At 57.1% G+C, this 461,581-nt stretch overlaps 21 protein-coding genes across 48 annotated transcripts; 13 read left to right on the plus strand and 8 right to left on the minus strand.

Annotated features, from left to right (window-relative positions):
• Window positions 1–21,697: 21,697 nt before the first annotated feature.
• Window positions 21,698–32,375, minus strand: KIF3C (kinesin family member 3C). Its single transcript, XM_035568352.1, has 8 exons — window positions 30,960–32,375; window positions 26,737–26,838; window positions 26,479–26,601; window positions 26,164–26,282; window positions 23,966–24,082; window positions 23,621–23,729; window positions 22,689–22,864; window positions 21,698–21,805 (listed from the first exon to the last, which is right to left on the minus strand). Exons 1-8 carry the CDS (start codon window positions 32,373–32,375, stop codon window positions 21,712–21,714), a joined length of 2,256 nt encoding a protein of 751 aa, XP_035424245.1. The 3' UTR covers window positions 21,698–21,711.
• A 9,874-nt stretch (window positions 32,376–42,249) lies between these two features.
• RAB10 (RAB10, member RAS oncogene family) lies at window positions 42,250–85,760 on the plus strand. Its single transcript, XM_035568303.2, has 6 exons — window positions 42,250–42,758; window positions 66,584–66,644; window positions 76,317–76,455; window positions 79,730–79,819; window positions 80,330–80,431; window positions 82,826–85,760. Exons 1-6 carry the CDS (start codon window positions 42,632–42,634, stop codon window positions 82,907–82,909), a joined length of 603 nt encoding a protein of 200 aa, XP_035424196.1. The 5' UTR covers window positions 42,250–42,631; the 3' UTR covers window positions 82,910–85,760.
• A 1,926-nt stretch (window positions 85,761–87,686) lies between these two features.
• GAREM2 (GRB2 associated regulator of MAPK1 subtype 2) lies at window positions 87,687–95,784 on the plus strand. Its single transcript, XM_050709416.1, has 6 exons — window positions 87,687–87,798; window positions 91,041–91,202; window positions 92,819–92,949; window positions 93,355–94,482; window positions 94,642–94,805; window positions 94,920–95,784. Exons 1-6 carry the CDS (start codon window positions 87,687–87,689, stop codon window positions 95,782–95,784), a joined length of 2,562 nt encoding a protein of 853 aa, XP_050565373.1.
• A 1,064-nt stretch (window positions 95,785–96,848) lies between these two features.
• On the minus strand, window positions 96,849–124,247 carry HADHA (hydroxyacyl-CoA dehydrogenase trifunctional multienzyme complex subunit alpha). The gene is made up of 20 exons (XM_035568219.2): window positions 124,120–124,247; window positions 119,737–119,778; window positions 119,578–119,648; window positions 118,657–118,790; window positions 117,311–117,449; window positions 116,155–116,274; window positions 115,968–116,070; window positions 113,318–113,440; window positions 112,512–112,630; window positions 111,608–111,664; window positions 107,761–107,870; window positions 107,336–107,470; window positions 106,585–106,756; window positions 105,804–105,890; window positions 103,091–103,231; window positions 101,793–101,861; window positions 100,352–100,547; window positions 99,395–99,509; window positions 98,685–98,830; window positions 96,849–97,381 (listed from the first exon to the last, which is right to left on the minus strand). Exons 1-20 carry the CDS (start codon window positions 124,205–124,207, stop codon window positions 97,236–97,238), a joined length of 2,313 nt encoding a protein of 770 aa, XP_035424112.1. The 5' UTR covers window positions 124,208–124,247; the 3' UTR covers window positions 96,849–97,235.
• A 237-nt stretch (window positions 124,248–124,484) lies between these two features.
• On the plus strand, window positions 124,485–139,273 carry HADHB (hydroxyacyl-CoA dehydrogenase trifunctional multienzyme complex subunit beta). Of its 4 annotated transcripts, none has more exons than XM_035568291.2 (16): window positions 124,485–124,531; window positions 125,739–125,813; window positions 126,195–126,236; window positions 127,739–127,838; window positions 128,051–128,095; window positions 129,323–129,422; window positions 130,656–130,743; window positions 131,310–131,497; window positions 132,863–133,043; window positions 134,018–134,139; window positions 135,712–135,791; window positions 135,881–135,928; window positions 136,319–136,406; window positions 137,659–137,733; window positions 138,192–138,356; window positions 139,013–139,273. In XM_035568291.2, the coding sequence occupies exons 2-16, from the start codon at window positions 125,747–125,749 to the stop codon at window positions 139,046–139,048; spliced, it is 1,425 nt and encodes a 474-aa protein (XP_035424184.1). In that variant the 5' UTR covers window positions 124,485–124,531; window positions 125,739–125,746; the 3' UTR covers window positions 139,049–139,273. The 4 variants fall into 4 exon arrangements, with proteins under 4 accessions (XP_035424184.1, XP_050566100.1, XP_035424186.1 ...); XM_050710143.1 differs by having other exon boundaries at window positions 124,504–124,531; window positions 125,669–125,813; XM_035568293.2 differs by having other exon boundaries at window positions 124,520–124,545.
• Window positions 139,274–147,495: 8,222 nt separating this feature from the next.
• On the plus strand, window positions 147,496–152,598 carry LOC118259073 (interferon-induced very large GTPase 1-like). The gene is given in 1 exon segment (XM_035568334.1): window positions 147,496–152,598. A coding segment is annotated over 1 exon segment (5,103 nt).
• A 7,439-nt stretch (window positions 152,599–160,037) lies between these two features.
• LOC118259064 (interferon-induced very large GTPase 1-like) lies at window positions 160,038–167,363 on the minus strand. Its single transcript, XM_035568323.1, is given in 4 exon segments — window positions 160,038–162,074; window positions 162,076–162,519; window positions 162,521–164,221; window positions 164,223–167,363. Coding segments are annotated over 4 exon segments (7,323 nt in total).
• Window positions 167,364–189,647: 22,284 nt separating this feature from the next.
• LOC118259063 (interferon-induced very large GTPase 1-like) lies at window positions 189,648–196,970 on the minus strand. The gene has a single exon (XM_035568322.1). The coding sequence runs from the start codon at window positions 196,968–196,970 to the stop codon at window positions 189,648–189,650; it is 7,323 nt and encodes a 2,440-aa protein (XP_035424215.1).
• Window positions 196,971–205,896: 8,926 nt separating this feature from the next.
• Window positions 205,897–230,881, plus strand: SELENOI (selenoprotein I). Of its 2 annotated transcripts, none has more exons than XM_035568282.2 (10): window positions 205,897–206,020; window positions 216,399–216,467; window positions 216,808–216,916; window positions 218,717–218,791; window positions 219,296–219,558; window positions 220,923–221,031; window positions 222,620–222,668; window positions 223,110–223,290; window positions 224,074–224,256; window positions 226,321–226,386. In XM_035568282.2, the coding sequence occupies exons 1-10, from the start codon at window positions 205,973–205,975 to the stop codon at window positions 226,384–226,386; spliced, it is 1,152 nt and encodes a 383-aa protein (XP_035424175.1). In that variant the 5' UTR covers window positions 205,897–205,972. The 2 variants fall into 2 exon arrangements, with proteins under 2 accessions (XP_035424175.1, XP_050566101.1); XM_050710144.1 differs by having other exon boundaries at window positions 205,917–206,009; window positions 226,321–230,881.
• A 29,782-nt stretch (window positions 230,882–260,663) lies between these two features.
• PTK2B (protein tyrosine kinase 2 beta) lies at window positions 260,664–289,744 on the plus strand. 10 transcript variants are annotated; one of them, XM_050710132.1, is made up of 31 exons: window positions 261,326–261,446; window positions 273,938–274,185; window positions 275,753–275,931; window positions 276,037–276,124; window positions 276,445–276,524; window positions 276,768–276,830; window positions 277,137–277,191; window positions 277,916–278,056; window positions 278,555–278,629; window positions 278,746–278,847; window positions 279,741–279,858; window positions 280,037–280,076; window positions 280,163–280,209; window positions 280,468–280,521; window positions 280,729–280,826; window positions 280,917–281,001; window positions 281,483–281,583; window positions 281,679–281,794; window positions 281,967–282,067; window positions 282,149–282,238; window positions 282,732–282,936; window positions 283,120–283,228; window positions 283,363–283,428; window positions 284,053–284,178; window positions 284,933–285,079; window positions 286,685–286,720; window positions 287,086–287,113; window positions 287,466–287,512; window positions 287,730–287,873; window positions 288,438–288,518; window positions 288,598–289,742. In XM_050710132.1, the coding sequence occupies exons 2-31, from the start codon at window positions 273,979–273,981 to the stop codon at window positions 288,811–288,813; spliced, it is 3,045 nt and encodes a 1,014-aa protein (XP_050566089.1). In that variant the 5' UTR covers window positions 261,326–261,446; window positions 273,938–273,978; the 3' UTR covers window positions 288,814–289,742. The 10 variants fall into 10 exon arrangements, with proteins under 10 accessions (XP_050566090.1, XP_050566088.1, XP_050566089.1 ...); XM_035568301.2 differs by lacking the exon at window positions 261,326–261,446 and adding an exon at window positions 269,596–269,706; XM_050710133.1 differs by lacking the exons at window positions 261,326–261,446; window positions 284,053–284,178 and adding an exon at window positions 260,664–261,084 and having other exon boundaries at window positions 288,598–289,744.
• Window positions 289,745–291,252: 1,508 nt separating this feature from the next.
• CHRNA2 (cholinergic receptor nicotinic alpha 2 subunit) lies at window positions 291,253–295,091 on the minus strand. 2 transcript variants are annotated; one of them, XM_035568297.1, is made up of 6 exons: window positions 294,987–295,091; window positions 293,915–294,066; window positions 293,193–293,237; window positions 292,894–293,003; window positions 291,695–292,781; window positions 291,253–291,378 (listed from the first exon to the last, which is right to left on the minus strand). In XM_035568297.1, the coding sequence occupies exons 1-6, from the start codon at window positions 295,048–295,050 to the stop codon at window positions 291,253–291,255; spliced, it is 1,584 nt and encodes a 527-aa protein (XP_035424190.1). In that variant the 5' UTR covers window positions 295,051–295,091. The 2 variants fall into 2 exon arrangements, with proteins under 2 accessions (XP_035424190.1, XP_035424191.1); XM_035568298.1 differs by having other exon boundaries at window positions 293,915–294,069; window positions 294,987–295,050.
• Window positions 295,092–300,576: 5,485 nt separating this feature from the next.
• Window positions 300,577–304,139, minus strand: LOC118259061 (uncharacterized). Its single transcript, XM_035568320.1, has 3 exons — window positions 304,014–304,139; window positions 302,154–302,578; window positions 300,577–301,741 (listed from the first exon to the last, which is right to left on the minus strand). The coding sequence occupies exons 1-3, from the start codon at window positions 304,098–304,100 to the stop codon at window positions 301,588–301,590; spliced, it is 666 nt and encodes a 221-aa protein (XP_035424213.1). The 5' UTR covers window positions 304,101–304,139; the 3' UTR covers window positions 300,577–301,587.
• Window positions 302,990–314,644, plus strand: EPHX2 (epoxide hydrolase 2). 8 transcript variants are annotated; one of them, XM_050710142.1, is made up of 19 exons: window positions 302,990–303,066; window positions 307,579–307,663; window positions 307,771–307,930; window positions 308,542–308,732; window positions 308,947–309,069; window positions 309,793–309,867; window positions 310,042–310,137; window positions 310,248–310,326; window positions 310,646–310,680; window positions 310,826–310,852; window positions 311,907–311,992; window positions 312,168–312,279; window positions 312,557–312,631; window positions 313,237–313,282; window positions 313,376–313,478; window positions 313,662–313,731; window positions 313,845–313,925; window positions 314,167–314,225; window positions 314,305–314,644. In XM_050710142.1, exons 2-19 carry the CDS (start codon window positions 307,637–307,639, stop codon window positions 314,411–314,413), a joined length of 1,554 nt encoding a protein of 517 aa, XP_050566099.1. In that variant the 5' UTR covers window positions 302,990–303,066; window positions 307,579–307,636; the 3' UTR covers window positions 314,414–314,644. The 8 variants fall into 8 exon arrangements, with proteins under 8 accessions (XP_050566099.1, XP_035424209.1, XP_035424210.1 ...); XM_035568316.2 differs by lacking the exon at window positions 302,990–303,066 and adding an exon at window positions 303,109–303,528 and having other exon boundaries at window positions 314,329–314,644; XM_035568317.2 differs by lacking the exon at window positions 302,990–303,066 and adding an exon at window positions 303,313–303,571 and having other exon boundaries at window positions 314,329–314,644.
• Window positions 314,645–320,982: 6,338 nt separating this feature from the next.
• On the plus strand, window positions 320,983–332,283 carry LOC118259062 (L-gulonolactone oxidase-like). The gene is made up of 12 exons (XM_035568321.1): window positions 320,983–321,018; window positions 321,341–321,442; window positions 321,671–321,796; window positions 323,027–323,121; window positions 323,936–324,026; window positions 324,702–324,887; window positions 329,818–329,925; window positions 330,203–330,279; window positions 330,787–330,936; window positions 331,265–331,429; window positions 331,854–331,944; window positions 332,155–332,283. Exons 1-12 carry the CDS (start codon window positions 320,983–320,985, stop codon window positions 332,281–332,283), a joined length of 1,356 nt encoding a protein of 451 aa, XP_035424214.1.
• Window positions 332,284–333,321: 1,038 nt separating this feature from the next.
• On the plus strand, window positions 333,322–348,189 carry LOC118259071 (nuclear GTPase SLIP-GC-like). Of its 3 annotated transcripts, XM_035568331.1 has the most exons (21): window positions 333,324–333,393; window positions 333,623–333,754; window positions 333,951–334,018; window positions 334,340–334,484; window positions 335,340–335,420; window positions 336,026–336,140; window positions 336,822–337,044; window positions 337,378–337,584; window positions 337,902–338,120; window positions 338,684–338,859; window positions 339,035–339,053; window positions 339,304–339,384; window positions 339,727–339,832; window positions 340,742–340,875; window positions 341,345–341,509; window positions 342,393–342,550; window positions 344,320–344,452; window positions 344,866–344,974; window positions 346,034–346,170; window positions 347,051–347,141; window positions 347,620–348,189. In XM_035568331.1, exons 4-21 carry the CDS (start codon window positions 334,457–334,459, stop codon window positions 347,685–347,687), a joined length of 2,250 nt encoding a protein of 749 aa, XP_035424224.1. In that variant the 5' UTR covers window positions 333,324–333,393; window positions 333,623–333,754; window positions 333,951–334,018; window positions 334,340–334,456; the 3' UTR covers window positions 347,688–348,189. The 3 variants fall into 3 exon arrangements, with proteins under 3 accessions (XP_035424226.1, XP_035424224.1, XP_035424225.1); XM_035568333.2 differs by lacking the exon at window positions 333,623–333,754 and having other exon boundaries at window positions 333,322–333,393; XM_035568332.2 differs by having other exon boundaries at window positions 333,354–333,754.
• Window positions 348,190–350,910: 2,721 nt separating this feature from the next.
• On the plus strand, window positions 350,911–364,168 carry LOC118259079 (nuclear GTPase SLIP-GC-like). The gene is made up of 18 exons (XM_035568344.2): window positions 350,911–351,215; window positions 352,451–352,543; window positions 352,999–353,104; window positions 353,567–353,789; window positions 354,295–354,504; window positions 355,107–355,328; window positions 355,669–355,844; window positions 356,550–356,568; window positions 356,760–356,846; window positions 358,545–358,650; window positions 358,753–358,886; window positions 359,432–359,596; window positions 360,420–360,577; window positions 361,297–361,429; window positions 361,884–361,992; window positions 362,472–362,608; window positions 363,570–363,660; window positions 363,899–364,168. The coding sequence occupies exons 1-18, from the start codon at window positions 351,200–351,202 to the stop codon at window positions 363,946–363,948; spliced, it is 2,235 nt and encodes a 744-aa protein (XP_035424237.1). The 5' UTR covers window positions 350,911–351,199; the 3' UTR covers window positions 363,949–364,168.
• Window positions 364,169–366,711: 2,543 nt separating this feature from the next.
• SCARA5 (scavenger receptor class A member 5) lies at window positions 366,712–394,532 on the plus strand. 2 transcript variants are annotated; one of them, XM_035568342.1, is made up of 9 exons: window positions 366,712–366,800; window positions 367,734–367,856; window positions 371,146–371,274; window positions 377,647–378,321; window positions 382,527–382,607; window positions 383,773–383,871; window positions 389,144–389,191; window positions 393,030–393,221; window positions 394,134–394,532. In XM_035568342.1, exons 2-9 carry the CDS (start codon window positions 367,745–367,747, stop codon window positions 394,268–394,270), a joined length of 1,473 nt encoding a protein of 490 aa, XP_035424235.1. In that variant the 5' UTR covers window positions 366,712–366,800; window positions 367,734–367,744; the 3' UTR covers window positions 394,271–394,532. The 2 variants fall into 2 exon arrangements, with proteins under 2 accessions (XP_035424235.1, XP_035424236.1); XM_035568343.1 differs by having other exon boundaries at window positions 393,033–393,221.
• Window positions 394,533–395,920: 1,388 nt separating this feature from the next.
• On the plus strand, window positions 395,921–403,714 carry PBK (PDZ binding kinase). Of its 2 annotated transcripts, none has more exons than XM_035568340.2 (8): window positions 395,921–395,977; window positions 397,153–397,217; window positions 397,651–397,741; window positions 397,984–398,126; window positions 398,918–399,087; window positions 399,986–400,115; window positions 401,642–401,818; window positions 403,110–403,714. In XM_035568340.2, exons 2-8 carry the CDS (start codon window positions 397,169–397,171, stop codon window positions 403,313–403,315), a joined length of 966 nt encoding a protein of 321 aa, XP_035424233.1. In that variant the 5' UTR covers window positions 395,921–395,977; window positions 397,153–397,168; the 3' UTR covers window positions 403,316–403,714. The 2 variants fall into 2 exon arrangements, with proteins under 2 accessions (XP_035424233.1, XP_035424234.1); XM_035568341.2 differs by having other exon boundaries at window positions 398,047–398,126.
• A 317-nt stretch (window positions 403,715–404,031) lies between these two features.
• On the minus strand, window positions 404,032–422,510 carry ESCO2 (establishment of sister chromatid cohesion N-acetyltransferase 2). 3 transcript variants are annotated; one of them, XM_035568339.2, is made up of 11 exons: window positions 422,102–422,510; window positions 420,061–420,123; window positions 416,690–417,707; window positions 414,131–414,218; window positions 411,466–411,526; window positions 409,185–409,308; window positions 407,367–407,498; window positions 406,998–407,087; window positions 406,211–406,354; window positions 405,761–405,942; window positions 404,032–404,841 (listed from the first exon to the last, which is right to left on the minus strand). In XM_035568339.2, the coding sequence occupies exons 2-11, from the start codon at window positions 420,105–420,107 to the stop codon at window positions 404,703–404,705; spliced, it is 2,025 nt and encodes a 674-aa protein (XP_035424232.1). In that variant the 5' UTR covers window positions 420,108–420,123; window positions 422,102–422,510; the 3' UTR covers window positions 404,032–404,702. The 3 variants fall into 3 exon arrangements, with proteins under 3 accessions (XP_035424232.1, XP_035424229.1, XP_035424231.1); XM_035568336.2 differs by having other exon boundaries at window positions 407,190–407,498; window positions 422,102–422,490; XM_035568338.2 differs by lacking the exon at window positions 422,102–422,510 and adding an exon at window positions 422,023–422,078.
• A 124-nt stretch (window positions 422,511–422,634) lies between these two features.
• On the plus strand, window positions 422,635–442,986 carry CCDC25 (coiled-coil domain containing 25). Its single transcript, XM_050710145.1, has 9 exons — window positions 422,635–422,752; window positions 435,841–435,888; window positions 436,630–436,669; window positions 438,359–438,410; window positions 438,748–438,823; window positions 439,396–439,499; window positions 440,546–440,748; window positions 441,831–441,876; window positions 442,934–442,986. Exons 1-9 carry the CDS (start codon window positions 422,728–422,730, stop codon window positions 442,961–442,963), a joined length of 624 nt encoding a protein of 207 aa, XP_050566102.1. The 5' UTR covers window positions 422,635–422,727; the 3' UTR covers window positions 442,964–442,986.
• Window positions 442,987–448,741: 5,755 nt separating this feature from the next.
• On the minus strand, window positions 448,742–454,005 carry SCARA3 (scavenger receptor class A member 3). The gene is made up of 6 exons (XM_035572504.2): window positions 453,909–454,005; window positions 452,525–452,578; window positions 452,324–452,443; window positions 451,826–451,924; window positions 449,975–451,018; window positions 448,742–449,206 (listed from the first exon to the last, which is right to left on the minus strand). The coding sequence occupies exons 1-6, from the start codon at window positions 453,913–453,915 to the stop codon at window positions 448,767–448,769; spliced, it is 1,764 nt and encodes a 587-aa protein (XP_035428397.1). The 5' UTR covers window positions 453,916–454,005; the 3' UTR covers window positions 448,742–448,766.
• Between the last annotated feature and the right edge of the window lie 7,576 nt (window positions 454,006–461,581).

Genomic DNA, 461,581 nt, shown 5'->3' on the forward strand with positions numbered 1-461,581 from the left:
CACCAACTGTCATCAGCTCCCCTCCCCCACCGCCGCCATTGACCCCCCCAGCTCCCCTCCCCCACTGCCACCAAGTGCCACCAACCCCCCTCCCCCACCACCATTAACCCCCCAGCTCCCCTCCCCCACCACCACCATCAGCCCACCCCCCCCTTTGGCCACCAGGTCCCCACTCCCGGTAGCCACCACCGTGTCCCCACTGCCATCACTGCCACCATGTCCCCACAGCCACCACCATGTCCCCACAGTCACCACCACCACCACCACGTCCCCACCACCACAACCACCACCATGTCCCCACCACCACCACCGTGTCCCCACAGCCACCACCACTCACGTCCCCTCGCCATGCCAACTGCCCCATGCAGCCCCCACCGCCCCCCAACCCCACCGAGCGCCAACCTTCCCCATTCCCAGCCTCCAGCGGCCACCACAGCCCTGTGTCCCCATGGCCAAGGCCCGCAGCATGAGGAGTCACAGCTGTCCTCAGAGCTGCCCCCGTGTCTGCAGCCCACCTCCCTCCCCCCGCGGTGGCCGCCATCATCCCAGGCTCCCCGGACCTCTGCTGGTGCCTCCCGGCCACCCTGCCCTCACCGCCGCCATCACCCGTGCCCTTCTGCAGGCTCTCAAGGCCCTTGCCCGTTCCCTTCTTGCTCCATGTGCTTGTAGTGCCCCCATCCCATCCCTTCCTCCAGCGCAGCAACCCGCCACCATCTTCTCTCAACCAACACGAAGCGTTTTTGCCCTTGGAAGCCCCATGTGGCATTTCCAACACACGCAGTCTTCCACATTTATTTCCACCTTAATGGCGACTGGATAGAAAATCTTTATATAAATCTTTATATAATTATATAATCACGCTGTTTGAAAGCCAGCCCTTGTCACATACCTGCCAAGGACATGCGTCTGCGCAGCATCTCAAAATGGCTGCCCTGTCAGCCCCGTGGTTTCACAGGGAAACGAGCGGCTTCGCTCAGCGTGCAGCATCGTGTGTCCCTGTCTCTGTGGGAAGGGAAGGTGGGAAGCTGCGGTGTGTGTCTGTGTGGGAAAGACACTGCTGAGGAACACTGTGCCAGAGACAAAAGTCAAGGCCCGCGTCCCCGACGGTGCCTGCACACCTTCACGCTTAGTGAGCCACAGGCTTGTATGCAGCAGTTGTATAACGAAGCCAAAACACAGCAGTGAGCACAAATGTGAAGGCACAAGTGGTCCTACAAGGAGCACTGAGTGAAATGAGCGAGTTTACATTTTGAACTCCTTGAAGAAAATCGCTTACAGAGGCTGTGAGAGGGCCAAGCCAAACCAGACCTTTCCACCTCTTAAGCGAATCTAAAACTGACTGCAAGAATTACAGCTCGCTTATTTTTCTGAATTGCAATATGGTTTATGTGCCAACGTGGGATGATATAGCGGCCCTCAGGATTTATGTAGTGAGCTACAAATTCCCAGCTCAGCTGCACTTTCTGGAAGAGGTTTTCCTGATGTCCATCCTGAACCTCCAAACTGCAGTCCAGCCACTGCCCCGGTTCCACACCTCCCAAGACCACAAACAGTTTCGCCCCATCCCTTTACACCCCCTCAGGAAGCGTTTGGACAACGCTCTCAGACACATGGTCTGATTTTTGGGTGGTCCTCTGGGGACCCAGGGCTTGGACTTGATGATCCTTGTGGGTCCCTTCCAACTCGGGATATTCTATAAATATGTGAATTTTCAGGCTGCTGCCACATGCCCCCTTTCCCTGGCCAAACCAGCCCTGCTGCCACAGCCTCTCCTCGTGGGCCATCTGCCCCAGGGCCTGCAACATCTCTGTAGCTCTGTGATGGCTCTCTCCAGTTTCTCCACAGTCCTCTTTAATTGGGGGGACACCAAATTAAAACTTTATTCCCCATGATGGCCCAACAGTGCCACACATAGGGAGATCAGTCGTTTCTCTCTCTGCTGATGCTCCTCCTCCTACCATGGGCAGCATGCCACTTGTCTGATCTGTGACGAGATCGCACTGTCGGCTCATACCCAACCGTCTGTCCTTTTTATCTGGGCTCCTCATGTCCCCATGAACCGGGTGAGCTGCCTTTGTCATCTCTAGTGGCTCAGTGTTATCTGTAACTGTGCAATGGCCCGGAGGTGGTTAGGAGGTGGACCATGTTAATGCAGCACCTTTCTGCATGCTGCTGTCTGTTCTTCACTCTCACTTATCTAATAATAGCTTCCAGGGTCTTAAAGAAGGAAAAGCTTACATTTTGGGTAAAATAAAAATAGGTCGTTCATCCAGTGAGCTAAGGACATATATATTTGTGCAGTAATGTAACCATCCATCAATTGTTTCAGTTTAGGATGTGATCCATCATGTTATTTCGCTCAGTGTTTATATAAAGCCTGGAGTTCTGAATCTTAACTTACCAGATGAAGGACTTTTCATTTCCAAACTGGACGCCAGACAACCTGGAAGTTATTAATCACTGTCTTTTTGATTGACAAATGACAGCAGTGGCAGCAAGCAACCCTAACAGCACCTGAGTGCAGGAAAGGACAGAGCAGGAGCAAAAATATTTTCTGCAAAAATTTACACAAAGCCTGGAGTTTTTAAGAGGACAGTTGAGCACTTACCCCCAGATATGTAAATTGAATTTAAAAATCTTTATCTAAGAGATTTTACCTTATGACCATTACACTCTTTCCACAGTTCAGTAGCTGGGAGCTGCCAGCAAGAAGCAGAGGTTACCCTTGTCAGTGCACACAGCAGCTGCAAAGCATCCGGCAATTGAAGATACAAGCAAGGTTCAGGTACCAAATGTCTCTCAGAAACTGAGAGCTAAATCACAATCCCATTTAGGGCTTTCTCTGCCCTGACAAAGAGGTCAGATTCAATGAACAGATTAATGAACAAGTTAACTCCAGTCTCACTGCCACATTGCCTCATCTTTGACAACATCTTTAAGTGTAGGGCAGTCTGGTCCAATGTCCGCTACAAGTCAGCCTGCTGTCATAAAGATCTTCCAGCCCTGAGGAGAAGGGCCTGGGGGTGCTGGTTGGCGAGAAGTCTAGCAACAATTTGTCCTTTGCAACTTACTGTGTCACTGAATTCCCTATTTCCTGGAGCTGACTCCCCCACGCTATCGAATTGTTCACATATAGTGCATCAGCCAGTACAGCCAGCCTCTGCGCGGGATGAATCTATATGCACACCGGAGCATGGAGCCTCGGCCTGAGTTCTCTCCTCATTTGAACTTCCTCAGGGAAAAGAAAATAAAGGTGACCACGCAGAAGGTCAAAAATGGCTTCTGCTTGGGCAGCGCAGAGTTTAATTTGTGCCTTTGGTGTAAGGACCCACTGATGCAGAGACCTTACATCAGCAGATTTCAGGCACAGCAGAATTACACCGCAGAACTTACCACCTTCCTCGGGAAGGCTGGTGGTGTGTGCGGGTGTGCTGCCTGCAGGCGTGGCAGTGGCAGTTTGTTCTCCACGGCTAGATTTCTGTGCTGACCGCCTTTTGCTGAATCCAGCTCCTTAGGCATCACAGACATGCAGACTGTGCCATAAATCTGATAACTCGGGCCTTGGTCCAGGTCATGCATCTCCTCATGGGTAAGAAGTCAACAACCAGGCCCAATGCAGCTAAAACACACCCTCAGGCTCTCCGCCCTGCCATCTGTTTTGATCACCGTGGATATCACCAGTGTCTTGACCATAAATTCAGGAAAGCCTTCAATCTGGCTATTTACTTGGGCCTGCACAGCCAGGCGACATCTAAAGCCTGTAGATTTTGATTGTGTGAAATATCCAGTGTAGCAGCTTTCCTCTCAGTCGAACATAAATCTCTCCCAGGCTGTCACATACCCAACCTCAGGTACTGCAAAATCTCTCTCTGAAGCCGCGAACAATGCAGTCATGCCCTGATTATATCCATCCGTACTATTTCCATCACTTTCTAATCCAAAATTGCTCTTCCCCATGTAGCTCCTCATAGACACTTATCATGTTAAAAAGGAGATCTTCATTTTCAGCAGCTTTCACATCCTATCACACTTATCATCTGAGATGAAAATATATTCCCAAATCCACTCAACCAGTAACATCAGCCTCCACTGTCCATTTGACTGATTTGTCACATGAACTTATTTCTATGCCTTAAAAATCTTAACTTTCTCTCCTATAATTATCTGTTGTCTCTTCTTTTGTGCTTAGATAATCTTTGCTTCCCAAACGTGTGCTGCAGCTCCGAGGTCACAGGACAGTTTTGCTCTTTGACTAAGAGGTCTGAATTCTGCCATGCAAGTAGCAAGTTCTTGGTATTTGAGACTGGCTGTTAGGAAGGCAGCCCTTAGTTCATGTTTCTCAGTGGCCATATCCAGGGCATTCATCTCCCCGCGGTCAGCCAGCTGCACTCCCAGCTCCAGCCCAGGTCCGTGCCGTTCTCATGACCTTCCTTCGTCCCAGCCAGTTCCTGTGATGGAACAAATCTACATTTTTCAAACACCAGGACTGATGGGAGTAGGCATCAAAATTCCTTTCAGAAGACTCTTTCTGCTCGTGTCACCAAAGCACGATTCCTACAGCTGTTGTCTACCACATTCCCTATTCTAAGTCTGAAATCAAAAATAAGTTTTTGTATTGCTCTCCATACCATCCCCCCTGCACTGGCACCCAGTGGTGCATGTGAAATGAAGCAAAGCCAGGCTGGGATGTGTTTCTTCAGCCTGCATCTGGCTTGCTTTTAGCAAACTCAGTTTTGGCACCTCCAGGAAGAGAAGCCCCTGTACAAGTCAGTGGCCACTGTCTGGTTTGCACTCTGGAGCCTGAAAGCTCATCTTCCAGAGGAAAAACAAACATAAACAGGCATGAGTCACCACGGCATGTATTTTGTTCTTATTATTACTGCTACATGTACCGTAGCATGGTTTCCTCGTCCGGATGACCATGGAAAGCACACAAAGCCAAGGCGCATAAAGCTAATTTTAGAACTGCAGCCAGTAGATAAACAAATAAAAATAAAAATAAAAATAAATAAAAAATAAAAATAAAAATAAAAATAATAAAAATAAAAATAAAAATAAAAATAAAAATAAAAAAATAAAAATAAAAATAAAATTAAAAATAAAAATAAAAATAAAAATATCCTGGTCATCAGCAGCCACAGTGGGAGCGGCGGTGCCACCATCGCAGCAGAGCCACTGCTCCTTGTGCCGCACACAGGACCTCGTGCACCCCTGCCTCGTGGCTGGCACCAAGCCCTGACAGCAGCAAAACTCATCTCCGCCCTCTGCAAATGTTTCCACTGTGGGGTAAAGGAAACTACCTGAGCCTTGCCTGTGAAACCTGGGGAAAACCTTGTCCGAGTGATAGGACCAGGAGTAATGGCTTTAAACTAAAAGGGTGTAGATTTAATTTAGATAGAAGGAAGAAATTCTTTACTCAGAGGGTGGTGAGGCACTGCAACATGTTGCCCAGAGAAGCTGTGGATGCCCCATCCCTGGAAATGTGCAAGGTCAGGCTGGATGGGGCTTTGGGCAACCTGATCTAGTGGGAGGTGTCCCTGCCTATGGTGGGGGGTTGGAATTAGATGATCTTTGAGGTCCTTTCCAACCCAAACCATTCCAGAATTCTATGATTCTACGAAAATCATGTACTCCATGGGCTTTGTTAACAGGCAAGACTTCCCTCTCACTTTCCACACAGGAGAAATTAAGATGAGGATTTATAGAAAAAAAAAAAAAAAAAAACCTAGCCAGAAGAAATGATGCATTGATCCAGCTTGGGACCTATTAGAGAAATTCTGTCCCCCCGAGGTATCTTGGATGGGGCTCAGTCTTTGCCATCTTCTTACAGCTGGAGTAGCCGACAGAACACCACAGGCCAGCATTCGCCATTCCTTGCCTCGTTTGTACCCCAGTGCGTGTAAGTATGCGGTGAAGCCCACCACTTTTATCCCTTGCCAGAAAACCCTCTCTGCCTCCCACAGCTGTGTCTGGAGCAACAGCATCAGCTCAGCCAGCTGAACGCTGCCTGTGCTTTGTGCTGACCCAAAACATGCTCAGACACCCCAGATCTGCCAGTCTGACAAATTATATTCCAAATAACGCTCTTTCTCTTTGTTTTTACCCAAAGATCAGAATCGCATTTCCCTGACAGCTCATTATGGCATTAGGCACGCATATAGCTTGGCAGGAGGCCTCACCTGATACTGCATTTCAGAGAACCAGTATAAGTTATTCTGTCTTTTTTACCTTGAATATCTGCATCCTACAAGTTTGCAGGTATGACTTGTGCTGTACACACAGACTTTTCCAGGAACAGCCACACCATGCACGCAATTCACACTTGCTTTCCCTCTCAGTCTCCCTTGGCCTCCCCCTGCCTTTAATGACCAGTTCTACCTGCTGCAAAAGCCCTCTCTGACAGCGTTCATCAGTAACTTTGCGCACGATGCTCTCAGCTGAAAGCTTGACTTGTCCTGCCAAGCTAAGTGCAAAATGCTGCCAGCACAGGGGTTTGCCTATTTAGAGATAAACGTTTTACCAGCAGGATTATTTGCAAAAACCAACAAACAAAACTACAGAAAAAGAACCAACCAAATAATCAGCAAAAATGAAACAAGGCTAGTTTATTCTTTGTGAAGTTTTAGGACATGCTTTGGGCATTTTTCAACCTTGATTTCAGGGGTTATTTTATATGGAACTTATTTACATATACAAAATTAAAATATTGAAGCTCAATTTCTAATCCAATCATATTCTTCATCATCATGGGCCTTAAAGGTACATCTGAATGTCGTAAGACTTAAAATCAAGTTGTGAGATTAGCAAGTTAACATTAATTTTCTAAAGTCTCTTCTTCTCAGCTGTTAACGAAACTGGACAGTAGAAATAAAGAATCTTTTTTTTTTTTTTAATCCATTTTTCCTTGCTTCAGCCTGCTTAGCAGAGAGAGCCTACAGAGACCCCAATTGGCACATACACTGCCCTGCTCTCCCTGCCATGATTATGCCTGCTGAAGCAATAACAAGGTGGTGATCTCAAAGTTCAGAAGACATTATGTTCTTGAAGATATTTGCTTATTTTCCTCTGCAGCAAAAAAAAAAAAAAATCAGTTTGGCAATAAAGATGCCCTGCGAAGGACAGCCCCATTCTGCATTTCCCAAACGGGCCCTGCGACCAGCAGGAGTTGGACCCAAGCGCAAGGCAGCCTCATGGGCAGTGTCGGGAGCTCGGGGCAGCGCTTTGTCAGCACGGCTGTCCTGTTCCAAACCGGGCACAGTAACTGAGCGCAGGGAACGCCGCACCACGTCTCTGCACATGGCAGGAACAGCTGAGAGCCTCTGGGAGACCCGCCGAGATCCTTACCAGGGACAAGCAGGTTTCTTTGTGCTGTTCCCAATGTTACTGCCTGTATTTTCCTTCCCGCACAGGCAGAGCCCTACAGCGAGAAGTCCCTGCATGGCAGAATGCCGAATCCCCCACCCAAGAAGCTTGTCTGACAATGCAAGGACTCTTCTGTAGTCCTGGTGTGTCAGGAAAAGCAGCAAAGCCCTGGAAGCCAAGCGGGAGCTGCACTCAACTAATGCTCTTTCTGGAGAGGACACACTGCTGGCGCCTTCAAGGACCCGTGCTCTCAACACGTCTGTCTTTTAAAAGCAGCTGCACAAGCCACAGAACTGAGCTGTTGGTATTTTATTTTTTTTTTTAATATTCCTCTGTCTTCTTTTAATTGATTATTTATCTCCGTGTGGCAGAAAGTATCACAGCTGAAGTGCAAATTACAGCTTATCAGAGATGTTTCCGAGCAAGTAGCTTGGTTGGCCAGCTGCTCTCAGAGGTCATTCTCCTCGGATCTAATTTTATCTCTTGAAGCTGTACATGAGGAAGTGAGGCACAGTTCATTTTAAGTCCATGGGTTCATCGACGATGGTGACAGGAAAGACTGGCCTGGCCTTACCATAGATGAACCCAGCACTATCCCACTTTGTAAAAATCAGGAACGAGGTTATTATGATCATTTAGCTTTAAGCTTAAATAATTTGTATGTATTAAACAGGAATTAATATTAAAGTGGAATTGATAAAACTGTTTAAATACTATTTCTAAACTCGGATTCAAAGCAGGCAGTGAGCTGATTTCAGGTAGATACTTCCAGCCAGGAAAAAGAACATGCAAATGTCAGGCTGCTCAGTGAAAACACCGAGCAGATGGCTTTTTGTCGTGGGGGATGGTTATGTGGCTATGGCTTTGCAATAGTTATTTTAAGTTCTGAAAGTGATACAAAAACCAGGAACCCAAATCTTTGTGCAAAACAGTGACTGCAACCTTGAATGAACATGAGAAATATGAGGTGGACACTTCACAGGAGTGGTGTTTTGTCTTCTTGACTCTTGTTATCCATTGGCAGGATGTCTGTGTTGCCAGGAATGCAAATGCCTGATACAGAACCAGCTCAGGTCCAGTAGGACTTCCCTGGTTAGGCAAAGCATTACCCAGGGGAATCCAGGCAGGCTTTTTGCAGAATCAGCTCAAAAATCTCCACACGCTCCTCAACAGTTTTCAGCAAAGCTTATTAAACCTGATGTGGTGTTAGGTGGACCACATTGCTTCAAACCATGTACTGCTTCTGGACTTGGGTTGACACTTGGTATGTGATTTGGATTTTCTGGAAAACAAAACAGTGGGGAATGTGGTACAGTGACAATCAAGCTCAGTACTTTTGAGCCAGTTCAGCTGCAGGAGCAGCAATAGCTGCACTAGTTCGATTCATTCACAGTTCATGCCCTTACCTCCCAGCACTCCTGACAGTGGAGAACTGATTGCCCATCTCAGGCCCAAACAAAGATTCCTGGCAGCCTTCCCCTGGTCAGCGATGAGACCAGGGGTGACTCCTCACTGGTGTAAGGGATGCCTGCAGAGCTCCCAGCACAGACACAACCATATCAGCCAAACTCTGCTTCTTGCTTGAGCAGGATGGAGTCTTGAACCACCAAGAACCACAGTCTGAAGGTGGTGGGGAGGCAAAGTCCTTGGGTCCTTCCAGTGGCCCTGGCCCCAGGCATGTCCACAAGCCCCTTCAAGAGAGGCTCCTCAGAGCTCTGAGATATGCTTTGGGTATATTACAGCCCGTATGCCACCTGCACAAGGGTAGAGCAAAAGACGAGCTCCTGAAGCCTGGACCTTCACCCCACATTTGCTTTGCTCAGCGAATCCCAGCCTGTTGTCTTGGCATCTATGGCCAGCTCTCCTGCTGTCTTCAGAGCACCCCTGTGAGCACCCACACTCAGTCCTGTAAGACTTTTGTGGGTCACCTGTATCCCTTAAGGCTCCTTTGCCATTTTTTTCCTAGTAGATACCCCTCCTTATCTGTGGGGCGAGACACTGGGGAAGCTCCGGTGTCCTCGGTGCATGATGCACTCCTGAAGCTTGCTCTACTGCAGAGTATTCAGGACAAAGACACACAAAACCAGCAATGGTTTTCCACCAGTTCTTCTGCCTCAGCAGCTGCTCAGCCAGCTACTTTCTGTCTCCCCTGAGCAGTGCCTACAGAGGTAACTTAGCACCATACGTTGCCTCATGAGGCTGTCAGTGGCTTTTTTTTGCTTCAGTCCTCGTGTTTTCCTGGAGATAGGTACAGAGAAAAGGAGAACATTCCCTTTGAAGGAAGGACTTAATGTGTAGTACTGACAAGGGAGAGTTTGTTAACTCAGCTTTGAACTCTCCAGCTGTCTTATGATCCCTTGGGATCCTCCTTTACCTTGAAGATATCTTACCATATCTTGATTGTTCACACACCTCCATATAACTTCCCCTGACTGCCTCTCAGCACGAACCAGAAGCTCCTAAGGACCTCTGCCAGTGATTGTTTCCACAACACCTATTTCAGGCAAAAGTCATTTTATCCCAAGAAGTTGTAAAGTGGTATCTCTGTTTCAGAGCGTGGCCTTTGCTTTAGATCAGCTGGCGCTATCAGCTGAGTGGATCAGCTGGTTGCCTAAATTTTTGCCACCGAGTTAATCAAAAGAGTTTGAATGTCTTCCCGAGCTAGCCAGGCCAGCAAGGGAAAAGTGTGTGCATGGCTCAGCCCAACAGAGAGCATAAAAACTGGACAACAAACAGCAAGAGCTGTGAAGAGAGCAGTGGGCCTGAGCTGGTTTCAACCTATGTGTTCCTCTGCGAGAATGAGGGATGCTTGGTGCCGTGATGGTGGGCACATTGTTGGGGCTGGTAATGGGAATCCCGCCTGTGTTGTCCGTCAGTGGCATGTTGCCATTGCTGTATGTAGTCTCCCATCACGTGTACTATGATTTTGGTTCATTGCTGTGTCACTCTGCTCAATCAAAATCCCATGCAATATCGATTATCTTCAAATAAGTAAATTTGGCATTAAACATTGAAGTCCCCAGGTGTGGAATATCTGTGAGACCTTGTTCAGAGAGTGCTGGTCTCTGACAGGCTCTAAGTGACAAAGGCTGCTTAGAAGTCCAGAGTCATTGAACTGGCCGTAACCGTATGATTCCTCATGAGAGGTTTTACCTGAAATCTCCGCTTTGCTCTCTGTTTAGTGTAATAATCTAAATGTCATTTGGTAACCACATGTTCCTCTCAACAATCACAGCGGTCTTTGCTGAGCACAAGTCCAGAGCAAGATAAGCATTGAAACAATTTTCAGTGTACTTCTGCTATCCAAAACGACAGAGAAGTAAGCCTTGGGTGTGAGTTCATTTCCAACGTAAAGCTCAGAGCGGTGATCCCACCTGTAATACAAGTTGCATCAGCAGCCTAGAAATCAAGGAGTGATGAGAGCAGGTCTGGCTTTTCACTCATGCATACAAGATCGCCGTGCACGATAACAACGAACAATAAGACCGCTTTGTTCTATTTCCATAAAGAGGATGCAAACTCCATTTCCCTTTCCTTGGGAAGTGATGCACGAAGCACCAGGTGTGAGTTTCTGCAGCCGACCAGTCCGGATCCTGGACCACGTTAGCGACGGGCCATTCTGTGCAGCTGCACTATGGGACCGCTCCTCGGCAGCTGGAGTTCTCCTCCCGCGCCTTCGCCGTGCACGGAAAGAGGAAGGGCAGCCCCCAGAGCCAGGTCCAGGCCTCCCAGGTATTGTTTCTCCCTTTGTAGGGGAAGTCGCTGTACTGCTTTTCTCTTCTGTCCCGAACTTAGCTGAAGGATAAGGCCGTGAGCAACGTGAGTAATCCCTTTGGTCTCTGTTGGTCTGAAACCCTCACTGAACCCGACACGCCGCTGACTTTTGTGCAAAGCTCTAGTCCTGTGCCCAGCTCAGCTCATCACGCCGCGTTCAGCAATGTCTTCTGACAGCTCGCAGCGGGGGACCACGTGCTCTTCTGAGCAGAAAACATTCCGGTGGACATGCAACCAAGGGGGCTGGATTTATTTGCCAATGAACAGCCACCCCAGCGGCCTCCATTCAATGTATTTCACATAACGTTTTATATTACTGCTGGGGCTGCGGCACTCTGAGAACTTCACTAGCCTCTTGCAGTACTTCTGGTGGTTGTAGCTGCCTCCACCCCCAGGAGGAACGCATAGCTCTTTCTTCCGTGCCTACAACTTCGGCGTGCCTTCCAAGGTTTCCCCTCTGCAGACATAAAATTCCTTGGTGGTGGCTGAGTCCAGCCTCACCTCAGTGGAGCTGTCACACAAACCTTCAGCTATCCGCCCACTGTCTTCATCTTCCAGTAAGGACAGACCGTTTGGTGGCTCTTGCCACTGACAAGTTGAAGGGGGCGATCCAAAGCTATTTGTCTGTCACTACCCTTTATTACTAATGAAATTCAGCCTACGTTTTAAACCAAGGTTTTGTCTCAATATCACCTTGTCAGAATACTGACTGTGCTTTTTCTTCCCCAAACTGAGTACACCTAGGTCTGGCGTTTTCCCGATAAGCCTTGCAGGTGTTGTCACTGTTCTGTAGCACGGCCACCCCAAACTCCATCCACATGCTAACCGAACCTAATGCCGTTCAGGAGGTCTCCAGGAATATTGCTGCTGCTGGCAGAAAGCTCTTTTGCCACTGAAACCTCCAGTGCTCTCACCGAGCTGGTTGGTGGTTTTGGGGTGGCTTTGCTTGCATTCACAGTGTGAATTCAAATGGAGAAAAGCACGCAGAGCACTCAGAGGAAAAAGAATGTTTTTTTCCTACTTCCTTCCTGCTCCTAACACTTCTTTGGAGACTGCTACGAGGGGAAGCACGTCCCAGCTCCAGATGAGTGTGGAATGGCGTAGGAAGCCAGTGGCTGGGGCTGGCCCCCGCCTACGCCGCTCTGCAAGAATCGGCGCTTGGTTGCGGATATACCCACAAAGCAAATGAGCAAACAGGCAACGTATTTAGAGGCAGAACAGTCATAAATAATTTATATATCCTTCTGCTGGCATAGAAGTTGGGACTGAAGGGATGAAGGAGAAGCATATTCTGCCAGGCGGAGCGTAGATTTGGGGAAATGTCATTGTGGAGGAGGTCACAAAGCACCACGGTCCTTGTGGCCAGCTCACGTGGGACATCTGAAGCCCACAGCTCCGTGTCAGGATGTGCATGCTCACTCACAGAGAGGTCCAAGTCACTGCTCCATCTACTTCCAAACCAACAAATACCAGCAAGACAGCGATGCATAAAACAGTACGTGCCAAATAATACTAGTGACGTGGCTTCCTTGCTAAAAGCTGTTAACGAGTGATTTAACAGCCTGAAGAAAAAGTGGTCACTAGAGAAAGGTGTAGGGAAAGATGAGAAATGCCATCGGGGAGAAAAAGGAAGTTTTGGGGTCTTTGCACAGCTACCGTAGTGCAGGGAACAGTCCACAGGGTGTCATCAGAGCATCAAGGAACGGGAAAGAAGAAACAAAACGAAACCCTCCCAAACCTCTCTGATAGCAAGGTTTTGTGCACAGCTTTTGTCCTGGGAAGGCCACGCACCATCGTCACAGCGGCTGCAGCCACCTTTGTGCTGAAATGCTTTAACGTCCACTAAGCAGTAAAAACCTTCTAGCTCTTGCAATCCCTTATAAAAAGCAGATCTCGAGGTACTTTACACTGATGATAATAAGCCTCAGTGCTATTTTAGCGGCAGGCAAACTGGGACAGAGTAGCTTGCTCATCGTGACTCAGGACACAAAGCAGCCAGCTCATGGTGACTCAGGGACGGCACCAGGGGAGCGCTGTCCTGGGAGCCCAGGGGAGCTCTGTGCCCTCTGTGCCCTCTCAGTGCTCCTGGAGCCCCCAAGAGAGCAGCAGCAGCTCCACCACCTCCAGGGAGGGCTGCAAGAGAAGCAGGGCTCTGGGGCAGCAAAGGTTACTGGTTTTCTTCAATGAGGCTGCAATAGGAAACATTTGGTAAGGCTCGCTTTGAGCTGCCCTTGAGTGTCTTTGCCACAGCTCCAAAGGTTTGGGGCCCAGAGACCAGTCCCTGTCTGTGCATCTGGGCTCTTTTCTTTACACATGTGGGAGAGCAAGCAGCTGAGGAACCAGCGGCTGTAGGGGCTTCCCCAGCACGCTTCAGCCCCCTCCTTGGGGACACCGAAGGGTTGTCCACGTCACAGAATCACACAGAATCACAGCACTGTAGGGGTTGGAAGGGACCCCGAGAGACCATCGGGTCCAACCCCCCTGCCGAAGCAGTTCCCTGGAGCAGGCTGCCCAGGCGGGCGTCCAGACGGGCCCTGAATATCTGCAGAGAAGGAGACCCCACAGCCTCCCTGGGCAGCCTGTCCCAGTGCTCCGTCACCCTCACCGGGAAGAAGTTCTTTCGTATGTTGGTGCGGAACTGCCTGGGCTCCATTTTGTGGCCATTGCCCCTTGTCCTGTCCCCACAGACCACTGACAAGAGGTCAGCCAAATCCCTTTGTCTCCCACACTTAAGATATTTGTAAACATTGATAAGATCCCCTCTCAGTCTTCTCTTCTCAAGGCTGAAATCCCCCCTGTCACTGTCAGTGCCCTGTCTGTCACAGCACAGAGGTCACACCAGTGACCATGGTTCTCACACCCAGTCCTACCCCACACGCAGTGGTCTCACTTCCCACCACTGGCCACATGAATGTTGCTCCTCCAAGAGTGGCTCTGGTCCGGGGACCAGCACTGCTGGAACTGCTCTGCAGCTGGCCGCCAGCCGTGGGGTGACCCCGTGTATTTCTTACAGTGCCACCCCCAGACATCTCACCGCATCCTACACCGCAGGCATTAGCTACGGCTCTGTGAGCAATTATCCCTGCCTGGGGGGCTGATGCTCTTGTGCCTGGTCAAGGGTCTGGGCCCAGGACACTAAAACCAGCTTGTAGCAGCCTGAAAGTAGCGCCAGAGGCTCCCCAGGGAGAGGCGGTTGTTGCAGCGGCTGCAGGACGCAGGCCCGGCCTTCGCAGCCATCTGCCCTCAGCGCGTCGCGCTCGCCCCCTGCTCTGTGCTGGAGGCACTCACGCTTCCTGCTGGCTCTCCTGCAGCTGCTTCAGCCTGTGCCTTTGGAGGGGTTTCCATCCGTGAGAGAATCTGAACGCTACGCCAGGATTTAATGAGAGCTGACTGAGCAGAGGCACACACATGGCAGACACTTGGGTGGCCGCTTGTTGTGGTGAAGGTCAGGGACCCACAGCAGCGCAGAATTACCTCTAACATCAGGAAATCCCAGCCCCCCCGGCTGGCTGGGGGCACCCCAGGGTGCCCCTGTACCCCCCTGCCTCAGCCCCACGTCCCTGGGCTCGGGGAGCTCTCCAAGGAGGAGACTCTGCCCAGAGAGGTGCTGGTGGGGCTGCACCGGGTGGCCCCCCAGAGGCCCCAGCCAACCTCCACCATTCTGGGGTTCTGGGGTTTATTTTGAGTTACACGTACCCACTGCACGTCTGTGGTACTTGAACTTCTCTGCAGTGTATGGCCACAACAGTCACAGAGACCTGCGGGCGTTTGTCTTCACAGGTGGGCTGCAGATGTTTGGCCCCTTTGCAAAATTTTCATTTATAGGAAATTATACTTGTCATTGGAAATGTAAATGCCTGCGTATAGAGCCCTGCAAACCTTAGGAATAAATTTTAGATTTATGACAGGAAAAGGCCTACAAAATGTAATAAGAAAGAAACCAAAATTGTTATATGGAATTTACCCTAAACTGTATAGACTTCAGTGAAAAAATAAATTTTCTTTTGACCTGTCAGTAGAAGGGATCTAGCTCTTTAAAACGATGTCTCTATAACCCGGTCAATATTCGTGTAAATGCTGCATGGGTCTGTGTGATCCTATAGGGCTATAAAGGATGGTTCCAGGGAAGTGAATCAGACCTTGAATCAGAGAGAAGATTTTCTTTGCTGCTAAATCCACTACATGTTGTTGTTCAATAAATCGCAGTAGTCATTTGTAAAAAAACAAAACAACCCAAAACAACCAGCAAACAAATCACCAAACAGAATCGAGCTAAGCCAGAGAACGAGGACACTCCTGGGTGTTTTCTGCATTGCAAATGGTGCGGACTCGAAGCATCAATATTCATGAAGCGCAGTAGCTGAGGGCATCCCAGTGCTGCACAAAACCTTGCGGGGCTCTCTGGGCGCTCGAGTCCCGCTGCCATCGCGTGTGTGTGGAAGGGGTGGGACAGGGAAGGGAAACAAAGGCTGAGGAAACGTTCATCTTTGTTAAGCCAAACCAGCAGCTGCTCCTCTGGCCTGGGCTCTGCTGTAGGGAAAATCAAACTTCCCTGGGACTTTGTTTTAACCAGGCAATGGGGAATTTGCAAGGGAAGAATACTCTCGGTGACTGGAGCACTTTTTTCCTGCCTCAAGTCACATTTGTTTTTTTTTGCCCCGTGGGATACATCATGTGCATTGCCAAACCTGACATTTCAGGATATTTTTGGCAGTTATGCTTGGTATGGAAAACTCCTTTGACCTTCTCTGCACCTTTCACACATGATTTCCAAAACCGTTTGGAGTAAATGAAGCATGGCAATGCTTACAGTTGATCATTTTCCCCTTGTATTTTCTCCAGGCACTCTGCCCTCCTGGTCTGCTCACGGGCAGCACTGCAGAGAGAAACGGAGCACGGTGAGCCTGGACCTTGCCTCTTCCTCATCTCGGCCCTTCTGCAGCTCCTCCAGTGCTGCCCGGGGCTCGGCTGCCCTCCCAGGGCTCAGGCTGCAGCTCTGCAGGAATTTCAGACCACGGGATCATAGCAAACAGCTCGGGAAAAGGTGGTCAGGGGCTACCCAGGCATCCTCGGTGCGGCGGCGTGATTAACCGCTCGTAAACTGCTCTGGGCAGATGTTGCTCTCATCTGTTCTCAGAAATCTCCAGCGGAAGCAATTCTGTATCATACACACATAAATCATTTTAGTGCTTTATTGTCCTTGAGGTCTTACAATGGCTTTCCTAAGTTCTAATCTAAATCTTTATGGTTTAGCGTTTTAGGACCAGAAATTCTTGTCCTGCCTCCTTTTGCTGTATAAAATAGGCCAGTCCCCTCCTTTCGCAGCAGTCCTTTTCAGTATCTGAAGATCACTACTACCTCTCCCCACAGCCTGCTAGCCCTGGATGGAACCCACACTTTTTCTTTCAACCTTTTTTGTTTCCACATCATCCCCATTGATTTTCTGCAAAATCTTTCCAAGGAGTCCTGTTCTGGGTTGGAAAGCGATGCCCAGCATCGCCCACGCAGGAAGCAAAGGCTCTGCGAGTGCTGGGAGGGATGGCTGCAGATCGCGTTTCTGTCTCTGCGTCCCGGTGATGGAAAAACCTTTTCTTTTGGAAAAACCTGCCCCTGCTCCCCCTGAACGGGGGCTCAGACGTGCTCACCTCCCGACAGCGTGGTGCTTCGTGCCACCCGGGGCTGGTGCTCTGGGACCACTGGAGCTCACCCACAAGTTCCTTACCTTGCTGCAACCTTTCTGAACCTTATTTTGATCTTTTCATGGGGTGTTTTCTGCAAATGTAGTACGCAGATTTTCTGCTCTCACACTCAAATTGCCAGTGAAAACACGGAGCTGTACCAAATCTGCAGAAAATGCAATCGTCTGACAACTGCTGGCAGAGGACGTGCTTCTCTTCTCCCTTTTCAACATGCCACACTGGCCAGTCTCGGAAGTTTTACTGAAGTCTCATTAGAAGAAAACTAGAATAAAACTAAGCTGGTTTGGCGTGGTTTGCACCAAACCATGTTGGCTGTTGCTTTTCACCTTGTGGATGCCTCCAAGTGGATTTTGTTCACCCGTTCAGTATCTTTTCAGGAGTTGAAGTTGGTTGGGAATGTAACTCCCCGAGTCCTCCCATCCCCTATTTAAAAGATGTTCTTGATGTTTGTCCTGCCCCTGGTTGGACACCTTGCCTGGTCTTTATGAGGTCTCTAAAGTCCTCACTGGCAGCTCACAGGTTGCTTTACCAGCTCCCCCCCCCATACCTCAGCCTGAGTTTAACCAGACCCAGCTGATTTGGAAGCACCCAGCCTCAGTCTCTAACCCACCGTTTCCTTGGTTTAACCTGAGTCCTCAGCCCTTCTTCACTGACATTTATTTTGAGCCATCTGATCGCAGCTGACCTTTTAAAGAACAGCGAAGCAATAAATAAATAAATAAATAAAAATCATCACATGCTTTTTTTTTCTCTGATGTTATAATTTGTTCCCTGGTGTACAGTGAGCCATCTTTCTCTTACTGCTCATGCACCGACGGACTGCCTCCTTGCTCCCCTTTCTTTCTTTCCCACCTCAGTGTGTGTCTCGTCCCTGATTTTGCCCCGTCCCTGCCCTGGACAGCCCTGGGAACAGCTCCCAGCAGCAGCGTGTAAGGAAGGGCCATGTCTCAGACCTGCACAAGTTCCCGTTCCCGATGTCATCATCACAGCGCTGGAAGGAACTGGGCATGTAAAACAAAATCCCTCAAAATCAAGGTTCTGACTTACATGCGCCTCTCTGTACTCTTAGAGCTTGTGCTTAGCCTTTTATAGAGTGCTCGTAGGTAGCAAAACCCTAGCTTTGCTGCTTAGGTCATAGAATAACTCCCCTTGGAAGGGACCCACAAAGCTCACCGAGGCCAGCTCCTAGCTCTTGTCCTGGTGAGGCTTCCTGCAGATGACAGCTGTTTTGGTGCAAATGCTGTCTTAAATGAAACAGGAAAAAATATGCGGAGAAATGAAGGCCAGCAAGTGACCTTGCCCCGGCTCGTGCAGCAGCAGCCGCCCTCATCCCAAACCCTCTGCGGGGAGCCCCGGCACCGCGAGGAAGGAGACGACGGACGCTCTGCGCGATGATGCTCATTCCTTTATTGGTGTCATTGCCAGTTTTTGAGGAGTGCCGACGCCTTCTGAGCACGTCCAGCACTGAGTCAAAGCTACATTACAGAATATTGAAGAGGTGTCCATCCAAAGCCAGAGGGGGTGTGAGATTCGTGACCTCTCTCCATACAGTATGTATAATATATATATATTTATAATATGTCCTGTATATTCATTATGTATAGAGTGACAAGGATGGGCCACCGTACAGTAAACTTTTGATTTCTAAATAGATCACCATAGCAACAGGCACAAAAATTTGGTCCTAATCAAGGCCCTCACCTTGTCAATCAATCTGAAACAGACCCCAGCCCACCCCTTGCAAAAATAAAATAAAATAAAATCCGAACCTGAAACCAAAAATAACTAAATAACCAATTAAAATTAAAAAAGGGCCCCACCACAGCCCACTGACCCCCTCTGGAACTTGCCCCTGTACAGTCACTCACATCGAAGGTAAAGAGATCCCTTGGCTACACACGCGCGCGCGCACCCACACACGCCTACACACATTCCTATGTAAATACACACGCACCAACATACGAAGAACAAAGAACATTACAAATATACATCCGAGGTTGTTGCAGCAATGCAGGGAGGCTGCGAGCGGCCCAGCCCGGCGTTGCAAGGCAGGGGCAGCAGCGTCCCCGGCCCACGGCCTGGCGGCGTTTCGGCTAGCAGGCCGCGGGGCCGGCAGCCCTGGATGGGGACACAGGGACGGTGGCTTTGTCACGCGGGGGGGACACCTCGCTGCGGGGCCGTCCCACGACAGACGCGCTCCAAAAGCCAAGCCAGGAGCAGGGCGGGTGATGGAGCCCGTGGGTGGCGGCACGTTGCTGGCCCCTGCCACCGGCTCGCTGTGGTGTCCGCTGGGGTGCTGGGGGTCTCCTGGCAGAGCCCACGGTGAGCCCCGTCCCGACGGACCTGTCCGCTGCCGTGGCACAGCAGAGGCCCCCTGGAGGCCCAGCAGGTGCTGTGGGAGGCCCTGGGGTGCAGGGTGAGCCCACAGATCAGCCTCCCCCCGGGAAGACGCTCCTCAGGCTTCCCACCAGCCTCACGGTGTGCCATGGTTGGGGTCAGCAACGAGAGCTGCCAGCCCCCAGCCTCGCCTCCTGTGCCCTGGTTCCCCACCTGGGGCCTCAACGAGCTGCTGACATGGCTGAAAATGAACTTGGGGCAACTGGAAGGCAAGGAAGAAGGGAAGAGAAAATACTCCCGCAGGATGCCGTGCAGACAGCTTCTTCCTTTCCTAGGTCTCTGCTTTCTGACCTTTACTCCCCGAGGCCACCCTGGAAATGGAGGATGGAGCTGGGTCCCCCACCCACTGGTTCCACAGTTCCACTTTGCTCCAGGTGAGGCCCGGGGACGCCACCCTGCCACGGTGCTAGCAGCAGGCTGAAGAACTCGCCACCAGCCATGGGAGACCCAGAGACCCATCTTCCACCACCAAAGATCCTTCCTTGCACGCCCTGCTCCCGAGGGCAGGAGGCCGGGCACGGGGGCAGCCCTGTCCTGCGCTCAGCAGCTCCGCGCACTCGCTCCCCTCCCTGGGATTTTTTTCCCTACCCAACCGTGCAGCCTTCGCTGTTCAATTCCCATCCACACGCAGGACTTCAAGGCAAGTTTGTATTCAAACTGAAAGAAGGCATTTCACCATCCTGCCCCAAGCAGCATCGTGTGGTTCTTCTAAATACCGTGGGCGTCTGCAGGAGCCAGGACTCGCCAGCCCTCTCGGCTTCCCCAAAGAGCACGGTGACTGCCCTGCGGGCTGGCAGAGAGGGGCCAAGACTCCCGAGGGGCGTCATGGGACACAGGCAGAGAAGGGATGACGGCAGCAGAAGCACGGATCAGTTAACACAAAGCAGGACAGTGCCATGGGGCAACGGGAGAAGGCCCCGCAGCAGAGCAGAGGACGGGTCGGGGGAAGAGCACGAAGGTTCGCGCACCCCAGCCTGGCCGCGCGGCTGCGGGGCCTCTCCCGAGGGGTGGCACTTGGTCCCAAGCAGCTGCAGCTGAGGTTTCCCCTCCATGCCAGTGCCCCATCCCTTCTGGCTTCAGGACTGGCTTCAGCCAACCCACATCCTCCTGGTGCGCCAGGGGGTCGCTGCCCCGTCCATCGGGACCCTGTAACTCAGCTCCACCTCCCCCACCTCTGCACATCTGAAAGCCGTCCCGGATAAACCACGGTTTTCTGTGCCCAAGCTGCTGCCCTGGCACAGAAATGGTCCCGGACCCGTCTCCAATCCTACTGCCCAAAGCTGAACCATTCAGGGACACCGAATGACGTCCTGGCAACTCCGTGCTGCTGCCTGGGATGGGTTTCAGATTGCTGTGCCGGGCGGAGGAGCCCTGCTGCTCGCTGCTCACTTACCCATCCATTACCCGTCTCACATCCATTAGCTCTCCCTCCACCACCCACAGAACGACCAGAAGCGTTCCCCAGGCCCCCATGCAGCATTTCCAGCCCAGAGGAGAGCTGTGCTGAAGTCACTCCTGCAGGCATCACCATTTTGGGCTGCGTCGCCTTTAGTTGCCAGGACAGTGGGCACCGTCGCGTGGGTTTCACTCAGGCAATACCGCTCCTCAGACTACGTGGCTCCTGGGGAGAGCTGGGTGGAAGGGGACGGAGCTTCCCACCTCCTGTCCTTGCTCTGAGGAGTTACTCACGCACAGGGTCAGGGACTGGAGCAAGCCGGGTGTCAGACAACCACGCAGGACCGGGCCAGCCAGCTCCGGAGGGTGGCACAGGCGGACAAAGCCGGGACTGACTTGCTTTGGTCAGCTCGTAGGCCTTCGTGGTGGATGGAGCTGGCATCGTGGAGGGACAGCCACGTGCAGAAGTCAGCGAGACATTGCCGCTGCCACCGGTGTCGATGCAGCCTGGAGAGTCCCCCGTGGTCTCCGGAAAGCCCAGCGTAAGGGTCTGCCACCGGGAAGTCTCCGAAACCTTGCAGACGTTGCCACGACCCGCAGCACAGACCGTAGGGCAAGCTCCGTGGGATCCAGCGAGCGCAGCGGGGAGGGTCCGGAGCTGCCTCGCCCCGTGCCAAAGCCGTGGGGGCCGCGGGGCGGGGGGCTCGGGGGGCTCGGGGCCCCGCGTCCCAGCGAAGGGACCCGCACGGTGCCAGCCTCAGGCGTCCCGCAGCGCCAACGCGCCTCCTGACTCTGCTCACCAACCACTCCATAAATAAATACGTTAAATAAATAAAGTGACAGATCCAGACTGGGGGGGCGGGGGGTGGGGGGGAGGAAGGAAAGGGGCAGCTCCCATCGCCCCGGGGTGGGAGGGGGCTGCTCACGAGCGTCTCACACAAACACAGGCGCACACCAAAGTAGCTGAAGACAAAGACGAACTGGGAGCGGTGGAGGTGCTGCCGGCGGGGCCGTTCCTGGGCCCCGGCGCTGGAGGCAGCCGCCGACGGGCACAGTCCTCGCGGGGGGTGGGCGGTCGGGGCGGTCACTCCTGCGCCGGCGTCGTGGAGGCGCGCGGGGAACCGGCGGCGAGGGCGACGTGCGTGGTGGAGGACGGCAGCGACCGCGGCGTCTGGCACCTGGAGGGGGTGGCACGAGCAGAAAACTGTCTCCCTTCTGCTTCCTCTTCCCCCGTCTCCTCCCCCAGATCCTGCTGTTTTCTCTGTGGTTTCCTATGCAGGCAGCGCCCAAGGACACCCAGCGCTGGACAGCGCTGCGCCTTGTGCATGGTCATCCTGGGTGTGTGTATACGATGATGTATTGCTGTCATCATCCCTATTTTTCACAGATTCACAGAATCCTGGAAAGGTTCGGGCTGGCAGAGCCCTCAGAGCCCCCCCGGTGCCACCCCTGCCACGGGCACGACCCCTGCCCCCAGCCCAGGCTGCCCCCAGCCCCATCCAGCCTGGCCTTGGGCACTGCCAGGGACGGGGCACCCACAGCTCCTCGGGGCAGCCTGCACCAGGGCCTTGCCGCCCCCGTATTGAACAATTTCTCCCTAACGTCTGATCTAAACCTCCCCTTTCTGAGTTTAAAGCCCTTACCCCTTGTCCTATCCCTACACCCCCTGACAGAGTCCCTCCCCATCTCTCCTGCAGCCCCCTTCAGGCACGGGCAGGCTGCTGTGAGGTCTCCCAGAGCCTTCTCATTTCACAATTCAACACTCATTTAACAGCCATTACAAAAGCAACGTTATCCACGCTTTTAAATATTATTGCACGCTAGCAATTCACAGCTAGATTTAAACCCCAAAGCAACGGGGGGCATAGGAGGCCCTGCGGGGCAGCAGCTCAGCGGGGTGAAGGTGAATTGGGTGTTGGGCTCCCCTTGGACCCCAAAGCTGCCTCCAACTAGAGGCAGGAAACATTTCCAGGCTGCTCCATGCCCTCGGCTTTGCAGCTCCCCCTTGGGCCCTGTGCAGCCCCACACAGCACATCCCAGCCACGGTGCCCGTGCACTCACCAGGAGCGGGACTTCCTCACCCGGGAGGCCGCCGGCCGCTCCAGGAGGCTGTCGAGGTGCATCAGCCTCTCCAGGTGCAGAGCCCGCGGGTCCTGCTCGGCCGGGTCCCTGCTCCGCTCAAACTCAAACACGGCCGGAGGGGAGAGGTCCAGCTCCAAGAACATGATGTTCTCAGCCTGCAGCAGGACAGGGAGAAGGGAAAGACAACGCAGGGAGTCACCGCACGGCAAAGCAGCGAGGCACCACCTCGGGCAGGTCCGCATCGCCGAGAGAGGCTGAACCCTCGCAGGGAACAGGGACCCTCTTCTGGCTGCTGCTGCGCCTTGCTCTGCTCAGGCTCTTTCTGCTCTTTCATGGCACCAGCAGACAAGGCTGAATGTCCTTGTCCCCTGAGACAAGCAGCAGGAGCCGGCAGAGGCAGTGAGCCAGCAGCTCAAGGACTGGCTGATGGGCACAGCCACTGACCCGAAAAATGGGGCCAAGGCTCTCAAAGCTGGGAGCTTTATCTCACGTATCTCAAGTCATCAAGTCTTATTTACTCCATCCTCTCTCCAGCTATCTGGAGCTGTCATCCATCCATCCACCTATCCATCCATCCACCCATCCATCCATCCATCCATCCATCCATCCCTTCATCCACCCATCCATCCATCCATCCATCCATCCCTCCACCCGTCCATCCACCCATCCACCCATCCATCCATCCACCCCACCCATCCATCCATCCACCCATCCATCCATCCCTTCATCCACCCATCCATCCATCCATCCATCCATCCCTCCACCCGTCCATCCACCCATCCATCCCTCCACCCCACCCATCCACCCATCCACCCATCCATCCCTCCACCCCACCCATCCACCCATCCACCCACCCCCCACCCACCCAAGGATGCCCTGTCCCCTCTGCGCCCCCCACTTCCCCCCCTTACCCGGTACCGCGGATGAGAGCCCATGGCCATGGCCACGCGGGCGTACTGGCTGATGGGTCTCTTGTACCCCACGGCAGAGGTGGGCCTCTTCTTCATCTGGCTGCTGCTTCTGAAAAGGAAGCGAGGCGAGGAAGGTCCCTCAGGGAGCACCAACGCTGCCAGCCCAAAGGGTGCAGAACTGCGCTGGGCACAGCCCCGAGCGCAGGACGGACCCCAGCAGGCGGAGGGGAGGCTTCCGCCCGCGACACCTCCGTCGCGTCCCCAGGTCCCCATCCCACAGCGGTGGCACCGCCGGGCCCAGCTCACCCCCGCTCCTCGCCCCAGCTGGCGGGGAGCCGCACGCACCCGCCGGCCGGCACCAGCGGCTGGAACTTCCACTGGTCCTCCTCGCAGTCGAAGTACAGGCGGTTCACGATCTTGTTCTTCTCCTCCGGCGGGATGAAGTTCTCGATGATCAGGTACCTGCGCGAGGCACAGGCCAGGAGAGCGGGGAGAGACGGGGGGGGAAGGAGCAGGAGAGGAAGGGGTTAAGGGGACAGGAGGGAGAGCGGAGGTGGGGGGCAGGGAGGGGGGAGCAGGGCAGGGGAGGACATGGGGGGCACAGGGGGGCAGAGAGGGTCCGCAGGGTGGGATCCGGCAGGGGTGGGCGAGGCAGGAGAGAAAGGGCAGAGGAAGACTGTCATTCAGAGAGGAGCGAAGAAACATCGTCAGCTCCGCGCGCTGCCTCCGGGCCGTAACCCCACCGCCCGCTCCCCTGCGGGTCCCCAGGCACGGTCTGCAACGCACGGTCTGCAACGTGCAGATGTGCAGTTTGCAACGTGCAGTTTGCAACGCACTTTGCAATGCAGCCTGCGATGTGCCGTTTACAACGTGCAGTTTGCAATGCACCATTTGCAATGCAGCCTGCGATGTGCAGTTTGCAATGCACGGTTTGTAACATGCAGTTTGCAATGCAGCCTGTGATTTGCAGTTTGCAAGGTGCAATTTGCAACGCACCATTTGCAATGCAGCCTGTGATGTGCAGTTTGGAGCGCCCAATTTGCAAGGCAGTCTGCAACGTGCAGATTGCAATGCAGTGTGCGATGCGCAGTTTGCAAGGCAGTCTGCAACATGCAGTTTGCAATGTGCAGCCTGCAACGCACAATTTGCAATGCACATGCTGAATGCAGTCTGCAACGTTCAACTTGCAACACACAGTTTGCAACGTGCAGTTCGCAACGCGCAATTTGCAAAGCAGTCTGCATCGTGCATTCTGCGCCGTGCAGTTTGCATTGTGCGGGTTGCACCGTGCAGCTTGCAGTGCACGATTTGCAATGCAGCCTGCACCGTGCAGTTTGCAACGCACAGTCTGCAGCGCAGCCCCCGCTGCCGAGCCCTCGCAGCACCCTGCGGCCCACCGAAGGACCAGGAACCCCCTGGGGACACCCCAAACCCAGCCAGGAGCCAGCTGCTCCCCCCACCCCGACCCCTCTGCCCCCCCTTGGGCCCTTGCACAGCACTCGCTGCCCCCCGTGGCCCCCCGGCCGTGGGCAGGCCGGGATTACAGCCCCCTGCCGGTGTCCCGCCAGCCCCGTCGGCCTCGCTAAGAGCATTTCCTCTCAGCCCCGGATTATTCTTGTCGCTTTTTTTTTTTTTGCCTTTTTTTTTTTGTTGTTAAAGCCTTAATTCATTTTGAAAATCCCTTCGGAGGATGGAAATCCAAAGCCACGCTGTCGCAGCAGCGCAGCTTCCCCACGCGAAATGCAGACGGGATGTCCGCTCCCTGCTCCAGCCCGCCGCGCAGCCGCCAGACCGGAAAGTAAGGGAGAACTCAATCAAATTGACCCCTGAGGGACTTTTTGTTTTCCCACGTTGTTTTTTGGGTAAATTGGGAAGCTGCAGAAGGCCGTTCTGAGTGGATGAATTGCTTACTTGAGTTTGCCGGCTCTTAAAACGTTTTAATCGTGTTCAAAAGGCCGGGTAGTAAAACTGAAATGAAATTCTGCTCGGAGTAAAATTCTGAATATTTTATCACGAAAATGCTAAAATATTTATACGTGTCTGGGTTGTTATTTTAAGATATTGGATAAAATAATTGCTTGCAGTGAAAACAGACCCATTGGGGGTGGTGGGGCTGAACCTGCGTTTCCGGGGTGCTCTGGAGGGAACCGGGGGCCCCCGCGCCTCGCTGCGCCCACCCGGGGGCACGAACGGGGCTTGGGGGGAGCGGCGATTTCCAGCTCGGTGTCCTGGTGCCCTCTGTGCCCGTGGCCTCTGACACCTCCATGCCCACAGCCTCCGGGCAGTGCCCATGGGGTCGCTGCTCTGCACCCACCCCGGCGCTGCCGTTTGGGGTCAGAAGCCCCCAAAGGGGCCGGGGGCTCCTCCTTGGAGAGCTCCCCGAGCTGCTGACGTGGGGCTGAGCTCCCCGCGTGGGGGGCTGATGGGGCAGGGGGGGACACCCCGTGACACCCAGCCCCATCACCGTGCCCACACCCGAACGGCTGCCACTGCTGGGGGGGGGTCCGCGCTCCGTCCCCCCCCGTGGGCTCGGGGACACCTACTTGAGCTTCAGCTCCCGCGTCTGCTCGTTCTGCGCCTCCTCCAGGTCCTGCCGCACGCGGATGTACTCGTCGTGCTGGTCCTGGATCTCCGCCTTCACCGCCTGCAGCTTGGCGTACAGCTGGGCCGGGGGGGGCGCCGTCAGCCCCCAGCCCCCGGCACGGTGCCCCCCCCCAGGGCCGTGCTCGGAGCCTCCTCCGGGCCAGCAGGTCCCGGGGGGGCCGCAGACAAGGCAGGGTGGATGTACCCCCCTTGAGACAAGGACCGGGGGCACGTCCGTGTGTGTCCCCCCCCCCCCGTCCCCCCAGCTCTCTCACCTTCTTCAGCTTCTTGGTTTTGATCTCCACCTCCTGCTGCAGCGACGTGTACGTCTCCCGCAGCTCCATGGTCTCCTCGTCCCGCAGCAGCATCTCCTGCTGCATCTCCCTCTCGCGGCGTTTCTGCGGCCGGGGGGAAGAGGCTGAGGGCCGGCTCGGGCACCGGCCCCCCCCCCCCCCCCTCCCCAGGCACGCTGCCCCCCCCCCCCCCCCAGCCCCAGGGACGGTCTCCGTGTGGAGGGCAGGGCCCCGCGGTACCTGCTCGGCTATCTCCTGCCGCTTCAGCTCCAGCATCTTCTGCTGCTCGTTGGTGTGGTCCATGATGGTCCTGCCGCCGATCAGCAGCTTGCTCTCCATGGCCTGGGGGGGGGGGGCAGAGAGGGGCTGGGGGGCAGCGCATCTCCGGGAGGGGCAGGCGCTGAGCTCTGCTCTCTGGGGACAGGACCCGAGGGGACGGCACGGGGCCGGGACAGGGGAGGGGCAGGGTGGTGTTAGGGGCAGGTTCTGCACCCAGAGGTGGTCGGGCGCCGGGACGGGGCCCCCAGGGACGTGGGCACAGCACCGAGCTGCCGGGGCTCGAGCAGCGCTGGGACGACGCTCTCAGACATAGGGTGGTCTGCTTTTGGGGTGGTGCTGTGCGGAGCCGGGAGCTGGACTCGACGGCCCCCCCAGCCCGGGCCGTTCCGTGGCTCCACGAGCCACGCGCTGCTCGTTGGGCCGACCCTCGTTAAACAAAGCTGGGGCTGCGGGACCTGGTCCACCTGCGGCCCGAGCGCCCGGGGAAGGAGCTCAGCACCCCCAGCACCCCTCCCCAGGGGCACAGGGGAGCTCAGCACCCCCGGCACCCAGCTCGGCGCCGCAGCGGTGCCCGTCCGCGGGACGCAGGGGACGCAGGGACGGGGCCGGGCACGGGGCCGGGGCTGCTTCAGTCCCGCTTCCTCCCGCCCAGCTGCGAGCCCCGGGGCGCCGCGGGCGTGCGGCAGCTGCCGGCAGCGGGGTCCGGCCGAGCCAAGCCGAGCGCCACGAGCACGGTTTGGGCCCTGCGGCGCTCGGAGCAGCCGGTAACCCGGGGCTGCAGCGGGTCCCGGGGCAGGACCCGAGCTCCCCGCTCCAGCCCCGCCAGGCACAGAGCTGGGCACCCAGCTCTGCCACCGTTTCCCCTGGGATGGTCCCATCCTGACCCCCACAGCCCATCCACCCCTCCCACCACGTCCCATCTTGTCCCTCCCATCCTATCCTACCCCACCCCACGCACCCCATCCCATCCATCCCACCACACCCCAGCCCTCCAAACCCACCCAACCCATCCCATCCTGTTCTGTCCATCCCATCCCATCCCACCCCTCCAGCCCCACCCCATCCATCCCATCCTACTCCATCCTATCCCACCCCATTTCATCCACCCTATCCCTTCAACCTCACCCCATCCCACCCCATCCTATTCCATCCCACCCACCCCATCCCATCCTATCCCTCCAAACCGATCCCACCCCACCCCACCCCACCCCTCCCAGCTGTGCTTCCCGACACCCCCCCAGGGCGAGGGGCTCCCCGTCACACGGCTGTGCACACCCACGCACACACCGGTGAGCACACGCACACCCTGCGTGCACACGCACACCCCTACACACGCCCGTGTACACACGCATGCACACAGCTCTGCACGCCCACGTGTGCAGGCCTTCGTGCACGCGTGCCCTCCCGTTTACCCCCTGCACACCAACGTTTGCACACTCGTGTGAGCGCCCCGAGGGCGGGCCGTGACAAAGGCTGCGCCCCCCCGGCCCCCCCGGGACCCCCCTCGCCGCCGTCTCCAAGCAACTGCGAGGCACGAGGGCGGTGACGCCACGCGAAGGGGACCGGCATTTCCCCGGGCACGCAGGTTTCTGGGGCAGGACCGCTCGTTCCCCATTTTTTCCCTGTGTTTTTTTTTTTTTTTTCCCCTTCCCAGCCGTTGCACGGGCTCGTGGGGCACCCGAGGCCGCGGCACGGGGACGCCGGGGAGCTGCCCCCGGGGTGGAGAGGCCGGGACCCACGCGATGCAGCGCGGGCCCTCGCTGCCAGGGGTGCTGCTGCACGGGAGGGTATTTCAGTCCCGGTGCTGTCTCCCCGCAGCAGCGTTTATTTACCGCAGCGGAGACGGCTCTCACTCTGCCTTAATGCGGCTGAACTCCAAGCCTCTCGCTGCAGCCCGCTTCCTGCCCCCCCAGATAACTCCTCCGGCGCCCGCCCGTGCCCCGATGCGCCCCGGCCCTGAGCAGGGAGCGGGATCGCAGCGCCGACCCCGCAGCGCCCACTGCCCCGCGGCTGCAGGATGCACGTGGCAGATGCCGGGCGCCCCGCTCTACGCGCGCAGATTTGCATTTTATTGCTCAGATCTGCAGCACCTGAGCCCAGCACCGCTCTGTGGCCCAGGACCCCGCCTCAGCCGTGCTGGCAACCGGTGCCCCGACCCCGCAACCCGGGGAGGGAAGAGGCCGCCTGCTGCGCGTCTGTCCGAGCGGGACACCGCGGCTGTCCCCGTGCCGCGGTGCACACCTCTCTGCGTGGGACGGCGCACACCTGCCTGGGGCACGTCTGTCTGGGGGGAGCAGTGCCCGTCTGTCTGCTGCACATGTATGTAAGCAGGATGGCGCGCGGGGCCCCGTGCCCGTACAGACGTGCGTGGGTCCAGCGCACGTCGCCCACGCGTGGGCAGGGCGCCCTGCGTGCCCCGTGCTCGCTCCCACGCGTGCCGGTGTCGTCCCCCCCCCCAGCACAGGGGCTGCCTTTGTGCCAGCCCCGTTGCGGCCGCGGGGACGAAGCGCCCGCGAGGGTCCGTGCCGTGCCGTCCAACGTGTCTTTTCACACCGCTGCGGGGCCAGGCTGCCCGGGGGCACCAAGAAACCCCCCTGCGCCCATCGGGGAGGGCACCGCAGGAGGCTCAGCCCCTCCGCTGCCGGCCGGTTTGCTGAACCGGGCCCCCACGGCTGGAGGCTGCGGAGGCCACCGAAGGGGCTGCAGCATCATCCTGGCCTCCGGCCCTGCCTCGTTACTCAGCAATTACAGGGCACGCCGTGGCCCCGAGCCAGACCCGCTGCGCCGCGCCGGACCAGGAGACGCGGCGGGACGGCTGCCAGCCAGAACCTGCGGCACGGCACCGCTGCGGGAGGCGGCCCCCGCGCCCGGCATCCCGGCCCCGCGAGCCGCCTGGCACCGAGCCCCCGGCCCCGAGCGGGCCACGGCCAGCGCCGCGCTGGCCCCACGCAGCTCTGCCCCGGTGGCACGGCCCCGTGCGAGCCCGCGGGTCCCCGTGCCATGCAGGTGACCGGGCAGGGCCACGCATCCCTGGCCGTGTCACGCAGCCGGGCACAAGGCCGCGTGCCCCTGGTGACACCGGGCTGGCCGGTCCCTGCCTCGGGGCGCTGCTGTGACCGTCCCTGCATGGCGGGGACCCCTCCGGCACCGGGGCGTACCGGGGAGCCCAGCACCTGCCCAGAGCCCTGCCCCAGCAGGGACCAAGGGAAGGGGCTCCCCCCGCCCCCGTGAGCCCCCCAGGCACACCCGTGTCCCACACGTCCCGGAGGAGCAGACATCACGGCCACCCCGGGAGCCTGCTGCAAGCAGCCCTGGGGGCTCGGCACCGCGCGCTGGGGCTGCAGCAGGCGCCGCGCTGGCCACGGGGGTGGCACGGGGGCATCCCCTCCCCAAATCCCCCAAACTCCCAGCCAGGCGCGATGCTGTTGACAGAGGGGCGGTGGTGCTGTGGCTCAGCACCCGGGCTCCTTCCCCACCTCAGCACCCGCATCCAGGGGCCGCCTTCATCCCATCCCTGCGCCCAGGCGGGGCCCGCAGCAGCCCCAAGCGGCTGAGACAGGGCCGGTGCTGCCGGCACCGCCACGGCAGGGCCAGGAGCTGGAGAGGGGCACGGCCCCGGGGCTGGGCTGGGGCTGCTGCCGCCCCTCTCCCGCTCGGCCCCAAATCCCCGAGCATCCCTGAGCCGGCAGAGCCCCGGCCCCAGCCCTGGGCATGTTCCTGAGGCCACCTCGGGGCAGCGGGTACGGATCCGCAGCATCTCCCCCGCCCCGCCGCGAGCTGCTTTGTTGTGCCGAGGGTCGGCGCGGAGCACGGCGCGCTCGTGCCACCAGCGGGCCCGGACGAGTGGCCCCGCGCCCCCAGCAGCACCGTGGGGGTCCGTGCCTGAGGGCAACCCCGGCCCACCACTGCCCAGCGGCATCGGGGTCCCCTTGGGCACCTCGCTGGGGCACCTCGCTGGGGCACCCAGTTTGGGCACCTTGCTTGGGAACCCAACTTGGGACACCAAGCACGGACACCCAGCATGGACACCCAACTTGGGCACCCAGAATGGACACCCAACTTGGGACACTCAACGTGGACACCCAACTTGGGACACCCAGCATGGACACCCCAAAAGTGCCCACAAGCAAAGCAGGCTGCACCCCAGCATTGCTCAGACGTGCCCCCCACGTGGCGACACGTACCTTGTACTTGGTGGCCAGCAGCTCCGTGGCCTCCTGCTCCTTCCGCAGGTCCTCTATCATCTTCTCCTTCTCCTCCAGCACCTTCTGCTTCTCCTCGCTCACCAGGCTGTGGTCGTCCTGGATAGCGGCCTTCTCCTCTTCCAGCCTCTCCTTCTGCTCCTTCAGGTAGTTCTCCATGTTCTTCTCCAGGCCGTCCTCGTTGTCGTCCTCCCCTTCGTTCTCCGTGGCGCTTTCTCCGTCCACCGCCTTCTTCCTCCGACTGCTCCTTCTCCGCTTCTTGCCAAGCATGCCGCGTTTCTCCAGCTGGGCCTTCAGCCGGACGATCTCCTCCTGAAACTCCCGCAGCAACGTGTCCTTGGGGTCCTCGTTCACCCGGGGCTTGTTCTTGATGTTCTTGGCCCTGTTGGCGAACCTGAGGGTGGAGAGGCTCTCGTCGTAGCTGTGGGAGGCCGGGCCCAGGGTGGCCACCATGATGGTCTTGGCGTTGCCCCCCAGGGAGTCCTGCAGCAGGCGGGTGAGCTTGGAGTCCCTGTAGGGGATGTGCGTGCTCCGGCCGTCCACGAGGGCGGAGATGACGTTGCCCAGGGCGGAGAGGGAGAGGTTGATCTTGGACGCCTCCTTGGGGCGCTCGCCGTGGGCGCCCATTTTGCCCTGGCGCTCGCTGCCGGCCAGGTCCACCAGGTTGAGCTTGCCCACGCGGATGTGCTCCTCGCCGTCGGGCCCCGTCTCGCTGCACTCGACGGTGATGAGGAAGATGGCGTGGGAGCGCGAGCTGTACTCGTTCATGTTGGTGCTGCCCACGGCGCGCGCCTGGCTGCCCAGGTTCATCACGTGCTCGATCTCCTTGACGTTCTTGGTGACGAAGGAGGAGAGGTCCTTGATGTACACCCCCGTCTCGGGGCTCTCCTTCAGCTCCAGCTTCTTGCCGGGGTCCTTGGCCAGCAGGTCGCGGATCTCCTCCTGGTAGATCTCCAGGTAGGAGGCGCGCACCAGGTACTGCTGGTTCTGCGAGCGCGAGATGTGCGTGAAGATGTGCTCGAAGGCGCTGGGGATGACGCCGCGCTTCTCCGGCTCGGCCCACGAGCCCTGCATGGTGTAGGTCTTGCCGGTGCCCGTCTGCCCGTAGGCCAGCACGGTGCCGTTGAAGCCCCGCAGCACCGCGTCCACCAGCGGCCGCACGCTCTCGTCGTACAGCTCGGCCTGCCGCGACCCGGCGTCGTAGACGGCGTCGAACGTGAAGGTCTTGGGCGGCTCGCCGGGCGCCGCGCGGGGGTTGCGGATGCTCACGCGGCCCAGCCCGGCCTCCAGCTCCACGATGCGCTCGCAGCCCGCCGCCTCCTCCCGCCGGCTCAGCGGCCGGCACCGCGCCACCACCCGCAGCGCCTCGCCGCCGCCACCGCGGGCCCTGCCGGCCATGGCGCCCCGTTCGGCCCCGTTCGGCCCCGTTCGGCCCCGCTCAACCCCGTCCGGCCCCGTCCGGCCCCGTCCGGCCCCGTTCGGACCCGTTCGGACCCGTTCGGACCCGTCCGGCCCCGCCCGGCGCTGCCGCTGCCCTGCCGCTGCCAGCCGCGGCCCCGGGCCGGGGGCGGGCGAGGGGCGGCGGCGGCGGCGGCGCGGGGCCGGGCGGGGCCGGGCTATGGGGGGGGGGGGGGGGAGGGGGGCGGGCGCGCGGCTCATTGGCTGCGCGGGCGCGGGGGCGCGCACACGCGCGGGCACGCAGGTGCGGGGGCGCGCGGGGAGGGTGCCGGGCATGGGGATGGGGATGGGGATGGGGGGGCGGGGAAGGGGTGGGGGCGGGGGGGGGGGGAGGAATTGGGGTGCGGGGTTGGGGTGCGGGGTGGGATTCGGGAGTGGGGGGCGGGGGCGGGACGGGGGACGGGATTTGGGGTCGGGATGCGGGGCGTGACTCAGGATTCCGATGCAGGAGTGGGACGCAGGGCAGGATTCGGGGTTGGGATGCAGGACTGGGATGCGGGATGGGATTCGGGATTGGGATGTGGGACGTGACTCAGGATTGGGATGCGGGATTGGGATGCAGGACATGACTCGGGGTTGGGATGTGGGATGTGATGCAGGATCCGGATGCAGGAGTGGGATGTGGGATGGGGTTTGGGATTGGGATGCAGGACTGGGATGTGGGATGGGATTCGGGATTGGGATGTGGGGCATGACTCAGGATTGGGATGCGGGATTGGGATGCAGGACTGGATTCGGGACTGGGATGCAGGATTGGGATACAGGATTGGGATGTGGGATTGGGATGTGGAATGGGATTTGGGACTGGGATGTGGGGCATGACTCAGGATTGGGATGTGGGATGTAGATGCAGGATTGGGATGCAGGATTGGGATGCAGGACGGGATTCAGGATTGGGATGTGGGACATGACTCAGGATTGGGATGCGGGATTGGGATGTGGGATAGGATTCGGGATTGGGATGCAAGAGTGGGAACAGGATTTGGGATTGGGATGTGGAATGGGATTCGGGATTGGGATGTGGGACATGACTCAGGACTGGGATGCAGGATTGGGATGCAGGACAATTCAGGATTGGGATGCAGGATGAGATTCAGAAATGGGATGTGTGACATGACTCAGGATTGAGATGCAGGACAGGATTCGGGATTGGGATGCGGGATTGGGATGTGGGACATGATGCAGGATTGGGATGCAGGATTGGGATGTGGGATGTGATTCAGGACTGGGATGTGGGGCATGACTCAGGATTGGGATGCAGGAGTGGGATGCAGGATGGGATTTGGGATTGGGATGCAGGGCTCAGTGTGCCTGATGTGGGGTGCAGGATGTGGGATTCAGGGTATGAGGTGCAGGGTGTGGTGTTAGATTGGGATGCAGGGTGCTGGGAATGTGATGTGGGGTGCACAGTATGGGATGTGGGTTGAGGGGTGCAGGGCATGATGCAGGAGTGGGATGTGGGTTGCAGGGTACCTGGTGTGGGGTGTGGGGTGAGGGGTGCAGGATGCAAGGTGTAGGAGGCAGGGTGTGGGATGCAGGACACGATGTAGGACTGGGATGCAGGATTTGGGATAGGGGATGCAGGATTGGGATGTGATGTGGGGTGCAGGCTTCCTGGTGCGAGATGCAAGATTCAGGACTGGGATGCAAGACGCGGGATTCGGGATGTGGGATGCAGGATGCAGGGTGCCTGATGTGGGATGCAGAATGTAGGACTGGGACGCAGGATGCCAGGTGCAGGATTTGGGTTATGGGATGCAGGTCGTGGGATGCAGGACTGGGATACATGATGTGGGGGGGGTGGTACATGATTCAGGATATGGGATGCAGGTTGTGGGATGCAGGATGCAGGACACGACGCAGGATTGGAATGTGGGGTGCAGGGTGCAAGAAGAAGTAGATGGGGTGCAGGATGCAGGGCACATCGTGTAGGACACAGACACAGGACGGGGGTGTGGGATGCAGGACGTAGGGTATGGGACTTGGGACATGGGATGCAGGGTGCAGGACGTGATGCAGGATTGGGATGGAGGTGCTGGATATGGGGTGCAGGGTGCGGGACTGGGATGTGGGATGCAGGGTACCGGGTGTGGGACACAAGGAGCGGGGTGGGGGACGGGAGATGCAGGACGGGGCTGTGGGAGGTGCTGGCCTCGGCCCCCCAGCCTGTGCAGGGACCGGGTCCCGCTCCCCTCACCCTCTGCCTGGGGTCGCTGCGCTCCCCCCACACCCCACAGTGACCCCCCCTTTGGTCCCGGTCCCCCAGGGTCAGGAACCATCAGGAACCATCCCCGGCAGCCGGCGACTGGGTGGGGGCTGAACCGTCCTGGTGGTTAATGGAGCCCGGCAGCCGGAAGCAGAGATTATCCCGTAATTAACTAACGAGGGCATTTGCTACCATGCAGGACTGCCCGGTGCCATCCCAGTCCCTGGGGAGGGGGACGGTCCCCGGGGGCACAGCCCCGGTGGGGGGCTTCGAGGTGGGGGAGAGGGGAAGGATCAGGGATGGGGGGAGATTGAAGGGGCTGGGGGGGCACGGCAGGGAGTGATGGGGGGGCTGGGGGGCAGTGGGGGGGGTGGAGGAAGGGATGGGGGTGGGGAGATGTTTTTGGGGGGTGCAGGGGGTGGTTGAGGGAGGATGGAGGGGATGGAGGAGATGATGGGGAGATGGAGGGGGTGGTGGCTGGGGCCCGGGGTGCCCCCTGGGTGCCCCCCCCAGACTGCAAAGCAGGGCTGGGCAGCTCCGTACCCCACACGTGGGCCCGGGGGGGTCCCCATGGGCTGCGATGCCACTTCTCCCCGTGGGCATTCGGGGCCCCTATGCACCGGGGCAGCAAGCTGGGGGGGGGCAGGTGGGGATGGAGATGGGGACGAGTCCCCCCCCCGCTGCCCACCAGCTCCAGCCCCCTCGTCTCAACCCCCAGCAGCTCCTGGCGTCGCTCAGTGGCACCGCCATGGGCTCTGGGGACAGTACTGGGGACACGGATGGGAACACGGATGGGGACACCGCTGGGATGTCACCGTTCTGCACCAGGCCCAGGGCAGGGGTCCACCCCTTGGGGCACAGCAGCCAGGTGGGGTCAGCCCCCCCCATGGGGTGGCACAGGCTGCGTGTCCCATCCCCGTGTCACCCCCAAGGTCCCAGCCCCTGTGCCATGGGGCAGGGAGCCTGGTCCCTGGTGTCCCCAAGGTGTCCCCAAGGCAAATAGTGCAAGGGGGCTGTGGTGACATGTGGGAGGGCGACACACGGGAGGGAGTGATATTTCGGGAGGGCAGGACATGAGGACAAAGTGACACAGAGGGACAGGGTGACGTGGCAGGAGGGGTGACACGCAGGGAGAAGGTGATGGCAGGGGCAGTGCGACACAGTGGGTTGGGGCCATCTGTTGGGACAAGGTGACACGCAGGGGCAGGGTGACATTAAGGGACAGGGTGACATGCAGGGGCAGGGTGGCACACAGCGACAGGGTGACATGCAGGGACACTCGCTCGCCTGCAGGTGTCAGCAGGGGGCCGGCTGGTGGCCGAGCTCAGGGCTGCCCCCAGCGTGGTGGGGACAGGGCCTGTGGGCTGGTTTTATGCTGCTGGGCAGCTGAGCTCCACCACAGCCGCTCTCACTCCCCCTCCTCAAACTAAAAAGGGGGCGAAATTCCATGGAAAGGGCTCAAGGGTTGAGATGAGGACAGGGAGATCACTCCACAATTATTGTCACGGGCAAAACGCTCCCAGCTCCGGCCCGGGGCCTGCTCCTGCGGGGGCTCTCCATGGGCCACAGCCTCCTCCAGGCCACATCCACCTGCTCCACCCGGGGCTCCTCCACGGGCTGCAGCGTGGAGATCTGCTCCATGTGGGACCCATGGGTGCAGGGGGACAGCCTGCTCCACCAGGGGCCTCTCCACAGGCCCCAGGGGAACTGCTGCTGTGTGCCTGGAGCACCTCCTGCCCTCCTGCTGCACTCACCAGTCCCAAAATGCTGCATGGGCTTCCCGCGGCCTCGGGCACTGCTCGGCGTTGCCTCTTCTCCCCACCACAGTCAAGGAGTCACCTCGGTTGGAAAGGGCCTTCAGGGCCACCACGTCCAACCATCAGCCTGACCTACCAAGTCCCACCACTGAGCCATGTCCCTTAGTGCCACGTCCTCGCGTCTTTTAAAAGCCTCCAGGGATGGGGACTCCCCTGCTGCCCTGGGTCCCGCCACCCTCTCTCCATGAAGAAAATCTGCTGATGTCCCATCCACACCTCTCCTAGTGCAACTGGAGACCATTTCCTCGTATCATAAAAGTGTCCCCATAGAAGTGTCCCTGTGTGTCACAGCCACCCTGGGACATCGCAGCCATCCCCAGGGCATCTGCTAATGGGACAGCCCCAAGAAATCTGGCTGGCTTTGGGTACTGTGGACACCTCTGCCATCCCTAGGACACCACGGTCACATCATGGTCACCCCAGGGACATCAGTCACCTCTGGGATGCTGTGGCTATCCCTGGGACACCAAGGCTGATCCTAGGATCCTAGGACACCACAGCCACCTCTGGCACACCTCAGCACCCCTGGGACGCTGTGGGCACCCCCGGGACACCGTGCCCACTCCTGCTCTGCCCTGTCCTGACAGCAGCCAGTTCCCCAGCCCCTGGGTGTTTGGCAGTGGGGCTCCGGGGACGGTTTCCCTTTGGTTTCCTCCCACCCTGGTGCTTTTATGGCCCCTGAGGCCTCCCAGTGCCCTGGAGAGACCCATCAGGGACATGGCAGGAAAATAATCTGGAGAAATAAGTGGGAAAATAAGCTGGAGAAAGCCCTGGAACAACCACTGCCCCGGCAGCACTCCTAGGCTGCTGGAACCTGTGCCGAGCTCAGGAGAAGCACCAGGAGCACCCTCTGCAGCCAGCGTGGTCCCTGGGGTGGCCTCAGCCCTCTGCCATGGTAGCTGTGGGGGACACGGGGAGCAGCCCCCAGGGGCCTCTGATCCTAAATCCCAGGTGGGCAGCACCCCAGCACCGCCTGCTGTCCTTGTCCAGCAGCAACACAGAGGACAGGGGGCATCTCCCATCTCGGTGTCAGACGCTTTCTGTTCCCTATGAACTTGAGAGACTGTGTCCTGACATGCTGTTTCTGCAAAAGATACCTGGGGAATTAGTCTCCAGTTACTGCCAAGTCCTTCTGACTGTGCTATAAACGCCTCCCAAACGCCCCTCGTCCAGCAGGCAAGGTGCAGAAGCTGCTGAAAGAGCAACCCCAGGGGACCTCCCCGCTCCTGGCAGCCGAGCCCGCAGCCCGAGGGCATCCCATCTCGCTCCCAGGCGCTCGCAGCTCCTCCCTGCTGAGCTCCGGTGGATTTCTGCCCATGGATCTCCTCCACCAGCCTCTGGGGCCGTGGTTTGGGCTCTTGGTGCTCAAGCCCACCCCGTCAGGCTGAGATTACTTCTTTGGGTGAATTTTCCCACTGCAGCCTGGGCATTTGCAGGGCACCCAACAGGCAGCGAGGCTGGGCTCAGGCTGGGCAGTGAAAGCAGGGCTCCCGCAGCCCACCCCGGGGGCAACAAGGGAATTGTTCGGGTAGATTTACCCCATATCCCAAGGGGGGGCAGTCGGAGGGGCAAGTGCAGCTTAACGGAAGCCTGGATTTAGGACGGATCAGTTTGCTGGCAGCTGACTCTTCTATAATTAGACGGCGGCTTCGGTAAGGGAGCCAAGTTGGAGCGCCGAGCTCCAGCCCCTTCCAGTCCGCAGGCGTGTAATTAAAGGAAACCGCCCGTTTCCAGCATGACCCCAGATGCTCACGGCAGCGGGACGAACGATGAGCTGCATCTCCTGAGGAAGGGGAGACGAGCAGCAAAGACCCTGCAAAGCGTGGCTTCTTGGCCTTGGGTGTGCTCAGAGAAGGCCCTCTGAGGTGGCCCCAGGGCTCCACCAGGACCCCCCGGCTGGAGAACCACCGGGACATGGGATAAAGAGGGTCCCAGCTCTGCCCCGATTCGCACCCAGACCACGCTCAGTGGCCTTGCCCTGGTGGGATTTGTGCAGGAAAAGCAAGCAAGCGTCCCGGGCTGTGTCCCACGTCCCTCTTCCCATCTCTGCTGTCACCCAGGGGGAGCGGAGAGAGGGGAAGAGGGAGTGCTGGCAGCCAGGTGGGAGGTGCTGGGCGTTTATCTCGGAATGGAGTTTCAACAGATGTGGTGTGAGCAATATCTGTAAGGCAACTAGATCAACATCGATGCCCAGAGATTAAAGGATTTAATAATCTGCTGGCAAGATGTAATTTAAAGACGCAGAGCTCTGGTTTTACTGCGCTAAATCTGCAGCGAGGAGTTCCCACCCTTCCCCAAATCCACCCAAACCTTCCTTCAAACAGAAAAAACCTCTGGTGCAGGGGTGGGGTGCTTCTCTACACTGTCCCGGGGGCTAACATTTTATCTTCCTTTTTGGGTGACCGATGACTAATTGTTATTGTGCTCCTGCAGAGCCTTTTGCTCATGAGCTGCCCCTCATGGCACCGACCCCACCGCCACGCAGCCCCTTGTTCTCGTTGCTGCTTCCCTCCCTGGTGAAAACCCCAGAAAACAAGGCGGTGACTGGCTCTGCAAAGCACTAGTGACAACAATGCCGGGCTTTCTCCTCCGCTCGCGGGCAGCGCGGGATCGTGACCCAGCATTACCACAGGCGAGCGGTGCTGCGAGGAGAGGGCAGGAGCTTTGTCAGCAGATGGACTCTCACGGGGGAGAATGTCTGGAACAGGTTGGGGTGCTGAGAAACAAGACCCCGAAGCCTTAAATTTGGGGAAGGGCTCCTCATACGTGTGCCCCATACGTGTGCAGACAAGAGGGCAGAAAGCTCCTCGCTGCCTGCCATGGGGCTGAGCCTGGCCGAGCCGCCCGCACTGGGCACCAGCGGCCGAGCTGGGAGCACGCGGGGCTAAATACGTCCCTGGCACACCGAGCCCCTCTGCTGAAGGCTGACCGGGCTCTGCGTGACCTTCCTGCCGCCTTCAAGTGCTGATGAAGTACTTCTGTACTTCTGCTCTCGATGCCAGGGTGGCTGCAAGGACAGAATCTGGGAAGAGACGGTCCCTGCTTCAGAGGCGTGGGGCTGGCTTTCTTGTTCCTCTTATTCTCTGGCTTTCCGCTGCAGCTGGGCTGGGGGACAGATGTAGGAAGAGGCAGGGAAGCACAAACCAAGCTGGAGAACCCCCGGCCCTGCCAGCAGCCGTGGTAGGAGCCTCTCCAGACGCTGACCCATCCTCCAGACACGGCAGGTTGCACTTTTAGGAGGCTTGCTTGTATCTTGCTGCACAGATCCCCTGAAGGCTGAAGGGTGGCTGGAAAGGCCAGTGAAACCTAATGCAACGCCTGCAAGTACTTGCAAAAGAAAAGCAGTGCGGGGACCCTCCTGGATTTGTATCACTTTTACTTTCCCTTCTCAGGAATTCATCGTTCTGATGAAGCTCACTTCTTACATTTCTTACATTTTGAGACACAAGAGTGTCTCAAAAAATTCGACCAGCTCCTAGGTATAGTTCAATATAGATTTATTTTGAGACCCTTGCCTCCACAACAACACCAAATTCAAGAGGGCAGCTGAACGCTGCATTTGTCTGCCACCAGAAGGGTTCCTGGCACCCGCAGGCCAGATTTCGGTGCTCAGGGACCGGGGTGCTCGGCAGCATGGCCATGCTCTGAGAAGAGCACAGCGCTGCGTGGCAGCACGCACAGTCCTTTCAGCTCCTTTTCCATTCCTCCTCAGACAACGTGCTGAGCATCTGGGGCTGTACTGCCAGCCCCACGAGGGACCCTGTCCTTGCCGAGGTTTCGGGTTCCAGCAGTTCCCGAAATGGTGGGAGCTGCAGGCGACTGTGGGGCCGTGGAGCCTGTCCCAGAGGGCTCCCAGAGCTCATCCCTCGAGGCAAGGAGTGGGGCCAGGAGCCAGACCCCCGCCTGCCAGCCCAGCCCGTGCCTGGGGCAGAGCAGCGCAGGTCACGTCCCTGCCCTGCCTGCCGACAACAAAGCTGTTTGCTGAGGCCGTGGGGCTGGTGATGCCTCGCGGATGACAAAGACCTTTCCCAGCCCTGCGTACACCCAGGGCTGGGCCCTGCTTTGTGAGAGGATTTGACTAACCAGCAAACCCAGCGTGTTGCAGCTCTCCTCAAGCAAACCTCCCCAAACTCAAATACTGTTGCACAACTGGCGTGTGATTCACTTTTTCCCTCCCCGCTGCAAGATCTGAAGGGCATGCATCTTCAGCCTGGTGTTGCAACCTCAGCTGTTGAGCCGAGGAGAGGCCCGCGGGTCCTCGCTGGCTCTGTTCCTCCTAATTCAGTAATTAGCCCTCGTCACATGGGATCGGTGCCCTCCTGACGTCAGGAAGGAAGATCCTTGGGAAGACGTGGTGGGGAGAGCTGTGAGAACTGTTCTGCCCCTCTCCGGACACCCCAAATGTGCCAGCCTTGTGGTGATGGTCTCTGGAGCAGGACCGCAGGGCACGGCTGTCCTTGTCCTTGGCAGGGCGTCTTCTGCGGCACTCGGGGGCTACACCCAAGCAGAAAATACTCCTTGTTTGCAGTGCAATATGCAAGATGTTCTGTTACTTCCTATCCAGAAGCCTAAAAGATAAGCTTCTTTGGACTCCATTGCAAACAAAGCTCTCTAGGGCCAACGTTTATTATAAAAATCTGTGAAAACCTCTAGCGATGTGCTTGTGCTGATGAACCTTTGGGGACCAGCTGCCTGTGGACCCCGTTTGTACCTGTGGCGGTCTCTTCACGGTGGAGCTCTCCGTTGGCACTGTCATTTTCCCCTCCAACCATTTCAGCTGTACACAAGTATTTCACAGAGGGTGAGACAGTCACATTTATTGCATGACCTAAATATTTACATGCCGAGGTTTAAATACTCATTTATGTGCATACTAAGAAAATATTTTCATTCATACCTAGGAGACATTTTCAATAAAGACCTGCAAGGTGCACTTGTACGTAGGGGAGAGGTAAAAATGTTTTGTAATTGCCCCAGTTTGCCTCTCTGTCAGTGAAGTGAGGCTACTTTTGAGGCACAATTCTATTTTTTTTCTAGTAGATCTTTGGAATTAGGTGAATTACGTGGTGACTGGTGGTAGGAGACGAGGGAAGGGCTTAAAGCTGAGTCAGGGGAAGCTCGGGCTGGGCGTTAGGCAGGGGTTTGTCACTGGAAGGAGGGTTGTGGAGCGCCGGGATGAGCTCCTTGGGGAGGTGGACACGGCCCGGAACCTGTTGGGGTTCAAGAAATGTCCGGATAATGCTTTTAGGTACATGGTTTGGTGCTTGGGGATGCACGAGCTGTTGGACACATGGTTTAACTCCTGTGTGTGGGCAGGAGTTGGGCTCAACGACGGCCCCTTCCACGGCAGGACATCCTGTGGGGCGTCCAGCAAGGCACCGAAAATAAACCTTTATTTATTAATATTTATTAAAAGTGGCACAAACTCCTCAAAGCTCAGGGCTCCCGGAAACGGCTCGGAGGGAGCCGCGCCCCACGATCACCTCACGGGGGCAGCCCCTCCCCTCCCCAGGGGCTCCCCGCGCGACGTCACCCCCCGGGAGAGACAGGCAGCGCCCGCGCCCAATCGGCGCCGCGGGGAGGGGCGGGACTTCCGCCTGGGGCGGGCGGCGAAGGGGAGGCAGCGCCGCGCCCTTACCCCCCCCCCGCGCTGCGCTCCCCCCCTCCCTCCGCGTGACGTCACCGCGGTGCAGCCTGCAGCCTGCTGCCCGGCAGGGGCGGGCGTGCGCGATGACGTCACGGCGTGCGCGCCTCCGCCTCCCTCAGTGCCGCCCCCCCCCCGCCGCCCCCCCCCGCTCCTGGCGGCCTGCGCCGTTACCGAGCCGGGAGCTCCGGGCAGGGCCGGGCCGGGCCGAACCGAACCGAACCGAACCGAACCGAACCGGGCCGGGCAGGGCCGAGCGGGGCCGGGGTTATGAGGCCGGGCTCCGCCGCTGCCTCCCGGTGAGGAGCAGCGAAGGCCCGCGGCGGCGCGGGGAGCGCGGCAGGAAGCCATTTTGTGGGCCCCCTCCTCGTCGGCTCCTTCCTCCGCCGTTCCTCCTCCTTCCTCCTCCTTCCTCCTCCTCCTCCTCCTCGTCGCCGGTGCTGCCGGCAGGGGCGGGCCCGGTGGTGAGGGCGGCGGGGGGCCTGCAGCGGGCCGGAGCGGGCGGCGGCGGCCGCCGCGCCTCCTCCCCATGGCGAAGAAAACGTACGACCTGCTCTTCAAGCTGCTGCTCATCGGCGACTCGGGCGTCGGCAAGACCTGCGTGCTCTTCCGCTTCTCCGACGATGCCTTCAACACCACCTTCATCTCCACCATCGGTCAGTGCCCGCCGACACCCCCGCCCCCCCCCCCCCCCCGTCCCCAAAATGTCCCCATGTCCCCCTGTCCTCCTGCCTCCATATCCCCGTATCCCCCTGCCCCCATATCCCCCTGTCACCCCCCTGCCCCCTTCCATCCCCAGCCGTGTCCCCAGTGTCTCACGCCAGGGGCCGGATCCCCGCCCCATGTCCCCTCCCCAGCCCCCGGTCCCAGCTCCCTCACCGTGGGCGAGGGCCGTGCCTTCGCCCCGCTTTCCCCTCGCCTGCCCGACGCCCTCCCTCCGTGGCCCCGCGAGGGGTTTTGCTTTCCCTCTCCTCGCCGCCGCCTTGTTTTTGCAGATCGAGCGTTGAGGTCGGCGGCTTCAAACCTTCTGGCCTCGGCGGCGATTTAAGGGAATTAATGCTTCCACCGCACCTTGTGGTGTAATGTGTGCGGGCACCGGCCGCACGTCGGGGAAAAAAATGAGTTGGATCCGGCTTTTTGTGGCCGATGGAAGTCCCTTAAACCATTGGCAATGCAGCTGTTGACCAAGGGTAGGAGAACACGGTGCCAGCGTGAACCTCAGCGCTAGGTGCGAGCACACGCCTGCGTGCTTCCTCCTCAGTGCCCCAACTTTACCCTGAAAATCATAGCTCAGAATTTGAGACGTAAAGCAGACGCTCGCAAGCAAGGCCTTGGTAATCTGAAGCGAAAGGAAGGATGTCTGGGCTTGGAGGGCAGCGAAGCGCCAGGGAGCAGTCGTCTGGAAGCTGTTGGGGCTTCAGCTCGCGGTTTTGCTGAGGAGTTCTTGGTCGGTGGGGGTGGGGGCGGTGAAGGTTGCTTAATGTCAACTTTTACCATCCCATGCCTTGGCTACTGGAGGCTGTGTTTATTTTGCTGCTGGGGCCGCGGCGTGGTTCTGTGCTGCTTGGCAAGTTGTGCCGTGGATCACATGGCTCCGGCGCTGTCGGAGGGTGCTGGGAAGGCTCCTTGCCATTGGCAAAGTTAGAAGCAGCCAACGTCTTGGTTAAGAAGGCAGCAGGTATTTATATATATATATATAAATATATATATATATATGGTGGCTCTTGCTCCAGAGGGCTTGTGTTTTAGTGACCAGTGATTTTAATAATGAGTTCTCGGGCTTCATCGTTCGGCAGGTTTTGAGGTTTCTGGTAGAGTATCACCAGGTTTAGCAGCAAACGCGCACGAGCGGAGGCTGAGGGTGTTCCTGAGCGGTCGGACCGAGCTAGACCAGCGGGTATCTCTGGAGTAGGTAAAGTGTAGCGCGTATACACTACAAGACAAGTTTCATTTCCTAAATTTTGAGCTGAATGTCTAGGTATGGCAGCAGCAGGCACCACTCGAGGTGGGTTGCTGGGTCAGAGGGTGTCAGGCTTTCGTCTTCGCAGGGGAATTTGACAGATTTGGGGTTTTCCGTGTGGTGCTGAATTTCAGGCGCTTAACTGCATGAAGGTGGCTTCAGTGCGTTGTTTCCTGAGTTCTTCTGTCTGCAATTGCTTAATGAGGAAACCTGGTGGGGAGGTGTGCGTCTGTGCAAGCAATGCCAAGTGAAATGGGGACTGTTCGCAAACGCCTTTAAGCGCAGCCCAGCCACGAGGGAAAAATCCTCAGCTTTTGCAGCGGGCTCAGACACCTGCCCAGTTGTTGTCGGCATCGTTACAACAAAGCAATCCAGCAATCTGCCTCAAAGTGAGCTTTCTCAAACGCTCTCAGGTTTTCCTGGTGCAGCAGCGGCAGGAATACGGGCGATCCAGGAGGGGCACGTGGCCCGTGGAGGTGACTGCTGCGATAGCCTGACCCCTGCTGCGGCAGCTGCCCGGGCCGGGCGGGTTTCGCAGCCGAACAGGAGACGTTCAGGAAAGAGCTCAGACGAGTCTTTGACCTGTAGCAACAAGGAAATGCCGTTTCCAAATCGCTTGTGTACGCAGCAGGTGACATTGAAGGCGACTGGCTTATTGGCTGAATCTCTCCTTCTATTAAAGAAAAAAAAAAGAGAGAGAGAGAGGGAAGCCACCTTAGGAGCTTGTTAGCTCTGATTCATGCCTCTGTGTTTACCCGGAGCTCCACCAAGAACCTGAGATAGCGAAGCACGTAAGGTGTGCTGCTGCACGGGTGGCTGGGGGCAGGGACGGGGCCGGCCCGCGTAGGAGATGGGTCTCGGAGACTGCCGGAACTTGTCCGTGTGCGTGAAGGGTGTGTGTGTGTGTGTGGGGGGGGGGTCAGCTCTGTCAAAGCAAAGGCTCCTCTGCGTATGTAAATGCAGACGCAGGAATGTGCGTTCCTACTTCACGTTAGCAACTTGCATGCCCTGACTTTCGCCCTCGCGCGTTTCAGGAATGGGGTAGGCACGATGCACGGCGGCAGCTCGGGTGTTTGCTGCCCGTGTGGTCGGGGAGGCTCTCTTGGACTTTGCATCGCTTCAATCTAATATTTCCTGCTAAGACAGCAGTTAGGCTGCTGATGTGACGAGGTGCGCGTGTGAGTGATTTCATTACCCCGTCTGGAGGCGCTATAAATAATCCCCGTGGCCCTTCTGCAAGAATCCCTAAGTCATCGCAACCTCCCCGCGGAGAGCAGGGCCCTTCTCCTCCGGCGCTGCTGCTCGCAGGTGGAGAGCGACCGAACGAGAGAGGGCTCGGCCTGTCGCGAGCCGTTTCTGGGTCTGGCAAAACAGCAATTCCGGGCTGCGAAAATGGCTTTGATGTTTCTTTGTAAGAAGCGGCGGTGACTGGGCAGTTCCGCTTCAGGGGCGCTCCGCCGCCGGGTCGGGTCTGTCGGTGGAAGCTGCTCCTGCGGCCGCCCGCGAGCGCGGTGTGGGGGGGGCCCCCGCCGCCTGCCCCTGTCCCCAGCCACCTCCTGAGGTCCTTTGCTCTAGGACCGGCAGCGTAAGTAGCTTCCAGTCGATACGTGCTTAATTTCTCGCAGTCGATTTTTCTTGGCACCCAGCGCGTCAGGCTGGTGACGGCTGGAAGTGAACCGTTGGAAAGGGTCCGGCAGCTCCGCAGGCGCGCGGCGAAGCCGTGCGGGGGGGGTCAGCAGGTAAAGCGCCAGCCTGGGCTGCCGGCGCTGTGAGCGGGTGGGGAGGGCTGGCTGCCTGAAGAGTTCAATGTCAGAATGAGCTCAAGCACGTAATTGCTATTGTTTGACTTGTTTGACGAAGTAAAATGCAAATTAAGGTGAGTCACAAGAAATGTTTTCCCATGAAACCTGAATGCTTCTAGTGATGTACTCCGGGGGACAAAGAGCGTGTAGTCCTTGTGAGAGCCCCTCTGGAAACCAGTGGTTTTGGTAAAACTTTGGTGGGTCGTAGCCCACGCTGGAGATCCGGGTGTTCTCCCTGTCTGTTCTTTACTTGCGAGGGCTGCAAGTCAGCGTTTGAGCGATTCTACAGATACAAAGAGATGGAGAAAAAGCAGCAAGATTTTGAGGTTTGATCGCTGCGTGTTTTATTCTGAATACGGGGAGGTCTTGGTGCTGGAGCTGTGCTAGGAGCGTGCAACACCGCGTTCTTTTAAGGGCAAAGGTATATGAAAACTGCTTGCTGATGAAATTGGTTTTTCTCTCAGCTTGTTTTCATTTTGTAATTTCTTTGGCCTTTATTAGAAGTGATTTTGAGCGCTTGCTTTGGAATCGTTGTATAATGGTATGTTTAGATAGTCAAATTTAAAGAAGTCCTCAGATATCAAAAATATAACTAACGAGTTTCTGCTTATATCTTGTGAGGTTTGTCTGCCTGTTACTGTAATATATTAATATTAGGAAGGAAGGAGACCCAGACAGCAAACGGAGGGAAAAACTTGGTAGGCCGTAGGGAAACAAATCAGTCAGAAATTGTTTTGGATTGCCAAAGCGCTCTTAGCTCCGTGGCGGTTGTAATGAACCGACCTGGATTCCCAACTTCTAGGGTCCAAAAAAAAAAAAAAATCGCAGTATTTCTGCAGCAGTAGGAAGCGCTGGCTGGCTTCTGCCCCGCGTTCCTTTTCTGTTTTCTGTACTTGTGGCAGCAACCAGCCTCGGGTTCTGTTCATGTCGCGCCGAGGCTGTGCTCAGTCCGTACCCGACTCCTCGCATGCAGCGGGCGAGGTAAGAAAAAAGCCCCCAGAGCGAAGAGCAGCCCCCAAAGCGAGCAGCCCCCAAAGCAAGCACCCCCACGCCCCGAACTCCTCTCCAGTCACTTCCGTGGCCTGGGGCGCAGAAGTCACCAGACGGGCAGAGGTGCAAAGGCAATTCCTGCACGTGTAACCGAACGGTGAATAACCGAACGGCAAAGCTTGCTGCCGCAGCAGCCCTTGGAGGGCAGGACGTGGATGGGTTCAGCGTGGAAGCAGAAAGTGGCAGTGGGCGCGTCGGGGCTGCCGCGCACCTACCGTAGGGGTGCTCCTCCTGGGTGCCCCCTGGGAGGGCTGCCGAGCTGGGGGGGCTCCGGGCGGGATGCGGGGCAGCTCCTGGGGCCACGGATAACAAACAGCAGCTTTGGTGGCGTGTGCCTGGCGCCGCCGGTCGGGGACACGAGGACGGCTGTGTGGGGAAGAGCCGAGGGACGGAGCTGCCTGAAGCTTTCCGCCATCGCCGTTTTTCAGCTGGGCTGCGGCCGTTCCCCGATCTGGCTGCTTAACGTCACCACGTAGAGGTGTGCTGGGGGTGTGGGGACACCCGGGGGGGTAGAAGTCACGCCGAGAGGTTACTCGGGCAAACTGATTTTATGGCGGCTGTCGCGTGATTGACGGCCTTTGGTGGCCGTGCCAGCGTGTTCCCCGCGCCCTTCCCCTCCCGGCCCCTGCTACGAAGCAGGACGGAGCCCTCGGCTGCGCCCGCTGCTTTCCTGCGCTGCTGCTGTCCCTGCCCCGGGGCGGAAACCCTGGGCGAAGGGTGAGAGTGCTGCTCAGCTCCTCAGTGACGTGCACGCGGCCCGGCTGCTCCTCCGTCCGTCTGTCCTTGCGCTGACGGCTGGTTGTGCTTGCCCGCAGGCAACAGGCAGCTGGTTCCTGGGCGTGCTGAGTGCCGGGAGATGGGGGGGATTGGGAAGGGGTGCGGGTGGCGGCGGCTGCAGGTAGGGCAGCACCGCGTCCAGGCTGAAGGGTCGCATCAGCGCTAAGAGGCGCAGCTGAAGAGCGAACGGAGTCAGTAATGTTTCCTAGGGTAAAAGCAGGTTTCGGGTTCAGAGGGCAGGCTGAATTTGGCAGGCTGTCTTCGTAGTCCGTAGTCCGTTCTTGGGTTGTACAAGACCGAGTGAAATGCCTGGTGAGGTTGGAAGGAAACTCGCTCGGGAGCAGGTAGGCGGGGGTGTAGGTGCCGGTCACTTGGGCTAGATGATCTCCGGCGTCCCCTCCAACCTCGGCCCCTCCGTGATTCACAAACCAAGGGCTGTTCTGTAGCGCCTTGCTTGGCGCTGGGCACGGCCGGGGGGGCAGGGGAGTGCTTTCCCCTCGACTTCCCGATCTACCTCTTCCCAAAAGAAAGCGTTTCTCCTGTCTTTAAACCGCAGATGAGAAAACGCCTCATCTCTTCCTGTCCTTGAAGTTAGCATTGGTAATTAATTAGAGAACCGACTGAGAGTCCGTCGATAAACACTTAACTGGGGGACAGGGAAAAAGAAATCCTGACTCGGAGGGTCTCTGCCTTAGCCCCTGCTGCCCCGAGTGCCGAGGCGGCAGCAACACAGGGCTTTGCCCTGGCGGCAGCTCGCCCTCGGCCTCCATCCCGGAGCCGGGGAAGGGCAGCGACTTCTGCGCGTTGGCCGCGTAGCGGAGGAAGAGCCGGGGGTCCCGGGGAAGGACGGCGGCTGGGGGAGCCTCGTCCTGCCTGGGGCTGAGCCCTGCCCGGCAGGGAGATGGGCCGGGAGCCGCTCGCACGCGCTCCCCCCGCGGCAGTGCCCTGCGGCCCTTCGGCTGAGGGACCCGATGAGACGTGGAAGCGTCGGGTCTGCGTAACGCGGGGTGCCTCAAACGCCGCCCTGCGCCAGGGGCCCGTCAGAGCCCGGCGCCGTGGGAGTTCCCTGTGCGGTGGCGCGGGGGCTGCAGAGCGAGCGGGGCCGCTGCACGTCGCCTCCAGCGCTCCAGGACCGCGTAGCCGTGTGGGGCTTTCTGCGCCGCGTGGGCGTGACTAGAAGCCTTGCGTGGGTCGAAGTTGAAGGCTCTGCGTGGTTTTGCTCCTTTCTGTAGCTGAAACAGCTCGAGGCTTTTTCCCGCTGGGATTGTGACTGCTCCGTGCTGTGTTGTGTGGAGAGACGCCCGTTCGTGTCTTGCGCTTCCTCAGTGTGGCTTGGCGCTCCCCGAGAGAGGCCTGCTAGCGTGGCCGCTGCTACGTGCCGAATGTCTACGCCAACATCTCTGCTTGTACAACCCCTTCCTCGAGGATGCTGTCCTGACTGGCACCTTGTGCGTCCAGACTGCCGGCTAGCTCTCCAGGTCCCAGATACGCCGAAGCATTCGTTGGAAGAGGGGTGTGCCGGAAACATCTCTTCCAGGTGACGTGAGTCGGGTGGCGTGCTGCGCTGTGGTGGGAGTTCTGCAGCGCAGAAGTCTGACGGGGCTGCGATCGGCACCTCCCCGAGTGGGCCTTGGCCCCGGAGCTGAGCTTCAGAGCCCTCAGAAGGTCTGAGCGCCCGGGTGGGCGGCACCGTTCCTCTGCTTGAGGTCAGGGCGAGGTCCTTGCCCATCCTTGGCTTCACGAGGGTCTCAGGAGGTTCGCTGGAGCTGGTTTGTCGAGCCTTCGTCTCCTCTGTGGCTGATGAGATCGGACTGGTTTCTGTTCCGTTGCGGCAGCGTGCCCTCGGCAGCACGCGCCTGGTCCTGACCAGAGGCTGTCCCTGCTTCTGAGGTGGGTTTGGCTTCCCCTGGTCCCACCAGCACGCCTGTCTTCTGACGATGAATCGTCTGTACTCGAGATGGTCGGTTATTGACTTGAGGCGTCTGGACACGCGAGTTACCGTGCCGAGCTCGGACAGTGCCTCGTGTCCTCTCCCCTGCCTCCTGCCCTCCTGATGTCGCCACGCTCCGGGTCCTTCCTCCCCACCGAACCCCGTGGCAGCTGACTTCCCTGTGGCTAACCGACTTGGCTGCACTTCTAGAAGCATTGCGGATCTATAGTAAATGTCTGAACTCTATAGTAAATGTCTGAACTTCCGCGAGTAAGAAGAAAGCTGAACGTGCTGGCAGCAGTACTGAGGCGCTACCAGCTCCTCAGGTAGCGGTCTTAGTTTTCTGTGCTCCCAAACCTGCTGCAGCCTGCGTCTTACCCTCTCGCTCCTGTTTCTGAAGGGGGTTTCTTGCAGCGTGACTGGCTCGTTAGAGGCTGAGCTGTCCGCACGGGCTGGCTGTCGGGGCTCCTGCGACTGGGGCGAGGCGAAATCAGAAATGGCATCCACCCGAACGTGGCAGCACGTACGCCTCTCCCTCACTTCAGGGGAAGCTCAGAAGCGCGGTGTCAGTATAGCTGTCTAATTGTTGGTTCGGGGGATCCCACCACCACGTCTGTTTCGGGAGGCGTGCTGTGCTTTCATCTCAGCCCAGCTTTTTGATCTTGCCAATAAACGACAGAACACTTTTTTTTTTTTAAACTGCCGGAGTTTCTGGCAAAAACAGAGGTAGCGCTGCTAGCTCCGCGGCTCTGTGCTTACTGCTGGCGCGCGGCACAGCACGGCCCAGGTGTGAGTTCTCCGGAACATCTGCGCTTCTCGTTCCTGGTTTGGTGACCAGGGCTGGTGGCTTGCACAGAGGCGTCTCAGGAACTCCCCCTGTGACAGCGCGAGGCTGCTGGTGGCTGCTGGTGGTGGCCGTGTGGCACAGGACGTGTGTCCCAGTGCGGGCTGCGTTGCCTGCACTGGCGAGCTGCTTGCCTTGATCCAGCCAGGAGGATGCGGCCCCCAGTTCGGGCACGGGGGCAAGGAGCAGCGGACACGGGAGCGCTGTTGTGCGGCTGGACGAGAAGGGCAGAGCCGAGGGGACTGCTGCCCTCGGGGTAAGGAAGATCTCTCCGGAAGGGACGCTGAGCATCCCGAGTTAACGTGTCCCTGCCCGAGGTGCTGTGTCAGAAGCACTCGCTCCCTGCTCCACGCCTGTGGCCGTCGGTCCTGGCTGCCAGGACGGGGCCTGGGGGGGGGCTGAACTTGCCGTGTTTGAGCCGCTGCTGGCTGCGATCAGGAGCGCTGCGGTCTGGAGAGATTCCCCTTGGAGGTCTGAAGAGCTCCCTTTGGTCTTTGGGCGTTAGGAAATGGCCCCAGCTTTGTGAAGAGCTCCTGACAAAGTTTAAGAGGTGGAAGAGCCGACGGATGAAGAAGGCAGTGACGTCTTGCTCAGAGCCGCTTCCAGTGCTCCTCACCTAGCTTTTGGGGGACCTTCAGCGTTCCCGCTGTGGCCAGCGCTGTTGTCACCCTCGGTTTCAGCCCCTGAGACTTGTGGTGCTGCTGGTCCGGCTGTCGCTAAAATTCTCCTTTAACCTGAACTCTTTGTGTATGTCCTGACGTTGTTTTCCAACGCAGCCCCATTCGGTGTTGCAGCGGGATGCTGAGCCGCAGGATAGGTGCCGTCGGGAGCTGCAGCAGCCCCGTGCTGGGACAGGACAGCTGACGGTGCGACCTCCGCTGGCTCCCTGCAGGGCAAGGGGAAAGGGATTTACTCCGTGGGAGTGGAAAGCGGGGATCTCTGGAGCTGTCTTGTGAGCGCACGTCTTCTCTCGTCGGTTGGCACACGGCGCCCCTCCGCTGGGGCTGAGGGTTTGCGCGGTGCCAGCCTGGGGCTTTTTTCCTCCTGCAGACGAGGTGTAACCGGCCTTGTTGCAGCGTGCAGCAAACTGGAAGCATCCGAGCGAGTCTCGTGGCCTCCGGTGCTGCCTTGGGAGAGAGGCCACGGTGTTGGGTAGCAGGAACTTGTGATTCTAGGCAGTGCTGATGGCGTTCTCCCAGTTCTTTCCACCCTCCTCAAAGGTACGCGATCCCTGTTTCTCGGGCTCTTTCCACGAGTTCAATTGGAGTGTAGCAGGATCAGTAATAATTACCGAAGGCGATAAAAACTTCCTGACAAATGCGATGCTTCTGGGCAGTATTGCAGCAGTGGGCGGTTTTTTTTCCTCCTTTGCTTCAGGTTTCCTGCTAAATAGCCTGGGAACGTTGCTGCTCATCTTTGTGCTCACTGGAGAACTTCAGGAGGCTGGGTGGAAACGTCTGCAGGCGTAGAACTTGGTCTCCATGGGGTGAGCGAGGTGGCGTCACCAGCTGCTCGCAGCGTGGAAATGGTCTTGGAGTCCTGGGAATTGGTTTAAACCAGAGATGAAAACCTGCACTGCTTCGCCTCTGTGAAGGCTTCTGATTCTTGATGCTGAAGCGTTCCTAAAGTAAAGCTTTTTCTGAAACCTGGGTGTTGGAGTGAACGTACGTGCTGATGCTCGGTAACGGAGAGCACCCTAAATCACACGGCGGCTGCTTCAGGCACGTGCAGACCGACCTGCGCCCGTGTCGTGCAAGCCACGAAGCTCCGGTTTGCGCACGCTATCTTTAACACCGCACACAATGCCGTTCTTCGGCGTCCCTGTAGGAAATCGTAGGCGCGGCCTTACCCAGCAGCTCTGCATTGAAAGCCTCTGGCAGAAGGGCCTGGGTCACAGCCCCTCGCCAGCCCTGGGGGACGGGGCTGCTGCTCCTGGCGGCGGTGCCTCCGGCTGCCAGCAGTGAAAGCCCCGTGCCGGCCGCCGTGGTGTGCTCCAGGTAGCTGGAGTCAGCGGGGTAAGTTCATGAATGGTGGCAGCATTCACTGCTTTTAGGGAAAGAAACCCGTGTTTCCAGCAATAAGTCACAAGTACGTGCGTTCCTTCTCGTGGGCTGGAAAAGGCAGCTTCCCGGACTGTTTCACCAGAGAAAATAGATAAAAGTTCAAACGCAGTAACTGCCTGGCCCTCAGAAAAATGCGCTTCTGAAAACTTCACCCATCCTGGGAAGCACGTGAAGCATCGCAGACTCAGGTCTCAGGTAGCGGTGATGACTGTGGCATGCAGACAGACTCCCGAACCTGTCTGGAAATGACGGAGGAGTTCCTGACCCTCCAGTTCTGCTGCTGGAAGCTGGAGGCGGTCGCGCAGTCCCGTGCTTTGCTTCGGTGCTCGGTGCCTTCAGCTGTCGGCACGGCTGAGGGACTGCAAGCGCGCGTCCCAGCACCGTGCCTGGGCTGCAAGCGGCAGCGGTGGCCTCTCCTCCGTGAGGTTAGCAGTACGGAGCTTTAATTCCCCAAACAAAAGGTAACCGGCCTTAGCTTGGGCGTGGCAGTGAGGCGTAGCTGCAGAGAGCTTGGAGGTATTTGTCTCTCATCCAGGGGCTGAATCTTCTGCTGACCTCCAAGACCCGTAGGTGCTGCTCTGGCGGAGCTAGTGCTGCTGCTCAAGCAGACAGAATGGATCCGCTCGCCTTCTTTCTGTGCTAGCCTTCTCCTCAAGCTGGTGAGTAGAAAGTAGCCAGGGTAGGTGTTGACTTGAGTTTTATGTTTATGTAGTTGAGGACAGAATTACTGTTACAGCAAGGAGTGACAAATTTTCTGCTTCACAAATAGCAGCAGCGTGCACGAAAGCAGATTCGTGTGCCGTGTTTATTTTCGAGCTGACGAATATAGCGTGAGTAGGCTAAGGCGCCCATGAAAAGTGATCTAATCAGATGCAATCGAACCTGAACATCCCTAGCGCATGTGCCTGGTGGTTTAGGACCCGTGGTTGCTACGTCCTGTGGGGGCAATCAGCCTGCAAACGTGGAATTAAGTGACACTCAGCAGAGGTTACTGCTGCACGGAACAGCTCTGGAGTAGTGGTTCTTGCTAGAGCTTTGCCTTTTTTTCCTTACTACCTTGCGAATAAAAACCTTATTGTCTCTCTTGTCTCTTGGTATGCATAAAAGATCACTAAAATAGCTCCTTTGTTCATTTTCTTTTGTTTTGGTTGTGGGAGCCTTGTGTAAGGTTTAGCCTCTGGAATAACAAAATGAGAAAGTTTCTTTCTTCTGGAAGAAGTAACGGCTTGTGCCGAAACTGAAACTGTTGGGGGTTTCACAGACATAAGCGGCAGTGTAGGTGGTGTCAACAGGAAGCTTCAGTTTTCTTTCTGAGCAGAGATTTTCTTTCCATGGGCATTGGAACTGTACTTCCACGTGACTTCTTGGAACTCCGTCCCCAGGAGGAAAATGCTGAAGTGAATGCTGGCCTGTGGGACCCTGGCGGGCTGAGCTGCCTGCTTTCTGTGCCCCCCTCCCCTCCTTCTGCACCGTGTGCCCCGCCAAGGACCATCACCGAGCGTTAGAGGCTGCGTACACTTGGACTCCGTTAGACAAAAATCGAATTAATGCTTATTAATGAGTGAGGGAGGAGAGGCTGAGAAGGCTTCATAACCGGTCCTGCCTTGAAAATGGCTTCTGTCCCCATCTTCTGTGGCAGGTTACTGGCACCAAGGTGAGACCGAACCGTTTTCTGGGATCTCAACCTCAGTGTGCTGGGTGTGAGCATAAGGGAGACTTGCTGCACCCGAAATTCATGGCTGTCGTGCTGACACGTTATAAACCGGAGTGGTGCCGACACGTTATAAACCGGAGTGGTGCCGACACGTTATAAACCGGAGTGGTGCCGACACGTTATAAGCCGGAGTGGTGCCGACACGTTATAAGCCGGAGTGGTGCCGACACGTTATAAACCGGAGTGGTGCCGACACGTTATAAACCGGAGTGGTGCCGACACGTTATAAACCGGAGTGGTGCTTACAAGTTAAATGGGCCAGATTTCAAGTGCTGGCAGCAGCTGCCGCTTAGTGACATGGTTGAGGGGAGGACTTGGTTCACCACCCCTGGAGGTCTTTAAAAGATGGTTAGGTGTAGAGCTCAGTGATACGGTGTAGAGGAGGACTTGTTAGCGTTAGGTCAGAGGTTGGACTGGGTGATCCTGGAGGTCTCTTCCAACCTAGATGATTCTGGGATTGAGGCCCGGGGCCTGCATCCATTTCGGGAAACGCTCCTTGCCCCGGTTACCTCCTTCTCTCCTGAACCTTGCCCGGGCTCTCAGATGAGAACCAAGAGATCAGAACTGTGCCACCAACACTCAGCTGGTTGCAGTTGTGGCCCCGTGAACTTCGCTTGCCGTCCCCCGGCTGGCTGTTAGACGTGGCCGTGCCGTGCTGCTCGGCGCTTCGTGCTCCGGAGGCGCTGCGGGGCCGGTGCTGGTGGGTACGGCTGCAGCAGCCGAGCGCTCCCCCCAGGTTGCTTTGCCGGGGATGGAAAGGCAGGTGCTGCTTCCATACCTCCTCAGCTGTCTCTGTCACCTTAAACCACCGGTGGTGCGTTTGTTAATCGCCCAAATTGTGGCTTGAAGTGCTGAGGCATGAATGCACGTGCTGCTTCCCCCACCCTTTGGACGTGGGGGCCATCACACCTCTCAGCGCCGGGAACGGGCTTGTTTGGAGCTCCTGTAGATGCAGCCTTGCTTCGTTAAGTACCTCTCCCTACAGACCTGCAGCGAGGCACCTCTGATTGGTGTTTTTAGGCTCATGTGTCTTAGTTCCTCCCTTGGAGATGTCGTTATCCTAATTTTACAGGAATGGTGTATTGTGTAGTGATCTTTGCAAGTAAACCTCGTTATTAGCTTTTGGTTTGCGGGTCAGTATTTAGGTGTACGCAGCGGATAAATACAGTAAGGGAGCCGAGATGTGCGCGGTTCCTAGAAGTCACTGTCCCTTTCGCTGTTGAGCGTGGCAGTGATGTTTTAGAACATCTCCCAAGCGGATGCACGGGGTGGGACCTCAGCTACAGCTGTGAGCCGAACGGTGACGCTGCCTGCCTGACCCGCTGCTTGCTTGGGTTGGCTGCTTTAATGCCAGGTACGGGGGTGAACAGCACCTCTCGTTGTAACCGATCCGTTAAACATCTGAACAGTGCCACTTCAGGAGAAGCAGCCTCGTGGAATCCCAGATTTCTTAACGCCGTTTGCTTCCTTAGAGCCTTCTGAGCCCTAAACGTGTGGACAATTGCCAATTTTTTGAATACAATCTGTATTTTAAAAAAAAAAGACTGGTATATGGAATAAACAATTCACAGCACCTCTGCCTCTGTCCTTGACGACTTGATGTTTCTCACTTGAATGTTGCCCTCAAGTGCTCGTAAAGAGTTTCTGGTAGCGATACTGACTTTGGTGGTGGTTTACTCCAGAGTTAAGATGTAGATGTTAACCCGTGGTTTTCGTACAAATCTCTGATCTTTGAGGAGGTTTCAAGTGAGGCTAGGAGGGAAGAGAGTTTCTGGCGCGCTGCGCTGGAAGGCTGTCGTCTTGACCTAGATTTAATATTCAGCCTTGAACTGACTGATGCACGAAGGAAGCTTGCATGCTTACAGCTTGTCTGCCGCTTTGAAGGGAAGTGGGAGCACTTCAAAAAGAATTTCAGGTTAGGAAAATGTCATTCCGGATCTTGTAAACCTGAACTTTGCTGCTTCTCTCTGGGCTGTGGCCGTACCGTGGGGCAGCCAGCTTGGAAAGCTCTGGTGAAGCCGCAGCAGAGCGAAGATCCCCTCCTCCTGAAAACTACGAAGACGTGAATGAATTCAAAGAATGCGGCCTTTCTCAGATAAGAGGTCAGGCTGGATAACAATGGCCTTCTGTGGTTTTGGGGGGATGATAAAAAGCCATTTGGGCGGATCTGTCACCCAAATGAATATTCGGCTGGGTCCCCCTTATCGGTAGGTCAAGATGATTTGCATAAATCCAGCATCCCTGCAACGCCGGTCTCATTTCAGTTGCTTGTTTGTAATGTGAGGCAGCATCTGGAAGCACAACGAACGCAGGCATCTGGGCTGGAAGAATGTAGGTCACACTAGAGTTGCTGCCTCACAGGATTGTCATCTGCTTCGTGAAGAATTAATAATTGGGAGGGGATGATCTGGCAGCAGTACTACTGCTGCTGGCCTGCAGTCTCCCTTACGGATACATTCCGGGGTTGGTAATGTATTGATGCAGTAATAGTGAAAATGAGGCTGTAGAGAGTTTTATAAAGATAGTACAAAATCGTCCTGAAAAAATGAGGGTTCAGGAAAGAGCTGTGGGAATGATTTGGAGGGACTGAAAATCTGCTTCAAGGGAGACTTACGGAAACCTCCCGTTCAGCTCAACTCCTGCCTGAGTTTCAGGTCCTGTTGGACTTCATCAGTCCGCTGAGAAAGGAAGCAAGCTCTTATGTTTTGGGCTTTTTTTTTAGGATCTCTAGTTCAGCAGATCTGGTTCTAAACATTAAAGGTAGGTTGATTCTTTGGATTTTGAGAATCTACTGCGTTCCTCGAAGGAGAAGCTATAAGTGAGCGAGCGGTTTAAGATGCACAGCGAGCAAGATGTCTGGTCGTAACGACTTCTCTTGATAGCTGCTCTGCAGCAATAGCAGTTTTGGGGGTCCTTCATGTACGGAGACAAACCCGAGATTCTCCCGTGGGTCCTTAGCAGTTGGAGGTACAGCTGGTCTCCTCCATAGCTCGTGCTTAGTTCAAACATCACTGAGACAAACTTGCTCCGTATAATTTGCTGTCGAGGTGGTGTGGATTGAGGCTGGTCTCTCCATGACAAAGGAGTGAGCGCTCCCTGAAAGGAGGGAACCAAGGCAAGGCATTTGTTGGTTACGCAAATAGCGCCTTGCTTGATGAATGGGCGGCTCACGGAGCACGAGGGAAGGTCCTTCCTGAAAGGAGAAGCCTCCGAGTTCCAGATCCGAGGACGGGAAGACTGACAGCAGTGACTGGATGCATGGGGAAAGAGGAGCAAAGAAGTCTAAACCTAATCTCATCGTTTGTGGCTGGTGGAATTATACTGATTGAATCGTGGTTTAAACCATTAAGATGGTTTCTCGTTACCGTTCTCACGTGTCCAGCTTGATGAGAACTCAGCTCTCAAACAGAGCGCTGCCGCCGTGGCTGTCTTCCTGTGCCCAGTCGGCGTGGAGCTTTCTAAGACTCCTGGAATTAACCAAGGGTACGTTTCCGGAGATTTCATACGAGATGGGTATTTCTTTGTTCAGATGTGACTAAGTGAGTGCTAAGTTGTCATGACTTGAAACCTCGCAGAGCAGGACGAGTGAGTCCTTGCTGCTCTTCTAGTTTGCACACTCTGCGCTGCAAAGCCTTGGTGCGGGGCAGATGAAACCGATGAATTCACTGCTTTGGTGCTGCTGCCACAGAAACCGCCCCGAGGAGCTGGGGGTGCCCCAAGGCCAGGCTGGATGGGGCTGGGGGCAGGGGGTTGGCATTAGCTGGGTTGGAAGTGACCCTGAAGCCCAAACCTTTCCAGGATTCTGTGATTCTGTGAAATAGTCTGGTTATATCTTTAGTCCTGTGTCACGCTCCTGGTCACTGAATGTCAAAAATCTTGGAAACAAAGATTTAGGAAAGGACGGCAAAGACAGCCGAGAGGTACAAGGAGTCTTCCTGAACAACAGGAGGTGGGTCCTCATGGAAGCCATTTCCGAGCTTGTGAAGGCCCAGGTGATTGGGAGTCGTAGCGTGGATTTACCAGGGCAATCGTGCTTCACCATCCGAATTGTCATCTCTGCTGAAACAGCTAGATCCCTGGGTGAGCGGACAGCAACGGGCATTGACCTTACCGAGGCTTTTGGCGTGGGCAGGAAGAGCATCCGTGTAACCCAGCTGGGACGTTGCAGTCCCATGCTACAGGCATGGGAAAGCGGCTGGGTCCCGGCTCAGAGCGGTGTCGCAGCTCTGGGCGCTGCCTGCGGGGTGGTCCCGAGGGGGCGGCGGATTCCCAGGGGGCACCTGGGGTGGGGAGAGCCCAGGCCGGGGCCCCCAGGGTGCTGCCGGGCCCGGAGCCCCCGTGCTGTGAGGAGAGGCTGCGAGAGCTGGGGCTGCTGGGCCCGGAGCAGAGGCGGCTGCAGCGTGAGCTCGGTCCCCTGGGCCCTGCGAGCCCTGCTGACCGCTCCCGAGGGTTAGCTCGGGACGGGCACTCGTGGTGCTGGCACACGGTGCGGGGCTGGCACTGGTGAAAGTTCAGTTATCGAGTGCTTCTGTCCTAACAGCGTGTGTGCAGTGGGTACGCCGAGTTATTTATAGCTTAGTTTGATTTGCAGCAGGTCGTTTGGAGTTATCGTAGGCTAACAGCAGAAATCAGGCTGCTGGACCCCAGGTATTTGGCTGGTAAGAGATCTGTGTTGGCCTGCCCTGGTCTCCATCCACCTCTGGCTGTGTTGCTCTGATTGCACAGTAAGCTGCGTGCTGTGTTAAGGCTTAAAATTCTGTTTTTTTTCAGAGAAACTAAAATTATCTTGTGAGCAGGACAAGAGCGCAGCGTTGTGGTTTAACCCGGCGGGCAGCTCAGCACCACCCAGCCCCTCGCTCCCCCCTGAGGTGGGCTGGGGGACAGAACGGGGAAGGTAAAAGGGCAGGAACTCGTGGGCTGAGGTGAGGACAGCTCACCAGGCCAACAACAGCCGCACGTGCGAGAAGAGCAAACCAAGGAGCTCGTTCCCTGCTCCCCGTCGGCAGGCAGGAGTGAAGGCAGGGCTCGGCACGCGTAGCGGCTGCTTGGGAAAACGCCGTCATCCCTACATCCCGTCCTTCCTCCTCCTTTCCTCCCGCTTCTATTGCTGAGCAGGACGCCCTCTGGGATGGGACATCCCTTTGGTCCCTGGGGGTCAGCTGTCCTGGTTCTGTCCCCTCCCGGCTCCTTGTGCACCCCGGGCTCCTCGCTTGGCTCCCCGCAAGCTGCAGCAACCAATCCATCCGTGCGTTATCGCCACTATTTGCATCAAAAACCCAAAGCACAGCTTCGTATGAGCCCCTGCAAAGAAAATTAACTTTATCCCAGGCAAACCCGTGACACACAGCCACTGACTGGTGGCTGCTACCTGGTGTGGTTTCCTTCTCCTTTTCCCTGTTTTCCTCCCAACCTGCTCCATCCCCTAACCAGAGCAGGCAAGTTCAGAAGCACCTCGTTAGCTTTTGAAAAAGGTTCTGAACGGTGCCATGAAATCCCTATCAATTACTAAATGTATTACTACCTTTCTTTTATACAGGTGCCTCATTTTTGCTTTGTCTTTTCGGAGGTGCCCGCAGCGCTTGGTGCGCTTGCAGGTTTTAGTGGGAGGTCAAGAGAAACTTTGCCGGAGAGCGTGGCTTCCTCCGTGCGTTAGTCTGCAGGTGGTGTAGCTGTTTTTATTGAAATGGAGATGTGAAAGTTGATTTGAGATGAAGCTTGCACCAGTCTTTTCAAGGGGAGGAACTGGGATCGTGCTTGTGACTGTACTAACCACAACTTTTGCCTGCGTGGAGCTTTTCTTCTGCCGTGCAGCTCCTTCCTTTGATCCTTCCCCGGCTCCGCCATCTGCGGGCAGGGAGCACAGCCTGGGCCAGCACCACAGTGAGGCCAGAGGTGCCTCGTTCCTCTTTCTCCTTCTGAAACGAGCTGCATCACGTCCTGTCCCGAGGCCTCCAGCCCACGAGGGCTGCCTGACCCGTTTGTGTCCTGCGGCAGGTGATCCATGAGGACCTGCAGCGCTCCTCGAGAGTGACAGCGGAGCTCGGTGGGGCCGTGACACTAAGGGCTCTCTGCGGATTGTGATTTTTGCAACCTGTGCCTTCAGCGATCTTAGTTTTCGCCGTTCCAAAACAAGGTGGGAGCTGTTCGTGTTGCTGGTGGGTTTGTGTTAAACAGTGCTAGGGTTTCTGCTGCTTCAAAGAATTCATTGCCATGTGTGAGTGTGGAAGAGATGCGGCCTCCCGTGTATGCGTGCGTACCTGGGAGCTGCCTGTGCTGTCTGTAGGTACGCACGTGCACAACAGAAAACCAGCAAGTGTGTCTTTGAAGTGAGCTTCCCCTTGGAAGAGGCAGCGAGCCTCACGCGCTTGGCTCCTGAGGTTAGATCCCTTTGAAAGCTGGGCAGGAGGGCAGCTGCAGCACCGTAAGACCAAGAGGACAGCTCTTTGTACGCCTTCCTACAAAGCTACGAGCAGAATCGGTGTTGCTGCTTGGTCTGGACTCAGCACCGTGCGTGTGCAGGTTGTCGGGCTCGGAGGTGCCGATTCCCTCCCCATGGCTTTGGCTCGGCCACTGGTTTTCTGTTGTGGCCGCGCTGCCCCTTCCCCACGTAGCCGAACGTGTTCGGTGTGATCGGGGCAAAGAGAAGCAGCTCAGATGCAAGAGATCTCGATTCCTGCGGAATAAATGTCTCGCTAGACAAACTCGATGTGACCTGAAGTACAAGCTCTTTACGTGGACCTGCAGTTTCTCAATATCGCCCAAAAGAAACCAAGTCATGCTGAAAGTCATCCTGACGTTCAGGTTTCTGCATTGTCTCCGGTGATCTCATTCGGACTTGGAGTGAGCAGGAGCTCGAGACTTTGTCTAGCGAATCCTTTTATTGCTCCATTACAATTATCTCCTGGGAAAGAAAACTTCACGAAGAATTAAGAGCTGAAGAGATTGACCTGGTAGATAGGGAAGTCCACGCAAGCTGTGAGCAGCTGGGGAGGAGGACGTGGGTTCCAGCTCTGCTTAGAGACTGGTTACGAGAGCTTTCTCTCCTCCGTAGCTGAAAGCCGTGCTTTCTGCCAGAGGTGGCAGATCTCTGCTCCAGGAGGAGTTGCCGTGAGGCTGTGAGGCTTGTCCCAGCTGGCCTAGAGCTGCCTGTTGCTTACCTCATCAGCTGAATTTTGCTCTCGATGATAAAACTTTGCTTTCGCTCGAGCTTTTGCCAAGGGATGAGACTGTGAACACCTTGAGTTTCTCTTCCAGAACAGTCTGAGTCACGATCAGCGTGCAGACCTGCTGAGGATTCCTCGTACTTGGTTAAGAAGATGCAGATCTTACCAGGGGCACTGCATGGTGGGTGCTTGTTTTTTTGCTTTGCACTGCAGTATCAAAGCAGAGTTCAGCTGAAGTTTTACTAAGAAGCATATAAAAAACATTATTTTGAAATAAGTCTTTGGATATAAGGTTCTTCGCGAGAGATTGGTGCGTGCGCTTCCACGGGTCTCTGCCGGGCTGGAGTCGGGTGGTGCGTGTGTACCTGGGCACACAGCGATCCTTGGCGTGGCGCGTGCTGTTGTTCTCTGAACTAGTCTTTTTATCTGGATCTTGCGCCCAGAACACCTGTTTTAGCACCAAATGCGAAGGATTGTTGCAGCACAGTCCCAGGTCCCGGTGTCGGGGCACTGACGCTGTTCTGTGGCAAAGCTGTGAAGGAGGGGTGGGGATTTTAGTCGCTAAACTCATACAGGCAAGGCCTCTGAGAAATAGTGCTGGTACTGGCGCTGTCGCGTGTGGTTGGGGAGGTTGTGTTCATCCTGTGTGGGTAGAGTACTCTGCCTTGTAGGGTGAATCTTTTCAAAGACCTAAGCAGCTACCGAGATCCCCAAGAGTTCAGTTAAAACCAGAACTCCCGCGTCTCGTCCGATGTGCCTGTGTTGGGCTTTCTTTGGAAGGAGAAGGTGTATCTGCATCTGAAGCTTTCTTACGAGATATTCGATCTGAAGTATGATAACAAACTGCTAACAAACGCCAATGTCTGCGTATTCCTAATAAAGTAGCATTCTGAAGTATTAAGGCTCGTACGCAAGGCTTAGATTGATCTCAGAGTTTATAATTCTCAGCTGTACTTGGGAGGCTACTCGCTGGGATGTTGGAGGACCCACTTTTTATTTGTGTTGCGCTGTAGAGGTTAATAAACTCAATAAAGCAGCGTCTGGCTTTGGAGTTCGTTCCAGAAGTCATCTTCTGCTTAAGACCATCTTGTATCAAGTCTGCCTTGAGAATCCTGGGGTCTCATAATCAAAAACTTCTGCGCGAAGGAGCCAGGCCAAGCTCAGCAAAGGTCTCTGCCCCAGAGCTAACTTTGTAATTTTAAAAACTTGCAGGCTTCGTCGCTGCTGTATTTTCCTGCTTGAGCTGTCTTTTACTGCTTTTTTTCGCTATTTAAATACGAACATCTGAGGGCTGCAGGGCCGCGCTTCCTCCTTCCTTCACGCATTCAAAAGCGTTTCAAGGAGGCGTAGCAGGTAGCTGCCTTTCTGCATGGTCACCCCGGCTTTGCTTATGCTGGGATGTCCGAAACATTGGCAGTGAAGGTAAGGTTTATGTCCTCCTGCAGCTGTTAAGGCGCTTGGCGGAGCTCTCCTCGCTCTGGTTGTCTGAGGTGGGTTTTGGTGCACCCCTGAGCCTCCGGGGAAGGTGCTGGGGCTCGGGCTGGGGGCTGCAGTGTTGCTGCCGGCTGGAAAAGGATGCAAGCAGAAGAGGCCATCCGGTCTTTATCGGAAAATGTGACTGTGGCTGGAGTTCAAGTAAGAAAAACGCTTGGTGCCAGAGCCTGCGAGCACAAAGGTGGGTGGTTTGAACACACTGGGGCACGAAGTGGTACACGCTTGCTTTTCTTTTTCCAGTTGCAATTACACGATGCTGTTACAGTGTAGCTGCGAGTCAAATACTGAAATGAAATACAGAATAGCACATAACTAAGGGTGCTTACGATGGGAAGTCGATGGCGCTTGCCCTGCAGGTTCGCCGTCAGCATCCCGGTGCCGCAGCATCCCCGCGCTGCGCTTCCTGCTGCCCGGCCTCCCCGGCTCAATGGTGGCTTTGTTCGCAGAGAATGCCCGCAGAGCCCCCGCTGGCTGCAGAGGGCCAGCTCGTCGTCTGCCGCTCTGGACTGCAAAATAACTTTCCCCTTCCCTCTCGCGCTGATGGCATTCTGCCTTTCCCTTTTCAAGAATAATTGGAGTGTGATTTAGCGAGAGGAGAGGGTTCTCTGCAGAACCTTGGCAGGGGCCTGGGGAGGTGTAAAGCGATACATAGCTGGGTGCGGTGATTGTGAATTTAACGTCCTCTGTTCTGCTGTCGCAAGTCCTGGGTCTTCGTTAACGTCTTTCATCGGAAGCAACGGAAGCTCAGAAGGGAGGAGGAAATAGCTCTGCGTTCACCGGACCTTGGGTGGGTGCCCTTACCCAAATGAAGCAGGCGAGCCTTCTCGAGAGCGGCAGCGATAACCGCTGCTGGTACAGAGACTTAGGAGCTGGATTGCAGTGGCCTGGTGCACAGGGCTGGTGCTGCAGCTTCCAGATCTCCTCCTGGCCTCTGTGCTGCTCCTCGTCCCCTAAGGCAGGCGCGTGGCGGTGGCCGGCAGCGTTTGTGGGACGGCAGAGGCTGTGCACGTCCTGCGAGGTCTGCTGGCGGTGGTGCTCAGGCCTTGGTACCGCAGGGCCAGGAACCAGAAGAATCCAGATATAGCTTCTGTCTTCTTAAACCCGTCAGCTCTTGGCCAGCCCTGGGCCCGTGTAGGTGTCGCTGTACGCGGCCGGTGCTTGCAGTTCCCAGGAGCGAGCCAGAGAGCCACGAGGAGGCTCCCTTACTGAACCCCGTGAGCTGTACCGGAACACAGCAAATTCCAGGTTTTTGTTTGGAAAGGCGGCGGCGTCTTGAAGGCGCAGTGGGCTGGCTGTGTACGTCCAGGTTTTTCTGTGGATTCCGGCTTCCCCTGTTGAATTTGGTGAATACCTTACCAACAGTTGATGAGGAACTCATTTCGTGCTCATCTTTAATTCAGTAGGTCTGTCATTACCCTCCTGTGATAGTAATATGCCATTCAATTTTTATGCCTGTTACCATCTTAAACTCCTTCCTGAACTTGAGTGTTCCTGGAAGCTCCGTGCCTGTAAGGAGCTTTCTCCGAAGCCTCTGTTCCTGCAGCACCAGGGAGCCGAGCGCTTCGCTGGGGAGGCCTGGGGCGAGCATCGCGGCCACGCCGACGGCCAGTTCTTCCAGTCTGCCAAAGCCACCAGGCAGGCAGTTGGAGGCGGGCAGTCCTCTCTGTTGATAGCATCTCTTCTGCTTTGAAGGCTGAGCCGGTATTACCTTGTAATTGCAGTGGGAGCTGAGCATAACGTGGAATCGGAGGTTTGTTTTATCCCCAGGTGTTAGAGCTAGCTAAATCCCTCTCGGTGCGGAGGAGAATTGACTTGTTTGGGTAGGTCAGCCGCTCGCTTTATCTTAACGCACGCCCCAAGTGGCTGTCAAACATCCTGCTTTATCTGGGCAGGACCTGAGAGCAGGTGTCGCTGCCTAGAATACCTTTATTTAAGATCTTTTGGCAAATGCCCTGGGCGTTGGTTTGGTACTGCCGATAGCGTTGCTGTGGAGCGCCACATCGCAGCAAAGCAGCTTGGCTGCGCGTGGCACCGCGTGGGGATGGTAAAACTCGGGCTAAAGGGTGCTTCTGGTCGTTCGGCGGGCTTGTTTCCCAAGCCAGGTACGTAAGATGGCAGCTGTACTGCTTCGCAGTTGTAACTTAGTGTGAGTAACGCTGTGCTGCCCGGCTAACGGGGAAGAAAATGGCACACGTACCCGAAAGTGATGCGTGCGGGCTCCAGGCTGACGTCCTAGGGCTGGTGAACAGCCCCTGCCTTGCGTACAGCTCCTGCCGTGAGTCGCTGCGCAGCCTTGCATCCCTGAAACGGGGAGCTGTGCCCTTCTGCTGCGCAGGAGCTGCCGGGCTCCCGGGCCCAGCCTGCCTGGTGCTGCGTCGCTCTGGGGGAGCCATCGGTTCGCACGCGTTGCAAGCGTGCAGAAAGTACAGGAGGGTACAAAAGGGAGCTTTCACCAGCGTCTTACCCAGCAACGTGCGTGTTTCCCGGTCCCGGACGGAGATTTCACAGAAGGTGCACACAAGACTGTATTTGCTTGTCCTAGCACATATTGCAGGTTGGTTCTTGGTTCTTGGCAATATTCTCAAATATTGCATGGGTTCCTGGTTACTCTGTGAAAGTAAAATGCTCGCCCGTTGGCCGTCTGTCTGTCCTCTCTTTGTTGCGCAGAAACAGCCCCGCTCACGGAAGAAATAATCAGCTACCAGGAAATAATCAGCTACCATTACATCAGCTGTAATGCTGCATGTTGCAGTGCTGACAGCCGCCCCGTGTTTTTATTCTGTCCTCAGGATCGTTGATTTCTTATTTGGATCGTCCTCTGCCCGGTGCCTCTCGCTCTGGTAGACAGTTCATGACACCAGAATTAGTAATGAAAATCCCAAATGCTGGCTTCAGGACTGATCGTGGCTAGCGGCCCCTAGTCAGTGTGATGGGTTCTCCTCTCCCGAGTCTTCTCAGGACAGCGGTCCTTTGTCCCCTCCTCAGCCAGCCCCCCAAACCTGCTGCCGTGCGGGGCCCTGCCACGTGCTGACCGCTCCGAGCTGTGCTGAGCGGGTCGCGAGCACTGGGATCTGTGGCTGGCGTTGCTCTTACAGGTAGGTTGCTCGACCGAGATTAATAGAAAGGAGAGAGAACCTCAGGAAAAAGCCAGGCTTTCTGGAGGAGTTTGTTGAAATGGCGGTAGCACGAGAGTTAGACGTGAAAGTGTAAAAAGGAAAAAAAAAAAATCTCCACAACATTTCGTGTCATTTTTCAGCATACACAAAATATTGCGGCTTAGTTGTTTGGGGGAAGACGCTTTTTAAAAAGCAAGAAGCAAGCTGGCTGTTTTGGTTAGCATTTTAAAACCTAGACTCCCAAATTTTCTTCTTTAGGAGGTTCTCAAAAAACTTGCAAAAAAATGACGTTTTTCTTAGAAACAAGCAAGAAATGTAAAAGGTTTTGCAAACCAGATTGCCTTAGGAGCGTTACCTGGCGGTGTCCCGTGGCCACTTGGGGCCACCCTTGGGGCCTGGGGGCGTTGGAGGGCGCCTGCCTGCGTCCAGCCTCGCGGGCACCCCGCCTTCACCAGGAGGGCCAGCAGGAGGAAAAGCTCTTCTTGTGTCTGGAGCCGTTCTGAGCTGATGTGCAATTGCTTTGTTTTGTAATTAAATACCAATTTTTTTATTTGTTTGTTTGTTTTAGGGATAGACTTCAAGATTAAAACTGTTGAATTACAAGGAAAGAAGATCAAGCTGCAGATCTGGTGAGTAACAGGCCCACGAAGCTGCGCGGTGGCATCCTGCTGGGCGGCCTCCTTCAGCAGGTTTTTGGGAGAAGGGTTTGCTTTTTTGGGGGTTACATGCAGGAATGTAACGGTGCTGGTGTTGAGTATTTTTGGAAGCAGTAAAGCTCTCCTAACCTCTGTTCAAGAAATGGGGAAGAGATCTGAGTGTTGCACTTAGAGGCACTGCAGCGGGGCTGCTCTGTTGGGCAGGCTGTTGGCAAGTCAGGATCCTCGTAGTGTGTGATTTAGTGGGAGGTGTTTAAAACTGGAAGCCTTAAATTAGGAGTCGCCTCAAATCTTGGACTTTAAATTGACTAGTAGCCTTCCTCTGCATCAGCAAGAAAGTGCAGTCACTCAGCACTTACTTTATAGTTTTCCGTAGTAAACCAGAGAGTTTCTCAGCTGGCTGAAAATGTGACTGCTGTCCTGTTGGAAAGTCTGACACGAAGCAAAACTTGCACTGCTTTCCTTTAGCTTGTTGTGCCTGTCCAACTAGTGATTTTCTTTATTCCCATTTTAATAGCCCCGTGACAAGTCAGGTCAGGAAGCTAATGGCTTCTCCTAGCCTGCGTTTTAATTAAAACTCCCTCTTCAGCCGAGTATGTGTATTGCTGATGTGTTCTCCAGCTGCACTGAGAGTCCAGAACTCGCTCCTTTTGTCCCCCACTAATAAAAAATCTTGTCCTGCCTGATGGTGGGGTGTCTGTAGGTGCAGAGCTCTCGGCGCTCTGGCCGTGTTCTTCCTCTGCCTGAGCAGTCGCTGCAGTGCCCGAGGACTGTTCATCGGGAAGGATGATCGTTCAGGGATCTGTCTTCCTGCACCTTCTCTGAGCTGTTTCTCATATCCCAGTCCTGCAAGAAATCAGACAACTTGGTTATTTTGCTTTGTATCCCGCAAGGGAGCGAGTTCCCCAAGTTGATTTTGCTGTAGGAACTGCGCAGCGGGTCGATAAAGAAGCACGTGGATGGTGAAGCAGCTCTGCGCTGGAACGCTCCATCAGGGAGCCACAAAGGGTAACCAGCTCCACAAGGGCAGCGTTTGAGATGGAGATGTCTGCAGGAAGATGGGTATAGATCAACTGGGAACTGAAAGCAGAGCAGCGAAAAGGAAGGGACTGAGAGCATTAGCTAAAGAGGCATTCAGGTGTAATAGAGCTTCATCGATCGACTTGCCGGGCATCTCTCGCTCTGATAGCAGCTCATTAGACTGCATTCAGATTTTCAACCCAGATCAAAGCACAGCTTCTAACAATTACCGCGCCTTACTTGTTCCCACAACAGCCTAGGTGCTGCGAGTTACGCGGCTTTGCTGTGGGTAGAGCCAAACATTGGAGTGACTTAAAAAGAAGCCTTAAACTCAGCGTTGGATGGGGTTGTTATGAAATGGAAAAACAGAAAATAGGGAATACTGGGGGTGTGGGACGTGTGTACAGAGAGAGAAGCAAACTGTAATGAAGCTGTGAGCACTGTGGGTTTTAGTGGCTTAGAGAAAGGAAAAGAGGGCTTTGGTTGAGCCAAGTTCTATGAAATTGCACCCTTTCAATGTTGCAAAGATGGGAGGGTGCTGTCTGCACCTACAGAGGCATGCTTCTTGTTCCTGCTAGTTTGAAATTTCACATTTGAAATGAGACTTGGAAAGCGGAAAATAAAGCTCCCGTAGCATGCACTTATGATTCCAAAACGACGTCAACCAAAGCCAGCAGGGCATCTAGGCTCTGCCCGAGCCACCGCAGCCCAGCCTTGCCTTTACGAGGAGCTTTGCCCAATGCTAATTTGGCGAGAACAGCCGCGTGTTTTGGCGAGGAGGCTTTGTGCAGCGCATCTATATTTAACCACCGCTTCCTGTCCTTAAACTCGCCCCGCACTTGTAGGGGTTGTGTAACGTTTGCAGAATTACACCTCGCTCCCGCTACCGTAGCTTGCAAGGGATGCAAACGTTTCCCACGTGAACTTGAGGCTGTACCCAGAGCTTTTCTTGCGCCCAGAGCACGGTCGTGCTTTTGTACCTGAAGTAAGGGCACAGGAGCTAACGTAGCTGAATCAAAACAAAACTCGTCTTTGAGCCATAGGTGGAACTTCCGCTGGGACACAGCTCCGTGCTTGAATAAGCTCATCAGAAGATAAGGAACTGACCACGAAAAGAAAGCGGTCGGTTTCAGTTAAGGGCAGGAGAAGAGATGCTCAGCACCTGGAGGTTTTCAGTTTGTGTTATGTTGCAGACGCGCTTCTGCGTCAGGCACGCTTCATGCAGCGTGTCCATCCTCAGAACTTAGAGGGGGAACAACCACTGCTTCATTTGTGACTTTTCCCCCTCCCTGAAAACTGCCGTCCCGTTGTGTGGTTGCCCTGTTTCCCTTTGCCCTGTTTCTCTCTGCGTGGCTGCAGCTGCTGGGTTTGGTGCCGTCGGCCCAGCCAGCTGTAAGCCCAGCCGTGGCTCTCCAAGGCGCCACCAGCTCTGATTCCAGCCTTTCATGATGCTGTTCTCTTGCTTGCTGACCGCCCGTTTTATTCTTAAACGTCTCGGGTAGCAAAGGCAGGTTTGGCCTCTCTTTATCTTGTTACTCCTATTTTCATCATCATTATTACTAATGGTGCTTATCCAGACTGGTACCTAATGTGAGTTTTGTCTCGGAACGGTGATATTGAGCTGTTTGCAGAATGACAATAGTGACAGCATTTTGTACCTTAGAGGGCTTAGGATATGTTAGCTGCTTCCCAAATTCAAAGGACTTCCTTACATAAAGTTGCTCGATGTTTACGAGGGCGCTGTGTTTAATGAGCCATCGCTGGCGAGAGCGAACAGAACAAGGATCCTGCATCAGCGGGAGTGATCGAGTACTTGATGGTAGCATTTGTTATGTACGTAGGTGAGAAGTGGGGTTCTTTTCCCATGCAGAAAACAATAGAAATAAGCTGTTCCTCAGTTCAAAATTACTGTATCAACCTGTCTCTCACTGATGCATGTAATCCTTCATCACCCGTGTATTAAATCTTTCTTGTGCTGTTCTCTGCCTGCCTGCAAAGCTGGGCCATTGTGTTTTACTGCCCTGCAATGTCTTCAAAATCCTTGACACTGGAGTACAAGTGACTAATACTGGCTTTTGCACTCCTTGCGGTAGAGGTGCAGTCTCAATGGGCAATTAGTTTTACAGCGCACAGATAAAAATGGCATTTTCTAATACAACTCTGTTCCTTTTTGTACGAGGCAGGCTAGCTGCCTTCCTCATCTCGGGTATGGAAAATGAGCAGACATGACAGTGTCTCAGTCATGCCTTGACCTCTAAAATACATATATAGGAGTAAAGCAGGAATAGCAAGGTCAAGCTGAGCTAAACCTTGCCAGAGGTGATAAGTAACGTGATAGCTCACTGCTATTAAAAGGGAGGTTGCTGTTCAGTAAGGATCGAGCTAGGATTAAAGCGTATTCACATTGCTCCAAAGGAAAATGTCTTTGTTGCAAAACAGCGTTGAAATGGGGAGGCTGGGACAAGGGGAGGCAGGAAACGGTGGGCCCGGGGAGCACGTGGGGATACGTCTGTGTGCTGGGAGCCTCTGGGTAGCCTTGGTTCGGCTGGGCAAGCCTGGAGGAGAGCTTGGGCTGCGAGCAAGGAGGATGGGGCAGGGCTCTCGGGACTGGGACGGGAGGGGACAGGGCTCTCGGGACTGGCCTTCCAAAGGAATGAGCTGCTGCAGTGCAGGTGCAACAGGAGGAGCTGAGGTACGGCAAATTCTGCGTGCTGGCATGTGATGGAGGAATCCAGGATCGTCTTGGTTAGGCTATTGTTTAGAAATACTGCTCTCTTGGTCTGTGATACAGTGCCATGTGGAAAGGCACCGGCAGTGGGCCTAAGGCAGGATGGGAGTAGAGCGGTGCTGGGTGGGGCCTGGAAGGAGTGACGCTGGTAAGTGTCTTGAAAAATGTTAATTTTCTCAGTAATTATCAAAGTACAGAGAAGGGAGGGAAAACAGAGGTGCCAAAATAAGAGGGAGCGCTGCTCTAGGAAAAGCTGGTGTTACTGTTGCAGAAGAGAGAAAAACGCTTTTGAGGAACAGAGTAGCAGAGCTAAAAATTCAGCTTTTAAAAATGCAATATCACGTTCTCCAGGCCTCAGGTAGAATTGCTTTGAAATGGAAAGTGGAAGGCTGAGGTGTGCCGTAATTCACTAAACTTATTAGCAGGACGTAGCAATTGAAAAATTAAATGTGGTTTTCCTGATCCCATGGGTGAGGTAGTTTCCAGTGGGCAGGGAAGGAAGCGTCACAGCCGAACGTAAGGTACGCTTTTGATCAGCATGCCTTAGAAAGAGGCAAGTGGGATGACAGAGGGGTGTTACAGCTGTTCTAAGAACTGGGAAAAATTAGGATTCTTTGGGCTGTGAGAGGAGTGACCAAAGCACAATTATAAAATTGTAGGTATGCTGGAAAAGGTAGGCTGAGACCGCTCTAACTTAGTGCCTTTCCCAATACAGAAGCGTTAGCTCTAGCGTAAGGCTGGACGGAGGCACGTGCAAAACGTCAGAAGTGAAGGTAAGCTCATCACAAGGTGTCGTGGTAGCTGCAGGTGTGCACGTGTTCACAAGGGAATTCACGAAGGAGCAGCTTGTTTTCAACTGTTACGTGCACAAATGTGATCTCTGGCTCCAGAATTCCTTGATCTACAGAGGACTGGGTGCTGTCAGACCTCTGGCTTGGCCAGGCGTGGCACCTCTGTGCCTGTAAGAACACACACAGGCCGGATCTGCGCCTTTCATCCTGGTGAAATGAAGGAAGTGAAGGCTGAAAGGAAATACTGTTGTCATCCAAAAATACAAAGTGGTAGCAGACGCTGAAGAGAAGGAAGGACTCTGTAAGGTCAAGGACGGTGGAAATCAAAGTTGCTGGAAATTCACCAGCAGGAGCAAGAGACTTGGAGAAGATCCTGTTCAGCATAACAGGGAGGAGGTGGAGAAAGGAGAACGTGGAGGGAAAAAAACAAACCCAGACCCACCAGGTATTTCTGAACAGAAGTTGATAAATAAGCGGATCATGATGTACCCTGTTTTGCTGTGGCAGAAGAATTTTGCCCAGGAGCCCTCTTTCCAGTTATTCAAGAATACTCTGAGAAAATTGCTTGCAGAAAATACAACCGCTTTCTGGTCTCTCTCTTCAGACTCCAGAGCCTGGGAAAACAGCTGTGCGTTGTAAGAGCTGATCCTAAGGGTGGATTTACAAGATGGTGATATTGGGAGAGTGAATGCAAAAAGCAGCAGACCGAACACCCTGATGCTGACGGCATGGAGTGCTGGAGGGATAGGGTTCAAAACATAACACAGTATTTAGGTAGAGGCTCCTCTGATCCCTCCAGTCTTGACCTAAAACTTGTCTATCAGTGGGCTTTCCTACAGTATTTTGTCTGATTCCCAATTTTAGAAGTAGCTATATTTTCTTAATGTGAAGTTCTAAATTGTTTAGAGCATAAAATATTTTTTCCATCCCTGCATCTTCGCTGGGAACACATTTATGGCGGGGGAAGTTTCTGCAGAATTTTGTTTTGTTCAGGAACGAGCTTGTTGCAAAAATAACCGTCCAGCTTGGAACACCTCTCTTAAGTGAAGGAAATGTGCACCAGCAGAGCTAACCGAAACAGTTAGATGTGGAAATTCCCTATTAAACACAGGAATTTGCATATAACGAGGACGGTGGTGGCCAGCCAGAGCTGCAGACAGCTCCGCTAGCTAGTGCATGATCAGTCTCCTTAATTCTTGCAATTACCCTAGGAACATCGAAAGGTTAACTCCTGCTGCTGACAGCTTTTGAGGCCATTCACCATGTGCGTAGCTCAAGGTGGAAGAGCGTATTTTGGCATTTGTCTGACTCCCTATAAAACAACCAGATACTTCATTAATTACAAATCTGTATTTTTTTTCTGGCTGAATATTACTTGAGAAAACCCAAAATTTCCAGTAACGAGGTGTCTTACAGATGTTCCTTTGCGAAGGAAAGCCTTTGACCCAGTTGCTGAGGCTTTCAGTGTGTGCCTGATACCAGCGGTACAGTTTGTTCAATGCAATATTCTGCTGCGTAGTTTACAAAATACTGCAAGAAGAGACAGTGGGACAGTAATAAAATTCTTAGGATTATCCTGCGGGAAATTGCTTGGCTTGGTACGTTGAAGACCATGATTTCAAGCTGTGCCGATGAGAGGGATCTTCACAGATCATCAGATCCAATCTCTCATTGTTGCATCCACGTAAACCTTCGGTAAACAAATCATAGTACATTTTAAGGTTCCCTTAGTCTCTGCTAGGTCAGCTGGAAAGCTGTCCCAGAAATTCCTTTCTCTGTTGGTTAGACTTCTAATACGATACAGTTTACGCATACTTCAGTGTTGGCATGAGACTAATTTAAATGGATTTTTCCCTTTCCTTGTGCTTCTTCTTTCCCAGATCCCCCAGGACAGCCTTCTTTGTCTTCCTTTTGCAGCTAAACAAACCCAGTTCTCTGTTCCCTCTTGCGCAGTAGGGCCTCATTTTCTTTGGCTGTCTCCATAATCCTCGTCTGCATTTATTTTAGCTCGGAGAGCTAGCTGGCTTCCACAAATATTTTACCTCCACCGAGGATTTAATACACGCCCATCGTTTCAGAGCATGCGCTTACATCCTAGAGGTATGAGCAACAGAATGGAAACGCAGGGCAGTGAGCAAGGCGCGCGGTCTCCGATTGCGTCGTGCCATTTACTCAGGGTGGATTCATCAGTCCTAGGCGGTTTGAAAACCATAACTCACTTCCTCTGTTTGCCTCAGTCAGGTCTCTAATCTCACAGCCATTAAGAGTTATCTTTGAATAATGAATGGAGAGATCCATTAAGGAGGGGAAAGGGCAAAGATAGTACTTAAATATAATAATAATAATAAAAAAATCCCAGGCTCTTTGCGTTTTCCCTCCCAGCTTGCTTTTCACCCATTAGCTTAGCTTCAATTGCCAGAAAAAATCCTGTAGGAGGTAGCTAAGCGAGTTAGTTGTAGGTGGGTAGGACTTGACAGGCAATGAGTAACAGCTGAGCGCTGCCAAAGCCAAACTGTGTAAAAATCAATCTGCGTTCTTCGTGGGGTGCTTACTGGCCTTGTCAGTCGGGGAGAAACTGCAGGTGCCATAAATCCTGGTGGTTTTGGTAAGGCTCTTCTGAGACGTCCCTGCCCGATAAAAGCAAGCTACGGAGAACTGGATTGGGCGAAGGCGCTATCAAGTGAATGCAAGGCACCCGAGGAGAGAAAATAAACTGTGTGTATGTAAGAAGTCTCGTGAGATGCTTTGCAGGAGTCTGTCCCGAGTTTCGTGCTAGGCGATGTTTTCTTTAGTGGGTTCGATGAAGGGAGAGGGAGCGTGGTTATTGTATTAAGGCTAAGCAGGACAAGATGAAGTTGCCAAGTGCGAATAGTAGAGAGGGCTGGCTTATCATTCGTCTTGCTTCTGACCGATTGGAGAAATGTCACTGGAAAAAGCCCCGTGAAGTTCAGGAGAGACAAAAGCAAAGTTCTGAAGTTCAGTGTGTGTGACCAATTACCCAGATGTCAGGAAAACCTGCTTAATGACGAGGGAATGCAGTGGGATGCAGGAACAGGCACGCTGAAGTCTTCTAGAGACTTCTCCTGTGTGGCGCTGGATTACTGGCCTGGCTTCTGCACCCCGGTTACACGCGGGTAAATCAGGGGTAGTCCAGAGCGATAGGTGAGGCTGTGTTTTAGACCTTTGGCCAGCAAATAAAGTCTAAAGAACTTGGAGTGGCTTGAGGCGGTCCGGGGAAGGTGCAGGAGCTGTGTTTGCGTGTGTAACTGGGGGAAGAAGGGAAATGCACATTGCAGAGGTAACCAGAGTGGGTCGAGGATTGACAGCCCTAAGCTGTGCTAAGGGAAACCTCGGGATGCCATCAGGAGGAACTTCCAGATGGCACAGAAAGGAACTGAGAGGGATTCAGCACCGTCCAAGCCAGCCGTGAAACACCAGGCGTCTTCACGGGGCGCCGCGGGACCCCCGAGGTTCTGCAGCACCGGGGCTCCTGCAGGGCAGCCGGAGCTCTGCGTGGGGCTGCGAAACGCTCCTGAGCAGAGCTGCTCGGCACAGGGCCTGCCCCTCGGCCTTCTGCTCTGCTCTTTGCCCTCTTCCCGCTGTTTTCACCTGCGAGGAGGAGACACGAGATCAGAGCAGCCGGCCTCAGGGAGTGCTGGACCAGAGGCCGGGGCTCCGAGCCCAACGGAGCTGATGAGACTCGAGAGGAAACTTGGCAAGCCCTGCATCTCAGGAGCTTTTCTTCACTGGTTTTGTGGGACGTGGGGGCTTTTGGCTGACTCCCTGTCCGTCAGCTGACCCGTGGCCAGAAATCTGACGTGTCCTTAAACAAACAAACTGAGGGCAGCTACAGCCAGCGCCTGGTGACAGGGCCGTGGGCGAGCGGGGTCTTCACCAGGCTTGGGGCCGGCGGTGCCTGCCTTCCACCCAGGCGTTCGCTGCAGCCTCAGAAACAGCTGAAAGGGAAGTGAGCTGAACTGGTGTAACTGGGGGATCTGCTCCGAGGTCACTGGTTTCTGAGCAAGGAAACGCGGGTCAACTGGGGGCCGTCGGCTGAAGGCAGCTGGGCAGCATCAGCTTAGGTCAGTTTGGATTCACAGACACCTTTGGCTGCAGCTGGTGCAAAAAGCGTCACTGAAAATGTCTGTAAACATGTACTCTGCTAGGTCTGTGTCCTCTGAAAGACACTTCCAGAATGTGCAGTTACATCCTAATTCTCACTTCAATGGTGTGCAAGTTTGGTTAGCCAAATCTCGTGCATCCCGTCAAAGATCTCAGAATTGGATGGGAAAGTAGATGTCTTCAGTGATCTTTCATGGTCCATTTTCGGCATCTTTCTCACAGAAATAGACAACTTAATGTTGCACTTACAGTACATCTCCTAGATTTATTTCTTGTACACTTTGATGTAACGTTGCAGGAAACATTACATCTGGTCAGTAAAAGGAGAGCGTGTTGTTCAGGCACTGATGCTGTTGCTCACAGTCCCGCCGAAGTGCTGTGAGAGCATTTCTTGTTCCCCGTTGCTGCGCTCCACTGGGGCTCAGAAGTCTTTGGGACGCTGCCCTGAGATGAGACTTGGAAATAAAAGCTTCTTCTTTTGGACAAAAGTTTGGAGTTGTCAATAAAAATGCAAAGTTTAAAATTAACAAATTCCTACCGTGGCTTGATATCGGGTTTATTTGCTGGGGTAAGATACCAGGCCCGCTGTGACTTACTGCTTTGCTGTTCAACAGATAACTAAGAAGGCAGAAAACGAAGCTATGTGAGCCCCATTAAGCAGTCCAATGTCTTTCGTCTGTCCTGTTTTTTTCTGAAAAGTGTTCTTTAAAAAAAAAATCTCGTATAAAGTAAAATCCAGAAGAGAAGCTTCAAGCCCTGAGTTTCTGTGGCTTACCGAAGCTTGCCTTTTTTGTTCTCTGAATGTTCAGCTGCATCTGGGAGGGAAAGGGCCTTCCTGCTGCTGCCTCTCCTGCCACTCGTTGGAAAGTGCACGTCCATCAGTAGCGCTGTAATACAGGGCGGGTTGGGCCACGCACACCTGTCTAATAGATAAACCCCGTTGGTTCCTTTCGAGCTTGCCTCTGATACGCGCTCTCTTTGCAGGGACACAGCAGGGCAGGAACGATTTCACACCATCACCACCTCCTACTACAGAGGTGCCATGGGAATCATGCTGGTGTATGACATCACCAACGCCAAGAGCTTTGAAAACATCAGCAAGTGGCTCAGAAACATAGATGAGGTGAGTAAAGGCCGTACGATCCCAGCCCCGAGCTGTTTGTGGTGACCTGCAGAGCATCTGATGAGTCCCACCGAGTGCACCTTATGCTTCTGTACTGGCACAAGGTGTGGTGCGCGACTTAATGTGGGGTTTGGGTGCTGTCCTGAACCTGGCCCATCAATGGAATAACACTTCAGGCTGTTCTGAACCTGGCCCACCTCCTGCCTTCCCCCCCTCAGCTCTCCCCGCAGCAGCAGGGAGGGTTGCACCACTACACGGAGGCTGGCGGTGTCCAGATGTGTTAAATCCGTGCACGAACAAACTTTGTGCTGGAGGATACCTGGAGGTAAGGAACACATCTGTTGGTAACTGGGCAGTGCTGTTTCCAGGAGGAGCAGCCACGACAAGGTGGTGTGCAAAGGAACTGCGCTAAGCCATAAGCTGTAGAGCAGCTGTGGAATGATGTATCACCCGTGTTACTAACCCGTTTTATTAGGATGGCTGTGTAGTCCTCAAAGATGATTAAATATGATCACCTCCACTCTGTTGTCTCCGCCAAAACTGTTGTACGGATGCATTTGCAGGTTTGTCATTGCTGTTACAGGTAGCATTGCGAACTGCTCTTGTTGGATGCCAGCAAATTACTGAAACCTGCGTAGCCAGTTGTTGGTTTTGTTAGGGGAGTACCGAACAAGGCAAAATGGTTTTACCTCATTTTACCACACAAAGTTGGTAAAATTTCAAGCAAGGTCAAGTGAAGCAGAAGAAACTGATGCGGAAGCGTTCAGTGCCTGGACCCCTAAGAGGTTGTTCTCAGGGAATTCCCAATTGTTAGAGAGCAGCACGACTGTTAGTTTCAACTTGTGTTATGGTGTCCTCTAACGGAATAAACGTTTGGGCTTCCAGCTTTGTTATTTTTTTGAAAGCACGAAGATGGCCCCGTACAACTGAGTGTCAGCAGGTGGGTGCTGCCAGGCCCTGCTGCTTGAAGCACTGAGGCTGGTGAAAGGCTCTTACAGAGCAAAAATGTTACTTCGGGATTGTAATTTTCCTAGCAGAGAAGTGGGAAATTACACTGTTTATGAAAAGGCATGGATTGAGGTGGGTGTGGAAGTAAGAAGAGGGAAAAGAGTGGGGTAGGACAGGAAGGGACTCAGCAGCAAGCCAAATGTAAGCTTGAAGCCAAGGCCTTTAGATTTGTTGCTTTGTTTAAAAAAAGTCACAGTGTCCAGGATGTTGAGTAAGGATGTCATTCGTGCCATTGTGTGTGAGGTGGCGCGTATTTTTGCTCGCCTCACGTTTTCAGACCCGTGTAGCACAAGCCCTGCGGCTCAGCTCAGGTGCGCCTGAACTCCGAGGTTCAGCCCCAGCACTCAGGCTGCTCGCTGAAACGCCTGACGGGTGCTGTCCCCTCGTGTGCAGGATTACTGCAGGTGACAGCAGCAAATGAAGCAGCTAAGTGCTTCTGTTTTACGAGGACCTAATATTGTCAAAGATACTCTCTCAATAACCAGAACTTTCAGTCAGAAGGCTGGTGTTCTGAGCTGCAGTTCAGCGCAAAGAGGCGCTTCTTCAGGATACGTAAGCCCTGATTCTGAAATAACTGGGAAAACTAGAGACGTGTAACGATGTCACACCTTCATCCTTGCGAAATATTAAGTATTTAAAGGCGGCCAGTTCTGCAGAGGTGCACCACGCCACGCACTTCTGCTTCAGGCCAGCAGGAGTCCATTGAGGTGTTCCGAGTGCTCAGTTTCATGCACGGGGCTGGCTGTATTTGAGAGGTCTGCCGCTGGGTAAGCAGTTCTGTGGGCACGAAAAATCAACGTTTTTGGTGTCTTAATCTACACGGTGTCTTTGCCATCTGGTTGTTGTTACTCCTTATGACCTGAAGGGAAAAAACTGGGGGCGATTCTCCTGAGGAATGTGAGATGGGTTATTACTATAAGCAGGAGTGCTGGATGCATGAAGCTCTTCCCTCTGTAGTTGTGTTAGTAACTCTGCTGTAAAATAGCATTAAGACTGTTGGAATGAAAGTAAATTCAGATTAGACTTTCCAAGCAGCTTCTCGTGTCAGGCTGCAAAGTACCTCAGTTATCCACTTAAGTGACGCTTCGTGCTGTGGCTGCTGGAGCTTCTCCGCTAGTCTGATGGGTATCCCTGGCGTGTTCTTGCCTTGTTGTGGTGGATATTGGCAGTATTTCAGTGACTGGACAGCTGAAGTATTTTTGTTCATACAGCATTCCTGGAGAAACCCGTTGGTAGTCTGTTTTGCCTTATGAGGCTGATTCCCTGTGTATGGGGTCCTGCTTCTCGTCAGGTCTTGAGCATTAGCCTGGTGCTCACTTCAGTTTTCCCTTTGTGACGTACTGTTGTATGTGCACTTGGTAGAGAGTCAGTGCCGTTTCACTGCATGAGTTTGCCAACTTCCGCATGAAACACTTAGCAGATAGAGCTAAAGCACAAAGCTGACATGCAGTCGTGCTCCCATGATAGCGTGATGCTGGAGAGCTTAAATTGGCCTTTGTTATTTAACCCAGGAACTCCTCAAAAAAACAAACAACAAAAAAAAGTATTTGTTCGTAACTTATAAACACCTTTTCTGTTGTTTAGCTTTGTAGTGGTTGAAAGCGCTGTTGTGGTTGTTAGGGAGACTTACTTGTCTACAGCAAAACTATCCAGACAACCCCTTAAATCCCCAAAAAGCAATAGTGTCAGCTGGAGCCATTGCAGTGCGTGGAGCTTGATTGTTGGCAGCTGTAGTTTTGGAATTCATTTTGTCCTCCGGTGTTTTGGCCTTTGTAGCATTGTTTCTGTGTGTGTGTGTGTGTCTAGCACACGCAAAACCTAAGGCTTCTAAGTGCCAGGCAGGAAGCTGCTGCTTTTCTCATGTCACTGAATGCAACCCAACCAGGGTTTGCTAGGTGAATGCTGGTAGCTGGAAGAATCCGTGTTGCAAAACAGCACTTAATCCTTTTCAGAAAGGAAGACTTCACACTTAGACTACACAAATAAAAAGGAAGGGGAAGAATAACTGACGTTGGGATGGTGGCAGTCCTGTCTCAGTGCTGTTGTCGTTGTCTAATTCCACTTCCTGGATACATGAGCTCTTTAGTTTAAGGGTAGGGTCTGAAGAATGATTTCTGACAGTCTTTGTTAGGACTCAGGAAAGAGTTGGTCAGCTAGACGTGTAAGCGTTAGCCTGGACTTCAAACAGTGTGGAAATCCAAAAGTACAGTAGCTGTTTGCTGCTTGCTGGGGGAGATGTGTAAACCTGTCTGTTATCTCATTTTAGCATGCCAATGAAGATGTGGAGAGGATGCTGTTAGGAAACAAGTGTGACATGGAAGATAAAAGAGTTGTTCCTAAAGCAAAAGGTGAACAGGTAGGTGTGGACAAAAACTTGCTTATCCGAGTAAGCAAATCAGTGCCAAGACTTCCTGCCATTGTCGGGTGGTTTAAATGCCACGGCGGGGCATGCCAGGGAACAAACAAGATAGCTGGATTTGCTGCCTTGTAAGCCTAAGAAAAGTTTTCCTGGAAGTTTAATTGTGAACGACTGCCGTGAATGGAGTGAGTTCAGCTGCAGTTCCTTCTTTTTTGGATAGCAAAAATTCTGCAAGCAACCTTTGTTAAGTTACTTGTTGTGTGACTGATTTGTGTGGTATCTGTCCTCATGTTCAGGCATCAGCTTGTAATTAATACACTTTAACTGCTGTTTCTGATTTAAATTCTGAATCTTCTTTTGTGACATTTTGCTTAGCTAGTTCTTCTGATGCCTGCCACACTGAAAGAATATTACGTGCTCATAAATGTTACTAATCCCAAAGTTACAGCAGCATCAACTGCATAACACTACAATAACTCTAACCTTCTTTTCTCTTTTTTGGTTTAGATTGCTAGGGAGCATGGTATTAGGTTTTTCGAAACTAGTGCAAAAGCAAATATAAACATTGAGAAGGCATTCCTCACATTAGCAGAAGACATTCTTCGAAAGGTAGGTGATTACAGGATTTGTTTGGGAAAAAAATCCTAAAATGTCAGCGTCTGTTTCTTTTGATGTTCACCTGAATTGTTGTGGCTTTTTACTTTGGTATGCTAAGACAAACAAGTCCCTGAAGGAAGACTTGTACATCTAAAGCTTCTAAAGCTTGTTTGATGTTTCATTATGGTACTGGTACTATCTAGAGGGAGTAGCATACATCAAAGCACCAAGGAACTCCTAGTAGTTTGGTCCTTAAACTCACTTGTATCACACGCGTGCTTGCAGTAAAACGTTTGAATTAATTTGGAAGAGAATTGTCCTTTCCCTGCCACCTTCGTTCTTTCCTGCTTTGTGGAGAGGGAACGTGAATGTTTATCACTTCCTGTCTCAGATGCCTGAAGTTATTTTAATCCTGAGGAGACCGAAGTCACTGGAATTCAGGGATGAGCCCTGGTGTTGCTTTTCTGTTTTGACTGTCTCTCCAGTCTCTGTGTGAGGTGGGCCACAGGGTGTCCTCAGATTTCTCTTTTAAGCAGACTGTGTCCCTGTGTAAAACTACAGCCAAAGGATTTGACAACTTGCAGCAACAGAGAATCCATCGGAACTCTTCTGGTGGCTGTACTTCCAAACTTACTGTTTTAAAACGTGGACTTTATTTCTGGTGTGCCAGAATGTAGCTCACTGTATAGTTGTTGAATCCTGTGAGGACCTTTTTCCTCAAATAAAGGAATTCTGTCTTTTCCCCTCTTCTGCCCTGCCACGTTAGCATTTGCCTGTATTTTTCAGCTATGCCTTTAGCCATTTCTATCAGTACCCAGTATTGTGTAAAACGTCTTAAGTTTCTGCCGGGATTCTGAATGCCTAGACCTGTCACTTCTACCTTGTTTCAGTGATTGCCCCTCCAAGCCTCCGCGTTTCATTGGAAGCCTTGACTGGCAGGTTAAATTGCAGCTGAGAGAAGAACATGGATCACCAGGGCTTCCTGGTGGCTGGTTCTCTCTCCTGAAATGTACCATGAAGAGGGCTGTCTTTGCTGAGTCATGTACCCAAAGCTTTGTATGCCCAGAGCTACGAGATACCGCTGTACTTGTATCCCTGGTGTCTGTCATAAGTTGGAAATGCATCGGCTTCCAATAGCTGCCACTGTTTTGTTGCTGGATTGAGCTGAGCAGACATTCAGGAGGCTCCAGGGCTGATTTTCAGTTAGTTTGTGTTCTCCTGTACCAAGGACTTGATTAAACCCTGTGCTGGCATGTCCCTGCGTGCGATCAGGTCACGTCTCCAGCACTGAAACTGAGAGCTCGAGAGGCATGGGTTGGCCAACTCCAGCACGTGTGCTTTGTTCCTAAATGTTTACATATTTTTTCTGTGCTCCAGGTTAGCAGTAGGGACGGGATTATCTTCCCCCACATGAATGCTATCACTAACGTCGTCCGGGTTAATTGGTTGGAAATCTACTGCAAGGTCACTGCTGAGTCTTTCCTCAGCCCTTTTGAATACGCCTCTGCTCAACGTGCCTTGGTCGCAGCCCTAGTTTGGAGTTGTTTCTTAATCGGTTTTTGACAAGCTTTATGTGAGGAAGCGACTGAAAATCGTTGGCCTTTGGTGAACAGGAGGGTTCCTAGCCTAAAGAGCCCTGCTGCGCCTCCTGACCTTTACATTTTTACCTCGGGCCTCAGTGCATTTGTCTGCAGAAGGGGGCAGGGTGGGCGATGGCTTGCTGTTGCAAGGCTGTGGAGTAGAGAATAAGAAAAGGAATGCAGGGGCTAAAGTGCTGTATTCTCACGAATGTTTAGATTAGTTTCTAAACAGCTGAAAATAGATGTGAGCATCTGATCAAAACCACTGGACTTCAAGTTTTGTTTTGGTCAGACCAAGCTTACATCCCGTGGTGCAGATGAGATGTTTTGTGCGCTGCCTCGGAATCTGGTGTCCTGATTAACTGGAAGGCAGATGCTTTTTGCTTTGCCTTTTTTTTTCTTTATCCATAAATAAAATTACTCTGTCATTTTTAAGGTCATTAGTTCACATAATTTAACTTCAGCTTGTGTAAGTTGCACACTGTGATTTACTCCACCAAAGTCCGAGTGTCAGTTCTAAAAGCGGGATCTGGAAATAATTCATGTTTACTTTGGAGCGTGCCTGGTTTGAAAGCTTTTCCCAGATTTCTAATCGCTGTTGATTTAAAACAACAGCCACAAAAAAATCCTAAGACTGGTTTTGCACGCTTTTGCTGGCGAGGAAAGGAGGATTCCCTACATTTCTGTAGAGCTCTTTGTCCGTAGTTTATTTGGGATGTTATTTGGTGGTGTCAGTCCTTCTGTAAGCCTCTACCTCTTCAGCTCTGAATGCTCTTTTTCCGAAAGTCTCGGGAGTTATCTAACCTTCTTGCTTGTTTCGTTGCAGACCCCTGTAAAAGAGCCCAACAGTGAAAATGTAGATATCAGCAGTGGAGGTGGGGTGACAGGCTGGAAGAGCAAGTGTTGCTGAACGTTCTCCTATATCACCAATCGCCATCCACCGCTCCTTTTTTCTCGCTGCAAAACAAACCACTCTGCCCGTTTTTAACCTTAAACCGATGTTTTGTTCCTCATCTTAACAAGCTCCTGTCTCCCTTTGTTTTTCTGTTTAGGACAGCTTGCGTACTATAATTTCCTCAACATGTATAGGAAAATCATCTCCGCGACTTCATTTTTTAATGTACCTGCTCAACTTACCACTACGTTTTGGTTGTATTATAGTCCCGTTCCTCCTGACATTAAAACATATAGCAATCATATTCAACTCTACTCTGCAAATTGTATAAGAATAAAAGTTAGAATTAACAATTTATTTTGTACAACAGTGGAATTTTCTGTCATGGATAATGTGCTTGAGTCACCATATTCTCTAGAAGCATCAGCAAAAGAGCCAGGAAAACACTCATTTTCGCCTTGAGTATGTGAATGGGGTTTATTTTGTCCTGTGCCTTATGTGGAAAGGAACTTTTATTTTCACTTTTGTTTCTCTTCTGGTGGAAGCATGTGCAGGAGACATACCATCCATACCTGATCGTTTTAAAATACTGAACTCTTTTGTGATTGCTTTCTGTAATTGTTGGTGTAATGCATCGAGGACAAAGGGTGGTGCAAAAAATACTGCATTTAATCTGCTCTGTCTCCTTTTTGGTGATCTACCCATTCGGAACTGTTCCTGCTGCCATTTTTTTTCTCACTCGCAGCTCTTTCCTTTTGCCTGCATGCTGCTTTTATTTGCTTTCCTTCATGGTGTGATGTGTTAATTAAAAGGATGGCAACGTGGTATGTTTGCCAAAAATTTAATACAAAGCACTGATTTAGCTTTCAAGGTAAAATGTTGACGATACCTACTAATTTCCCTCTAGCCAATGTCAGTTCACTAGTATATCTTCTCTCCTCCTGCATAGCCATTGGGTTTTATGATATGGAAGAGTTATTTGCATGCACTAGTTTTCTATGGAGGGTGATGTGGTTGTCTACTTTATGTGTATGAATATAACATGCGATTCCCAAACTGACAGCAGTTAACATGAACTTTTAAGTTCTGTCTCTCACTGTTAGCCGCTCCAACAAGATGCTCGGTAGCCTAGCAAGAGGCTGAGTAAAACTAGATTAAAAAAGAAAAAAGAAAAAAAAAAGGAAGAAAAAAAGTCGGCAGTTTAATTTATTACCTCCCTGAAAACTTTCCACTTTCCAGTGTTACAGGCTCTGAGTCATTCGTGCTGCGGTCAGTCTTGGCTCGCTCCCGGGGCACGGGCTCGCGGGCTGTGCCGCCGCGTCCCCGCCAGGCACCCGCGCTCGCGCACTGCAGTGGCTTCGGGTTTGAAAGGAAGGGGGTTAACGACTGCCAGCCTGACTTTGTAGGCTGCTCCCGCTGAACTGGGCGTTCGGGCTGCAGGAGCAGTCGTGCGTTCACTTGCCTTGCATTTAAAACACGGCGCAGGAGAGCTGCTCCAGCCAAGGACAAAAAGATGTTCCAAACAGCCGCTTCCCCCGAGCCTCGCGTTCTTTGAAGCTGGACAAGCTCGCGCCTCACTCTTGTCCGCTTGGGTTTTGGACTTTCTCCAGTAAATAAAGTAGTAACTAACGCTGATTTAATTTTAATGAAATGACAGTGTTTTAACATTGAAATTCTAGTTTTGAACCGCTTCCCGTGTAGTAACTCGGCCGGCGTGTCTCCCTTTTCCCCGTGGTTTGGCATTTTGTCTCTGTGTTCGCCCTTCCCAGCCGTGTGGCTGTTGGCCAGGCGGGCCCGGGACCCCCGTGGGCAGACGGGCACAGGTCGGTCCCCCCACGCTGTGCCTGGTGGCCAGCACTGTAAGTAGCGTCCGGCCACCTTCTGGTTAAACCTGCACTTTTCAACATTATCAAAAAGGGAAAACGGAGAAATAGACATCTTTTTTTTTCTGTATGATCTTTGTTTTAAAACGTGAGCTTTTTATTTGCTGCAGGGGGCTTGGCACCTTCTGTGCAAATCTGTCGGGGTCGTCTGTAGGCGCTGCGCTCGTAGTGCCCAGCCAGGGGAGCGCAGCCCCCTCCCTACCCAGTCAGCACGCGTAAACAGGTCTAGGTGGTCCTCTTCTGTTCGTATAAAAACATGACTTTTAACCATGTGGCTTTGTTTTGTTTTGGGAGTGCAAGGCCCAGCTGAGGAGGAGTGAGCACCAAGAGTCAATTCTGATGCTAAAAAAGTAATAATAATCGTGTTGGAGGAATCTGCAGTAACTTTATTTCTGCTGGTATCTAAATTTACCGCTCGCTAGCCAACTAACTGCTTGTGGCACCTGCGTGTGGAAGCCCCCCCGGGTGGGGATTGAAGCCGAATCCTGCCCGGACCCCCCCGGAGCCCCTCGAGCCGCCCGGGCGCTGTCGCGCTGGATCCGGCTGTGCCAGCAGCCGCGGGCTCTCGCGTCCCCGGCCGGCAGCGGAACCCCCAGTGCTACCTTTTGTCATGGCAAAATGTAACTTAATTAAATTGGTAATGATGAACTAAACCCCGAGGTTGGATCTATTGTATAAGCGTGTTACCTGCTTTGTACTTGGCACGTCGGTGTGGCCGGGGCGGGGCGGCGCGGGGCGAGGTGAAAGCCGCGCTTCGTACGATCGGACTTGGATGGTGGAAAAAAACAGCATCGACTTCAGGTCTAGGATTAATTCCCATGCCTACAATTTTTTACTTAATCTTTTAATATTTTTGCTACTCCACTCTGGCTTTTTATTTAAAACACATTCTTTTGTACCACTTACTGTATCAAATTGTATAAAAGATCACTGTCCCATTCTTGGTCATACCAAGAGCAAATAAAAGCTTTTATAAACTTGCACTGGTTACTTCCTGGGCCCCTTACCGGCGCCTTCCCCCTGTCCCCGTGGGGCTCTGGGTGCGCAGAGCTTCGCAACCCGTGCTGGCTGCGGCCACTCGGCTGCGTTAACGAACAGATCAGAGCTGGTCCCTGCTGCAAGGAACCGAGTTTTGACACAGCCATTACTTGGTTTTTCACGTAGAAAGCGTCAGCTGCTTCTCAAGGCTGGGGGCGGGCTGGTGGGGCTGTCCTGGGGGCAAGCCTGCGGCCCCCAACTCCTCAGCGAGGTGGCGGGGAGCTTTTGGAAACCCGTGGAACGGGGGCAGCCTCCCTGCCTGCCCCTGTGGCTGCGGCCGTGCGGGTGGGTTTCCACCTTGCGGGAGCTGCACATGCCTCCCAGGAGCTGCTTGCTGCAGCTTCTCCGTGCTCCGTGTCGCCACTAACCCACATCCCCTGTCCTGGTGGAGGCACCTGGCCATGCTCATCGTCTAAAATTTTGGGTAGACCTACGTGGTGCCAGGAGCTGGACTCGATGATCCTTGTGGGTCCCTTCCAACTCGGGATATTCTGTGATTCTATGATTCTTTGTGTTCGCCAGCCCCATCTCTGCCAGCAGATACCAGCTCTGTGTCCCCAGAGCTGCGGGGAGCAGGTTCCCCAAGCCCCCTGCAGGCTTAGGGCTGTGCCCAGGTTGGGGACACTGCCTGTCCCCGTCCCCATCCCCCTGGCGCAGCGGGGCCGCACTTGGCCTTGTTGCTTCCCGCTGCCGTGGTGTCGGTAACCGGAGGGGGTTTTGTGCTGCTGCCGAGGCCGTCACAGCCAGGGCCGCAGCCTCGGGTGCCCGTCGGTGCCACCACCACCGTGCCACCCACAGGGAGGTGGCAGCTCCCAGCCCAGCCCCTCGTGTCCCAGTGGGGCCAGATGTGATGAGTGGGGACATGTGGTGGCAGAGCCCAGCGCGCGGTGGCGTGGCCGCAGCACCGGGCACCGACCCGTCCGTGCTCGCTGCTCCCTCTGCTCCTCCGGGCTCCCCGTCCCAAATCCCCAAGGGTAAGGGCTGGGGGAGCGGCGCCTTGAGCCACGAGGTGCTGTAGGAGCCCCCCCTGCCCCACGTTGGCCATGAGCACGTCGCCAGCGCCCGGGGACCTTCCCCTGGTGTCCCCAGCTGGGGTGGCCACGAGCCACCACTTGGTGTCGGTGCCGTCCACACGTGTCCCGGGGGAGAGGGGCCCGGGGGGGGGGGGACAGGACCGGGGGGTGCTCCTGTGGCTTTTGGGGTCCTCTGGGACATCCCCAGCCGGACTCAGGAGGATGCAGCACCCCCAGGCACCCCAAAACTGCCCTGTGGGTGCCCAAGGCCAGGCTGGATGGGGCTGGGGGCAGCCTGGGCTGGGGGCAGGGGTCGTGCCCGTGGCAGGGGTGGCACCGGGGGGGCTCTGAGGACCCCGCCCGCCCAAACCCCTCTGTGAGCCCCCCCTGCAGCTGCATCCCACGGCTGCGGGGGCACCGGGGGGGTGCTGACCTGACCCCCCCCCCCCCCGGCCCGGACCCTGCATGCACCTCCCCCCCCCAGTAAATAAAATAAATATCCGAACCTCATTCCTCCCACACCTTCTCACCCAGCTCGGGGGGGGGGGGGGGGGGGGGGGGCTTCACCCCACATCCCCCCCCCCCCACCACCCTCAAATCCGGGGGGGAACCGGGCCGGGGGGGGGGGGGATCCGCAGCCCCCCGGGAGCCCTCAGGGGCCGGGCAAAGGCTGAGCCCCGCCGCGGGGGCGGCTCCCGGCTGCCCCCCCCCCCACCCCTCCACCCCTTTCTTCCCCCCCTTTTCCCCTGCCCCCTGCCCCGGCTCCGGTGCCGGTGGCGGCGGCGATGGAGCCCGGCGCTGCCGCCGCCCCCCCCCCGCGGCCCGGGGCCGGCCTGAGGCGGCGGCGATGCGGCGGCGATGGAGAAGCTGGCGGCGGGGCTGGCCCGGCTCCGCTGGAGCCCCGCGGCGCTGCCCCTGGACGCGATCGTCAGCAAGTGCCGGCTGCCCACGTTGGTCTGCCTGGGGCAGGGTGAGCGCGGGGGGCGCGGGGGGGCAGGGGTGGGGATGGGGGCAGAGGGGCAGGGACCGAGGGGTGGGGGCAGAGGGGTGGGGGCAGAGGGACGGGGGCAGAGGGATGGGGGCAGAGGGACGGGGAGGGGGACAGGGACAGGGGCCGGGGGGGGGCAGGGGATGGGGACAGGGATGGGGACAGAGGGACAGAAGGACAGGGACAGGGGCCGGGGGGGGCAGGGGATGGGGACAGGGACGGGGACAGAGGGACGGGGACAGAGGGATGGGGGCAGAGGGATGGGGACAGAGGGACAGAAGGACAGGGACAGGGGCCGGGGGGGGCAGGGGATGGGGACAGGGACGGGGACAGAGGGACAGGGACAGAGGGATGGGGATGGGGACAGGGGATGGGGACAGGGACAGAGGGATGGGGACAGAGGGACATGGACAGGGAGAGGGGCTGGGGGGGCAAGGGATGGAGGCAGAGGGATGGGGACAGAGGGATGGGGATGGAGACAGGGACAGGGACAGAGGGACAGGGACAGAGGGACAGGGACAGGGATCAGGAAAGGGATGGGAAGAGTGGGGGGGGGGTGCAGGGGACAGGGATGGGGACAGAGGGACAGGGACAGAGGGAAGGGACTGGGATGGGAAGCATGGGGGGATGAAGAGGGCAGGGACACAGAAAGAGGGACAGGGACAGAGGGATGGGGACAGGGATGGGAAGCATGAGGGGTGCAGGGGACAGGGACAGAGGGATGGGGACAGGGACAGAGGGACAGGAACAGGGGTGGGAGTGAGGCAGGGCTGGAGGGGCTGGGGATGGACGGGGGGACAGGGACAGAGGGAGGAGGGACGGAGCGGTGGAAGGAGGTGAGGCAGGGATGGAGGGGACGGGGAGCAGGGGAGGGCTGGGAGAGGGGGGTCGGGGGTGGGCGACAGAGGGGGCAGGGAGAGCGGGATGGGGAGCTGGGGGGGCTGGGGGGGGCTGGAGAAAGAGGGGCTGGGAGGGAGGAAGGGCTGCAGCGGATGGGGACGGACAGAGGGACTGGGACAGACAGGGACAGGGATGGAGCAGACCGGGCGATGGAGGGGCTGAGGAGGAGGGGAGGGCAGGGGGCTGGGGGGGGCTGGGGGGGGGGGAAGGCTGGGAGGGGTGGGACAGGGACGGGGCCGAAGGGCACGAGGGGAGATGAAGGCCGGAGGCTTGAGGAGGAGGAGGGCGGCTGGAGGCCGGGTGGCCTGGGGGGCTGTGAGGGTCCCCTGCTGGGGGGGGGGGGGGTGCCAGGTGTCACCCCTGTCCCCTGCAGGACACGGGGGTGTGTGTGTGTGTGTGTGTCCGTCCTTCTGTCCACCCGTCCGTCTGTCCGTCCACGCTGGGCTGCCACCAACCGCCCCCTCCCCATCAGTGGCAGTGGGGATCCCGCGCTGCACCCCCCAAATTCCCTCCTCCCCTGCAGCCCCATGGTTTGGGGGGCTCCCACCTTTTGGGGTGCCCGGGGGGGGGGGGGGGGGCGGTCCCAGCAGTGCCTCCCCCCTCCCCAGGCACAGGCGGGGGGGGGGGGGGGGGCACAAAGGGGCCGCCTGTGCGGGGCTGCCGGGCCAGCGCCGGCCTTTGCCCATTTCCCTGGCAACTGTTGCTGAGATTTCGGGATGGAGGCGCCCGGCACGGCCGCAGACTGCGCCCCCCCCCCCCCCCCCCCCCCCCCGCCTGCACCCCCCTGCTTGGGGATGGAGGCACAGAGCCCCTCAGCACACCCCCCACCCCCCCCACCCCCCGCCCCAGCCCATCCCTGGTGGTCCCCAGACACGGAACAGGCTCAGACCCGGACCCCCCCCCGCCCCCCCCACCTTGCCCTGGGGTGCTGGCGATGGCCCCAGCTCGGGCTTGCGTTTTCAGACGCTTTCCTCGCCCCTCGCTCTGGCCCTGCTGGCCTGCGAGTTGGGGAGGGGGCTCTAAGGGGTGAAGGTGGCCGGGGGGGTCTCCGGGGCGGGGGGGGTCTCTGGGGGGTGCCCAGGGGTTGACGCAGCGGGGCTGGGGCTCAGGAGGGCAGCTTCTGCCGGCCCGATGCTCGGGTCAGCGCCTCGGGATGTGCGGGTGCGAGGTGCTGAAAGTGAGCTGGGGGGGGGGGGGGGGGGGGGGGCAGGCCTGGCTGTGCTGACCCCAACCAGGGACAGGGACGGGGACACCTGGGTGTGAGCGCGGCGGTGCAGGGCTGTGCACAGCTGCGGGTGTGCGCAGGGGAGCCACGTTGGGCATGCAGCCGGTGGGGGGGGGGGGGGGCACAGCCAGGAGCACCCTGCCCTGTTGCACGGTGTAGGGGCAGAGCAGGGTGTCAGGGGGACAGGCTGAGCCCCCCCCCCCCCCCCCCCCCGGAGCAGGACGCGTCCCCCCCAGGATTCGCTGCACCCCTCCGGAGCCGGCTGCAGCCTGGGGGGTGCCGGGCCCCCCCCCCCCCCCCCCCCCCGAGCCGCCTCGCCCCGGCCTGCAGCCCGGACCCCGTGTCAATAAACTTGTTGTTCGGCCGCTGCTGCAGCCTTTCAGGAGGGACAAAGAAATTGTTCCCAGGGCAACCGGCGGCTCTTGGCAGCGGGCACCTGCTCGCCCATCGCCCATCGCCCGGGGCTCCCCCCCCCCGCACCCCCTCGGGGCTCCCCCCGCGGCCGTCCCCAAGCCCGGGGCTCGCCGTCCCCGTGGCCGTGCTGTCCCCCGGCCCCACGGCCCCCGAAGGGGAGCTGAGCAAAATGGGGGGGGGGGGGGGGGGGCGAGCGTGTTTTAGCCCTTGGCATTGCCGCTCTCTCTTTTGGGGGGGCCCTGTTGCGTGCCTAGGGAAAGGGGGAGGGGGGGGGGGCGGATTTGAGAGCAGCCCGCGGGGGCCGGGGGCTCGGCCCCCAGCTTTGGGACAGGCGCTCCCCACCCAGGCCCTGGCAGGGAGGGAGGTGGTGGCTGGCGGGGGGCGGGGGGGGGGGCACACAGGGGCTGGGGGCTGGAAAGGGCCCTGGGGAGCCTGGGGGAGGCCGGAGGCAAAGGGGAGAGCTGGGTCCTGGCAGCCTGGCCCCCCCCCCCCCCCCCGGGGCTGGTGGCACATGGGGTGTGGGGGACACCAGCAGGACCTGGCTGGGGACCGGTGCTGGGTGCTGCAAAGCAAGGGGGGGGGAGGGAGGTGCATCTGTCCTGGGGGGGGGCTGGCACCCACGGGTGGGCTCCCCAGAGCTGTGTCCCCCACCGGCCCCCCCCCCCCCCCCTTCCCCGGGGCTCAGCCCGTCCCCGTCCCCCCGCAGGGGAGTCGGTGGAGGGGGTGAGCGCCCAGGACGTGCTCCTGATCCACTCCTGCCGCCAGTGGACGACGGTGACGGCCCACAGCCTGGAGGAAGGGCACTACGTCGTCGGCCCCAAAATCGACATCCCCCTGCAGTACCCAGGTGGGGACAGGGGCCGCGAGGCAGGGGGCTGGGTGGGCTGAGCCCCCGCCGGGAGGAACTGGGGCTGGGGGGGGGGGGGCTCCAGTTGGGGTCCCCACGACATGGGGGTGACGTGAACCAGTTGGGGCGAGGAGCTGCTCTGCTGGGGCTGCCGACGGTGCGGGGGGCACCCAGCCCGGCACGGGGGGGAGGAGGGATGGGGGGAGGGACTGGAGGGGGGGGGGGGGATGGAGACAGGGACGTGGATGGGGATGGGAAGGGGGATGGGACACAGAAGGGAATGGAGACAGGGATGGGATGAGTTGAGATTGGAGACAGGGATGGGATGGGATGGGATGGAATAGGGACGGGGATGGAGACAGGGATGGGATGGAGACAGGGATGGGATGGGGACAGGGATGGGATGGGGACAGGGGTGGGATGGGGACAGGGATGGGGACAGAGGGACAGAAGGACAGGGACAGGGGCCGGGGGGGGGCAGGGGATGGGGACAGGGATGGGGACAGAGGGACAGAAGGACAGGGACAGGGGCCGGGGGGGCAGGGGATGGGGACAGGGATGGGGACAGAGGGATGGGGAGCAGGGGCTGGGGACAGAGGGACAGGGACAGAGGGATGGGGATGGGGACAGGGGATGGAGACAGGGATGGGATGGGGACAGGGATGGGATGGGATGGGATGGGATGGGGACAGGGATGGGATGGGGACAGGGATGCAGATGACGATGAGGATGGGGATGGAGACAGGGACGGGTTGGGGTGGGGACAGGGACGGGGATAGGATGGGGACTGGTGAGGATCGGGGACGGGACGGGGATGGGGACAGGCCGGGGCTGCTGTAGCAGATGAAGGTGCTGAGCTCACCGCGGCCGCCGTAGCGAGGGCCTTAATGACCACTCTTAAGTGCTCGCCATGGCGGCAACGAGTCCTGCTAATAAATAAATAATGGGAAGTGGAGCGGGGGAGGGGCAGATCGCCCATCCCAAGGGGGGTCAGGGTGGGGGGGGCACGCAGCATGTTAACCGGCTCGGTGGGGCACAGGGCAGCTCCTGCCACGGTCCCTGTCCCTCTGCTCGGGCGCCACGTCCCCGTCCTCCCCCAGCTTTTTGTGTCCCCTCCGTGCTGGCCCGGAGCAGAGCAGCCCCGCGCCGCGGCGCCGAGTTAATATTCCCATCAGGTCCCGTCCCCGCCACGCTCGTGCTAATGAAGGCAGAGTTTTGCTCCTGAATGCAGCCCTGCGGCTCCCTGGCTGCGCCTGGCCCCCCGCACACCGCTGGCTGTGGGGCTGGGGGAAGCTGAGGTGGGGGGGGGGGGGCCGGGAAGCCTCCGGGAGCCGCTCCCTCCATCCTTGGGGCATTTTTGTGGTCGCTTTGGGGGGGGTGTTCTCTGCCCCTATGGGGGTGCTGCAGGGGCACCGCTGGGGAACTTGGTGCCCCCGGAGGTTTGCTTTGGGAGGAGGGAGCTCGGGATGGGCCCCAAATGGGATGGGGACTCCAGGCTGGGCTCATCAGCAGCTGCCCCGATGAACCGTGCCAGGGTGGCTGCGGCTCAGCAGGGCTGGGGGGGGGGGGGCCCTGTGGGCATCTCTGACTGCTCTGGGGCTGGGTGTCCCCTGCAGGGAAGTTCAAGCTGCTGGACCAGGACCGGGACATCCGCGAGCCCGTGCAATATTTCAACAGCGTAGAGGAGGTGGCCAGCATCTTCCCCGACCGCGTCTTCGTCATGGAGGCCATCACCTTCAGCGTGAAGGTTGGCGTGGTCACTGCGGGGTGGGGTGGGGTGGGGTGGGGGGACAGCAGGGAATGGTAGGGGGACGTCGGGGGCATTGGGGGACTGTGGTGGGGCAGCAGGGAATGGTAGGGGGACGTCGGGGGCATCAGGAGACCGTGGTGGGGCAGCAGCCGAACATCAGAGCGTGGTGGTGAGGCAGCAGGGGTGGTGGTGGGACAGGAGGTGGCGGTGGGACACCAGGAGGTGGCGGTGGGACACCAGGAGGTGATGGTGGAACACTACAGGATGGTGGTGGGACCTCAGGGTTGGCGGCGGGAGGTAACGGGAAGGCAGCGGGACACCAGGGGGTGGCTGGTGGTGGGACACCAGGGGACGGTGACGGGGCACTGGGCGCCTGCTCAGCCACCGTCCGTCCCTGTGCAGGTGGTGTCGGGGGAGTTCAGCGAGGACAGCGAGGTGTACAACTTCACGCTGCACGCCGGGGACGAGCTGACGCTGATGGGCCAGGCGGAGATCCTCTGCGCCAAGACGGTGAAGGAGAAGTCGCGCTTCAACACCCTCCTGCGGAAGCTGGGCAAGGCGGCGCCGGCGGCGGGGGCCAAGCAGGTGAAGGGCAAGATGCCCTGCCTGATCTGCATGAACCACCGCACCAACGAGAGCCTCAGCCTGCCCTTCCAGTGCAAGGGCCGCTTCAGCACCCGCAGCCCCCTCGAGCTGCGGCTCCAGGAGGGCGAGCACACCATCCGCAGCATCATCGAGAAGGTGCGGCTGCCCGTCAACGTGGCCGTGCCCAGCCGCCCGGCGCGCAACCCCTACGACCTGCACGCCATCCGCGAGGGGCACTGCTACAAGCTGGTCAGCATCATCTCCAAGACGGTGGTGCTGTGCTGCATCCTCCGCCGGGACCAGCTGGTCCCCTTCCACTTCCTCCTGCTGGCCGACATGCCGCGCTTCCAGCTGCCCGAGGGGCTGCTCGGGGGGGACCCCCAGCTGGAGAAGCTGCTGCGGGACAGCGCCGCGTACTGCCACGAGCGCTTCAACCCCGACGAGTACTCGCGGGCGGTGCGGGAGGCCAAGCCCGACTTTTCGGAGGAGTGCGCCAGCCCCCGGCGCTTGAGGCTCTGCCTGCCGGGGTGCGCCCGCGAGGAGCTCAGCCAGCCCCTGCAGCGCCTCTCGCTCTGCTTCTATGGCGGGGGCCTGCCCCGCGCCCCCCAGGACGCGGCCGCCCGCTGCCAGGACCCGCCGGGTGCCGGTACGGGGACACCGCGCCAGCAGCCGCCGCTGCCCGACTTCGCCGACCCCGAGAGGGAATACATGACGCCCGACTGGGCCGAGCCCGAGTTCAGGACTCAGGAGCCGCTGGAGATCCCCTACGAGGAGCTCTGGAGCAACCAGGGCCTGGAGAGCTTCTCCTCGCCCGGCGGCACGGGGCGGCCGGACCTCGTCGCCTTCGGGGCCGCGTCCCCGCTGGGCTCCCCGCGCCGCCCCGGCGTGCCCAGGGACGAGCCCCTGGGGGACGCGCCACCCCCGGTGCCACCCAAATCGGAGGCGGTAAGAGCTGTGGGATGCCCCCGTTGCTGGGGGGACCCAGCGGTGTCCCCACGCTGGGGGCACGGGTGCACCCACCGCGACCTGCTGTTGGGTTGGGGGGTCCCGGGGCAGTGTCGGCCCCGCCACGACGGGGCCCTGACGGTGCTCGCCCCGTTGCAGGTGAAGGAGGAGTGCCGGCTGCTGAACGCGCCCCCCGTGCCGCCCCGGGGCGGCCGCCCCCCAGCACCCCGCAGCCCCCCAGCCCCCCTGCGCTTCCCGAAGCTGGCTCCGGCTCCCTCGCCCAGCCCCAGCCTCTCCTACTACTCCTCGGGGCTCCACGACGGGTGAGTGGCTCGGGGATGTGGGGTGGCCCCCCCGGGGCGGGATGTCCCCCGCACCGCGAGGTTTGGGGGGGGACACGGCGTGGCCCTGGGGTGACGCTCGCCTTCCTCCATCAGGTCGGTCCCGCGGAGCGGCAGCGGCTCGCCCTCGCCCGATGCCTACTCCCTGTACTGCTACCCCTGCGCCTGGGGCGACTGCAAAGCTGGGGACCCCCCCGGGCGCCCGCTGCCCCCCGCCGCCCAGCCCGGCCCCACCGCCTGGTCGGACCCCTGGGCCTACGCCGAGGCAGGGGCCGGGGGGGGCAGCGGCCGCTCCACCCCGCTGCCGGCGGCCGAGCCCCCCCTGAAACCTTTCCGCAGCTGCCCACGCCTCAAGCCCCCGCACCCCCAAAAACGCTTCGCACCCTTCGGGGCGCTCAATCCCTTCGCCGGCCCGGCTGAGTGGCCAGAGAGCCCGGAGTGGCCCAAACCGCCTTCGGCCCCGGCTGCTCCCTCTTCCTCTTCCTCACCCGAACCCTTCGCCCCCTTCGAGGGGCCGGATCCGACGGCCCCCCCCCGCCCCCCCAAGGGTTTTGAGGGGGACAGCATCGTCATCCGCGGGGCGGCCCCGCTCTCGCCCGCCGTCCTGCGCGGGGCCGAAGGCGGCATCGCCCGCCTCTACCTGGCGCAGGGCGTCATCGAGGTGCCGCCGGCGGCGCGGGGCGAGGGGGGGGCCCCGCCGGCTGCCCCCCGGCCCAGCGGGGACGGCTCGCCCTGGCTGCCCCCCTCCGACCTCTCGGCCCTCTCGGTGGAGGAGGTCTCCAAGTGCCTGCGCTTCATCGGCCTCTCCGAGGACGTCGTCAGCTTCTTCGCGCGGGAACGCATCGACGGCAGCATCTTTGTGCAGCTCAGCGAGGAGATCCTGGCCGACGACTTCCGCCTCACCAAGCTCCAGGTGAAGAAAATCATGCAGTTCATCAAGGGCTGGCGCCCCAAGATCTAGCCAGGTGATGGGGTACCCCCAGCCCCAGCCGCGCAGTGCCTCTCCCCGCTTTGGCTGCGGGGTTTCCTCCTCCCCGGGAGCTCAGCCCCACTGCCTGGGGCTCCCCCCTTTCTGTTTTAACACTGGACAGTAATTTTGGCCTCAAGAGGCTGGAAAATATCGGAGTTTGCATTGACTGCTTTAACTTAATCCTTGTGGATTAGTGTAATAAACATACGGGAGAGAACAAGCTGCCGGAGAAGCCCCTTGCTCGGGGAGGAGGGGGACAGGGGCTTGGTGTGGGGACCAGAGGGGTGGCACAGGGAAAGCAGAGCCGCTCCGGGCAAGGCTCAGAGCCCACGCACACAGCTCCTGTGCAGCCCCCAGAGCAGGGCACAGGTCCTGGGGGCCGCTGCCTCCCCCCCAGGGAGGGCTGAAGGCTGCTCACCAGCCCTGCAAGCAGGCAGCTGCCTCCCCCAGGACAGCAGAGGCAGGCTGAGAGGATGTCTCGGCCAAGTTTTGCACTGCTGGCTTTGAGAAACGAGCACAAACGCAACGTGGAAAGAGCAGCATCGCCGCGCGAGCACCCTGCTGGTGCTGGGGGACAGGCAGGGCACCGCAGCGAGGCAGGGAGGTGGAGGCCAGGCTGGCTCTGAAATTAGCGACAGGTGCGCGGAGATTTAAAGCCTTTTAGTTTAAATTGAGCTCTCCCCACGGGGGGACCCTTCTGGCCTTTGGCTGCTTGATTTGCAATTACAGGCGGGTCCATCTGCCAGGATAACCCCGGCGGCGGCGCTCAGGGCCAGACAAAAGAGCCGGAGGCTCCTCGCAGGCACTGATTGATGGCGGAGGTGACAGAGCAGGGCTTTGTTCTGCACTGCCGCCCTCCCCTGCCTCTCCCCACCAGTGCCCCCCCCCACTTTGTCAGTCTCGCAGCTCAGCAGGCTGCCAGCAAGCGTGGGCGGCCCCCCGACACACCGAGAGGACCCTGGAGGATTGCCTGAACGCTTTATTTCCACCCCGAGCGGTTCCGTTCCTCGGTGCCAAGCGGCTGCGCCCCAGCGAGACAGGATGAGAAGCAGGCATGGAGTCCGAACCCGGGAGACGGGGATTTATTGGTGCTTTATGGAAAGGCAAGGCCGCAGGGCCAGCCGCGTGGATGCTGCTGCCTGCCAGGCCCCAGGAGCACTGGTGGTTGCGATACGAAAGCCGATACAGAAGAAATGCTCTCTGTCAGCAAGGAGCCACCAGGCCCACGCTGGCCCAGGACGGATGTGCCCGACACACGGTAGCTGATAAGGCACTTGAAATGACTGCAAGCCACAAGGCAATCTGCTGTCACCCTCCTTCCTCTCCCTGCCTCTCCCCCGGGTGCTTTGCAGATTAACTTATAGAGAATTGGGTGTTGCTGGAGCGCCGGTGCCCCCGGCTCAGGCTGTTGGTGCGTCTCGGGCAGGCGTCACGGGCCCCGCTCACTGGTGGAACTTCTTGCCCGGGCTGTTGGCGTAGTCCAGCAGCAGCTGGCAGGGCGTGAACTGGCTGCCGTAGACGGCCTCGTACTTCCGCAGCTTGTCCACCAGCTGCTTGGCTCCGTAGGAGTCTGCGTACCTGAAGGGACCTGCGGGGCACAGGGGGAAAGCGGGACAGGTGCTAAAGAAGGGAAAAACACCACACCGAGGCTCCCGGAAGGGTGACAGCACTGGGTATGGCAGACCTGTCCTTCTCCAGAAGAGAGCCCTGGCTGCTGCCATGTGGAGCCAGCACCCGACCTTCCCCTGTGCGAGCCCAGCTCAGAGGGGAGCAGGAAGGTGCTGCCGGCTTTGTGCCTTGTGTCAGCCCTCGCTGGTGCTTTTGCTTGGTCTGAAATACCCATCCTAAAACTGGCAGCGAAGCTGTGAGGGTCCCTGCATGCCACAGAATATGCTGGGGGTAATGCAGGCTGGGACAAGCCGAGCACAAGCTGGGACAAATTATTTTCATTCCTCTCCTAGTCTGAGCTTGCTGCAAGGAGGGAATTACCAGGGACCCTGCAGAAGCACTACCACGTGGCTTAGAGCCCTCCCTGTCTTTCAGTTGTGACCCAAGCCTCAGCTCATGCCTTGCCCAGTGCCCTGGCCGTGGCCACGACCACCCAGCCAGGCTGCGGATGGGTCCAAGAGGACTTTGCCCACACTCTTGGCTAGGACCAGGCCAATGTACTCGCTGGAAACCTCAGCCATGGTGCACAGCACTCATCAGCTCATCTTTATCTGCGAGGTGGGTCCTTGGACACCGTTTCCCAGTCCCGCATGCAGCGGGAAACCATTTCCAGCAACGCTGCAAGAAGCCTGCCTGCCTGCCCAGGCCAGTCACGGTGGCAAGAGAGGAGATACGTGGTTGGACCAGATGATCCTGAAGGTCTTTTCCAACCTTAATGATTCTCTGATTCTATATCAGAGCCTCATTTTTCACTGAAGGCCATACAGCTGCACAAAAGCCAGGGACTTAAAAATGTAGGACCTTTGCAAAGCTCCCAGTCCACCTGCCCCCATGACTATCAGGCAGAAAAGCTCTTTTGAGTGATGGGAAGTGCTGATGAGGCTGGAGCCAGCAAGGCTCTGCCTTCTTGCTCAAACCTGAAGACAGCAAGTGGCCTGGTTCCTGTCCCCTGATCCTCCCCACCTCTGTGAAACAGCTGTACCAGCAAAGGAACTCCCCAGGGCCACGGCAGAAATGCCCCACACTGCTTTAAGCAGCTCTCAGGCCCGCTGCCAGCTCTCAGGTGGGAACGCTGAAGCAACGTCCCTGGCTCAGGCTTCACATGGGAGAGCAACACTCATGCCGCAGCTGAGACCTGGCCTCAGAGCCCACCAGAAATGCCCCCTACGAAGCTCTCGAGCCAAGCCAAGCAGGCCTCACCACTCCGCAGCTCCCACGCTCACCTCCCAGGCATGGCGGGAAGCCCAGGCCAAACACAGCACCAATGTCTCCCTCCACGGGGTTGCTGAGGATCCCTTCCTGCAGGCACATGGCCGCCTCGTTCACAAACCTCGTCACCAGGCGCATCTGGATGTCCTCCTCGGTGCAGCTACCAGGAGAGAAGAGTCTGTAAGGGCTGTGCGGCTTACACAGCAGCTGGACGGAGGAGTACGTGAGACCAGCAGAGGTGGGGGGCAGGGACAGGCCTTGAGGGGGGTGAGGAACTCATTGGAAAGGTCCCCAGCCTTGTGAGGCTAAGAGCTGCCAAGTTCTGCGTTGTGACTCCAGGCAGGCATGTGAGGATGGCAAGGAGTCCATCTGGCCAGATGGGAACTGCTCCAGGAGACATTTCAGCGTCAGGCTCTGCAACAGGTCTGCCCCGTGAAGGTCGGGGCGGGCAGCTGCTCAAACCAACCCTCCCGCTGGGTCAAACCCCACCTTGGGAAAGCTTCCTGCAGGAGGTGCTAAAGCAAGGTGCTAAATCCACAGGTGTTCCACTCCTGCTAGCACGGGCTCTCCAGAGCCAACAGCCTGCCCCCTGCACGCTGGCTGGGAACCCAAATGCCACCTAGAGTGACTCCACGTTCAACGGTGTCTTCCTGGGCTCCTGGAGCTGGGAGCCAGGAGGAGCTGGGCAGGGGCTGAGCCAGCCCACGCCACCACAGGTACTTACACTTCAGGTTTGGCTGGCACCTTGAACCGTGCCAAGATCTCATCCATGCCAGAATTCACACTCCTGTTCTTCACCCCCTCCTGGTAAACGTAAAAGCCCTTCCCCGCCTTGCGGCCTGCCGGGGGAAAAAAAAAAAGCAGAGTCAGATCCTGCCACGCGTCTCCTATGTTGGTGACACCTTTGCCTCTGATCTCGTGACTGCCCCTTCTGTTAGCGTGAGCAATCCCCCCAGCACAGGCAGCTTCCCTGCACTTCAGATCGAGCCCATTTCCTGCCTCATGAAGCAGGGAGGCAAGGGGCCCACATCCAGCTGGCTCCTTGGCAAAATGCTGCCGCCCGTGCCAGGCCCCAGTGCCTTCGCTAGGTCCAGAGGACAGTCAATGTCACAATCCACGGCTACAGCAGCAAAAAGACACAGCCTTTGGCCATGGGAGCAAGGGAGAGAGACGACAACAGCTAAGTAACCCTCGCTGCCAGCTTCTGGTCACAGCAAGTGGTGTTTGGAGGGTGAACTGACCAAGCACAGGGCCCCCTGGGGCACACTGCTCCGTCCTGGCATGCTCGGCGGCAACAGCACCTCTTGTACTCAGTGCCACCAGTGAGCAGCTTCTGCCACACGGACAGAGCCATCATCCTCCCTCGCGTGGAGCTTCTAAACCTCAGTTCGGGCCTTGCTTCACTTCAGCACATTCATTTCCAGCCTCTTGCTCCCTACCTCCCAGAGTGCACGTGCAGGTTTAATGGAGGGGCTAGAGAGAACTTTGTGATCCCCTGCCTGCTGCCTTTGCTCTGCACAGCACCCCTGCCTGCTGCAGCCGTTTCTGCAGAGGAAGGTCCAGCTGCATCCGAGGGTTTATCTTCTGACTGCTCTCACCTGAGGCAGAAGGGGCTGATGGCTGCTATTACTTGCCCTCGAACAAAGGGGAAACATTGGATTAGAACAGCCCGGTGTCTCACCTAAGAAGCCTTTTTCCACCATGAGTTTGAACAACTCGATGCTGCCGCCTCCAAAGCGCTCGCCAAAGGCCTTGCCGAGGTCCTCGGCCACGTGCGTGGCCACATCCACACCCACCTCGTCGATCAGCGTGGCAGCACCCACCGGAAAGCCGAAGGCTGTAGAGATGGCATCTATTTTCTTTGGGTCAACGCCCTCCTGCAGGAACAGAAGGGGGAAGCAGGGAGATCTCTGGGCGAGGGCCCTGGGAACCCAGCACGGGGGCAGAAAGGCTCATCGGGGGCCGCAGGCTGCGACCAGCCCCACTGGCTGCTTGAGAACAGGCAGGAGCAGCGTAATTGTGCTTGTACCACTCCTCACTCTCCCCTGCCACTATGCAAAGAGGGCAAACCCTCAGCACTGCCTGCACCAGGTCTCATCAGACCACAGCGCAGCCAAGAACAGGCTGTAGGTAACCACAGGCACCGGGGCTGGGGCCTCGCTTCCACTCACTGACACAGTGCGATGCAAATTCCTTACGACTGACACCAAGTCCCGTGCAGGACAGGGCTTTCTTCTGCGAGGTGCCTTCAGCAGGGCAAAAACCTGCACACCTCAAAGACTGAGCAGGGCAGGGGTTCCTGCCCTTGGCGGCAGATTTGCTCACGGTCCACCTGCCACCGTGTGCTGTGTCAAACCCCGATGAGGACGGCCTGACTCCTAGCCCAGAAAGGCTCTCTCAAGCCTGCTCTGCTCAGCCGCAGATCCAAGAGAAACCTGCCTGTGCACCCCTGCCTCGCTCCCAGCCTCTGTTTTGAATGCAGCACGGGCTACACTGCCCTCTGCTCTGCAGCCCTGGGTGGCTGATCCAGGGGGAGCAGGTCGCCGCTTTGGGAGAGCTGCCTTGCAGGCGATGCAGGAATCTCCATCTTGCTTGTCACAGCACCGAGCAGAGCACAGCGCAGATAAAAGGGCATCTGCGATGCACACCCTGCCTCACGTGTACCTTACATGCTTTGAAATCTAGGTCCAGTACCACAACAGCTGTCCAAATGAGCTTCCCAACAGCTCTGGGTGAGAGGACACACACCCAGTCATAGCCTGAGTGCAGGGGCTAGGCCAAGGGTTTGGAACTTGGGGCAGCTAGTCACCAGGCTTCAGTGGGCTTTTACACTTGGCGAGCATCTTCAAGCCAGGATCTAGGGAGAAACCTGTCCTAGCAGACACCGGGAAAGATCTGGCCTCATGCAGTGTAACGTGCAGCTCCCCAGCTTCAGCTGCACATGGGGATGCAGTGGGAAGGCGGCCACTCTGCAGGTGTAACTTACACCAGCATTTCCACGAGCTGCACCCTCAGGCTGCTTCCTTACCCGCTTCCCTCCTTGGCCAGGGCCAGGGCCAGCCTGGTTCGGGGCAAGGAAGCAGCAGAGCTGGGGGACACCCTGTAGCCGACGGGATACACACCTGGAGAACTCGGACCACTTCTGCCAGCATCGGCCCCAGGCACCTGGTGGTGTAGAAACCAGGTCCATCCTAGGGGAGAAGAGTGCGACAGGAGGCCGGTGAGAACAAACTGCAGGAACACGGCCCCTGTCAGCAGCACAAGAACCGAGTCTCACAGCCCAGCCCGCAGTTCAGACACACGCAACTCCATTTTTAATGGTATGCAGTCAACTCCTAGAACAGCTTTTACCTGTAGGGCTCAGCAGAGTTTGAAGACTTAAGAATTTACTGCCTGGAAATCCCCGCGAGAGTGTTTTTATTTAAAATAGTGCCTGAAGGTCCCAAGCAGGCTGCAGAAGACCCCTGGCTTCACCAAGCCCGACAGGCTGACAGGGTGAAAGGGTGCAAAGCACAAGTGAAACAGGCATTAAGCTGTTGTTTCACCTCTGATAGTGCTCGGAACATCAGGAAGCAGCAGACTGGCTACAAACTGCCATCTGATGTGGCGGTGAGGGTTACAGAAGCAGCACTGTCTCCCCCTGGCCTGCAGAGATGCCTAGAGCACCTTTAGACCGTCCAGTTTTCCCAGCACCACCTGAGACCAGCTGTGCAGTGCTGGCAGCCTCACACATCAGTGAAAAGTCCGGCCCAAAGTGACACTTATTAACACTTACTGACACTTATCAAACTGCCCCGAGCCTACAGGGTGAACCCCCCACGCAGCAACACAGCATCACCGACACTTTCTGCTTCACGAGCACGAGACCTGTTCTGAGGGCTGTGCACGCAGCAGCTATCAGCCTAATGAGCAACTGAAACCCCGCAGCGTTTTGAGGCTCTCCTCCTAGAGATCACGGCTGTCTGTCCTCGGCCCCTGCCTCTCTTCTCCCTCTGCTTTGCACAACTCTTCCCCTACATTTGCACACGTATTTGTACCCTCCCTCTCGCACAAGATTTAAATCCAGAAAGGGGGCAGTTACAGCTCACAGGCCCCGCTGTCCTTGCATTTCCCCAGGGAGAAGAGGCTGTGGGAGTCCCGCCAAGACTGTTCCATCTTGGATGCCACTACAGACTGCAGCCTCCTGAAAGCTGCTTAGAGCAGGGACGCCAGCACCTGGGCCTTTTGACCCTTTGTGGCTGCTCCAAGGGACACCTGAAGCATCACCTGGGCACCTGCCCTTTTCTAATCTCCACTTCTACTCCTCAGCATGAGTAGCTAATTCCATCTCATCCACAGCCAAGTTCCAGCCTCCTCTCAGCGCACAAGCCCACCCTTTCCTTTATTATCCCAGCTTGTATTTTGTGCAGTGTTCCCTCACCTTTACCACGATGACGACCTTGCCCTGTTTGAGGCCAACAGCAACAGCAGAGGCGGCCGTGTCCTGGGATGTTTTGTCTGTGGTGATGATTTCCAGCAGCTGCATTTTGTCAACGGGGGAGAAGTAGTGCATCCCGATCACCTAGGCAGAAGAAGAGCTCAGGGTTAAGACAAATTCTGGCTCCCATGGTAAACTACTGGGAAAATCAAGTCCCAGCTGCAGAAGGAAGCAGGCCAGCCCAGGCTGCAAGACCCACCACCATACGGCATTGTCATCCAGCCATGTACTCCACGGCATCCCTCTCCAAGTTCTCCTCTCTCCCCTTGGCTTTCCCCAGGAAGCAGCCCCTGTCCCACAGCTCTTGCCTCAGTGCGCATGTAACTACGCTTGCAGGACCAAGAGCGCTGCTCAGCTCTCTGTACTTGTTAATGATATGGCGGCAAAACTTGTCTGGGAATCTTAGCTGGGGTCAGTCCCCAGGTGGATGACGTGCACGGTGTGATGTGCAGGTGCTAGCTGAGCAGGGGGAGCAACCGCCTGCCTGGGTGGTGCTTCTTCTGGACGCTCAAAGTGGAGCAGCAAAGAGACAGATGTTGAGCAGAATCCCTGTGCTCTGCTTGTATTTTTTTTTTTGGGGGGGGGGTGATGAAGTGAATCTAAGGACAAGAAGGCATGTTTCCAGAACCTAATTACAGAGGTAAGCACAGCCTTCCTCTGGGAGCAACACTGAAGCGGAGATTATTCGTCTGTGTGCCTCATCCTGCTAACACGGCCATGTAATCAGGATGTCACCTTCATGCCTCCTGGAAGCTACACTTGGCACTAAGCTCTGCCTAAGTTAGAGGCACCTTGAAGGGCATCTACAGTCTGCAAAACTAATTAAAGAAAATACATTAATTAGTTAACTGATTTCCTATTAGTTTCCCCATAAAGAGTCATTACACAGGCAATTTATTCAGCAAGAGGATGTTATTTGCAAGCATGTACAAGTAAGACACAATTTGCATTTCTGATGCAACTGAGGCCTGAACAGCAAAGCAGGAAGAGGCTCTCCAGGGTCACAGGAACCTCCAGCAGCAGGGAGGCACAGCAGTACACGACTTGTGCTGTAAGACAAGCAGCAGGGGCAAGGCACTGCCCTGGGCAGATCTGAGAAACTTGTAGGAGTTAAGGAAACCAGCCATGGGCACTTCTGCCTTTGCATTTGTGTAACAATTCCCAGATGAGCTCTAGAGCTTCCGTTTCCTTGGGGGCTACTGCCTCCACACTCCACCTATCTCAGAGAACCTGGCTCTTGCCACGGTGTTGTTACCCTGCAGGGGAACTGCTTGCTCCACCCTGTGTTTTCTGCAGCCCCACGCAGGCAGAGCAAACGCCTCAAGTAAGGGGAAAACACTTCTCCCTTCTCCTATCAACGCCGCCCTAGACTGAGGCTTAGCCCACAGGAGGTGACTCCACCTGGTTACAGATTCCTCACGCTACTTCAGATGCTGCCGTGTCATTGTCATGTCTGCTCTCCTGCTGCTGCTCCTCCCTGAAGGGTGCAGGTCTCCTGCAGGGCCGCTGTCAGATCTGCCAGTCTCGTGCTAACAGAATCACAGGTACCCTTGGAAATCAAGAGGGCACTGAAAAAAGCGCATAGCGGACTCCTTCCAGAGCAGTGCATTCACACACCTCAGAGGGTCGCTCCATCAAACAAGGCGCTCAGGGCAGGCTGCTCCATGGGAACTGGTGTTCGTAGAATGGTTTGGGTTGGAAGGGACCTTGAAGATCATCCAGTTCCACCCCCCTGCCATGGGCAGGGACACCTCCCACTAGACCGGGTGGCTCAAAGCCCCATCCAGCCTGGCCTTCCAGAGATGGGGCATCCACAGTTTCTATGGGCAGCCTGTTCAGTGCCTCACCACTCTCACAGTAAACAATTTCCTCCTTACATCTAATCTAAATCTCCCCTCCTTTAGTTTAAAGCCATTCCCCCTTGTCCCATCCCTACACTCCCTGATAAAGAGCCGCTCCCCAGCTCCTACCTGGCTGCACTTGCCTGGGCTAAGGGATGAGGATGCAGCTATTATACAGATACAGCTGTTTAGACTTCAAGCAAACAGATGGAGTCCTCTGTTCCAAACGCTCTGCTACAAGCTGTATCGCTGCACTCAGTGCTCTGTTCACATGGACAACTTGGAGCCAGGCAGAAAACCCACCACGCCCTTCGGGAGTTTGATTCTACGGCTGACTGTGGCTTCAGTTTCAGCGCTTCTGAGTTCAGCTTCCAGCCACCAACTTTTCCTCCCTTTTTGCTGCTAGACTAGTGCCTTCTCCCTGAGAAGGCAAGTTCCCATCGTGGTAAGTCACTCCTATGTCTAACCATCTTATCAAAATGAACGAAATCTCCCTGGCTGGAATTTTCTTAGCTTGAGTCCTTCCATAGCTTCCCTGCCCCCCTGTATGCATCGGTGTTTCCTGAAGCACGCTGACCTCCCTAACGCACACTGCCTTGCCAATATCACACTTGATGGGAATCCACCTTCATCCCCTTCCTACCTGCCCAAAGATCACAAGCTCTTTGTTCAAAGCTGGCTCTGGGGGCAGAGGCTGAGCTGTTTCATGATCTGAGGAAGAAGCAGAAGATCCCAACGCTCACCTACAGCAAAGTCATTTTGCCACTAACAGGCAGCTCAGCACACTCACAAGCTCTTTGGCACTGGGTACTCACCTTCTCTGGCCTCTTGCTAACAGCAGCAATTTGGTTGATCGGGAGGGCAGACGTGTTACTGGCGAAGATACAGTGAGGAGGGATCACCTGTGGCAGGGGGTGGAAGAGGCAGTTTAAATGCACAGGCTCCAAAGTCAGACGTGATGTACAGGACCTGAGAGCAGTGCTAGCACAGAGCATTCCCAGCACCTACTTGAGAACGAGGCAAACCTGATCTTCTCCGTTAGAGCAGTGTTAGAAATTTATCCTAAAGCAGCAGCGCAAGTCAGCCAGGCACAACTTCTACTGATCCCCCCTCTAGGTCCGCAGTATCAGACAGTCTCAGAGCCCTGATTCTGCCAGTCCACTGCAACCACATTAGATACTGCAGCAAGGGACATCAGAAAGAAGCACAGGCCAGCTGCTTTACCAGTTACTTCCTCACGTGTTCTCTTGAACAGAAAAGAGCAGAGGCAGCAAGCCAGGGATGGCAAGTACAGGGTATGTTGTGGAGATACATTACTGTCGTAGCAATGTGCTCAGAAAAATGGAAATTTTCCTGTGTGGCTCCCAGGAGTCAGGGAGTGTTGAAAGTGCCCCTGTTCAGCTAAGAACTAGCGACTCCTTAATCGCGGAACAGGCAGGCTGCCCTGGACGCTCACACATGTACGGAAATGAATGATTTGCACCAAGCATCAAACTACTGCATAAGCAAACGTGAGAAACCCAGCGGGGCAGGACACCCCGAGTCTCCACCGTACAGCGATCTTGTCTAGCATAGCTGACCAGAACTGATACTCACGGCCTCCACTTCCTTCAGCACTTTGTGCTTGATGTTAATGTCCTCGAACACAGCCTCGATCACCATGTCTGCTTTATCAAAGCCCTTGTAGTCCAGCTGGCTCGTCATGTTGCTGAGAATAGAGTCCCTCTCAAACGATGTCAGACTCTTCTTCTTCACCTTGCCATTCAGCCTAGGGAAGAAATCTCTGTCAGAGCGCCTGCACAGGCCAGCCCAGACTGCTGGAGGAGCACCACGACACCAGGGATATCCCCCCCCTCCTGGAACAGGGACCCAAAACACCATCTGTGATTCAGCAGGACTATCACTGGCCCATCCTGCCATCTGGAAAAACGAGAGCCCTGTTCACACAACTCGGTGCATCAGTCTGAAGGTCCATCATAGACACGAGCACTGTTACTGCTGAGCTAAGGAGGAAGAGGACAGAAATCCAACTTTTCAGAAGTCTGACCCAATGCTTCCCCTGACATGGGCCTCTAGGCAGCCAAGATTACTCCCTCCCCTTAGCTCTATAAGCTACTGCTAAATCTAAAGATGAAGCAATCATCTGTGATGCTCTACCCACCTAAGGAGCTAAGGCTGAATACACTGCGCCTATTTCATAGCAATAGCCTGGCACACTGCACAGGGCAACCTCAAAGAATACTCCAGAGAAACTACGGTGTCACGAGTTCCTGACTGCCTGCAAGCAAAAGATTATTTTGATGGAAGCTCCATCCCATCCCAAGTGAATTCCTGTAAACTCACGTACCCCTTGAAGACCTGCTGCTGTCCTCTGTCCAAGCCTTGCTGCGTCGTGTCCTTCAGAATGGTCTTCAGCCCCTTATCCACGGAAACCTGTGCAATCCCAGCTCCCATGAGCCCTGCTCCCAGCACTGCCAGGGTCCTGCACAGAAAGTGGTGAGGGGGGAAGACAATCAGAGCTCGAAATAGCTGAATTGCCATTGTTGTTGTCAGACTCGCACAGATCCTGTCCATCCAGGCACTATTTTTAGTGAGGTCATGCAAAAAGATTTCATTTGTGGGTGGGACCTCCAAGCTGCAGAGGATTAGCATTCCCAAGGCAGGAAATCTCTCTGCTCTGCCACACTGCAGGACTCTAGGCCACAAAGTTCCAAGAATCTGTCAGCAGAGGTCCTCCAACTGCTCCTTCAGACATCTCACACTCGTACTTACTTGACCTCTCGCTGAGGTGTTCCAAACTTGTTCTTCTTGCAGCGCACCTGCCCGTGGTAAAGTCCTATCAGTGCCTTGGATTCCTTAGTCATTGCGAGGTGGCCGAAGCTCTGCAAAAAGGGAAGAGGGAGGGAGACAGTTTGGCCTTTAACAGCTGTCACAGTTCCAGCATGCACAGATCAAAGATGTGGCACAGGGACAGCAGAGCCACCCGTGCAGCTACACAGACTAGGCATCCGGGAAGAAGTGGAAGAAAAGACGGGGGGACATGTGTGTCCTCTTTGCACAAGGGGCACCCTCTGTGCTAGGCACAGCCTACTTTGCACTATTACCTCCCGTATGGGCAGCCAGAAGCAGTAAAGAATTGCTTGTTCGACATCCTTTTCCATAAAAAAACATAATTTAAAGCATCTGAAAGAGTATATACCTCTAACACACTACAGTGTCTGCAGGGATAGAGGTCTACCAGGGAACAAGAGAAGCCACCATATTTGTGTGTCCATCTCTTTCCTTCCCACTACCACACCCTTTGCTCATTTCCACTCATCCTGGGACCCTCCCAGCTCAGCCCTGGGGAGAAGCACTCACTGGCAGCTCCCTGGTGTGCTGGTCACCCAGAGGTGACCCTGCTGCCTCAGTCAACCAGCAGCTGTGGGGTCCTACAGACCAAAGCAGGAGCCGCTTCTGCTTCCCCAGTGACAGGACCGCAGCTCACCGACACTGGACTTGAGCGAGGAGTGACCCTTCTCTCCCGCGAGCGTCCTGCTCCAGCCACGGCCATCGCCCCACCTGCTTCCAAGTGAAAGAGCCCTGCACCCAACTTTGTGAAAATCTTTAAACAGGCCAATTCTCACTGCCAGCAGTGCTCTGATGCTATTTTCAGAGGATCACGGAGAGGCCACAAAATTAAAGGCCTGTCAAACCCCTCAGCATTTGGCATGAAATGGGAAAGCAGACAGGATGATAAAAGACAGCATAGGGCGATAGCAAACTATTGATGTTGTCTGAGCCAAATCAGCTAGGAAAAGCCACTAATATAATGTAGTGTAGAGCAGGCGGTATCTTCCTTCACCGCTGTCCTGTGAGTTAGAGGCTTGTTAAAATATCAGAAACACGAAGACTGGAAGAGAATCTGCAAGTCTCCTATTCTAGGGGAAGAAATGAGGCATTAGAAAAGGCATGACACAGGCACTTATTCTTTAGGGGGTCCTGGTAAGATCTCCATTACACTGCTATTCTCAGGAAACGAAAATAATTATTTTCTGCAAGGAACAGAGCATCCTGAGTCTTTCATTTGACATCAGATCAAATGGGGGTGGAATGAATAACTAGAACAGGCAGGGTGTATCCAGGTCGCTGTTAAGGTTAGGGGCAGACAGCTCTATCTCAGACCAGGACCTCATCACTGGATGAGAACAAAATGATCTACAAGACATGGCAAGAGAAACTGCTGGACGTGACAGACAGTGCGAGAAGGTGGTGAAGGCTGCAGACAGTGCTATGAGAGATGGCTGGATTTCACCGGTGGCTAAGGGGCAGTGACGGGACAGACGTCCCAAACAGACGAACAGATGGGAGTGTTGTGGATAATATGGGGATTCGGGTCATGCAAAGCCAGCAGTGCTCAGGTAACCACATACTTCCTCTTTATCAGAAATACCAAGACTGAGGACAGATACAGCAAAATTGAGATCAAGAGGAAAAACTAATTAAGGACAAGTTGTTTAGTACAGAGGAGACAAGGGTAGAGAACAGGAGGGATCAAGATGCCTGGGGGAAGAACAAGCACTGGAAAATGAAGTGGAATAAAAGGGTCACACATAAACAAGCCACTGGCCAGTATGCTCGTCTGCTCGAGCTCTGCACCTACCCAGTATGTCCTACCTCCATATAAAACTCAATTCCTATTTTTCTGCATGTCTCTCTAGTAACCTGAAAACTTCAAATAAGACTGGACAATGTTTAGGACATGAGGTCTAGGTGCCAGCAACTGGAGACAGTGGGCCTGAGGGGCCAGCTACTTGGTAGAACAAACACCTACGGGCCAGCTACTGAAGCTGTGTGTGTGAGCACGCACGTACGACCACAAGTGAACCTCAGTTTGGACCAGCCAAACAGGAGCAACAACCCTGACTGTCCCAGCTGGTCACGTCAGTGTGAACGGTTTGTGTTTACGTGGGTGTCACCAGTAAAGGCACTGCGCTGTCCATGCAGCAGCCGTGTGCATACTACGTGTTTGTGAACGTGTGTGCACATCATCGACATCTTTGCAACATCTGCTCAGCCTCCCACAAGCTAGACCTATGAACGGAAAAAAGCAGCAGCATACCAAGAAGCGAAACCTCCCAGGCCTCAAACAGCTAAAGATTTAACTTCCCTTAACAGTCCTTATTGGCCTTAAACTCAACCTATGTACCAGGGAACTAAAGAACCAAAGGCAAAGGAAGAACTATATAGAGGCTTATGTCACGGAATCAAAGGAAGACAGAACGGCTGAGGTCAGAAGAGACCTGAGGAGATTGTCTTGTCCAACCCCACTGCTCAAAGCAGGGTTACCTGGAGCAGGCTGCTGTGTCCAGCTGGGTTCTGAATATCGCCATGGAGGGAGACTCCACAGCCTCTCTTGCCAACTTGTGCCAGTGTTCAGTCACTTTTACGAGTAACAAAGTTTTTTTTTCCATGTTTAAGTTTAATGTCTCAGGTTTCAGTTTGTGCCCTTCACCTCCTATCCTGCCACTGGATACCACCAAGCGGAATGTAGCTATGCCTTCCTTACTGCTTCCCTTCGGGTATTTATATACACCGATAAGATCCCCCTCAGTCTTCTCTTCTCCAGGCTGAAGAGTTCCAGCTCGCCCAGCCTCTCCTCAGGTGTCAGATGCTCTAGGCCTTCACTCATTTTTGTAGGCCTGTGCTGGACTCAGTCCAGGCAGCTGCCCCTCTGCCTGTTCTAGTGCCTGGAGTTGTTCCTCCCATGGGGCAGGACTCGGCATTTCCCTGGCGTTTCCCTTCATGAGGTTCCTGCCTGCCCCGTTCTCCAGCCTGTTGGGGGGTCCCGTCTGAATGGCCAGCACTAGCAAGTACTCTGACTGCAGTGGTTACCAAATAGGTCACTTTCACTGAGGGATAAGGAGAGAGAAGTCCTGTTCTGGGTAAGAAACCACTGCTGAAAACAAACAACCAAAAAACAAACCCCAAACCATCACCACAAAACAAACATCACAACAAAAACATCTAATTTTCATGAGTACTGAAAGTTACCTATCAGCAAAAAAGGACCTGCACTACCTGCACTAGAAAACTGGACAAATGGCAAAATGAGTAATGGGCAATCAATACCCTCGACAAAAATGATGGTGAAAAGAGGTGCCAGAGTAAACCGAAATGGAAGTTTGTTCATGGAAGAAATTACTTGTTTGCACCAAACCACCTGGAGACACCCACGAGACCGACAGCACTATACCTACACCTCCAGGTTACCTGTCCCATGGGACAATCAGAAAAAACAAACGGGGCTCAGACACAGAGAAATCAAATACAAAGTCCTGTTATGTGAAACCCAGATCAGTGAACCCGGTCTGGTCATTCTCAACTCAAAAAGCCTAAATAGACAGGAATGAGAAAAGGCACAAACTGTTTTCACAGATGAAGAACCTTGAAAAAAAACACAACAGTTCTGTTGCTCAAGATAGGCCTTTTCTACAGCCCCACTCCCAGAAGAGCAGGCAAGGATCCAGGCACTGTTCAGAGCAGCCCGTGAAGAATATTATCCATTATGCATGGTTAAACTCATTTAGCACACAACTATACAGCTTATTTATTGCTACCAGGGATCTAATCTGCTTACCTGGGATTCGGTGAGGTATCCAGTATCACGTCCCTGATCAAGACCAGCCTTTACAACCTAGTCAAAGAACAGCAATAAAGATAGCCCACTGTTAAAGGCATGTCCGTCAACAGCTGTGCTTTAAAGAGACTGCTTGTTTAGCTGCACCTCCTGTTTCCACCAGTGACCCCTCCCCAATATTCAAGGGAGACTTCAGACTCGCTGGGTCCTGTCCATGCTGCTCAAAGCAGAGCTATGAATCGCCTTGTCCTTCTAACACAGAGCAGCGACCATGACAGCGAGTTTTCTGTCAGGTTAATTTTCACACATACCTTGTGGTTTCAGGAATTGTTTCAGTAGGACTGTGCTCCTGTAATGTCATTGCTCTCACAGTCAGAGGGGGGCATTCACAGGTTTTAGGGAAGTCTTGACAACAACTTAAATAGTGAAAAATCATTTGAAAAAATCCAACCATGGACAACGTCTGAAAGTAATACAATGCCTGAGCTACTTACAGAACTAAGTTTTAAAGTTTTGTGGGGTTAGTGCTATGAACACAGCAATTGATATTTTCCTGGCTTCAAACAGGTTAACCTATCTCATTAAAAACCGTACAGGGAACTGAAGACTGAAAATTTTAAGACAAACTATTTCAGCTAAACCTTCCCTCAGTTGGGATTCTTGATCTCCCCCTCACTGGTGCCAGTACAACATAAACTGGTGACCAAGCTCTGGGAAGCTATTCTGCATTTTAACACGCTTCCTTGACAGACCACGTGGCTAGCCTTCATCAAGACCGATCTTCTGTAAAGATCATTACGCGTGGCTCGACTCAGAGGAAGGAAACAGCATCCCCCGTCTGTCGCCCTGTTATCCCACATATCCTCCTTCTCTGCCGTTTCTGATGCCTCACAGCAGGCATTACCTCAATGATTTTCAGTGGAGCAGGGTACAGTCCTTTGGTTTGCTTCTGAACTTTGCTCTCCACTGTCTTGTAGACTTGCTGCCTCACAAATGGAAGAGCCATAGCATAGTCTGTTATCTCTGTAAGACGTGACAAAACATGTCTCAGTGCAGTGCTATATGCACAACCAGCCTTTAAATAACTAAGCCGACAGGTGAAGAGTATAGCTGTGAACGTTACATATTTGCAATGGAAACAAGCACCTGAAGTTCAGCTAGCCACAGGTAGCACGGTCTGGTCAGGAGAATATCGATGGCTTGTTCCATGAACAAGCCCCTTTTGGGCTAAGGTGTCCTCCTAATACAATTGGTATCAGACCAGCTCTGCAGTGCAGAACTCAGAGAGAGATATCATAATTCCTGGGCTCTGTTAACTGCAGAAGGTCACTGCTAAAGAGGATTAGTGCAGAGCAGACCCATGTGCCTCTCCCTGCTTGATTACACAAGCTTTGTACAGAGCTTGCTGCTAGAACTTTGAGGCTGGACAGTCCTCTGGAGGTAGCTGCTCCTGTCTTCCCACGGGTCTGAATCCCTTCTACTACACTTCAGAAGCCTCCACGTAGAGCTCTGGCCATGCCTCTTGAAGATCAGATCTGCAGAGCAACGTTTGAACTACCAGCTCACCCAGCTCAAGAGACAACTGCACCATCGTATAACTTTGTTTTGAAGATGGAGTTAAGTAGGAGCATGCCCATACCCCTGAGAAGCACAGCTGGATTATACCCACTACAGTCCCTTGGGATTTGGCTGTGGTGCCCACAGACTTACTCTGTACTAGCCCTTTTGATCTTTTGGCAGACACAGTCCTGTTGGCTAGTCCTCTGGCAAAGCCAATTGCTACCTCCTCCAAGTACTCAATTGTTCGTGCTTCTGGGGTCTTCACACCTGGCCCTGTGAACAGAAGAAAAGTCTTGAGGAAACGCAGCAGAAATTATCGCTGGTGGATATAGCTCACGTGGAGAAGCAAGGGTGAGTCAGCAACAGGGCACTCCTTTGAACTGCCCCCCCCCCCCCCCCCCTTGACTTTTCTTGATGCTGGTGAACAAGACATTTAATATCCATGGTGTTATACAGAAATACCAAGATGCCAAATGCGTAACTGACAGTGCCACCTCTAACTAAAGTGCTCTGCCACCCCTCCCTCTTGTTGCACCTCTATGTCCCTGCATAGTATAAAAAGCCTGCACAACTGAGATGTGACAACACCGTTGCTATTAAACATACAGACACAGTTACCCAACACCATGTCCTTGAAAATTACCTGTAGTGTAGATAATGGTCAATAAAACCTCAACCTATGACCTCAAGTACAAGAAATCTCTCACTTGCTTTACCTAGTAACACCTAGCCAGACTCAGCATCGTAACTGCTGAAGTAACCTAACCAGGGGAGCTTCCAGCTGTCTACTAATATCTGGCATAAAATAAAGCAGAATCAGATCTGGGCACACCATTAAATGAAACGAGAATGTTGTGGATACCCTTACTGAAAGAAAACCGCTTGCACCTCATGAAACTGCCTCCTGATTAATGCTGTCTCTTTCCTTCAAAGCTTTCCATAATGAGCTAAATTACCACCTCAATTAAAGCTGCTTTCACCCAGACATTGAGAACGAACGTGAGAATATGGAGCAGAAATCCTTCTGGCACTGGGTTCTGTCTGAATGAACAAGAGATGCCTCTAATGCTTGCATATCATTTGTTTTTTGAGTTTCTTCCATGTCCTCATCTGGTTTGAGTCAGGATTTGTAACATATCGACCACATCAGGTTTCCTTTAGGCAAGCCAAAGCAATCATTGATATAAAAAGTCAAATTTGCTGGCTCTTAAAAGGCAATTCAGGCCCTGGTGAGGGATCTGGACAGGTTGGGCTGATGGGCAGAGGCCAATGGGATGAGATTCAACATGGCTCAGTGCTGGGTCCTGCACTTTGGCCACAACAACCCCATGCAGTGCTACAGGCTTGGGGCAGAGTGGCTGGAAGCTATGCAGAGGAAAAGGATCTGCAGGTGCTGACTGATGCTCGCCTGAACATGAGCCAGCAGTGTGCCCAGGTGGCCAAGAAGGCCAACGGCATCCTGGCCTGTATCAGGAACAGTGCAGCCAGCAGGACCAGGGAGGTGATCGTCCCCCTGTGCTCTGCTCTGCTGAGGCCGCACCTCGAGTGCTGGGTTCAGCTTTGGGCCCCTCACTACAAGAAGGACATCGAGGCCCTGGAGCGTGTCCAGAGAAGGGCTACGGAGCTGGTGAAGGGCCTGGGACACAAGTCCTGTGAGGAGCGGCTGAGGAAGCTGGGGTTGTTTAGTCTGGAGAAGAGGAGGCTCGGGGAGACCTTATCGCTCTCTGCAACTCCCTGAAAGGAAGGTGTGGGGAGCTGGGGGTCGGCCTCTTCTCACAGGTAACCAGTGATAGGACTAGAGGGAATGGCCTCAAGTTGTGCCAGGGGAGGTTCAGGTTGGAAATGAGGAGACATTTCTGCTCAGAAAGAGCAGTCAGGCATTGGGACGGGTTGCCCAGGGAGGTGGTGGCGTCACTGTCCCTGGGGGCGATCAAGGAGAGGTTGGACGTGGTGCTTGGGGACACAGTGCAATGGGTGACACTGGTGGTAGGGGGGTGGTTGGACCAGGTGACCCTGGAGGGCTTTTCCAACCTTCATGATTCCATGAACTCACAATTAAGCAAGTATACAGCAGTAAAGTTTACTCAGCAGATTTTAACTCAAGCCTGGGTACCACGGATCCATTTTATAAGCAAGAATAGAGCTAAGAATACATCCTACTCTAAAAACATCTTGCCCAACTGAACACTGGCCTGTGAGACAACACACACAGGAGCTTGCCTTGCATTTCTCAGCACAGACAGCAGCACTTTTTTAAAAAATAATTTTCTTCAAATTCATGTGCACTTGCAAGGGCAATTTGGTTTGCAGTCTGCAAGGAATTTCTCCATCCAACTGAAAGTCAGTTACAGCTATTCAGAGAGCCTAAAGCCGTGGGGGTTGGCTTCTTTTCAAGATCTTGTCACTGAGATTAACATCTGCAGGCTGCGTAATTGTAGGCATTGGTCATCTATTCTTTCATTATGGGTCGCAATCTGTCCCTCTGACATGATAAATGAGGAATGCAGGTTCTGATCTGTATAATTAGCTTATGCAAGAGAGCCAACAGGCCCGCCGCCTCTGCGCTAACCTTTCCCTGTTCGCCTAGCTTCAGCCTGACATTTCAAGGTCCCTGCGCACATGCTTCTGAGGTGGGAACGGAGGTTACCCTGCAGAGCACGGCAAGGACTTCACAGCCCATATGCTCAGCCCTGCCTAGACTGCGGGTGGCATCAATGGCTTCTCCACCCATCAAGGTGGAGAGGTTAACCAACAGGCAGTAGATCGGCTTCCTAAGCAACGGAGGGGCATCATGTCTGACCTAGCGGGTCCACCAGCTGGTCAACCAGACCCATCTTCTTTGCTCTGTCAGCGCGGATGTTCCTCCCAGTCAGCATCATATCAAAGGCAGCAGGAAGTCCTACCTGGAAGGGCAGAAAGGGGATTTTAAACAAACGAGTATGCCATGAGCGCAAGGGACTACTGAGTAAGTTTTTTCTCCTACTTACCATCTTTGGCAGCCGCTGAGTACCCCCTGCTCCCGGCAGGAGTCCCAGTAAGACTTCAGGTGTTCCCAAGATTGTTTTCTTGTCCTTTATTGCTATTCTGTAGTGGCAGGCAATGGCAACCTTAAAAAAGGGAGGGAAAACTAAAGGTTTCCCTGTGAAAGACCACAGAAGAATAGGGCTTCCATTACAAAAGTCTCTTGTACGCACTGCTTCAGCTTTCCTCCTAATCCTACCCCAAGTCTCCAATTCAGCTGCCCAAATTCCCTCTGTGCTCGTTCAAAGCTTCTTCTAGCAAGAGGCACGCATGCAGGGCCGATGGCAACAAGCAGCTACTGATGTGAATGTGAAACCAGCAATCTGAACCAAGCTATTTTCAAACCTTATCTAGTCCATTAATTTAAATCTCATCTAGACTAAGGGCTAAAGTCATTCGCTGCATGGATAGCACGGTCCCATTTACAACTGTGACACTGTTTTATCCCTGGATCACCAAGTCCAGATCAATCACCACTGTGATTTTAAAAGGCTGTGACTGATTGAGAAATAAGTATGCAACTGGAGAGACTATTCCCATAAAGTTATTCTATTTTAACAACAACTTTGCTCCAGGAATTACCACAGAGCCTTTCAGTTTACAAAACACTGAGTGGAGATTACGAAGCAGACGCTGCACTCAGCTGAAGGGGCAAGTGATGGAGCAGGGTACGCAGGCCAGGGTGGAGCCTGGCCAGGTTCCCCACACTCATCCCTCTCCCAAGAGCCTTTAAAAGAACAGAAACCACTGGGATGTGAGACTCATTTCACTTGAAAAGAAATAGTTTCCAGCATGTACTCTGCCAGCAGCACCTATGCAGATTCAACACCTGCTGGAAACAGCCTGTCTCTCCCTGGGATGCTCTCACCTAAGCATTAGCCTGGCCCACACGGATTCATACGTGACTAGCTCTTTCAACAGAAGCAGAAAAATCAGCATTGCAGAGCTCCGAAGCACAACCAAACCATTAACTTGCCACAAACTCATTTGAATGGATGTAATGAATCCACGTCAGGTCTCAAATCCCTCTCACAGTACTCCTCTGGGCATCACGTGGATAGTTCAGAGAACCAGCGCTACCAACTCTCCCTGCTGCTTGGCAGACCCAGAATTGCTCAATACCTCCAGTCCGCCTCCCAGGCAGGAGCCACTGATGGCAGCAACTACGGGCTTTGGAGACTGCTCAATTTTTTCTAGCATCTTCTGTCCATCCTGAGAGAGCTGAGTCACTTCCTGAGAAGTCTTGCAGGCTTCAATCATGCTGCAGTGAGGCAGAAAGGCTGATCAGAACTGGAAAAGCACTGAGAAAACAGCAGTAAAACGGAGAGTGCTTTAAGGAGTTTGCTCCCCTTTTCCCACAAAGCTCCAGCGACTGACAGACAGGCGAGAGCTATTTAGTCCCACAGCCTGACACTAACGAACGACACAGGAAGACTACTAAATTCAGTGGGTTAAGTCACTGCACGCCGACACTGGTCTGTGCCTGCAGGCAGTGAATGAGCTTCCTTGTGTCCGAGCTCTGAAAGCCTTTGGGGGAGAGGAGGAAGGGTCATAGGAAGCCTCAAAGCATTTGCCAGGAAGGGTGGAGGGGGAACCCAGGATCACTTTGTAGAGAAGCAGATGGCCGAGGCTCTGATGCTGCACTCTGCCAATTAGATACTCCCTCCGCCAGTTATTCCCATGGAAGCTGACAGTGTTTGCCAGGCAGGCACAATTCAGCAGGCTTGCAGCACTGCAAACGCAGCCTGTCCTTTTGCTCTGCTATTGCTACCACCTCCTTCCCGCCTGCATCAAGTGTCTGGCCTTTTTTGGGGCAGAGGAAGAGGTAGTAAGTTTTTGAAAAGTCGATTTGTAATTTGCCTTGCTGAAAGCTTAGAGCTTTCTGGCTTTTTGTGTCTTTAAACTACTTTTCTGCCCTGCCCGAGGTCAGGACTAGCAGCCAGTGGCACTCCAGGTCCCAGGGAGAGCACCCACACGGGTCCCCAACGCCCTGCGTGAGTTACCCACGCTGAATGGCCCCGGAGGCCGCTCAGATACTCGGCGTGGCAGAAAGCCAAATCCTGCCTAATCAAGGGGCCGTGCCGGCAGGCTGCCAGGCACTCAAACCCGGCTTAAATGAAGTTCTGCATGTAAATTATCTGCTCTTGTTGTGCCCCAGACCGAAGCACAATGCTAACCCTGGAGCCAGGAAGGGAACTTTCCTTGGCTGCACCCCAGCACGCAGGAAGGAGCGACCCAGTGCTACGACCAAATCGAGTTTTTGACCAGCCATGCTCCGCTTTGTCAAGGCCCTGACCTCATCTGAGCAAGCTGCACATCCCGTGCGCAGGGATTTCATGCTCAGCCTCACCCCGGGGAGATGGCCGTGACAAGCTGCTCGGTGTGCACAGCTCGCCAGGCCACTGCCCCCAGGTTTCGGGCTTCAGAGGGAGCTCCATCGGCATAACCTGTAACGCCCGCCAACTTACTCGATATCTGCTCCAGCAATGAAAGAGCCTGGCTTTGAAGAGATGAGGACAGCACTTTTGACAGCTTCATTGGCCCAGATCTCATTCATTACTTCAGTAAACTCCGCGCTCAGCTGTTTGGACAGAGTGTTCACCTGAAGGTAGCAAACACACGCTGTAAATAGGGAGCCCGTGGTGGAGTTTAATCTCTGATTAAGCACTGGAATCAAGCAACCCATCATCAGAAAACTCGCACGGAAGACAGACCGACAACAAAAAGCCAAAGCCAACGGCAAGTCTGAATGCACATTCCAATGTGTCTGAAGCTAGGAGGAACAGCAGCTCCACAGCCTTTTTTTCCTTTTTGCCTTCTGCAGAAGGAAGGAACAGCCCACCCAGGAGTTCCCCCAACAGCCAGACCATTGCTTGGCACAGTTACAACGCTGCCGGGGCACTCGCACTGAGCCCAGATTTGACAGAAAAGTTGGTTCATCCCGTGTCAAAATAAGGGCAGGAAAAACCTCCGAGATGAAACCCTGAAGCAGGTCCTCAAGTAACCTCACTTTCCTCCTTAACCTCACCAGCAGTGGGTTTGCGTCCTCAAACACAGGTCCTATAAGCTTCTGGTCTTTTATTTTCTTCTGTATAACAGACACTCTCCTTAACCACCTCGAGTCCAAGAACTTAATTACATTCAGGGCTACCTTTTGCTGCTAAGACAATTCATCTCGGTACGTGCAACATCTTTCCATCAGGTATTTTCAGGTACCTCTTTAAACACCCAAACGCTCATGCTCCAATTTCTTTGTTCACAACTTTTGACGGCTGCAGGTTAGGAACGTCCTTAATCCGAAACTGGCGTTTTCAGGGCCTCCTCCGCACTACCACTACTCCTGCCACTTCTGCTGATCACCAATTAACCACAGCCAATTCAAACAGTACCTTGGAATTCGGCGTGTTGAAGCGTACAACAGCGACATCTCCTTTGATATCGTAGTTAACGTGGGTTCTAGCTGGAAACAAATGGGAACGTGTTATCAGCTGGCGGCCAGCTGCCTTTAGGGAAGGGGATGGACTCGCACAGAAGAGCTTCGTGCTTACCCTGAAGGGCGGTGGAGGTGGAAATGTTGCGGCAAGCATAACCTGAAGAAAAGACGTTGCAGATGTTAAAGGAATTCTCAGCGATATCAGCGTACGTGGCCTTTGTTAACGTCCCCTCCGGCCTCCCCTCGTCCGCCAAGGAACGTGCTACAGAAAATCCTGACCGGCAGCCAGCTCCCTCTGAAGGCTCGACCCGTGCCACCACCAGAGTTCAGCAGACTCCACGCTGTTGAAGTGACCTTCAGAGCACAGCCTCCACGCTGCAGTTTCCAATACCAGGAATGCCAAACTGAGGCCAAAAGTCAAAGCTTTCTCCCCGAAGAGCCGACAAGAGATGAAGCGGGCGGCACACGGGGGTGTTCTGCCACCAGTACCCGCAGTTCGGCACAACGAAGTAACGACCCTGCTGCACTTGGGGGAGTTTCAAGTCTACAAGTTCAGTTCACCGCAAACCAAACGTAATTGCTGTACAATCCCTCTGCAAACACACGCTCCTGTGGCAGCGAACGGTGCCACCCCAGGCACTGACACCCCAGATGGCAGGGAGCAGGTGGTAAGGAACAAAGACGGAGCACACAAAATATTTATTCTCTCCTCTGCTGCCTATCAGCTGGATGCTAAATCCACCTCCACTAATCACAGGACGGAAGCATCCGGACAAACTCGTCCTGTTTCAGAGCACTCAGGGATCTCAGACCACAGGACGAGCAAGTCCTGTCCGCAAGTGAAACCCGAACTCACAAATCCCAAACCTCCTCGTTCTGCTGAGTTCTGTTTCGCCCGGTGACCTCTCACTACACAAACGGATCACGAGCGTCAGCTCTGTTCAAGTGACCTTGGTCCTGCCCGAGAGGACCCTCTAACACCGACCTAGGCTGAAGCACCGCCAGGGCCGCATGAAACATGAAATGGAGCAGGAGCGCTGCTCCTCCACCAGCGTACGGCTCCTCTGCCAACTGGAACCCAGCTGTTAGCTGGCGGAGGCTCGCTGCTCGGCGCTGATAACACTCAGGAATAAACCCACCCTGTCCCAGCAAGGCAGAAAGTCCAGCAGAGGGGAAAAAAAAGCCTGCAACGTCTCACCAGCAGGCACCTTCCCTCCCCGCGGCCCCGGGGCCAGCTCCTCTGCACTTCGACCCTCCTTCCACTCGTCTCCAGCGCTGGCAGCGGGGACCGACCTTTGCGCTCCATTCCCCCAGCCCGGCAGACGCGGCGCCACGCCTCGGGGACTGGAAACTGCGCGTCGGTCGGTCCCAGCAGGTGGGCTGGGGTGGCATGTGCCCAAATACCGCCGTACAAACGAAGAGCGAGCTGGGCTCCGCTCCGAAGCTGCTCTCAAGCAGTCGCAGGCTGCAGCCAGGCCCGGGCTGCAGCCCCCGTGCTCAGCACTCACCTCCCTGAGCTTCGCGTGCGCCCAAGCCACGCGCTTCTGAACCCAGGCGCTCCTTTTCCCCAGAGCTGAGGGTGGTCTGACAACAGTTCCTCTGCTGAGAGATGCTCCCCAGCAGAATTCGATGCACCTTTAACTCAACGGCAGCGTTTTAACCCAATAAAAGCCACACGGCTCCACCGCTTCGAGGAGAACACGAGCACGTGACTTCTTACCGAGCTCACTCGCTTTAATCCTGCGTTGCTGCACGCTGCAGCGGAAGGAGAAGGAGATCAGCCAAAGCTCAGTTGCAAAGAGGTGACCACGTTCTCCTTCCACACGCAGGATCCGGCAAAGCTGGGACGAGGAAGGGAGGCAGCGACAGCTTTCCCCAACGCCCACCGAGAGCAGGGTGCTTCCTGCGTCCAGAATGACGTCGTGTACAAAGTGATCCCAGCTCAAAACAAAAAAGGTGAACAGATGAATTAAACTCCTCCTTCTGTGCTCTAACACGCCCTCCTCTTCCAAGTCACTTCTGAACAGACTGCTCCCACGAAGGCCTTAAACCTTGAATTCCCCTCTGCTTTCAGGTTTAGCAAAACGGAAGGTATAAGGCAGGAAAAAAGAAAATAAGGGTGAGACTGAGACAAATCTCACTACATTTTAGATACAAGCTCTTCTGGGAACAGCAGTGGCAGCAGGGCAACAGCAGCTCACTATTCGAGTGACAATGTTTTATTTTCGGTCCCAGAACACCTGGGGAAAGCATCTTCCAAATCCCGAACTAACACCTTCCCCATCCCAAACTAAAAGCACGTTTACTTGGTACGGTCACAGCCCATCCAGCAGCACTGCTAACCTGCCAGGACCAGAAACCCTCCCTGGTAATCGTGAGGCGAACGGCACAGCAGCGGGCCAGACGCACGCTTCTGCCCTTTCACTGACGTTTACTCTAGGACTAAAACCCATGAATAAAGGTCTGATTTTTGCTACTTCATTCACTCCACCTGAAAGGCTGTCTAGAGAAAGGGACACGCAACGCTCCAGAAAATCCCTCGTGGCATCAGCAGAGACCTTCAGACGCAGCACAGAGCGAAAACCAGCCCCTTCCCGGCGGCTAAGAGCCGGGGCCTCTTTCTTCCCACCTCCTCTCCTCCTCGCCCAGCTCTCCCCCCTGCGCCCCTGCGCTCACCGGGAGGCGTTGGGAACGGCGTCCATGGGCGGTGGGGAGGAAACGCCCCGTGCAGCCGGGGCCACGCCGAGCCCTGCAGAGCCGCCGAGATGGGGCCCGGGATGACGACTGCCCGCACCGAGCGCCCAGCCGGGAGCCGTGGATGGGAACCTCCCGACACGCTGAGCTTCTTTCCCCCCCGGGAAGCTGCCAGCACGCGGCCCGGCAGGTACGGCTGGCTCCTGAGCCTCACCTGCCTCCTGCCCACCCACTGCCGTTCGCATGTTTTCAGCCTGCCCTGGCCAGGTCTGCATCCAGCCTCCTTGCTTTGTTAGGGCAGAACAAGGCGCAAGAAAAACACCGTTAATTACGGTGAGCGACGTTAATTACAGGGGGCCTCGCGGTAGCCCCAGGACTGTTTGTAAGGAAGCGCTTTGCAGACACGACCAGGCTGCTGGGGGCAGCCCCCGGAGCTCCACGGCCCTGCTCATTAGCAGCAGGGGCACTCTGCTCCTGCAGCACCCGGGGCACGCACACGTCTCCAGGACAAGCTTTAGGCTCCCCGCACCACTGCTGGATTTCAGCTCCACGCCCATACAAGGCCCCCGAGGCCTTCGGGGCACAGAAATAAATCGGCTGTTTGCAACCAGGCCGAGCCCTCCCCGGCAGGAATCACGTCCCAGCTCCCAGAGTGAACGCAGGGCAGCATCGGTCACTGGCGGAGACGCCCGTACACCAACATGAAGGCAGCTCGCGGGGCCCCGGGACCTGTCCCCAGCCACGCGGGGCCCCCTTGCCCTCAGGTGCAGAGAAAGGGGCCCCGAGGATGAAGATCTCCCCCAGGGGTGGAGAAACCCAAGGCGGGGGCAGGCGCACGGCCCCCTCCCACGGCCACGCCTGGAGAGCAGCACCAGGAGCCAGATGCCCAAGGACACGGGGACACCCCCATGGGGACACCCCCACGCACACCGGGAAGGACACGGGGACAGCCTCCCCCTGTGGATCAGCTCAGGGGCTGGGGACAATCCCACCCGCAGCCCCCCCCCCCCCCCCCCACTGGGGTCGGATCTGGATGATCCCGGAGGTCCCTTCCAACCACAGCTCTGTGGTTCTGTGGCTGCTCCCAAGTACAGGGCCTCCCCCCCCACAACCACGCAGGGATCCCCAAAACACGCGGGGCAGCAGCCCCTGCCCCGCGGGGACACCACAGCCCCCCAGGAGAAACTGAGGGTGGGTGGGGACATGCGAAAGACCCTCCCTGGGGGGAACCCGGAGCCCACACCCTCGTGCGGGACACAACCACGAGTGGGGCCACGGCCGCGGGAGGGGGGACACACAACCATGGGGGGGGGGCCACACACAACCATGGGGTCCCCGCCAGCTCCCCAGGCAAACCCTGCTCCACCTTTCTCAGACCCCTGTGCCTTGCAGCCCCCCGCCCCCCCGGGCGACACATCCACGCGCGGACAGCCCCCCCACGTCCCCTCGTGCCCCTCCCCCGCGTGGGCACCCCCCCCATCCGCAACCCCCCCCATGGGGGCACATCCCCGCGTCTCTCCTGCGTCCCCTTCCCCCATGGGGACACAGCTCCCCTCATATCACCCCCCTGTGTGCATACACCGCCCCCCGTGCCCCCCCCCCCGGCTCTCCCGGGACCCCCCTACGCGTGCCTCACCCCCCCACGCGCCCCTCACAGCCCCCCACCCCCTCACAACCCCCCCCAGCCCCCCACAACCCCCCCCCACGCCCCTCGCAGCCCCCCCCCCACGCCCGTCACGTCTCCCCCCAGACCCTCACGGCCCCCCCCACGCTCCCCCCATCCCCCCGCGGGTCCCCCCCTGACCGTCGGGGGGCGGTCTCCGGGCCGGGCAGTGCTTGGCGGCGGCCGCGAAACGCCCGAGGCTGCCGATGGCCCGCACCGCCGCCGCCATCTTCCTGCGCGCGAGGTCGAATGAGGGAGAGGCCGCGCGGGGGCCTCGCGTCCGGCGCCCCGCCCCGACCCTCCCCTGAGGCTGCCCCGCGCTGCTGCCCGTCCCCGGGCTTGCAGAACCGCCGCCTCCCGCCGCTCCCGCTCCGCCCCCGCGCCCCGCCGCGCCTCGATCGTCGTCGGAGCTACCGAGAAGGGCGGCGAGAGCGGAGCGGGGGCGGCGGGAGAGGGGCGGGGTGGGGCGCGTTGATCAGGCGGGCGGCGGGGCAGCCCCGGGGGCGGGGCGGGAGCGGGGGCCTGCGTGAGGGGAGGTGGTGGCGGCGCTGGGGTGAGTGGGCTCAGGTGGGGGCGGTGGGGCCGGGACGGGGGAGGGCTGCGGGGTTGCTGAGGGGAGGGGGCGGCCCCGTGAGGGGTTTTCGGGTACGTGAGGGGGCTCTGGGATCTCTGAGGGGGTACGCGAGGGGGTACCGGGGGGTTTGGTGGCGGGTAGGGCCGGGCCAGACCGTGGGGGGGTTCCTTAGGGGGCGCCCTGGGGGTTGTGGGGAGCTGGGGGGGGAAATGGGGGGTCTGTGAGGGGTCTGAGAGAGGCCTCTGGGGCAGGGGTGTTATGGGGAGGGAGCGGTGCTGCCCTGCTGAGAGCGTGAGGGAATGGGGCAGCAGGGGCAGGGAGCTGGGGGTCGGCCTCTTCTCACAGATAAATAGGGATAGGACCAGAGGGAATGGCCTCGAGTTGTGCCAGGGGAGGTTCAGGTTGGAAATGAGGAGACATTTCTGCTCAGAAAGAGCAGTCAGGCGTTGGGACGGGTTGCCCAGGGAGGTGGTGGCGTCACCGTCCCTGGGGGTGTTGAAGGAGAGGCTGGATGTGGTGCTTGGGGACACAGTGCAGTGGGTGACGCTGGTGGTAGGGGGGTGGTTGGACCAGGTGATCTTGGAGGTCTCTTCCAGCCTGAATGATTCTGGGATTCACGCTGGGGAGGAAAAGCTGCAGACGAGGCTTTGTCAGTGGGGAAGGCTGGGGATCCCGTTTCGGGATGGGCTGCAGGTGAAGCCTGGGGTGCTGGATCCCAGCTCGTTCTGCTCCCCAGGGAGAACACCGCAGGAGTTACTGGGTTAGCACCAGCAGTTAAAATTAGGGGCAGTGGCGTGAAATGGTGCCAAGGAGAGGGCGTCTGGCGAGTCACGCAGACAGTGATACTGGCTGGGCGCTGGGACAATTTTCCAGGGGGAAGCGGTGGAACAGTTATTGAGGGGGGAGCCTGAAGCTGCCCTGGCTGCTGGTAGTACCAGGCTGGGTCATCGGAGAGAGCGATGTTTATTTGCAGTGTTATAGCAGGCCACAGTTACAACCCAGTCTCCTTGTCTGTTAGATGCTGCTTGAAAAGTAACAGCAAGTAGTTCTCTGTGCTGCTCTCAGCTGCCCTTGGATCACCTTCCCTTTCTTGGCTTTTTTGGCTGCGTGAAACAGGCAGATTGCTTCTTCTGAAGTTGTTCTGAAGAGGTCAGATTGGACTAATAGCGGTCTTTGCCTCCTCTAGATATCAAAATGACTTCCATGCTGACCCATACCATCCGAAACCTCCCTGCTTCTTCAGCATGGGCTGCCAGGGTCTGTAAGTATCTTTGCATTTATTAAAAGCTTGAACTGGGAGGTCACAAAGTTCCGTTTTCTGTGTTAGGGTTGGAGTAGATGCTTGTAGCTGAATCTTTGTTCCGTTGTCATCTGTTTTTTAAACAACTGATTCCATTGCTGACATGTTTGTCCTTCCCACGTCTTCTAGTGTGGGAGGAATCTTGTGTTACCCTGGCAGTATGAACTACGCCACTTTTTTGAACAGAGTGAAATAAAAAATATCTCACAGATGTGTAGGTGCATGCAGTTGTCTTACCGTGATGTTATCTTTTTTTTAACTTTTTATATTTCTTACAGAAGCTGGAAATGTTTTTAACACTTAAGTTTTGACAGATCCTCTTTTCCTTTCCTTGTTTTTCAGTCGCTCGGTCACTCAGCTGCTCTCCACAGTTGCAGGCTGCAGGTAAGGTGATGGCACCAGGCATCGCAGTGGGTCTGTGCTAACAGGCAGGTCATGAAGCTGCCTCCCTGTTCCAGACGTGTCTCATCCTGCACAGATATCAGAAGCACAGTGCAGTCAGCAGTAGATCAAGAGTGCCCCCCGGAAGGTGCCAACAAGTAAAACTACAGGCAGAGCACTGCAGTGGAGTCCCCCCAAACACGTGAATGCCCCTCGCCCCCAGCAGCTGTGCCCATTGCAGAGCTCACAGTGTCCTCACCTGATGGATTATGCTTTCTGGTGTCTAAACCGAAAAGCTAAGCCAGGACGTTACAGGCTGTCGAGGGGTAACCACATCTCTTGCCCAGGATGGGACGGGGTTGTCCCTGACTAGGGGAAGCTTGTGAGATTAGCTCTGATGTCCAGTGAGACCAGTAAGAGGCTCGGGTCTTAGTGGATCCGCTGACTGCGCCGTTACACGGGCTATTAGCTCTGTCTTTCTCTGGGCAGTTGGGGTGATCTGGGGCTCTAGGAGTCACCATGGGCTGGCTCAGGTGGCTGTAATGCTTTGAGCTGCCTGGATTTTGGAAAGGAACCTGAACAGTAGCTCCCCATACCTCCTTGGCTTTGTACAGAGAGCCTTGTAAAACCCATGAACAGTGCCGGAGCTTCATACTTGTGCCTTTGCTTGCTTGAGCACGGTGTTTAGCTGGATTTAATCCACTTTTTTTAAAAAGTATCTTTGTGCTTTAATGGACTGTAAATGGAGCTGCCCCATGTTGTAAATGCTTGCTAAGATTTGCAGGCCTGATTGTGTTAGGAAATTGTCATTGAACTCTTAATCGTCGCTTCGGAAGAGCTCTGGCAGTGGCCTGTTGAATGGTACTGCATCGGGACACTGCTTTTATCTTGACCCTGGAATCACGGGAGGCCTTAGAGAAAAGTAGCAAGTTACCTGCAGTAACTGTACGCGCTCTTTGCCACTGCTTTCCGAGGGAAGTGCAAGTTGGTTAGTTCCTGAGCTGTGCTGACTGACCATGAAGTATCTCCCCGTCACCGTGCAGTAAGAGCACATCTGCAAGCAGTTGTGGATCGTTGTTTGTGCTCCTTGCTGCACTGCAGTGAGAGCCTGCGTGAGGCCTTATTCTGGCTGCAGGGCTTTGAGTGTGGTCTGCCTCACTCATTTCAGAAGCCGTGCAGCGTTTTTAGAGGTGTCTATTCTTGCACTGCTCTTGCCGATGGTAACGGAGACTACGAGTTTGTGCCGTGATTCTCTGCTGTGCTGTTGCCTCGGTGTAGCTGTAGATGAGTCTCTCGACGGATGAGGGAAATACTGAGTTGTTAAAGCACTTTCACAGATCATATAATTAACCAGACAGAGACAAGATCTCACAGCCCAGGGGTCCTACCTACAGCGCTTTTGACTTATGCACTAAAAGACAACATTTTCCATACTTTTCTATTAATTTTAACAGCTTTAAGCTTGATCGTGTTCTCGTTAACAGTTAGGTATGCCTCTCTTTTAGCTGTCCAGCCTAAGAGTAAGAAGACCTTAGCCAAAAGTGGTGTGAAGAACATTGTTGTGGTGGAGGGCGTCCGTATTCCATTTTTGCAGTCTGGCACCTCGTAAGTACAAAATAAGAAAACGCCCGCTCACTTGGTTAACAGTAGAGTCATTTTTTGAAAAAAGTTGCCTTACTTGTCATCTTAATGTAATTATTTTTTATGCCTGCAGGCCCAGAAATGACAGATTGCTGACGGTTATCCCGTCTTTATGGAAAAAGTACGGTTTGAAGAAGATTGCCCTTAATTTTCTGCTTTTCTTCTTTATCTTCCAGATACGCGGATCTTATGCCCCATGACTTAGCCAGAGCAGCACTGCAGTAAGTACGCGGAATGCTAAAAGAGCCCAGAAAACTCTCGTAGAACTGCTGGGGTCCTGGTGTTGGCTCAGTGGCACGCGCAGAGCTGACTGGTCTTGTCTCTGAGCAGTACTTCATTTTTCTTGGTCAGCTGCTGCCGTAGTAGGTGGCTGGAGCAGCAGGATTTGCAATGGGCAGGAGTAAAAGTGTGGTGACAGGGAGTTTCATTGTTGTCTCACTTGAACAACTAGTTAATTTGAATTCTGACTGCGTAGTTTTCTAAATACAGAGGCTACTCTTGAGGTGTGCTTAAAATTCAAGGGAAAAACCATCTGCAATTGAGAGAAAACTGGCAATGAGAGCAGCCAGCTAATTCCGCCACCTTCCTGTCCCTTTCATTCTGTAGCGATTTGACAAGAGCTGCGTGTCCTTAGCAGTGGGATTTTTGTTGTTCAGGCGCAGGGCAAAGTGCTGTTGAGAAGAAAGAAGGCATTACCACGGAGGAAAGGAGATTTCAAAGCCCGAGGAAGGGTTGGGAGGCTGGGTGCAGTCATGTCAAATCTGAGTGCTGCGTTTGGCCAGGGCAGGCTGCTGTGGTTGGCAGGCAGGGTGCTAATGCTGCCTGGGGGCTGTGTCCTGGGCGTTGGGGTGGGGGGAGGCTAGAGTGCTGCTGGAGAGAAATTCTTGATGGAAGTGCCTCTATTTTCATCTTTATTTGATGGTTTGCAGTGTGTGAAGCTGTCTGAATCCCACTGTCCTTAATCACTACAACGGAATTTCCTGTGTTGCCGTATTTGCCAGGATGTTGTAGCAAATAATGCAATATATTTCCTAGTGAGCTGGGAAAATGCACTGCTCGTTTTCTGCATCTCTATGGAAGCTTTACATGTGCCTACACCAATGTAATGGGCTTTGGTTTCTCTGGGGCCTTCTTCCTACAATTTGGATGTCACAATTCTCCAAACTGGGGAGGATACTGACAGCCACTTCTGGAGGGAGATAGTGACTGGTTTCATGAAATTAGGTAATAAAGCGGCGTGATACCGCTACGATTATTTGCAGTCTGTGGTCAGTTGCACTTGTCCTTAAGTACCCCCACACACAAGATTTCCTTTGGACCTCTGGCAGCTACAGCCCCGTCGTTGCTGTGTTCTCCAGCCAAGCTAGTGGCAGATAGATGTTTGAGGGCTTGTGGCAACGCCGTTGCTTGCACGGTACAAATTCTCCTTGTTTCTGTCTTCTCCCTAGGGGCTTGCTGAACCGGACCAGTGTCCCAAAGGATGTTGTTGATTACATTGTTTACGGCACGGTGATCCAGGAAGTGAAAACGAGCAACGTTGCCAGAGAGGTGGGTTACGTGCACTGTTTCTTCTGTTTCTTCATTCTTCTAGAATGAAGATAGCAAGCCCTCGCGAAAAAAGTCCAGTGTAACTTGGCTTTAGGAATATAAGCCAGTTGGGCCAGTATTGGCAGACAAGTAACTGTATGGGGCTCTGCCCCTTGTTGAAATCTGCCCAATATCAAGCACGTTTTAATGCTCTGAAGCCTCTGCTTGATTCTTGCCTGAAAGGGAAGCTTTTGTTGATGACTGCTGATCACTCAGCTCTAATTACCGATCGGGCTCAAAGGCTGGTATGTCCAAAGTAGTTGGGAGGACCAGAGCATGCTGTGATGGATTGCTTTGTATCTATTTACTTCAGTTGCCTGGTCAGATGCAGAGTTTGAACGATTTGAAATGCAGTAGCTTAGTTGCCCTTTCTTCTGGCAGGCAGAACACCCAATTCGCGCGTTATACACGCAAAGAGGTTGGTCTGCTACAGGAATGTGATGCGGGTGGCATGTGATTTTCTGTTATTCTCTGCAACCCGGCAAAATGATTACGTAACGTGCTGGAAAGGCTTAGGAGATTATGAGGCTCTCCAGTTCCATCGGCAGCTTTAGCCTTGTGTATGCAAATACTTGCTTTGGTCACCTGCCAGTCAGATGAGGCTGCGGTTTAATTTTAACTTGGGAACAAGTGGTGAACTTTAAACCAGTTGGCCACGTCTCAACTAGGGAAGGTCTTGTTGCGAGCAGTTTTCCTGTGCTGGGTCAAACGAGACTGCTTGCTGAACTGCAGATGTTTTCTGTTCTGGTTGAAGCAACTCACAGCGCCTTGTCCTAAGGGCTCTGAATAACTCTTTTCACGTGCCACCTTTGCAAATAATGTGAAGCAAAGACAACGTCAGGTGCTTGAAAGCTCTCTCGAAGTGATGAGGCGTGCAATTAGTTCGTACCTGGTGATTGCACAGCCTGACTGAGAGCCCTGAGAGGGGGGCAGCTGCCTTCTCCAGTTCCCAGAGTCCAGGGAGGGGAATCGCTGCTGCAGTAGTTGGCTGAGTGGGAACTCAGAATCACAGAATCATCTAGGTTGGTAGAGACCTCCAAGATCACCTAGTCCAACCTCTGACCTAACACTAACAAGTCCTCTAGGTGCTTGTTTTCAACTTAGTCTGCAAAGGCGTGTTGCTGGGCAGGAGGCAGGTCTGGCCCCGTGGAGCAACAGGTGCAGGTTTTAACAGTCCTTCTTTGTCGCTCGTAGGCTGCCTTGGGAGCTGGCTTCTCTGACAAAACTCCAGCCCATACAGTCACCATGGCTTGCATTTCTTCAAACCAGGCTATGACCACAGGTACGTTGGCTGCAAGAACAAGCTGTGGTTTGAAACCGAGCTTGGCAATTCCTCTCCGTCCCTCAGCTAGCTCATGCTGCTTAGTGAACATAACTAAGCAGGCGAAGAAATTCTGGAACAGAAGAAAGACTGTGAACTAACAAAATACACTGCAAATTGAGCACCTGCGATAGGCCTGCCAGCAGCTTGGCTCTGTTTGCATTCAGCCACAGCCTCTGCTCAGTATCCGTGTTAGCTTGGGAGGTAAAGACTAAATCTTGATAAGGAAGTCGCTGCCTTTCAGGCTACTGTCATCTTTGGTTAAGCCTGGGCAGAGAAAAAAATTGGTATCCTGCATCACTGGGAATGCTCTTCTCCCACACTGTGTGTGACAAAGGAAGCAAAATTACAAAACTAGTGTGCTTCATAAAATGTCTTTGTCCTGCTCTGTCTCAGTTAAACACGTGCTGTGTCACTTGGCCAAAGCCGGAGGCTGGAGAAGGACATAAAATATAGTGTTCTAGGCACTAATGAGGTAAGCGTTGCTTCTCCCTGCAGCCCTCATGGCAAACTGTCTCTTTCTGCAGGCGTGGGCTTGATTGCAGCTGGACAGTGCGATGTCGTCGTAGCAGGGGGTGTGGAGTTAATGTCGGATGTTCCCATTCGTCACAGCAGGAAGATGAGGAAGACTATGCTCACTCTAAACCGAGCCAAGACCTTGGGCCAAAAGCTCGCTCTGATTTCCAAAATTCGCCCTGACTACTTTGCTCCTGAGGTATTTTTTTCTTGCAGGCATTTAGACGCTATTAAAAACTATTAAAACTTACTAATCTAAAAACTAAACGGTTTTATAAGGAGGTGTGAAACAAGTTGGCTCAGGTTATTTTTTAGCTTCACTGGAGAGCATACATGGATTTAAAAAGGGCTAAGGTAGCTTCCCATGGCTCTCCTTTATTGGATCTCTGTGATTTACGTTAAAGCTACAGTTGTCTGATGCAGCTTGTAGCATTTGTGACTCTCTGCTGTGTTTTGACTTTGTCTTCTTACATGTTGGTCTTCAGGAAACCTAATGTACTTCAACATTTCAAACCTCCTCCCTCTTCCTGCGGCTCCTGGCCAAACTGTGTGCTGGAGACTAAAAAATGGAAGCTTTTTCCCATCAATTCATAGCTTGTGCCATTGTCATAAAGCATCAGAGGAATTCTTGTTTCCTAAATAATGAAGTGACATGCTCAGGAAAGGCACATCCTTAGTATAATAATGTAGTTACTGTTTGATTAATGCCTCTTCAATATTGCCTTATGATTGCTGTTCCCAGCCACGTCATGCCAGGTGCCGAATGTGTTCAGTTCCCGTGTTTGGGCCCCGATGAGAACGGGTAGCCTGCTGGTTAATGTCAGGAGCCTGCTGTAGAGGGGGCCACTCTTGCCTCTCTCTGAGGTCATGAGGGAGGTGAACTACGGCATGATGGAGGTTGGAAGGAAGAGCACTTCTCTCCAACGCCACCAAACTCTTCACAAGAAAACTGCGTGTCTCTCCTGCTGGTCACCTTTAGCTGGAGCGCAGGGAAGCTCAGTGTACATGTAGCAGAGATGAGATCCAAAGTCTAAATAATATATTAAAATTGCAGACTTAAATGCATGCAGGGATTTCCTGGGTGCTGCTGTAAGAATAAAAGCTAAGCTGAACTCACCTGCTGTCTCTGGCTTTGCTTGTGGAGGTGTTTAGCAGAAGCTTTTAAGGTCCCAGGATAGGTTGTTTAATCTTGGCCCAAAAAGTCCAGTCACCCCTCCTGGGGAGCCCTTGTTACATTCACAGAGCACCGTGTGCATATCCAGCGTGGTTCTCGAACTCCTGGATTTAGCAGCAGCCTGGATCTCACTTTATCCATTTTTTCTGAAATCATACGCTTTGAAAGTGACGATTCTTCTCATACCAGAACTGACTCAGTCAAACATACGGTACCGCCTGTTATTTGCATAGCTCTAATATTGACAGCTCAGCTGAAGGAGTGGAAGGGTCTCGTTCACTGAGTGCGGGGCTTAACCAGCGTCTGAACTTAGTGGTGTTTCGTAAACCACCTGTAACTGCTACAGGGAGAGGCATTTCTGTGTGCTGACTTTATTTTATTTTTTTGTAGCTCCCAGCTGTGGCCGAGTTCTCCACCAGCGAGACCATGGGGCACTCTGCTGATCGCTTGGCTGCTGCCTTTGCAGTTTCCCGTGTGGAGCAAGATGAGTATGCCCTCCGCTCTCACACGCTAGCCAAGAAAGCCCAGGACGGAGGCTTGCTTCTCGATGTGGTACCCTTCAAAGTGCCAGGTAAAAGTGCACGTATTTCACTGCTAGCACACACCAGTTAAATAAGGAAGTGCTTTATTAAGAAGAGGAGAGGAAGCACTGGGGACCAATTCATAACATTCCGTGTATGTTACAGGTTTTAACTCTTTGGTACGCCCTCTCTGGCTCCCTGGAAGACTACTAAAAGAGCTTGTTTCTAAATACGCATATCTGAATATATAAACATATCCTTGCATATCTGAATTTTGTAGTATCCATCTTGTATCCTTGCTAATGTGACGATAGAACAAGGAAAATCAGGACTGATTTTTATACCCCAAGCTATCAACAACAAATAGAAATAAGCAACAAATTCATGCTGGTCTGATGAATCAGGTGCTGGGTAGGAACACCGAAAATATGATCCACTTGGTAGATCCCAGTTCACCAGGCCTCACAGTCATTGCTCGGATGTGAAACGGCCTGGGCGCTTTAATTTGGGGCACTTTTACTCTGTACTTAGTTTCCTAATGAGACCTTGGTTTTACAGTTCTGCAGTTTCATGCTGTCTTTATACTAGAATTGGTGCTTTTTGTTAGCTGGTGTGTTTAAGCAGTCAGTATAGCTGAAGATGCATGTATTTGGTTCTTGCCAGCACTCTCACTTCCTCAAAACTTGGCACATAAGCATATACTGATTTAGATTCAGCTCTCCAATTTAGGCTTTATAATCTCTATTTAAAGTCTTTTTATCAACTGGGCTTTCTGTGTGGTATTTTTTCCTTATTGTAAATAGACTGTAGCACTTCATTTTTTTTTGGTCTTTAAAGAGAAAGTAAAGCTGCTTCAGTTTTTAAGTGATATTTTTGGTCATGTTAATTAGCTTGATACTGCAAATGGATGTTCCCTTTTTCTTCCTCCAATCTGTCATAAAAAGCATAATTTTCTGATTTTTTTTTTCTGAAGTCCTGGTGTACAAATTCATGTTTGCTGAACTTTATTTTTAATCATCAACAGGCAGAGATACGGTTACCAAAGATAATGGGATCCGCCCTTCCTCAATGGAGCAGATGGGCAAGCTGAAGCCAGCTTTTGTCAAACCGTATGGAACTGTCACAGCTGCCAACTCATCCTTCCTGGTAAGGTGTTCGTGAGCCAGCTGGGGAAACTGTCTGGTTCGCCCTCAGCCTCCACAGGCATGTAGACTCAGCTGGTGTAATCTGTGGGAATGAGTTGTCTCCTTTGTGGTATCACCTGCTATAAGATTTTTTTTTTGTAGTGAACTTGGGGACTGGATTGTTTTGTTTTCAAGTCAAGAATTAAGCCCCTGAAATTGTTTCTTTTTACGTGTTTGCCTTTCCATAGCTGTCTCTCTTGAAAAAGCAACCTGGGGTTGATTTGTAGAAATTCTGTTCCAGGATGAGATCAATCACATTGTAAGTCTAGAAGTTGGTAGGTTTGGACTAAGCTCGTCACGTTAAGGCTTACCCTGTAACGCACAGAGTGGAAGAGGAGATTTCTCTAGCACATCTGTGATGGAGCCCTCTTCCACGTATGCTCCTTGTCTTCTCTCTAAGGCTTTTAAGCTAAGCTCTTTTCATAGAATCATTTAGGTTGGAAAAGACCTTCAAGATGACATCAAGTCCAACCATCAACCATGCTGAAATCTAAAGTAGTTTTTTTGTGAATTAGGTGAGGTGTGTCTGGGTCCCAGTTCCTGAGACTCGACATAAGGTGATTGCCACTGGCAGTCTCCCACAAAGAGCTTGAAGGCACAGTCTTGTTTCTGCGTGCAGCCCTGACAGTTTCTCGTGTGTTTAAAAGGCTGTCCCACAGGTTGCGATGAGCACAACTGCTGCTGGGGCTCCTAAAGCAGCAGTGATACCAACTCCTTAAGGTTCATGGGGACTTGCAGAGGCCTGATAATGCCATAGCCTTGGTATTAGGAACACTTGAAACGCTGCTGGTGTGCTGCACGCAGCAGAGCTGTAGGCCAGGCTGGACTATTATCCCAGAAAGGAGTGATCATGTTGCCAAGGCCATGATGTTCCTTTTTGCAGTGTGTTGAGCCTGTGGCTTTTGGCATCCCAGAATTATACCCCAGTTTTGGGATGGGGCTGAATGAACAGGTGTGTTTGGTCCTAAGGACCGATAGTGCAGCTGGGCACCTCTGTCCTGCTTGAAACCAGAGGGAGTCGTGGACTGTAAGGAGGTGCTCCAGCAGGGTGTGCTTGCATCATTCGGAGGTTGTCTGTCCATCCGCTCAGTCAGGCAGACTTGTCCTGTATCACAGGGCTCCTGCACACGCTGGAAGATAAATAATTCCTCATAAAATCCTCGTCCTGCGTGAGGCCTGTGGGTGTAGCTCGGGCAAACAGGAGTGCAACCTGGGGATTCAGTTCGGCAAGGCAAGCAATGGGGACGCAGTGGCCTGGACGTTTTCCTGCTCAACCTGCTGTTGGGAACCCGCTGTTAGCAGGGGGGTTGGACTCGATGATCTCCGGAGGTCCCTTCCAACCCCTACAACTCTGCGATTCTGTAACAGCAAGCCAGCTTTGCAAATCTTGGAGCGCTGTGGCAGAGCCTGGCGGCCCTGGCTATGTTTGGGTCTCTCTTAGGGGCTGCTCCGTGGGGTTGTCAGGCTCCTTTTGTGCCCGGTGTGCGCCCGCTCGTCGGGCAGCGACCTCACTGGGTTCTTCTGCCTGTTGCAGACAGACGGCGCCTCGGCAATGCTGATCATGTCTGAAGAGAAGGCTCTGGCGATGGGGTACAAGCCGAAGGCCTACCTAAGGTAACAGAGGGGCTGCTGTATGTGGGGTCTGAAGCCCGCTCTCGTTTCCTTCTCCTCCTTCCGTTACTAACAGCATTTCTCCTCTGCAGGGACTTTGTGTATGTGTCCCAGGACCCAAAGGACCAGCTGCTGCTGGGGTAGGTGGCGACGACGAATAGCCTCCCCTAGCAGCCCGAACTTGTACAACGGCCTTGACTTGCCGTTGCATGTTTGGTTCTGTTTTTTCTCTTCGTGCCTTCTCACGGAGGTGTGAGAGCTGGTGTGGTAGGTGTGACTTGGCAGGGCGGGTGGCTAACGTGGGAGAGCAGCAGTGGCAGAAATATCCACCCTGGTTTGCTGGGGGGCGTCACAGCACGTTGGTGCTGGTGGTAGTTCCTGGGGCTGTTTCAGCCAGAGTGGGAAAGGCAGAGAGCCGTACCGTGCATCCTAGGGAGACGGAATGTAATGTGGCTTCCTGCGGAAAAATGGGAATGATAATGGGAGGAAATGTATTCACGTGCGACTCCTGGTTCTTAACTCTTCTTCAGTCCAACATATGCAACGCCCAAAGTGCTGGAGAAGGCTGGTCTAACCATGGCTGATATCGATGTGTTTGAATTCCATGAAGCCTTTGCTGTAAGTATCTCTGAACACCAAGGCTCCCTCTAGCTGTAAAATGCTGTTCTGTAGACAGACTTTTGTTTTTGCACTTCTGTGTTGGTGAAAGCACTTGTTAAGGTCTTCCCTGAATGTAGATATGTAAGTGGAGTATATATATAGTTAATAACCAACATTTTATGCGCTGACACAATCCATTGGAAGGATGGCTTATGTTGCTTGAGGTCACCAAGGGAGTACAGGTTCTTCAAGAAACCGTGTAAAAAAAAAAAAAAAAAAAATCTTAAGTCACCAAGATCCTTGTATGAAGGAAACCACTTCTGCAGGTCATCTACTAACAGGTTAGGATGTGTTAATTTGGTGACATGGCTTGTTAATTGGACAGTGTCTTTTTCTAGCTAAATGACACCAAGTTTTTTGGTGCAGTCCACATGCTGGAGGGAAGTGATGCCATCCAGAGGGACCTGGACAGGCTGAGAGGTGGGCCTGAGTGAACCTCATGAGGGTCAACAAGGCCAAGTGCAAGGTCCTGCACCTGGGCCGGGGCAATCCCAAGCACAAATCCAGGCTGGGTGACGAACGGATTGAGAGTAGCCCTGAGGAGAAGGACCTGGAGATGTCGGTTGACAAGAAGCTCAATGTGAGCTGGCATGTGCGCTTGCAGCCCAGAAAGCCATCCGTACCCTGGGCTGCACCAAAAGCAGCGTGGCCAGCAGGACGAGGGAGGGGATTGTCCCCCTCTGCTCTGCTCTCGTGAGACCCCACCTGGAGCCCTGCGCTCAGCTCTGGGGCCCCCAGCACCAGAAGGACACAGAAGAATTAGAACGAGTCCAGAGGAGGGCACGGAGGCGATCAAGGGGCTGTAGCACCTCTCCTACAGACAGGCTGAGACAAGGGGGGGGGGCGACTTTAAGCTAAAAGAGGGCAGGTTTAGGTCAGACATGAGGAGGGAATCCCTCCCTGTTGCAGGCTGCCCTGAGGAGCTGGGGGTGCCCCATCCCTGGCAGTGCCCAAGGCCAGGCTGGATGGGGCTGGGGGCAGCCTGGGCTGGGGGCAGGGGTCGTGCCCATGGCAGGGGGCTGGAACTGGGTGATCTTTAAGGTCTGTGATTCTAAGGTTGAGTTAATGTTGGCTAACAGAGTTGCTCCTGTAAAATGCTTTTTTCAGTTGGCTGTATTAGTTTTGTGGCTGGAGCTGATCTTGGGGTATCTCCTGTTTGCTAGCACTGTCTGTAGGCTTTCCTTAAAGTCTGCCCTCCCTTCCCTTTCAGGGGCAGATACTGGCTAACTTGAAAGCTATGGATTCAGACTGGTTTGCACAAAACTACATGGGCAGGAAGTCAAAGGTAAGCACACAGCCAGGATGTCTCTGTATTTCGTTTATACTCAGCATTGTTGGATTCCACGTCGTGGCTAGAGCTGCTGTAATGTTCTGTGAGGGGCAGTAACGTTTCTTGAGCTCTGGGCCAGTGAATCCCCAGCGTGAGAAGTTTCTGTGGGAGTGGAGGCGTTCCCATTGCCAGCAGGTGGAGACCTAGAGCCGCAGCAGCGATTGCTGGCGAGGCAGGAATTAAAGCAGTGGCTGGGGCTCAGAGCTCCTGTATTCCTTCTGACAGCACAGACTGTACCTGCCTGACTGGGGGTGAAGCAGTAAAGCTTTTGGTGTAGTTTTGTGCCACCATCAGGCACTTGCGCATGCTAAGGAACGCTTCCCAGCAGTCAAGGCTGGCTGTGGGGGTTTGGTATTGTCGCAGTCTCCTTCCAGACAGGCGATTATTACTTGTGTCCCTCCGTGTTCCTGCAGGTTGGAGCCCCTCCTCTGGAGAAGTTCAACACCTGGGGCGGCTCCCTCTCGCTGGGACATCCTTTCGGTGCCACTGGCTGCCGCCTTGCAATTACTGCTGCCCACAGGTTGAAGAAGGAGGGAGGGCAGTATGGCCTGATTGCTGCCTGTGCTGCAGGAGGGCAGGTAATGATGCCGTGGGGTCTGTCACTGTTCCCTTGGAAGCTTCCTCTGCCCTGACCACCTACGAGCCCCTCTGGCCCAGCAGGAGAATCATCCGGGGATGCAGCGTGTTGCTGCCTGTGAGATACACAGGGGAAGGAGAGGTTTCTGCCATGTTCTCAGGGGTTTGTGTGCTGGCTCTCAAAAACTTCCCAAATTTTGGCTTGCGAGGGTCATCCTTTCAAATCTTGGGAAGAAAGATCTTTACAAGAAAAATGGGTGGGAGATGGGCTGTGCCTGGTTGCCGTCAGCAGTCGAGGCTGTGGATGGGAGCCCTGGTTCAGCATTGTGCTGACGGGAGGTAGTTCTGTAGGAACCCAGCCCGGGTGGGTAACCCAAGGGCCTGCCCCTGGCTCTCTCCTCACTGAGTGCTTTACGAGCTGCCTTGGGAGCAGCGTGGTGCGCTGATCAGCCGGGCTGCTGCCTCGGCACTTGGAGCAGCCCTGTGCTGTCACGGAGCTGCCAGAGCAAATCCTGGTGGTGAATCGGCTCTGGGCTCTTACCTCACCTTTATTTTAATAAGGGCGGGAGATGGGCATCTCCTGTTGACTCCTGCCCGTAATACCCAGTCCTTTCTGTGACTGTTCTCTCTCTCTCTCTCTCTCTCTCTCCATTTCTAGGGGCATGCAATGCTAGTGGAACTCTACCCTCAGTAATGGGACAAGGGACTGCTGAACGAGTATTCATGTGTCCTGTGCCTGGCAATGCCATTTCAATGCACTAATAAAAACATACAAACAATCCTTCTTGGAAAGGATTTTTGGTGGCCTTTGTAAATACCTTATAGCTACACTGCTGGTAATTTTCAGCTAATAAACGCACTCTAAGATGTATTCCAGGTCGAGGAAAATAAAAGTTAATGTGGCTCTTAGTGTCTCCAAGGTCCTTGTAACCAGTCTGATTTCTACTGTAATTCTTTGGTAAGCAAGATTTATTTTTTTTTTCCCTGGAAAAAAAAATGATTTCCAAGTGATGTACAAAGAATGAAGCTCAGAGATGGAGATCCATAAAGTGCTGAGTGTCGGCAGGCTGAGATGTGAGGTAACGTGCCGTTGTCGGGAGTAACAACTTCTTCAGAAGCAGGTTTAAACTCAAGTGGCTGACCTGGTTCAAAGGGGGAGGTTTGCTGCACGATGTCTGAACAGCATGGAGTTAGCAAATTGCCTCTGAGAATTGAGTGTCACTGATGTTTGCCACAATAAACCAGGAAAAAAAGTTTGGCTTGTGTTTTTTTTTCCTCTCTCCCTTCTCCTTGCCTGAAAGGTGTGGGCTTTGGGTTCCAAGGTTGAACCAGGTATTTGCTTTCTGAAACGGGAGACAGCTTCCACAATCCACCTCGAGTTCCTGTGCCCAAATGAGTCACCAAAGTAACATGTGCTTTTTCAGACATAACTCATGCTTCTCTGTGGCACCCTAATTACACATTTTTGGTGTCTGGTGTTTTTAAAATTGAGAAATAGGGACAGGATAACACTTGGGCAGAAGCAAGCTGGTGACAAACATCAGTTCTGCAGACTCATCTTTCTCCCAGAATTTTGGGAACATGAGATGGCTCTTGCCCCTTCGGTTAATGTTCTGAGTTATTTTCCTCCCTCATCTTTTCATGTTTTTGTTGTGATGAGGGTGGCTTGGGTCATGCCAGGCAATACAGAATCTTCCTCTAAAAATCTTTGGCTCCCTTGTATGGAAGGAACCGCCTCAGCAAGTCACCTGCTGCTGAGCAGCGCTGCAATTGTGGAGGCAAAGCTGAGATAAGAGCTGGGTGGGACGGCGGGCGGTGCCTGCGTGGTGGTGGCTGGAAATCTTGTGCAACGTTGCTGCTCCGCGCTGACGGGAGCGCTGCCCAGCGAGGTGGCTGCGGGTGGGAGAGAACCTGAGGAGAAGGGGCAGCACTTTGGTTTTCTGTAAGCACCTCGTGTGCTTTGGAGTCAAGCACCGGTAGCAGTGGACTTGGTGTCCCAGCAGAGGGAAGCTCTGCAGAGCTGAGCTGGAGGTGGCTCGCAAGGGCTCTGCGCAGCGGCCCCCCGGGAGGTGCGTGCAGGCACCGAGCTGCGGTCGGACCGTGCTGGGCAGCCGGAGTGGCTGAAAATCAATTCCTCTGCCCACGTTTGGGTAGCTGGGTGCGTCCACATCACGAAGAGCTTCACGGGGCAGAGGTCCCTTTGGGGTCTGGGGGGGGGCGCGATGGCTGGAGAACAGGGGCTGATCCACACCGGCCTTCCCATGCTTCCGAGCTGATTGGGGTAGGACGGTGTAAAGTAGCACCACTGCAATCCCTGACGTTCCCACACACGTAGGAGCATATTCCCAGGGCTCTGTCAGCAAGGAAGTCCTGGGAGCTCTGCGTGTACCTGGCTGCACAAGACCTTTTTTTCCCCCCACCCCCCCCCACAGCTGGAAGTTGCTTAATAACTCGGTGCACTCCTACTTCGCGGAATGTGTTGAGTTAAACAGTCTGTAAAGATACGTATCGCCACGCAACAGAAGTGTGTGGGTGCTTGCTTTGTTACCGAGGCTGGCCCTGCCTGCGTGGGCACTGACCTGTCCCCAGGAACCCGCCGGGGCTGCATGGAAAGGGGGCACAAGCGCCGGGGGCTGTTGCAGGTACGGGCAGGGCTGCAGCCCTTCGGGATGTGACTCATCCTCGGGGCTCGCCCTGTTCTGGAGCTCACGCTGGAGGTGAGGCTGCTCCGGTGCGTCCCACGTTGATCTGTACGGGTACACGAGGGCTTTTACCCCGTGGGACGGGCTGCGATGGGCCCATTCTGCACCTGACGGGGACGGGAGAGGGGGGAGCCTTTGCAGAGCTCCTTCGCCTGGTCGCGGTAAGGCCGCTGCCCTGCTCTGCGCTCCTCTGACCCCCGGGAAATGTCGTGTCTGGCTCTGGCCGGGGTCTCACCGGCCCCTGGCGCTGCATGGGGAGGGTGCGGCCAGGGCTGGGGTAGCCAAGAGGAAGGGGGGGGCACGATTCGAGCTTGCAGAGCAGCCGCGCCCCTGGCAGCCTTGCGGTGCTGTTGGGGTGCCCGCGTGCGGCTGTGCCTGCAGAGGGAGGGCCCGGGCAAAGGTTTCTTTTGCTCTCCTGCTTTTCCGTGCGGTGGGTTCCTGCTCGACCCAGGGCAGAGGTGTGTGGTAGAGGGTGGTGGGGAGGGGGACGTTGGGCTGGGGAAGGGGTCCCGGCTGGGTTGGGGGTGCCAGGGCACGCCGGAGCCCCCCCGGGCTTGCAGAGGTGGTGGGGAGCTAGGGCTGGTCTCACTTCCCGGGTGTGCCCGGCTCTGCGCGCCCACACGGCGGGACAGGCGCTGGGGCCTTGTCCCAGCGCCAGCCCAGGGGGGCATGAATTGGGTGGGCAGGAGGGGTCTGCACCGGGGGAGGGAGGGAGGGCAGCCACCACACCCCAGGGACGGTGTGGAATAGGGGTGCAGGGGGCTGTGCTCACCCCAGCTTTTGCAGCCCCCTTTGCAGGGAGCCCCAGCTGCCCCCACGCCCTGCCGAACCCCTACATGGACGCCGAGGTGCAGGATGGTGCTGAGGCACTGTCGGAGGGATGTTCGCTGGCCGAGGTGAGCGAGGGCAGGGGCTGGGGGCTGGAGCCTCCGTGGGGGAGAGCGGGAGACCCCACGGGGATGTGAGCGCCGGCACCAGCATTGGCACAGGGATGGCAGAAGGGTCGCATTTCGGGGAGGGGTGGAATTTGGGCATGGAGCAGCCAGCCTGACCCCATATCTCCCACGGGGCTGGAGGGACAGGCTGGGGGGGGGGGGGGCGAGGGGACACCCCAGCTCACCCTTCTCTTCCCGGTGCAGGTATCGGAGGGGCCCCCGGCACAGTGGACGGTGCCAGAGGTGTGCGCCTGGCTGGGTGTGCGGCACAGGGACGGGGACCTGGCGCAGCTGGCGGCCGAGCACGCGGTCACCGGCCGGGCCCTGCTGCGACTGACCGAGGGGACCCTGCGGCGCATGGGGGTCGCCCCCCGCAGCCGGCGCCGGGAGCTGCTGCGGGAGCTGCTGGGGCTGCGGCTGCAGCAGGAGCTGGAGGAGCTGCTGAGCATCGCCGGGGGTGAGCATCCCCCGTAGCGCATCCACGGGGGGCACCGGCTGTGACGACGCCGGGGGGGTCCCCCCAGATGGACTGTGGTCACCTCTGTCCCCAGAGTGACGTGGATGAGAGCTTGTGGGCAGGGAGGAGATGCCATGGGATGACAAAGCGGCGGCTGGAATTAATTAAGAACGCAACATGGCAACGGTGCTGGAAGGAGTCCCGAGGCCACCGTGTCCCCCAGAAAAGCCCAAACCTGGCTGGCAGGGCAGGGCTGCATGAGGAGAAGGTGTCTGCCCTCGCCCCTCGCCTCGTGAGCCACCTGCTGCTGGGTGACACCGGCTCCCACAAGGTGCCACTGCGCCCTGCGGGGTGTGGCAATAACGCAGCAGGGACCGTCCCCAGCCACCGCATCCTGCTGCAACCCCAGGGTGTCAGGGATACAGAGAGGGGACACGGAGGTGTCACACCTTCCTTGGCTGTGCGTGGGAGCAGCGCATTGATGGGGGACCCCCACGAAGGAGGTGCCAGGGCACCCTCTGCCTCCGACCCCGGGGCTGGCGGGATGCACAGAGCAACGGGGCAGGGCTGAGGGCCTCAATAAACGTGTCTGGAGCCGTGAAACCACCAGAGTGGCTGTGCTTGAGGGACCTGCCACCTCCCAGATGGCGAGGAGAGGCAGCCTGGGCTGTGGGCACGAGGAAGAAGGGTCCCCACTCCTGAACTGCCCTCCTTGCTGGGAGCCCATCGCACCCGTGCATGGCTCATGCACCCCTCGTGTGCCCGGCTCCCCTGGTGGTCCGGGGCACAGCCAGGGCAGCCTGAGGGTGCCAGCGTGGTGGGTGACAGGGGAGTCACCGGTTGATGGGGGCTTACTCCCAATTTGCCCATTCCGTTCTGCGAGGAGCAAGGGGCTGGGGTTTGCAGGGGGCTGGGGCTTGCAGAGGGCCAGGGGACCCCGAGCTCACAGGGCAGTGGAGCACTGGCCGGGGCCAGGTCCTGCTGCTCCCCTGCACGGACCACAGCTTGTTTCACGCCGTGCCATCTGGTTTTGCACCCGTTTGTACTTTTACTCCTGTAGTCCTTGCTGGCAAGGCTCCCCAGATCCCAAATCTCACATCCCCAAATCTCACCTCTCCTAATCCCAAATCCCACCTCCTAGAATCCCCACAGGGACTCTGCTCAGCCCCGGCAGCACCAGGCCCCTTTGGGGCTGTTTCCCCACAGGAGAAGCCCCAAGCTCAGTGGTTGCTGTTTCGGGGCTCTGGCAGCTCCTTTTCACAGTGATGGGAGTGACCGGGGCAGTGCTGCAGGGGTGGTGTGGCTGCAGGGTGGCTGCATGTCCCCGAGGGTCTGCCTGGCCTGGGGACTGCCCTGCTCCCCTGCAAAGTGGATTTGGTCACCGTGGGAGGGTGGAGAATGCAGAAACTGCTGGAGAGCACAGCCTGGGAGGACGTGCTGACCCCTCTCACACCCAGCCTCTCCCAGTGTGCAGCTGGGGCTGTGCCAAGCTATGGTAGAGGTGCTGAGGAAACGCCAGCTGTGCTCTCTGCATGCACGGTACCACAGCAGGGCGCTCCCCTCGTGCCTGTGCCCTCTTCTCTCCCTCTGCCCAAACACTCAGAGCTGCTGAGCATCCCCGGGGCTGCCTGAGCATCGCTGGATTTGCGTGAGCATCACCAAGCAGCCTGTGTCCAAGCATCGTCTGGGGGCTGCTGGGGCATTCTGGAGCATCCCTACGACTGCCTGAGCTTCACCAGGACTGCCCACACAACCCTGGGGCTGCCCGAGCACCCCTGGATTTTCCATCTGTGGGGCTGCCTGAGCCCTGGGAGCTCCAGGAGCTTCAGGGCACTGGGGAGCTGGGGGCTTTCGGTGCGAGTTTCTTGTTGGGAGCAACTTTGATGTATTTGCACAACTCTGAGCATTTACTGGGTTTATTTATAAGACTGATATTTTTCTCTTCTGCTCCAGAAATAGTATTGGGGAAAAGATTCACCTGCTTGCCACTTTGACCTGTGAGCAGCAGCCTGGCACCGGTAACGGAGGCTGTGCTGGAGCGCGGGTGCCCGAGGGCGTCCCAATGCCCGTCCCCACTTGCTGCCACCCTACCGTGTCCCTGCTGGTTTGCAGCACCCTGCCAGAAGGCTGCTTGAAACATCCCTGTGGCCACAGCAGCTGGTTGCTTATTTAACGACTAATGGCTCTGCCAACTCTAAGGCTAACACTGGTTTCAGGAAGGCAAAAATTAGAGCAGGGGGATTTGCTTATAGGTTTTACTTCGTGGATTAAAAGCCCCAATTTCAATTTGAGCCAGCTGAGCTGCAGCTTGTAGTGGCTTTTCTTTCCCTCCCCTTCTGTTCATCTCTTTCTTTTTTCTATTCCTGTTTTCCTTGGGAGCTGGAATGATGATGGCTTTTTAAGACAAAACTCACGGAGATGTGTGCATGTTTGTTTTCTGCAGTGCTAGGTGACCTCTGCAGCACCAGGGCCAAATTTTGGGTATGGGGCTGCAGAGCCACAGGAGAGAGCTGGGGGAGCATCAAGGCCAAACCCTGCCCGCTGGCATATTCTGCAGTTTTGTCATCTAATTGAGGCTCTTTTAATACACTTAAATTAATTTTCATTAGGGAAAAAAAAAAAAAAACAACACACAAGACAGGTGAAATTGTGGCTTTTAAAAGCAGCTGGGTGCCTTCAGCAATGGAGCAAAGTGCGGTGTGCGTTTTATTGCTCGCTGTTCTGAAGGAGCCGTGGGCGTCGCTAGCGCAGGCTGGCGTTTCGCTGCAGTCCGGATGAAACCCACGTGTTTGATCTCAAGGAGTAAGCAGCGGCACTGGGGCCCAGCAGGTTTTTGCATAGAAATGTTACGTAAATGAAGTCTCCAGTCCGAGGGCAGCAGACCCCAGCAGAAGACACTGCCAATATAGTGGCACATGTTAAAGATAATGATGTGAATGCACAGAGTGGGAATCAGTGCTCCTGCTGGCGGTGGGGGTGCTGCTGGGGCAGGAGCTCCTTGTGCTGGTGGCTCCTTTCTGCTCCCACCCTCAGGTGGGAGAAAGCTCCGTCTGCTCCAGGCTTTACGAAGCGCGATGCTTCCAGTGAGCGTGCTCCTGGCCCAGCAAACCCTCGCCATGTGCACATTTTCCCCTGCCCTGCAGACGTTTCTTCCCAGCTCCCTGGCTTGAACATCTTTGCCATCGTGGACCTGCTTGTTACAACCCCAAGGTCTTGCCTGGGGAGCAGTAGCTGGCATAATATCCATCCCTGGAGGCATGACGTTGAGCCTGCTTTTTGGGTGTGCGTCGCTTTGCAGTGCAGTCTGCCCTTTCAGCAGCTGGTCTCCTGCCATCCTGCGACAGCCGTGCTTGGTGTTTGCAGCCCCTTACTACCGGTCAGTGCCACCACTACAGCTCCCATCTTCTCTTGAGCAGTCAGGGGGTGTTCCCCGGAGACTTCCCTCCACGGTGACAATTCACCATTTGTTCTTTCTCCCTTTTCGGTAACTGATTTTCCATGTTAGGACCCTCCCTCTTATCCCAGCCTTATCTTTCTAAGCCATTGTGGTGAGGGACCCTGTCGGGGCTGTTCTGGGCATCCAGGCAGATGACACCCTCTGTGTGTCCCCTGTCCTGTTGCCCCTGCTCCTTTAGAATCTGGATTTCTCATACTTCAGCACATCTCCTGGTGTGCCCCAGCTGCTGCCCATCCCTGCCTTTGCCTCTCCTGCCTTCATGCTGGTAACCTCCTGCAGCACCACAGGCTCCAGAGGGATGCACAAGAGGATGCTCGCTGGAGGCTTCCTCTTCTCGGCTGCTGTATGACCTCCTTTAGAAAGTCCCTCCATGTGTCACTCATGGTCTGGTTGCTTCCCTTTCCACACTTGAATGGAACACAGTTATTTTTCATGGTGGTCTCCTTTTCCTCAGCCCCCATCAAGCGCCATGGGGTGATTTCCTAGTTATGGGATCAGAGCCTGGGGCTGTTGATTCGGGATGTCCTAGGCATCGTGGAAGTCTATCCGTCTGTTCCTGTCCTGGGAGCCTGGGACATCAGCACTGAGCTGAGCTGCTGTCCTGCTCCTGCCCCTTGGAGCTGCTCAGTCCTGCATCCTCCAAAGGGCAAACAGGTCCAAACTGGGGCTGAGTGGCACCAAACTCGAGAAATGCACCCTGGTAGAGGTGGTAAAACAAACACTGGAAAACGTCTCGAGGGACATCTGTGCCAAGGGATGTCCCCTACCACCCTGCAGGCACTGCCACCCAACGCCTTTCCTGTGTCACCAGGCCCGTGGGTGTATGGAAATTGCAGCTGGGTGTTCACAGCAGTCCATGATACACAAGGACACCCTAGGCTAATGAGCACAATGGGTACGTTGGTCTAGGTCCCACATGAAGCACTAGTGTGCTCACCACCCAGAAAATGCCCCGGTGAGTCTTTGCTGTCTGAACAGTCGTCACTGGTGAAGATGGGTTGGCCTCCGCTGCTGCCTGGAACGAATTGCATTGATGATTCATTTACGTTAGATATTAGGAAGAAATTCTTCACAGGGTGGTGAGGCACTGGCACAGGTTGCCCAGAGAAGCTGTGGATGCCCCATCCCTGGAGGTGTTCAAGGCCAGGCTGGATGGGGCTTCGGGCAGCCTGGTCTGGGGGGAAGTGTCTCTGCCCATAGCAGAGGATGGATTTAGATGATCTTTAAGGTCCCTTCCTGTGGTGGTTTTACCTTGCTAGGCAGCTGAACACCTCTCCCAGGCAATCCCTTTCTCTACCTTGTCTGGGTGAGCGCTCTAAGGACGAGGAGCCAGTGATGGGTGAGACCAGTCCTGGTAGGTTATACATGGGTGCTGTTGAAGGCTGTGCCTTGTCCATGGCTATTTGTGTAGCCATGTCAGTGGTTGTGTGTGTCTGTCTGTGTCTGTCTTTCTCAGGAGCGCCCGAAGCTGGGTTCCAGCAGCAGGGCAGAAGAAATCTGTGGACCAGAAACTCTGGAGAGGCCTCTTCTAAGGGGTGGTGGCCTCCTCTAACCTGATGTAACAAAAGTCTGTTTTCCCCTTCCACAGCCATGGGGTCACAGGAGGAGAGAGCAGATGCTGGAGAAAAGGCACATCTTGCTAAGAAATTGCTGGCAGAAGCATTTGAGAAGGAAGGACTTGATGAAGAATACTGGCTCCCCAAACTGTCGGAGATATTGGGTGTTAAGTCAAGAGATGCTTTGAAACATCTGCAATATGAAGACTACCTTAAACTGGAGTGCAAAGTACAGTACCCCTGGGAGACCAAGGCACTCCGAAAGCTCCTGGGAATCACAGACAACAAAACAGCTGTTGATGAGCTGCAGAAGCAGCGCTTGGAGATGATGAAGCAGAGACAAGAAGCAGCCAAGTCAATCCTACAGGAGCTGGAAGAAATGCAGAAGAGCCGCAGCCACAGCAAGGAAATGATAAGACAGAAAGAGGAGGCACTATGGCAAGCCATGGACATTCCCAAGGAATACTGGACACCACCAGAGAAGACATTGGTGAATGAGCTGGCGAGCATCCAGAAGCAACTGGAGCAGCAGGAGAAGTCCATGGGGAAGAGAGAGAATGTCTCCGATGAGGAGGTCCTGAGGCGGGCATCGGGAGGCCTGGCTCTGCAGGGTATTTACCAAACCAACAGCCTGGAGGATGTGCTGGCAAAGCGAGAGCAACTCATCAGGGTCCCCGATGGCTTCATGCTCACTGGTCCAGAGCAAGGGTCACTGCTTGAGAGGAAGGAGTTCTCCTCCTCTGCAGCAGAAGCCACTTTCACCAAGTCCACGGAGCAGCTGGGGTTCAGCATCAGCGCTTCAGCCAAAGCCGGGTTCTGGGGGTTCAGTCTTGAAACAGGTGTAGATTACAGCACGTCCTCACAGTCAGAGGACTGCCATCGGTCACGCTCGGAGCAGACATACATTTGCACCGCCAAGTACCAGTACATCCCTCTGGCCTCCTACTACTTCCAAAAGGACCAGCTTCGCCTCTCAGACGCGGCCCTGCGAGAGCTGCAAGACATTGAACAGCTTCTGAGCATCACCCAGGAGGCAGAGAGGTTCCACCTACTGAAGAGCAGGTGTGCCAGCTTCTTCAGCAGGTTTGGGTCCCACGTGAACCAGGGACCCCTCCACTTTGGGGGTATATTCTGGTGGAAAGCATCTGCCGAAGGTTTCAGGGCAGAGCAATGGGAAGAGATGAAGCAACAAACATCTGAAGCACTGAACGGCTACATCGGGGCTACCTTCAGTGGCTTTGGTAGAAATGCAGGATTGAAGGTGGATGCTTCAAACTCCAGCTCACAGGCATCATTTCAGGGAAGAGATAGAAGCAGCGCCCACACAGCAGTTCAGCTCTATGTGACCAAAACAGGGGGCCCATCAGAGACGGATTCCCCTCCCGAGTGGAAATGCGGGCTTGTGGCCAATAACGAACCTTGGTGTGTGATTGACTGGGGCTTTTAGCTGATCCCAGCATGGGACATAATCCTGTCCAACCACCGCCTCGGACTGGAAAGGTACTATCCAAGAAAAATGGGCACAGAAGATTTCCACATAATATACCAGACATCTGTACACAACAGCCAGCCCAGCAAGGACAGCGAGCTACCATTTTACTTCCTGCAAAGGCTACTGACCGTGGATTATCGGGTGAGGTACCTGACTTGCAAGGAGGCGAGTAAGCCGGGAGTCGTGCCCACACCAAACACCTCGGTGGCGGACCACGAGCCCTCTGATTCCTTTGATGACTTTTTCAGTGACTTAGACGAAGGAGCCCCTGAATGTGCAAGCAGGGAGAGTCATGTGCACCCCATGGACCTCCAGATGGCAATTTTTCATTGTGCTGATGATTTCATGAGACAGTACCTTTCATCAAAGCTTGCTTTCTGCCAGTTTGCACTACCCCTCCTGGTACCAAACCCGTGCACTTCACAGATAGAGTTCCCTCTCTGGTCCCTCAGCCAAATCAAGAAGAGCTGGAAAGGGACGGTGGGATCGGGAGAGCAGACGAGGATTAGCAGTCACAACAACAAACTCATTTGTCAGGCAGAGACACCCATCGTGTCCTTCCTACGCATCGGCAGCTCTCCTTCCTCTTCCAAGTCTCAGCTCCTGAATGCCCTGCTGAGCAAGCAAAAACATGACACTTTTTTCCACCGACATTGCAAAGGCAGCACCAAAGACTGCTTCCTGATGAAAGGTGTTGTGGAGATCTCCTGGTACATTCCCCGTGGTAGCGACGACGACAGCTTTAACGGCCCTGTTGCTTTCTGTAACCTGCACGGAGATGCGAGGGATCACGAACTCCAGCTGCAGTTCTTACAGGAGGTCTCTGACGTGAACGTGGTTCTTGTTTCTGAGTCTGATCAGAGCAACAAGAAAGGCAGGAAAATTTTACATGATCTGTGGCAGTCTCAGAAGCCTTTGGTTTGTCTTTTCACTGAGAAAGAGAGCATTGCAGCTGGCCCATCTAGCCAAAACATAAGAATAGGGATCAAGAACAGAAATGAAGCAGAATTAATGGGTGAGCTGACAAAGACCATCCGAGACCTAGTGGAAGGGTTGAGCACACTTGTTAGCCTCAATGCATGTCTGAGCACAGCTCGCCAGCATGGCTTCTTAGTCGATGAAGATGCAGAAGCGTGCGTGACAGCCAAAGAAAAGGCAATCACGCTGGTGAACCTGTTGAAGAAAGAGAAGTTGTCTGAGATCAAATCACAGCTACTGCCTCTTCAGGGAAAACTGTGGTACATGTGGTGTAAAAAGGACAAAGAACTCACTCGCTTGCAGGAAAAGAGGAACAAGAGCATAGAGCATCATCGGAGCCAAATTGAATTGGAGAAGTCTGCAATAAGAAAAAAGCAACTAGACAAAGCGTTCCCCCTCAATCAGCTGATGAAATCAGTCCTTGGCTTTCTCCAGTCACAGCCAGACAATATCAAGAAATTCTTTCTGCAGTGGATGAAGGTCTTCATGGACGACCTGTCCTCTGATCGCCTTGATGAGCTGAAGAGAGAGTATCATCAGTTATGGTCTCAAATCTTGGCATTAAAGAAAAGCAATGAAAAAAGCGACCTGAAAAGAATATTGATGAATAAGTTAGACGCCCTTTCCGATGAAATCAATGATTCGTCCATTGGCCTTGAGCATATTTTGAGAGAGGTAGGGCAGATTTATGAGGCGCTGGAATCAACAAACTCCAAAGAAAAATGCTTTATCACACTACCTGAAATTGCCGCCGATCTGATGGTTTCAGGGTATCCCGTTGAGCTGATGGATGGTGACGCTTCTTACATACCACTGCAATGGATTGGAGCAATCTTTGACAGGTTAATTGAGAAGCTAGGGGACAAGCGAGTATTCGTGCTTTCTGTGCTTGGCATCCAGAGTACAGGGAAGTCAACCCTGCTGAATGCCATGTTTGGTCTCCAGTTTAATGTCAGTGCAGGGAGGTGCACCCGGGGAGCGTTTATGCAGCTCGTTAAAGTGGACGAGAAGCTCCAACAGGATTTGAACTTTGATTACATGCTCGTTGTTGACACAGAAGGACTTCGTGCCGTAGAGATGGCCAATAAGCAGTCACTTAACCATGACAATGAGCTGGCCACCTTTGTCATTGGCATGGGCAACATGACTCTGATCAACATCTTTGGAGAAAATCCTTCGGAAATGCAAGACGTCCTTCAGATTGCTGTGCAGGCTTTCCTGAGGATGAGGCAAGTAAATCTTTCCCCAAGCTGCCTGTTTGTGCACCAAAACGTGGGCGAAATAACCGCAAAGGAACAGAACATGGAAGGACAAAGACGCCTGCAGGAGAAGCTGGATGAAATGACCGTGACAGCGGCCCAGCAGGAATTCTGTGACGTCACCTGCTTCAGCGACGTCATCCGCTTTGACGTGAACACCCACATTCATTACTTTGCTCACCTGTGGGAAGGAAACCCACCGATGGCACCGCCCAACCCCACCTACTCCCAGAACGTCCAGGAATTAAAGAGCAGAATTCTCCAAGCTGCCAAGAAGGAATCGCAGAGCAGCATTTTGAGGCTCTCCAGCTTGAAAGTTCGTATTAGTGACCTGTGGAATGCCTTGCTGAACGAAAACTTCGTTTTCAGCTTCAAGAATTCAGTGGAGATTGCCGCATACAAGAAACTGGAAACCGCATTTAGTCAGTGGACCTGGCAGCTGAGAAGTCACATCTTAGACTTGCAAATGAAACTGGAAAATAAGGTTCGGAATGGGGAGTTGAGGAAGGTCACCATGGAACACCTTGAAAAACTGGTGCAAGAGACAAATGATGCCATCACCAAGAACATGGAAATGTTCTTCGGTGAAGACAGAGACCGTGAAATACTGATCCAGTGGAAAAGCAGCACGGAACTGAAGCTGAAAGAACTGAGAGAGTCCCTTCTTGTTGAAACAAGAAGGAAGTGTGAGAAACTTATAGAACTAAAGAAGAGCCGCAGTAAACTGGATCAGAGGAAGTCCAAATATGAAAAGGAGCTCCTGAAAAAGAGCAGACAGTTGGCCCTGTCTCTAAAAGGCCAGGAATTAAGCAAAAGTGAACTGAGAAAACACTTCAATTCCCTCTGGATGTACTGGGTTACTGAAGTCTCCTCTGCTGCTCCCCCTCTTGAACAGGTGGACATTGATGTGGACATAGAAGATGTCCTTCTAGATCACTTTAGGGAGCCTAATGTAGATAAACGAATCAGGAAGTTATACCAAAAGACTGTCTTTTCTCTTGACATAGAGAAACATGTGTCTAAGAAAAAACGGTTCGGCATCATTCCTAAGAGTTTTGACAATGCCGATGTGAGCAACATGCACCACATTACAGATAGCATCAAAACACATGTGAAGGCAAACATTGAGAAGAAGGAAAAGGACAAAATGGATTACAGTCGAACTTTTATTCATGAAATACTAAATGAAGTGGGGGAAGGTATGAACTCTGTCCTTAACACTGCAAAATATAGTTTTAATAAAGATTACAGAATAGATTTATCACTGTACCTGTGCAGAATGGCAGCAGAAAGGTTTAAAGACATGCATGCAGCATTCAGGAAAGCAAACGATCCAGTCGTCTACCTGAAGAGCAAGAGAGAAGACTTCTTTAAAAGTTTCCAGATTTCCTGCCAAGGATCCTCTTGAATCACAGTGTTTTCAGTGAGATGTCAGGGCGTGTGGAAGGAGAGTGTCTGCTGTTTTCATGGGATCTGGTCAAAGGAGCCACGTAGAAGAATGTACAGAGACAGTACTGGACATGTGGTAAGGGAGGTCATGCTAAGAAAAATACTGCTCTGTGGCAGTAATTGGTAAAGATATGTGGAGTGTGAGAAGTATTCTTTTCCTCTATTGGGAATTTAAGGATACAGCAGGAGACAAGCACAGTATTAAATCCTGACCAATTTAAGAAATATATATATATGTACAGAATCTGTCATAAATACAATATTGATAAATATATCCTATCATAAGCACAGTCTTCCTAAGTATAACCTACCATAACTATATTTGCTGTTATATTATAGCTAAATTTGTAATCCGTAAGTATTTTCACTGTCATAGTATTATTGATAAGTTAGTTGATCCTATAATGCTGGTATATATTTGCTGCTATATTAATGATTTTTACTACATCTAATGACCTTCCTTCTGCTTCTAATTGCTGTAGCTATTAATTAGTGCCATTGCCTCAATATTTATTACATAGATTTTTGCTTCCTGGTAATATCTGTAATAGCTTATTTTATATGCATATATTAGCTTTGTTGATTATAATATAATTGCTAGGGGTGATTTGTGGTAATCTATAATAAACACTTCATTTTTTTTAGAAAACAGAGCCTTTGTGTTGTTCTGTGTGATGGAATCCCATGAACTCACAGCCGTGATCTCCATGCACCCACAGGTTGGGCAGGATGCACACCCTTTAGATTGTGACACCTGGTCAAAACCAGCACAGTCCCCAAAAACAGCTGCTGGGGGAGCAGTGTGTGTGGAGCGAGTGCAGGGCTTAGCACCAGCATCTGGGTGGGGAGGCCACGTTCACAGCTTCAGTGCTTGGTGCTGAGTCGTGGGCTCCAGCAGCTGGGCAGGAGGATCCTGGGCTGGAATATGTGTATGTGCCCACAGCATCCCTGAACAGTCTGGACAACACATAAACTGCTGCGAGGTGGACAGCAGTTTTTTTGCTGAAGAGTTTCCACAACACCAAGGGGAACTGGGCACCATTCTAGGGGAGCTAGACCCTGCTGTGGGTGAGTTGAGGGAGCTGGACCCCCTTTTGGGGGAGAAGAGGGGTCTTGGCCTGGCTTTGGGAAGCTGCAGAGAACTGGGCTCCATTTTGAGGCGCTGGGGGAGTTGGGCTCCAGTCTGGGGGAGCTGAGGGAGCTGGGCCACATCAGAAAGGCTAAAGCTCAGTATGAGCTCAATCTGGCACCTGTGGTGGAAGACAACAAAAAATGTTTTTACAACTATATTAACAGTAAGAGCAGGACCAAGGAGAATCTCCATCTTTTACTGGAACATGACTACCGAGGATAAGGAAAAGGCTGAGATTCTCAATGCCTTCTTTACATCTGTCTTCAACAGTCAGACCAGTTATCCTCAGGATCTCAGCCTCCTGACCTGGAAGTCTGGGATGGGGAGCAGAATAACCCCCCCCACAGTTCAGGTGGAAACAGTTACAGATTTGCTGCTCCACCTGGACTGTCACAAATTCATGGGTCCAGATGGGATCCACCCGAGGATACTGAGGAAGGTGGCAGATGAGATTGCTGAGCCACTTTCCATCATCTACCAGCGGTCCTGGTCAACTGGAGAGGTCGCAGATGACTGGAGACTTGCAAATGTGACACCCATCGATAAGAAGGGAATGGGCTCAAGTTGTGCCAGGGGAGGTTCAGGTTGGAAATGAGGAGACATTTCTGCTCAGAAAGAGCAGTCAGGCATTGGAACGGGTTGCCCAGGGAAGTGGTGGCGTCACCGTCCCTGGGGGTGTTCAAGGAGAAGTTGGATGTGGTGCTTAGGGACATGGTTTAGTGGGTGACATTGGTGGTAGGGTGATGGTTGGACCAGACTGAAGGGATGCACGACACGGACTCCTGATGGCTCTTGAACAGGAGACCTTTATTGTCCTTTTTCACGACTACATATACTTTCCCTGTAGCCCCACGCACCCGAATCTGTCATACAATAGCTTAGAGACCCTCAGACATGCGCCTCGAGCCAGCAATTGGCCACTGCCCAAAGCTCCTCTTTAACACTGTAGCCAATTTACTTTATCTCGACCTTGCTCAAGTTTTGTTTCTACTGCTTGGTTCCTCATTATCTCTAATTCAGGGACATGTGAAACAGCGCAAAGCCACCTGCGAATTCCTTTCCCACAATTCCCCTTTTTTTATTTTCAACCAACCAAACGCTTTCTATAGATTTTTCTATCAATCACCGCAGACATTGCAATAAGCAAGGTACAATAAGCAACAGGGTGAAAGTCATATGCAGAATTATGATTGTAAAGTAGCGTGCCTACTAGAATCTACATCGGTCAAGCCACTAAGCACTAGGGATGTTGCTTCGCAGCGATGCTGCGTCTCACTCGCACAGCACAATCACACAATCACGCAAAGAGGCCTCTTGCACTTCTCATTCATACCACAAGAAAATATCACTTAAAATAATTTGTCCGCAGCTTCAGAAGGTCCTTGTCTACTCCCATGGTGAGCAGCTGAGAGTGGAGACCCCTCCGAGGAAAAATGCTCGGGGTGCACCTAGGGGCGTCCATTCCACAGTCGATCCCACAGCCGAGCAGAGCGGCTCCTGGTGCAAGGAATGATGCTATTATAGTTTTGTATAATTACACCAAGAGAGGCATAGCAACAAGGAGCAAGTGTGGTGTTGACCATTTGTTTCATGATTTGTTTTTTTGCCCAAGCAATTAAACCTTACACATGCTGTTGCTGTTACACATCCCAGGATATCTAATTCCTGTGGCTCTAGGGGTGCTTGTGGCAAGTAGACAGTCCAGTCTTTGTTATCTGCCGGGTTCCCCACCAGACATGTCGTAAATGGGTCGTTAGCACTAGCCAGGGACAGGCACATCGCTTCTTGTCCTGTCATATTGGCGAGGGTGACCCAGATGTTGCGGCGTGGTGGGATGGAGACCCAGGGCTGGCAATAACCGATGACAGCGGCAATTGTGAGGAGGAGGCCAACCGTGGCCTTACCCCCCTTGCTGGTACCCATCTTGGTCCGTGACCTGTGGAGACACAAGCATACCCTCGACCCCAAGTTATTAGAGGCTGGGGTCCCTCCCAAAGACCTGTATTTAAATTTTTTACCATTACTAAGGCCTGCTCTGATTGTGGCACCTGTGACAGCGCGGAATTCATATTTTTGTAATGTTTTATTATGGGCAGTACCTCTTTTGAGGAAAGGGTAATGATAGGTGATTCATTACGTAAAGTGCCTTTCCCAACCTGTTCTGTGGTGTTTCCTTGGTGTCTCCCCCTTTTTGTTTGTTTAGCAGTGTTTTCAAGGTGTGATGTGTGCGCTCAACAATGGCTTGACCCATGGGGGAATGAGGAATGCCTGTGATGTGTTGGATACCCCAAGTTTGGAAAAAGGTTTGAAGGGAGTGACTACCATAGGTGGGGCCACTGTCGGGTTTTATTTCTTTCAGGGTGCCTAGCGCCATGAAAGCAACATGGAAGTGAGCCTGGACATGACGACTTGTTTCACCCACCGCAACTGTTGCCGAAATAGCATGAGAGAAAGTATCTACCAGATACACGAACATTTTTCAAGCAACCAAATTCTGGAATATGCGTTACGTCGGTCTGCCATAACTGTAAGGACCATAGACCTCTATGGTTTACCCTTAAAGATGGGGTCGAAACATGTTGTTGACAGTCAGGACATGTTTGGACAATCAATTTGGCATCAGCGATCGATATAGTGAATTGTTTCGCCAAGACTTTGGCAGATTGATGGAAAAAGGCATGAGATAACCGTGCTTGCTCCAGCACATTAGGCACCAGGGCAGTCAGGGTCATATTAGTTTGCTGGTCAGCACATGCATTACCCTCTGCAAAAATACCAGGTAACACGGTGTGGCTCTGCATGTGAATAATACAATATGGGTGCACTCGCTGCTCTACCAAAAATAACAGCTCTTTAAATTTTAGAAACAAGTTTTCCTTTGGGATATGTCTCAAATGTGCCCTCTCAATGCACTGAGCAACACTTACAGAATATTGCGAGTCCGATACAATATTCAAAGGTACTAGGTTTTTCTTTTTTTTCCGCTTTTTTCTTTTTTTTGTCTTTTTTTCTTTTTTCTTTTTTTTCCTTTTTCTTTTTTCTTTTTTTTCTCCTTTTATTCTTTTTTTGTCTTTTTTCTTTTTTTATTCTTCTCTCTTTTTTTCCTTTTTTTTCTTTTTTTTTCCTTTTTTCTTTTTTTTTCTCCTTTTATTCTTTTTTTTATCTTTTTTCTTTTTTTATTCTTCTCTTTTTTTCCTTTTTTTCTTTTTTTTTTCCTTTTTTCTTTTTTCTTTTTTTAACACATTTTCGTTGAGAGTGCAGCACAGATACTTTCCCTGAAACAATTACTTCAAAACATTTATGAACATAAATTGTCAAAAATATGGTAACAAATTTACTTAAGCACATACATTTAAAAAAAATCTGAAAAACAAATATTTAACAGCCTAAGATGCATTCACAACGTAATTTCTCCATCATTTATAGTTTTATCTCTAACACAAGAGGACACAAGTCTGAAAATCTGCATATATTAAGGTATCACAGAGCATAGAAAATATACAAAAATATCTACTAGCATTTGGCACAATGCAAATATTCTACCCCAAGAGAGAGAAACAGTGTAATCTTTTGAGCTACACAGATTGTTATTCATGCAAATTGTGATGTTACAACAGCATCTCCTGCTTTAGTTGGAAAAACCCAAAGGTGGTGAGCAGGGGACACGGTGGTTTGTGAGAAAGCATGTTTAGGTACTTAGCCGTCTAATTTAGCTGGATAAGGAACAATGGAATGTTTTGCTGTTGTTAAACATTGCCATCCATATCGCTGGCACACAAATTACTCGTACTGGAGCAAACAATTTGTGAATAGCATATGCCAACAGAAATGTGCCTGTACCAGCAGCCCTTTAGATTGCAGCGATGATTCACTGAAACCAAGTTTGAAGAGAACTGCAGTCATATCCACACCACTTGACACAGCCAGGTAGAAGATTCCTAGAGATACTAATGAAATTCCGACATGGAATGAAACCCCTGCAGCACCACATTCTTTGAAAACTTTTTTCAGCTGCTGGGATGTATTGAGCTTGTGTTCACTGCTGAGATCTGTGGCTGCCTTTTCAGGGGATCCACCCACATCCTTGGCTGAGCTCCCAGCGGCGGCCCGCAGCGCCAGCAGAGGGGCCGGCGGGCTGAAGGCGGGGGGGGCCGACCCGGGGCGGGCAGCAGCGGCGGCGGTCGGCGGCGAGCGGGGGGGCGGCGGCGGCGCTTGCGACAATGTCAATAATAGCTTTATCTTAAACGGATCAGATTTTACTCCCCTGTCTATTAGGAGCTGGGTTAGTACCTTTCACTGTAGGCCTCTTCCTCTGCCCAAAGGCTAGCTGCCATGATCAATGCCCAGCCGCTCACCTGTCCTTCAGGTGATGCCCCGGGGTTGAAGCTGCAGTCCAGCTGCGAGCTTGACTCGTTCGGCTGGGTTCCCTTTGGACGCTCGTGCAGCGCTGCTCCTCCCCTATCACGTCGGGGTCACTGTTTGAAGGGATGCACGATACGGACTCCTGATGGCTCTTGAACAGGAGACCTTTATTGCCCTTTTTCACGACTACATATACTTTCCCTGTAGCCCCACGCACTGTCCACGCGCCCGAATCTGTCATACAATTGCTTAGAGACCCTCAGACATGTGCCTCGAGCCAGCCAGCAATTGGCCACTGCCCAAAGCTCCTCTTTAACACTGTAGCCAATTTACTTTATCTTGACCCTGCTCAAGTTTTGTTTCTACTGCTTGGTTCCTCATTATCTCTAATTCAGGGACATGTGAAACAGCGCAAAGCCACCTGCGAATTCCTTTCCCACACCAAATGATCCTGGAGGGCTTTTCCAACCTTAATGATTCTAGGATTCTACAGGAAAGCTGGGGAGGGACTTTTTATCAGGGAGTGTAGTGATAGGACAAGCAGTAATGGCCTTAAACTAGAAGAGGGGAGATTTAGATTAGAAATGAGGAGGAAAATCTTTACTATGAGGGCAGTGAGGCACTGGAACAGGTTTCCTAGAGATGCTGTGGATGCCCATCCCTGGAGTAGTTCAAGGCCAGGTTGGATGGGGCTTTGAGCAACCTGATCTAGTGGGAGGTGGCCCTGCCCGTAGCAGGGGGGTTGGAACGAGATGACCTTCAAAGTCCTTTCCAACCCAAACCATTCTGATTTTATGATTCTATGATAATTGTGGCTCACCTGGAAATAAAGCATGCAGAGACCAGTCCAGTCCAACTCAAACAGTTTATTAGCAAAGACTACAAAGAATTATAATGAATCACCGCTTTTGCCAGCTCTCCAGGAGACTCTGGTCATTGGGTTTCCAGCAGGATTGCAGAACTGCACAGTAAAAACCTCCTCCCACTGCACTGGTGCAGGCAGAGCCACTTACATGTTCTCCAGACCATTTTTGTTCAGTTGCCACCTGCCTGTCTTGACAGCACAAACACTAAGATCACGCACTGCTGACAGTTGCTGAGGAAGCTGCAAAGCTGTCTAATTCTCTACATTGGTTATAAAAGGCTTTTACCCAACACAGACGTGCTTGGCAAAAGCAGTTGGGTTGGCTAGGAGCTGGAGGGAAGTTTGCCAGGCCCAGCCCATGAGTAAGAATGGCTCATGGAAGTGTGGGCACATCTTAACCTAGGACATATACCTAATAACCACGGAGTTAAAATTGCTGTCTAAATCCACACAGGCTGCTGCGTTAACTGCTTTAACAGCATCAGAAAGAGAACAGCACCTGAGTACTGAGTTTATGAATGTGTCAAACAATCCCTGCCCCCCCAAAAAAAACAAAATAGCAGAGTTTCCCACAAATGTTCACCTGCTTGCAGACCCCACTGTCCTTTCTGTAAGTGTGACGAGTATTTGCTGCAGGGAAACTGCTCTTTTGCCAGTGTCATTTCTTTTCTCATAGCAGCTGGTAAAATTGGTACTTTCTAATACTGCCTTTGCTCTTCATCTGGCACTTGGTCTTAATCTTGGCGGCATGACTGCTTGCTGCAGGAATATTTTTCTAGTTTGCTTTAAGACCAAGCTGATGTAAATATTTATGGCAAGAAAGGAAGAGGACTTTGACTCTTATCACAAAGCAAGGGAATCGCTGAGCAGTGGCATGAGAAGCACTCCTTATTTCATCCAACTTTGCAAGCAATTACATTTTGTTTTCTTGACATGGTTTAAGGTCATAATCATTACAACAGTATCTTGTAGTTATCCTCGTGTTATGTTCTTCCTAAAATGCAAAGCACTTGCAGCTTTTCCTTCATGCCAACTTAGCCTAATATTTCTCCAGTTCATCAAGTGCATTCTGCTTTGTAACTGTCTCCCATGAAGCAGGGATTTCTCCTTTGCCGTGAAATTTCCCATTGTAGTATTGCTCTAGCTGTGTCCTGAAATAAGACACAAACCATTTCCAGTATGCTTGCATGGATGGATCAGGAGAAATGTTCCAAGTGGAATAGGGATGTCCTGCATCCCGGTATTTCTTGTAGGGGATCCATGTGTCTTTACCAATCCTGAATAAGCAGTCACTTGAAACACTGCTAGAACAAATATCAAGGACTAGGTTGTCTGTATAATACCATCTGTATCCTGTCAAAACTTGTGGACGATGGAAGACAACCTGGTGGTCTCCATCATGGTTTGGCATAGTGTTAGTGCAAAGAGCCCCACAAAATGGACACTCCTCCTGGCACCCTGCAAACTGCTCAGCCAGTATTGTGTGAGGCTGCCTTTCAAATGAGCTCATACGAGCATTAGCAAACTCTTTCCTGAGATCATCAATCAGGGGAGACAGTGCTTCTGTCATGGCGTTATTCAGGAACTCTATGTCTGTTATCTCCTGGTGTTCAATATCCTTCAGGTCACTTCTGGGCAAGCTTAGCACGTCTCCAAGTGCTCTGCAGAATTCATCCAGCCAAAGAGAGATTTTATCGTTTCTGTCTTTTCTGTCTTTGACAACTGTGGTGGATGCAAAAACAGCTGACTGAATGTTTTCATAGTAATGAGTGAGGGAGTCTCTTAAAAACATCTCCAGCCTTCTGTTCTTATCTAAACAGTATGTCTCAACTTTTGTCTTGATGTAATTATTTAAAAAGTCTCCTGGGGAATTAAGGTAATGCTTGAAATTTTCAAAATTTTCTTCTTCTGCTAGGTATTTCAGTATGCAAGTTTCCAGAGTGGATCTATTGCCACTGAAATCTGGTATTTTATCCTTCATGTCTCGAGCTATGCCAAGAGCTGTCTTCTCATAGATGGCATGTCGAAGAGCTGGGGCAATCTTGCTGCACAGGAAATCGGCAAATGTTGTGATACAAGAGGCTCCTTGGCAGGAAATCTGGAAACTTTTAAAGAAGTCTTCTCTCTTGCTCTCCAGGTAGACGACTGGATCGTTTGCTTTCCTGAATGCTGCATGCATGTCTTTAAACCTTTCTGCTGCCATTCTGCACAGGTACAGTGATAAATCTATTCTGTAATCTTTATTAAAACTGTAATTTGCAGTGTTAGGAACAGAGTTCATACCTTTCTCCACTTCATTTAGTATTTCATGGATAAAAGTTCGACTGTAATCCATTTTGTCCTTTTCCTTCTTCTCAATGTTTGCCTTCACATGTGTTTTGATGCTATCTGTAATGTGGTGCATGTTGCTCACATCGGCATTGTCAAAACTCTTAGGAATGATGCCGAACCGTTTTTTCTTAGACACATGTTTCTCTATGTCAAGAGAAAAGACAGTCTTTTGGTATAACTTCCTGATTCGTTTATCTACATTAGGCTCCCTAAAGTGATCTAGAAGGACATCTTCTATGTCCACATCGATGTCCACCTGTTCAAGAGCGGGAGCAGCAGAGACTTCAACAGAGACTTCAGCAATCCACCGCGTCCAGAGAGAAATGAATTGTTTTCTCAGTTCACTTTTGCTTAATTCCTGGCCTTTTAGAGACAGGGCCAACTGTCTGCTCTTTTTCAGGAGCTCCTTTTCATATTTGGACTTCCTCTCATCCAGTTTACTGCGGCTCTTCTTTAGTTCTATAAGTTTCTCACACTTCCTTCTTGTTTCAACAAGAAGGGACTCTCTCAGTTCTTTCAGCTTCAGTTCCGTGCTGCTTTTCCACTGGATCAGTATTTCACGGTCTCTGTCTTCACCGAAGAACATTTCCATGTTCTTGGTGATGGCATCATTTGTCTCATGCACCAGTTTTTCAAGGTGTTCCATGGTGACCTTCCTCAACTCCCCATTCCGAACCTTATTTTCCAGTTTCATTTGCAAGTCTAAGATGTGACTTCTCAGCTGCCAGGTCCACTGACTAAATGCAGGTTTCCAGTTTCTTGTATGCGGCAATCTCCACTGAATTCTTGAAGCTGAAAACGAAGTTTTCGTTCAGCAAGGCATTCCACAGGTCACTAATACGAACTTTCAAGCTGGAGAGCCTCAAAATGCTGCTCTGCGATTCCTTCTTGGCAGCTTGGAGAATTCTGCTCTTTAATTCCTGGACGTTCTGGGAGTAGGTGGGGTTGGGCGGTGCCATCGGTGGGTTTCCTTCCCACAGGTGAGCAAAGTAATGAATGTGGGTGTTCACGTCAAAGCGGATGACGTCGCTGAAGCAGGTGACGTCACAGAATTCCTGCTGGGCCGCTGTCACGGTCATTTCATCCAGCTTCTCCTGCAGGCGTCTTTGTCCTTCCATGTTCTGTTCCTTTGCGGTTATTTCGCCCACGTTTTGGTGCACAAACAGGCAGCTTGGGGAAAGATTTACTTGCCTTCATCCTCAGGAAAGCCTGCACAGCAATCTGAAGGACGTCTTGCATTTCCGAAGGATTTTCTCCAAAGATGTTGATCAGAGTCATGTTGCCCACGCCAATGACAAAGGTGGCCAGCTCATTGTCATGGTTAAGTGACTGCTTATTGGCCATCTCTACGGCACGAAGTCCTTCTGTGTCAACAACGAGCATGTAATCAAAGTTCAAATCCTGTTGGAGCTTCTCGTCCACTTTAACGAGCTGCATAAACGCTCCCCGGGTGCACCTCCCTGCACTGACATTAAACTGGAGACCAAACATGGCATTCAGCAGGGTTGACTTCCCTGTACTCTGGATGCCAAGCACAGAAAGCACGAATACTCGCTTGTCCCCTAGCTTCTCAATTAACCTGTCAAAGATTGCTCCAATCCATTGCAGTGGTATGTAAGAAGCGTCACCATCCATCAGCTCAACGGGATACCCTGAAACCATCAGATCGGCGGCAATTTCAGGTAGTGTGATAAAGCATTTTTCTTTGGAGTTTGTTGATTCCAGCGCCTCATAAATCTGCCCTACCTCTCTCAAAATATGCTCAAGGCCAATGGACGAATCATTGATTTCATCGGAAAGGGCGTCTAACTTATTCATCAATATTCTTTTCAGGTCGCTTTTTTCATTGCTTTTCTTTAATGCCAAGATTTGAGACCATAACTGATGATACTCTCTCTTCAGCTCATCAAGGCGATCAGAGGACAGGTCGTCCATGAAGACCTTCATCCACTGCAGAAAGAATTTCTTGATATTGTCTGGCTGTGACTGGAGAAAGCCAAGGACTGATTTCATCAGCTGATTGAGGGGGAACGCTTTGTCTAGTTGCTTTTTTCTTATTGCAGACTTCTCCAATTCAATTTGGCTCCGATGATGCTCTATGCTCTTGTTCCTCTTTTCCTGCAAGCGAGTGAGTTCTTTGTCCTTTTTACACCACATGTACCACAGTTTTCCCTGAAGAGGCAGTAGCTGTGATTTGATCTCAGACAACTTCTCTTTCTTCAACAGGTTCACCAGCGTGATTGCCTTTTCTTTGGCTGTCACGCACGCTTCTGCATCTTCATCGACTAAGAAGCCATGCTGGCGAGCTGTGCTCAGACATGCATTGAGGCTAACAAGTGTGCTCAACCCTTCCACTAGGTCTCGGATGGTCTTTGTCAGCTCACCCGTTAATTCTGCTTCATTTCTGTTCTTGATCCCTATTCTTATGTTTTGGCTAGATGGGCCAGCTGCAATGCTCTCTTTCTCAGTGAAAAGACAAACCAAAGGCTTCTGAGACTGCCACAGATCATGTAAAATTTTCCTGCCTTTCTTGTTGCTCTGATCAGACTCAGAAACAAGAACCACGTTCACGTCAGAGATCTCCTGTAAGAATTGCAGCTGGAGTTCGTGATCCCTCGCATCTCCGTGCAGGTTACAGAAAGCAACAGGGCCGTTAAAGCTGTCGTCGTCGCTACCACGGGGAACGTACCAGGAGATCTCCACAACACCTTTCATCAGGAAGCAGTCTTTGGTGCTGCCTTTGCAATGTCGGTGGAAAAAAGTGTCATGTTTTTGCTTGCTCAGCAGGGCATTCAGGAGCTGAGACTTGGAAGAGGAAGGAGAGCTGCCGATGCGTAGGAAGGACACGATGGGTGTCTCTGCCTGACAAATGAGTTTGTTGTTGTGACTGCTAATCCTTCGTCTGCTCTCCCGATCTCACCGTCCCTTTCCAGCTCTTCTTGATTTGGCTGAGGGACCAGAGAGGGAACTCTATCTGTGAAGTGCACGGGTTTGGTACCAGGAGGGGTAGTGCAAACTGGCAGAAAGCAAGCTTTGATGAAAGGTACTGTCTCATGAAATCATCAGCACAATGAAAAATTGCCATCTGGAGGTCCATGGGGTGCACATGACTCTCCCTGCTTGCACATTCAGGGGCTCCTTCGTCTAAGTCACTGAAAAAGTCATCAAAGGAATCAGAGGGCTCGTGGTCCGCCACCGAGGTGTTTGGTGTGGGCACGACTCCCGGCTTACTCGCCTCCTTGCAAGTCAGGTACCTCACCCGATAATCCACGGTCAGTAGCCTTTGCAGGAAGTAAAATGGTAGCTCGCTGTCCTTGCTGGGCTGGCTGTTGTGTACAGATGTCTGGTATATTATGTGGAAATCTTCCGTGCCCATTTTTCTTGGATAGTACCTTTCCAGCCCGAGGCGCTTAAGTAAGTTGAGGAACTCTGGGTTTGCAGTGGCTTGATTTGCTTTGGATGTGCTGCTGTCTGATTTGGGTTTGCATTGACTGGGAGGCTGCATGCCTTGAAAAGCATCTTCCATGTCTTTGATTATACTGTCTTTCTTCAGGTTGTCAGATGTGTCTTCCAGTTGCCCAGCAATGAAGGATTGCAAATCTCTTTCCAGCATCTCCCAGTCTTTGAATGCATTGTGCTTTTCAAGGAGAGTTTTCATCTCTGTAGACCATGCATTTTTCATCTTTTCTTTCATGAAAACTAAGCGGTCATTCTTCTGCTCAGGGGTCACCTTCTTATGTTCGGATGTTATGGTGAGGCCCGTCAACAGCAGGAAAGCCTGAGCTCTGTAAACATCCTGTTCCTTCAGGCTCTGATATTCGTTATGTGCCTTTTGCATTTCCTTTATCATGAAATTAATTTCTGGACACCCAAGGAGGTACTGAAAAGTGCTGCTTTCTACTTGGTATCCCGTGCTGGTTGTAACTAAGAGCACTAAGAGTTCTATGTCTTCCTGTGCGCTTTGCTGCAGAAACTGGAGCAAAGAGTAAACAGCCAGGCTTACAGTGAAGGTGACTTTAATCTTTGCTTCATGAATGGTGGATGCAGAAGTTGCCGGTGCGTAGGTGACTTCCTGGATGTACTCCTTCATTTGCAGCAATGTCTTAGTAAGATCTTCAAGATTGCAAATACTGGGAGTTTCGGGAAGCATGTGCTCCGTGTGGAAGACCCATTGCATAATGAAGGAAGCCCCAGGGAAGTCCTTGACAGAATAGATGTGAGGATCCAGCAGGCACCGCAGCAGAGATTTGATATAGGTGGTGTTTTCTGGAGAAGATTTCTGGCAAAAAGAAACGGTATTCACCAGGAACTCCTGCAACGCTTTGTCTGACAGACATATGTTGATCCAGACACTGTGATTTCTTGTTCTGTTATTCAGACCCTGTTTAAAATCTATCAACTTGAGCAGTTTCTTTTCATCCACCGTCACCTCCCAGGTCTTCACGAGCTGCAGGAAAGCTCTGGCCTCTTCTACAGCACTGGCCAGTTCCTCTCCAAAGATCACGCTGACGCTGTGATTCGTTAGCGCTTCATACACAGCCCTGAGGTTGCTGCTCATTTGATAGGAGGATTTAAAATCGCTGCTGTGGTTGGACAGGATTATGTCCCACACTGGGATCAGCTGAAAGCCCCGGTCGATCACACACCAGGTTGTGTTATTGGCCACAAGCCCGCATTTCCACTCGGGAGGGGAATCCGTCTCTGATGGGCCCCCTGTTTTGGTCACATAGAGCTGAACTGCTGTGTGGGCGCTGCTTCTATCTCTTCCCTGAAATGATGCCTGTGAGCTGGAGTTTGAAGCATCCACCTTCAATCCTGCATTTCTACCAAAGCCGCTGAAGGTAGCCCCGATGTAGCCGTTCAGTGCTTCAGATGTTTGTTGCTTCATCTCTTCCCATTGCTCTGCCCTGAAACCTTCGGCAGATGCTTTCCACCAGAATATACCCCCAAAGTGGAGGGGTCCCTGGTTCACGTGGGACCCAAACCTGCTGAAGAAGCTGGCACACCTGCTCTTCAGTAGGTGGAACCTCTCTGCCTCCTGGGTGATGCTCAGAAGCTGTTCAATGTCTTGCAGCTCTCGCAGGGCCGCGTCTGAGAGGCGAAGCTGGTCCTTTTGGAAGTAGTAGGAGGCCAGAGGGTTGTACTGGTACTTGGCGGTGCAAATGTATGTCTGCTCCGAGCGTGACCGATGGCAGTCCTCTGACTGTGAGGACGTGCTGTAATCTACACCTGTTTCAAGACTGAACCGCCAGAACCCGGCTTTGGCTGAAGCGCTGATGCTGAACCCCAGCTGCTCCATGGACTTGGTGAAAGTGGCTTCTGCTGCAGAGGAGGAGAACTCCTTCCTCTCAAGCAGTGACCCTTGCTCTGGACCAGTGAGCATGAAGCCATCGGGGACCCTGATGAGTTGCTCTCGCTTTGCCAGCACATCCTCCAGGCTGTTGGTTCGGTAAATACCCTGCAGAGCCAGGCCTCCCGATGCCCGCCTCAGGACCTCCTCATCGGAGACATTCTCTCTCTTCCCCATGGACTTCTCCTGCTGCTCCAGTTGCTTCTGGATGCTCGCCAGCTCATTCACCAATGTCTTCTCTGGTGGTGTCCAGTACTCCTTGGGAATGTCCATGGCTTGCCATAGTGCCTCCTCTTTCTGTCTTATCATTTCCTTGCTGTGGCTGCGGCTCTTCTGCATTTCTTCCAGCTCCTGTAGGATTGACTTGGCTGCTTCTTGTCTCTGCTTCATCATCTCCAAGCGCTGCTTCTGCAGCTCATCAACAGCTGTTTTGTTGTCTGTGATTCCCAGGAGCTTTCGGAGTGCCTTGGTCTCCCAGGGGTACTGTACTTTGCACTCCAGTTTAAGGTAGTCTTCATATTGCAGATGTTTCAAAGCATCTCTTGACTTAACACCCAATATCTCCGACAGTTTGGGGAGCCAGTATTCTTCATCAAGTCCTTCCTTCTCAAATGCTTCTGCCAGCAATTTCTTAGCAAGATGTGCCTTTTCCCCAGCATCTGCTCTCTCCTCCTGTGACCCCATGGCTGTGGAAGGGGAAAACAGACTTTTGTTACATCAGGTTAGAGGAGGCCACCACCCCTTAGAAGAGGCCTCTCCAGAGTTCCCAGCCCACAGATTTCTTCTGCCCTGCCACTGGAACCCAGCTTCGGGCACTCCTGAGAAAGACAGACACAGACAGACACACACACAACCACTGACGTGGCTACACAAATAGCCATGGACAAGGCACAGCCTTCAACAGCACCCATGTATAACCTACCAGGACTGGTCTCACCTGTCAGTAGTCTCCTCGTCATGAGAGCGCTCACCCACGCGAGGTAGAGAAAGGGATTGCCTGGGAGAGGCAATCTCTGGCCCACCAAGTAGCCACCAGAGACCGGATAACCTTAATGAAGCCAACACTCTCTCCGTCCACATACCCTTACAGTTTTTCATGCAAAACTACTAACTAAGTGATCAAAGATGGTATATTTTCTAGAGTGGAAGACATATGAGGAGTGGCTGAAGTCACTTGGATTATTCAGCCTGGAGAAGAGGACACTGAGAGGAGACCTCATGGTGGCCTCCAACTTCCTCACAAGGGGAGCAGAAGGGCAGGCGCTGCTCTCTTCTCTCTGGTGACCAGTGATAGGACCCAAGGGAATGGCTTGAAGCTGTGCCAGGGGAGGTTCAGGCTGGATCTCAGGAAAAGGTTCTTCACCAAGAGGGTGGTCGGGCACCGGAGGCCAAGGGGGCCAAGAGGGCTCCCCGTGTGGCCCCTGCCCTGCCCAGTGCAAGTCAGTGGGGACCTACCTGCCCTCCCTGGTGCTCTGCAGCTTCTACACTGCCTCAGCCCAGATTCAGCAGCTTCTCAGCCCAGCTCCTGCACCGCCTCAGCCCAGCTCCTACACAGCCTAAGCCCAGCTCTGACCCCACTTTTATAGAGCCCCGAGCCTCTGCACTGGCTGAAGTTTCCTGTTTACACAGCAGGGAGAGGCTTTCTTCTTTCTTGGAAGTCAGGCAATTATATGATACAGCACTTGAAAGTGAAATTTGGCAGCTGCTGGCTGTGCTGGGGCTGCGCCAGGCTGCTGGGGCAGCTGCATCCCAAGGCACACCCTGAGCCCCAGCCATGTGATTATGGTGGTTTTACTTTGCTGGGCAGCTGAACTCCACCACGACTGTGCTCTCACTCCCCCTCCTTTGAAGAAGATGGGGAGGAGAAAGTATGCTGAAAAAAAAAAACAAAAAAAAACACCTCATGGACTGAGATAAGGATAATTTAATTAATGGGAAAAGGAAGAGGAAAAAGAAAAGAAGAAAAAAACAGACAAGTGAAGGCCGCACGGAAGCACAGTGAGAGAGAAAAGAAATTCCTGTCTACTTCCCATCAACGAATGATGTTCAGCTATATCCCAGGATGCAGGGCCTTAATATGCATAGCAGTTATTTGGGAGGACAGAAGTGTTCAGAATTCAGAAGTGTTCCCCTCTTCTCCCTTTTATTACTCTGTGTTACATCATATGGCATGGAACATAAGGAACATGGATGTGGTAACTGACATGCCAAGGGGAATAGGGCCACGTTGGCAAAAGGAGAGGAACGGTATTGTGTGAAGGTACGTTTTGCTCATTATAATGTCATTATAATGCTAAAAACTACACCCACGGTTTGGGATGACCCCAGCCCAGGTGAAGACCCTTCACTTGAGCATGCCTAGATTTTCTAGACAAGATTGTGCAACTGTATGCAAATCACTAACCAGTTAGGCTTTAGTGGGATGTATTAATATGATAATGACTATGTAGAATTTTATAAAAATCAACAGGGAAATTCCAGAGTTGGGCCAGCTTTGCAGAAAAACCTCCTGGCACTCAGATTTGTATAACACTGTAAAAACCAATATCTCAGCCTAGTGTGTGTATCTGGAGTATTGCACACTGGGTAAGAAATGGGAACGCTTTATCAGACAGCACTTTGACCCTGCCTCACCTAAGATCCTCATACACAAGCAGACGGCATATGGGCTAGATGTGCAGCATGAGGTGGATCAAAAACTGGCTGAAAGGCCATGGCCTGGTTTAGCTGGAGGCCAGTAAACAGCAGAGTACTCTGGGGTCAGTAGTGGGTCTGGTTCAGTTTGACTTTAATCCTCATTGATGATGTGGATAACGGGGCAAAGGGAGCCCTCACCAGGTCTGCAGATAGCAAAAAGCCAAGAGGAGTGGGGGATACACCAGAGGGTGCTGCATCCGACCCAAGGGACCCGGCCATCCTGGAGAAATGGGTCAGTAAGAGCCTCCTGCAGTTCCACAATGCCTCCTGCAGTAGTTTGGCCAGAATACGGGTCTTACAAAGACTTAAATTTATATGTTAATAACAAATCTCCACTTTTGGAAGAAGAATCAAGAAGAAAAAGGAAACAGGAATGGAAAATCAAAGTGGCTACCTCCTCCACAGCCACAGCAGGAACAGGTACAGAGAAGATGTTTTAAATGCGGGCAGATAGGTCATTTTAAAGGAGAATGACCTGAAATGAAAAGGGAAGAGAGAGATTGTTCACTATCATAATCTCTGAATAGGGCAGTCAGAGGTTCTCTGAAGAGTGGTCCCACCAAGTCCCCTTGATAAATTTGGAGGTGGGGCCTAATAAAGAAGAGTCTGTCTTCTTAGTAGATAGAGGGGCAGCCAGATCATCCATAGCTTATAAGATACCAGGACTTAATTTGACTAGTAATACTTTAAGAGTAACAGGGGTAGACAGATCTGGAATGTTGGTGTCACTTTTTGAGACTACTGAATTAAACTGGGAGACTAATAGAGTCACGTGGCAATTGTTATATGCATCTGAAGCAGGAACCAATTTATTAGGGGGAGATGGAACAGTCAAATTAGGATTGCAGTTGAAGACCTGTGAAAAAGGAATAACAGTCTCAATGAATTTATTTACAGAGAAGGACGAAAAAGAAATAAATCCCAATGTATGGGTATGCGTTAGGACTAAGAACAGTTAGGTTGGTCCAACGTGAAACAGGAATTGTTGTGAAAGTAGCAAGGCAGAACTCTAACCGTGTGATAGTACATATTGTTTGTCATAAGTGAGACCACGCAATTTTCTGGTCTATCAAAAATATTTTATTAATTAAGTAAGCAGGCACAAGCAAAACAGCGCTGGGCGGCCAGGGAGTCTCCGCTCCGCCACGGCACGCAACTTTCCTTTTTTCACATCGCTGTTTTATAGCATCCAAGTTCCTGTTGAATCTCTTGAGGCTGCGCAGTCCGTTGTTGGGGGGGGTCATCGCTCCTCTCTCAGTGTTCATGCGTTATGCTCGTGCTCAGGAAAGGGGGTAGTGAAGCGATGCCTTGCGATCACAGAGTCTTTATTTCATCAAGGATGTTTGCCCAGCACCCCCTTCCCCACTATCTACTTTCTTAATCCTCCCCCTTAACAAGGCCATAAATTGTGAAACCTTATCTTCTCAGTATATTCTCTGCATTCCTTTTAGAGACAATGAACAAACACCCGCTAATTTATCACATTGTTTGTTCAGCAATATGGCACCAGGCTGCAAGTCATCCGGATTGAAAAAATATTGCCATCAGCACAGCACGCGCTGGGCATGCGGCTGCACATTATCGCAGTAGCCTGTCAAGATTTGCCAAGTGCTCTCTGAGGCTGGGGCCACCAATTGTGCGCTGCCCTGGGCTCGAGAGTATGCAGGAGCACAACCTATAAACAGAGCAAGTTGCTCTGCATCGGGGGGGGAGGGGGGGTGGGGGCAGGAACATCAACCGAGGTCAACGTTGCCTCCACAGGGACACCTGCAAGACGCTGATACCTACTGCACTGACGGGATGCCGACCATGACCTGGCTAAGTATCTATGCCATCAATGACTGGGAAAAGCATTGTGCATGTCAGTACCCTTGTCATCACCCTGGGGTCGGTATGTTAACAAGCTAACTCATAAATAAATTCTTTGTGTTCCCCTGACCGACCTCCACTGGGACCCTAATCACCCTGGAACTTATGGACAGTTATGTGACTGGACAGCACCCACAGCCGTTTATCCTTTGTACTACATGGTGGACCCAAACAAACAAGCAACTGATTAGTGCATTAGTGGATGCTGGGGCGGAGGTCAGTATTATACGTGGCAACCCAGGAAAACATAAAGGAACTTCAACCCCAGTGCGGAGTTTAGAGGAGCAACCAGTCATGGGGAAACTCGTAAAACTCCAGTTGCAAATAGGCGATTGGCTACCTCGTGACTATCAGGTCATGATTGCTGAAGTTGAAGAGTATATAATTGACATGGATATACTCCAAGGAGGTACACTAGAAATAGGAGGCACCCTAGGGGCATTCGGCACCACACGGTGGCTACATATGCAAGCAGTCCGGGTAGGGAAAATAACGGAGGAGGCTCACATTCCAGTTGCTACTGAGGTAGTTATGTGTGGTGGTTTTACTTGGGTGGGCAGCCGAGCTCCGCCTCAGCCACTTTCTCACTCCTCCTCTTCGAAGGGAAAGGGGGAGAAAATACAATGCAAAGGGCTCAAGGACTGAGATAAGGACAGGGAGATTGCTCAACAGTTATTGTGATGGGCAAAATAGATTCAGATAGGGAGATAATAATATTTGTTGCCTATTACTAAGAGGCTAGAGAAGTGAGAAACAAAGGAAAGAAATCAAAAATGCCTTCCCCCCCTCCGCTTTCCTCCACCTCCTCCCACCAAGCAGCACAGGGGAACGGAGGAATGGGAGTTGTGGTCAGTCTATAGCACTTCGTCTCTGCCGCTCCTTCTCAGTCACTCTCTGTCCCTGCTCCACGTGGGGTCCCTCCCACGGGAGGCCATCCTTCCCGAACTGAGCCTGCGGGGGCTGCCCACAGGCAGCAGCTCTTCAAGAACTGCTCCAGATATGGGTCCGTACTATGGGGTCCATCCCTCAGGAGCACACTGCTCCAACCTGGGTCCCCCACAGGCAGCAGCTCCTGCCAGGTCACCTGCTCCTGCATAGGCTTCTCTCCATGGGCTGTAGCTCTGGCCTGGAATCTGCTCCAGCAGGGGTCCTCCACAGGCTGCAGCCTCGTTCTGTGCAGGTCCACCTGCTCCACCGTGGTCTCCTCCATGGCCTGCAGCGTGGAACCCTGCTCCACTGTGGTACTCCATGGGCTGTAGGGGGACAGCCTGCCTCACCATGGTCCTTACCACAGGCCACAGGGGAACTCCAGCTCCGGCACCTGGAGCAGCTCCTCCCCCTCCTCCTTCACTGACCTTGGTGTCTTTAAGGCTGTTTCTCACTTCTCTCTCTCTCCCAGCTGCTGTTCCCCACGAGGCTTTATTTATTCCACTCCCCCCACACACCCTCCCTTTCTTAAATATGCTCTCACAGAGGCACAAACAACATGGCTTATTGGCTTATCTCTGGTCAGCAGTGGGGCCCTTATCTAACATGGGGCAGCTTCTGGATTCTTCTCACAGAAGCCTCCCCAAGGCTCCCTGCTACCAAAACCTTGCCACATAAACCCACTACATTATGTAGTATGACAGTATAAAAACAGTATAAAACTCCCGGGAGGAGATGTGGTTATACAGACTGAAACACGGTTGGTTACAGAAGGAGACAATGGCAGTAGTCAGTTGGCAGAGTTGATCGCGGCCTGGCAGGCAATTGACGCTACCCCAACCAATACAGATTCATGGGCGGTGGCACAAAGCTTAGTGAACTGGATAGGTAAGTGGCAGACGGATGGCTGGATGTTTCAGTGTGTAGATGAGAATAGCATGGGAGAGGGATGTATGTTGTTTCCCCCTCCCCCCCCCGCCCCGTCTTCCCCCCTGGTTGTTTTTCATGTCAGCCTGAAATATATAAGAATATATGGGTAACCTGGGCTAATGCCACAGGCCAGGATACTATGTGCCTGTCTTGCTACACCTCAGAACCTTTTTCCACCTGTCTGGTCAGAGCGCTGTTAGGATGGGAATGACTAGCCACTTATGCGACAAATACGTGTCCTGAGCGTCAATCTGTGAGACCTGGAGTGACTCCTGGAATGGTTGGTTATCCAGAACTGGGGAGACACCAAACCTCCCGTCCCAAAGACTGAGCTTCCTGGGCTCATTGTCAGTGACCTATTGCTCACTTTTCACGGATACACGGAAAATCATTTAGTTTCATGGTGGGTGAATAGTATGAAACCTGGCGTGGCTAATGCTCGAGCGTTAACCACCCTGAATCACCTAAGGTGCTGGCTAAGTGCCCTGCTCAGTGCCCTGAGCTGGCGGAAGGGGATGGGGAGCAGGATGTGGCCTTCGCTATTCATGAGGAAATGGTTGGCGACCTGCTAAGGAGCTTGGATGTGCACAAGTCGATGGGGCCGGATGGGATGCACCCGAGGGTACTGAAAGAACTGGCGGAGGAGCTGGCCGAGCCGCTTTCCATCATTTATCGGCAGTCCTGGCTATCGGGGGAGGTCCCAGTTGACTGGCGGCTAGCCAATGTGACACCCATCTATAAGAAGGGCCGGAGGGCAGACCCGGGTAACTATAGGCCTGTCAGTTTGACCTCAGTGCCAGGAAAGCTCATGGAGCAGATTATCTTGAGGGTCATCACGCGGCACTTGCAGGGCGAGCAGGCGATCAGGCCCAGTCAGCATGGGTTTATGAAAGGCAGGTCCTGCTTGACGAACCTGATCTCCTTCTATGACAAAGTGACGCGCTTGGTGGATGAGGGAAGGGCTGTGGATGTGGTTTACCTTGACCTCAGTAAGGCTTTTGACACCGTTCCCCACAACATTCTCCTCAAGAAACTGGCTGCTCGGGGCTTGGACTGGCGTACGCTTCGCTGGGTTAGAAACTGGCTGGATAGCCGGGCCCAGAGAGTTGTGGTGAATGGAGTCAAATCTGGTTGGAGGCTGGTCACAAGTGGTGTCCCCCAGGGCTCGGTACTGGGGCCGGTCCTCTTTAATATCTTTATCGATGATCTGGATGAGGGCGTCCAGTGCACCCTCAGTAAGTTTGCAGATGACACCAAGCTAAGTGCGTGTGTCGATCTGCTCGAGGGCAGGAAGGCTCTGCAGGAGGATCTGGATAGGCTGGAGCGATGGGCTGAGGTCAACTGTATGAAGTTCAACAAGGCCAAGTGCCGGGTCCTGCACCTGGGGCGCAACAACCCCAAGCAGAGCTACAGGCTGGGAGATGAGTGGCTGGAAAGCTGCCTGGCCGAGAAGGACCTGGGAGTATTGGTTGATAGTCGGCTGAATATGAGCCAGCAGTGTGCTCAGGTGGCCAAGAAGGCCAACAGCATCCTGGCCTGTATAAGAAGCAGTGTGGCCAGCAGGTCTAGGGAGGTGATTGTCCCCCTGTACTCGGCTCTGGTGAGGCCGCACCTTGAGTACTGTGTTCAGTTTTGGGCCCCTCGCTACAGGAAGGACATGGAGGTGCTCGAGCGAGTCCAGAGAAGGGCGACCAAGCTGGTGAGGGGTCTGGAGAACAAGTCTTACGAGGAGCGGCTGAGGGAGCTGGGCTTGTTCAGCCTGGAGAAGAGGAGGCTCAGGGGCGACCTTATCGCTCTCTACAGTTACCTTAAAGGAAGCTGTAGTGAGGTGGGGGTTGGTCTGTTCTCCCACGTGCCTGGTGACAGGACGAGGGGGAATGGGCGAAAGTTGCGACAGGGGAGTTTTAGGTTGGATGTTAGGAAGTACTTCTTTACCGAAAGGGTTATTAAGCATTGGAACGGGCTGCCCAGGGAGGTGGTGGAGTCGCCATCCCTGGAGGTCTTTAAAAGACGTTTAGATGTAGAGCTTAGCGATATGGTTTAGTGGAGTACTTAGTGTTAGGTCGGAGGTTGGACTCGATGATCTTGAGGTCTCTTCCAACCTAGAAATCTGTGTCTGTGTCTGTGTCTAAGTAAATTTAGCAATGCCACTAGGGCTGCGCTATCTGGCTTGCTGCTTTGTGGGAGTGTGGCCATGGGGGTTGACAAGCCCCATGGTTGGTGATAACATCGGACTCTTAACGATGAGGCCATCAGGAATGTAAAGAGTTTAGAGGGAACAAAGAAGGGTGATTCAGGAGATGCCTTGCCATCTCGGGTTGCTTCTTCTCCAGCCATTAAGGCATGGAAGTTGCTGGGTGTTTGCTGTTGCCTGGCAAAGTTGTGGACCAATGAATAGTTAGTGGAAAAGTACTGCTGTGGGGCAATAGTATAAGGGAGCCTGTCCTCAATACGGGGATGCGACATGGAGAATGAAGTTATGTCATCAATAAGGTAGCAGCAGTTACTGATCCTAAAAGAATCCTGGTGTCCGTGTGGTAATTACGCCACACTGCTTGACGTAAATATAATAAGGCATGGTATGCTACAAAATAGAACTGCAATTGATTTTTTTTACTTGTCCATGCTCACAGTTGCGAGGACTTTGAGGGTATGTGTTGTACGAACCTGAGTGATCATACCCAATTGGTACAAGTGAAGGAATGACAAAAATTAAGCAAACAACTGTAGATATATGATAGCAGAAACCCATTCACAGACTGGACACGGGGGGGGCCATGGCTACAAAACTAGTGTTATTGTGTAATTCTCCTATGCATTGCATTCTGTGTTCCACTTCTATTGCCCCAGCTGATATCAGTAATAGATTCTCTGTTTCAACAGCGTGTAGTACGGATTGTGGAATATCGATCTCTTCCAACGGTGGACCACGCGGTGGCATGTGTAAGTTGTTTGGTCTGTTGTGGAACAGCTTGTCCTGGCATTGGAGGTGGCCTTGGTTACAACAAAAATTGTTACTCTACACTTTGTTAGTTCTCACTATATCTGCCTGTACTGCATGTTGTAGCCCATGCTTGCTATCCTTTTTACGCAGTTTCATGGCATCATTATTTTGATACCATGCTGTATTGAAACCATGTACCATGTGTAGCTGAGTACCAGCCTGTTCCACTCTCAGACCACGCGGTGGCATGTGTTAGGACTAAAAACCGTTAGGTTGGTCCGATGTGAAACAGGCATTGTTGGTATGTTAACAAGCTAACTCATTAATAAATTCTTTGCCTTTCTATCGCTACTCAAGTGTGTGTGTGAGTGTATTTGACATCCTCGAATAGCTTGCTTGCTTTATGTACATATGTATATATAGCTGTTGTCTGATCCTTGCTGGGATGAAGCAATCTGCTTCAGCCCCTGGAATCTAACTAGAAGAGGGTAAGGGAAGAAAATTGTGGGGCACTTAATATAACTCCTTTAAAACAACTGTTCAAGAAGGGAGTGGAAAAGTGAAACAACGGCAGTATCCTATGCCTTTTGAAGGAAAAATGGGCCTGAATCTTGTATTGCAAATTTTAATTAGGGATAGTCTTTTGGAGCCTTGTATGTCAACTTATAACGCTCCAGTTTTACCAGTATGAAAGCCAGACGATTTGTACTGGTTGGTGCAAGACCTGAGAAAGGTTAATGAGATAGTGTGAAAAAGCCGCCCTGTGGTTCCTAACCCTTATACCCTGATGAGTAAAATTCCTTATGAGCACGAATGGTTCACTGTTAAATATTTCAAGGATGCCTTTTGGGCTTGCCCATTGGATCCTGAAAGTCAGGATATTTTTGCATTTGAAAGGGAAGACCCAGAAACAGGCCATAAACAGCAATATAGATGGACTGTTTTGCCTCAAGGATTCACTGAATCCCCAATTTGTTCGGCCAAGTATTGGAAAAGATTTTAGAGACATTTCAGATCCCAGAAGGGGTGACATTGTTACAATATGTAGATGTTTTGTTGATATCTAGGGGTAGAAAAATCAAAGGTAAAAGAAGCCACAAAAGAACTCCTGAGTTTTTTAAGAGAACATGGGCTAAAAGTATCTAAGGTCAAATTACAGAATGTAGAAAAAGAGGTCAGAGATTTGGAACAGTTAGTCTCTGAGGGCAGACGGAGAATAAACCCTGAAAGGATTCAGGGAATTGTGCAACTTCCTCTATCTAGAACAAAGAAAGAATTAAGAAAATTTTTAGGTTTAAATGGATATAGCAGATTTTGGATAGAGGCATATGCGCAGAAAACAAAGAAGTTATATTTCAACTTATTGGAGGAAAACCTCAATGTATTGAATAGGGCAGAAGAAGAAAAAGAAATAGAGGAAAAATTAAAACAAGATCTGATTACAGCACCAGTCTTAGCTCTTCCTGCCCTAAATAAATCATTTCATCTTTTCATAACTGCAAGTGAGGGTGCTGTTTTGGGGTTCTTAACCCAAGGATGGGAAGAGAAAAGAAAACCTGTAGCATATCTGTCTAAATTATTAGATCCTGTATCCCGGGAATGGCGAGTGTATTCAGGCAGTGGCAACAACTGCCTTACTGGTGGAAGAGAGCAGGAAATTGACCTTTGGAGGGCAACTGATTGTTGTTACCCCTCACCAAGTGAAGACCATCCATAGTCAGAAAGCAGGAAGGTGGCTGATAGACTCTAAAATACTGAAATATGAAGCTATACTGACTGAAAAGGATGATTTAACTATAACTCCTGAATCTATTTTGAATCCTGCCTCCTTCTTGTCAAAGGGAATTGAAGATCCAATTGGTGTGGACTAACTACTAACTAACTACTTAGATCTAAGAAATGAGCAAACAAAGATAAGATTAGATTTACAAGATGTACCCTTGGATGAAGGGGAAATATTGTTTATAGACGGATCTTCTACGATGATGCAAGGAAGGCAATGTAATGGTTATGCCATTGTCAAAGGGACAGATGGGAAAATTGAGGAAATGGGAAGACTGCCGAGTAATTGGTCAGCTCAAACTTGTGAATTATATGCATTAAATCAAGCATTTAAGTTGTTACAAGGGAAACAGGGAACTATATATACAGATTCGTGATATACATATGGGGTGGTAAATACATTTGGAAAAATTTGGGAAGAAAGGGGTTTAGTAAACAGTAACGGAAAAGAATTGGTCCATGAAGAATTAATTAGACAGATTTTGGAAAACCTATTATTACCTGAAGAGATTGCTGTGGTGCATGTGAGAGGACTTCAAAAGGAAACTCCCTAGTCAAATGGGGAAACAGAATTGCAGATGAAAAGCCTGAAGAATCGTCCTTGCCATTAGGAGTAGAAATGAAGCTATTTCTTGTACCTGAAATAAAGCCTTCACCTGAAAAGCAAATATTCAATGAAAAAGAGATAGAAACCTTCAAGGAGTTAGGAGCAAAGAAGTCAGGAGGACAGTGGACTCTCCCTGATGGTAGAGAAATGGTAAATAAACAAATAATGAGGGAAATTTTATCTATTCTACATCAAGGAGGCCACTGGGGAGTCCAGACAATGTGTGACGCTGTACTGAGAAAATATGTATGTGTAGGAATGTATACCATAGCTAAGCAGGTGTGTAAAAGTTGCATAATGTGCCAGTGGGTGAATAAGAAGGCTCTGCGGAAACAGCCTCTGGGTGGATGGGAGCCAGGACTTTGACCTTTTCAGAGCATCCAGGTAGATTTTACTGAATAACGTAAAGTTGGCAGATTTAAGTACTTGCTAGCTTAATTGACCATTTGTCGGGATGGGTAGAAGCTTTTCCTTCAGTATCAGTGACAGCTAGTGTGGCGATAAAGGTAATTCCAGAACAAATAATCCCTACATATGGGATTGTTGAAAATATAGACTCGGATCAAGGAAGTAACTTTCCTTCATATATTTTACACGGATTAATGAGACCTTTGGGGATAAAATGGTAGTTTCATGCCCCATGGCATCCTTCCTCCTCTGGGAAAGTGGAACAAATGAATCGGACATTAAAGAAACACCTGTCAAAACTGGTTTTAGAGACTAAACTTGTATAATTGTAAACCAACTTTTTATTTTCAAAGGTAGCTAATGAATGTGACTTGTGACTGGGAGAAAGGACTGGCTTATACAGGATTGGAGTGCCCGCAAGGGGTTTTTATTCTTGTAGCAGCATGCATCTTATTCTTCATATTCATAATTATTTGGAAACCTAAGATTTACAAATAATGACAGGCAGAGGTCAACTATTAGTTTTGATCCTGGTGACTGTATGCCTCAGAGAAGACCTTGGTCAAGTGGCAGCTTGGAAAAAGGATGAGCAGAGAAGGGGAGCGACAGGACACCCTGTCAAGATATAGGTGAATATGCTTGCACCTCGGGATGACCGATTGCCCAGATAGTGTCCTTTCCATTGGGATGGACCAAGGATTCCCAGGGGATGCAATGTATGATTGCACTGTACCAAAAAAAGGACTTCCTGGGGAAATGAGACCTGTAAGTGTCTCTCTCTGCTATTCCATTCCTTGCATGGCAGGGACATCAGGGTTCCCCCTGTATTCTCTACAGCTGTAGGTAACCATACACAGCTTGCCTCTCACAGCAAGGTGTGAATACTGCCGCACATCTAGGAGAATATGCCTTGTGCACTGGGACCCAAAATGTTACCGTGGATTTGATGGGAAATTACTCAAGATTTGAGATCGCCAGGGCAGATCTCTGATGGTACTGTGGAGGAAAGGTCTTATGGTCCACCCTACCATCTAACTGGGGAGGCACCTGCACACTTGTTCAATTAGCTATACCCTTCACTCTGGCACTTGAAAGGGAAATGTCACATGTATCCGGAAGAAGCAGAAGAAGCTTAGGAGTATCGTTTGATGATAGAGTGTACCTAGATTCTACTGGGGTGCCTAGAGGAGTTTCTGATGAACATAAAGCCAGAAATCAAACTGCTAAATCAGTCATCACTGTTCTGCTGGGTACCAATCAGTAAGAATGGGGATAGGATTTATTACATTTATTATAATCAGCAGAGATTCATAAATTATACAAGGGATGAAATAAGAGGAATCGCTAAACAACTAGATGCCACCAGCAGAATGGCTTGGGAAAAGAGAATAGCATTAAATATGATGCTTGCAGAGAAGGGAGGTGTGTGCATGATGCTGGACAACTGTTGTTGCACTTTTATCCCCAACAATACTGCCCCAGATGGCACAGTAACTAGAGCATTGCCAGGGCTTACCGCCCTTGCTGGTGAATTCGCAGAAAACTCAGGAGTAGACACTGTCATCACAGGATGGTTGGAATCTTGGTTTGGTAAATGGAAAGGGATGGTGATGTCCATATTTACATCCTTTATGGTAGTAGCAGGAGTTTTGACAGTCATCGGCTGTTGCTTTATCCCCCGTGTGAGAGGACTGGTCCAGCAGTTAGTTGAAACTGCACTATTGAAACAAATGTCCATGGAGCCACCACCCTACTCAGATAAGATGATGATATTAAAGGAGAAGGAAAGAGAAGAAAGTGAAGAAGAGGAAGATTTCTACAAAATTACACCTTAGAGAGAGTTCACCAAATTCAACAACTTATAAAGAAGAAAAGGGGGGAATTGGTGGAAAAAAAAGTTGATTGTTTTCATTGGAATTAGTTAACGTAAGCACAGGAAATCAAGGCATGTTGCTTTCTGGGAATGCACAATGTATGGGGGGGAAACGAGTACTAGATTGATATTCAATGAAAAAGCACTGACTGGGTGTACGAGACCAAAAGGCTAAAAAGCCATTGAAAACAGTAAGAAGGTTGCAAAAGATAAGAAAAGCAAAGGGAGGAATTAAAGGTTGATAACATTTGCATGAAACTAGTAACAAGCGTCGGATAGGTTGTGAACCTGTAGTACTCAACCAATGAGGAACCAGTGGAGAGAGTAAGTGTTGGGAAATGGCATAAAAGATGTGAAAATTGCTTCTGCAAACGCTCTCCTGCTTGCAAGATGCCCACCATGGCAATCACAAATAAAATGCTACTTCAGTGAGATCCTTGCCTGAGCCTGCATAGTTGGCTAATGAGTGTTTCTCATGCACAAGCAGAAGCGCAGGGTCCTGCCCCTGGGGAGGAACAAGCCCAGCACCAACACGTGCTGGGGGCAGCCAGCTGGGAAGCAGCCTGGCAGAGAAGGGCCTGGGGTCCTGGTGGGCACCGAGCTGAACAGGAGCCAGCAGAGGGCCCTCGCCACAAAGAGGGCTGCTGCTCTGTTGGGCTGCACTGGGCAAAGTGTTGCCAGCAGGTCAAGGGAGGGGATCCTTCCCCAGCACCCGTGAGGCCACATCTGCAGTACTGGGACCAGGTCTGGACTCCCCAGGGCAAGAGAGACCTGGACATACTGGAAAGAGTCCAATGTATGGCCAAGAAGATGCTTCAGGGCCTGCAGCACCTCTGCTCTGAGGACAGGCAGAGGGAACTGGGACTCCTCAGAGTGGAGTAGAGGAGTCTCAGGAGGATCTCATCAATGTCTATAAATTCCCAAAGGAAAGGTGTTGTTGTTTTGGCTGGGATGTGTTCTGGATTTGTGATGCAATTAGTTCTAACATCAGTTGTAACGCACAGCTGGTTTGGTTGCTGCAGAGCGGTGCTTGAACTGAGCCAAGCAAGGAGACCGGGGTGCACAAGGAGCCGGGAGGGGACAGAACCAGGACAGCTGACCCCCAGGGACCAAAGGGATGTCCCATCCCAGAGGGTGTCCTGCTCAGTAATAAAATCTGGAAAGGAGGAGAAAGGATGGGATGTAGGGATGACAGCGTTTTCCCAAGCAGCCGCTACGTGTGCCGAGCCCTGCCTTCTCGGCACTGGCTGCACTCCTGCCTGCTGATGGGAAGCAGGGAACAAACTCCTTGGTTTGCTCTTCTTGCACGTGTGGCTGTTGTTGGGCTGATGACGTGTCCTTATCTCAGCCCCTGAGTTCTTGCCCTTTTACCTTTCCCATTCTGTCCCCCAGCCCACCTCAGGGTCTCCAGTACCTGAGGGAATCAGCTGTGCTCAAGATGGTTTATAGTGATCTGGACGATAACCAGGCACCCAAAGATCCAGATGAAATCCGTTCCATGTGGTGGAAGTTTATACAGAGTGCCACAGTTGTATGCCAGCATGCTGGCAGTGCTGAACTGGAGTGATGGGATGGGAACAACAGTGGATTTGGTGTCCAGCTAACTCCAGCATTCTGAAGAAAATCTCTTTCCCCCTATGGGCCTGCATCTTGGCTGTGGAGAAACTGCCCTAACAGGTCCAGCACGGTGAAGAACATATATCTTCCTGCTCATCCATATGGACCGGTATTTCAGCTATTGAGTCAACATTTTTCTCTGCAAGGGAGAGAGTACCATGGATACACAGCATATAGCAACCTGTGGTTTCATCTGTGTGACCATTGGTAGGACATGTGGAAGTGGGGTGGTGAACCTACCTCGACCCTAGAAGCTCAAGAATGTGAACTGCAAGGAAACACAGCAGCCAAAAGGGGTTCTCCTAGGAAAATTATTGCTCCAGTTTCTGTTGGGTAGTCCCCCAGAGGAAGTAGAAGGGCTGATCTTACTTCCGATCTTAACAAAGGGACTTCTGATTTGTTTTTACAAGACTTAAGGGGTGGATACTCTGATCAGGGTTAGAGAGGCTCTGCCTGTGGCCATGCAGAGGAAAGGGACAACCTGATTTACTGACTGTGGCTCCAATGGCCTGGCACATCAGACTTGCAAGAGCACAAGGCTCTAGTGGACACTGGCGCACAGTGTATGTACCCTAATGCCATCATGCTGCCAAGGGTGGGACCCCTCCCACAGTTGGAGTGCTGCAATAGATGGCTACAAGCTCTTCAGAAGGTACAGGCAACAAAGAAGGGGTGGTGGAGGGGCTCTCTATATTAGAGAGTGTTTTGATGTTGTTGAGCTCAGGGTTGGGAATGATAAGATAGAGTCCCTATGGATAAGGATCAGGGGCATGGCCAACAAGGCAGGCATCCTGGTGGGTGTCTGTTAAAGACTGCCAAACCAGGATGAAGAGACAGATGAGAGACCAGGAATGCTGACACCAGATGGGGCACACCTGACCAAGTGGGACAGTAGTGTCCTGGGCAGCAAGCTGGCTGGACTCATTAGTAGGGCTTTAAACTAGACTCAGTGGGGGAAGGGGATATACCTGTAAGAGATGCAAAAGAGCCAGTGGATGCCAATACTCTAGAAAACAACGGGGAGAGACCTGTGAATCGTCCCATATGAATTGGGAATGACTCCTCTAAAAAGGTAATGCGGCCCATAGCCCGTAGCCCATAGCCCAGCTGAAGTGCCTCTACACCAATGCACACAGCATGGGGAATAAGCAGGAGGAGTTGGAAGCCATGGTGCAATTAGAAAACTATGATCTAATTGCTATCAAGGAGTCGTGGTGGGACGAATCACACAACTGCCACACTGGAATGGAGGGCTACAAGATTTACAGGAGAGATAGGCAGGGAAGGAAGGGTAGGGGTGTTGCCCTCTATGTTAGGAAGCAAATACATTGTGAAGAGTTGCTGCTGAGAAACAGCCACAAGCAGGTTGAGAGCCTGTGGGTAAAAATTAAGCAATTTTAATAAAGGCCTTAATAAAGGGCACCTTGTGGTTGGGGTCTACTACAGGCCACCCGAACAAGGGAAGCCTTTTGATGAAGCCTTCTTGCTCCAACTACAAAAAGCATCGTGCTCAGGGGCTCTCATCCTGCTGGGGGATTTCAACCATTTGGATGTCTGCTGGGAAAGCTACACGGCAGGCAGTAAGCAATCCAGGAGACTCCTGGAGTGCATTGAGTGCACTGAGGACCACTTCCTCGTCCAGATACCAGACAAGCCAACGAGAGGAGAAGCATTTCTGGACCTGGTCCTCACCAATGTGGATGACCTCGTTAAAGAGGTTAAGATTGGAGGCAGTCTGGGTTACAGTGACCATGCCCTGGTTGAGTTTGTGATCTCGAGGGATGTGGGCCTGGCAAAGAGCAAAGCCAGGACCCTCAACTTTACAAGAGCAAACTTCCAGTTGTTCAAAGAATTAGTGGATGAGATCCCATGGGACACTGTCCTTACGGACAGAGGATCTGATCAGAGCTGGCAACTCTTTAAGGATATTTTTCGTAGAGCGCAAGAGCTCTCCATCCCCATGTGCAATAAATCAAGCAGGGAAGGCAGGAAACTGGTATGGCTAAGCAATGACCTCCTGGTAAAAGTTAGGCAAAAGAAGGAACTGCACAGGCAATGGAAACAGGGCTGTGTGCCCTGGGAAGAGTACAGAAACGCTGTCTAGATGTGCAGGGACGGGATCAGGAAAGCCAAGGCACTGACAGAGCTAAACGTGGCAAGGGACGCAAAAAATAACAAGAAGAGGTTCTACAGGTATATTGGCCAGCAAAGAAAGACTAAGGAGAGTATACCACCTCTGAAAAATGTAGATGGAAGACTGGTAACAACAGACATGGAGAAGGCTGAGGAACTTAACAACTGCTTTGCCTCAGTCTTCACTGGTAGTCAGGCTTCCCACATCTCTCGAGTCCCCGAATCTCTAGGCAGGGGCTGGGGGAGCAGAGTCCCTCCCACTGTAAGCGAAGAGCAGGATTGGGACCTCCTGATGCAGCTGAACAGCTACAAGCCTATGGGGCCTGATGACATCCATCCTAGGGTCCTGAGGGAACTGGCTGATGTAGCTGCCAAGCCACTCTCCATCATATTTGGAAAGTCCTGGCAGTCAGGTGAAGTCCCTGGTGACTGGAAGAAGGGAAAGATCACTCCCATTTTTAAAAAGGGTAGAAAGGAAGTCCTGGAGAACTACAGACCCTTGAGCCTCACCTCTGTGCCTGGCAACATCATGGAACAGATCCTCCTGGAAGCAATGTTAATGCACATGCAAGACAAGGAGGTGATCCGAGGCAGCCAGCATGACTTCACCAAGGGCAAATCATGCCTGACCAATCTGGTGGCCTTCTATGATGGAGTGACTGCATCAGTTGGCAAGGGAAGACCAACCAATGTCATCTGCCTGGACTTCTGTAAGGCTTTTGACACGGTCCCACATTAAAATTTGCTCCCTTCCAACCCCTACAATTCTGTGTGACATCCTGATTTCTAAATTAGAGAGAGATGGATTTGAAAGGTGGACCGTTTGTTGGATAAGGAATTGGTTTGATGGATGCACCCAGAGTAGCGGTCAATGGTTCTATGTCCAGGTGGAGGCCAGTGACGAGCGGTGTCCCTCAGGGGTCTGTCTTGGGACCGGTGCTTTTCAATATCTTCATCAATGACATAGATGATGGGATTGAGTGCATCCTCAGCAAGTTTGCAGATGACACCAAGCTGAGTGGTGCAGTTGATACAACAGAAGGAAGGGATGCTATCCAAAGATACCTGGATAAATTTGAGAAGAGGGCCCATGTGAACCGAATGAGGTTCAACAAGTCCAAGTGCAGGGTGCTGAACCTGAGACGGGGCAATCCCAGGCATGAGTACAGCCTGAGAGAAGAACTCATTGAGAGCAGCCCTGCGCAGAAGGATTTGGGGGTTTCGGTGGATGAGAAGCTCGACATGAGCTGGCAGTGTGCACTTGCAGCCCAGAAGGCCAACTGCATCCTGAGCTGCATCAACAGAGGCGTGGCCAGCAGGTGGAGGGAGGTGATTGTCTCCCTCTATTCTGCCCTTGTGAGGCCCCACTTGGAGTGCTGCGTCCAGGTCCTGGGCCCCCAACACAAGAAAGATGTGGGGCTATTAGAGGGAGTTCAGAGGAGGGCCACAAAGATGATCAGAGAGCTGGAGCACCTCTCCTAGGAAGAAAGGCTGAGAGAGCTGGGGATGTTCAGCCTGGAGAAGTGAAGGCTCCGTGGGGACCTCATCGCGGCCTTTCAATACTTAAAGAGTTCTTATAAAAAGGGTGGAGAGGGACTCTTTACTTGGGTAGATAATGATAGGACAAGGGGGAATGGTTTTAAACTGAAAGAGGGGAGATTTAGATTGGATGCTAGGAAGAAATTCTTCACGCAGAGGGTGGTGAAGTACTGGCACAGGTTGCCCAGAGAGGCTGTGGATGCCCCATCCCTGGAGGTGTTTAAGGCCAGTCTGGATGAGGCCCCAGCAAACCTGATCTAGTGGGTGGCATCCCTGCCTATGGCGGGGGGGGGGTTGCAACTAGATGGTCTTTAAGCTCCTTTCCAACCCAAGCCATTCTATGATTCTATGGTTCTAAGAGGCATTCTACAAGCAGCTGGCAGAAGTCATGCAATCGTCAGTGCTTGCTCTCATAGGGGACTTCAACTTGCAGGAGCAGGCTGTCTCCGTGGGCCATAAGAATAGCCGCTGGGGAGGAAGACTGACATGGCTGAACAGGGAACTTTTGCTGAGTCTTTGGGAGAAAAAGAGTTTGCCTCCCATGGAAGAAGGGACAGGCAACTCAGGGAGAGTACAAGGAGTTTGCTAGCATATGCAGAGAGAAAATGTGAAAGGCTAAAGCCCAGCATGATAAGGATAAGGAAATGGCTGAGATTCTCAATGCCTTCTTTACATGTCTTCAACAGTCAGACCAGTTATCCTCAGGGACTCAGCCTCCTGACCTGGAAGTCTGGGATGGGGAGCAGAATAACCCCCCACAGTTCAGGTGGAAACAGTAAGTGACTTGCTGCTCCACCTGGACTGTCACAAGTCCATGGGGCCAGATGGGATCCACCTGAGGGTACTGAGGGAGCTGGTGGATGTGATTGCTGAAACACTTTCTATCATCTATCAGCAGTCCTGGTCAACTGGAGAGGTCGCAGATGACTGGAGACTTGCAAATGTGATGCCTATCTATAAGAAGGATCGTAAGGAGGACATGGGGAACTACAGGCCTGCCAGCATGACCTCAGTGCCACCAAGCTCATCCCTATGACCAGGTGACCCACCTGCAAGATGAGGGAAATGCTGGTGACGTAGTCTGCCTAGACTTCAACAAGGTCTTTGACACGATCTCCCCTAGCGTTCTCCTGGGGAAGCTGGCAGCCCATGGCTTGGACAGGTACACTCTTTGCTGGGTTAAAAACTGGCTGGACAGCCAGGCCCAGAGAGTGGTGGTGAATGGGGTGAAATCCAGCTGGCGACCAGTCACCAGTGGTGTTCCCTGGGGGTCGATGTTGGGGCCCATCCTCTTTTATATCTTTATTGATGACTTGGATGAGGGAATTGAGAGCACCCTCAGTAAGTTTGCGGATGACACCAAGTTGGGGGGAAGTGTGGATCTGCTGGAGGGTTGGAAGGCCCTGCAGAGGGACCTGGACAGGATGGGTCAATGGACAGAGGCCAGTGGGATGAGATTCAGCATGGCTAAGTGCCGGGTCCTGCACTTTGGCCACAACAACCCCATGCAGTGCTACAGGCTTGGGGAGAGTGGCTGGAAAGCTGTGCAGAGGAAAAGGATCTGGGGGTGCAGATTGATGCTCGCCTGAACATGAGCCAGCAGTGTGCCCACGTGGCCAAGAAGGCCAATGGCATCCTGGCTTATGTCAGGAATAGTGCAGCCAGCAGGACCAGGGAGGTGATCGTCCCCCTGTACTCTGCTCTGGTAAGGCTGCACCTCGAGTACGGTGTCCAGCTTTGAGTCCCTCACTACAAGAAGGACATCGAGGCCCTGGAGCGTGTCCAGAGAAGGGCTACGAAGCTGATGAAGGGCCTGGAACACAAGTCCTATGGGGAGCAGCTGAGGGAGCTGGGATTGTTTAGTCTGGAGCAGCGGAGGCTCAGGGGAGACCTTATCGCTCTCTGAAACTACATGAAAGGAAGTTGTGGAGGGCTGGGTGTCGGCCTCTTCTCGCAGGTAACCAGTGATAGGACTAGAGGGAATGGCCTCGAGTTGTGCCAGAGGAGGTTCAGGTTGGAAATGAGGAGACATTTCTTCTCAGAAAGAGCAGTCAGGTGTTTGGACGGGTTGCCCAGGGAGGTGGTGGCATCACCGTCCCTGGGGGTGTTTAAGGAGAGGTTGGACGTGGTGGTTAGGGACATGGCTCAGTGGGTGACATTGGTGGTAGGGGGATGGTTGGACCAGATGATCTTGGAGGTCTTTTCCAACCTTACTGATTCTAGGATTCTACAGGAAAGCTGGGGAGGGACTTTTTATAAGGAAGTGTAGGGATAGGAAAAAGGGGTAATGGCTTTAAACTAAAAGAGGGGAGATTTAGATTAGAAATGAGGAGAAAATCTTTACTATGAGGGCAGTGAGGCACTGGAACAGGTTTCCTAGAGATGCTGTGGATGCCCATCCCTGGAGTAGTTCAAGGCCAGGTTGGATGGGGCTTTGAGCAACCTGATCTAGTGGGAGGTGGCCCTGCCCGTAGCAGGGGGGTTGGAACGAGATGACCTTCAAAGTCCTTTCCAACCCAAACCATTCTGATTTTATGATTCTATGATAATTGTGGCTCACCTGGAAATAAAGCATGCAGAGACCAGTCCAGTCCAACTCAAACAGTTCATTAGCAAAGACTACAAAGAATTATAATGAATCACCGCTTTTGCCAGCTCTCCAGGAGACTCTGGTCATTGGGTTTCCAGCAGGATTGCAGAACTGCACAGTAAAAACCTTCTCCCACTGCACTGGTGCAGGCAGAGCCACTTACATGTTCTCCAGACCATTTTTGTTCAGTTGCCACCTGCCTGTCTTGACAGCACAAACACTAAGATCACGCACTGCTGACAGTTGCTGAGGAAGCTGCAAAGCTGTCTAATTCTCTACATTGGTTATAAAAGGCTTTTACCCAACACAGACGTGCTTGGCAAAAGCAGTTGGGTTGGCTAGGAGCTGGAGGGAAGTTTGCCAGGCCCAGCCCATGAGTAAGAATGGCTCATGGAAGTGTGGGCACATCTTAACCTAGGACATATACCTAATAACCACGGAGTTAAAATTGCTGTCTAAATCCACACAGGCTGCTGCGTTAACTGCTTTAACAGCATCAGAAAGAGAACAGCACCTGAGTACTGAGTTTATGAATGTGTCAAACAATCCCTGCCCCCCCCAAAAAAACAAAATAGCAGAGTTTCCCACAAATGTTCACCTGCTTGCAGACCCCACTGTCCTTTCTGTAAGTGTGACGAGTATTTGCTGCAGGGAAACTGCTCTTTTGCCAGTGTCATTTCTTTTCTCATAGCAGCTGGTAAAATTGGTACTTTCTAATACTGCCTTTGCTCTTCATCTGGCACTTGGTCTTAATCTTGGCGGCATGACTGCTTGCTGCAGGAATATTTTTCTAGTTTGCTTTAAGACCAAGCTGATGTAAATATTTATGGCAAGAAAGGAAGAGGACTTTGACTTTATCACAAAGCAAGGGAATCGCTGAGCAGTGGCATGAGAAGCACTCCTTATTTCATCCAACTTTGCAAGCAATTACATTTTGTTTTCTTGACATGGTTTAAGGTCATAATCATTACAACAGTATCTTGTAGTTATCCTCGTGTTATGTTCTCCTAAAATGCAAAGCACTTGCAGCTTTTCCTTCATGCCAACTTAGCCTAATATTTCTCCAGTTCATCAAGTGCATTCTGCTTTGTAACTGTCTCCCATGAAGCAGGGATTTCTCCTTTGCCGTGAAATTTCCCATTGTAGTATTGCTCTAGCTGTGTCCTGAAATAAGACACAAACCATTTCCAGTATGCTTGCATGGATGGATCAGGAGAAATGTTCCAAGTGGAATAGGGATGTCCTGCATCCCGGTATTTCTTGTAGGGGATCCATGTGTCTTTACCAATCCTGAATAAGCAGTCACTTGAAACACTGCTAGAACAAATATCAAGGACTAGGTTGTCTGTATAATACCATCTGTATCCTGTCAAAACTTGTGGACGATGGAAGACAACCTGGTGGTCTCCATCATGGTTTGGCATAGTGTTAGTGCAAAGAGCCCCACAAAATGGACACTCCTCCTGGCACCCTGCAAACTGCTCAGCCAGTATTGTGTGAGGCTGCCTTTCAAATGAGCTCATACGAGCATTAGCAAACTCTTTCCTGAGATCATCAATCAGGGGAGACAGTGCTTCTGTCATGGCGTTATTCAGGAACTCTATGTCTGTTATCTCCTGGTGTTCAATATCCTTCAGGTCACTTCTGGGCAAGCTTAGCACGTCTCCAAGTGCTCTGCAGAATTCATCCAGCCAAAGAGAGATTTTATCGTTTCTGTCTTTTCTGTCTTTGACAACTGTGGTGGATGCAAAAACAGCTGACTGAATGTTTTCATAGTAATGAGTGAGGGAGTCTCTTAAAAACATCTCCAGCCTTCTGTTCTTATCTAAACAGTATGTCTCAACTTTTGTCTTGATGTAATTATTTAAAAAGTCTCCTGGGGAATTAAGGTAATGCTTGAAATTTTCAAAATTTTCTTCTTCTGCTAGGTATTTCAGTATGCAAGTTTCCAGAGTGGATCTATTGCCACTGAAATCTGGTATTTTATCCTTCATGTCTCGAGCTATGCCAAGAGCTGTCTTCTCATAGATGGCATGTCGAAGAGCTGGGGCAATCTTGCTGCACAGGAAATCGGCAAATGTTGTGATACAAGAGGCTCCTTGGCAGGAAATCTGGAAACTTTTAAAGAAGTCTTCTCTCTTGCTCTCCAGGTAGACGACTGGATCGTTTGCTTTCCTGAATGCTGCATGCATGTCTTTAAACCTTTCTGCTGCCATTCTGCACAGGTACAGTGATAAATCTATTCTGTAATCTTTATTAAAACTGTAATTTGCAGTGTTAGGAACAGAGTTCATACCTTTCTCCACTTCATTTAGTATTTCATGGATAAAAGTTCGACTGTAATCCATTTTGTCCTTTTCCTTCTTCTCAATGTTTGCCTTCACATGTGTTTTGATGCTATCTGTAATGTGGTGCATGTTGCTCACATCGGCATTGTCAAAACTCTTAGGAATGATGCCGAACCGTTTTTTCTTAGACACATGTTTCTCTATGTCAAGAGAAAAGACAGTCTTTTGGTATAACTTCCTGATTCGTTTATCTACATTAGGCTCCCTAAAGTGATCTAGAAGGACATCTTCTATGTCCACATCGATGTCCACCTGTTCAAGAGCGGGAGCAGCAGAGACTTCAACAGAGACTTCAGCAATCCACCGCGTCCAGAGAGAAATGAATTGTTTTCTCAGTTCACTTTTGCTTAATTCCTGGCCTTTTAGAGACAGGGCCAACTGTCTGCTCTTTTTCAGGAGCTCCTTTTCATATTTGGACTTCCTCTCATCCAGTTTACTGCGGCTCTTCTTTAGTTCTATAAGTTTCTCACACTTCCTTCTTGTTTCAACAAGAAGGGACTCTCTCAGTTCTTTCAGCTTCAGTTCCGTGCTGCTTTTCCACTGGATCAGTATTTCACGGTCTCTGTCTTCACCGAAGAACATTTCCATGTTCTTGGTGATGGCATCATTTGTCTCATGCACCAGTTTTTCAAGGTGTTCCATGGTGACCTTCCTCAACTCCCCATTCCGAACCTTATTTTCCAGTTTCATTTGCAAGTCTAAGATGTGACTTCTCAGCTGCCAGGTCCACTGACTAAATGCGGTTTCCAGTTTCTTGTATGCGGCAATCTCCACTGAATTCTTGAAGCTGAAAACGAAGTTTTCGTTCAGCAAGGCATTCCACAGGTCACTAATACGAACTTTCAAGCTGGAGAGCCTCAAAATGCTGCTCTGCGATTCCTTCTTGGCAGCTTGGAGAATTCTGCTCTTTAATTCCTGGACGTTCTGGGAGTAGGTGGGGTTGGGCGGTGCCATCGGTGGGTTTCCTTCCCACAGGTGAGCAAAGTAATGAATGTGGGTGTTCACGTCAAAGCGGATGACGTCGCTGAAGCAGGTGACGTCACAGAATTCCTGCTGGGCCGCTGTCACGGTCATTTCATCCAGCTTCTCCTGCAGGCGTCTTTGTCCTTCCATGTTCTGTTCCTTTGCGGTTATTTCGCCCACGTTTTGGTGCACAAACAGGCAGCTTGGGGAAAGATTTACTTGCTTCATCCTCAGGAAAGCCTGCACAGCAATCTGAAGGACGTCTTGCATTTCCGAAGGATTTTCTCCAAAGATGTTGATCAGAGTCATGTTGCCCATGCCAATGACAAAGGTGGCCAGCTCATTGTCATGGTTAAGTGACTGCTTATTGGCCATCTCTACGGCACGAAGTCCTTCTGTGTCAACAACGAGCATGTAATCAAAGTTCAAATCCTGTTGGAGCTTCTCGTCCACTTTAACGAGCTGCATAAACGCTCCCCAGGTGCACCTCCCTGCACTGACATTAAACTGGAGACCAAACATGGCATTCAGCAGGGTTGACTTCCCTGTACTCTGGATGCCAAGCACAGAAAGCACGAATACTCGCTTGTCCCCTAGCTTCTCAATTAACCTGTCAAAGATTGCTCCAATCCATTGCAGTGGTATGTAAGAAGCGTCACCATCCATCAGCTCAACGGGATACCCTGAAACCATCAGATCGGCGGCAATTTCAGGTAGTGTGATAACGCATTTTTCTTTGGAGTTTGTTGATTCCAGCGCCTCATAAATCTGCCCTACCTCTCTCAAAATATGCTCAAGGCCAATGGACGAATCATTGATTTCATCGGAAAGGGCGTCTAACTTATTCATCAATATTCTTTTCAGGTCGCTTTTTTCATTGCTTTTCTTTAATGCCAAGATTTGAGACCATAACTGATGATACTCTCTCTTCAGCTCATCAAGGCGATCAGAGGACAGGTCGTCCATGAAGACCTTCATCCACTGCAGAAAGAATTTCTTGATATTGTCTGGCTGTGACTGGAGAAAGCCAAGGACTGATTTCATCAGCTGATTGAGGGGGAACGCTTTGTCTAGTTGCTTTTTTCTTATTGCAGACTTCTCCAATTCAATTTGGCTCCGATGATGCTCTATGCTCTTGTTCCTCTTTTCCTGCAAGCGAGTGAGTTCTTTGTCCTTTTTACACCACATGTACCACAGTTTTCCCTGAAGAGGCAGTAGCTGTGATTTGATCTCAGACAACTTCTCTTTCTTCAACAGGTTCACCAGCGTGATTGCCTTTTCTTTGGCTGTCACGCACGCTTCTGCATCTTCATCGACTAAGAAGCCATGCTGGCGAGCTGTGCTCAGACATGCATTGAGGCTAACAAGTGTGCTCAACCCTTCCACTAGGTCTCGGATGGTCTTTGTCAGCTCACCCGTTAATTCTGCTTCATTTCTGTTCTTGATCCCTATTCTTATGTTTTGGCTAGATGGGCCAGCTGCAATGCTCTCTTTCTCAGTGAAAAGACAAACCAAAGGCTTCTGAGACTGCCACAGATCATGTAAAATTTTCCTGCCTTTCTTGTTGCTCTGATCAGACTCAGAAACAAGAACCACGTTCACGTCAGAGATCTCCTGTAAGAATTGCAGCTGGAGTTCGTGATCCCTCGCATCTCCGTGCAGGTTACAGAAAGCAACAGGGCCGTTAAAGCTGTCGTCGTCGCTACCACAGGGAACGTACCAGGAGATCTCCACAACACCTTTCATCAGGAAGCAGTCTTTGGTGCTGCCTTTGCAATGTCGGTGGAAAAAAGTGTCATGTTTTTGCTTGCTCAGCAGGGCATTCAGGAGCTGAGACTTGGAAGAGGAAGGAGAGCTGCCGATGCGTAGGAAGGACACGATGGGTGTCTCTGCCTGACAAATGAGTTTGTTGTTGTGACTGCTAATCCTTGTCTGCTCTCCCGATCTCACCGTCCCTTTCCAGCTCTTCTTGATTTGGCTGAGGGACCAGAGAGGGAACTCTATCTGTGAAGTGCACGGGTTTGGTACCAGGAGGGGTAGTGCAAACTGGCAGAAAGCAAGCTTTGATGAAAGGTACTGTCTCATGAAATCATCAGCACAATGAAAAATTGCCATCTGGAGGTCCATGGGGTGCACATGACTCTCCCTGCTTGCACATTCAGGGGCTCCTTCGTCTAAGTCACTGAAAAAGTCATCAAAGGAATCAGAGGGCTCGTGGTCCGCCACCGAGGTGTTTGGTGTGGGCACGACTCCCGGCTTACTCGCCTCCTTGCAAGTCAGGTACCTCACCCGATAATCCACGGTCAGTAGCCTTTGCAGGAAGTAAAATGGTAGCTCGCTGTCCTTGCTGGGCTGGCTGTTGTGTACAGATGTCTGGTATATTATGTGGAAATCTTCCGTGCCCATTTTTCTTGGATAGTACCTTTCCAGCCCGAGGCGCTTAAGTAAGTTGAGGAACTCTGGGTTTGCAGTGGCTTGATTTGCTTTGGATGTGCTGCTGTCTGATTTGGGTTTGCATTGACTGGGAGGCTGCATGCCTTGAAAAGCATCTTCCATGTCTTTGATTATACTGTCTTTCTTCAGGTTGTCAGATGTGTCTTCCAGTTGCCCAGCAATGAAGGATTGCAAATCTCTTTCCAGCATCTCCCAGTCTTTGAATGCATTGTGCTTTTCAAGGAGAGTTTTCATCTCTGTAGACCATGCATTTTTCATCTTTTCTTTCATGAAAACTAAGCGGTCATTCTTCTGCTCAGGGGTCACCTTCTTATGTTCGGATGTTATGGTGAGGCCCGTCAACAGCAGGAAAGCCTGAGCTCTGTAAACATCCTGTTCCTTCAGGCTCTGATATTCGTTATGTGCCTTTTGCATTTCCTTTATCATGAAATTAATTTCTGGACACCCAAGGAGGTACTGAAAAGTGCTGCTTTCTACTTGGTATCCCGTGCTGGTTGTAACTAAGAGCACTAAGAGTTCTATGTCTTCCTGTGCGCTTTGCTGCAGAAACTGGAGCAAAGAGTAAACAGCCAGGCTTACAGTGAAGGTGACTTTAATCTTTGCTTCATGAATGGTGGATGCAGAAGTTGCCGGTGCGTAGGTGACTTCCTGGATGTACTCCTTCATTTGCAGCAATGTCTTAGTAAGATCTTCAAGATTGCAAATACTGGGAGTTTCGGGAAGCATGTGCTCCGTGTGGAAGACCCATTGCATAATGAAGGAAGCCCCAGGGAAGTCCTTGACAGAATAGATGTGAGGATCCAGCAGGCACCGCAGCAGAGATTTGATATAGGTGGTGTTTTCTGGAGAAGATTTCTGGCAAAAAGAAACGGTATTCACCAGGAACTCCTGCAACGCTTTGTCTGACAGACATATGTTGATCCAGACACTGTGATTTCTTGTTCTGTTATTCAGACCCTGTTTAAAATCTATCAACTTGAGCAGTTTCTTTTCATCCACCGTCACCTCCCAGGTCTTCACGAGCTGCAGGAAAGCTCTGGCCTCTTCTACAGCACTGGCCAGTTCCTCTCCAAAGATCACGCTGACGCTGTGATTCGTTAGCGCTTCATACACAGCCCTGAGGTTGCTGCTCATTTGATAGGAGGATTTAAAATCGCTGCTGTGGTTGGACAGGATTATGTCCCACACTGGGATCAGCTGAAAGCCCCGGTCGATCACACACCAGGTTGTGTTATTGGCCACAAGCCCGCATTTCCACTCGGGAGGGGAATCCGTCTCTGATGGGCCCCCTGTTTTGGTCACATAGAGCTGAACTGCTGTGTGGGCGCTGCTTCTATCTCTTCCCTGAAATGATGCCTGTGAGCTGGAGTTTGAAGCATCCACCTTCAATCCTGCATTTCTACCAAAGCCGCTGAAGGTAGCCCCGATGTAGCCGTTCAGTGCTTCAGATGTTTGTTGCTTCATCTCTTCCCATTGCTCTGCCCTGAAACCTTCGGCAGATGCTTTCCACCAGAATATACCCCCAAAGTGGAGGGGTCCCTGGTTCACGTGGGACCCAAACCTGCTGAAGAAGCTGGCACACCTGCTCTTCAGTAGGTGGAACCTCTCTGCCTCCTGGGTGATGCTCAGAAGCTGTTCAATGTCTTGCAGCTCTCGCAGGGCCGCGTCTGAGAGGCGAAGCTGGTCCTTTTGGAAGTAGTAGGAGGCCAGAGGGTTGTACTGGTACTTGGCGGTGCAAATGTATGTCTGCTCCGAGCGTGACCGATGGCAGTCCTCTGACTGTGAGGACGTGCTGTAATCTACACCTGTTTCAAGACTGAACCGCCAGAACCCGGCTTTGGCTGAAGCGCTGATGCTGAACCCCAGCTGCTCCATGGACTTGGTGAAAGTGGCTTCTGCTGCAGAGGAGGAGAACTCCTTCCTCTCAAGCAGTGACCCTTGCTCTGGACCAGTGAGCGTGAAGCCATCGGGGACCCTGATGAGTTGCTCTCGCTTTGCCAGCACATCCTCCAGGCTGTTGGTTCGGTAAATACCCTGCAGAGCCAGGCCTCCCGATGCCCGCCTCAGGACCTCCTCATCGGAGACATTCTCTCTCTTCCCCATGGACTTCTCCTGCTGCTCCAGTTGCTTCTGGATGCTCGCCAGCTCATTCACCAATGTCTTCTCTGGTGGTGTCCAGTACTCCTTGGGAATGTCCATGGCTTGCCATAGTGCCTCCTCTTTCTGTCTTATCATTTCCTTGCTGTGGCTGCGGCTCTTCTGCATTTCTTCCAGCTCCTGTAGGATTGACTTGGCTGCTTCTTGTCTCTGCTTCATCATCTCCAAGCGCTGCTTCTGCAGCTCATCAACAGCTGTTTTGTTGTCTGTGATTCCCAGGAGCTTTCGGAGTGCCTTGGTCTCCCAGGGGTACTGTACTTTGCACTCCAGTTTAAGGTAGTCTTCATATTGCAGATGTTTCAAAGCATCTCTTGACTTAACACCCAATATCTCCGACAGTTTGGGGAGCCAGTATTCTTCATCAAGTCCTTCCTTCTCAAATGCTTCTGCCAGCAATTTCTTAGCAAGATGTGCCTTTTCCCCAGCATCTGCTCTCTCCTCCTGTGACCCCATGGCTGTGGAAGGGGAAAACAGACTTTTGTTACATCAGGTTAGAGGAGGCCACCACCCCTTAGAAGAGGCCTCTCCAGAGTTTCTGGTCCACAGATTTCTTCTGCCCTGCTGCTGGAACCCAGCTTCGGGCACTCCTGAGAAAGACAGACACAGACAGACACACACACAACCACTGACGTGGCTACACAAATAGCCATGGACAAGGCACAGCCTTCAACAGCACCCATGTATAACCTACCAGGACTGGTCTCACCTGTCAGTAGCTCCTCGTCATGAGAGCGCTCACCCACGCGAGGTAGAGAAAGGGATTGCCTGGAGAGAGGCAATCTCTGGCCCACCAAGTAGCCACCGGAGACCGGATAACCTTAATGAAGCCAATGCTCTCACCATCCACATACCCTTACACTTTTGTCATGCAAAACTACTAACTAAGTGATCAAAGATGGTAAATCGTCTAAAGGGGAAGACATATGAGGAGTGGCTGAAGTCACTTGGATTGTTCAGCCTGGAGAAGAGGACACTGAGGGGAGACCTCATGGTGGCCTCCAACTTCCTCACGAGGGGAGCAGAAGGGCAGGCGCTGCTCTCTTCTCTCTGGTGACCAGTGATAGGACCCGAGGGAATGGCTTGAAGCTGTGCCAGGGGAAGTTCAGGCTGGATCTCAGGAAAAGGTTCTTCCCCAAGGGGGTGGTCAGGCGCTGGAACAGGCTCCCCAGGGAAGTGGTCACGTCACCGAGCCTGCCAGAGTTCAAGAAGCGTTTGGACAATGCTCTCAGATGCACGGTCTGATTTTTATTTATTTTTGGGTGTTTCTCTGGGGACCCAGGATAAACCATTGGATGCGATGGACCCATTGGATTCGATGATCCTTGTGGGTTCCCTCTAACTTGCATACTTTATGATTTTATGTATCTAGTGGGAGGTGTCCCTGCCCAGGGCAGCTGGTTGGAATTGGATGATCTATAATACTCTTCCATCCCAAACCATTCTAGGATTCTTTAGGATTTTGGGCCTTGGTTTTTCATGGTCAGGCAGATGACCTGGGAATGCACAGACTCTATGTCTTGGGGGCTGTTTTCAGAGCATGATGCAGGGAGCAGCCGATGCCTGCCCAGGGCTGTGGTGGAAGGGCCCTGGGGGAGCTGCCAGAGGAGCATGAAGCCCACTTGGGGTGGTGTTGGAGGATGGTGTGGTTTAACCCAGCAGGCAGCCAAGCACCACACAATCTTTCGCTGGCTCCCCCCACCCCCACAGCAGGATGGGGGAGAGAACTGAAGAAAAAAAATGTTAAAAGGAAAAAAAAATCCAGATCCTCTTAGAAGCTCATCTAAGGCACATGGGAAATTGGAAGGTGGTTGGTGACAGCCAACATGGCTTCACTAAGGGCAGATCGTGGCTGACAAATTTGGTGGCCCTCAACAACAGGGTTACAGCATTGGTGGATAGGGGAAGAGCAACTGACATCACCTACCTGGACTTGTGCAAAACATTTGTCGTGGTTCCCTGTAAGAAACTAAGTTGCATTTTTGCAGTAGAGAACTAATTTACTGTATTCCAAGGTAGTTGTGTAGTCATAATAAGGAGAAATGCTAAGTAGATAAGTGGACAGTAGAAGGCCTCACTGTTCCAAAGTAAGGTGGAAGCTTGAGAAAAACAGGATGAGCAGTGTGGGAACAGTAAAACAAAGATCACAAGTTCTCAAAACATAAGAAAGGGGAAAAAAAAGGGAAAAAGGAGAAATTAAAGGGTTGAAAAGAAAAAAGAAAAATTGTGCATATATGGTATAGAGGAACGTCGAGTAGCTTGTGAACCTGTAGTACTCAGCCAATGAGGAAACAGGGGAGGTGACCAAGTGTCGGGTAATAGGGAATAAAAGGTTATAATTTGTTTACTAAAAAGCACTCCTGATTGATAGGACGCCTGCCATTGCAATCACGAATAAAATAGCTTCACAGAAGATCCTGTCTGAAGAAAATTATTTGAGATTTTTCTCACATTCCCCATGATAGCCTTGTCTGTACATTGCAGAGAAATAGACTTGACGGAGGGACCACTTAGTGGGTAAGGAACTGGCTGGATGGTCACACTGAAAGAGTTGTGGTCAAAGCATTAATGTCCAGGTGGAGACCAGCAATGAGTGGTGTTCCTCAGGGGTCAGTATTGGGACCACAGCTGTTTAACATCTTTGTCAGTGACATGGACACTGGGATTGAGCACACCTTCAGCAAGTTTGCTGATGACAATCTGTGAGGTGCACTCTACATGCTGGAGGCAAGGCCTGGGCAGAGAACGGATTGAGAGTAGCCCTGAGGAGAAGGACCTGGAGATGCTGGTTGACAAGAAGCTCAGTGTGAGCTGGCATGTGCGCTTGCAGCCCAGAAAGCCATCCGTACCCTGGGCTGCACCAAAAGCAGCGTGGCCAGCAGGACGAGGGAGGGGATTGTCCCCTTCTGCTCTGCTCTTCTGAGACCCCACCTGGAGTCTTGCGCTCAGCTCTGGGGCCCCCAGCACCAGAAGGACATGGAAGTATTAGAACAAGTCCAGAGGAGGCCAGGGAGATGATCCAGGGGCTGGAGCACCTCTCCTGAGGGAGACCAGGGCTCCAACTGAGGGAGCTGGGGTTGTTCAGCCTGGAGAAGAGAAGGCTCTGGGGAGATCTTACAGCGGCCTGCCAGTACCTAAAGGGGGTTGCAGGAAAGCTGGGGAGGGACTCTGTCAGGGAGTGGGGTGATGGAACAAGGGGTAATGAGTTTAAACTACTTAGGGTAGGTTTAGATTATGTATAAGGAGGAAATCTTTCCCTCCAAGGGCAGCGAGGCCTTGGCGCAGGCTGCCCCGAGAAGCTGTGGACACCCCATCCCTGGTGGTGTTCAAGGCCAGGCTGGATGGGGCTTTGGGCAACCTGGTCTAGTGGGAGGTGTCCCTGCCCATGGCAGGAGGGTTGGAACTGGATGAGCTTTAAGGTCCCCATATTGGGTTTATGTGGCAAGATTTTGTTAGCAGGGGTCTGCAGGGGTGGCCTCTGTGAGAAGAATCCAGAAGCTCCCCCATGTTAGATAAGGGAGGGCCATGCAGCTTCCATAGGCCAGTGCAGCAGGAGGGCAGGAGGTGCTCCAGGCACACAGCAGCAGTACCCCTGGGACCTGTGGAGAGGCCCCTGGTGGAGCAGGCTGTCCCCCTGCAGCCCATGGGTCCCACATGGAGCAGATCTCCATGCTGCAGCCCGTGGAAGAGCCCCCGGTGGAGCAGGTGGATGTAGCCTGGAGGAGGCTGTGGCCCATGGAGAGCCCCCGCAGGAGCAGGCCCCGGGCCGGAGCTGCAGCCCATGGAGAGGAGCCCACGCAAGAGCAGGGGTCTGGGGGGAGCTGCTGCCCGTGGGGGACCCGTGCTGGAGCAGTTTGCTCCTGGAGGATGGACCTGTGGTACGGAGCTGTGTGGGAGCAGTTCTTGAAGAGCTGCTGCCTGTGGGCAGCCCCCGCCGGCTCAGTTCGGGAAGGACGGCATCCCGTGGGAGGGACCCCACGTGGAGCAGGGACAGAGAGGGACCGAGAAGGAACGGCAGAGACAATGTGTCAGGGACTGACCGCAGCCCCCATTCCTGGTTCCTCTGTGCTGCTCGGGGGGAGGAAGTTGTCTTTTTTGTTTGTTTGTTTTGTTTTTATTTGTTTCTCAGTGCTTTAGCTTGTTAGTTATAGGTAATAAATTTCTCTAATCACCCTATGCTGAGTCTGTTTTCCCGTTACAATAATTGTTGAGTGATCTCCCTGTCCTTATCTCAATCCATGAGCCCTTTTCATTACATTTTCTCCCACTTTTCCTATGAGGATGGGGAGCGGGAGAGCAGTTGTGGTGGAGCTCAGCTGCCCAGCAGAATAATACCACCGCAGTCCCTTCCAATCCAAACCATTCTAGGATACTATGAAGTGCTAAAAACTTGTGGGTTGAAAAGAAGACAGTTTAATAGGACAGAAAAGGAAGGGATAATGATGATGATGGTAATAATAATAATGAACCAATGAATATCCAAAGCAAGTGATACACAGTGCAATTGGTCACCAACCACTGACTGAAGCCTAAGCCTTGCTTTAGCAGCGGCCACCCCTCAGCCCAGCCAACTCCCCTAGATATAATTGCTGAGCAGGATGCCCTCTGGGATGGGACATCCCTTTGATTCCTTGGGGTCAGCTGTCCTGGTTCTGTCCCCTGCTGGCACCTTGTGCACCCTGGGCTCCTCGCTGCCAGGGCAGCGTGAGGAGCGGGAAAGTCCTTGGCTCTGTGCAAGCACTGCTCCACAACAACTAACACATTGGTGCTGTCAGCATCATTCTCATCCTAAATCAAAACCACAGCCCATACCAGCTACAAGGAAAAAAATTACTCCATCCCAACCGTGCCTCTGCCTGCTGTGGGTGATGCTGCAGCCCCCAAGGCAGGGAGAGGACCCCTGTGCTGGGTTGGCCCCGGCCAACAAGGAGCACCCAGCAGCTGCTCACCCGCTCCCCACCAACAGGACGGGGAGAGAAGTGGAGACACAAAAGCAAGACAAGCTCATGGGTCGAGGTAAAGAGAGTTTAGGAAGGAACGGAAAGCTGCACATAGGAAAGCAATGTAAGGAGTTTGTTTGCTGCTCCCCAGAGCCCAGCAGCTGCCCCATGTGAGAGAAAAACCAGCTCCAGCCCAGCTGGGCTTGTGGCTGCACTGGCTCTGCAGGGCTGGCTCCTGCAGCAGCAGCAATCACCGCCCCATCCAGCCCCACCACCAGGCTTCGCACCTCTGCAGGGCATTGGGCTGTCCCAGGGGGCCTCCTGCTTCCCTGCCTGCTGCTACCCCAGCCCCCAGATCCTCCCTGCCCTCCAGGGCAGCCCTTGCAGCACGGTCCCCCACCTCCTGCAGCAGCCTGACCAGAGCGAGCTGCTCCTCCATCCTGTGCCCCCGAGCAGAGCCCATTTCCCCTGTGTGAAAAGCCCTGCTGCCCTCCTGGCATCTCGCAGCCCAGCAGGGGATGGGTGAAACAGCAAGCAGGAGGCCAAGGGGGCTCCGCGTGTGGCCCCTGCCCTGCCCAGCGCTTGTCAGCAGGGACCCACCTGACCTCCCTGGTGCTCTGCAGCGCCTGCACAGCCTTAGCCCAGCTCCGGCAGCATCTCAGCCCAGCTCCTGCACAGCCGCAGCCCAGCTCTGACCCCACTCTTTGTAGGGCCCCGAGCCTCTGCACTGGTTGCAGCTTCCTGTTTGCATGGCGGGGAGATAATTTCTGCTTTCCTGGAAGTCAGGCTATTACCTGATGCAGTGCCTGAAAGTGAAACTTGGCAGCTGCTGGCTGTGCTGGGGCTGAGCCAGGCTGCTGGGTCAGCTGCACCCCAAGGCACCCCTTCACGGAAGGGAGGAGGCAGGCAGCTCTAAAGCAGAGCCATCACAAAAATGGGAGGGAGAAAAGACAGAAATCACAGAAGAGTCTGAAACCACCCGAACCCTATCCCTGAGTGAGCTGTGAGATAGCAAAAGGATTTCAGCTGTCACCCAGGTGAGCACATTCTCACCTGGCTACTCTGATGCCGAGGTACTGGGGCTGGTAGCTAGGAATCAGAAGGCAAGGAAGCCAAGCAGCTGGAATCCTTCTCTAGGAAAAGGGTCCTTGCAAAGTGATTGGGAAAGGGCACAAGTCCTCAGCATCTGGAGATGTCCCATGTCGGGCGTGAAGGAAAGGTATCCATCCCTTCAAGGAAGGTACTGTACATCAGCCAGGCAAGTCAACCACCGTGGAGAAAGGTCTCCAGTACCTGAGGGAATCAGCTGTGCTCAAGATGCTTTATAGTGATCTGGACGATGACCAGGCACCCAAAGATCCAGATGAAATCTGTTCCACGTGGTGGAAGTTTATACAGAGCGCCACAGTTGTATGCCAGCATGCTGGCAGTGGTGAACTGGAGTGATGGGATGGGACCAACAGTGGATTTGGTATCTGGCTAACTCCAGAATTATGAAGACAGTGGACTATTGGCATGCAGGCCCCAGTTTACTTTCCCTTGCAGGGGCATCCAGTCCACCTGGAATCGACTGCCCCAGGGGTGGAAAGGCAGCCCTACTGCTTGCCGTGGACTCATCCAGGCTGCACTGGAATAGGGGGAAGCTCCTGGATACCTGCAATACCTTAATGCCATCACTGTGTGGGGTAACACAGCAGAGGAATTGTTTGAGAAAGGGAAGAAAATAATCCAAATTCTTCTGAAAGCTGGTTCTGCTGTAAAGCAAAGCAAGGCCAAAGGACTCACACAAGAGATCCAGTTCTTGTGAGTAAAATGGCAGGATGGATGTGATCAATTAGATAACAGCTATGTCCCCACCAACTAACAAGAGAGAAACACAAACTTTCCTAGATCTTGTGGGATTCTGGAGAATGCATGTTCCAGGCTACAGTCAGTTTGTGACTCTGTATTAAGTGACTCGCAAGAGGGACTATGCTGAGTGCAGCCCTGAGCATCAACAAGCCTTTGAACAGACAAAAGAGGAAACAGCTCGTGCAACAGCTCTTGGGGCTGTCTGTACAGGGCCAGCTATGCAAAACACGCTTTACACTGCACCTAGCGAGCACGGTGTGGTGGTTCTACCCTGCAAGGCTGCTCAGCTCCACCACAGCCGCTCTCTCACTCCCTCTCTTCAAAGGAAAAAGGGGCAAAAATATGATGGAAAGGACTCAAGGGTTGAGATAAGGACAGGGAGATCACTCAATAATTATTGTCACGGGCAAAACAATCTCAGCACAGGGAGATAAATATAATTTATTGCCCTAGCAGACTGGAGCACTGAGAAACTAAAACCAAACTACGGACACCTTCCTCCCACCCACCCTCTTCTATCTTCTCCCCCACAAGCAGCGAAGCGAAACAGGGAATGGGGGCTGCGGTCAGTCCCTGACACATTGTCTCTGCCGCTCCTTCTCGGTCCCTCTCTGTCCCTGCTCCACGTGGGGTCCCTCCCACGGGATGCCGTCCTTCCCGAACTGAGCCGGCGGGGGCTGCCCACAGGCAGCAGCTCTTCAAGAACTGCTCCCACACGGCTCCGTACTACGGGGTCCATCCTCCAGGAGCAAACTGCTCCAGCATGGGTCCCCCACGGGTGGGTGGCAGCTCCCCCCAGACCCCTGCTCCTGCGTGGGCTCCTCTCCATGGGCTGCAGCTCCGGCCCGGGGCCTGCTCCTGCGGGGGCTCTCCATGGGCCGCTGAAAAAAAGTGCGGAAAGAGACAAGTGACCAGTATTCTGTCTTTATACTGACTCATGGATGGTGGCAAATGGCCTAGGGGGTGAGGGTGGGGTGGTCACAGCAATAGAAGCAGAGCAACTGGCACTGCAGAGGTAAACCCACCTGGGCTTCTGCACTGTGGCAAGACATTGCTACCCGAGTGGAAAACATCAGTGTAAAAGTACAGCATGTAGAGGCTCACATGCCCAAGTGTTGCGCCACCAAAGAACATCAGAATAATGAAGAGGTGGACCAAGCTTCAAAAATTAGAGCAGCTCAGGTGGATCTGGACTGGGGATGTAAGGGTGAGCTGTTTGTAGTTCGATGGGCCCATGAAACATCAGGACATCTAGGGAGAGATGCCACATACATATGGGCTCGTGTTTGAGGGGTGGACCTGACCATTTAGACCATCACGCAGGTCACCCAAGAGCGTGAAACCCGTGCTGCAATCAAGCGAGCCATGGTACACTAGGGAGAATAGAGTCAAACAATGGGAGTCAGTTCCAAAATAACCTTGTAACCTCCTGGGCCAAGAGGCATGACGCTGAATGGGTGTATCACATCCCCTATCACCTACAAGCCTCTGGAGAGGCTGAGAGATATAATGGACTGTTAAGGACTTTGCTGCAGGCACTGGGCATGGAAACACTGGGATGCAAATATAGCAGAAGCCACTTGGCTAGTTAATACCAAAGGAGCTGACAACCATCCTGGCCCTGCTGAAACAAAGCCCCTACACACTGTGGGAAGAGATAAAGTCCCTGCAGTGCATGTAGGGAAGTGGCTGAGGAAGGCAACGTGGGTTGCTTCTACCTTGGGAAAAGGCGAACCCGTTTGTAGCATTGTCTTCACTCAAGGACCTGGGTGCATTTGGTGGGTGTTGTGACCAGATGGGGTTATTGGGTGTGTGTCTTAAGGAGATTTAGGCTTGGGAGAAACTAATCTGTAATCTGAATTATGTGTTGTAGGAATACACTGCAGAACCATCTTCCTCTTCAAGGAACCTGGCAAGATTTTTTTGCAAAAATCAACAATTTATAAAGAAGAAAGGGGGGGAATTGTGGGAATAAAAATGTTGTTTTTGCACAGAGTTACGTTGTTTAGAGGCAAGAATTGAGCTATGCTTGCAGTGATAAGAAAGCTTAACAGACAACCTTGTAAAATGCAGACAACCAGACTCCTTAGCGCAATTAGGTGAAAATCACGGTGTCAAGTCAAGTCAGATAAGTGAAGAAACATTACCACTTCAAACAGTAAAAAAGTCGAAAGAAATTTGAAATTTAACAGGCCGGCAACTGAAGGCCATGCGTTGTCTGTGACGCGTCGGGTGGGTTGTGAGCCTGGATTACCCACTCGGTGGGGAAACAGGGGAGGGTCCCGGTCCTCGAGAAAGAGAGAATATAAACCGTGTTATGGAACCAGTAGGCGCGCTCCTGCTTGTGGGACGCCCGCCATTGCAATGGCGAATCAACTCCTACTCCACTGAGGTCCTCGCCCGAGCCTAAGTTAATGGCGACGGAGTGCTTCTCACACCAGCCCTGCCAGTGCCCAAGGTTGGGCTGGATGGGGCTGGGGGCAGCCTGGGCTGGCAGGGGGGGGGGGAAGCCATATTCGTGTCTCCCCTCACCGGGGTCCTCCCGCCCGGCAGGGGGCGCTGTGGGGTGGGGGTGGGAGGGGGGGCGGTGACGCCACGGGCACGCCCGGTGGGCCGAGGCGGCGGCTCCTTACGGCGGGCGCGGCGTGGGGGGGCGGCGGGGGCGCCATGGGGTACGTGACGGGCGAGCAGCTGGCCGGCTTCGGCAAGTACAAGGTGCGGGGGGGGGGGGGGGGGTCGTGGTGCTGTGAGGTGGGGGGTGTCTTGGTGCTTTGTGGGGGGACGGGGGGGTGCTGGTCCTTGGGGGGGGGGGGGGGGTTGGGGTAAGGTCCTGGTGCCGGGAGGGGGTCCTGGTGCAGTGGGGGGGGTTGGGGGGAGGGGGTCTTGGTGCTTTGTGGGGGGGGTCAGGTCCTGGTGCCATAGGTCCTGGTGCCGGGGGGGTGGGGTCTTGGTGCTTGGGGGGGTGGGGGTCCTGGTGCCAGGGGTCCTGGTGCAGTGGGGGGGGGGGGGGCTGGTGCCATGGGTTGTGGTGCCGGGGGGGGGGTCTTGGTGCAGTGGGGGGAGTCTTGGTCTTTGGTGGGGGGGGGGTCAGGTCTTGGTGCCAGGGGTCCTGGTGCGGGGGGGGGGGGGGGCTCCTGGTGCAGTGGGGGGGTTGGGGGGGTCTTGGTGCTTTGTGGGGGGGTCAGGTCCTGGTGCCAGGGGTCCTGGTGCGGTGGGGAGGAGTCTTGGTGCAGTGGGGGAGGTCTTGGTCTTTGGGGGGGGGTCAGGTCTTGGTGCCAGGGGTCCTGGTGCTTGAGGGGGCCAGGTCCTAGTGCTGTGGTTCCTGGTGCGGGGGGGGGGGTCAGGTCCTGGTGGCATGGATCCTGGTGCTTTGGGGGGGGTCCTGGTGCTTGGGGGGGGGGTCCTGGTGTTTAGGGGAAGTCAGGCCCTGGTGCTGTGGGATCTGGTGCTGAAGGGGGCCTCGTGGTGTGTGTGTGGGGGGGTCAGGTCCTAGTGCTTGGGGGGGGAGGTCGTGGTTCCCTGTGGGGGAGGTCCTGGTGCAGTGGCGGGTGAGGGGGGGGAGTCCTGGTGCCTGGGGGGTGTTCAGGTCCTGGTGCCATGGGTCGTGGTGCTGTGGAGGGCTCCTGGTGCTGTGAGGGGGGGGTCCTGGTCCTGGTGCAGTATGGGGGGGTTCCTGGTGCTTCGTGGGGGGGGGGGGGGTCAGCTCCTGATGCCATGAGGCACGGTGCCCTGGTGTTGCCGGGGGCCCGGTGCTGCCGTGGGGGAGCGCAGTGACTGTGTGGCCCCCCCCCCCCCCCCCCCATACTGCTGTGGGGGGGGATGCGTGTTGGGCAGCGCCTTTCCCCTCCCCACTGCCCCCCCCCCCCACCCCCAGCAGCTCCAGGCGGGGAGGGGGCTGCCCGCCTGCCGGCTGCCCATCCCCAGGCTGCTTCCCCCCGGGGACAAGGCTGCCACCGGCACCGCCGGGGGGTCCGGGGGGTGCCCGTGGGCGGTTGGCCCCCGTCGTCCGGGGTCCCCCCCCCCCCCCCCCCGCAGCACAGGACCACGCTGCTCCCGTCCTGCTCCGGGCGCCGTCAGACCCACGGAGAGGAGCCGCGGCTCGTGGGGTGTCACGTAAGCGTTGCAGGAGCGTTAGGGCGACGGTGACGTGTTCGGGGAGCGAAGCCGGCGGCGTGCTTGCTTGTGTGGCCGGGCAGCGCTGTCCGCGCTTTGCTGGGGGGTGGGGGGGGTGGGAGGGGGGGGGGTCTGAGCAATGTGGCAGCTTGCATCGGATGGGGGCGCGTGGGTAGATTTGTAAGTGTGGTTAGAAAGGCGGGGCTCCCAGGTCGTGGTCTTCCTGCAGGTGCCTGATGCAAACCCCGTTGGAGCTGAGTCCGTGAACGCGCGGACCAGGGTGAGGAGAAAGGTCCTGCCCGGTTCTTACAGCGCTGGCCACGTACTGGCACCGGTTGCACACCGGCGCTGTGCTTACCGGCCTTGCTGGGAGGCAGCAAAGGGCCGAGGCGCGAGCGCATCTCGCGGAGACGCCGGCCGCGCGTGCCCCCGGGGCAGGACTGCGGTCGCGCTGGCAGAAGTCGCTTTGCTCGGGAGGCTGTGGTTTCCCTGAGTCAGTAGGGACTGTGATAGGGGCGGGCGGGCTCGGAGCACGTTTCTGGTGCGTGCCGATGCTGAGGCATCGCAGTTCGGTCGGCCGGGCCGTTCCTTGCCTGGCTGGCCCTGGGTCCGTCACTGCTCCGCTGATGCAGAGCCCGGCCCTTGGTTCGAGGAGCTGCTGGGGCCCAGGAAACTCCAGCAGGGCACTCCCTGGTCCTGACAGAGGGAGGGAGGAGGGCGCAGCTCGGGGTGTCGTGGGTGGCGGTGCGAAATAGCAGACCAGCAACTCAGCTCCCGCCGTGCCGCTTCCTCTGCCTCCTCCCCGCAGCAGCCTGCGTTCAGCCTCGGCGGAGGTGGTTCGTGCCCGGGGACCGGAGCACGTCCCCAAAGCCGTCGCAGCTCGGGACAGGTGACCGGTCTGAGGTGGGGCCAGCCAAAAAGGCGACGCGCGGCCAGAAGCAGACGCTGCGCAGCAGGAGTCCGTCCGTTCCTTTTGTTCCCGGCTGGGGGAGGAGAGCCATCCCCGGCTCCCCAGGGAGATGCCCTGCGTGGGGGTCGGGGAGCCGGGCAGCTCCTGCGTCTGTCTGCCCCGGCGTCTCCTCCTGCTCGGCAGCTCAGCGCCCGCCATCGATGCTTCTGGCGGGGCGGAGGCCTTGGTAGCAAAAATAAAGCTCTCGCTTCCAGGCTGGGGAGCAGGGTGCGAGCGTCGGCCTTGCGGACACCGGGCTGCCGCGGAGTATTGAGTGTCTTCGGCCAAACCCAGGCGCTCTGTTGCTGTTCAGCGTGGAGCACCCCGCGCCCAGAGGGATGCAGCCAGGCTCTGCTGTTCAGGAGCGCGGACCTTGCAGCCGGGTGCCAGAAGTCGTGAGCTGCTTCTTAAAAGCCCGTCTGCAAATGGCTTTCTGGCAGGCTTCTGGGCAACCTTCTCCTAGAAAACTGTGGTCAGGGGAGAAAACGGGTGCGGGACGCTGACGGAGGTGTCTGCTCTTCCTTTTGCTTTCTCTTTTCTTGCCCTCGTGCGAGTTCTCCGCCTCTGCTGCGCGCGGTGCCCAGGGTCACGGTGTGGCTCTCATCCAGCTGGTACAGGAGGAGCAGGGGAAGCTCTCGAGCGGTAAGAGCTGTGCACGGGGCTCTTGCCACGGGTGTAACCGGCGTTGCCCTCACCTTGTGAGCCGCAGCTGGCTGCTGGACCTGACCTTGGCTCCCCGCGCAGGGAGGCAATGGTCTGGGGGAAGCGCCAGCGGAGCAGGGCGCTGGCACCGCGCCTTCCGCGTGGCACGGGAGGGACCGAGCTGCGGCGCCGCCACGTGTCCCGCTCGGGTCCAAAGGTGGGGCGGGACGCTGTCTCACCTCACGAGCTCAGCGAGGGGAGCGGGAATTGGGGTTTGGGAAGGGCCTTTCGGAGCAAAACTGCCGCACCCTCAAATCCTGTGGCCGGGTCCTCGCTTCCGCGCGGGAGGCGGCGAAGGCAGCCCCCGGGCAGCGGTGCGGGGTTGGCGGGCAGCTGCCTGCTCACGGACGGCTCTCGTGAGAGGCTCTTTGTCTCGTTACCTGCGTGGGCGCTGAAACAAAGCCCTCGTGGTTCTCCTCTCACGTGTCTGCAGGGCTGAGGCCGGGGAGCAGCCAGAAGGAGCCCCCAGGCTGCTCTCTACGGCCGTCCACGCGGAGATGTGCGTGTGCGGAGCAGCGCGCCCTGCAGCCCCGTACGGGTTGGCGCCTGGCGGGTGCTTTGTGCCAGGAGGTGCCGGGTGGTTGTCCCGGTGAGAAGGGAGCTCTGTAGGGCATCAAGAACGATGGCCCTACGGGGTCGGGTGAGATCTTTGCCTGGGACTCCTGGCACGCTGGGTGCAGCAGGCGCCGCGGATCCCATGTCCTGTGCGCATCCCGCGCTCCGGCTGTCGGTCGAACGGCGTCCGTAGGTCTCTTAAGCAGTTGGTGTGAAGTGGGACTGCCGGTCCCACACGGTTGCCCTCTCCCCCCCCACCCCCCCAGGAAATCCTTTTCCCTGCAGACTCCAGGCGCCGCGGAGAGCAGGGCCGCAGATGTCGCGCTGCGGGAAGCAGGTGGCTGGAGGCTGTCCTGGCGGCCTCGCAGAGGCTTCTCTGGAAATGCGAGCCCTAAAGAGATCTCCGCGGGGCTTGCTCTGGCGAGCAGACACACCGGTGTGTGCCAGGGGCTCTTCAGACCAGGGGAGCAACAACGCAGCTGGCGGGGGAGCTTTTTGATGTTAGCGACCTGGATGGGAGGCTTGAGGCTACGAAAAGGCCGGTCCTCGCCGCCCCCGGGCAAATCGCTCGTCTTCTCCTGCAGGGCCCTTACTGGAAGGGTGCGGAGGAGGAGAAGCCTTTGAGCCCTGATCTTGAATCACTTAACTCCTTCCCCAAGGGCTCCCTAATTGCTCTGAGGCTCGCTGTGTGTCTGCCTTTAAACATCTGCTTCCCAAGGCGCCGCTTGCACGGGGAGCCGCAAGCTCAGCGTCCTCCCGGCCTTCACGCCTTCCAGGTGAGCAGCTGTAAGGCGGAGCTGCTTCCTTCTTTCTTCTCCTGCTCTGCAGTTAAACTCAGGGGTTCGATCCTCTGCCCGGCTCAGAGCATCCCTTGCGTCTCTGGAAGCCCCCTCTTTGGTCAAAAACCGCCCGGCTGCTGTGGCTGCAGGAGGCATCTCCGTTCCCGGCCACCCACGAAGCCCTTCGTGGTCGGGGATCTGCTGCTGCTCCAGCGCACGGTGGCTCCCGCAGGGTTCCCTGGGGGAACCCGAAACCCTCCGAGGGCTCCCGTACGAGCAGAAGACTCGCCCGGGGGCGAGCTGTGCGGCCGCGTTCGCTGCCAAGGAGCAGACGCGTCGGCGCAGCCGGCGGGCCAAGGCTGTTCCTCTGCCCGCTGGTGTGGGTAAAGCTCCCGGGCGATGGTTGTGCTGCTGCAAGCGCCCCCCTGCCCCTGCCGTCTGGGGAGCGGAGCTTCGAGGGCTTGCCGGCGGTGGTTGTGTGGTTTCGTGTTGTTTTTTTTCCACTGCAGTCCTTCCGTTAAAGGTGTGAACTGGGTGCGAGGGGTGCCGGTAGCCTCATCCTGCAGCAGGGGCCCTCCCAGCTTTGCTCAGCCGCCTGCCACCCACATCTCTCTGCGCCTTTTGTCCCAACAGAGAGGGGCGGGACGGCTGCAGCCCCCAGGCAGGGCTTGGGGACGGCTGCTAGAGCCGGGCGCCTTCCTCCTGGGTGCGTGCAACGGAGGGGTGGGAAAGCAGAGCCGCTTCTTGGCGGCGTTTTGCTCTTCAGGTTCCCTTTAAAGCAAACAGAACCAAACCCCCCTGGCTTTCACTTTGCGTTTTTGCCGCAAAAATCTGAGATATTCGCGTGCGCCTTCCTCCGGAGCCTGCTGGGATGGCCGGGTGCATCTCGTCCCGAATCGCGGCTGCGGGGACGCAGAGGGAAGCGATGGCAGGGCAGAGGGGTGCTGCTGTGTGCCCCAGCCTTGGGCTGTCGGAGAGGCAGAGGGCTTGTCGCTTCCCGGGGAGGCCCGAACTCTGCCGTGAGCGGCTTTCCCTTCTGCTGTGGGGTAGGAGAAACCGAAGGGACGATCGGCCCATCTCGGCTCTTTTAATAGCGGCACTGAAAGCCTGCCGCTTTGTTCGTTGCTGCGGGTTGGATCTTGGCCGCGAGGAGCTCCATCCAAAAAGTCACTGCCTGCTGATTAACAGCCGGTGCTTGGCTGCTGGGGCTGCCTGGGGGAGGACCTGGGCACCGCGTGGAAATGGGAGCGTCGCTTCCCGTGGCTGGCTGCGTTGTTTGGGCTCGTGTGATTGACCTGACTCGCTCTGCTCCGCGCCCTGCGCGAAGCAGCTGTCAGGGCTTGGGAAGTAACGCGCCTTTTGCTGTATTCTCTTAGCTGTGAACCTCCTCCAGCCCTCGTTCCTCCTCTCTGCAAACAGAGCCAGAGGGTTATGTGGGTTTTTTGGGGGGGGGGGGGGGGGGAAGTTTTCTCTTTCAGATCGCCTCTTGAAACTTGGCAGTAGTCCCCCCCTCCCCGGGGGTGCCTTGCTTCTTCTTCGGCAGTCGTCTCCTGATATGCGTGGCTTTGCCTTCCCCTGATAGGTGTGCTTGAAAGCTTGGCTGACCTCCTCTTGGGGGGGACTGCGATGAATTCTCCTTTCACACCGACTCGCCTGCTCCCCTGCTTCTCCCTCGGCACCAGCAGAGCTGCCTGCTCGGGGCCGATCCCCCTTTGGGCACTGCAGCCCTCCTCCAGAGCCCTGGCGGGCTGTAGACAAGCGTAAAAGGTTTGTTTGGCTGTCACAAGGCTGTTCTATCAGGTTCCTGTTTGTGCGCTTCTGTTTCTGCTTTTTCTCCCTCCCCTCTCCCTGCTCCGACCCCGCGATTCCCGCTCCAGAGGCTCGTCGCTGGCTCCGAGCACCTTTCCTGCCCCCGGGGAGGGAGGAGCCTCGGCTTTGCTGCGGGAGCAGTCCCACGTCTGCAGGAAGGCAGGGATAATTTCCCAGCTGGTACCCACGGGAGCTGAAGGTTTGGATGTGAGGGCGTTGGCAAGGCACAAATCCTGCTTTCCCAAACAGTTCCCGCGCCCCGTGGGGTTTGGGGAGCGGAACGAGGCTTCTGCTCGCCGTGGCAGCTCCTCTCGCAGCAGGGGGGCTTCGGCTCTGCTTGTGGATGTCTGCGACGTGTGCAGCAGGGACTGAAAAACGGGGGAGAGGAGGGAAACGGGGCAGGCGCCGAGGCTGGCGGTGCTGGGCAGGGCTGGGGGACGCCTCGGGCACCTCTCTCCTCCCCGCGGCGTCCCGCTGCCCCGTGCGTCCTCCCTGCCGCCGGCCGTCCCTCGCGCCCTTCCCTGCACGTTGCCCGCGTGCTCCCTCCTCGTGCCAGCTGGGAAGTGACCTTAGAGAAGACAAACAGGTTCACGTCGATAAACGCCCTTAGAGCGCGGCGCCGCTCCTGACGCGTCGGCAGAGCGCGGGCATAGTGCAAGGGGGACTTGTTTGCCCTGGCGCGGCTCTGCTCGGCTACGGGCCCTGGGGGCTGCCGGGCTCGCTGCCTCGCCTCAGCCCCCGTGGGACAAGGCGCTCAGCCTCGTGTCACCCTCGTACCTAAGGAGGTTTGTGGGAAACGGCCTCCTGGACGTGCTGGGGCCGCTCTGCCGAGGCGCACGCTGCCTTGCTCCTGCCTCGGGGCTCCCCCAGCCCCCTCTGGGTGTTTGACACCGGGGCGCCTGCCCGGCAGAGTGCTGTCTGCTGCTGGCTCCCGGTAATGGGATTACTTAAAAGCGGCGTTGTTTTTTTGGGCAGGAAAGCTATTAGTAGAATCTGGGCTATAAATCTGTGTTTTCTTCCTTGCGCACATAATTGGATCTTCCAGAAATGTCCTGGTTGCGTGATTAACGTTGGTTTTAAGCTCTACGAGCCGCTCGTGTCTCTAAATCCCGTAACGACGGCAGGCAGCTCAACACCACGACGGCACCGTGGCAGCTGGTCCACAGGACACCCCGATGGTGCCCTCGCTGGGGTGCTGCCGTGCAGGAGACGGCGTGGCCCTTGCAAGTTGTCCCTTGCAGGCTGTGCTGGCACTGAGTGCTTCTCAGAAACCTCCATCTGGCTTCTTGGCGCGAGGAGGAGGGCTGAAGGCTTCCTTGGGTGCCTTTGGTGCACGCGATGTGACCGAACTGATGGGCTCCGGCTTAGCGCCGGGCTCCCTGCTGCGTTTATCGGTGCCGTGTTAGGTGCTCGTGCTGCCCCTTCCCCAGAACCGCAGCCATCCTCGGGACCGTGCTCATCAGCTGTGCCAAGAGCCTGCGATGAGCTGGCGCGTCTCAGCGAGCTCACGCGTCCAGGTAAAGAGTTTCCGAGTGTAAATTATGCTGAGATTCGTCAAATTGCCTCTTTACGGCTTTTTTTTTTTTGTGTGTGCGTGCGTAGGAGCAGCTGCTTTTGGAAACGTTACCCAGCAGGGGCTGGAGATGGGGGGCGGCGGAGCTGGATGGAGGGCCCCTCGTCCTGGTAGGGGTTTTTTAAGCAGATGGTGGTGCTCCGCTTGAACAAAGCCTCCCTGGGGGCGAATCTTTGGGCTGATGGGATGTATCCCGTCCGCGTGGCCTGGGGGACATGCAGGTTAGCCGGAGGGACGTGGCTGGGAGCCGCAGGGTGGCTCCGCGGGAGGGACGGGGCGCAGGGAGGCTGCCGCTGCACGATGCTGGCCACGGGATCGTTGCTCCAAAGTTGGCTGGGCTCTGTTCTCAAAAAGTTTAAAACCAAATCCCTGGGGGCTGGCTGGGCCGGGCCGGGCCGGCTCCTTCCTGTTGTCATGAGGAGAAGCCGAGTCTCTGCGCGGTGCTGTTTCAGAGCAGGGCCCGTTACACGTCTCTGTCTGCTTTGAGAAGGAGCCTCTGGAGCCTACGAGATTCCTTCCGTCCCTCCCTGAAATCGAGGGAGAAATCAGAGCTCTGGCTGGTGGCCGTCATTGGCTGCGATAGAGAAACGCCTTGGAGAAGGGCGCGTCGAGCGCGTTAGTCACCAGACAGACGTAGGGAACGGAAAAAGTGATGCTGACGTTCAGGGAGGATGAGCTGGCTGAAGGACGGCGCTGGAGCCGTGCGCGGGGAGCTGAAGCACCGCTGCGCCTGGAGCCTGGGGCTCTTGCGGGCTCTCGGGCCCCTTCTTGGTTTTCCTTCGAGGATGAAAACTTCCAGGAAGGAAACCAGAGCCTGCAAGGCTGAAAACCCCCCTAAAAATGAGCTTTGCCCACGCTGCCCGTCCCTGCCCTCTGTCACTCGCTCTCCGTGTCCCCAGCAGCACCGCCGGCACCCTGTGCGGGTGGGGAGCGCCGGCTGCAGAACTGCTCGCTGCCTCTCCGTGCGACCCGGCGGGGAGAGGGGAAAGGGGAAAGCGTCCTGGGAACTTCCCCAGGGCACAGCCCTGACAAACGCGGGCGGACAAACTCCAGGGCGCTTCCCCTGCCTCGCTCCTGGTGTGGCGTTTGCTTTCTTGTTCGAGGCTGTGACGGGGATAATGAGATTTAATCGGCCTCCAGCTCTCCTCCTCCCCTATCTGGTGGTGAGTCCAAATCCTATTATCTCGTAAGGCGTTCGGAATTCTGTCCTCCGCCGCTGAATTAAGCTGGGATGGAAATTCCTCGTGGCTTAGACCTCGTCTCGCGCAGCCTGGAGCTCAGGGGTTCGGTGCTGCGCCGCAGCTCCCGCGGGGTTACTGGTGCTGGGAGATCGGGGTGGGCACATCAGCGGTGTTCGGCCAAGCCCCGGCGAGACGGAGTGAGCCGTCACGGGGAGGGCAGGGAGGAGCTGATGGGAGCAGAAATGCCTGCTGAGGAAGGGATCGGCCCCGCTAGGAACGTGGGAATAAAATGGTCAGCCCAGTTCCCCTTATCTCCGGCTGGGTCTGGCTGGGCAGGCGGGGTGGAGGCTTGGGTCGGGGGAGGAGGACTGCAGACAACGTGATCTCTGCTAGGACATGGCTGTGAGCTACACAGCAGGTAACCTGGGGCGCTCTTGGGAGCCAAATGATGTCAAATTTTAACTTTCTGGCTGGAAACTGTCCCGTGGTTGTCTGGGTTTGTATTTCTCCCCCACCACGTGCACAACCCAGCCACCTCCGAGGATCACAAAGCTTTGGGGTGAGGGGTAAGACCTCCTGCTCCCCTCTTCCCTCTGCAGAAATCTCGGCTCCGTGGTGGAGAGGAGCCTTCTGCCGGGAGCCCCATGTCTCCATCCAGCCCGAGTCACCTGCGTTGCTGCTCTGGGAGCCGGGGTCTGCGCCCCTCTGCTCCTTGCTGCCAAATAAATCGCCCTCTGCCGCTTGAACTGCAGCAGGGCGTGCAGGATTCGGAGATGTTTATGGATGTGGGGCGGTGTCTGCGGCGTTTTGGGGTATCTGCAGAGTCCTGCAGGCCGAGGGAGGGGGCCGAAGGTCTTGCTCAGAAACAACTTCCGTCTTTCTGGAAGGGGAAGGTCTCTTCCAAATGACTGGAGACAGCGAGAGCTGCCGTCCCGATGGGTTATTCCGCACCGAACCACACCAGCTCCCTGTCCATCGGCGAACTGTCTCCTGTTTTAGGGCCGAGGAGGTCCCTGGTCCTGGACTCGGCAGGGTTCAGACAGGCAGAGCGGGGTGCATCAAGCTCTCCTCCGCGTGCCGTACCGCGGGGCGGCTGCAATTCCTCTGGCTTGCCGAGAGCGCTCCCCGCAGTGCCTGCGGAGGTCTCCTCTACCTGTCCCGTGAAGGGAGCCGTCCAAAAACCTCCGTGGTGAGCCCGGGAGCTGTTTGTGGGCCGGTGGCTGGTGTTGCCGGAGCTGGCGGGCGCTTTTGGGGTTGCTCAGCACCGTCCCCGGTATGAGTCCGTTCCTGGCTCGAGTGTTCGTGCGATGCAAAGACTTGGGTAGCGGGTGCCCTCAGGGAAAGCTTGATGTTCAGGATCTCTGGCTTCCTGCGAGAGGTGCTGGAGCCCTGACTGTTGTGTTTTGACTTTTATTTCCCCTCTCGTTCACAGTACAGCGCGGTGGACAGCAACCCCCTGTCTCTGTACGTCATGCATCCCTTCTGGAACGCGATAGTGAAGGTGAGACCTCGTCCTGCCCTGAGCAGGACAGCGAAACGCCGGTCACCGCCACGTCTTCTGCGCAAAAGTGTCAGCTGCAGGGCCCTGCTTGGCTGAACAGACCTGCTTCGTTTGCGGTGTGACTAATTGCAAAGGGCACGGCCTTCCAGCTGGCAGCTGCCCCGAGCTCACTGCATCGCAGCCCAAAGCTTCGCGCTGTCCCGTGGTGGTGGGTGCGCCCGGGCAGTGCTGTCCAGCGCCCAGACGACTGTAACCAGGCCTCTGCTGTGGCTGGGAGCAGCGCGTGGTCCTTGTTACATATTTTAATGAGTTCATGTGTTCTTTTGCTGCTTTCCCATAGATCTTCCCTACCTGGCTGGCCCCAAATCTGATAACGTTTTCTGGCTTCCTGCTGCTTGTCTTCAACTTCTTCCTCATGGCATACTTCGACCCTGACTTTTATGCTTCTGGTAAGGCTGCCTTTTTCTGTTTGGATGTGTCACCTCCTCTCCTGTGCCGTCTGGTGCTCGGTGGTGAGCCCGTCCAGTCGGGAGGGATGGAGTTGAGGGCCTGAAGTCACCGGGCTTCTCGATGAGGCCTTGTCCAGGTGACACCTTCTGTCCGGCCGCTGGGTGCGTTTGCTCCTGGCTGGCTGCGTGCAGGCGAAGGAGGACGAAACAGCCAAAGTCGAGTAGGGTTCAGCTCTGCCTTGGCAGTGGACAAGAGCGAGTGCCCTCCTTTTGAAACAGAAAGTGTGGGAAAAGGGTAATGTGGGAAACTCTGCTTTCTGAAGTCAGCACGCAGAGCCTTTTTATTTGCATCCCAGCTAATTGCCCTCTTGCAGAAACATGCTGGCACCGCATTCAGACTAACAAAAGCAAAGTCCTCTTCCTCCATTTCACCATTTTGCATAATGCGAGGATGTGCACAGCTTTACACTTTTTAAACAGTACCCGTGTTCGTCTGTTACTGAATCAGTTCAGTTGTCTCCTTGCTTGTGGGAGTGTCCTAGGGAAAATATTAATGTGGCATGGTAACTCTCAGTCACTTATTGATAGCTTCCTTTCAGTATTTTTCCCTCCCTTTCCCCCTGCCAGGTTTGGTTTAGGCTGCTCAGAACAGTTCATCTCGTTCTTCTAAAACCGGGCCAATCATCAAAGTACAGTTAAGTGGAAAGTACAGTTAAGTGAGAAAAATAATTCTTTTTTTTGGTATAGCCGTCATTGACAGATAGGTAAGCACTGTTATCAATACGCAAGGCTTTCAAAAGCTTGGGTGACGTGAGTGGTTGTTGGCTAAGATTTGGACTGTGTTTTGGTCCGTGAGCCCTAGGAAGAAAAGCTGACATAGCTCACGGGAGCCCAAGAATCCCCAGGACAGGACATCAGATGTTCAAAAAGTTGTGCTCTGCCAAAGGGGTGGCAAAGTTTATGCTGTGGGACCCTTTTACGTTCATGTTACGGGTCTTCTGCTTGGAAGGAGAAGGTTTCATTTTGCTGGTGAGGCCTCCAGAAGCTTGTGCCTTCCTTCGTGGCTGGCTGGTTTGGTGACTTGATGCTCTCCATCTGCTGCTGGAAGGCACCATCCTGCTGCTCAAAGGAAACAAGAAGGTGACGTTTTGGGGCATTGTTGCTCCCCATGGGAGACCTCTGTGCATCCTCATGCGAGGCTGCCACCATGAAGCAGCTCCCTGCTTTTTTGAAATGCAGCTTTGGGCTCCCCGAGTTGCAGGCAGCTAAGCTGGCTGTCTGCCGAGACAGCGCTGGCGGAGGTGGAGAGGTTATTAAGGAGGAACTCGGTTTCAATTGGCAGGGACGAGGTCTGGAGACTGGGAGGGAATTCTCCACGTGCCTGCAGAGGCAGGGTGCAGCCACTTCGCCAAGAGGCTCTGGTGATGCTCTGAGCAGTGCAGGAGGAGTGCCCGATCTGCACACACTTCCATGCCATGCATTTGGGCTGCAGTTGCTAGCTGCCACCACCAGCTCTTGGATCCTGTGACTCTGGGGAGCTGGGGACAGAGGACAAGTATGTGTCCTGGTTTGCAAAATCCTAGGATTCCCATCTCCGTGACCCGCTTCCACGGGGAGCTGTGGAGCAAACAGCTCTGCCATCTCTCCCTGGAGAGCTAACATCTGTTTCACTGTGTGAGTTGTGGGGGTGCTTTGTCTCGGTGAGCTGCCGGTCCCCGTTGCTGTGCCTCTTGTGCCAAAATAAACCCCCTGAGTGTACATACTGAGCTGTCCTCTCCTGGGTCTTTCTGATCTCTGCAGCTCCTGACCACCAGCATGTTCCGAACGGAGTGTGGGTCATTGTGGGTCTCCTCAACTTCATTGCCTATACGTTAGGTAAGAGTTTATCTGCCTTGCGGGGGGGTTGTCTCGGTCATCTGTTCATGCTGCAGCTGCGTGTCATCTTATCTCTGAGCCTGCTGAAAAATCTTTGATTCTGGGCTTCAGCCATGCCCTGCTCTGATTGCCGCTCGTACTGCTAGAGCAGTTCCAGGAACCGCTTGGCAAAGAGCATGGAAGGAAGGTGGCCCGGAGCGGCTGACGTGGGAGGAGGATGCTGGACCTGGCTTTGAGGTGCTCTGTGAAATTCTGTCCCTGGTCTGCTTCAAATAAAGTCTTGCCACGTTTTTCCTCTGTTGCATTTTTCGGTCTCAGGTGGAGCTGGGGAGTGGGACGTGCTCACCGTTGGAGGATGAGGGCAGTGGGAGCTGCCACTCGCTGGCTGCGCACGCCTTGTCAGCTGCAAGCTGGCCCATTGCTCTGCGTAGGGATGCCCAGCAGAGCTTCCCATTTTGGGGGATGTCTGTCAAAACTCCCTGTTTCTCCCCGCTCTCTTCCCAGACGGCGTTGACGGGAAGCAGGCTCGCCGAACCAACTCCAGCACGCCCCTGGGAGAGCTCTTTGATCACGGCCTGGACAGCTGGGCGTGCGTGTACTTCGTCGTGACGGTTTACTCCACCTTTGGACGGGGCTCCACGGGTGTCAGTGTCTTCGTTCTCTACCTCCTCTTATGGGTGGTCTTGTTTTCATTCATCCTCTCCCACTGGGAGAAGTACAACACGGGGATTCTCTTCCTGCCCTGGGGATATGACATCAGCCAGGTGGTAAGTACGTGCCGCCGTGGTTTCAGCAGGAGCTCGGCAAAGTGCTGGCGTGCCTGGGGTGCAGTGCTGCCTGCTGAGCTGCGTGCAGCTCTGGTGCCTGTCCAGCCCCCTGTAAATCAGGCCCTGAGGTGCTCTCCAGGGTGGCTGTCCCCAGCCTGCCCCGGCAGCGTGGAGCAGGGCAGGGCTCGGAGCCGCGTGCCCGTGGTGCTGAGCCACAGCGCGCTGGGAGCCCTCGCAGTGCACGCTCCACGCTCTGAGACCTGGCGGTAGGGTTCAGCTTTGCACAAATCTTAAATCCAGGGAAGTTTACGTGGGTTTTTCTGTTGATAGTAGCTTTTGCAGATGGACTTCCTACGAGAAACAAGGCTTGAGGAACGGATATCGCCTTGTTTCCTCTGCGTGGGCTCTGTGTGTCCTGGGTACCTCCCGGGTACCTAAATTCTTGCTCTAATTAGTTTCCTGCATTACACCCCACGGGTGCATTCAAGCCTAGAAGTTCGGGGTGCCTTTTGGCACTAGCAGGATGCGTGCCAAAGTGCAGCTGCGTATCTAGTTTGCATATTAATCGCTGTGCCTGGAGCAAAGGTTCCTAGGGAGGTGCCCCCCTGTGGCTGGGGAATGAGGCAGTTGATGTTGAGGTTAACAGTGATGGAGCGGTTGGGATGTTGGCACTTCCTTCTCTCGTTAAGGACTTCACTGCAGGAAGCACTTTCTGAAGGGCCTGTCAGTACTGAGAGCAAGCTCTGGATGAGTAAAATTCAGCTTTAGTGCTCGCAGCTGCCCGTCCTGGTCAGGGTGCAGTCTCGCAGCACCGAGCAGAGCACCGTACTTGTGTCTTCTGGCTTGTCAGATCCTGGGTGGGAAAAGCAACAAGCTGGAAGGAGAGTGACTAATTGCAATAATCGTCTTTCCTGGTAAAATAAGACTGTAGCTGGTTCCATCTGACTATACTCTGACCTCCTCCCCCAGAAGCGTTGCTTGACCTGGGTGCTTTCAGACCTTTGCCTAGCACAGAAATCACAGAATCGTAGAATATCCTGAGTTGGAGGGGACCCATAAGGGTCATCGAGTCCAACTCCTGGCACCACACAGGTCTACCCAAAAATTCAGACCATGGATAAAGAAAGCCGGGCTGGAGGGCTGAGCTATCCTGCAGTGTGCTCCCTGCACCTTCAGGGCTTCCATCGCAATTCATGTGTTCCCTGTTAGCTTTTTCCCTGTAATAACTTCAGCAGATGGATAATAGGAGACCCTGGACAAACCTCCAGAGCCCAGCTGCCGTTCCCTGAAGCTCCCTGGCATGTGTTGTGCTGCCGGACTGCGGCCAGGCTGCTGACACCCGCTTCTCTTCTGCTTTCTTTCAGACCATTTCCATCGTCTACATAGTGACGGCCATTGTGGGAGTTGAGGCCTGGTATGCACCTTTCCTGTTTAATTTCTTATATAGAGACCTATTCACTACAATGATTATTGGTAAGAAACTCCATGTTGAAGCCTGTCTTTTAAACGCAACCTCTTTCCCAACACCCAATGTCTTAATTATTTCATGCCGCTGTTGTGTTTGCTGTAATGAAGGCTCTCGTAGGCCGTCACCCAGGTGACTAACGCAGGGTGTTTGTGCAGCCTGCCCCTTGCCAGGTCTCCTGGGGCAGTTAATTCGGAGAAGCTGACTTGCTGCAGCAAGTGACCAAAAGGATGAGGAAGCGGCGCGCTGTGCTCATGCCTTCAGGCATATTCAGGCTGATCCCAAGGGGCTGGTGCAGTGCTGCGCTGGGGCCAGCCCTGGTGGGGGGGTTGTGTCGGTCATCTGCGGGTTTAAAGGTGACGAAGCACAGCCCAGGGGGTGTGTGGGTTCGGGGAGCCCCTTGGTTTGGGGAGCTTTTGTACTGGTTGCGGAGCAGCTTGGTTCCCTGCCTGAGGCTCCGGCCACGCAGCGCTCGGGGAGCAGGAGCTGTTGCCTGAATGCTGCGCCAGCAGCCTTGGGTTGCTTCAGGGAGTGATGTCAGGCCTGTGGAGGTGGGGAAAGCACCTTTGTGGGTCCTGCCCTCCGTGCACCCGTCCAAAAGTTAAATAAAAGGGTGTGTAGCCTTCCTCCAGAAAAGCTGGCTGTTCTCTCCAGCGGTCAGACAGAATGAGTCCCTGCAAAGGGGAGAGTAATGCAGGTGGAGCTGCGTGGCTTGATGTGATTTGGTTTATTCAGAACTTCTTCCTCGATTGTATTTTCTTAACTTATGCCCTTTTCTTTAGGGATTAATTATAGCTGCTTGATTTCAAGTCAATGTGTCTTGAATTGTTACATTAAGAGAAGTGCAAGCATCAGATTTACCCAGGTGGATATTTTGAGCTTTCTTTTGGCAGCCACAGAATTTAAGATATGAATAATAAATGTACTTTTCCTTCGTGGAAAGTAGAGCATGATGCGTACACTCAGTGTATTTGTGCATTTGAATAGGAGTTAGGTTATTAAAAACAGGAATATTTACAGGTCTGTTAAAATACCTACTGCTATATAGACATGGAAGGAGTTGTGATGGACTTGCATGGATTTGGGTGTAGCAAGTGATGCTTACCATTTAGGTTTTCAGTTATTTAGAGTTTTTGTACCATTTGTCAAGCTAAATCACAAGAGTTTTTTTGCACAATGGGAACTGGAAATGCTTGCACGTGGTGGGAGAAACAGCAGATTGGCTTTATTATAAAGACTGAAACCTCTGCTGCGCGCAACCATGTCGTTTGTGGGGTTTGAACTCACCTTGGGTCCCATTAAAAACAGTATTGTAATTAAATTTAGTAACTGTTTAAAGCATAATATTGGGCTCGTGAATGCAACTTTTTAAAATTGAAATGTCCTTAATGAATAGCAGACCTTAACTTGTAATTACAGCTCTTGAACCAGAATCTTGAGCACCTCCTTTTAAACTTGCTGAGCTGTTCTTGGTGCACCTCTGGGCTATTTTAGTTGCAAGCAGCTTAAACTGGAGCCCAACCATCTGCCCCTCCGTGGGGTGGACGCGATGGCCTTCTTCTACTTGGTGCAGTAACGTAGCTCTTTCTCTTCCAGCTTGTGCGCTCACCGTGACGCTGCCGATGAGCCTGTACAACTTCTACAAGTAAGTTTTATCATTTTTAACTCTCCCTACCTGCACTAGCACCTTTGCAAGAACCCCCAGAGCCTCATACAACCTGGTTTCCCTAGTAGTTTTCAGATGGGTGTTTTCAGGGTGACAAAGCAGCTTCTGAGTATCCGAAGGTCCCAGTTGTGGGGTGCAGCCTGCTCAGCAGGGGCTCGCTGAAGGGCGCCCAGCTTATGCAGGCTTGTCCAGTTGTTCACAACCCAGGAGTGCAGGTGCCTTTGTAATTCAGGGCTTTCTTGGGTTTTAGGTTAACAATGAAGGTGTGCATCATCCTTGTTTGACTGTGGTTATGACTGGTGTTGGCAGTTTTGGGAGGCAGAATGTCCAGTGAGATTTTACAGGGCATTTCTGGAGGCGGGGACCAGGTGTTTCTCAGCTGTGGTTCCAGGAGTTTTCATTTCTCTGTTTGCCTTTCAGGGCCTATAAAAATAACACCTTGAAGCACCACTCTCTGTACGAAATCATGCTGCCACTGGTGTCCCCAGTGTTGCTCTTTGTGCTTTGCACCACGTGGATCTTCGTGTCACCCATGGACATCCTGGAGGTCCATCCCAGGCTCTTCTATTTCATGGTTGGAACAGCCTTTGCGAACATTTCCGTGAGTGGCTTTTGTTTTATGCTTCCGTGTAGCCCCTGGGAAGTGCGCAGCCTCCCAGGATGAAGAAAAATGCCAGTTCAAATGGGAGGAAGGAAGGGAGGTGGGAAGGTTTAACTTAAGACAGCTCTGCTATTTTGCTGTGACTGAAAGAACGAGCAGGAAAGCAGACAGGGTTTGGGGTCTGCAAATGTCACAGGCATCTGTGCTGCAGCTCTCAACTCCTGAGAAACTAGAGACATAGTTAGCTTGAGTGTTTACACACCCATGCATCCTCTGTGGTGTCAGTAGCAAACTGTTAATATCAAGGAAGTTCTTCCTTCTTTTGGGGGAATAAACTTAAAATTGGAGGGCCAGAAGCTGTTGTCCAAACCTGATTTAGCTGCATGTTGCGTCTGTGCCTGCTTGAGACCTTAACAAAGGTACCTGTGCTCGTTCTATCAGATCTGTGTCCGTGCAGCTCTGTGTCTGCGCTCTGCCAGCAGCCCATGCTGCTGATCATGCAGAATGCTGCTGGTAAGGCTCGGTCAGCTCAGGGGAACTCCTTTTTCCTTTGAACATGCCCTTGCTGGCTGCTTCCCTATTACCTGCGCCACGGGGCTCTGCTCTGTGTCTCACAGGAATTGTAATGCAAAGGCAGATCCCAAGCGAGAAGCTGACTGATGGTAGTTGTAAGCGCAGGTAACCGGTACATGTACGTGTGTGACCGTGCTCTATGCTGCGAACAGCTCTGGGCTTGCAGAGCCCGTGCAGGATGCAAGCTCTGACAGCTTTCTCTCCCTGCAGTGCCAGCTGATCGTTTGTCAGATGAGCAGCACACGCTGCCAGCCTCTGAACTGGATGCTGCTCCCCATAGCGCTGGTGCTCTTCGTGGTGGTGTCCGGCTTTGCACCCAACAGTGAAACTCTTCTCCTCTACTTGTTAACCACTTTCCTCACCCTGGCGCACATCCACTACGGTGTGGTCGTGGTAGGTGAACCGGGCACGTGGGCAGCGGGCTCGGCTGCAGGCTCTGCTGGGGAGCTGCTGCTTAAAAACGGGAATGTCAGTGAAACAGCTTGGGGCTGCGAGCTCTGTCGGGCTGTCCGTGACCATGGGAAACGTGGGCTGCCTTCCAGGTGAGAGGCTCTGGAAGGCTGATAGGATTTGAAACGAGCCTCGCACGATGTTCTCAGGGGCTCTTGTGCCAGAGATGGGTTTGAAACAAGTGCTCGTGTGTCCCTGCTGCTGTGTTTAACTGGCTGTGGCTGCAGCTTAGAGACCAGCTCGTAGGTCAGCCAGTCTGGGCGACTCGCACCCCTGGGCAGCAGGAGGCACTCCTGGAGATACTCACAGCAGTGGCTGTGGTGTCTGCACATTGGGAAGGAGTGCCTGGTTTGGGAGTCTCAGTGTAACACGTTAATCTGCTGTCAGTGGTTAATCTGCGACCCTGCTGACGTGCCCTGCGCTGGGGACATGTCCCTTGCACTGCAGCTGCCTGCCTCCTGCCTGCTGCAGGGGCTGTGCAGAGGTCCCGGGGCTGGTTTTCTCCCCTCGCTCTCTGCAAACTCTGCCTGAATTTTGATTGAGAGAGAAAACAAACTCAGAGGAGACCAAGTCCTGTTAGAAATGCCCTGGGAAGCTGCTGAGGAAGTGGGGCAAGGACCCAGATGTTCCCTGCAGAGCTGGCTGCTACCACATGTGTAAACCCTCCTTGGGAAGCCCTGTGCCCCAGGAGACCCAGCGCTAATGTGGAGCCTCCAGAGTCAAGTTTGAGCTGTAATTACAGCGAGGAAGTAATACCCAGGTTGTCTTGTCTTTCCAATTAGCGTAATGAGGCTTCTATGCGAGAAGGATTTGAATAGCTAAGAAGCTTAAATAAATTTGGTCTTGGAGTCATAGCTGGAGATGGGAGACTGAGAGGATGGGGTAATCCTCTCTGCCCAGGCCTGCCCATCAGTCAGGGAGGTTTCCAGTGCCCTGCTCCCCTGAGTTCGTGTTGCCCCCTTCTAGCTTTCCAGGGGCCCATCTGCAGTCTCCTCTCCCAGGACAGAAGCGCCTTTACTGATACTGAGGTGCAGAGCTTTTTAGGGCAGTGACTGGGACGTAATCGCCAACTATTCAGAACTTGGGAACGCCAGTGTGGACTAGATGCTCTGCCGTGACTTGCTGCCCGGCTCAGCACCTGGTGCTGCTCAGCACCGCTCGCTGTTGGATCTGCAGTGACTGCTACCTATGGTCAGCACCGCCAGTGCCCCACCATCTGTTTTATCCTCCATGGTTCTGCTCCTCTGCTGGCTGTCAGGCATGCAGGAGTAAGCAGCGCTTCCAGGCTAGCAGGACTCTGTGAGCACCTGAAAGAGCCTTTCCTGGTGCAGCTCTCAGTCCTGCTCTCAGTCCTTCCTGGTTTTCTCATTGCTTCACAAGAGGTGGTGAAAGCTTGCTTCCTTATTCTGGTGTAAAAGGGACCCAATTACCCAAACCTGGCATTGGGCACGCTCCTCTCTGCAGCCTTCCTGCACCAGTGCAAAGTACTCGACCCCCAGTTTTAATTGGAAATGGACTCAGGGAGCAACTTTTCCTGTGGTTATCTGAGATTATCAAATTAATTGAAGGAAAATATTAAAAATATTGCTGTGAAGAGCCAAGAAGTACTGCAGAGTAAAAGTATGAGTGCCTGTGCTCGGGGCAGGGTGTTTCTGACTCCCACGCCTGAGGAGGGTAGGATGGAGGCAAGCCTGCTCCTGGGCAGGCTGAGCTGTTGCTTCTGCTCTAATTCAGCTGCTGTAAAGCCTTGCTGCATAAAACCATCCAGGGAGGGGGAAGGAGAAATCTGCCCTCCTCAATGCAGTGGGGCAGTGCTGGGCAGATGCTGCAGTCCAGCCCTGCTACGCCAGGGGGGGCATGTGGCTGGGACAGTGATGGGGAAAGTGGGTGCAAGGAGGTGGCAGGGCTTTGTCAGCCGTGCAGGGAACAGGTTGGGCGCTCTGCCCGCTTTTTTCCTCGTCCCCCTGAGCCTTGCTAACCCTGTCCTGTTGCCTGCCTTGTCCCCAGGTGAGCCAGCTGAGCAGGCACTTCAATATACGACCCTTCTCACTAAAGAAGCCCACGCCGGATTGACTAGGAGTGGAGGAAGAGAAAATCAGCTTGCAGTCTGCAGAAGTACTGTAAATAACTGCTGCAACTACCTGTAAATACTTCAACCATCACCACAGATCTAAACCTATCCTCTGGACAGACATCAGGGCAAAGTATGCGCGATATCTGGTGCAGCCAGGTTGGGACTGGTACGGGACAGCCTCTGCTGCTGTTCAACGAACACAAGCCTACAGTTTTGGGTGAAACTGGACGAGGAGGGTAGCCTTTCAGGTCACTATTACTGTATTTTAGACCAGCTGAATGTTCCCGGTAAAACCTCAAACCCCAGCAGTTGCTCAGATAAAGCTGGTTGGGGATGCAGATGGCTTTACCTGAGCAAAGCACCTTGACCCATCACCAGAACCAACGTAGCAGCTGATTTCTGTGAGGTCAAGGGAACATCCTGGTGGTCAAGCGTTCCTGTCTGTCCCTAATCCTGTTAGCCCTTCTCCCGGGCTGGTACTTAAGGAGCAAATGGTGACAGTTCTCCCACATTCTGTCCTGCCTTCCTGCACTCATTCATTTGGGCAAATACTTGCACCTTTTTTTAAAGCAGAAGTAAACACACAAAACTTGCAGTAATATTCTACTTGCGGGGGGGCTTAGGAATCAGGGCTCAATTTCTTGTAGAAGTGGGAAGGCAGCTTCCCCGGCCCCTGCCCGAGCGGTGAGCACCTGGGACCACATCTCGACGTTCCCTGCCTGCGGGCTGGCGCGTGGGCCCTGACCGGTGGTGAAACACGGCTCACACCAGCCTCTGTAACACGGAGCCAAACTCCCCCCTTCCTGCTGGTATGAACTTGCTGTTCCAGGTCGGCTCTGCTGGGTCGCTGCGTGCTGCCCGAGCCTCGTCTTCTGCAGCGGTGCAGCCAGGCTCAGCCTGCGCATCGCCCTTCCCACCAGACCACCGACAGCAGCAAATCCACAGCTTGGAGAAGCACCTTAATAATGTTGTGTTGGTTGCGTGTGCACTTTCAGAAAGCTCACAGGCGTGTGTGTGGTGGGGTCCTTCCCAAATCCCACTTTGTTTTCAAAACCGCTGTCCCCGGCGGCTGCGTGTCTCATCCAGGGATACATTTGTTTACTGTCCATTTGTAAAAGATGTTTGCATTGATTTTCTTTTTTAAACATTTCTGTAATTGAGTTAGTTGAGAGTGGGGTGGTGAAGACTGAATGCTGATTTTCTTTTCTGTTCACTTTTATTTAATGAAGACCTGTGCTTGAATGAAGAGTGTAGCTTAAACCCAGGTTCTGGAAAGGCTGCATCCGGAAGTGGACAAGCACAGCAGATTGTGCATATGTAATTACCATGGGAACAAAGTCTCTTACACACTGATCATTGCGGGTCATGGAAGCTTGGTCACGGCATTTTCCTTCCGCAGGTGAAGACTCCTCCTCCTGCTTTAGGAAACCTTCAAGCTGTAACTACTATTTAATGATTTGGGATTTTTTTGTTTGCTTTTTTTTTTTGTAAATTTGAATCATTGTCATGCAGACTGAGACTTGAAATCCTAAGGCAGCTCGCAGTGTTCGCTGCTCTGTGCGGTGCCGTGGGTGGAATCGGGGTTGCTCGGTCACGGTACGTCCTGCGTGGGGTCGGCTGGGGCAGTTGTCTGGGCTGGCGCCACCGGAGGGCTCGGCTGCTCGTCTGTCTGTTCGTGTGTCTGTACAGCCACGTGTCTGCAAACGGTGTCTTGTCTGGGAGAGGGGGCAAATGGTCTTCAGAATTTATTTAATAAAGTAGCTTACTCTATATATTTTACTGACGTTGTACAGAAAAAAATGAAGTGTGCAAAGGAATTGGGTTGTGCTTGAATCTTTGACTCTGGCTGTTTAATGAAATGCAGTTGTGAAGGGAGGTAAATGTAAGTCACGCTCGCACAGGAATTACAGGGAATCTCTGAAAGAGAACACAACGCTTACCTGTGGGGCCTGTTCAGGTAGCAAAACTGCGCTAGCAGCACTGGCAAAAGCGGCAGTTAGATGACTTATTTTCTAGTTAGACGTCTACAGGACTAGGGAACAACTGAGCTGTTCCCTCAGCCTTTCAGCTGAGCTCTGGGGTCCCGAGCCTGGAGCTTGTGTTGTCCTGGCTCTTCCCATAGCACTGCTGGGCCTGAGGACTGGGCTCACCAGTGCTGCGAGAGGATGTCTGATCTTAAACCTTGGGATGTCCCTTTGTCTCCTTAGTACACAGTTTCTTGTCTTGCTTGGCTGTGAGCTGGTGGATTTTTGCAGCCCGTAAGAGTATACCTGAAAAAAAAATCCTTTGTAAAGCTACAAACATGTGGAAGCAGGACTTCCTCTCTAAAATCCTGCAAATACTTGTGCTGTAGGAAAAAGCTGTCTCTTAAAAACTGGAACCACTTCCTATCTGCACAGGCTTTATCTTTGAAGAGTCCTGGATTTTTGGTGCCTTAATTTATCGCACCTTGAAGCTAGAAAAATACCTGCTTAAATCTTAAATCAGTGCTGGAAAGCAGGCTCGCTCCTCTCTAGTGCTGCCAGGCTCGTGGCAAAGCGAGGTGAGAGCAGATCTGGTCTCGGTGGGCATCCAGCTCCGTTTCTGACTCATGCTGCTGTGAAGCTGGGTGGGTTTCTGTCTGGGCTGTTGTAACTTGGGTGATTTCTGATCCCAACTTCTGGGGGAACGGAAACACTTGAGCAGAAAGACCAAACCGTCTCGCCATGGTGGGGTAGGGCATGCTGAGAAACAAATTATTTATTAATAATAATGGTTTTAAGTCTTAAAAATAAATTTATTCCTTGCTAACTGCATGTGAGGGTAAGTGTGTTACATGCTGGTTGCTCCCCTTGCTGGCCGGGCTGTGTCCTCAGGCCTGCCCGGGGCCAGTCCTTGCAGTTTGTGCTGTCGCTTCTTCCAGGGATAGAGTTGATCATAGTTTCTTAATTACTGGTGGACCTGCTGAGTTGATGATAGGACTGGTATGTGCTTCCCTAAATCTATTTTGCACAGTTTATCTCAATCCAGAGTATTACTGGGGAAAAAGCCTGTTCAGGGAGGGTGCAGTCCTTCAGGACCCACAGGACCGCCAGGCTCCTGGCCTCGGGCTCCAGGCGGGTCCCGGTGCTGCTGCTCCTGCTCCTTCCTGCAGTTGGTCACCCTTCGTGGTGAAGTGGGGAGCTGGGACACGTTAGTGGGCTGGTGCTGGGCTCGCCTGGCTGGGGCAGCCTCGCAGGCTGGGTTAACGCAGCCTTTTTATCTCAATTGTGTGGCTTCGTGTCCGAGCTCCTGCCTCTGCACCCACACAGGGACCTAGCGCAGGAATTCCCCAGCTGAGGCTGGCGTGCAGGTTTTGTGGTCTCATGGAGTTTACATTAAAGCAGTGTTCACACTAAGAAATGTTTTATAGGCGCAATCACTGCCTGAAAATCATGGACGTGAGCACTGTGGTTTTTAGCTCATTCCTTCCCCGCAGCGTCTGTGCCGCAGTTGGCTCCGGCTGTCCCGCAGTGCTCGCATGGCTCAGCAGCAGCCTCTCCTCTCGCAAACATCAGTCACCTGATGCAGCCAGGGCCAGGAGAGCAAGATGCTGTAAGTGTGAGCTTCTAATGCACTGAAAACACATACTCTTAGAGCTGGCCTGGTGTTACTCTGGGTGCAGGGAGTACCTGCAGTTTGTAATCTGAGAGCAGCTTTGATCTGTGCCCCTGAAGAGCCAGTCAGTTCTAGCAAGACCCCTAAAATCTTCTCTGGGAGCATCTGTGCCTGCTTGGGATAGATCTGAGAAGCCTCTGGGAAAGAGGTAGAGATTTGTGTGTATACACGCAGATCCAAGAGTGCAGCTGCTTTGTGCCCACGTGGGAGCTGTAGCTGAAGCTCTAGTCACCTTAGTTTATGGCACAACTGTGCACGGGGCTTTTGTATCCTTCTGAAACCTATAGGAAATTCCCTGAAGCTCTCTTGTTTCCAGTTGTCCCTTTTTGCTTAGCGTGCATCACTTGCTTGAGATGCAGGAGGAGTTCCTCCAGCACACCCCAAACCCCTACACACCCCAGCCCAAAATCTTCCAGTGCGATGTGTCGGTCCCGCTCCGGTGCTGTGGGCTCGCAGCAGTGCTGGGCCAGCTGAAGGCTCGTTTGCTTTTTGCTGTTCTAACGCAGATCTGCAGCACCAGCGTGGCATTGCAGCCTTGTCTGAGACCCCACGGATCAAAATTTTCCTCTACCCCTCATGCAGGGAGCCTGGCCTGCTTCTGTCCCTCGAGCTTTTAGTTAAGTGGATGCTGGTTTTGGTGGGGGTCCCTCAGCCCAGCCTGCCTGGCCATGAGCAGCCCTGGCATGGCTGTGGGCCCCAGGACTCCAATTCCTTCCCTGGAGCCGTCCTCGGGCTGGGAGTTTAGGTACTGAAGTGAGTTTGAATTCGTCTCTTAAATGCTATTACTGAAGTATTTATTGTGTTTAAAATGAACGAAAGCTATTAAAGTTCAATAAAGAATAAAATTTTCCAAGCTTTTTATGGGTGTTTGTTTGTTTTTTTTTTCCCCCTTTTTTTTTCTTCTCCCTTCTACATCTATTTGCTCTTGTGTGCGTATCCCTACAGCAATAATTTTCATTCCCCCTCTGTCAAAGGCTGGGGCGAAGGGACTGAGCTGGCCTGGCTCCTGCACGGGGTAGGACTCGGCAAGCAGAAGGCAGCGCTGCCCTGGGTTGGCTGGTGACCAGCTGAAACCCTGCCATCCCCAAAAGCTCTGCCCTCACCTCCAGGCTTCTCCCTTTGGCTTGAGTCTGCAGCCAGCGCTAGGGGTCATCGTGTGCCCTGTTGGCAGGGCTGGGCCACACGTGGCGACGCAGGTGGTGCGAAGCGGTGGGGGCTCACAGGGAGCTGCTGTTCTTGCCTTCTGGTCCTGTGCAGCGCTGGGGGGCCGGGGAGGCCATGGATAATGGGAGCAGGGTGGAGATCGCTGTTGAACCTGGACCTGGCCTTGCTCCAAGCTGCCTGCCCTGCTGTGCTCTGCTCTGCAACATGTGCCGGGGTCAGCACTAAGCCCCGCGCAAGTGATTAAATCTCTAATGAGCCCTTAACAGTTGATGCTGCGTTTCCAGGGATGGGTTGGGCAAAGCTGGGGCTGCATGGGGACGTGGCTACGGGGCTGCTGCTGCTCCCGAGGATGCTCTGAGGTGCAGGGAGCAGACAGGCGCCGTTTCACTGGGCAGCCCTTCCCTCCATGGATCACGGCTTGCTTTGACCACTGCTCATCCCATGTGGTGCTCACCCTGACGCTGCTCACAAAAGTGCCCTGGGAGAAGGAGGAGGCTGGGTGCTGTTGGAAAGGGTGTTTTCCAAGTGCCACCTGGGCAGCCCAGATCCTCTTAGTAAAGCAGACAAGTCAGAACGCAGCCCTGCCCTGACAAAGCTGCTTGAGCTCGCAGCGAGCTCTTAGCCGCTGGCTGCAGCACTAGTCGGGGCGATCCCCACCTTATCCCTGCACCAGCGCGACTGGAGCCACGCACTGTGGCAGAGGAGGGGAAGGGGGACATCTTTCCCCCTTCCAAACCCATTCTTTTGTGTGGGGGAGTGTCTGACGCTTACTGGTTTTAGTGGAATAGCAGCAATTTGTTACAGTAAGTAGATCGATATCATTAATCCATCACGATGACAAGAGTCACACTGATTAGTCTACTGCAAAGCCAAGTTGCTAAATCTTGACATAAATATGGTGCCTTTGGGGGTTAAAGGTTCACGCACCAACAAGTGTACAAGTGTGTAAGGATCTCAGACTTGAGGAATAACCTTGAGAGGTGTCCCAACCCAGGTGGGGATCACATCCGCTGCTTGCACAAGGAGAGCTCGTTACGCCTTCTCTGACTGCTGTGTTTATGAGATAAAGCGATTGGCTCATAGTCAGACTTTTACCACATTGGTATTGGTCTCTCCATGTAAATTGCTGTTTCTCCATGAGTAATTTCCATGGATCACCTGTTCTAGGGCTGTACCCCCTGTTTTGTGGTCATGGCCGTGAGTAACCGCCCAGTGCTGTTATTACTGAGCTGCCCAGTTCAGGGAACGCTCACATCAAGGTTTCCTGTGGTTCGTAACCTGAGCAAGACATGTTGAGTACAGGAGCTGGGTGTATCCGTCACAGGAGGGCATCTTGTTTTGTGGCCACCAACTCGCACCAAAGATGAGCTGGACGTTGAGGTCTGAATCACTGCTCTGCGATTCCCACAGCACGCCCACTTAGGCTAAACAGAGAGGAATGGGCTGGTGGCAGCTTTGGCTGGGGCCGAGGGGTCCCCGGGTAAATGTCACAGGGCAGAAAGCAGCCCTTCTCCTCCAGAAGCTCCTAGAGGACACAGCAGATGGGCTGAGAGGTGCAGGGTGGGACATCACAGCCGGCACGGGCTCTGCCCCACCGCAGAGCTCCCAGAGCTGCTGAAACCCTCAGGGCACGGCACCGACCCAGGCTGCCGAGCACAGTGAGGGAGCTCAGCTTTGGCCAGGCTGTCAGTGCTCGACCCCTGTGCTTCCCACTGTGTCTGTCACTCACCTGAACCATGCATGCAGCCGGTGTGATCCCCCCGAGGGAAATCCGGGGGTTTGCAGGAGCCCTGGGACCAGGCTTTGTGCCGCAGGCAGAGCCAGAGCAGCAGGTGGGACACGGGGTGCTGGCAGAGCCCAGGGCTCAGGGGCTGGAGCCCTCCTGGGTGCAGGCTGGGGACAAAGCCTTGAGCAGAGCCCAGGAGCCCTGCGGCCTCTTCCCGCACCCTGGGCCGTGCTCTTTCCATCCGGGCTAAAGCCTAGGTGTACATAAGTGACACCTTGTTCTTTATCATCTGTCTTGACGGCTTCCTCTAAGAGGATTGTTGCGGTAGGTGTAATATACTTAAGGGATTGTTAATAACAATAGCATTTTGCAGGGCTCTGTGTGCTGGTGGTGCAGACTGCGAGCTGCGGGAAGTCTGGTTTGGCCATGCATGGCACAGGAGCTGGCCATCTGGCATGTCCACCCACCTTTGGACTCACAGGGGTGGGTCCAGGCCAGCGGGGCCAAGTGCTTGTATGCCTGGGGGTCATTTATCATCTCCAGGAACACAGCGGGCAGCGCTGAGAGGAGAAAGAGGGCTGAAGTACGGAGAGTTTAATTTGGATACAAGGGAAAAGAGAAAAGAAACAAAACAAAACAAGGACGTGATGCAAAAAGCAATCCTCACCGCTAGCTGACTGTATAAAGCCTGTACAATCTCCATCCCTTATTCCATACCCTCAGCATCAGGCTCAGGTCCCACACTATCCAACGCATCCTCATTAGCCAGCGACACCCTTCTCGTTCTTCGATTTATCAAGCCTGCCAGGTATCATTCCTTCAGTCTTCGGGCCACTCCACAAAACGAAGTAGAAGTCATGTCCAAAGTGTAGCTCCCTCAGCATGACATCTGCCACAGGAGAAATCAGCTGGCCATGAAGGAAGAACTTTTGGGGCCACAAGCTCAGAATTCAACAGGATCCAGCCCTCTGTCCCGAACATGCCAGAGATCTCTAGATCCCTGATGGAGTCCCTGGACACGATAGAATGCTGCCTGGACCTGCTGGGCAAAATGAACAAAACTACTGAGACTGATGCTAAAGACTTGCACAGAGCATTGCAGAAGGTACACCCCGTCTGCCTGAAGTGCCGTCGGTGCCTCACTAGCAGCTGTCCTCACCACAGCAAGACTGCAGCAACCCATGCCGTGTCCAAGAGCTCCCCCTCAGCTGGTTGAGCCCACAAGGAAAAGGATGGTGCAGAAGCAACATCCAAAGGGCAGCTGCCTCAGCAGGAACACTTGCCCCAGGAGAAGTCAGCTGGCCATCAAGGAAGAACTTCCGGGGCCACCAACTCAGAATTCAGCAGGATCTGGCCCTCCATCCCTAACGTGCAAGAGATCTTCAGATCCCTGATGGAGTCCCTGGATACCCCAAAAATCTGCCTGGACCTGCTGGGCAAAATGAACAAAACTACTACTGAGACTGGTGCTTAAAACTTGCGCAGGGCACTGAATAAGGTATCCCCTGTCTGCTAGTGAGAAGTGCTGTGAGGAATGCCGTGAGCCTCTGCTTGGGGACACACAAGAGGGATCGATCCTGCTCGAGGGCAGGAAGGCTCTGCAGGAGGATCTGGATAGGCTGGAGCGATGGGCTGAGGTCAACTGTATGAAGTTCAACAAGGCCAAGTGCCGGGTCCTGCACCTGGGGCGCAACAACCCCAAGCAGAGCTACAGGCTGGGAGATGAGTGGTTGGAAAGCTGCCTGGCCGAGAAGGGCCTGGGAGTATTGGTTGATAGTCAGCTGAATATGAGCCAGCAGTGTGCTCAGGTGGCCAAGAAGGCCAACAGCATCCTGGCCTGTATAAGAAGCAGCGTGGCCAGCAGGTCTAGGGAAGTGATTGTGCCCCTGTACTCGGCTCTGGTGAGGCCGCACCTTGAGTACTGTGTTCAGTTTTGGGCCCCTCGCTACAGGAAGGACATGGAGGTGCTCGAGCGAGTCCAGAGAAGGGCGACCAAGCTGGTGAGGGGTCTGGAGAACAAGTCTTACGAGGAGCGGCTGAGGGAGCTGGGCTTGTTCAGCCTGGAGAAGAGGAGGCTCAGGGGCGGCCTTATCGCTCTCTACAGTTACCTTAAAGGAGGCTGTAGCGAGGTGGGGGTTGGTCTGTTCTCCCACGTGCCTGGTGACAGGATGAGGGGGAATGGGCGAAAGTTGCGACAGGGGAGTTTTAGGCTGGATGTTAGGAAGTACTTCTTTACCGAAAGGGTTATTAAGCATTGGAACGGGCTGCCCAGGGAGGTGGTGGAGTCACCATCCCTGGAGGTCTTTAAAAGACGTTTAGATGTAGAGCTTAGCGATATGGTTTAGTGGAGTACTTAGTGTTAGGTCGGAGGTTGGACTCGATGATCTTGAGGTCTCTTCCAACCTAGAAATCTGTGTCTGTGTCTGTGTCTGAGCCTGCAGAAGGGACATCTGAAGAGACCAAGCAGGAAGGAGCAGCGTGGGACACGCTCCACCGTCACTAGCTCTGTGGCTGTACATGGAGCAGGACAGGGGAACTCTCTCCACACCCCAGTCCCCATGTGGCCTCTGCCCCCATGGGCACAGCCACCCTCCCCAAATGCCCTTGATCGGCTGCAGAGAGCTGAGATGGAGCCACTGCTGCAGGTGGCATACAGGGGACTAGGTCAGGGTGGCTTGGTGCAGTGTGTTCTCTAGAAAAATCCTCTAGCATTTAACAGTTTTCCAAAGTGTTTTTTTTTTACCTTGGTTAGGGGTGAGTGAATTAGAAAAAGCTATTTTAAGTATCTCATCTATAATTGAAGAACTAGAAAGTAACACTCTGGATGCAAGAAAAAGGAGATAAGTTTGCAAAAAATAATATTCCAGAACTGAATGGTATTGCTTGTATTACTAACCTCACAAGTGTGGGAAACTAAGTTGTGTTTTTGCAGTAGAGAACTAATTTTCTGTATTCCGAGGTAGTTGTGTAGTCATGATAAGGAGAAATGCTAAGTAGATAAGTGGACAGTAGAAGGCCTTACTGTTTCCAAATAAGGTGGAAGCTTGAGAAAAACAGGATGAGCAGTGTGGGAACAGTAAAACGAAGATCACAGGTTCTCAAAACATAAGAAAGGTGAAGAAAAGGGAGAAATTAAAGGGTTGAAAAAAAGAAAAATTGTACATATATGGCATAGAGGAGCGTCAAGTAGCTTGTGAACCTGTAGTACTCAGCCAATGAGGAAACAGGGGAGGTGATCAGGCGTCGGGGAATAGGGAATAAAAGGTTATGATTTGTTTACTATATTGTGCTCCTAATTGGCAGGACGCCCACCACTGCAATCGCGAATAAAATAGCTTCACAGAAGATCCTGTCTGAAGAAAATTATTTGAGATTTTTCTCACACAAGGAGGAGCCTGCACTGTAATTAATGCTAGTTGCTGTGTGTGTGTAGATCAAATGGGACGAATTTGACTGATCTCAAAAATATTTGGGAAAAAAAACCAAACTAGATCCTACATAGAGTGGCTCAAGATGACACTTCCTGGGGATTTAGAAACATTTGGGAGAAACTAACATCGTGGTTACCTGAATGGAATTGGCTCAAATAACTATTTGTTGGTATTATAATACTAATGGCATTGTATATATGTCATCCCCCATGACATCTTGCGCCTTAATGTTGGAAAAACTCGAGAGTGGGATATGTGAAGAGGAGCAAAAACAACAGGCATAAGAAAAGAAGAGGGGGGAATTGTGAGGGACAAAGTTGTGTTTTTGCAATAGAAGGTGTTTTTGCAGTGGAAAATTCCACTAACCTTGCATATTCAAAAGGGATTGTGCAGCATAGTAGTGGGGAGTATGTTAAGCAGACAAAAGGAAGATCCCCCGTCCCAAAATAAGGAGGATAGCTAAGAAAAACAGGATGAGCAGTACGAAATCAAGAAAAACAAAAATCACGGGCCCTCTATTCACGAAAGAAGAAGGAAAAAAAAAAAGGAAAAGGAGAAATTAACAGTTGGTCAAATAAAATTGTACATGTATGGTATAGAAGTGTGTTGAGTAAGTTGTGAACCTGTAGTACTCAGCCAATGAGTAAATCAGGGCTCCAGGTGGGGTCTCACGAGAGCAGAGCAGAGGGGGACAATCCCCTCCCTCGCCCTGCTGGCTACACTGCTTTTGGTGCATCCTGAAAGAGTTGCCAGCTCTGTTCAGCTCCTTTGTCCCTAAGGATAGTGCTCCAGGATCTTGATCACTAAGTCTTTAAATAGCTGGAATTTTATTCTTCGGAAGCTCAGGGCCCTGACTTTGCTCCTCACCAGGTCCATATTCCTCAAGATCACCAATTCAACCAGGGCGTGGTCACTGCAGCCCAGACACCCTCCAATCTTAGCCTCCTTAATGAGTTCATCTGCGTTGGTGAACATCAGGTCCAGTAACACTTCTCCTCTGGTTGGTTTGTCTAGTACCTGGACCGGGAAGTTATCCTCGACGCACTCCAGGAATCTCCCGGATTGCTTACAGCCCGCTGTGTAGTTTTCCCAGCAGACATCCGGGTGGTTGAAGTCCCCCATCAGGATGAGAGCGTGTGAGCGTGACACCTCTTGTAGTTCAAGCAAGAAGGCCTCATCAGCAGGCTCCCCTTGATCAAACGGCCTGGAGTAGACCCTGACCACAAGGTGTCCTTTATTGGTCTGGTCCTTATCTTTTAGCTGCAAGCTCTCAACCTGTCCGTGGCTGTTTCTCAGGGGCATCTCTTCGCAATCAATCCTTTCCCTAACAAAGAGGGCAACACCTCCGCCCACTCTTCCCTGCTTACCTCTTCTGAAAGGCTTGTAGCCCTCTATTCCAGTGTTCCCGTTACGTGTTTTGCCAGGATCTGAAGTGAGACGGAAAGGCCTTTAATTGTCAGGGTCTTCTTTCTGTCTTTTCTTGAAAGCTGGGACAACAATTTGCCAGATTCCACTTGACATAGACCCTTCCAGATTGGAGATGGGAGTGTGGGCTGCTGCCAGAGACACCAACATGTCCCCCAGGGCCCAAGCATCTGCCTCGATGGCCTTCGGGGGGAGGTTGGTGGCAGAGCAGCTCCAGTGCCACAAGCACAGTGGCTGCCATGGTGGGCCCTAGGGACCCTCCCACAGACTCTGGGCTGTGTCCTGGGGTGTGCTGCCCCACAAACCCTCAGTGGGGGTCTTGGGGCAGCTTCCTCAAGGGCTTCGTAGCCTCCTGCACCACCCTAGGTGTATATGTCCAGGTTTTAGTTTCAGCGAGGCTTGGGCTTGTCCTTGCTGCCCTGACAAATGTCCCTGCTTGGACAGCTCAGCCCAGGGGTACCATGGCAACCCCTTTGTGTCAAAGCTACGTCACTATTGCATCATAATCGTGGCCCTATGTATGTGGGGTTTGGGTGGCTTGGCTGTCACTTTGCCTGCGCAGCAGCGAGGAGTAAGCTGAACGAGCAGCTGAGGAAGGCAAAGTGTGTTGAGCTGGCCACACTCAGCGTCAGCTGAGTGCGGTAGTGGAGCTGTGCAGAGGAGCACGGAGGTGGGTAGGAGTGGGGTGCTCACTGGGTTTGTCAGGTGCCTAAAGCCCAGACTCCAGGCATCCTTTTGGCTGGGAGGGTTGGGGCTGCTCTCACAGGGCCACTGCTAAGAGCTGCATGCTGTGTTTTAGGTTACGCCTGTGAGCAAGGATTCGGAGTGAGAGCAGTGTGTGGGCTTCAGGCTCAGGATGAAAACCGTGTTCAAGATGAAGATATGGAGGCTGGAGGCCCTGCTGGCCTTTTGGGGCCTGAGCATTTGGGGCCTCTATCTCCTTGGGGTGCCATGCACCCCTTACTTTCTGGTCCTACCTGTTCTGACCAGCCTTATAGCCAGGATACACAACACCAAGGCCACGGTAGGAGCCAGGTTTGGTATCGCCCCGAACTCTCCTCGGGCACAGCAGGGATGAGCCCAGGGCTGGGCCCATCCTTGGGGTGCTCTGCAGAGGGTCTATTTAGGAGGCAGCAGTGAAGAGAGGCCATTGCTCAGGCAGCAAGGGCCCTTCTCCACAGCCTCAAAGTCACCTCCACCCAGCACTGGGCTGGGCCCTGTCGCTGTGACCCCATTACTCTTCCTAGGTCCTTGCTTCCTGAGCAGGGACCATCCTGACCAAGAGGGGACACTCCCCACTGAGCCAGGCTTGCTTTCTGGTGTAGGACACCTCTGGGAAGAAGATGAGCTTGAAAGGCAGGAGGAAGGAGCGGAGAGGTGAGCAGCCCCATCCCAGAGCTGCGCCAGGCTCTGCAACAGCTTCTGGCCATGAGTTGCCACTGCCGCCTGGGTCCCCACAGTGGCAGCCCTGGCTCATTCTCAGTCGTATTTCTACCCCAACAGTTTCTTCACGATCCTGGCATGATGTGGAGGTGTCTGCAAACAATCTGCTAGCAGGGTAAGCAGAGCCCTCTCCTGCGGGGAGCATCCCCCTCTGGGAGCTCCTGGTTGGGGAGCCCCACACCTATGTCCCCCTGCCCGAGCAGATGCCCCTTAGCAGCAGAGCAGGCGCTCTCTGCTGACATCCACAGAATCTATCACAGAAAATCTTGAGTTGGAAGGGACCCACAAGTATTATCAAGTCCAACACTTGGCTCCACACAGCCCCCCGCCCCCAATCAAACCGTATTTCTGCAAGCGTTGTGTAAACGCTTCTTGAACTCTGGCAGGGTTTGGCCCATGGCCACTTTCCTGGGGAGCCTGTTTCGATGCCCAACCACCCTGGTGGTGAAGAACCTTTTCGTAATAGGCAACCTGAATCTCCCCTGATGCAGCTTCATGCTTTTCGCATGGGGCCTATCACTGCTCACCAGACAGAAAAGATCAGTGCCTGTCCCTCTGCTGCCTGTCATGAGGAAGCAGTAGGCCGCAACGAGATCTCCCCTCAGTCCTCTGAGTACCACTGTAGCCCTTCCCACGAGATCTCCCCTCAGTACTCTGAGTACCACTGTAGCCCTTCCCACGAGATCTCCCCTCTGTCCTCTGAGTACCACTGTAGCCCTTCCCACACAGTGCACCGGCTGCCCCCATTCCTAGCACCCCTCTCTGCCCTCAGCCCCGGGACCAGGCTGGCCCTTTCCTCCTAGGGCAGGAAGAGGCCCAGCCCCACACTGTGCACGGAGCTTGCCCCATGTCCCCAACAGTTTACGTCTCCCAGACCATCCCAGAGCTGGCAGGGCTGGCTGCAGGGTGCTGGGAGATCACCCGGCTGTTCTGTAAGGAGAAGCCTAAGGGATGGCCCTGGGTCTTTCCTGTCCAACAGCTCCCCCCCCAACCTGTTGAGAACACAAGGGAAAGGACAGAGTAGAAGCAACATCCAAAGTGTAGCTGCCTCTGCAACGCATTTGCCATGGGAGACATCAGCTGGCCATGAAGGAAGAACTTTTGGGGCCACAAGCTCAGAATTCAACAGGATCCGGCCCTCTGTCATGAACATGCAAGAGATCTCCAGATCCCTGATGGAGTCCCTGGACACCAGAGAAATCTGCCAGGACCTGCTGGGCAAAATGAACAAAATTAAAGAGACTGACGCCCAAGACTTGCGCAGAGCACTGAATAAGGTATTCCCCGTCTGCCTGAAGTGCCGTCGGTGTCTCACTAGCAGCTGTCCGCACCACAGCAAGACTGCAGCAACCCATGCCGTGCCCATGCTGACCATCTTCATCCACTCCCTGGACATCCTGGTGTATGAGGAGGAGATGAAGCTGAAGGTGGGGCTAGGCTTTGAACTGGCTGTCTTTGGGAAGGTGGTACACGAATGGAAGAAAATCATGGAGCTACCCAAAACTACTGGTAACGAAGAATGCTGTGAGGAATGCTGTGAGGAATGCGGTGAGCCTCTGCCTAGGGACACACAAGAGGGATCGAGCCTGCAGAAGAGACCAAGCAGGAAGGAGGGAAGGGAGCCTAAAGCAAATCAGCGTGGGACACACTGCACAGTCGCTAGATCTGTGGCTCTGCACGGAGCAGGACGGGGGAACTTTCTCCACACCCCAGATCCCATGTGGTCTCGGCCCCCATGGGCACAGCCACCTTCCCCAGATGCGCTTGACCGGCTGCAGAGAGCTGGGATGGAGCCACTGCCACAGGTGATATACATGGGCCTAGGTCGATGTGGCTTGGTGCAGTGTCTCCGGCGCTCCTGGGGACGGATTAAGAACAGAGTGTGTAGAAACACTCGAAGAATGACCATCTGGCTTCAGAAAAGAAAGAATTTGGGATGTGCTGGCCCCATGGCAAGGGACCAGCTGACGTCACTCGAGATGATTGCGCTCTCCAACACCATGTCGATCATGGTGTAGGGAGAGGCAGCAATAAAAGATACGAGAACGCGTTGGTGTGGCCGGGAGTTTTATTTGAGAACCCCTTTTATTGCTGGTGCTCCCTGCACCATAGTTGTGGTGTGGAAGAGCTCATTGATCTCAAACGGCAGATATACATAATGCACACCAGGTAAACATGAGAATCCTGTAACCGAATGGCCTGTCCCAAATGGCAAGTGGTGGTACTGGCTACGTGGCCATAAAGCCAGGAAGGCGTTGCCCCTAGGATAGAAGGGAGCTTGCACCCTGGGGGCAATAATTCCAAATGTAACTATTGTTGAAGACCCACACGCAGAATTGAAAAGCCAAAGCCCCTTGAGACCACACGCAGAATTAAGAGGACTCCAGATAATCCTCTAGTAAAAAGAAACAGGGCATTTCACAGTTTTGCAAGGTGGTTTTTACCTTGGTTAGGGGTGAATGAATTGGAAAAAGGTATTGTAAATATCTCAGCTATAATTGAAGAACTGGAAAATAACACTCTGGATGCAGTCCAGGCACTACAAAAGGAGGTAACAAGTTTGCAAAAATAGTACTCCAGAATCGAATGATATTAGATTTATTACTAACCTCACAAGGAGGAGCGTGCACTGTAATTAATGCTAGTTGCTGTATGTATGTAGATCAAATGGGACGAAATTGACTGGTCTCAAAAATATTTGGGAAAAAAAAAAACCAAGATCCTACATAGAGTGGCTCAAGATGACACTTCCTGGGGATTTAGAAACATTTGGGAGAAACTAACATCGTGGTTACCTGAATGGAATTGGCTCAAATAACTATTTGTTGGTATTATAATACTAATGGCATTGTATATCTGTCATCCCCCGTGACATCCGAAGAAGAATATTGTGCCTTAATGTTGGAAAAACTCAAGAGTGGGGTATGTGAAGAGGAGCAAAAACAACAATAGGAGTAAGAAAAGAAGAGGGGGGAATTGTGAGGAACAAAGTTGTGTTTTTGCAATAGAAGGTGTTTTTGCAGTGGAAAATTCCACTAACCTTGCATATTCAAAAGGGATTGTGCAGCATAGCAGTGGGGAGAATGTTAAGCAGACAAAAGGAAGATCCCCCTGTCCCAAAATAAGGAGGATAGCTAAGAAAAACAGGATGAGCAGTACAAAATCAGGAAAAACAAAAATCACGGGCCCTCTACTCACGAAAGAAGAAGGAAAAAAAAAGGAAAAGGAGAAATTAACAGTTGGTCAAATAAAATTGTACATGTATGATATAGAAGTGTGTTGAGTAAGTTGTGAACCTGTAGTACTCAGCCAATGAGGAAATGGGAGAATCAGGGCTCCAGGTGGGGTCTCACGAGAGCAGAGCAGAGGGGGACAATCCCCTCCCTCGCCCTGCTGGCTACACTGCTTTTGGTGCATCCTGAAAGAGTTGCCAGCTCTGTTCAGCTCCTTTGTCCCTAAGGACAGTGCTCCAGGATCTTGATCACTAAGTCTTTAAATAACTGGAATTTTGTTCTTCGGAAGCTCAGGGCCCTGACTTTGCTCTTCACCAGGTCCATATTCCTCAAGATCACCAATTCAACCAGGGCGTGGTCACTGCAGCCCAGACACCCTCCAATCTTAGCCTTCTTAATGAGTTCATCTGCGTTGGTGAACATCAGGTCCAGTAACACTTCTCCTCTGGTTGGTTTGTCTAGTACCTGGACCGGGAAGTTATCCTCGACGCACTCCAGGAATCTCCCGGATTGCTTACAGCCTGCTGTGTAGTTTTCCCAGCAGACATCCGGGTGGTTGAAGTCCCCCATCAGGATGAGAGCGTGTGAGCGTGACACCTCTTGTAGTTCAAGCAAGAAGGCCTCATCAGCAGGCTCCCCTTGATCAAACGGCCTGGAGTAGACCCTGACCACAAGGTGTCCTTTATTGGTCTGGTCCTTATCTTTTAGCTGCAAGCTCTCAACCTGTCCGTGGCTGTTTCTCAGGGGCATCTCTTCGCAATCAATCCTTTCCCTAACAAAGAGGGCAACACCTCCGCCCACTCTTCCCTGCTTACCTCTTCTGAAAGGCTTGTAGCCCTCTATTCCAGTGTTCCCGTTACGTGTTTTGCCAGGATCTGAAGTGAGACGGAAAGGCCTTTAATTGTCAGGGTCTTCTTTCTGTCTTTTCTTGAAAGCTGGGACAACAATTTGCCAGATTCCACTTGACATAGACCCTTCCAGATTGGAGATGGGAGTGTGGGCTGCTGCCAGAGACACCAACATGTCCCCCAGGGCCCAAGCATCTGCCTCGATGGCCTTCGGGGGGAGGTTGGTGGCAGAGCAGCTCCAGTGCCACAAGCACAGTGGCTGCCATGGTGGGCCCTAGGGACCCTCCCACAGACTCTGGGCTGTGTCCTGGGGTGTGCTGCCCCACAAACCCTCAGTGGGGGTCTTGGGGCAGCTTCCTCAAGGGCTTCGTAGCCTCCTGCACCACCCTAGGTGTATATGTCCAGGTTTTAGTTTCAGCGAGGCTTGGGCTTGTCCTTGCTGCCCTGACAAATGTCCCTGCTTGGACAGCTCAGCCCAGGGGTACCATGGCAACCCCTTTGTGTCAAAGCTACGTCACTATTGCATCATAATCGTGGCCCTATGTATGTGGGGTTTGGGTGGCTTGGCTGTCACTTTGCCTGCGCAGCAGCGAGGAGTAAGCTGAACGAGCAGCTGAGGAAGGCAAAGTGTGTTGAGCTGGCCACACTCAGCGTCAGCTGAGTGCGGTAGTGGAGCTGTGCAGAGGAGCACGGAGGTGGGTAGGAGTGGGGTGCTCACTGGGTTTGTCAGGTGCCTAAAGCCCAGACTCCAGGCATCCTTTTGGCTGGGAGGGTTGGGGCTGCTCTCACAGGGCCACTGCTAAGAGCTGCATGCTGTGTTTTAGGTTACGCCTGTGAGCAAGGATTCGGAGTGAGAGCAGTGTGTGGGCTTCAGGCTCAGGATGAAAACCGTGTTCAAGATGAAGATATGGAGGCTGGAGGCCCTGCTGGCCTTTTGGGGCCTGAGCATTTGGGGCCTCTATCTCCTTGGGGTGCCATGCACCCCTTACTTTCTGGTCCTACCTGTTCTGACCAGCCTTATAGCCAGGATACACAACACCAAGGCCACGGTAGGAGCCAGGTTTGGTATCGCCCCGAACTCTCCTCGGGCACAGCAGGGATGAGCCCAGGGCTGGGCCCATCCTTGGGGTGCTCTGCAGAGGGTCTATTTAGGAGGCAGCAGTGAAGAGAGGCCATTGCTCAGGCAGCAAGGGCCCTTCTCCACAGCCTCAAAGTCACCTCCACCCAGCACTGGGCTGGGCCCTGTCGCTGTGACCCCATTACTCTTCCTAGGTCCTTGCTTCCTGAGCAGGGACCATCCTGACCAAGAGGGGACACTCCCCACTGAGCCAGGCTTGCTTTCTGGTGTAGGACACCTCTGGGAAGAAGATGAGCTTGAAAGGCAGGAGGAAGGAGCGGAGAGGTGAGCAGCCCCATCCCAGAGCTGCGCCAGGCTCTGCAACAGCTTCTGGCCATGAGTTGCCACTGCCGCCTGGGTCCCCACAGTGGCAGCCCTGGCTCATTCTCAGTCGTATTTCTACCCCAACAGTTTCTTCACGATCCTGGCATGATGTGGAGGTGTCTGCAAACAATCTGCTAGCAGGGTAAGCAGAGCCCTCTCCTGCGGGGAGCATCCCCCTCTGGGAGCTCCTGGTTGGGGAGCCCCACACCTATGTCCCCCTGCCCGAGCAGATGCCCCTTAGCAGCAGAGCAGGCGCTCTCTGCTGACATCCACAGAATCTATCACAGAAAATCTTGAGTTGGAAGGGACCCACAAGTATTATCAAGTCCAACACTTGGCTCCACACAGCCCCCCGCCCCCAATCAAACCGTATTTCTGCAAGCGTTGTGTAAACGCTTCTTGAACTCTGGCAGGGTTTGGCCCATGGCCACTTTCCTGGGGAGCCTGTTTCGATGCCCAACCACCCTGGTGGTGAAGAACCTTTTCGTAATAGGCAACCTGAATCTCCCCTGATGCAGCTTCATGCTTTTCGCATGGGGCCTATCACTGCTCACCAGACAGAAAAGATCAGTGCCTGTCCCTCTGCTGCCTGTCATGAGGAAGCAGTAGGCCGCAACGAGATCTCCCCTCAGTCCTCTGAGTACCACTGTAGCCCTTCCCACGAGATCTCCCCTCAGTACTCTGAGTACCACTGTAGCCCTTCCCACGAGATCTCCCCTCTGTCCTCTGAGTACCACTGTAGCCCTTCCCACACAGTGCACCGGCTGCCCCCATTCCTAGCACCCCTCTCTGCCCTCAGCCCCGGGACCAGGCTGGCCCTTTCCTCCTAGGGCAGGAAGAGGCCCAGCCCCACACTGTGCACGGAGCTTGCCCCATGTCCCCAACAGTTTACGTCTCCCAGACCATCCCAGAGCTGGCAGGGCTGGCTGCAGGGTGCTGGGAGATCACCCGGCTGTTCTGTAAGGAGAAGCCTAAGGGATGGCCCTGGGTCTTTCCTGTCCAACAGCTCCCCCCCCAACCTGTTGAGAACACAAGGGAAAGGACAGAGTAGAAGCAACATCCAAAGTGTAGCTGCCTCTGCAACGCATTTGCCATGGGAGACATCAGCTGGCCATGAAGGAAGAACTTTTGGGGCCACAAGCTCAGAATTCAACAGGATCCGGCCCTCTGTCATGAACATGCAAGAGATCTCCAGATCCCTGATGGAGTCCCTGGACACCAGAGAAATCTGCCAGGACCTGCTGGGCAAAATGAACAAAATTAAAGAGACTGACGCCCAAGACTTGCGCAGAGCACTGAATAAGGTATTCCCCGTCTGCCTGAAGTGCCGTCGGTGTCTCACTAGCAGCTGTCCGCACCACAGCAAGACTGCAGCAACCCATGCCGTGCCCATGCTGACCATCTTCATCCACTCCCTGGACATCCTGGTGTATGAGGAGGAGATGAAGCTGAAGGTGGGGCTAGGCTTTGAACTGGCTGTCTTTGGGAAGGTGGTACACGAATGGAAGAAAATCATGGAGCTACCCAAAACTACTGGTAACGAAGAATGCTGTGAGGAATGCTGTGAGGAATGCGGTGAGCCTCTGCCTAGGGACACACAAGAGGGATCGAGCCTGCAGAAGAGACCAAGCAGGAAGGAGGGAAGGGAGCCTAAAGCAAATCAGCGTGGGACACACTGCACAGTCGCTAGATCTGTGGCTCTGCACGGAGCAGGACGGGGGAACTTTCTCCACACCCCAGATCCCATGTGGTCTCGGCCCCCATGGGCACAGCCACCTTCCCCAGATGCGCTTGACCGGCTGCAGAGAGCTGGGATGGAGCCACTGCCACAGGTGATATACATGGGCCTAGGTCGATGTGGCTTGGTGCAGTGTCTCCGGCGCTCCTGGGGACGGATTAAGAACAGAGTGTGTAGAAACACTCGAAGAATGACCATCTGGCTTCAGAAAAGAAAGAATTTGGGATGTGCTGGCCCCATGGCAAGGGACCAGCTGACGTCACTCGAGATGATTGCGCTCTCCAACACCATGTCGATCATGGTGTAGGGAGAGGCAGCAATAAAAGATACGAGAACGCGTTGGTGTGGCCGGGAGTTTTATTTGAGAACCCCTTTTATTGCTGGTGCTCCCTGCACCATAGTTGTGGTGTGGAAGAGCTCATTGATCTCAAACGGCAGATATACATAATGCACACCAGGTAAACATGAGAATCCTGTAACCGAATGGCCTGTCCCAAATGGCAAGTGGTGGTACTGGCTACGTGGCCATAAAGCCAGGAAGGCGTTGCCCCTAGGATAGAAGGGAGCTTGCACCCTGGGGGCAATAATTCCAAATGTAACTATTGTTGAAGACCCACACGCAGAATTGAAAAGCCAAAGCCCCTTGAGACCACACGCAGAATTAAGAGGACTCCAGATAATCCTCTAGTAAAAAGAAACAGGGCATTTCACAGTTTTGCAAGGTGGTTTTTACCTTGGTTAGGGGTGAATGAATTGGAAAAAGGTATTGTAAATATCTCAGCTATAATTGAAGAACTGGAAAATAACACTCTGGATGCAGTCCAGGCACTACAAAAGGAGGTAACAAGTTTGCAAAAATAGTACTCCAGAATCGAATGATATTAGATTTATTACTAACCTCACAAGGAGGAGCGTGCACTGTAATTAATGCTAGTTGCTGTATGTATGTAGATCAAATGGGACGAAATTGACTGGTCTCAAAAATATTTGGGAAAAAAAAAAACCAAGATCCTACATAGAGTGGCTCAAGATGACACTTCCTGGGGATTTAGAAACATTTGGGAGAAACTAACATCGTGGTTACCTGAATGGAATTGGCTCAAATAACTATTTGTTGGTATTATAATACTAATGGCATTGTATATCTGTCATCCCCCGTGACATCCGAAGAAGAATATTGTGCCTTAATGTTGGAAAAACTCAAGAGTGGGGTATGTGAAGAGGAGCAAAAACAACAATAGGAGTAAGAAAAGAAGAGGGGGGAATTGTGAGGAACAAAGTTGTGTTTTTGCAATAGAAGGTGTTTTTGCAGTGGAAAATTCCACTAACCTTGCATATTCGAAAGGGATTGTGCAGCATAGCAGTGGGGAGAATGTTAAGCAGACAAAAGGAAGATCCCCCTGTCCCAAAATAAGGAGGATAGCTAAGAAAAACAGGATGAGCAGTACAAAATCAGGAAAAACAAAAATCACGGGCCCTCTACTCACGAAAGAAGAAGGAAAAAAAAGGAAAAGGAGAAATTAACAGTTGGTCAAATAAAATTGTACATGTATGATATAGAAGTGTGTTGAGTAAGTTGTGAACCTGTAGTACTCAGCCAATGAGGAAATGGGAGAATCAGGGCTCCAGGTGGGGTCTCACGAGAGCAGAGCAGAGGGGGACAATCCCCTCCCTCGCCCTGCTGGCTACACTGCTTTTGGTGCATCCTGAAAGAGTTGCCAGCTCTGTTCAGCTCCTTTGTCCCTAAGGACAGTGCTCCAGGATCTTGATCACTAAGTCTTTAAATAACTGGAATTTTATTCTTCGGAAGCTCAGGGCCCTGACTTTGCTCTTCACCAGGTCCATATTCCTCAAGATCACCAATTCAACCAGGGCGTGGTCACTGCAGCCCAGACACCCTCCAATCTTAGCCTTCTTAATGAGTTCATCTGCGTTGGTGAACATCAGGTCCAGTAACACTTCTCCTCTGGTTGGTTTGTCTAGTACCTGGACCGGGAAGTTATCCTCGACGCACTCCAGGAATCTCCCGGATTGCTTACAGCCTGCTGTGTAGTTTTCCCAGCAGACATCCGGGTGGTTGAAGTCCCCCATCAGGATGAGAGCGTGTGAGCGTGACACCTCTTGTAGTTCAAGCAAGAAGGCCTCATCAGCAGGCTCCCCTTGATCAAACGGCCTGGAGTAGACCCTGACCACAAGGTGTCCTTTATTGGTCTGGTCCTTATCTTTTAGCTGCAAGCTCTCAACCTGTCCGTGGCTGTTTCTCAGGGGCATCTCTTCGCAATCAATCCTTTCCCTAACAAAGAGGGCAACACCTCCGCCCACTCTTCCCTGCTTACCTCTTCTGAAAGGCTTGTAGCCCTCTATTCCAGTGTTCCCGTTACGTGTTTTGCCAGGATCTGAAGTGGGACGGAAAGGCCTTTAATTGTCAGGGTCTTCTTTCTGTCTTTTCTTGAAAGCTGGGACAACAATTTGCCAGATTCCACTTGACATAGACCCTTCCAGATTGGAGATGGGAGTGTGGGCTGCTGCCAGAGACACCAACATGTCCCCCAGGGCCCAAGCATCTGCCTCGATGGCCTTCGGGGGGAGGTTGGTGGCAGAGCAGCTCCAGTGCCACAAGCACACTGGCTGCCATGGTGGGCCCTAGGGACCCTCCCACAGACTCTGGGCTGTGTCCTGGGGTGTGCTGCCCCACAAACCCTCAGTGGGGGTCTTGGGGCAGCTTCCTCAAGGGCTTCGTAGCCTCCTGCACCACCCTAGGTGTATATGTCCAGGTTTTAGTTTCAGCGAGGCTTGGGCTTGTCCTTGCTGCCCTGACAAATGTCCCTGCTTGGACAGCTCAGCCCAGGGGTACCATGGCAACCCCTTTGTGTCAAAGCTACGTCACTATTGCATCATAATCGTGGCCCTATGTATGTGGGGTTTGGGTGGCTTGGCTGTCACTTTGCCTGCGCAGCAGCGAGGAGTAAGCTGAACGAGCAGCTGAGGAAGGCAAAGTGTGTTGAGCTGGCCACACTCAGCGTCAGCTGAGTGCGGTAGTGGAGCTGTGCAGAGGAGCACGGAGGTGGGTAGGAGCGGGGTGCTCACTGGGTTTGTCAGGTGCCTAAAGCCCAGACTCCAGGCATCCTTTTGGCTGGGAGGGTTGGGGCTGCTCTCACAGGGCCACTGCTAAGAGCTGCATGCTGTGTTTTAGGTTACGCCTGTGAGCAAGGATTCGGAGTGAGAGCAGTGTGTGCGCTTCAGGCTCAGGATGAAAACCGTGTTCAAGATGAAGATATGGAGGCTGGAGGCCCTGCTGGCCTTTTGGGGCCTGAGCATTTGGGGCCTCTATCTCCTTGGGGTGCCATGCACCCCTTACTTTCTGGTCCTACCTGTTCTGACCAGCCTTATAGCCAGGATACACAACACCAAGGCCACGGTAGGAGCCAGGTTTGGTATCGCCCCGAACTCTCCTCGGGCACAGCAGGGATGAGCCCAGGGCTGGGCCCATCCTTGGGGTGCTCTGCAGAGGGTCTATTTAGGAGGCAGCAGTGAAGAGAGGCCATTGCTCAGGCAGCAAGGGCCCTTCTCCACAGCCTCAAAGTCACCTCCACCCAGCACTGGGCTGGGCCCTGTCGCTGTGACCCCATTACTCTTCCTAGGTCCTTGCTTCCTGAGCAGGGACCATCCTGACCAAGAGGGGACACTCCCCACTGAGCCAGGCTTGCTTTCTGGTGTAGGACACCTCTGGGAAGAAGATGAGCTTGAAAGGCAGGAGGAAGGAGCGGAGAGGTGAGCAGCCCCATCCCAGAGCTGCGCCAGGCTCTGCAACAGCTTCTGGCCATGAGTTGCCACTGCCGCCTGGGTCCCCACAGTGGCAGCCCTGGCTCATTCTCAGTCGTATTTCTACCCCAACAGTTTCTTCACGATCCTGGCATGATGTGGAGGTGTCTGCAAACAATCTGCTAGCAGGGTAAGCAGAGCCCTCTCCTGCGGGGAGCATCCCCCTCTGGGAGCTCCTGGTTGGGGAGCCCCACACCTATGTCCCCCTGCCCGAGCAGATGCCCCTTAGCAGCAGAGCAGGCGCTCTCTGCTGACATCCACAGAATCTATCACAGAAAATCTTGAGTTGGAAGGGACCCACAAGTATTATCAAGTCCAACACTTGGCTCCACACAGCCCCCCGCCCCCAATCAAACCGTATTTCTGCAAGCGTTGTGTAAACGCTTCTTGAACTCTGGCAGGGTTTGGCCCATGGCCACTTTCCTGGGGAGCCTGTTTCGATGCCCAACCACCCTGGTGGTGAAGAACCTTTTCGTAATAGGCAACCTGAATCTCCCCTGATGCAGCTTCATGCTTTTCGCATGGGGCCTATCACTGCTCACCAGACAGAAAAGATCAGTGCCTGTCCCTCTGCTGCCTGTCATGAGGAAGCAGTAGGCCGCAACGAGATCTCCCCTCAGTCCTCTGAGTACCACTGTAGCCCTTCCCACGAGATCTCCCCTCAGTACTCTGAGTACCACTGTAGCCCTTCCCACGAGATCTCCCCTCTGTCCTCTGAGTACCACTGTAGCCCTTCCCACACAGTGCACCGGCTGCCCCCATTCCTAGCACCCCTCTCTGCCCTCAGCCCCGGGACCAGGCTGGCCCTTTCCTCCTAGGGCAGGAAGAGGCCCAGCCCCACACTGTGCACGGAGCTTGCCCCATGTCCCCAACAGTTTACGTCTCCCAGACCATCCCAGAGCTGGCAGGGCTGGCTGCAGGGTGCTGGGAGATCACCCGGCTGTTCTGTAAGGAGAAGCCTAAGGGATGGCCCTGGGTCTTTCCTGTCCAACAGCTCCCCCCCCAACCTGTTGAGAACACAAGGGAAAGGACAGAGTAGAAGCAACATCCAAAGTGTAGCTGCCTCTGCAACGCATTTGCCATGGGAGACATCAGCTGGCCATGAAGGAAGAACTTTTGGGGCCACAAGCTCAGAATTCAACAGGATCCGGCCCTCTGTCATGAACATGCAAGAGATCTCCAGATCCCTGATGGAGTCCCTGGACACCAGAGAAATCTGCCAGGACCTGCTGGGCAAAATGAACAAAATTAAAGAGACTGACGCCCAAGACTTGCGCAGAGCACTGAATAAGGTATTCCCCGTCTGCCTGAAGTGCCGTCGGTGTCTCACTAGCAGCTGTCCGCACCACAGCAAGACTGCAGCAACCCATGCCGTGCCCATGCTGACCATCTTCATCCACTCCCTGGACATCCTGGTGTATGAGGAGGAGATGAAGCTGAAGGTGGGGCTAGGCTTTGAACTGGCTGTCTTTGGGAAGGTGGTACACGAATGGAAGAAAATCATGGAGCTACCCAAAACTACTGGTAACGAAGAATGCTGTGAGGAATGCTGTGAGGAATGCGGTGAGCCTCTGCCTAGGGACACACAAGAGGGATCGAGCCTGCAGAAGAGACCAAGCAGGAAGGAGGGAAGGGAGCCTAAAGCAAATCAGCGTGGGACACACTGCACAGTCGCTAGATCTGTGGCTCTGCACGGAGCAGGACGGGGGAACTTTCTCCACACCCCAGATCCCATGTGGTCTCGGCCCCCATGGGCACAGCCACCTTCCCCAGATGCGCTTGACCGGCTGCAGAGAGCTGGGATGGAGCCACTGCCACAGGTGATATACATGGGCCTAGGTCGATGTGGCTTGGTGCAGTGTCTCCGGCGCTCCTGGGGACGGATTAAGAACAGAGTGTGTAGAAACACTCGAAGAATGACCATCTGGCTTCAGAAAAGAAAGAATTTGGGATGTGCTGGCCCCATGGCAAGGGACCAGCTGACGTCACTCGAGATGATTGCGCTCTCCAACACCATGTCGATCATGGTGTAGGGAGAGGCAGCAATAAAAGATACGAGAACGCGTTGGTGTGGCCGGGAGTTTTATTTGAGAACCCCTTTTATTGCTGGTGCTCCCTGCACCATAGTTGTGGTGTGGAAGAGCTCATTGATCTCAAACGGCAGATATACATAATGCACACCAGGTAAACATGAGAATCCTGTAACCGAATGGCCTGTCCCAAATGGCAAGTGGTGGTACTGGCTACGTGGCCATAAAGCCAGGAAGGCGTTGCCCCTAGGATAGAAGGGAGCTTGCACCCTGGGGGCAATAATTCCAAATGTAACTATTGTTGAAGACCCACACGCAGAATTGAAAAGCCAAAGCCCCTTGAGACCACACGCAGAATTAAGAGGACTCCAGATAATCCTCTAGTAAAAAGAAACAGGGCATTTCACAGTTTTGCAAGGTGGTTTTTACCTTGGTTAGGGGTGAATGAATTGGAAAAAGGTATTGTAAATATCTCAGCTATAATTGAAGAACTGGAAAATAACACTCTGGATGCAGTCCAGGCACTACAAAAGGAGGTAACAAGTTTGCAAAAATAGTACTCCAGAATCGAATGATATTAGATTTATTACTAACCTCACAAGGAGGAGCGTGCACTGTAATTAATGCTAGTTGCTGTATGTATGTAGATCAAATGGGACGAAATTGACTGGTCTCAAAAATATTTGGGAAAAAAAAAAACCAAGATCCTACATAGAGTGGCTCAAGATGACACTTCCTGGGGATTTAGAAACATTTGGGAGAAACTAACATCGTGGTTACCTGAATGGAATTGGCTCAAATAACTATTTGTTGGTATTATAATACTAATGGCATTGTATATCTGTCATCCCCCGTGACATCCGAAGAAGAATATTGTGCCTTAATGTTGGAAAAACTCAAGAGTGGGGTATGTGAAGAGGAGCAAAAACAACAATAGGAGTAAGAAAAGAAGAGGGGGGAATTGTGAGGAACAAAGTTGTGTTTTTGCAATAGAAGGTGTATTTCCATATTCAAAAGGGATTGTGCGGCATAGCAGTGGGGAGTATGTGAAGCAGGTAAGGGGAAAGTCCCCCTGTCCCAAAATAAGGAGGATAGCTAAGAAAAACAGGATGAGCAGTACGAAATCAGGAAAAACAAAAATCACGAGCCCTCTAGTCGCAGGAGAAGAAGGAAAAAAGAGGAAAAGGAGAAATTAACAGTTGGTCAAATAAAATTGTACACATATGGTATAGAAGGGTATTGAGTAGGTTGTGAACCTGTAGTACTCAGCCAGTGAGGAAATGGGAGAAATCAGGTGTCGGGTAATAGGGAATATAAGGTTAGGATAAACGTTTACTGTGCGCTCCTGCTTGCAGGACGCCCGCCATTGCACTTGTGAATAAGATAGCTTCACAGAAGATCTTCTCTGGGAAAATTATTGAGATTTTTCTTACAGGACCCTTTTGCCCACTGAGGCAGTGACCGGCACCCTTGGGGGAGCTCAGCACCCTGCTGCAGCGGGAAGGGGAGCAAGAGCTGGGGCTGCATTGCTGGAGCCGTGGGAGCGCTCGCCAAATGCTCCTTGAAGGGACATTGAGAAACAGAGCCCTGGGGCTGTGCAAGGGGCTAGCCCTGCCCTGCTCTGCCCTCCCTGGGGCACTGGCAGAGGCAGGGAAGCATCCAGCAGCACAAGCGTCTTCCCAGGGCCACCAACCCAGCACGGGTGCTGGCTGGCCACCCCTGGGGCTCACAGCCAGGTCAGACAGACAGGCCGGAGAAAAGGGCTGATAGGAGCCTCATAAAGTTCAATAAGAAGTGCAGGGTCCTGCCCGTGGGGAGGAACAAGCCCAGCACCAACACCTGCTGGGGGCAGCCGGCTGGGAAGCAGCCTGGCAGAGAAGGGCCTGGGGTCCTGGTGGGCACCGAGCTGAACAGGAGCCAGCAGAGGGCCCTCGCCACAAAGAGGGCCGCTGCTCTGTTGGGCTGCACTGGGCAAAGTGTTGCCAGCAGGTCAAGGGAGGACAGGTACTGAGGAGCGAGGGAAAAAGTGGGGAATGGCGAAGGCTGGGGGCAGGGGAGGAAGTGGGTTAGGAGTGTGGGGGGGGACGCTGGCCAGGGTGACACCCCCAGAATCCCGTCTGCGCTCTGGGCACTGCCCAGTGCCGAGGGAAAGCCCCGGGCCAGGCAGAAGAGAGCTCAGCCCCAGAGGAGGAGCAGCCACGGCAGCACCCACAGCAGAGCCCCCTTCCAGCTCCAGCCATGCTGCATGTTCCCCCTCAGTCAGGACAAGGTGGCCACCAAGGCACCCCATAAAGCGCCCGCCAGGGTGGCTCCTCTACCCCACAAAAAGGCAACCCGTTGGTGTGGCCAGGAGTTTTAACTGAGAAACCCTTGACACAAGTTGTCCTGACTTGCTTCCTCTCCTTTCCGAGCGGGTGCCGAGCTCTCTGGTGTCTCCTGCTGGCCCTGCTTGCTCCCAGTGCTCCTCCGCACTCTGTCCTCCATCCTGCCCCAGGACTGCTGGAGGCAGTGCACCGTGCTGCCCTTCCTCAGGCCCTTGTCCTCATGGTGGCCCTCTTCCTCTACAGCATGCTGGGCTACATGGTCACGAAGTTCCTGTGGACACGAAGCATGGGGGCAGCCAGCCCCCAGCCCAGCACCACCACCTGCCCCAGCCCCGTGCCCTTCTCCTGCCCAAGGCCTCACAGCAACCTGGGGGGACATCTCATTGCTGCTGGTCCTCCTCTGCTGCATTTGTCTGTGGATGCCATTCTTGGCTCCACTCAGATAAATGAGTGCGGAGGAAGGCTGGGCATCTTTCCCCTGGGCTAGTAGCAGTGACCAGCTGGCTGCTGCGGGGCACTCAGGCTGGGGGTGTTGGACTCTTTTGCCCACTAAGGCAGGAACTGGCACCCTTGGGGGAGCTCAGCACCCTGCTACGGCAGGAAGGGGAGCAAGAGCTGGGGCTGCATTGCTGGAGCTATGGGAGTGCTCCCCAAATGCTCCTTGAAGGGACACTGAGAAACGGAGCCCTGGGGAGCAGCCTGGAAGCAGCCTGGCAGAGAAGGGCCTGGGGTCCTGGTGGGCACCGGGCTGAACAGGAGCCAGCAGAGGGCCCTCGCCACAAAGAGGGCCGCTGCTCTGTTGGACTGTACTGGGCAAAGTGCAGGTCAAGGGAGGGGATCCTTCCTCAGCACCGGTGAGGCCACGTCTGCAGTACTGGGACCAGGTCTGGACTCCCCAGGTAGATATCTGCTAATACAGAGACAGAAGAAAATGCCTTCCAGCCTGGGAACTGCCCACCTGAAAACCCGGTCTGGGAACCAGAAACAGCCTTGGAAAGGCACAGCGTGCACCCAGGAACTTTGAGCAGCCTGAGATACTGAAAAGAAGGGCAGCAACAAGGAACTGAAACAGCAGTGCTTCGTCTGGAAAAGAGAAAAACATCCAAGAAAGCAGGAATTGGTGACTGCTGTTGGCTGTTTCAGCTGGAAGAACCGGAGAGCGATGTGGGGAAAGCAGAAGCTGCCGGAGCGGGCAGGACGCAGCCCCACCGCCCGGCCGTGCGGGCAGAGCACCCAACAGAGCAGCGCCCGCCGGTGCTTGGGTGCAGGGAGCCGCGCCCTCTCGTGTCTTTGTGGCACAGAGGACTCGTTTTCCGCCCCAAAAAGCCTCTCCCCGAGCCCTTCCCGTGCTGCACAAACTTTGCCTTTTCCTGCAGGGTTCCCGACAGAAACCCGGCCTGGCTGGGGAAGCCCGGATGACTCCGAGCCCCGGGAAGCCGACCGATATCGGCACGGGGCTTTGTCTTTGTCGTGCTGGGCCCTGCTGGGTCTGAACTGGCCCATTGCTGAGGTCGGCTTGATCGCGCTCTGTACCGGTGACATTTTGAACGTATGTGCACACGTGTACAGATAAGTAAGCTATCGTCAGTATATTTGCTACTATACTAGTGGTAAGTTCCTGTAATGTTATATGTTATATTATAAAATATATTATAAATAACACTTACAATACATTGTGTATTGTATATCATATATTGTATATTTTATATTGTATACTGTATACTATATATCATATATATGATATATATATCACATTCACATACCACACATCATATAACATACATAATATTTATTATATATTATATATTATATATGTTATATATCATATGTTATATATCATATATATCATATATTAAAAGTGGTACGTTCCTGTATATTAATATATATATACTTTACATATATATACACACTTGCTACTATACTGTTGATTGCTGCTACTATTGACAATATAGATCTATCTATATATAATTGCTTTCTTGGCAATAATTCATAATGGCTCAATACACATTTGCTTTATTAATTATACGTACACTTGCTAGTGGTGGTTGGCAGTAATCTGTAATCAGATAGGGAAATTTAGGGAATAAAGCCTCGGTGTCTGTGTATCACGGACCCCTGTGAATCCGCAGCCGTGATCTCCATGCACCTGCAGGCCAGAAGGAGAGGGAGCAGGTCAGGACAGCTCGCATCAAGGTTTCTCACATAAAACTCCCATCATGAGCTCATTTCTCAAATAAAACCACGCTCATGAGCTGCCATGGCGATTTTTATGGCCAGCTCAGAGCCCAGCCCCACTGGGACCTGAGTGCCCTCCTGAACCTCGCTGTGCACAGGCGTTGCCCCACATGTGTCCCCAGATGTGGGACAACCACACAGCAGAAATACATCCTCTGTCAGGGAGTGCAGCACCCACCGGACCACCTCAGTCCCAAACCAGGACCTCAGCTGACGTGTGACCCCACTCAGCCCGTGCCTACAGAGCCTGTCCTCCCGTGCCCAGCCCAGCCCTCCTGCCTTGGGACCACCGTGATGGGCTCACCCAGCCCCGCAGAGCTGAGATCCTGCAGGGGCTTGGAGCAACCCCAGAGCCCTTCCCTGACACCCCCTTTTCTCCTGGCTCCTATCCCACCCAGCCCCTCGGCAAGGGAGAGGACCCGCAGCCGGGAGAGCTGCCTGTAGCCGACTCCGGCAGGAGCTTCGATTCCCTGGGAAGGCAGCGCCACTCCCGCCTTCAAGAAGGGCAAGAAATGGAATCAGAGCCCTGTCAGGCCCCCAGCTCCTCAGTGCGGGGTCTGGGGGACGTCCTGGTGGTCCTGGCAGCAGCCCCCCCACTCCCGGCCTCCTCCTTTCTCCATGGTAACAGCAGACTCAAAATCCATGGCAACCCCATGGCAACAGCACGGGGATGCCACCGGTTCCGCAGCTAAAGGCGAGCGGATGCCCGGGCCACCACGGAGCTCCGTTCCTCCAGGTTTCATGGCCACCACCCTCCCACCCCTGCTGTCGTGAGCACCGGTGGCTCCGGGTGGAGAAGCGGTTGTCCTGCAGTCACGAGGTGGCCGGACGCAGTCACCTCGGCCTCCTCCATCGCTGGGCTGGGGGGGCAAGGCCCCCCTCCCGGCACTGCTCTGCCTCCCCAGGGCTGCATCGGCTGCAGGTGGGGCGTCGTGTCCTACCTGGCCGCCAGGGACCCCCTTTCTGAGGGCGGTTATTTTCCCTGGGGTGGGAGCCAGGAGTAACCAAAAGGCATCCCCCAAAGTGGGTTGGGGGCTGCTCCGAGGCCCGGCAGGATCTCAGCTCTGCAGGGCTGGCTGGACCCAATGCCACATCCCGAAGCACCAGCAGTGAGAGCTGGGCTGGGCTGGGCTGGGGAGGAGACCCGGGGTCTGTAGGCACAGGCTGAGTGGGGTCGATGAGCAGGAATATGTCAGCAGATAAATTGTGGAGGACCCTGCTGGCTTTGGGGACAGCCCAGCCCTCCCTCCCCGCTGCCTGCCTGGCCCCTTTGTGGGCGTAGTGGGGGAAAAATGCTGGTCAGAGCTCTGGAAGAAGAGCAGATCTAGCCCCATTTGGTGCCTTTCCCTGCTAATTCCTTCATCCTTTTCTAAGTTTGAGGGCCTGACACTGTTGCTGCCAAGGGCTGAGGAGAGATGGGGTGCTGGTGGGGGGCACCTGCACTGGGGGAAATGGGGCCCCCACGCTGCTGACTCGAGCAGCTGTGCTCCTATTGGGGTGCATCGCTTAGCAGCAGAACATTTATCCCAGCTCACAGTGACACCCCCTCCAGAAACACCCCGGTGTCACCAGTCTTGTGGCCCTGTTGTCACCCTGTGCCAGCCCTGCTGGGGTGTCCCTGTCACCGAGCGCTGCCAAGGAGCCAGCTTTCGGGGGCGATGCGGGGGTGTCAGCGCTGGGCCCGCCCCGCAGCAGCCTCCCGCCCTTGCTCCTGCTGCTCCCAGAGCACCGAGGACTGGGATTTTTCATCCCCGAAAAGCAAAAGCGAGGCCGGGTTTCAAAGTCAGTAATGCAGATAGCTGCTTTCCTGGGACTCGCTTCAGGTGGCGGCCTGGGGAAGCCCGGAGGGTATTTCTCCGGCTCAGGTTGGCCGTCCTGAAGATGGCAGCAATAACATGCAGCAGCCGTGCAGCGGCTCCGAGCGAGTGGGGACCGCTGCATCCCACCCTCCTGCTCGAAGGACACCCCCAGCCGCCTCTCCTGGCAGCATCTCCCCACTTCTGCCTGGCTCCGGCGCGACGCAACTTCTTCTGCTCCTCTCCGGTGTCCCCAGCACGGCAAACATCTGCTGGAGGCCTCGGAGCCACCGCCGGCGTCCTCCTCCGGCACCCAGACCCTCCGGCACCGTCCCTGCTCCCTGGCAAAAGTAAGTCGGTGCCTTTTGGCCTCGAGCAGCCCCGTGCTGGGATGCTCGAAGCCGTGCCGATGCACCGCTCCCTAGTGATAGGAGAGGTGCTATTAATAAATCCTGTCAGATTTTATCGCTTCCCTCTGTGCCAATGAAGAGGGTGGTTTGGGGAAGGGGGGGAGGCGGGGGGAAACCTGTTTCTCTCAAGCATTTCTTAGCTACGAGCTCGCCCTCGGTGCAGGAGCATGGGATGGCTCAGCAGGCTGTTAAACCAGCTCTCCTGTAAGTCTCGGGGCTGAAGCCGGTGTCGGAGGCGCGGGGGGTGGGTAGTGGTGTTCATTTTTGGCAGGGATCAGCGGGACAAAAGCGTGGCCCTGCTCCTTGGGGGCCGTGCTGCCCGGGGCACGGCAGCAGTGTCACTGTGTCCCTCCCAAACTTGCGAGGAGCCCAGGCACCTCCTCGGGAGGGCATGGGGAGGGAAAGGTGTGCGGGGGGCTGCTGCACCTCTCCACGGAGCCATGGCAGCGAGCAGAGGGGATCCTGGAGCCGGTGGTCTCTGCTTCCCCCCCCCCCCCCCCAAGCTGCCCCCCCAGCAGGGGGCACCTATTGCCCACCGCACTCCCCCCTGCCCTTTGCCGGAGATGCTGGCCCGCATGGGGCGTGCGGAGGTAGCTGCAGGGCTTTGATGGCATTTAGGCATTGAAATAGCTCGGCTGGCAAGTGGAGAGTGGGCGCAGGCTGTCAGCGCTGCTCCGCGTGCGTGGGAGAGCCGCCGCGGGAGCTCTGGGCACCGCCGGGGGCTGGGCTGGGCTGGGCAGAGGGTGACGGTGGCCGCCCCGTGCTCATCCCCACTGCTCCTGTCCCCCGAGGTGCCCAGAAGCCGTCTGGTCCCTGTGCCTCCTTCCCCCATCCCTCGGGGTGCGAGGAGGTCCTGCTGCCCTCTGCGCCGGGCTGCGGCGATGCTCCGGCTGTGTTCGGCGCATGCAGCGGGGGGACTGTGCTCAGGTTGTGCCCTGTACCGCAGGCATCGCGCCTCGGGGGTGAGCTTGGGGCAGCAGGGGAGGAGTGAGCCGAGCCGAGGAGGAAGGGATTGGAAAGAGATGGTGGGGAGAGAGCTGTCACTGAACGCCTCTTCCCGAGGCAGGGGACGCCCACGCAGGAAGGGACCCCCCCCGGACCCCACCGTGCCCGGCCATGGGGCTGCGTGATGGGGTGCAGCCGCTGATGTGCAGCTCAGCAGGGACCTGCTGAGGTCAGGGGATCTCCGGGATGGGCAGAGGACCCCCGGGAGGCCACGGCTCCCCCGGACCCTGCTGGCAGTGGGGCTGGGTGGCCTCAGCAGCCATGGGGAGCAGGGGCTGCGCCACCCCGACGCAGCCCTCCTCCCCACGGCACGAACCAGCCGCAGAGCTAGATAACCCACGGGGAAGAGGAATCCCAAGGGGAAACTGCCGTGGGGCAGGATGCTGGCCAGGGGGGGCCTTCCCAGGAAGAGTCCGTTAGCCCACGAAGCCTGCGGGGCTGCAGCAGATGCAGCTTGTGGCTCTGCCGTGCCCGCAGCCTGCAGCGCTGGCGGCAGAAGGGAAGACGCCTGCCCGGGCTTAGGGGAAGTGCCCTGCTGCGGCTTCGCCCCGCCGCTTCCCCCATCCTGCTCCGCTTCACGGCTGTGCCCCCACGGCACCCCACCACCACGACCATGGCAGTCCCATAGCTGCTTGGTGGGGGGCTCGGGGTGACCCCTCCTCCTCCTCCAGCTCTTCCTCGGCTCCTCGATGTCCAAACCCGGCCGAGGTTAATTTTCGGCGTTGCTCCGGGGCTGGGGGCACTTCTGCAGGCGGCAGGCCCCGCTGTCCGCCCGTGGAGGGGGTCCTCGGCGAGCGAATGTTCAGGGGGGCCTGGTGCACTCCCCAAGCGGGGAGGTGCCTTGGGGCGGTGGCGGTGCCAGACCCTACCCCGCACCCCCGGACGTTGGCACAGCGGCTCTTGCACCATCCTCCTTCCTGCCTCGGCCCTTGCGCAGCGCCGGGGCGTCCCGCCGGGGCTCCATGGGGGCAGCCTGCCAGCTCTTCCCAGGTACGAGCGGGGAGCGGGACCAGCCCCAAACACCGGCCTTCCGGGCTCCGTGCCCAAATTCCCGGATGGGACCTGCCCCGACCCGCTCCGCGGGGCCTGGAAGGGTGGCTGGGTGGGCAGGTGAGGGATCCCGGGGCCTTCCTCGCCTGCTGCCTCCTCTTCCTCCCCGGCGGCGTCGCCGCGGCTCCCGCCAGCCCCGGCGAGCCCTATCCGGAAGCGGGCGGCGGGGAGGAGTGGTTTCAGCACCGGTACCAGCCCGCGGGACACGCACCCGCCCGGGCAGCCCTCCTGCCGGCGAGGCTGCCGAGCTGCCCGCGGGGCCGGCCCGGGCGAAGGCGTCCCCCACGCGCCCTTCCGCCAAGGTGAGCGCCGCCGCCCGCTTTCGGGGCGCAGGGCGAAGAAGGGGGGGGAACGCGGGGAGCCGAGGGAAGGAAGCGGGAGCGGGGCCGTTGCTCATCCGTGCCGGGGTGCCGGGGAAAAGCTGGGCCGTGGCATGTGACGGGCGGCGGGGCGGGAGGTGCCGCTCTGCTGTCTGCTGCCAGCTCACTGTTTGCCCAAGGGCAGGGCGGCTTCCCCCGGCGAGCCTCGAGAGGAGCAAGGGGGGAAGCCCGGGGACGGGAGCGCTGCGGTGCGAGGGGCTGATGCAACACCCCCGTGCTCGCAAGGTGCCGGCGGGCCCGAGCCCCGCTCTGCTTTGGGTGCCTCTCGTTGCAGTTTCTTTTTCCCCGGTGGGCCGGGGACGTGTCATCCAAGCAGGACACGCTGCTCCTCCGAAGCCGGCCCCGTCCGGGTGATGCAGCGAGTGAATCTGCCCACGTCCCCTGGGTGGGAAGGGTGTCCCCAGGGCCAGGCGCCCTGCGACTGGGGTGGGGAAGGGCACAGCAGGCTCGGGGTTGGGTTGGGACTGCCCGGAGGAGGTGGCAGAGCGGCGGTGAAATGGAGCAGCCGGGGAAGGCCGGGCACTTCAGCCACTTGGACAAGGCTCTGGTGTTACGGCGGGGAGGCGGGGACGGCTCAGCACTGGTCATATAGCCACTGTGAGGGTCCTCCTGCCCCTGTCTTGGCCCCAGACCGCCCAGTGCAGTGGCATTTCTAGGGCAAAATGGCCACAGGGCCCTGCAATCTGCTGGGGGGGCAGCCAGCTGCAGTGCCTCTCCGCATCCTTTACGTGTCCCTCCTCACCCTCCTGCTGCTGGAGGAGAGCCCTGGGGAAGGGAGGCGTGGGGGCTTGGAGAGGAGCAGGGACAGCCCAGGACTGGCCCCGTTCTCACCCATTGCTCCTGCAGCCCATCTGCATGGCATGGCAGTGCACCTCCTGGCACAGCATCCAGCCCGGGCGCCTGCCTGCTGCTGCTCCTCTGTGCCATAGGTGCACAGGACGAGCTGCAGGGGTCAGGTTTTTGGAGGACCACGAGTGCCGGGACAGGAGAGGAGGGCGCACAGAGCTGGGGATGTCCCGCGGGGGACGCATGGGGCAGCGGTGCCGTGCGGGAGCACCCACGCAGGCTTCACGGCACGGCTCTGAAGGCCAGGCAGGGATGCACGCACAGCCCGTGGTGTTGGTGTGTGTGCGTGGCGGATGCAGGCTCAGCCTCGCTGGCGGTGTCTCGCACACGCTGGTGTGAAACCCAAGAAGACACACACGTAGTGCGAGGGCGCGTGCGGGTCCGGCGTGCGGGGGCACAAGTGCCGCTGTCCCCAGGCTCTGCGTTTCCATGCCTTCGTGCTCAGCTGCTGTTAATATTCAGCGTTTAGGCTCTTTCAGGCGGTGGGGGCTGGGGAGGCAACATCTGAATCATTTTGCTTTTTCCCTGGCACAGTTATTACTCACGAGGAGTAGATGGAGACGTGAACCTTTCCTGCGAAGCCTTCTTGCATTCCTGAATGCAAGCGTGCATACGCAGGTCTCCTCCTCCGCTGAGGCAGCCTGGGGAGCAGGAAGGCTAAAACCTAGGATGCTTGGCACAAAAATCACAGGGAGACATTTCCCTGGGGAAATTTTGGGGCAAAATTTGTTTATTTTCCATAGGAAAAATCTTTCCCAGGGGTGACTACCTCTCTGGCTTGGCCACCTCTCTGCAGCCCCATGGGGTGGGGGCGTCACGGCAAGGCCTCCGAGCTCTGTTTGGGGAAGCAGCTTCAAAGGGGAACAGGAACGCGACGTGTTCGAAACGCAGCTCCTGTGAGCCGGGGAAACCCCACAGCATTCAGCCATGTTTTTCACTTTGGGGCAGCGCAAATGCTTCGTGTTATAGAACAGTCCCAAAGTGCTTCCAGCACAACTCTGCTTCCCACAGGGAAAACCCTGCGGCCTCATCCAGAGGGAGACTTCTCGTGGGCTCCCCGTGCAGCCACTGGAAAAACACAGCCGCTGGCTGGGCATGATTCATGTCATCCCGGGACGCGAGCTGTGGCCTAGAAGTGTCCGCTTCCCCCGGGTGAAAAAGTTGCTGGGCGATGCTGTGCCCCGTGGAGGTGGCTTCCAGGGTGGTTATCAGCATCGTGTGCCCCGTTAGGAGATGCAGGAGAGCTCTGCTTCCTCCCTGCCCTCATCCCTCCCCGCAGGGCTTCCCAGCGCTCGTCCTGCCTCGCTCCCCGTGCATCCCACGCAGCACCAGCCCGACGCCTTGCTCGCGCAGCTTCAATCAACTCCCGTTTCAGCACGAGAGCTGCCACGGCCAGGAGCTTCCAGGGCGAGCTGGCCCCCGCCTCGCTTCCTGGGCCGCTCTGCCTCCGAGCCAGGGCACGCTGCTGCTCACCTGCCGCACCGCACATCCGGCACGCTGCACACCCACCACAATGCACACCCACCACAATGCACAGCCACAACGCACCCCCAGCCTGCTGCGCGCCCTGCCACGTTGCACCCCCACCCTGCTGCACCCCCACCCTGCTGCACCCCCACCCTGCTGCACGCCCGCCACGCTGCGCAACCGCGCCATTGCACCCCTAGCACGCCCACCACCTTGCACCCCTTGCACCCTGCACCCCTCTCCACGCTGCACCCTCCTCTCTCCCTGCTCAGCACCTCCCCATCCAGCAGACGTCCGTTCCCTACGTGCAGGGGCCTGTTCCTTTTTTCGGGGCACGCAAGCAGGCTGTGACTGTCCCTGAGGCTTTCCCTGCCCCGGCTGAAGCCGGGCTGCTGCTGTTGGTGCTGCTGAGTTACAGCTGCCAAGGGCTGGGAGCTGGATGAGGGGCTGGGGGGGCAGGCCGGGGCTCCCCCCGCTGTGACCCCCAGCACCCAGAGCCGAGGCAGCAGCAGGGCCCTAGCAGAGGAGGAGGAGGAGGAGGAAGAGGAGGATGGGGTGGGGATTTCCTGCAGCTCCCTCTGCCACTACAGCCAGAGGCGAAATACCTGTGCCTGTCCCCACGGCTGGTTCCAGCCACAGGAGAGCGGCTGCGAGGGGAATTTCCACCTGGCAGGAGCTGGGGCCTTCTGCTGCCTGTTGTTATCTCCAGAGGCTGAAGCACCGAGGGATTTCAGACGGGAAATCCCCCCCCCCCTTCCCAGGCCCTTCCCCTTGCAGAGATAGCAAAGGGTGTGCAGCCACAGGAATGCAGCGCCGCTGCCCGCGGGCGACGTGGGAGCATCGCTGCCCCCCGTTTGGCAAAGTGAGAGCACTTCTGCCCCCCGTTTTACAAAGTGAGAGCATTGGTCCCTCCGTTTTACAAAGAGAGCATCGCTGCCCCAGCCGTGGTGCTCGGAGACAGGGGGGCAGAAAGAAGCTGCCCCCATCCCGCAGGAGCCGTGCCGCTGGGCATGGGGGGCATTCGGGGCGCAGGAGGCCGGGTGCTCGCGGTGCCTCCCGGAGCACTGCCAGGGTGACATTTAATTGAGGGCGGACGAGGAAAACCTTGAGTTTAAAACCTGGGGGCCGTGCACTGCAGGTGTGCTGGAAGAGTTTAAAAATCTCCCGGTTTGGGGGAGTTAAAGATGAATAAACGTCGCGTTGTCCCTGCGCTGGTGTCCACAGAGCGATGGGGGGCAAACAGTGGGAGGCACCTCTGGGGGTCGTTCAGCTTGTTTCACTTTTAAAATGGCCTTTAAACTTTTATTTGTTTATTTAATATTTTTATTTATTTATTGGAAACTTTGTAAAGGGTAAAATCTTTGAGCTTTGTGGAGATCTTGTCCTGCATAGGCCTCTGCAGCGGCGTGCCAGCGCACACTGAAATGACTGATGACAGTAAAATGAAATGCTTAATTAAATTACAGAAATTAATTTCCCCCAATCTCAGCTGAATTCCCCCGAGAAACGCAAACTTCCCCACGTTTTGCAGACCCAAGCCCTGCTGAAAAGCCTGCTGGGCCGGCACGGCACCGCCATGGGGCCGTTTGGTGCCGAGCCGCGCTGCGGCCGCCTGGGATGGCGCAGATAAAGCGAGGGGCACGGCGGGACCTGCTCGTGGGCGCTGCCCAAACGTTCAGAGCACCCCGTGCCGGGGCCTGGCAGTTGGGAAAGGGAAATGACTTTGGGAGGGGGCTCGGTGGTGGCTTCCGGGCTGGCGCTAGGTGCACGTTGCCCCGGGGAAGCCGCTGCGGGGCTGACTGAGGCCGAGGCTGCTCCAGGCTGCGGAGCCGCAGCTCGGGCATGAGCACGGGGGACGGGATCGGATGCGCTGGGGGACCTGCAGCTTGGCACCCTCCGGCGTGATTTCTGCCCCTGACACAGCCTGCCCAGGGGGTTCTGGAGGAGCTGAGTTTCCCAAATAAAGCCGAGGTGGATCCAAGGGGGTTAATTAGTGTGGGCACCCACAGCTCCAGCAGAGACGGGTGCTGAGCGCTTCTGGTACCGGTGGGAGAGGAAGGACGAGCGCCGCTCCTGTCCATGGACCCTGCAGGTGTCACGGCGCAGCGGTGCCAGCCGCATCCCACAGATGATGCCCCACACCAGCCCTGAGTGTAGGGTGGGCTCCTGCCCCAGACCCTCTCCCCTCCCCAAAAAAAAGGAGGCAGGAGCAGCATCGCGTGGTACCCGCGGGTTGCCTGGCGACTGGGATGCCTAGCGACCGGCACCCGCCTGCCAAAACCGATGCTGCGAGCCCTCGGCTTCCTTCTCGCGCAGAAAGGTTACCGGGAAATACGCCCACCCTGTTCCCGGGAAGCTGTTCCCCTCCCCGAGGGGAGGCTTTGTGTGCTGCTCGGGGTTATTTTTAGCCTGGCGGCGCTGCGCCAGCTTCGGTGGATCGGTTCGGTCGGGAGGGTTGAGGCTGAGCCCTGCTGCTGCCATGGTCCTGGTCTCAGCCCCGTGATCCTGCATCGCCCCGAGGGGGGAGCACCTCAAGCACCCCCCTGCTGCTGCCCTCGGGGGCTTGCAGACCCCCCCAGCCTGACTTCGGGAGCTCCGCCAGGCCATCCGCATGCCTCTCCCTCGTACCACAGCCACACCGATGTTCTTTGCTGGAGCTCCGTTGGGCTTGGGTTTGGTTGTGGAAATCCAAGAAAAAACCAACAGACCAGGTGACAGTTGCATTATTAATTGTAAGAACGAGGGGGAGCCCCAGGGCGACCCCCATGATCCAATGCAGGGTTAGGGCACATCCGCAGGGCCCTGGGAGCCTGGCCCTGCAGTAGGACGGGCTGGAAGCCAGGCCTCCCAGCCTGGAAACTCTGGGGAGGGAAACATCCTGCTATTGCTCCTGATCACCTGAGCTTTTGATGGAAAATTGCCGTTTCCAAGCAGTCTGCTGTTGGAGGCTTTCAGGGGCAGCACACCTGGGTGCCTCTGTGTGGCACGGCCGCGGAGCTGGCTTTGAGGACGGACCCTGCTGCCCACAAAGCCTGGGGATGCTCGGGGGGGCGCCTCTTGCCCTGAAGCCCCAGGGGGCTTGCTGCTGGCTGGAGGAGCGCGGAAAAGCTGACGGCTTTGGCATGGCGAAGGGACCATGCTTTGGCATTTCTGGCCTGGAAGCCGTCCATCAGTGTGGAGGCCAGCAGGGACTGTTGTAACAAACCTTGCGGCTGAACTCTGGATAGAAACCGCCCCGAGGAGGAGGCTGGGGCCACCCTGAAGCACTCGGGGGGGCTGTGAGGCTGCTCTGCCCGGGTGGAGGGAGTGGGAGCAGCCGGCAGGAGCTTGGCAGGGACGTTTTGCCTCCAGGACCCCGTCCCTGCTGTGCACCCCGTTGCCCGAGCACTCGGGGGGAGCTGCGCTCGCAGGGAGCCTGGTGGCGAGCTGTTCCTGCGCAGATGGCCCCGCCGCGTCCCCTCGCCAGCTCCATGCCGGGAACACGCAGATCTTTCCCCGTGCCTGAGTCACCCCCTCGGGGAGCTGCCGGCCGTGGGCGTCACGGCAGCTCGCCGCGTGTTATTCCTGATTCCCGGGAGCGTGCTGCCCCTACCGCCGTGCCCAGCTGCCTGGGTGCAGCCGGCAGCCACAGCAGCGGGCTGGGAGGTGGGGGCGCGTGTCCCGGCACAGCCCTGCGCCCAGAAACACCCGCACCGATGTTTTCCCCCTCTGAAAATGGGGGTGTGTTGGGGTGGTGGTGGGGGGATAATGCCCCTGCAGCACGAGAGGTGTCAGGTGGAAAAGTGCTGGGACCCATCCTCGATGAGGTCTGGGGGGTGCTTTTTGACCGCTGGCGGCGTTTTCGGTTGTCGTGGGGAGCTGGGGGGGGCGTCATCAGGGGTTGGTTTGGTTTGGGGTCTGCAAGCAGAGAGGGCAGCACCCGCTTTACCTGCTCCAACCCCCCACCCCCCCCACCCCCCGGGGGCAGCCTGTCCCCACAGCTGGAGCTTGTGTCATTTCCTCTGCTTTGCGAAATGGGCTTCCTCCGGGTCATCACGTGGCGGCCCCGCTCCCCGCAGTGCCCAAAGGGGCTGAGCGGGGCCGGCTGGGGCAGCAGCACCATCCTGCACACCCCAACCCCGCTGCAACGGGACGCTCGTCCCCGTGCCCCCGTCATCCCCTGGCCCTGGTGTCTTTGTCTTGCCTTCCCTGCCCGGAGAGGCAGCAGTCCCCAAGGCAGGGCACGGTGCCGGATGGGCTGCGCTCCCGTGGGGTTCCCCGAGCTGCACTGGGTCCAGCTGGTGCAAAACCAGCCTGGGACAAATCCCCTGTGGGTGGGAGAAGGGGATGGGGACCGGGGGGGGGGGGGGGGGGATGTGCAAGGGGCTGAGGGTGGCGCACAAGTCCTTCGCTGGAGGTCTCAGCAGCACCCCGAGGCCACACAGGGTGGTTTTGTGTTCCCGACCCTGCGTCTGCAGCGGGGAGGTGAAATCCTGCTCGCCGTGCCCGCGGGGGACGGGGCTGGCGTGATGGATGGGAGCGGGGCAGGGCGGGTTTGGGGCAGGTATGGGGAGCAGACGCCTGAGATAAGGCAGGGACCCGCAGGGAGGTGGGCTGCAGGGCGCCCGGCCCCACTCCCTGCTGCCGGCTCTGTCTGTACGGGGGCGAGGCTGGGGTCCTTGGGGTGTCCAGGGTCCCTCACCCTTTGCCCCGGGGCTGGCGGAAGGAAGGGGAAACTGAGGCAAACGGGCTTGGTGCAGGGCTCTGCTGGGGACTTTTGGCAAGCCGCCTGGGTGCCCCAAAAGCCCCCTTTATAAGATGTGGCCCCGAGGTGTGGGCGCTGTGCTGCGCTGCTCCAGATGTCACCGCCACGAGAGCCCTGGGCTCCCGGCACCGTAAGGCTCCTGCCGTGAGTCATTAAATACCTGCACGGATGGGGCAGGGCCGGGGTGGGGCGGGCAGCGCTGCGGGGGCCCCCGCTTGTCCCTGGCCTTTGGGATCTTGTCCCTGGCCATTGGGATCGCCACTCCCCGGGGTGCTCCGGGGGCACCTGGGCACGGAGCGCAGCGCTGCAGCCCCCGGGGGGGGCAAGGGGCTGGGGGCTGCAATTTTGTTTTTTTTTGGGGGTCCTGGAGCGGAGCAGGGAGCAGGCAGCATGGCTTGGGGCAGGATGCACTGGATGCTGGTGTGAGGAACGGAGCCCCCGGGTTTGGGACCCTCATGGGGGGGCCGGGGTAAGTGGTGGGTCCCTGCTGCCCCTGCCCTTTGGGAGGAGGGGGCTTGCAGCCCCTAAGCTGGGGGTGGGGGGTTGGAAATGCAGCGGGTTTGGGGCGCTTTGAAGGAACTCTGGGGATGTGGGGTGCTGGGGGGGGGGGGCGTCTCCGCCAGGTGATGGCCATAGGAGGGGGCTGCGTGGAGTGGGGGCAAGGGGGCTCTGCAGGGGGACACGGGGCAGGACGGGGAGCATGGGGCCGGAGCCGACTGACCCAGGGTGAATTAGGGGGGCACAGCGGGGGGGGTCCTTGCTGCGGGGTCCCGCGGGTGGGCGGGGAAGAGGAGTCCCCCCAGCACAGCGCTACAGGGCTGGGCGCTGCTGCCTGCCTCTGCTGCACACCCAAACCTCCATCCCGTGCTGTGTGGGGTGGTTGGGGGGGGTGTCGGCGGGGGGGGGGGTGGGTGAGCCGTGCCTCAGTTTCCCCACCGGTACCATGGGCTGGAGCAGCCGTGCACGGCACGTGTGCGAGCGTGCCCGCGCGTGGGCTGCGTGCCGGGCACTATGCAAATGCCTCCGCACAGCCTCGCCAGCCGCAGCAGGAAGAGGCAGCGCCGTCAGCACGGGCTCGGGGTGGGGACGCGGGGGACGGCCCCCCCCCCCCCCCCCCCACTTTCTGTAAGTGCCCCTCGCCTCCTGCTCCCCACCCCCACCCCCCCGGCTTCCCTGGGGGCAGCGTTGGGGCGCAGACCCTCACCCCTTGTGCTTGACCAGGGGGTGGGCGGCGGGCTGAGCACGGGCAAACTCGTCACACCGAACTGGGGAACGGGGGGGGGGGGGGTGGGGGGGTGGGGGGTGGGCTCAGCCCGTCCCTGGTGCACGGGGATGTGTGGTCGGCCCCAGGGTGGCTGGGGTTTGGGTAGGGCTGGGGGAAGCGGTGCCCGGGCAGGAAATTTTTCTGCGTCCCCGGAGCGAGTGGCAGCGACACGAGAAACTTCCTGGTGCGCCCCGCGCCAGGGCCCGGGTGGCTGGGTGCAGCGGGGGCGTTTTGGGGTGCCCCAGCAGAGCCCCGAGGAGACGGGGAGGGTCTGTAGGGGGGCCACACGGGCTGCAGCGGGGGTCTGGTGGCATTGCTGGGGGTGGCAAGGACTTGGTTTCGATTCGGGGTGGCTTCTGTCCCTGCACTGGGCTGGGCTGTGTCCCCGCTGTCCTCACATGCCACCGCTGCGCCAGGGGCAGAGCCAGGCTCCCTTGGGCCCTGTCCCTGGGCCAGAGGGGAGGTGAGCGGGCAGGGGTGGAAATATGGGGTGCTGCCCCTTCTGCACCCTGAAAATGAGGGGCTGTGTGTGGCCAGGTCTATGTGGGGCATGGCCGCTCCGGAGAAGGGGTCCCAGGGGTGCCCAGCCAGCAGGGATGTGCCCTGGGGTGCTGTGCGTGCTTCTCGGCTCTCTTTTTTCGGCTGGGCATCTCGTGCAGGGATGTGTGTGGGGGTGTGATGAGCGTGGGGTGCTCTGTGGGGTGCTCCCCACGTCACCCACCAGGGTAGGGACACGCAGGGGACACCCAGCCCCGGTCCTGTCCCGCGGGCTCAGCCCTGCTGAAAGTGCAAGGGGACGTGTCGTGGGAACGGGGCTGGGGAAAGAAAACCGAAAATGATGAGAAAGTGGGGAGAAAGAAGAACCGAGCAAAGCATTTCTGGTGCATGCACCCTGAGAAACGCCAGCGCACGTCCTAAAGCTCTTCCCACCCGAGAGCTGAGCTCTCCGGCCCTGTCCCCACCCCGACACCCCCAGGAGGGTGCCCCTGACACCCAGGGGACACGGGGCTCAGCCGTAGATGTCCGGTGCTCGCAGGAGAAGCTGTTGTGCAGTTCGGTGAGGAGTTTGTGAATTTGGGGAGGGGGGGACGCAGAGGGGCAGCGAGGGGCTGGCCGGCCCTCCTGGGTGGGAGGAGAGGTGTCGCCAGGGGGGGGGACCCAGCCTCTGCTGGGAGCTGAGGGGGCAGCAGCAAAACCCCAAGCGAACATTTCTGCCCCAGGGGCCGGGCCAGGCCGGGGGCTTGCTAATTCTGCTCGGCCCTATCGCTATTTTGATCTCGGTGAGCAGGAAGCAGGGGGCCAGCGCAGCGAGGCCGGGCGGCCGCAGCACGGATGCTCTGCCCCAGTGCTGGTCAGGCACACCGCGGCCACTGCGGGGGGGGGACACTGGCTGTCCCCGCTTCCCCCAGTCCTCCTGGGGAGCAGGGGACCACAAGGTGCATCGCTGCAGGGACAGGGGCTGTAGGAGGGCTCTGTAAAGGATGTGGGTTGCTGCGAGATCCTCCCCGCCTTGCTGTGAAGCGGAGAGAAAAAAAAAAAAAAGAAAAAGGGTGTGAAATGTGTGAGCGCACACGCACAAACCCGTGCCCTTGGGCACGCAGCCCGTGGTGGAGCTGAGGGTGCCCAGCTCAGCACCGCTGCCCTTCTCGTGCCCGGGGGTTGCTGCCCCAGTGTCCCACCAGCATCTCGGCGATGCTCCAGCGCAGCCGCGGCGATGCGGAGCCTCCTCCTTCCCCCCTTCCCTGGGAGGAACCCGGGCTGGCCGTGCTGCTGCAGGGCACCTCGCACCGCTGCCAGCCAAGCCCTTCGTGCAGCTCCGAGAGCACCGGGCGTGTTTTTTAGGCCGGTGACTCTGTGGGGCTGCTTTAAAAAAGCCGAAGCTGCAGGAGCCAGCGCGCGGCGTGCCGGCGGCACACAGTCCTGCGCGGGGCTGCAGCGGGAGCAGGGACTTGGGCTGTCAGCACGCCCTGGCACCGCTCGCGTCGGGGCCGCCTCTGAGCTCCCTGCAAATTACAGCACAAATCGCAGAAACGAAAGGGGAGGGGAAAAAAAAAATGGGGAGGAAGAAAAGCCACCGGCCAGCCTCGAAAATGCTTCCTGCAAGCAGCGCCTTGCTGTGCGCTTTCCTTGCCTTCCCCTGCTTGCCTCTCCTCAGCCGGCGCAAGGTGCACGTTGGGGTTGCTCCTGCCCCGTCCCCAGCGGTCCCAGAGGGTGTCACATCCCCCTGGGCACTTTGGGGTTGTCCCCGCACTGTCCCCAGCTGTACAACCCCACAAGCACGCTGCGGAGAGCGGAGACCCCTCGGGTGCCACCCACCCTGTCCCCTGGCACCTTTCAGGTCCCCGTGCCACCTGCCTGGATCCGCAGGGCAGACCCCCCCCCCCGGGTGTCCCAACATCTTTCCCAGCCCCCCTGTGCCTCCAGCCCTGCCTCGCCCCCTGCCCAGGGCAGGGACCCCCGAGCCGGGGCCGTTCCCCCATGGCAGCCCCGGGGGTGACGCAGGCGGGTTCGACCCGCGAGCAGCCGGGCTCCTGTTTGCAAACAGCCTCCTGCCTGTTAATGAGTAACTCGAGGGCTGAGCTCAGCGAGGGCTTGGACCCGGAAGGGGCCTGACGGGTGAATTTCCACATTTATTGTTGCACACCCAAAGATCAGCGTGGGGCAGCTGCTCGCAGCCCGCATTGGCCCCACGCACGGAGCGAGCGGCCCCAGGGCACGCAGGACAGGGCTTTCCCCGTCCCTCCTGCCAGCCCTGCCCAGCTCACAGCCCAAACACCCCACAAAAAAAAAACAAGATTTGGGATCTGCTTGGGATCATCCAAGATCCCATGCCCTGTTAGATCGACGCAGGCTGAATATTATTTTTTTTTTTCCCAGTTTTTCTCGGTAAAACGAAAACTCAAACCACTTCCCCTCCAGCCTGAAGGACGTTTTCGAGCAGGCTACCAGTTTTGATGACCTCTAAAAATAAAAGAGCGAATCAATATAAATAAGTATTGCCCTTCCGCGTAGCGACGGGCCCGGGGTTGCTCTCTCCCCGTTCTGCTCTGGTCTCTGCGCGAAGCCCTCTGCTAAATTCGGCTCCGCTAGGAAGTCGCGCTGCGGGGCCCTGCGCTGCGCAGACTTCCGTGGCCGACGGACAGAGGCACGGGGCGAAGCCTTCGCCCGCTTTTCTGGGGCCGTGGACGGAGGGAGGCAGGGGTGAGCGTGGGACTGGGCGTGTGGGATGGAGGGCGAGGGGCGGTCACTGCGCTGGGCGAGGGGAGGCTGCGCTGGGCGAGCTGGAGCTAGAGCTGATTGACGGAGCCCAAACCCCGTGTGCGCGGCGGTGTCCGCGTGGGTGAGGGACAGCAGCGACCTGCTGGGGACACAAGTGTTGCTCCAAAGGTGCTGGGGATGCAGGGGTGTTGCTTTGGAGGTGAAAGGACACAGGGGTTTTGTTCCAGGGGTGCTGGGGACACAGTGGGGGTGCTGCTCCGGAGGTGCCGGGGACCCAGGGGTGTTGCTCTGCAGGCGACAGGGACACGGGGACATTGCTCTGGAGGTGCTGAGGGCGCAGGGACACTGTTCTGGAGGTGCCGGGATCACTGGGGTGTTGCTCTGGAGGCTCTGGGGACACAAAAGAGGTGCTGGGGACACAAGGACACTGTTCCGGAGGTGCTGGGGACATGGGGGCATTGCTCTGGAGGTGCTGGGGACACAGGGACACACAGTTCCAGAGGTGCTGGGGGCACGGGGGTGTTGCTCTGGAGGTGCTGGGGGCACAGAGGAGATGCTGAGGACACACGGGTCCTGCCTGGAGGTGCTGGGTCAGGGCGCGGCTGGTGCTCAGTGGCCGTGTGTGGCCGGGGAGGGGGGGGCACATGGGGAGGGAGAGCACCCTCGCTCGCACTCCTTCCTCTTTCTCTTTCCATCTCTCCATCGCTCTCCGTCCCTTTATCCCTTCCCTCCCTCCCCTCCTACCCATACGGGTGTCCCTGCCCCGTCCCCATCCCCTCCAACTCCCTGGGGTGCCCCCCCCCCCCCCCTTCCCTCTCCCGCCGCCCCCAGACCCCCACCCCCCCACCCCCCCAGCAGCGTGTCTCTCCGCAGGGAAGGGATGCTCAGCTCCTAGCGCCCCGGGCGTGCTGAGGATGTCGGCCGTCCCCGAGCCCCTGGGCCGCCCGCGGAGCAGCTCCTTCCGCAGCCTGGGCGGGACGCTGGAGGCCACGCTGGGCATGGGGCCGCTGGAGGCGGACCGGGAGGAGATGCGCATCCTCAAGGTGTGCTTCTACAGCAACAGCTTCAACATGGGCAAGAACTTCAAGCTGGTCAAGTGCCCGGTGACGACGGAGATACGGGTACGTGGGCGGGGGGGGGGCACGCGGGGCCGGGGAGGGCATTGGGAGGGGTGGGGGGGGGGGGTGTGCACCTTGTCCGTCTGGCATCAGGGCGAGCTCCCGGCAGGAGCCTTTCCCACAGCTTGGTAGCCCCCAGAGCCCCTTGGCTCCAAACCCTGGGGGGCAGAGAGAGGATCTGGGCATCCCCAGCAGCCCACCTTGGAGAGGGCGAGGGCTCCTCAGCCCCGCTGTCAGTTCCTGCAACAGGGCTCAGCCCCACCGAGTCGCCCTGGCCCCTTGGTGGACAGCAAAGAGGAGTTTGGCCGTGGCTCATCCTGCCATGGAGAGGGCGCTGCGTTTGGGTGCTGTGGGGATGGTTTCCAGCCTCCCAGGGGGGATGTGGGTGCAGGGGGTGATGCTGCTCCTTCTCGGGGGGCAGCACACTGCGGGAAGCCCAGGTAGAGGGGACCAGAGCGCAACTGAGCCGGGGGTCGCTTCTGGGACATCCCCTCCTCCTGTCCCTGGGGGAAGCTCGTGGCATGGCAGAAGAGCTTGGAGACGAGCACAGGAGTGGTTGGAGAAGGCGAGGACTCATCAGGAGATGCCTCTGGGGAATGCAAGGAAGGACAATGAAATGGAGATGGTCTGGCTGTCCCCTGTGCCACGCACAAGGGTCGGGATGCGGGTCGCTCCTCCCCAGGGCGAGCTGGGCCATCACCGAGGCCAGAAATTGCTGTGGCTTCTGGCAGGACAAGTTTCGGGGACAGATCTTCCCTGAGGGCTCCTGATGGCTTGAACACCATGTCTGGATTTGGAGGTCTTGAAGCTACAAGTAACTGGAGACTGGGAGATTTTATTTCAGAAGGTCTTGGCCTGACCCGTGGACCTAAACGCAACCGCCAGCATTTCACACAGCAAGGCATAGCTTGGGCTGTGCCATCAGCCATCAGCTTGCGCTTGCTTTTTGGCCTCCAGCCGGAGAGCAGAGGCCAGGCAGGAGCTGCAGGGCCGTGCGTGCCGCCCCGCTGTCCCCACACCCGTGGGCACGGTGCCCGCGATGTCGGCCGCGGCGAGGACAGGGCAAGGAAATGCCCACCCCGACGGCTTCTCCACAGCACGTCGGGGCAGCTCTGCTCAGGTGCCAGGCTGGAAATGACCCGCTCAGGCTTTTGTCCTCCAGCAGCACCCAAAAAAATTGGGCATGTTTAGGCTGTGTCGCTGCAGAGCAGGATGCGCGCTTCTCCGGAGCTTGAGCGGCGGCTGCGGGGGCTGAGCACGGGGCTGTGCTTGCAGCCGTGCTGGGTTTCCTCCTCGTGGCTGAGCTGGCTGAAGCTCATCTGCAGACCTTGGCGGCCTGGTGTCAAGTCCGTGGGGCAGGTGGCGATAGCAGTTTGGGCTCGCAGTGCCTGCGTGCGAGGACGCGCTGCGCTGCGAGGGTGCCCACGCTGAAACCGCGGCAGCTCTGAGCCGGAGCTGGCTGCAGAAGGCACCGCGGCGGAGGGGACACGAAGGGGGACGGGGCTGGGGAGGGTCCTGGGGGCCTGCAGGGGGCTGAGCCCCACTCCTCCCTGCCCCATCCCGTCCCCAGGAGGTGATCAAGTCCATCCTGGTGAGCGGCCGCATCGGGCCCGACATCAAGCTGGCCGAGTGCTACGGGCTGCGCCTCAAGCACGTCAAGTCGGACGAGATCCACTGGCTGCACCCCGAGCTGACGGTGGGCGAGGTGCAGGAGAAGTACGAGTGCCTGCACCTGGAGGCTGAGTGGAGGTAAGGGACGGAGCCCTTGGCTTGGGGGGGGGGGGGGGGGGGGTCCCTCTCCGTGCCCCCAGCCCGCCCATGGGGACCTCACCGGGGGCTGTCCCGTGTCTCCAGGTACGACCTGCAGATCCGCTACCTGCCCGAGGACTACATGGAGCGCTTCACAGAGGACAGGACCACGCTGCTCTACTTCTACCAGCAGGTCCGAGGCGGCCCTGGGGGTCCCCCAGCACCGGGGGCATCGCCTCTTGGGGAGCCCAGCACACGTGGGTCCCCAAACCCGGGACCTTGCAGCCCTCTACCTTCACCCTGCCTCACCCTGGGCTGCGGACCCCCCCCCCCCCAGCCTGCAGCCTGCAGGACCCCCCCATGGTCCCGTCCTGTTGTGCCCCCAACCATGGCAATAAACACCCCCCCCCCCCGCCCTCGTCCCGGGTCGGGATGCCAGAGCATGTGGACCCTTGTGGGTGTACGTGGCATCCCCTCCACCCCCTGACCTCCATTTCTCCCCCCCACCCCCAGCTCCGAAGCGAGTACATGCAGAACTACGCCAGCAAGGTGAGCGAGGGCATGGCCCTGCAGCTGGGCTGCCTCGAGCTCAGGTACGTGCCCCTGGGGTTTTGGGAGCGCAGCGGGGGGCTGGCAGGAGGGGTGCCGCAGCGGTGGCAGCGGGGCCGCGGAGCAGCCGGGAGGGTTTTGGGGTGGCAGCAGCGGGAAGGGGCTTCCAGAGCCCTGCACGGGGGGGCTGTGCACTAGGGGGAAGGATGTGGAGGGGGGATGTGGGGTGGGGGGGGGGACATGTGGCGATGCATGGGTGGCCGTCTGATGTCACTTTGTTCTCGCAGGAGGTTTTACAAGGACATGCCCCAAAACGCGCTGGACAAGAAGTCCAACTTCGAGTTCCTGGAGTGAGTAGGCACAGCCTGCCCCGCGGCCCCGGGGTCTCCCAGAGAGACCCCCGCAGCCCCCTGCCCCTCATCCACCCCCTTCCAGCCTGCACTAGGGCTCCCCAGGTGGGCCTTCAGCCCCGAGCCTCCTCATCCTCCCACAGCCATCACCTTGCTGGTGTGGGGTGGGAGGGGGAAGCTCCCCAAGGAGCACCCCACCACCCCATGCACCCCCTGCTCCCTGCTTTGCTGGTGTCCCCCTCCCATGTGTTACGGGTCCGCAGCCCCCGCGGGGCCGTTAATGCACACGGGGTCTCTGCTCCCCAGGAAGGAGGTGGGCCTGGACCTCTTCTTCCCCAGCCAGATGCAGGAGAACCTGAAGGTGAGGGGCATGCACCTGGGGGGGGTGGGGGGGGGCTGAATGTCTGCACGCAGGGCTGGGCGCACGGTGTGGGTGCACACGTGGGTGCCTGGGGGTGTCCGTGTGTGTGCATCAAGGCGTGTGTGGGGATGTGCATGTATGTGTGTGCATTTGCACGCGGGTATGTGGCTTTGCACATGCTTGTGAGGGTTTTTTGGTGTAGACACGTGTATGTGTGCACACGTGAGTGGCCGTGTGTGTATGGGTGTGCAGCTGTGCACCTGCAGGTGCGTGCACAGCATGTCTGCTGACAATGTGAGGGTGTGTCTGCATGCACATGTGGGTGTACGTGGGTGTATCGTGCACACACGTGCACGCGTGCATTTCTGCCCACGTGGTGTACCTGCAGGAACACACGTGTCCATAAGTATGCGCACACAAGCATGGCCACGTGTGCAAGGGTTGGCCTGCACACACACGCATGCACATCTGCCCACACTCACGTGCATGTCAGGCTGCACACACATGGAGGTGCGCTGGCATGCACACGTATGGATGCACGTGCCTGTGCACACAGCCTCCTGCTCGTACCTGCAGGTGAGCACGTGGGTGCCCATGTGCCCTGGTGTGTCTGTGTGTGTATGCATGTGTCCGTGCACGCAGCCCAGCACCCCGTGGCACCGGTCAGGTCCCCGCTGCGTGCCAGGCGCCCTCCCGCCGTGGCTAGCAGCCGCTCTGCCCGCAGCCCAAGCAGTTCCGCAAGATGATCCAGCAGACCTTCCAGCAGTACGCGCTGCTGCGCGAGGAGGAGTGCATCCTCAAGTTCCTGCACACCCTCGCCACCTTCGCCAACATCGACCAGGAGAGCTACCGCTGCGAGCTCATCGTGAGTCCATGGGAGGGGACGGGGACCCCGGTGCCAGGGTGGCACTGCAGGACGGGGACACCGCAGCCTCCATCACAGGCTGGCAGCTGGGGCTGCAGGCACCGTGCCCTTAAACGCAGCCAGGTCTGGGTGAAAATGCCCCCCGTGCACAGCGGGGTTGTGAGCGCCCACCCAGAGCATCCCCAGCAGGGTTTGGGGCTGCTCAGAGGTGACAGTGTGGCCAAAGCCACCCGGCTGGGGGGACACGTGTGGGCTGACGGGGGTGCAAGCCCAGCGGGTGCAAGCCGGTGCCTGAAGGTTGCTGAAGGTGGAGAAGTGCCCACGCCGGGCTCCTTGCCTTGCACCATCTTCCTCTCACCTTGGAGCTCGCCCCTCTCCAAGCCCCTCCTGGAGGTGGTCTCTCTGGGGTGTCACAGAAAATGAGGGGGGGGGGGGGAGCTGGCTTTGGGGGAGAACCCCACAAAATTCACATCCTCCGTCTGCTCCCCATCCCTGCAGCAAGGGTGGAACATCACGGTGGACCTGGTCATTGGGCCCAAGGGCATCCGGCAGATGACGAGCAAGGAAGCCAAGGTAGGGGCACGCACTGGGGGGGTCCCTGAGAAAAGGGGGCGTCTGGGGAGGGTGTGAGGACCCCCCAATGGTGAGCACAGGGCTCTGACAGCGCGGGGCCGTGCCTCTGTCCGCAGCCCACCTGCCTGGCCGAGTTCAAGCACATCAAGTCCATCAGGTGCTCCAGCGTGGAGGAGGGCAGGGCTGTGCTGCAGCTGGGGCTCAGTGGCACCCCCCAGGTGAGGGGGCCCAGGATTGGGGCTTGGGGGGGGGACACACTTGCGGGGCTTTATGGGTGGGATGGGGGTGCCCGTGGGATGGCAGCTCTTCCCTGCAGGACCTGGCAGACAGCCGTGTTCCTGCCTGGAGCTGCAGCTGGGGGGGCTCTGCCCCCAACCAGAGCCCACCCAAAGTGCCCGGGGTGCCCTTGTCTGGGGGGTTTTGGGGCTGGGGTGCTTGCAGTGATGGTGCTGGGGAGCTTGGGGTCTGCTGCAGTGTGGGGAGATGGTTTCCAAGCCATCCCAAGGGGGAGAGGAGGGTGACCCATCCCCATCCCATCCCCATCCCCATCCCCATCCCATCCCCATCCCCATCCCCATCCCCATCCCATCCCCATCCCATCCCCATCCCCATCCCCATCCCATCCCATCCCATCCCATCCCCATTCCCATCCCCATCCCATCCCCATCCCCATCCCCATCCCATCCCCATCCCATCCCCATCCCATCCCATCCCATCCCATCCCATCCCATCCCATCCCATCCCCATCCCCATCCCCATCCCCATCCCCATCCCATCCCCATCCCATCCCATCCCATCCCATCCCCATCCCCATCCCCATCCCCATCCCATCCCATCCACATCCCATCCCATCCCCATCCCCATCCCCATCCCCATCCCCATCCCCATCCCATCCCATCCCATCCCATCCCATCCCCATCCCCATCCCCATCCCCATCCCATCCCCATCCCATCCCCATCCCCATCCCCATCCCCATCCCCATCCCCATCCCATCCCATCCCCATCCCATCCCATCCCCATCCCCATCCCCATCCCATCCCCATCCCCACATCCCCCCACCCCTCAGCTCAGGGGGGGTAGCCCCTTACCCATCCCTGCATCCTCCCCCAGTCCCTGTCCATCAAGACATCGTCGCTGGCCGAGGCGGAGAACATGGCTGACCTCATCGACGGCTACTGCCGGCTGCAGGGGGGCCTGGAGACCTCCCTCATCGTCTTCCCCAGGAGAGGTGGGTGCCCTGCATTCCCAGGTGGCCGGACACTTCCCCAGAACCATCCCAAAATATCACGGGGAGCTGGGGGGTGCCTGCCCTTCTCGTCCTGGAGGGGTGAGGGGAAGGTGTGGGGGGGTCCCACCACCAGCCAGGGTGACATGGCCAGGAGGTAACCGCTGCTGTTCTCCTGCAGAAAAGGAGAAGAGGAGCAGCCTGCCGCGGATCCCCAGCCCGTGAGTAGTGCATGGCCCCGCGGGGGGGTCGGGACCACTGCCCTTACCCCAGCCCCGCTGGCTGACCCCAACCTCCCACCCCGCAGGCACCTGGAGGAGCGGCACTCGGTGCTGGCCGACAGCGTGAGCGTGGGTGAGTCTGGGGGCTCTCCTGCCTCCCCCCCAGCCTGGGGGTACCCAGTAGGTGTTGGAAGGGGGGGGGGGGTTGTGATTTGGTGCAGCGGTGCTTGGCCGGTGAGCAGGGATGCAGCCGAGCATCCCGGGCGGAGGGTGCGCTGGCATCCTGCCGTGCCCCCAGGGCAGCTCCAGGCCGGGTGGCTCGGGCACCGAGGGCCAGATCCTGCCTGGGGCGCTGCCTGCACCACTGCCCCTACCCTCCTTCTTGCCCTAGACTCCGATATTTACGCTGAAATCCCCGACGAGTCCTCAAGACCGAGGTCTGGAGGTGGGTGTCACCCCCGGGTGCCTTCCCACCCATCACCCCCGTCTCCCACCCCGTCCCCACCACCCCAAAACCAGGAGCGAAGTTTTGCCCTCGCTGCCCACCTCGCCTCCCGGGGGGGGGGCTGCGCTGTGGGGCAGGACCCCTGGGCCTCAGCGTGGGGCCGTGCCCGGGGAGGTGGCACCCACCGGTGCGCCCTTGTCCCTTCAGTGCAGCACTACGGGATCTGCCGGGAGGACGTCACGCTGGGCAGGATCCTGGGGGAGGGCTTCTTCGGAGAGGTGTACGAGGGCACCTACACCAACCCGGTGGGTGTGCTGTGGTCCCCCCCTACCCGCTCACCTCCTCTGTACCCCCCGGGAGGAGCCGGGTCGAGCTGCCCCTGCCTCTCCTTGCAGAAGGGGGAGCGGGTCAACGTGGCCGTGAAGACCTGCAAGAAGGACTGCAGCCCCGAGAACAGGGACAAGTTCCTGAGCGAGGCGGGTACGCCGAGGGGGGCCGCTGATCTTCGGGGCTCCTCTGCAGCAGCCTGTGCCCCGTGGGGCATGGGGGGCAGCCCGTGGGGTGGCTGCAGTGCTGGGGTGCGAGACAGGGCACGGTCTGTTCCCCCCCTGCCTGGGGACACATTGTCACTTAAATGTGGAGCAGAGCAGCTGGAGGAGGGGGTCCTGTGCGCTCCCCCCATGACGTGGCTGTTGCCCCAAATACCCGTCTTATGAGAGAGGGGAGGAAAAGCTGCTCAAAGCTTGCTGAGAGCGGGTGGGCACCATCTGTGCGTAAACCCGCGGGAGCCCCAGCCCTGGTGCAGGCATTGGGGTCTCCCTGGCAATTCCTCTGCTGCTCCATCTCTGGCTTCACAGCACAGAGTTGCCCCTGCACCCTTGGGTGGGGTTTGGGCTCCCGGAGGCTCCTCCCCCCCCCCCCCCCCACCTTTGCAGGGTGGCTGAAGAGGTCTCCCCCCCAGTGCTGATGAAGAAGCTGGACCACCCGCACATCGTGAAGCTGATCGGCATCGCGGAGGAGGAGCCCACCTGGATCATCATGGAGCTCTACCCCTACGGGGAGGTGCGGGGGCTGACGCTGCGGGGACCCCCACCCGCCTCGGTGCCACCCTTTCAGCCCCTGACCCCCCCCACCCCCCTGTCCCCGTCCCCCTGCAGCTGGGGCAGTACCTGGAGCAGAACAAGCACTGCCTCGCCGTGCCCACGCTCATCCTCTACGCGCTGCAGATCAGCAAGGCCCTGGCCTACCTGGAGGCCATCAACTGCGTGCACAGGTAGGGTGGGAAGCAGCGGAGCGGGGGGAGGCAGATGGGGGGAGTGGGACCATGCAAAGGCAGAGGCTGGGGAGTGCTTTGCAGACCCATTTTTTTTTGGAGCTGGAGGAGCGGGTTGCTGCGGGTTGGGGGGGTCCAGCCCTTCTCCACAACCGAGGGTCTCTCCTCGCAGGGACATCGCCGTGAGGAACATCCTGGTGGCCTCCCCGGAGTGCGTGAAGCTGGGCGACTTCGGGCTCTCCAGGTACATCGAGGACGAGGAGTACTATAAAGGTAAGGGGAGCGCGGGGGCCCGGGGCTCGCTCCAGCCCCTCTGCAGCCACGAGCACGGCCTCTGACTGCCTCCCCCCGCAGCGTCCGTCACCCGTCTCCCCATCAAGTGGATGTCCCCCGAGTCCATCAACTTCCGACGCTTCACGACGGCCAGCGACGTCTGGATGTTCGGTGCGTGGTGGGACGGGGACGGAGCGGGTCCTGGGCACATCGCGGGGCACCGTCCTGCTGCAGGGGGACAAATTCTGCCCTGGCACGGGGGTGTTACTCAGCCTCAGGCAAAGGCACCCTAGGAAAGGGCTCCTGGGGCAGAGCTCCCTGCAGTCCAACCATCACCGGGGGCCTCCTGAATTCAGGATGCTCATGGGGCTGGGTTAAACTCAGCAAGCATCCATCTCCCCGCCTTTACGCCCATCCCCATGGCCTCTGGCACTTGTCTGTCTGTCTGTCCATCCATCCCCAGTAGCAATAAGCAGGAGCTCGGCTCCTTGCAGCCCCCCGGCAGAGCTGGAAGCCCTGTGCCAGGGGACGAGAAGGCCAAGTACCCCGCGACCTTCCACAAAGCCTGGCACTGCCACCGGGTCCCCAAGACCCCAGGGAGAGGGGCTGGTCCCCAGGGCGCTCGCTCCAGCATCAGCCGTGGGTGTTCCCCTGTGCCCCGCAGCCGTGTGCATGTGGGAGATCCTCAGCTACGGCCGGCAGCCCTTCTTCTGGCTGGAGAACAAGGACGTGATCGGAGTGCTGGAGAGGGGCGACCGCTTGCCCAAGCCCGACCTCTGCCCGCCCGTCCTCTACACCCTCATGACGCGCTGCTGGGACTACGACCCCAGCGAGAGGCCCAAGTTCAAGGACTTGGTCTGCAGCTTGAGGTGAGCAGGGAGGCGGTGGGGGAGGTTTCGGGTCCTGTGCCTGCACCATGGTACTTTCCCGGTCCTTTCCCTTGGCTCTCCCCATCCCTCCTTGCTCCCTCCTGTTTTCCACCCCCATCCCGCCCGTGCGTCCCCGTGTCCCTGCCGCAGGGGGCTGTGACAACCTTTCCCTCTCCCCTGCAGTGACATTTACCTGATGGAGAAGGAGCTGGCCAAGGAGCAGGAGCGGAACAACCGCCACCGGCCTCCCAAAATCTTGGAGCCGCCGTCCTTCCAGGAGCCGCCCCCCAAGGTGCGGAGAGGGCAGAGCCCAGCGCGGGCAGGATGCTGCAGGGCTCTCACCTGCCCCGTGCCCTGACCCAAGGATGCACTGCCAAAACGGGGCGTCCCCAGGCTTGCAGCCAGCCTGCTTTTCTCCCCCTGCAGCCCAGCAGACCCAGGTACAAACCTCCGCCCCAGAACAACCTCCTGGCTCCCAAGCTGCAGTTCCAGGTAAGGCTGCGCGGCCACAGCAGCCCGTGGGGGCCCGACAAGGGCTTGATGCCAGGAAGCCGTGCCCGGAGCTCCAGCCCTTGGTAGCTGGAGGCTTTCAGGACCCAGAGTGCCAGCAGGACAGCTCAACGCTTCGGGCTCAGCCCTGCCCGTGTCTTGTCCCTGCCTCGGGGCTCGGAGAGCGGCTTTCTCCCCAGGGCAGGGCGGTTTGCATGCTCCCAGCAGCCAGTTTGCATGCACGGCTCGGAGGAGAGGAGGCTGGCTGCACCCGTGTCACCTGCAGCTCGGTCTGGCTGCCTTGTGGGAGCACAGATCACCGCCTCCACCGTTTGCTCTGCTCCTTGGAGCACCCCCTTCAAGAGCAGCCTCTACTTTGGGTGCTTTTATGGGGGCCAGGCAGGGGTTTGGGCAGGAGCACGGGAGATCTCCAGCCCGTGCTCTGGACACTGGAGCAAACCTCCTGGTGAGGAGGGTCCTGTTAGGGCCGTCGCTGCTCCTCTGTGAGGTGTGAAAGCCGCTTTCCCGTGCTCTCTGTCTGTCTGTCCATCCGTCCGTCCGTCCGTCCGCGCTAACCTCCCGTGGCTTTGTTCCGTGCTGTGCCGCCCCGCGCCCGCCCCGCCGCAGGTGCCCGAGGGTCTGTGTGCCAGCTCGCCCACGCTCACCAGCCCCATCGAGTACCAGTCTCCGGCCAGCTCCCTGCACACCCCGCCGCTCAACCGCCACAACGTCTTCAAGCGCCACAGCATGAGGGTAAGAGAGGGTCCCCCTGCACCGAGGACGCCCTGGGGACCCCGCCGGAGCGAGAGGAGGGGGCGATGCTCCGCGCCGTGCCTCGCTTTGTGCTGCTGCTTGCGCCGCTTCCAGCTCGTGCTGTGGGCCTGATCCTGTCTCTGTGCTGCTTGAGGCTGGAGGCATCGTGCCCGTGAAGGGCTCCGGGTGCTCGCAGCCCCCTGCCATGCATGTTGTGCAAGCACCCAGGCGGAGGCACGTCGGTGGAGGAGCAGTGGGCACGGCGTCTCCAGAAACGGGCAGGGGTGTGCTGGGGACGGGTGGGACCTCGGGGCTCTGGGTCGGCTCATCGTCACCTGGAGTGCCGGTGGTGTTTGGCAGCTTGGGTGCTCTTCCCTGGTTCCTCAGCACTGCTGCACAGCCCCGAAATCAGAGGCAGGCATTGTCCATCACGCCAGGATGGCCCCGGTGCTGTCAGCACCTGCACTGTGGGCACGATGCGCTGCACCGGGGCATCCTGTGCGTGCTGCCCAGGGCTCGCACGTGGGGCTGGGAGTGCCAGGACGTGGTGCACGAGGTGTGGGGCCTGCCAGTGGGTTCCTCTCGCTGCTGGAAGCCCAGGGGCTCCCCGGGGTCAGTCTGGAGCAGCCCCAGGCTCACAGCCGCTGGGGTCCGGTGCATGGCTTTGCATGCGCAGAGCGGGCTCCGGCTCCCGTGCTGAGACCGGGGGGCTCTGGCTGCTGAGCCCTCCGTCACCGCTGGCTCCGTGCACCAGGAGGAAGATTTCCTCCGTCCCAGCAGCAGGGAGGAGGCGCAGAAGCTCTGGGAGATAGAGCGGCTGAAGATGCGGCAGGTCCTGGACAAGCAGCAGAAGCAGATGGTGGAGGACTACCAGTGGCTGCGGCAGGAGGAGAAGTCCCTGGTGAGTGCCGTCGGGCTGGGGTCGAGATTTCAGACGCATGCTCCCAGCTCTGGCACCCTTGTGAAGGCGCTGGCAGAGCCTCAGATTGCTTTCCGTGGTTTAGTTGCGATGCAAAAGCTCTGCCCTGCTGCAGGTCTCACTTTCCTCCAGAACGGCTCCGTCACCAGCCCGCCTGCACCCCTTTGTCTTCTGCACTTGTAAAAACCTCGCGGAGCTGCTGCGGGAAATTAATATTGTGAAACTTGTGCAATTTTTAAGTACTTGCGGTTGCGTCTTAATGAGCTTTTGTAACGCTTTTTAAACAAGGAGCCAAGGTAGCTAATGCATGACTAACGCGGCAGCTCTCGGGGAGACAGAAAGAGACAGAAAATCTTTTATTAGCTCGGCTGACGCAGCCGCTGCAGCCAAGCCCTGCTCCCCCAGCCTGGTGCTGCGGGGGCGAGCGGCTGGCGTTTGGCGTCGTGGTGCTGAGCAGCAGCACGGGGGTCCTGGGGGTCCCGGTGCCCCCGGGGCAGGCTGGGATGGGGACGGGGCCACGAGGAGCTGGGGAGCTGGGGAAATGAGCAGCGCTCCTGGGGTGTGCTCTGGGGTCTCCCAGGAGTCAGGGAAATTGTGGAGGTCTCCGGGAGATCGGAGATGGGTTTTGGTGGCTGATGTTGGGCAAGGTGAGGGGGGGGTTGTGCATCTTTCCCTGCTGGGAGCCGGGATGAAGGAGTCAAAATTTGGGAAAGTTTTGCCAGGAAGGAAGCAGAGGGGTGGGAATGGTTCTGTGGGGGGTCAGTCCACCCTTTTTCTTCTTCTTTTTCTTCTTCTTTTTCTTTTTCTTTTTCTTTTTCTTTTTCTTTTTCTTTTTCTTTTTCTTTTTCTTTTTCTTTTTTTTTTCTTTTTCTTTTTCTTTTTCTTTTTCTTTTTTTTTCTTTTTCTTTCTTTTTCTTTTTCTTTTTTTTTCTTTTTCTTTTTCTTTTTCTTTTTCTTTTTCTTTTTCTTTTTCTTTTTCTTTTTCTTTTTCTTTTTCTTTCTTTTCTTTCTTTTTCTTTTTTTTCTCTTTTTCTTTTTCTTTTTCTTTTTCTTTTTCTTTTTCTTTTTCTTTTTCTTTCTTTTTCTTTTTTTTTCTTTTTCTTTTTTCTTTTTCTTTTTCTTTTTTTTCTTTTTCTTTTTTTCTTTCTTTTTCTTTCTTTTTCTTTTTCTTTTTCTTTTTCTTTTTCTTTTTCTTTTTCTTTTTCTTTTTCTTTTTCTTTTTCTTTTTCTTTTTCTTTTTCTTTCTTTTTCTTTTTCTTTTTCTTTTTTTTCTTTTTATTTCTTTTCCTTTTTCTTTTTTTTTTCTTTTTCTTTTTCTTTTTCTTTCTTTTTCTTTTTTTTTCTTTTTCTTTTTTTCTTTCTTTTTCTTTTTCTTTTTCTTTTTCTTTTTCTTTTTCTTTTTCTTTTTCTTTTTCTTTTTCTTTTTCTTTTTCTTTTTCTTTTTCTTTTTCTTTTTCTTTCTTTTTTTTCCCCTTTTTTCCCTTCCCCTTCCCCTTCCCCTTCCCCTTCCCCTTCCCCTTCCCCTCTCTTTTTCCCTGTCCTTTCCCTTCTCCCGATGCCTCTCACAAGGCTTCTCCCCCCCTGCAGGACCCAACGGTGTTCATGAACAACAACACCCCTCTGGTGAGTGCCGCCAGCCCCAGGGAACTGGGGTCAGGTGTATTCGTGTGCAAGGGTGCAGCGGGCTCCTTTTCCCTGGGGTGCCCAGAGATCCTCACCTGCTTCGGTGCCAGTGGGCTGTGGATATTTACAGGCTGCAATGTTGCTGCCGGTCCCCACTGCCCCTTTTCCACCTTTTCAGATGCATTTAGGGGCTGTGGGGGGAAACCCATCCAGAACTATTGATGGGGTGCAATAATTGTGGTCCCGACCTGCTCCCCCAAACCCATGGGACGATGCCCCCTGCCCTGGGGCAGTGCAGCCCCCATCCTTGCTGCCTCCGATCAGGACTTTTCGCCTCTCATTTGCTGCTGTTTCTTCCCCCGCAGATGCTGCCGGAGAAGGAGATGGATTACAGTGAGTGCCCACAGCTGCTGCCCGCGGGGAGCACCCGTTCTGGGCTGCAGCTTGCACTGGGGCCAGCACAGGGAGCCCCATGCTGACCTGCAAGAAGCCTCGGGGCCGCCTTGCAAGCAATCCCGCATCACGCCGACCAGTTCTGCCTCCCCCGCGCATGGGGGGGTCTGAGCCGTGGGCACCCCCTTATCCTTGTCCTGCTGCTGGAGGGGAGGTGGGACGCAGCCAGGGCTAGTTGGGGTCCCCAGGGTGCTGTGGGACATGGCATGGCTCTCAGGGGTCTTGCAGTGTGCTCGTGTGGCTGGGGAGCAGCCAGAGTGACTCTCCTTCCTTTCCCTTACTGATGGCGTAGCGGAGTTCACGGGGCCCCCCCAGAAGCCTCCAAGACTCGGGGCGCAGGTAAGACCTTGGACACCACGGTTTGAGTCCTCCCCCATCACCCTCTGCACCTGCAGGATGGGACTTTTCTGCCCCTCCTGGATCTGGGTGACCCCTCAGCCTCTGAGACACGGGTGGGAGGTGGCTGGGTCTGGTGGGCCAGGGCTCCCCACGGGCGTTGGTCTTTCCCTCCTTGCCCCCGGGGCACCGAGCCCACGGTGGCCCTGCTCCCCATCAGTCCATCCAGCCGGCCCCCACGGCCAACCTGGACCGCACGGACGACACGGTGTACAGCAACGTCATGGACCTGGTGCGGGCTGTCCTGCAGCTGAAGAACGAGATCAGCCTCCTGCCCCCCGAGGGGTACATCCTGGTGGTGAAGGTAGGGAGGGCAGGAAGGGGGCAACGCCAGGGCTGCTCTGAGCAGTGGGGAGGGAGCTGGGAGTCAGTGTGCTGAGCGCTGCCGCTGCATGGGAGCACTTCCCAGGGTCCTTCTTGGGAAAGTCTTACATGTATGGGAGGGAGCATTTCCAACATGTCCTGCTCCTCCATTGGCTCCTTGGGTCAACGGGGAGCGTTTCCAACGTATCCTGCTCCTCCTTTGGGTCCTTGGGTCAATGGTGGGAGAATTTCCAACATGCCCCACTCCTCCATTGTGTCCTTAGGTCAATGGTGGGAGCACTTCCAACATGTCCTGCTCCTCCTTTATGTCCTTGTGTCAATGGTGGGAGCATTTCCAATGTGTCCACTCCTCCTTTGTGTCCTTGGGTCAATGACGGGAACGCTTCCACCATTCTCTGCTCCTCCATTGCCTCCTTGGGTCAACGGGGAGCGCTTCCCTCCGTGCCCCTCTCCCCACTGGAACCCTTGAGTCAGGGATGTCCCCATGCACTGCTTCCCTGTGCCAGTGCCCGAGGCTGTCCTAACCCCACCGCTCCCCCCGCAGAACGTGGGCCTGTCCCTCCGCAAGCTGATCGGCAGCGTGGACGAGATCCTGCCCATCCTGCCCGCCACGTCCCGCACCGAGGTAGGGTCGGCGCCTGCCCCGCGGGGCCGGGAGGAGGGAGCGGGGTCGGGCGCCCCTAACCCCTGCGTGTCTTGGCCAGATCGAGGGGACCCAGAAGCTGCTCAACAAGGACTTGGCCGACCTCATCAACAAGATGCGCCTGGCGCAGCAGAACGCCGTCACCTCGCTGAGCGAGGAGTGCAAGCGGCAGATGCTGACGGCCTCCCACACCCTGGCCGTGGACGCCAAGAACCTCCTGGACGCCGTGGACCAAGCCAAGGTCCAGGCCAACCTGGTGAAGCTGTGCTTGGAGTGAGGGCAGGGGCGGAGAGAGGGAAGGAGAAGGGGTGGGGAAGGAGAGGAGGAGAGGCAGCGCCGCGCGCCGGTCGGCGGAGAAGGGAGGAGAGCATCGCGGAGGAGCTGGCTTTTGTGTGTCTCCTGTGGCCTCGCCGCCCTGCCCTCCCTGTCCCCCCTCCTCCCGCAGCTGCTCGTGTCTTTAGCATCATCTTGTCGGTCGTCTGAAGAAGGGAGGCACCTGGTGACTCGTCCCTCAAAAGGGCCAGGGGGGTCCTGGCTGTCCCCAAGGGCAGACAAAGGTCCCTTCGGCTCGGAGGAACCCACTCCCAGCCAGCAACGGGTCCGTGCATCCGTCTGGCGGGGGTCCGTGTGTCCATCCGGAGGGTCCGTGTGCCCATCCCGTGGGTCTGTGTGCCCATCCCGTGGGTCCATGTGCCCATCCCGTGGGTCTGCGTGTCCGTCCAGCGGGTCCGTGTGTCCGTCCCTCGGCCCCTCCGAGGGGCAGCGCATGGTGGGGAGGGGTCCCACACCCCACTCCTCGGCGCCGGGAGCCGGGGACACGGTGACCGGGGGAGCTGGCTTCCCGGGGGGAGCCCCAGCGTGCTCACTGGAGGGGCTGTCTGCATTTCCCTGTGCGTTGTACCGGACATTTATTTAACGAGGGGCGCGGGGCCGTGCGCTGCCTCGGGTCGGGTCTCGCACCCGGAGCGTGCCCGGCCCCGGCCTGGGGAACGCAGGGGTTTGGGACCCCGTCGGTGCCACAACCCGGCCGGGAGAAAGGGGGCCTCCTCCAGCCGAGTTTACCCCGAGCTGCTCTGCGTAAGCGACAACAGCACCGAAGTCTCTGTTCGGATTGTGCTTGAGTTGGAAATCGTACGGTTCGGGCTTTTCCCCAGCATCTTCCCACAACGCTGCTCGTTTTGGCTGAGATAAACCATGCACCAAGCCCCGCTGTGCCTGTGTTGCCTGACGCCCCTGCGAGCCCCCTGCTCACCGGCTGCTCCTGGAAAAGAGCTGGGGCCCGGCAGAGCCAGCCCTGCCATGGCGAGGGTGCCCCAAATCCATACAGGGTGCCAGGCTCTCCTTGCTCCCAGGACTGGCTAGCAAAACTATCCACAGCTCCTTTGCTTTTCGAGGACCATCAGGAACTCACGGGTAATTCAGGGAGAAGGTTTCTTCAGGGCAGCAAGAATAGGGCCCCCCCCAAAAAGGGTTCACGGGGTGCACGTCGTGCCCCACCGGGGGTCCCCCAGATGTTGTGCCCTGTCCCCAGCCAGGCAGGGCTGAGCTGAGAGGGGAAGGGAGCAGGAATGCGGCTGGCGAGGGGCTTTTGGGGGGCTGATGTGGGGAGGAGACGAGCACAGCGGGCTCTGTAGACCATACGGCTGGTGTGTGCTGGGTCAGACACACGCGTACCCGTGCACACATCCAGCCTGGGCACTCGCTGCCTCGCACGCCTTCCCTCAGCCCCACGCACGCGCATCTCTGAGCCAGCCCGCACGCACCAGAGGATGCGCGAGCGGCTGCAGCGCCCCTGGGATGCGCACGTCTCTCGGCGGCACGCTTTATTCCAGCCCATTTCACTCCTGACAGCACAAAGTGTTTTCTGAAGCCTCTCAAACGGCATCCAGCACCGCGGTGCCTGGGCTGGGCTCCTGGAGGAGAAAGCACTGCAGGGAAAATCCCAGTTCCAGGGCGCAGAAGAGACTAGGTCCCTTGTAAGCACGGGCCCTTTGGGGTACACGGAAGCTAGAAATTACAGCTGGATTGCAGAAGTCATCAGAGCAAGGGATTTGGGGGTCTGCAGGTGGTTGCGGGAGTGGGTTGGAGAGGACGATTTGCTTGGGTTGCCCCCAGGGGAGCGGGACCCCCATGCTGATAGATCCAGCACCTCGGAGCGAGGCAGCACCCCAGGGTCCGTGGCCCTGAGACCCAAGCACACATCTGGGCTGGTGTGTGGTGATTGCTTGCTCTGGCTGGGATCGGCAGAGCAGGGCCCTCTGTCCTCTCCCGCGGCCGTTCCCCTTCCCCACAAGCCACCCGAAGCACTATCGCCTGCCCCACGTTTTGGTGACCGCGCCAGCCCGCGGTCCCGAGCACCCTGCGGTCAGGATGCGTCCAGAAGCGGCTCTGGAGTCCTCTCTTCTTACCCAGTGCCTTGGAGTCACAACCAGGTGTATCCCCTGGGTTCCAGGTAGGATTTGCATCAGCTCAAGGAAGCAGGTGCCTCTCCTAGGTGCCTCCAGCCCGTGTTCAGTCTATGGAGAGGTGGTGCTGAGCCTTCCTCAAGGCTGGGATGGCCCAGACCCCCGTGGGCAGGACAGCCAGGAGCCATCCCACCCCACAACGCGCAGGTCGCCCCCAGCACACACTTTGCTCCCCCCTCCCCAGCACTTCCCACCCAAGGGTCCTCTGTGGTCATGGCCGCATCCTGCCGAGCCTGCATTGCCCCCAGCCCCTAGATCATCCCCGCCAGGTAGGGCGGCAGGAAGAGCCCCACGGTGCCCAGCAGGCAGACGATGATGAACATCCAGAGGAAGATGCGGTCGATCACCATGGCCACGTACTTCCAGTCCTCCTTCACCTGCCAGGCAGAGAGGGGGCTGTGAGCGCGGGACGGGGGCGGGCAGGGAATGCAGCCCCCGGGGATCCCAAATTCACCCAGCTGGGGGTGGGGGCACGGGGGTGGCGGGTGCTGTCCTACAGAGCCCTGAGCTGACCCCCGGGACCATGCATCTCCCAGGAGGTGGCTGTGGACCTTCTCCTGGCTTTGGGTCCTCAGCACGGCAGGAAGCAGCCGGGCCCCCACCCCAGTTAACTCCCCATGGAGGGACGTGACAGCAGCAGCACTGGGGTGGGGGGTCCCCAGCACCCCCCCAGCCCTGGGGGCGCCCACTCACCGAGAAGTCAGCATCCTCGGCTCGCAGGTGGTCCGCGATGTACTGCACCCCCTCCAGGGCCTTCAGGATGCTGGGGGACAGCAGCAGCCCCCGGTCCGAGCCCACCTCCTCTTCCTTGGGGGGCACCCGTGGGGCTGGGCCCCCCGATGCCTTCCCTGCTTGGCGCCCGCAGCCGTAGCGGCACTGGGTGCCCTGGGCATGGGAGCCTGCAGGGGGCACACGGCCAGGGTACGCCTTCTCCTCCTCCTCCTCCTCTTCTTCCTCCTCCTCTTCCTCCTCCTCCCACTTGTCATCCACGTCGGTCTCCAGCCAGCAGCGGGAGGTGCTGAGCCTGGTCCCCGGGGGGTCATACTGGCCCGCGGCCCCCTCAGCGGGGGGCAGCGCCGGGGGGCGCTTCATGAAGAGCCAGCGGGGGATGAAGCCCAGGAAGAAGCCGCGCACCCAGCGGGGCATGGTGTGGGTGCTGGGCGAGCGGTGGTGCACGTTGAGGACGAACACGGTGATGATGATGGAGAGCGTGACGAAGATCATGGTGAAGAGGAGGTACTCGCCGATGAGGGGGATGACCAGCGAGGTGGAGGGGATGATTTCGGTGATGAGCAGCAGGAAGACGGTGAGGGAGAGCAGGACGGAGATGCAGAGCGTGATCTTCTCCCCGCAGTCGGAGGGCAGGTAGAAGACCAGCACGGTCAGGCAGGAGATCAGCAGGCAGGGAATGATGAGGTTGATGGTGTAGAAGAGCGGGAGGCGGCGGATGACGAAGAAGAAGGTGATGTCGGGGTAGATCTCGGTGCAGCAGTCGTACTTCTTGGAGTTGTAGGTGCCGATGGCGTTTATGATGGCCCACTCGCCGCTCTCCCAGTAGTCCTTGAGGTCCACGTGGTGCTCCATGTTCTCCAGGTCAATCTTGGCCTTGTCGTAGGTCCAGGAGCCGAACTTCATCTTGCAGTTCTGCTGGTCGAAGGGGAAGAAGGTGACGTCGATGCTGCACGAGCTCTTGTAGATGGCGGGGGGCACCCACTTCACCTTCCCGTTGGAGAAGAGGTGGGCCTTCGTCATGTGGGTCACGGCGAACTCCCCGTCGGCACTGTGGGGCAGAGAGGTGAGAGGGTTGGAGGAGGCTGAAGGGATGGGACGGGATGGGGTGGGATGGGATGGGATAAGGTGGGGGAGCTGGCCCTATGGATGCCCCATCTCACTTATTATAGAGCACGATGTCGGGGATCCAGATCATCTCAGAGGGCACCCGGATGGAGGTGACGTTGTCGAAGTCCGCCGGGTTCCAGCGCAGCTTGTAGTCGCTCCACTCCTGGAGGGAGGCACAGAGGGCAGCAGGTGGCCCTGGGTCTGCCCAGTGTCACCCTCCTACTCCTCCTCCTCCTCCGGCAGCACTCCCCAGGGGGATGACACCGCGGAGATGCCCCCAGCAGGGTCTCTGTGCCCCAAATGCTCTGACCACCTTGGCACGCTCCTGCCCGAGGAGGGCACAGGCTCCTACCTGCTTCAGCCAGACGTTCGTGGTCATCATTTGGTTCTTCTCATCCTGTGGTGGGGATGAAATGGGGAGAAATGAGAGGAGGTGGACAGAGAGGGATGCACTGCTGGGCGTGCAGCCCCTTCTGCCGCTGGGCTTCAGCTCCTGGAAGCAACTGGTACCAGTGCAAGGTGAGGGAGAGGCTGGCTGGCTGCTCGCTAGATGGCAGCAACAAATAGGATATTGCAGAGCACAGCTCCGATGGGAGGACAAGCAGAGCCCTACAAATAGATGGATGGACGCTCCTCGATGCTCTCCTGCTCCCAAAAGGGAGGTTGGGGATGAGGGGAGCAGAGCCCCCAGCTTGTTGGAGCGCTGGGCAGGCGGGTGGGTGGCTTGTCACCCCCTGGAGATGGGCAGGGGGTGCTGCTGCCTGAAGCCCACCTTGCACCAGTTTCCCCTGCCCGTGCCCTGCAGACGGGTCGGAGCAGTTGGCAAGAAGTGGAAGGAGCCCTGAGCATCCCTGTGGGAGTGAGCCCTGCCTATTTCACTGCTGGGGCAAGGCTCTGTGCCCAGAGGGGCACCAAACCGTGCCCGAACTCATGAGCAGCTCCTCAGGGGGCTGAGATGGTTGCAGGGGGCAAGCAGCCACGGCACGGGGCTGGGGTGCTCCAGGGCAGCACCGTGGGGCCACGAGGACGGGCTCAGAGGTCCCAGGCTGGGGTTCCCTCCGGTGGGCTACGCACCACGTCGATGAGCTGCGCGATGGAGAGCCCGAACTTCACGATGACCACGTCGGAGGTGTTGGGCACCGGCCGCGACCATCGGTTGTAGCCGGTGAAGAGGTGCTTGAAGAGGCGCTCCTCGGCGTGGCTGCGGGGCTGCTTCTGCGCCTGGGCTGCTGTAAAGAGATGGGGCTGGGGGCCAGGCAGGGGCAGAGCCCCCCCTGCACCCCACAAAACAGGGCTGTGCACAGCCCTGAAAATAAAAGTGATGAAAAATTTCATCCCTTTCTCCCACTCCCTGCCCAGGGGGCTTTCTGCTCCCTGCTCTATTAACGCTCCACCTCAGCAGTGCTTGGGGCTGAAGGCGGGAACCCCCCAAAATTACTGGGTGGGGATTTGGGATGCTCTGGTCCTCTGCCCTGCTTGGGCAAGCTTCTCTTTGCTGCAGTGGGCAGGGTGCTGAACCCCACGTGGGGATGGGGAGAGGGGATTTGTCCCCTGCTGCACTGCCCCATGCTTGCTGGGTGGTGCAAGGACGACTTTGCAATGCCAGCCAGGAAACCCGGTGAGAAAATGCTGCTCTGGGATGGCTGAGGGTGTGCAGGAGGGGTTGGCATTGCTCTCCGGTGCCGTCAGCCAGCCGCGTGCCCGCGGCGCATCGCTCAGCGCCAGCCGCGTCGGTCCTTGCTCGCTGCAGAGCCCCATAAATTTCTGCCAGGGCTTCGCACAGCAAAGAGCAGCCAAAAAGGCGTTGTGCGGGCGGCTGAGCCCCGAAGCAGGGCGGGTGAGCATCTCCACAGCATCCCCAGTGCCCCCTGTTGACCCAGCACAGCCCCCGTGCCCCAGGTGCTGGGTGGATTCAAGCTGCTCTGAAAAGACACCGACCCCTTCCTAACGCGACCTGTGGTGGAGGACACGGTGCCAGCCTGGAAGCTGGGGCTGCCGAGAGGCTGCGTGGAGGTAAAGTGGGAGGAAAATGGTTTTATACACACCCCACAGCCCCCACTCCCCAAATTAGGTTGGGACCCACGGGAAGGCTGGGCTTGAGCAAAAGAAATTTGGGTACCCCAGGGAAAGCAAGAGCCACCCCTACCCTCCTGGAAGGCGACGAAGCACCACGCGAGGAGGGGGGCGATGCCACGGCAGAGCCTCCCCATGCTCCCTGCTGCCTGCCAAGTGCCCGCAGGGCGAGCCGAGGCGCGGGGACAGCGGTGGCCGAGGAGCCTCAGCGGGGAGAGCCACCACGGGGCACCTCCGGCGGGGTGTCCTGGGTGTCCCTGCTGCTAGTGAGCGCTGGAGGAGCCACGGATGGAGCTGGACGTCTGGGCTGAGGTCCCTGCCTGGAATTTTGTTCCTTTTCCTGAAGGACAGCAGAGAGAGCGGCACTGCCACCGCGATGCCGCTACGGTGCTGTTCCGGGAGGCGGCAGTCCCGCTGTGGTCCCCTCCCCTCACCCTTCCCGGGGCCGACACAGAAATCTGTCTCTGCCTTGTACCTGGGCTGATCGGTGGCAGGGCCAGGGGAAAACGTCCCCAGAGCATCCGCTCCCTGGTGGGTGGGTACCGGGGGGGGGGGGGGTCTCCTCGCTGTCATCACGGGGCAGCCGAACCCCACGAGTGAAAGCCGTGGGGATCGGCAGAGCAATAACACAACAAATAACACGACCAAAACGGTCTGTACAGATAAAAAGGGAGGGGTCCTTGCAGAGCAGGCAGGCCCTGGGGGTACGGAAGGGCTTTAGGGGAATCTCGCTCTAAGCCTCGGCGCGAAACTTCAGAGCGGCTGCTTGGGAAGTGATTGGGGAGCTCGTGCCCCCGGGGGGGGGGGAGCGTCCCCAGGCTCCCTGCCCACGGGACAGCACGGCGGGGTGGCACGGAGCTGTCCCTGGGGAGGTTTTCTGGGAGATGGCACCGGCAGTGGGGCGAGGCGATGTGCCACCCACGCTTACCCACCCACCCGTCATCCATCCGTCATCTATTTATCCATCGTCCGTCCGTCCGTCCGTCCATCCATCCATCCATCTATCCACCCATCCATCATCCATCCACCCACCCATCATCCATCCATCATCTATGTATCCATCGTCCATCCACCCACCCATCATCCATCCACCACCTATCCATCCCTCCGTCCCTCCATTCATCCTTCCTTCCTTCCTTCCATCCTTCCTTCGATTCCCTCCCCAGCAAGTCAAATCTCTTCCAGGGAGGAAACCGCTCACTCTGCAGAGGTCCCAAAAGCTCCTGCCCGTGCCTGCAAGGTGACCCCTCCGCACCCAACCCGAGCCCCGCAGCAGCCCCTGCTCTGCGGACAGGAACCGCTCCCACCCCGCAGCACAGGAGCCCCCCAGCCCAGCACTGCTTCTGGTGGCCACCGAGCTCCCACCACCGAATTCCCACCCAGCAGCATAAAACCAAGGGGCCGTCATGGACTCGTCATCAGTCTTTGCGCAGTTTCCAACTTGCAGCCAGGCTGATTAATAAGACGGAGGGGGTGGGAAACGGGAGGGGAAGCCATGGCCACCGCGCTGAGCTGGAAATTCCCCGTGTGGCTGAGCTGTCTGAAACGGGGGAGCCCAGGGGTGCCGGGGAGCTGCTCCCAGGCTCGGCTGTGGTGTGGGGAAAGTTGGGGCCCTCCCAAAGCTCCGATAAATGTTGGAGAGGGGAAGGAGATGCTCTGGGTGATGGGGAGCAGGGCAGGAAATGTGGTGGAGGGGGTGTGGGGTGCTCTACGGGGGGGGCAGGAGGCTGAGAGGGGCCTGTGGTGGACCCCATGCGGGATGGAGCCCATGGGGAACCGTGCACCCGTGGGTGGCGGTGTGGTGGGGATGGGGATGGGGGTGGGGATGGGATGGGGACGGGGATGGGATGGGGATGGGATGGGGATGGGATGGGGATGGGGATGGGGATGGGGATGGGGATGGGGATGGGGATGGGATGGGGATGGGATGGGGTTGGGATGGGGATGGGGATGGGGATGGGGATGGGATGGGGATGGGGATGGGGATGGGATGGGGATGGGGATGGGGATGGGGATGGGATGGGGATGGGGATGGGATGGGGATGGGGATGGGGATGGGGATGGGGATGGGATGGGGATGGGGATGGGATGGGGATGGGGATGGGATGGGGTTGGGATGGGGATGGGGATGGGGATGGGGATGGGATGGGGATGGGGATGGGGATGGGGATGGGGATGGGGATGGGATGGGGATGGGATGGGGATGGGGATGGGATGGGATGGGGATGGGGATGGGATGGGGATGGGATGGGATGGGATGGGATGGGGATGGGGATGGGGATGGGGATGGGGATGGGATGGGGATGGGGATGGGATGGGGATGGGGATGGGATGGGGTTGGGATGGGGATGGGGATGGGGATGGGGATGGGATGGGGATGGGGATGGGGATGGGGATGGGGATGGGGATGGGATGGGGATGGGATGGGGATGGGGATGGGATGGGATGGGGATGGGGATGGGATGGGGATGGGATGGGGATGGGGATGGGATGGGATGGGATGGGATGGGGATGGGATGGGGATGGGATGGGGATGGGGATGGGATGGGGATGGGGATGGGGATGGGATGGGATGGGGATGGGGATGGGGATGGGGATGGGGATGGGGATGGGGATGGGGATGGGGTGGGTGGGGAGGGAGCTCCTGGGGGCTGCACCCCTGCAAGGACACCGCTGGCCTGGCCAGGAGGCTGTGCCCACTGCGTGGTGCCTGTATCCATCACCATCCCTCACGTCCTCCCTGACATGACCCTTCCCTGCAGCCCCCCCTGCCCCCCCCCATCCTAACAATTCCCCGGTGGGTTCCCCCACACCCTTGGCACCCCACTGCTGAAGGCCGGACCCTTGGGTGCCGCGGGGAGCTCTCGGCACCCTAGGGCGCAGGCGGGGAGGCAGCGAGGAGAAGGGCTGCCTGCCAGGGAGCAGCGGGAGGCTGCCCCCCTCTTCGTGCTCTTCTGCTCGGCTGATAACGGATTGATAAAGGATAGATAGCTGCGGGGGGGGGGTCCTGTCGGATGGGGGGGGTCCTGTCAGACGGGGGGGTTCTGTCAGACGGCAACTTCGTGCGCAAGGGGAAACTTTCCCTGCTGCTCCCCTCCGCCCTGCCTCGAAACTGGGGGGGCTCCAGGGGACCCTCCCCACCTCCTCTCTCCCCCACCCCCACCCCGGCCACCCCCTTACCTGCCTCGGGCAGAGCCCGGGGGGGGTTCCCCGGGGCCCCGTCCCCCGCCGCCGAGCGCAGCCCCGGGGATGCTGCGCCGGGGAGGCTCCGGCGAGCTCTGGGCTCCGGAGGAGGCTGCCTCGGCTCGTCCTCGGGGCGGTGACGGCAGGGGGAGGGCGAGGGGGGGGCGGCCCCGCTCAGCATCAGCCGCACGGAGCTCCTGCCCCCCCCCCCCCCCCCCCCCCCGCGGGGCTTCCCCGGGCGGGGGGAGGCTGCGGGCTCTGCTGGAGGCCGGGGGGTCCTCGGCCGGGAATGTGGGGGGGGGGGGGGGGGAAGGGGAGGGGGCGCTGGGGGGGGTGAGGGGGGTGAGGGGGGGCGGGGGGGGGGGGTGCAGCTCGGCGTGGGAGGGGGCACTGCATGGGGATGTCCGTGGGGTGTCCCCTGGGATGCTGCATGCAGTGGTGCACAGGGATGGTGAATGGGGCGTTGCACTGGGATGTACTGGGATGTTGCACTGGGATGGTGGGATGGTGTAATGGCATGGTGCATGGGGATGGTGCACTGGGACAGTGCCCTGGGGTGGTGCACTGGGGTGTTGCACTGGGGTGGTGCACGGGGATGGTGGGATGGCGTAATGGGATGGCGCACTGGGATGGCGCACTGGGAGGGTGGGATGGTGCACTGGGATGTCGTATTGGGATGGTGCACGGGGATGGTGCACTGGGATGGTGCATGGGGATGGTGCACGGGGATTGTACACAGGGGTGTTGTACTGGGATGGTGCACGGGGATGGTGCATGGGGCGTTGCACTGGGATGTACTGGGATGGTGCACTGGGATGGTGGGATGGTGCACGGGGATGGTGCATGGGGATGGTGTACTGGGATGGTGGGATGGCACACTGGGATGTTGTACTGGGATGGTGCACAGGGATGGTGCACGGGGATGGTGCATGGGGCATTGCACGGGGTATATGGGGTATTCCAAGGAGCACTGGGTGCAGGGGGTGTTGCGTGGGGCATCACGGGGTCTTTACGGGACCTTGCGCGGGGCACTGCGCAGCGCATTGCGTGGGGCATTGCAAGGGATGACCCATGGGGTATTGCAAGAAGCATGGAAAGAAGAATCGCCCGCTGCCCGCCTCCTGGCACTGGCGGAGGCGGGGGCAGAAGCAGAGGACTGGGGGCAAACAGCCCCCAGGGTTCACCCACCTGCCTGGGGCTGTGGTTTGGGGCTAACCTGCCTGTGGGCAGGGCAGCTCTGGGGAGCGGCGGTGTCCCTGCCATGGGCGAAATGGGGTGCACGTCTGGAGCTGGCCCAGCACCTCCCCATGCCATGTCTCAGCCTGCGTTTGCCCCATAAAACGCTGCCAAGGGGGCTGTGGCAAAAGTGGGAGAGCAAAGCCAAGGCGTCCTGCATCTCCCCACCTCGCAGAGCCTTCATCCCTCCACCCGCGGCCACGCACCGAGTCACCCCCGGCCGGTCCGAGGTGCAACAGGGGCTTGGGGACAGGGATGGGGACAAGGACAGGGATGGGGACAGGGCTGCTTGGTCAGCTCCCCATCTGCAGGAGGATGGGAAACCCCGAGCCCGCCCGTGCTCACCTCCCCGAAGGCTCAGCCCCGTCCCCAGACCAGCCTCTCTCCTTCCTTCCTGCTAGGAAATGTAACGCGCAGCCTTCCTGCGACTGAAGCCCAGGACTGCAATTTCCAGCCCTGGGGGACCTGGGGAATCATCGGCTTCCTTTCCCCCGGGAGATAAACGAGGAGGCAGAGCCAGGCTCGGGGGGGTGCCGGAATTTGCTGCTCCCCCCAAGGAATTTTCTGCGCCCCATCCCGCCTCCGTTCCTGGTGTCCTCAGGGTGCTGAGCACCAGCAATGCAAAGCCCCTGTGCGGGGTCCTGAGCCCACGGGGACATGTCCTAAGGCTGCCCGCAGGGCCAGGGGAAGGGGTGGTGGTGCTGGGGGTGCTCGGCTGGGCCCCGGGGCTGGAGGAGGAGGACAGAGGAGTGAAGAAGAGGGGCAGGGATCACCTGGGGAAAGCCGGGGTGCTGCGAGGACAGCCCGGGACGTGTGCTCCCTGGATTTGGAAATGGATCCGGGTCCAGGGGGGTGAGTCTGGTAAGGCCATGGTGAGTGAATCGGGAGAAAAAAAGACAACCGACGTCGATTCTCTGGGCAGGACATTTCTTCTGGACTCCCCGTTTTCTGGAGCTGACTTCTGGTCGGGCAGCGAGGGGGCTTGGGGGAAGCGCCCCCCCCCGGCTGGGTCTGTCCCCGAGTGTCCCATGGGCACGGGGCAGCCGAGGGGACCGTGCCTGCCGCAGCCTCACCAGGAGGTGCAGATGCAAACGGTGCTGGGCACCGCTCGGAGGCGATGAGCAGCCCGCAGCGAGCAGCCAGCGAGCCCTCTCCGTGCCATTCCGGAGCCGGAGGGGCTGCAGGCGGCCGCGGCCGTCCTCAGGCAGCAGAGGACGGAGATAAAACAGACACGGAGATCACGCTGACGCCTGGCAGAGCGCAATGCCTCTTTATTCCACTGCCTGCAGCGCCTGAAGTCGTGCCGCTGCCGCTGCCCCCGGGGATCCCTGCCTCGTGCCCAGCCCCGGGGCCGTACGGGGACAGCAGGGACCCCATGGCCGGCATGGCAGGGTGGCCAGGACACACCGTGCCCGGAGACCCCCCCCCTGGCTCCCGAATTCACCGGGGTGTTCTGCCTCCAGCTCTTTTCCTGGTGCCCAAAGCCCCGTGGGCTTGGTGCACTCCGGATGCCAGCTTCGATTTACTGCTGGGTGGTTCGTGGCTCTGCCCGGCGCTTCCCGGCGTGCGCGTGCACAGCCAACCTGTCCCCAGCCCTGTCCCCAGCCCTGTCCCCAGCCCTGTCCCCAGCCCTGCTGCTCCCCAGCCTCCTGCTCCCAGCAGCCGGGGGGTGACGGGGTCTTTTAGCTTGTGAGCCTGGACCAGGCTGGGGCTGTGTGACGGATTAACGGGGGCTGGCGGTGGCTCTGCCCACGCGGGGACGCATCCAAGAGGGCTGCGATGCGGGGAGGTCACCAGCGGGATGCAGCCGAGCCCCAAAGGAGCTGGGGTTCATTTTTAAGGCACTTTGGGGGTACTGGGGAGCCCCGGGAACGTGCTCAGATACTGGCGCACGAGTCTGGCAAGCTTCAAATGCTGCATGGACAAAGCACGCTCGGGGAGGGCCCAAGGGTGCAGGAGCCTGCAGCAGAGGGGGTCTCCCCGTGCACACGGGGCTGTGCTACAGCAGGGCGCAGCTCCTGCGGGATAAATGCATTAAAGACTTGGGGCTGGGGCTACGGGCAGCACACAGCAGGCTGCAGCCTCCCGTCCCTCCCGGTGCCAGCCCGGCACCCGGCTTGTTCCGCAAACCTGGGGCCGCGCGGAGGAGCCGGACGCCCCGAAAGCGGTGGGAGCGAGCTGGCTGGGGGGCAAAAGAGGGTCCTACCAGCAAGCAAGGCCTTACAGAGGGCGGGGGCAGAGCCCGGCCCCGCGTCCTAGGGCTGGGCGCCGGCGGCAGCGCGGGCGGCCGAGCGCTGCAGGCGCTGGTTGAGCTCGTCCTGGAGGCGGCGCGAGGAGGCGTCGAGGGCGCGGGCCAGGCGGGCGGTGAGCCGCAGGACGTGGGCCACCACGCGGACGTCCTTCCGCAGCCTGGGGACGGGGACAGCGGGCTCAGAGGCACCCCAGGGGGCTGCCCCCGGCGTGGGCAGGGCTGCTCCTGGGGTTTGTACGGCTCGAGGGCCAAGCCATCCTCCTTACATCCCACCCCGGAGCGAGCAGCGGGACCTGGCACGATGGGGGACCTCCGGCCACCCCGTTGGCTTTAGGATAGGGATGCATGCATGGGTATTAACGGCAGAGGCTTGCTGAGCATCCAAATCCCACGTGCGCCCGCCACGAATCACCCTCGGAGCCCCCCCCGACCTGGTTTTTGGTAGCCTGGGGCTGGCTCCCACCCGCACCACTGGGGGTCACGCTCCCTCCTGCGCCCACCTCCTCCGGGGAGCACCCCCCTGCCTCGCCGCCTCCCCCCGCCCCCCCCCCCCCCCCCCCCGGCTCTCACTTCTCCCTCTTCTCCACCGCCTGCGGGTGCTCGGTCTCGGCCACGTGCGCCTCCAGCTCCCTGCGGACGTTGTCCAGGCTCTCCTGGAACTCCCGGTTGGCCCCGCGGATGGCGGGCAGCGCCTCGGCGATCACGTCCTGGTAGCGGGGCCGGTGCTCCTCCAGCGCCGCCGCCGCCTCCACGTCCTGCAGGCTGGCCCTGGTCTGCTGCAGGAGGCTCTGGAGATGCTCCAGCTCCTCGCGGGAGGCCGAGGGGGGCGGCCGGGGGGGCCCGCAGGGGCTGGGGGTGTGGAAGGTGACGCCGCAGCGCTCGGGGACCCCCGGCTCCGCATCCTCTTCTGGGGTCCCCTGGGTGCTGGCGGGGGGGAGCAGGGCGCAGAGCCCCAGCAGCAGGCACCATGCGGGGCCCCGCGGGACCATGGCGTCCTGCGGGGAGACGGGGAGGGGGGGGGGGGCCTCAGCACCCTGCAGAGGGGGTGGGGGGGCTGCGGCTCAGACCCCCCCCCTCTGGGAGCCTTTCGGCTCCCGCCAGGGACCCTCAGATTTCAGCTCGCACCAGCGAAATTCCCCAGGCCCCCTTGTTTTTCCCTGCCTACAATTTCCAGCTGCTGGGATGTGGGGGTTCGGGGTGCTGAGCCCCACTCTCCCCGCGCCACGAGGACCCCTTCTGCGCCCCTAAGGTGCCAGGGGGAAACCGGGGCACGGAGGGGGCGAGGCTGATCCTGCTAGGGGGGCAGCTCGCCGCCCAGACCCCCCCCCCCCCCCCACCTCTGGCTCCAAGGAGAAGCAGGGGGCCACGGCGGGGGGGGGAGCAGACAGTGCGGCTCTTTCAAAACCACCGCTGGAAACCGCTGGAAACCGCTGGCGCCGGGGCTGGCGGGTGGAGACCGGAGGCTGCCGGCGAGGGCGAGGAGGTTCTGGATGTCCTGGGGTGGGGGTGGGGGGGTGGTGGTGGCAGTGGTGGTGCTCAGCCCCGGTACCCCGCTGCAGCAGGACAGGATGGGACGGGGAGGGAACGGGGCTGCCGCGAGCATCCTTGGGCGCAGCGAGCGCCCGGGGTCTCAGCACCCAGCCGGGGGCTCTCGGCTTGGAGCCCCCCAGGGAGCGGGGACGGATCCGGAGGCGCCGCGTGGGGACGGTGCAGCGACCGAAGCGGCGTCGTGCCCAGGGGCCCGGCCGTGCCGTGAGCTGGCCGGGGCTCAGCGCGGCCGCCCGGGCTCCTGCTGGCAGCGGGGAGCTGGAAGGAGCGGCACCAGGCCGGCAGAACCCTTGCCTTGCCTCTCCTCGCTCCCCGAAAAAGGCTCCCGACCAGGAGAGACCGGAGGCTGCGGACAATCCCCGTGCCCACCGGCGGTCCGAGCCGCGCCAGGTGCTGGGTGAGGGGCTTTCAGCCGCTCCCCTGCTGTGGGAGCACCGCCGGTCAGGCTCCCCGCCAGGATTTTGGGGGATTTTTTTTTTTTTTGGGGGGGGGGGGGGGGGGGGGGGCGGGGGTGGGATGGGATGGGGGACTCCGCGCCCCCGGCAGCGGGGTACCCACAGATGCTAAATGCATGGCTCCTCCGGGCTTGGACCCTGCCCAAAGCAGCCCCCCCCCCCCCCCCATCCCATAACCATCCCAGCAGGGAATGCCCCAGCTGTGCTGCGCTTTGTTTGCAAAAATGCAATTCCCCCCCCCCCCATCCCTGTCCCCCCCCCCCCCGCCGTGCCCCTTTGAAGCTTCAGCCTCACCGCTTACTGTGCAGATGGGGAAACTGAGGCAGGGGCCGGCATTGCCGGGCTCCCTCCGCCGTGGCACACCGCGGCTGCTCGCCCCCCCCGCAGCGCCCCCCCCCCCCCCCCCCCCAGCCCCTGCCCCGCTCACCGCAGCGCTCGGCTCGGTGGCTGTCCCACGACGGGCACTGCCGGCGGCTCCGGAGGCTGGGGGCCGGCCCACGCTGCACACGCGCATGCACACGCACGTGCACACGCACGCCGTGCTTGGCGCCGGGCACGCCGTGCTTCGAGGGCTGCATGCACGGGGGTGTGCACACCCCCAGGCCGTGGGTGCTGCGAGAGAGGTAGGGATGTTGGCCGCGGTGGGCTCAGCCTCACACACGTGTGCATATATGTGCTAAGCGTGCAGACGTGTGCTGGGCATGCACACACCTGCTTGGTGCGCATACGTTTGCTTGGCGGTGCACGCATGCTCAGCACGCATGTTTGTGCACACACATGGTCGGCATCCACACGTGTGCCCGGCAATGCACAGACGTGCTCCATGTGCACACATGTGCTCCATGTGCACACACGTGCTCAGCGTGCGTGTTTGTTCACACACTTGCTCAGCATCCACACATGTGCCCAGCAATGCAGCAAACGCACACGTGCTCAGCGTGCACACATGTGCTCAGCGGTGCACACACGTGCTCTGTGTGCACACACACGCCCGGCAACATAGACATGAGCTCAGTGTGCACACACGTGCTCAGCAGTGCACACGCATCCTCTGCACACTCACGCCTGCCTGGCAGTGTGCACACGTGCTCAGCATCCACGTGCGTGTTTGGTATACACGGGCCACGTGCATGTTTGTGCATACATGTGTGTGCTTGTGCATGTGTACATATAGCTACATTTCATGCATGTTTCTGTGCATGCTTGTGCAAACGGATGTGTGCCTGCATTTGTGTGTGTACACGTTTGTGTGTACATACGTGGAGGTCTGTGACGTGCACACATGTAGGTGTGTGAGTGTGACCAGGTACGTAGGTGTGCATGCAGGTGTGCAGGTGTGCACGCATGTATGCAGGCATGCGTGGGCATGTGCATGTGTGTGTGCGTGCGTGTGTGCATGCATGTGTGTGTACATGTGTGTGCATGTCTGCAGCACACGGCAGCCCTTCTGCCCGTGCACCCCTGCCCCTTTTCACTCTGAACCCCATGAGGCCACTTGAGCTCTGCGTGGCCGAGGTCCGGCCGAGCAGTGGCACGGATCCCCCAGGCTCAGCCTCATACGAGACCTCGGAGAATCCACGCAGGAGAGAGCGCGGGGCGGCGGCGCTAGGACCCAGCACGGCGCCGCGGGCGGGGGGGGGGGGGGCGCGGTCAGGGGGCGGGGGGAGGCGCGGCCTGAGGGCGGGGGCCGAGGTCAGACGGGGGAGGCGTGGTCAAGGGAACGGGGGCGGGGTCGGGGGCGTGGCGATCGGTTGACGGGCGTGGAGAGGGGCGTGGCCTCGCCGCGGCTGGTCAGGGGTCGCGGGTTCGAGTCCCGGCGCAGACGGCGGCCACCATGTCGCGGCGGGCGGTGCTGTTCGACCTGGGCGGCGTGCTGTTCGGGCCCGGCCTGCAGCACCACCTGGGCTCCTGCGAGCGGGACTGCGCCCTGCCCAGGTACGGCTCGGCTCGGCCCGGCCCGGCTCGGCACGGCACGGCGGTGCCCGGCCCCGCGTTCTCCTTTCCGCCCGACCGCGCCGCGGCGGGTCGCCGCTCGGCCCGAGAAACGTGGAGACGAGGCGGCGATTTTGTGTGTGCCGCCGCCGCCCGCGCCGGTTTGGTCGGAGTGGGGTCCGCGAGGGGATGGGATGGGGTGGGATAGGAACAGGAATGGGGATGGGGATGGGATGGGGTGGGGTGGGATGGGAGGGAGGGATGGGACGGGACGGAACGGGACAAAATGGGATGGGACGGGAGGGATAGGATGGGATGGGATGGGACGGGATGGGACGGGATGGGAATGGGACGGGACGGGATGGGATGGGATGGAATAGGACAGGATGGGATGGGGTGGGATGGGAATGGGGATGGGATGGGACAGGATGGGTTGGGAGGGGATAGAAGGGGTTGGACGGGACAGGACAGGACAGGATGGGAGGAATGGGATGGGATGGGATGGGACGGGACGGGATGGGATGGGATGGGATGGGATGGGATGGAAGGGGATGGGATGGGATGGGATAGGAGGGGATGGACAGGACGGGACGGGACAGGAGGGATAGGACGGGACGGGAGGGATGGGACAAGACGGGAGGGGATGGGACAGGATGGGATGGGATGGGATGGGATGGGATGGGATGGGATGGGATGGGTGGGCTGGGCTGGGATGGGGCAGGACAGGACAGGACAGAATGAGATGCGACAGGAGGGACGGGATGGGACTGGAGGGATAGAGAGGGACAGGATGAGACAGGACAAGATGGGACAAGACGGGACGAGATGGGACGGGACGAGACGGGACAGGACGGGACAGGACGGGGCAGCAACCGCCTGGCGGTGAGGCAAGCTGGGTGACTCCTTTGGGGGAGCCTCGAGCGGAGGCAGCCGAGCCCCAGAGCCCCAACGGGGGTGCTTAGTGCGGGTGTCACAGCTTGGGGCCCCTCAGATCCCCGCCACATCCCTGTGCACCAGCACCCTCCGCAGCTGGGCACCTCCACCGCGCTCCCTTGGGGCTGTTTCGCCACCCCCCTGTCCCACAGCACCCTTTCACCCCTGGCACCGCTCCCCAAAACGCTGCTGGACGCAGCCCAAGCGGCTGACATTGGGTGTTTAACCCCATCCTGCCCCGCAGCACCGGCTCTGCAGCCACCTTTTCCCCCAAAAAGCAGCACCCGGTGCACCGTGCTGAGCCCCGAGGGACCCCCCCTGCCCTATTCCCCAGGGTGCTGGGGGACCGAAAACCCCACGAGCCTGCACCCAGCAGGCTCAACCTGCTGGCATCGCCCGACGGCTGCGTGGGCACGGGGCTTTCCGTGCCTTTGTGGGGCATGGAGCACTTTCGGGGTGCCACGGGGCCGCGGGGACACCGGGGCCACCAGCCCAGCCCTCTCCCCTGCTGCTCTTTGGCCCAGTTACAGCGTGGCCGGGGTGAAGCAAGGCGTTAGGAAACACCAACGCTGGAGGACGCGGGGCAGGAGGAGCCATAAATTCCTCCGTTATCAGGCGATGAGAGCTTTATTTCCTTCACCTTATTGAATAAAAAAAAGGTGACACCGATCTCGCTGGCACGAGGAGCGCCGCTTTATTTTAAAATTTGCTGCGCTCCCATCGACTCGGAGGAGAGCTTTGTCCCGGAGCCAGCTGCCGTAATCTTGTTTTATTGCCTCCCCAGAAGGCCTTTTGTGATCTCCTGATAGGGCAAATTATTTTCCTTGAGCTACAGCTTACAAAATACCTCGCTCTCGGCATTTTATTTTATTTTATTTTTTTTCCCCTGGCAAATCAGCCCCTTTGCGTACCCGGGCCGAAGTAATTGAGCTGCCATCCGAAATTAATGGGCAGCTCCGTAACGAGGCGATGCGCCCGACCAGGAGATGAGGAGGCAGCGCTGCCCCGAGCCCAGCTCCGCTCCCCGCATCCTCCCCAGCACGCATCGTGCCCCCCTGCAGCTTTGGGGTCTTTCCCTCCCCCTGGTTTTGGGGTCCCTACGGCCAACCTCTCCTCCCTTTTTGCAGCAATTTCTTGCGGGATGTTCTGCTCGCTGGCGGCCCCGACAGCCCCCACGCCAAGGTGATGCGGGGGCAGATCACCCTGTCCCAGGTGAGCGGGGGGAGCCCCGGGGGTGCTCCCGGCCTGCCTCTGGATGGGGTCAGGGGGCTCGGGCTGAGCCCCGTGGGCCGGCTGAATATTTGGGTGGTTTTTTCCAGCTCTTCTCGGAGGTGGAGGAGGGCTGCAAACAGCACGCCTCGGCCGCGGGCATCGCCCTGCCGCCCGCCTTCTCCATCGCCCGGGCTTTCGAGGAGATGGCCGCCAAGGGGGCGGTCAATGCCCCGCTCCTGCGGGCCGCCGGGGTGCTGAGGAGGAACGGTGGGTGCTGGAGGGGGGCAGCTTCCCCCTCCCGAGCAGGTCCCGTGGGTATGGGGGTCCCCGGGTGGTCCTGAGGCATCGTTCCCACCTGGGACCCCCAGTTCCCCGGGAGAAACCCGCGCACCCCCGGGGCTGCGGCGTCCCCGCTGCGGGTCCCGCGTTGGGCTGGCCAAATTCTGGCCGTGCACATCTGCAGCAAGCCCAGCAAACATCATCAGGGCCTTGCTTTTCCCGTGCAGCAGGAGCTTTGGGGTCACGCTGATTTTTCCCAGCGCCGTGGCTGAAGCCGGCAGGGCCTGATCCCGCCGTGCCCCCAGCGGCGGTGCCGCAGGGCGCTGCGGGTGCATCGGGTCCCAGCTGGCCCCATAAGCCTTGGGGACAGGGAGGAGGGCGGCCCCTTGGGGTGGATCCAGAGGGGTTTTGGTGCTCCTGGAGGGCGTTAGGGCGCGCTGGGTTTATTACCGAGCTGTCTGTCGTGCAGGCAGAGCCTTGCAAAGCAGATTTTAAGCTGTGATGTCTGAAAACTGCTCCTGCTTTTGCTCTGGGGAGCAGAGGTGACATCGAATGGTGGAGGGGGAAAAAGGTGTTTAACCTCTTCCGCCTTCCCCTAGGGTTTAAGACCGGCATCTTCACCAACAACTGGGTGGACGACAGCGCGGGGCGGCTCTTCACGGCCACGCTGCTGGGCGCGCTGCGCAGGCACTTCGACGTGGTGATCGAGTCGTGCCGCGCCGGGCTGCACAAGCCGGACCCCCGGCTCTACGCCCACGCCCTGGAGGTGCTGCAGGCCAAGCCGCAGGACGTAAGGGCACCAATCCTGGCCAGTGTCTGAGGGACCCCAAGGGACGCCCTTGTCACCCAAAGCCCCCGATCGCTGCCTTGGGTGCTGGAGCCCTGCTCCTTGGAGAGCTCCCCGAGCCCAGGGACGTGGGGCTGGGCACCCTGCTGGGGTGGGGGGGAGTCAGGGCACCCAGGGGTGCCCCCAGCAGCAGCTTCTCACCCTGGTTTTGCTCCAGGTGATCCTGCTGGATGACATCGGGGAGAACTTGAAGCCGGCCCGGGAGATGGGCATGGCCACCATCCTCGTCAGGGACACCGAAACCGTCCTGAAGGAGCTGCAGGAGCTCTCGGGCGTGCAGGCACGTAGCGGCGGTGGGCGCCCTGCTGCCCTGCCATCCCCTGGGGACATCCTGATCCCCTCCCCCGGTTCTGCAGAGCCGGCAGCCTCAGGTTCTGCTTTTTGGGGTCTGGGGCGGGGGGTTGTGTGGCTGCCCGGGCTCGTTGCTGGAAGGGGAACCGGCCACGTCCCTCTCTGCACGAGCTTTTGCCTCCAAACCTCCGCAAGGCAGCGTGCACGGGACGCCTGTACGTGCAGCGCAGTAGCGAGCGGCTCCCCTGGGATGGGTTTGAATCGCCCTGCTCCGGGATCTGACACAGGGTGGGGGGCACGGCTGTGGGTGCTGAAAGCAGGTGGGAAGAGGGACCAGGAGCAGCTCCCCTGTGACCACCCCGCAGCCGTGTGCCGTGGCTCTGCCCCGAGCATCGCGCTGCGCCTTCGCTCCGGCTGTGCCCAGCAGACCAAAAACACCCCCGGGGCGTGGAAGTGGCAGGGCCACGAAGCACAGCACACGTGCAGGAGCTTTGCTGGGTGCACGGGGCAGCCGTGAGAGGCAGGCTGGTCGCTGACCGATGCCCTGGATGTGGTGTAGCCCTCCCTTGGCTCCGCTCGCCCCCGTATCAGCCGCCTTATCGCTGCCCCGAGGGACTCGGGCTGGCTCTGGGCGCGATGTGGCGGTGCTGGTGCAGGGCTCACGGTCCTGTTCTCCGTCTCGTGAGCCCGTCCTGCTCTCCTTTCCCCGCAGCTTCTCCACCAGGACGAGCCGCTGCCGACCGCCTGCGACCCGGCCGACGTGAGCCACGGATACGTGCCCATACGGGTACGGGGCGGTGGGGGGGGGGGGGGTGGCCGCCTCGGCAGCGCGTGCCAAAACCCACGCGCGGGGCTCAGGGGAGGGCAGGAGCAGCCGGGGGGGGGGGTGTGCTCCTAAGGCTGGTGCTGGGTGGAGGGTGCTGGCAGAGCGAGGTCACTGAGGGTTCTCCATGCCCTGCAGCCCGGCGTCCAGCTGCACTTCGTGGAGATGGGGCAGGGCCCCCCCGTGTGCCTCTGTCACGGCTTCCCCGAGGTCTGGCTCTCGTGGCGCTACCAGGTGGGGAGAACTGGGGAGCCGGGACCCCCACGGGCACGGGGGGGTGGCTTCGTGCCCCGCCGTCCCCGTGCCTGCCCGTGGGGGTGCCCGTGTTCTGCTCGCTTTTGTAGATCCCCGCGCTGGCTGACGCTGGTTTCCGCGTCATCGCTTTGGAGATGAAGGGCTACGGGGAGTCCACGGCGCCGCTGGGTGAGCTGGCCCCATCCTGCTGGCTGCAGGGCCGGGGGTGCAGGGCGGGGGGGATTGGTGTGTGGGGGGGTGCACCCGGCTGCACCCCGGGGTTTTTCCAGCCCCGATCTGCTGGGTCAGAGGGCTCAGAGCCAGGAGCGTGCAGCTGCAGTGACCAGTTGCTGTCATTTTTCACCGGACGGGTGCTGCGTGGTGCTGGGCCCCCCCGGGGGCTGCCCGAGGGGGGAGAGAGAGGTGGTGGTGGTGGTGGGGGGGGGGGCTGCTGCTGTTGTGGCCCCCGTGTGAGCGCTGCCCCAAGGGGAATTTGTCTTCCCCGCAGATGTAGGAGAGTATTCCCAGGAGCAGATCTGCAAGGTGAGGCGCTGTGCTGCGGGCACACGGGCAGATACGGGGGGGGGCTGTGCTTGGAGCCCCCACACCTGGGCTTAGCCCCTGCCTGTGGGGCAGTGCTGGGGCTCGGTCCTTCTCCGTCTGACCTTCTCTGCCTTCCCTCCTGCAGGACCTGGCGGTTTTCCTGGACAAACTGGTGAGGAGCCCCCCTGCCACCCATGGGTCCCTGCAGCTCGCGCCTCCCCCTGTGCCCGGCTGGTGTGCACGGGGGTCTTCCTGCCCTTCTGCTCCCCACCTTCTGCCCCCCACGGGTGGGATTCTCAGGGGGATGCTCACACAGGGTCTATGGGGAAACTGCTCTGGGGCATCCTCGGGGAGGCTCTGCTTAGCTCCAGCTCCGCGTTGCCTCCTCCAGGACCTCGAGCCGAGGACGGGGAGGTGGGCGCCCACCATGGGAGCACCGCCCCGATGCCTCCCCGCTCCCCTTTTGACCTGAACTGTCCTAAAAAGAAAAATCAAGGAACAGGGAAAAACAAAAAAAAAAAAAAAAAAAAAAAAAAAGCGCTGTGAGCACCTTTGCAAAGGCTCCTCGTTCACGTTCAGCTTCGCTGGCCCCAAAAGTGGAGGTTTTGGGGGGTTTGCGTGAGCATGGCAGGGCCGGGGCTGTAATTTTGGGGTCACCAGCACCCCGAGCAGCCCAGCGTCCCCCATGGGAAGAGGGCTGAGCTGCGGCGCATAGCCTTACTGCCCCCCCCCCACCCCCCCCCGGCATCCTCAGGGAGCTCTTGCTGCTGGAAGGGAATTTTAATTACATTTCTAACCATCAGCTAATTACGAGCCGTCTGCTGCGCCGTCACGAGCTGGCGTTTTAATTGGATTTGTTTGGAGGCGCCCGCGGGGGTCGGTGAGGAGGGAGGAGAGGGGGAAGCGCGGTGCTGTGCCCGATCCGGGCAGGATGCGGCCACCCCTGCGGGGCGCTGCTGGCCCCCTCCCGGCCCCATTGCTGGGGGGCTGCGTCCCAAGCAGGGCCCCCCCAGCCCCTTTCCAGCCAGCTCTGCCCCCGGCTCCGTCCCCATCCATCCCGTGGTGGTGGCAGCTTTTTGCTGCTTTGGAGGAAGGCAAACCTCCTCTCCGTGCTCGGGGCACTGGCTGCTGCTTCGGGGTTCTTTTTGGGGGGGGGGGGGGATTTTCACCGGGATGCTCGCCTCGGGGACCCGCTGACGGTGCCCCTTCGTGTCCCCGTCCCGCAGGGCATCCCGCAGGCCGTGTTCATCGGCCACGACTGGGGCGGCATGGTGGTCTGGAACATGGCCCTCTTCTACCCCGAAAGAGTGAGGTGGGTCGGTGCCGTGCTGCCCCTTTGGGACTGGCCTGGGTCCCTGCAGGGCCCCATCGTGTGTCACCCTGGGCGGGGGGGGGGGGGGGGAGACAGCGTTGCTGAGCCCCCCGACCCCCTGCATTCGGGGTCTTTTTGCTCCCCGTGGTGACTTTTTCTCCCCGCGGTGCCGCAGGGCTGTGGCCTCGCTCAACACCCCGTACCGGCCCGCGGACCCCGCCGTGGACATAGTGGAGAAGATGAAAAGCATCCCCACGTTCGAATACCAGTTCTACTTCCAGGAGCTGGTGAGTCAGGGTGGGGGGGGTGGGGGGGATTTTCTCATTTTGGGGCTCAAAGCCCCCCGGACGGGGGGATGTGCCCATGCTGGGCTTCCCAGCTCGTGTGAGCATCGCCTGCCCCATGGCAAAGCTGGCGCCCCGGGGGGCTCTCGCTGTCACCCCACTGCCCCATCCTACCCACCAATTTCGGCCCCGTCCCCCCCCAAAAAAAGCCCCCTGTCCCCGTGCTGTGCTACCCGGTGCTCGGAGCGGGGCCGGCACCACCGTGGGGTTCCCCCCGCAGGGCGTCGCGGAGGCAGAGCTGGAGAAGGACGTGGGGCGCACGCTGAAGGCCCTGATCCGCTCCACCCGCCAGGAGGTAGGAGTGGGGCTTGGGGGGGCTCTGCTGGGCACGGGGGGTGGCTCGGCACTTCCCCAGGTGACCCTCAGGCACGCTCCACCCTTTCGAACCGAGGCCGGCACGCCAGCCGTCTGCAGCAAAGTCTGCATGCAGACAGCCATCAGTAGGGACCAGAGTGAACGCGTCCTTGTGAGCAGCGTAGGGGCGGCGCTCTCCTTCCTCCCCGTGGTGCCGTTGCCACTCGCTTCGCCCGTCCCTGGAACTTCGTCTCTCGCTTCAGGGCACAAACCTTCCAGGTTCAAAATAGCAGTGCCCGGGGGGGTGCGCAGAGGACAGGAGGCATTGAGGAGGGGATGCTCCGTGTCCCCCCCACCCCCAGCCTTGGTGATCCTGGTGCTTGGCCCGGGGCTGGAGCGCACATCCTGCATCCCTCGGGGTGCTGCGGTGCTCGGAGCCGCCTCTTGGCGAGGAGGGGTCCCCTCCCCAGCCACATTGCCCCCCAGTTGCGAGCTTATGAGTTAACGATGCAAACGTAAAATGCGAAAAATAATTAAAAAAAAAAAAAAAAAAAAAAGGATGAAAAAAAAAAGAAGCCAACAGGGTTATGAGCTCTCTCTCCGCAGGACCGCCTGCCCTCCGCGCCCAGCTTCCTCGGCATCCAGGAGCGAGGTAGGGGCCGAGCCAGGGGGTGGGGGGGGTGGGTGGGTGGGGGGGGCACAGCCCCATGGGTGGTCGCATCCATCCCGGTGCTTTGTGCCGCAGGGGGGCTGCTGGTCGGCTTCCCCGAAAACCCTCCGGAGAGCCTGATCCTGCACGGCCCCGAGCTGCAGTACTACATCCAGCGCTTCCAGAAGTCCGGCTTCAGGTAGGAGCTTTGGGGTGGGGGGCAGGAGGGAATGGGTGCTGGGGGTCCCAAACCCCCCGAGCCCCTGGTTTGTAACGGTGAGATGAGGCTGTGGGGGGACAGCGCTGCTGCGTCCCTATGGGGTTTTGGCGTGGGGGCAGCGGGAACCCCTACACCTCCACCCCATCCCCTCTTCGTCCCCAGGGGTCCGCTGAACTGGTACCGGAACATGCGGCCCAACTGGCGCTGGGCGCTCACCGCCAAGGACAGGAAGGTGGGGACGGATCCTGCTCCCCCCGCAGGAGCCCGGGGAGGGGGAAAGGCAGCGGGTGCGGGGCCACCGCCGTCCCCTCGCCCACCCCTGCCCCGTGTCCCCCTCCCCTCCAGATCCTGATGCCCGCGCTGATGGTGACGGCGGGGAAGGACGTGGTGCTGCACCCCAGCATGAGCAAGGGCATGGAGGAGTGGGTACGTGCGTGGTCCCGTCCCACTGCAACGGGACCTTAAAAGGGGGGAAAAGCCCCCAGGGGCTGTCCGGGAACCCTGCTGGGACCCCTGGGTTTGGCCCAGCTGTGGGACAAGGAAGGGGATAAGCGGGGAGAGGGCGGCGTTCCCTCCTTTCCAGAGGCAGGCAGAGGCTGGGGGGGATTTATCCCCGCTGCCAGGCTGGGGGGCAGCACATCACGACCCCTCGCTGCCCCCCTGCAAGGTGCCGCAGCTGCGCCGGGGACACCTCGAGGAGTGCGGCCACTGGACGCAGATGGAGAGGTACCAGACAGCGACTCCCCCCCCGCGCCCCCTCCCCGGGGCTGGGCATCCCCCAGTGCCACCAGCACCTGGCTCCAAGCCCCATTTTGTGCCCTCCTGCCAGGCCGGCGGCGCTGAACAAGATCCTGGTGGAGTGGCTGGAGGGGCTCCCCGCCGACGGGGCCGTGCCCAGGGTGTCCCGGCTGTGAGCGGGGCCGGGGGCAGACCCCGACCCCAAACCCCTTGCTCCCGGTGCGCTTCTCCCTGCATCGCCCCGACCCCGTCCCGGGGGCTGCCCGTGCTCTGGGGCTGTGCTCGGAGGGTCCCGGTGCCTGCCTGGTTTTCTCCGGGAGGTTTGGATGCACTAATGATAATTAATGCTGCTGCGGAAATCGCCCCCCGCCCTGTAACCCGTGGAGAAATAAAGCACAAGGTGAGCTGAGCAGTGCCCGTGGGCTCTCACCGCGGGTTGGGGATGTGCCAGCACCGTGTCCCCAGCTCTGGGCTGAGCCCTCTGATGGGCTCCGGGCTGTGCCCTTCCCTACAAACTCCTCCGGGGCCATCCCTAAGGATGGGGCACCCCTGGGGCTTCTCTGATGTCTCGTAAGAGGGCTCAGCCCCTGCTGCTTATCCGCCTGGTCCTTGGGGCGGGTTGGTGCTGCAGCCTGCAGCGTCCCCGTCGTCCCCCGGGCCCCGAGGTGCCAGGGCTCGCCTCGTGCCTGCTGTGCCGTTTGCCTGAGCTCCCAACCCTTGCTCCGGCCCCAGCAGAAGTTGTTAGCAGACAGCCAGGACGGCGTAAGGACCGGGCAAACACGCTTGGTATTTCCCCCCCCCCCCCCCACCAAGACTCTCCCCCGGCCCTCAGCTATTTTCAGCGCAGGATTTGCGGTTTGTCTGTCTGCTAACCCCAGCGCATCTCCCTTCCAAGCACCGCTCGGTCTGCCAGCGAGGCTGCCGAAATGCTCAGCACCCTGGGGGCGGACCTGCGCTGGGGGAGACCCCAGGGAGCTGCGGGGTGGGGGTGACAGCGGTCCCGGGAGGGCAGCGCTCCCCAGCCGCTCCTTCCAGCTCCCCATAAATCCACCAGCGAGCGCTGGCTCTCTTCCTCGCCCCGTTCTGCTGGCAGGGGAGGCAGCCTCAGCAGTGGCTTCCTGAGCTGCTTTGGAGTCTGCTGCTGGAATAGAAAAGCCGGGAGCATCAGCCAGAGCCTGCCCGGGTGGCCGGGGCCGTGCCTGCAGAGCGAGGCAGGCGCTGCCAAGCGGGCCCCACAGCTGGCACCAAGTCTGGGCTTGTCACTTGTTTTGTCAGAGGCGTTTGCAGGAGAGCAGAACGCAGCCCGAGTGGCAGAGGGAGCCCCCCGCAGCCCCAGCCCCTTGTGCGGTCCCCCCCCTGGCTGTTTGCACCCATCAGCAGGCTCTGGAGCTGCAAGCACACCGTGCCCAGGTCCCGCAGCCCCCCTGGGGACGGCTTCCAGAGCGAGGACCTGCAGGGAGCTCCCGAGCCCCCTTCCCTCATTGCACACCTTATAAACCCCCCCCCCCCCCCCCAAATCCAAAGCAAGGCATTGCTCTGGCAGCCCCCTTGTCCCGAATCCCAACCCCTGCTCCATGACCCCTCTCCTGCAGCCTGGACCGGCTCCTTCAGCCCCATGGGCGCGGGCATCTTTGGGACCCCTGGGCGCACACATCCTCGGCACGCTTGGAGAGCTCTGGTGTTATGCAGATGGGTGGATGGGGTTAGCCCAGAGTGACCCCCCCCCCCCAGGATGGAGGCACCCCACAGCCTGCAGACCAAAAGCAGCCGTGGGGCCGGGTGGTGACGAGCCCAGGGGACCACGGCCAGAGCCATGCAAACGCCCCCAGAAAGGTGCCGGGTGCCCCCGGGTTTGCCTCTCGCAGGATGTGGGTGGGTGGGCTGCAGGGCACAGAGCCCCACGCCGGGGGTTTGACCGGCCAGGTTGGGGGGGGGGGGGGCAGGTAGGTGGGAGGGCTTCAGCTGGGCTGGGGTGGGAAGAAGCACCCCGAAATGGATCCACGACGTTTTGGTGAGTGCTGGCAGCAGAGACGAAGGCGTTGAAACAGCCACGTCCTTGTAATGCCCCACGGCCGACGTCCAGCCCCTCTGGGGGTCACCGAAGCATCAAGAAAGCAGAAAAGGTCAGGGAGAAGCCTGGGGGGGGGGAAGGGGTTCAAGTCCTTGATTCAAGGAGCAGAGGCTTGAAAGAAATTGTCTCAGCACGAGGGGCAGCTCACAAAAGGCCGGCTTCAGAAAAGAAAGATCTCTGCCATTCATGCTCCATAAATCACAACGCTCACCTTCAAGAACAGGAAAAAAAAAAAAAAAGTATATTAGTATCGAGAAGAAAAATCATTACGTGGCTCTCTGGGAGTGGCGACTCAGCGGTTTGGCCTTGGCAAAGAATAAATCCAGCCAGGGAGGTATTTGTGCACCACTTGGGTGGTGGTTTAATGCCACCCCCACCCAGACTTACACCTCGCCACCTGCCCCGATGGCACGTGGGGCACCAGCCCCTCAGCCTCGTGCCAGATTTATCCCTGTGCATGGGAATAAAAGCTGCAATTCTCATTATTTATCCCCTGCCAGGTGTTTTTTGGTCCCCCCGGGACCCGCGTGGGCATGGGGTGCACGCACTGGGGTGCGGGGTGCAGGCAGAGCCTGGTGGCTGGGGGCTGAGCCACTCGAGGGGTGTTTTTAGGGGGTGCTCTCGCCCCACGTACGCCAGGTGTGGGCTGGAATATGCACATCTGCCCCCACTTCCCCTTAGAAATGAGCCTGCAGCGAAAAATATTGACTCTGCAGGGGGAACCAAGGAACGACAGGGGCTTTGGGGCATGGCTCACGCGGACCCCGAGCCCCTGGCCAGGCTCAGCCCTCAGCGCTGTTAAATTACAACCCTGGGGGCTGCATTCCTGGGGGAAGCTCGGGTAATCCTGCGGGGCCAGCTCCGTCCCCCAGCGGGGTTTTGCCCCTCGAGCGGGCGCCGTGGTGCTGGGCAAAGTGCGAAGGGCCCGCCGGGTCCCGCACGTCTTCGCTCAGCTGGAGCCCAAACCACGCGGCCACAGCTTCACAAACCGGGTTTTGGGGCTGGCTCCCCTTGTCCCCTGCAAATGGGCTTTAAGCCTTTTTTTCTTCTGCCTTTAATCAGCTTCTCCCCGAACGCTGCGGGGCAGCCAGGGGCCTGGCAGCAGGGCCATTGATCCCCAGGGGGATACAGGGGGGTCCTGGTGTGTGCAGGGTCGCAGCCCCCCTGGGACAGCCCCAAAACCCAGCTCCCCACAGCAGGTGACACCGGTCCAGGGGTCCCATCCCACTGATAGAGCATGAAGAAAGCAATTAACAGGGGAAGGAGAAAGATGAAAAAGCCCTCAGAGGCTGAGAGGCGAGAAGTAAAGTATAAAAGCCGCCCATAATTCAATTTTATCTTTTATTTTTAAATGGAGAAGCAAGAAGGAGGGAAAAAAGAAAAGTAGCTGATCGCTGCCAGTGCTCGAATTGCTCTCACCTCCCAGACCCTCGGAGATCTCTGCAGCAAAGCCAAGCCCCAGACCCCATCTGCATGGTGGGGTCGTGGCTCTGGCAGACCCCTCGTGTGCAGCCGGCCCTGGGAGGAGCAGGGGGCAGAGGAGAGGGGAGAGGGCTCCAGCCGTGAGCCACCAGTTTGGGCAAACCCCACTGCCCCCAGGTGCAATTTGAGAACGTGGTGCAATTTGTGAACGTGGTGCAATTGAGGAACATGTTGCAGTGTGGGAACGTGGTGCAATTTGGGAATGTATTGCAATTTGGGACCGTGGTGCAACCTAAATGATTCTCTGGTTCTCTCTGATTTGGGAACGCATTGCAATTTGGGAACACATTGCAATTTGGGAACGCGTTGCAATGTGGGAATTAGATGTGACAGTGAGGAGAATAGCTGCAAAGGTTGGAAATTCCTGCAGGTTTCCTGAAAACAAGCTTTTGGAGAGTGGCCCAGAGCAGAAACCCAGGGCTGTGCCAGCAGCTGCAGAGGCGCCGCAGTGGCTGCTGTCTGCAGGCACTGCCCAGGCCCTGGGGCAGAGGAGGAGATGAGCCTTGGGGATTGAATCCTGCCCTGTCCTGGATGCTCCCCGGGGTCTGCAGGAGCACCCAAGCCAAGCTTTGCAGCAGTTGCTCCAGGAGGGAGACGCGGCATACCTGGGCATCCCCCATCCCACCCAAACCTTCCCTGATTCACAAATACACTCAGAAAAAAAAAATCACATTTTTTTTTACCACCTGGCAAAATGCAACAGACCACTCCCCTCGTTTTTATGTATGTATTTATTTATTTATTTAATCAAATGATTCCCTGCTGCTCAGCTTTAATAGCCCAAGCTGGGTCACCCCCCCGTGTCACCCCCCTGGGTGCCAAAAGCGTGCGGAGACCCAGGCAGGGGGAGCCGTGTCCCAGCCCCTGCTCCCCCCACCATGTGCATCCCCCACCTGCACTGTTAATGAATAATCCTTTGGGCTGTTTTTGGAGGCTCTGCTGACCTTTGCGCCTGCTGGTGCAGCACTTGGCCCCAGAGCTGTTAGCTGGGCCGGCGCGGAGGGGTCTGACCCCAATCAGCTGCCCCCCTCAGCGTCGATCTGGGCAGGAAGACGTGTCGGCGAATTACTCATTAATTTGCTCTAATGCAGGCAGAAAAACAGCAGCGGGGGCTCGGGATGGTCAGCAGGCCAAGGAGCTTTGAAGGGAGACGTGGAGACCGGTGGAGAGCTCTGATGGAGGGGGGGTGCGGGGTCCGTCGCAGGCTGCGCAGCTCCTGCTCTGTAATTAAGAAGCAATTTTCCCCCGGTCGGTAATTGTGTGAGGGAAGGGATGGGTGTCCCAGCGTGTCCTGCAGACACAGCTCCCTGCCCGATCCCCCCATGGGTCACCTTGCTGTGGGTGCCAGCAGCTCGGGTGACTCGTTATCATCCTCCCTTAATGAGGGGCTGGGGACAGCTTTCTTATCACCAAAGCGCAGCCTCGGCGCAGTGCAGAGCTCGTGCAAGCGCCGCTCCTCGCTCACCCATCCGTCCTCCAGATGAAAGGGGCGACGGGGAGCTGCTACCAGCTCCTGCTCGGGTCCTGCCTCCCCTTCTGCTCACGGGGAGCAAGTTTTGGGTGCACAGCGAGCGTGCGAGGTGTGGTGGAAGAACCCCAGTGCGCGTGGAGAGGCGATGCTTGGAGGCCAAATCTGGCCCCCCGTGCACACACAGCCGGGGGTCGCGCAGCCCCCAGACGTGGCAGGGCTTTTCCCTATTGCCCCTTCAGCCGCTGCTCCAAGGAATGCTGTGCCTTCACATGAAGAGTCTCCTCCCAGAGCCCCAGGGTTCACAGCATCCCTGTAGGATGAGCCCGGCTCCCCCCACCTGCCTGGGGCGAAGGGCGCAGCCCCTCTCCTCCCCCTGCAGAGCTCCGGGCAGGGCTGTTACTCATTGACCCCAGGCCTGAGGAGCAGCCGCTCGCCAACCCAGGCAGCAGGAGCAGCCCCACATCGCCCCACATCACCCCACATCGCCCCACATCACCCCACATCGCTGGCCCCCATCACCCCGCATCGCCCCGCGTCATCGCCCCGCATCGCCCTGCATCATCTCCTTGCATCGCCCCGCATCACCCAGCACCGTCGCCCCACATCGCTGCCCCACATCGCCCCCACGTCCCCCCTGCTCCATCAGCAGCTCCAGGAGGCCAGCAGCATGGTAAGGGGGAGCCCACCCAGCTGGGGGGTGGATTTCCTATCACTTGGGGTGGGGAGGGAGGTGCAGGCAGCGCGGCGGGGCAGGCAGGGCTTTATTTATTGTGACCTTCGACGGGGATTTAATAACAAATTAAATGATGAGATGGGAAACGAGAAAGGTTTATCAGGAGAGGGGGGAGGGAAGGCAGCAGATTCCTACGAAATAAGGTCAGGCTCCGGCTGCTGAGCAGGAATGTTTTTTCTAATTTTTTTTTTCTAACTCACAGATTTCTGATTTTTCTAATTTTTTTTTTCTGATTTTTTTTCTGATTTTTCTGATTTTTTTTTTAACCCACAGATTTCTGATTTTACTGACCACCTGCTTTCCTCGATTTTGTTCTCTTGCTTTTTTCAATACATTTTGTAGGTTAAAGCAGCCTGCCTGTTCCCTCTACCTCTGAACTCAGGCAGCCCCAGCTGCCCTTCCCCTCGCCCCGAGGGCTCCGATCTCTCTTTGGGAGGTCTGCAAAGCCTGCGGGGGGGGGGCGGGGGGGATTGGGAGATTGGGAGGGGGGCATTGGGGTGGCAGGGGCAGAGGTGCTGGGACCCCCCTGGGAGAGCCCTTACTGCTTCCTGGAGCAGTTCGGCCAGATTTGGGGTCTTTGCACAGGAGCTGAACCCGTCGGAGAGAGGGGGGGGAAGGAAAATGAGATGAGGTGGGGGTAGGAGAGGAGGGGACGTGAGGAAGGAGGCAGCAGGGGGTGGTGAGGGTGCCGAGGTGGGACACGTCTGCTGGGGAAGCACGGAGCACAGAATCACTGAATCCTGGAGTGGTTTGGGTTGGACGGGACCTGAAAAATCACCCAATTCCAGCCCCCAGCCCAGGCTGCCCCCAGCCCCATCCAGCCCAACCTTGGGCACTGCCAGGGCTGGGGCACCCACAGCTCCTCGGGGCAGCCTGCGCCAGGGCCTCACCACCCTCATCGTAAAGAATTTCTTCACTATCTCCTCTGGGGCTCAGTGCCTGGCCCCATGTCGGCTCCTTCCTTGCCCAAGCCCCATCCGGGCCGGCCATGGGCAGGGGGAAGCTGCCCCCGGCCATGGCCCATGTGAGGTGCCCGCGGTGCTGAGACCGGGTCTGGGAAGAGAGCAGAAGAGAAGGGGCCACGCAAACAGGGAGAGCAGGGCTCTATGTGTATTTATGTCCATATATACGTCCCCAGCATGGGCCTGGCTGGCTGCAGTGGGCCTGGCCGGCCTGTTCATGTCGCCACTGGGGCTCCAAGGGTTTGGGGTGAGCCCCTGAGCCCCCAAAGGGACAGGCATTGGGAACCTGGCTCCAGGAGGAGGGGTTTTGACGGGGAAGGGGGCTGTGTGAAGGGCACCGGGGGGGTTTGCTTTCCTCTGCTTCACCTCTTGGTTTTGGCCCAGGTTCACGGCCAAGGAGGAGTCAAGTTCCAGAACTGGGCCAAGACGTATGGCTCCTGCCCGGAGCTCTACTTCCAGCCCACCTCGGTGGAGGAGGTCCGGGAGGTAAGGGGGAGGCACCTCGAGAAACCAGGCAGGGAAAGCCTGCGGCCCCCCAGGGTGCTCCAGTGGGTTATCACCATTTTGGGGTGGTCCCGAGGGCCGTGTTAGGAGAAGTCTGGGCTCTGCGGGGCAAATTCTTCAACCCCAACGGGTGAATTTTGAGCGTAATGGTGGTGTCGGAGGTGAGAGTGGAGGTCGGGGCCTCTGTCCTTCTCCCTGTGGCCTCCGCAGATCCTGGAGATGGCCCGGCAGCGGGGCAAGAGGGTGAAGGTGGTGGGGGGCGGCCATTCGCCTTCCGACATCGCCTGCACCGACGACTTCATGATCCAGATGGGGAAGATGAACAGGATCCTCAAGGTGAGACCTGCTTTTGGCTGGGTGGTCCTGAGCCGTGGTGGCACGTTGTTGGGTTGGCCACCGAGGGCTGGGCATTGCACTGGCACTGCCATACCTGGGGCAGGGGACGAGAGGGGAGTTTTCCTAAACTGGCCCCTGAAAATGCTGGCACAGGAATGGGGAACGGGCATTTCCCCCATGAAAAAGCATTCCTTGTGCACGGGAAGCATATGGAGCAGCTATAAAATTGCAAAGAAGCGAAGATGTCTTCCCGGGATGTGTTCGTTGGGTCTTCAGCACCTTGTCCTCAGCACCTTGTCCTCATCACAGCCTCAGCACCTCAGCACCTTGTCCTCATCATGGCCCTGCCTGCTGGTGGAGAGGAGCCCTCTGGCAGCTCTGCCTTTCCTGGCTTGCTGGGTGCAAGCTTGCAGAGGTGCCTTTGGTACCTGTCTGGGTGTCCATGGTCCCCAGGTTTATGTCTGTGTCGGGTGGGAAATGTCCCTGCAGCAGGGAGGGGGATTGCTCCCTTTGACAATGCTGTGAAGGGCACAGCTCTTGCTGGGGGGCTCTGGATCATGTCCTGAGCACCTTGGGGAGAACGGGGACCGCTGGGGCTGTCCTGCTCTTCTCTGCACCCAGACCTCAGGAGAGCAGGGAGCACTGGGCGCTTACTGGGCTCTTACTGGGGCTGCATGGCCAGCTGGTTACAAACACTGTGTGTGTGTGCACATATGTGTATGTGTGCACGCATGTGTGCATATACATGCATGTGTTTCTGCATACCTGCACGTGTGTGTGTGCAGCCAAGGATGCAGACATCCTGACTGTAGCAGCAGATTCTGAGCTCTGGATCATTACTGGTAATTAACAGCAACAATTAATGACGGCAGGGCTCCCCCCGACAGCCCTGCCTGCCAGAAGCAGGATGAGCAGCACGGCAGCAGAAGCTGTCCTTGCAGCAGGAGCCGGCACGGCAGGGCTGAGCTGCTTTGCTGGGGCTGTCTGCTGACTGCAATGAGCGTGGCGAGGGAGAGGGGATGCCTGTGAGGCACCGGGAACAGGGCAGGAACCAGTGGCACCATTGGGCTGGGTGATGTTTGGAGCTGGGTGAAGGTTTGAGAGGGGCAGCAGCTCAGGATGGAGCCCGGTCTGCGTGGCACGTGGCTCTCCTCTCACCAGCCGCCTCGGGAGGAGCAGCGTGCCATGGGGTGCTCCTCTTCTGCCCGTCCCCGTGCCCGTCCCTTCCAGGTGGACAAGGAGAAGCAGCAGGTGACGGTGGAAGGTGGGATCTTCCTCTCGGATCTGAACATCGAGCTGAGCAAGCACGGGCTGGCCCTGGCCAAGTGAGTGGGACACGCGTGCGGGGCTATCCCTGGGTGTCCCCCAGGTGTCCGCCCTTGCCCTGGGTCAAATGCTGGGACTTAGCAAATCAGGGGTGCTTGGAGAGCTTTTGCAGCAGAACGGGGCCTTTTGGTTTGGGATCTGGTTTCTGCTGGGGTCCTGCAGAATGCAGGTCAAAACCCACATGATGGAGGAGCTGATCCTGCCTCGGAGCAGGACAAGGGCAGCCTTCATCCCCACACCGGTACTTCTCCTGCACCCGCCTGCCTGGTGTGTTCTATGTCATGAAGGAAAACTCTGCTCCCCAGCTGTAAAAAGGGTGATGGCTTTAAGCTAAAAGAGGGCAGGTTTAGGTCAGACATTAGGAGGAAATCCTTCCTTTTGCAGGCTGCCCCGAGGAGCTGGGGGTGCCCCATCCCTGGGGGCCCAAGGCCAGGCTTGATGGGGCTGGGGGCAGCCTGGGCTGGTGGGGGTGTTGTGCCCATGGCAAGGGGCTGGAACCAGGTGGGCTTTAAGGTCCCTTCCAACCCAAACCATTCCAGGACTCTGTGATTCCATGAATAAGATGAGAGCTCCTCTCCTAGGGATGCCTTGAATGGGGTGGAGACCAACAACAGGCAGCTCTAGTAGGCCAAAGGAGGCTGATGGTCGATGAAATCAGACTGGAAATGAGTTTTTGACAGCAAATGGCAATCAAACGTTGGAATATCCTAGCGGGAGGTGTGGGAGAGTCTTCTCTCTGCCTTGCTTTGGGATGTCTGCTGTCCCCAGAGGAGGAGGCTCGGGTCCTCACCCAGCCCCTTTGTCTGCCCGCAGTCTGGGAGCCGTTTCCGAGGTGGCAGCAGCCGGTGTGATTGGGACGGGGACGCACAACACCGGGATCAAGCACGGCATCCTCCCCACCCAGGCGAGACTTGGCGGGATGGTTTCGATGCAGGAACATCGACCGGTGCCTGCGGGGATTGTCCCCGCTCTGGGGCTGGTCAGCCTGACCCAGGAAGGACCCTGCCCCCGGGGTGCTGCCGCTAAGGGGGCTTCTGTGAGCACAGCCCCCGTGTCCCCCACACAGGCCAGCCCAGCTCATTCCCTGGGACCCTAAAACACCATGATCCAGCCCCAGGGTCCTCTGTCCCTATGCTTATGCTCCTGTAATTCAACAAAATAGCTCTGTACCAAAGGGAAAGTAGTTCTAATATTGGAGCCCCCCCAAACCAAGCCTCTGTAGTGCCCAGGTTGGTTTATAACTAGACAGTTATGAAAATGCTCTGCCCCTAGCTCAAACCCTGTACGGTGACCCCACTAATGGGTGTGGAGAGGTGAAGGCATGTGGGGGAGATTTACTTCTTCAGCTCCTGGCTTTCCCTGGCATCCCCAGGGAGAGAGGGGTCCTTTTATGTCACCACATCAGAGGTGGCAGGATTGGGGCTGGTGGGGCCCGGCTCAGCAGAGATCACCCTGGCTGTGGTACAGGGTCTCCCTGCGCAGCCCCCAGCCGTGAGGTTTGGGGTGGATGCGGGATTTGGGGCTGGTGACGGGACACCAGGTCGAGTGCTTGCTGACGTCCCTGCTCTGCTCCCGGCAGGTCGTAGCGCTCTCGCTGCTGACAGCCTCGGGGGATGTCCTGGAGTGCTCCGAGTCCGTCAACGCGGACATCTTCCAGGCCGCCCGCCTGCACCTCGGCTGCCTGGGCGTCGTGCTCACCGTCACCTTCCAGTGCGTGCCCCAGTTCCACCTGCACGAGGTGACCTTCCCTTCCACCCTCACCGAGGTATGGCTCCCTGGGGCTGAACAAAGTTCCTGGCAGGAGAAATGGGCAGAGGGGAGCTGGGCAAGAGGGGAGAGCTGCAGGGAAAGGCACAGGGATGTAACTGCTCAGCCTGGAGAAAATGGGGCTGTGTCTCTGCAGCATCATCCTCGCTTCTCAGCATCAGTGGTCCCGGCCTGACTCAGCCCACAGGTGGCAGAAACCAGCCCCAGGGGTCCTGGCTCTGAGCCCGTCCCCTGCACATAACCCTCCTGGGTTTTAAATCTTTCATGTATCCCGTGGTTTTGAATCATTCCCACATCTTGTGGGACCGAGCCTGGCGCAGATTCACTGTTCCAGCTGGAGGAAATTGCCCTGGCTGGAAACCCCGGGCTGCCGAGGTGACGTGCTGGCCAGCCCGAGCAAGAAGGAGGAGAAGGGGGTGCCTCGTGTCCCACGGGTCCCGCAGGCATCCTGCTGCCTCCTGCTGCACCGTGAGCGGGGAGCCTCGCTTCTCCCAGCGACAGATGGGCCACCTGAAATAGTCCGAGAGCATCTTGTGCTCTCGGTCTTACCTCCATCCCTTCTCGTGTGTGAGATCTGCATGTTTTTGTGATGGGGTTCTCCATCTCCCAGGGTTTAAATCTTTTTTTTTTGAGCTGAACTTGAGCGGAACCACGCTGGGGATAAGAAAGGGCACAGTGGGCGGCACGTTTCAAGGGCCGAGCTGAACAAATCCCTTCTCAGCACCCAGCCACAGAGCTGCATGGAGCCCTGCGGTGGAGAGCTCCCTTTAAACTATTTGCCATGTTGGCAAACTACTGGCCTCATCTGTCTCCGTCTTACCAAAGGTCCCAATCACCTCGACGGAGGTGTATGGCACTGGTGGCTGCCCCATCCGGGACCTCCCCCCAGTGGAGGTGACCTCCTGAGGAGGGCTTTGACCTGGTCTTTCATAGATCAGGGTCTGGCATGGCCCTGAGACCCCGCTACGGTGGGAGTGATGCACGTCCTTCAGAGAGCATTTTGAAGGCCCCGCGGGCATTTCTGGAGAGCAATTCCGAGGAACCCTTTCTCCTGGGAGCACATCAAAACTGATTTTCCCCATCTCCGCCATTATATAAACTCCTTTTAACTGCTGGCTGCGTTTTCTCAGAGCTCTCCCACCCTCGTGGTGCTGGGACGTTGGATGGGGCCAGCTCCTCAATCAGGTGCTGAGCCCTCCACAGCTGGCTCCGAGCGTGTCCCAGGTCACCTGCACCAGGGCATCACTGGAGGCTAAAGCCAACAGGACCACCTGCAGATAGACCCTTGTGAGATCTGGTGGCCTCCTAACACCACGAGACTCACTGGAAGGAGTTACCTTGCTGGATGGGGAAACTGAGGCACAGCATCCAGCAGGAAGAAGAAACCAGTGGCGATGGAAAGCAAACGCTCCTGGAGCTTGGATCTGCATCAGCTTCTGGTCGTGTTTGTCCTCCTGCGAGGTCTGACACCCCTGCTGATGCTTAAATCTCAGCAGCATCTCCAGCCGTTGTCTCATCTGAGTCCCACAGGTCCACTTCCAGCCCTGGCCAACGACGGCACAAAACTTGGTTGAGCTGGGCTCATGGAAAATGGATGGTCCTTGGACCGAAGCAGCAGGATTCGTTGCAGGATTGATCAGCGCTGCGGCACCAGCAAAGCTCTGAGAAGTGCCGTCCTTAATTTTTTAAGGGCTGAATTATTCAGCGCCCCGCTGGGGTGGCTCGAGCACCACCAGGAGTGTGAATTTAGCACGCTTCTGCAGGGTTGGCTTTGTAAGCCCTGATCCAAAGCAACCTGGTGGCCCTCGTAAGGTGCCACAAGAAGGAGGACGGGGAGGTCTGGGCACGTCCCCAAGTGTGCTGGCATCTCTGCCTGCCTGCTGTCACCTCTGCTGCAGCACTGCAGGGCCTTGTTTAGCCCGGGAGGCAGGCAGGGAAGCTGGAGGAGCACAGCAGCCCCCGGAGACATTTCTCAGTGTGCCCTGGCAGCCCGCACCGAGCTCCTCGCAGGTGTTTCCAGCTGCAGAGGCGACAAGTTTGTGTTTCGTGGCTCGGGGGTGTCTTATCTGGGAAGCGCTTGCGGCTGCCCCGGTGTCCCGTGGCGGAGAGTTCCCTGCTTTAAATGCACTTAAATGTGGCAGGGTCTGCCAGCTCCTCGTGGCTTCATCCTCAGCCAGGCTCTGGCACCTCTCCTCGGCCCAAACCACACAGAATCCCCGAGTGGCTGAGGTTGGAAGGTGCCGCTGGGGCCACCCGGTCCAGCCACAGCGTGCCCTCCCTATTCCCCGGGGACCAGGGATGTGCAGGGTGGCTTGGCGCTGCCCTGGACCTCTCCTAAGGGCCGATCTCGCCTTGAGCAATGGAGGGGTGCCAGCCGGAGGAAGGTTTTACACCTCCTAATCTGCCTTTTAGCGAGGAGCTGGAGCCTTGTGCCGAGCAGGGTCCAGGCTGCTCGGGGCATGCCCTCAGCACCGCGCGGCCCCGCGGGGCCGGCGTGTCTTTCCCTGTCCCTCGGGGCTATCAGGAGGACGAAACAGGAATGCGCTCTATAAATATTAATGCCATTATCAATCCTCCGTTGTCGCTGCTCCTCGCTTGCTTCCAGATCTCCGGCTTTCATGTCGAGCGGCCCAGCGAAGCGGAAGAGAATAATGGCAAGGGAGCAGGTTGCCTGAAATATTTAAGCCCGAGTTATCTAAGACGTTGCAAATAATATATGTGTCAGAGGAGCCGGGCTTGGATTTGCAGTTATGTAAGATCTGCATGCCTTCTTTTCTGGCCTCGTGATCGTCTTCATCCCTGGAATACGCTCAGCTGCTCTGGCTGCCGATGGTGACCGGGAGCGAGGCACGGACAAGGGGGGTTCGTGGCACACCTGAGGCCACCCGAGCCCTGCGGTGTGTCCCTGGGCTTGCAGGGAGGCTCCTGCTCTGCCTCTGAGCCCCTGCAGACTTTTGCAGAGACCTGCACAGCCTGGCTGCCTGCTGGGTGAAGAAGTCTGGCTCTGAGCCTACCGCTTCGCACCCAAACCCTCCGCGAGGGGTCCCAGGGTGCTGGGACGCATCCCTTGAGCCCAGGTCCCCCACGGCCGCCCGGTGCCCAAACCTCTGCGCATCCTCTCGCAGTGCAGGGCCTGATCCAGTCCCTCGCGGGCTGGGGTTGCCTTCGGTGTGTGGAAGTGGATCTCCCAGGGGGGCACGGGCAGCGGGGGAGGCTCAACACCCACCTCCTCCCCCAAACCACGAGCTCCCCGTGCTCCCTGGCTCTCCTGCATCGCTATGATGGACCCAAGGGATGGATGCCAGCGACTTTGTGTGCTTCATCCTCTGCAGCACCCTGCCCACGCCTGCCCCTGCTCCCAGCCCACTTGCCCCACGTTTGCCCATTCCCCAGGGCCCAGCTGGGGCAATCGAGCCCGCACTGCGCCCGACCCGCGGCTCGGCGAGCCAGCACAAGGCAAGCAGCGTGTTTTGACCCGGCCTTTACGCATCAGAGGGGTTTGTTCCGGGAGGGAAGCGAAGCTCAGCAAATCCCCCGGGTCTCTTCGTGCTCCAGGGCCATCTCCGTTGCGTGTGTTGGCCACGTAACAGCGAAAAGATTTCCGCTGCCAACCTCTGCCTCCAACCCAGGCGGCCGACAGCGTCCCCAAGGACTCCCGGCCAGCTCGCTGCCCTCGGCTCTGCTGCAATTAGCCTACAAAGCCGACGGCTTATTTTCTTCAGACCGATCTGGCTCTATCAGAGGGATCAAAGGCGCACATTTTAAAGGTCGCCCTGCTGGCAGTTTGCTTTTTTTTTGCTCGGGAAGACGAGCGGGCGCTGCAGGATCACCTTGGGAAAGCTGCAGAGCGCTGCTGCCCGCTGCACCCTTCTTTCCACCACTTGTTTTAGCTCCTCGGTGCACTTGTTCCTAAACCAAAGGAGTGAAAATGCGTGGTCATGGCTTCTGTCTCTGCTTGCACAATCCTCTGTTTCCTTGGGGAGGCAAGGAGCTGAAAATAAGGACTTCTCCAGCCAGAAAACGGGCTGCGTTGGGACCTTCTTGGAGAGAGCTCATGGCTCTGCAAGCAGTGCAGATGTGTGGTTGATGGCAGCAGCGTTCAGTTGTTAATTAACACTAATTGCAGGAACGGCTGTGTGCTGTCCCACCCGCCCTGAGGTAACAGCCACTGAAGCATCGGCACCATGCGAGTGCACGATGGCCGTAACCTTATGGTGGGGGTCACAGCGAAATGCTGGGTGCTAAAACAGCCCAGCCTGCTGATTAATAGCTCGTTAACACAAATCTGGAAGCGAGCAGCCGTGACCTCCCCGGGGTTATGTCCGTGGGTCACTGCACCCTGCACGCTTCCCCTGTGTCAAGCAAATTCCTGGAAGCAAAGCCTCTGGGTTGTCTTTGCGCCTTTCTGGAAGCGATGGAAGATCTCTGCTGGGAGGAGCTGGGGATGGCGAGGCTGCTTGAAAAGTGATGGAGCCCCGGCCGAGGGCACCATGCCCGGGGCGAGCACGCGTCCTCGCCAGCCTTGCACAGAGCAGGGACGAGGGCTGGTGTGTCTTCCCATTTCTGCAAGCGCGGCTGGGTCAGGCACAGATGTCCTTGCAGATTTCCTTTTCCGTGTCCCTGGGACAAGGCTGAGTTTGTCCTGGGGCTGCAGCCGCCCCCAAACCCGTCACCGGCATTGTCCCGGCTGTCACCTCTGCGCCTCCCTGTGCTTTGCTGTCCTCGGCTGCCAGCAGGCAGCTCGCCCACGGTGTCTTTAAAGAGCTGCCTTTCCTAAAGCTCCTTTCTGTGTCTTTATGAATAATTTGGTGACTCTGCATTCGGAGCGGGGGACATCTCTGGGATGGGGCCGTGCCGCACATCCCGGCTGTGTGTGCATCCCGGCTCCACCCCAGAGCTGCAGGCCCCGTTTCCTCTGGTTGCTGCAGGTGCTCGATCACCTCGAGGACCACCTGAAGAGATCCCAATACTTCCGATTCCTGTGGTTCCCGCACAGCGAGAACGTCAGCATCATCTACCAGGACCCCACCAACAAGGCAGGTGCTGCTGGGCCCGGGCAGGAAGGGAGAAGGGGCCATGCCCAAAGCTGCATCCCTCAGCACGGCCACAGCTGGGGCTCTGCAAGCCCTCAGCACCCCCCTCCCAAAGCCTGCTCTCTTTCTGGGACTGGATGTGGCCCTATTTCATCACGGGAGAGAGATCTGGGGGTCCTGGGGTGCCCTTCTCCAAACCCGTGCTCCCCAGTGGGGTGGAGAAGGATGCAGTCCCTGCCAGTCCCTGATGACCATCATCTTCCTCTGCTTGGCTTTGCAGCCCCCCTCTTCCTCCGCCAGCTGGTTTTGGGATTATGCTGTTGGCTACTATCTGCTGGAGTTTCTGCTCTGGCTCAGGTAGGAGCGCAATCCGGGCAGCACCCGGGACGAGCGGGTTCGGGTGGGTTTTGTCCAGGGCTGGCCTCATCCTGCTCTGTTCCCCGCACCTCTGCACGAAGACCTGTGCTGCTGGGTGTCCTCGGGATGGTGGCAGGGGAGGGCTGTGCCCCGCAGCACCCCGTCCATCCATCCCCGGGAAGAAGAGGATGAAGAAGGCTGCCTGCTCCCCTCCGAGCGGGCTCCTGTGCCGGAGCAGCGGGGCTGTGCTGGGGCTGATGCCTGGGGCTGCGCTGCCCTCTCGTGTGCACGTAGCAAGAGCAGCGTGCTGAGGGTTTGCAGCAGAGAAGGAGCTTTTAGGGGACGGCGTTGGATGCAAGCCCTGAGCCCCAGGGTGGGCTCCAGCCCCGTTCAGAGGGCACCCCCTTGCCCAGCATCCCTGGGACGAGGCTTGGGGCACCACAGCTGCCACCCTGCCCGTGGCAATGCCCCGGCGCTGGGCTCTCACCTTCCGCTCTCCCCCTGCAGCACCTTCGTGCCCAGCTTGGTGTGCTGGATCAACCGCTTCTTCTTCTGGCTCCTCTTCAGCTCCCGGGTGGAGAACGTTGCCGTCAGCTACAAGATCTTCAACTACGAGTGTCGCTTCAAGCAGCACGTGCAGGACTGGGCCATCCCCATGTAAACGGCTCCGCAGGCCACCCCAAACCAAACCAGCCGTCCCCTGCCCGTGCTCTGCCCCAGCCCACGCTGCGTGGAGCAGGAGCAAGGCCACGGGGAAAGGGTGCTGGCTAGCAGGCACCATTGCCACCTGCAAACATAGCATGGGGACCTTTGACATCCCTGTCCCGGGGCACCAGCTCCACACACACCACATCCCAGGGCGCAAAGCGATGGGAGGGAGGTGCTGGGACGTGCCCTGGCTTAGCGTGGGGCCAGGGATGGAGCTGGGGGGGGGGGGGGTTCGAACTCAAAGGGATCTGACATTAACTGTGCTGCTCCTGGGCAGTGAGAAGACGAAGGAAGCCCTGCTGGAGCTGAAGGCCGCCTTGGAGAACAACCCGAAGATGGTGGCGCACTACCCCGTGGAGGTGCGCTTCGCTCGGGGGGACGGGATCTGGCTGAGTCCCTGCTTCCAGCGGGACAGCTGCTACATGAACATCATCATGTACAGGTGAGTTGCAGCTCCCTCCTTCTCCTCTCCTCTCCTGCTGCTGCTCGGGTTGTGCTGGGGAGCACCAGGAGCCGTGCCCGGGGACCTGCCGGCAGCAGCGCACAGCTCAGCCACCACCGTGCCGGTGGCATGGAATCGCAGAATCCCGGAGCGGTTTGGGCTGGCAGGGCCCTCAGAGCCCCCTCAGTGCCACCCCCTGCCATGGGCACGACCCCTGCCCCCAGCCCAGGCTGCCCCCAGCCCCATCCAGCCTGGCCTTGGGCACTGTCGTGATGGTTCCAAGAGGGTTTCCATCTCTTGGTGCTGGTCAAAAAGCCAGCAATGGGTCCCTGGCGTTGCCCTTCTGCCCTGGGTGAGGGTTTTTTGGGGAGGGTGTGCAACCCCCTCCATGGCTCCTGATGTTATCCCCCTACCTGTCCCTCAGGCCCTATGGAAAGAACGTGCCCCGGCTCAACTACTGGCTGACCTACGAGGGCATCATGAAGAAGTACGGCGGGAGACCCCACTGGGCAAAGGTACAGGTGGCCTCGCAGTTCGGGGGGTCCTTCTCCCTTCTTTTGTGGGGGCTTTGCGGCTGGGAGAAGCTCAGAGGAGAGCCCCAGAGGGAGATGGGTGCCTCGAGGAGCTGCAGTGCAGCCCTCTGCCTGTGGGGTTTACCCAGGGGGGCTTCCTGGCAGTGTGTACCCCAGCCATGGGCAGCCCCCCCGCTTCTTTCTCTCCTTCAGGCCCACAGCTGCACCAGGAAGGACTTTGAGAAGATGTACCCGGCCTTCCCCAAATTCTGCTCTGTCCGGGAGAAGCTGGACCCCACGGGGATGTTCCTGAACACCTACCTGGAAAAGGTGTTCTGCTGACAGCACGGGGATGGATGGGGTGGTGCAGGGGACGGAGGAGAAGCCAGCCATCAGCCCTGGCTCTCAGGACACCCCCAAAGCTCACGGTCCTCGGTGGCTGCACCCCCAGCTCTGGTCTCTGCCCTGTGATGGGGGCTGGCTCTGATCTGCGAGCTGGCAGGGCTCTGCGGTGCCTGGAAGCCACTCCTCGTGGTCACTCCCTGTCCCCCCAAGATGTGCCCAGCCCCAAATGTCTCCCGTCCAAGCCGACATCTCAATAAAGACCTTTCTCCCAGCAGAGCCGGACTGCGCGTGTGCTTGCAGCCCCGACGCGCGTGCAGTGGAGGTGCCCAGCCCCGGGGACCGGAGAAGGGGCTCAGTGTCCCGGGTCAGGGCTGGGCACGGGGACTGGAGCCCACTGCACGGCCTGGGCTGGTGCCAGCCGGGGTGCAAGGCAGGGGACAAGGGACACCAGTGATGTCTCGTGACATCTCTGGGGTTGCTCTTGCTGGGCGATGACAGCGCATTTCTGGGCAGATGAGCTTTGACTTTCGGCGCCATCGGCTGGCACAGGGTGGTCCTTGGCCTCTGGGTCCTGCTTGTTTCCACTTCCCTCGACCCTGGGCAGGCGTTGTGGCCAAGAACTGGCCACAGAACTGTGAATTTTGTGTTTATTCTGGTTCTTGAGCAGGCGGTGCACCAGCGAGGCAGCGGCTGAGCTGCTGCAGGGGCACACAGGTGTCACTGCTGGTCCCCACGAGCACCAGGGGACAGGGACATGGACGCATGTCCCTTTCTTGGGGAGAAAAGGCACGGTGGCTCCTGCACCCAGTTCTGGTGCTTTCCCCTGAGGCTTCACAATTGCTGGAGTTTCACCAGCCCCAGAGACGGGTGGGTGCCAGCCCCACGTCCCGAGGAGCGCGGTGCGGCTCCCCGACGGGTGGCCGAGACCTGAACAAAGCCCTCGGCAGAGCGGCCGGCATTTATAGACTGCGAGAGTGCGAGGAGGAAGCAGCTGAGGACTTAAATGACTCAAGTGACGGGGCTGGCCCCTGCCCTGCAGGAGGAGTTTGGAGCTGCCCTGGGTTTCGAAACCTGAGTTTCGTTTCTGCTGCTGGAGGGGTGTTTCGGGTAAGCCTTCGACTCTGAAACGAAGATTTTATAATCTTATATATATTTAATCTGCTTTTGTGATAGACTTCTTTTGATGTCTAAATAATGTATTCTCTGCTAATAACCTGATTAATTAATATCACCTTATACCTACTGACAGAAATCTGGGGAAAGGTTTCTTTCCAGGAAAAATATTTCAGTCTCTCAGCACCTCTGTTATAAATTGTTGGACTTGGTTTTCTTGTAGTAGCTCTAATCTGACTCAACCTAGAAACCTCTGCGTTCTTGGAAAAGCAAATCAACAAAATCATAACCTCAGCATTCACACGTTCGTCCAAGATTGTGCTGTGTAGGTGTCTCTTGTTTGGAGGCATAAAAGGTGGGTGCTGCTTTCTGTTTTCTATGCAAATTGTTTGATGATTTACTCTGCACGATCATTTCCTTGTGGTATACAGCTGTTCTACATGACGTGTTTTCAGGTGAAAAAAAATGCTAATAAAAATTACCAAAAAAAAAAAAAAGATACATGGTATAAAAGAGCAAGGATAATCCTAGAAACTATTTTTTTCTTGCAGCCCAGGTTTGCAGCGATAGTTGCTTGTTTTCTCCAGGACTGCCGTGGCCAGCAGCACACGTGGGGCAGGTACGTACGGACACGGGGTGCCGGGTGGCATCTGCTCAAAATAATTTCTACATCTGCTCTCAAGGCTGTCTGTCTTATCAGCCTCGGTGTCCCTGGCAAGTTTCTGTCTCCTGCCACCCTCACGTTCATCGTGTGCCCACCCAGAGCATGGGGCTGAGCCTGCTCCAGAGGATGCCTTAAGGCTAAGCCGTGGTGTCCTGTGAAGAAACCAGAAACCTAAAAACCTCCCAAAGTCCTGCTCTGAACCCGCGGGAGGCAGCGGCGGTGTCGTCTCAAGCCAAGGCAATGCAGACGGTGACTGTGCTCCCCTCTCTCCCTCAGGAGGTTCTTGCAGTGCTTCTGTCCCTCTTCCTGGGGCCACCACCTGCGTGCATCCGTCCCACGACAGCACCCTGCTGCCTGCCCGAGCTCACCCCAGCTCGGCATTTCTCCATCCCAATGGCAGAAGAAGGACCCACAGCACACGGTGAGCTCGGTGTCACCACGAACAGCACCGGGAGGGAGTCCTGGGTGCTGAAGTGCTGCACCCTCCGAGGTGCACCTGATGGAGAAGGGGCCTGGATACTCGCTCAGCATCTCCTCCGAGATGGGACCTCCCAGCGGCATGGGGGGGCTGCGGGAGAGCTGGGGAGGGATGGTTTGTCGGGGGGTAGGGACAGGACAAGGGGTGGGGGGCAGCTTTAAGCTAAAAGAGCACAGGTTTAGGTTAGATATCAGGAAGAAATCCCTCCCTGGCGCAGGCTGCCCCGAGGAGCTGTGGGTGCCCCATCCCTGGCAGTGCCCAAGGCCAGGCTGGATGGGGCTGGGGGCAGCCTGGGCTGGGGGCAGGGGTCGTGCCCATAGCAGGGGTCGGAATTAGATGGGCTTTGAGGTCCCTTCCAACCCAAACCATTCCAGGATTCTCTGATTCTAGTTCCACCCCACTCTTTTTTTTGTTGTTGTTGGATTGTCCAAAAATCTGATTCAAGCCTTTTGTGGTTTTAATTCCCCCTCAAGGAGAATTTATGGTGCGGGTTGTGATGGCATCTTCTGTGGGTGATGTAAAAAGGGGGATTCAATGCAAGGTGGGGCAAAAAAGGGAGGTTTTGTCTATCTCATGCAGCTTCCTGTGCAAATTGGGGGGCCGGTGACTCAGGCTCGGTAAGGGGAGCCCTGCTCCCCCTCAGCTCATGAGCTGTTCATTTAACAGGAGCGGCTGATAGATGAGGGTGTTAAAGGGAGGCTCTCCCAGTGGTGTCAGGAATGATCCCCAGCTTACAACGCCCCCGGAGAGGGTGAGAAGGCAGGCGCACTAACCAGAAATCCCCTTCCCTCTGACAAGGTGGCAGCGATGACTCACTGGAGGAGATTCCCAGGAAAAAGAAAAAGTACAAGAGAGACCAGAATCCTGAGGACGGAGAGTGTGAGAAAAATCTCAATAATTTTCTCAGATGGGATCTTCTGTGAAGCTATTTTATTCGCGATTAATGGCAGGCTTCCTGCAAGCAGAAGCACGCAGTAAAAGTTTGTCATAACCTTATATTCCCTATTACCCGACACCTGATTTCTCCCGTTTCCTCGCTGGCTGAGTACTGCAGGTTCACAACCTACTCGATGCCCGTCTATACCATACGTGTACAATTATATTTGACCAACTGTTAATTTCTCCTTTTCCTTTTTTTTTTTTCCTTCTTCTCTTGTGACTAGAGGGCCCGTGATTTTTTGCTTTTCCTGATTTCGTACTGCTCATCCTGTTTTTCTTAGCTATCCCCCTTATTTTGGGACAGCGAGACCTTCCCCTCATCTGCTTAACATACTCCCCACTGCTGTGCCGCACAATCCCTTTTGACTATGCAAGGTTAGTGGAATTTCCCACTGCAAAAACACCTTCTATTGCAAAAACACAACTTTGTTTCTCGCAGGAGCAAGAGGCTCTGAAGTCCTGTGAATATGGAAGCGCCACGGGGCTCGGCATGTCTCCCTAGGGAGCTCTGCCGGGGCCGCTCTGACCTCTGACCCTCCCTGCAGGTAAAAAGCTGCAAAACGAACTAAAGGCCGCTCTGGAGGAGTCCTCCAGGAAGCTGTTGCAACTCCTCCCTGAACACAGGCTGCCCGAGACAAGGAATGGGATCCAGTACCTCAAGTGAGTTGCCTGGCGTTTGTTCCCCAGGGGGCATCTCCTGGTTCTTGCCTGGGAAGGGGTGGCCCAGAGCTGTTGGCACACAGAAGGACTCTGAAGCCAGCGGAAATATCTGGTGAAGCAGATATTTCAGATATTTTAGAATATTTGGGAACCTTGCTGACTGCGGGATAACTCCATTTCAAAGGTTTATTCCCTCAGCTGGTGAATGCAGCCGGTGTCGTGCTCCTGGGCAGCCCAGGAGGACCCTACAGCCGTGGGGGTGTCCCGGGGTGTCCAGGTTCAGTGGCACTCTCCTCCCTGGTCCAAAAGGGACATTTTGTGTGTGTGCAGGCCACGGGTGCAGGCTGTTCTGGCTTTGCAGAGCTCACTGGAAATCCCCCCCAGGGGTGGTGAGCCCCGTTGCTGGTGGGCTGAAATCATAAAATCCCATCAAAAAAAAAAAAAAATCCCATCATCAAAAGCCCATCAGAAGGTGCAAACCCAGACGGTGCCGCAGTGAGGCTGGAGCTGATGCAATGTCCAGCCTGCTGCTGGGGACCTGTCCCTGAACCTGACTTATTCTGGATCTCACAAATCCCGGTTCAAAGCCCGTAGGACAAAGTATTCATTTCACCCTTTTGAAAAGCACAGACCTGTGGGAGTTATTTAAATTGTCCTTTTTTTCCCTCTCCCTGCCCTCAGGAACCGCCTCATGGGCTTGAAGCCAGACATTTTGCTGGATCCCATTCACATCGGTCTCTTCGGCAGCACCGGGGCAGGGAAAAGCACGTTGCTGAATGCCATCATAGACAAAAATTTCTTCTTGCCGGTGTCCGGAAGCGAAGCCTGCACATCCTGCGTGGTACAGATCAACACAAGCCGCGGCAAACAGCACGAGGCCAAAATTCACCTCCTCACGGACGAGGCACGGATAATATCTATTTTTTGCCATTTTGGGGGGAAAGGAGACCTAGCAGGCTTCTCCAGAGGGGAGTGCAGCCTTCTGGAAGAATGTGGTCAGGAGGGGATGTGACCCCGATGGCCAAAGTGTCCCCAGAGAAGTGATGGGCACCAGACCCGGTTCCCCCTGAGCTGGGTGTGCAAGGCGGGAGGAAGCAATAGAATTTATTCCTTGCTGCCTTGTCCCGCCGCTGTCACCGTGTGCTGGTTGTCCCCTGGTGGTCTTGTCAGGCCCCGGCCCTCCCCTCCCTTCCAGGCACCCCAGCCACGAACTCTTCTGTGCATCTGATCCCAACAGGAGTGGAAGGATGAGCTGAAGGGTCTGGTGGAGCTTATGGACCTGGACGAAGACAGCGAGGACGACCACGAGAGAAGCGAGGCTGCTTTGAAGATCTCTGCTATCTACGGGAAAGAAGCTGAGACTAAGAGTTACGAAGAGCTGTGCAGGATGAAACCCGTCGTCTCTATTCCCCTGTCAAGGTGTATCCTCCTGAAGGAAACAACAGTGAGTAGCCCCTGTATTTCACAGAATCCCAGAATCACGGAGGGGTCTCCTGGGGCCTCCTGCTGCCCACCCATGGTGGAAGGTGACAGCTCTTCCCCATTTTTGTTTGTTGGATTTACCGTGTTGGGGAGAGCGTGGTCTTCTTGGGTTGTTCCACTCATGGTGACCTTGGGACCCCTCTTCGTGTCCTGGTGCCCACACCTCGGGCACGGGGCTTTGGGTGTCACCACCAGCCACAGCAAATCATCCTGTTTCCTGGTGTCTCTGAGGTTCTTTGCTAAGGAGGGATACTGCTTCTTTCCTTTGCTGTGTCCCAGGCTAAAGACCTTTCGGACAAAATGGGTCCGTATATCCGGAATCAGAGCAGTCCAAAAGCAGCAACAAGCAAAGAAGAAGACATAATGCGGCTCTGGCCCCTGATCAAAAACGTGGAAGTGACTGTCCCAAATTCACAAATGATTCCAGAAGGCATCATCTTCGTGGATATCCCAGGGACAGGCGATTTCAACACCAAAAGGGACGAGATGTGGAAAGAGGTGACCAGCAAGCTGTGGCATGGGGCGGGAGGGAACAGGTACTGCCCTCTGCCCAGGACTGCTCCCGTCCCCTTTGTAGTAGTGATGGAGAGACCTGGGAGTTGCTGTGGGGCTGTGGGGAGCAGGGAAGCCTTCCAGAGCAGCATTTCAGTGTTGCACACCTGAGCTAATGCATTTTCCAGTTCAGAAATGGTGCGGTTCCCTGCTTGGAGATGGCACCAAAGGCCAACAGTGTTTCTCTTCTGGTAGCATGCTACAAGAAGAGGCTCTGCAGGTGCTGATCCCATCTTTATCTTCCTTCCCTCCTGGTACCGTGCTGTCACCAGACACCCTACTAGGGCAAGCACTGGTGTCCAGACCGAGCCCCCATCAGCTGCAGTCCTGGGTTGTAGGAATTCATGATGGGAGGATGGGGCCTCTGGCTGGAAGCACAAAGATTGCACATCCCAGCTCTTCAGCCAGAGTTAATGAGAATTAAAGGTGCTCAGCATCTTTTCTATTTACTCTTTGCTGATGTTTCGTATCCTTTTTTATGACCCTTCTTCCCCTCCTACCCCTTGCAGAACATCAACAAATGCTCTATCATTTGGGTGGTCAACTCCTTTGAACGTATTCTGGGAGGGAAAACCCATCAGATGCTGCTGAACGAAGGCATGAAGGCTTTCCAGAGTGGGATGTGCAGGGACATTTCCTTGGTGGTCACAAAGTCTGACGAGCTGGATCCAGAGGAGTACAGAAAGTAATGGAACAAGCTGAGGTCCAGGGGCTGCCGGAGCCCACTCTCCGTGCAGGGGTGCTGGGTGGGCGATGCTGGCCGTGGCGCTGCGTGGTCCTCCTTCCCTTCTCCTTACAGGAGCTGCATCCTGCTAAAATCATTCCAATGTGTAATTTCTGCCTTCTTTTTATCTTTTCAGGGAAACAAAGAGAGACCATGTGAGTATAGCCTTAAGCTTCTTCATCCCTTTCGGGTCATTTAAGAAAATGGGAGAAGTGCCCGTGTGATTCAGTGTCACTTGAGCAGAACTGATGGACTTGATGCAGAAACCAGAAACTCTGTGCAGTTCTTTGTCTTGTATTAGGGAGAAACTGTCCTGGACAGTCCCTTTGGCCTTAAAAAATTAGGGATCTATTTAGCATTGTCAGAAAATGTCAGTAATAATTCCTATTCTTTCCCCCAATGTAGATAAATAAGCATGATGCCATCCTAGAAAGGAACGAAACTGTGAAGCAAGAGAAGAGCCAAATGATGAAGAAAACCCTTATGGTAAAGTTGCTTGGCGAGCCTGGACAGAATGTGCCTGTGTCATGAATCTGTTCCTTTTAAAGTCTGATGCATGTCTGTATTACAATATTCCTGTCGTGGGTTATTAATAGACATTGTCCTTGAAGTCTGGTCACCACCTAGCAGCTTCTGCTTACTACAAACCCTTCCTTTGCTCTGTGTTCGGGCCCAATTGGTCTTCCTAATCATCTCCAGTTTAATTCTCCGCTGCATATGCAAGAAATGGTGATGGGGACGCCCCCTGATTCAGCATTTGCTTCATGAAGAAGAAGAGCCCAGATCAAATTATGCTGCAGAAACAAACTCAGTGTATGTGTGTTTCAGAAAAAGCTTCCAAGTGACTCTGAGGTCGTGTGCAAGCCTGACCTCGTGTACACGGTCAGTGCCCGGGAGTACTGGCAGGGGAAGACGCTCAGCAAGGAAGAAACAGGTGACAGTCGGCTTTTATGCATGCAGGGAGCGTGCATGGGTTTGGAGAGGTCCTGGGTTTGGAGAGGTCCTTGGGCATTTCCCTTCATCTTCCTCCCCCCCTTCAAATTATTGCTATCAAATAGTTCAGAGTCAGGAGAGGATCCCCTCATCCCAGCCTGGCACCACCTCATCCCATGCACCCCTTTCATGGCAGGCAGAATATTGAGATTTTTGGTCAGTTTCTGAATCATTCAGTACGTGCCATGCCGATCTATAGTGTTCTTAGGTCTGGCTCTGGAGATTTTACTGCTCCAAACACCTTGCATTGCAGCTTGGCACTTAACGTGGAGTTGCGTTAAAGCCACATGAGGTGTCTTTGGCGTTACTTTTGCTAAGACCCTTCTGGTTTGGCATGGATGCTTCCTTTCCCATTTCCTCCTCCTTTGAAAGCGTGCCCCTCTCGTGCACTCAGCCGGGCCTGTCATTGTTCCCTTACCTTTTGAGCCCGACGTGAGCGTTCTCTGAGTCCCTCAGGACTATGATCCACTGCTGGAGCCAGGCCGAGCCCCACAGCTTGAGCCGTGCTGCCTGTGCATTTATCTGCTCCTTTGCTCATCTGCAGAAATACTTTGCTGTGCTTTTTTTCTCTTGCTCCCTCCTGTCCCCAAGGTGCCTGTATGGCTCTGTGGGACCAACCCAAGTCCTGGAGGCCCTGTGTGTGCCCCTACATCCCCACCCCGTGCCCAGACGGACCAGTGCTGACCCAGACCAGGCAACTGGTGCTGCAGAAATGAGCCCTGAGAGCCCTCCCAGGCTGTCAGGGTCTCCTGGGAGCCTCCTAGGAGGCCACCACCGGCCTGGTGCTGGTGTCCTGAGTGTCCTGCAGGACGTCTGCCCCCCTGCTAACCCGGCCTTTCACCCCTTGCAGAGGTCCCGAAGCTGAGGGAGCACATCCGCAGGTTTTACACCGAGCAGAAGAGGAACAAGCTGCTGAACTACACGACAGAGGCTCTGGTCATTTTCTCACTAATCTGGACTCTACCATCCAACAAACATGCTCAGGTTTGTCCAGAGCAGCCTTCGGGAGCATTGCTGTTTATTCTTTGTTGGGCAGGCAGCAAGGCCTCCCAACAGGCTCTATTCCTTTGAGCAGGCAATTTACATCATGCGTTTCCAGCACGGCACATATGCAACCTGCAGGCAAAACGTCTCACAGGGGGCTGACAAATGCATCGAGGCACCGCAGCCTGAAATAGCCGCAGTTGCTCCGTTTGAGCGCATCTCCTGCAGCCTACCCAGCAAGGAGAGCCCCGGGCTGTCCTCCTGTCCCCAGGGCAGAGGGGACAGTTCTGGGGCAGGTCTGCCTGAGTGGTGACCCTGCGCTGGGGAAAGCAGCCAGGGAACTAGGCGGCACTGGTGGCAGTGGTTGGGGCTGGTGGGGAAGCTGGTGGGGTTATTTATGGCCCTGTTGCTTCCAGCACAAGGCTTTCAGTGATTTTTTTTTCCCCTCTCTGTTGTCTATTGATTTCAGTCTCAGCTTGCGAAAAAAAATTACTTGACGGATTTCATTACGCAGAAGATCGCTGACTTGGAGAATGACATCAAGAAATGCTTTATACCAATCGAACAGCCACTCAGAGAAGGAGTAGAGGAAGCAAAGAAGTCATATAAGAAAACTATCTCCAATCTCCTCAAGGTGGGTGTAAAGCAGTGTTTTTGCAGTCCCAGAACTATTTGGTTTGGGAAGAAAAGAAGAACAGAAGCACCGCTTCAATGCACTTTGGATGCTGGTCCTTGGGGGTGCAAGGAGCAGGGACACGAGCCCTGTTGCAGCATTGCTCTGGGGTGGCGTAGCCAAAGGTTGGCCTCCGGAAAGGGGAAGCCCAAGTCTGCAGCTTGGCAGCTCGGGCAGTGACCTGGAAGTCGTGGAAATGCCCTTCCTGATGAAAGCCCAATTTAGACATGAGATAAAACATTGCAAAAGTCTCTGGGGTGGGGACTCAGCCAGCTGCCTCCCAGCCAAGCAAAACCACCTGAATTCCCTCCTCTGATCCACACTGGTAGGAAGGAGCTGCCTGGAAAGGAGGGCTCAGCAGTCGCTGCTGGGCTGGTGAGCCTCCTTGGGGTCGGTGGGGAAGATGGCGTGGGTCTACCCAGACATAAGAGGGGTGCTGGAAACCCCTATCCTGCTCCTTCCACAGCTCCTGCCCGCATGCAGCCTTCACTCCCAGGGGGTGGAAGGCCGGCTGGATAGTTGTCCTGCTTTTGGTGAAAGATGAGGGCAGATGTTTGGGTGAGATCTGTCAAGAAGCATGGCTTCAGACACCTTAGCTTGGTGGATGTGGCCCTGGGGGAGCCTGCTGGGGCAGCATGCCGAGCTGGGGCCTGCTTCCACCGCCAGGCCGGCTGCCGAGCAGCAGGCTGCAAAAACCTCGAGGTACCTTTGGCCCAACGCAGCCCCAGCCTCCAAAATTTAGGTGGAAATCCCGTCCTTCCCTCCCTTCCCCTGCAAGTTTCATCAGCTGGGCGCGTGGCTCGGAGCTGGCTGTGCCTCACGGCCTGCGCTTCCCGTCCCGCAGCGCAGCCACGGGCACCAGGGCTACCACCGCACCCTGAAGGCCGTGTGCCTGAAGAAGGGGGTGTACGCCTCCCGGACCTTCTTCAGGATAGACATCAACGACGCCCTGGCGCAGCCCATCTACAGGAAGATCGACCTGAGTTTCGGGGAGGTGTTCAGGTGAGGTGCAGGCAGGGCTCTGGGGGTGCAGCGGGAGGGCTGAGCAGCTCCTTTCTGCTGTTTTTTTTCCTCTCTGCTTCCTACCTGCCTCCACTTTTGGGACCTTTTAACCTCCCCAGGAAGCCTGCTCCCAAAGCCTTGCACTGCAAAACCTCTCCAAATGTCTAATCCCGATGCTCTGCGACAAAAGTTTAACCCTGTTTTTTTTTATTATTATTTTTCCTCAGGATTACAGAAAAAGGCTGTCGCTTTCTGCTTTTCGTTGTCCTTTTCTCACCTAGAACTAGAACCTTTTCAGCCCTCCCAGGCAGTTTGCTACCAGGACGTTCCCTTGTCTGATCCCAACCCATCTGGCCATGCTGTCCCAAAGCACGGCGCCCTTCAGACACTGCTGCTGGATCCGTCCCTTCCCAGGCACTAGCTGCAGCCCTGGCGCATGGCTCCACTCTCTGCTTCCCCTTGTTTTGTAGAAAAGTGGATTTATTGTGAGCAGCCAGATCCAGCCAGTCCAGCCTGGTGTTTGCTGCCAAATTACCTGTATTTACAAAAGGACAGGAGGACAATGTGGCTGCCCAGCGAGCAGCTGGGAGGCAATTTAATAGGAAGGCAGGGCAGGCTGTAGTATCGGGACAAGTGCACCAAGCTGCTCCTTGCTTACCCTTGATCAGCATCATTTTTTTCTCCCTTTCTCCCCATTTTTCGTTGCTTCTTCCTCTCCATCTCTCTCGATCCCTTTCTCTGCCCCAGTTGCCTCCCCAAAAAAATTACTCACCCCTAATTACATTTTTCCCCAGAGATCCCAGTTTTGCTACATGCGTATCCAAACTTAATATTTCTGATATCTTCTCCTATGATGCCTTATCCTCATATGGTGTCACAGATATGGGTACCTGGCCGTAGCCACCTTGCAGGACTTGCTCCATAATGGGTCCCTCAGGCTCCCTTTTGGTCCCCAGAGGAGTTTGTCCATCCCCCTCAGCCACACGTGTAACTTCATGTGCTCTCTGAGCTCCAGCAGCTTCTACCCCCTCTATGCATCATGTTCAGCAGTTCCTCCTGCCCTGCCCAGCAGCTCGGGCAGCAAACCCTCACACCACAGCGTGCTCTCACACCCGTAGCAGCAGGTAGCCGAGGTGTGAAGCACAGTTGGGTGCTTGCAGACCAGACAAGAAAAGGAAAGACCAAACAGGGTCAGAAAACAGAGCCATCAGAAGGTGAAAAAACAGCAAACAGAGCTGAAAGAAAGACAAGTTTTTACTCAGTTGCTTGCTTAATGTGACAACATTGTGCCTCCTGTGGCTGCTGATTGCCCCCGTGTTCAGTGGACTTGAGGAGCAGGGACGTGCCATGGCACCCCACAACCTTGGCCTGTCTCATGCTCCTGCTGACTTAAGATACCTTGAAATGGGACCTGAACATCACCCCGAGCACTGTGTCTTGGAGGAGAGCAGCTCAGACTGCTTCTGCAGGACCAGGAGAGCTTCCTCCAGCCGAGGTGGATGAGGGTAGCATTTATATCATCAGGTCTAGGAAGGGAAAACCCATTGCATGCAGCATTTGCTCCTTTGCAAAGAAAAAATAACCACACCCTCAGTTTGGACTAGCTAAAGGCAAAGGCAGTTTCCTGCTCCTGGGAGCATGGAAACTGTGCTGCTGTGTTTGCTTTGTCCCTCCCTGTGGGTCTGTGGCTTCGATGGACGTCCTGCCCTGCTGGGTGGGGAGGATACATCTTTGTCTTTGTCCTTCCCGATGAATCTACTGCCCCACAGGATCCAGATGAGCACCCGTTCCACGCTGAAAATCTGCCTTGACACTTTCAAAAACGCCGTGCAGCAGAAACTGCAGGAAGCTGGGATGAAACTGGTGGCTGACAACAACCAGCTCAATTTCCTTAAGCAGGAGGTACGCTCACCTTGAAGGGGGCTTTGTGAGCAAGAATGAGGAATGGGAGAAGGAAAGGGGGAAAGCATGGCCTTTGTGGGACCTGGGGAGGTGATTAGCTCTGTCTCAAGCTCCTGGAGAGGTGAGAAAGAGACATATGAGCAGTTCCACGTGGTCTCTAGTGAGCGTGATCTTCAGGAGGCTGAAGGCTTTCTTGAGAGCTAGCATAAAATGTCCCGGTCAGCCATCTGCTGTGTTAATTCAGAGCACAGCAGAAAGGTGATGCCCACTGGCACCAATTGTCCTGGTCATCTGTTGAACGACACACTCATATTTAGATCATCATTCTGAGATTTTTATTATTAAATTGTTAGCTTAGCTTGTTTGTTATGACTGAAGCACCTGTGGGCAAACATTTGAACTTACTCCTGCAGACAGACTTCATCGTCCGTGAGGCTGAAAAATTCATCCTGCAGAGGAAAGCAGAAATCTACCAGTCCCTTGCAGTGTCCATTCAAAATGACCTGCTGCTCTGCTATGAAGGTAAGACCAGCCACCTCGTTTTTTTCATCTTTGTCCCTGGAGGTTTTGATTTTCACAGAATAACTCCAATAAGGGCTCAGAAGAAGGGCCCAGGTTTACAACCTACCTGTAGAAAGACTGCGAAGAAATCTATGGGGCGAAAGGATTATCTGTTAGGTGGTCATCAACTCACAGAGGTTTCTGAAGTCTAAAGTAGATCATGCTCAAATACAGAAAATTCCTTCCCTGATTTACTCTATTTTCTACTTTATTTTATTTTTTTTTGCAAATCATGGATATTTTCTAGCAGTCATTCATTCTTATTTGCCTGCCTTTGAAGGAAGGAGAGTGAAGGATGCTAAAGCAATAAGCTGCTGAATCTGTTTTTTCCTTCCTTTCCTATCAGTAGGTGGCACAGTCAGAAAGTGAAACAGTTCAAAACCCCAAATCCAGAAGTTGCTCACGTTGGTTTTAGGAAGACACCTTAATTACTGGGTTAGCTAGTTGTGAAAATGCACTGCTGGGCCAAAGCAGGAAGGTGTCCTGGGGATGGGCCACCCCAATAGAGCAGTGCAGAGCTCTCCTCACAGCCAGCCGCTCTTTCTCCGACCTCTGGAAACATTCGTGGGGCATGGGGAAAAAATACTGAGAGGAAAAATAATGAGCTCCTGTTGCAGCGCTGGGGAACATCCCTGTTTAATTAGTGCCTGCAAAACGTGCAGGAAAACGGGCTTGGGCCAGGAGTCAAAAAGCCAGTGATGCAAATTGGTCCTGTTGTTGGCAGCGTCCTCCTTTCTGTGAGAGCCAGGAGATGGAAATTGTGCGTGAACGCTTCTTGCCCCAAAGAGCAGGGGTCTGGCAGCAGCATCTCCTGCAGCTCGGGGCTGATTTGTACAGGTGCTTTTGCATCCTGAGGAGCAGGAGGGGCTTCTTCCCCAGCACAAGCAGAGGCAGCTTGGCCTCCCTCTGTAGAAGACTCTGGCGGTGACTTTGTCCCTTTCCCAAAGCAAAGTACTGCCCCTTGTCCCCACGTGTGTCCTCGGCCTGGATCCCAATGTGACGGTCACCTCTTTGCCACAGAGGCTGCCATGGTTAGAGGATCACAAGCCTACCAGAGGATGCAAACCATCCTTAGCAATGGAGTGATGAGAGAGGTGGAGAGAGGAATGTTTGAAAGAGCTGAGGAGAGCATGAGAGGGCGCCTCCAGGACATGCAGGTAGGTTGGGCACCTCCTTGTTCCTTGGGGACCTCCCTGCAGTCATTGCCAGTGCTTTGTGGGTAAGGGACAATGTTCCAAAAAGGATCTTTTGAACACGTGTGATAACGTGAAGGCATTTCCTTGTGAGATGTTGGCTTCAGCAGGTTCTCACATACGCTGTAGGCCACTGCTGGCATTGCTTTTGCAGCAGCAGACCAGCCTCCAGAAGCACGCAGAGGCGTGTTTAACGTCATTTATCCATTGCAGATCACCACTAGGGACCAAGTTTATCTCAAGGCACTGATGTGGGTCTGAGCCCTGTACTGGAGGGTCTGCCTGCAGACTTGTAACTGGTCTAGCAGTTATCATCCGTAACCGGTAACCACATCGCTCCTCTCCCCACAATAACCACAATTTGGGTTAAGGGGCTTAGAGGAGCTCAAAGGTGTCACCTCTGCTCCCCGGAGCCCATCAGCCCTGGCGGGCGCTCGTGGCTCTCTGCCTTGGTGATGGCCCAGGTCGCATCCTGCACTCTTCAGCTGCAGAGTCCTGTCCCGCATCCCACTTCTGTGCTTCACCCTTTGAGTGCACTCAGGGCAGTGCGTTTTGTTTTACTGCAGAGGCTCTGCTCCGAAAAGCTGTATGGAAATATTTAACCCCTATAAAAATATCGAGCCCTATCTGAACAGCCATGCTCCATTTCTGAGCTGTTGGCTCATGCTGCCAGCTGTGTTCTCCTTCTTGTGCACCAGCACCAGCAGCAATGAATAGGCTGGATGAAGGTGGCTGGTGGCTGCCCCCGTGCTTTCCCTGTCCAAGGGTCACCACATGCACAGGGAGGGACAAGGGGCTTCAGCCCTGTCCCCTGCTCATGTGCTTGGCTGTCTGATGGTTGCAGGAGCAGATCACCAAGAAGCTGGAGGAGGACTTTTCCAGCATTCTCAGCTTTGTCTTTTGCCCGTGGGACCAACTGGACGGCAAGCTGCCAGGTACGGCCGCAAGCATGGGTTTGGGGCTATTTGTGCAGGTCCCACACCCCCCCCTTTTGGAGGTACAATGGGGTGGGTGACAGGGAGATGAGGGTGCCCAGGGCTGCAGTCCCAGCCATGAGGAACTTTCCTTGTGTTCCCTTGGGCATCAGAGGAAGACGCTGCAGGCCAGCAGGGTGCCCACATCCCAACCAAAGCCTCAGGACTTCCCAGCTGTGGCTTTGCCCCACAGCAGCTCGCATGCGAGTTGCCTTTCTCTTGCTGTGCTTCAATCCCCAAGTCCATAACCACCGAATAACGTTGGTATGGGCACGTGTTTGGTGATGGGGATAAATAAATACCACCTGAGTACACTGGATTCCCAGGAGCTGCATGGGGGAATCTCCCCCATTCCCCACAGCAGGAGAGGCAGGGGCAGGCTTCCCATGACCAAGCGGCAGATGTCCAGCTGGCTCTAACAGGCTCCTCTGTTTTGCAGACTTACGGAGTGAATTTTCCACCATCATCAACATTCACAAGGCCCTGCAATCAGCCAAAGTCGCTTAGAGAGCTGTGGGAATTGTCTCCGACGGTGTGGTTTTATTATTCATGTCGGTGGCTTGTTCTCTTTACTCTGTGGCTTCATGGGAAATCACCTCTGGTGAATTTTTTCCTCTTATAAAAGCATTTCTGAGATATTTTGTATGCATTTTATGGTACTGCTTAAGTAAGAGTCCCGGGCAATGCCCAGTGCCCCTTCCCCTGCATGCCATGCCATGTTCCACACCCAAGGGGGCTCCAGCTGTGACTCCTTGTGGTGATGGCACCCCGGACCATGGAAGTGATGCTCTCCTGGGAGAAGCAGGACCACGGTGCCTGTGTCTGTGACAGGGTTCTTGAGGTTTCACAGGCTGCTATGCCTCTGAGACCCTTCGTGCATGTGGAGACATGTGCGTGTGTTTCACTCCGTCATCCAGTGTGCCTACACACCACATGAAGCCCGATTTTACCCACAAGGTTTATATCTCTTTTGATATTTTGCTAATACAATAAAAATATTCAGAGCAGACTTTTGTATACTTAGTGTGCTCCCACAAAAGCCATGCTTGGATAAAACCAGCTCCAAAGAGCTGCTGGGGAAGTGCTTCCCTCTGCAGAGCGACCTGATGCAAAGCAGAGGTTATGGAATTGCACAAGATGTAGGCACTGAAGATGCTGCCCTCCCTCCCCGGGGATGGGGAGAGGACCGTGCTTTACATCAGCTCTCCTACGGAGACGGCTGAGAGAGCTGGGGCTGTTCAGCCTGGAGAAGAGAAGGCTCCAGGGTGACCTCGCTGCAACCTTTCAGTACTTGAAGGGGACTTATAAAAAAGATGGAGAGCAACTCTTTGCTCAATCAGATAACGACAGGATGAGGGGGAATGGTTTTAAACTACAAGAGGGGAGATTTATATGAGAGGTTAGGAGGAAATTCTTCCCTCAGAGGGGTGGTGAAGCACCGGCACAGTTGTCCAGAGAAGCTGTGGATGCCACATCCCTGGAGGTGTTCAAGGCCAGGCTGGACGAGGCCCTGGGCAACCTGATCTGGTGGGCGGCATCCCTGCTATGGCAGGGGGTTGGAACTGGGGGGGCTTTGAGGTCCATTCCAACACAAGCCATTCTGTGATTCTATGAGAAGCAGCAGGGAGAGCTGGGCCCCTTCGGCTGGAGGCAGAGGTGGCTCTTCCACCACTCGGGGGGCTCAGAGGAAGGACAGAGCCCTCATCTCCTCCAAGGTCTCCAGGGAAGGACCAGGGGTGGCTCCAAACTCCAACCAGAAATAAAAGAAACCCTTCCCATGAGAGTCATAGAATAATAGGATTGTAGAATGGTTCGGGCTTGCAGGGACCTTAAAGCCCACCCCGTGCCACCCAGTGCCATGGGCACAACCCCAGCCCCAGCCCAGGCTGCCCCCAGCCCCATCCAGCCTGGCCTTGGGCACTGCCAGGGATGGGGCACCCCCAGCTCCTCGGGGCAGCCTGCAAAAGGAAAGGATTTCCTCCTAATGCCTCACCTAAACCTGCCCTCTCCGAGTTTAAAGCCATCACTCGTATGCCTCACTCGTTTAAAGCCTCGTCGTATCAGACAATTTCCTTCCTCAGTCACTGCTAAGCATGACACGGGCTGACACATGCTACACATGACACAGACGTGGCAAAAGACAGATGAAGACGAGAAGAAGCAATTCCCTGAGTCACAGCAGTTGGTGAGCCATCAAACCCCAGGCGCCACTGGCAGGAAGGCTGCGCCTTGCAGCGGGGCAGTGTGTGAAACCAGGGCACCCAGAAAGGGAAGGTGCAGAAACTGCAGAGCTCTGCAGAACCACGGGTGTGCAGGAGGAACAAAGCCAGGACAGGCAGAAAAGGGTAGAAAAGGGCCGGCTGCCTGTAAAACGGGGCTGGTTAGCACGCACTGTGGGGACAGGACAAAGGGCAACGACCACAAAATGGAGCCCGGGAAGTTCTGCACCAACGTGCGAAAGAATTTGTTGATGGTGTTAGCAAAGCTTTTTGGGAGCATTTAACAGTGAGGAAAGCGCTTCTGTGGTGAAGGAGCCTAGGAAAAGCTCACAGGAGATGGAGAGCTCTGGATGGAGCCCCGAGGAAAAAATAAGTGGGGAGGACAGGAATGCAAAAGCAAAGACAGGAAAAAATCTAAGCAGAAACCTTTGTGGAAAGCCCTCGCGGGAGGGGAGCAGAGGGGGCTTTCTGCTTCTAGCTTTAAGGCCTGGAGGCGGCAGGACGAGGCCACGGGCACTGCTGCACCGTGATACCGGGCTTTGTCATCTGCCAGCCGAGGAGCCCTGGGGCTGCTTGCAGGCTGGGACAGGCTGGGTGAGGCACCCGGCTCCAGGAAAAGGAGCAAAAATCGCTCCAGGGTACAAGGGTGTTGGCACTGCTGTGAGCGGGGGGGACGGTCACGGAAACGTGAACCATGCAGAGAGGAGCCGGGGCAAGAGGAAGCTGGCGGGGGGCCAAAGAGGTGGAGGGTGGCACGGGCAGGATTGGTGCAGCAACTTTCATTTCACCATTTTTGCGAGACGGCGACAGGAAGCCAAGGCATCAGGCTTTGGCTCGTGATTTTTTTGGGGGAGAAACGTTAGCTTTCCGATAGCTCTGTAGACAAGCCCGTGGCAGCTTCCTTCCTGTTCAAACACACCTAGATGTCGGAAGTTTTCACGGAGCACAGGTGAGAAAAGCTGCCTGCAGTGGGCAGGACCGCGTCCGTCCGTGGGCGCTGGCAGTGCGCTCCGTTGCCGCCTGGTGCCAGCGCCAGCTGGAGTTTATCTCAATTAGTCTGAGCGGCTGATTGGGGTTGCAATAGTCACGGAGGCTAACACTCGGGGTGAAGCAGGGGCTGTGGGTCGGTGCTGCCTGCCTGAGCACTGGCGGTAAGGGGAGGATGTGATAAATGACCTTGCTAGGACAGCTGGCTGCCTGCTGCGGGTTGCGCGTTCGCCTTGCCAGCTAGCGTGTGCGGGTTGATGATTAACCTGCCACAACACCGCAGACAAGCGCGTGGGGTGTCTTGGTTGAAATCCAGGGCGACCTCTGTACAAGCAAATCAGTAAGTGCCCTGTCTGGGCACTGCTTTTATTGCTCACAGCAGGATGCTGTGCCCAGGAATGGCGCGGGGCAGGAGGGCTTTGAGCAGGTCTGGCCAGACAGCAGCCCTGGGCGGTTTTAATCCAGCCATTTCTTAATTTCTGCGGTCCGATGGCAAGGAGGCAGCTTGGGAGTGTCTTTTGGGGTGGTGGCAGTGCTGCATGGCTCTCGTGCAGGGTGTGAGCAGGTGCTGGGCCAGCCCCGAGCTGTTCTTGCAGGGCATTGCAGATCAGGAAGCCGCACATGCCAGCACCAGCCACTACCCCAGGTCGTGCAAGGGCATGGGTGACGCGAAGCAGGCTGCAAAATTCATAATTATTTCCTTTTTATTTCCCCAGGTAGTTCTTGGAGTACAGAGGTGGTCGTAACCAGTTCAGTTTGCTCGTGGAAAGTAGGAGTGACGTGGCACCGAGGAAGAGTTTGGAGGAGATTGAAATGGCAGAGAGTCACGGTGAGCGGGTGTCCCTGTCCATCCCCTCCGCTCCTGCAGACAGGCTTCTGCTGCCCTTCCCTCCCCATTCCCAGCAGCTCACACCAATCTGGTTTGCTTTCGCTTGCTGAGCATAAAGCTTTCCGTCTTTAGCTAGATGCCAGGACCCAGGAAGCCACCGTTTCTCTTTAAAATGCATTCCTTGATCATCACAGGGGAGCAGGGCTGTGCAAAGGTGTCTTCACCCGAACATACGTTCATTTCGGGGACCTAGCTTTGTGGCACTGCTTCTTGCAAAACCTGAAACTTGATAGTAGAAAAAAAAAAAAAAAAAAAAGAAGGAGTCAGAAACAAACAATATACACAAAGATGAGTCACCCAGTTGTAGGCAGGAAGTGAAAATGTCCGCAAGGCTCCTGACACCATTCCTGCACAAAAATTACAAGTTGTTTTCACTCGCCTCCTGATTTTTACAAACGTAGGGCCAGTTCTGTAGCTTTTCTTTGCAGTGCAAAGTGTAAAGCCTCCTACCTGCCTGAAGTAGCTATCCAAACGAGGACACAGCTGTGGGTGACGAGTGCAGGGGAAGACAACCTGCATTACGTATGCTGTATATATGTAGGTGAGATGTGTCCTGTCCTCAGTGTTGTGATCTGGTCGTAGACAGGGATCATGCCAGCCCTGCTCTGCTCTTTCCTTAAACATCTAACACAAACAGCAGCCAGCAGCCGTTTGCCTCGCCAAAGGAATTTGGGGGCTACTGCATGGTTTGCTGTAGTGTCCCCACCCGGGCAAAGGCTGTCCTCGTGGTGTTGGGGGGAGAGATTCACATCCCTATTGGGGCTGTGCAGAGAAAGCCAGTTAGGAAAGGATGCTAGAGGGGAAGGATTTGGGTTCCCATGCGCAGACACCACATATGAAGATCTCCTCTGGCCGCCCTGGGAAGCCACGGGCAGCACTGGTGACCCCAGGCCATGGAGTTTTGGCAGCTGCTTGCCCTGGCACGGATGTCTGTGGCAGGGTACATGGTCACCACCCAGACCTTAGGGCTTGGGTTTATTCAGGTAATGATCAAGTGTCCAAACCCGCAGCTGGGTGATCTGACCTTCACCCCCACATGCCACAGCAACCCTAATTCAGGCTGTGAGGGCTGATTTCTCTCAATGTCAGGAGTAGATTAGGCTGTTTGCTGTGAGGCTTTTACACCAGGAGAGGCTGTGATAATAATAACGGTGATATCCTTTCAATGTGAAAAGGTGCAGAAAACAACAATGCAGCTGAGGTCACCCAGAAGCGACCGCGAATGCAGGATGCTTTCCAGCAGGAGGAAAGGGAGACTCTCAGGAAATGTGAGTATGGGAAGCCACCTGCCTGGTGGCATCAGAGCCATGCCTAAAACATAGCAAGGTCTGGAGAGGGACCAGAGCCCTGCCTGTGGTGGAAGGAGAGGGACAAGCAAGCTGCAGCTGCTCTGAGCATTGCCATGGAAGATCCACTCCCCAGACTCCAGTGGAGCAATTTTGGTGCTGCCCGAGGAGCCAGAGTACCCCATAGCGCTCCCCTCTGCCAGCAGCAATTCATTCTCATTGCTCCCTGGAAGAAAAGCACCTTGGCACTGGGTACCTTCCCCATCAAACTGTGTTCAGTAGAAATAATGCAAATTTTGTAAATAATCCCAGCTCCCAGGGGTGAAAGCCTCCTCCTGAGGCTCACCGTGGGCTGCTGGGGCTGCTTCCTTTGGAGACCTACCTCCTGCTCCTACACGCTTGCTGCAGCCTGACCGTGCAACGCCTCTCCCTTCCAGACGAGAAGATGGAGGACAGGGTCAGAAAAATCCTGACCACCTCGTGTGAGAAGATAACCCACCTCTTTTTTATGAAGGACATGCCTGGGCACCTGGCCTATCTCCGGTGAGTATGCGGCCAGAGTGACCCCGCCAACCTTGCTTTCCCCTGGGCAATGTGCCACGTTCGTCCCCCAGGCTCAGCTGTGCTCCGGGGGTTTGGTGGGCACCAGCTCCTAGGCAGAAAATTAAAACTGGGAATTGCCACCAGAATCACTCTGGAGGGTCGAAGCAGGTTTTGCTGTGACAGCTTCCTGCTGTAAGAAAGATTAACTAACTATCCTTGCTGGCATTCCTTGGAGGGGTCAGGGAGGCATCAGGGCTGAGCTCCGGAGCTGCTCCCACTTAGGCACGGGCTCCCCAGGGCTTGGGGCAGGCAAATGAGGGACGGGTAGGGATGGTGGAGAGCACGGTTTGTGCTTTAGGAACAAGTCCTTTGGGTGGAGATATTGCATCTAGCAAGGCGAAAACTCCCCTGAAATTTGAATCTGCTGTGGTGGAATCCACATTTTTCCCGTGCCTGTTCTAGGGACCGCATCACGACCCTCAACTCCAAGCTTGCCTTCGACCCCATCCGCGTTGGGCTCTTTGGAAGCAGCGGCGCGGGGAAGAGCACTCTGCTCAACGCCATCCTCCACAAGCGCTTCTTCCTCCCGGTGTCAGGGACACGCGCGTGCACCTCCTGCCAGGTTCAGATCAGCACCTGCAGGAGCAAACAGTACAAAGCCAATATTTTTCTCCTCTCCAACGAGGTAAGGCTGGGGCTCTGCAGTGGAAGGGGCTTTTTTTGCAGCTTCTCAGCACTGCTGGGTCACCTTCGTGCACTGAGACGCTGAAACGTGCACTGCACCCAGGGTGCTGGTGGGCAGTGCTGAACCTTGGTCACTGAATCCAAGCATGGTTGAAGCTGGGTGCCCCTGTCCCACCCCCCTGCCCCAGCAGGGTGCCCAGCCCCACGTCCCCGGGCTCGGGGAGCTCTCCAAGGAGCAGCCTCCGGCCCCTCTCAGGGCAGCCTGTGGATCTTGTGGATCTGCAGGAGGTTCCTGCAGCCCATGTTATGGTCTGTCTGGGGAAACCCAAGGGAAGACCAGGGAAAGCAGTAGGTTTCTCCTCTCTGCTCCTTCCTGGAGTGAAGGTCTCTGGCCACTCTTGTGCTTGGGAGCCCCTGTGCTGCTGCTTCCCACTGCTGGTCACAACTGCAGCCGCTCCTGCCCCAGCAAGCTGCTGAATAACGTGCTCCTTGCTCCACCGTGGCAGGAATGGGTGGATGAGGTGAAGAGCCTGTTCACGCTCCTGGAGATGGAGAGAGAGGATGGTGAGAATGACAGCGATGCAGAACACGCCGTTAGAGTGCTGCGGGCTGTCTACGGGGAAGGAGCAGAGAACAGGAATTATGAAGATCTGATGAAAGCCAAGCCTGCCATCACTATTCCCTCCTCCAGAGTTATTACTCTGACAACGACAGAGGTGAGAACATGGGTGTTTTCCAGGACTGTCCAGCCCTCTTCCTGCTGCAGCTGCAGCCACAGCGCTGCACAAACCTCCTTGGAAGCACCCAGAGCTTTGCCCCGGTGCTGGGGCCATTGCTTGCAGAGGAAAGTGGTTGCTTGCACACATCTACTCGCAGAGAGTCTCTGCCAGGCATCGCTTGCCACTGTGCTATGCTGAGGCATCGTGGTCGGTGTGTTTATTTACCACGGTACTTCTCAGTGCACACACGACGCTTCATTGCCAGTGCGTCCCTTGTGCAGCTTGTTGCACTGTTTTGGCGGTTTGCCCTTTTTCAGGCTGCTTGGAGGTTTTATTTCTGTATAGAATCATGGAATCACCTAGGTTGGAAGAGACCTTCAAGGTCACCAAGTCCAACCATCCACCTGACCTACCAAGTCCCATCACTGAGCCATGTCCCTTAGTGCCACGGCCATGCATCTCTTAAAGAACTCCAGGAATGCAGACTCCACCACACTCTCCATGAAGAAATTCTGCCTAATATCCTAATCTAAACCTCCCCCGGCACAATTTGAGACCGTTAATGGAGGGCGAACGTTAATTTGCTTATGGTGTTCCAGGCAGAAGCTCTCTCCCAGGAACTGGACCCGTACATCCGCAACCAGGAGGGGCTCGAGGTGGAGGACGCCACCTTCCGCAACGAGAAGATGCGGCTCTGGCCCCTCATCAAGTACGTGCAAGTGACCCTTCCCGCGTCTGACTTCGTGCCTGAAGGTGTCATCTTTGTGGACATCCCGGGGATGGGCGATTCCAACAAGAAGAGGGATGAAATGTGGAAAGAGGTGACTGGCAGGTGGGACCAGTGCAGGGGGGTGGGAAGCCCTCTGGTCTTGTCACAAGGGAGGCTGCAAAAAAACCAGGGGTTGGTGGCAAGGGAAAGAAGCCACAGCTGAGCAGGCAGTGGCTGTGTGCTCCCTCTGTAGCAGTGGGATGCCCCAAGCTCTCCTGCAGTGTACCAGCAGAGCCATGGGACGTCCAAGCTCAGGCAGCCCCCCCAGGGCCAGGTCTGCAACCACCATCCCAGCACGGGCACTGATGCAGCGCTTTCAGGCCTCAGCTCCTGGTTCGGTGTCCTCGGTGCTTCCGTGTCTCACCTGACTCTTCTCCTCTCTTTCCCCCCAGAGCATCCAGGAGTGCACATCCATTTGGGTCGTTGCTGATGTTGAACGCGTTTTTGGGGCCAGCACACATGAAAACATGCTGAAAGAGGCGATTACAGCTTGCATGATTGGCAAGTGCAGCGATATCACCTTTGTGGTCACCAAGTTGGATAAGATTAACGTGGATGAGTACCTGAGGTAAAGAACAGCTCCATCCTTTTGTCAGGGTGGCAGAGAAGCCTTTGTGCCTCCATCAGAGCAGGCTGGATGCTATTTACCCATGGCACTTCCAGGTCTCATTCATAGCGTGTCCTACCCACCCTGCATATGGAAAACGGCATTCCACGTAACAAATCATTCCCACTGATATTTTCATTATTTTTCCTATGCATTCAAGAACCTTAGCACCCAGAGCTCTTTACAGCACAACCCCATCACCATGCCTGCCTTTCCCAGGCTCATTTTGCCCCTTTGCTCTTCTGCCTCAGCTCCATGCTCGGCGCTGCCCCATTCCCTCTGCTTTTATTGCTGTCTTTCTGATCAAGGCACATCATCTGCTTCCTTTGGCATTTGTGCTGATGTCTCCCTGCCCAAAAGGTCTGGGGGATTTGCCCTTTCCTTCCGCCTGCGTTAGGCTGTTGGGGATCCCAGCACATCTGTAATTCAGAGGAGTCTGAAGGTACTGCCTTGTTCTGTAACAGCCCAAATTAAAGGATTAGAGCTCTTAAGCACTGGCGTGTCCCTGGGTCTGTTGTAAGCCAAGAAACCCGGTGATGTCGATGTCATTATGGGCTGTCATTTTGCTGCCAGCTGTGCTGCGTGCTCTCCCTGAAGGACATGCTTTAGGGTTCAGCTTTGCCATACCTACTTAAAGTCTTTTTTTCTCTTCTTTTCATTTCCCAGGAACCATCCCAGTGCACCGGTAAGTACCTGCTGGCTGCTTTCAGTGGCCAAAAACCAAATTCCTTTTCTGATTGCATATTCCAACTGGTGGGGCCAGTGCACAGGCTCCACCAGCATCCCGCAGGCTTGCTAGCAGCTTTGCCTCTGTGCAGGTGAAGTTTGGTGGTTTGGGGAATATTCTCATAACACTCTCTATCATTTGCCATCTAGGAGGATCTAAGAACGCGCGATGCCATTTTGGAGACGAAACAAGACCTGAAAACAAAAAAGACCAGAGCAATAAGGGACAGGATGCAGGTAGAGTACACCTTTTTTATTTTGGTAACAAATGCATCTGTTACAGTACTAATGTTTGTGCATGTGTCTTTTCCCATGCAGTGTATTTGCCTCCTTTTCTCTCCATTTGCCATGAAAACAGAAATGGCAACATCTAACTTTCTAATCTAGGTAATATCTTGTGGCCAGGTTTATCAAATTATTGGGCACCTGGAAGAGAGGTGCTGGCCTGTGGCAGCTGCACCAGTGATCCTCTGTCTGCTGTTATGAGCCCCTTCTGTCACTGACTAGCTTTAAATGCAGATGTGGGCTGCGTGTCTCCTCCTTCCTGCCCAATCTATCCGTGGATGTGGCTTGCACCAGCACCCTTGTTCTTGGTTGCACCAGTACAATGCACCAGTACAAACACAGAGAGGTCTGAGGCAATTACATAGGCTCCTGCATCAGGGTTTGTCTGCATGAGAAGGCTGGCCCGTGACAGCACAACAGCCTTTAAAACATCATTCAGCAGGGCCTTTGACACGGTCTCCCACAGTATTCTCCTGGAGAAGCTGGCAGCCCATGGCCTGGACAGGTACACTTTTTGCTGGGATAAAAACTGGCTGGATGGCCAGGCCCAGAGAGCGGTGATGAACGGAGTGAAACCCAGCTGGCGACCGGTCACCAGTGGTGTTCCCTGGGGGTCAGTGTTGGGGCCCATCGTCTTTAATATCTTTAATGATGACTTGGATGAGGGAATTGAGTGCACCCTCAGTAAGTTTGCAGATGACACCAAGCTGGGGGGAAGTGTGGATCTGCCAGAGGGTAGGAAGGCCCTGCAGAGGGACCTGGACAGGTTGGGTCGATGGGCAGAGGTCCGTGGGATGAGGTTCAACATGGCTCAGTGCTGGGTCCTGCACTTTGGCCACAACAACCCCACACAGAGCTACAGGCCTGGGGCAGAGTGGCTGGAAGCTATGCAGAGGAAAAGGATCTGGGGGTGTTGGTTGATACTTGCCTGAACATGAGGTGGCCAGGTGGCCAAGAAGGCCAACGGCATCCTGGCTTGTGTCAGGAGTAGTGCAGCCAGCAGGACCAGGGAGGTGATCGTCCCCCTGTGCTCTGCTCTGCTGAGGCCGCACATCGAATGCTGTGCTCAGTTTTGGGCCCCTCACTACAAGAAAGATATCGAGGCCCTGGAGCATGTCCAGAGAAGGGCCACGAAGCTGGTGAAGGGCCTGGGACACAAGTCCTGTGAGAGGCGGCTGAGGGAACTGGGGGTGTTTGGTCTGGAGCAGAGGCGGCTCAGGGGAGACCTTATCGCTCTCTGCAACTACCTGAAAGGAAGGTGTGGGGAGCTGGGGGTTGGCCTCTTCTCACAGGTAACCAGTGATAGGACCAGAGGGAATGGCCTCACGTTGTGCCAGGGGAGGTTCAGGTTGGAAATGAGGAGACATTTCTGCTCAGAAAGAGCAGTCAGGTGTTGGGACGGGTTGCCCAGGGAGGTGGTGGCGTCACCGTCCCTGGGGGTGTTCAAGGAGCGGTTGGATGTGGAGCCAATGCAGGTACTGCTGCATCCTGGTTTGCCCACAGCACAAACATTCCTGTAGCCTTCCCTTCCCCACACGACAAAACCCAGGCAGACAGGTCCATAGAGGGAAGTCGAGAACAGAAGGTACAGGGCCCTGCACTGCTTCAGGCACCTGTTCCACGCTCATGTTGCACACTCATGTGTTTCAGAAGAGACTGCCCAGCGACACAGAGGTGCTGCAGAAGTCAGACCTGGTGTTCACCGTCAGTGCCAAGGAGTACTGGAACCCCACGGTCCTCACGGAGGAGGAGACAGGTGAAGAGCGGGCTGTGTGTTTGCTGCAAGTCCTGCTGCCTGTGCACCGATTTCCATTCGTGGTGGGAAAGCAATAAAGGTTGCCTTTACATTCTCTTTCAGAAATCTCCAGACTAAGGGACCAAATCAGGAAGCTCTACCTGAACATGAAGAGAAATCAGCTGCAAGAGCACATGCAGGAAATCCTTGTCATCTTCTCCCTGGTGGACGTTTACCACGCCGTGCAGCTCAGCCCGGTATGTGTGGCTGCGACCCCTGCATGCTGCCACCATCCCATTCCTTCTGTGGCTGTGGGGCCAGGTAGCTCATCCTTCTCAGGAAACAAATGCAAATCTACCCTTGCTATCCTGAAGTGACCTAAATAGAGGTTTGCTGCCTGCATGGAGAAATTCAGCAATGCCAGGAGGAGAGGAGCATCCCTGGGATGCCTTTTGCCTGGTTCACCCAGCTGTGAAGCTGCGCCAAGGCCAAGGCCTGCATCCAAACCCATTTTCTGATTAGCTGCTTGGCTCTCTTTGGGGAGAATGAAAAAGCAAGAAAGCTGCAGAGGTTCAGCAAGCTTTGCCAGCCCTGTAGTCCTGTTGCCTGCTATCACCTCATCTTCCTCATCTTCTTGGCCCTCTCACCAAGTGGTGCCAGTGAGAGGCAGGCTCTAGCTTCCCCCTCAGTGGTCTTGGTTTAGATTTGAGCTGCTCAGGATGCTCCAGTGAGGACAGTTCTGGAGTGTGCTGACCTTGCACTCAGCAGCTGTGTCAAGGCTTGTGCTGTCCCACTTTTCCAGGGTCCAACCCCGCAGCAGGATGGGCTTAACACGTTTGTGTCAACGAAGATCCAGGAGCTGAAGAGGATGGCTCAGAGCATTTTTGACCTGATGGATTTACCTCTTATCAAGGGGGTGAAGTCTGCCAAAAGCTCATACAAGAAGAAAATTGAAAAGATCTTTGCGGTGAGTGGTGCAGGTCTGCCCCATGCTCTGAGGCTGGATAGGATTATTTCATTTTCTGTCTTGCAATTTCCATCACCATCAGCTGAGTTTCTCTCACTCATTAATCACTGACAGATGCTTTGAGGTCTGCGGGTAAGAGACAGGGTAAGTTCTTGCTGCTACTCAGTGTTACTTTGGCTTAGAAATGAGAGCTCGAGTCGAGGGAAAAAAACACAGACATGTTGAAGAGATGCTGTGCCTAAAGCAGGTGGAGAAACGCCTGCCCAAGTTGCTCTGTGCTGTGAGGAATGGCCAGGTCTTGGGAAGCGCACTGGGTAGGGATGGTGGCGAGTAGGCTATGCCATGGGCCAGCTCCCCAGAGCCCACGGCGTCCTCCTGCCAAGCAGCAAGTCCCTCTGGGACTGGTTCCTCAGCAGGACTCCTGGACAGAGAGTCGGGCTATTACAATTCTGGGACAGAGTCCCAGGAAGCACATTATGCCCCTACAGCTGCATACTCATCCTGCAGAGACCTTTTTTCGTTGATACAGGGGGGACACTAAGTGATGGTGTGTTTCTAAACAGTTGAAATGAGCATCTTCCAGGCTTAGACCACAACCTAGTTTTGCCATCTTTAGAGCTATCCACCCTGAGCAAACGTAGGCACACTGCAGGAGGCACCAAAGGTTAAAACAGGACATCATTTAATTCCTGCTTTTCTCTCACTGTGGCATTCGCTACCAGTAGTTTAGGCAGCTCTGCAATTACACGTGAAGGACTTGGCCCTGGGAGCAGCGCTGCTGCTGGTGGCTCTGCTCACACTAGCTGTGTTCCTCCTTCTGCAGATAGGTGAAAAGTCCAAAGGCTTCCACAGGACCCTGAAAGCTGTGTGCAGGAGGAACGGGGTGTACGTGTCCCGCGTCTTTCATCGTGTAGACATCAACAGCTGCCTGGCTGAGCCTATCTACGCAGAAATTGATATTATGTTTGCAAACATATTCAGGTGAGAGCAGTGGGCAAGCAGGAACCAAGCCACATTTTCTTGGAAACTCCAAGAAAAGAGTTCTCCTGGAAAGCCATCTGCAGGCAACCTTGTCTGGGAAGCACTCGGGTCTTTATCTCTTCCTCACTCAAAAAGCTAAGCTAGCATTACGTTGTCTACTCACTGAGGCAAGCTAAAAATGTCCAACTGCAATTCTTTTACTTAGGCAAAGCTTCTAATTGACTTAGGTGTCTCAGCAACTTCCACATCTCTCTCCCAGTCGCTACTGATCTTCCCCTACTGATCTTGGGTAGACCTGTGTGGAGGCAGGAATTGGACTCGATAATCCTTGTGGGTCCCTCCCAACTGGGGATATTTTATGATTCCATGATTCCCCCCAGCCCCCAGCCTCTGTTTGCCTGAAATCCGGACTGATGTACCACATTAACTATGTAATATAGAAATTACAGTGGCATTTGCAGCTCCATCCTTTTCTGCTCCATGTTTTACATGGGTTCAGGCATAATAATAAAAAAAAAATGAATACCTTTTTATTTACCAGTCCCCAAAGAGGAGGGAGCCAGCCAGATAGCCCAGGCAGCGAGGACATCTCTGCGGTGGAGTTGGAAGCTGTGTGTCTTCTGATAAGAGAAGCTTACCTTGGTTGGCAATGTGCAGAGAATAAGGGAGGCGGGGGAAGCCCACAGGGGTCTAACAGTTTTTGGGTCTCATCCACGCAGAAAACAGAGGCTCACGAGGACCAGTCTGCAGGCTGCCATCAATGAGTTCAGCACGGAGGTAAAAGGCAGATTCATGACGTTTGCGAAGGACACGAATATGAATGAGTCCAAGCTCAAATTCCTCACACAAGAGGTGAGTGTGAAACGGGGGAAGCCCAGTGAGATATCCCTGTGTACCTGGCACAGCCCTGGGAGTGGGCACCAGCCCCTTGGCAGGAGCTCAGGGGCTGCAGCATGCGGAAAAGTCTGACATGCATCATGTAAGCAGCTTTGGCTGGAGGTCTGGTACAACCTCTGATGACCAGTAGTTGCTATTCAGCATCGGGTGCAGCAGGATTGTTTTTAATGCTGAGCCACAGACAGCTCACACTTTGTCCTTGGGGTATCATTAGATGGTTTGGTGGATGCTCTGCTAGAAGGTTGTAAATGAGAACTCCAGGTGACCAGACACAACGGATCTGGTCCGTGTAAGGGTTGGGGCGAACCCTGGTGTGCTCCACCTGCTCCTCACCTCGGAGCATTTATTTGTTCTGCTGGTGAATGGGGGTTTGGAGGTGCTGGTAAATGCTCTGCGCTAATTCCTGCAGACCAACATCATCATGAGAGCTCTCGAAAGAGAAATTCTTTTGAAAAAGAAGACTATCTATGAGTCCCTTGTGTTGTCCATCCAAAGCACCTTAACGCCTTATTACAAAGGTAAGACTGGTTTTCCAGCTAATTCTGTAGCTGACGCTGTGAATTCGTTGTCTGGCCCTGGGACACATTTTCCCAGCTTGTGTGTGGAGTCTACAGAAGCCTTTGTTCTCACTGGCTGAAGGAGGCTGTATAAATTTGTGCCTTCGAGTGATGCATTCAGCAAGTCACAGTCTTCTTACTAGGGAAGAAAACATTTGAGTTCCAAACCCTCCTGCATAAATTCCTTGTATTTTTGATGCCATTGCTGCCTCCTGTGATGGGACCCACCACACTTTTCTTGTGGATCAAATGGAATTTTTTAGGATGGCAAAAGCAGCTTAGGAAGAGGGGAACTAGGAGGTAGAAGTCTGCCAGCAGCAGGTTCGTGGGCAGCGTGGCCTCAGTGTGAGCTTTGCACCCAAAGACCACCCCAGCTCGTCTGCCCACACATGCTGCGGACTCCTGACAGCAGTCTGATGTTTCCCACCTTTGCCCAACAGAGGCTGATAAGATAAGTGGGAAGGATACGTACAAGCAGTTAAAAAGCATGCTGACACAGAGCATCGAGCTGGAGGTACGGCAGGCGATGTTCGAAAAAGCGAAGGAGAAGATGATGAGCCAGTTCCAGGATCTGACGGTGAGTCACACTGCAAAAATTGTTGTTGGAACTGCAAAAACTGTTGTTGGAAATCCAGGCTGGGTTAGCAGAGACTGTGACAGACAGCTAAAGGCTGGACGAGGCGCTCCCGCCCTCCACGCAAACCGGTGGTCGCTGCAGAGCGCTTGTGATGCTCTGGGAGATTTTATGGATCCTGTGGGATGTCGTTACTGTTTGAGGCGAGATGCAGGTTGTTCTGCAACGTTACCAATGTGACGGCTGTCAGAAATTCTGGTGAAAAAATCTTTATCAACTTCAGCTGCCCGGACTTGCTCCAGTCTGACTTTTGCAGTGGCTCAGTATAGCACTTCAAGTCTCTTTCTGTCCCGAGAAACAAAAACATCAAACTGGATTTTGGTTTGGCTTAATTTCCCTGGTTGTCCCCAGAACCAGCTTTGGCCTCTTAGTAAGCAACAATTTTAGTTTATTAGGCGGGGATTTCCTACTTTGGTCCCTTCGACTCCAGATTTCTGACCTCCTATGAACTCTCCTCTACCTCATCCCAGGCCACTCAGACTCATTCATGTGTGTTGAAACCTGATGGATTCGAGCCACGGTCATACACGCCAAGGTTCATCACAGTTATCTGAGGGAAGCTCCTTTCTGCTGGCCAAAGATCTGGCACGCTGGCTTGACCAGACACAATGGGCAACTAGGGCGGGTGGGGGCTCCCCTCCTCGACTCCTCAGCTGCCTTGGGTATTGCAAAAGGTCAGGTTCATGCTTCCCCAGCAAGTTTCTTGGGAATGCCAATGCCAAGGCTGCCATCACTGGCGTCACAGCCTTGGCCATCCCAGCAGATAACAGTGCACAATGGCAGCTCCTGGAGCTCGAGGGCTTCAGAGCGCAGTGCTGCAGCAGACTTTGTGTAAGGAGGCCTCCAGCACAGCTTCTCTCCGCAAACGACATCAGAGTGATGCTGTCGTCCTCTCTGATTGCAGGAGCAGATGACCACGAAGCTGAGCAAGGACTTCCTCGACATGCTCAGCGTCATCTTCAGCCAGTGTGACACACCGGTCAGCACGCTGCCGGGTACGCTCTGAGCTCTCCTCTCCGGGACGTGTCTGGTGGGTGGGTGGGAGGGGGCTTGGGGCCAGATTTGGGGTGAATAAAACAGCTGGGGTGTCCTAAAACAGCTGGGGTCTGTAGCTCCTGAGCGTACTTGCATATTTGCATTCATTTATACTTTTGTACATTTGTATCGTTTTATTATCATTCTGTTCAAAAAAAGGCCAACAAAGTCTGTTTCTTTTTGCTTTTCTCCTTGCAGTTCTTCAGGAAGAATGCCAAGAAATCCTGGATTTGCTGAAAAACTTGTGACAGCCTGGCTGACCAAAAAGGCCGGCAAGAAGAGGCTTTCTTTACATTTTTAGCAATTTTTTTTTTTTGGCTTTTATGTTTCATTGCTTTTAACCAGCCAGTTCAGTGCTTTGCTATGGTGGCCAGCTTGAAGTAGAAATTTTAAAGGTGCCAGGGGTTAGACTGAGCACCTTGAACACAGGCTCATAAGGACCCAGAATGGAGTGGGTCCCTTGTGGGTCCCGTGTCACATCCCTTGTGCAGGGGCTTTTCCCCTTGCTGGCCTTTTCCAGTGAGCACTGGAGGTGCAACCATGAGACCTCGGTTGCTTTCTTGAACATGTTTCAGGAAATAGGACAACAGATGGTGAGTTTAATCGCATTTGTACAAAAATTTAATAGTTTATGTGTAGTTTTTATACTCTTTTCATAAAGGTAAATCCCTTTCTTCTATGCATATCAGTTCTCAAGTATAAGCCAGCAGGGTAAGACACCTATGTCTGAGTTAAAGCCAGAGCCATCCACAGAGAAATTGGTTGTGTCACATATAAACAGCAAAAGCCACAAAAGTGCAACTCTGCTGGAAATTCTTTACCTGAAATCTAATAAAATACGAACCTTTTTGGGTTATGTGTGACTGATACTTCTTCAAAACGCAAAAGAAGCAATCAGGCTGCTTGGTTGGGTGCTTTATGTCCAGAAGAAACCTCAGAAGTACTCTATAGAAATTGTCTTTCTTTGCTGCAGCTGCAGTTTCGTCCCCATCTTGCATCTCCCCAGAGAGCGATGGCAGTGGGCGCACAGCTTGCCCCGCTCTGTACGGCCCACACCAGTCCTGAGGACAACAGTTGTTTGCTATCAGGTCAGCATTTCCCTTTGGTCCTCCGTGCCTCAGTTTCCCCGTGCGTGCTTCTGGGCGGCAACAGCTCCTGCAGGCCGTGGGCTGAGCACTCTGCCCTGCTGCGCTCCGTGGGGTGGCTGCGAAGGGACGGCAAAGTGGGGACCCCTGCAGCTCCGTGCCCCGAGGCAGGGCACAGTGGCACAGCACACAGCGCGTGGCACGGCCGGAGTGTGTGGCAGGGCCCTAGCGCAGCGCCATAGTGCACGGCAGTGCCATTGCATGTGGTGCTGCTGTAACACCTGGCAGTGCCATAGCGCGGTGCCATAACGCATGGCAGTGCCATAAAACATGACAGTGCCATTGCACGTGGTAGCGCCCTTACACACAGCAGTGCCATAGCGCATGGCAGTGCCACAGCGTGTGTGTGGCAGTGCCACAGCACACGGCAGTGTCATAGCACAGTGCCTTAGTGCCCAGCAGAGCCACAGCACCAGGTAGTGCCATGGCACCTGGTGGTGCCATAGTGCATGGCAGTGCCATAGTGCACGGCAGCGCCAAAGCACTTGGCAATGCCATAGCATGGGGCAGTGCCACAGCCCGGAGCAGTGCCATAGCACAGTGCCATAGCCCAGGACAGTGCCATAGCACAGTGCCACAGCCCAGAACAGTGCCACAGCACAGTGCCATAGCCCGGAGCAGTGCCACAGCACAGTGTCATAGCCCGGAGCAGTGCCACAGCACAGTGCCATAGCCCAGGACAGTGCCATAGCACAGTGCCACAGCCCGGAGCAGTGCCATAGCACAGTGCCATAGCCTGGAGCAGTGCCACAGCACAGTGCCATAGCCCAGGACAGTGCCATAGCACAGTGCCATAGCCTGGAGCAGTGCCATAGCACAGTGCCATAGCCCAGGACAGTGCCATAGCACAGTGCCATAGCCTGGAGCAGTGCCACAGCACAGTGCCATAGCCCAGGACAGTGCCATAGCACAGTGCCACAGCCCGGAGCAGTGCCATAGCACAGTGCCATAGCCTGGAGCAGTGCCACAGCACAGTGCCATAGCCCAGGACAGTGCCATAGCACAGTGCCACAGCCCGGAGCAGTGCCACAGCACAGTGCCATAGCCTGGAGCAGTGTCACAGCACAGTGCCACAGCCCGGAGCAGTGCCATAGCACAGTGCCATAGCCCGGAGCAGTGCCACAGCACAGTGCCACAGCCCGGAGCAGTGCCATAGCACAGTGCCACAGCCCGGAGCAGTGCCATAGCACAGTGCCATGGCCTGGAGCAGTGCCACAGCACAGTGCCATAGCCCGGAGCAGTGCCATAGCACAGTGCCATAGCCTGGAGCAGTGCCACAGCACAGTGCCATAGCCTGGAGCAGTGTCACAGCACAGTGCCATAGCCTGGAGCAGTGTCACAGCACGGTGCCACAGCAGAGGGCAGTGCCATAGCACAGTGCCATAGCCTGGAGCAGTGTCACAGCACAGTGCCATAGCCCAGGACAGTGCCATAGCACAGTGCCACAACCCGGAGCAGTGCCACAGCACAGTGCCACAGCCCGGAGCAGTGCCATAGCACAGTGCCATAGCGCAGAGCAGTGCCACAGCACAGTGCCACAACCCGGAGCAGTGCCACAGCCCGGAGCAGCTCCGCAGCCCCCAGCCGCGCCCCGCCAAGGTTCTGCCTGCCCCCAGCCCTCCCAGCCCTGCCTTCCCCCCCCCCCCCCCAGCCCGTCCCGGTCTCCCCCGCCCCGGGGCGGGGACGGCCCCGCGGGGGCGTGCGGAGCCCGGCGCCCCCCCTCCCGCCCCCTCGCCTACAAAAAGCTCCCGGCCCCGCTGCTCCGGCTTCAGCTCCGCCGCTTCCCGCAGCCGCCCGCCGGCTGCAGCCGCTGCCGGCCCCGGGGCGCCCATGGGGGGCTGCCGGGGGGGGGAGCTCGGGGCCGCCCCGCCTGGGGCTGGGGGGTCCTCGCCCGCCACCGCCGCGCAGCGCCGGGCTTGAGAGGGGCTGCGGGGGGCTGCGGGGCTCGGCCCCCGGTGAGTCGCGGGGAGAGGCGGTGGGGCTGGGCTGGGCGGGGGGAGTGCGGGGATGGACCCCCCCCCGCCTGCTGCTGCGCGCCCCGGGGGGCTGCGCGGGGGTCGCTGCCTTTCCCGAGCCTCCGGTGCATCCCCCGAGCATCCCTCCGAGACCGCCGGGGGTCGCCCCCCGTGCTCGCTGCCCCCCCCCCCCCCCCCCCCCCTCCGTCCGGTCACACGTGGGGTCGGGGTGGTGATGCCGGAGCCCCCCGGCTCCCCCTCAGTTGGAGGGGGGGGTCCTGCAGAGCATGGTACCGATGTGGGGGTGCGGGGAGTGGGTCTGGGGGTGCTCAGCTGAGCCAGCCTGGCAGGGCTGGTGGGCGGCTTTAAATCCTTCAGCAGCAGAGCAGTGCGGGGATGGGGGTGTGGGGGGCTGCCCCCCCCCCCCCCATGGCAGGTGCTGTTAGGACCCCCCCGTGGTAGGTGCTGAGCTGCAGCCTCCTGACCCCGGAGCAGGGTCAGGGTGCTGGGGTGCTGTGTGCTGCTAGAGGTGGTGTGGGTATGGGGGCACCCCAAGCCCTGTGGGGGAGCACAGGGGGGTGCTGGGTGCCCCTCGTGGGTGGTGGGTGCCCCTCCTCGTCCCCCCAAAGCCAGGGGTATCCGTTGGTGGAGGGCATTTCATCGGGCTGCCAGCTGCTGCTGAGCTAGCTCGTGGCTTCTCCCTGCGGGGTTTGGCTCTTGCCCGGGGCGCTGCCAAGGCCAGCCCAGGCCATTGGCAAGCTGGAAACCTCACGCTGAGATGTGGCCACCTCTGCCCCCATGAGAGGTCCCCCGGCAGCAGGTCGGGGTCCCCTGCTCCAGCCCGGGTCGTGCCGCTGAAGCCGTGCGCTGGGTGAGCCGGGTCAGGACGTGGCACGGTCGCCAGGCGCCTCACCTGCCCGCTCTGCCCCGCAGGTGGCAGGAGGATGGAGAACAAGGCCATGTACCTCCACACCTTCGGCGAGAGGGAGAACGGCTCCACCTTCGAGGAGCCCTTCGAGGGAAGGAACCTCTCCAAACTGAACCTCTGCGAGGACGGTGAGTCCAGGCGCGCTGACCGTTCCCTCTGCGGGCTCAAGCCTGGTGGCACGATCCCAGAGAGCTCCTGGGGGGCGCACGGGGGCTTGGCTCACCTGGGGAGCAGCTCAGCAATTTGTCCCTACGTGGGACAAATGCCAAAGCATCTGGCCTGGCTGAGGTGCTCAGTTTGGCTGTGGAGCTGGGGGTCCCAGGGAACCAGAGCCGAGGAGCAGTCCCTGCGCCTGGAGGGGGCTGCTGGTGGGCAAGCCCGGGGTCAGGGCGTTGTGTCCCTGGTGGATGCGTGTCGCAGAGCAGGAAACTTCTCTCCTGGCAGAGCCCCTACGGGAGAAATGCCCAGGGAAACACAGGTCCCTGTGCCTCCTCTCCTGCTTATCCACCCCTCTGCCCGATGGGCGCAGCCTGGGCACTGCTGGCCTCTCAGGGCATGCAGGGCCTCACTCGGTTCCTCCACTGCCCAGGGCTGTGCTCCAGGAAAGCTGCTCTACTTGCTGAAGGTTGACTTTTTTTTCCTCCAAGCTCTGTCTCTCATGCGTGTGCTCTTATCCAGAGATGCCCCACGGTGGGGACGGTAGCACCGGGGCACAGTGAGACCTGCCTGCATTTCTCACATCTTAGCCGGCCTCTGCCTCCACCGTGGACTTGCTGAACGCTTTTCCTTTCCTCGTGGCCCGTGAAGTGGTGTCTGTGTTGCACTCCATCCCGGCTCAGTCCCCGCCAGGAGATCTTGTACCCTGGAACAACCCCCCTGAGGGAGACAGAGCAGTGCGCAGAGCAGGGATGCAAACCACGGCATTTTCCCAGCCTCCCTCCAGGAATTTTTCACGAGGCCTCTGCAGGCAGGGTGGGCAGAGGTTGGCGCTGAAGTGGAGATGGGAGAGGTCCCCTTGGCTGGCAGCTTCGCTCAGAAACCATTTGGGGTCTCGCCAGCCAAACCAGGCTTGTTCTGGTGGGGCTCCCAGCAGCGCCGTGCCCCCCAGGCACAGCTACACAGGGATGGGGGTCTCGCCTTGCCAGGCTCAGGCGCTGGACCATGGCACGTGGGGCATCCCCAGGGTGTGATGGGGAGCCCGGGACAGGCTGCGTCCAGGCACTGGGAGGGCTGGGAACACCCAGCCCCTGCCAAATTGCTTTTTGGATGCTCGCGTGGCGCAGGTGGCTCGCGGTGCTTATTGCAAGCAGAGGCGTGGCGTTACTGGGGCTGAGGACCCCGGGGCTGGGGACAGCTGTGGGTCCGCAGGGCGGATTTCCAGTGCCAATGGAAGCCGAGACTCGATGTCCCCAGACTCGCTGTCACCCCACAAGGCTCCCCCACAGCCCTGCTCCGGGGACCACCCCAGCGGAGCCCTTGCCCTGGATGATGCCCGGGCAAGGGGCAAGGCCAGCCCTGAGCCCACGGGGATGGATCTCAGAGGAATGCCCAGCGTTGGGGTGAGGACGGATGCTACAGCCTGGGTGCGAGCTCCCACACCCGGGGCAGCAACCCCAGGGCTGGGGGCGAGCCCTGCCTGCTCTCGGCCCCCACCTCCTTCTGCGGCCGGGCAAAACGCAGCCTGGCTCCCCTGGGGGTGGGCAGGGGAGAAATATTTGCGTTTCCCCTTGGTTACCGGCCGGAGCACACCCCTGGGCCGCTCGGAGCGCCGTGTTGTGAAAGCCGGGCTCGGCGAGCGCAGGCAGGGAGGAGTGGGTGGTTCGGGGCGCGGGGCCAGCTCCTCCCGGAGTCTCCCAGGACCTGATATAAGTGTTAATGTCAGAAAAATATTGCAGCTTTCCTCATTATGAAACCCTCGGCTCCATCTGTTTGGCCGGTGACAGCACGCCCCGAGCAGCAAATGGGAACCGCATGCGGGTAATGAGTTGCACATTGGCGGGGGGAGGCTGCGGGGCCCTGCCCTGCACCTTCTGCTGCTCCGGGCGCCCTCAGACCCGGCTTCCCACGGGGCCCGGGGGTCAGCCAGCCTGACCTCAAGTGGTTTTATCATTTCGGAGCCTGGACGAGCCTCCCTCAGCCCCAAAACGGCTCCGAGTTGAGCTCTACACCCAGTGTAACCCTTTGCTCTCACGAGCCTCCCTGAAAGTGGGCAGGATGGAGGCACAGCCTGTGGGTGCCCAAGGGCTGTGATGTGATGGAGAAGGGGACAACCCAGCCCCTCGTCCCTCCGGCACCCCATAGGTCCTGGGGGTGGGTGGGTGGGATGGGGTGGGCTCCTCGGGGATGTCTCTGGACGCGTTGCTCATGGCCATAGGAGGGGGTCCCCTCCCCAGGAGGCCTGGCCTCGGGGCCATCGTGCCTCACCTGCATCACCTTTTCGGGTTAACCCAGGCTCTGGATCTGGGCGGTCCAGGGCCGTGCTTGGGGCTTAAAGGGCAGAGAGCATTGGGACTATGGCACCCGAACACCGAGGGGCTGGGAGCGTGGGGCTCTGCTCCTCTTCCTCCTGTCGGTGTCTCCGGGGACGTCTGGGAGCTGGTGAGGGCGCAGACCCGGCGGCACCCTCCAGCCCCTGGGAAGCTGCTGGTTCCCGGCTGCTCCTGGAAACCCCACTGGGAGAAGTGCCTTTGCTTGGCTGCCCCTTGGCAGAAGCAGGGGGACGGCTGGGTTATCATCACCCCTTCATCTGGGCACTGCCCTGCACCCTGTCCATGGGCTCACCCGGCAGCACCGGGGTGGCTCCGAGGCATCCGACATGAGCAGTGCTGCAGCCCTGGGGCTGGGGATGGAGGCACCGGGTCCGTCCACAGCCTTGCTCTGCAGCGCTGGGCGGTGTTGCATCGCTTTGGGAATTCCCTGTGTGGGGGCCAGGCTCTCGCCCGCCTCCCCTCCGTGGCAGGACCTCTGCTGTCCCTCGCAGAGGCGCCGAGCCGGGGAGAGGATTTCGGGCTGTAACAACCATCCAGGCTCTGGCTCCCAGCCTTGCCTGGACTCTTGCAAAACACAGCCTTGTTGAGCTTGTGCGAAGCCCCGAAGCAGGGAGCTTTTCCCTGGTGCTGGGCTCACTGCGAGAGCACCTTTCATGTGCTTCCCTTGCGCTTTCCTTCCCTGCCCTTCACTGAAAACCAAGCAAACAAGCCTGCCGCCCCCTTCCTCCCTGCCCTCCGTGCTGGTGTTTTCCTCTCGGGGTCCCCACCGGGCCCTTTGCACCCCATCTCTGCCCACGCAGGATGAGGGAAGACACAAAAAGATGTGCTGAACCCCCCCCCCCCCCTGCAGCCACGAGGCTGCCGAAATCCCTCGGAGGTGGCTCCGGGTGGGAGCGGAGCCCCCCGTGACGCTGCGCTGTGTCCCCAGGTGCCGGGCGCAGGATGAAGGCGGCCGGGCGCTGCGGCCGGCTGGGCTCGCTGGCGGCGCTGAAGTACGCCGTGCTGGGGCTCTACCTCCTCGTCTTCCTCATCCTCGTCGGAGTCTTCATCCTCGCAGGTAAGGGCCGAGCACGGGGCGATGCTCCAGGGGGACGGGGGGGTGTCTCTCCGGGCTGGGATGGGGAGGGGGCAGCCGGCCAAAACCTGGCAGCCCAAACCGCTCCGGGGTGCTGTGAGCGCGCTCCTGCTGCCTCTGCGGCGGCATCCAGGGGGTTCTGTGCCTGCCGCGGGATGTGGCACCCACAGAGATGCCGCCTGCTCTGGTTTGCAGCCTGCTGCTGCCCCGGGGCTGCTCCGGCTCCCTGGGAGCACAGCGACGTGAGCTTGAGCTCACCACGCTCTACTCAGCATGCCAGGAGCAGCTTTGGTGTTGCCTTCGATGCTGGGGTCAGCGCAGGGTCCCAGCAGTGCACAGACCCCCACCTAGGGACCCCCCCAAGGACCCCCAGGCTCTCTCAGACACAGGCAGGGCATTGTCCCCGCGCAGCGCATCCCTCCTGCCTCCCCTCCCTGGATTCGCTGAGCGCGGGGGCAGAGCCCAGAGGGCAGGGACGGGAAGGCTGCCCACGAATGCCTCTAATTGCTCCCAGCCCCGCGCACGCATCCCGTGCGCTTGGCTTCACCGCTGGCTTGTCTCCCCCCCTCGCCGCGTCGTGTGGTTTGGGAGGTTGCCCACACCCCTGGCAGCCCCCCACGGAGCAGCTGTAACCCCCCTGCGTGGCTCCCATGGGCACCCCAACAAACCCAAGGGTGCTCCGTCGCTTCCCAGCCACCTCCTTCCCAGGTTGACCCCCCCCCAGCACCTCCCTGCTGCTGCCCCTGAGTGTTCCCCAGGGCCAGGCAGAGCTGATCTGCCCCCCCATGAGCCCCGTTGGGTGCGAGGGTGATTTTTGGTGGGTCTCCTGCAGCAGGGAGCAGGATGGATTCCTTGTGGGACTCCTCGCCGCCAGCCTGTGCCTTTTGCAAAGGGCAGATTTTTGCTTTTCGTGGGCTGGGGAAGGGACAGAGGAGGTTTCGCTGGAATTTTGAAGCCTTTCCCACTGATTTCTTGCGTTACATTGTTTTAATGTTGTTGTTGGACCGAGAAGCCCTGAGCTGGGGGTGCCATGAATTGTGCAAAGGGCTCGGGGCAGGCGCGCATGTCCTGGGCTGAGCTACAGCTGCTCGCCTGAGAGCAGCTCCAGCAATAACAGGAACGAGATTAGGGCCTCCGACAACAGCAGGGAGAGCTGGAGCCCTGGGCATCCTCAAAGCCTCCCTCCTGGAGCCCTGTGGCCGGCAGGATTTCAGCTGTCAGGCTTCAGCAAGACCCCGGTAAAATTGCCTCGCCCTCCTGGCTGCGGATGGGAACCTTGGAGAGGCAAAATGCAGCTGAACGAGGGGGGTCCGACCCCTCTGGGGGTGCCAAAACCCCAGATCTGCCAGCACCAGCATCAGGGAGAGCAGCAGGACCGAGCCCTGAGACCCCGTGAGCTGGAGAGCCAAAAATCTCCGGTGCTGGGGGAGCGTCGGAAAGCGCTGGCCGAGGAAAAGCGGCATCTCAACAGGGCGGTGGAAATAAGTGGTGATGAAGTGGATGAGCAGACGATGGATGGATTGGGGCCGTGGGACCTGCTCCGCCTGCCAGCGCCTCTCCGCAGGGCTGCTAACGGGGAGAGCCGCCCGCCAGAGGGATTTTCGCTTGGAGGGGGCCCTCCCAGACAGCTTGGGGCTGGGGCTGAGTTCACCAAACCTCAGCGTGGGACTGGGGCAGCTCCAAGGGCTGCTGCTCAGCTGGGTGGTGCGGAGCTCACGTCCCCACCGCTGTGTCTCCGAGCAGCATCTGAACCCCGAGCCCTTTCCATCGCTGCGTTTCCACCAGAGAAGCACCGGGAGGGCATCGCACTGTTTGGCGATGGCCAATGGCATCCTCAGCGGACAGGGACTGGGCATTCCTTCATCGTGGAGGGCTTTTTTTTTTTCCTCATGGGAAGTCCCCCTTTGTGCTAGCAGAGGCCAGACCTGTCAGAGCTGAGATCTCGCTCTCCTGCACAGCATCCCTCCTCCTCCTCCTCGCAAGGGGAAGGCATGGAGATGCGGTGTTTAGCGAGGCACCCCCCCTGCAAAGAGCAGCAGCACAGGGGGATTCTCAGCCCCTCCCGTCCCTGCTGTGCTCCAGCTGCTCCCTTTCTGCCCAGGGGACGTGAGGAAAACCCAGAAAAGCCTCCCGGGGAAGCACCTACGTGTGCAAGGCACCCACACTTGCACCCATGCACACAGGACTTGCAAGGCTTGGTTTGCAGAGCTGTCAGGGCGTTGTGCATGCAGGGGGTTACCAGCGGCGAGGGTCACACGCGGCTTACTTTAATTCATCCTGCGGGACCCCAGCCTCCATCCCACCCTGTGTTTCGGGTGCCCGGCAGCACGCTCAGCCCCGTGCGTCCTGCCGGGGCGGGCGTGGGTTTGAAGCTGGCCCGGGCAGGCGTGCACGCTCCGTGGCAAGGGGTGGAAAATGAGCAAACTGCTAAAAATACCTTAAACCACCTAGGAGCTGAGGAAACGGGATGTTTTGAGCAAGAGAGCCACGGTGCTTTAAATGAAGCCTGCTTTCAATATCCGCGTTTGAAATGTGTAGCTCTTCTCTGCCTGCGTCCCTCCCCGCTCCTGGGGTGTGCGCTCCCTGCGGCTCCTCCAGGCACCAAAAGGGAGGGGAAAAGGCGATTTTGTAAAGCTGGGGCTGCCCAGGGGGAGCTGATGTTCAGCCCCAGCCCAGTCCCCACCGCCCTGGGGAAGGGGCTGCGGCCTGCGGGGAGCCGGGCTCGGCTGCTGGGGACCCAGCGCTTGGGATTACGGGAGTGGGATGCACGTTTGAGCCCTCCTCGTGCCCCAAAATGGCACCAAACCACTCCTGAGCACTCCAGTCTCAGCTTTTTTTCAAGGTCTGGGTTAAATCCCGAATTTGTTTGAGCCCGAATCCGAGGCCGATCCCACTCCTTTGCCCACCCTGGTGCATGGGGGCACCCAGCCCTGTGCTGCTCCGCAGAGCAGCGGGGCTCGTTAGGGTGAGGCTAACGAGCCAGGCGCCTTTGTGAGGGCATCCAAACCGTGCATATTTATGGACTCGCACCCCATCCCCGTGTGTGCACACTTCTGCACGCTGGCGGGACCTCACAGCAGGACCCCGTTGGCCAGCCTGCCCCGTGTGTGCACACGCCTGTGCCGGGGTGCACAGGGACGGCCAGGAGGTTTCGCCCTGTGTAGCCACCAGTTTTGCGGGAGCGGGTGCTGGCTCCCTTTGCTAAGCCCAGGGACGGCCTCAGGTTCACAACTCGTGTTCTGAAGGACAGCTCACCAGGCCAACAACAGCCGCACGTGCGAGAAGAGCAAACCAAGGAGCTCGTTCCCTGCTCCCCGTCGGCAGGCAGGAGTGAAGGCAGGGCTCGGCACGCGTAGCGGCTGCTTGGGAAAACGCCGTCATCCCTACATCCCGTCCTTCCTCCTCCTTTCCTCCCGCTTCTATTGCTGAGTAGGACGCCCTCTGGGACGGGACATCCCTTTGGTCCCTGGGGGTCAGCTGTCCTGGTTCTGTCCCCTCCCGGCTCCTTGTGCACCCCGGGCTCCTCGCTTGGCTCCCTGCAAGCTGCAGCAACCAATCCATCCGTGCGTTATCGCCACTATTTGCATCAAAAACCCAAAGCACAGCTTCATATGAGCCCCTACGAAGAAAATTAACTTTATCCCAGCCAAACCCATGACACTCCTTTTCAATCACACCGTGATTGCACAGCGTGACCACGCCGACCCACCTCCTGCCTCTTTGCACCCTCTCCTTTGCTGGCCTCATTCAGGGCCCGCTGGATTTTCAGGAGGAGCCGGTAAATACGTCTCCACCACCACTCCTGGCCACGCTGCACCATTTGCACGCATGTGCACAACCACGGGCATGTGTGCAAGGGGGGAGCACAGAGCCGTGCAGCAGCTGGGGGCTGCAGCTGGCTTGGGGGGCAGCAGGAAGGGCTGACAGGGCTTGGGGTAGGACTCCTGTGATCCTTTTCTTCTCGGGACGGACTAGAACAGCTCATGGGTGCTCCCAGGGCAGGACGCGGTGCTGAGGCTGGGGATTCGGGCCAGGAGCTGGTGGGGACGGCAGCCAGGAAGACAGCTTGTCCCAAAAACACAATAGCGGGGAGGGAGCAGCTGCTCGCCGAGCCCTTCGGGGACCATTAGCTCAGCCCCAGGGCAGCCAGGCCTCGTGCTGGAGCTGGCGGCAGGCTGGTATTTTGGGTGTCCGTGGCGGGGAGTGTGTCTGTGCTGCGTGCACGTGTGTGTGTGTGTGCGCGCGCCTGGGTGTGCGACTGTGCTGTGTGCACATGCTGTGAGCATGTAGATGTGCGTGTGTTTGTTGTGTGCATGCATGTGCATGCACTGTGCGTGTGCTGTGAATGCATTTGTGTGTGCTGCGTACATTTCACGCACTTGTCCATGTATTGCTGCATGCACACACGTGTGTTAGTGTATCTGTGAGCGTGTGCGTGTTCGTGCACGAGCTGTGTGCATGCATGTGTGTGTGTGCGACTCTAACAACCGCCCGCCAGCTCCCAGGTCCAGATTTCCTGCAAACAACAGAACGAGGAGGAGGTTGTGGGACCAGCACCCGCCCATGTTCTGCTCCTCTGGCTCAGCCTCGCGCCTGCAGCCGTGGCCCGCGGTTGTGCCTGATGAGTGGGGTCATGCGCGGCCCTCTGCCTGATTACTCATAGCCCTTCCCGTCCCTCCTGAGGGGTGTTTCCCCACGCAGGATGAAGCCCTGGCTCAGCGCTTCGTGCCCCTTCCTGGGACAAAATTTCTCCTTCCCCGTCCCGTTCCCTGGAGCTGGGGAGCAGCGGGGCAGTGATGGGGCCACGGGCACCCTCCTGCCCTCCGGTGCATCTCCAGCTGCACAAACGCAAGCACGCGAGCGGTGCCCGGAGATGTCCCAAGGGTGATGTTCCTGTGACGCTGCGCCGTGGTCCTGCTGGATGTGGTGGCCGACATGGGGTCCCCCAAATCCCCCCTGATTTGGGGGACAGGAGGGCTGCAGGCGTGCGTGGGTGCGGGCACACGTGGAGCGTTGCAGGGCTGGAGGTGAGGTCCCTACCTGAAAGCTGATTTTGGCTGTGGCTGCGCTGAGATTGTGGTGGCAGTGCCAGGGCTGGGCAGAGGAGAGCCTCAGGATGCCGAGATGGTTTCTGGAAGTTATTTATGGGGTAACTCTGTATTTACAAATAACCACAGATGCAAGGGGAGGGAGCTTGCCCATGCGTCCCAGCCCTCAGCCACTGGAGGACCTGCCTTTGGGGGGATTTCTACTCATGATGGCCACTTGGGCTGCTTCTCCCCTTGTTTTTTTTTTTTTCAAGGAAGCTGACGCCGTGATTTTAATCCAAACCAAATGTCCTCCTTTGGTTCCTCCTCCTCGGAAATGGGGGGGTGAGCGGCCAGGATGGTGCCGGGGCTGCGCCAGCTGAACCCCAACACAGCCAAAGGAACAATAGTGATTTTTTTTTCCCCTTATTTCTCATTATTCCTGTGGGTTTGGCTTTGAGCCCCCTCAGCCCAGGCTGTGCTGGAGACCCAGCTTTAATGCAGGGAGAGGCAGAGGGCAACAATGCCCCCAGGCTGGATGGGCACTTTGAGGGTGCTGCGGGGAGTGCAGCAGGGTGCTGGGCTCCACAGCCGTGCTTTACTGGGTGCCACTGGGCTTACTGGGCTGCTTGACAGCTACGAGCTGCTGAGATCAAAGGGTCCCCGGGGTCTCCATCCCTGGGGTGGGAACTGTCACCTCACTGGGGGAAGGAACAGTTTTGGGATCTGTGTTTGGGGAAGGGAAGCGGATACTTTTAGCAGCCTGTTGGCTAACCAAAGGCAGACACGATCCAGGCAAAGGCACTGTGCAGGGTTTAGTAGCGTCTGGTCTGCCCGGCTCGACAGGCAAAGCAGAGAGGGGCTGAGGGGATGGATCTTTTGGGATGTGAGGATGTTTATGTCTGTCAGTACCAGGGTGCTGCCGGGCTCGGAGCCCCTGTGCTGTGAGGAGAGGCTGCGAGAGCTGGGGCTGCTCGGCCTGGAGCAGAGGAGGCTCCGGGGGAGCTCCCCCATGGCCGTCAGTACCCGCAGGGAGGTGCGGAGAGGCCGGAGCCGGGCTCTGCTCAGCGGTGCCCAGGGCCGGGCCCAGAGGCCCCGGGCCCAGCCTGGAGCCCCGGCGGCTCCCCCTGCCCCTCAGGCAGCACTGCTGGGCTGGGCGGGTGCCCAGGGGTGCTCCCAGCCATCCCGGGGGGCTGTGTAGGGCTTTGCCCTCCAACACCACCAAGAGAGGGGTGGCTGTGTGGGAGGGAGCGGGGCTGCACCTCTCCACCGGCCCCATCTCCACGGGGGCGTTTCTGATGCCCCCCCTCCTGTCTCTCCCTCGCAGTCTCCCGGCCGCAGACGTCCCCCGAGGAGCTGAAGGCGCTGATGGGGAACGTGAACCGCCTCAACGAGAGCTTCCGAGACGTGCAGCTGAAGCTGCTGCACCTCCCTCTGAAGGGGGACGTGATGGATCACATCTGGAGGCTGCAGGACCTCCTGCAGAACCACTCGGACTCCTTGTTCCTGATGACGGGGTCTCTGCAGAAGCTGGAGGGGCTGCTCTGGAGCCTGCAGAGCCAGGCCAGCCAAACCGATAGGGCCGTGTCCAGCCTGTGGGACAGCCTGGCCCAGCAGAGCGACGCGGCGCAGCAGGAGATGTACAAGCTCTCGGTGGAAGGCAACAGCAGCCGGCTGCTGCTCCAGCACCACGACCACCTCCTGAGCCACCTCGGCAGCCGGCTGGAGGGCCTGAGCGACCAGGTGACGGCCGCCAGCGGGGCCGTGGACACCATGAACAGGACCTTCTCCTACGACGTGAACGTCCACCGCGCCCGCATCCAGGACCTGCAGGTGCTGATCAGCAACGCCACCGAAGACGCGCGGCGGATGCGCCTCGTCCACATCGCCATGGAGCAGCAGCTGAAGCACGAGCTGGCCATCCTCAGCAACGTGACGGAGGACCTGCGGCTCAAGGACTGGGAGCACTCCGTCGCCCTGAGGAACATCTCCGTGATTCGGGGTAAGACGAGGACATCTTGTTAGCAGCTCCCTTAGAATCATGGAATCATAGAATATCCCGAGTTGGAAGGGACCCATAAGGATCATCGAGTCCGATTCTATGATTCTATGATTTGGGGTAAGATGAGGACATCTTGTTAGCAGCTCCCCTCGCCGGTGTGAGAAGCCAGGGGGTGTCCGTGGTGCTTTGGGGGTGCTGGGAGTGGGCCCCGTGGCATGGGGATGACCCATGGAGTTGTCTCAGGTACTTTGGGATGCATCAAATCCATCAGGCACTGCTGTTGGGGTCTCTGTGGGGTTCAGGTGTCTCCATCACCTTGGATGCTCTGTAGCTCGTACCCTCCACATGCTCCGCATGAGGGAGGAAGCTCCTAGGTTTTCCTCACTGATGCCAAGGAAACTTCTGCCAGGCCCCTGCTGACCATGGTGGTGAGGCAGGATGAGCAGAGATGGTGGGCTTTGTCCTGCTTCTCATCGCAGTGATCGAGCAGGAGGCTGCCCACCAGGTCCCCTCACTCATCCCCCATCCCATCACCTTTGTTCCATGCTTCCCTTCCCATGCTCTTTTCCTTTGCCACTTGCAGCCCATCCCAGATAACCAACCCATCCCTCCTAACCCTTGACCATTGACTCTAGTTTTGCTGAACCCCCTTTTTTGGCATTTATGGTAGAGTTGCCTTGGTAGTGACCATAGCCTGCTAAGCATCTCCTTCCTTTTTGCTTTGTTACACAAGGTCCAGCCATTTGTCCCACCAGCAGCTTGTGAGCACAGCCCTACGCCAGGGTTAGCCATCTGCTTGGACATTTCCAATGGCCGCTGTCAACACTTTCTGGCCGTTCCCCATGTTGCCACCTCGCTGGGGTGGCCGCACAGCCGGGATGGGGCAGTCACTGCGTTCCCCAGCTGCAAAGCCACCAGCCAGGATGGGGATAGCTCCACGGGGATGGAAATGCCAGCACTGGAGCCCCGTCCAGCTGCCCCATGGGACTGGGGAGCAGCAAGGGGACAGTCCCTCTGTGCTGGGTGCTGCACCAAGGGGCAGGCGGGTTTCGCTTCAAAGATCTCTGAAATGAAAAAGGGAAGGGAGCTGCGTGCCTTGGGAGCAGCTAGGCTGGGTGGGATGGTGGGAAAGGAAAGGGCTGAGCTCTTCAGGGGCAAGGACAGCTGGGCAGGCTGTGGGGGAGCAGCAAAATCGTGGGCATCCTCCTGATTTGAGGCACAAGAGCAAGGGGACGCCCGAGGAAGCAGCAGGCAGCAAGCCCAGGGGAGCTCGGGGCAGCCCTGTCCCCAGCTGCATTTTCAAGGCTGATGCCCCTCGCTGAGGACTTCGGGGAGGCAGAAATGTTAGCGGGTTCAGCAGGGGCGAGGTGAATTCACGCTGCTGCCAGCCCCCCGAGCACGGGCTGAGCGTTTTCCTGGTGCTTCTTGCCGGACTTGCAGATGGGAGTGAGTGCCGGGGCTGCTGCCAAGGCGCTCCCTCCCTCTGGCCGCCGGCTGAGCCAGGAGGGGACAGATGTGGCTTCGCAGCAGCTGCAACCACCTTGGCCTGAGCCTGCAGGTCTTAAATAACAGTGTCAGCAGCAGGAAGGGTGCCCGGCCCCGCCGCCGGCCCCGACCGCTTGCACAACACGCTGGGTGGGATGGGGGCGTGCTGCCGGCCGGCTCCATCTGGCCGTCACAAAAGTCCTCATCTGGAGAGTTTTGGAGAGGTTTTCTCCCCCGGACTCTGCCAGCAGCCCAGCTGCAGTGCTCGGGAGGGTGGAGCAGAGCAGGGGGCATCTGGAGAGGGGTTTTCACCCCCAGCAGCAAGCCCTGAGCCAAGTGGGGTGGGGATGGAGTTGGCACGGTGGCTGCTGAGCCTCTCCTCGCCGCCCCCCGTGCTCCTCCATCCTCACCCTCGCTGTCCCTGGGGACGGGACTGTCCGTCTCCTGGAGCTGCTGGTCCTAGGGGATGCTTTGGTGGACCCCAGGGCTCACTGCAGAGCCAGCCAGCAGGGTCAGCCCGTCCCCAGGGGCTGTGTCTGACCCCTGGCATTGGGGAAAGCCCATGTGGGACAAGTGCAGCACATCTCGTCCCCAGATATGTTCTCCCCATCTCCTGCTCCTGTGGAGCAGAGGGGTCGATAGCTGGCCGTGGCCATCCTCCACGAAACCTTGTTCCATCGTTGATGACGGACGGTGGTGATGATGGTGATGATGGTGATGGAGCAGGATGAGGGGGCTGCACTGCAGCAGCTGATTTTCGGGAGGAAGGCCAGCTCCAACCTCCCCACCAAGGGGTGCCAAGGGTGGGCAGCCCCCGCGTCCCTCCCAGGCTTAAAGGGGATGAGGTGGGGCCCTCGTGGGGCTTTTATTTCCCGGTGTGCCCATAAAGCCAGAGCAGATGGCAGCTGTTGGAGCTGGACCAGCGGCTGTTCTGCTCCTGTCCCGCTGGTGGGGGACCCCTTCCCTTGGACAAGGGTGCTTGGGGCGAAGTCAGGGTGAGGAAGGGGGGAATGCTGTCTTGTTGGTTCCCACCCTATGTATTCCCAGGGCTGCTTTCAGCTTTGCTTGTGGTGGGGTAAGTTTGTGGCTTCCTGCAGCCCAGCCTCAGCTGCGCTGGGGTGCAGAAGCGAGGGAAGAGCTCGTCCCAAGCCCGGGAGCGTGGCTGGGTCCTGCAGAACTTTCCTTGGGTCCTGCAGAGCTTTTACTGGGTCCTGCAGAGCTTTCCCTGCTCCTCCTGGGTGTCTGGGGCCGCTGGGCTGGGACACGCCGGAGAGATGCCAGAGGGAAACCCCTTGCCTTGAGACGTCCACTGCTGCCCTCAAACCCAGCATCACCTTTACAAAGCTCCACTCGGACAGGCTCTGCCTTCCGTAGTGCTCCCTGGGCTGAATTTCATGGTATTCCTTTATTTTAATTCCTTATTTCTACGTTAGCTCTGTGTTCTGGAAGGGACGGGGCGACTTGGGGCAGCCTAAAAACACCACGTTGTTCCCCTCTCCCATGAATGAGCCGGCAGGGCTTGGCCTCCTCATGCTCTTTCAGGGAAGAGAGAGTCACTGGCTGGACGTAGCACCACCTGCTCATGCACTCATCTCCTTCCTATTTCTTTTTTTTTTATTTATTTATTTTTTTGTCCATCTATTCAGCTTTTCAAACTCCAGCAGGCCAGTGAGTGGATTTAAGGACATGCAGTGTTCACGGCTGTTGTGCAAGGCTCTGTGCTCCAGGGGAGAGCACCATCCCAGCACCATCCCAGCGCCTCCGCACGGTGTGTGCCTCGCTGGCTCCTGCCCCACGTCCCCCTGGAGCAGCCCCTGGAGGTTTTTGGCTCTTCTCCATCGCAGGAGATCCCGCACCCCCTGCCCAGGAGATCCCTCTTCCCACCCCAAACCCCCTCCTTGCTGTCCTCAGCTCTCCTGGATGCTGGTGCGCTCTGCACCCATTTGTTTTGCCTGTAATGCTGGCTGGCTGAGAGCTTTCTGCACGACTGTGAGACTGTGGCTTTTGGGGTTTCTAGGAAAACAGCATTTAACAATTTCCAATTATCATCCTGGCGTGGCAGGACAGTGACCAGATGACCCTTCTGGCCTCTCTCTGCCCTATTTTCTATCATCCCATGAGTCATTTTTTTTTTTTTTTCTGTCCAATTTCTTCCAGCGGGTTCAGCTCGTAATTGTTTTCAGCTTGGTGGAATTGGGCCCCTAGCAGGCTGATGAATGTAGCTGTGTCACCAGTTTGGCCTTCCAGCTTGCTCGCAAGAGGTTGCAGAGAGCTGGTGGCTCCTTCCTAGCCAGGGGAGATGCGGTCTGTGCTGCAAATCCCCTCCTGAAGGCTCATCTCCGTACTTCCAAAATGCATTTCTTTTTTTTTTCTTCATTTCTTTTCTTTTCTTTTCTTTTCTTTTCTTTTCTTTTCTTTTCTTTTCTTTTCTTTTCTTTTCTTTTAATTTTCCTGGAAGATATTTCACTGGAGATGTCACACATTTTGGATGGAAAGAAATTCCAGCAAACTGGAGGGTTTCTCTTAGGGTCACGCTCAGGTGGAGCTGCAAGGTGAAGTTTTCTGGCGTGCAGAACAGGTCGATGGAGTCGTTTTTGTCCTTCAAAGCCCACAGAGCACAGGAGAGGGCTGCTGGCAACATCCCTCGCTGTCACGTAGGGCTGCTGCAGCCAGCGAGGGCCCTGCGTGTGCTCACTGCAGCCAAACCCGTTGTGTTGCAGGGCCCCCGGGACCCAAAGGAGACCCAGGCCACGAGGGGATGGAGGGGGAGCCCGGCCTGCCCGGCCTGCCCGGGCTGCGAGGTAAGGATGGAAGTGTCTGGACCTGAGTGTGTAAAGCCAGGGGTGCAGCCCCCACGGGGTGTTTGGGGCCCCCAGCCCTTATGGGGCAGCCCCCATGGGTTCCTCCACCCGTCAGAGCGGTGCTGGGGGTCTGACGCTTTGGGGCTCTCCATAGGGGGCTTTTTTCAATCTCAAGAATGCCTTTTTTTTTTTTTTTTCCTGTTCTTCATTCAAACCATTGTTTTTGAGAGAAATTCAATCTAAAAAACAACTGAACACCCCGAGAAACTGGACTCGGCTCGAGGCTGTTTCTAATTTCAGGCCAACCCTAGAAGCACTGGGTTTGCGTCCAGGACTCGGGGACGGCACCAGGGCTGCCAAGGACCCCCCTCGGCGAGGGTTTTATGTCCCCAGCAGGACAGAGGTGCCGGGATCCATCCCACCCGGGGATGCTGCCCTGGACCAAATTCTGCACCCTGCTCTCATGATGGACCCACATCAAGATGGGGGGCTCAGCACCCTGTAACCCCCCATTTTTGGTGGCCCCGTTGTCCCCATGGCAGTGGAAACCTGGCTGCTGTCCCAGAGCCCTCCCTGGAGCAGCTGCCCCCGCTCCTTCCACCCCTGGATATTTTTGTTTTGTGCTGACAGATTCACGGCTGTTGTTCTTGGGCGTTACGAGCATCAGAAATACACCGTCTGCTTTCTTTCCTTTTTATTTATATATATATTTTTTCTTTAAACAGAAAAACAAAACAGTCCCTGGAGGGTTCACCTTCGGGAGGAGCTGCCGAAAGGGCCGCTATTTTTAGGTCTTTCTCCACCTCGCTTTCTCTGGTGCTTTTTTGGATGTGGCCACAGCGGCAGTGCCTTGTAAAGTCCTGTTGCGCTGTGGATCTGCCCCTGCCCAGCTCCCTCAGGGCCAGGGCCAGCTCCTGCCCCTCTTCGTTGCCCCCCCTGGGTGCAGCACAGAAGGAATTAAGCCCTATCCCCTATCCCCTTGGGCTTCCCAAATTCCTAAGAGTGGCTTTTCCTTCCTCAAAAAAAGAGGAAAGTCCTAAAATTCCAAAAAAAGTTTGGAAAAGCCCAGCCCAGTTTGGGCACAAGGTCGGTGCCAAGGGTGGGGGGCTCCGATGGGGGGTCCCGGCGCTGCATCACGACCCCTTTGCTTCTGCCCATCCTCCAGGGCTGCCTGGGGAGAGAGGACCACCAGGACCGCGTGGCCTGAAAGGGGACCAAGGGGACCTCGGCCCTCCGGGTCCAGCCGGGATGCGAGGATTCAAAGGTAAGGGCCAGCCTCTGGCACCAGCGGGACGTGGAATCACAGAATCCTGGAGTGGTTTGGGCTGGCAGGGCCCACAGAGCCCCCCCAGTGCCACCCAGTGCCACGGGCACGACCCCTGCCCCCAACCCAGGCTGCCCCCAGCCCCATCCAGCCTGGCCTTGGGCACTGCCAGGGATGGGGCACCCCCAGCTCCTCGGGGCAGCCTGCAACAGGGAGGGATTCCCTCCTCATGTCTGACCTAAACCTGCCCTCTTTTAGCTTAAAGTCGCCCCCCCCCCTTGTCTCAGCCTGTCTGTAGGAGAGGTGCTCCAGCCCCTTGATCACCTCCGTGCCCTCCTCTGGACTCGTTCTAATTCTTCTGTGTCCTTCTGGTGCTGGGGGCCCCAGAGCTGAGCGCAGGGCTCCAGGTGGGGTCTCACGAGAGCAGAGCAGAGGGGGACAATCCCCTCCCTCGAGGCTGCTTTTGACGGAATTGTGGAATTATTCGGGCTGGAAAAGACCTCCAGGGTCACCGAATCCAACCACCAGCCTGACCTACTGAGTCCCATCACTAAAACCACGTCCCTAAACCATGTCCCTTAGAGCCCCAAGCCTGCAGGTCCCCACGCTCATCCCCAGCAGGGTTCGGAGCAGATTTGTGCCAGGGTTTTTTTTTTTGTTTTTTTTTTTTTGTGGTCCCCTTCTGGCTCCCCGTGGTTTTCCAGCGCCTCGCCACACCCGGGCTAAGAGCACGGAAAGCGCCCACGCGCCTCCCCAGCAAGGCGGATCGCGCCCAGGAGACCTTTTAAAAGAAGCTCCGGGCTGCAGCCTAAATCGGGATGGGTAACAGCTCCCAAAACAGCCTCCTTCCGCCCCAAAACGCCCACCGGGTGGGCGGGGGAGGCAGGAAGAGCCCTGCCCGGGGACGTGGCACCACCTTGCTCCTGCTGTCCCTTTTTGGGGGCATCCCATGTGCTGCTCGTCGTGCAAATGCTCCCTTCCCACAGTTTTATGCAACGAGTTCCTTTGGTGAAGCGCTCAGAGCCGGGTCCCAGCTCCCCCGAGCATCTCCGTGGTGCTGGTCAATACCAGGACAGGGCTTGGGGTTAGGGTTGTGTTAGGGTTGCCGTGCCCACCTCCAGCGCCGGGCGCAGCAGCCAAAGCCCCCTTGCAGCCCGGGGGCAGGAGAACATCTTCACCCCCTCACCCCATCAGGAGGGCAGGGAGGTGCCACCGGTGCCTCGTGGTGCAGGTTGGGGACGTGTTGGCTCTGGGAGCGTGGAGGCACCGGGGCAGGGACGCGGTCGGTGCCTCCCCCCGCAGCACAAAGGTCCCTCGCAGGGTTAGCAGGCGCTCTCTGAGCCTGGCAGCTCGGATCCTGCTGCTCCTCATCCTCCTCCATCCCAGCCCGGGCTCCAGCTGCCCTCCCGAGGTGCGTTTGCTGCTGGTGACACCAGGTTAGGTGACATCTGCGCAGCACCGCGTAGTCTCCAGTTCCCATCCGTGGCCCAGTCCCACCCGACTGAGCCCCAGGCTGATGGCACAGGGCCTTGGCTCCCACCCCGCGGTGGGTCAGGATGCCCGGCCGCATCCTGCCAGAGGTCAAAAGATCCCCTCGAGATTGGTGCTGGCCCGAGCTTTGCAAAGGCGCGAGTGCTGCAGGGACAGCACCAGATGCGCCTGGTGTTGGACACGAGGCACGCTGAGCCACCAGCCAAACCTCCCCTCCTTCCTCACCCCGGCCCAGAGGGCGGTTGGGAAGTGAAGGGTTTTTTTTTGGGGAACCCTTCCGATGACAGGAGCGAGCCCTGATGGCAGCTCTGCCTCTCCTGGACGGAGGAGGTTGATGGCACCCACGTCACGCTCCCACTGCTGCCCCTCCAGGAGCGATGTGTCCTGCACCAGGGCAGCCCCAGCACCAAATCCTGGAGGTCAGAGCGCTCAGATAAGGGAGCTTCGCCCAAACCCTTCCCCAATAAATCACGAAGCACGCTGGCAGCAAGTGCCGAATTTCTACGGTTTATGGGATTCTCTGAAATTTATAGGAAACAGACCCGGAGCGAGGCAGTGCTCCAAGCCCAGGCTTCGAGCGAGGGCTGCTTTCCTGCATCACCAGGCTCACGCCCCTGTAAGGGGGCTCACACCCCTCCCGAGCACAGGAGAGCCGTCAGCCTGTCCTGGGGGGACCACCAAGCCTCTCCCCAAAAACCCTGGCTCAAAGCACAGCGCTTTGCGGAGAAAAAGGTACCCTCAGCCACCCTGAGGGATGGCCTTTCCTCTCCCGGTTACTTTCCTCTCCTGGTTATTTTCCCTTCTTACGGTTTTCTTCTCCTCGATGTATTTTCCCTTAAAATTCCCCCAGCGAGGGATTATTTTCCTCATTTCCATACGGGAAAAGTCAGTCTGGAAAGTGCGCATAAATCAGTCGCCTTCGCTCCACCCCGGGGAGCGTCGTGCCGGGAGCGTGGCTAAGAGGAAAGAGCAGTAACTCAGCCAAAGGTGGGGTTCGGGGGTCTGTAGGCAAATTTGGGACAAAAAGAGAGCCCCGTCCTCAGCTCCACGCGCAGGCCAGGTGGGAGGTTCTGCCCGGAGCAGGCTCCTGGGGCTGCCTCCGCGTTAAGAAGGCAGCGGCACCCTAAAAGCTTGCCTTCCTCAGGTGGGTTTTGGGAGGCAGCACGACGATTTTGCAGCTGCAAATGGGGCTTTGCTGGGGGCTCAGCAGTGCCCGGCCGTGGGGCTGCATCCTGCAGCCCTGTGAGCTCCTCCAGTGGCATCAGCTGTGCGGGTTTTGTGCCCTGCCTCCATTCGCAGCACTGCTCAGAGTGAGGATGATCACAGAGATGCTGCTCAGGAAGGCAGGGGCTGAGCCTCCGCAATGGGAAGAGCTGGGGGCCGCTTGGCACTGCGTGCCCAAATTTACGCCGTCCAGAAAAAACAGATGCAGTGGGAAACGGACAAGCAAGATCCCAGTCCTCGCTGGGGGAAGGCACCGGGTAGGACCGGCGGTGACACCAGCACAAGGGGCTCTCCTGAGCCTCCCCCAGACCCCAGTGCTCTCCAGCTCAGCTGCGGCTTCGTCCCAGTGGGGGTGCTCCAAGTCCTGGCTGCTCATGCAGCCAAGCCCAGGCAGCGGCGGTGCCACCCGCGGGGCTGCTCTTTGCCCACCAGGGAGCTGCTCTGCGGAGAACACAGCTGGGAAGAGGGGAAAAACAGGAAAAAAAAAAAAGAAAAAGGAGAAAAACCTGCCAGGAGAGCGAGGGAATGAAAGAGCCCAGAAGACAGCATGGGAGAAGCCAAGGCAAAGCCCGGCGTTGTGCTGCGTGGGCAGCATCAGCTCCAGGGATGGAGCAGGAGGCACGATGCTCATGGGGCTCGCCCCCTGCCAGCATCTTCCCAGCTCTTCCCTCCTCATCCTCAGCCAGAATCGCTCCTCAAGAGGCCCTGGTCCTACTTGTAAAAGCCCAAAGATGGCACAAGTCTTGGTACAGTGCAGGGGGGGCTCCAGGCTGGGCCCGGGGCACCCCTTTACTCCCCTCCGTCCACGCACAGCCTGACCCAAGATCTCACCCTGGCGGTGGCAGCTCTGGCAATGGGGTGCCGGCAGCATTTGGGGTGAAAAACCCTGCTTTTTTAACGGGGACAGCAGCCCCGTGTCCCCTCCATGGGGTGACTGGGTGGCAGCAGCAGTGACCAGGGGCTGAGCTCTGCTTTTTTTCATCACGTGCAGCCGAGCAGCGTATCCAGCCCCTCTCCTGCAGCTCTCATCCTCATCTGGTTCCCATCAGCGGAGCAGGCTCCGGGCAGCTTTTCTCCATCTGACACAGCTGGGGCTGCCCGGGGGAGCGATCTCGGCTTCCCAGAGCCTCCAAGTTAAAGGGCAAGAATTTCCTGTGTGCTTTTTTTTTTTTATTTATTTTTTTTTTTTTTCCTGCTTTATAAGAAATCTCCGGGCGTGCGTGCGTGTGTGTGTGTGTGTGTGTGTGTGTGTGTTGTTTGTTGCTGTCACACGCAGACCGGAGGGGAGGATTTGTCGGAGCGGGGCCGGGGGCTGAAGGCAGGGGTGCCAGAGCAGCCAGCGCCTGCTCGGGAGCCGGGGGGGAGTGCCGAGATGTGGCACGGGTGAGAACTGAGCTCATTATTTTGCCTCGCTGGGCGGAAATATCCCCGGTTTTGGAGGCAGCCTGTTTGCTCAGCTGGCCGAGCCCCCCAGCACCGCCGCTTTCTTGACGCAGCACCGCTGGGTGCCGGCTGAGTCAGTCTGCTGCAGGAAGCGAGGTCCCTGCCCCTGGCCCCTGCTCCGAGGAACGTTTCAGCCCCCAGGGGACCACCAGGCGTCCCGGAGTGGGTTTGTGCACCTCCCGCAGCTCCAGCACCTTGCTCTGGCTTCGATTCTGTTATCCCAAGGCGCTCAGTTATTTGGGGGAGCGGAGCGGGGTGCTCCGGGCATCACCTGGCCCAGCGTTGCTGGTGCCTGGGGGGAAATTGCGCTCAGGTTCAAAGCAGAAATGGCAATTCGGGATGAACGAGGTCCAGGCTCGGCCTCTGCTCCTTGCACGGGGTGGATGCTGCGGCACCAAGCACAGCCCCCGTGTCCCTAGGGCCGGGGGGGGGGGGGCTCAGCCGATGGAAAGAGGCAAATGGGGAGATGCTGGGGGTCCCCTGGCAGCCCCGGTGCAGGGCTGGGTGTGCAACCGCAGGGCTCACCCAGGAGACACGTAGTGCTGTGGGATACGTGGCAGTGACCCGCCCCGGGGTGCTTTTGGCACGCGTGGTGGCAGTGGTGGGGCTGGGAAGAGGCACATGAAACAGCAGGTGGTTAGCTTCAGCGTTTTAAGGGAGTTTTGTGGGGTTCTGAGCTCCCCGCGTTGCTTTTTCCCAAACGGCCCTGGCTGGGGGGCAGGTCAAGGTGACTCGACCTTGTGCCAAGCTGAGGGGGCGGAACGGCTTTTGCTCGGGACGGGGCAGAAGGGGCTGCGATCCCCCCAAATTCTAGTTTTTCCACCCCAAAGCTCCCCCAGACTACCAAGGAGAGGGACCCCAGCAAAAAGCGCTTCTCCCAAGAGCAGCTCCAGGTTCAGCAGCCAGAGCACCCCTGCTCTCCAGGTGCTCGCCCCCTGGCACTGGGCTTCTGCTCCCCACAAAGGGCCGGGAGAGGGGCCAGCAAGCCAGGTGCTGCTTTGTGCCTCAGTTTCCCCAGAGGCAAGAGGAGGAGAAAGCCCTCCGAGAGCCCCAGCCCCGCCGAGGAGCCAGCCCCTGGTACGAGGTTCATGCCCTGTGCTCTTTCTCTTCCCAGGGGACCGAGGACCGAAGGGAGAGAAGGGGGACCGAGGTGGTGATGTGGGTAAGTGCCCCTGGGGGACATCTCCCTTCCTCCTTGTTATAAATTACTCTCAGTCGGAAGAATTTGAATTAATCAATTTATTGAGTAAGCGATCAGCAAGCAAAACAGCGCTGGGCGGCCGGGGGAACTCGTGCTCCTCCAAGCGGCGCGCAACCCCCCCACCCCCCCCCACCTTGCAGTCCCTTTTTATCATTCATTTTCTCCGGGTTCCGCTGCGTCAGCTGTTGCTCGGGGGTCGTCCTGTCCCAGTCACTTCTGTCCCTCTGGTGGTCGCACGGATGAAGACAGCCATCCTCCTCTCTCTTTCTTACTCGGTTATGTCAGTCCGTGAGGCAGGGGGGTACGTTACCGATTTAGCAGCCTATTATTTACACTGCGTTCTCTCCGCCGTGGACCTGGGATATCCTGTCTCTGGGAGACGTCTCAGCATTCCAGCCGCTGTTTGAATAACTCCCTTCGTCCCTTTGATGTAGCGAAATAATGGACAAACATTCTTGCCGTCTATCACACTCCTGTGGCAACGGGAGGTGCTTTTCCTCGCTCCCGAACCGAAGGGAGCGGCGTGGTCCTGGGGCGCGGCTGCAAAGGGTCAGCCCCTTGTTTTCGCAGCCGCTCGAGTTTATTTCTCCCCTTCAGCTTTTCCTTTTGCTCTGCTGGGGAAAGGAAGGGAGGAGGTTGGAGGGTTTGGAAGAGATTGGTGCCGCAAAAGCAAGCGCACGCAGAAGAAGAAGAGGAGAAATGACGATGTGGGGGTTCGTTGGGCGCGATGCGGAGGGAAGGGGCCGGGGAGCTGCGCCCAGACGGATGGGACCAGGCAAAGGGGGCTGTGGCTGCAGCCCACGAGGGTCCGATCCTGCACCCCTGCAGCACAAGGAGGGGCTCGTTTGGGGGCATCTCCCCACGGCTCTGATGCCGAGCGCGTCCCCGGCTCCAGCTGCAGCCCTTGCAGAGCCCCCAAGGGCGCACGAAGCAGGTCTGGGCCTTGCTGGCACGGGTTTGCGAGGAGGGGCCGGGGCTTTCTGAGCTTCCACAGCCCCGCAGCTGGCCAGGGGCTGACGGGAGGAAGGGCGGCTGCACGAGCAGCCCTCGCCCTGGTGATTAATGGGAACAGCCCAGCCCAGCAGCGCCTGGCCGCGCGCCCTGCCTGCACATCCCTGCCCTCCCTGGGGACACACTCGCCGTCCTCCGGCACGCACAGGCTCCAGGAGCACACGGTGGGGGTCCCACCACCTCCCATACCCCCCCCGGAGAGCCGTCCCTGCCATCCCTGCCGGCCTACTGTCCCCGCCGCCCCTGCTGTCCCCACCAGCTCCCTCCCTGCTGGTGCAGAGCAATTGCTGGATTCGCCCTTTTCACGGAATCCCAGAATTTTAGGGGTTGGGAGGGACCTCCAGAGACCACCGGGTCCAACCCCCCCCCCCCACCGAAGCGGGTTCCCTAGAGGAAAGCAGGTTCCCTTTTGGCCACGCTGGGTGGCTCAGGAGCAGAGCACGGCGGTGGCGGCGCTGGTGGCGGCTTGGTGCATGAGGAAATCCTGAGCTCGTTCATTATGGGGACCGTTAATTGTGCTGGGGCCGCGGGACCCAGGCCGTGCAGTGCCGCCCGATGTGCGCAGGCATCGCGGTGTGCTTGGCAGGCCGGGGGTGCAGGAGGAGGAAAGGAGGACGCGGGGCTGAGCCCTCGGCTCGGGATGGAGACGGGGAGCGGGCGCTGGGTGCCAGCAGCGTGCCACGAGCCCCCCGGGAGCAGGGAAGCCCGGCGGCTTGGAGCCAGACCCGGCTGCTTCGGGGAGATGCTGCTGGGCGAGCAGAGGACACCGGTGCTGGGTCGGGCTTGGAGGAGCAGCTGCTGGCAGCTGGAGGCAGAGGCTGAGGTCAGGACACGTGTGGAGCTCGGCAGAGCAGCTTCGTCCAGCCCGGGGGTGACACCGGCGCTGGGGCGATCCCGGGCAGCTGCTCAGCACGGCTCGGCACGGCCCCACGAGGGCTGGGAGGCGGCGTCCCAGCTCGTTTTTCTCTGCCCGGGCCTCATTCAGGAGGCGCGCAGCACTCAAGAGCCGCCGTGCGTCCCGCAGCCGCGCCGTGCGCGAGGCAGGGCTGCGCAAAATGCCAGCGGGGCGGTTCGGAGAGGGCGTGAAATGTTTCCTGTCTCATCCACGAGCCCTGTGCCCTGCACAGATCCAGGAAAATAAGCTTGGGGGGTTCTGGATCCATCCTGGAGCCTGGCCCTGGCAGCTCCTGGCCATGGGAGCTCAGCCCGTGTCGCCCAGCAGGGACGTGGCTGTGCCCCCGCACAGAGCGAGCCCGGCGGGGGCTGCACGCCCAGAGCCTGAAATATCCAACAAAAAAAAGGTTTGTGCAGGTCCCAGCCTGCTGGCAGTGCCAAAACCCATCGCAGCGGGTCCCCAGGGCCACGTCAGCTCCCAGCCCAGACCCTCTGCTCCCCACGGGCTCAGCCCCACGGGCTCAGCCCCACGGGCTCTGGCTCGGCCGGCCGCGTTGCTCAGACGTGAGCCGAGCCCCTCCAGCAGCCGTGTCCCAGCACAACGGGGTGACCGTGCTGGGCGAACGTCAAACCCTCCGCGGACCCCAGCTCTTCTCAGCTCCCTCTGCAAGTCCCCTCGTGGCGTCAGCACCTCCCCGCTGCACCCCTTGGGAAGCTGCCACGGTGCCCGTACCGACACGGAGACCTCCAGGGGTGCCTCCAAACGCCAGCCGTGCTGTGATTCCACGAGGCCCTGGCACGGGGCGAAGCCCCTCTTTTTTTTTTTTTTTTTTAGTTCCTCTTTTTGTTTTTTTAAATTGCTGGCGTTTGGTGGGAGAGCGGAAAGTGGGCAGCACAAGGAAGGTGGGCACGGATGGGGGAGATTTGCGGGAAGGGGGGGGGGGGTGGGATGAGGGCAGAAAACCCGGCGACGGGGCTCCGTGCCCACTTTTGGTGGGACCAAAAGAAAGGGGGGGGACCCACACGTGGTTTGGCTGGGCTGTCAGGAGCAGGGGGAAAGAGAAAGGGAGCGGTCCCTGAGCTGCTCAGGAGCAGGTGGGGGATTTGCAGCACCAGGCAGGAGGTCTCCGTCCGAGGGGCAGCGCAGCGCGCGGCCATCCCAGGTCCTGGCGCTGGAGAAGCGGTGCCACCGCGCGTCCCCAGCGGAATCTGGGATTCCCAGCGAGTGTGCTTTCGTAGGGAACGTTTTCCCTGATTTTGGGGGGAAAAAAAAAAAAAATATCTTTAAATATAAACCTCCAAGCTGCTGCAATGCAACGGTGCTTTGGGGGAGCACGAATAAATCCCACCTGCTTGTGCCCCCCCCCCCCAGCCCGCGAGCCGGCTCCTGTCTCGGCACGGCCACTGCAGGCCCCCTCCGGCAAGGGGTGGCCTTGGTGACCGAAGGGGACCTGCTGGGACCTCTCCAGCTCCCTGTCCCACAGCAGTGGGGTGTCCCCAAGCCACCCGCAGATGCGTCACCGGGTGCCTCCCGCAGCCGTGGTGCAGCGGGGAGGGCGGGGAGGGCGCCACGGGGACAGGGCTGGGTGTCCCACCGGCCGCCTTCGTCCCCAGATGGCCCCGCGAAGTGCAAAATGAGCCGGGTTTGGTAAAATCGCAGCGCCTGGGGGCTGTGCCCGAACTCTGAGCCCGCTTCGGGGCCGAGGGGGGCGGTGGCGTTGCTGCAGGCGAGCAAACACACAAAATCTGGAGGCCGAAGGCTTTTGGTTCCCCCCCAGATCCCCCGACCCCTCGGCTCTCCAAGTGCCGGAGATGCGCACACTCAGGGGCACGGTTGCGTGTGTGTGTGTGTGCGCCCCCCCCCCCGTCCCCTGATGTCCCTCTCTGTCCCCAGCAGCCGAGGAGGGGCTGATCCGGCTGGTGAACGGCTCCGGCCCCCACGAGGGCCGGGTGGAGGTCTTCCACGAGCGGCGCTGGGGCACGGTGTGCGACGACGGCTGGGACAAGAAGGACGGCGACGTGGTGTGCCGGATGCTGGGCTTCCGAGGCGCCGACGAGGTGTACCGCATGGCCCGCTTCGGCCAAGGTTGGAGGGGGGGGGGGTTCCCCAAGGGGGGGGGGGGGCGGCGGGGGGGGGGGGCTGCAGGCGGCGCTGAGCCCCGGTGCTGAGCACGGAGCCGCTCTCCGCGTTGCCCCGGGGCTTGGGGTGGGGGCTGTTGGGACCAAAGGTTTTGGTTTTCGGTTTTTCAGCTGGATGAGGCTTCTGATTTTTTTATTATTTTTTTTTTCTTTTTAGAATAACAAAAGATTTTTATTTTGTCTTTATTTGTTTTTATCGTTGGTTTTTTTTTTTTTTTTTTTTTTTTAAAGCTTTTAAAAACGTCGTGGCGACGCCAGCAGCGCTTTCGGCGGGCGCCCCGGTGGCCTTTGGCCCCCCCAACCGCCGGGCTGGCGCGTTTCTGCCGAGCCCAGCACTCCCTCCGGGGGGGGGGGGGGGCTCTGTAACCCTTTTTCCAGCAGCTGGGGCCACCGTGGCGCCCCGGTGAGGTCCCCTGGGGGGGGGGGGGGGGGGGGTGTCACCCCGAGCTCCAGGAGCTGGTGGCCCCGGCAGCAGCTTTGGGAGACCCCAGAGGTGCTGCCATCTCGGTGCCACCTCGTGTGGATGTCCTGGGGGGGGGGGGGGGGTGAGCAGGAGGAGCGCGTCACGGTGGTGCCCCCACCTCTGGCGCGTGCCCGCAGCCGCCCCCCCTGTGTGCTTCATACTGGGGGACGGCAGCGTGTGGCTTTTGTTTTTGTTTTTGTTTTTTTTCCCCCCCAAAAAAACAGGGATCGTGCCTCCCCAGGGGCTCGGGAACCCCCCAAAATCTGGGGCAGCCCCTCCGGGTGACCGTGCTGCAGCGTCCCGGTGCCTGAACACCCCCCCACCCCCCCCCCCCGGGGCGAGGAAGGGGGTGTGGGGGGGGGGGTGGGGGGTCTCACCGGGCCCCTGTTTTTGCAGGCACGGGCAGGATCTGGATGGACGACGTCTCCTGCAAGGGGACCGAGGACAGCCTGCTGCGCTGCAGCTTCTCCAGCTGGGGCAAGACCAACTGCGGCCACGCGGAGGACGCGGGCGTCAAGTGCCTGACGCCGTGAGGGGGGGCACCCCGAGAGGGGGACACCCCAACCGGGGGCACCCCGAGAGGGGACACCCCAATTGGGGACACCCCGAGAGGGGGACACCCCAATTGGGGACACCCCGAGAGGGGACACCCCAACCGGGGGCACCCCGAGAGGGGGACACCCCAACCGGGGGCGCTCTCGGGGCCGCCAAGAGCTGGGGACACCCAGCAGCAAGCGGACTGGCCCCGCGCTTCCCGAAATGTTTTATCGGAGAAATAAAAGCTTTTTTTTTTTTTTTTTTTTTTTTTTTTTTTTTATTATCCCCCCCCCCCCCCAGCGGCGCTGCCCCAAAACTTGGTTTTGAAGCAAAGGTTGGGGGGGGGGGTGCGGGGGTGGGGGGGGGTGGGGGGGGTGTGCCCCCCGTGCCTCCTCGCACGGCTCCCCGGAGGCAGCGAGGCTCAAAGCTCCCTCCTGCGCTTCCCCCCCCCCCCCCGTGGTAAAACTCCTCCTTCCCGCTTATTTCTGGGATTTAATCCGGTTTTTTGGATCATCGGGGAACGCAAGGGGCCAACCACGGGAACGTGGGGGGGGGGCAGCCCCCAGAGCTGCCCCGCGGTGCCGAAATTTCCTGGGGCTGGGCGGGGGGGCTGGGGGGGGTGTTGATAAAGGCCTGGTTTGGGGGGTCTCCAACCAGGGGACCCCCCCCCCCCAAAAACCTTCGCCCCAACCGTCCCAGCCCTGTCCCTTGGGGGCCGCGGGTCGCAGGGTCTGGGGGGGCAGAGGATGCAGGAGGGGGCTGGACGCTGACCCCAAAATGTGAGGGAGGGGTGCGGGACGGGGCAGCAGGGAGGCCTCGTGGCCCCCTGGAACCCCCCCGGCTGTTGAAATTGGGGTTTGGCCCAAATTTGTGGGAAAACGAGGGAAAAACGTGAAAACAGCCCTGGTGTTTCCTGCACGGGGACGGCCCCGGGCGGTGGGGTGAGGGTTGGGAGGGGGGGGGGGTCCCATTGTGGGGGGGGGTCCCTGATGGGATGGCAGGGCAGGCTAGGGGGTGCGGGGGGGGGGGCTGCAGCAGGCCAGGGCACCCCGCGTCCGGACCCCGACACCCCCCCGGGGCTGGGGAGCTGCTGCCCCCCCCCCGGCAGCACCCCGATTTGGGTCTGGCACCCCGAGGGTTGGGGACCCCACAGAGACCCCCCCCCCCCGGGCCTTGGGGACCCCATGGAGACCCCCCCAGGGAATTGGGGACCCCATGGAGACCCCCCCCAGGACATTGGGAACCCCATGGAGACCCCCCCAGGGAATTGGGGACCCCATGGAGACCCCCCCCAGGACATTGGGAACCCCATGGAGACCCCCCCAGGGAATTGGGGACCCCATGGAGACCCCCCCACACCCCAGAGCCCCCCCCTGCAATGCCAGGGGACCCCACAGAGCCCCCCCCCAAGGGCCCAGGTCCCCGTGGAGCCCCCCCCCAGGCCCCACTGCACCCCCAGAGCCCCCCCCCCCAAACCCCAGGGACCCCCAGAGCCCCCACAGGCCCCGCCCACCCCGCTCGGGCCCGCCCACCCAGCCAAGCCCCGCCCACCCACCCCTCAGACCACGCCCAGGCTCCGCCCCCCCCCCCCCCCCAGCGCCGCGTCCTGAAGTATTTTGGCCGCCCGCGGCCGCCGTAGGGGGAGGGGCGTGTCGGGGGGCGGGGCTCCCGCGCGCGCAGCATTCAAACGGCAACGGCAGCGGGTAGGTGGAGTACTACTACTACTACTAGTAGTAGGGGCAGGGGCCCGCGGAGTAGTAGGGGGCTGAGGAGTAGTAGCGGGGTGTGGAGTAGTAGTAGGGGGTGTGGAGTAGTAGTAGTAGGGGCTCGAGTAGTAGTAGGGGGCTGCGGAGTGTTAGCGGGGTGTGTGGTGGTAGGGGGCTCGAGTAGTAGTAGTAGGGGGGCTGCGGAGTAGTAAGGGGATGTGTAGTAGTAGGGGCTCGAGTAGTAGGGGGGCTGCGGAGTAGTAAGGGGATGCGTAGTAGTAGGGGCCTGAGTAGTAGTAGGGGGGCTGCGCAGTAGTAGTAGTAGGGGCCCGAGGAGTAGTGGGGGGCTGTGGGGTAGTAGCGGGGTGTGTAGTAGTAGGGGGCCCGAGGAGTTGTAGTAGCGGGGTGTGTAGTATTAGGAGGCCTGAGGAGTTGTAGTAGCCGGGTGTGTAGTATTAGGAGGCCCAAGGAGTAGTAGTAGGGGACTGAGGAGTAGTAGTAGGGGCCCGAGGAGTAGTAGGGGGCTGTGGAGTAGTGGGGGTCTGAGTTGTAGTAGTGGAGTGTGTGGTAGTAGGGGGCCCAAGGAGTAGTAGTAGGGGGGTGTGGAGTAGTAGCGGGCCCCAGGAGTAGTAGTATGGGGGCTGTGTAGTAGCAGTAGTAGTAGGGGCTTGAGTAGTAGTGGGGGGCTATGAAGTAGTTATGAGGCATCTAGTAGTAGGGGCCTGAGGAGTAGTAGTAGGGGGGCTGTGGAGTAGTAGTGGGATGTGTAGTAGTAGGGGGGCCGAGGAGTAGTAGGGGGCTGTGGAGTAGTAGTGGGGCGTGTAGTAGTAGGAGGGCTGAGGAGTAGTAGTAGGGGGGTTGTGGTGTAGTAGCGGGATGTGTAGTAGTAGGGGGGCTGTGAAGTAGTTGTAGGAGGCCCACAGGGTAATAGGGGGCCTGCAGAGTAGTAGTAGTAGGGGCCCGAGAAGTAGTAGGGGGCCCACGGAGTAGTGGGGGCCAAATAGTAGTAGGGGGCCCTCAGAGTAGTAAGTAGGAGGCCCGCAGAATAGTAGTAGTTAGGGGCCCACAGAGTAGTAGGAGGCCCGCAGAGTAGTAGGGGGCCAAGCGGTAGCAGAGGGCCCCTCCTCAGGCTGCTGGCGGCCGCGTAGTAAATCCTCCGCTCCCCTTTGTAGCGCTGGCTTCGCAGCGATGGAAGCCCTCAGGTCCCAAAACAACGTGGAGCGCAAGGAGAAGCCGGGTGAGTTACACTCAGGCGCAAGCACCGAGGATGCCCGGGCTGGTTGGTCGGTGAGTTTACGTCCGGGCGTAAGCGGTGAGGACGTTTAAAAAAAAAAAAAAAGGCAAATAAATAAATAAATAAAAAAATCGACGCCCGCGAAGGAAAGCCTGATTTTCCGTTTGGCGCAGCGACGCCGACCCGGGGGGTAACGGTGCCGAGTCACCGGCACGGCGCCGAGTGCTGCGGCGCCCTGGCGGGGCTCTCTTGCAGGCGTTTTGGCCGTGCCTCGAGTCGGTGCCGCCGCCTGAAGCCGGTTTTTGGGGTTGTTTTTTTTTTTTTGGGGGGTGGGGGGGTGGGTACGGAGGTGCTGCTGCCTCCTCCTCGGCGCGTGGCCGCTGGCGGACTTGGGTTTTTTTTTTTTTGTTTTTTTTTTTGTTTGTTTTCTTCCCAGATCCGGGCTCGGCTTCCGTCACCATCCCGGCCTCCCCCTTCATGCAGAAGCTCGGGTACGGCACCGGGGTGAACGTCTACCTGATGAAGAGGTACGGCTGAGCTGGCGGGGGGGCGGGGGGGGCTCGTGCTCATCGAATCCCAAAACGGTTTGGGGCTCTCAGAGTCCCCCCCCCACACACACACCCCGGTGCTGTGGGCACGACCCCTGCCCCCGGCCCAGGCTGCCCCTTTTTGTTTAAATCCCGTAAATCGGAAGGCAGGCGCTCTCCGAAGCAGCAGCTCCTCCACCGAGCGATGTGGGGGGGCGGGGGGGGGGTGTTTCCCCGTGCAGGTCCCCCCGGGGTTTATCTCGCTCCCCGTGGGCTGTGAAGAAAATCAACCCCAAGTGCAACAGGAACCAGCAGAGCCTCTACCAGCAGAGGCTGAACGACGAGGCCAAGATCCTGAAGAGCCTCCAGCACCCGAACATCGTGGGTGAGCCCCCGGCGCGCCCCCTGCGGCGCCTGATTAAATTACTAATATTAAATTATCCGCCCGAGGCGGGGGGGGGGGGGGCTTTGAACTGTCTCCGAGTGGCCGCTTGTGCATCGAGCGCCGCGAGCTACCAGGAACTTTGCAGCCCTAAAACGGCGTCTCGCTTCTGGCGGGAATTTACAGACAGAAAGACAGTCTCGACCTTCCCTGTTGTAAACGCTTCGTTTTTCTTTTTTTTTTTAAAAAAAAAAAAAAAGAAGTTGCTGTAAATCATTTACAGGATAAGATTTTCCGCTGCGGCGCCAAAGCTCTGCCGCGTAGAGCCCCACCCGTTCACAGGCAGGAGGAAAAAGCGGAGGGAGGAAGACTTAGCCTTGCTTTAGAGATGGCCCCGGTGTTCCCAAGCATCCCCTGCTCGCCGTCCCCCTCCCCGGCTCCTCATCTCCAGGTGTCAGTGCCGCGAATCCGCTGCGCTCCCTGCTTCTTCTGGTTCTCCGTCCCCTGAGGATCGGGGCAAACCCCCCCCCCGGGCCTCCCGTGCCCTGCTGGGGAGCGCGAAGCTGAGCGGGGAGGTGCCTGAGGGAGCTCCCCTCGCTCGGTGCCCGAGGTCCGGGGCTCGCGCCCCCGCCCGGCGCCACGCAGGTCCCCACGGACGCTCCTGGGGTGTCACCTCTGCAGGAGCCACCCCACAAAGCCACCGGGGCCCCTGGGGGTGAATCCGCGGCAGCCCCCAGCACACAGAAATGCCGGTGCCTGCTCCGTCTCTCTGACAACTGTGATCTTGTCGGAAGGTTACCGCGCCTTCACCGAGGCCAACGACGGAAGCATGTGTCTCGCCATGGAGTACGGAGGGGAAAAATCCCTCGGCGACTTAATCGAGGAAAGGAACACGGCTCGCCTGGGCCCCTTCCCCGCCGCCACCATCCTCAAAGTGGCCCTGAGCATGGCGAGGGGGCTGAAGGTACGTTTAACGCTGCCTGTGGCCGCCCCGCGTGGGGCCGTAGGTACCGGTGACGCTGGAAAAACGAACGGATTCCGCGTGGGAGGGGGCCGGCGGACGGAGAGCAGATGCCGCGGGGTTTCCTACAAGCCCTCGGTGGGTTTGGTTTGTGTTCTGCCAGGGCGCTGGGCAGGCTCAGGCTCAGGCCGGCTGCGCTGCGAAGCCTGCCTCAAAGTAATGCCCCAAGTGACAGGGCTGTGACCGCGCTGCTGGCTTGGAGCTGCCCTCCCCTGGGGCCCTGCTCGCTGCCAGGGGCGAACTGGGCTCCCTGCATCCCGCTGGCTGCGCTGGGTGGCTGCAGGACGCCGCTCCTGGCAGGGACAGCGTTAGGTGATGCTCGCTGCTGCCAGCTGGTGCCGCTTGCGTACCTCCCCTGGCTGAGCTGCTGGGGCTGCGAGCTCGGGGAAGAGGCGACTCCGAGGGCTGCGAACATCGGGGCTTTGTCTGAAGGCCAGCGCAGCTCGGAGAGCTGCTTCTAAACCTCACCTGGGTCGTGCCAGTGCTCGGAGTAAAGCCCGGGCTTCCCCAGCTGTGGCAGGGCGTCCCGTGCTGCTGCTGCTGCTGCAGAGACACAGCTCTGAGCTCCTGCAGTAAGTTGGCGTGGGCTTTCGAGGGTTGGTTCCTAGAGGCTGCCCAAGGCAATCGACGCAGCCTTGCACCGAAAGCCTCCAAAAGCAGAGTGGAACAGCCTGCCCTGTGCCTTGGGCACGTTGCAGGCGGGTGCTAACCCATCCCTGAGGTTTTAACGTTAAACACGAAGAGTTTGGCGCTTTGTTCTCTAAATCCGATGGCTCCTCGGGTCTCTGCGTGGTTACACATACCTGCGGGTGGGCGTGAACTGCTTCTCTCTGCCTCCCAGTATCTTCACAACGACAAGAAGCTGCTCCACGGGGATATCAAGTCTTCAAACGTGGTCATTAAAGGCGACTTCGAAGCCGTGAAGATCTGCGACGTGGGAGTCTCCCTGCCCCTGGACGAGAACATGACGGGTAGGTGGGGCTGGGGAGGGCGCCTGGATGCTTGGAGGCTCCGGGGGCGGCACGGATGCTCCTGGGTCCTCCGAGAGTTGCTGGTTAGTGGCTCACCCTGCCCGTGGGCGAAGGAGCTCTCCGGATGGTCCAGGTCTGTCTCCTGCCTGCCTCGTGCCCTTCCCGTTGTGCTGGGGAGGCCGGGCCGGGCCCTGCTGCTCTCACTCCGCGGAGGCGATGCTCTTGCCAGAGAAAAAAAAAGCAAACGAATCTTTCTCGTGGGGCTGGAAGGAAGCAGGAGCCGAGCACAAGTGTTATAAAGACCTCATGTGAACGAGAAGCAGATGGCTAACGGCGTCGCGGCTTGGCTGTGGACAGCAGGAACGTGTTTGGGTTAATTACAGGAATGCTTCTCTCTGCTGCTTTACCCAGTGCTCGGGCCTGCAGCAGCCTCGTAACTTACAAAGCTGCTCTATTACATTTTTTATTAGGAGCTGTTCCCTTGTATAAGGAGCGAGCGAGCTGGAGGCAGAGCCCCGGCGCGGTCTCCCAGAAAGGAGCGTGGTTAAAGTGCTGGTTTCGGGGCAGATTTAAGGGTTCTCTCCATCCAGCCCCGATTTTGGCTTGGCCTCCTGGTCCTGAGGAGTCACAGAGGATGCTGCCCCGAGCCGTGTGGCAGCCAAGGATTAAGGCAGCAGCCTGTGAAGCGTTGGGATTTCAGTATTCACTTCTCGTTACAGGCAGGGCTCTGAAGATGGGCGCTGCAGGATCGGTTCTTGAGCAGCTGAGGCTGCTGGAAGCCCAGGAGTTTGTTGGGAAAGTGGGGAAATGTGGCTCGCATGTGGTGGAAGCTGCCTGTAACTGTGCTGGCCAAGCTGGGGCATGCGAGGGGGCACAAAGAGGCACCCGGCCTGATTTCAGGCTGAGGGGGAGCGTTTCGGCTCTCCCAAGGCCAGTCGAGATCACGGAGGTGTCAAATTGAACAGAGCGGTGAGAATTTGATCTGTGGGGGAGCAAACTAAGCAAAACTGCGGGGCTGGCACCGTGGTGGTGGAGGCTGACGGAGCCCAGTGAGCGCCAGGGGGTGGCTTTGTCCCACGTTGTCCCCCAGCATGGGAGGGAGGGAAGGGCAGAGCTGAGCTGTGGGTGCCCTCACCACGGTCCTGCTTCTTCCCCAGGGGCACTGAGCTGAGAGGGGGAAACGACGGGGTAAAACTGGTGATTCCTCGCCTCTTCGTGGCTGCGGGGTGCCTTGCAGTAGGGTTAAGCTGCAGAGCACAGCTCTGACCTTCAGCTCTTCTCTCGCTGAAGCCTGCTCCCGCAGAGGACTCTGCAGGACCCGCAGTCACGCTTTAGTTCCGCACCGTCAGGTGCTGAGCAGAGCAAGTCGCAGGTTACAGGGAACCCGAGACTGCAGGGATGTGAAAGAAAAGCAGGCTCGGGTCCCTGGAAGACCTCATCCTGTGACAGCTTCGGCACGCTTGAGCCAGGCTCAACCCCTTGCTCTAAGTCCCGGTAGACACCCAGACAATGTTGGTTCCTTCCAGTGAGCGACCCGGAGGTGTACTACATCGGCACCGAGCCCTGGAAGCCCAAGGAGGCTCTGCAGGACGACGGCGTGATCACCGACAAGGCCGACATCTTCGCTTTCGGGCTGACTCTCTGGGAGATGATGACCCTGTCCGTGCCCCACCTCAACCTGGGCAGCGGCACCGACGACGAAGGTTTGTTTCCGTGCCTTGCTGCCACGTTTGCTGGAGGGCAAAGCATTTCTGGAAGGTGCTCGCTTTGCAGGATTGGCTTTTCCGGTCCATGGCAGCACCACCAAAATGCTGGGTCTCCCCCGGGTGCCATATAAAAGTCTTACAAACATTTCTGCCTGCGCCAGCCAAAAACCCGACGATGCCGTAGTCGGTCTGAATCCATCTGAGCTGTTCTTGGGTGCTCTTTGAGGGAAGGAGGAGAACGAGTGCCCTGTCTGCCCCTGTTTTGCTCTGAACAGTCTGCTCCGAAGCTGCCTCGCTTCCCTGGGAGCTCGCTGCAGCACAGACGTGCCCAGCACCGTGCTCAGCACCGCCTTGCGCTGTCCTGCAGCGGGTGCCTGGCAGAGCCATCATCTGTTCGTGCACGTGCCTGGGCTGTTTTCAGCTGTTTGGCTTTGTAAGTCTAAACAAGAAGGCGATGAACGATCGCAAGTAATCGTTGCAAACCAGAGCTTTGTAAGAGCTTCAGCACAGACGGAGAGAGCTCCTCGAAATTCAGCTGCTCCTCAGATTCCCGTCAGCGTGGTTCCCTGCTCAGGGGGTGGGTTTAAAAGGTGTCCCCGAGCCTCGCCGCTGTGCCTCCAGGAGCCCGGCAGCACGCTCAGCATCCCCTGCCCTCACGGCAGCGTGGGAGCAATCTGCCACGCCGTGCCTGTGGTGGATGCTGTTGGGATGACGCTGAAATGATGGGGCCAGGAAACCTTACCGGGACCTCCTGCTTGAATTGCGCGTGGGTATTTGAGGCAGCTGAGCCTGCTGGAAAAGATAGGCTACAGCCAGCTCGGTAGCGCAGCTACAGCCCCACACGGCCCTGCCTGGGCACAGCAAACATGTTCGGAGGCGGCTGATGGGGCAGCGCTGTACCCGGAGCTAAAATGGTGCGGGCTGGGCAGGGGAAGCTCTGCTTGCTGCAGCCTTCGCCCCACAGACTTGGATTTTAGCCGTCTGCAGCCCCGGGGCATTTTGCTCACGTTCCTGGCGTCGGTGGCTCCTGGCTGCAGCCTTTCCTCCAGCCAGCTCTGCAGTGGTGACTCGGGTTTGTTCTGCTGGGAGAAGTGAGATGGGTGCAGCCTCAGGTGGAGATGGGGCAGCCCCAGGGAGCGAGGGCCTGAGTCCAGCACCTTCTTTCCTAATCCCTATTTAGAGAACAGGGAGGAAGTTGGGGTCTGAGGGCTGCCGGAGCCCATGGGAGTGGGTAGAGCTCGCAGCACAAGCGCTGCGCCCTTCCTCACGTGCTTCTCCTCTTGGCCAGATGAGTCCTTTGACGAAGACGACTTCGACGAGGAGGCGTACTACGCAGCCCTGGGAACGCGGCCAGCCCTGAACATGGAGGAGCTGGACCCGTCCTACCAGCACGTGATCGAGCTCTTCTCCATCTGCACCAGCGAGGAGCCGCAGAAGCGCCCCTCGGCCGCTCACATCGTGGCAGCCCTGGAAGCGAGCCTGCCCCCGCAGTGACGGCCCCGGCTCCCTTGTAGGGGCAGCTGAGCCCTGGGGTGGTGCTGAGCTCCGCGGTGCTGCTGCCAGAGCTCAGGGCCTCCACGCAGAGGAGTGAGGCCGTTCCCGTAGTGTGTGCCCTCCTAGTTTGTGAAACCTGCTCTCTGTTAAGAGCCTAAACGCGTTAAGCAGTAGCCCGTTTTGGCACTAGTTTAAGGATGTGCCCGAGGTGACCGGAGCTCGCTCTGGTTCTGAGCACTTAAGTCTTTGATAAGCTCCATGCTCCGTGCAATGCCCCGGAGAGGCGTTTCTTAAGCGTCCTGGTAGTTGTTTAAGAACCTTCCCTGTCGGTGTTTAACTTAACCCTGTCTCTGGTTGATGTTTGTGACGGATGTTGAAAGTAATTTGTTCTCTAACCCGGTGTGCAAGGGGTGCTTTTTTTTTCCTCTCCAGGCCGGCACCGGGGTGGGGACGTGCCTGCCAGGCACAGGTGGAGCCCTGGAGAGCTCTTCTGAAAGGGGTGTGGGTGGGCAGCACCCCCAGGGGAACGGCTCAGCACCAGGCTTCTTGGTTTAGGAAAGGGCTGGAGAAGAGGGGGCAGCTGTAAGGTGCTGGTCCTGTTCCCGTAGGCAGCCCCTGGCTGCTGTTTTAGCCACCGCTGCCTCCTCTGAAGTCTCTAGGAGAGCTTTGGCAATGTTTCCCTTTCTCCTCCGCGCACAGAAACGAGCCCGAGCACCGGCGTTTCACACAGTTTATTGAGCAGGCAGTGACAGCTCCCCACGCACCACACCGTGAAGGTTCCAGACCTTATACAGCGGAGGCTGAGAAAGATCCTGCCCCGAGCCAACTGCTTAAACCCAGCTCGTGCTCCCTGCCGCGTGCATACATTCAGTGGCTGCCTGTGCCAGGGCCTCTGCCCCAGCCAAGCCCTTTACATTCATCTCCTGCACGTTCAGGATCTAATTCCAAGCAGCTTGCAGCCTGCACAGTGCACATCAAGCTCCGCTCCTCGGCCACCCGTGAGCTGCCCGATGCTCCCCTGCTGCAGCAAGGCCAAAGCAGCGCAGAGCTCGGGGTTAAACACCCACACCTGGGGGAGAAAGCAGCCCCCTTTATATTAGTTAAAACTCTTAAAGAAATGAAGTTACTTGCAATAAATTTGAGTTTCAGGAGGATTATCTGCAACCCAAGCAAGCCTCCGCTTCCTCAGTTTCACAGCAGGTCCCACACCCTAACACAACCCTGTACAGACAGTGAGGCCTTCCCCCAGCTCGCTCCCAGGATGAAGAGCTAGCGGTCAGCAGGAAACCAGCGTTCAGCCAGGCACTAGCATCAGAGTGTTATTTTAATAACAACGAGTTAGCTTAGCTGATTTAAACTCCCCTCAACTTGTAACAACCAAGTCGAATCAATTGCCGTAAACGAAGTTGTAGACGAGGAAGTTGGGCGTTTGGCAGTACTTCGTTGCAAACAGCTTGCCGTCCGGGGTGGGGTCGGAGAAGGCGATTTCCTCCGTGCTCAGGTAGCTGCCGTACATGAACGTGCTCCTGCAGGAAAGAAGAGAGCTGTCAGCACGCTGCAAGGAGCTGGCTCCTTTTAGCCGACTCCAGCGGGTAGCCCAGCCCTCGCTGCTGGGAGCTGTCGCTTCTTAAGCCTTGCTCTCACTCCAGAGAGGAAGGCCTCGAGGAGGCAGTTTGCCCTCCTGGATCCTGGCTTCAGGAACCAGGAGGTGTTCTGAGGTTAGTACGAAAGATAATGTAATCCTAGCACGGACAGAAAACATCACTGTGCCAAAGGAGGAGGTGTACACAGCTACTGGCAGCTCAGGAGGCAAGGGAAACAGCATCGGCTGATGATCTTTCAGAATACTGAGCTCCAGATGTAATAGCATCTGGTTATATGTTTACAAATACATACGTATATGTATGCATACACTTTATATGCGTATTTCTATATACAGTGAGCAGGTATTACATATTACTAGATACAAAGTACGACAGGCTCGCGGGCAGCCATCAAGCTCAACCTGGAGGCAGGTTTCAGACAGATGGGGGACGTCCTCCTAGCCTGCTCAGAGCCAAACGCACTTGAAAAGCTCAGAATTTCCTGCTTGGAAAAGTGTTTGGGCCGTCCACTTGTCCAGTAAGAGAATAAAAACCTCTTTCCTAACCAGCGCGCTTCCTGCTTGGAAAATCCACTCCGTGTAGCTGTGCGTTCCGGCTTTAGCTTGGCCAACACTTGTGTCAGACTTCAAATACACGTTATTTAAATAATAAATATTTATACACACGTATAGTATCTGCCCACCTGATAACCCTGCACTAGGACGAGGGGATTCCAGGTGTGCTCAGCAATAGGAGCTGACGGCTTTAGACCTGCTTCTAACGCTTCTTGCTGTGATCATCGTTCCCTCTCTGAGAATATCACCGCCCCAACCCGCCGTAGTCCTCTCCGTGCTGCCCGTACCTGACCACGTCCACCATGCGGCGCGCGACGCCCTTCCTGCGGGCCAGGCCGAACACCCAGATCCTGCTGACGCCGCAGACGGCGGGCTCGGGCTGCGTGGAGCAGCGCCAAGCGCGGTGCTGCTGCAGCGGGTCCTGCCCCAGGGACCGCGCAGCCACCGGCTCGGCCAGCACCCGGAACGCCTGCAGGGACAAAGGGGGGAGTGGAGCTGCTGCGTCCACCCCCTGGGACCCCCGCAGGGGGGGGGGGGGTCTTCACAGGGCAGACCACGACCGAAGTCAGCACTTCAAGTGGCATCCTGCTCTGTTATCAGCTGTGCAAACAGCTCCCACGGATACGAGCACGAGCTTTTCCTTAATTTTGTTCTTCCCTCTCCTGTGCAAGGACGGGATTTCCAGCGCGTTATTAGCCTGCGATTTTCCCCCCTTCCCAGTAATTCACAAATCATACCTGTTTGATTGACTCAGCCACGAGGCACCCGACAATCATCTTCTCGTTGGACACAAACAGGTACGTTTTGGTCTCGGCTGGGCAGCTCAGTGCAACTTGCTTAAATCCCAGTTCGTTATCTACAATCTCTCGCACGTCTTCGGCCTAAGAAAAAAATGAGAGATGCATTAGTAACACAATTCTTCAGCTCAGCACAAAACCCCTCCGGAAGGGGCTCACTTCCCTCAAATAACCCCGTGCTCACACAAGGTCAGGCTTCACGAAGCAGCCACAAAATGCTTTGCAACTTCGCGTGATGCCAGCGGCTCTCACTGCAGCAAGTCTGGCAGTTTTCTTGTGTTTTTTTTTTTTTAAAAAAACAAACAAAATCAGGTCTCAGGTGCTAAAAATCAACTCTTCAGGTGCTATTTTTAAACAGAAATGCTTCCCCATTTACCAAGAGCCCTCTGACAGAGCAGCCGTTTCCTCTGCCTGCACAGCTAGCACCAAGAACAGGCTCTCGCTCGCATCTTCTTGCAGAGCACACCTCCCTCTCACCCCAGCCCCAGGGACTGGAGAGCCCAGCTTGTGCTGGTCATTTAGGGACAAAACGCGGGAGGCAGGGCTGGGATGTGCACCCACAGCGACCCGGATTCGCTCACGCCCGAGCTGCCGTGACCCCGCTGAGCCCCGCGGCTCGCCCCGCGCGCTGCCAGGGGATGTTTGGTCGCGCGCTGACGCGCTCCGGGGATCGGAGCCAGCAGAAGACTCATCCGCAGCACAACCCCCAAAACAAACAGACTTGTACCTTCTTGACTGCGTACTTCGGGTCAGCTGGAAGGATCAATACGATTTTCCCATCCCAGAACTCCGCCACAACCCGCTCTTTCTTCCAGCCCTGCCACAGAGGGGGGAGAAAAAACCACCCGAGTTAGCGGTTCAGCAAGAGGGGAAGTGATTCAGCGCCGACCTTGGCAGACGGAGCTGTAACCTGACCCACCTTGGCTTGCGGGAATAAAGTCAAGTCCCGTCCATCAAACCATTTGCTGGAACTGCGCATAACTCGCACGCTAACCTCACTCTCGGGTGACAAAATATTTGCCTGCAGCTGTCTCGCCGCACCACCTGGACACGCACCGCGTCCGTCAGCTCGGACAGCCGCTGCCACGGCCCTTACCACGTAGCGCAGTCCCTCGAGGAACCTCTCGTGGTGCTGGACGTGCTGGGCTTCGTCCTCGGGGCTGGCAGCTGTGTAGATCATGCCGCACGACTTGCAAACGACGGCACCGAAATGCTTTTGACCGGCATCCTGGGGAGAAAGGCAGATGGCTAAGCGTGGATCCTGCGTGCTCAGGTTCAAAAACCACGCTCGGCCTCAGGAATGAGGGTGGGAATTGGTTGTAGCAACAATGAGCAAGGTTTCAAATATTTGGTTTCATCTGAACGTCGGAAGAGGAGCACAAGCTTTTGCTTGTTTGCAGAACATTCAAGGCTACATAGCATAAAATCACTCAAAGGACACAACGAATGCATTATTTGGAACGAGCCTCGAAGCAGACGGCTCAGCGACATTCTGTGTCAACAATGTAAAAGGGCACCACGAAAACAAAGGAAAACCATGTAGCATTTTCTGCTGGTTCTCTTAAAAAAAAAGAAAACAAACCACCAACATTTTCATAGCTCTGTCAGAGCACAGGGAGAGGGAGAAAAGGAACCGGACGCCAGCTGTGCAACCAGCAGGTTGCTCAGCAGTGACATGCACCGAGGCCTCGCTTGTTGAGGGTTTGGCTTATTTCCCTGCACGGGCGCTCCTGCGGCAGCTGCTCTCCCTTCCCCACGTCCCCCCGTGGGTGTCCCCCTGTCCCGCAGCACCTGCCATCTGTCCCCTCTCCCTCCGTCCTGAAGGCGACAGCAGGAAGGCAGACGTGCAGCTGCCGACAGGCAGCCACTGCTTAACGGCGTGCCCGGCTCTCCGTCGGTCCCAGTCCTGCCACCGTCTGCTGCTGTGGGCGCAGTCCTGGGCTGGATCCACTTGGGAAGGGCGGAGAGCAGGCAGGGTGGCTCGTGTCACTGCTCAGCACCGGCCTGGGGCAAGGGGGAGCTGGGTACCTGCTTCTGCCGGCCTCCTGTACAAGTTGTGTTGAATGTTTGTGGCTGCAGTACTCGGCTCTTCACCCAAATCATGCTAAGTGTCACCCCCTGGGGGTGGGTAGGGGGGAACGCATAGGGTTAGGACCCAAAGGAAAAGGAAAATGTGGAAAAAGCGTTAGGAAAGAGAGTTAGTGTTAGTATCAGTTAGATAAAGTGCGAGGAATGTTAGAAAAGAGTCGGGAGGGAGAAGGAAGAGGCTGGTCCTAGCAGAGGCAGTCGTGAGCTGTGCTTCTCCTCCTCCGAGACAGGGACCCCTTGGTAAGCTCTGCGCCTTCACCTCTTGGTGAGGAACACCCAGGACAGCATTTCCCTAGCACTGTTATATATCGGCGTTATTTATCAACAGCTGTTCCGGATCTGTTGTATCTGTCGCCTTGTTGAACGCTTTCACCTTCGCTAAAACTGTTTCAGGGAAAGCCCTCAGCAGGGCTCCTGAAACAGGCAAACGTTTGACTGCCCCTCACCGTGACACACAGCAGGCTGGGAGGTTGTGGGAAAGGCAAATTATCCAGCCAAACCCACTCCTGCAGCATCCATACATACCCTGACTGAGCTTCCCTTTTTGTTTTTGTTTATGTTCCACAAATCTCTCGAATTCCTAACCGGTAACAAGGCGTCAGCCCCACAGGAACCAGGAGGAGGCATTTCCCACCTCCTGCTACTGCTCTGCCCGAGCACGGAGGTAAATCCATTAACCACGGCCCCGTTACAGCAGCCCGTGGGGCCTGTAGGAGGTTTACGTGTAAGGAAATCTGCTTGTTGGTTACCCTCAGCCCATCCCTCCTCTCCTCAGCCCCGCCACCAAGCCACCCCAAGGATCCAGCGCGCCCCAGGGGAGCCTTACGATGATCATCTGGTCCCTGGAGCACAGCTCCTTCGCCTTCTTGCTCTTCTGCACGCCGGGAGCTGCTTTCGCGGCTGGGCTGGATCCGAACGGAGAACTCAGATCGTCCAGAGCAGGCTGCGTCCTGAAAATCGTTTCAGAGAGATGTCGGTTAGTCGCTCCACGCGAAGGTCAACCTTACACATGCGGCCCCTCGGGACGCGTGGTCCGAGCTGATTTCTGGGCAGGGCGACACGACGAGCACCAGGGCCGCGTTCTGCCAGCCTCAGCAGCACGAGCACCTTCACCTGGGGTCCTCTTACACGGCTTCGAGTGCTCTGCTCTGCAAGGAAGGCTGACTGCAGCACGCACACGGCACCAGCAACACCCTCCTCGAGGGAAGAAAAGGAAAAACTGGACCCCAGCTACCCCCAGAGCATCTCGTCCTGGTTCTGATCCAGGTGTAGAAGCCCGGCTGAGCCCCACCACAGCTTGGCCCCAACCCCTCCGGGCTCCCAAGCCTGCTTCTCTCAGCTCCTGTTCCACCCCCAGCCCCTCAGGCCAGCACCTTTCGGCAGCGTTTTGGGAAAACCCTTAGAGGGGAGTGGGCTGGAGCGAGGCTGAGACACGTTTTTCCCAGGGCTGGCGATCCAGACAGGGAGGCTTTCCATGAATTTATCAGTTTGTGACGTGGGCTTGAGCTACAGGGAACGAGCACTGTTAAAATTGTTGATAGTGGTGTTTTTTCTAGCCTTACCTTTAGGCTTCTGCTCAGAAGGAGGCATTTCTCGAGCAATTTTAAAGGGGGAAATTGTCGTGCAGCGACCCTTAACGTGGAGCTAATTTAGAGATACACCAAACAACTTCACAGATTTCGATCCTAAAGAGAATTTCCAAAGCAGAGACTTTGGATAGGAAAAATTTGAGCTCATCAGCTTCCCCAGAGACGACTGGAAATCCACGGCTGATCCCCCGTTAATCACAAACAGCAGCATTTCCAGATCCCAGCGCTCCCCCTCTGCCACGGGAGGTATTTGGAAACCACACGAGGAAGCAGAGCAAATATTGCAGTCAGAGCTCGCTTTCAACACTTCTCCGTGGCAGAGCACTGCAGCAGCAGCAAGCTTTGGAAGGTTTGTTTTGGCTCGTTTATAAGGAACCTTAAAGGTTTTTGTTGTTGTTGTTCTTGATTTTTGTACGGTCACAATAACCTAGGCTCAGAGTATTTCTATTATTAACAAAACGTATCAAGAAGTTGATTCAGTAGGGAAGAGGGATTCGCATCTCTGGTTCTTGCATGGGAAGAGAAGTCTTCTTCCACGACAAGCCTTAGGGTGCAGCAGGAAATTAATTGAAGAAAGAAGCTATTCAGAAGCAGGGACATCACTTAGGACAGCTACACCTCACCAGGAAGGTAGGAGGCACAGCGCCTGTATGGGATTTAGCAAGGAAAGCGTGCTTTTGACAAATCCAGAAGGCAAACTTCTAATATTTCCCTGTCCTTCTGGTGCTGGGGGCCCCAGAGCCTGAGCGCAGGGCTCCAGGTGGGGTCTCACGAGAGCAGAGCAGAGGGGGACAATCCCCTCCCTCGCCCCGCTGGCCCCGCTGCTGCTGGTGCAGCCCAGGGTTCGGGTGTCTGAGCACAAACGCTTTGTTTGGACAACCCTGGTCCCAAATCAGAGCAAGAGCTGGTGTTGTCGCGGGTCTCTGACGAACAGCCAGCACAGAGACCGAAAGTCACTGCTGTTATGGGAACTCCAGCCACAGAGATAGAAATCATATGAATAAAGAAATAAATTAAAACCCTTTAGGCAGCCCGAACAACACTAATGCTGTGCCATTCTTAGTGATGAACATATCCCGAAACTGTCCAACCTCTTTCTAATGATTTTATCATTAATAACAGTTAAGAGAAAACCTTTATTTCCTTTATAGTTCCAAAAGCGAATCCTATCAGCTCAAAACTATATGTAAATTCACAAGTTAAATGTACTATGGAGAGTAAACAAATGCGTATTTCCTTATTCTCAGCCTAGCAGCCACCTAAACCAATGCACCATTTTTTGTCTTGCCTTCCCTTAAGCAAAACAAAAAAAACAACAAGAAAAAAACCTCCCAGACCTTACAAGGCCGATTTCTCTTGTCTCAGTGCACAAAGACAGAAAGCCAAGCTACTGTTCTGAGAATGAGTGGGTGTCTATATAAATATCTATTCGTATGTAAACATATAAAAACTGTTTTTCTGCAGATACGACGCTTCTGGGAAGAAGATTAACTTCTCCTGGGAAGACGATTAACATACCTCTTCTTGCTTGTCGGGAGAGCACTGAATATGGGGTAGACCATGGCATTTGAAGATGAAGCTGGAAAAGACAAGGGAAGTTATTGTGGCTTGGTCATCTTCAGGTGCAGCACACGTCGAGGCATGGAAACAGGAACCCAAGCACCAACGAGACTTCAAAGTGACACGGATTTGAACCCTACAGACAAGAGGTTTTAGGATTACCAAGAAGCTGTCGCTGTCGCAATACATACAAGTTTTGTTCACGAGTGGTGCCCGCACGTCCTCCCCTTCACGACATTTGGCTGACGCTGATCGGGCCACCCTGAGCTTTCCCCTGATGTTTGGAATTAGGAACAGTCACATCCAGCAGAAGTTTCTGCTACGGTAGTGTTTCTTTGGCTATTAATAGAGTTAATCAAGCACAGGTTTCTCATTTTCCATTAGTTTGGCTACGGCAGCCTGAGCTTGTAGGCTGTTCAGCGCAGAGAAGCTGGGAAGCCACAGACTTAGCACTGGGTTACAGCTCACGCTCTGCGCGTTTTATGAGAATTTAGCAAAGACAATTTCAGTAAGCACAACTCATCAAATTATTAATCAGGAGTATTTCCCCTCCAGTATACACAGTTTAAGTGCTCGACTGCTTTCTGCTCTCATTTTTTGACTGCATTCGCTAACAGACAGAGACTTCTCGATAATCACAGAAACATAAGGAAGTGCCTAAGCAGAAAATTGGAACTGACAGCCTCCAAAAAACACGCTGTGAAGATAAACCAGTTCTTTCTAGGATCAGGACACAATAAAAACGTCTCTTGTTAATATCAGAAGTGGAAAGGATCAGGAGTCATGAAGAAGGCAGCAATAAATAACAAAAAGCCTTGAATTTCCTAGAAACGCGGGATCTTAGAGGGCCAAGACACTTCTTGGGAAGGGTCCCAAAAGACAAATAATGTCAGGCAATCTGGGGGAATGTGACGGCAGCAGCTTTTTGAGCAGGTGGAGAAAACAGAAACAGGAGCCTTCGGAAAGAAAGGTGGGGATCAAAGACGGAAACGTGGCCAGCAGCAGAGCGTGAGGCTCCTCAGGACGCCAAGAGGGGGCACAGCACAGAAATGATGACCAGCAGGAGAACAGAGTTCACAGTTCCAAAGCCAAATAAGTTCCCATGTGGAGCAAATATAAAGAGGGAAAAAAAAAGGAATAAGCTCAGGAGTGCTGGCAACTTTCCTCGACAGATTAAGACCAGATGCGCAAGGAGTGGAGCGAGAGACAAACACGGCTACATCGGGAGATTTTCGCTCACTGGAAGCGCAGGGAATCACGGTGGGGATAGAAATCCACGGGGAAAACACATCAGGAAGGCGAAGGGCTGAAAGCAGAAACACCAAAATGCAAAATAATCTCCTCCTAGAAAGCCACAGAGCCAAGAAAGCGTTCGATAATTGCGAGAGGAAGAGCCAGAGGTGAGTGCTACCTGGAGAGGAAACAGATGTCAGACCATGACACAACATGAGGCATCTTTTTAGTTCGGTCATCAATGAAATAATTAGCTGGGAGCAGATCATTAGCTCAATTAAGACATAACGGACGTAAGACCTTCCACACTGTGGAAAGAAAACGCTTGGGTAATTCACACATCTTTGGATTAGCAAGGATTGGGTTGACCCTAGGGTCTAGCTGGGGCTAGAAAAGGTAACACTGACAATTGGTAAAAGGGAGAAGGCAGGAAATTCGGATCAAACCACACAAATTGCACATCTCTGCAAACTTACTGGCACACGTTAGCGCATGCTTGGAACGGGAGGCAGGAGGTCGAGGCCAATGCATTATTTTGCCTTACAAATATACATAAGCAACATATTTTCCTTTTGCAGTCTTGGTATTCCCAAGAGAAGAATAAAAGCCTCATAATTAATTTATAATTTCTGACAATTTCCTTGTATTAGCAGGGAAACTTGGCCTAGGTGAACCTGCTATAAGAAAATGGGGAAAGTTGACAGGGCCAAAAGTGTCATATTCCGATAATTATTGTCAATAATTCACTGCCAAGACAAGAATTGCAGAGTGGAGTTTCCTAGGCCACCATCAGGAATAAACATCAATAGATGCTTATAACCCTGTAGATGTTAGCTAGCAGATAGGGACACGTAAGAGATTGATTTGAAAAGCATTCCTACGTTGGAAATGGTTGGAAATAAACAGAGTGAAATAAGGATGAGGGGAAGCACGAGGGGAGTGCCTGGCCAGGAGAGACAGGGCTCGGTGTGGAGGAAGCAAACAAACGACGTCGGATGCCTGAGAGTCAAGAGTTTAAAAGGAGAGGGGAAAGAATCAGGGGTAACTTAGTCCAAGAAGACGAGGGGAAATGAATAAATAAATAAAAGCCAGTAATAGGTTTCAAACAGAGTCGTTTCCCAAATCTCACTGGGATTTGCTGAGCAGCAAAGCGAAGAGGAAGGGCAGGTTAGGTACCAGGACAAAATCCAGTTTACGTACCACGAGCACAGATCTCCACCTCCATCGTCTCTGTCCAGCTTTTTGGAACACAAACCTACAGCACAACCTGGGAATTCAGCAAAGCGGCTCTTGGGGAACAGCAGGTATTTTAAAAGAGCTTAAAAAGCCTCTTCCACATCGTTTCCCTACAGAAAATGTCAGAGGCCAAGAGAGGTGCAGTCCAGCTTACCTTCCTTGTCCCCTTTGTGCGGAGATGGGCTCGGCGGAATAACGTCGTCCGACTCCTGGGTTGGGGCAGCACTGGCTTCATCACCACCCTGTGAATTAAGACAATTTTATTAGGGTCAAAAGAAAGCTCCCAGCTCTCGGGGAGCAGTTACAAAATCCCCTACAGTTTGAGCACCCCCTGCCGAGGCGCAAGAAGAAAGTAAAGTCATGTCTTATTCCAGCCGTTGTTGTCGTCTGTTGACACCTGGTTATTTTTCGCCACGGTTCCTTCCTTAGCACAGGCTTAATTCTGAGAACATTCCCTATATATTAAGAAAGTTTTAGGTGTTAGTTTATTTTAGGTGTCTAATTAATGCAACACTGACCTGTCTGCATCCTGAACGTGACTTGAGCAGGGAGCACAAGCACTGTTTTAATACCTTATGCACCTCTGCAAACACTGAGATGTATTGCACCTTACAGACCAAATTAAGGGCTGACTTGCCTTCAAAACTTGTAGGATTTTTTTTATTTAAATTAACCAAGTGATTTCCTGTTTAAAGGGAAAAGATCTCTCCCTCCCACAGACCTTTAACGGGTAGTTTAAAGAAAGCAGCTCCAGAACGAAACAGTTTTAGGTGTGAAGGGACAAATCCATCAAAAAAAATGAAAAGGGAGGGAGGAATTCTACAATTATTGGAGAAATCACTTCTCTATAGTGGTTCCCCAGTTTGTCAGTCAACATACCGAAGGATTTTCCTTTTTTATTTAATTTCACTATCTTGTGTCATGCTGTTACTATTTTTTTCCGCCTTTGTCTGCTGTAGGCATTTGAGAAAGACCAGAGTCCTACCTTGCCTGATAATGAACGTTGTCTCTTTCTTAATCTTACCTCGTCCATTTTCTGCCACCCCTCGAGGCTGACACCCGATGTGATAAGGGCACGATTGCATAATTTAAGAATTAGACAATTAAATTACAATTAAAGGAAATAAAGCGCTTGGTACTTTAACAATCCTTGTGATTATTTAAAACCAGAGATGTTCGAAGTTGAGAGATCTGTGGTGTGGGTTTTTTTTTTTGTTTGTTTCCAAAGAAATACCAACTATAGACACTTGAATCATTTGTTGAGCTTAGCCTTTCAGGGACTCTGCTCCGTTCTCCGCTCACAGCCGTGCACCTCCACAGCTTCTGGAAGCCTCGCACATAAATTCTATTAAAATCAAAGTTTGCCAAGCTGATTTTTGCCTTAAACTCTGCTCTTTTCACATACGACCACGTCATTTCCCATCTCATCAGGAACCCTGGACAGTCACCGGGTGAAGCAGCTGCCTCTAGCAGAACGTGAAGCCAGATCAAGGCCACACTGGGCCGTGCTGGTTTCGCACCACAAAGTCACCGAGTTTGTGTGTTTCCAACGCTCTGTGCTTCTGAGGAACCCCTGAGAAACAGCTCGCCAACGCAGAAACTGCAGTCACAGCAGAATCAAATGTTTTCAGGTTATTTTTTTTCACCTGCATGTGCAAGGTTGGATTCCGTAAGCTGCCATTCGGGTTTTGTTAACGCTGGGTTGTAAAAACCTATCGCCAATCAAGCCAGGTATGTGAGAGGTCTGCTGATGTAGCGCGGGTGAACTGAGAGGGGAATACGTTGCCCTTTATTGAAGCAACACAGGAATATAAAGCGCATTAGTGCTGTAAAAACAGCTTCCCACCTTGCTCACTGCTTCCTTTCAGCGCCCACTGCAAAGCACCACGGCAGCACTCCGGTGCCCTTCCTGCTCCCATGCGGTTTGGATGCCAGAACGCGGCAAGAAAAATGCCACCAGGTGTCACCAGGTCGTTTGGGGACCTGCTCTGAGCTGTGCTCCAGTGCCACCCTTACCTTTCGCACCTAAGCATCAAGGCTAGAAAGCAAGATCCGCATCCCGAGCCAAACAATCCTCTGGTAAATAACAAAAATAAAGTGAGGCAAGTGTTACCTGGTTGGCAATAAGCTAGACTCACTGCAAAGTTTAACCACTCCAGCAAATGCTAGACGTTTGCACAAGATTTATGTTAAAAAACAAGAAAAAAAAACAACACACATACAACATTTAAATCAGGCACCAGGAGTATTTTCACTGCTGGCACAGCAAGGGGGAGAGGTTGCTTACGCCTCTCCAGCGAGCTACTGAAAGGTCTCAGCTCTGCCGACAGGCCAGCTCAAAGAAACTTGATTTGTAACGGGATGAGAAACGGGGACTTGCTCTCACTGCCTGGAAGAAGGGAGCTCCGAGCCAGCACCTGCAGCGTCTGCTGAGAAATCCTCGCTGGAAGACAGCCACGGAGCAGACCGAGGCCTGCCAGCGCCTCCTGATTAGGGCACGGGCTGCACTAGCAAGAATTCCTAAATAAAGGCCCTTCAGAACCAGAAATGGATTGTCCTTCGTAAAAACACGGTGCAAGGAAGCTGCCCTTCCTCAGGCAACATCCTCTAACGTTCCTAACTGAGCCCCTGGTGCCTGAACAACTGGAGCTCGTCACTGCCAGCTCACTCAGCACACGTCACCTGAACGTGTCCCGATGCCACCACCACCTACCACGTTCTCTGTGTCGCTGTCTTCTGCAGCAGGAGACTTGGGGGGGTGGGAAGGAACAGCAGGGGTGCCCCCCCTGCTCTGCAGGGATGCCTTTCCTTCGCACGCTGCACTTCCCTCTTCCTTTCCGTGACTCAAGTCCTCCCTGGTCTCCTTGTCTTCCTTCTGAGGCGCAGAAATCCTGCTCCGTGTACCACCCACCTTGGGATTTTCGCTTGTAGGAGCTGAGTGAGACGTGCCAGCTGTCCCTGCTGTGGCCTGGCCGCTTCCTTGCGCAGCCCTGGGGGGCGCCTGGGGAGATTTGGGGTCTCCGGCTGGTTTTTTGGAGTGCGACCTCTTCCTGGCAGAGAAGAACGCCGCCCCCGCCTGGAGCTTCAAAGCTGGTTTCACCGTCATGCTGAGGACGCGGAAGGGCGAATCCATCTTCTTTTTAATCAGGCAGGGAGCGTTCTCCTTCTCCACGCTGGGTTTCAGAGGTGGGACGTCCGCCTTTACCTTCTTCACTGCTTTGGGGACAGTTTTGGGGACAGTTTTGCCGTGCTTGGTACCTGTTGCAGGCCTGGCTGGCCTGGAGCTCGCGTTCCTGCTGAGGTTCGTGTTCATCTTCTCGGTCCTGCTCGCAGCCGGGGCATTTTCATCACCGTTCCTCTCCCCAAAAGAGAGGTTCTCATTCAGCTGTTTCCTCTCGATGAGAGTAAGGTATCGCTTCTCCTTGCTGTAAAAAGACACCACGGGCACAACGGGCTTGTAGGATGAAGCTGCCTTTGGGGATGATTTACCGGAGAGCCCCCTGGGCGCAGCAGTGGGAACGCTGGCTGCCTGCAGGGGGGAAACATCCAGCCTCCTGGACGGCGCTGGCTTCACAGGGACAGCCTCATTTTCCTTCATCTCATCACCAGAGCCGGGCGACCATTTTATCTGGGACCCACACCAGTGCCTCCTGGATCTCTTGCGCGGCGACAGCCCGTCGATAAAACCGACCGCCGCTCTTAGCACAGGAGTCTCAAAGGCTAAGGATGTGCTGCAAAAAGAATTGCAAAGGAAAATATCACATATATGATCAAAAGCTTTCCAGCTCTTGCTTTGCTCAAATAACCCTTAAGTTTTGCTCAGCTGAGTTGCTGTGCTGGTACGTGCCCGTTAACAAAAGCAGATCTCAGAAGACCCATGACTGCCTTGCCACTCTCTGCTTTTTTTAAACATCAAATCAATTCCCTGTCCAAACTTGTTAAAACTCCAGGCATTTTGCTTTCTGGAGCACTACTGACACGATTAGCGCTACCCACAACTAAGGAGAAAAGCCCCGGTTTCTTTCAGACCAACTCTCTCAACTCGGATTTATGCTCCCGAAAAATTTTGTGGGTCCACCGCTGCCACGTGCGGGGTGGTAAAGGTGAGGGAGGGAAAACCTCTCCAGATTTGACACCGCTTTCTGAAAGGCACGTGCTGAAGCCTCATGCTGAGAGCTTTTTCAGAACCTAAACCTTGTCAGTGCTGCACCAAGAGCTTTTGAACCAACCAGCCTGAAGGAGAGGGACGTTTACATAAAGGACCCATTCAGCTGCCCCTGCTGGCACCACGCTCGCTGGGTGCACAACGCAGCGAGGCATTTCCTCGGCAAATGTTGACGCCCGATCTCAGGAATTTGGCCTTCTGGTTCAGTAAGAAAACCTCGCTCCCAGTCTGCCCCCAAGAAATATCTTGTGGGGGAGGTACAGGACGAGCCTGAGAAAAAACCTGTTCAGCTGGCAGGGTTAGGGTGGGAAACAATCCGTTCCTCCAGAGGTACAGCTCAGCCTTTGTCCAGTGACTCAATTCATGGGGAAAAATATATATATTTTTAGATGCATGAAAGAAAGGAACCCTTGTAGGCCACTCAGATAATTTGTGCTGACTCTTAAGTATTTCTGCAGTGCTTACCGAAGTCTTTCCAAGTGGAGGAGACTTTTCCACGAGGAACTGTGAGCATCAGGGGTTTATTTCTAATAACACACGTGGGCCATGCTACTGCGGTGCAGAACCACCCTCAGCGGTTTTTTTTTCCACTTTACATTAAAAGATTTGGAGGGTTTTAGATATCTAACTTACCCTAAGTGCAGCAAAACTTTAGTTTGTTTTTAAAATAAAGCATTAAATTGGTTTTATGAGGAAAATAAAAGATTTAGGAGGGGTTAACGTACCTGTCAGGGGGGCTGTGGCTCCTTTATTTTTAAAATAAAGCATTAAATTGATTTTATGAGGAAAATAAAAGATTTAGGAGGGGTTAACGTACCTGTCAGGGGGGCTGTGGCTCCTTTATTTTTAAAATAAAGCATTAAATTGATTTTATGAGGAAAATAAAAGATTTAGGAGGGGTTAACGTACCTGTCAGGGGGGCTGTGGCTCCTTTATTTTTAAAATAAAGCATTAAATTGATTTTATGAGGAAAATAAAAGATTTAGGAGGGGTTAACGTACCTGTCAGGGGGGCTGTGGCTCCTTTATTTTTAAAATAAAGCATTAAATTGATTTTATGAGGAAAATAAAAGATTTAGGAGGGGTTAACGTACCTGTCAGGCGGGCTGTGGCTCCTTTATTTTCAAATAAAGCATTAAATTGATTTTATGAGGAAAATAAAAGATTTAGGAGGGGTTAACGTACCTGTCAGGGGGGCTGTGGCTCCTTTATTTTTAAAATAAAGCATTAAATTGATTTTATGAGGAAAATAAAAGATTTAGGAGGGGTTAACGTACCTGTCAGGGGGGCTGTGGCTCCTTTATTTTTAAAATAAAGCATTAAATTGATTTTATGAGGAAAATAAAAGATTTAGGAGGGGTTAACGCACCTGTCAGGGGGGCTGTGGCTCCTTTATTTTTAAAATAAAGCATTAAATTGATTTTATGAGGAAAATAAAAGATTTAGGAGGGGTTAACGTACCTGTCAGGGGGGCTGTGGCTCCTTTATTTTTAAAATAAAGCATTAAATTGATTTTATGAGGAAAATAAAAGATTTAGGAGGGGTTAACGCACCTGTCAGGGGGGCTGTGGCTCCTTTATTTTTAAAATAAAGCATTAAATTGATTTTATGAGGAAAATAAAAGATTTAGGAGGGGTTAACGTACCTGTCAGGGGGGCTGTGGCTCCTTTATTTTTAAAATAAAGCATTAAATTGATTTTATGAGGAAAATAAAAAATTTAGGAGGGGTTAACGTACCTGTCAGGGGGGCTGTGGCTCCTTTATTTTCAAATAAAGCATTAAATTGATTTTATGAGGAAAATAAAAGATTTAGGAGGGGTTAATGTACCTGTCAGGGGGGCTGTGGCTCCTTTATTTTTAAAATAAAGCATTAAATTGATTTTATGAGGAAAATAAAAGATTTAGGAGGGGTTAACGCACCTGTCAGGCGGGCTGTGGCTCCTTTTCTGCGGGGTGCGAGTCGCCATGTCTTCACCGGGGCGCCTACAAGAACACGATTTTAGTGGTGTAAAAAAAACAGTAAAAAAAAAAAAAAGAAGTTAAAAAAGTTTTGCAGTTAAAAAACGAAGAAATCGGTAATGAAGGAAGGGAGACCGGGGGGCTGAGAGGAAGGCCGAGCGGGAGCAGTCCGGGCGTGACGGGGACAGGATGACAGGGCTGGGCTGCAGCTGAGCGCGAGCTCCGTCCTGCCCTGCCATCCCGGGACCCTAAACCACCTCAGGGCAGACTTTTGGGGTTTCCCCGCCCGCCTCCACCCTGCCGGGTACCCGAACCCGGCTGCCCGGCAGGCATTTAGAGGATTTCAGGGCTCGCCGCTTGCTGGCGTTAAGGCTCGTCGCGCTTGGCTTCTCTCCTGGTTTCGGGGACTCGGTGCGCGACAGGAGCTGCTCCGTCACGGGCCGTGCCCCGCGCCACAGCGCCCCGCAGAAACCCCACACCCCTACAAACGGGGGCCTCACGCTCACTGGTCACGAAGTGCTGGGGCGCAGGGCGCAGCTCCTGTGACCTGCTGGGAGCTGGCAGCTCCTCACAAACGGCCCCTGGACCCCAACCCTCAGAGCCCCCTGCGTGGGCACCGCGCCTCTGCACTGCAGCGGACCTGGATCCAGCCCCCAGCCCCATGGATCCTAGACCCCAAACCTCAGACCCGGGTCCTAGACCCGGATCCAGCCCCCAGACCCTTGGATCCTAGACCCCAAACCTCAGACCCAGGTCCTAGACCCAGACCCAGATCCCAGACCCAGATCCTAGATCCCAGACCCCAGACCTATGATCCTAGACCCCAGACTCCAGTTCCCAGACCCCAGACCCATGATCCTAGACCCCAGTTCCCAGACCTATGATCCTAGACCTCAGACCCCAGTTCCTAGACCCCACACCTATGATCCTAGCCCCCATGATCCAGACCCCAGACCCCAGACCCATGATCCCAGACCCCCAGAGCCATGATCCGAGATCCATGATCCTAGACTCCAAACCCCAGACCCAGATCCTACACCCCAGACCTATGATCCTAGACCCAGTTCCTAGACCCCAGACACCAGACCCCAAACCTCAGACCCAGGTCCTACACCCCAGACCTATGATCCTAAACCCAGCTCCTAGACCCCAGACCCAGCTCCTAGTCCCCAGACCCCAGACCAAGACCCATGATCCTAGACCCAGTTACCCAGTTCCTAGACCCCAGACCCATGATCCCAGACCCCAGTCCCATCATTCTAGACCCCAGACCCCAAACCTCAGACCCAGATCCTACACCTCAGACCTATGATCCTAGACCCAGTTCCTAGACCCCAGACCCATGATCCTAGACCCCAGACCCAGACCCTAGATCCCAGACCGATGATCCTAGACCCAGTTCCTAGACCTCAGACCCTGTTCCTAGACCCCAGTTCCCAAACCCCAGACCCGACCCTGGTCCTACACCCCAGACCCAGATCCTACACCCCAAACCTATGATCCTAGACCCAGTTCCTAGATCCCAGACCCATGATCCTAGACCCCAAACCCCAGACCCAGGTCCTATACCCCGGACCCAGACCCTAGACCCCAGACCTATGATCCTAGACCCAGTTCCTAGACCCCAGACCCTGTTCCTAGACCCCAGTTCCCAGACCCCAGACCCGTGATCCCAGACCCCAGACCCAAGACCCCACATCCCAGCCCAGACCCCAAACCCCAGACCCTGACCCACAAACCCTGACCCCGACCCAAGATCCAGACCCTGATCCAGGACCCAGACCCCAAACCCCAGACCAAAGACCCCCAGAGCCATGATCCCAGATCCCAGATCCCAGACCCAAGACCCCAGACCCCAGACCCCAGACCCCAGACCCCAGACCCCAGACCCCTCCCCCCCCCCCCGCTCAGGGCTGCGCTCACCCCGCCGCCAACGCTCCCGCGCCTTCGAACCCGCGCTGCTTCTCCCGCCCGCCCGGCCCCCCCCGCCCCATTGGCCCACCTCCTTGCCGCTCAGCCCGCCTCGCATCGCCATTGGTCAAGACCCTCCTTGGGCCCGCCTCACTCGCCGTCCAGCCAATCAGACAGCAGAGTTCGCCCGGTTTCCTCAGGAAGACTCCAACTCCCGGCGTACCTTGCGAGCGCAGTCGCCTCCGGGCGGCGGGAGCGCGCGGTGCACGCTGGGGCCTGTAGTCCCAGGCTCAGAGCCCACCCGAGGCTTGTTACTGGCTCACGCAAATGTTACCAGCCTTTAATTCCTCGCTTTGTTCTTCCCTTTGCAACCTTCTGACTGTTTTTAATGGCGCTTCCTGTGTTTAATCCCCCCCCCCCCCCCCTGCTGCCGTCACCTCACAGCACTCCGCTGCCCGATCACAGGCAGCCGCGCCATGCGCAGAGCTGACCCCTCAACACCCACCTTGCCCGGGTCCTTTCCGCCAGCTGTGCGCATGCGCAGACTTTTCTCTCAGGCTTCACCTTCCAGCCAGGCGCCGCATGCGCACGGCGCGGAGAGCAACGCCCCAGCACCGCACTGCGCATGCGGCGTCGCGCCGCGCGCCTGCGCACTGCTCGCTTCCGGCCCCCGTCGGCAGGAGCTGGAGGAAGCGGGCGGCGGCGGCGGCGCTGCCCATGGTGTTCTACTTCACCTCCGGCGGTGAGCGCGGGGCCGGCACGGGCTGAACGGGAGTCTGAACCGGGGCTTTACCGGGCTGACCTGGGCTTTACCAGGTCCGAACCGGGCTTTGCCGGGCTGAACCGGTCTTCACTGGGCTTTGCGGGCTGAACGGGCCTTCACTGAACAGGTCTGAACCGGCTTTACCGGGCTTTTACGGCGCTTTTACCGGGCTTTTCTGGGCCGAACGGGGCTTTACCGGGCCGATCCGGGCCAAAACAGGTTTTACCGGGCTTTACGGGGCTGAACCAGGCTTTACTGGGCTATACTGGGCTGACCCGGCCTGAACGGGGTCCAAACCGGGCTTTACTGGGCTTTACCGGGCTGAACTGGGCTTTACTGGGCTTTCCCGGGCCCGAACGGGGCTTTACTGGGCTGAAGCAGGCTGACCCGGCCTGAACTGGGCTGACCCGGCCTGAACGGGGCCCGAACGGGGCTTTACCGGGGCCCGAACGGGGCTTTACCGCGGGGCCGAACGGGGCTGAAGCGGGCTTTAGTGGGACGAGCGGGCTTTTTCTGGGCCGAAGCGGGCCGAACGGGGCCAAAGCGGGCTTTCTCGGGCCGAGCCGAGCCGGGGCCGAACGGGGCCAAAGCGGGCTGAATGAACGGGACCAAAGCGGGCTTTTCTGGGCCGAGCCGGGCTTTTCCGAAAGCGGGCTTTTCTGGGCCGCAAGCGGGCTTTTCTGGGCCGAAGCGGGCTTTTCTGGGACCGAAGCGGGCTTTTCTGGGCCCGAAGCGGGCTTTTCTGGGCCGAAGCGGGCTTTTCTGGGCCGAAGCGGGCTTTTCTGGGGCCGAAGCGGGCTTTTCTGGGCCGAAGCGGGCTTTCTGGGCCGACCGAAGCGGGCTTTTTCTGGGCCCGAAGCGGGCTTTTCTGGGCCGAAGCGGGCTTTTCTGGGCCGAAGCGGGCTTTTTCTGGGCCGAAGCGGGCTTTTCTGGGCCGAACTGGGCCGCGGGCTTTTCTGGGCCGAAGCGGGCTTTTCTGGGCCGAAGCGGGCTTTTCTGGGCCGAAGCGGGCTTTTCTGGCCGAAGCGGGCTTTTCTGGGCCGAAGCGGGCTTTTCTGGGCCGAAGCGGGCTTTTCTGGGCCGAAGCGGGCTTTTCTGGGCCGAAGCGGGCTTTTCTGGGCCGAAGCGGGCTTTTCTGGGCCGAAGCGGGCTTTTCTGGGCCGAAAGCGGGCTTTTCTGGGCCGAAGCGGGCTTTTCTGGGCCGAAGCGGGCTTTCTGGGCCGAAGCGGGCTTTTCTGGGCACGAACGGGCGAGTCCGAACGCGGCCGAGCCGGGCCGAACGGGGCCGAGCGGGCCGAACGGGGCCGAGCCGGGCCGAGAGGGGCCGAAGCGGGTTTTCGGGGCCGAAAGGGGCCGAGCGGGGCCGAGCGGGGGCCGAACGGGCCGAGCGGGGCCGAACGGGGCCGAAGCCGGGCAAACGGGGCCGAGCCGGGCCGAAACGGGGCCGAAGCGGGGCCCGAACGGGGCCGAAGCGGGCCGAACGGGGCCGAAGCGGGCCGAACGGGCCGAAGCGGGCCGAACGGGGCCGAAGCGGGCCCGAACGGGGCCGAAGCGGGCCGAAGCGGGCCGAAGCCGGGCCGAAGCGGCCGAGCCGGGCCGAACGGGGCCGAGCCGGGGCCGAACGGGCCGAAGCCGGGACGAACGGGGCCGAGCCTGGCCCGAACGGGGCCGAGCCGGGCCGAACGGGGCCGAAGCCGGGCCGAACGGGGCCGAGCCGGGGCCGAACGGGGCCGAGCCGGGCCGAACGGGGCCGAAGCGGGTCCGAACGGGGCCGAAGCGGGCCGAACGGGCCCGAACGGGGCCGAGCCGGGCCGAACGGGGCCGAGCGGGCCGAACGGGGCCGAGCCGGGCCGAACGGGCGGCGAGCCGGCGGCCGAAGGGGCCGAGCCTGGGTCCGAACGGGGCCGAGCGGGGCCGAACGGGGCCGAAGCCGGGCCCCGAACGGGGCCGAAAGCCGGGGCCGAACGGGGCCGAAGCGGGCTTTTCTGGGCCGAAGCGGGCTTTTCTGGGCCGAAGCGGGCTTTTCTGGGCCGAAGCGGGCTTTTCTGGGCCGAAGCGGGCTTTTCTGGGGCCGAAGCGGGCTTTTCTGGGCCGAAGCGGGCTTTTCTGGGCCGAAGCGGGCTTTTTTCTGGGCCGAAGCGGGCTTTTCTGGGCCGAAGCGGGCTTTTCTGGGCCGAAGCGGGCTTTTCTGGGGCCGAAGCGGGCTTTTCTGGGCCGAAGCGGGCTTTTCTGGGCGAAGCGGCTTTTCTGGGCCGAAGCGGGCTTTTCTGGGCCGAAGCGGGCTTTTCTGGGCCGAAGCGGGCTTTTCTGGGCCGAAGCGGCTTTCTGGGCCGAAGCGGGCTTTTCTGGGCCGAAGCGGGCTTTCTGGGCCGAAGCGGGCTTTTCTGGGCCGAAGCGGGCTTTTCTGGGCCGAGCCGTGGCCGAACGGGGCCGAGCCGCGGGACACCGAACGGGGCCGAGCCGGGCCCGAACGGGGCCGAAGCGGGCTTTTCTGGGCCGAAGCGGGCTTTTTCTGGGCCGAAGCGGGCTTTTCTGGGCCCGAAGCGGGCTTTTCTCGTTCTGGGCCGAAGCGGGCTTTCTGGGCCGAAGCGGGCGTTTCTGGGCCGAAGCGGGCTTTTCTGGGCCGAAGCGGGCTTTTCTGGCCGAAGCGGCTTTTCTGGGCCGAAGCGGGCTTTTCTGGGCCGAAGCGGGCTTTTCTGGGCCGAAGCGGGCCTTTTCTGGGCCGAAGCGGGCTTTTCTGGGCGAAGCGGGCTTTTCTGGGCCGAAGCGGGCTTTTCTGGGCGAAGCGGGCTTTTCTGGGCCGAAGCGGGCTTTTCTGGGCCGAAGCGGGCTTTTCTGGGCCGAAGCGGGCTTTTCTGGGCCGAAGCGGGCTTTTCTGGGCCGAAGCGGGCTTCCGAACGGGGCCGAAGCGGGCCGCCGAACGGGGCCGAAGCGGGCCGAACGGGGCCGAAGCGGGCTTTACGGGGCCGAAGCGGGCTTTTCTGGGCCGAAGCGGGCTTTTCCGAACGGGGCCGAAGCGGGCTTTTCTGGGCCGAAGCGGGCCGAACGGGGCCGAAGCGGGCTTTTCTGGGCCCGAACGGGGCCGAGAGCGGGCCGAACGGGGCCGAGCGGGCCGAACGGGCCGAAGCGGGCCCACGAACGGGGCGAAGCGGGCCGAACGGGGCCGAAGCGGGCCGAACGGGGCCGAAGCGGGCCGAACGGGGCCGAAGCGGGCCGAACTGGGCCGAAGCGGGCCGAACGGGGCCGAAGCGGGCCGAACGGGGGCCGAAGCGGGCTTTTCTGGGCCGAAGCGGGCTTTTCTGGGCCGAAGCGGGCTTTTCTGGGCCGAAGCGGGCTTTTCTGGGCCGAAGCGGGCTTTTCTGGGCCGAAGCGGGCTTTTCTGGGCCGAAGCGGGCTTTTTCTGGGCCCAAGCGGGCTTTTCTGGGCCGAAGCGGGCTTTTCTGGGCCGAAGCGGGCTTTTCTGGGCGAAGCGGGCTTTTTCTGGGCCGAAGCGGGCTTTTCTGGGCCGAAGCGGGCTTTTTGGGCCGAAGCGGGCTTTTCTGGGCCGAAGCGGGCTTTTCTGGGCCGAAGCGGGCTTTTCTGGGCCGAAGCGGGCCGAACGGGCCGAAGCGGGCTTTTCTGGGCCGAAGCGGGCTTTTCTGGGCCGAGCCGGGCCGAACGGGGCCGAGCCGGGCCGAACGGGGCCGAGCCGGGCCGAACGGGCCGAGCCGGGCCGAACGGGGCCGAAGCGGGCCGAACGGGGCCGAAGCGGGCCGAACGGGGCCGAAGCGGGCTTTTCTGGGCCGAAGCGGGCTTTTCTGGGCCGAGCCGGGCCGAACGGGGCCGAGCCGGACTTTTCTGGGCCGAAGCGGGCTTTTCTGGGCCGAGCCGGGCCGAACGGGGCCGAAGCGGGCTTTTCTGGCCGAAGCGGGCTTTCTGGGCCGAGCCGGGCCGAACGGGGCCGAGCCGGGCCGAACGGGGCCGAAGCCGGGACCGAAACGGGGCCGAGCCGGGCCGAACGGGGCCGAGCCGGGCCGAACGGGGCCGAGCCGGGCCGAACGGGCCCGAACGGGGCCGAGCCGGGCCGAACGGGGCCGAAGCGGGCCGAACGGGGCCGAAGCCGGGCCCGAACGGGGCCGAGCCGGGCCCGAACGGGGCCGAGCGGGTCGAACGGGGACGAGCCGGGCCGAACGGGGCCGAAGCGGGCTTTTCTGGGCCGAAGCGGGCTTTTCTGGGCCGAAGCGGGCTTTTCTGGGCCGAAGCGGGCTTTTCTGGGCCGAGCCGGGCCGAACGGGGCTTTCCGGGCCGAACGGGGCCGGGCCGGGCCCGAACGGGGCCGAAGCGGGCCGAACGGGGCCGAGCCGGGCCGAACGGGGCCGAGCCGGGCCTCGCATAGTCGAACGGGGCCGAGCGGGCCGAACGGGCCGAAGCGGGCTTTTCTGGGCCGAAGCGGGAGCTTTTCTGGGCCGAAGCGGGCTTTTCTGGGCCGAAGCGGGCTTTTCTGGGCCGAAGCGGGCTTTTCTGGGCCGAAGCGGGCCGAACGGGGCCGAAAGCGGGCCGAACGGGCCGAAGCCGGGCCGAACGGGGCCGAAGCGGGCTTTTCTGGGCCGAAGCGGGCTTTTCTGGGCCGAAGCGGGCTTTTCTGGGCCGAAGCGGGCTTTTCTGGGCCGAAGCGGGCTTTTCTGGGCCGAAGCGGGCTTTTCTGGGCCGAAGCGGGCTTTTCTGGGCGAAGCCGGGCCGAACGGGGCCGCCGGGCCGAACGGGGCCGAGCGGGCCGAAGGGGCCGAGCCGGGCCGAAACGGGGCCGAAGCGGGCCGAACGGGGCCGAAGCGGGCTTTTCTGGGCCGAACGGGGCCGAGCCGGGCCGAACGGGGCCGAAGCCGGGCCGAACGGGGCCGAAGCGGGCCGAACGGGGCCGAAGCGGGCGAACGGGGCCGAAGCGGGCTTTTCTGGGGCCGAGCCGGGCTTTTCTGGGCCGAAGCGGGCTTTTCTGGGCCGAAGCGGGCCGAACGGGGGCCGAACGGGGCCGAGCCGGGCCGAACGGGGCCGAGCCGGGCTTTTCTGGGCCGAAGCGGGCCGAAGCAGCCGAACGGGGCCGAAGCGGGGTTCCGAACGGGGCCGAGCCGGGCCGAACGGGGCCGAGCCGGGCCGAACGGGGCCGAGCCGGGCCGAACGGGGCCGAGCCGGGCCGAACGGGGCCGAGCCGGGCCGAACGGGGCCGAAGCGGGCTTTTCTGGGCCGAAGCGGGCTTTTCTGGGCCGAAGCGGGCTTTTCTGGGCCGAAGCGGGCTTTTCTGGGCCGAAGCGGGCTTTTCTGGGCCGAAGCGGGCTTTTCTGGGCCGAAGCGGGCTTTTCTGGGCCGAAGCGGGCTTTTCTGGGCCGAAGCGGGCTTTTTCTGGGCCGAAGCGGGCTTTTCTGGGCCGAGCCGGGCCGAACGGGGCCGAGCCGGGCGAACGGGGCCGAGCCGGGCTTTTCTGGGCCGAGCGGGCTTTTCTGGGCCGAACCGGGTCGAGCCGGGCTTTTCTGGGCCGAGCCGGGCTTTTCTGGGCCGAAGCGGGCTTTTCTGGGGCCGAAGCGGGCTTTTCTGGGCCGAAGCGGGCTTTTCTGGGCCGAAGCGGGCTTTTCTGGCCGAAGCGGGGGCTTTTCTGGGCCGAAGCGGGCTTTTCTGGGCCGAACGGGGCCGAAGCCGGGCTTGAGCCGCGGGCCGAACGGGGCCGAAGCGGGCCGAACGGGGCCGAAGCGGGCCGAACGGGGCCGAAGCGGGCTTTTCGGGGCCGAAGCGGGCCGAACGGGGCCGAAGCGGGCCGAACGGGGCCGAAGCGGGCCGAACGGGGCCGAAGCGGGCCGAACGGGGCCGAAGCGGGCTTTTCTGGGCCGAAGCGGGCTTTTCGGGGCCGAAGCGGGCCTTTTCTGGGCCGAAGCGGGCTTTTCTGGGCCGAAGCGGGCCGAGCCGGGCCGAAGCGGGCCTTTCTGGGCCGAAGCGGGCCTTTCTGGGCCGAAGCGGGCCTTTCTGGGGCCGAAGCGGGCTTTTCTGGGCCGAAGCGGGCTTTTCTGGGCCGAAGCGGGCTTTTCTGGCCGAAGCGGGCTTTTCTGGGCCGAAGCGGGCTTTTCTGGGCCGAACGCGGCCTTTTCTGGGCCGAACGGGGGTCCGAACGGGGCCGAAGCGGGCCGAACGGGGCCGAAGCGGGCCGAACGGGGCCGAAGCGGGCCGAACGGGGCCGAAGCGGGCCGAACGGGGCCGAAGCGGGCCTTTCTGGGCCGAAGCGGGCCGAACGGGGCCGAAGCGGGCTTTTCTGGGCGAAGCGGGCTTTTATAGAAGTGGGCCGAAGCGGGCTTTTCTGGCCGAAGCGGGCTTTTCTGGGCCGAAGCGGGCCGAGCCGGGCCGAAGCGGGCCGAGCTGGGCCGAAGCGGGCCGAAACGGGGCCGAAGCGGGCTTTTCTGGGCCGAAGCGGGCCGAACGGGGCCGAAGCGGGCCGAACGGGGCCGAAGCGGGCCGAACGGGGCCGAGCCGGGCCGAACGGGCCGAGCCGGGCCGAACGGGGCCGAAGCCGGGACTTTTCGGGGCCGAGCCGGGCCGAAAAGGGGGCCGAAGCGGGCTTTTCTGGGCCGAAGCGGGCTTTTCTGGGCCGAAGCGGGCTTTTCTGGGCCGAAGCCGGGCCCGAACGGGGCCGAGCCGGGCCGAACAGCGGGCCGAGCCGGGCCGAACGGGGCGAAGCCGGGCCGAACGGGGCCGAAGCGGGCCGAAAACGGGGCCGAGCCGGGCTTTTCTGGGCCGAACGGGGCCGAAGCGGGCTTTTCTGGCCGAGCGGGGCCGAACGGGGCCGAGCGGGCCGAACGGGGCCGAGCGGGCCGAACGGGGCCGAAGCCGGGCCGAACGGGGCCGAGCCGGGCCGAACGGGGCCGAGCCGGGCCGAACGGGGCCGAAGCGGGCCGAAACGGGGCCGAACGGGCCGAACGGGGCCGAGGCGGGCCGAACGGGGCCGAAGGCGGGCCGAACGGGGCCGAGCGGGCCGAACGGGGCCGAAGCGGGCTTTTCTGGGCCGAGCGGGCCGAACGGGGCCGAGGGGGCGAACGGGGCCGAAGCGGGCCGAACGGGGCCGAAGCGGGCCGAACGGGGCCGAAGCGGGCCGAACGGGGCCGAGGCGGGCCGAACGGGGCCGAGCCGGGCTTTTCTGGGCCGAAGCGGGCCGAACGAAGCGAGCCTGGGCCGAAGCGGGGCCGAAGCCGAAGCGGGCCGAACGGGGCCGAAGCCGGGCCGAACGGGGCGAAGCGGGCCGAACGGGGCCGAGGCGGGCCGAACGGGGCCGAGGCGGGCTTTTCTGGGCCGAAGCGGGCTTTTCTGGGCCGAAGCGGGCCGAACGGGGCCGAAGCGGGCCGAACGGGGCCGAGGCGGGCCGAACGGGGCCGAGGCGGGCCGAACGGGGCCGAAGCGGGCTTTTCTGGGCCGAAGCGGGGCTTTTCTGGGCCGAGCGGGCTTTTCTGGGCCGAAGGCGGGCTTTTCTGGGCCGAAGCGGGCTTTTCTGGGCCGAACGGGGCCGAAGCCGGGCCGAACGGGCCGAGCGGGCCGAACGGGGCCGAAGCGGGCTTTTCTGGGCCGAAGCGGGCTTTTCTGGGCCGAAGCGGGCTTTTCTGGGCCGAAGCGGGCTTTTTCTGGGCCGAAGCGGGCCGAACGGGGCCGAAGCGGGCCGAACGGGCCGAGCCGGGCCGAACGGGGCCGAAGCGGGCACGAACGGGGCCGAGCCGGGCCGAACGGGGCCGAAGCGGGCTTTTCTGGGCCGAACGGGCCGAGCCGGGCCGAACGGGGCCGAGCGGGCCGAACGGGGCCGAACGGGGCCAAGCGGGCTTTTCTGGGCCGAAGCGGGCTTTTCTGGCCGAAGCGGGCTTTTCTGGGCCGAAGCGGGCTTTTCTGGGCCGAAGCGGGCTTTTCTGGGCCGAAGCGGGCCGCGAACGGGGCCGAAGCGGGCCGAACGGGCCGAACGGGGCCGAGCCGGGCCGAAGCGGGCCGAACGGGGCCGAGCCGGGCTTTTCTGGGCCGAAGCGGGCCGAAGCGGGGCCGAACGGGGCCGAAGCGGGCCCGAACGGGGCCGAGCCGGGCCGAACGGGGCCGAGCCGGGCCGAACGGAGCCGAAGCCGGCTTTTCTGGGCCGAACGGGGCCGAAGCCGGCTTTTCTGGGCCGAACGGGGCCGAAGCCGGCTTTTCTGGGCCGAACGGGCCGAAGCGGGCCGAACGGGGCCCGAACGGGGCGAGCCGGGCCGAACGGGTCGGCCGAGCCGGGCCGAGCCGGGCCGAGCCGGGCGAGCCGGGCCGAGCCGGGCCGAACGGGGCCGAAGCGGGCTTTTCTGGGCCGAGCCGGGGAACCGAACGGGGCCGAAGCGGGCCGAACGGGGCTGAACGGGGGCCGAGCCGGGCCGAACGGGGCCGAAGCGGGCTTTTCTGGGCCGAGCCGGGCCGAACGGGGCCGAGCCGGGCCGAACGGGGCCGAAGCGGGCTTTTCTGGGCCGAGCCGGGCCGAAGCGGGCCGAACGGGGCCGAAGCGGGCCGAAGCGGGTCGAACGGGGCCGAGCCGGGCCAAACGGGGCCGAAGCGGGCTTTTCTGGGCCGAGCCAGGCCGAACGGGGCCGAAAGCGGGCCGAACGGGGCCGAAGCGGGCCCGAACGGGGCCGAAGCGGGCCGAACGGGGCCGAAGCGGGCCGAACGGGGCCCGAAGCAGGGCTTTTCTTGGCCGAGCCGGGCCGAACGGGGCCGAAGCAGGCTTTTCTGGGCCGAGCCGGGCCGAACAGGGCCGAAGCGGGCCGAACGGGGCCGAAGCGGGCTTTTCTGGGCCGAACGGGGCCGAGCCGGGCCGAACGGGGCCGAAAAGCGGGCTTTTCTGGGCCGAACGGGGCCGAACGGGCCGAACGGGGCTTCGGCTTCCGAACGGGGCCGAAGTGGGCTTTTCTGGGCCGAACGCGGCTGAACGGGGCCGAACGGGGCCGAAGCGGGCTTTTCTGGGCCGAGCCGGGCCGAACGGGGCCGAAGCGGGCTTTTCTGGGCCGAGCCGGGCCGAACGGGGCCGAAGCGGGCTTTTCTGGGCCGAGCTGGGCCGAACGGGGCCGAGCCGGGCCGAACGGGGCCGAAGCGGGCTTTTCTGGGCCGAACGGGGGGGCCGAGCCGGGCCGAACGGGGCCGAGCCGGGCCGAACGGGGCCAAAGCGGGCCCGAACGGGGCCGAAGCGGGCTTTTCTGGGCCGAGCCGGGCCGAACGGGGCCGAAGCGGGCTTTTCTGGGCCGAAGCGGGCTTTTCTGGGCTGAAGCGGGCCGAACGGGGCCGAAGCGGGCCGAACGGGGCCGAACGGGGCCGAGCCGGGCCGAACGGGGCCGAAGCGGGCTTTTCTGGGCCGAGCCGGGCCGAACGGGGCCGAACGGGGCCGAGCCGGGCCGAACGGGGTCGATGCGGGCTTTTCTGGGCCGAGCCGGGCCCAACGGGGCCGAAGCGGGCTTTTCTGGGCCGAACGGGGCCGAAGCGGGCTTTTCTGGGCCGAACGGGGCCGAAGCGGGCTTTTCTGGGCCGAACGGGGCCGAAGCGGGCTTTTCTGGGCCGAAGCGGGCTTTTCTGGGCCGAAGCGGGCTTTTCTGGGCCGAAGCGGGCTTTTCTGGGCCGAACCGGGGCCGAACGGGGCCGAAGCGGGCTTTTCTGGGCCGAACGGGGCCGAGCCGGGCCGAACGGGGCCGAAGCGGGCTTTTCTGGGCCGAACGGGGCCGAAGCGGGCTTTTCTGGGCCGAACGGGGCCGAGCCGGGCCGAACGGGGCCGAAGCGGGCTTTTCTGGGCCGAACGGGGCCGAAGCGGGCTTTTCTGGGCCGAAGCGGGCTTTTCTGGGCCGAAGCGGTCTTTTCTGGGCCGAAGCGGGCTTTTCTGGGCCGAACGGGGCCGAGCCGGGCCGAACGGGGCCGAGCCGGGCCGAACGGGGCTGAAGTGGGCTTTTCTGGGCCGAAGCGGGCCGAACGGGGCCAAGCCGGGCCGAACGGGGCCGAAGCGGGCTTTTCTGGGCCGAAGCGGGCCGAACGGGGCCGAAGCGGGCTTTTCTGGGCCGAAGCGGGCCGAACGGGGCCGAGCCGGGCCGAACCGGGCCGAACGGGGCCGAACGGGGCCGAAGCGGGCTTTTCTGGGCCGAGCCGGGCCGAACGGGGCTGAACGGGGCCCAACGGGGCCGAAGCGGGCCGAACGGGGCCGAAGCGGGCTTTTCTGGGCCGAGCCGGGCCGAACGGGGCCGAGCCGGGCCGAACGGGGCCGAGCCGGGCCGAACGGGGCCGAGCCGGGCCGAACGGGGCCGAAGCGGGCTTTTCTGGGCCGAAGCGGGCTTTTCTGGGCCGAACGGGGCCGAACGGGGCCGAACGGGGCCGAAGCGGGCTTTTCTGGGCCGAAGCGGGCCGAGCCGGGCCGAACGGGGCCGAAGCGGGCTTTTCTGGGCCGAACGGGGCCGAACGGGGCCGAACGGGGCCGAAGCGGGCTTTTCTGGGCCGAACGGGGCCGAGCCGGGCCGAACGGGGCCGAAGCGGGCTTTTCTGGGCCGAACGGGGCCGAAGCGGGCTTTTCTGGGCCGAACGGGGCCGAAGCGGGCTTTTCTGGGCCGAGCCGGGCCGAACGGGGCCGAGCCGGGCCGAACGGGGCCGAAGCGGGCTTTTCTGGGCCGAGCCGGGCCGAAGCGGGCTTTTCTGGGCCGAAGCGGGCTTTTCTGGGCCGAAGCGGGCTTTTCTGGGCCGAGCGGGGCCGAGCGGGGCCGAACGGGGCCGAACGGGGCCAAAGCGGGCTTTTCTGGGCCGAGCCGGGCCGAACGGGGCCGAAGCGGGCTTTTCTGGGCCGAAGCGGGCCGAACGGGGCCGAAGCGGGCTTTTCTGGGCCGAACGGGGCCGAACGGGGCCGAAGCGGGCTTTTCTGGGCCGAACGGGGCCGAGCCGGGCCGAACGGGGCCGAAGCGGGCTTTTCTGGGCCGAACGGGGCCGAAGCGGGCTTTTCTGGGCCGAACGGGGCCGAGCCGGGCCGAACGGGGCCGAAGCGGACCGAAGCGGGCTTTTCTGGGCCAAACGGGGCCGAACGGGGCCGAAGCGGGCTTTTCTGGGCCGAACGGGGCCGAACGGGGCCGAGCCGGGCCGAAGCGGGCTTTTCTGGGCCGAACGGGGCCGAGCCGGGCCGAACGGGGCCGAAGCGGGCTTTTCTGGGCCGTACGGGGCCGAGCCGGGCCGAATGGGGCCGAGCCGGGCCGAACGGGGCCGAGCCGGGCTGAACGGGGCCGAGCCGGGCCGAAGCGGGCTTTTCTGGGCCGAACGGGGCCGAAGCGGGCTTTTCTGGGCCGAACGGGGCCGAACGGGGCCGAAGCGGGCTTTTCTGGGCCGAGCCGGGCCGAACGGGGCCGAAGCGGGCTTTTCTGGGCCGAACGGGGCCGAAGCGGGCTTTTCTGGGCCGAACGGGGCCGAGCCGGGCCGAACAGGGCCGAAGCGGGCGTTACGGGGCCGAACGGGGCCGAAGCGGGCGTTACGGGGCCGAACGGGGCCGAAGCGGGGCCGAAGCGGGCGTTACGGGGCCGAAGCGGGCGTTACGGGGCCGAAGTGGGCCGAGCCTGGCTGACCCGGGTGTTACGGGGCCGAACGGGGCCAAGCCGGGCTGAACGGGGCCGAAGCGGGCTTTTCTGGGCCGAACGGGGCCGAGCCGGGCCGAACGGGGCCGAGCCGGGCCGAACGTGCGTTACCGGGCTTTACGGGTCTGAACGGGGCTTTACAGGGCTTTACTGGGCCGAACTGGGCTGACCCAGGGTTTACCAGGCTTTTCCGGGCTGAACTGGGCCGAACTGGGCTGAACCGTGCTGAACCGGGCTCCGTTGGACCCGTCATACTGGGCTGCACCGGGCTAAACCGGGCGAACTGACGCTGTGCTGGGCTTCACCGGGTTAAACTGAGCTCAACTGGGTTCCGCTGCGATAAACCCGGCTAAACCGGCTTAAACCGGGCTGCGCCGCGCCAAACTGGTCTCCGCTGGTCTCAACTGGGCCGCACTGGGCTGAGCTGGTCCCCAGGGAACAAAACGGCTTCCGCAGGGCCCGACGCAGCGGCCGGGGGGGCGCGCGGGGCCCCGTGGGGTTCGTTTGGAAGCCCCCGCGCTGCGAAACGCGGGAGCCGAATGGCGTAACCGTGAGCCTCGCGCTCCCCCCGCCCTCTTGGCGGCGTTCTCCCCAAGTTGCTGCTTCCGAAACTTCATTCCCGAGCGTTTTTATTTCGGGTTTGTGCCGTGCCTGTGCCCGCGGTGATCTCTCACTCCCCTGGCCTCCTCTTCCCGCGTGTCCGGAGCGGATTTTTTCCACTCGTTGACCCCCCCCACCCCCTCCCGGCCGTACGACGCTGTTACGTTTTGGCTAAACGCAATTAAAACGGCGGCCGCTTTCATTTGAGAAGTTCTGTCTGGCCTCGGTGCCGCCGACACCGGATTTTGGGGTACAAAATACCCCCAAAAAGAACAGGACCGGCGGGCGGTTCGGGATCCGAGCCGTCCCACCTCCACGTAGCGAGGTGTTTTCTCTTCTGGTGCCTCTGGAAACGCCGGAGCCGACGCCGCGCTCTCCGAGGATGGCGTTTGGGGGCAGTTTCCGTCACCTGCGTGTGGATTCTTCTCCGTCCCGCGACGTCGACGAGAAGAAGACGCGGGAAATTGCAGGCGTGGGCAGCCGCGCTCCTGCCCCCAGCGTCCCCTCCCGCTCAAACCCGCGGCTCCGTGGCAGGGGAGGCCAAATTTCGGCGCGGCACCGGGGCGGGTGGCCGTGGCACCGCTCAAACTCAACAGAACTGTAGGAAAAAAAAAATGAAAAAAAAAAAAAAATGAAAAAAAAAAAAAGATGAACCCTCTCGGGCTCCCCGAGGGACGTTGGCGGGGTGCTCCCGGGGTTTTTTGGGGGTGCTCCCGGGGTTTTTTGGGGGTGCTCCCGGGGTTTTTGGGGGTGCTCCTCGGGTTTTTGGGGGTGCTCCTCAGGTTTTTGGGGGTGCTCCCGGGGTTTTTGTCTGATCCCTGACACCGGGGCCCGTCCGCGCCCCTCCTGACTTGTTTTCCTCTCTCTGTCCCCCAGCTGCTCCTGCCGTTTACACCATTTACATGGGAAAGGATAAGTACGAAAGTAAGTGTGCCGAAAGCAGGGGTGCGGGGGGGGGGTGCCTGAAGGTAGGTTTGGGGTTCCTGAGGGCATTTGGGGCCGGATGGCTGCGGTGTGTTGCTTGAAACCTCATCCCCTCCTGCAGATTATTCTGACTCACCCCTCTGCAACCCGCTGGGTCGCCGTTCGTTAGGGCAGGCAGGCCTCGGCAATCCTCTAGGCGGAGCAGCCGAGGCTTCGGCCACTCCTGCAAACTAAGCGAGGTGAGAACCACCGGGCTGCCCGGAGACAGACGGACAGACAGAGCACCTCTTCCTGGTGGTGTCTGGTATCTCTCTGCAAATCAGCCTGGGCTTTTCCTCTTCCCGGTGAGCATTCGTGCTCGGGAAGCTCTCTCCCCTGTCCCTTCCTCTAGGGGAACCAGAGGGAACTTTCCCCCTCGGTCCTGCCGCCCCTCCTGTTCGCGCAGCAGCAGCCGGTGTGCAGCCGGGGGGGCTCGCTGGGGGAAGAGCGCTCCCCTGGCTGTTTCGAGGGCTCTCCCTAAAAGTCTCCCCGCACAGCCGGAGGAACGTCGCGACAGAAAACCCCTAGAACTAGGGGGGGACGGTTGGGGATCCTCAGCCTCGCCCCCACGGCGGTTCCTGGCATCCTGCGTGCCGGAGCCCCTCTCTGCCCCTGCCCCGTCGTGGCCGGTTTCTCCTCTCGTGGGGCCTCGGCGGGCGCCTTGGTTTGCTGACAGGTTTGGTGACGCTTTTATTCCCGCAGATGAAGACCTCATCAAGTACGGCTGGCCCGAAGACATCTGGTGGGTACCGAACAAAGCGAATTGCCTCCCGGTGCTGCTGAGGGATCGCAGCACCACCCTCAGGCTCCCGTGGGTGCCGCGGTCTCCCCTTCCCCGGGCTGTTCGGTCCTTTAACTGCAGTCCCGGGGTGGCCGTGGGTCGCGGCAGAGCCACGGACGGGTGCCGGGGCACCGTTTGGCGCTGATTTTTCATTTCCCCGCGCCTGGGAAACGGGCGCGGGTGAACGGGAAGGGCCCCCCCCCCCCCCCCCCCCGGGGTGCTTCGAAGGGAACGGCTCTGGAAATCTCCGTGTGCAGGCGAGGGCAGGCAGCGGGCGCAGAAAGCTGACGGAGGACGGGGGGAGCGGAAACAGCAACACGTGAGGCTGAAATCACGGAGGAACCCGGGGACGGAGCTGGAAGGTTTTTGGGCAGCAGTAAATGCTGTGCCTAGGGAACACCGCTGTCTTTCCCTCCGCCTGTGCTCAGTCTCACCGTGGGCCCGTCCCGCAGCCACTGCAGCCTCAGGGGGCTGAGGCAGAGAGCGGGAGCGGGGGATTTGGGCGTTTTGCCTCCTGACAAGTAAAAGCCGAAGCTGCTGGCCTCAGACCCGCCGTGAGCGGCTCAGGCTGGCGACAGGAAGCGCCCAGACGTTTGTGCCGTGGTTTCGGTTCGCGTTTGGCTCGGCAGAAAGGAGAAGGGGGGTTCCCCCTCCTGCTGGCAGCTGGCGGTGGCATCTCTGCCGGCTGGAGCAGTCTGTTGGTTCCCTAGATGAGGGTTTTGGGTTTTTTTTGTGCAAGAGCCTGCTTCAGGCACAGCTGGGCAGCCCAGGCGTGTTGCAGCTGCTGCTCTCAGTGTGTCGCGAGAATCACCTTTCGATCAAGATTGAAATCGGGATTGAATCAAGATTGCGCTTCTGGCTCTTCAAAGAGGCCTTCGCCAGGAGGAGTTCAGGCATCGTGCTGGAACTGGAGCTGCCAGCCGTGCTTGTGCCTCCCCTCTGTGTGACAGCCTGGTAGCTAGCGTGCTCTGCGAGGACACTTTGTCAGCAGGAAGCTAACTGGCACGGGAGAATTTTCCTCTCTAGCAGAAGAAATCTTTCTTGGGCTGAGGAACGTGGTGTTTTAGCAGCATCACATCAATATTCTGTCTCATACCTTGTGTATCACGAGATAACTGAGGGTATGTCTACGCCGGTACTTAGGAGTGACCTTGAGATCAGCCCTCAAACTGCCTGAGCCACGCAAGTTTTCTGTTCCCAATCCCTTTGGTGTTTTACGGCTCACACCAGCATCACCCGTGGTGAGTTTTCGGTGCCCTCGGTCCGTCTCAGTGAAATGTGCAGGTCCTGCTGTGGAGCTTTCCTGGGAATTGTTCTCCTCACCACGTCTGGCACATTTTAGATGTGCTTCTCCTTGACAGGGGCGCAGTGGAATGGGAGCAGGAGGCTCAGAAAGCACAGGGGAGAGCTCACGTGCCGGTGCTGGAGGGCTCATCCTGTGAGGGCTGCCTGCACGTGGGGCAGCGTTTTTAGTAAGAAGTGGGGGGGGGGGGGGGGGGAAGGATTTTTGTTTTAATTTTTTCAGCCTCGCGTCAAGGTGAGCGGTGCTCCTAGGAGGAGAAGCTCTGACTGCCGTGCAGTGTCCTTCAGGACAGGTGACTGCCGTCTCTTACCTCCTGCTAAATGCGTTTATTTTGTTTTATTTTGTAGGTTTCACGTGGATAAGCTCTCTTCTGCCCACGTGTACCTCCGCTTGCACAAGGTGAGCCCACGGCACGCATGTTTAAGAGGCCCTGGTTAGCGTTCACCTGCCCAGGGGCTGCACGGTCCCACCCCGCAGCGAGCCCTGCGCGAGGCCCTCCTCGCTCCCGTGAGCTGCTAAAGCCTTTCGGGGAAAGCAGAGCAGAGCCTTGCTTCGAGCCTCCTTAAAAACAACGTGGAAAACTCCAAAAAAACCGCGTGAAACAGGGAGTGCGGGAGCTCTGGGTGCGCTCGCAGGGCATCACGGCCTGGCCGTGGTGGGTCTTCGGGTGCCCCTCGGTCCCCGAAGCCCCTCGTGCTCCGCGGCAAGCCGCTGACGTCGCCTCCCTGTGTGGCAGGGGCAGACGGTGGACGACATCCCGAAGGAAGTTCTGATAGACTGCGCCCACCTCGTGAAGGCTAACAGCATCCAAGGTAACGCTGCGTCCCGGAGGTCGCTTGGAGCTGGGTGGGAGGCGTTCGTGCTTCTGCTCCGCGCTGGGGGGGTGCTATTTTGGGTCGAGTGTTCGCCAAGCTTCTGCTCTGCCGTCCTCTGTCGAGCCTGCGCTGCTCTTACGGGAGGCAGATGCCGCTTCCAGCTGCCGGGGCTGCCCGCTGCGCTTCCAGAAGGAGGGGTTTTAAACCTCTGACGTTGCCGTTTGTGCCCCCGCGCTGCTCTCCGAGCCAGAGGCCTCGCAGCCGCCTCTCTCCCACCGCCTTGGGGCCCCCCCTTCCCCAGCGGTCGCTCCTCTGGCAGGGACGGGGTCCCCATCTGGAGCTCGTTAGCCCTGCCTGCAGCGCTCCTGTTACTGCAGCCGGCGGTGGTGTGGCGTTCTTCTCTTTCACCGGGGCGCTGCAAGGACCTCTCCTTTTCCTTCGTTTCTTGCCTAGTTAGTGACGGGTGGGACGAGAACGACCGTCGGCGGTTGCGTTCGCCTGGAGGACTTTAAATCTGCTTTCGGCAGGGGGCCGGCGTCTCCTTCCTTTCTCTCTCTCCTCCTTCCTAGGCTGCAAGATGAACAACGTCAACGTGGTGTACACGCCGTGGACTAACCTGAAGAAGACCGCGGACATGGACGTGGGGCAGATCGGCTTTCACAGGCAGAAGGATGTGAGTGTTCGCTGCAGGCCAGGGAGGGCGGCCTGGCGGCAGGCTGTGACGCTTCCCTGCTAGCAGCTGGGGGGCTTGGCTTCAGCGTTCGCCCCGAAGCGAGGGAACGACCTACTTCCTAAAGCGTGAGAGAGATCTCAGGGCGTGTTTGGGCATACCTGAACTGAGGATCCGTGGCTGAGCCTCACCTCAGCACAGCGAGGTGACGCCTGTGGCCGTGAGGCCTGTCCGGGATGTTCCCAAAGAGCAGTGCGGTGTGCGTGATGTCTCCGCTAATGCCCAGCGGCACCCGCGTCCGTCTGTGCTCTCGCCTGGGATTTCTCTCCGCTGACGTTGTCCCTGAGGAGCCTGCCCGTGAGCAGTCGGTCGGATCAGCTCTCCCGCAGCAATGCGGTCGTGTCTGTCTCTGGCTTTGCTGTCCCTGCTTCGAGAGCTGTCTCACCCCAGAGCTCCCTCTGCGTTTGTTAAACCTGTGAGAAAGCAGAGCTGCTGAGCTCTGTAGGGTCAAGGCAGTGTACTAAGCTATCCCCAAGCCTGAGCTGGTGTCCCCAGATAACGCTGTGCCTAAATGGCATGGCTGCTGGGATAGAAAGCTCTCCAGAGCCGCTGATGGCTGACCAAAACAAGTCTGTAGCAGGGCAGGAAACGCAGAACCCGCTGCAAAGCGCAGAGCGAGCAGCGTGTGATGTTCTCTTCCCCTCGTGGTCTGCAGAGACCTGCTGCCGCCACCTCAGGAATCGGCAGGGGCCCATTCTCGTCTCCCGGCCCCGTTGTCAAGGCCTGCGCCAAGAAGGCGAATTAGTCCCGCCGCTGTGCTTCGCAGTGCTCGTGCTCGTTAGTTGTGTGCCCCTGCGCAACGGCCTCGTTTCGCTGTTACGCAGCCTGCTGCGTGGGACGGGGTGGCGGGGGTTTTCCCGAGCACCTGTTTGTGTGGGGCTCAGCCATGGGGAAAGCGGAGGTGGGGCGTTTCCTTCCCGCAGGCCGAGTGCCAGAACGAAAGGATTTTTCTTTCTTCTGTGGGCGTCGCGGCTCTTTGCGCTCCCCAGGTGAAAATGCTGACGGTGGAGAAGAAGGTGAACGAGATTCTGAACCGGCTCGAGAAGACCAAAGCGGAGCGCTTCCCAGACCTGGCTGCCGAGAAGGAAGCCCGCGACAGAGAGGAGAGGAACGAGAAGAAAGCCCAGATCCAAGAGATGAAGCGGAAGGAAAAGGAAGAGATGAAGAAGAAGAAAGAGCTGGAAGAGCTTAGGTGAGTGATAAATGGCAGTGCCAGCGCTGAACTTCTGCACTTTTCATCAGCGCCGGGAGACGGTCGCGGGTCAGCGGTTTGTTTAATCGTTGGCCCGGCGTTACTCAGCGCTCAGCTGACCTGCTGCAGCGATGTCTGCATGGCCCGGTGGTTTCCTTTGTCTATACAATAAACGCATTTCCCCCTTTTTTGCCTAAAATAAACTGGGATGGTAAGCCATTGTTAACAGAAAGGAACCGCGCCTTTCGAAATCTGTTGCTAACTCGAGGGAAGTCGGGCAAGCCGCTTGTCTCCCTCTGCGGGGTGGGAGCAGCCTCACCGCACTCCAGCTTTGCGCGAGCCGTGGAAAGCCCCGAGCCGTAGGTAGGGCCGCTCAGCTTCCTGCTGCGTCCCCAGCGTCGGGAAAAAGCGTGTGAATCCTCAGCTCTCCCCTGCAAACAATCGCCTTGAAGCCCAGAACGCGGTTCGAAATGTCGCGTTGACCTTTCTGCCATCCAGCCACCGAACGTGCGGCAACGTTTGGATCTCGTTTCCCCCCCCCCCCGCCCCCTTCCTGCCTGCCCTGTGCAGAACGGGACGTGCCAGCCGGCCCCGAAGGCTTGCTTTGAAGGCTGTTGTTTGTGTGTGAGCGATAACGAGACTGGAATTCGAAAAACTCGAGGGTTCAACACACGGAAAGATCAGAAAGGGTTTAGAGACGCAAACTAAACCAGGAGAAACTAGCAGCAGGCACGTCCGTGCTACTGAGTAAGGGCTCTGCCTTCCTGCTGAGCCTTTCCCTGGAGCTGCCTCTTCGCCACCCCCAAAGCAAAGGGTTTTCTGCCTCCCGATATGATTTAGCTGGTGGGTTCTGGACAAAGCTGCAGAGGCTGTGGAGAATGAGTCTGCACAGCACGTGCGCTTTCTCCGGTTGTTTTAATTACCCAAAGAGGACAAGATAAGCAAATATTCGGTCCAGCCTGGCTGAATTTGGAAAGGCAAAACAGATTGCTTTTCTGGTACTCGATCCCATTTTATCAAAGTGCCTCCGTCGGTGGGTTTTGGAAACGTATCCTGTAAGATAATGTGATTTTTCCTTTCAGGAGCTACTCGTCGTTAATGAAGGCTGAGAACATGTCCTCCAACCAGGTAGGAGCCGACCGATGCCCACGGAAACCTTGCAGGCGGCTGAAATTCAATGCGGGGTTGGGGCGGGGCAGCTCCCGCATTGCGGTCTGCTTCTAGCGCCTCCTGCGTGGCAGAGCACAGCTCCCTGGCCCCTTCCCGTTGAAGGACGCTGCCTCTCTCCTCGCTTTTCCGAGGGGGCCCTGCTGCTCCTGGGTCGCCCAGGTGGAGCCTGTGCTGCTGGTGACGTGCGCAAAGACCTCCTTAATCCCCTTCCCACCCAAGAGGAGGAGCAGGAGGAGCTTTAAGTCGGGCTCCAGCCTTGCAGGCTGTCGGGGAGTGACCCGAAATGTGAGCAGGGGGGTCTCCCTACCGGCAGAGAGCCTGCACACGCCGCCTTGCTGCTTTAGCGGAGGTGGAAGACGCACGCTTCTGACGAGAAACCAACCGGAGCTACCAGGCCAACAGCTCAGGGAGGGATGGGTGTAGGTTCGGAGGGGCGGAAGAGAAGGCTTGAGGCGACGTGCTTGCAGGGAGCAGGCAGGTGTCGCAGCTGAGAGGAGCACGGGCCAGCAGGAGGGAAGTGAGCTGGGTCAGAGGAGGGCTCTGGTTCGGAAGAGGTCCTGGTGTGCACCGCTTGGCCTGAGGTCTGCCTCGTGTGCACCTTCCCACCTGGGGGGGTCCTCGGCAAGGAGCTCTTGGAGGTCAGCCCGGTGACCCTCAGCTTAAAATCCATTTTTTGCGTCCTAGTCCCTAACTCCCTGTCAGCGGAGGATGTGGCTTTCAGGAATCCCTGATTTTCCTCCTGGCGAGCACCCTGGGGCTGCTGGGGTGAGCCCGACCCCTGCCTCCTCCAGGGATCAGCAAACAACCGCCCCTGTTTCACAACACGGGGCCTCGCTCAGGGCTGTTCCCGCTCCAGGGCCGCTCCCGGGTGTTTGCCTGCTCCGATTTCGCGGTGTTTGTGCTGAGAGGGCAGGAGTCCAGGATAAATGGCAAACCTGAAATCCTGCTGAACGCGCCGCTTCGCCGTTTTCCATTTGAATGTGCACAACCATCCCGCTTCTCTTTCTTCCCACAGGATGGCAACGATTCAGATGACTTTATGTAAATAAAGTCTCGCTCCTTTCTCAAGCGTGAGGTGGTTTGGGATGTCTCAATAAGTCACCGTCGCTACGAACACCAAAAAAAAAAACACAACAAAACAACCAAAAAAAAAAAAAAAGTGAACTCTGACCCCCATTTCTTCAGAACCTGGCTGGTTCTCCCGGCATCCCGCCCAGCTCTGAGCCGTGGACAACTTCTGGAGGGAGAAGATCTCCGTGCCTGCACTGACCTCTCCTCTTCAGGGCCGTGGGTGGAAGGAAGCAGAACCGAGCATCGGCCCTACGAGGGCAGTGATATTTATTCTAGGGAAGGGGTTGCTGTAGCTTTTAATCCTGTGAGATTTAAGAAAGAAGACGACAAATTGTGCCGTCTCGCCGCTGCCCTGGCAGCCCGGTGGGGCAGAAGCAGGGGTTTGGGGTCACTGCTCTGTACGCGAGCCCCAAAACCCCGCTGCTGACTGCACAACCCTTCTCTCCCTGGGGCTGGGGGATCCCTCTGAACCTGGGGTGTGTAAATTTTGACAGGCTGACAGCTGCTTTGCAGGCCTGCCCTGGCAGTAAAGCTGGCAGGTTGTAGCTGCTCGTTAAATACAGGGCTGCAAACGAAGGCTCTGAGCTCGGCTGATGTTGCAGCCTCCCTGAGCACATTACCGGGGCTGCGCGACGTGCCTGAGAACAGCCCCACGGTGTGATATTTTTCTTAATTACACTTTATTTCTGGGCTGTTCCCTGGAAACCTTCTCTGCAGGGAGGAGCTGACGCAGAGGAGTGGAGTTTTGTGCGGTGTCTGAGCCCGGTCGCGCTCAGAGCTCCCCGAGCTCTCTGTAAGGTTTTGTGGGTGAGCCCGTACGAAGCGATCGCGGTCATCGGTGCGGCACCTGTATATATGTCATGATTAAATTCATGCCGTGCTGGTAAAACCTGCTGGAAGGTGAGTGTCTCCTCTGAGGAAGAGCAGAGCCGTGTCTGGGGAGTTCTCCTCGGGCTGCATGAAGCTGGAGGCCCCGGGGAGGTTGTGCAGAGGCAGCGTCTCCCTTCCCCACGCCGCTGCCTGACCTCCTTGTGTTCTGCACCCTGCCCCTGCTGGCTCAGGGCGTCCTCCTCCTGTCCAGGAGCGGGGCTGGGGGTGCAGGCAGCCCCCGTCCCCTGTCTTTTTCAGGGCAGGGGAGCTCCCTGCGGGCTCAGCAGCACGCACGGACCCTTGCGCTCCCCCCAGACTTTGGGTGTCCCCGGGAGGGCTCCGAGGAGCCAGCCTCTCCCCCCATCCCCTCCTTGTTTGTCTCCCCTTGCTCCTTTTCGTGCTGCTGTCCGAATTTCCCAGCCGGGGCGGTGGTGGTGGTGGTGGTGGTTGGGGGGGGGTGTTTGCAATCCCTCCCAGCTCTGTTTACCTTTCCTTTCGCTCCCCGCCAGGGTGAGAAGAAACGCGCCGCAGGCCTGCTGGCAGCAGCTCAGCTCAGCTCAGCTCAGCTCGCTGCCTCGCGGCCCCCGCTGCCTCCCCGTGTCCCGGGACGGCCGTGGGAGGCGGATGTCTCCTCCTGCGGCGGCTCCAAGCCTTGGGAAAGGACTCGAATCGTTCCCAGCCCCTGGCCGCTGGCCCAGCACAGCCCTCGGAGGGCTGCGGGGTGACTGCCGCGGTCCTGCAGGGCCCGGGGGTCCCTACACGTACCCAAATGTACCCCTACGTACCCCAGGGTGCGCTTCCGGGGGCACCCATGGGTGCTGCGAGCTCACAGGAGCTGGGGGAAGAGCATCCGTCTGTCCGTCCATCCATCCTCCGGCTCTGGCCGGGCTTCTCCCAGCCTCGGAGGGAGGAGACCTCCCAGCAGCACAGGGCTGGATTTGGAGGGAAGGGCAAAGGGGGAGCGCGCTTTAACCCCCCCGAGAGGAGTTTTGCTCTCGCTGTAACCAAAATGTTTAAGAGTCTAACCAAAATATTGGTCCAAAGGGAGTTAGTGCGGGAGGAAGAGCCACACCCTGCTGCAGCGGGGCATTAATAACACGCTCCCTATTAATAACACACTTTAAATCATTTAATGTCCTTCCCAGGACGTACCCCTTCCCCGTCCCGAGGCTGCGGGGTTTGGGCTGGGGTGGGCGAGGGGTTCAGCCCCTGGTCCCTTGTGGGAGGGAGGAGGAGGAGGAGGAGGAGGAGGAGGAGGAGGAGGAGGAGGAGGAGGAGGAGGAGGAGGAGGAGGAGGAGGAGGGTGGGGGGCTCTGCGTCCTGCTGCTGCTCCTGCCCTGCCTCGGCTCGGGCTCAAATGAACCGGGGGTGACTCCCAGCTGCTGCCACCCCAAGCTCTCCGCGGGGTCCTGCTCCTTTTGGGACCCATCCTGGGGTGCTGAGCCTGGCTGGGTGCATGGACGGGAGAATTTGGGGGTGTGGAGGGGGGTCCCCAAGCCCCCCGGGGCTGCTCCCTGCCCCCAGGGCCGGCCCCACAGCTGCCAAATGGAAGCAAAGAATAATCTGCGGCGTGGGGAGCTGCACCCGGACCCCGCCAGCACCCCAAGGGAGCCCCCCGAGTCCCAGCGGGGTGGCCGAGGCCCCTGGGGTGGTGACGAGGCCACCCTCGTGCTGAGGCCAGCAGCCTCCCGGGGCTGCACGCAGGACGGATGAGCCTCGGGGCGCCCGTGCCCCCCAGGTGCATGGTTTTGGGGCCCAGTAGCGGGTTTTGACCCACGAGCTGCGTCATGGGGAGCGCGGGGATGGGGACGGGCAGGAGGGGGCCACGAAGTCTGACGGGGAAACTGAGGCAGGGGGACGAGTTTCCCCCTTCCAGCTGCGAGGGCAGAGCCCAGGAGTCCGGGAGGCTCCCGTGGGGGACCCAGGTGTTTGTGTGTCCCCCCCCCCGCCCCGAGGGACAAAATCCTACTCGAAAGGGCCCTTTCACGGGGCGCGGGCGTTGGCCGGGGCTCGGCCCCGCGCTGCAGCTGCCGCCTGTTGTGCTTGGCTCCGGCACCGCCGGCGGCTCCGCTGCGCTCGGGTGTTCGGTGCTGGGAAACGGCCCCTGGGAGTCACTGCTTGGGGGGGTGTCCACGTCCCCCTGGGCGTCACCATTGGGGGTCTGTGAGTCCCTGTCCCCTTGGACGTTGCCGTTTGGGGTCCGAGTGTCCCCATCCCTTTGGGCGTCACTGTTTGGGGTCTGCGTCTCCCCATCTCCCTGGGCATCCTTGTTTGGGGTCTGCATGTTCCCATCCCCCTGCACGTAACCGTTTGGGGTCTGTGTCCCCATAGCCTTGGGCATCACAGTTTGGGGGTTGCATGTCCCCATCCCCTTGGGCATCACCGTTTGGGGTCTGCGTGTCCTCATCCCCTTGGGTGTCACTGCCTGTAGGGCTTCATGTCCACATCCCCCTGGGCATCCCTGTTTGAGGGCTGCGTGTCCCCATCCCCTTGGGCATCACCGTTTGGGGTCTGCGTGTCCCTGTCCCCCTGGACATCCTTGTTTGGGGGCTGTGTGTTCCCATTCCCTTTTACATCACTGTTTGGGGTCTGCATGTCCCCATCCCCCGGGACGTCACCATTTGGGGTCTGCATGTTCCTGTCCCTCTCGGCATCGCTGTTTGGGGTCTGCATGTCCCCATCCCCCGGGACGTCACCATTTGGGGTCTGCATGTCCCTGTCCCTCTCGGCATCGCTGTTTGGGGTCTGCATGTCCCTGTCCCTTTGGGCATCACTGTTTGGGGTCTGCATGTCCCTGTCCCACTGGACGTCACCATTTGGGGTCTGCATGTCCCCATCTCCCTGCACATCCTCGTTTGGGGTCTGCATGTCCCTGTCCCTCTGGGCATTGCTATTTGGGGTCTGCGTGTCCCTGTCCCCGTGGACGTCACCGTTTGGGGTCTGTGTGTCCCCCTCAGGAGGGGCAGTGCCGGGAGCACCGTGCGGGTTTGTGGGGTGCCCGCAGCCCCCCAGCATGGGGCAGGTTTGGGGTATTTTGCTCTGTGCCCCCCCAGCACCCTCATCCTGACCCTCTGCAGGGGCAGTAAAGTTGGTGTTTGTTCCCCGCCCCCCCGGCACCAAACAGCCCCGCAGCCCTGGAGCTCTGCAGGCGTCGTTTTTGGGATGAAAACAGGAAAACGCCGTGCCAACAGCAATAAAGAGCGCGGCGGGACCGAGCCGGGGCACGGGCAGGGCCAGCAGGGGAGGGCACGGGGCTGGAGGCACCGGGGGGGGTGGCAGGGGTGGGGCGGGATGGAGATGGGGTGGAGAGGGGGACTGGGGTGGGATGGGATGGAGATGGGGAGAGAATGGGGTGGGAATGGGGAATGGGATGGGGATGGTGGGTGGGGATGGGATGGGACTGGGAATGAGGATGGGATGGGGATGGGGGTGGGATGGGATGGGATGGGGACAGGAATGGGGATGGGGACAGGGACTAGGGTGAGGATAAGGATGAGGATGGGGACAGAATGGGGATGGGAATGAGGACTGGGGTGGGATGGGAATGGGGATGGGGACAGGAACTGGGATGGGGATGGGGACAGAATGGGGATGGGAACAGGGACTGGGACGAGGATGAGGAGAGGGCCCGGGCCAGCCGTGCCCTGAACAAGCAGCTGGAAAGCAAACTCAGGGCAGGCCGTGGATGGCAAAACCCCATTTCTCCCACGAGCAGGCAGTGAAGCAGCGCTGGGTCGTGCAGGCAGCCAGGCAGGGATGTGTGTGAGCGCTAGGGGATTTTTGCTCCGGCACCGCAGGGAGGGGAACCCCAGCAGAGCCCGAGGTGGGGCCAGCTGTTTTCCCCAGCGCCGTGTTGCTCTTGGCACCGCGGCCCCGGCTTGGGTACCTGGGGCCTCCCGGCTGCCCCCTCCCTGCCCTCAGCAAGGGAAAAAACATCCCACACCCTGCCCCGGGGGGGCCGGGGGGCACGGGCCTGGCTCCGGGGGGCCCTTCTGGGGGGCGAGGAGCGGGGTCCCCGATGGAGACCTCGTCTCACACGGCACGAGCGTGTGCGCTCCTCGGCACGCACCGCGGGGCGCCCCTGGGTGCGCGTGCACACGTGTGCGTGTACACAGGTGTGCCCACGTGCCCTGGGTATGCACACACACGTACAAACACACACATGCACACGGGGGGGGGGCTCTCTGAGGCCGTCCCCCCCAGCTCCCACCCCACACAATCCGGCCCCAGGTGGCCCAGAGCAGGACCAGATCTGCGGGGTTTTGGGGTTTGGGGTTTGGGGTATCCCCGTGATTAGCCCCAGCCCGGCCACCAGTACCATCGCTCCATCTGCATCTCCCTCGGCTACATCGGGGGGGGCTACAGAGGGGGCTTCTCCCCCCCCTGCCAGCTCCATCCAAGCTGCAGGACGGGGCGACGAGCCCAGGCACCCGCACAGGTTCTGCGCCCACCTCCCCAAATCACCAGCAGCGGTGCAAAACGCTTCCCCTGCACCTCCTGCCCCACGCCGACACCAGCAGCTCACCCCCCAGCCCCCCAGGAGGCAGGAGCCGCGGGTCCCCGCAGGGATTTATTGTGCCACGAGTACAAAGCCGGTGCAGCGAGGGGCGGCGGGGGGGGCGGCGGCCGGGGAAAGGGGGGGCAAACCAGCTGCACCCCAACCCCTGCAGGTCCTCGTCCCGCGGGACCCCGGGGTCTCGTTGCCCACAGCCTGCACCCGCGGCCACCCGAGAGCCGGGGACCAGCCCCACGGCACCCCGAAGAATGGCGCTGGGGAGGGGTCCGGACCCCCCCCCCCCCGGGGTCCTTCCTGCCCTGTCCCCAGGGGCTGGCAGCGGGGGATGCTTTTGGGGTTGGAGGGGGGGGCTCCTCCATCCCCGTGCCATCAGCGTGGCTCCAAGGCTGGGTCACGGGCCGGGGGGACCGGGGGGACCCGGTGGTCCTGGGGGGCCCCGCAACCCGGGGTCTCCCTTGGGTCCCGTGGGGCCGATCCGTCCCACAGCCCCGGGGTTCCCGGGGAGCCCCGGTTTTCCCTGAGGACCGGGGGGTCCCGCTGGCCCCGGCCCCCCCTCCGGCCCTGGGGGGCCCAGGTCTCCCTTGGGCCCCGTCTGTCCCTCGGAGCCGGACAGCCCAAAGCTGCCCTTTGTGCCCTTGAGGCCGGGGAAGCCCTTCACGCCCAGGGGTCCCCTCTCTCCCTGGGGACCGGGGGGACCCGGGGGGCCGGGGGAGCCGGGGGGGCCCGGTGAGCCCAGGCTGCCCGCGTCGCCCTTCTCTCCTTTGCTTCCTGCAGGACCCTTGGTGCCCACGTCGCCCTTGAGGCCGCGGGGGCCCGGGAGGCCCGGCACACCTGCGGGAGGAAGAGGAAGGGGGTGAATGCGAAGCTCGGGGTGCAGCATCCCGGAACGGTGAGCCAGGGGGGTGCCCTGTGGTTTTTTTGGGATCCCGGTTAAACCCAGAGCTGCTTTGGCTCCCAGCTCTGGGGGGGGGGGGCATCCCTGAGCACCCCTGTGCATGCGGAGCCTCCTCTCCCCCCCTTCCTGCGGTCCCCAAACGGCTGTGCCAGCAGGACCCAGGGTCTGAGGACACCATAATTGCTTTTTCCTGGAGCAAAATCCCCTTTTTTAGCCAAAGACAGCAAGGGAGAGCGCTCAAAAGGGCTGAGCTGGGGGGGTCCGGGCAGTGCAGACCCCCTGGACAGGGCTCGCTGGGGGTAACAGGGGACGTGGGTGGATGGAGATGTCCCCAGGCCGCCAAAGACACCAAGGGAAGCTTCAGGACGCCTTGTCCAGGGGTGTTCGTGCCCTTTCCACCAGGAGCAGCGAGCGGGGCTCACCAGCACCAAGGGGGAGAGCTGTGGTGTACGGACCAACCCCACTATAACCACCTGGGTCACCTCCTGGCTGCCCTGTCCCCTGCACGGGGACAAGCTGAGCCACGCAGCTCCGTCCCCAGGACACCTCCATGTCCATGACCATTTGGGTACCTTCGCGGCCACCCCAACACCTCCCCGGCCAAGACACTGCTGCTTTGGCTCCTGTGTGGTGTGGGAAGCTCCCGAGGAGCTTGGCTGTCCCCAGGACCAGCCCCAGAAGTGCTGCCCGCTGGGGCCCCTCACCTCGTAAGACGGTGATGTTCCTCAGCATCTCCCCGTGCCGGATGTCCACCACCTTCATCTCCTCCATGACCATGGACAGGTTGCGGACGTCGAAGTCCAGCCGGGCGCTGAGCAGGCCGAAACGTTCCCGCAGCCGGTCGGTGGCTCCCTGGGCCTGGCCGAGGGACTTGTTGAGGTAGTAGAGCTCCTCGGCGTGGGCGTGGAAGCCCAGCGTGCAGGAGAGCCGCACGTCGTCCAGGTAGCGCAGCATGCTGTGCACGTGGCTGTCGGTGGCGTTGACGTTGGCGACGATGGTGCCGATCTCCACCTCGTGGGAGGCCATGCGCCCTTCCAGCGTCTCGAAGCGCTCGGCCGTGCGGTTCTGCGCGTACTGGCCGTGGTAGCGCAGGTCGCTCACCGTCTCCTCGTGGTCGTCCAGGGAGGAGGAGACGTTGTCGAGCTGCAGCTGCAGCCCCATCACCTGCAGCACCAGCTCGTGCATGCTCTCCGAGTTCTGCCCCACCTGCCGGGCCGCGGCGCCCACGCTGCTTTGAAGGCCCTTCACCATCTCGCCCGTCTCGGCGGCGGCCGCCCGCAGCCCGCCCAGGAGGCGCGTGTGGTTCTGCCACTCGGCCACCATCTTCTGCAGCGTCAGCGTCTCCTCGTCCGCCTTCCTCTGCACGGCGCGGATCCACTCGGAGCTCTGCCCCAGCGTCACGTTCAGCTGCTGCACGGCCGCCCGCGCCTCCAGCCGCTCCTGCGCCAGCGCCCGCAGCGAGCCCCGCAGCCCCGCGGCCGCGTCCTGCCAGCCCCCGGCCCGCGCCATGAGCTGCCCCACGCTCTGGTTGACCTGCCCGATGGCCAGGGAGCAGCCAGCCACCTCGGCGCTCAGCTCCTGGCCGGAGGACGCGAGCAGCTCGTGGGTGCGGGAGGTGCGGTCCAGGAGGATTTCCTGCGCCAGGAGCATCTTCTGGATCTCCTCCAGCTCGCCCTGCAGCCTGGCGAGCTCCTGGCCCAGCTCAGCCGTCTCATGGCACAGCGAGCAGTTCCCCGAGGTCTTCTCATCTGGAGGCAGGGCACAGGAGGCCCTTAGTCCACCACCCACCACCAGGATCCACAGATCTCCACCACGAGGCCCTTAGCCCACCAGGACCCACAGACCTTCAAGTTGAGGCCCTCAGCCCAGCACCAGGACCCACAGACCTCCCTGTTGAGGCCCTCAGCCCACCACCAGCACCCACAGAGCTCCCTGTTGAAGCCCACCACCCACCACCAGGACCCACAGACCTTCAAGTTGAGGCCCTCAGCCCAGCACCAGGACCCACAGACCTCCCTGTTGAGGCCCTCAGCCCACCACCAGCACCCACAGAGCTCCCTGTTGAAGCCCACCACCCACCACCAGGACCCACAGACCTTCAAGTTGAGGCCCTCAGCCCAGCACCAGGACCCACAGACCTCCTTGCTGAGGTCCATAGCCCACCAACACCCACAGACCTCCCTGTTGAAGCCCTCAGCCCACCACCAGCACCCACAGACCTCCTTGTTGAGGTCCATAGCCCACCAACACCCACAGACCTCCCTGCTGAAGCCCTCAGCCCACCACTAGCACCCACAGACCTCCTTGTTGAGGTCCATAGCCCACCAACACCCACAGACCTCCCTGTTGAAGCCCACCACCCACCACCAGGACCCACAGACCTTCAAGTTGAGGCCCTCAGCCCACCACCAGCACCCACAGACCTCCCTGTTGAGGTCCATAGCCCACTACCAACACGCACAGACCTCCCTGTTGAAGCCCACCACCCACCACCAGGACCCACAGACCTCCCTGTTGAGGCCCACCCAGCCCCTGGAGCTCCCTGTTGGACTCACCCAGCCCCTGGATCTCCCCCTGGATGGCCAGGATCTTCTCCTCGTAGTACGCCTGCGCCGAGCTGATGCCGCCCGCGATGGAGTCGACTCTCCTGAACACTGTGGAGGGGAGGAGGGTGCTGAGGGGCCGGGCAGGTGCCGAACACAGCCCTGGCTGCCATCGCCTACCACACCAAGGGTCTTGGGACCCCCACCAAAGGCTTTGCTGACCCTCATGGGGGACATGGGACCCCCTCAGAGCCACAAGTGTCCTGTAGGACAAAGCCCACCAGGCTCCATCAAGTCCCCTCACATCATGGCTCCCTTGGGATGCAGGAGGGCTCACCAAAAGGCAGCAAAGACTGGGGGGGGGGGGTGTCCAGGAATTTAGGGTTGTTTCACCCCATCCTACTCCAACCCTTGCGTTGGAGGGAAGCTCACACATCCCCGTGGGGCCGCCCGAAGGAAGGGAAGGAGAAAAGAGGGAAGGATGCGGCCCCCATCCCCGCCTGCGCTCACCCAGGGCGGCCAGCACGGTGACGGCCACGATGAGCAGGACGGAGAAGACGTAGAGGACTTTGACGGCCGTCTGCAGGGAGAGGTTCCTCTGGCACCGGCTGCAGCTGCTCCGTGCCCTGCCTGAAGCAGGAGAGGGAAGGATCAGGCCCTGCTGCTGCCCACCCCATGGAAGGGGGGCAAGGGGGTGGCCTCGGTGCTCACCAGTGGTGCGGAAGGACGGCATCTCCTCCTCCTCCGCTCCCACCAGGTCCTCTGCTGGAAAGGGAAGGCAACCCCACGCTTCAGGTGGGACCCAGAAAAGCGGCGACGACGGCCGGCCTCCACCCCGAGAGGCCTCGCTGCCTCCCAGCCCCTTCCCGCAGATCCCGTCCCCGTGTGTGGGGACGGCCAGGAGCCCTCCTGATTTTTGTCCCCGTGTTTGGGCTCACGCTCAGCTCTGGCAAACCCAAACCCAGGGGAGCAGGGCGGGTGAAGGGCCCCCCCCGTCCCCTGTGCCCCCATCCCCTGTGCCCCCATCCCCTGTGCCCCCATCCCTGTGCCCCCATCCCCTGTGTCCTCATCCCGTGTCCCCCATCCCCTGTGCCCCCATCCCTGTGCCCCCATCCCCTTTGTCCCCCATCCCCTGTGTCCCCATCCCTGTGCCCCCATCCCCTGTGCCCCCATCCCATCCACTCCCAGGAGCAGCCGGCTCTGGGAAGGGCCCCCCCCCCCGTGCTCCCCAAGCTGTTGCATTGATAAAAAAGCAAACGAAGCATCCCCAAGCCCTCAGCTGATTCCGGGGCTCCCTTCTGCTGGGGCAGAGCACGGCGATGGGGGGGCACGGAGCCCAGGACACCCCCCCCAGCAGCTGGCAGGAGTGGCAAACACCATGGATCCCACCCGGGGGCACCGGGCGAGCGCGGTGCACAGGCTCTGTCCATGCCACAACCCAGGAGGGGGCTGTACCCCAACCCCTGCATCCCCCCCCCCCAAGCTTTGCCCCCCATCCCGAGCCCCCCGACCTGCTCCACAGCTGCCCCCAGGTGCGGGGGGCAGAAGTCGGGGCTGCGCCGTGCTTTCCACGCCGGGGGGGCCGCGAGGGGCCGCGTCCCATGGCCGGAGTGCCGGCGCCGTCAGCATCCCCTGCTTATAAACCCTGCCACCCCCACGGAAACCCGGGGCGGCACCGGGGGGGGTGAGGGGGGGGGGGGGCCTCCCGCTCCCCTCCACGTCCCTCCGGCCTGTCATTTTTCAGCTGTCCCAAATTTTTGCTTTTCTGCCCCAGGAACGAGCGGCGGAGGCACCCGTTGGGCCGGGAGGAGGAGGAGGTCTGCACTGGAAGCCCCTCCATTGCTTTGGGGGTCTCAGAGTGGGGCCGAGCCCACCTCAGCCCCCCGGCACGGAAAAAGCTGCGCATGGGGTGGGCAGGGAGGGGGGCAGCACCCCCCCCCCCTGGCCACCCCCCAACTTTGGGGACCATGATGGGGACCCCCGCTCGGCCACCGCCATCCCCTCCTGCCCCTACACCACCAACCTCACCCCTCTCCCAGTGTCCCCCCCCGCCCAAAAAAAAGCCTCCAGCCCCCCCCGTATGGCCCCGACTCACCTCTCATGGCCCCAAAACCGCCCGGCCACGAGCGGGGACGTGGTGGCCGCAGCCCCGTGCCACCGAGGGCCTCAGCGCCCCGCTCCCCGCAGCACGTCTCCTCCCGCCGTGCCGGCGAGCATGGCCGGGGCTGCCGGGCTCCCTGCTCGCCTTCCTCGGCCCCTCGCTCCCCAGCTCGGCCAGACGGTTTTGGGGAGCCCTCAGAAGCCGCCCCGTTGGCGGGGGGGAGCCCCCGGGGCCGCCCGTTCGCCCATGGGGAGCGGGATGGGGAGCGGGAAGCGCGGCCGGGCTTGGACGGCGTCCACCGAGGCGCTGGGCTGAGTGCTGGGGGAGAAAGGCTGCTCCTTCCTTCCCTCCCTCCTTCCCTCCCTCCTTCCCTCCTTCCTTCCCTCCAGCCCTAATGACTACCAAATGTCTGACCGACCGCCCCGCCGAGCCGTGCCGAGCCGTGCCGAGCCGTGCCCGGCCAAGGGGAGGGATGCTGAGGGGTTGGGGAGATGTTGGGGGAGGATGGGGAGATGTTGGGGGCTGCGCCCAGTGGTGCTGGGGGGGGCGTCTGGCGTCTTGGGGTTGGGTCCTGGTGTCGGGATGGGGTCCTGGTCCTCGGGGTCGGGGTCAGAGGGTTGGGGCTTGAGCCCGTGCGCTTGGGCCAGGGCGATGGCGAGATGGGGATTTGGGGTCTGGGGGTGCTGGGGCCAGATCTGGGGCAGGGGCACGGAGGGTTTGGGGGCTGGGGTCCCGCTTTGTGCCCGTGGTTCTGGCTGTGGGAGGTGGGGTCAGGCTCCGGCTGCTGCTTGGGGCCACGGGGTGCTGTGTTTCGGAGCGGTGGTCCCGAGGCGTGGGGCGAGGGTCCCGAGCGGGTCAGGGATGGTTTTTTTGGGGGTGCCTCATCCCTGCGTTGTGGCGGGCGCCAGGGCACGCTGCTGGGGGCTGCTCAGCGCCTTGGGGAGGGGGCAACCGAGAAGGGGTGGGGGGGTTGGGGGGGGGGAGGAAAACCCCACGCGCTGGCTGGGAGCGCGAGGGGCTGCGGAGACCCCAATCCCCACGGCCACTTTCCGCAGGGCTGCTGCTGCCCTCTGCCGAGACCCTGCCGGTGGGCCAGCCTTCATCCCTGCGTGGCCACCTTCCTCTTGGGGGGGGGTCCCAGGCCCCGGTGGGACCACCAGAGCCGGCGGGGGTGGGGAGTGGGGGGGCGGTCAGTGGCTGTTTCCCCACGTGGCATTTTTCCCCCCGTGTCGTTCCCCACGGCTCCGCGCAGCGGCCTCGTCCTTTAGCCACCCAAACCCCTGCCGCTCCTGCAGCTGCAGCCGTGTTTTTCCTCCCCTCCCTGGTCGCTTCGAGCTTCCGCCCCGTGTTTTCTGCAATATTCCCCCTCCCAGCACCTGCCCTCCTCCTCCTCGTGGCTCCTGGACGTCCCCATCCCACATTTCAGGGTCACAACTCGTCCCCGGGGAGCCCGGCCAAGACTTTTTTGGGTCTCTCTGCTGTTTCTCCCCGGCATTTTGGGCTCCCGCTGCTCTTTCCTCCCAGCTCATCCTGCGGCACTGGCGGGCAGAGGAAGGAGCAGGAGGACGTGCCAACATCCACCACGGCCATTTCCACACGGCCAGGAGCCCCACGGGGTCACCACGCGGCACTTGGCCCTCGTGGGGCTCATCTCGGTGGCTCCGGAGAGGGGGGGAGGGAGAGGGAGGGGATGCTCGGCACGGGGCGGGGGGGGGGGTGTGTCCCCTCTGCTGCTCCCCGTCTTTTCCTGCAGCCTCCTGCGTGCCCTCGCGCCGTCCCTGATGACTCACGGCTCGTGGCGCTGCTCCAGGGGGACCGATTCTGGCCGATCCCCTCTCCTTTTGGCGCAGCTATTTTAACCGCCGCGGCGCTGCACCGCTTCCCGGCCCAAGCCGCTCGGTGGCCAAGGCGCTCGGGCTAAGCCAGCGGCCGGGCAGCTCCCCGGGGCTCGTGCTGGATCAGCGCCGGGGCTGCGCCTGGAGGCAGAGGTGCTGGCTACCCCTTCTGTTGGATTTGGGGGGGGGGGGGGGGGGGCACAAGGGCCCCGGCCCCGCTCGGAGCTGGTTTTGGGGTGCCCCACGGGAAGGCGCAGCGCCCGCTCAAACCCCGCACGCCAGGCTCGTGGCGCCCGGGTGGGGGCTTTTGGGGTTTTCCTAACAGCTCCGGGACGGAAGCACGGACGGATCCTGCACCCCCCCCCTAGAGGGTCCAGCTTGGAAACCCACACACACGGGTCTGGGGGAGGTGTGGGTGCCCCCCGCCCCGCGCCAAGCCCCCCGGCTGCGCCCCCACGGCCCCGCTCCAGCCTCAGGAGCTTTTTCTGGGGGCAGGCACCATTCCCCCCCGCCCCCCCACCAGTGGCTGGAGGTGAAAGACCCCAGCCCCTGGCACCAGCGTCTGGGGGATGCCCACCCCCATCCGACACCGGGGGGCTGCCCCCAGCCCCACGCTGCTGCCCCGAACCCTCGCACCGTGCGCTCACGGGACAGAGCATGAATGCGCAGAGATGGCTAAGAAAAGATTTAATAAAAAAACAAACCCAGGATAGGACAGACTGCAGTGACAGGCCCCGTTTCACACCCGACCGGCCCCTTTACACCTCTTTCTCCCACCCCCCCAATTCCGTTCTCCACCCCCCCCCCCCCCAACCCACGCTGGGTTCCCGGCACTGCCTCCTTATGGGGTCGTCTCCACGTCCCTGCACCTCCTTGGTGGCACCTTCCTCCCTTCCTCCTCACCCCTTGGGGCACGGTCAAAGGCCCTTGAGCCACCCTCCCCCCCTAGCACCCATCCCACGCTCGGCCACCCCCCGACCCGCTGCTCCCCCCGGTGCCCCCCGGCATCACCCCCGGCCCCCTCTGCCTGTACGTGGCCCCATCCTGGCGCAGCCGCGCCAGCCAGGGCAGGATGGGCTCCGAGGGTCCCGGCGCCCCCTCGCCCTCGCAGGGGCTGAGCCGCAGCTCCACGGGGAAATCGGGAATAATCTGGTGGGGGCCCAGCGCCTCCCCCAGCGCGTACAGGGAGCGCACTGCCGCCAGGATCAGCGGCAGCCTCTTCGCCCAGTCCTTGCCCGCGCTCTGGGCCAGGCGCCGCAGGCTGCCCGCGATGGGTGCCAGGCAGTCGGGGGCCGGGCGGCGATGGGGGGGCTGCCGGGTGCCCGTCGCCCCCAGGACCTGCCGCACAGCGTCCCGCAGGAAGGCTGAGCCCGGCTCGCAGCCGACGGCGTGGGGCGTGCCGTAGAGCTCCCAAATCTGCTCCGAAAGGATCTCGGCCGCCGCCTCCGCCGAGGGCTCGCGCATGGGGAAGGCGTCCGCCCAGCGCGAGGACTCGTCCACCGCCACCAGCAGGCCCCGCAGCCCCTCCTCGGTGCGGGGCAGCCCCTTGATGAAGCCGAGCTGGAGGCGCGACCACGGCCCTTCGGGGCGCTGGGGCGGCGTGGTGCCTGCCTCCCCCTCGCCCCGGGCACAGCGGGGGCAGCTCTGCACCCAGCGGGCCACCTGCGCGCTGTCCCCTTCCCAAGCGGCCACCTGCCGCACCGTGGCCAGGGTCTCCTCCACCCCCTTGTGCCCCCGATGGCTCCGGGCAACTATTTCTTGCTTCTCATACTTCGACGGCTCCCAGTTTTGCTGGTGCTTCACGGTTTTGACCCCGGCAGGAATCCCCCGAGCCCTTCTGGCCACTTTCTGGCTCCATTCTAACTCCTTTTCGTCCCCGTCGCCGTCCCCCCCCGGCGTGCCTGACGTGCAGCACCCCCGGGTTGGCGCGCACCCAGCGCAGGACGCGGTGCCACAGATCCTCCTTGGCGCTTCCCCCCGGCCCCCTGCCCCACTCGCGAGCCTCGCCTCGCAGCCTTTTCACCAGGGGCTTGGAGCTGGCGTACACGTAGAGGGGCAGGGAGCTGCAGTGGCGCTGCAGCAGCTCCCAAATCGCCGCCAGCTCCGCGCTCGGCGCCGAGCCGCCCTTCGCCAGCCCGAGCAGCCAGCGCTTTTCCAGGTTGGCCGCTGCGAAGCCGAAGGAGCTCGGCCCTTCCTGGCCCTGCACGCTCCCTGCCGTGAACCAGACGTTGCCCCGAGGCGTGCGCGGTGGCAGCAGCACCAGGGCGGGCGCGGGGGGCACCGGCGAGCTGTAGGGGTGCCCCCCGTCGGGCTGCGCGCTCCTTTCCCCCCTGTTCACCAGCAGCAAGGTCCACCGCGCCGGGGCTGGGCTCGGCCAGCAGAAGCTCCTGGTTTCGCCCCAAAGGAGGTACTTCCAAGGGGAATGGGGCATTCGGATAACGACGGGGGCAGGCCCTATGAGAGCCTCGAAGGCCTGCAGCGCCAGGAGCGCCGCCAGGCACCCCTTCTCCCCGGGCGAATAGAGGACCTCGTGGTCCTTCAGGGACCGGGAGCTGAAGCTCACCGGCACCAGCTCCCCCCGCTCGTCCTCCTGCAGCAAGGCGGCCCCCGCAGCCCCGTCGCTCGCCCTCAGCCTGATGACGAAGGGCTCGGACTTCTCCGGGAAGCGCAGGGCGGGTGCGGCGAGGACGGCGCGCTGCAGGCGGCTCAGCGCCTGCCGCTGCTCGGGTCCCCACACCCACGCCGCCTGCTTCCTCGTGAGCCTCTGCAGCGGCCGCACCAGCTCCGCGTAGCCCTCGACGTACTTCTGCAGGGAGCTCAGGTGCCCCAGCAGCTGCTGAAGCTCGTGCAGGTCCCACGGGCAGGACATGTCCCTGACGGCCGCCAGCTCCCTCTCCCCGATCTCGTGCCCCCGGGCCGTGAGGGTCATGCCCAGGTAGTCCACCGTGCGCTGCACCAGCTGCGCTTTCTGCAGCTTGGCTTTGAAGCCGGTGCTTTGGATCAGCCTCAGAACCCTCTTGGTCCGGGCTTCCGTCTCCTCTCGGGTTTTCCCGGCGATGATAATGTCGTCGGTGTAGCAAGCAACCCAGCCTCGGTCTTCTTGGGGCAGCTGGGAGAGCATCCGGGCCACCCGGCGGTGCACGATGCTGGTGGTGCTGTGGAAGCGCGGGGGCAGCCGGGCGAAGAGGTACTGCTGGCCCCGGAAGGTGAAGGCAAACTTGGCCCTGCAGGCAGGTGCCAGGGGGATGGCGAAGGAGCTGCAGGACAGGTCGACCACCGAGAAGAACCTGCTGCGGGGGCTCAGGGACGTCACCACCTTGGTCCTGTCCAGGGCCTCCGTGGCCTCGCGGGGGGCGACCCTGTTGAGAGCTTTGCAGTCGATCGTCAGCCTCCAAAGCTCCCCGGTGCCTTTCCTCTCGAGCCACAGGGGGCTGTTGGAGGCGGACGTGCCCCTCACCACCACGCCGCCGTGCAGCATCTCCCGCAGGACGGCGGCCACCACGTCTTCCAGGTGTTTGGGAAGCGGCTTCTGGTTTTGGAACGGCACCGGCCCCGTCGTCCTCACCTCCACCTCCTCGTCCACCAGCCCGCAGTCCAGCTCGTGCCTCGCCCACACGGCTGGAAATTCCTCCCTCCACCGCTCTTTGCTCCCGTCCCGCAGCTCCATGGCCCCAAAGGTCCGCATCGGGGGGCCCGGGAAGCGACGCTGGGGCTCTCCTTCCTCTCGGCCGGGCGCCGGCGCTGCGGGGGCCGGCGGGGGGAAACGGGGGGGTGGGGTGGGGCTGCCTCCAAGGGAAGGGTGTTGCTCCACCAGCCGCGGTGGGACAGGCAGCACAAGGGTTTAAAAGCTGGGGTCTGTGCCTCGGGGAGGAAGAGGAAGGTGGCGTTTTGACACCCCCCCACACCCCCCGGGCTAGAAGATGGCAGCCAGGTCACGCGTCCTCTCCTCTTCCTGGCACCAAGCTGCCGGGGCTGGGGGAGGAGAGCGGAGCATCAGGCGGCTGCCTCGGGGCGCTGGACCCCAAACGGTGCTCCCCAAGGAGCCGGGGGGGGGTGTGTGGGGTGGGGGTGTGTGTGTGTGGCATCAAAGCCCTGCGCCCACGGTGGGGCTGGGTGGAGGTGGGAGCCTGGTGGTGCCTGCACAGGGACAGAGCAGCCCGGGGGGCTGCGAGTGTGCAGCTGCGGACCCAGAGGTGCTGCCGGTGGTGCCGAAGGGGGCTTAGGGGGGTGCCGAGGGGGCTTGGGGGGGGGCAAAGGGGGCTTAGGGGGGTGCCAAGGGGGCTTAGGGGGGTGCCAAGGGGGCTTAGGGGATTGCCCAAGGGACTTAGGGGGGTTACAAGGGGACTTATGGGGGTTCAAAGGGGGCTTAGGGGGGTGCCAAAGGGGGCTTAGGGGGTTGCCCAAGGGACTTAGAGGGGTGCCAAGGGGGCTTAGGGGGGTGCCCAAGGGACTTAGGGGGGTGCCCAAGGGGGCTTAGGGGGGTGCCAAGGGGACTTATGGGGGTGCCAAGGGGGCTTAGGGGGGTGCCAAGGGGACTCACCGGTGTGCCGAAGGGACTTGCCGATGTGCCGAAGGGGCCTCGCCGCTCTGTCCCACCGATTTCCTCCCCGCTTCCCTTGACAGGCGCTGTAATAATTGCTCTAATTGCGTGTGTTCCGGGAGCTGGGGGGGGGGTGGGGGTGGGGGGCTTAAAGCAGGGAGGGGGCTACCCCTGCCTGGGAGATGAGGTTTGCAGCTGCGAGCGGGGGCCGTGCCCCTGAAGGTCAGCGCGCAGGCAGCTCCCGCTCCTCGTCCTCCCCTTCTGGCACGTCCCCGTGTTTTTTATTTTTTTATATATATATATATATATATTTTTTTTGCTCGAGCTCTTTTGGTTTCCGTTCCCGAGCCTAACACCAAACCCTCGCCTGCGGCCCCAGCTGCGCACACCCCCACCCTCCCCTCCTCCCGCCCAAATTTGCCACCCACCGGGCCCCATCCCGCTGCACCAAGCAGGCGGAGGGGAGCAGGGGCAGGGGTGAACCCCCCCCCTTCCCCCCCCCCTTCCCCCCCCCCCCCCGCTGGCACCCCGGGGCGCGCACCCGTCCCAGGAGGACCAGCACCCATGGGTGCCCACGGCCGTGCGCCCCGCGAGGACCTGCACCCGTGGGTGGGGCTGGGCGAGCTGGGACCCCCCCCCTTTTCCCCCCCCCCTGCTCGTACCCAGGGTGCTGCAGCCCTGTCCTGGGGGGGGGGGGGGGGCTCCGTGGGTGCGTGGGGCAATTTTGGGTGCGTGGGGCACCTTTGGGTGCTCGGGGTGGCTCCGTGGGTGCGTGGGCACCTCTGGGTGTCCTTGGCACAGCTCTCCCAGGGCGTGGGGTGGCCCCCACCCCCTGCAGCCCCCCCCCAGTCACCCCAGCTCCATTTTCCCCTTGTCCTGGGCTGGGCTCGGGGGGCTGTTTAGTGCTGCCCCCCCCCTCCCCTTGTGTCCCCCCTTGTGCCCCCCCCTCCTGGTCCCGGTTGTCACCCAGAGGGGACCCCCACGAGCAGCCCCTGCAGTGCGGGGGGGGCCGCTGGTGCCTCCAAGGCTGGGGGGCTCCTCGGGTGCACCTCGGGGGAGCCCCCCCCCCCCATAATGCCCACCCCCTGGGGAAGCCCCCCCCCAGCAGCACCAGGGATGCTCTGTGGGACCCCCCCCCCCGGCTCCCAGCCCCAGTTCAGCATCACCCTCGACCCCACACTTGATGGGGGGGGGGGTGTCTTATTTTTTTTGGGGGGGGGCATGTCCCTGGGGGGGGGTCTTTTGGGGGGGGAGGGCATGCCCCTAGGCTGGCCTGGAGGGGGGGAGGGGGG

This window comes from Cygnus atratus, chromosome 3 (genome assembly GCF_013377495.2).
Source record: "Cygnus atratus isolate AKBS03 ecotype Queensland, Australia chromosome 3, CAtr_DNAZoo_HiC_assembly, whole genome shotgun sequence".
Classification (NCBI taxonomy): Eukaryota; Metazoa; Chordata; class Aves; order Anseriformes; family Anatidae; genus Cygnus; species Cygnus atratus.

Excerpts from the sequence above, each read along its gene's own strand:
- KIF3C (XM_035568352.1), bottom strand. The coding sequence starts at position 32,375 with ATGGCCGGCAGGGCCCGCGGTGGCGGCGGCGAGGCGCTGCGGGTGGTG. Across the intron at positions 26,283-26,478 it reads AAACCAAGAAGCTGAAGAAG|CTGTACGCCAAGCTGCAGGC; the intron begins GTGAGAGAGCTG and ends CCCCCGGCCCAG. Across the intron at positions 22,865-23,620 it reads GCTCTCATCCGCGGTACCGG|GCTGAGAACATCATGTTCTT; the intron begins GTAAGGGGGGGA and ends GTCCTGCTGCAG.
- RAB10 (XM_035568303.2), top strand. The coding sequence starts at position 42,632 with ATGGCGAAGAAAACGTACGACCTGCTCTTCAAGCTGCTGCTCATCGGC. Across the intron at positions 66,645-76,316 it reads AAGATCAAGCTGCAGATCTG|GGACACAGCAGGGCAGGAAC; the intron begins GTGAGTAACAGG and ends CTCTCTTTGCAG. Across the intron at positions 79,820-80,329 it reads CTAAAGCAAAAGGTGAACAG|ATTGCTAGGGAGCATGGTAT; the intron begins GTAGGTGTGGAC and ends TTTTTGGTTTAG.
- GAREM2 (XM_050709416.1), top strand. The coding sequence starts at position 87,687 with ATGGAGAAGCTGGCGGCGGGGCTGGCCCGGCTCCGCTGGAGCCCCGCG. Across the intron at positions 92,950-93,354 it reads CCATCACCTTCAGCGTGAAG|GTGGTGTCGGGGGAGTTCAG; the intron begins GTTGGCGTGGTC and ends GTCCCTGTGCAG. Across the intron at positions 94,806-94,919 it reads TCCTCGGGGCTCCACGACGG|GTCGGTCCCGCGGAGCGGCA; the intron begins GTGAGTGGCTCG and ends TTCCTCCATCAG.
- HADHA (XM_035568219.2), bottom strand. The coding sequence starts at position 124,207 with ATGGCGGCGGCGGTGCGGGCCATCGGCAGCCTCGGGCGTTTCGCGGCC. Across the intron at positions 113,441-115,967 it reads CCAGCTGGTGGACCCGCTAG|GGCCAGGTGTGAAGACCCCA; the intron begins GTCAGACATGAT and ends TTCTGTTCACAG. Across the intron at positions 111,665-112,511 it reads CTCCACTGAAAATCATTGAG|GTTGTAAAGGCTGGTCTTGA; the intron begins GTAATGCCTGCT and ends TTCTTTGACTAG.
- HADHB (XM_035568291.2), top strand. The coding sequence starts at position 125,747 with ATGACTTCCATGCTGACCCATACCATCCGAAACCTCCCTGCTTCTTCA. Across the intron at positions 135,929-136,318 it reads AAGGACCAGCTGCTGCTGGG|TCCAACATATGCAACGCCCA; the intron begins GTAGGTGGCGAC and ends ACTCTTCTTCAG. Across the intron at positions 137,734-138,191 it reads ACATGGGCAGGAAGTCAAAG|GTTGGAGCCCCTCCTCTGGA; the intron begins GTAAGCACACAG and ends GTGTTCCTGCAG.
- LOC118259063 (XM_035568322.1), bottom strand. The coding sequence starts at position 196,970 with ATGGGGTCACAGGAGGAGAGAGCAGATGCTGGGGAAAAGGCACATCTT.
- SELENOI (XM_035568282.2), top strand. The coding sequence starts at position 205,973 with ATGGGGTACGTGACGGGCGAGCAGCTGGCCGGCTTCGGCAAGTACAAG. Across the intron at positions 206,021-216,398 it reads CCGGCTTCGGCAAGTACAAG|TACAGCGCGGTGGACAGCAA; the intron begins GTGCGGGGGGGG and ends TCTCGTTCACAG. Across the intron at positions 222,669-223,109 it reads AGCCTGTACAACTTCTACAA|GGCCTATAAAAATAACACCT; the intron begins GTAAGTTTTATC and ends TTTGCCTTTCAG.
- PTK2B (XM_050710131.1), top strand. The coding sequence starts at position 261,057 with ATGGGGGCAGCCTGCCAGCTCTTCCCAG. Across the intron at positions 278,630-278,745 it reads TGACGAGCAAGGAAGCCAAG|CCCACCTGCCTGGCCGAGTT; the intron begins GTAGGGGCACGC and ends CTCTGTCCGCAG. Across the intron at positions 287,874-288,437 it reads GGTACATCCTGGTGGTGAAG|AACGTGGGCCTGTCCCTCCG; the intron begins GTAGGGAGGGCA and ends CTCCCCCCGCAG.
- CHRNA2 (XM_035568298.1), bottom strand. The coding sequence starts at position 295,050 with ATGGGGAGGCTCTGCCGTGGCATCGCCCCCCTCCTCGCGTGGTGCTTC. Across the intron at positions 294,070-294,986 it reads CTTCGTCGCCTTCCAGGAGG|CAGCCCAGGCGCAGAAGCAG; the intron begins GTAGGGGTGGCT and ends ATCTCTTTACAG. Across the intron at positions 292,782-292,893 it reads GACATCGTGCTCTATAATAA|TGCCGACGGGGAGTTCGCCG; the intron begins GTGAGATGGGGC and ends TCTGCCCCACAG.
- EPHX2 (XM_035568316.2), top strand. The coding sequence starts at position 303,152 with ATGGGACGGGGAGGGAACGGGGCTGCCGCGAGCATCCTTGGGCGCAGC. Across the intron at positions 307,664-307,770 it reads GGCAGATCACCCTGTCCCAG|CTCTTCTCGGAGGTGGAGGA; the intron begins GTGAGCGGGGGG and ends GGTTTTTTCCAG. Across the intron at positions 307,931-308,541 it reads CGGGGTGCTGAGGAGGAACG|GGTTTAAGACCGGCATCTTC; the intron begins GTGGGTGCTGGA and ends GCCTTCCCCTAG.
- LOC118259061 (XM_035568320.1), bottom strand. The coding sequence starts at position 304,100 with ATGCGCGTGTGCAGCGTGGGCCGGCCCCCAGCCTCCGGAGCCGCCGGC. Across the intron at positions 302,579-304,013 it reads CCACCGAGCCGAGCGCTGCG|GACGCCATGGTCCCGCGGGG; the intron begins GTGAGCGGGGCA and ends GTCTCCCCGCAG. Across the intron at positions 301,742-302,153 it reads GCGGTGGAGAAGAGGGAGAA|GCTGCGGAAGGACGTCCGCG; the intron begins GTGAGAGCCGGG and ends CCCCGTCCCCAG.
- LOC118259062 (XM_035568321.1), top strand. The coding sequence starts at position 320,983 with ATGGGCAGGGGGAAGCTGCCCCCGGCCATGGCCCAT. Across the intron at positions 321,797-323,026 it reads AGATGAACAGGATCCTCAAG|GTGGACAAGGAGAAGCAGCA; the intron begins GTGAGACCTGCT and ends CGTCCCTTCCAG. Across the intron at positions 331,945-332,154 it reads GGAGACCCCACTGGGCAAAG|GCCCACAGCTGCACCAGGAA; the intron begins GTACAGGTGGCC and ends TCTCTCCTTCAG.
- LOC118259071 (XM_035568333.2), top strand. The coding sequence starts at position 334,457 with ATGGCAGAAGAAGGACCCACAGCACACG. Across the intron at positions 344,975-346,033 it reads CCTGCTGCTCTGCTATGAAG|AGGCTGCCATGGTTAGAGGA; the intron begins GTAAGACCAGCC and ends TCTTTGCCACAG. Across the intron at positions 347,142-347,619 it reads ACTGGACGGCAAGCTGCCAG|ACTTACGGAGTGAATTTTCC; the intron begins GTACGGCCGCAA and ends TCTGTTTTGCAG.
- LOC118259079 (XM_035568344.2), top strand. Across the intron at positions 355,329-355,668 it reads GGGATGAAATGTGGAAAGAG|AGCATCCAGGAGTGCACATC; the intron begins GTGACTGGCAGG and ends CTTTCCCCCCAG. Across the intron at positions 359,597-360,419 it reads AAATTGAAAAGATCTTTGCG|ATAGGTGAAAAGTCCAAAGG; the intron begins GTGAGTGGTGCA and ends CTCCTTCTGCAG.
- SCARA5 (XM_035568342.1), top strand. The coding sequence starts at position 367,745 with ATGGAGAACAAGGCCATGTACCTCCACACCTTCGGCGAGAGGGAGAAC. Across the intron at positions 378,322-382,526 it reads GAACATCTCCGTGATTCGGG|GGCCCCCGGGACCCAAAGGA; the intron begins GTAAGACGAGGA and ends GTTGTGTTGCAG. Across the intron at positions 382,608-383,772 it reads CGGCCTGCCCGGGCTGCGAG|GGCTGCCTGGGGAGAGAGGA; the intron begins GTAAGGATGGAA and ends CCCATCCTCCAG.
- PBK (XM_035568340.2), top strand. The coding sequence starts at position 397,169 with ATGGAAGCCCTCAGGTCCCAAAACAACGTGGAGCGCAAGGAGAAGCCG. Across the intron at positions 397,742-397,983 it reads AACGTCTACCTGATGAAGAG|GTCCCCCCGGGGTTTATCTC; the intron begins GTACGGCTGAGC and ends TTCCCCGTGCAG. Across the intron at positions 399,088-399,985 it reads GCATGGCGAGGGGGCTGAAG|TATCTTCACAACGACAAGAA; the intron begins GTACGTTTAACG and ends TCTGCCTCCCAG.
- ESCO2 (XM_035568336.2), bottom strand. The coding sequence starts at position 420,107 with ATGGCGACTCGCACCCCGCAGAAAAGGAGCCACAGCCCGCCTGACAG. Across the intron at positions 414,219-416,689 it reads ACAGCGACACAGAGAACGTG|GGTGGTGATGAAGCCAGTGC; the intron begins GTAGGTGGTGGT and ends CTTAATTCACAG. Across the intron at positions 411,527-414,130 it reads GCACAAAGGGGACAAGGAAG|CTTCATCTTCAAATGCCATG; the intron begins GTAAGCTGGACT and ends TGTCTTTTCCAG.
- CCDC25 (XM_050710145.1), top strand. The coding sequence starts at position 422,728 with ATGGTGTTCTACTTCACCTCCGGCG. Across the intron at positions 436,670-438,358 it reads GGCTGGCCCGAAGACATCTG|GTTTCACGTGGATAAGCTCT; the intron begins GTGGGTACCGAA and ends TTTATTTTGTAG. Across the intron at positions 438,411-438,747 it reads TGTACCTCCGCTTGCACAAG|GGGCAGACGGTGGACGACAT; the intron begins GTGAGCCCACGG and ends CCTGTGTGGCAG.
- SCARA3 (XM_035572504.2), bottom strand. Across the intron at positions 451,019-451,825 it reads GGGGGAGATCCAGGGGCTGG|ATGAGAAGACCTCGGGGAAC; the intron begins GTGAGTCCAACA and ends CCCTGCCTCCAG. Across the intron at positions 449,207-449,974 it reads GAACATCACCGTCTTACGAG|GTGTGCCGGGCCTCCCGGGC; the intron begins GTGAGGGGCCCC and ends TTCCTCCCGCAG.